Source organism: Cryptomeria japonica, chromosome 11 (genome assembly GCF_030272615.1).
Source record: "Cryptomeria japonica chromosome 11, Sugi_1.0, whole genome shotgun sequence".
Lineage (NCBI taxonomy): Eukaryota > Viridiplantae > Streptophyta > Pinopsida > Cupressales > Cupressaceae > Cryptomeria > Cryptomeria japonica.
Genome location: NC_081415.1, coordinates 180,881,642 through 181,458,357, shown reverse-complemented (window position 1 = coordinate 181,458,357; position 576,716 = coordinate 180,881,642). Strand labels below are relative to the sequence as shown.

The 576,716-nt window shown below is 36.2% G+C and overlaps 1 protein-coding gene and 1 long non-coding RNA gene across 2 annotated transcripts; one reads left to right on the top strand and one right to left on the bottom strand.

Moving 5' to 3' along the window:
* Nucleotides 1-6,685: 6,685 nt before the first annotated feature.
* On the bottom strand, nucleotides 6,686-15,405 carry LOC131860114 (uncharacterized mitochondrial protein AtMg00810-like). The gene is made up of 3 exons (XM_059214481.1): nucleotides 15,214-15,405; nucleotides 8,012-8,047; nucleotides 6,686-7,762 (listed from the first exon to the last, which is right to left on the bottom strand). Exons 1-3 carry the CDS (start codon nucleotides 15,403-15,405, stop codon nucleotides 6,686-6,688), a joined length of 1,305 nt encoding a protein of 434 aa, XP_059070464.1.
* Nucleotides 15,406-460,417: 445,012 nt separating this feature from the next.
* LOC131068111 (uncharacterized) lies at nucleotides 460,418-464,169 on the top strand. Its single transcript, XR_009359331.1, has 3 exons — nucleotides 460,418-460,539; nucleotides 462,437-462,738; nucleotides 463,923-464,169. It is a non-coding gene; the product is annotated as an uncharacterized LOC131068111 (long non-coding RNA).
* The last annotated feature ends 112,547 nt before the right edge of the window (nucleotides 464,170-576,716 follow it).

The following is a 576,716-nucleotide window of genomic DNA, read 5'->3' as shown; positions in this document are numbered from 1 at the left end:
AATTAGTGAAAATAATTAAATGGTCACATGGGAACCTAACCTACAACCAATCAAATTTGGTCAAAATTGAATGCTCCATTACTCTCTAATGGCTCTAATGGATAACATGCACAACATGCTAACCTATGCATACAAGTATAGAAGACATGCAAATGACATATGTCAATATTCACATGCATGCAAGTCCCACTATAACATATACCCAAAACGGATTCTCATTTAAGGAATATTCTCTCGATATACTTTAAACCACCACTAATATCTCCATCAATGCAATAACAATTTCATAGGTAAATAAATATTAAATATTTTTTGTCATGCATGACCCTAGGTGTCCAAGTACCTATTTTGAGTATCATGGAGACACATAAAAAAGACTTAGGATTGCAAGGTTAATGTCACTTATCCTAGCATTATCCTACTTGACATTATACACTACAATTACATCTATGAGATACATAAGAAATAATAATCAAGTATAGTGATCAAGGCCCATGACCTTCTTGCACCAAAAGAACTTATTCACGGTTACTAGCTTTGTGAGAGCATTTGCAGCACTATCCAAAGTGTCAAATTTATCTAACAAGACCTTTCCATTCTCAATAATTTCTCATGTGATACCAAGCATAAGTATGCTTACTACAATCACAATACATAAGATTTTTGGTCAAATATGTGGTACTCAAAAGTCAAATTGATACTCGCAATCATGTAATCAAAACCAATACCTATACCAAGTATTTGTAAATATGACACCTCCTTAATGGAATGTGTCAATCATACACTCTACGTTTGTGGTGGATAAAGAAACTATAGGGTGTATTTTACTCATCTAACTTACTAGACCTCCAAACAGAGAGAAAATTTAGCTACTAGTGGATCTCTGACTATCCAAGTCACCTACCCAATCTACATTAACAACATGTATGGCCAATTAATTAACCACATTATCAATATCATGATAAACCAAACAATAATCAAAATTTTCTCACAAATATATAAACACCCTTTTAACAAATGTCTAATGCTCTCTGCTAGGGTTAGACCTAAACCTACTCAAAACTCTTCTAATCCTCTATACTAGGGTTAGATATAAACCTGCTTAAAACTCCTATTGCTTGAGCTATATATGGATTGTTGCAATACGTAAGAACACAACTTGCAAACCAAAACACTTGATAACAACAAAGAGAAGCAACACAAAAGAGATGTTATTTGACCAAATGTGAATTATTGTATTGAGATAATTTACAAATGTACTAACACCATATATAAATAGTAGAGGTGTGATAAGGTAGCGATAATTTCAATCTATTTACTTAATGAAAATATTAAATGCACTAGGAACATTATTAAATAATGTGCAACTAATATCTAATAATGTAAAATGTTAGTTATCTAAGTAAACTTAAGTAAATGTGAGTGAAATAAAACCACATTCACACCCTCCACCCCTCCCCCACCTCTAAGTGCAACTTAGGGAGAGAAATTATCATGAAATATGAGATGCAAGATGGGTCCCAACAACTAGGCCATGTTAGGTACTCATGCGTAACTACAATGTGATGGAATATTGTTGGTGTTGGAAATAAGCCACACCTGGACCGACAAAGGACTAGTCCAAGTGGGGCCAGTAGCTCAGTGGTAGAGCACTCTAGCAGCGTATGGAAGGTCCTAGGTTCGAGTCCTAGCTGGTCCATGTCTCAACATGGTATCAGATCTAGGTCTAGGCTAGGATCCCCAAGCACACAAGAGGTGTGGCTTAAGGGGGGGTGTTGGTGTTGGAAATAAGCCACACTCGGATCGACGATGTACTAGTCCAAGAGGGGCCAATAGCTTAGTGGTAGAGCACTCCAGCAACATATGGAAGGTTCTAGGTTCGAGTCCTAGCTGGTCCATGTCTCAACAAATTTAATCTCTCACAAATGGGCATAAGGAGAAAAACCCTATGGAAGAGAAAACATCTCCCAAAGAGAGAGAAAATGAATGACTAAGAAGGTCTCCAAAGCAATATCCCAAAATAACAAGTATACAAGATGGTTGATACCTACATTTAGTGAATATAATAATAATAGTTTTAAATTTGTCTAATTTGTTATAAAGAAAGCTTGCACTATTGAATAATAATTATTGAGACGAAAAAATTTATCTCTCAAAAAAGTGAGAAAATTTAATAATTCTTGAGATTAAGGGCAATGGTACATTAAATTAGTGTTGAATGTCAAAAAGGGTACAAAATTATGCTTCCATTAATATCTCATTAGTAGAAAAAGTAGTTTCACTTTTGATTTAGGTCATCTTTAGACATATCCTAGGTGGATGTATAAAGGATGTTGATGCCAGTATAATGAAACACATGTATGAATGTACCCTATATTCCATGAAATTGTGTAAAATGATCTTAATCATTACAACACATCTTAAATCAAGTTATTATAAATATTTTACTTGAGATACATATGGGTGTGGAAATTTTCCTATTGTTATATTGTTTTCTATAGTGACGAACTTCACCATTATAATATATGTCACTATTATATTTTAATCATGCTTTAGTTTATTATTGTGTGCATAATAGTCCACTTATAATGATATATAATATAAAAAATAATTGTTTCTATATTTGAAACGTGAAAATTATTTATGTGGTTGTGTTTATCAATCTAATTAATTATCAATTAAAATATAATATATGTGTGTGAAATGAATGAGCTAACCTATTGAGAATAAATACATACATACATATTTATATGTACGTATGTATGTGTGTATATACATCAGACATACATAAATAGACACACACACACATGTATACATGTATATGATCTTAATTATTTGTCATAGACATGCTTAATTAGTTTCCAAGGCATCATCTAGTTATTTAAATTTGGGATTACTCTTATATATCAAAGATAAATTAGTTCAAGTTGAGAAAAAATGTGTTAACCATAGCACAATATGAATTATATATGAAACATAAACTCCTCTCTAACCACTCATCCTACCAACTCCATAATTGTGACATGACTCCCTACCCTCACTTATTGTAACATTTTCCTATCATAAATTGAGTCTAAACTCCTATTTGTGGCCATCTAAGTATTCTTTAGAAGTTCCATTCAAGAATAGGACCAAATTTTATGGATTTTTTTCCATGTGTTTCATGCATTCTAGTGGAGCTTTGTCTCACTGAGTTTTCTCATTTTCTCCATTTGCGAATGATTGCATTTCATTTTTACATGGGTACCTAACATGGCTTAGTAGCCGAGACCCATCTTTCATTGTTAGATTTTATGTATATTCCCCCTAAATTGTATCAAGGGGGGGTGTTAGTGTAATTATAAGTGTTGTACCTTTTCCTAGGTCCTAATTGCACATCACTTAAGCTTACTCAACCTGGACCACATAGGAGGTTGTTGGAGCATCTCCACTTTAGGTGGACTTATCATGTTATCATTTCCACTTTATGTGTTGTCTCTACCTTTATCCTTTATCATATTATCACATCCACCTTTCATGGTTTCACTTTTCCACCTTAGGTGGGTGATCCATCTTTAGTGGTGTTATCAAACTATCACTTTTCCACTTTAGGTGGGCTAATAGGCTATCACTTTTTGTCTCATGTCATAAGATTACAACACATTTCATAATATTACGTATTCCTATTTTTTCACCTTGGCTTATTTAACGAAGGGGTTTCCTATGTACTATTCAATCCATTCATTCCAATTCAATCTAGTTGATTGAGCTCTTTTTCATCATTGATGAGAATATAGTTTGTTCTTGTCACATTTGTTCTCTCTTGTTGTTGTGCTATTCATTAGGCCTCTATATCTTGGGTGGCTACCTTCATAGCCAATTTTTAGAATTTGGAACAATTAAATTTTGACGGGGTTATACTTTGACCCACTAGGTTTAAGAAATAGGATCTATCAAACCCTTAATTCCATGATTAATCCCAATTTTCTTGAAATCATCTCTATGTATTATGGGTGAGATGCAAATACGAAAAATAATCATTCACGATTGAATTTTATTTTCTCAAATTTCACTAATTTTCTATAAATATTAATATGAGTTCTTCTAAGAGCTCCTTAAGAAGATTCATTATCACATGAAACTCTAGTCATAGGTTAATCACGACTTATTAATTAATCTCTTTTGCAAAACACACAAGTTTTTATATGGTGTTTCCAATTTCCAAGAGACTTGAAGTTCACCAATGTTGCAATGGAAAACAAGGAAGTCTTATGGAAATAAGGGTGGTAGAGAAATAGTTTCTTGGAATACAACAAAGGAAGGACAATAAGGCTCAGTACAAAGTAAATTGTCTATCAACTTTGACTAATAAAGCTTTAAGATGAGACCTTTATAGGTATTAGATTTAAAATAAAAAATAAAAAGGCATAGGCTCATGAGGATAAATATAAATTTTATCCTCCAAGAAATACTTCCATAGATCATAGAAATTCACTAATATGGTTTGGATAATTTAACCCATAAATTGAAGAATTTATAAACAAGCACCTTGGCTAAATCATATGGTGTAATGGTGAAATGGTTGCATTGTTTGTGGTGCAACCAAGGTTCAAGTCCTTGCCTGGACCAAAGCAGTTAGTGCATATACCGGTTTGATCCCACCTTGGTAGGAGTAATTGATGGTGGCTGATCTTGGAGGACGTAGAGGTGATCTTGGCAGACGTGTGGACTGACTGATCAAGCTCGATCCTTGTTGGGCTAGTGTGCTCGCTGACCCTATTCCTCGTAAGTGTGTGCTGCTCGTGGATCCAGTTTCTCATTGGCATGTGTTGCTCGTGGACTTCTATCGGACCCACACAGGTCTTTCATGCTTGTCGATTCTGTAACGGGCCCTCGCGAGTCTTTCACCTCTATTGGCTCACGATCCCTACTGGGTTACCATGCTCACGGTTCTGCACTATTGGTCTCAGAGATATTGAGGAAGGCATCACGAAGAAAGGGTGTAAAAACTGAGGATGAGGCCCCTCAAAATTGTGGTCTCACTGGTTCATAGCTCTAGTCAAAAGTGATTACTGAATCACCGATCAAAAAAATAAGAAAATAAAAATAATGTTTGTGAAGGAGTCTTTAGAAGATGAAGAGATTGAGGAGAAATTTGGAGTAAACATATATGCGACTTGTTTTGAGAGTATATAGGGTAAATATTGAGGTGAAAATATTGATGGAATGGAAGAAGTGTGTCCAAGTGGGGAGAAGCCATCAACAACAAAATCCAAATTAAAAGAGTGTAGAGATCACATTTAAAATCGTATAATAAACTCAGTCTCTACTACCCAAAAAGGAAATAAGAATGTTAATCAATTTTGAGAGTAACATTATAAATCTTTGAGTCAACTATATTTTCCATTATTAACAAGAGGAATTGGAAGCTCAATAACTTGGAGGTAACTATGAGGCAGCTTTAACCATAATATGAACCCCTTTAAAGTTTAGGCTATACACATTGCCCCTAACTTATAAAGTGAACAAATGAAGTTTCAAATCTACAAACATTATCAATATATTTTAATATTGCAATTGTTAAATCTACATCCAAAGACATTTATATCAAGGATTTATTTGTAAGATAATTATGTGATTCTTTTATAGACACACGTTTTTCACCCATTGACCACTTCAATAATACTAATAATGCTCACGACTTTCTACTACTTATAAAACCTAAAATTTTACTAAGACATGCATCTTTAACTCATTCTAATTGAGTCTTGTATTAAAAATAAGATCCTCTTCCAATTGATTTTGTTTTTAATTTAGTTGCTTCAATTTTATTGTACTTGACCCTATTAATATTCCTTTGTCTTTGTTATGAACACGTACAATAAAACTTTGTGAATGTGCCTCTCTACCACTTTTTATTTTATTTTATATAATATTCATTAACAACAATAATAATAACTTATTAAAATGAATTGAGACAAACCTAGACACCAAAGACTTGGAAATCCTTTGCCACCTCAACATTAGAAATTGGAAGATGAGCCCTTGCCAAAACAACCCAATTTAAGCTTAGGCTGCCACGTCAACATTCCAACCAATTGATTATTAACGGCTCTTTTGTTCCAACGTCTATAGGTATTCGAGGATTTGAATATTTGAATCAATGTGCCACTTCATATTCTGAATTCTATTTCCTGCAGCTGCTGTTCTGAGCCTGTTTCGCAATTTTGTGGAGTGGCCATGGACAGAAAGTGTCAATGGCCCTGTAAGTCGGCCCCATGTTAGAAATGCCAAGCATGTACAGGTACCTTCTTTTGGCTTTCATTTCTGCTTTTATTTTTAAGAATTATTTTCTGAAGTATATTCTGTTATTCTGTTAAGGGAATGCTTTTTTTGGTTACATTTTTATCTAAATTGAATTGGGATTTTAAGCTATGTTTTCGCAGATGGCTTAAGGTCTCATGGTTATGGAATTTTTTTTTTTTAAAACCACTTTCATTCATTCCCTTTGGTCAGTTTTGAAATGGTTATTTATTGTGAAGACAGAAAATACTTTACGTATTCTTCTATATTAAGAACATTGGGTCAAGAGGTTTTAAATAACCGTCGTTACAAAGAATAGAAACAGATGAGAATAGAATGCAGAAAATAGAAACAGCTCCGGAGAACAGAACGATCTGCAGAAAATAGAAATAGCTCCGGAGAATCAGGGATTTCTGTGATCAGCGCTGGATGTTTCCATATGGCCCCGCAAGGTGAGCGTGGATGGTTGAACGGTCAACTTGTCCCGAAGTAATGCAAATCGAGCAGAGCTCAACCCCTTAGTGAAGACATCTGCAACCTGATCTTGTGTAGAGATGAATCGAACAGCAAGACCTTTGTTAGCAACTTTCTCACGAACGAAATGATAATCAATCTCAATGTGCTTAGTCCGTGCATGAAAGACTGGATTAGCCATGAGGTACGTAGCACCAAGATTGTCACACCATAGAATAGGGGGAGTAGTGGGAGAATATCGAAGTTCAGAGAGGAGGGATTGAATCCAAATTAGCTCAGCAGTGGCTATGGCAACTCCTCTATATTCAGCTTCAGTACTAGACCTTGAGACAGTCTTTTGTTTTCGAGCACTCCATGAAATCAGATTTGGGCCAAGGAAGATGCAGTAGCCGCTAGTAGAACGGCGGTCATCAGGGCAGCCAGCCCAATCTGAGTCAGAAAAGGCATTAAGAGTGAGAGGGCTAGACTTGCTGAGTTGCAGTCCATAAGAGAGAGTTTCCTTTAGGTACTGCAGGATACGCTTGACAGCATTCCAATGATCATCAGTGGGCTGTTGCATAAATTGGCATACCTTATTGACAGCGAAGGTAATATCTGGTCTCGTAAGGGTGAGATACTGAAGAGCACCAACAACACTCCTGTATAGAGTTGGATCGCTGAAGGCAGAGCCGGTGAATTTAGACAACTTTTCTTGGCTGCAAATAGGAGTGCGAACCGGTTTTGCACCGTCCATCTTTGTCTTCTTGAGAAGATCAAGTGTATACTTCCGTTGAGATAAGAGAAGCCCTGTAGGAGTTGAAAGTGCTTCGATGCCCAAAAAATAATGGAGAGAGCCCAAGTCCTTTATGGCAAAAGCTGATTGAAGTTGAGATATTAGATCTTGAACACAAGCCATAGTAGACCCAGTAATGATAATATCGTTAACATAAACAAGCATAAAAACAATGGAGTGGGTAGTTCGCTTAATGAATAGCGAAGTGTCAGCTTTGGAACCCACAAACCCAACCTGTTGGAGAAAGGTGCTCAGGGGGTGGTACCAGGCCCGTGGAGCTTGTTTGAGACCGTAGAGAGATTTGTGGAGTCTACACACATGAGTAGGAAACTGGGGATCAATGTAGCCAGGTGGTTGCTTCATGTAAACCTCTTCCTCAAGGACACCATGGAGGAAAGCATTTTGCACATCGAGTTGGTGAAGGGGCCAACCCATAGAGAGTGCAATAGTGAGAACTGTACGAATGGTGCAGGGTTTGACCACAGGACTGAAAGTCTCCCCATAGTCAATTCCTTCCTGCTGATTGAACCCTGTTGTGACCATTTCACACATCGCCCCATTTAAAATGGGGACCCCCTCTTTTTGCTCGTTTTGCCTATTCTTCTCTCTGTTTTTTAGGGTTTTGGGTTAGTATGTCAGTTGTCTGGATTAGGGCTAAACCTTAGGGTTTCCGTTTTGATGATTTCAGGCCAGAGTCCAGTCCAATTTTGAATTTGAGAGCTTCCTCCCGAGGGATGCAATTTTGGAAATAAAGTGAATTCGCCAGAGGCTAAGTGAGTTGGTCTAGTTTCAGTCGGAATTTTGAATGCAAAGCCTAAATTTGTCTAAGTGTGAATGATGAGATTTTTTGAATTTTGTCCGATTGAGTGATTTTGACCAAATTTTGAGAATTTTGATAATTGACTCAGGGCATTGGAAATGACTTAATGTTGCCTTGTGAAGTGGTTAAACTCTTAAAATCTTGATATTTTGGCCTGTAGAAGCAAAACCGCTCCTGTCCCTCACTGAAGGACCGGAGCTTGTTTTTCAAAATTCAACTGTCCTTGCAGGACCCATGACGATTTTTGGATTGAAAAGGATAAAGGAAGGCATGTTTTGTCCATTGAATATAAATTGAAGAATTTCGCAATCACTGAAATGTGCCGGGAGCAAAAATCGCTCCTGTCCCTCAGTGAAGGATCGGAGCTTAAAATCCAACATTACCTTGTCCTTGCGAGATTTCAATGATTTGACGATTTCAGGAGAACCAAGGAAGTGTGTTTTATCAGTTGAATATAATTTGAAAGCACAAACATGGGGAAAACTTGACCTAGAAGGCAAAATCGCCCCTGTCCCTCAGCCAGGGACCAGGGCGAAATTCAGTGATAGCTCCCGTCCCTCTCCCAGGGACCAGAGCGAATTTCCTCATGAGACAAGTTTTGGGCGAAGATCAAGTAAGTTTTAAGTTTGAGGTAAGCAAAAGGGGCGTAACGAATCCATTGAATATAATTTTGGAAATTGGCAAAGTGTGATTGAGCTGGAAAATGAAAATTCGCTCCTGTCCCTCAGCCAGGGACCAGGGCGAAATCAAGGTTATCTAACATTTCCTTCCAAGTTTAAGTCACTCCAAGTTAAGGTGCAAGGAGGCAATGATGTTTGGAACGCCTCGACGAAGAATGAAGTTGCAAAGACCGCCTAATATGATGAAATCACCTAAGTTCGCTCCTGTCCCTCACCAAGGGACCAGAGCGAAATCTCTAAGTATGCTTAAATTTTGAAGGCCACGTTCGTTTCAAGTGTTCAAGAAGGAATAAAGGACGTCATTTTTACGCCTTGAAGACAAATTGATATCAATATGATGGAGGATTTACACTATAGACCAAAGTTCGCCCCTGTCCTTCAGTCAAGGACCAGGGCGATATTCACTAAATTGGCCATTTCTTTCAAAAACCACGTCAAGGCAAGGTCGCACAAGGTCACACAGGGTCGAAAAGGTCTTTGAGAAGATGATATGCAAGGAACCAAACGTCAGAAAGTGATCAAACTAAGCAAGGAGGCAAATTCGCTCCTGTCCTTCAGTCAAGGACTAGAGCGATTTTCACTAAATCACTCATTTTCCTTCAAAATCACGCTAAGTCAAGAACGCACAAGGGTGAAAATGTCATTTGAAAGGTGATGAACAAGGAGTTAAGGTTAAAAGATGACAAATTTGAGCCAGAATGTCAAGATCACTCCTGTCCCTCACCAAGGGACCAGGGCGATATCTACAAAATCACTCATTTTCTTTCAAAGATCACATCAAAACAAAGTTGCATAAGGTTAAAAGCATCATTTGGAAGGCAATAAACAAGGAGCCAAGGTGTAAAAATAACGAATTTAGGCTAGAGCATAAAGTTCGCTCCTGTCCCTCACCAAGGGACCAGGGCGAAAATGGTCTAGGAGGCATTCATTTCAAAACATTGAATCAATCAAGCTCAAGGTTCCTATTTAAAATGCCAGTTTCAACGTAGAGGAAGTGACTTTGAACGTAAAAAGCAAGAAATTCAAGAGCAAAATGCTAGATCGCTCCTGTCCCTCTCCCAGGGACCAGAGCGATATGGTTTGTATCCTTTACATCTCTCACGTGTTTGGCGCCAATAAACTTTGAATTGCATTAAATGCTAAATTTCGATAAACCTTGGTATTTTTAATTAAAATTGGCATTTAATGGGTGCGCACAAGGCATTTAATAATTAATTTTGCCTTTTAAAAATCAAAGCTATTAATTACAAGGCATTTAATTAATTAATTATTAATTTAATTAAATAAAAAGAGGAGTGCGCTTGGGTTTTATTTTTATATTTTTACAAAGTCGGCCTCCATTTTTATTTAAAATTTATTTATCATTTGCCTATTTTCAAAAAGTCGGCCTATGGGGATTGAAGAGGTAAGCGCTTATATAAAGGGGGTGTGATATCCCATTTCACATCATCATTTAATCATTTGCATGCGATTTGGAGAAGACAAGGAGAAAGTGCGAAATCTCATCAAGGAAGGGTGCGAATTTGGTTAGAAGTGGAGCGAATACTCTATCATCACGTTGGAGACCCCAAAGGTGGTGAAACTAAGAAAGGCGCCTTTGCTAAAGGAGGATCACGTTGAAGACTTCAAACTTCGTTTTTGCCTAGGCGAATTTCATATTTTTTTGCATTTTTTTTAGAGTTAGCTCTCAAGTGAGGTATGGCGAAGTCTTCTTTGTCTTGAATTTTGAATTTTGATCGTCATAGTATTGATCTTTAAATTTTGAATTTTGAAGTTTTGAAATTTCCAGTAGCTCAATCGTATTTAGGAAATGATAACTCAAAGACTTATCATGAAGTTTCCTAAATTTAATCTTTAATCTAATCTATGTTATACATCGCAAAATCTAGTTTCTTATTATGAAATGTTGTGTAGGTATGGCGACCCCGAAGGCGGGAGCATCCACCAGTCGTCCAGCTCTCATGAAGGAAGATCAAAAGACCGAAGAAGTGGAGACCAAGATCGCGTCTAAGTGGAGCAACATTGGAGATACCAACTTGGGTAACTTCAGTACGAAGAAGTTTCGAGAGGTCCCTTATATTGGCAAGCCATCACCTGTCGCCAGGAGGATAATTGAAAGTGGCATCATTAAGGCGGCCGGCTTCCCTCCAGCAGTACAATGCCATGAGTTGATGATCGAGTGTGCTCGCCATTATGATCCTCAGTCCAGATCGATCGTGTCCAAGGAGGGAAACACTTTGGCTTATCTTTCAGAGGAAGCTATAAGTGAGGCTTTCCATCTTCCGGAGCATAGAGATATGATATACAAAAGCATAGAAGGAGCCAGGTCCATGTACGAAGATGATCCAGACACTTGCTTAAGCATCATCAATAAGAATTGGTTACTCAAGAGTCGTCCTCGCCTGAGCAAGATCCCGAACACACCACATAGGATCGATTTCCAGGAGGAGTACAGAGATTTGATAACAATGCTCAACCGAGTCACAAGAGCCCCTCAAGCCTTCTATTTTGAGAAGTGGATGTTCTACTTCATCCAAGTGATAGTTCAGGGAAAAGGAACAATTCATTGGACTAGAATGATTAGCCATTGCTTGGACGTACAGTTAAGAAGACTGAAGGCTACCAAGTCTTTCCACATGAGTTCATACATCATATATGCCTTGATCAGGAGCTTTGAGTATGCAGGACTACCTCACAGAGGAGTGATCGGAAGAGGACCCGGGGAAGTCAGAGTTTGTGATTCCTATGTTCACTTGCATCATCCGCCAGGGAGCAACTACAAGTTAGGTAATGATACCTTCACGATGAACATCACCAGGACGTTGCAAGGTGGGATTCACAACCGGTTGTCTCAGGATGCACAAGAGCTTGTAAAGAGGTACGGTGCTTGGTTCATCCAATTTCAGAAGTTTACATATATTAGAGTTCATGGATGTCCTTCACCTCCCTATATGTTGCCAAGATATCCGACAGATAGAATTGTGTTACTTGAGGTAACAAGACAGTTGGCAGCTTATGTGAAAGCATTCAGACATAGACATGGAAATGGAGTTCCTGTGCCTATCATATTGGGGAATTCAGTTGAGGTATGTCCTAATGCTCTAGCCATGGATGATGCAGAGAAAGAGTTAGCTTTATATTCATTTTCATTCTTTGCCTCGAGAGAGAACTTTGATCCATATGGGTATATAGAGGAGACAGTCGGAAGAAAATATAAGCATGAGTTTCAGATAGAAGACTTTGTGATGAATCTCTTGGATGACCTTGAAGTGAAGAGAAAGATGCATTCTAGATTGCCTTTAGACTTTATCAGAAAATGCAAAATTTACAGAGTGGCCGACCAAGCTCAGGACAGTGGCAGACATCTCCTATCATCCTATGATCGAGAAAGCAAATCAGTGAGACTAGATTGGACTGAACCCGAGGTTGTGGATCTAAATGCTTTGATGGCTCCAGTTTTGTCTAGTACTCGTAGATGGGTTGATGTGCAGCATCAGAAGTTGAGAGAGCAAGGCATACCTATGACTTTCACTTTGGAGGAGAAACCAGTTGAAGGGGGAGCAAGTGTAAGTGAGGGAAATCCTAATCCCAGAAATGCAAGCGAAGGCAACCTTCGAAGTGTAAGTGAGGGCAATCCCCCTCCAAGAGGCTCGAAGAGGAAAGAAAGACCTGAGAAAAGAGAATCCTCCAAGAAGAAGCCAGAGGCCAACCGAGATCGTTCATCCGGCACATCTTCTCGACCTGAGAAGAAGACACCTGAGATGGAGGAGTCTATGGAATCAATGGTACAAAACGATAAAGAAGAACAGGCACCTTGAAGGTCACCGAGTGGGTCTCTCCAAGCTAATGAGTTACATGAAGACAAGGAAGATAATGAAGTAATACCTCCTCTCAGAGAAGAGGAAACATTGCCTAATGAGATACAGGTTAGAGAAACAAGATCGGCCATTCTAGATTGGTTAAAAGAGAGATTAACAAGGCTGATTGTGATCGAGGACGAAGATAATGTGATTGATTTAGAGAGCCTTGTTGGAAATTCTCAGGAAGTGACAGAAAGGAGGAAAGCCACTAAGATGTCCAAGATGATCAGAGATGAGACAGGATCCAGGAAATTACAGATAGCTACACCGGCAATGGACAAGTATGAAGGTGAGATCCTCCCAGAGGAATATGATGTAGAGACATTTGAGCTTGGTCCACTCACAGCCGAACAGACATTGGATGATGCCACTGATTCATTTGAGGCACTTAAGGACAAGCTTAGAGAAGAAATGGAAAAGAATAGGAAGCTTGAGCGAGAGGTCAGTGCTTGGAGAGGCTACTTTAGCCATCTCAATCAGCCTTTGAGGCGTCAGGACCCAGCAATATCTCCTGCGCAAGCACTTCCCCTCGAATCAGTTGGCGAGGCAGAGAGAGTCAGGAGTTTGGTTCAGCTTATGAGCTCATGGATTGACAAATCCCATACAGTTGCTATTGAATTTGCAACAAGGATGATGCAGACCATTCACCGAGCTATTCAGGTTCTTGAGGTCATCCACAACTTGATGATAACAGTAGCTGCTTTTGCTCATACTAAGGATGTTATCATTCCTGTCTTGCAAGTAATCAGGCAAACATCAAGGAAGGTCCTAGTGCAAGAAAAGATAATGGTTGGAGGACCTCATAGTTTACTTCAATGGTCGACTTTACTCCAGATGAAGGAAGTTCTCTTCGAGGACATTAGTACTAGATGCAATCATGTTGAGGAGATTATCCACCCGATCTAGGATAGAGTGTTTGAGGTACTACGTACTATTCTTGGCAGGAGGATCGAAGTTGAGACAGATGTAGATTTGCAGGAATTAGAGGATAGAGTCAAGGTCATCTTTTGCAAAGATGAGAATATTATTACAGATGAGTAACGGGACCAAATGTTTGCTACCATGCTCCTAATCGAGAAGACCAAGGAACTTGAACCTGAATGGGACGTGGACCTTCTCAAGGCTTTCGATCAGGTCATCCACTTAGAAGAACGAATGAAGAATCTTCCCGAGATTCCAATTGCTGAGATCGAAGGAGTTGTGTCTAGATTCATTGCATATGCTAAAAAGGAACATTGGAAAGGGAATAAGATTCTAGATGAGAGGTTGTTATAGATGATGTGGCACCTTAATTATCATTGGTCTATGTCTCCTAGATTTTCGTGCCAAATTTAATATTTGGCTATGCATTTAATATTGTTCAGTAAAAAGGGGGCTATTTGTAACAAACCCTAATTAGGGTTTAGGTGTCATAATCTTGGCCATTGATCTTCTTTTGATCTGGACCGTTCATTGTAATTGAGGATGCTATATATACCCTCATTTCTTTTCATTTTGTAATTAGAAGGAGAATTAGAACTAGAGCTAGAAAAAATCAGGAATTAGAGAGTTTAGAAGCAATTTACTTTGTAGCAAGATTGAGCTTGAGAAAGGAATTCAAACAATTGTTGCATATGATGGCTTTGAGATCAATGAAATATTGAAGTTATGGTGTTTTGTTGCAATTCTCTTGGTTATCTTCATGGTTGTTCATGTTTCTTGAATCATTCTCAATCAAAGTAGTGTGTTAATTCGAAGGACAAAGTGTTGGACTTGATTTTTGGTAGGATTCGCTTTCCAAACCACTAGCTTCTTGCTGATTGTAGGAACGCCTTGCGTGGTCGACTGGAGATATTTGAATCGCTTGAACCTTCAATCGTTGTCGTATCCTGAATATGTACCTTCGTGGTGGTATCCTTGATACTTGATGTATTGAAAATCATTTGTTACCTTAGAAGATCGCATCAATTTCAATTGAGTTGTTACTTTATGGCAATATTGAAATTGGTAGAATCTTGCCAAGTCTTGTCCACATTAAGTCGTTCTTAGAGTTAGATTAGATTAGATCTCTTGCAAGCCCTACTCTTTTGATCTTTTTTTTGAGAACTTGTTAGTATTAGAAGACCCTGTTCCTGCAGTTCGGATTCGACGTAAGACCCCTTGATGAAACAGCAATCACAACGGCCACTGGTGCTTATCCACACGTAGAGACCCTACTTAAAAGAACATTGAAGTCACCCTAACTGATCCTTCTTGCGATATCTTCAGCAGTTAGAGATTTTATTCAAGAGAGGATAAGGTACCCTTGGGTATTTTATTCTGTGTATGATTGTGTACAAAATACACGTCAACAAACCCCTTGGCAACTAGCCATGCTTTGTAGCGATCAATTGAGCCATCTACTTTCTTTTTCAATTTAAAAACCCATTTGCACCCAACAACATTTAAGTGGGGCTTGGGTGGGACTAGGCTCCACGTCCCATTCTGGAGAAGTGCATTAATTTCATTATCCATAGCCAAGCGCCACTGTGGGTCCATTTTGGCTTGGGAAAAACATGTGGGCTCATCAATATCGAGCGTGGTGAAGGTAATGACAAAGGGGAGGAAGGAGGGTCACGGCTAGGAGACGGTGGGGCCGAAATCACTGGGGTGGGGGAAGCAGACTCAACACGGGTAGGGGGGTCATGACTAGGAGAAGGTGAGGCATCTAGGGGAATAGAGAGACCATGGTGAGGTCCTTGCAAGGGAGGTGAAGACACATGAGGTGCAGGAGAGTGATAAAGTGGGAGAGTGGATACCTGAGATGGTGCAGAGATCGAGCCCGGTGATGATGCGTTCTGGTGAGCAGCAAATGGATAGGTCCCTTCATCAAACACAACATGTCGAGAGATATACATCCTATTGGTGGGAAGATGGAGGCATTTATAGCCTTTGTGAACCAAGCTGTAACCCAAGAAGACACAAGGGAGAGAACGTGATTCCAGCTTATTAGAGCTATAGGGACGAAGGTAGGGAAAACAGAGGCAACCAAAGACACGCATCGCTCGATATTTAGGACTCATGTTAAACAGACACTGAAGGGGGGACTGATTGTTGAGGATGGGGGTGGGTAACCGGTTCACCAAGTAACAGGCTGTGAGGAATGCATCGGTCCAATAGGTGAAGGGAACTGAAGCTGTATGAAGGAGGGTAAGACCAGTGTCCACAATGTGCTTTTGTCAGCGCTCGGCTAAACCATTTTGTTGGGGGGTGTAGGGACAGAAAAAGCGTTGGGTGATTCCCTGGGAGGCCAAAAAGGGTTTAAATTTAATAAATTCCCCCCCATTGTCGGATTGGAAGGTTTTGATGTTATGGCCAAGTAGATTCTCAATTTTAGTCTCAAAATTAATGAATGTGGGTAGTGCATCTGATTTATGAGATAATGGAAAGAGCCACGTATATCTACTGTAAATATCCATAAAAATTAAATAAAACCGAAATCCATCATAAGAGACATAGGGAGAAGGACCCCAAATATTAGAAACAATTAATTCCAAAGGATGTGTGCAAGTAGTAGAACTAAAATTAAATGACAATTGGTGACTCTTACTAACTTGACATGGACTACAAAGACCCAATTTATTCTGACTAACAGGAAGTGACTCGACTTCGACAATATGTCTAACAGTCCATGGCATAGGGTGACCTAAACGCTGATGCCATCTCTCAAGAGAAGTTCGTTCACCAACAAAGGTTGTAGAAGGGGTCTGAGAGGGTGGAGAAACACTCGAAGATAGGCGATAGAGACCATCCTTATGCTGCCCGCGAAGAACTACTAGCCCCGTGCACCGATCCTTTACAAGGAAAAAGCGTGGATGAAATTCAAAAAAGACATCATTGTCAGAGGCAAATTTAGAAACAGAGAGAAGGTTAGCTGTGACATTAGGGACATGCAAAATATCATTGAGATGAAATAAACGCAAGGAATGATAAATTTGTGATCTACCAATGTGAGATATAGAGAGGTTAGAGCCATTATCAACGCGAAGCTTGTCAGGGCCATCATACTCATGGTGAATCTGTAGGTTACTCAAGTCCGGGGTGACATGATTAGTAGCTCCACTATTAGGATACCAGTTAGGATCAACTGATATTTGAGACGATGCATAGGAAGAAGACTGCTGAGGAGGGACGCCATAGTGATGATAGGGTGTTGCCACGTATGCAGAGGGGGGGGCAGCCGATTGAGGCATCTCCTGTTAGGTTTTATCAAATCTGAACCAACAAGTGTTGGCCGTGTGGTTCTTACACCCACAAAGCTAGCACGGTCCTGTCGCCTGAATAGGCATGGGTGGAGGGCGTTGACCACGATTGTTGTTCCCACGGCCTTGATTATGGTGGTTCCTTCCGCGATTATTGGGAGCACGATTACGGGTGGCAACATTGGCTACCGGGTGCTGCTGAAGGAGGGCCTATTGGGCATCGATGTGCATCTCAAAAGCGAGCAAATGGGCTTGAAAATCATCCATATCAATGGTGTCAAGCGTGGCTGGCAGAGAAGTGACGACAGGATCATAGGCGGACTCGAGACCGCTCAAGATAATCTGCTGCAGATCCGAATCGCAGACGGTTTGTCCTGAAGATGTAAGGGTGTCAGCCAATTGTTTGGCACGCTAGAGGTAGTCAGCCATGGAGAGAGCACCCTTACGGATGGTCTGTAGTTCGCGACGAAGTTGCATGAGTCGTGCTTTGGAGCGGGAAGCAAAGCGCTTCTCTAGAGAGAGCCAAACAGCACACGAGGTGTCAAGGCCAACAACAGTCGCCAGAGTATCGTGAGCAAGTGCAGAGAGCAACCATCCAAGAAGGATCTTGTCCTGCTTGCGCCAGGCAAGATAGGCAGGATTCGGCGTCGGATCTGTCGGAGAGAGAGTATGAGGGGGACAAGCAATGGTCCCATCAACGTAGCCTTCCAGGTCATAGCCTTGGAGAAGCGGGAGGAACTGCGTGCGCCAGAGAAGGTAGTTTTCACGATCTAGTTTGATAGAGATCGCATGGTGAAGGGGAACCGGTTGGAGAGCAAAGGAGGGTGGAGGTGGGGAGCGTGGGGAGCGTGGGGAGGTGGGTGTGTGGGCGGCATTGGTGGTAGAGCTGGCCATGACAAAGAAAGAACAGAGTGTGCAGGCTGCAACGCAGAGGGGAGGGGAGAAGAGGAAACAGCAACGCAAAGGATCGTTGCTCTGATACCATGTGAAGACAGAAAATACTTTACGTATTCTTCTATATTAAGAACATTGGGTCAAGAGGTTTTAAATAACCATCGTTACAAAGAATAGAAACAGATGAGAATAGAATGCAGAAAATAGAAACAGCTCCGGAGAACAGAGTGATCTGCAGAAAATAGAAATAGCTCCGGAGAATCAGGGATTTCTGTGATCAGCACTGGATGTTTCCATATTTATGACTGAATATCTGGCCCTGCTAAGCGTGTATAACCATTATCTTGGATTGTATTTGTAAATATGGTTTAAAATTTAGAATTAGATTGGAGGGTGTTTGTAAGAGAGAATTATTCACAGATATGGCTTGGAATTCGGAATAGATTGGAAGGTGTCTGAGGTCTATTTAGAGATTATCTGTTTTCTATGATTTACTTTGAATTTCTCTTGGAACGGTTGGGGTTTAGGTAATAATAGTAGAAATGACTCTGATCTGGGTTCTTTTTTACACCTTCATTTTTTTTTCAGCCTTAAAGATTAGAATTAGGTTCTTACAGAATAGGGTTTTGGTGAATGCTTCAAGCCCTAGATGGCCTGCATAAAATATTGAGACCAACGTACCTGATATGGGTTTTAGGAAATGAGGATTTGTCTTGCTTTTGGCGACTCTGTCTTCTATTTTGTTCCGATTGCAGTGAATTTCCTCTCTGGAACAAGAAACTACTTTATTTCCCATGTTAGTTTTTATTTCTTTCACATGATAATGTTAACATATCCTTTCTGACTTGAGCTTGTAATAAAATTTCTTTGATTTCAATGATAGCTCTCGTTTCCTTTTTGTGATAGTGTAAGTACTCGGGTTATTTATTAATTATAGAGTAATGCCCCGCTACATTTCAATATGTATTTGTATTTTGGACTTGAGCTTGACCACAGAATTTGTTTGCCTTGAATGAATTTTCTGTCTCCTCTGTTGGTTGTGTTCTACTTTACATTTATTAATTTTCTTTGGAGCAGTTCTCAATATATTTAAGTTTTAAAGTTTGTTTAGAGATTTCCATCTCAAGGTTAAGGATATGGCCTCTTCTAGTACTGTTGGGTATTCCATAAATGTAACTTTTTAGGGCTATTTGAGAAGGTGAGGTAGCATATTTAATTTATATTTATATGTTATGCTAGGGTTCATTATGATCCCTGACTTTGCCTATTCGTCTTAGTTCTAACCATTGCCTAAATGTGCCTACAATGTTATTTTGTGGAACAATCTTTTTTTTTTTCTGTTGTGTTCTTTCTTCTTACCATCCCAAGTATTGATTCTTTAGTTTTACTTCTGAGTTTTGGATTTTGTTTGAAGGCCAACAACCATTCAGAACTTCCTGCTGTAGAGTGTGGTTGATGATGTCTGAGTTGTCAATTTAAACATCGAATGCACCCAATTTTGCAAGGACCCAGAAACTTTGCTCGCATAAGCATGAACTGCGTGCTTGTCGTAAGCAATATCTGTTTTCCATGATATACTCTTATTTTCCATTGTAAGCAAATATCAATGGAGTAGACAAAAAGAACATTAATTACTTAGAGAATTTAATAGCATTCAACTCACATGCAAACTTCCATTCCTATTATGATAAAATTTCTGCTTCTGATTTTATTTTGTGTCTTTGTCGTCGGATATGATTTGCTGAAATGAATGGTGCTACATAAACTTTGGTTTTTTTCATATAGCTAAGATCTCTGTTGGTTGAATGTAATGAAAGGATAAACTTCAAGGTTTCATGTATGGTGGGGTTTGTAACTTTGTTCTGTGTATTGCAGTTAGTGGAAAAAGTGACTGACAGAGCAATAGCTATGTTTTGGGCTGCAATTAATGCAGGGGACAGGATATATAGTGTACTGAAGCGATCAAGTCACTGAGGAATTGTTGCGCTTATATAATTCTAGACTTGAATACTTTTCATCTCAAGTACTATTTCACTGGATGACCAGATTGCACTGTTGAAGCACAGGATCGACTTGATTCATTAGGATTAGGCATTCGATGGAAAATGGTTCAATCTTGCCAGATCTCAGGGGAAACAACTTCAATTTTCTATAGAACAAAAGGCAACAAGATCACTTTTGAACTTGGCTTGGGCATATATGCAGCAGGTAGGTACAAAATTCAAGAACATATACACTGATTAAAGTACTATAGATCTTTTATTATATCTCCTAGCTCCTTTGATTTACCTAAGTTAATAATACTTTATTGATAGCATTTATTTACTTAATATATAAAAAAATGTTACTAGCTAGCTTTACAAAAAAATATATTAGTGGTCTATATATTTTCATATTTAAACATGATAGAATTTTTAAGAATCTATTCTATTTATTTTGGGGTTTAAAAAATTTAGTGGTTGATTTATGGAAGATAAGCATCTTCATCAACTCAACCATCACTAGTTGAGTTGCTAGAAGGGTTATGACATATATTTAATGCTTCTTTACACAAACAAGGTCCCTCTGCATTTCCTACAACACTGCAAATAATTGAAAAGGCTTCTCCTCCATATTCATTTCATCTCAGACTGTTCTTTGCTGTCCACATCCCTTTACCAAAACACTTGGAAGCTTCAAATTCCTCAAAACTACTAGGCCTTGGAGGAACAGATCTGTGCAATCCTCATGATCTCTACAACTATCTCTGCCACAGTTTGCATTGATTTAGTCATTGCTTTTTGTTCATCCCACAAAGTCTCAAAAATATACGTTTTCACTACCAATGAAAACAAAATGACCACATATGATTAGAAGGATTTTCAATTAAAGCAAAACAGCTCTAAAAACAGACTTGCGAATTGAAATCAAACATAACATACCCAGGAGATTCTATTTATACATGATAAACCTGCTCTTCTATACGCCCAGACAAGCTTTCCTAATTGGTCCTCTCCAACATGACATTTTAGACCTGGAGGATCAACCATATATCAAACTTATGGATTACTCTTCTATATTACAATTTGAAGTCAATTGTGTAAACCTAAGCAAACAGATTGATCTAGATTATCAAAAGCCATCCAAAACCACCAATTATTTGACAAATGCCTCAAAGAGGAAAGTAAATTGTTTGATAACATGCCTCTTAAGGAATATGAAAACCCACACTGAAGCTGGAAGTAGTAATTCAATGGTGGGCATCCCTTATTTCTATATAAGGATATTCTTAGACCAATAACAGAGTGATTGTTATTCCTTTGTAGACTAAAATCTTGTTGGCATAGAATTCAATCAAGATATGCATGATATCTTTTGTAGGCTCGTTGATAAAATGTCTTAGCTGAGGCAAATTGTGTGACTTGTTTGGGGGGCATAATATAACGCTTGATGATATATGAATGTGAAAGGGCCATGACTTAGAGAGTGATTTAACAAGTAATCTATTTAGAGGAAGTTGTGGCCTGTATGTGAATTGTTTGACAAATTTTCCTGAATAAAATAACTGCGACTTGCTTACCCAGATGACTTAATGTACTGTTCAAATTCAAAAAAGCATCCACAAGCCCCACAAGCTATTTTTCTTTTTAAAATTTACAACCATTTTGGGATACGCACTTCCAAAGAATGTTGTAAGACAGACACTGTGAAGATATCATGAGTATACTATATGAATGAAGTGTTTAATTATTTTGAGAGGGTGAGTTTTTGTGCTTTATTAAGGAATTCCTATATCAAACCTTAGTAGCAATTTCATATCTCACGGGGAGAAAATGTCATATCTTCGACAATGTCATATCTTAGATTCCAATGTTTTATGTATGGTGGGATTTGTTCTGCAGAGCAGCACTGTCACACACCCGCAGTCAAAGGATTTCTTTTCAATAATATTAATCCATATTCTTTGTCAACGAGGAAGGTCAGGCAACAAATCTTTCACATTTTCTTTCCTTTGTGTTTACATTTTTTTCCAATTTGTTGTCTCATAGTGAATTTCCTCGAATGAGGATTTTAGTCATTTATACTTTGGTATTTTTTTCTTTTAATACAGATCATTCTTTCCTGTTTAGTGCTCGGTACCTGCTTGAAGCATTTAAATATAGATTCAGAGTTTATTAATGATTCTACTTTACATAACTTATTATTCTGTGTTTTATTAATGGTCCGCAGATTCTGTATAACCTTAAGCAAATACAGAAGTTAAGGCAACAACCATGCTTACTTTTAACTATATAGTATATTAGCTATGATGGCTACTTTCATTCAGGAGAGAGAACTGTATTTACAGGAGGGTGGCTGAATTTGCAACATTACCTCCCTATTAATACAATTTCTACAGATAATTCTGAATGGACAATGGACGGTATGTAACTTCTCTTCTGTTTTCCCTTTCATGCTTACTATGTTTCAATTTCTAGATCTATTTTACAGCATATAGGAGTACCTGTAGAGGATGTGAGTTCAGTGCAAGGGGATAGAACTCTCTCGCTGAAATATTTTAATCATGATGGATTGTTGCGACAACTAATTTTTAGGGTTTTATCTAGTGTTTTGATAGGATTTTACATGTTTGGCTTAAACCTTTGACATTTTGGCGCTGTTTCTTTTGATCTAACTTACAATCGACTAGCTAGTCCTGATCACCAATGGCTTTAACCTAGTTATGTCTTTAGCCTTTCTTGTCCATGTATCTACCAAACCCTTTGGCCTACTGACCCTCTATTTCTAGTCATTGTGCACATGGCCTTCTAATTGTCTAACTCCTTTGAAAACAATCATATATGCTAGCCCCCTCAATTTTTAAGAGTGGTCAGCAAGTGTCAATACTTTATTGCATCACTAAGGGTCCTTCTGTTGCAAGTTATTTAAGTTTGCAAAGCCCTTACTTGCAATATTGCAAAATATCACTGCATGTCATATTTGTCAGTGGACCCTTTATTCATTGGGCTTATCCTTTTAGTGTGTGATGATGTAATTCCTTGTGATGATAATACATGTTTCGATATGTTGTTGCATTTCATTCTATTTGTTTATCACTAGTTCCTAGTTGTCGAAAATCTTGCACCCATGGTAAGATGAATTGGTAATATGTGTTTGATTAATAATTTATTTGTTGATGTCTTTTTTGGTTAGATTATTGGGATGGTCACCCACCTATTCTCTCTTCTTGCTTTCACCTTCAGTCCCTTTGTGATGTTTTTACTACGGCTGGTTGGGATATTGTTGAGCATTACAAGATTGCTAAGCACTGTGGTTTGGCTGTTACCTTTCGCTGGAAGCATCCTTCTGAGTGGCCACCTAGGGGGTCTAAGGGCAATAGGCATGAGCTTGCTCAGCTTCTGGCTTCTCGTGCTTGTAATTCTTTGAGGGACTCTGGTGTTCTAGCTTGGGCTGGGTCTGATGTGTCCGAGAAGTACTCTGTGTGTGCAGGGTATAAACAACTGGATATGCAGTTGTTTGGGGAAATTGAGGTCCCGTGGTGGAAGCAAGTTTGACACAAGTTGTCTTGGCCCAAGTGTAATTTCTTCATGTGGTTAGTGGCTCAAAACCAATGTCTCACTTGGGATAATTTGTGCAAGCGTGGTTTCACTGACCCCTCAATGTGTGTGTTGTGTTATGATTCTAAGGAGAGTGTCGCTCATCTCTTCTTCCAATGTTCTTATGCTAGGGAGATTTGGCATTTTTGGTGGGGGGTGTGGAATACGCTCTATAGGCATGTTTCCTCGTGGGCTGAGTTTGTGGATCGGTGGGCTAGGGCACTTGTTTCTACTTCCTTCCTTCCTTTAAGGTGCTTGGGCTATTCGGCCTTCCTTCATTATTTGGAACCTTTGGTTGGAGAGGAATCATCGGATTTTTCAAGATGTGCAGTTGAGGGCCCCTTGCTTGTGGTGGAAAATCTTGCATTCTTTGGAAGAAATTGTTGCAGCTAAGTGTGATATGACACAATTGGTGGTTCCTTGTGATGTTGGGTGTTTTAATCATCTTCATCTACCTCCTCCGCAATGACAAATCATGTGCAACAAATGTAGGCATCCTACCTTGAAGGTGAATAGGGAGGGAAGATGGTCTCCTCCACGTCAGGGAGACCTAAAAATTAACATGGACAACTTTTCTCGTGGAAAACTTGGTCATGTTGGAATTGGAGGTGTGGGTCGGGATAGTTCAGGAGATGTTCAATTTATCTTTTTTGTTTATATGGGTCTTCGTACTAATAATTTAATGGAGGCTCATACCATTTTATTAGCTCTAGAGTGGACAAGTAAATTGGGGTGGTGCAGGATCATATGTGAGTCCGATTCTCACATTGTGGTCAACTTGTTGAATAGGCGACATTTAGATGGTGTTAGTTGGCATTTGGCTTTGATTGTTGAACATATTCTCAACCTCTATGCCTCTCTGGGATCTGTTACTTTTACCCATATTCCTAGAGAATGGAATGTGGTTGTTGATTGTCTAGCAAAATGGGCCTCTGATCATATTCATGATTGAAACTTAGTGGATTGGGGTTAGTTACCCCCAAATTTGTCTCAACAGTTGATTTGCTTAGTTGAGTTGGATAGGGCTATTTGTAGGATCTGTTACTTTTACCCATATTCCTAGAGAATGGAATGGGGTTGCTGATTGTCTGGCCAAATGGGCCTCTGATCATATTCATGATTGGAACTTAGTGGATTGGGGTCAGTTACCCCTAGATTTGTCTCAACAGTTGATTCGCTTAGTTGAGCTGGATAGGGCTATGTAATGCCTTTGCTTTGTACTTCTTGTTTTTAATAAATTTTTACCCCTCCTTTATGTTTATAATTTTTTCCTCCAATATTTAGCCATTTAAAACATTATAGCTCTTTTATTAGTACTTGTCGTAGGCAATACTATTAATACTATTGCATCACTAAAGTGCTTTAATCAATTAGTTTGCACCAATCAATTGATTAATCTATTAGTTTGCACCAATCAAAAGTGATTATTATTTTTCTTTAAAAAAAGCTTGGTTTTTGTAAAGTTGAGATTTATATTTTTAAATTTAAAATATTATAAAAATTATTTATTTGCACTATGATTGGTTTAAAAAATTTGGTGTCATAGGAGAAATTTTTTAGGAATGATAGATTTTTTAGTTTTGTTTTTTATTTCTTTGTATTTTAAAAACTAAACTGTCTATTTTAAATATATTTTTTTGTTTTTTATTATTAGTGTAGACGTATAAAAATGACCATATTCCTAAATAAATATTTAATGTTCATTTTATTCTCATTCCTCTATTTTAGTTAAATCTAATTTAATTAAATCACCACATTCTTTTATTTAATTAAACCCCTTCTCTCCACTTTTAATTAAATTTATATTTAATTAAATAGTTTACCCCAATTAATTAAATTTAATTTATTTAAATCTCCAACTTGCAACCAAATTGAAATAAAGCAATTTATTTTAATTAATCCTTTATCCTCCACCCACTTGTATTTTCCTACAAATGCAAGTTGCACAACTATTTTAAATAAATAAATTATTTATTTAAAATCCTATTTATCCTCACCCACTTGAAACCTTTAATGGTTTCCCTTAAAGTCTTCAAACCTAATGGCTTCCTTCTAGAGTCTTCTTAAGCCTTTAATGGTTTCCCTTAAAGTCTTCAAACTTAATGGCTTCTTTCTAGAGTCTTCTTAAGCCTTTAATGGTTTCCCTCAAAGTCTTCAAGCATTTAAAGCTTTGTCTTTATTTTTCTCATGTAAATAAATTAAGATTTATTTAAATCCAAAATTCACATTCACATTGAAATAAATTAATATTTATTTAAATATTTATCCAAATGCAAATTACACCATTTAATTGAAATAAATGATTTTATTTTAATTGAAAATCCCAAAATTCTTCCCACTTGCATTCTCCTACAAAATCCACTTGCATGCCTAAATCCCTTCTAGATTCTTCTAACTCCTTCTAATTAGCCTAATCATATCCTAATCATTGTCACATTCCTAAATAAAAGGAAGTCACTTCTCAAAAACCTCAAAAGTCTTCAATAACCATTAAAGGCTCTATGTCTTCAAATGGTTAACCTCTAAAGTTTTCCAAACCATTAAAGGCTCTTACATAGCCATTTATGGTTAACTCACCTTTTACCTTTGGTTAGAAACTTTCCTCTAACTTAACCATTCTTTTGACTCATGGGTCTCTTCAAATCATTTATTTTTTTGACTAAGGTAGCTATTTAACCCTTGCACATTCATTTATCCCTTGGATAAAAGGAATATCCATTAACCTAACCCTAGCCCAACCCCCTAGGGTAACCATCATGTCCCCTCAAGCATTTAATGCTTCCTACCTCTCCTCTCAAGCAGTCTTATGTTGACAATTGTCACCATTTCATTGGTGAAAATTGCAAACATGGATTGATAACTTTCAATCCTGACCCTTGATAACTCCTCCAATCTTGACCCTCCATTGCACTATTTTCACTATAAATAGAGCTCTCCTTCCTCCATTTCAAAGATCATCCAAGCTTTTAGTATCTCATTTATGCTCAATTTTATCAATACATTTAGCCTCTCTTTGCAATAGGAATTAATCTAATATAGCATTTTAGAATATTTCCTTTATCATTAGCTTAAATCATTAACTAGTAGCTATTTAACCCTTGCACATTCATTTATCCCTTGGATAAAAGGAATATCCATTAACCTAACCCTAGCCCAACCCCCTAGGGTAACCATCATGTCCCCTCAAGCATTTAATGCTTCCTACCTCTCAATCCTGACCCTTGATAACTCCTCCAATCTTGACCCTCCATTGCACTATTTTCACTATAAATAGAGCTCTCCTTCCTCCATTTCAAAGATCATCCAAGCTTTTAGTATCTCATTTATGCTCAATTTTATCAATACATTTAGCCTCTCTTTGCAATAGGAATTAATCTAATATAGCATTTTAGAATATTTCCTTTATCATTAGCTTAAATCATTAACTAGTATATCATGTTAGAATAGTATTTATACTAACCTTGTCATCTTATAATCTAGTTTAACTCATTTGTAGAATCATGCATAAATAAGATGCATTCATGTTAAAATCAATCAAAAGCATCCCTCGTTCTTGCATTAGTCATCCTAAGTCACTTTGCTCAGTGATCTGAGTGCAAAGGCATTGGCTTGAGGGACCTTGTGAGATAGAGAACCATGGAACCTACCTTGGGAAGTTGAATAATTCTTCATGACTCCATAACTTGCACCAAGAAGTTCTGTGGGTGTGTGGACAAGCCTCTTTGAACATAATTTTCACATTTTAAGTTTCATCGCCCCGCTTTTCTTGCATACAATTAGTATTCGTGGTAGGCAATACTATTGCATTAGTGAAACTATTTTGTTCAATTAGTTTGCACCAATCAAAAGTGGTTATTATTTTTTCTTATAAAAAAAACTTGGATTTATATTTTTAAATTTGAGATATTATACAAATTATTTATCTACACTATAATTGGTGTTATAGGAGAAATTTTTTAGGGATGATAGATTTTTTAGGTTTTTTTTTTATTTCTTTGTATTTTAAAAACTGAAATGTCTATTTTAAATAGTATTTTTTTTTTATCATTCATAATATTGTAAATAAAATATTTTTCTAAATAAACATATAAATTTTAATAATTATTTTTTAATCTCAAAATATAGATAATAAAACCAATTATAAGGATTTCATTTAGTTTAACTGAAATTAAATAAAAAATTAAACACAAATATTTCTATTAAAAAATAAACCTAACTATTATATGTATTCTTTAAAATTATATTTTATATATTTTTTGAAATCATTCTATTTTTAATACTTTTTGAAAATCATAAATTTAAATTTTTTCATTAAATTATTTAAAAAATGTCTATTTTCACTTTTATAATTATTAATAGTTATTTTATTGAAACTAATTAGAATTAATATTAGGGTATGTGTAGGATCATGGTGTGTCAAAACATACCCTTAGGTGGCAATGCAATTTTAGAAAATCAGAGCTATGCAACTTGACATGAAAATTTGAATAAGTTGTGAATATTATTTTTAAAACATGTAAGAAGAGAATATATAGAAAATTGAATGTAGTTTCTTAGCTACTAGTTGTTTTTTGGAAAAAAAAAATCCTATTTGATGAAAATTTTAAATTTCAATGCAGTGGTACTAAAATTTCAGGAAAAAAATAAGTACACGTATGTCTGACCACCCTAATCACAATCAAATTATAATATTTTTTTATAATATTTATAATATAAGTATTAGACTCATGTCTGGATGTGACACATTTTTTTTATAAATTTTTTATAAAGTAAATAATTATTTATGAATTTTTTACTACAGCTTTTCAGAAATTCAAAAACTCCTACGTCTGACCACCTTAACTTGGTCAAAACCTTATGAAATTTAATTTTTTTTAATTTTTTGTGATGGTAGACGAAGCATAGGATGTGATGCATGTTTCAGATTCAAAAAATGTTATACCGTTTGAAAGTTATGAGTGTTTTTCAATTAGTATATCAATTAGGACTATTGTCAGAATTCAATTAGAAAATAAATAATAATTATTTATTAAAGTCGAAATAAGACAAGCCTTATATTTTTGGAAAGCTGGGAACATCCTTAAAAAAACCCTTTTCGTTTTATCAATTTTGGCTACAAAAAAGTCGTCAGCCACGAGTGTAAACTCTGGAAAATCAAGGAATACAGAAAAACACATTTTTTCAGTTGACTTTCCAAGCTTGTCACTTCCAAGCCAAATACTAAAGCATTCCTGAGCCAAAATTTGAAATTTGAAAATTTGACTGCAAAAATCAGATATCCGATTTTAATCAGTAAATTCTCTAACTAGATTTGTTTATTAATATATTAATTTATAAATAAATTAGTATATGATATTAGGGAGAGGGAGAGGGAGAGGGAGAGGGGGGAGTGGGGGGAGAGAGGGAGAGAGAGAGAGAGAGAGAGAGAGAGAGAGAGAGAGAGAGAGAGAGAGAGGGAGGGAGGGGGGAGGGATAGAGAGAGCTTAGGGGAGAGAGAGAGAGAGAGAGAGAGAGAGAGAGAGAGAGAGAATAGGGGGGAGAGAGAGAGGAGGGGGAAGGGAGAGAGAGAGATGGAGAGAGGGGGAGGGAGGGAGGCGAGGGGGGAAGGTGGTGAGAGATAAAGAGATTAGCAGAGAGAGAGAGAGAGAAAGAGAGATTAGGGGAGAGAGAGATAGAGACAGAGAGATAGAGGGAGAGAGATGGGTAGGGGGAAGGGAGATAGAGATAGAGAGAGATTAGGGGAGAGAGAGATAGATGGAGAGATTAGGGGAGAGGGATAGAGAGAGATTAGGGGAGAGAGAGAGAGAAGGAGAGGGAGAGAGATTAGGGGGGAGAGAGAGAGAGAGAGAGAGATTCAGGGAGAGGGGGAGAGAAAGAGATTAAGACATCAAAGGACCCAAAGTGACCCCATGTGTTGTCATAACGGGTCGTATGGCATCCTAAGGGGTCATAAGGGTTCATGGGACACCATATGACCCCTAAGGACAACATACAACCCCTTATGACACCATAGGGGTCATATGGTGTCCTAGGATACCATATGACCCCTTAAGACACCAAATTGTGTGTTATGGGTCATATGTTGTCCTAAGGGGTCGTAAGACACCATATGACCCAAAGCGACCCAATATGGTGTCATTAGGGGTTTAATGGTGTCCTAAGGGGTCATATGATGTCTTAAAGGGGTCATATGACACAATATGACCCACTAGGACACAATATGACCCATAACGACCAAATATGGTGTCTTAAGGGGTCATATGGTGTCCTAAGGGGTCGTGGGACACCATATGACCCCTTTGGATACCATATGATCCAAAGCGACCCAATATGGTGTCATAACAGGTCGTATGGTGTCCCAAGACACCATATGACCCCTATAGACACCATAGGACCCCTTAAGACACCAAATCATGTTGTTAGGGGTCATATGGTGTCCTAAGGGGTCATATGGTGTCCCATGAACCCTTATGACCTCTTAGGACACCATATGACCCCTAATGACACGATATTGGGTCACTTTGGGTCATATTGTGTCCTAAGGGGTCATATTGTGTCCTAAGGAGTCCTATGGTGTCCCAAGACACCATATGACCCCTATGGACACCATATGACCCCTAACGACACCATAGGACCCCTTAAGACACCAAATCATGTCGTAAGGGGTCATATTGTGTCTTACAACCCCTTAGGACACCATATGACCCCTAACAACACCAAATTATGTCATTAGGACCCCAAGACACCATAGGACCCCTTAAGACACCAAATTGTGTCGTTAGGGGTCATATGGTGTCCTAAGGGGGCGTAGGACACAATATGACCCAAAGTGACCCAATATGGTGTCATTACGGGTCATATAGTGTCCTAAGAGGTCATAAGGGTTCATGGGACACCATATGACCCCTTAGGACACCATATGACCCCTAGCAACATGATTTGATGTCTTAAGGGGTCCTATGATGTCATTAGGGGTCATATGGTGTCCATACGGGTCATATGATGTCTTAGAACACCATATGACCCTTAATGACACCATATTGGGTCACTTTGGGTCATATTGTGTCCTAAGGGGTCATATTGTGTCCTACGACCCCTTAGGACACCATATGACCCCTAACGAAACAATTTGGTGTTTTAAGGGGTCCTATGGTGTCCCAAGACACCATATGATCCCTATGGACACCATATGACCCCTAACGACACCATAGGACCCCTTAAGACACCAAATCATGTCGTTAGGGGTCATATGGTGTCCTAAGGGGTTGTAGGCCACAATATGACCCCTTAGGACACAATATGACCCAAAGCAACCCAATATGGTGTCATTAGGGGTCATATGGTGTCTTAAGAGGTCATAAGGGTTCATAGGACACCATATGACCCCTTAGGACACCATATGACCCCTAACGACACAATTTAGTGTCTTAAGAAGTCCTATGGTGTCCCAAGACATCATATGACCCCTATGGACACCATATGACCCCTAATGACACCATAGGACCCCTTAAGACACCAAATCATGTCGTTAGGGGTCATATGGTGTCCCATGAAACCTTATGACCTCTTAGGACACCATATGACCCCTAATGACACCATATTGGGTTGCTCTAGGTCATATTGTGTCCTAAGGGGTCATATTGTGTCCTACGACCCCTTAGGACACCATATGACCCCTAACGACATGATTTGGTGTCTTAAGGGGTCCAATGGTGTCGTTAGGGGTCATATGGTGTCCATAGGGGTCATATGATGTCTTAGGACACCATAGGACCCCTTACGACACCAAATTGTGTCGTTAGGGGTCATATGGTGTCCTAAGGGGTCATATGGTGTCCCATGAACCCTTATGACCTCTTAGGACACCATATGACCCCTAATGACACCATATTGGGTCGCTTTGGGTCATATTGTGTCCTAAGGGGTCATATTGTGGCCTACGACCCCTTAGGACACCATATGACCCCTAACGACATGATTTGGTGTCTTAAGGGGTCCTATGGTGTCGTTAGGGGTCATATGGTGTCCTAAGGGGTCGTAGGACACAATATGACCCCTTAGGACACAATATGACCTAGAGAGACCCAATATGGTGTCATTAGAGGTCATATGGTGTCCCAAGACATCATATGACCCCTATGGACACCATATGACCCCTAACAACACCATAGGACCCCTTAAGACACCAAATCATGTCGTTAGGGGTCATATGGTGTCCTAAGGGGTCATATGGTGTCCCATGAACCCTTATGACCTCTTAGGACACCATATGACCCCTAATGACACCATATTGGGTTGCTTTGGGTCATATTGTGTCCTAAGGGGTCACATTGTGTCCTACGACCCCTTAGGACACCATATGACCCCTAACGACATGATTTGGTGTCTTAAGGGGTCCTATGGTGTCGTTAGGGGTCATATGGTGTCCATAGGGGCCATATGGTGTCTTGGGACACCGTAGGACCCCTTAAGACACCAAATTGTGTCGTTAGGGGTCATATGGTGTCCTAAGGGGTCGCTTTGGGTCATATGGTGTCATAAGGGGTCGCTTTGGGTCATATGGTGTCCTAAGACATAATATGACTATATTGGGTCGCTTTGGGTCATATGGTGTCTTATGACCCCTTAGGACAACATATGACCCATAACGACACAATTTGGTGTCTTAAGGGGTCATATGGTGTCGTAGGACACCATATGATGCCTATGGACACCATATTACCCCTAATGACACCATATGGTGTCATAAGGGGTCGTATGTTGTCCTTAGGGGTCATATGTTGTCCTAAGAGGTCATAAGGGTTCATGGGACACCATATGACCCTCCTCCTCCTCCTCCTCTCTCTCTCTCTCTCTCCCTCTCTCCCCCCCCCCTCTCTCTCTCTCTCTCTCTCTCTCTCATTTTCTCTCTCTCTCTCTCTCTCTCCCTCTCTAAAATATGACTAATAAAATCCGATATTTGATTTAATCAGATATCAGATTTCTGCCATGTGGTAGTTTACTCAATAAATGGCGGCAACGGGAAAATTTTTGGGGACCACAAATTTTTGTACTAAATGTTGGCATTATGTGAACCGGTAGTATGAAGACATGATGACATTGTATGTTGTCATTGATGTCAATATGCTGAAGAGTGAACCTGTATATTGAAGTTTGTAATTGGCAAGAGAACTAGTATGATTGTGAATTGATATATGTCATTTGCAAAGCGGTATGATTGTGAACCAGTATATGCACTAAAGTGAAGCGGTATGATGGTGAACCGGTATGTTGGTATGGGAACCGGTACATGAAAGCTTTGTATGACTATTGGTTGGTAGTCTCAACTTTTGGGTTTCCGATTGATATGTTCCAAGCCTATGTGACTCAACTGATGACATCGTGTGATGAGTTATGACTAGTATTTTGTGACAATACTAGGGCAATTAACATCTCCAAGAATCTGGTTTTACACTCTAGAACCAAGCACTTTGAACTTAAGTATCATTTCTTGAGGGAAAAGGTTCAGAACAAAGAGATTGCATTGGAACATGTCTCCAGTAAGGAGCTGTTAGCTGACATATTCACAAAGCCTCTCCCAAAAGCTACATTTACCTATTTGAGAGGTGAATTAGGGGTGTTGCCCCTTCAAGAGGTCAACTAAAGATGTGTGCTCCACATCAGTCAGATCTTACATTACTATATCTGATTAGGACTGATGTGTTGATGGATGCTCCTCCTCAGGGGGAGCAACATAGTGGAAAAAGGAAGCTTGTGCCTCCACTTTGGCATTGTTGTCAAAGGGGGAGAAGATGAGAAGCGGAGGAGATATCTGCAGTATTGGGGGAGAAGATGTGAAGCGGAGAGATATCTTTGTATATTGCCATCAAAGCCAAAGGGGGAGATTGTTGGCATTATGTGAACCGGTAGTATGAAGACATGATGACATTGTATGTTGTCATTGATGCCAATATGCTAAAGAGTGAACCGGTATATTGAAGTTTGTAATTGGCAAGAGAACTAGTATGATTGTGAACTGGTATATGTCATTTGCAAAGCGGTATGATTGTGAACTAGTATATATGCTAAAGTGAAGCAGTATGATGGTGAACTGGTATGTTGGTATGGGAACCGGTACATGAAAGCTTTGTATGACTACTGGTTGGTAGTCTCAACTTTTGGGTTTCCAGGCTATGTGACTCAACCGATGACATTGTGTGATGAGTTAGCATTGTAACGAAGAACAGATCATGTTGCCACGTCAACCTTGTGCACATGAAGGATCTTGCATAAAGGAGATTGCTCCTATCTACCTCGGGAATGTGCGAAGTTTGTAAATGGTGATGGGTTATCAGCCACCATGCAAACAGTGGAGAATGAATGATGGTGAATGTCTTGAGATCTGTTCAAGATTGTTGCATTTAATGCAATGTGCTCAATGGTCAGGATTGAACCATTTGAATTGTCTAAACCTAAATGTTTAGGGTTTAGGGTTTTTCTATCGACCTGTCTGTTTCCTATAAGGTCGATGTTGTGTTTCATGCTGAGGTTGTTGGCAAATGGTGTGTGTGTATCTAAGTGTAGAGATATGTGATTCTTGCCAGACCAGATGAGATAAGAGGATTGATTCTTGCATAGTGTGTGTGCAGAAGGAAGGAACTTAAGTGGATCTGCATTAGGCATTAAGTGCTATTATCAGATCATTGTAATACCTGTTGATCTTTAACCACTTCAACAGTTGGAAAATACCTTAACCGGGTAGCTTTAATCAACTTGATGTAAATCCTTTAACGGGGTAACTCAAACTCATTGAGTTCTTGAAATCCTCTAACAAGGTAACCTCTAACAGGGTTTAACCCTTAACCAGGTATTTAGCCATCCCTTAACTGGGTGATCTCTAACGGTATCGTTTCCTAGCAGAACCTGTTGTAACAGTCTTTAACCGGACTAGGCTCCTAACAGAGCGGACTTCTAAAGAGTTCAAAAGTAACTTGTGGGTATTCATCCCCACTGTGGTTTTTCCCAGTTGGGTTTCCACGTGAAAAATCTGTGTGTCATGTGTAGTATTTTTCATGTGATGATTTAAGTGATTTGTGTCTGAAGGTAAATCATGTTGAGCTAGCTATTATTATATTTCTGAAGATAGATTACCTATTCATGCATAAAGGTGAAATGGAAGTGTCATATTTAGTTGAGTGGAAAACTAAGTGATTAACTAGTTAATGCTTGTCACAATCATTCTTAGCCTTACCGGTTGCATTCTGTTTTAGATCAGTGTTACTGTCTGTCAGACATTTGCAGTGTTTGCAGTCAAACCGGTTCGGGAGAAGATTTCGTGACTGTACTGATTCACCCCCCCTCTTAGTACCAGTTTGGTACTTATTGCTCATCATTGAGTTATCACTAAAATCGGGTATCCGATAAAATCGAATATCCCATTTTATCGGATATCCCATTTTAGTACAAAAACTAAGAAAAAAAGGGTTTGTGGGCCATTTTGTAGATTCCAATGGCCCACAGTTTGCATATTCTGTTTTCTGTTGAGGATCATGGGTTTTCAAATAGCTAGAGACAAATTTGTGCTTTTGGGAGATTCTTAAAGTGAAAAATTACATTGTCTACATATAATTTGAGCACTTAGGGCACTCAAGGGATGACGCCGGTAGGGTATGACCTTGAGTGTTTGATTGAGTGGGGGGGGAAAATAGGAGCATGGGTAGGGTAATAATGCCTAACTGGACATGTCGGAGCTGATGGTTCATCATCACGATGAGCAAAACGAGAAATCGGCCACGCGACAACATTCCATTGAGTGAGACTAATGATTTTTTTGCCAACAGAAAAATTGCTACTCTAATAAAACCATAGGGCAATTTGAAAAACCAAGATAGGCTTTTGTAGGGACCCCTCTTGTGGGCCCGTAGGTTCAAACAAATCCTTCATAGGTGCCATGAATTCCAAGTTAGGGCCCGTCAAAGTTTGACAATTTTGAGCACTTAGGGCACTCAAGGGATGACACCGGTAGGGTATGACCCCGAGTGTTCGATCAAGTGGGGGAGAAAAATAGGAGCATGCATATGGTAATAATGCCTAACTGGACATGTTAGAGCCGACGGTTTGTCATCGCAACGAGCAAAATGAGAAATCGGCCACGCGACAACATTCCATTTAGTGAGATTGACGATTTTTTCGCCAACAGAAAAATTACTGCCCTAATAAAACCGTATGGTAACTTGAAAAACCAAGATAGGCTTTTGTAGGGACCCCTCTCGTGGCCCCGTAGGTTCAAACAGATCGTTCATAGGTGCCACAGATTCTGAGTTAGGGCCCGTTAAAGTTTGACAATTTTGAGCACTTAGGGCACTCAAGGGACGATGTCGGTAGGGTATGACCCCGAGCGTTCAATCGAGTGGGGGGGAAAAATAGGAGCATGCATAGGGTAATAATGCCTAACTAGACATGCCGGAGCCGATGATTCATCATCGCGATGAGCAGAACGAGAAACTGGCCAACGACAACATTCCATTGAGTGAGATTGACGATTTTTTCGTCAACAGAAAAATTGCTGCCTTAATAAAATGGTAGGGCAACTTGAAAAACCGAGATAGGCATTTGTAGGGACCCCTCTCATGGCCCCATAGGTTCAAACAGATCATTTGCAAGTGCCACAAATTTCGAGTTAGGGCCTGTCAAAGTTTGACAATTTTGAGCACTTAGGGCACTCAAGGGACGACACCGATAGGGTATGACCCTGAGCGTTCGATCAAGTGGGGGGCAAAATAGGAGCATGCGTAGGGTAATAATGCCTAACTGGACATGTCAGAGTTGACGGTTTGTCATTGTGATGAGTAGAACGAGAAATTGGCCATGCGACAACATTCCATTGAGTGAGACTGACGATTTTTTTGCCAACCAAAAAATTGTTGCCCTAATAAAACCATAGGGGAACTTGAAAAAATGAGATAGGCTTTTGTAGGGACCCCTCTCGTGGCCTTGTAGGTTCAAACGAATCATTCACAGGTGCCACAGATTCCTAGTTAGGGCCCGTCAAAGTTTGACAATTTTGAGCACTTAGGGCGCTCAAGGGATGACGCCGGTAGGGTATGACCCCGAGCGTTCAATGAAGGGGGGGGGGGGGGGAATAGGAGCATGCATAGGGTAATAATGCCTAACTAGACATGTCAGAGCTGATGGTTCGTCATCGCGATGAGAAGAACAAGAAATCGGCCACGCGACAACATTCCATTGAGTGAGACTGACGATTTTTTCGCCAACCGAAAAATTGCTGCCCTAATAAAACCCCAAGCGTTCGATCGAGGTGGGGGGAAAAATAGGACCATGCATAGGGTAATAATGAATTGTATCAAGTATTGTTCATTAAATGAATTGTATTGTATTGTTCATTAAATGAATTGTATTGTTCATGAATTGTATTGTTCATAAATTGTATTGTTCATTAAATGAATTGTATTGTATTGCTCATGAAATGAATTATACTGTTCATTATAAAAAAAACACTTACGATGAAATGAAATGAATTGTATTGTTCATTAAATAGCCATTATTAACCATTGTTAATTATTGGAATGAAGATTAAAGATTTCCATGATAACACCACACACAGATGAGCAACAATTATATGATCGAATATCAACTTCTGTATATATAAAAATGTCAAATGATTACAAATGTATGTCCATACACAAATATGGCATAAATGCCAACTGAAACAAAATGTATGTCTAAATACGTGAATGTATGTCCATATACAAAATATACATGCCAACTAGACATGTAAGCATCCCAAAACTATCTATAACATCCTAAGTTGTTGATGGATCATCAAAATCGATCCTCTTTGCTGCACTGCTCGACTCTGAAGGATCCTGCACAAGAAAAACAAAGCACGATTAATATTAGTTATATTATATAATTCACATTCGAAAAGTTAAAATAAATATGAACTATAATTGAACTATTCATGTTTACCTCATCTCCACATTTTCTCTTCAACTTTGTAGGACTCTTGATGTATGTCTTCGGTAGAGGAGGTATGTTTTGAATATTTTCATACACAACCTACATATGTTCAGAAATATGACATTGATACAAGTTAGCATATAACTGTCACTGATAATAACAAATTATATCTACTAATCAAAAAATAAAATAAACACACATCTACTCGAGGCATCTCTTCTTCTTCTTCAGGTATATTGGGTGTAGTCATCAAGGATGTGAAGCCAAGAAATCTCTGTATATATACACAACAAGTATATGAAACTATCAATCTATGTCTAGACATGTATAATCACTATAAGTTATTTAAACTATTCATTCAATCATATTTGCATTCAATTACCTTTCCCTTATCTCCAACTGCACTACCAGATCCTAAATCACACTGCCCCGCACTCGTGTTGCTTGTGCCCTACAAGAGTAAAATAAGATATACATGCAAGTTACTACATAATCTAATTAATACCAATATAAATGATGAGCATGTATGTACAATAAAATACAAATGACTAGGTGCAATAATATATGTACCGTCAACCTATCAAGGCCAAATGAAATGGCCGACAAGGTACCCTCCTGAATCTGTCTCAACTCATCCATAGTCATCAACTATTAAATAGACCATGTAAATAAAAATTAGTACTTAATATTATCTAATTTATAAATATTTAATTAAAATATAACATGAACTATGAAAATACAAATCTTACCACTACATCATCAATGCATGATGACGGTGCCTCCTCGCCTCTAGCATGTGAGGACTCCCTAAGGTATCCTCCAGTATGTGTAATAACATCTAGTGTATCATGCATCTCATGCACCTCATAATCTGCACTGTCCACAGGAGGATCAATGGGTTGTCCAACTGGACCCAAGCATACGTGCCCACACATGACACAACTATGGGGCACGCATATGTGTGGAGCCGAGGATGATGTGTCAATGCCACTGGATGCACCACTACCATCAAAGTAGGCTAAGCTACTAACGCAGCCTGAGAAACCAAAAGGCTACTCAATGAGTGAATAGCCGATATGGTCCGTGAAGCCGCCTCACAAATGATATCAAGATGCTACACTGCAGGTGGGGGATCAACAAGAGGAGGGGGGACATATGGGCCCTGGACTACTCTGACTGCCCTAGGTCTATTTTGGGGCATACCTAAACCTACACCCTCGAAAGGTTGGATGTCAAAATAGTTCACATGCTTGTGTAAAATAAACTCAGCATACAATTTTTTTATGAAATAAAAGGGGATATCAAGATTGTTGTTGGGTGGTTTGTCGAAAACCATCCACCAATGATCCCAAAAGTTTTCACAATCCCATCATTTGTGCACCATTTAATAGAAAGTTTTGTTTTTTTGGGATCTATGGGCTTACCAGTACGGGGATTGACAAACAATGAGGCGATTTCGGCTTTGGATATCTCAAGATCCTTGATATCCTTATACGACAAGCCATCTGCATATTTTTCCCTTATAGAATCTCGCCACAAAAGGGCGACATTGTGCTCCTCAGTCATGGTTTCCATACTTTTTATGATCGACGTGAGAGGATCAAACATTGGGTTTAGACGAGGGATCCTATGATATACTTCTGCAATCCCCCTCAATTCATTCAAATTTTGTGCAATCAAATCCTGAATTGAGGGGGGGTTTGGAAAATGAGGATTTGGTTGTTGCAGTTGTGGTTGGTCAGTGTTTTCATTTTTATCCCCCATTTTTAGCCTAATTGAATGTAAATAATTAAATTTAGTTAACAAATTTAAGCAATTAGGTATTTGATTTAAAAAAACCTAGTTTTCATGAAAAAAACCATATTTTCAATGAAAAATCAAATAAACATTAACAAAAAATACAAAAAATGAATGAAAATGATTCAAAACGATAAAATTCTTACCTCTAAATCTATTTTTTAGCAATTTTTTGTCAAAACACCGGATATCGGGTGCACTGGATATCGGATTTTGATGAAATCGCGTGGCCCGTGAGTTAAAAATGACTCACGGGCTGTCGCTGTCGAAATATAAAAGTCTCAAAAAATCAGATATCTGATATATTATAATATATAATATAATATAATATTATATTATATTATATATAATATAATATAATATAATATTATATTATATTATATATAGTATAATATAATATTATATTATATTATATATAATATAATATAATATTATATTATATTATATTATATTATATATAATATAATATAATATAATATTGTATTATATAATACGTATTATATAATATATTATTATATTATAATATATATATTTTTTAAGGGTAAGTGCTATCAAGTATGGGGATAGCGCCCTATATTAATTTCGAATGCTTAATTACAATATGAAGTTTCCTAGTTGTTCACCATGAGTATTACAAAATACAGTGACAATAGGATTCAGATACATACTTAGGTATATTTTCAAACCTATTAGCAAGCAAAGTCATCTAGTTGCCCTGCATAGCATTTAGGAAAATGGCAACATAGCCACCAATGTTGATAACTTTGAAGGTTGAATTATCTGATAATGACCAATCGGGGGATTCCGTGAGCCTGGGGAATGGAGTTAGATCATCATTGAAAACTGCGCATCGAAAAACCTCCCATGCATTCTCAATGAATGCAGTTAGACACTCCCTTTTTCTCTAGCTCCCGCAGCCTTCTAAAGTACCGCTTGTGCTCTTTTTCCTCACTAGAATCCTCGCTCGACTCCTCAGAATCCAAATAATCCGATGGGAGATGATTCTTTGGTTTGAAGTATCCCTTCAAGATACTTATCCACGGAACCCCAGGAAGCTGTAGGACATCATCCACCACCAAGTCACCCACATCAGGCTTAATGAACCCGTCCAGTAGTACCACCAATTTCTCCTTGCATTCAAGAATGTTTGCCAGTGGGAGTAGAATTGTTACGTAGACAGTTACATCGCACCAATGCCTTTGGTCGTTGAGAATAGTCTCAAATAGCCCCGTCAGCGCATCATAGACGAAATCTTCCATGTGAAATAGGTACCTAATTTGGAAGTCGAGAGGGTCTTCACAGTTAACACATGAAACACTTTCGAAGTAAGCCATGGTATTTGCTTTGCTAAACAGCGCCGAGGCAATGTCGATTTATATAATAAAGTTATGCATCTCTAGAAGTTTCCCCTCCTCAACACGGCTCAATGTGGATAGCTCAGTCTTCCATGGAACACAACATCAGTTCGATGTCACTCACATTAACCCGATGAGGCCTAGGAGTGCAGCGAGACAGGGTACCATTGGTTTAGATTTGTGCCAACACATTCCCGATAGTACTGGGAATCTCTATTCTCTTGCCTTCATTATGGGATATATCTAGTGCAATTTGATCTCTGACATTGGCAGGCATGTTTGTGCCGTCGAAAATCACATCCACCCTTTATGTTTCTATGCCCTCATTTGCAAGGATATCCGCAACACGATTTCCTTCCCTGTATGTATGTACAATTATATAATACATATTGTATTATATTATATATAATATAACATTCTATTCTATTATATATAATATAGTAGAATATTATATTATATTATATATAATATAATATATAATACGTATTATATAATATATTATTATATTATAATATTAATAATATATTACATAATATATTATTACATTATATATATTATATAATATAATAATATATTATATATTATATAATATGTAACATATAATATATTTTTTAAATTAAAATTACATATAAAAATCGGATATCCGATTTGCATAGGTAATTACCAGGCCAAGGTGTACTGACACCCAGGCCAAGCAAAAAGTCAACACGGATTTTCGCGTTTTTAGGCGAGTGAAGAAGGCTATTTTTTTCACATCACCACTTTTTGGCCCCCTTGATCCTGCACTAACCCATTATATAAATATAAAAATTAGTTATTTTTAGCTACTCCCTAAGTTCATCTTAAGGGGGGTGTTAGAGTAATCTTTTATTAGCTAATAATTATTTATTTAATTATTAGTCTATTATACTCTATGCTTAAGCTAAACTGTAAATCAAACTAATCTAAGCATGAAGAACACCACTGAAGCATGAAATAGTTGTAAACACCATTGAAGAGTAACTACTGATCTGAAGAACCTCCACTAAAATAGAACATGACCAGGTAGAGAAGATTGTAATCTGCATGAGTGCCCTCAAATAACACTACTTGAATAGATGACAAACAAAGGCAAACAACTGAACTTGAAGATACAGATGGCAGAAACACCAAAGCCTGAAGGGGTGATCAATCGAACCAAGGAAGCATTAGAATCAACAGGACAAACCTCTCCATAATGCTGAAAAGGGAGCGGGATAGGTACACTGAAAAGAACAACCAACAAGAATTGCATGACAAAGAACCAGGAACATCGAAGGTGCAGAGAAACTACATAGTGTCGTGGAAGGAACACTCACTTAACACACATCATGAGGCTAATGCTATGGAAGGAACACTCACATGACAAAGCTAGATGGCAAACAAAAGGCAAAAATCAACCCCCCCATGACACTTTATAAGTAGTGCATGTACAATAAGGCACAAGATGTGCAAGATCCCAAGTATACAATGTATGCTGACACTTTATCTTAGTGAGTTTGCATAAATAAAATGCTACAATAACAGAAGAGATAGAAGAATGGAAACAAAAAGAACAGCCCAAGACGAAACATCCTACTCAAAGAAAGAGATCCCAGGACCTGAAACATCCAAGATATCCACTAGAGTGTTGAAAAATAAAAAATTGAATAAAATATACTTGGAGCAAAATCTGAAAAGAAAACTCATATGAATGAAGAGAACATAGAGCAATCTTTCCAACGATATAAAGTTTTCAAAAAATGAATTTCAGATGCTCAAGTTATGTCTCCCGGAGTGCAAAAAGGAACATCTAGCTTTGACAGAAAAAAATGCAATCAAAAAACAAAATCAAAAGTTCAAACCTCCAGATTTGGATAGAGCTCGGAAAGAGCTTTCCAATGATATAAGGTTTTTGAAAAAGCGCCTTCGTATGACCAAGTTACGACCAAAAGAAAAAAAATTCCTCTTATAGGGCATAAAGAGGGTAATTTTTTTTTTGATGAAAATTTTGTGATGCATTTGTAGGTACAAGCATACGGATTTTTGTGCCTCAAAAAATGTGCCAATAAAAAATCATGTCCAAGATGCCACTGTCACCAAAAATAGGCAAATTATATATCAAAATTCATGGAATCAACCTTCTGAATCCATCTATGAGGTCCTTTTGGCACCAAAATGTATTAAAAATCAGCTACCCCACAAAATAAAAAGAAAAAACAACTGCACAAACTCCCATATACACAGATCTGAAGAACAAGGCCCAAAAATCTCTCATGAAGAGAACAGAGGCATGCTGATCTGGAGCTCTGATACCATATTGGAGTTGAGGAAAAATCAACTCTACAGCTCCCAAAGATCACTTGATCTGAAGAACCTCCACTAAAATAGAACATGACCAGGTAAGAAGACTATAATATGCATGAATACCCTCAAATGACACTACTCGAATCAAATGGCAAACAGAGACAAACAACTGAACTCGAAAATATAGATGACATGAAACACCAAAGCCTGAAGAACTGATCAATCGAACTAAGGAAGCATTAGAAGTACAAGACAAACCTCCCCATAATGCTAAAAAGGGAGAGGGACAGGTACATTGAAAAGAACGACCAATAAGAACTGCATGACGAAGAACCAGGAACATCGAAGGTGCAGAGAAAGTACATAGTCTTGTGGAAGGAACACTCACTTGACACACATCATGAGGCTAATGTCATGGAAGGAACACTCACTTGACAAAGGTAGATGGTAAACAAAAGGCAAACATCAACCCCCCCATGGCACTTTATAAGTAGTGCATGTACAATAAGGCACAAGATGTGCAAGATCCCAAGTATACAATGCATGATGACACTTTATCTTAGTGGGTTTGAATGAATAAAATGCTACAATGATTAGAAGAGACAAAAGACTCGAAGTAAGATAGAACAACCAAAGATGAAACATCCTACTCAAAGAAAGAGATCCTAGGACTTGAAACATCCAAGATATTCACTAGAGTGCTGAAAAAAAAAAAACTAAATAAAATGTACATGGAGAAGAATCTAGAAAGAAAAATCATATGAATGGAAAGTGCAGAGAACAAACTTTCCAACAATATAAAGTTTTCGAAAAACGGAGTTCGGATGCTCAAGTTATGTCTCCCGGAGTGCAAAAAGGAACTTCTCGCTTTGACAAAAAAAAACACCATCAAAAAAGAAAAATCAGAAATTCAAACCTCCACATCTGGATAGAGCTCAGAAAGAGCTTTCTGAAGATATAAGGTTTTTGAAAAAGCGCCTTCGTATGACCAAGTTACAACCAAAAGAAAAAAACCCCTCTTGTAGGGCATAAATAGGGTAAATTTTTTTTATTTTGTTTTTGACGAAAATTTTCTGATGCATTTGCAGGTACAATCGTATGGATTTTTGTGCCTCGTAAAGCATTTCAATGAAAAAATCATGGCCTAGATGCCCTTGTCACCGAAATAGGTCAAATCATATATCAAAATTTGTGGAATTGGCTTTCTGAATCCAACCATGAGGTCCTTTTGACACCAAAATGTCACAAAAAATCAGCTACCCCCAAAAATAAAAAATAAAAACTGCATAAACCCCTGAATACATAGATTTGAAGAACAAGGTCCAAAATCTCTCATGAAGAGAACAGGGGCATGCAGATCTGAAGCTCTGATACCATATTGGAGTTGAGGAAAAATGAACTCTACAACTCCCAAAGATGACCTGCATGCAAACTTGTCACAGAAGGAGAGAAGCAAAAAAGCTATGGAGGCCAAAATTCAGAGATCCAGAAAAGAGGAGTCATATTGATTGTGCAATAAGAATGCAATTCAATAATTATAGTTGTTATTGAAAATACAAAGAGAGAATCCTTATAAGAGGATACTCAAAACCCTAAAGGAGAAAACCTTAAAGAATTATAAGAATCCTAAGTTTAGTTTAAGCATAGAGTATAATAGACTAATAATTAAATAAATAATTATTAGCTAATAAAAGATTACTCTAACACCCCCCTTAGGATGAACTTAGGGAGTAGCTAAAAAACAACTAAGGACTAAAAAAGTATGTAAAAAATGCAAGAAAGCAACAATGGGTCCTAACAACTAGGCTTGATGAGGTACCCAAGTACATTAAAATCTCTGTAAAGTGGAGAAAGAGGAGAAAACTCTGTAGGAACAAAATTCCTCTCCAAGAAGAGATGAAAGCATGAAGAACACCACTGAAGCATGAAATAGCTGCAAACATTGTCAAAGAGTAACTGCTGATATGAAGAACCTCCACTAAAATAGAACATGACCAGGTAGAGAAGACTGCAATCTGCATGAGTGCCCTCAAATGACACTACTTGAACTAGATGGCAAACAACTAAACTTGAAGATATAGATGGCAGAAACACCAAAGATTGAAGAGTTGATCAATCGAACCAAGGAAGCATTAGAACCAACAGGACAAACCTCCCCATAATGCTAAAAAGGGAGAGGGATAGGTACATTGAAAAGAACGTCCAACAAGAATTGCATGATGAAGAATCAGGAACATCGAAGGTGCAGAGAAAGTACATAGTATCATGGAAGGAACACTCACTTGACACACATCATGAGGCTAATGTCATGGAAGGAACACTCATGTGACAAAGGTAGATGGCAAACAAAAGGCAAACATCAACCCCCCATTGCACTTTATAAGTAGTGCATGTACAATAAGGCACAAGATGTGCAAGATCCCAAGTATGCAATGCATGATGACACTTTATCTCAGTGCGTTTGCATAAATAAAATGCTACAATGACAAAAGAGATAGAAGACTCGAAACAAAAAGAACAACCAAAGACGAGACATCCTACTCAAAGAAAGAGATCCCAAGACCTAAAACGTCCAAGATGTCCACTAGAGTGCTGAAAAGCTAAAAACTGAATAAAATATACCTGGAGCAGAATCTGAAAAGAAAACTCATATGAATAAAAGGAACATAGAACAATCTTTCCAATGATATAAATTTTTCGAAAAACAGAGTCGGATGCTCAAGTTATGTCTCCCGAAGTGCAAAAATGAACATTTGACTTTGACATCGAAAAATGCAATCAAAAAAATAAAATCAAAAGTTCAAACTTCTAGATCTGGATAGAGCTCGGAAAGAGCTTTCTGACGATATAAGGTTTTTGAAAAAGTGCCTCCGTATGACCAAGTTATGGCCAAAAGAAAAAAAATCCCTCTTATAGGATATAAAGAGGGTTATTTTTTTTTTTGACGAATTTTTTTTGATGCATTTGCAGGTACAGCTGTATGAATTTTCATGCCTCGAAAAACGTGCTAATAAAAATCATGTCCTTGATGCCACTGTCATTGAAAATAGGAAAATTATATATCAAAATTAATGGAATCAACCTTCTGAGTCCAACTATGAGGTCTTTTTGGCACCAAAATGTACCAAAAATCAGCTACCCCCAGAAATGGAAAAACAACAACTGCACAAACCCTCGAATACATAGATCTGAAGAACAAGGCTCAAAAATATCTCATGAAGAGAACAGGGGCATGCAGATCTAGAGCTCTGATACCATATTGGAGTTGAGGAAAAATCAACTCTATAGCTCCCAAAGATCACCTGCATGCAAACTTGTCACAGAAGGAGAGAAGCAAAAAAGCCATGGAGGGCAGAATTCAAAGATCCAGAAAAGAGGAGTCATTGTTGTGCAACAAGAATGCAATTCAATAATTATAATTGTTATTGAAAATACAAAGAGAGAATCTTTATAAGAGGATACTCGAAACCCTAAAGGAGAAAACCCTAAAGAATTATAAGAATCCTAAGTTTAGCTTAAGCATCGAGTATAATAGACTAATAATTAAATAAATACTTATTAGCTAATAAAAGATTACTCTAACAAAAATGATATAATATTATACTACAAATTAGTAATTATATTTGAGATTAATTTAATTATTATAATTTATTTTTTTAAAAACTATGCCCGGTAAACTTTTTAACGTGATCGGTGATGCTGGCACGACATGCCCTCCGGCTCCACATGAACACTTTTGACCCGGAGCTATGAATCAGTGAGGCCACAAACGGGGGACCTCCTCCCCACACTTCACTTGATCAAATCCGCGAGCACAATGACCCAACGAAGGCACAAGGCCTTGCAAGCACAATGGTCCACCAGGGATTTGAACCTTGGTGGCCGCTTCACCAACGAAGTGTTTAAACCGCGACACTACGTGTCCAAAGACTTAATTATTATAATTATAATTATATAAATTTTTTAAATTAAATTAGGATTATGCTTTTAAGAAAATTCTATATTTTCACTATAAAATTTGTATTATATTATAATTATAATGTTGAAGCATTCCCTATGAAGTGAACCACCTACTTATTGAAATCAATGGTTTAAATTCAGGGAGAAGAATTAAAACTATAGAATTAATCGCTTAAATTTATATTAATTTAAAAAAAAAGATCTTTTATAATAAAAAATAAAAAATATACATTTTAATATTATTTATTAGGAGTTAATTTTTCATTAAGTTTTAAATTTGTTTTAATTATTTATGTCTTTTTATAATAATTAAAAATGATTATAATTTAATCTTTAATTATTTGTCTTATTAACATTTTAATTATGATAAGATAATTATATTTTGAATTAAAATCTTTCTTTTCTTACTATTTTCTTTTAATGCTATCTATTTTTATTAGATATTCTATTATTTATTTATTTATTCTAATTCTTCCACTTCTTTTAAGGGTTGATTTTTAATTAATTTAAAATTTGTATTTTAATTATTTGTGTTTTTTAATGAAATTACAAATAATAATTAAAAGATATTAGAATTTATACATTTTGTCTTATTTAAATATTATTTATTATATAATAATTATATTTAAAGTGTATTTTAATTTATATAATAAGATATATTTTAACTTAACACCTAAATTAAATGTTGAGAGAGAGAGAGAAAGAAAGAGTAACTAACTTTTGATTACTCATTTTATGCCAATAATTTAAGGATATCATATGTCTTTGGGGAGTTATATTGATGGTAACAAATCATTTGATTATTATCTCCATATCCATCTCTCTCCTTTATCCATATCTCCTTACCTCTCCCTATATCTCTCTCTTTTCCCCTTTTATCCTTCCCACTATATCTTGCTCTCTCTCTCTCTCTCTCTCTCTCTCTCTCTCTCTCTCTCTCTCTCTCTCTCTCTCTCCTCCTCACTCCCTCTTTTTATATCTCTCTACTTCCATATCATCTCTCTCCCTCTCCCCCTCCCCCTCTCTCTATTTTTTTGTATATCTTTCTTCCTCTTTATATCTATCTCTATATATCTTTTACTCACACACATTTTGTCTTACCCCCTCCTTATCTTTATATCTATATCTCTCTCTCACACAAAAACACACTCCAACCTATTTCTCCCTCCCTATCTCTATTCTATCTCACTATCTCTAGATATTATACACTCCTCTTCATCTCTCTCACTCTCTCCATATATCACTTCCTATATTTTTATCTTTCTATCTCTCTATCTTCCCCTCTCTAATTCTTGCGAGATTTCTATCTCTATTTCTTCCTCTCCCCCTTTTTCTCCCCTCTCTCCCTCTTTCTCACCCCCTCTATATTTTACAAGTTATATTTACTCTCTAGATCCTTTCTATCCCTATAACTATCTCTTTATATCCTTATATATCACTTCTCTCCCTCTTTCTATCGTATCTCTCCCTATCTCCCCATCACTCCCTCTTTTTTATATTTCTCTACTTCTGCTCTCTAATATATATACACACACTCCATGTTTCTCCCTCTCTCTCTATATCTCTATCTCTATCTTTCCCCCCTCTTTATCTCTCTCCCTCTCTCTAAAGTTTAAACCTTTCTCTCTCTATTACTTGTCTTTGTCAGCTCCTTTCTCTCATTCTTACCCCCCCTCTCTCTCATTTGCTCCATATCTCTTGCACAATATATATATTTCTCTATTTCTCTCCCTCTCTTTTCGGTCTGTCTATCTATCACTTTCTATCTCTTCTCTTTCTATCTTCATCTCTCCCCCTAATCTCTAGACATGCCTCCTTCTATCCATCCATCTCTCATTCTCCCTCTTTTTGGACCTCTATATCCACATCTCTTTTCCTCTCTATATCTATCTCTCCCTATCACTTATTTCATCTATCCCTCTATCTCTATCTGTCTATAGCACTATATCTCTCCATCCTTCTATATCACTTCCTATCTCTATCTTTATCTTTCTATATCTTCATCTCTCTCCAACTATTTATTTTTCTCTTCCATATCTATATATTCCTCCCCCCTTTATCTTTGTCTCTCTCATATTTCTATCCTTCTCTCCATCTTCCTCTCCCCATTCTCCATCTCTATCTTCGAATCCAACTATATATCTTCATCTTCTTCTTTATCTCTATGTCTAAATAAGAGTTGTAATTAATATTACATAAATATAATTATTCTAATATATTTTAATATAACAATGAAAAGTATTATAATAATTAAAAATTTATATATTTTTATTACAATTCAAAATTATATCTCTATGTCCATCTCTTTACCAATCCCTCCCCCACTCTTCTCAATGCAAAGATAATATGAGCTTTTTGCTAATAAAACTTGATTATCTTCTCAATTCAAAGGTTTTATTTCAGTTATGATTGAATACTTGTAAGTGGATGCATAGTTGATTTTAAGATATCACTCTCAATTAAGTCCTTTGTTGTACAAACAACATCATGGCCACAAATTGACCTCATGCACTACACAAATTTATCCAAAAAATAGGCCAATTTTTTCTCAATTGACCTTCCACACCTCTTTGGCATACCCATTGCACACCACAATGCAATTACTAGTTTATGTTATTTTATTAAAATAAGAGTTGTAATTAATATTACATAAATATAATTTTAAAATAACACTGAAAATTTTTATAATAATTTAAAATTTAAATATTTTTATTACAATTCAAAATTATAATAATTGAAAATTAGAACAAATATTTTTATTACAATACTATGATGGCAAGTACTCGCCACTACGTGACACTTGTTTATATTTCAGATGGCTTAATTGATGAAAGTTAATATTTTTGTTCTTTATATGAATTCGTGAAAGTTTTATCAATTTAACTAGAACTAAAGACAACAAATATTTAGATCTTAACATTGTTTTTCCTTTTATTAACGTGTGAAAATCTTTTCTTTTTTCTCAACAAAGTTGAATGTGTGTGGAAATCTTATCATTTGAACTAGAGACAATAAGATGTGCCATCTTGACATGTGTTTAATGCACAAAACATAAAGCCTAATATTTTTAATCAATTACTTCAATGAAATATATATTTTTATTATTATCATAGTTTAAATTTTCTTTTAAAATTAAATTTTAAAATTTAAGTTAGACTAAATTTTTTTTATTGTAGTTTATTAGAAAGTCTATTTGTTTTAAAATGAATTTAGATTATTAATTTAAATTTTATTATAAGAAAAATTTATTTGAATTTTCAATCTCAAACATAAATTTTTCTAATCTTTCTATGTATTAATGCATCAAAATTTTCTATTAATTTTTTTTTTTAATTTCAAACCAAACTATTAAATTTTCTATTGTAGTTTATTAATTTAAATTTTATTGAAAGAAAAATATATTTGAATTTTCAAACTCAAACATAAGATATCTTTCTTTTAATTATTTTATTATTAATTTTTTAAAACTATTTAAATTTTTTTTTAAATATTTTATTTAATTTTTCTATTTTTCTATTTCTTTTAGTTTATTTAATTTATTTCTTTTGAATGACAAAGATAATATTTAGATATTTTAATTAATTTTAACTATCATTATTAATTTGTTTTATTTAATTAATTATTTTATTAGTATGGTTATTTATTGTATCAATAATTAGTTGCATCTAGTTAATTAAATAATAAATACTATAACTATTTAGAAGATTAATTAATTCATGACATAGTCTCCTCCTAAAATATACATCATCTTGATACATCAAAGCAATGTAATCCAAACATGTAATAATATCTCCCTCGACCCTTGAAAATATGTATCATCTTGATACATCAAAGCAATGCAATCCAAATAAGTAAAAATTGTATCTAACATTATTATATTTTGATGAATGGGGTATAATTGTTGCATCTTAATGATATTTTTTCATGTTGCATTTCTTTATCATATTAAAATCACTAAGCTTTTACATTAGTCAATTTTTTTTCTTGCATGAATGTACTCTTATCATTTATTGTTCTTAAACCTATAAATCATCTTTGCAACAATCTAATCCATTGAAATAAAAAAACATCACTAAATTTTTCTCTGTATCCATTATTTGTTCCAAGTTATTAAATGCTCATTCTCTTGTATACTCAAGTAACCATGATGAATTATCAAATTGTTTTGATGGATAGATAATAGATTTCAATCTTGTTTTGATGGATGGATGCCTATTCTACATTGAGTAATAAATGCCCATCTAATTTTCATGGGGTAGATGTTGAATGGATTCCTATTTAAAAGATATTTTGGCCAAAGCTTTTGAAATTATTTGTTAATAATTGTGTTTCTTACTCTGCCATATATATTAGATGTATAGATTTTTCTATGCATGTAGAATTGTATCCTAGATATATCAAGTTGCATAGATTTCTTTACTCTTGCCAGTTTTGGATTGCTAGACATCCTCGTGCAGGCTCGAGTATTCTTTGAGTGAGGAAGAATTTCATGGAAGAGTAAAGTTTCATGGTTGAGTGGAAAAACACTTTTACAATATCATATTGTGATGGATAGATGATGGATTCCATTCTTGTTTTGATGGATGAATGCCTATCCTACTTTAATGAATTGATGCCTATCTTGTTTTCATGGATAGATAATGAATAAATTTCTATCGATAGTCTACTCAAAAAAATGTTCTGGTCAAAGCTTTTGAAATCATTTATTAACATGATTGTATTTTTTAATCTTTATCATATCCTACTACTAAATGCATAGATTTTTCTATGCATGAGAAAATATATGTTAGATATATCGTGTTGCTTAGATTTCATTATTCCTGCTAGTTTTGGATTGCTAGACATCCTCGTCCAGGCTCGAGTATTCTTTGAGTGAGGAAAAATTTCATGGAAGAGTAAAGTTTCATGGTTGAGTGGAAAAATACTTTTATAATATCATATTGTGATGGATAGATGATGGATTCCATTCTTGTTTTGATGGATGAATGCCTATCCTACTTAAATGACTTGATGCCTATCTTGTTTTCATGGATAGATAATGAATAAATTTCTGTTGATAGTCTACTCAAAAAAATGTTTTGGTCAAAGCTTTTGAAACCATTTGTTAACATGATTGTATTTTTTAATCTTTATCATATCTTACTACTAAATGCATAGATTTTTCTATGCATGGGATAATATATGTTAGATATATCGTGTCGCATAGATTTCAATATTCCTGCTAATTTTGGATTGGTCGACATCCGAGCATATAGGCTCGAGTGTTCTTTGAGTTAAGAAGAATTCCATGGAAGTATAAAGTTTCATGGTCTTTGACAATATCATATTTTGATGGATAGATGATGGATTCAACTCTTGTTTTGATGGATGGATGGATGCCTATCCTACTTTGATTAATATATCCTACTTTCATGTATAGATGCAAAAAAATGCACAAATTTTATTACTCCTCTAGTTTTGGATTGTTCGACATCCTGATCATGTAGGCTTGAATATTCTTTGAGTTAGGAAGAATTTCATGGAAGTGTAAAGTTTCATGGTTGAGTGGAAAAGCACTTCAACAATATCATATTTTGATGGATAGATGATGGATGGATGCTTATCCTACTTTAAAGAATGGATGTCTATCCTATTTTTATGGTAAGATGATGAATGGATTCTTATCGATAGTCAGCTCAAAAAAATATTTTGGTCAAAGATTTTGAAATCATTTGTTAATGATTGTAATTTTTTAATCTCTATCATATCATGCTACTAGATGTATAGTTTTTTTCTAGATGCATGTAAACTATATGTTAGATATATCATGCTGCATAGATTTCATTATTCTTGCCAATTCTGGATTGCTCGTCATCCTCGAGTAAGTTTGAATATTCTTTGAGTTAAGAAGAATTCCATGGAAACATAAAGTTTCATGATTGAGTGGAAAAGCACTTCGACAATATCTTGTTTTGATGGATAGATGATGGATTCCAATCTTGTTTTGATGGATGGATGCCTATCCTACTTTCATGGATAGATAATGAATGAATGTCTATCAATAGCCAGTTCAAAAAAATGTAGATATTTAATTACTCTTGACAATTTTTTATTGCTAGACATCCTCGTGCATAAAGTTTCGTGGTTGAGTGGAAAAGCACTTCGGTAATATCATATTTTGATGGATAGATGATGGATTCCATTCTTGTTTTGAAGGATGGATGCCTATCCTACTGATGTAGGAGCATCGACAATAAAATTACAAGCACGAGACAAGGAGACAGAAACACAAAGGCCAAAGGACTCTAGAGATAGAAGATGTGAAGATGGAGCAAGGACCAAGTGACAAAGATGAAAACTACAAATATTTGTAATGTTTAATGATTATTATGATGAAAATGTAGGAATGTAGACTAATTCTAGAAGTCTATGTAGGAATGGGAGATGGAGAGAATTGAGTGAATATAGGATGTAGATTGTTGAGAAGATCATGGAGAATTTATGGAGAGATCATAAGAGATGTTTAAGGAGATATTTAGGGAATAGTTGAGAAAATAGTTAAAACTAATTTCCAATTATAATGTATCTATTATAGTCACCTCATATTATATTAAGTAACCATTTATGCAACATGGGGACACACAAAGAATGATTTAATTAAATATAATTTTAGAGATTGGGATATCCTCTTGATCCCTTGCATCATATTATTACACTTTTTGCTTCCGGTGCGACTTTGATTCCATCATTTTTGGTATCAAAGCTAGAACTTGTCTACACCTAGCTAGAACTTGTCTACACCTATTCTTTAGTGATTATGATCTGATCCTTATCTATTTGATTATGATGGGTTGTTGGCACATAGGCAACAACCCATCACAGTGGATGAAGATGTAGAGAAGCAGTATACGCCACCATACGTGGATCTGGCACTTTTCAATGGACACTTATAGTACCCTCGTAGTTGGGTGTTGAAAGTTGAGAGATACAAGGCTGCAGTAATTGTGAAAGAATCCAAGGTGCAAGCGGAAATCGCCATAAGATAGAAAGGTGCAAGGAAGCAATATTGGTGACAAAGAGATTGCTTAGCAACCAAGCGATTGGCCAAGAAGAAAATTGGTTGATCTTGTGTGAAGAAAGCCAAGGTTGTAGGAATTTGTGGTGTGAGTCAATTCGACTTTATGAAGAAAGCCAATGCGAATGGAGATTGGTAAAGCGTCGAGGTTGTAGCCGTTGAATTGCCGATCATAACAAAAAAGGAAAATAAGATCATAGTGTGATTGGAGAAGAGACATTTGTAGCCGTTGTAGCTGAAGTCCGTCTATAGATTCTATGAATGTTGGGTAGATAATGAAGTCATTTGTAAAGAGGTATGCAGCCATAGTCTGTTATGAGGAACATGCCACTAATCATGTTTGCAGCTATCTTTGAAGCAAAAGAAGCATCGGTCAGAGATATAAAGCCTTCCATGATTGTAAGAATGATTGCAGCCACAAAAATAAGTTACCCGAGCTATTGAGGTGGTAATGTAAAAAAACCAAAAAGAAGGAAAACGTAGGAAGTTAGGTATTGTTTGAAAATTGTAAAATTTTATAATACAGTTGGACAAATACAAAATTTGATGTCAAGGAGTCAAATGTCCAAGTCAAGTTGAGAGTTTGTGTCAAATTGTTTGAGTCAAGTTCAATAAGTAAAGTCATGACAAAAGTTTGTAAGTTAATGTTGAGTCTAAATGCAAGTTGAAAGATATACTGAAAAGTTTGGTATGTTGGGCAAATAGAATATTTTCAAGGTGCTTGAAATGGTTATGTGGAGTTCTTGTCAAAGGAAGGTTGAGTTAAGATTATATTAAAGTTGTCATGATAAATTGAAAAGTTTTCTAAAGTAGTGTCTTAGAAAGTTGAGGGTGCATGATCGGTGTTACCCGATACCTGAACTTTATGGTCTAGAGTTAAAGCTATTGGACATGTTGAGAATGTCAAGACTTTGGTTGAGTTCAGAGTCACAATAAAGTCAAAGTTAAGTTGAATGCGTAAATTCATAAAGATCTTGATGGACCTTGATCAACATATACATTAATAAAACATAATGATGAAGATTTTAATGGAAGCCTAAAGGTAACTTGAGAAGACTGGTGGGAGAAAGAGTCTTGTAGTAGTGCAAAGCAAAGAACTCAGAAGTTCTTTAGGAAGCAAATCTATTGAGATCTAGCAGGTAACCTGGTCTTTATGATTTGTAGTTAACCATTGAACAAAGCATTCATTGAATGCAGATAGTAGCAAAAAAATAAAGAAAAAATGTGGTAATCATTACAGTGGTTGTATCATTGAGAGAAGAACGACTTCCAACTGAGGTTGGGTAGAAGTTGTTAAGACAACTCCACAAGTTGCTAATGTGGGTAGAGTTGTCTAGAGAAGAGAGAAAGTGAAGCTCATGAGAGTGAATAGATTGCAGAAGACTAGAGGAGAAGAGGAATCTCAAAAGGTTCCAGACAAAAGAGAACCATTTTTACCAAAAGGTCAAGCTCGAAGGAGAGAATCTTGGTAAAGTACCTATAGCAAGGTACTTTACCAAGTGGATGGCTACGAAATAAAGTTTGGGATCCAGGAAGGAAAGAAATTGTAATAATTGCACATGGAATTGGAAAATATCAAAAAAGGTACACTCAACAAAAGCAATTAAAAAAAAAAACTCATGGACATGAGTCCATTGAGAGTTTTTCTGGTTCTTTGGAAATTTGATGCAAGAGCATCAATAATAAGACTACAAGTTTAAGACAAGGAGATAGAAACACAAAGGCGAAAGGACTCTAGAGATAGAAGATGTGAAGATGAAGGAGCAAGGACCAAGTGTAGTACCCCTCCTCGTTTGAACTTATTAGACTCATATTTTACTATTGCTTACTTTCAGTGGATACATTACTATGATGTGTTATTCAGACTTATATGACATTATTTCATGCTTTATCTGGATATGAGATGCGTGGTTTATTTACAGTATTTCAGTACTTGTGATTTATGGCATTTTATGGATTATTGCTATGTACTGACACTTTACTTTATCTATGCAATCTGTAATTATATGTTGCATGTCTGCGAGTGTATTGGATGCAAGGGGACGATTTTACTTCACTCACTTTGGTGAGACAGGAAACGTCGCGATTCTCCTTCATCGGTGTGCATGCCGTTTCTTCTATATTGTATATATGCATGTGTGGTTCGATGATGCAGGATATTGCAGGTACAAGTACCAGGTAGGTACGGGGTATCATCTCCACTTGGTTTCACAGGTCTGAGCATGCCTTATATTTGTCCGATGGAAGTGGAGGAGTTGGTAGTTGACCCTATTTTACCTTGTTACACTCTTGTGAGTGTCGTCGGTTGGTCGTCTTGTCAGTTGTTCGGCCTTCATGTATTGTCGTTTGACTTTTTCTGAGTCTTTGCTTGGGGTTTGCTCAGTTTGTGTGTTTAGTGGTTTTAATTAATTAATTAAATTTATGGAGTTATCTCATAGTTGGTATTTTGGAATTATGTATTTTATGCATTGAAATTTTAAATTTAATTAATTAAAAGAAATTATTAAATTAGATTGCAAGTTGCATTGTATTTGAATTGCATCTTATTTAAATTTTAGTGAAAAATAAATTAGATTAATTTCATTTATTGTTTCCTAGAATTTTAAATAAATAAAAGAATAAAAGAATAAATAAATGAACAAAAGAAAAAATTAGAATTTAATTATTGCTTTATTTTCTTTGTTTAGAAAATTAAGTATTTAGCATGAGAAAAGAAAAGAAAAACAAAAAAAATAAAGGGTTATTATTTTTGCATGTTCATTTAATTATATTTTTAGTGGGAATTAGGAAAAAAAGAGAGAAATAAAATTCCTTTTTATTACTAAAATTAAATATTAGGTTTTTGGGAAAAAATATGGGAAACCTAAAATTTTAGGTTAAAAAGAATAGATCTTTTTCTTTTTGGGGGTTCACAAGAAGGAGGTAGAGATTTTGGAAGAAAATTATTTTTCGAAGCAATATTTTGTTGAAGAAGAAATTATCAGAGGATTGTTGGAAGAGGGATTGACTTGGAAAACCAGTACAGGACTGAGTTCTTCCACGTGAATCTTCCAGGGAAGCTATACAGGTTGGGTGGCCTCTTCTAGTTGTTTTTAAAGAAAATATTGTATTTCTTTCCTCTTTTTGAATGATGTGTTAAAAATATTTGTCAAATCCAAAAACCTTCCTGGTTATTTCATCTTCTTGGCTAAAATCCATTCCTGAAATTAATTTTAGTTTATGGAAAGAAGTTATTTCGTGGGTGTTTGTAGATTAAAATTTTGAGAAATTTGCGTAAGGTTATTCTGACAAAATTTTGCCAAGATTTTTACTATGCATGAAAATTGCAAGTTTTGGGAGAAATGGGTTTTGCTAGAGAAAACGTCCTATGGATTCGTATTGGTTTTGATATTTGGCTATGGTTGTTCTTTTAATATTTGTACATTTTTGTGTATATTGTTTAGTTTACTATGGTATTGGGTTATTAAAAGTTATGGGGAAATTGTTTTATTTTATTATTTTGGAGAAAATCTGTATTAATCAAATTCCCTGGAAATAAATTTTATTGGAAATGAAATTTAATGTTTTTAGGTTATTGAAATTTAAAAAAAATAAATAAAAAAAAAAGGTTTACGGGGGGAGGCGGAGCCTGCTACCTCACGGTAGCAGTTGCTACCGTATGGTAGCATCACTACCGTGAGGTAGCGGTTGTTACCATATGGTAGCAGTGTTGCCGCATGGTAGCACTTGCTACCATATGGTAGCAGGCTACCATGCGGTAGCAGAGGGTAGCCTTGGTAAAAATAAAAACTGCGTCATCAATTTTTAATGCTTCCCGAAGTTTATAATTTTGGGTATTTTTTTTATTTAATTATTTTTTAATATATATATATATTTACTGTGATTTTATTTTGTTATTTTGAAAATAAAAGTTATTGCAAAATTAAATTTTCATTTCATTATATAATTTTAATGTGATAGAATTATATGATATTATATTCGATGAATATACATATTTATGTAATTTTATTATATTATTATATATATTTTAAATTGGGAAATTTAATTTTGATTATTGATATAAGCTAATCGGATTTATTTGTAAATTAATCATGAACATATGATTAGGGGGTTAACTTTAATATAGTTTTATTTAACCTTATTGGACAAATGACAACATTGATTTCCTTGTATTAATATAGTTGTATTTTCTTATTTTTCTGGAAAATCTTTAATTGCAAGTATTTTATGCTTTTGGTTGTTTAAAGAAAAGATTGCCTGTATTAGTATCTTGTGAAAATGGTATTTGCAGTCAAGTATAATTTCGTTGCAATTCTGGTTGAGTTGTCGTTATGTCATATGTTGTTTTACCCCCTTGGTCAGGTGTTGTTGTGTAACCTTGTTGATATGAGCCATTGTGTGTTTTATTCCATATGGTCAATCGTGGGTTAGTGATTGTGTATCCTTCACCTGTGGTTTGTCAAGATTAGTTATGGTTGTCAGTTTCGCCATAGAGTTCTCGTAGAGAGACCTTTCCTGTTAGTGTCTGAAGTGGATGGCAGGATAACCCCTTAAAAGTCAGTTAAGAAGTGATAACCTAATAATTGATTAGGGGGTGGGTAGTTTAAATATTAATTAATATAATGTGCCTTGCACATGGTTGAGTTCTTGTAAAGGCTCGGGATATGGTGAGAAGGCCTGGAATGGCAAACAAACTTACCACCTTGTCTTCACGAAAGGATTGGTAGGGTCCGCATGATTCTTGGATGGAGCCGGAGGTTCGAGAGAGGTTACCAGGATAACCCAGGGTGGGGGCCGGGACCTATGGAGGCCTACTAGGGTAACCACCTTGAGCTATGCGATGACACTCTCTCCTTATAGTCACTAGTGTTTATGGGTTGAGTCACACGAATGTTTGCGGAGTTATGTAGTTCTATCGTACTTGTCTTATTTTGCTTGCTTGAATGTCTTCTACTATCTCCTAGCACGGTGGGGTGGTTCCATTTCGGGATCACATGGTCGGGTGGTAGTGTCACTTCCCATCGAATATCCTTGATTGTATCTTCAAGTGAGGAAAGGCTTCGCTGGTATTTCTTGGTTTAGGGTTCATGTACCAGCTCATGTTCATGATCATTGTTTAGTTGAGACCTTGTGGTCATTGTATCTAACTTTTATGTAACCTTGATATTGTAACTGTTGGATTCCATGGTACTTTTGGAAGCCATGTATCTATGGATATTGTAATATTATGTCAATGGAATGTATGTTAATTTAGTTGCTTTAATCTTATGTATAAATGAATTATGGATAAATAAATACATTGGAACACTTTGATTCTTTCATTATGGAATTTAGATTTATGTGTAAGTTTATTTTTAAGCATTTAATTTACCTAATTAAATGGACAATTGGATTAATCATGGTGTTAATATAATCTATGAATTAATCTTTGTTGGTAACCCTTAAGAAATCATGTGTTGGACTTCCGTTGTATTATTATACGTGCAATTGTTATAATTAATGCACTTAATCTTAAAAATATATATATTTCACCCTTTAGTTGCCTAGTTGTGTTGTTTTCCTTAAGGGTTTCTGGTGGGGCATTACATTTGGTATCAGAGCCAGGTTTCAACACTGGGTACTCTAGGTTTGTAGTGAGCCTATTCAGTTTGACCATTTTGCTTAGGTCTTAATGTTTGTGTTTCTCTTGTTTTATCCTTGCCATAGATCTGAACCGTTTTCTCTTTTGTAGTGCTAGGTCATGGCTAGGAGAGCTAAGGGAGGTGGCCATATGGGTGGTTGCAATAGAGGCAGAGGTGGAGGATGGGGCCATGGTTCTGACCATCATAGTCCTTCACCACCACCTACTCATGTGACAGTTGAGCCGAAATAGTCAGTTCATCAGGAGTCACAGCATGCAGGAGAGCAGGTTCCCGAAAGGGAAGAGCTGAGACAAATTTTTCAAGAGGTTTTGGCCAGGTTAGGCCCCAGGACTGAGTTTGACCAACTTATTCATGCTTAGGTTGAGGAGTCACATTAGTAGGTTCCAGAGGAGAGAGAGAGAGAGAGAGAGAGAGAGAGAGATCCCAACTAATCAAGATTCAGCTTCCTTAGGTCACATAAAGGACTTGATGAGGTCCAACCCTCCTTTCTTTAATGGTATGGGTACCGGTCTCAAGGTAGAGACCTGGCTTATCAGCCTAGATCGATGTTTTTCTATGCTCCCATACAGTAGCAACACCAAGGCGAGATGTGCTATCATGCATCTCGATAGTTTTGCTTCAATCTGGTGGAGATTAGAGGAGGAGAAGATCAGTGTGTGCATTAACATTGTAACATGGGAGCTATTTCTGGAAAGATTCAGGGCATGATTTCTCTCACCCCAGTGGAGGCAGACTCAGGCAAATGAGTTCTATGCCTTACGTCAGTATGGTATGACAGTAGACCAGTATGAGCACAGGTTCTATGAGCTCAAACAGTATGTCAGGATTGGTAATGATGAGGCTATGCTTGTGTAGCACTTCTTGAGAGGTTTGAATGACCACATCAGTGGTGTTGTGAGGGTGTTTGAGCCACCTTCAGTTGAGATAGTCATGGTGAAAGCTAGATTGGTTGAGTTGAACCTTAGCCGTGCACTTGGTGGTCAGTCAGGTGTGCAAATAGGTAGTGTACCTTCCAGTGGGAATAGAACTCATGGGAATCAGTCCCAATCAGCTGCACCATTTAGGACTCCTCAGGCACCCACTAAGGGTGGACAATAGTAGTAGCAACCGTCGAAACCGAAATAGTTCCAGGACCAGCAGGGTGGCAACTCTCAATATAGAAAGAACAGGAATTGGCAGAGGGGCAAATAGGGCCCTTCAGGGCAGTCCTCACAGAGTGCATCTCACGCCCCTAGCCAGGGAAGTTTCCAGTAGTCTAGTGGGCCGATAGGTAATAGAGGACTAGGAAAAGGAGCTTGCTTCTCTTGTGGGCAGTTTGGTCACATAGTCGCGCAGTGCCCTTAGCGTTTCCACCATACAGGTAGTCAGAGGCTAGCAGCATCAGAGCCTACAGTGGGAGATGCAGGGAGATCCCATAGAGTGTTTGCAGCAGTGGATGACCACCAAGCATATCATCAAGGTACAGTTATTAAGGCAGCGGGTATGTTGTGTGGAATCCCTATCTTTGTACTTTTTGATTTCGGTGCTTCAGATTCTTTCATTTCTTCATCCATTGTAGAGCTATGTCGACTCGCGTCTACTAAGCAGGTGGATAGGTGGCAAGTAGAGTTGGCTATAGGTGTCTGTGTTTCTGTAGATGCCTTTGTTCCCAGTTGTGAGTTGGACCTAGGAACCATAGTTACCTCAGTTGACCTTCGAGTCATTCCTTTGGGTTCTTATGGAGTTGTGTTGGGGATGGATTGGCTATCATCTCACAGCGCTCATGTAGGCTGTTGCAAGAAGATAGTGGAGTGTTTAGATGACCTTGGCAGAGAAGTGGAAATTGTTGGAGTTAAGAGATCGATATCCCTACGTATGATCTCCACTATGCAACTTAAGCAGTGCATGCATAGAGGGTGTCAACTTTTTGTAGTTACTCTTGAGGATGTGGATGAGAAAGAGAGTCGAGAAATCACTCTTGATGGTCACCCTATTCTTCGAGAGTATACTAATGTGTTTCTGTTGGATATTCCTAGTATGCCTCCAAAGCAAGACATAGACTTTCGCATTGATTTGGTTCCTGGTGCAGAACCTATTTCGAGAGCTCCATATCGGATGACTACTCAAGAGTTGAGTGAGTTGAAGTTGCAGATAGAGGAATTGTTGGCCAAGGGATTCATTCATCCTAGTGTTTCTCCTTGGGGTGCGCCTGTTATCTTCATTAAGAAGAAGGATAGTTCTCTTCGGTTATGCATTGATTACCGACAGTTGAATAAGGTAACCATCCGGAATCGATATCCATTACCTTGGATAGATGATCTTTTTGATCAGGTAAAGGGAGCCAAGGTGTTCTCTAAGATTGACCTAAAATTTGGATACCATCAATTGCGCATTCAGGATGCAGATATTCATAAGACAATGTTTCGTACTCATTATGGTCACTATGAGTTCACAGTGGTGCCATTTGGGTTGACGAATGCGCCTTCAGTTTTGATGAGCCTCATGAATGGGGTTTTTTGCACCTACCTTAATCATTTTGTCCTTGTGTTCCTGGATGACATATTGATTTATTCTAGAACTATGGAAGAGTATGAGGGTCACTTACGTCAGGTATTACAGTGCTTGAGGGAGAATCAACTTTATGCCAATTTGACAAAGTGTGACTTCTTCTAGTCTGAGGTGAACTATCTTGGTCATGTGGTTTTGGGAGAAGGTGTATCTATGGATCCTTCAAAGATCCAAGCCATTGTTGATTGGCCAGTGTCGACCAATGTTTCAAAAGTTTAGAGTTTTATGGTTTTGGCCAGATATTATCATCGCTTTGTTCAGGGTTTTTCCCAGATAGGGCACTCGATTACTTCTCTTCAGAGGAAGGGGAAGAAGTTTGTTTGGTCAGAGCAATGTGAGTCAGCTTTTCGGACCTTGAAGGAACTCCTTGTCAGTGCTCTGATTTTGGCAGTTCCTGATCCATCTAGAGATTTTGTTGTATGCACAGATGCCTCTTTGGAAGGTATAGGTGAAGTGCTTATGTAGGATGGACGTGTGGTTGCTTATGAGTCTCGTAAACTCAAGAACCATGAGTTCAACTATCCAGTTCATGATTTAGAGTTGGTAGCTATAGTTCATGCTTTGGTTAGATGGCAACATTTCCTGTTAGGGCGTCAGTTTGAGCTACATAGTGATCACTGCAGTCTGCAGTATATATTCACGCAGCCAGACTTGAATTCTCGATAATGGAGATGGATGGAATTCCTCTGAAAGTATGATTTTGAGGTTCATTATATTCAGGGGAAAGAGAACATGGTGGCAGATGCTTTGAGTCATAGGTGGCATGAAGTTTCAACATTGTCCCTTGGAGTAGACTTGAGATAGAGGATTCTTGGAGTTCTTTCTCAGGATACTTGGTATCAGGATGTTAGAGCCATGATAGAGTCTAGAAGGCCTTTAGAGGGTATATTTTCTGGATATAACCTTGAGGCAGATGGACTTCTTTGTCACCATGGATGAATCTATGTACCTCCTTTGGAGGATCTTCACGTTTTGATCATGACTGAGGCCCATCATGCACCTTATTCGGCACATAGATCTTAGACAAATTTATCATTGGGTTGGTATGAAACGTGAAATTGCTGATTTTGTGTCGAAGTTTTTAGAGTGTCAGCAGGTGAAGGTAGAGCATCAGCACCCGACAAGGCTTTTACAGCCTAATTTGGTACTGGACTGGAAATGGGATATCATTTCCATGGATTTCATTGTTGGTTTGCCTGTCTCTTCACGTCTTCATGATGCTATCATGGTCATAGTTGACAGATTGAAAAAGGTTGCTCATTTTGTTCCTATTCGAGCTTCCTATATGATAGTAGTGGTGGCACGAGTCTTCTTGGAAGATGTAGTGAGATTGCATGGGATTTCGAGGTGGATCACCTTTGATAGAGATCCTATCTTTACCTCAGCATTGTGGACTCAGTTGAACTTTAGTTTATCTTATCACCCAGAGACAGATGGTCAGACAGAGCGAGTGAATCAGGTTTTGGAGGACATGCTTCGCATGTATGTTATGGACCAGCAGTCACGTTGGGAGGATTATATCTATCTAGTGGAGTTTTCTTATAACAATGGATATCATAGCTCCATAGGTATGTCCCCTTTTCAGGCATTGTATGGTCGTCTTTGCCACACTCCTTTGAGTTGGGATCGGCTAGAGGATAGGGTGCTTGTAGGACCAGATATTCTTCGAGAGATGGAGTAGCAGGCAGAGTGGATTCATGAGCATTTGGTAGCTGCACATGATAGACAGAAGAAGTATGCAGATACTCATAGGGTAGATCATCAATTTTCTGTTGGTAATTGTGTGTTTTTGAGAGTGCGTCTGCGGAAGAGTCTGATCAATTATGGAAAGGGTTCTAAGTTGGTGCCTCAGTTTCCTTTTGAGATCCTTGAGAGGATAAGACCTGTTGCCTATCGTCTTGCCTTGCCACTGAGTCTATCTCGCATCCATGATGTCTTTCATGTTTCAATTCTTCGACCTTATCATCCTGATGTGACACATGTTCTTGATTGGAACTCTTTGCAAGTCGAGGACAGACATCTTTCCATGGAGCCCGTGCGCATTCTTTAGCATCAGGATTTGATCCTCAGGGGTCACACCATCGACCAGGTAAGGGTCCTATGGGACCCAAATGATGAGACCTCAGCAACTTGGGAGGATGCAGCAAAGATGAGAGAGTTGTATTCTTATTTATTTTAAGCTTCCAGGAGTAAGCCTAGTTTTGGGGGAGACAATGTATTACCCCTCCTCGTTTGAACTTATTAGACTCATATTTTACTATTGCTTACTTTCAGTGGATACATTACTATGATGTGTTATTCAAACTTATATGACATTATTTCATGCTTTATCTTGATATGAGATGCATGGTTTATTTACAATATTTCAGTACTTGTGATTTATGGCATTTTATGGATTATTGCTATGTACTGAAACTTTACTTTATCTATGCAATGTGTAATCATATGTTGCGCGTTTGCAAGTGTATTAGATGCAAGAGAATGATTTTCCTTCACTCACTCTGGTGAGACAGGGAATGTCGCGATTCTTCTTCATCGGTGTGCATGCCATGTCTTCTATACTGTATATATGCATGTGTGGCTTGGTGATGTAGGATATTGCTGGTACAAGTACCGAGTATTATCTCCACCTAGCTTCACAGGTCTGAGCGTGCCTTATATTTGTCCAATGGAAGTGGAGGAGGTAGTAGTTGACCCTATTTTACCCTTTTACACTCTTGTGAGTGTCGTCAGTTGGTCGTCCTCTCAGTTGTTCAGCCTTTGTGTATTGTCGTTTGACTTTTTATAAGTCTTTGCTTGGGGTTTGCTCAGTTTGTGTGTTTAGTGGTTTTAATTAATTAATTAAATTTATGGAGTTATCTCATAGTTGGTATTTTGGAATTATGTATTTTATGCATTGAGATTTTAAATTTAATTAATTAAAAGAAATTATTAAATTAGATTGCAAGTTGCATTGTATTCGAATTATATCTTATTTAAATTTTAGCAAAAAATAAATTAGATTAACTTCATTTATTGTTTCCTAGAATTTTAAATAAATAAAAGAATAAATAAATGAACAAAAGAAAAAATTAGAATTTAATTATTGCTTTATTTTCTTTGTTTAGAAAATTAATTATTTAGCATGAGAAAAGAAAAGAAAAACAAAAAAAATAAAGGATTATTATTTTTGCATGTTCATTTAATTATCTTTTTAGTGGGAATTAAAAAAAAAAGAGAAATAAAATTCCTTTTTATTACTAAAATTAAATATTAGGTTTTTGGGAAAAAAATATGGGAAACCTAAAATTTTAGGTTAAAAAGAATAGATCTTTTTCTTTTTGGGGGTTCACAAGAAGGAGGTAAAGATTTTGGAAGAAAATTATTTTTGGAAGCAATATTTTGTTGAAGAAGAAATTATCAGAGGATTGCTAGAAGAGGGATTGACTTGGAAAATCGGTACAGGACTGAGCTCTTCCACCTGAATCTTCTAGGAAAGCTATATAGGTTGGGTGGCCTCTTTTGGTTGTTTTTAAAGAAAATATTATATTTCTTCCCTCTTTCTGAATGATGTGTGTTAAAAATATTTGTCAAATCCAAAAACCTTCCTAGTTATTTCATGTTCTTGGCTAAAATCCATTCCTGAAATTAATTTTAGTTTATGGAAAGAAGTTATTTCGTGGGTGTTTGTAGATTAAAATTTGGAGAAATTTGGGTAAGGTTATTCTAGCAAAATTTTGCCAAGATTTTTACTGTGCATGAAAATTGTAAGTTTTGGGAGAAATGGGTTTTGCTAGAGAAAATGTCCTATGGATTGGTATTGGTTTCAATATTTGGCTATTCTTGCTCTTTTAATATTTGTACATCGTTGTGTATATTGTTTAGTTTACTATGGTAATAAATTTAATTATTAATTAAATTTATTGGGTTATTAAAAGTTATGGGGAAATTGTTTTATTTTATTATTTTGGAGAAAATCTGTATTAATCAAATTCCCTGGAAATAAATTTTATTGGAAATGAAATTTAATGTTTTTAGGTTATTGAAATTAAAAAAAAAAAAAAGGTTTACCGAGGGAAGCGAAGCCTGCTACCCCACGGGAGGTGAAGCTACCCATGGTAGCAGCTGCTACCGTAGGGCAATAGCACTACCCCAAGGTAGCGACTGCTACCTACGGTAATAGTGCTACCGTAAGGTAGCTACTGCTACCATATGGTAGCATTGCTACCATGAGGTAGCGGCTGCTACCATGCGGTAGTAGAGGGCAGCCCTGGTAAAAATAAAAACTGCGTCATCAATTTTTAATGCTTCTCGAAGTTTATAATTTCGGGTATTTTCTTTTATTTAATTTTTTTAATATGTAAAAAAAAAATATTATATATATATATAGATATATATAGTATTTACTGTGGTTTTATTTTGTTATTTTGAAAATAAAAGTTATTGCAAAATTAAATTTTCATTTCATTATATAGTTTTAATGTGATAGAATTATATGATATTATATTCGATGAATATACATATTTATGAAATTTTATTATATTATTATATATATTTTAAATTGGGAAATTTAATTTAGATTATTGATATAAGCTAATTAGATTTATTTGTAAATTAATCATGAACATATGATTAGGGGGTTAACTTTAATATGGTTTTATTTAACCTTATTGGACAAATGACAACATTGATTTGGACTTGTATTAATATAGTTGTATTTTCTTATTTTTCTGGAAAATCTTTAATTGCAAGTATTTTATGCTTTTGGCTGTTTAAAGAAAAGATTGCCTGTATTAAGATCTTGTGAAAATGGTATTTACAGTCAAGTATAATTTCATTGCAATTCTGGTTGAGTTGTCATTATGTCATATGTTGTTTTACCCCCTTGGTCAGGTGTTGTTGTGTAACCTTGTTGATATGAGCCATTGTGTGTTTTATTCCATATGGTCAATCCTGGGTTAGTGATTGTGTATCCTTCACCTGTGGTTTGTCAGGATTAGTTATGGTTGTCAGTTTCGCCATAGAGTTCTCGTAGAGAGACCTTTCCTGTTAGTGTCCTATGAGAGAGAGTGGCTTTCAAGTGGTGGCCGCGTCCAAAGTGGATGGCAGAATAACCCCTCGAAAGTCAGTTAAGAAGTGATAACCTAATAATTGATTAGGGGGTGGGTAGTTTAAATATTAATTAAGATAATGTGCCTCACACATGGTTGAGTGCTTGTAAAGGCTTAGGATGTGGCGAGAAGGCCTGGAATGGAAAACTTACCACCTTGTCTTCACGAAAGGATTGGTAGGGTCTGCATGATGCTTAGCTGGAGCTGAAGGTTCGGGAGAGGTTACCAGGATAACCCAGGATGGGGGTCGAGACCTATGGAGGTCTACCAGGGTAACCACCTTAAGCCATGCGATGACACTCTCTCCTTAGAGTCACTAGTGTTTGTGGGTTGAGTCACATGGATGTTTGCAGAGTCATGTAGTTCTATCGTACTTGTCTTATTTTGCTTACTTGAGGGTCTTCTACTATCTCCTAGCACGGTGGGGAGGTTCCATTTTGGGATCACATGGTCAGGTGGTAGTGCCACTTCCCATCGAATATCCTTGATTGTATCTTCAGGCGAGGAAAGGCTTTGCTGGTGTTTCTTGGTTCGTGGTTCATGTACCAGCTCATGTTCATGATCATTGTTCAGTTGAGACCTTGTGGTCATTGTATCAAACTTTTATGTAACCTTGATATTGTAACTGTTGGATTCTGTGGTACTTTTGGAAGCCATGTATCTATGGATATTGTAATATTATGTCAATGAAATGTATGTTAATTCAGTTGCTTTAATCTTATGTATAAATGAATTATGGATAAATAAATGCATTGCAACATTTTGATTCTTTCATTATGGAATTTAGATGAATGTGTAAGTTTATTTTTAAGCATTTAATTTACCTAATTAAATGGACAATTGGATTAACCATGGTGTTAATATAATCTACGAGTTAATATTCATTGGCAACCCTTAGGAAATCATGTGTTAGACTTCCACTGTATTATTATACGTGCAATTGTTATAATTAATGCACTTAATCTTTAAAAAAAAAACATTTCATCCTTTAGTTGCCTAGTTGTGTTGTTTTCCTTAAGGGTTTTTGGCGGGGCATTACATCAAGTGGCAAAGATGAAAATTACAAATAAATGTTAAAGTGGGAGTGTGAGAGAATAATTCATATTTGTAAAATTTAATGATTGATATGATGAAAATGTAGTATTGTAGACTAATTCTAGAAGTCTACGTAGGAATGGGAGATGGAGAGAATTGAGTGAATATATGGATGAAGATTGTTGAGAAGATCATGTAGAATTTATGGAGAGATCGTAGGAGATCATTAAGGAGATATTGTAGGGAATAGTTGAGGAAATAGTTAGAACTAATTTTCAATTATAATGTATTTTTTATGGTCACCTCATATTATATTAAGGAACCATCTATGTGGCATGGGGACACACCGGAGGATGATTTAATTAAATATAATTTTGGCAATTGGGATATCCTCTCGATCCCTTGCTCCATATTATTACACTTTGGCTTTTGGTATGACTCTGATTTCATCACCTACTTTTAAGAATAGATGCCTATCCTATTTTCATGGATATATGATGAATGGATTCTTGTCGATAGTCAACTCAAAAAAATGTTTTGATCCAAGCTTTTGAAATCATTTGTTAATTATTGTATTTCTTAATCTCTATCATATCATGCTGCTAGATGCATAACTTTTTCTATGCATGTGAAAATATATGCTAGATATATCATGCTACATAGATTTCATTATTCTTGTCACTTTTTGATTGGTCGACATCCTCTTATAGGCTTAAGTATTCTTTGATTTAAGAATAATTCCATGGAAGCATAAAGTTTCATGGTTGAGTGGAAAAGCACTTCGACAATATCATATTTTGATGGATAGGTGATGGATTCCAATCTTGGTTTTATGGATGGATGCCTAACCTACTTTGATGAATATATCCTACTTTCATAGATAGATGATGAATGAATGCCTATCAATAGTTAGCTCAAAAAATACACAAATTTCATTACCCCTGTCAATTTTGGATTGCTAGACATCCTTGTGCAAGCTCAAGTATATTTTGAGTTAGGAAGAATTTCATGGAAGCGTAATGTTTCATAGTTGAGTGGGAAAGATCTTCAACAATATCATATTTTGATGGTTTAATGATGCATTCCGTTCTTGTTATGATGGATGGATTCTATTTTACTTTGATGAATAGATGCAAATATTATTTTCATGGATAGAAGATAAATGAATTCTTGTCGATAGTTAGCTCAAAAATTTTTTTTGTCAAAGCTTTTAAAATCATTTTTTAATGATTGTATTTCTTAATCTCTATCATATCATGCCACATAGCTTTTTCTATGCATGTGAAAATATATAATAGATATATCATGCTGCATAGATTTCATTATTCCTACCAGTTTTGGATTGCTTAACATCCTCATGTAGGTTCGAGTATTCTTTGAGTAAAGAATAATTCCATTGAAGCATAAAGTTTCATGGTTGAGTGAAAAAATACTTTGAAAATATCATGTTTTGATGGATAGATGATGGATTCCAATCTTGTTTTGATGTATGGATGCCTATCCTACTTTGATGAATATATCCTACTTTCATGGATAGATGATGAATGAATGTCTATCGATAGTTGGCTCAAAAAAATGCTTTGGCCAAAGCTTTTGAAATCATTTGTTAATGATTGTTTTTCTTTCTTCCATATCATAATATTAGATGCATCCCTTTTTTATTCATGTAAAATTATATGCTAGATATATCATTATACACAAATTTCATTACTCTTGCTAATTTTGGATTGCTAATCATCCTTATTCAAGCTTGGGTATTCTATGAGTTAGGAAGAACTCGGAGGAAGCATAAAGCTTCATGGTTGGGTGGAAAACTGCTTCAACAATGTTCTCACCCATGATGTTCTCAAGGAAGATAGATATTCAGAGTTCCTGTCAGGGTTGTCTTCATTATTTATGTTTTGTATAGTTTATGTATTCAACCTTGTTGTCTATTATAATAGAATTTATTTTCTTATGTTATACCTTGTTATTGACCTATGTACTCAAACCTTATTCTGAAATGCAATAGTGTGTCTATTATTTTGTATATGTGAGAAATTTTCTCTAATTAATAATTATTTGTGTATTATGTTCAATATATTAATTTGATATTACATAGGTCTTTACACCTCTCCCCTCTTCCTTAAGAAAGGTTGAAGGCTTAGTGATAGAAACTAGGAAAAAAAAGTGAGAGAAAGGGAACAAAAACTTAATAACATCACATAGTGGGATAATCATATGCCTAAAACATGGATGGTTCTTTTCACCCCCCAATTAATGGGAATGGTGATATTGAGACCTTTTGAAAAGAGAAAAGGTAAAATGAATATTTCCCCAATGACGATGGGTAAAGTTGGAATTCAACCAAGCATTGAGAGGAAATGTAAACCCATAAAATATTTGGTGCATCATATGAGACTAGAATGGAAACTTAATTTGCAAAGCATCCAAATGCCTCAAGATCGTCATGCATAGTAAAGATAAACTCCAAGAGCTCCTACTCAGGCTGCAAATTTGTACAAATATTAAGATGCAAAAAGTAGTAATTAAAGGGGATTAAACATTAATGGTGAATGTTGTAAGGTTGAATTCTCTTCAACATTAGAAACTCAAGTCTATATTTGGGGAAATACAAGGGGAACTAATAAAACTAGTTAACTACATTCCAAGCTTTGTTTATCAAGAATCCAACTTGGATGTTGATTCACTCATCAACTTAGTTATTAATAGGGAGGTGGAGCTTGTTTATGAATTATTAGAGAGCAATTATAAAAATAAAAGGAATAGAGTGTGAGATCAGAAGGTGTAATCATTTTAAATTGTACAATGCTTGATTAGCAATACTTTAAAAATAATTTGGAACACGCAACTCTCAAAATCATTACTAACAATGAGCTCATCGATTCACTCATCAACTTAGTTATTAATAGGGAGGTGGAGCTTGTTTATGAACTATTAGAGAGATATTATAAAAATAAAAGGAATAGAGTGTGAGATCATAAGGTGTAATCATTTTAAATTGTACAATTCTTGATTAGAAATACTTTAAAATTAATTTGGAACACGCAACTCTCAAATTCATTAATAACAATGAGCTCATCGTAACATCCATGTGTAAAACCCCCACATAAGAGCTTATTTATTTATGCCTCTTGGAGCTTAATCCATAAAAAATAATTAGTAGCAAAAGATCTTGGATACATATGTTAGGCTCACCTCATGTTGAATGCAAATGATAATTCTAAAGGGTTGAGCATGGAGTGAACATTATTTTCATGGCTTTTAGTTTCTCTTTGATTTCCTATTTTTATAGTATTAGAAGAAAAGAGGGGAAAATTTTCTTTTGATAGATAAATAGATAGAGAATCAATGAATGTTGATTTTGTTAGATGATATGAGTAGTACTATCAATAATCATGGAGCACAAAATGCAGTCCTTGATAATATCAACTTCTATTTTGTGCTAATGGATGCTCCCCAAAACACCAAAAACTTACAACTAGAGGATGTGATCTAGAAAGGACTAGGAGTATTTTCTCTTTGACGTATGCTACTAAGCCAAGAAGATATGAGTACAACTTGAAAAAGGTTGTAATGTTGATAAAAAATGTGAGGTAGAATGCCCAAATAAGCATCCACATCTCATTGCACAAGCCTATCAAGCTCATCTAAATGTTTCTTTTTGTCCTTTAAAGAATGTGTATGCTCAAATAAGGCATGTATGTCAACATACCATATATATTAATTCTCTTTTTGAGGCACATTTGATTGGTGTTATCATGTTTGATCCCAAGTTACTTATTTCAAATGTGAAACTCCTAAAAAGGATTGATTATGTCACATGGAAGTCAAAGTTGTGTGAAATTCTTCATATCAAAGAGCTATGGGAGATTGTTTCTAGTGTGGTACAATGTCCAAATGATGTAGATGAATGGAAGAGGTTTGACAAGGTCATACTTAGCATCTCCAATAAGGTTTACCCACATGTTTGAGATGCAAAAACCTCAAAGGAGGCTTGGGATGCCCTCTCCACCATCTACAAGGTGCAAAACTAGACCAAGATCCTACATCTCCAGTCCAAATTTCATACACTCAATATGAAATTTGGAGAGAAACTTGATAAATTCTTGTGTTGCATGTTAGAGATCGAAGCAAAATTTATCACACTTGGAGAGAACATGGAGGACAAATTGCTCATCCCAATCACTTTTGGAGCTCTTCCTCCCCAATTCATGGCTTTTTTCATGACATTGAATATCATCAAGCATGGATCATTTGAATAATTGGTAAATTTTATTTAGCAAGAAGGTATCCAATCATTACAAGATGACTTTGAAGACAAAGAACTAATTTTGAGAGATTATCGTGGTCAAAAGTTTAAAAAGAAACCCCATAGAAGTTGTCACAACAACAACAACAACAACAACAACAACAACAACAACAATAACAACAAAGGCCTCTAAAGGACAATTTATGGTGTCACATCTACCATACCAAAATGCATGACATTGACCAATCTTGGTATAATGGCCTTACCCAAAGCAATTCTAGTAGGCACATCTGGTTGTACTAATTCTTGATAGTTGATGGGACATCCTCATCCTAATGCTCAAGACAATAATATAATTTTGTCCTACTGATTCTTTCCACTCTAAAAAAATCTCCTCATTTTCTAACTAATAGATCTCATTACTTTACCTAGGATGTTGAAACACTTCATAGAATAAATTGGGATGGCCAAAATTTTTGACATGAGCATTAAGATCCTTCCCACAAAAGTCAAACATATGATTTTCCAACCCTCTAATTTATTTTTGAAATTGTTTATCAATTTATTCCAAAGATGATCCCTATTAGCCCTTGTAGACAAAGGTGTACCCAAAAATCTACCTCGAAGAGCTCCTAGTTTTATCTCTAATATTCTAGAAATTTCTCTTTGTTTGTTAATAATATTTGTGTTGAATTTTTTATTTTTTTGATTTATGCCAATTGACCTTTTGATTGGATACCACACAATATTTTTTCAGGTCATGTTTGATTAATCTACCTTTTATGTAGTATAATATATGTTTGGTGCAATTTTGATGCCTTTCCATTTCCCTTCCACTCAACTTGGTTATCATCCTTCCTAAAACCTTTGCCATTATGATGAATAAAAAAGTGGAGAGAGGATCAACATGTCTCAAACCCCTATTACTTTGAAAGAAGCCATGCAGGATACCATTAACAAGGATGTAAAATCTTGGTGTAATAATATAACTTCTTATCTAATTTACCCAATCTTTACAAAACCCAAATTAAACATCTAGAAGGAAGATCCTATCAACTTTATCAAATGCTTTTTAGATGTCTAGCTTAATCAACATTATTTTCACTTTAGCTTCTCTAATAGTATGAATTGCTTTGTGTGCAAATATAATTACCTTCACAATCAACCTTTGAGGAACAAAGCCACTTTGTTCTTCTAAAATTAGCAAATTCAAATTCCTCTTCATTCTATTAACCATGACATTTGCAATGATCTTATATATTATGTTGTGTTGGGTGAAACTGGAATTGGGTAGACTAGGACCTAATCCTACTCCCATTCACACATTGGAATACAGAAGAGCCTAAGGAAGTGATTCAATTTGACTTCCTCTTGTGAAAGAGATTTAAGGAATACTTTTAGGGTTTCTACTTCTTTGTTGTTATCAGGAAAATGAGTCAAATGCAAAAAAATGATAAGCTAAACTAATGAAATGTATGAAAACAACTATATTAATGAGAATAACAAACAGATGTTGAAGTAAAACTAAAACACAAACCACAAATATGATAGAGGAATTATGATGTGCACTTGATACTAGAAATTGGCCCTGATTGAGTAGGACCAGGGCGCTAAGGGCTCTGGTCCCTATTACAAAACTGAGTTGAGTATCTAGAATCTACAAATTGAAGTCGTAGAAGTTTGAAGAACCAAAACTTGCCACTGAATGCAAATGATGAGGGCATTGGGCATTTTGATCCTAGACTAAATTGCCTAGCAGTCTAGTCCCAAAGATCTGAGACTTGCTTCTGGATCTAGTTCTATACTTGTTGATTTTTGGTTTCTCGAAAGTTTGCAGATTCACTAGAAATATGTACCTATGTCTGTAATCTATAAAATGGTCTATGGGTGGCTATATAAGTTTTTTTCTTAGTCAAACCCCTTATTTTGGTGATTTTCACCTCCACAAATAGCCAATTAAGTATTGAAAAATGTTTGTTCCCTAGAATCTCATGTGCTTGTAAGATCCTAATGAGCTTAGAATACAAAACTAGAGTTCTACCCTACATTTGGAGTAAAAACCCAAAATGAACATAATGCAAATGCTTCATATCAAAAATGAAATATGGATCTAAAAAAATAATGTAAATCTAAAAATGAATGATGTGAAACTCACATAGAGATATGAAAAAAACATGAAACCATACCAAACCCTAAGGGAGAGGCATAAGCCAATCAAGAGTTGGTGATCTCCTTATTATTCTTCAATATCACCTAAGATTTGATTGATGATGAAAAGGTTGGTGAAGACTTGATGAATGCTTGAATTTTATGATTGTAGACTCCACATAAAACTTGTACTTTTACTTCATAAGAGGTCTCCTTCAATTGCTAGAGAATGGATCCTTCAAATGAGGAAAGAAAAGGTTATATATATGAAACCCTAACTTTAATTTTGATCATATGCCAACCTAGAATTGATTAAAATTTCACAAAAAGTGGGATTTGAACATTATAATATTGCTAGAGTAAGATCCCAAAATTTAGGGAGAAAAAGTTGGGACCAATGTGGTGGCATCACACTGGTCCGACCAACTTTTTTCCACATTTCTAGGGATGCAAAATATTATAATTATAAATTCAAATCTCGGTGTGTCATTCCAAGGTTTTTAGATATCTAAAAATGAGCTTTGAAGATTGAAATAGGACTTTATTAGGGTTTAATTTAATTAATTAATTAAAGAAGATGAAATAAAAAGAGACACACTTAGGGTTAAGGGCAAAATTTTATAATGTGTGGAATGAAGGAATTTAACATGTGAATGCAACACACTAAGGTGGGTGCTAAACTAAACATGAAATTGGACAACCCTAATCAAGGGTGTACAATTTATGATTCTACATGTTTTACATAGGGAAATAGGTTGGTACTCTTCAAAAGATTGTGCTTGTGCCTTCTTGGGAATTAAAGTAATGAAGGTATTGTTTAGACATTGAGAAATGAACATATTTTTCCTATATTTTTCCACCATAGATAGTAGGTCATTTGAGATGATATCCCAAAATACTTGGCAGAAATGGATGGGGAAACCATCTAGTCTATGTGCCTTATCAACAATTATAGAAAAAACCACCTTTTTGACTACCTCCGTAGAGATACTTTGCATTAATGATGCATTCTGGTGCCCCTGTGATGACTATAGGTACAACATCCAACAACTCCTCATCCAAACTATGATTCCTCACAACATCACCTGCCAACAAATCCTTTAGATAATGAACAACCTCTATATTATTATCTTCCTACTTCGTTAACATTTCACCCTCTGAATTCTTGCTGCTAAAAAATTCTATTTCTAGATCTTTTTATCTTTATCAAGTTGTGAAGGAACTTGGTGTTTTGGTCACCCCCCTTCAACCAACCCTCTTTTGACTTCTACCTTGAGTATACTTCTTCCCTAGCCAAAACTTCATTATACTCGCTCAATAGTTTCTTCTCTAAAGAAGAATCCTCTTTGCACATTCCTATTTGAATAATTTTTTTATGACAAAGTTTGTTACATTCTTTCAACTTTTGTTTGATGTAGACAGGTTTTTTGCAAAAAACATACCCCTTCATCCTATCCATCTTGGGTGCATCTTTCCACCATTGGGCCACTAGATTTCCCTAGTTTGGATCCCTAGTCCTTTTTTTTTCAAACTTAAATGGACACCTAACAGGGGCTACATATTTTTGATTAATAAAAAGCACCGGATAATGTTCCAAACCTACAAATGGGACAATATTGGCTTTGAATACTAAAGCTTTCTCAACCCAAGGGCCTAGAAAAAAAAATATATCCAATTTTTTAGTAATAATTGATTTTCCCAATCTCCTATTTGTCCACATGAAACTTCCATTTCTGAGGTTGATTTCCAGAAGACAATCTTTTAGCTCAAAATTTTGGAATTCTCTTTGTGTCAAACTTATCCCTCTATTATTACCTACTTTATCTGATGTTTCTAAGATCGTATTGAAATCTCCCCCCAAAACAACTATAACATTACTAGAACTCACTAGCCAATTTGACACTTTCTCCCAAACAATCCTTTTTTTGTAACTTTTGTTGGGTCATGGAAGTTAACCAAAACTAATTCCAAACCATTTAATAGGGAGGTGATTTTGACAATTTACCAGGAATCAACCCTCTTAACTTCAGACAAATTAAATTCACTGTCTCTGAGATCCCAAGAATCCCTAAACCCTATGCCACTCATTTTGCCTCTACAAAAGCACCTCTCCATCTATCCCATGTATTTGACATAGCTTCTGATTCTTGTTTGTTGATTTTGGTTTCTTGGAGTATTAAGACATCTACTTTCAATTGATCAAGGCATCTCTTGATCAATCTCGTCTTGTTAGGGGCATTGCAACCCCTAACATTCCACGTAAGGAACTTCATGATGCCTCAGGAAGGAGATCACCCTTTCCATAGAAGAGTTTTCTCTAGCCTTTTGCATAGCCTGCCACTTCTAGCTTCGTCCTAATGAACTTTTAGCCTCTACTTCTCTTTTACCATACTCTATAGATTTCAAAATCTGATTTGGATTGACTAATGGTTCTTTTATCGCAAGAACCAACTTCTTCCCCAAGACCCCATATATCCTCCTCATCCAATTCTTTTGCTAATTCTGATAAAAAATCTGCTCCAATTGACCTATCTCCTTGGTCATCCATTTATTGATCATCTTTGATGATTTTATTATTACTTTCCTCCATCTTCAAAACCTTCTAATCCAAAACCTTAGCACTCCTCTCCATTTCGCACTCATAATCCAATAATTTTATGTCTTTTTCAGCCTTCACTAAGGCATCCTCAACTAGCCCAACCACCATTTTAGTTTTATGGGGACTAACCCCATCCATCAAGGTCTCTAGTAGATTTATCACCCTTGTCTTGTCCAAACCTCTAGCCTTTTCTAAAAGGGCACTACCATCCTTAAAGGAACTTGCTAGATCCTTTCGAAGATAAACAAGATTGGACACCAAGTTAGCATAAAATACTTAATTGGATGCTATGTCTCCTTCCAAGAATGGATTCTCTCATGGCTTTGAATTTTTAAGTAAAATTTGTTGGGGGGTGGCTAGCAAGCATCATTAATCTACTACTCCTCTACAATTCTATGATAGGAGGGCTTATCCCTTTCCTTAGCAAAACAATCCCCATCCACATGACCAATGCCCTTGCAAAGGTGACATTGTTTTAGATTATCTTCTATTTATATTTGTTGAATCCAAACCCCTATATTAGTTTGAATCTCCATTGCCTTAGAAAGCGTGGAATGAGGTTTCCAACTTATACAAATCCTTGCATACATGTTAAAATATTCCTTTTCAATAGCCTCATCTACCTTATGAAAAATCCTAGTTTGTTTTCTATTAGTCTGAATATTTCTTGGTCCCAATATTCCCTTGGCAAGTTATATAATTAAATCTTGATGGGTACCTCTTAAATCAAGGCTTTTGTACGATCAAAGTTGGCTTCTCAATCTCTAATGTATAAACCAATACCCCCCATGAACAAAGGCCTATTACTAATGATCCAGTTTTTAAAACTTACATCTTCTCCAATGACCATGCATAAATCATTGGGCATGGTCTTCAACTCACGTCTAAATTGCCAATTCCCTTCACACCAATTTTTCACTCTAGCAAAAGACAACCAATCTCTGACCCATTTCATGAAAAAATTTGTGTCTCTATACCTAGAAACATCTTCACTCCATGCCCTAGAGTCAAGAGAAAGGGAAATCACTCCTTCATTCTCAAGAGGGGAACATACCTTCTCCTTAATATCCATATTCGATGCAGCCTTTGGTTTCCATTCCTTTGCAAAAACTTTTTTGCTCTCCTATTTTGCCTCCTCCAATGTACTAGTGAATCCATGCCTTGACATTCTCCTCCTTTTCCTCTGGCCCTCCATTATGAATCTTGACAAAATTCTGCCTCTAAAATCATACACACTTCCTACCCTCTTCTAATCCTCCCAAACCCATCTCGATGGATTCCATTTTTGAAAATTATTCACTTCTACTTACAACACCTATTCAACCACTTCTATTGAAATTTCTACACTCAAACCTTTAGTAACATCTAGCTCTGGTTGCCATTTCAATATTAAAGAAATTTTAATAATAAACAATCATCTCCATTAGTGATTTAAAAGGATATTAAATATGCCCTATTTTATTCTAAGAAAAACTCCATTACATTTTAAGTATTATTTCTAGATGATTATATTTGTCTCATAATGCTTATTTTTTAGTTTACAATGCAATTTTATTGAAACTTTTATAGTTTACTCTTTGATTGTGAATTAAAATTCCGAAAACATAGGACAATAATCAAATTGTTTATAATTCTTTAAAACATAAGACAAGAAGAATGGTTTGAAATAAATTATTATCTAAATAAAATTAAAATTCCAAGACAATCATTATTTAAGCATTTTTCAAAAAACTATTTTTGTCCCATGGTGCTTACAAACATTAAAGACACTTTGCAAATTTGTATTCAATATGTTCAATTTTTATTGAATATGAAAAATTCATATTTACCATACAATTACATAGAAACTTTTAAACTAAAAATCTAAAAAATATAAGATAAAAAATAAGTTGTTTACAATCCTAATAAGACAAAAAATATCTAATGTAGAATCCTACCAATAATAGTGACAATGTAAAAAAAATAGTAAAAAATGATTATCCTAATAAAATATAGCTTAGATAATGATTTTGCTAATTAATTATTCATTCAGAAATGTATGGGGAATAAATTATAATTTTGACAAATTATTTTATTTTTATTTTTGAATATTAAAGGTTGATATATATTTAAATTGTTACTAATATATAAATAAATAAGAAAATAGATGAAAATGACATAGAGTTGTTTTATTTACATAATTAATAATCCAAAAGCATAAGACAGAAATTAAATTGTTTATGATCCTTATATCTCATGTCAAACACCACCAATAATTCATAATCTAAGAAAGAAGAATGGTTTTAAATAAATTACCAAGGCAAACATTATTTAAGCATTATTCAAAGTGCTATATTTGACCCATAATGCTTATTTTCAATTTACAAACATTAAAGACATAGAAATGTATTAAATATACTCCTTATTGAATATGAAAATTTCATATTTACGAAATATAAGACAACAAATAAATTGTTTATAATCCTTATATCTCATGTAAAATCCTATCAATAATAGTGACAATCTTAAAAATTGCTAAAAATAAATTTATATCCAAGTAAAATATAACTTAGATAATGATTTTTCTCATTTATTATTCATTCATAATATATGTAAAATAAATTATTATTTCGATGAATTAGTTTATTTTTATATTAAATGTTGATATATATTTAAATTATTATAAATATATAAATAAAAAATAAAAATATAGATGAAAAATGACACAAAGTTATTTTACATAAAATATTATTAATTTTAGAACTATTTCATTTATTAAATGCATACATGAATACAAAAAAATTCAATTTTAAATTTAAAGATACTTTATTTTTTGTTAAAATTTATTTTATGACATTGAGGGATTTGATCCATTGATTTATGTATAATCATCAATGAACATTTATAATTTTAAAATAAATAAATTTTAAAAAAGTAAAAACTATTTGTATAATTTAATTAAATGTATATATTTGAAGCTCAAGTAATATTTTGATCATAATAAGAATTATGAAAACTTGATCTTAATGGTGAAAAGTATGGATAATTATTTAAGGATGTCTAAGAGACATCATCACCATAATGTTTCCCTTTTCAAAATATTACATGATAGTTTCAAATCACTCTCAAATTTTTACAAGAGCTTATTTGGCAAGTCCCTTAATTAAAAATAAGGTTTCAAGGTCATATTGTAAATTTGATGCCACATCAGAATGCTTTTTGTTGAGATGTCCAAAAGATCCCAAAAAAATAGAATGATAGTTATGTACTAAATCATGTTTTATTGAAGCTTGATGTAGTATCACATGGTCTGTTGTTTTTTAGATCTAAAAAATACATTCTAGTCAATTATTAATACCATCATCAACACTAATAATTTTAATCATAATTATGAAAAATACTGATCATTAAAGCAACAAATATTATTATCATTATGAAAACATGTTCTATTAAATCTTTTCCCTTAAATTACATAACATTTTTAAAATATAATACTATTACAACATGAACTATTAAATCCTTTCCCCTAAATTATGGGACTTTTCCCAATATAACTAGTAAGATTTTATAAGATTTTAATTGCATTCTTGTAATTACTTATTAAGACTACAACAAAACAGAATCATCAAAAATAATACCTATGACAGATAAGTCATCTTTAATAATGAATAATAATGGATTCCTTTTTGGGGGACTATCCCACACTACGGTGGTTATTTGCAAGCCTCCTACATGAGAGGTCTTACATTCAAATCTCAAAAAGCATTGTTCAATACAAAAACAGAATGGATACCTTTTCATCGCTTAAAAAAAAACATTGATCCATCGATGAGAAGGCACTTTTAAGTTTCCAAATCAAACAACAAGCTGGCTGCATTTTCTTTAAAAAATATTTTTTATAATAAAAGATTTGATACATTAATTTATACATAATTAACAATGAACATTGTAAACTTTGAAATTTTTTAAAAATAATTGTATAATTTAATTAAATGTATATTTTTGAAACTCTAGTAATATTTGATAATAATAAGAATTATGAAAATATGATCATATGGTAAAAATGATTGATACTTATTACAAAAATACTAAAAAAGAGGATCACCCTAATTTTTGGCTTAAGAATGTTCCTATGTTCAAGTGTTGAAGAAGAAAGAGAAAGGGAGAGGGAGAGAGAGAGAGGGGGGGGGGGGAGAGGGAGAGAGAAGGTGATACAAGAGCATCCCCGGTTCTTGGCAATCTTGCATCAACCAAAAACATTTCTTTTTCAGTTTGTTCTTGTTTTGTAGTTTCAACATTTCTTTCTGGATTTTCTTGCATTTTCTCACCAGATCTTGTGGAGCTGGATTTTGCTTGTGAACGTGATTATTTTCCTTATTCCTAAGTTGGGAGACATTTAGATAATTTTTTCGGCAAGTTATTGCTTCTAGACTTTGAGACAATTTTTTGGCTTAGAACACCAAAGCTGCTTGGAGGTATGTGCAGGATCATGGTGTGCCAAAACAGACCCTTAAGTGGCAATGAAATTTCAAAAAATCAAAGTTATGCAACTTGACATGAAAATTTGAATAAGTTGTGAACATTTAAAATATGTAAGAAGAGAATCTATAGAAAATTGAATGTAGTTTCTAAGCTACTAGTTGTTTTTTGAAAAAAAAAATCCTATTTGATGAAAATTTCAAATTTCAATGTAGTGGTACTAAAATTTCAGGAAAAAGATAAGAAGTAGATGTATGTCTGACCACCCTAATCACAATAAAATCATAATATTTTTTATAATATTTATAATATAAGTATTAGATTCATGTCCGGATGTGACACATTTTTTTATAAAGTAAATAATTATTTAGATATTTTTTACTACAACTTTTTAGAAATTCAGAAACTCCTGTCTGACCACCTTAACTTGGTCAAAACCTTATGAATTTTTTTTAAAAAAAATTTCCCTATAGTAGACGAAGCATAGGATGTGATGCATGTTTTGGATTCAAAAAATGTTATACCGTTTGAAAGTTATGAGTGTTTTTCAATCAGTCTATCAATCAGGACTATTGTCAGAATTCAATTAGAAAATAAATAATAATTATTTATTAAAGTTGAAATAAGACAAGCCTTATATTGTTGGAAAACTGAGAACATTCTTAAAAAACCCTTTTCGTTTTATCAATTTTGGCTACAAAAAAAGTCGTTAGCCACTAGTGTAAAGTCTGAAAAATCAAGGAATACTGAAAAACACATTTTTTCAGTTGACTTTGCAGGCTTGTCACTTCCAAGCCAAATCCCAAAGCATTCTCAAGCCAAAATTTAAAATTTGAAAATTGTACAACAAAAATCGGATATTCGATTTTAATAAGTAAATTCACTAACTAAATTTGCACATAATTAATCTATTGTTTATTAATATATTAATTTATAAATAAATTAGTATATGATATTAGGGAGAGAGAGAGAGAGAGAGAGAGAGAGAGAGAGAGAGGGAGAGAGAGAGAGAGAGATGGGGAGGGTGAAGGGAGAGAGAGATGGGGAGAGGGAAGGGAGAGAGAGATAAATAGATTAGGGGAGATATAGAGAGAGATGAAGAGAGATATGACCCTTTACGACTTTATACGGTGTTGTTATGGGTCATATGACCCCTTGTGACACCATATGGAGCCGTTAGGGGTCCTATGGTGTCCTAAGGGGTCATATTGTGTCCTACGACCTCTTAGAACACCACATGACCCCTTATGACATTATATTGGGTCGTTATGGGTCCTATGGTGTCCTAAGGGGTCATATTGTGTCCTATGACCCCTTAGGACACCATATGACCCCTAACAACACAATTGGTGTCTTAAGGGGTCATATGGTGTCCTAAGGGGTCATATTGTGTCCTACAACCCCTTATAACACCATATGACCCCTTGAGACACCAAATTGTGTCGTTATTGGTCATATGGTGTCCTAAGGGGTCATGGGCACCATATGACCCCTAAGGACAACATATGACCCCTTATGACACCATATGGTGTCCTTAGGGGTCATATGGTGTCCTAAGGGGTCATATTATGTCCTAAGACCCCTTAGGACACCATATGACCCCTTATGACACCATATTGGGCCGTTATGGGTCCTATGATGTCCTAAGGGGTCATATTGTGTCCTACAACCCCTGAGGACACCATATGACCCCTTAAGACACCATATTGGGTCGTTATGGGTCCTATGGTGTCCTAAAGGGTCATATTGTGTCCTATGACCCCTTAGGACACCATATGACCCCTTAAGACACCAAATTGTGTTGTTATGGGTTATATTGTGTCCTAATGGGTCATATTGTGTCATATGACCCCTTTAAGACACCATATGACCCCTTAGGACACAATATGACCCTTTACGACTCTATACGGTGTTGTTATGGGTCATATGACCCCTTATGATACTATATGGTGTTGTTAGGGGTCCTATGGTGTCCAAAGGGGTCATATTGTGTCCTATGACCCCTTAGGACACCATATGACCACTAAAGACACCATATTGGGTCATTATGGGTCTTATGGTATCCTAATAGGTCAGATTGTGTCTTACGACCCCTTAGGACACCATATGACCCCTTAAGACACCATATTGGGTCATTATGGCTCCTATGGTGTCCTAAAAGGTCATATTGTGTCCTAAGACCCCTTAGGACACCATATGACCCCTTAAGACATCAAATTGTGTTGTTATGGGTCATATTGTGTCCTAAGAGGTCATGGGACACCATATGACCCCTAAGGACAACATACGACCCCTTATGACACCATATTGGGTCGTTATGGGTCCTATGGTGTCTTAAGGGGTCATATTGTGTCCTATGACCCCTTAGGACACCATATGACCCCTTAAAACATCAAATTGTGTCGTTATGGGTCATATTGTGTCCTAATGGGTCAGGGGACACCATATGACCCCTGAAGACAACATACAACCTCTTATGACACCATATTGGGTCGTTATGGGTCCTATGGTGTTCATAGGGGTCATAGTGTGTCCTACAACCCCTTAGGACACCATATGACCCCTTAAGACACTAAATTATGTCATTAGGGGTCATATGGTATTCTAAGGGGTCATAGGAAACAATATGACCCCTAAGGACAACATATGACCCCTTATGCCACCATATTGGGTCGTTATGGATCCTATTGTGTCCTAAGGGGTCATTTTGTGTCCTACAACCCCTTAGGACACCATATGACCCCTTAAGACACCAAATTGTGTCGTTAGGGGTCATATGATGTCCTAAGGGGTCATAGGACACAATATGACCCCTAAGGACAACATACAACCCCTAATGACACCATATTGGGTCGTTATGGGTCCCATGATGTCTTAAGGGATCATATTATGTCCTACGATCCCTTAGGACACCATATGACCCCTTAAGACACCAAATTGTGTCATTCAGGGTCATATGGTCTCCTAAGGGGTTGTAGGACACAATATGACCCCTAAGGACAACATACGACCCCTAATGACACCATATTGGGTCGTTATGGGTCCTATGATGTCCTAAGGGGTTATATTGTGTTCTACGACCCCTTAGGACACCATATAACCCCTTAAGACACCATATTGGGTTGTTATGGGTCCTATGGTGTCCTAAGGGGTCATATTGGGTGCTATGACCCCTTAGGACACTATATGACCCCTTAAGACACCAAATCGTATCGTTATGGGTCATATTATGTCCTAATGAGTAATATTGTGTCATATGACCCCTTTAAGACATCATATAACCCCTTAGGACACAATATGACCCTTTATGATGTCATATGACCCCTTATGACACCATATGGTATTGTTAGGGGTCCTATGGTGTCCTAAGGGGTCATATTGTGTCCTACGACCCCTTAGGACACCATATGACCTTGCAAAACACCAAATTGTGTCATTAGGGGTCATATGGTGTCCTAATGGGTCATATTGTGTCTCTCTCCCTCTCCCTCTCTCTCCACTCCCCCCTCTCTCCCCTAATATCTCTCTCTCCCCCTCTCCCCTAATCTCTCTCTCCCCCTCCCTTGATGTCTCTCTCTCTCACTCTCCCCTAATCTCTCTCTCTCTCTCTCTCCCCACTCCCCTCTCTCCTCTAATCTCTCTCTCTCTCCCCCTCTCCCCTAATCTCTCTCTCTCTCCCCCCTAATCTCTCTCTCTCTCTCTCTAAAATATGAGTAATAAAATCAGATATCAGATTTTATCGAATATCCGATTTCTGTCATTTCCATTAATGTGGCAATAGTAAAAAAAAAGAAGGCAATGGGAAAAAAATCTAGGACAACAAATTTATACATTAAAATCGGATATCCAATTTTATCAGATATCTGCTTTTTGTAAATAAAAAAGAACCTTGTGGGCCATTTTGTGGATTCCAATGACCCACAGTTTGCATATTCTATTTTCTATCGACGATCACGGGTTTTCAGGCAAGTTGAGACAAATTTGTGCTTTTGAGAGATTCTTAAAGTCAAATCTTACACTATCAATCATTTAGGAGCATCTTTGTGGAGGTAAATGGGGAGTAGTAGTCATCAGAAGTCTAAACGTAAAAGAAAACTTTCAAATAACCAAATTGAAGTGTATAGAGAAAGAGATAGAGAAGATCATAGGAGGAGAAGACAAGGTATGTTAAATATTGCTAATGTTACTTCAAGTGAAGAGAAAATTGAATTTGAAAATGTGTCACAAGTTATTGAAAATGAAAATGTAGATTTTAAAACTGTTGAAAATGTTGGAAGTGATAATGAAAACACTCAACATGTATAAAATTTTGACATTGGAGGTGAACATGTGGAAAATTTTGACATTGGAGGTGAAACTGTGGAAAACTTTGACATTGAAGGTGGAATTGCTCAACCAAGTTAACAATATGTAACACCTAATTACTTTAGAAATGAAGACTCTCTCATTGATGAAAGACAAATTCCAATCCAAGACCTTCAAGAACCCCAAAATGGTTACTTGAAATCGATGAGAACATTATTGCAAATCTTGAAGGCAAGAGGTCAACAAGAACCATTCGGTTGTGGGCTACACAACTATTCGACCAAAATTTTAGCAATAAGACATTGACCGAGCAATTCCAACTCTTTGTTCAATTGCTAAAGATGATAAAGATGAGACCATTGCTAAGAAAATTGAAGGTTTGTATGAACATTAAGATGGAGAGAAATTCTATTTGACGCTCTCAATTCTATTGGAAAGAATACAAAAGAAAGAGATAAGAGAGTCGCTCGAAGAGTTATTACAACCTCCTTAGTAAGCCATCAATTGAGGAAGGCTCATCAAATGAGACAAACTTGTGTTGATTTTAACATAAACCATAAAACTTTGGATAGAGCACTTGCACAAAGACAAAGACTTGACGATCCACTCCAACAAGATACATGGGATTTTGGTGGGAGGCTTCCACGTGTTGATAGAAATTTGACTAACAATGTGAAGGAGGAGATTCAACAATTTTGGCACTCTAATTCTAGAGTGTCACCCAATGTAAAGGACATTTTGAAATTAAGAATCAGCAACTGAGACCGCACACCGCATCCCAAACATTTCTTGGAATCAAGCCAAACAATGTTGTACAAATTTTTTTGTGAAGTACATCCAACTTTGCAAATATCACAAAGGGCCTTTGAATCTTTGAAGCCATTTTATTGTGTTCCTCTTAAGATTTGTAATACTTGTTGTTGCAAGTACCTTTTGGAGTTTTCAATGTACCATGAACTTTTATGTCATATTCGTTCTATGATGCATACTAATGAGATGTTGCAAGAGTGTGGTGCAATGCTATTTCCGAGAGCATCAAGGGACTTGCAAGATCTATTTTTATGCCCTAGAGATGATGACTGCTATTTCTATAGAAATGATTGTTTGAATGAGAAGTGCTCAGAATGTGGTGGGTTGTCAAAGTTTGTTTCATGTTTTCATGAGGGCAACGAACACGAGTTTGGAAAGAATTATTTTGAGAAAAAAAGATATGAGACCGTGAGATATACTTGAAGAGTGAAGGTGAAGGTTCTAGATGCGAATTAGTCTCAAGAGAAGTAAGTATTGCTAATTTTATTTTGGATTTTAAGGAAAATCTTTTCTACAAGTATGCAAGGCACACCCATAGGTCTTAGTGGTTGGATCAATAGTTCAGGATGTGTAAGAACTCTTTCCCAATTGGCACTATTGTACCAGTGGTTGATTTTGCAGAGAACTATACATTGCAACCACAGAATGAGGTATAGTCTTAGTACTACAATTCAATCTAGATTGTTATTTTTGTTCACATTACATATAGACATGCTCCTGATAGTAAAGAAGAGGACAAGAAGATAATCAGGGAGTATCATTTTTATATGAGTGATGATAGATCACACTCCTCCGAGTATGTGCAACATTCTTTCAAGAATTTTTTTGAGTTCTTGCAGGATAAAGATATTGCAATTGATCGACATATCATATGGTCAAATAACTGTATGGGTCAATTCAAGAATGCATGCATGTTTTATTGGTTGAGTAGAATGCATGTAGAGAGGCGTATACCTCATAATTGGTGTTTTTTTGAGGTAGGGCATGAGAAGGGGGAGCATAATGGAGCAGGTGCATGTTTGAAGAGAGCTCTAGTTAAGGAGCAATTGAGGATTTCAAGTGCAAATTTCTTTGATGCACGTTCTATTGTTGATTGGTGTAGTTCAGCATTGTCACATGGAGGTATTCTTAATTCAGTAGTGACCAGATTATTTTGGTTGGCTGAGGAGGGCACAATGGGAGATAGATTGGATTGTCAAACAATTAAAGATTCTTCAAAGATGCATTCATTTCTTAGCTCAGATGCAAGTACATGGACCATTTGGACACAAGCGTTGGCTTGTTTTTGTTAGAGTTGTGTTTGGTGTGATTGGGATCAGTGCGAGTCAAGTGAGTGGGTTGATCTTTTACAACTAGAACATGTTTTTGCAGTTGTTGCACCACAAGGGAATGAAGAGAGATCAGAATATTGGTTGGCACAATGTGTATATGGAAAAAAAAAGCTAACACAACTAGTGAAAGATGATGATGGGTTCACATATCCTATAGGTTCATTCATTATTGTGGGAACTTGGTTGCGAACATACATGATTAGAAAGAATGGCATACCTGCATTTGAAAACTATGAGAGACACAAAACCATTATAATGTAATCACACCTTATTATAGCTACAAATGTCAAGTTGTTGAAGCATCAAGCAAAACCGAAGACCAAAGAGCTATGGATAGTGACTACTGCTGATCATGAAGCAATACTAGATACTCTTAAGCAAAGAGATGACCCTTTAGGCATACTTGAGTAGTAGGTCTTTAATGGTGCCTTATTTTTTTATCATGCATTTCATTTCAAACAATGATCATTAAACCTTAATGTTCAAGTTTGTTACGTGTATATTAAGGATGTGTTCAAAATGCAGGTCTATTGATGAATGTTTTTTTTTGGCAACACAGTTTTTTCATGCACATAGTGAGTACACTTGATATAATTGGAAGGGACGTATTTTTGCAACACGACTTATTATCTTGCATTTGATGAGTTTTACAATTTTTGTTATTAGACAACACTATTTGATAATTTTTGATGATATAACTATCGCAAAACCTTTATGCTCATGCAGGTCTTTTTTGATGATATACAATAGTATCACATTATGATTTTTGCGTCAACATAGTGGGTTTTGTTGATATAATTAAAAGGGGCATATTTTTAGGGTATATAATCCCACCTTTTCATTTATTATCATGCATTTTAGTTGAAGTGATTATCATAAATCCTTTATGTTCATCCATGCATTTTATGTGTAGACTAACAATTCTTTAAAATACAGGTTCATGCTAGATCATTTGCCATTGACAAGACCCTCTCTTGGTGATGGTACATATCCCTTTGTGCATTAATGAGATTAAATTTTGTGCATAAAAACTAAGTCAAGTGAATGTATTTCTATTTAGAAATGACCATATCTACCATTGTCTTCAACCATGTAGAGAAATGCAGTGAGAAGGGCTTTAATCAACATGCATCTTTCTTCAAAGTTATGCTTGTATACTTTGTAGAGAAACTGGTAAGTTTCGTAATTATACAATCTTGTATGTCTTAAAAATGTTTCAAATGATCCATTTATAATTTGAAAAAATAATTTGTATTAAGTGTTATAATTTATTTTTTGTAACACATTCATTCCGCATAAAAAGGTTACTTATTTTGGTCTTCATTTATATGAAGGCATTGTTGTACGTAAGATTTTCTCTTAGGACATGAGGATGTTTGATGCGGATGAAGCGGGATGCTATATTTGTATATGGATGTGAATTGATGTAACTTTTTTATGATGATATACAATGTCCATGAGCAAATTGGTTTAGTTATATTGATGATATACAATCATTGTATATGAGTACATTGGTGTAGTTGTATTGATAATGAAAAAAAATCATGTTTGCATATCCCTTCATGGATGTCACATGCAAGTGTAATGGTAATTGTGTGTATACAATACATGGAAATATTGATGATCATTATGTGTCTACAGTGTAATGCTTGTTTATCTATATTTTTCATTGAATGAGACTGGCGATTTTTTTGCCAACTTTGCAAAAAATGCTTCCCTAATAAAACCTAAGGGAAAATTGATAAACCAAGATAGGATCTTATAAGGACCCCTCTCATGGCCCTATAGGTTCAAATGGATCATTCACAGGTGCCACAGATTCCGAGTTAGGTCCCATCGAAGTTTGACAATTTTTAGCACTCAGGGTGCTCAAGGGACAACGCCAGTAGGGTATGACCCCGAGCGTTCGACCGAGTGGGGGGAAAAAATAGGATCATGCATAGGGTAATAATTCCTAACTTGAAATTTTGGAGCTAATGGTTTGTTATCACGATGAGAAAAATGAGAAATAAGCCACGCAACAACATTCGATTGAATGAGACTGACGATTTTTTCACCAACCGAAAAAATGCTGCCCTAATAAAACCTAAGGGAAACTTGAAAAACTGAGATAGGCTTTTATAGGGACCCCTCTCATGGACTTGTAGGTTCAAATGGATTGTTCATAGGTGCCACAGTTTCTGAGTTAGGGCCCATCAAAGTTTGATAATTTTAGCACTTAGGGTGCTCAAGGGATGATGTCGGTAGGGTATGACCTCGAGTGTTTGACCAAGTGGGGGGGGGGGAAATAGGAGCATGCATAGGGTAATAATGCCTAACTAGACATGTTGGAGCTGACAGTTCATTATCATGATGAGCAAAACAAGAAATTGGCCATGTGACAATATTCGATTAAATGAGACTGACGATTTTTTGGCCAACCGAAAAAATTATGCCCTAATAAAACCATAGGGAAAAATGGAAAAACCAAGATAGGATTTTGTAGGGACCCCTCTTTTGGACTCGTAGGTTCAAACGGATCATTTGCAGGTGCCACAGATTTCGAGTTAGGGCCCATCAAAGTTTGACAATTTTTAGCACTTAGGGTGCTCAAGGGACAACACCTATAGGGTATGACCTTGAGCGTTTGACTGAGTGGGGGGGGAAATAGGAGCATGCATAGGGTAATAATGCCTAATTGGACATGTCAGAGCTGAGGGTTTGTTATCATGATGAGAAGAATGAGAAATTGGCCACGTGACAACATTCGATTGAATAAGACTGATGATTTTGTAGGGACCCCTATTGTGGACCCATAGGTTCAAGCAGATTGTTCACAGGTGCTACAGATTTCAAGTTAGGTCCCGTCAAAGTTTGATAATTTTTAGCACTTAGGGTGCTCAAGGGACGACGTTGGTAGGGTATGACCTCGAGCATTCAACTGAGTGGGGGGGAAAAATAGGAGCATGCATAGGGTAATAATGCCTAACTGGATATGTCAGAGCTGACGGTTTGTTATCATGACGAGAAAAACATGAAATTGGCCACGATATAACATTTGATTGAATGAGACTGACGATTTGTTTGCCAACCGAAAAAATGTTTCCCTAATAAAACTATAGGGAAAATTGAAAAACCAAGATAGGCTTTTGTAGGGACCCCTCTTGTGGACCCGTAGGTTCAAATGGATCATTTGCAGGTGCCACGAATTCTGAGTTAGGGCCCATCAAAGTTTGACAATTTTTAGCACTTAGGGTGCTCAAGGGACGACGTCGGTAGGGTATGACCCCGAGCATTTGACCAAGTGGGGAGGAAAAATAGGAGCATGAATAGGGTAATAATGCCTAACTAGACATGTCAGAGCTGACAGTTCATTATCATGATGAGCATAATGAGAAATTGGCCACACGACAACATTCGATTGAATGAGACTGACGATTTTTTTGCCAACCAAATAAATGCTGCCCTAATAAAACCTAAAGGAAACTTGAAAAACCAAGATATTGTTTTGTAGGGACCGCTCTTGTGGACCCATAGGTTCAAACGGATCATTCACAGGTGCCACTGATTTCTAGTTAGGGCCCATCAAAGTTTGATAATTTTTAGCACTTAGGGTGCTCAAGGGATGACGTCGGTAGGGTATGACCCCGAGCATTCAACTGAGTGGGGGGGGGGAAGAGCATACATAGGGTAATAATGCCTAACTGGACATGTCGGAGTCAACGTTTCGTTATCATGATGAGCAGAACGAGAAATTGGCCATGTGACAACATTCTATTGAATGAGACTGACGATTTTTTTGCCAACCAAAAAGATGACGCCTTAATAAAACCATAGGGAAAATTGAAAAACCGAGATAGGATTTTGTAGGGACCCCTCTCATGGACTCGTAGGTTCAAACGAATCATTTGCAAGTGCCACATATTTTGAGTTAGGGCCCGTCAAAGTTTGACAATTTTTAGCACTTAGGGTGCTTAAGGGACCATTCGCAAGTGCCGGTAGGGTATGACCTCGAGCGTTCGACCGAGTGGGGGGCCAAAATAGGAGCATGCATAGGGTAATAATGAATTGTATCAAGTATTGTTCATTAAATGAATTGTATTGTATTGTTCATTAAATGAATTGTAATGTTCATTATACAAACATCACTTATGATGAAATGAAATGAATTGTATTGTTCATTAAATAACCATTATTAACCATTGTTAATTATTGGAATGAATATTAAATATTTCCATGATAACACGATGCACAAATGAGCAACAATTTATATGATCAAATATCAACTTCTATATATGTGAAAATGTCAAATGATTACAAATGTATGTCCATACACAAATATGGCATAAATGCCAACTCAAACAAAATGTATGTCTATATACGTGAATGTATGTCCATATACAAAATATACATGAAAAATAGACATGTAAGCATCACAAAACTATCTATAACATCCTAAGATGTTGATGGATCATCAAAATCGATCCTTTTCGCTGCACTGCTCAGCTCTGAAGGATCCTGCACAAGAAAAAACAAACCACGATTAATATTAGTTATATTATATAACTCACATTTGAAAAGTTAACATAAAAATGAACTATAATTGAACTATTATTGTTTACGTCATCTCCACATTTTCTCTTTAGCTTTGTAGGACTCTTGATGTATGTCTTCGATAGAGGAGGTATATTTTCAATATTTTCATACACAACCTACATATGTTCACAAACATGACATTGATACAAGTTAGCATATAATTGTCATTGATAATAACAAATTATATCTACTAAACACAAAATAAAATAAACACACATGTACTTGAGGAGTCTCTTCTTCTTCATCTTCAAGTATCACTAATACATTTAGCCTAAAATTCTGACGGAGAATGTATTTTGTGATCAAACTTGATTTTTTGTTTGAAAAAATGCCCGATTTCATCGGAATTCTGACGATAATCCAATGACATTAGGGTTTTTTTGAAAAAGTGCCCGTGTTCATCAAAATTTTGACAAACACATGCATTATTTAAAAAAAAAGAAAAGACCAAAATCCCGCCTATCTCATTTGTCCCGCCTCTTAGTGACAAACATGACCACATCGGGGAACGGGGGAACGAAGTGCATGCACGGGCACAAAGTGCCAAGGCTGGCACATAACCAGCGAGGACGACCGCAAGGGAGCCCAAAATGGGCTGTGTAAACGGCGACGCCCGGGCCTCCGTCAACAACAATGAGAAAGATTTTTGGATGCGAGCGCTTGAGGACTGATATTTTTGTGGTGATAAATTTTCTTGAACTTGTGCTATATTTGTATCAACAAAATTCCTTGCTAGTTAGGGTATTAGAACAGATTAATCAAGATAATTTTTGGTTCATTTTCATTACATTAATATGGTCAGAAAATAAATCTACATCCTGATACAAGATTGTAATCTCCTCCCCCATCACCCCCATTTCTCCTCGTGTAATACAGAGAATCTAGACAGAGAGGCACATTATATTATATATCTCATCAAGATGAGTATTAGTCATTCTTGTTTAGTATGGAAATCTTTTGCGAGAGGAAATATTGTGGATGTGATTGACAAAGCAATAGTAGAAAGCATATCCAATGAGTAAGTTTTAAGATGCACTCATGTGGGCCTTTTATGTGCACAAGTAGATGCATTAATTCAGCCATCAATGATCAATGTACATGCAATGCTTTTAAACTCTCCAACCTCTAGAATTATAGGCACAAATTCAACTACTTCACCGATCACTCATTCAATCCATCCATCTATTAATGATGAAACCATAACAGATTTAATTCCTAGATAATCTTGTTTATTCTTTGCACATTATAATAATAATAAATTTAATATCAAGTAGGTAGTGTTTTTTACAATTTTAATTATGTAATACTTTATCATTATATATCAGTGAGTCATATGAACTCACACTTCATGATTAGTATGTATTATCTCCAGTTAGAATATTAAGTAATATTTCACTAAATTTCTCACCTCAAAAATTTCTCCACCTTAATGATAGTTAATGTTAAGGATTGAATGAAACAAACTCTTGTTCATGGATCACCTTCTTAGCCTCCTATGAAAGTCATTCTTTGTGTGGTCTACCATGACCATAATCAGGGTCTTAATAAATGCATTAGATACTCTCTATTATCAATAAGAGAGTTATTATAATATAGTCGTGGCGAGTGGTTACAAATTAGATTAGTGGGTCTATAGTTCCCACTTGGTTTGTACTTAGAAACATTATCATTTCTTAGTTGTATGGAAACTACAAATTCATGCATCTAGCCAACAATACACACTAGCTATTATATGATTCCACTAATGAGAAAAGCCTAGTCAATCTTATAGTTTGTGGAATTAGTCATGTCCCTCATATAGAATATCTATATATGGAGTATTCTTGCCTATAGATTACCTATTATTTTGCTTAATAATGTGATTATTTCACATACATCATAAAAGTGCCCTTCTAATATGTTTGTGCATCAATCTTGAAACCATATTTTTATTAACCAACCAATGATAAGAATTATCTTAAACATGCCTCTATATTTGAATCCCACTAGCTTTGATAATCAACCATAATAACCTTAACAATGCATCGATGACAACAATGCCTAATAAATCATCAATTGTCTTAGGTGAATCTAGCCAAAGCCAACCCATCAAATCCACTGATCTCCCTTGCATCCCAATCATAAAATTTTATGGTTGTTGGAACAAGCTTGGGAGATTTAGTTCTTCCTTTGCAAATCAACATACCCTATTTTGGTTTCCCAAATATTTACTAAATAACTTTGAAGATAAATTGGGAAGAGAATCCATCATATAGATAATTCTTTTCAACAGCCTTAGAGGACATTGTTTTGTCTATCATTTATTATAATAGCTAATACCCAATTTTTTTATAAGATAACAAGCAAAACCTCCTCTTCACAAACTATGTTTTCCTTAATAATCCAAGAATGAAAAAAGGAACCCACACAAAAATTACTTACTCCCTACCATGAAGGCAAAAGAACATCCAATTTAAAGATAGATGTACCAAAAGGAAAGAAATATCACCTCAAAATCTGTCTTGAACTTATACATTGAATCTATACACACGAGAATCCCCTTAATAACTCTCTCACAACTTTCAATGCTAGAAGAATGAGTGTTTTCAAAAGACTTTCATACTATGATATTTATATCAAGATTCACTTGCATAGTTTTAGAGTCAAGCTAACCCATTCTCATGAGTAGTTCTTATGAACCCCTCATAAGAATGGATCACTTAGTACTCATTTCACCAAAGTGACGCTCATAGTATTATTGAAAAAATGTATTATTGTTCCGAATTTTGTGGATATTTAGGAGACACAAATAAAATATAAATGTAATCATTCCATATTTTTGCAGGAGATATTGGAATGAGACTAATAAGAAGAGTAGTAAACATGAGTCACAATGAGCACTTTAGAATAAATCTAAACATTATAAGGAAGAGTAGCTTGGAAAAATAGAAGCGTAATTTATTTTCCAATATGGAAGATTATTACTTGGGAAAGAATCTTGAAAGAGGATTGAAAAGATTCCTTGAGCTAACATTGTCTCACTTATCCAAAATTATGAGGAAGGATTCATTAATGAAATGGTCATTAACAAGATGGAGAGAATAATAAATTAGCTTGGCCATGACACAAAGTCTTAGAATAGATGCCAACCTTGGTGAATGGAATGAAAATCCCAAACAATTAATGAGTGGTGAGACAAGTAGAGGCATCTATAAATTTTGAATTTTGAATATATATAAAATAAAGAAAAAATGGGACTAAAACCAAGGGAAATGCACATGGAAAGGATATGATGAAAATGAAAATAAATAGTTTGAAGATAATATTAGTTACCTAAAGGATATTCCACTTGATTATTTGGTATATCATAACTATTTTGACAAATTTTGAAACCATTAGAGGTACCTTTTACTTATGTAGATGAGGCATTCATTCATGTTGATGAGGTAACCTCCATCCCAAACCACCTATTTCACTCTTCTTCCTTTGTGTGCCTCTTTTATTCTTCCATTACCTCTTCGCTTACCTAAATTCAATCCAAAACATAGTGTATATAGCATCAAAAAAATTTCATATTTGATTAATATTATCCACAACATATCGAAAAGACAAATACCACACTTACTGTGTCATCAACCAAAAACAATTTACTTACATATTCAAAGAGTTCAATAATGGAGAAACATCCATGCGGTGCTCTACACATGTCCTTGAAGGTTCAAGAAATACTTATCCTCTATTGGTCCAAACTTTAAATCACTTTCCATGCATGAAAATAATTGCAACCATACACAATTTCCCACCCAATAGATTCTCTCAAACTAGTTTACTATCTTAACATAGGGTCAAGGAAAAGCGGGCCAAAAAAGGAATCCAAGTGTCTTAAAAGCCTTCAAGACCATAGTGGTGAGGATTGAATTTCTTTCTTTAGAGGTATCTTTCTGTAGATTAATTAGTTGGGGTAAATGTTTTGAATTTTGTGGATATTTAGGAGACACAAATAAAATATAAATGTAATCATTCCATATTTTTGCAGGAGATATTGGAATGAGACTAATAAGAAGAGTAGTAAACATGAGTCACAATGAGCACTTTAGAATAAATCTAAACATTATAAAGAAGAGTAGCTTGGAAAAATAGAAGCGTAATTTATTTTCCAATATGCAAGATTATTACTTGGGAAAGAATCTTGAAAGAGGATTGAAAAGATTCCTTGAGCTAACAATGTCTCACTTATCCAAAATTATGAGGAAGGATTCACTAATGAAATGGTCATTAACAAGATGGAGAGAATAATAATTTAGCTTGGCCATGACACAAAGTCTTAGAATAGATGCCAACCTTGGTGAATGGAATGAAAATCCCAAACAATTAATGAGTGGTGAGACAAGTAGAGGCATCTATAAATTTTGAATTTTGAATATATATAAAATAAAGAAAAAATGGGACTAAAGCCAAGGGAAATGCACATGGAAAGCATATGATGAAAATCAAAATAAATAGTTTGAAGATAATATTAGTTACCTAAAGGATATTCCACTTGATTATTTGGTATATCATAACTATTTTGACAAATTTTGAAACCATTAGAGGTACCTTTTACTTATGTAGATGAGGCATTCATTCATGTTGATGAGGTGACCTCCATCCCAAACCACCTATTTCACTCTTCTTCCTTTGTGTGCCTCTTTTATTCTTCCATTACCTCTTCGCTTACCTAAATTCAATCCAAAACATAGTGTATATAGCATCAAAAAAATTCCATATTTGATTAATATTATCCACAACTTATCGAAAAGACAAATACCACACTTACTGTGTCATCAACCAAAAACAATTTACTTACATATTCAAAGAGTTCAATAATGGAGAAACATCCATGCGGTGCTCTACACATGTCCTTGAAGGTTCAAGAAATACTTATCCTCTATTGGTCCAAACTTTAAATCACTTTCCATGCATGAAAATAATTGCAACCATACACAATTTCCCACCCAATAGATTCTCTCAAACTAGTTTACTATCTTAACATAGGGTCAAGGAAAAGCGGGCCAAAAAAGGAATCCAAGTGTCTTAAAAGCCTTCAAGACCATAGTGGTGAGGATTGAATTTCTTTCTTTAGAGGTATCTTTCTGTAGATTAATTAGTTGGGGTAAATGTTTCGAATTTTGTGGATATTTAGGAGACACAAATAAAATATAAATGTAATCATTCCATATTTTTGCAGGAGATATTGGAATGAGACTAATAAGAAGAGTAGTAAACATGAGTCACAATGAGAACTTTAGAATAAATCTAAACATTATAAAGAAGAGTAGCTTGGAAAAATAGAAGCGTAATTTATTTTCCAATATGCAAGATTATTACTTGGGAAAGAATCTTGAAAGAGGATTGAAAAGATTCCTTGAGCTAACATTGTCTCACTTATCCAAAATTATGAGGAAGGATTCATTAATGAAATGGTCATTAACAAGATGGAGAGAATAATAATTTATCTTGGCCATGACACAAAGTCTTAGAATAGATGCCAACCTTGGTGAATGGAATGAAAATCCCAAACAATTAATGAGTGGTGAGACAAGTAGAGGCATCTATAAATTTTGAATTTTGAATATATATAAAATAAAGAAAAAATGGGACTAAAACCAAGGGAAATGCACATGGAAAGGATATGATGAAAATGAAAATAAATAGTTTGAAGATAATATTAGTTACCTAAAGGATATTCCACTTGATTATTTGGTATATCATAACTATTTTGACAAATTTTGAAACCATTAGAGGTACCTTTTACTTATGTAGATGAGGCATTCACTCATGTTGATGAGGTGACCTCCATCCCAAACCACCTATTTCACTCTTCTTCCTTTGTGTGCCTCTTTTATTCTTCCATTACCTCTTCGCTTACCTAAATTCAATCCAAAACATAGTGTATATAGCATCAAAAAAATTACATATTTGATTAATATTATCCACAACATATCGAAAAGACAAATACCACACATACTGTGTCATCAACCAAAAACAATTTACTTACATATTCAAAGAGTTCAATAATGGAGAAACATCCATGCGGTGCTCTACACATGTCCTTGAAGGTTCAAGAAATACTTATCCTCTATTGGTCCAAACTTTAAATCACTTTCCATGCATGAAAATAATTGCAACCATACACAATTTCCCACCCAATAGATTCTCTCAAACTAGTTTACTATCTTAACATAGGGTCAAGGAAAAGCAGGCCAAAAAAGGAATCCAAGTGTCTTAAAAGCCTTCAAGACCATAGTGGTGAGGATTGAATTTCTTTCTTTAGAGGTATCTTTCTGTAGATTAATTAGTTGGGGTAAATGTTTCGAATTTTGTGGATATTTAGGAGACACAAATAAAATATAAAAGTAATCATTCCATATTTTTGCAGGAGATATTGGAATGAGACTAATAAGAAGAGTAGTAAACATGAGTCACAATGAGCACTTTAGAATAAATCTAAACATTATAAGGAAGAGTAGCTTGGAAAAATAGAAGCGTAATTTATTTTCTTATATGCAAGATTATTACTTGGGAAAGAATCTTGAAAGAGGATTGAAAAGATTCCTTGAGCTAACATTGTCTCACTTATCCAAAATTATGAGGAAGGATTCATTAATGAAATGGTCATTAACAAGATGGAGAGAATAATAATTTAGCTTGGCCATGACACAAAGTCTTAGAATAGATGCCAACCTTGGTGAATGGAATGAAAATCCCAAACAATTAATGAGTGGTGAGACAAGTAGAGGCATCTATAAATTTTGAATTTTGAATATATATAAAATAAAGAAAAAATGGGACTAAAACCAAGGGAAATGCACATGGAAGGGATATGATGAAAATGAAAATAAATAGTTTGAAGATAATATTAGTTACCTAAAGGATATTCCACTTGATTATTTGGTATATCATAACTATTTTGACAAATTTTGAAACCATTAGAGGTACCTTTTACTTATGTAGATGAGGCATTCATTCATGTTGATGAGGTGACCTCCATCCCAAACCACCTATTTCACTCTTCTTCCTTTGTGTGCCTCTTTTATTCTTCCATTACCTCTTCGCTTACCTAAATTCAATCCAAAACATAGTGTATATAGCATCAAAAAAATTACATATTTGATTAATATTATCCACAACATATCGAAAAGACAAATACCACACTTACTGTGTCATCAACCAAAAACAATTTACTTACATATTCAAAGAGTTCAATAATGGAGAAACATCCATGCGGTGCTCTACACATGTCCTTGAAGGTTCAAGAAATACTTATCCTCTATTGGTCCAAACTTTAAATCACTTTCCAAGCATGAAAATAATTGCAACCATACACAATTTCCCACCCAATAGATTCTCTCAAACTAGTTTACTATCTTAACATAGGGTCAAGGAAAAGCGGGCCAAAAAAGGAATCCAAGTGTCTTAAAAGCCTTCAAGACCATAGTAGTGAGGATTGAATTTCTTTCTTTAGTGGTATCTTTCGGACCTTTTCACAATTAAAAAATATATATAAAGATTACATCCCTAAATATTGCATTCATAATAGGATAAATTTCTACAATATTGAGGCTATATTGATAGTAGATTTATAGTGATGAATAAAGAAATATTTAAGATTATCAAAAAATTGATGTTTTCTTTCTCCCAACCGTCATTGGATATTGGGTGATCTTTGAGGCATTATGTCAAATAGTTCATGTGCCTTATCTAAGCTTACATATTTTGCATGCATGTGTACCTGGGCAGTTGCACTACAACATCTGTACTCACTAATCACATTTGGTTGGAAGTTTCTAAATCCATTTCAAACACATCTTGTGCATATCCTACAATCTATGCTAACGGTGATCGTCTTTAATGGCTTCATTGTGTGCATAATTGATTGGCTCTTCACTCCTAAGACCTTCAAAAGTCTTTAATGGCTTCATTGAGTCCTTTTGTCTTCCAAATTCACCTACACCAACTTGAATTCTCCTTCAATGCTTGATTGCCTGTTCACTTGGAATTGAATTAATTTCATAACTAAGAGATCACTTGATTTTATATGTCTTGAAAGAATTTTATCCCGATGGCTTTAAATTAAAGTACTTTCTCTTCTATCTGGTATTGGTGGAGCAGATCCTTTTATGATATGTAAGTTGAGAATATTTTATGAAAGGTCCCTAAATGAATACACTTTAAACTGATTTTAATATACCTTGAAGTGTGCAATATGGAAGGTTTGTATTCTTAATCTCCTGCCCATTTCTTCATTTAAAAGATGATATCTTTATTAAATATCTTTATTAACTTGATTTCTCCTTCAATTCTTGATGAATGCTTGATTGCATGTTCACTTGGAACTGAATTTATTTTATAATTAAGAGATCACTTGAATTGTAGGTAAACCCCTTCAAATGACAGGGTAGGCTTCCTTTTATACCTAATATATGTCTTGAAAGCATTTTATTGTGATGGCTTTAAATTAAAGTATTTTCTCTTCTATTTGGTATTAGTGGAGCAGAGGTTGCATTGCATCATCCTAGGATACATATTTCTGTAGATAGAACACAAGTTAAATGTATCCCAGGTCGATGGAAAGCAACCTCTGCTCTAGAGATCACCAAAAAATAGAGAAAGAACTTTAATTTAATGCCATCAGGATAAAAGTCTTCAATCAAGACAGATAAAATTTGAGTTTGATTGTCATCATTTACTTTGCCAAATTCTTCACACGTAACTCCTGAATCAATTTCCTACTCACAAGAATTTTATTGTGTCTCAAATATAGGGAAATAGAAGGCTTCAAATAGTAAAATTGAACATGCAACTAAATCCATTGACTAACCAGAAGAACAAAATTAAGAAATGGTTTGATCATCTGAGAGATGTTGTAGACTTGCAACTCACCAGCTAAGTTTTTGCGGGTAAGAATTTTTTTTGTTTTGGTTATGGTTGTGGTGTTTATAGGGAGACGTTTACAAATTTATATCTATTTTCACTATTTAATGGTTTATGGGTTTGTAATGGTAATTTAATGTTCTTTCATATTTTTGTATATATTCTTTATAATAGCCTATTATATTGATTTGTTCTATTATGCATAATGGTGTGGGTCAGATGGCTTTGCCGTCGGTGCATGAAAGCATTGAACAAGTTCTACTTTTAAAAATTACACGAAACATTTTTAATTTATTTGATTTAGTGTTATTTGCAAAAAATGATTATCAATGATGTTTCCTTTCTCCAAGAATTGTCTACGACCTTTCCGTCAGATAATATGTAACATCGAATGACTAAATCTTTTCATTACAAATGCTTATTTTATTTAATTATTATCTGAGCATGAATTAAAATTTATATCTATATGGAAGCAGAACATACAAGTTCAAGAGTCATGTGCAAGCAAATTTCCTAAAAGAAAGCAAGCAGGCATTATCTTGAATGACATGGAAACAAGCTCACTAGCTACCTAGAAGAGAGCAATTGAAGAATGGCAGAGGAAAGTGTTTAAGGGTGATAAATAGATAGATAGTATGCAATACAAACAAACAATATCTGGAGTGTTTGATGTGACGTCTCTAATTTATGTCTGGAGGGTCTAACTGGTTTTGGAGTTCCTATGAAACTTATTGGGCCACGCTTGGAGGAAATCAACGTGTTCATGCAAGGAGCACCTTTTTTCTATTATGAGAATGATACTTTTGCACCGAGGGATACTTGGAAGTCAATATCCCAAAATTTGGCGGACTCGAAATATAATTGTTAGCTTTCAGAAGACCAAGAGGTTATGTACACAATCTCCCAATAGAAGAGCGATTTCAAGAATTACCTCTCCCCCCCATGACTATTCAGGAACCACTTCCTCAAATAGAGGACTATTGGCCTCCATGGGATCAAAGAAAAAAATTAAAGCATAGACTCTAGACGATGTGGTGGTGTCCTTCGTGAAGAACTGTACACTATAATTGAAAATTCATGAGGGAAACTGCAAGATAGTGAAGAGAAATACAATCTTGAAAAGTGGGAAGAATGGATCTTGGTTTGGGTGGGGCCAAGTCAGATGGCTCCTCTAGAGGTTGACGAGATAGAAATCATATTAGGATTTGAAAAAGATCACACTCGTGGAACTTCGTGTGTGAGTGATCGATTGTGGTGTTTGGGTAATGCATTCCAAATAGATACAATTGCATGCCATCAAGACATTACCCATTTGAAATGCAACTGTATCTATTTGGAATGCATTACCCAAACACTGCAATCGATCACTTGCACACAAAGTTCCATGAGTGTGATCTTTTTCAAATCCTAATATGATTTCTATCTCGTCAACCTCTAGAGGAGCCACCTAACTTGGCCCCACCCAAACCAAGATCCATTCTTCCCACTTTTCAAGATTGTATTTCTCTTCACTATCTTGCAATTTCCCTCGTGAATTTTCAATTATAGTGTAGAGTTCTTCATGGAGGACACGACCACATCATCTAGAGTCTATGCTTTAATTTTTTTCTTTGATCCCATGGAGGCCAATAGTCCTTTGTTTGAGGAAGTGCTTCCGGAATAGTCATGGGGGGGAGAGGTAATTCTTGTGGTCTCTCTTCTATTGGGAGATTGTGTACATAACCTCTTGGTCTTTTGAAAGCTGACAATTATACTTTGAGTCCACCAACTCTTGTTCCACACTATAGAAATTTTTGGATATTGACTTCCAAATATCCCTAGGTGCAAAAGTATCATTCTCATAATAGAAAAAAGGTGCTCCTTGCATGAACACATTGATTTCCTCCAAGCGTGGCCCAATAGGTTTCACAGGAACTCCAAAACCAGTTAGACCCTCCGGACATAAATTAGAGACGTCACATCAGACACTCCAGACATTGTTTGTTTCTATTGCATACTATCTATCTATTTATCACCCTTAAACACTTTCCTCTGCCATTCTCCAATTGCTCTCTTCTAGGCAGCTGAGGAGCTTGTTTCCATGTCATTCAAGATAATGCCTGCTTGCTTTCTTTTAGGAAATTTGCATGCAAGAGACTCTTCAACTTGTATGTTTTTCTTCCATACAGATATAAATTTTAATTCACTCTGAGATAATACTTAAATTAAATAAGCAATTGTAAAGAAAAAATTTAGTCCTTTGATGTTACATATTATCTGACGGAAAGGTCCTAGACAATTCTTGGAGAAAGGAAACATCATTGATAATCATTTTTTGCAAATAACACTAAATCAAATAAATTAAAAATGTTTCATGTAATTTTTAAAAGTAGAACTCGTTTAATGCTTTCATGCACCAACAGCAAAGCCGTTAGACCCACATCATCTCTCATCGTCGGAATTCCGACGACCACTAATGAAACCCCTGACAAGGATGTTGTGCATCCGACAACACTCCTCTGTCGAAATTTTATACTTTGGTGTCAGAATTCTGACGACAGCCCGAGATGGTGACGGTATTCATTCATGGAATGAGCATGCATGGTGGTCGTCAGAAAGGTTGGAGGTAATGTCGAAATTGCGACGACCACGAGGATATTCGGAACTTCTGACACAAAGTTTTTGACGGCCGTTTTTGTTGGTAGTGCGATGAAATGTGGTCAAAATTCCAATGATTGGCCGTCAAAATCTTGACCCAAATGTACTAGTGTATACTGGGTGTAGTCAACAAGGATGTGAAGCCAAAAATTATTTATACATATACACAACAAGTATATGAAACTATCAATCTATGTCTAGACATGTATAATCACTATAAGTTATTTAAACTATTCATTCAATCGTATTTGCATTCAATTACCTTTCCCTTGTCTCCAACTGCACTACCAGATCCTAAATCACACTACCTCGCACTCGTGCTGCTTGTGCCCTACAAGTGTAAAATAAGATATACATGCAAGTTACTACATAATCTAATTAATACCAATATAAATGATGAGCATGTATGTACAATAAAATACAAATGACTAGGTGCAATAATATATGTACCATCAAGGTGCCCTCCTGAATCTATGTCAACTCCTCCTCAGTCATCAACTGTTAAATAGACCATGTAAATAAAAATTAGTACTTAATATTATCTAGATTATGAATATTCATTTAAAATATAGCACGAACTCTGAAAATACAAATCTTAACACTACATCATCAATTTATGATGATGGTGCCTCCTCACCTCTAGCATGCGAGGACTCCCCAGGGTATCCTCTAGTCTATGTCATAACATCTCGTGCATTGTGCATCTCATGCACCTCATAATTTGCATTGTCTGCAGGAGGATCAATAGGCTGTCCAACTCGACCCAAGCATACGTGCCCACACATGACACAACTATGGGGCACGCAAATGTGTGGAGTCGAGGATGACGTATCAGTGCCACCGGATGCACTGCTACCATCAAAAGTAGGCTTAGCTATTGATCCAACCCAAAAAACCAAAAGGCTACTCAAAGAGTGAATAACCAATATGGTCTGTGATGCCACCTCACAAATGATATTTGGATGGTGCACTGGAGGTGGGGGATCAACAAGAGGAGGGGGGACATATGGGCCCTAGACTACTCTGATAGCCCCAGGTCTATTTTGGGGCATACCTAAACCCACACCCTGGAAAGGTTGGATGTCAAAGTAGTTCACATGTTTTCCTAAAGCAAACTCAGCATACAATTTTTTTATGAAGTAGAAGGGGACATCAAGATTGTTGTTGGGTGGTTTGTCGAAAACCATCCACCAACGATCCCAAATTTTTTTCACAATACCATCATTTGTGCACCATTTAATAGAAAGTTTTGTTTTTTGGGGGTCTATGAGTTGACCAGTGCAGGGATTCACAAACAATGAGGCAATAGTGGCTTTGGATATCTCAAGATCCTTGATCTCTTTATAGGACAAGCCATCCGCCTATTGTTCCCTCATATAATCTCACCACAAAAGGGCAGCATTGTGCTCCTCATTCATGGTTTCCATACTCTTTATGATCGACGTGAGAGGATCAAACATTGGGTTTAGGTGAGGGATCCTATGATATGTACATATGTAATCCCCCTCAATTTTTTCAAATTTTGTGCAATTAAATCCTGAATTGAGGGGGGGTTTGGCAAAGGAGGGTTTGGTTGTTGCAGTTGTGGTTGATCAAGGTTTTTACTGTTATCCCCCATTTTTAACTTGATTGAATGTAAACAATTGAATTTAGTTAACAAATTTAAACAATTTTGTATTTGATTTTAAAAAACCTAGTTTTCATGAAAAAACCATATTTTCAATGAAAAAACAAATAAACATTAAAAAAACACAAAAATTGAATAAAAATGATTGAAAACAATAAAAATCTTACCTTTTAATGTATTTTTTATCAATTTTTGGGTGATATCAGATCCAACTGGATATCTTGTTATCCCATTGTTATAGAGAAGTTAATAAGATTGCGGATTATTTGACAGATTTAGCCATTGATAGCAATGCTAATCAACAAGAGGTGGGTTTTGAGGAAATTCCTTCTAGGGTATGGGAAGGTTTGCAGTGATAGTTATGTGATTTTCTTGAGTAATGTTGATGTAAAATTTTATGATGATAATTATTCCCGCTTTCCCCTTTCATTTCAAGTATTCATGTTCGTTGTCTGGAGGAGAGTTCGAGCTCATGGTATTTGGTACAATAGTGTTTTCCCAAAGGTTTTTTGATACTTTCTTTTTTGGCAAAAAGGTTTTTGGCTCATGGGATTTGACATAGGGCTTTGGAAAATTCCGTCTTCTTCCATTGATAGCAGCTGTGGAGTCTACATTTGAAAATTATCCGATGGGTTTTTTTGGCAAAATGTCATATGGGCTCTATGTAAAACTGATATTATATGTGTTGTGACCACATTTTGTATGTGGTTTTGGGTGGGGTGTATAAACAGATCCATTAGATACTATAGGTTTATTTTATGAGCTGTGACTGGAAGTTTTCTTCTCAGGGTTCTTTCCTCCAATATGCTCTTTAAATCCTGTGTAAAAAATAAAAAATATTAATAAACAAGTTTAGTGGAATAATCCACTTTTATTGAAAAAATTAAAAATTATTATTATATTATATAATACGTAATATATAATAATATATAATATAATATAATAATAAAATAATAAAATAATATAATAATATAATAATATAATATTGTATATCCAATTTTATCCGATATCCGATCTGCTTAGGTGTTTACCATGCCAAGGTGTACTGACATCCACTCTAAGCAAAAAGTCAACACAGATTTTCGCATTTTTAGGTGAGTGGAGAAGGCTATTTTTTTCACATCGCCACTTTTTGGCCCCCCATGATCCTGCACTAACCCTTGGACCTATTCGCTATTGGTGAATCTTGCAAATCATTTTTGTAGCTTGCAAAGATTTAGTTCATTGATTCCAATGTTCCTTGGCATGTGGCTGACCTCCCCTCTGATCCACACTTCATTCTTTGGATTTTTTAGAGGATTCTCTTTGGCAGAGGCCGACCTAGTGGTCTTTCACATTTCATCATGTTCTTCGTTGTTTGATCCCTCTTGGATAGACCGGATCTCCTTGAATCATATAAATCATTGTAATTGAGCAATAGAAATCATTCCAAAAGATAAAGAAGATATATCTTAGGATTTAGAGGTTTGGAGTTGACCAATTCTATAATTGAGCATGTATGTAGTAGGCCAATGAGCCGAATCTTGTAGCTCGGATGTTACCGGTTATTTGTAGTTAGTTTTCATGATCTAATTCATTCAGTTTTGCATTACCTTCATCATCTTGTCTTGCTTTCATTATGTTTACTCTTATTGCACCATCCAGATAGATCTAATTGAGGTCCCTCCTAACTGTGACTCCACCAAGTGGTATAAGCGCGAGATTTTATTCTGGAGATTACGCTATCCTGAAATTTTGTTGTGGGGTGGCTGATTATGTATCTGACCTGTAGTTGCAAAAGACTGGCATGAAGATGGTGCAAAGATGAAATAGGAATGGTAGAGCGCATGGGAATGCAGACCCTATTGTGATGGAAATGTTGAGAGGAATTACAACCTGGTTGGAAGTCGTTGAAACAACCCAGAGAAGAGGTCAACATATTGAAGATGTGAGCGATGATGAAGAAGAAGATCTGGATGAAGAAATGTTCTTGAGGGTTTTGAGTAGGGTGAACATTAAACCCCATTTTACCCCACCTTAGTATGATGGAAAGTTGGATTCAGATGAATTAATGAATTGGATCTCAGAGATGGAGAAGTACTTTGATTTTGAAAACCCCACAGAAGAAAGAAAGGTGAAATATGCTTGTACTTAGTTGAAAGATCATGCATATATTTGGTGGGAACATTTATAGGTTGATAGAAAGAGAAGAGGTAAAGAGAAGATAAAATCATGGGGGTGGATGGTTGCCAAGTTAAAATCAAAGTTTATGCCAGCTAATTACCAAGTTAAAATTGAAGTTTATGCTAGCTGATTACCAAGTAAATCTGTTCCGGAAGTTACAGAACTTGAAGTAGAAAGAATAAAGTGTAAAGGAGTATACCAAAGCATTCTACAAGTTGAATATCAGATCAAGACATGTCTATGATGAGGTTGAACAAGTTGCGAGATATTTGAATGGATAGCGGATGTCTATACAAGATGAACTCAGTTTGATCAAGTTGTAGAGTGTTGAAGAAGCTTAACAATATGCCTTGAAAGGAGAAGAGAAGTTGAAAAAAAGACATGAGTAGAGATAGAGAGGTAGAGGTGGAAGGTTTTCTGGAGGAATATTTCAAGGAAGCAAAGGATATTCTAGAGGAAGAGGAATCTATGTAGATCAGAACAAGGACAAATAAGTAAGCAAAGATGATAGTTCATACTGGAAAGATGAAAAAAATTTCTACCAAAGAAGAGAACTTGATGGTTATCAGAATGAAAGTTTCGGAAAAGATGACAAGAGATAAGATAAGAGGGTGTTTAGAGGGACTTCCTTTAAGCATGGAGGAGAAGGACATCATTCTTTTGAATGTAAGAAGACAAAGAACACTAGGAGAACAACATTGGTGGAAGAAAGCCCCACCGGATCAACTAACAAACCAGAAGATGGAGAATTTTTTATGATGAGGAGAGGTTTGTGTCATACCAGAGAAGATGAAGAGCCCTTGCAAAGGAGAAATTTGTTCAAGACCAGATGTAAAGTATCCGGTAAGTGTTGTAAAGTAGTTATTGATAGTGGTAGTTTGGATAATCTTGTTGCAGAAGAAATGGTGAATAAATTGAAGTTTGAAAGACTGAAACACCCTAAGCCTTACCAAATAGCTTGGATTCAGGATGATCATAATTTATTACTAAGTGAACAATGCTTGGTGAAATTGAAAATTGGAAATTATCATGATGAAGTTTTGTGTGATATTATGCCTATGGATATTTGTCACCTTTTGTTGGGAAGACCTTGGTAGTTTGATAGACATGCAATACATGATGGAAGGAAGAACATATACACTATTGTAGCAAATGGGATGAAAAAAACCTTATTATCCTTGGAGGAACCCCTAAAGAATGAAGTCTATACGAATGCTAGAATCTGTTTGGTGGATGACATGAAATTCCTGGATGGAATGAGACATGAGAATGTGTGTTTTGCCTTAGTTCCTAAGAAGACTAAGAACCCAAAGCATGAAGAACAACCAAAGGAGATAAAGGAGTTTCTGACAAAATACATAAACATCATTTCAGATAATGTGCCTGATGGATTTCCACTTGTGAGGAGTATCAGTGATTGCATGGACCTGATTCCTGGAGCTAGTCTGCCTAACAAAGTTGCACACCAAATGACACTGACAGAGAATAAATAATTGAGTAGACAAGTGCAGCAATTGTTGAAGAAAGGTTTGATCAAAGAAAGTTTGAGGGTGAACTCACAATACTGGTTCCCACTTTTTGACCAACTTTGACACTAGATGAACATTTTGATAAAAACCTTCACTTTCCAACACCTACAACTTTTAAACCATTAAGAACTTGAAGATGATGTAAACTATTGATTTGTAACATCTTGTTTATATATATATATATATATAATTTTAATAATTTTATTTTTAATTTTTCCATCTCCCTCGAAAAGTAGTTTTTTAGAGGAAACAACCTTTTTTAAGAGTGATGTGCATCCTGAAACACATAACTTTTTTTTTTGTAAATGATAAAAACTTAATTATTTTGAATTTTGGTTTGTAACATCAATACCCAGGGCATGCAATTGGTTTGATAGTTATATGTTGAATATTTTTCATTTTATTTAGTTTTGAAGTTTGACTAATTATAATATAGATATAAGTGTATGTTTGAACACATAACTTGTCCTATATATATCAAAATTCAATTTTATTATTTTTGTTAGAAAGAAGACATCAATACCTAGGGAATAGATTTTTTTTTGAATTTTTTTGAATTAGTTTACTATTTTTCCCAATGCATTGAACAAAGAAGTTCATGTTTATTGAGAAACTGACATTCATAAGAAATAAAACAAAAATATATTAATGAAATTAAATATAGTAAAAATTATACTATTTGGAAAGCTTATAATAAGGACTACATACTTAAAAAACCAAGACTTTTAAATGAATTCATTTGACCCCCCAAAGCTAATGTAAAATTGGTTTTTTATCAACATTTGATAGATGCAAAGGAAAATCCATTGCAAGTATGATTTAGAAGTAGAGAGGTTCTATCCAAAAAATTTTGATCTAAGATCCTTTGATCTAACTCTCTTCAATTAATTACTTCAAATGGGACCTCTTAAAGCTTAAATCATTATATTTTCTAAAAAATGTAAGATTTCAACAAAATTCAGGATATACCAAAAAGTGGGAACTGGTATTGTGAGGAAGAGTCCTTGTGTGCAGTACCAATAGCATTAGAACCTAAGAAAAATGGAGAATGGAAGATGTGTATTGATTCCAGAGTAATAAACAAGATCGCAATGAAGTACTGGTTTCCTTTACCTAGGATGGATGACATAATGGATTGTTTGAGTGGAGCCAAATACTACAGAAAGATAGATTTGAAGAGTGGATATCATCATATCAGAACCAGAGAAGGGGATGAGTGGAAGATAGTATTTAAGACAAATGAGAGATTTTATGAATGGTTGGTGATGCCTTTTGGGTTGACTAATGCACCAAGTACTTTCATGAGGTTGATGAATGATGCATTGAAGAAATTCTTGGGAAAGTTTGTTATTGTATATCTGGATGACATTATGATTTTTCAATAAGACAAAAGAGGAGGATTTGTTGAATTTAAGACAAGTTTTGTAGAGGTTGAGAGAGGAGAAGTTGCTGATAAATCTTAAGAAGTGTACTTTCATGAAGGAAGAGTTGGTCGATTTGGGATTTGTAATATTTGCGGATGGATTGAAGATGGAACCTAAGAAGGTAATAGAAATTGTTGAATGGCCTACACCAAAAAGCATTGGAGAGGTAAGATCATTTCATGGATTGGCTAGTTTCTACCCGAAGTTTATCAAAAATTTCAATTCAGTTTGTAGCCCTATGATTGAGACGATGAGAGGTGATAGGAAGGAGTTCAAGTGGACCATCAGAGCAAATAAGAGTTTTGAATTATTGAATCAGAAGGTCACTAAGTAGTCTGTATTAGCTTTACCAGATTTCAACAAAGTATTTCAAGTGGACTCTGATGCAAGTTGGATTGCAATTGGAGCCGTGTTAAGTCAGGAAGTGAGAGCAATAACTTATTCCAGTGAGAAGTTGAATGATGCAAGAAGGAGATATTTGGTGTATGATCAGGAATTTTATGCCATAATTCAAGCCTTGAAGAAGTGGAGACATTACCTGTTGCCTAAGGAATTTGTGTTGTATCCTAATCATGAAGGTTTGCAGTATTTGAACAGTCAGAGTAAGTTGAATCAGAGACATATGAGATGGGTTGATTTTTTGCAGAGTTACACCTTTGTGTTAAAGTATAGGAGTGGGAAGTCAAAAAAAATTGTTGATGCATTGAGTAGGAGGAGGAATTTGCTGACAGAGATGAGAGTGACAATATTAGGCTTTGAAGAGTTGAAGACCTTGTATGATGATGACCCCAATTTTGCAGAGCCTTGGAAAGCATGTAAGAAACGGTTATGATAGATAGAAGTCAATGGCTAGATTATTTCATTCAAGATGGGATGTTATCCAAAGGAGTCCAGTTGTGCATACCAGAGAGTTCTATGAGGGAGAATCTAATAAAGGAGAAGCATAGTGGAGGATTAGGCAGACACTTTGGTGTTGACAAAACAATGGCATTGGCGAGTGAACATTACTTTTGGCCTCAAATTCATAAGGATGTTAGGAAATTTTTGTGGAGTTGTAGAGTTTGTCAAGTTGCAAAAGGTAGTAGTAAGAATATGGGATTGTATACATTTCAATAGTACCAAAGAGATCTTGGGAGGATATAAGCATGGATTTCATACTTGGATTACCTAAGATACAAAGGGGGAATGGATTACCTAAGACACGGAGAGGAAATGATTCTATATTTGTGGTGGTGGATAGATTATCAAAGATGGATCATTTCATACCTTGTAAGAAGACATCAGATGTAGTGAATGTGGCTGACTTTATTTTGAAGGAAGTGGTGAGATTACATGGATTACCTAAGAGCATAGTTTCTGACAGAGACACTAAGTTTGTTGGTTATTTTTGGAGGACACTTTGGAAGAAGATGAAGACAAATTTGAAATTTAGTTTTGCTTTTCACCCACAGACTGATGGACAGATAGAGGTAGTAAACATGAGCTTAGGAAATTTTTTGAGATGCTTAGTTGGAGAGAAGACCAAAAGTTGGGATTGGATTCTTGCACAAGAAGAGTTTGCCTACAATAATTCAGTGAACGGGAGTATCAGAAGAACACGTTTTGAGATTGTTACTAGGGAACACCCTAGAGGTATATCAAATTTGAGGGATATCAGTACTGAAGACAAGCAAAGTGTAGAAGAAAAAGTATTTGCAGATCATATGAAGGCCTTACATATTCAGGTTAAGCAACATTTGGAGGATATGAACAACAAGTATAAGGAGAAAGTAGATGAAGAGAGAATCCATAAAGAAATAGAAGTTGGAGATGAAGTGATGGTTTATTTGAGAAAATAAATATTTCCCGTTGGAACCTATAATAAGTTGCAAATGAGGAATTTTGGACCTTGCAAGATCTTGAGGAAGTTTAGTTCCAGAAATGCATATAAAGTGGAGATACCAGATAGTTTGAGTACTTTACTTATATTCAACATTGTAGATCTACATCAGTACAATGAATAAGAATTCAGTGAAGATTATATTGCAGATTTAAAGAAACAATTACCCCAGAAGGAACCAGATCAGATTGAAGAAATTTTGGACAGTAGGATTGGGCATAGTACCTAGAACAGTCAATACAAAGAGTATCTTGTGAAGTGGAAGGACAAACCAGTTGAAGATTCATCTTGGATTTCTCAGGTAGAGGTGAACCACTTGGTTTTCCTCTGACCCCAACAAAGTGAGGGTCTCACTTTTTCAACAACCCTAGATGTCTGATGCAGGAGCATCCCTGGTTCTTGCCAATCTTGCATCAACCAAAATCATTTCTTTTTCGGTTTGTTCATGTTTTGCAGTTTCAACATTTCTTTATGTATTTTCTTGCATTTTCTCACTGGATCTTGTGAAGATGGATTTTGCTTTTGAACATGATTATCTTACTTATTCATGAGCTGCATGATGTTTGGATCATTTTCCAGCTAGTTATCGCTTTCGGATTCTGAGACAGTTTTCTAACTTAGAACACCGAAGTCAATTGGACCTATTCGCTATTGGTGAATCTTGCGGATCCTTTCTATAGCTTTTAGAGATTTATTTCTTTGATTCCAATGTTCTTTGATGTGTGGCTGACCTTCCCTTTGATCCGCACTTCATTGTTTGGATTTTTTGGAGGATTCTCTTTGGCGGAGGCCGACCTAGTGGTCTTTCACGTTTGATCATGTTCTTCATTGTTTGATCCCTCTTGGGCCCACTAGATCTCCCTAAATCATATAAATTATTGTAATTTAGCATTAAAAATTATTCTAGAAGATAAATAAGACATATTTTAGGATTTAGAGGTCCAAAGTTAACCAATTCTATAATTGAGCATGTATGTAGCAGGCAAGTGAGCTGGATCTTGTAGCTCGAATGTTACCAATTATTGGTAGTCAGTTTTCATGATCTAATTCATTTAATTATACATTGCCTCCATCATCTTGTCTTGCGTTTGTTGTGTTTACTCTTGCTGCACAGTCCAGATAGATCTCATTGAGGTCCCTCCTAACCGTGACAGAACTTAGTCATATCATAGTGAGATTTCATTTTGTAGATTGCGTTGTCCTGAAATTTTGTTGTGGGGTGGGAGATTATGGACCAAATCTACAATTGCAAAGGACTGGCATGAAGATGGCGTGAAGAGGAAATAGGAATGGTGGAGCGTGTGGGAGAGCAGACCCTTCTTTGATAGAAATGTTGAGAGGAATTGTAGCTCGGTTGGAAGCCGTTGAAACAACCCAGAGAAGAGGTTGACATATTGAAGATGTGAGCGAAGATGATGAAGAAGAAGCATCGAAAGACCAAGTATCAAATCCACTAGCGGTTGATCCAAATGAAGAAAGGTTATTGAGGGTTTTGAGTAGGGCGAACACTAAACCCCATTTTACCCCACCAGAGTAATGATGGAAAGTTGGATTCAAATGAATTAATGGATTGGATCTCAGAGATGGAGAAGTACTTTTATTTTGAGAACACCATAGAAGAAAGAACATGGGTACCGGAAGAACATGTTTTGAGATTGTTACTAGGGAACATCCTAGAGGTATATCAAAATTGAGGGATATCAGTACTGAAGATAAGTGGAGTGCAGAAGCAAAAGAATTTGTAGATCATATGAAGGCCTTACATATTTAGATTAAGCAACATTTGGAGGATATGAACAACAAGTATAAGGAGAAAGCAAATGAACAACGTTTCTTTTTGCATTTTCTTGCATTTGCTCACCAGATCTTGTAGAGATGGATTTTTCTTGTGAACGTGATTATCTTCCTTATTTCTGAGCTGTGGGACGTTTGGATCTTTTTCCAACAAGTTATCGCTTCCGGATTTTGAGACTATTTTTCTGGCTTAGAGCACTAGATTCGCTTGGACCTATTCGCTATTGGTGAATCTTGTGGATCCTTTTTGTAGCTTACAAAGCTTTAGTTCATTGATTTCAATGTTGCTTGGCATGTGGCCGACCTTCCCTCTAATCCTCACTTCATTATTTGGATTTTCCAGAGGATTCTCTTTAGCAGAGGCAACCTGGTGGTCTTTTATGTTTCATCATGTTCTTCGTGGTTCGATCCCTCTTGGGCCGATCAGATCTCCCTGAATCATATAAATCATTATAATTGAGCATTAGAAATCATTCCAAAATATAAAGAAGATATATCCTAGGATTTAGAGGTCTGGAATTGACCGATTATGTAATTGAGCAAGTATGTAGTAGGCTAGTGAGCCGAATCTTGTAGCCCAGATGTTACCGGTTATTTGTCGTCAGTTTTCATGATCTAATTCATTCAGTTTTGTATTACTTCTATAATCTTGTCTTGCTTTCATTGTGTTTACTCTTGCTGCATGGTTTGGATAGATCTCATTGAGGTCCCTCCTAACCGTGACTATACCAGAAGGGGAAAAATAAAGAGAGAGAAAGAGAGAGAAGGGGAAAGAAAGGAAGGAGAACAAGAATGTCTATCTTCCCCTTATTGTTAGGTGAAAGTGATTCTTGATGATGTATGAAACACTTTTGATACTTATTAAAAGATAATAAAAAAGAGGATCATTCTAATTTTGTGCTTCTCAAAATTGGATGTGTAAATTTCAAATCACTCTTAAATTTTTACAAAAGCTTACTTGACAAGTCCCTTGCTTGTAGCTAAGGTGTCAAGGCCATATCAGCATGTTTTTTGTCGATGTGTCCAAAAAGGCCAAATATAAATTACACAAGTAGTTGAGCATCAAATCATATTTATTGGAGGCTTTGATGTGGCATCAAATAATTCATTGCTTTTAAAATCTAAGAAATACATTGCTTTCAATTATAGGTGCTACAATAATAAATTAAAGTCATAATTATTGATATTATGTAGATCGACAAATGCTAAAATAACTATTGAAACATGCTCAATAGATCCTTTCCCCTAAATTGTATAACATTTTATGAATATAATAAATATTTAAAATACAATAACTATTGAACATGCTCTAAATATTGTTCTTTAAAATAAACTCTGATGGAGTGCAAAGGGAGCATAGGGAGTAGTGTCGTTAGGGTTTTTGCAGGCGAGGACGTTGTTGGAGATGAAGAAGACCTAGACTTGGATGGATGGAGGGGGCTTTTTGTTGGTCCCAGCTCCTTGTCTTTGCTGATGGGTTGGGTCATTTGTGGCTTGTCTTGATGTTTTGTTGTGCGTAGGGGTGTGTGTGGGGCGATGACGTCTTCCCATGCTATTTCACCCTTGTGGTTCTTTCTCTAGGGCTTGGTCATGGTTCTCCTCTTCGCATGCCTTTTTGGCTAGTGCTCTCACGTTTGGAGTGAGAGGCTGTGTGGGTTATTATGCGGGTGTCATTCTGGGTCTTGGCATTTGGAATGGTAAGGCTGTTGTGCACCCCTGTTCTGGGTCTTGTTTTTAATCCCCTGTCACTCATTGGTGCTTCATGCTCGGGCCTTTAGTATTTTTGGGTGAGCTGATCGTTAGAGGACAAAGAGGGCTTTGGTTCCCCTCCTTTTTGGCTATTAAAGGACATTGTTTTGTTTTCTCTCCTTGGTACTCTCTTTGTTTTCCCTCTCATGGGTTGTCTACAACTTTGCCTATAGAGGTGGAAATATGTTTTGCTTGTAAACCTTTGAGTGGATGTAGGGAGCTGTGCTGGGTGGCTGATTCTTTGGTCTTGCATTGTCAACTCCTTTAGAGGTGGAGCTCTCCTCCTATGTAGATGTGGGTGCGGTTGTGGATCCCTCTTGTCCTCTTCTTTCTTTCTTATGGGTGGAGGCTTTTATCAATTTTTTTTCATTCTGGTTTTCCGAGCAATACTAAAACCCAGTGCTTTTGGTTTGGGGAGCCTCTTAAAACCTCATGGTGTGGTTAATATAGGTTATACGATCCTTGTGAAAACACTTGTTCTTCTATATTAGAGGAAGGCTAAGGGAACCTTTTCAAAACCCTTGTTTATAGTAATGATGGGGTCTAGTCTTCTATGTTTATATCTTTTGACTCCTGGTCCTCTTTATGATGAGGGTTACTATGTCCCTCTTTTTCTTGGTTCCATGGCTTTGTTTGGTGTGCTTCATTTTCTGTATCTTGGGGTTACTCTGGTTTTTCCTATTGAGGTGGTCCTATCTTCTATGGAGGCAGAGATGGATGTGGCTAGAGGTGGCCTTTCTCCTATTGAGGTGGAGTTGGATGCTACTAGATATGCCTAAAAGTGTTGTTGGAGACTGAAGAAGCCTTGTCATTTGCTGCAAGGGAGTTGTTGATGGCATTTATGCTATCTTCTTCCACTTATATCCTTTGGAGGTGGACACATTGAAAATCACGTTTCTCATAGCGAGGATCACTCTCAAGGATAAGGTTGTGGGAGCCTAGATAAAACCCATGATTATGGCCGAGGGAGCCTTCTTCCCTATGTTCATGTCTATCTAAAATCTTTTAGGGTGGATTAGGCCTTCTTCTTTTGCCACGAGTTCTGTAACAATTATTCTGTATTGTTAGGTTGTGGCCAGGCTGCTTTATGTCTATGTTGTATCTTTCTATAGCATTCCTTTGTTGGTTCCAAATCCATGAAAAATCTGAGGGTTTCAAGTCCCTTCAAAATTTGTTGTATGGGGTTTTGGGTCCCCTCAAAACCTGTTTTATCCTTAATAAAAAACTATTGAACATGCTCTATTATATGGGTCCTTCTGAATTGCATAACTTTTTGTCAATATAACTATTGAAAATACATGTTCTATTAAACCATTTCCCCTAAATTACATTACATTTTCCAAATATAAATTTCAAATATTAATTTTAATTAGTTTTATTATTTATTTTAAGTAAATTTTGAATTGAATATAATAAGAAACTACCTAAAAACAAATAATTATAATGCATATAAAAGTTTCACACATATTAATGGTCAAAATTTTAATTTCAATCCATAATCCATTGTGTGGATCTATTATGATACTAAATAACCTTGTTGACTTGGTCGCATCTTAATAATTGTTTTAAAAAATTGAATAATGTTAAAGTAATTTTAATAATACACATTCATTTCTATTAGTGATTTGAAAGGATATTTAAATATCCCCTATTTTATTCTATTGAAAAGTCCATCATTATTTAAGCACTATTTCTAGATGATTATATTTGTCTTATAATGTTTGTTTTTCTATTGGAAGTGGAAGTTTGATGTTTACAATGCAATCTTATTGAAAATTTTATAGTTTACTCTTTGATTTTGAATTAATAATAAAAAAACATAGGACAATATTTAATTTGTGTATAATCCTTATATCTCATGCCAAATAGCACCAATAATTTTGATGTATACGAAGAATGGTTTAAAATAAATTATTATCTAAATAAAATACCTCATAATTACTATTTAAGCATTATTTGAAAAGCTATTTTTGTTTCATGATGCTTACAAACATTAAAGACGCTTTGTAAATGTATTAAGTATATTCAATTTTTATTGAGTATGGAGATTTCATACTTAGCATGCAATTTCATAGAAAATTTCATACTAATAATCTAAAAATATAAGACAACAAACAAGCATATAATTCTTATATCTTATGTTGAATCCTACCAATAATAGTGACAATCTAAGAAAAAAAGTTAAAATAAATATCCTCCAAATAAAATATAGCTTTGATAATGATTATGCTAATTTATTATTATTTGATAAATGTATTCATGATAACTTATTATTTTGACAAGATATTTTTTTAATATGAATATTAAATGTTGATATATATTTAGATTATTACAAATATATAAATAAATGAAAAATGACACAAAGTTATTTTATTCACATAACATTTTTGTTTTTATTTATAAATATTTTATATTTCTTTGAAAATATATTTTTTTATAATGAAAGATTTGATCCATTAATTTACATATAATTAACAATGAACATTTAAAATTTTAAAATAAGTAAACATTGAAAAACTAAACAAATAATTGTATATTTTAATTAAATTATATAGTTAAAACTCAAGTAATATTTGATCATAATGGTTAAAAATATTGTCACTTCTTTAAAGATATTCAAGGATAGGATTATCTTAATTTTGGGCTCTTCAAAATGGGATGTGAAAATTTTAAATTACTCTAATTTTTTACAATAGTTTATTTGACAAGTCCCTTGCTTGTAACAAAGGTGTCAAGGCCACATCATCAAATATGATGCCACATCAGCATGCTTTTTGTTGATGTGTCCAAAAAGACGAAAAATAAATTACATGGGTAGTTGGACACCAAATCACACCAAATCATGTTTTATTGGAGACATTGACATAGAATCAAATTATTTGTTTCTTTTTATTGGAGAAGTTGATGTGGAATCAAATAATTTGTTTCTTTCTAAATCTAAGAAATACATTCCATACAATTATGAGTGCTACAATAATAATTTTTAAAGTTGTAACGATTGATATTATGTATTAAAAATATTAAATATTAAATCGACAAATATTATAATTACCAATGAAACATATTCTAATTATCCTTTCCCTTAAATTATAATATGACATTTTTTTGGAATATAATAACTATTGAAACATGCTCTATTAGATCCTTTCTCCCAAATTGCATAAATTTTTCTCAATACAACTAATGAAAATACAATAACTATTTGAAACATGTTCTATTAAATCCTTTCCCTAAATTACATTAAATATAACTAGTCAATTTTTTACCTTACATTTTCCTAAAATAACTTGTCAAATTTTTACACGCATTCTCGTAATTGCAAGTCTTGAATTGACAATAGGCCGGCAGTCTGGAAGTATCTTCTTAACATTACCTGTTAAACACAGTCATCGAAAACAATTCCTACGATTAAATAATGAATATTAGTTGATTCCTTTCCATCGCTTAAAAAAAAACATTGACCTGTTGTTGATGCGAGGCACTTTAAGAACAGACTGCATTTCCCAGCCAAACAACACACTGCTTTTTCTCTCCATCTAAAATAGAATGGCCGTCTCTTTACACAGCCTGTCGTCTGCACTTATCGTTTCAGTCTTTCTTCTCTTCTTCATCCCTCCTTGTGTGTCCCATCCATTAATGCCCAACAGGTGCCCTTCCCATGAATCCCAAGCTCTGCTTCGCTTCAAAGCTGCCTTCAATGCCTCTAGGGGCTATTTGAGTTCGTGGGTAAATGGAACAGACTGTTGCAGACTGTGGGAAGGCATATCCTGCGACAATCACACCAACCACGTTGTCTCTCTTAACATAGAGCATCTCTTTAGTGAAGGTGTGATATCTGAGAGCCTGTGCCAACTTCGTTTTCTCAAATCACTGAGGATAAGTTCAACAACACTAGGACGGCCAGGTAACACAATTCCTCCGTGTTTGGGAAATCTCTCTTTTATTGAAAATTTAGATTTTTCTCAAAGTATGTTTCATGGGATGATTCCTCCTTCCCTTTGTTTGCTCACCCGCCTTAGAGTCCTTGTTCTTTCCAACAATTCCTTCAGTGGAAGCATACCTTCCTGCCTTGCCAACATTTCTTCTTTATCTCACCTTTCCCTTCAGAGCAACCTACTTAGTGGAAGCATACCGGCTTCTCTCGGTGATCTTTCTTCTTTGACTTACCTCAACCTTGGTGACAACGACCTTAGTGGAAGCATACCAGCTTCTCTGGGTAATCTTTCTTCTGTCACTTTCCTTTCCATTTATCATAACCTACTTAATGGAAGCATACCAGCTTCTCTCGGTAATCTTGCTTCTGTAACTTCACTCGACCTTAGTAGCAACCATCGTAGTGGAAGCATACTGGCTTCTCTTGGAAGTCTCTCTTTTTTGAGGCATTTAAATCTTGGACACAATCAATTGAGCGGTAACATTCCAGATTCTTTGGGCAATCTCTCTTTACTCATGAAGTTGTCAATTTCCCATAACCAATTAAGTGGGAACATTCCCTCTTCATTTGCTCAGCTTTCCTCCCTGAAAAGTTTGTTTGCTAATGGAAATCATTTCAATGAAATCATCTCTTCGTCCTCATTTCCACCCTCTTTAGTTCATCTATCCTTGTCACTAAACCAGACGATTCCAGCAACTTTTTTTCACAAGCTTACAAGCCTAAACTTTTTGTATTTATCTAGTTGTGTGCTAAATATTTGCACAACCTGGATTCCATCCTTTCAGTTATCCGAGTTATATTTAGTGTCATGTATGATTGATGGTGAATTTCCATCTTGGATTTCAACACAATTTTCACTTCAAAATTTGGAAATAACAAATGCTAGTCTTGTGGGCATATTTCCCTCTTGGTTGTGGGAAACTAGTCCTATGTTGATTTACCTAAATCTTTCAAGAAATCATCTGGAAGGAAGCCTATCCTCAAATAATTCAACAGGGATGCATCTAGAAGTAGTAGATGTGTCTAGAAATGGATTGAGTGGATGCATCCCATCAATCTGGCCTTCTAATATGGAAACCTTGCTGCTCAATGACAATTTGTTTAGTGGCAATATTCCTCCAAGTCTAGGTAAATTATTTGAACTTGGTTTGTTAAATCTTGCAAATAATTTGTTAAGTGGCAATATCCCTCCAAGCCTTGGCAAATTGAATCAACTTCGGCTATTAAATCTTGCAAACAACAGGATAACAAGAGTCATCCCTGCTAGCTTGTCCAATTGCTCTTCCCTCGTTGTCCTAAATTTGGGAAATAACAATTTGGAGGGAAGCTTGCCAAATGAATTTGGTAAGCTAAGAGAATTAGCATCATTGGTTGTTCACAGTAATAACCTAAGTGGATCATTCCCTCCCTTAATAACAAGTTGTTCACGTCTACAGGTTCTTGATATTGGGAACAACTCATTTGGAGGTGAAATACCAACATTGATTGCAAATCTTTCAAGCTTGAGAGTATTGGTAATGAAGGAGAACAATTTTACAGGCATTGTTCCCTTAGAGATAGGTCAACTAATGGAACTCCAGATCTTGCTCCTTTCTTCTAATAAGATTTCAAGTTCAATTCCACACACAATCATATCATTGCCAGCAATGGCAAAAGAAAGCCAAGATGGTTTTGTATTGTCTTTTTTTCCTAATAGGCAAAGATATCAAGATGGACTTGATATGACTTTAAAAGGAAGAGATGAGCACTACACATATATTCTTAGCACTCTCACATCCATAGATCTCTCGAATAATGAATTTGTGGGAGAAGTTGCTTCTAATTTTGGAAATTTGAAGGGGTTGAGGTTTCTAAACCTTTCAATGAATAGTTTGAATGGGACCATTCCAAGTAGTCTGGGGGAAATGAGTTATCTAGAGTCATTAGACCTGTCAAAAAATAAATTTTCAGGACAAATCCCTATAGAGCTTGATTCTCTAAGCTCTTTAGGTTTCTTGAATTTATCAAACAACCATCTTGTAGGAAGTATACCACAAGGCCGACATATGAATACATTTGAAGAATCCTCTTGTTCAGGGAATCCTGATTTGTGGGGGTGTCCCCTACCCAAAAGATGTTTTTGGCCACAATATGTTCCTCCTCCTTCTCCGGTTCAAATTAAAAATGTAAAGAAAAACACTAGATATCCTTGGTATGGGATAGCAGTGGGATTGTCATATGGAGTAGCATTTGGAGGGGTAGTGTCATGTATCTTGATAAAAATGAGTTGGAGAAGGACATACTTCAACAAAGTTGATACAATCTTGAAGTTTTTGTTTCCATGGATGAAAAATTTGAGAATATAAAGAGATACATTTGTAATTCATTTAAATGTTAGTTTTTCTTGTTTCATTGGAGTATTTATCATAATTCAAAATATGAAAATGATAAACGTCAAAACTAAATTAGTACTTAACTTTTTAGAGTAAGTCTCATTAGCTATTTTATCTATCAATTGCAGATTTTTTATGATACCTTTAAATTGAATTATAGAATCTTTTGATTGTTATTCATATATAACTTTGTGTACATGGATCTATTTTATTGAGCATGCTTTATTGGTGTATTTTCCTAATTGAAGACCTATTATTGTTCGCGACCTCACTTAATATATTAGATTCTACAACATAAAATCTTGTGCTAAATTAAGAATTTATATAATTTATTTTTTCTAGTTTTTTGATTATTTGCACATGCTTTTAGGAAGTACTTGTATTTAATGGGAAGGTCAAATTTGAAATTTTCAAAAACTACTCATTTTGTTTAGCAATGTGAAAGTAAGAAAATTTGTGAAATGGATAATTTACCACCAACAATCTAATTCTAAACAAATATTGAGATATAAATAATAGCAAAATATTAATAGTTTTCAAGTCATAAAAAATTTGCAAATATTTTTCTTCTTTATTCAACAAGATGAGATGTCTCCAAATTTTCAATTTCTCAATGTTGTATATTCATTGGTTTAGAATGCTTATTCATTCAATTCAATGTCCTTTTAGCTAAAATTATAAATGATTTTTATTATAACATTTCAATATTTGAATGAATTTATAACACATGCACATTTATCTTTTTGAGTAATTGTTTAGCTATTAAAAATCATTATGGTTCAATATGATGCTAATGAATCAATTGATTATAAGGTTATTTCTCTTTAAATGCTATTTTTATTACAAAAGTGAATAAATAAAAAATGAAAAATTAAGTGAAATGTCTAGCTAAAAGAGCTATTTATATATTAGAAGATTATAATATTTATTGAGAGATCAAACAAATAAAAAGACAGACTATGGAACAAATAATTAAAAAATTATTAAGGAAAAAAATGTAGCTTTGAAATAAATAAAATAAAGGTTTCTTTGGTTTATTCTAAATCTAATAATTTCCATGTAGGTAAGCACAATTAACCTAGACTAATTAATTCTAGGTTTAGAGAGTTACAAATTAGAAATATTGAACCACTGACATGTACATAGAAATGTAAATATTAAATGAATTTATTTAACTAAATAATCAATTAATGTCAAACGGATAAGGATTTACATTTTTTATTGCAATAAAACTCTAAAAAATCCATGTCTTTCTATCAATGTAACCTCTCAAAATTATGCAATAGGTCTATGTCCAATTAGAGAATAAATTCACTAACTTCTCACTAATTCATGACCAAATACTTGTGCTTTAGATTCATCCTAGTAATATGTGTATCTTTTTTCTATAGCTACCTAATACTTCATTTGTGGCCCCACCTTTTCTAAAATTTTGAGAACAAAAGCGATTGATGCATACCTTAGTTGGGTTGTCATATCAACTAGATCCTAGGGCACTATTCTTTGATCAACTCCTCAAATTTAATTGTATAAAAAACATCACTCTTCAATCATATAAATACATCTAGAATGATTATGGTCTAATAGGTTCCCTTTAGAGAAACAATTGAAGTGAGTACATGTGAAACTTTTTATTCATATAGGTTTTTTTTTTTTTATCGATAATTGGCCAAAGCCTGAATAGCTTTTGATTGGAGCTATGAACCAGTGGGGACACAATAGGGGGCCCCATCCCCATTACATATCTTTGAATTATTATTATTATTATTATTATTATGTTTGATTAGATTGACCCCAAGACCTTCCCCATCCTATGGAAGGCCAAGAGTCACAACTTAGAATTCCACTTCAGATGTCCCTATTGGGAATTGAACTTGGGTCTCCACAGTGAGAACCCGGTGTTTTTACCAGTTAAGCTCAACCCCTTGGACTGTTCATATACGTTAATTATGTGAAAGAATACATTTAATTCTTTCAAATACAAAACCACCATGTCCATGCCAAGTTAGGGATGGGTCAAACACTTATTTATCTCTACTAAGTTGAATCAAACTTATTAAAAAATAACTGCATGAGAAGGTTAAATGGGCTTGTTCTTTTATCTTATGTGAACATGGGAGAGGGAGTAATAGACAAGTTTACCAAAATATGTGTGATAATATATGCTAATAGCATGAGGTTAGGGACACAAGTTTTCACAAAATTATTTCATCTATCAATAAGTCTATCTATTAAAGAATTCCCTCAAAATCTACACAAAATTAAATTAGAGATGGCATAATGAATGCAAATTTTATAGTTTTTTTTTTTCCCACTTTAAGAGGTATTTGAATCCTAGAATGAACATGTATCTCCATGTATGTAGAAATCAAAAGCATGCAAAGCAAAACCCCAAAAGGATATTCTATGTGGTCTGTATATAGTAGTGTAACCTTTGAAGATAGTTTAATGGGTATTCATCCTTTATGCATATCTTTTCTATAAGATGAATTTCTATAATCACATGTGATATGCTTTATATAAAAATTTAAGAACACTAGTAAATGATATATGCCTTTCCTAATAATTAGTTGTATCCATAAGATAAAAAAAATGTTAGGAAATAAAAATATAGTACATAAAAAGTTTAATTTAAGCATATAATCATACAATCATTTGAATGTAGAAATTAACTATAAAAAATGCATCATGTAATCTAGAGATGGTATCATTGGATAATAATGTTTCCTTATATGTGAGAAATAAAAATGGCAGTATGGTCCTAAATGGATTAGTAACACTCATATTTGAATATAGAGTTCTTTAATAGGCATATACAACCCAATGTGGTATCTAAAATAATGAGCATAACAAGACCTTATCCAGATTGCGTGAAACTGAAACATTCAGATTGCATAAAATTGAAACACCTTATCTAGGACCTCATAGACAATGGTGATGTTACTATTGAGGGAACTTATTCCACATCAAACAATGATCTCAAGTTATTTAAGGACCCACTCTCTAAACATGTAAAAGAGGATTCATGTACTCCTTCAATAATGCTAATTAATTTGTCATTCCATAATAATACACTGTAGCTTATGTAGAACGCTTCCCTTCTATTAAAAAAAAATTATTGGATGTGTACCCCTAACATGTAAATATTGTTGGCAACAAAAATGAAGGAAAACTGAGAGGGGGGGATGAATAAGTTTTCACTGGATTGAAAAATTTAATCTTAAATGCAAATCTAATCAACTACAACAATAAAAAAGATAAGCACAATAACAACACAACACATAACACCAAGATTTTGATGTAGAAAACTTGGTTAAGGGAAAAACTGTGGTGGGAACCTACCCACAATAAGATGATACTCTGCAGTAGTATGTAAAAATATTACAATGGGGAATGCACATGCATTCATACACATTTCCTAGAGCTCACTGTTCAAAACACAATAATCCGGAAGGCTACAACCCTTAGGGAAGGTTTACTACCTTACAGGAAGTCTCACAGACTTACAAAACATTCAGACAACAATCCATAATTACATGAACTGAAGGAATAAAATCTCCTAATGCTAGATGATAGTTCTAGTTAAGCACATTTGTCTGCTCTGCACCATTTCAAACTCTAATCAATCACAACACCTAAATATTTCTTCACTTGTTCACACATACAAAACTCTCTGATAATGCAGAAACCTCACCGAAATACAAAATTACATGAATAACACACCTATATATACTAATCATCAACCTTGACAACAAGGTCGACTCAACCTATAAGACCTAATTACAAAATCTCACGACACGATACAAAGATCAACCACCTGACCAATATTATAACATAGTATGGACCCAAATCAAATGATCAAACACACAATAGCACCGAAATCATCTCCAAGATAAACCACAACATGCTACATCACCAAATAGGTCTCATATCATGAAGAACACCACCAGATCAATAAAATCACCAATACCGTGCCCAATGATCAATGTAGGCCATCAAATCAAATACGACACAAATAGGAAACACCAGAAAGCATGTTAGAATCATCCACAATAACTGAACCAATACCACTTATTCAAATCTTCATCTATCAACATCTGAAACTTAAGAACACTCAAACAATAGCGATTGCCATGTGGAAAGATAATCCTAAAGGGCACCAAATCACGAACCATCTAAACTGAAGATACATATGAACATCCCAAAAAATCTCCCAAAACCACAACTCAAGATTAGACCACATTGGAGCATACCAGAGAAAATACCGAACTCTGCAAAACACTGATAAGAAGAACCAAACCATAAACTAGATCAAATGATATGATCAAACAAACCCCCAAATCACTCAAACCATTAAAGAATGAAGTAGAGATATTACATATTTGAACCACAGGTCTAAAATAGAAAACCAAACCAAAATGACTACTCTACAATCACCGGAACACCAAGACACATGAATATGTTGACATGAATGACAACAACATATCCAAGCAACGACAATATCCAACAAATATAAGATGATGAATCAAGATAAAATTATCCGTTTAATGTCATCTCATGACCCCATTCCTAATCAAGACCAAATAATACCTTTGATCTCATCCAATGATAAATCTCCACCTTAAAAGAAAGATATCCCATCCATCCCCTTTAATGATCATATTACAAAGGGAAAGCAAGCTATCCCTCCTGATCAATCTCATGATCCTAAACCTCCACAAGATTAAACTGCACCTAGATCCAAGAAATAAATATCAAATCATCCAAACTTGTTTATCCAAAAGTATCATCCACCCCTAAGGCTATTGAATTGTTTTTCATTTGGTATTTTTCTTGTTGATTCACCTTTTGACCAACTACATTTAGATCATTTTATCGTTTTATCTTAATCTTTCATCATTTTATCTTAATATTACAATTAAATATTTGGTCATGTTATCTTAATCTTTGATCTTTTTAATCCTAATCTTGATCCTTCATATTTGTTTCATAATATTTGATCACTAATGTTTTTATCTTAATCTTTTCTCTTTTTTTTATCATGATTTTTGATACTTGTTGTTAATCTTAATCTTTCATCTTTTGATCCTTCCTTTTGACCTATCCTAAGAAAATTCACAAAAGCCTCAATCTTAATATCATGGTGGAGAGTGAGAAATGGGGCATGATCTTTTCTTCTATTTGTATCTTATTTTTATTTTCTTTTGACTTATTTTGAGGAAGCTTGCAGAAGCCTTGATCTTGATATTTTGATGAAGAATAAGAAAATGGGGCGTGATCTTTTCTTTTGTGCATATATTTTTTATCTTTTATTTTAACCTATTTCAAGAATGCTAATACAATTCGTGATCCTAATATCATGGTAAAGAGTGTGGTATGGAGCATGGCCATTATTTATCATTTTATCTCTTACCTTGATCATTGAACTTTGATCTTCATCATTGTTTTATTGTGTTCTATTTTCTTCATAAGATTCTTGATGATGATACAAAGCATAAAAAATAATAGAAGGCATTTATCAATCCATCTTGCATACCTTTTTTATATCCATTTTTCACACTTTACATTCATTCATTTCCCATTTACATGTTTCACCTTACATTCGATCAATATGCTAACCTACATATATAGTTCCATCTAATCACATTCACACATCTTTTGCACACACAACACATCTCTTCTAAAAAATTAACCTAAAATATGTTTTTTTCTAATCAATATCTCAAGGGGGCATTCATCTATCCTTTCATCCTTCTTATACCCTATCATTAGGACATCACTAGTATCATTTTTTTTAAACAACCACCATAAATAGAATTATACCAAAGAGGGGCAATATGTAGACACCTAAAAATGGCTAATGCATTTTCATCTTTTCATGTCATCACCTTCTCGTTAATTATTCTATCCATATTAATTAAATAATATTTTTTATTTATTTAAGCTAACATTTCATTTATTAATAAAATAATTATTTATTACAAGTAATTAATTCAATATTCTTTTTCTCAATCCATCTTTCAAGTTCCACTGTAGTTAAATAATTTTTAAAAATTATTTAATTAGCTAATGTTGGCATTGAAGTTGTCATTGATGTCAACATGTGTGTAGGGCTGATTTGATGAGGTTGTAGAAGAGATCACTATGTTTCCATAAATATCAACAAGGTCAAGGTCATGTTTTAGGCTGCACATAAGATGATGTAGTGGACATAGATGCATCATGATATGTGCCCTAAAGTAAGATCAAATTGATAGAGATAGTGTTGTATTAGATTGACAAAGTGAGTAGGTTGAATAAGCATGAAGTCAACAAAGGAATCTTGACAAAGGCGCAAAAAAGATAGAGATGACAATTGGAAGTTTATTTGGTCGTATAATAGGATAGAGAAGAAACATGTCATAATGTTCTACAGGCATAGAGAAAACATGTTTGACTCAAAGAAAATGCAGTTACAGAAATGTAAAACATATTGTGTTAGTTGCATAGTTATAGGCAGTGTTAGCTGCTACATCATGTTAGCCACACAAGGGGATACAGAAAGAAAGCATGAAGTGTGTTATTGGGATGTGCAATTTGACAAAAAAGACACAAGTCATAGTGTGGTGAAAGTATTGGGCAAATTGGTTTGATTCAGAAAAAGTATAATTACAGATTTACTAACACGTCATGTTAGTCACACACTATTGCAAGGATAAGCATATAACACAGTGTTACTTTTGCAAGATTTTACATTTGATTTTATCATTTTTTAATATTAATTTTTTGAATCATACTCCATGATCCATCACAATAATGAGATATGTAGAGAAATGAAAGGATTATTGCAAACCAAGATAACATATCAATGATCATTTTTACTATTAATGTTTTAGTTCTTAATCCCTGATCCATTGCCAAGATAATATAGCTAGAGAAGACAAATGAAAGAATGACAGTAGACCAAGATAACTTATAACAATTAAAAATAGCTTGGTAGAAAGAGTTTAAGAAAAAAAGAATGTCAACCCTTCAAGAAGTTGCATGTCACTCAAGTGGATAAATTAATCATCAATATAAGGGGACCAATCACCAAAGATTGTACATTTTTAAGAAATTATTCGAGATTATTATTTAGACTAAAATATTCTTTAATGAATTGGAAAGAAGAGAACATTAAAATGAAGATAAATCTTATTTACCACTATATTGTCAAAACCTTCTCTTAAACAATTAATTCAAAATATGATTAATTCCTATAAATAGTTAAAAAAACTTGTATAATTATTATTTTTAAATATAAATCTAAAATAATATTAGTAGCTTATCAAGTGAGCAAATTTATTGTTATTTTATCCTTAACAAAATTCTAAATATTTTGACATGAATGAGTCTTAGGGTACATCTAGAGACTTTTCTCAATATAGATAGAGTAATAGTTAGGTATCAAACTATCAATGAAGACTATTCACACAAATTTATACATAATGTGATAGTCTTATTGGTCATTAAGAAGACTTTGGAGATTTAGACTATAAATGTGATTGTATGCCTCATGGACACTGCCATATAATGTACTACATAGATATAATTTCACGATTGAAAGTTTTTTTGGACACCGCTATATAATGTAGTACACATAAATTTAACTTCACAATTGAAAGGGTTTTTTGGTCATGTTTTGAAGGATGCCTAGTTGATTTGAAGATGTCACTTCTCCATCAAGACCTTTATTGCACGAATAACATCATTTGCAAAATAGCCTAACACCCGACCCCATGTAGTCCAAAAAAGTTTGCAAGTAATACACACAAAAATTCCTAATTGGCCTTCCACACCTCTTCGGCATACCCATTGCACACCAAGATGCAATTGCTAGTATAATTTATTTTATTAATATTTGAGTTATAGGTTTATATTATATTTAGACATAAGTTTAATTTATTATTTTTTAAAAAAATTATAATTTTATAGATTATATTATCATAATAATTATATAATTTTTAATTAAATTTAAATTAGATTTAAAATTTATTAAAATATGTTTAATAAATTCAATTAAGTTTTATTTTTTCAAATTAAAATTCAAAACAAAAATTAAACTATATAAATTATTTAAGTATACAATTATTTAATTTTAAGATTATAATATAAACAAAACATTATTCTTCTTTGGAAATTTAAAATAATCATAAAACATTTATTAAATATTTAATCAATTATATTATTATTGTGATTCTTATTGAATATTATTATAAATTTTATTATTATTTCAAATATTTTAATTAAATAATTTTTAAATATAAGATTAGGTAGTTATAGTTAATTATAATTTTAGAGCTAGAAAAAAATGACTAATCTAACCAACCTCCTAATTGTGAACTCACAAATTGACTAGCAGAAGAAATATATAAATAATTTATATATTTAAAATTTATTTAAATAATAAATTTAAGATTGTTAACTTTGTTTTTATACATGTATACATGTTGGTGTAAATAAATATTCATCATGGATATTATTACACTTTACTTAAGTTAACTTAGGATAATACATTCTCTTCGTAGTTTGGATATAAGACACTTAGGGAAGTGTGCACATAGGGATATAGCTTGTAGGAGAAATTTCACCTTTTGTGGTCTTATTTTGCTGTTACACTCCACATTCGGTGGGTCATCCACCTCTTGTGGAATATTATATTATTTCTCCTACCTACCCCTAGTATTTCTTACCTACCCTTGTTTCTTATTGATCCACATGCCATGATTGTGTAATCGTATATCCATATGGCCTTGCCTATATAAGAAGGCTCATATTCATTGTATTGGTGAATCCAGTTGATCATTTTGTATATTGATAAGAATATAGTTTGTTCTTGTCATTCTTTTGTCTCTCTTTATGATTTTCATTGTGCCCCTGATCTTGGCAAAATCTCACAATACAAAATGATTTTGAGAATTTTTTAATTTATTTTAGGTGATTATTTTAGATATGTTTAGATGTTTTGGCTTACTTTATAATTTCTATTGATTTGGTTCTCTAAACCTCACATTTTTATTTTGACATTCAAAAAAAATATTTAACCTTCATTCAAACAATTTTCATATTCTAGCATATCAAGGATTTACTAGAATAAGGTTGGGAGTTGAGTCTTAACTCAATTTAAGCCATATGTGATTGATTGGTTCACTTTTCCAAAGTTTTAATTTACTAATATGTCCAATTTGATTCTTTTCTAATTAACTATAACTCACTAGCTATTGCATCAAAACTTTAAAATTGTAAGCCTAAGACATTTAAAAATAGACATCACTCTAGAATGTTTTAATAAAGCAAGGAATCCTAGCCATCCATCATTTTAAGACAACTAATCTATCACAAATAGCACTAAAGAGTTCAAAATTAATATTTTGTTTGTCATATTGGCTCTTACGTCAACAACCTAGTTCTTCCACTAGGTCACTTTGGCACCTATTGTCTTGCATTTTGTTTAATCAAGTCTCAAGTTTTAAGTAGTTAACATAATCATAATTTCATCATCATCATATGTATTTTTTTATTTGTCCCCTCTGCCTCTCCCTCTATATCTATCTATCTCTTCCTTTATCTCTCCCTCTCCTTATATGCTTATCTATCTCTTCATCTCTCTCTCGCTCTTCCTTTCTATTTGTCTATTTTTATTTCTCCATCAACCCCTCTCTATCCCTTTATCTATTTTTCTGAAAAGACACACCCATCAAATATCAAAGAAAGAGACCCCCATCAAAATGTAACAAAAGGAAAAATCTTAAATAACATGGCCATAATAATTTATTATTTTTGTCACATGTCGTGAGTATATTAATCCCCTTCTTCAATGTAACTAGCCTTTATAAGGCACGTAGCCTTTACCCCTTTTTCTAAAAATCAAAACATTAGTTTTCTCTGTTATTTATATATATTCCACATTTTCTATTTGATACCATTAGATGGTATAAAGATTTGACTTTTAGTTTAATTAAATTCTTTTTCCCAAAACTTTTTAAGTCTCTTATTTTAAATATTTTATTTTCCTTTAAAAAGAAAGTAGGAATTAAAGAAGGGTAAGAATCAATTTATAATGATTTATATTTTTAATTATTAATATAGTTTTTTAATTATTTATATTAAATTTAAAATAAATTAATTAAAATATTTAAAAATCATGTATCATCAATTTAATAATAATTTTTAAAATAATAAGAATTGTGACAATTTATGATCAAATACTTGTGCTTTAGATTCATCCTAAGAATATGTGTATCTTTTTTCTATAACTATCTAATACTCCATCTTTAGCCCCACCTTTTCTAAAATTTTGAGAACAAATGCTATTTTTGAATACCGCAGTTGAGTTGTCATATCAACTAGATCCTAAGGCACTACTCTTTTATCAACTCCTCAAATTGAAAAATATAAAAAGCATCACTCTTCAATCATTAAATGCCTCATGGGGCCCGTCTTGATGGCATCCAGAATATCACCAAAGGCCATTCTTCAGCATGGGCCTTGGTATGTATAATCTTCCTTGCTCATTTTTCAGCCTTGCTTGAGAGACTTTTCTATCTCTGATGACAAGAAGCTCAAGGTCCTAGTCTAGATTGAGTTTCCCGACCTCCCTTTGCCTTGTTGGCCTTTTTTGTAAACCATTACCCAAGCTATTAACAAGGTTGTTTGCATCAAGCCTAACCATTTCTACCATGCCCACCCTCAAAAGAGGGTCTTTGTTGAGATAGATCTATCTCGTGACCTCAAAGAGACTATTGATATTTAAATAGGTCTCCGACACTCACGATTTAAGTGGTCTATCTGAATTTGCCCAATACTTGTTTTCATTGTAAGACTTTGAGCATAAGATCAAGTACTATGCTTTGGCTACTCCATGGGTGAAGACTCCTCCCAAGGAGTTTGAGCCTCCATGCTCTTCAAAGGGCCCTAAAACCGAAGAACGATGAACAATAGTTGCTCGTAGAGGGAAAAAATCTTCATTGACCTTGGCTTCTCAAAAGAAATCAAGCTCTCCTGCCTCACAGCCGTAGCCACAACTGCAACCACAAGCACATGTTCAATATTTGCCTCAGTCGCAAAAGTAGCCTACTATTTCAAACCCTTCTTCTAAGGGGAAATAATCTCCTACTCCCGCGGCTGGTGATGGTTATGTTCACAATGCTTGGGCTTGAACTCCTCAACATGCCTCAATGTTATCCGCTCAACCTAACTATCTCCACCGCTCTCGTAGCCCTTCCGGGCCTGTGGAGGTGGGAGATGGAGCTCCAAAAAAGTGCAAGGTTGCTTACCCTTGTTTCCAGGCAGCCTCAAAATTTTATGCTTAGTAAGAATCATGAAAATTTGATCACAATGGTTAAAATTATTGATACTTATTAAAAGATATTTAGAAAGAGGATCACCCTAATTTTAGGCTTCACTTAATGGAATGTGGAAATTTCAAATCATTCTCAAATTTTTACAATAACTTACCTCACAAGTCCCTTGCTTGTAACTGGGGTGTCAAGGTCACATAATCAAATATGATGCCACATCAACATGCTTATTGTCGATGTATCCAAAAAAGCCAAAAATAAATTACATGAATAGTTGAACACTGAGTCATGTTTTATTGGAGCATTGATATGACATCCAATAATTTGTTTCTTTTTAAATATAAGAAATACATTCCATTCAATCATGGATGCTACACTAATAATTTTAAAGTCATAACTATTAATATTATATATTAAAATATTGAACATTAAATCGACAAATACTATAATAACAATTGAAACATGCTCTACTAGATCCTTTTCTCTAAATTGTATGACATTTTCCAAATATAATAGCTATTCTAAATACAATAACTCTCTCGCAAATTGGATGACTTTTTTATAATACAATTATAAAAAAATGTTCTATTAAATCCTTCCCCTAAATTACATCACATTTTCCAAATATAACTCGTCAATTTTTTACATAACATTTTCCGAATATAACTTGTCAAATTTTTACACGCATTCTCGTAATTGCAAGTCTTGAAACGACAATAGGCCGGCAGTCTGGAAGTATCTTCTTAACATTACCTGTTAATACTATAGCTAGACACAGTCATTGAAAACAATTCCTATGATTAAACAAGGAATATTAATTGATTCCTTTCCATCGCTGGGGAAAAAAAACATTGACCTGTTGATGCGCAGGTACTCTAAGAACAGGCTGCATTTCCCACCCAAACAACACAGAAACTGAAATTTTCCTCTTGCACTCCCAAATAGAATGGCCATCTCCATCTCTTTACCCAACCTATTGTCTGCACTTACCCTTTCAGTTTTTCTTCTCTTCTTCCTCCCTCAAAAGTTTGTTTTCCAATGGAAATCATTTCAATGAAACCATCTCTTCGTCCTCATTTCCACCCTCTTTAGTTGATCTATCCTTGTCACTAAACCATTACCAGACGATTTCAGCAACTTTTTTTCACAACCTTACAAGCCTAAACTATTTGTATTTATCTAGTTGTATGCTAAATATTAGCACAACCTGGGTTCCATACTTCCAGTTATCCCAGTTATATTTAGTGTCATGTATGATTGATGGTGAATATTCACTTTGCAGGATTTCAACGCAATTCTCACTTCAATATTTGGAAATAATAAATGCTAGTCTTGTGGGTGTATTTCCCTCTCGGTGGTGGGAAACTAGTTCTATGTTGATTTACCTAAATCTTTCAAGAAATTAATTAGAAGGAAGCCTGTAAACAAAAAATTCAATAGGGATGCATCTAGAAAAAGTAGATGTGTCTAAAAATAGATTGAGTTGATGCATCCCACCAATGTGGTCTTCTAATATGCAAATATCAATGCTCAATGATAATTTATTCACTGTCGATATTCCTTTAAGCTTAGGAAAGTTATCTAAACTTACCCTATTAAATAAAAAATTCCTACAAGCTTGTCCAATAACTCTTCCCTCGTTGTCCTAAATTTGGGAAATAACAATTTGGAGGGAAGCTTACCAAATGAATTTAGTAAGCTAAGTGAATTAACATCATTGGTTTTTCATAGTAATAACCTAACTGGTCATTCCCTTCCTCAATAACAAGTTGTTCAAGTCTACAGGGTCTTGATATTCGGAGCGACTCTTTTAGAGGTGAAATGTTAGTATTGGTTGCAAATCTTTCTAAGCTAAGAGTATTGGTAATGAAGGAGAACAATTTTATAGGAATTATTCTCTTAGAGATAGGTCAACTAACGGAACTCCAAATATTTCTCCTTTCTTCTAGTCAAATCTCAGGGTCCATTGCACACACAATCATATCATTGCAAGCAATGGCAAAAGAAAGCCAAGATGGTTTTGTATTGGCAACTTTTCGTAATGGGCAAACATATCAACATGGATTGGATATGACTTCAAAAGGCAGAGATGAGCACTACTCATATATTCTTAGCACTCTCACATTCATAGATCTCTCAAATAATGAACTTGTGGGAGAAGTTGCTTCTAATTTTGGAAATTTGAAGGGGTCGAGGTTTCTAAACCTTTCAATGAACGATTTGAATAGGACCATTCCAAGTAGCTTTGGAGAAACGATCCATCTAGATTCATTAGACTTGTAAAAAAAAAAAATTCAACACACATCCCTATAGAGCTTGATTCTCTAGGCTCTTTAGGTTTCTTGAATTTAGAAAACAACCATCTTTCAGGAAGTATACCACAAAGTCAACATATAACTACATCTGAAGAATCCTATTATTCAGGAAATCCTAATTTGTGGGGGTGTCCCCTACTCAAAGGATGATTTTGGCCACAATATGTTCTTCCTCCTCCTCTAGTTCAAATTAACAAAGTAAAGAAAAGCACTAGATATCCTTGGTATGGGATAGCATTGGGATTGTCATATGGAGTAGCATTTGGAGGGGTAGTGTCATGTATCTTGATAAAAATGAGTCGGAGAAGGAGATACTTCAACAAAGTTGATACAATCTTGAAGTTATTGTGTCCATGGATGAAAAATCTAAGAATATAAATTTGGATACCTCTGTAATTCATTAAAATATGATTTTTTCTTGGTTCTCTGGAGTCTTTATCATAATTCAAAATATGAAAATGATAAATTATGTCAAAAGAAAATTACAAATCTTTTAGAATAACTCTCATTAGCTATTTTATCTGTCAATTGCAGATATTTTACGATACCTTTAAGTTGAATTATAATTTTTTTGATTGTTATTAATATATAACATTGTGCATGCATCTTTATTATTGAGCATGATTTATTGGTGTATTTTCTTCATTGAAGACCTTTTATTGTTGGTGATTTCACTCAATATATTAGCTTATATAACATAAAATTCTTGTGCTAAATTGAGACTTTATATAATTTAGTTTTTTTAATTTTTTAATCATTTGCATATCCTTTTAGGAAGGACTTGTATTTAATAGGAAGATCAAATTTAAATTTTTAAAAAAATACTCATTTTGTTTAGAAATGTGATAGTAAGAATATTTGTGACATGGTTGATTTACCACCAACAATCTAGTTCTAAATAAATATTGAGATATAAATAATAGCAAAGTATTAATAGTTTTGAATTCATAAAAAAATTGTAAATATATTTCTTCTTCAAAGATGATATATCTCCAAATTTTTAATTTCACAAAGTTGTATATTCATTAGTTTAGAATGCTTATTCATTCAATTCAATGTCCTTTTCTCTAAAGTTATAAATCATTATTTTTTATAACACTTTAATAGTTGAATGGATTTATAGCACATACACATTTATCTTTTTTAGTAATTGTTTAGATATTAAAAATCATTATGGTTCAATATGATGCTAATAAATCAATTAATTATAAGGTTATTTCTCTCTAAACTCTATTTTTATTACACAAGCAAATAAATAAAAAATAAAAAATAAAGTGAAATGTCTAGATAAAAGAGCTATTTATATATTATGTTTATAACTAATATTAAGAGATAGAGACCTTTCTACCGAGCAAAAAATATATTAAGAGATAGAGAAAATAAAAAGCCAAACTATGAAATAGATAATTAAAAAATTATTAAGGGGATAAATTGTAGCTTTGAAATCAATAAAATAAGATTTTTTGGGGGGGGTTTACTCTAAATTCAATAATATCCATGCACATAAGGACAATTAACCATTGACATGTACATGGAAATGTAAATATAAACATTTCCATGGGGAGTGCCACTGCCGCAATACAATAGACTGCTTCAATTATTCCAAAAAACAAAGTTACTACATACACAAATATTAAAAAATACTATATACTAGCAATTGCATCTTGGTGTGCAATGGGTGCACCGAAGAGTTTAGAGTTTAGGAATTTCAATCAAAGAATCTTTTTTTTTTTTTGCATAATTTTGTGCAATAGATAAGGTCAATTGTTAGGTTTTTAAGTAAATAATATTGTTTGTGCAACAAAGGTCTTAATAGAGAAGTGATAACTTTTAAGTCAACTATGCATCCTTTACCCACAAGTTTGAGTTAGGTTTGCAATGTGGAGAGAGAGAGAGAGAGAGAGAGAGAGAGAGAGAGAGAGAGAGAGAGAGAGAGAGAGAGAGAGAGAGAGAGAGAGAGAGAGAGAGAGAGAGAGAGAGAGAGAGAGAGAGAGAGGAGCGGGGGTGGGCGAGGCGGGCAAGAGGAAGATGGATATATATATATATATATATATAGAGAGAGAGAGAGAGAGAGAGAGAGAGAGAGAGAGAGAGAGAGAGAGAGAGAGAGAGAGATGGGCGAGACAAAGAGAGATGAAGAGATAGACAAATAGAGAGTAGAGATGGAGAGAGAAATGGAGGGAGAGAAAGATACATGATAAAATATGCAAGGGAAATTCATGACGTGGGTCATTAAGTGTCATACATGTGACATGGCATGGGCCTAAATATTGATGCTAAATTGTATGCAAGTTGCAATTAGTGTGATTACAGAACACCGAATTGAGCATAAGCTTAATGTTGGAGACATGGTCTAAATGTACTTGGGAAATAATTGTCTTCATACAAGATAAAACCTCAATAGTGTGATTTATTTTAGTTCATTGAGTAGATAGAAAAAAAAACTTTTGGTTTGGGATTGCCCAAATATTTGAAGATATTTTAAGCAATAATGTTGATTGATTAAGCTTGTTGTGTTGAATGAATAATAAGAGGATGTTTTTCTTCATTTCAAATCCAACCCATAAAACTCCAAAAATTATAATTGTAGTTAGAAAAATCTATAGAAATAGGGAAAACAAGTTAAAATTGTTGAACGACATTTTTTTTAATCACATTTTTTAGTGGAAAACTATATTTTTTTCCATTTCCTAGTTAATCATATTTTTTAAAATAAAAGGTTTTAGTAATCAATATGCACAAATGTCTTAGTAGTCAAACAATATTGGTACCAATAAAGTTGCACAATTGGTCTAATTGCTAACTTTTTTTCAGCTATTGTGTATACTAGTGGGCAGCTGGCCCCAGTGATCTTTTAATTAGAGAAATCTAATAAATGGTTGTTGAAACATTTGTTGTAACTATGCCCTCTCTCCTACATAAAATATTATTTGGGTTCATAGAATTTGTAATTAAAACCTTAATATTTGTTTGGATCAACCAAAAAATCCAAATACAAACATGAAAACGTATTATGCCAATATTTTATAGAATGTAGATTCATTTTTAAAATAATAATATAATTGTATTTATATTCAACGATTGAAAATATTAGCATAAATATGAATATATTATAATATAATTAATGTAAAATATTTCTGAGCAAATATGCATTAAAATATACATAACATAATTATATTTAATATTTTTAAGTTTGCAAATGTCTACAAATTTTTATGTAAAGGGAAAAATGAGGGCTCCTCGAGGTGGGCGTAATGGATAACGGTGGACACAAAGGAACCATTGTGAGTAGTTGTGAGTATTCCTTCAAATCCACACCCTTTGTCCAGCATCTCCTTCACATAAACATCTGTGGGAAGGAGGGGAGCTCGTTGGAGCAGTTCTTGCGTGAGTAGAATGTAACGCTCTTCGAGAATTCCTCTATCTATATCATAGCGGGTTGATAGGTGGGGGTTGGGGGTTGGGAGCTGGTTCGGTTCGTTCCTTCCCTCCGAGCGGTGAGCTGGTTGGAGGAGTTCCGGCATCTCCTTCACATAAACAACCTATTACCATGCATCCTTATTGTTTGCTTTTGCGCTTTAAGAAGAGAACATTTGCAGAGAGGGCACTATTTTGATAATGATATGTCCATTTGTCTACACAATTTATTTTAACTAGTATATTTATATTTTAAAAAATCTATGTAAAATTTGTCGAGAAATCTAATTTCAAAATATTTAACATTCATAAAAATGAATAAATCATTTTACCTTCTAAGTGACAAATGAAAGCTATGCAAGGAAAATACTTGCATCAATCAAAAGATTCACTATAAATATGTTATTAGAGGCGTTATGCAAGAAGATCAAAATAACCAAACACGTGCTTTATAAATCATCATATTGATAGAAGAAAATATTTTTACATATAGCATTTTCGAATAGAAATCTCACATAGTATCCCAGAATTCATAAACGATGAATAAATCACCATACCTTCTATTTGACAAGTGAGAACTATGCAAGAAAACAATTGCAATAATTTATAAAATCACTATAAATATATTATTATAGGTATGTTGCAAGAAGATAAGAACAATTCAACACATGCATTATAAATCATCAAATTGATAGAAGAAAATGTATTTACATATAAAATTTTTGATGGAAACCTCACATAATATCTCACACTAATCCTACCAAAAAATTATTATTTCTCTCATATCATAATATAAGTCAAACAAAATTGATACATATTTCTAAAATGTGTAAAAAGTTTGTAAAAATTAAAAGAATTGAAAGTCAAATACAAAGTAACTACAGTAATAAAACTTCATTGTAATGGTGTAAACCCATTGCAAATTCTTCAGTGATGAGAATAGTATTACGACCTTTATTTCATAGTGATCATGATATACTTCTTTCAGCATAGCTGGAAATCCAACCACTATTCTATATGCCTCATGAGTTTTCCTTGCAACATCTTCCATTTCCAATATTTTGAGATCTTCGACATCATCTATCATTGAGGTAGAGTTTTCAATTTCTCTGACGATTTTGTTGCAATACTCTAAAATGGTTCTTGCACATTTGTCGATAGGGGTTTCGACAAAATCATTAGAGTTTATAGAAGCATGAAGGCTCTCAACAATGATTTCTGATTCATTCTGTGAAGCATCCATAGTTTCAACTTTTTGATAAAAATAAAAAATGATAAAACTGAGATTAGTATTAAGGTACAATGAGAATAAAATTATTCATTATTTGAGATAAAATAAAATTATTAAAAAATAATATTAAGTAATACGAATTGTACATGAAATAAATAATGAAAATACCTAATAGTCATTGAAAAAAAGGCAAACATTAAAATATGATATTAGTTGGCTTACTATGTTGAAATGTCACCAAAATCATATGAAATACCACAAAAAAATATAAAATCATAAGCAAATGATGTGACAATAAAAAAAATAATCTTTATATTTGATTATTAAATAACTAGCAAAATATAATTAACAACATAACAAACATTGACAAAAATTTTGTAGTCACCAAATTCATTAGTTTTGTTTGATGCAAGAAAGAATACATAAACCATAAAAGATCACATTCATAGCAATTTTACAATAATAGTTACAAAATATTATGAAAATTAAATTTAGGCTTAATTACAATGTTTAGTGATTGATCTACAATTATTCATCAGATAATAATATAAAAATAGCATAATTGAATATAGTCATAAATGCAATGTTTAAATAGTTTGCACGCATTTGTCAAATAATATTTATAGATTACTTCCACTTTCTTAACCATGGATGCACAGGTAATATCTCTTGATCTTCAGTATCATCAAGAATAGTCCGAACTTTAATTGTCACATTGGACTTCACTGCATACAAGGCAGGTATACCATAGTATGCATGCAACAACTTGAATGATGGCATAACTTGATGCACTGTGAATCTTATAGAGTACCCAAGCTTAAGAGTAGTAAGAAACCATTCATCAGGTGGGCTTGTATGATAACTAATCCATGATTGTCCCTTAAGAAATCTCATAAACTTCATACTAAGTTAATCGGATAGAGTGTGCTTCTCAATTTTTATTGTTGGTCTAATAACGATCCTCCAAATGCATCCACCAAGGTAAAGATCTCAAATCTCATGGTATAGAGCAATCAACCAACCACACAAATCTACAATCTCAATTTGAAGATTATAAAATTTGACCTCTAAGTTCTTTTTTATCTTTGATTCATATAAGAAGTTAAAATATAGAGCATAATTGTCAAATTTGAATTGAGTGGTCCTTAGTCCATTGTTGTTAATTTTCTTGACCATCCTGTCTCTGACCCAATAGCGGACACTCAATTCCTCTATATGAAGGAGGACATTGTGTGGAAGATCTCACTAAAGCTCTCCACAAAATCTCTAAATGTCGAAACAGATTAATTTCCTCTGATTGTGTGGGCATAGGCAGATGATTTGCGAAAAATGTTTTGAGAGAAGGTTGCAAGTAAGAGCTATGGATTTTGTGTAGGCCAAGCCAAAAAAGAAGGCAACAAATTGCAAGATTGAGATAATGTAACACGAATCGTGGGACAGTGGGAGCACCAAGAACTGGCACCAAGGAATAACCAGGAAGAGGAGTGTCAAACACATCACCTGCTAATGTGTTCCGAAACTTTAGGGACAATCAAAAGTTGAATCCAATGAAACCCAAGTCAGACCAAAAAAATGAGAATGAAAAATAATCGAGGGCTGAGAAGTGTTCTTGATGAGCATTCTCAGTCTTGATGATTAAAAGAAGGTTGTTCATTTCATAATTATAGCAACACCTTCGTTGTAAATATTTAATTATATAATATTTAAGATATAAAAATGTTTATTATTAAAAGTTTCTAATTTATCATATAGATGTGATTTTTCTATTTTATTTGAGTTATAAAAAATATCTAAAAAATAACATATGACGATTTATTTAGAAAGGTCAAAAACTATTTTTATTTTAATTATAGAAAAATTAAAAGATTAAAAAGAAAATAATTTAATTAAAAGAAAAACTTTAAGTTATTTTAAAATGTCTTAATTTTATTAGAACAAAGTTTAAAGGTATTTATTTTTTAGAAGTATTGAAAAAATGTACATAATAATGATTAAGATTTTTATCAATATTTCATAAGAAATGGATAATAAGTTTTATGAATTCATAATCCTAAAATATTAACCCTAATTTTAGAATAATATTAACCCTAAAATTAATCTTACCATGACTAAAACTTAAACCTAACCCTAACCCTAACCCTAACCCTGACCCTAATCCTAACCTTAACCATGATGTCAACTGTATCCCTAACTATAATCCTAAAGATAACCCTACACCCTTACCCTAAGCCTAATCCTAACCCTAACCTAAACATAACCATTATTTAAACCCTAACCCTAACCATTATTTTAAACTTTATATCATAAAACTTAACCCTAACCTTAACCCAACCATAATTCTAACCCTAAACTTATTTGTAGACCAAACCCTAAACATGATGTAAACTCAAACCATAATCCTAATCCTAACACTAACCCCTAACCCAAACGATAACCCTAAACCATAACCTAATTCTAAACTTAAATATAACCCTAATTGAATTCCAACCATTATCAAACCCTAAGCATGACTCTAACTATAGAATTAAACCCTACTTACAACTTCAACCTTAATCCAACCCTAATTGAACCCTAACCTCTTCCAAACCCTAACACTTATTGAACCTTATTCCTAATTGAATTATAGCCCAAACCTAACCCTAACCATTATGAAAAACCAAACATTAATCCTAACAACAACCCTTAACATAAACCCTAACCATGATATAAACCCTAACCCTAACTCTACCACTAAATTAAATTAATCTTGAACTATAACACTAACCATACACCCTATCCCTAACCTTGAATCTATCTCTAGGATAAAACCTAACCCTAATCCAAACCCTAAACTTAATTCTATCCCTATTCATTACCCTAAGCCTAACTACTGTATAAACTCTAATCATAATCCTAAACCATAACTCTAACCATAATCCTAAAGTCTAACCCTAATCCTACCCCAAATCTAACCCTAAACCTAACACTATCCCTAACTATTATATATCACTAACCATAATCTAAATTGTAATCTTAACCCTACCCAAAAACCTACCCCTGAAACTAACAATATCCCTAACTAAGATACATCCATAACCCTAACCATAATCCAAACTATAACCCTAAACCTAACCATAATCCTAACAATAACCTCAATTCTAAGCCCTAACTCTTACTATAGCACTAACCATAAACCCTAGCCCTAACCCTGAATCTATCTCTAAGCCAAAACCTAACTCTTATCCAAACCCTAAACTTAAGTATAATCTTATCCATTAACCTCAACTTAACTACGATTCAAAACCTAACCATAATCCTAAACTATAACTCTAACCATAATCTTAAAGTATAACCCTAACCCTAACCATGGTGTAGACCCTAACATTAATCCTAATAGTAACCCTTAACACTAACCCTAACCATGGTGTAGACCCTAACACTAATCCTAATAGTAACCCTTAACACTAACCCTAACCATGCTATAAACCCTAACCATAATGCTACCCCTAAATTAAATTATATCTCTAACCTTAACACTAACCATAAACTATAAGCCTAACCATGAATCTATCTCTAAGACAAAACTTAACCATAATCTAAACCCTAAACTTAAGTCTAACCCTATCCATTAACCTAAACATAAATATGATATAAACCCTAAACAAAATCCTAAACCATATAACCATAATCCTAAAGTATAATCGTAACCCTAACCATGGTGTAAACCCTAACATTAATCCTAACACTAACCCTTAACACTAACCCTAACCATGTTATAAAACCTAACCCTAACGCTAACCCTAAATTAAATTATATCTCTAACCATAACATTAACCATAAACCATAAGCCTAACCATGAATCTATCTCTAAGCCAAAATGTGACCATAATCTAAACCCTAAACATAAATCTAGCCCTATGCATTAGGGTAAACGTACAAAGTTGGGTCCCAATCCCGCGGAAGTCTGTGGGTTGGGAAATGAGCCCGCTAGAAACGGGTGCCCGATTTTTACAATTCGGGCACCCATTTAGCTTCGGGTGCCCGAGCCATCAAAAAATGGGCATCCATTTAGCAACAGGTGCCAAAGCTAAACGGACGCCCGTTTTTGAAATGTATTTATTTATTTTTTTAAACCATTTTCCATCATTTTTACTGTTTGGAAAACGGCCAGGCGTTTTTGAGGAGCACGGGTACCCGTTTTTTTCACCTAAGCTGACCCCCTAGACCATTTTTACCTCCTTCCAGGTATTTAGTTTTATTTTTAATATTCTATTTTATTTATTTTTATTGTTTTTCATAAAAAAATGTTAATGTATTGTTATTTTTTAATTTTTATGTTGTAAAGTTTGAAAACCGTCTTTTATTTCATGTTTAAAATAGTTTTCAGTTTTCAAATATTGCAAAAAACATGAATAGTAAAAACCATAGGAGAAAAACAAAAAACATGAATAGTATTTAAACCGTAGGAAAAAAACAAAAAACAAAAACGTAAACGAACAATAAACATTAGACGCAAAAAACAGACAATAAACCCTGAACAAAAAACGAACACTAAACCCTAAATAGAAAAAAATGAACAAGTCCCAGGAGAAATTTGACTATCTTGGTTGATTAACCCTAAACCCTAAACCCTAAATTATAATCTTTAATTATAATCTTTAATTAAAACCCTAAACATTGGATTAAGATTCAATAACTTGGCAATATACCATGATTCCTAGCTCAAGAAAACATTTAGAGTAACATGTATGTTATCAACCACCTTAAGCATTCGTAATGGCGGCTATATTTAGTGTCAGAAATTTTAACGTTTTCATGTCCTAAGCAATTGAGTTGGACACCATGGATTAATGTTCCTTAACTATTATTGAGGTTTGATAAGGATTCTATTAAGGAGAATTATAAGTTTTAAATAAATGGTTCTAATTTCATTAGATTAGTGTTTATTTTGTAGAATGCTAATTTAATGGATTAGTAATAAAGGTGGTGCTATAACATTTGAAGGCGTGTTATTGGTGCTTATGGTATTAAATGGTGCTTAGTGATCAATGTTTTTCTTAGTAGTGTTGTATCAAATGGAACATATATTTAGTTTTTGATTGGAGCGTTTCGAGTTAAATTTAGTTTTTTGTGGTTATAGGAGAGTGTATTTTTCCATTGGATTGGATGATAAGTATAATAAACATAGAGAAAGGAAAGGATCAAAAACCCTGTAATAATTTAGTTTACAAAAGGTTTAACCAAATCTTTATTTACAAATCAAAATAAACTCTAGGATTCATGAAAGTTGCACTAGAAGAGACAAGTATGGAGGTAGGTAACATCACAAATTTTTTTATCTAAGAGGGGTTTTTCTTCAACCTAATTATGTTCATTATTAATGTAGGCTTATGAAAATGGATCTTAAGACTCCTTTTAATTATGGACATGAAAATTGTTAAGGGAGAATCAAGGTAGGGTTGTCTAAGAAATGTTTGTTGATTTCTCGAAAGGATTGGACTTACTGACCTACTTGCCTCAAATGGAAAGCAAGAAAGTATAAATAGAAGGTGTACATCAAGAGTTTGAGGTATTGCAATCTCATTGTAGAAATATTAGTAAAGTGTTGGTTGGTTTGCAAAATGCACATGAAAATAGTAGAGTGTGTGTTGGAAGTGAATGTATTATATTATGTGAAAGCATTAATTGAAATAGTAAAATAAGAACCAACAAGAAGGGAGAGTTGAGGGTGGTGTCTATATAGGGTAGATGAGTTATGTATTCTAATATATGACAAATTTTCCTGGATAGGTTTCATTATAAACCCCACTAAATTACTTAAAAATTTACTCGTCTATATAAATTTATTTTGCCAAGTATATATTAATTAAAAAACTGATTATATATTTATATGTGTATGTATCATTTTACATTTAGAATGAATTGATTCTAAATTTTTTATGATAATTGCTTGTATTTCATTACCAAATGTTTATTCTAATTGATATAATTGATGTACATAATTAAAATATATTTTGAAAATTATTTAAAATGTAAATAAAAGTTGATCTTAAGTAAATAAATTAATTTAATATGATATAATGAATTTCCTCTTAAGTATCACCATCGAAGGGTATGTGATCTTCATCTACAAAGGGAATGAAACAATCTACAATAGGATCCTCTAGGAATGGAGAGATATGAGGGTCTCCATGGATCTCCTAAAGTCTATTCCAAAGTGTGTGGGGGAAATCAATATCCAATGCAATACACATAGAATCATGATCTTGATACTAGATCAAATCACTCCTAGATGGTCAATGATGTTACACCAAGATTATATATTTTCTAGTGTTTCTAGTTTAGGTATGAGTCCATACATAAAAGGAAAATGATTACACCATCTAAAACTTATGAAGATACCATTTTACAAAAGAATCATAGTTATCCCTTTCTAATTTTACCACAAAAGGATGAATAGAGAAACCTATGATACCTCCTCAAATAAAACCTTAAAAAACCAGTAAAATCAATACATATTAAACATATCAAACAAATTCATCTCATGTAAGATGGTCATTTTCAAGCGCCAAGATGTCCCACTAAATGACTAGAATGTGAAATCACAAAAAATGGTCATTTATTCAAGCTTCAACTTAGTGTAGTACTACTAGTTGCGATCACTAAATCATCCAATGATTCTAGAAAAGAACACAATAGAGTAGTACATGTATTGACAAGTTCATAGATATAACTTATGACTTTAACTTATGATTATTTTTATGATTTTGATGAAACTTATACTAATTCATCTTTAGATGTTAAAAAGTATTATTTGAGTTGCATGGGCATTATGATGTTTTATTTTGTAGAATTTTTCTTATACTTTGATTTAAGTGGATAATATTTCTTAAATGATGCTTATTATTACCCACCTATTAATAATATTATAGATCTATGTGAGTTTCCCTTTTTTATATTTAAGTTGCTAAATTGTATTTAATTATAAGTTTTTTTGGAAGGTGAAATGTAAATTAAATAGTTTGTAATTGTAAATTTTCATGTTTGTAATTGTAATTGTAAATTTTCAAGTTTGTAAATTTTCATGTTTGTAATTGTAATTGTAAATTTTCATGTTTGTAATTATAATTGTAAATTTTCATGTTTGTATATATATGCATATTATTTTCACATGATGGATGAGTTTGAGATAGATGAGCTATTAGGTATATGTAAAGCGGAAAATCGCGATCGAACCCTAGTTGCTCTCCCCTCTTCCAACTCCAAGGAGAGAGAAGGGAGATTCACTAGGGTTGATGGTTTTCACTTAGGGGAGAGACTTTACATTCAAAAGAGGGGTTGAAACTCACAAGATCCAATCCAACGCAATGCAAGATTGGATGCTAAATGAGTTTCAAGGGTTATGACAGCAAGGCTACCCTCTTTTGTAAAGAATGTTGATAGAAGAATTAAGCTAAGAATGCATAGAAAGTGACAAAGATTCACTTATAAACTGAGATAGGGATATAGGATGAAGCTGCGGACCTGGAATTAGCAGTAAAATGTCGATACGGCGCTGTCCTGCAAATTTGAGAAAAAGTTGTCGGGACGATGGCGCCCGAGCGCCATGGTCCTCCAAAAAATCCGCGAAATGAAGGGGGATCTGTTCGTCTCTGCACAAGGATTCCAGATCTTCAATTTCAGCTGCGTACCTGCAACCTACACACAGAAAAGCGAAGACGATTGGGGGGTTAGGGATTAGGGGTTTGCCTTTAGGTCAAACCCCGGTTTTGGAATTAACCAAGAAATGAGCAATGCTGTAAATGTAAATGACTGTAAAACAAGTACTAATACCTTGTTCTAAGGATGTTTGTATCCTTATGTGCGAAGGTATAGATGTTGTTGTTTGTTGTATGTTGTATGTTGTATGTAGTATGTGATCTCCTCTTCAATGGTTGAATCCTTGTCTTGAATGCAACACTTAGCCTTGAATGGAGACTTAGAAGGAATGCTTGAATGCTTGAATGCTTGAGTGCTTGAATGTTTGAGTATAGTTTCCATGCTTTTTCCGTCATGTATGCATATATCCAAATGAGAGAGGAAAATGTCATTTATATACTTGTCAATTAGGGCTGATAGACTGATTTTCCTGACCTTAGGCCGACCAGGAAAGTTAATTTCCAAATTTGCAAACATAAAGACCCGAAGTCCAAAAGAGACCGAGCCCAAAATAGGACCCAGGGACCAGGGCGCTGGGCGCCATGGTCCTGAAGGACCAGGGCGCTGGGCACCATGGTCCTGAAGGACTAGGGCGCTGGGCACTCTGGTCCCACCTCCCGGGACAGCAGGGTGCAAAGGAGGTTCAGGCCAGGGTGCAAGAAAATGCAGTTTTCAGTGTCATGATCAGGTTTCGGGGTCTCCATTCAGGTTGCGTGTTGCGTCGCCATCGTGAAGACCGAAATGCAGTTGAAATTGCAAGTGTCGCAATTTTAGGACGCTACATTTAGCCCCCACTTTAGCGGGAGTATAAGCGTATGCTCATACTTCCGGTAAAGTACAAGGAAACAACATTGAAAGACTTTCACCACGTCAAGGAGGCAAGATACACCAAGCCCCCAGTGGACTAAGGATCTTACGACTTTGATTGACAAAGTAAAAGGGAAGATCATGAGGGAGAACCATGACTGTCAATAGTAAGGTTCCCTCACTATGAGTCATGCAAGAGAAATACCAAAAATTTTCAAGGCAAAGCTGAGTTCTCCAAGAAATTTTCATGTATCCTGAAGGGATAGATAGGGTGTATGCCCCCTACGTTAAAGCGATCGCACACGCCTCAACGGGGGTGATTGTTTTAACATAGTGATACACATAAGCAATGAGAAAGGAAAGGAGCACGTTATCACAAGGATTTAGCCCCCAAGTGTGAGATAAACCCAAGGATAATAGACACAAAACACAAAGCACGAGGTGACTTCGCTTTCCTTGGGGTCAGTATGCTGTATGATAAGTCATGTATATATATCATATGTATGTATGCATAATTGTTCTTCATTCCCCAATCAAGAAAGATCACCTAGAAGAAGGGAACACATGTGTCTTTTGAGTCAACATGAGAGAGACCAAAAGAGATCTCAATACTTTGCATCGTCCTCAAGTAGACAACACTAAGGACAACAAATAGAAGAATGAGAATAACATATAGAAGAAGTAACAAAAAGAGAGGAGGAGAGAATCTGCTATGCTAATGTAACTAGTCTAGCACGTCATCTACCCCCCAATCTTGCTGATCAATGTTTCGGGAAGGCAGGGAACATGCTAGAGGAGGAACATCCAACACAACAGATGGAGCTATCACAAGATCCAAACAAGGGCTATGTTCATGTTCCGAGCCACGTTGTTCTTGTCTAGGAGCTAGGATAAGTGCTTTAGAAAATTCATTAGATAAATGGTTATCAACATCAACAAGTTCATATTCGCTATCAGAAGCAAGAGGAGTAACATTTTCATCATGAATAACATTTTCATCTATATCATCATCAAGATTTATAAAAATAGGATCTTTAACTCGCACAGGATCAAGACCATCATGCATCTTATGTTTAGGAAATTTAGGCTCAATATCCGGCTAAGGAGAAAATGGAATAATGCTTGTTGAAGGTGTTTTTGGAGATTGCGAAGTTTGAGAAGCAGCTGCTTGAGCTCTAAGATGACGCTTTCGTCGACGTTTGCATGCAGAACGATTTCATCTAGTCTTAGTAGGAAGTGGAGAAGATTGAGGAGGAGGAATGTTCTCATCCTTATCACTTGGGTGTTTAGGTTGTGGTCTCTTAGGCTGGACAATAGGAGAAGAGGAAGGTCTCTTCTCTCCATAAGAGGAAGGAGGAGGAACTGCTCCATATAAGGGAGGAATATTTGGTTTAGGAAGGAGATCAAGTTCACCAAGGTCTACTTTTAGAAGGTTTATTAGATATAGGCATAATCACATCCATGGGAATGGGTTGGGAATCTTCTTGAGGAAAGACATTAGTTTTATCTTTCAAAGGAAGAACTTCCTTCTCAAGAATGATAGGAATATCAAGTTTAGGTGTTCTAGGTTCACTTAGAGAAAGGATCATATCTTTTTTCCACTTTTGATAAGATTTGAAAAGATGATCTCTTCGCGGAGGAAGAGATTGGAATTGTTTAGGCCAAAAGTAATCAAGAGGAACGCTAGGAGTTCTTCCAGCTGGTTTAAAGAGACTATGATTGACAGTAACAACTTCACCATTATGGGGAAATTTCAAACACTTATGAATAGAAGAAGCAATAGCTTTCATGGAAGACAACCAAGGATAGCCAAGCTTCACACGAAATTGTTCGGAAGATGGAATAATAGCAAAGTTCACATCAAGGGATTTGTTATGGACCTCAATAGGCAATGTAATAGAACCAATTGCAGGAGAAGAAAATGCATCAAATAGTTTCAGAATCACATCTGTTTTGTCATAAATCACTTGATTCAATTGCAAAGTAAAAAGAAATTATTCAGTAATGATATTAACCATGCACGAAGGATCAATAAGCACTCCACGGCAAGGTGTATTCTTGACTTTTGCAACTATGTATAAAGGACCATCAGGTGCCCTAATGGTTTCACTGGAATCAAATGTGATGGAAGGTTCTTTAGGGTTTTCTTGCTGCTCTACAAAGTTAATCACATTCGGAGTCATAGACACAAGACCATCAGATGAAAGAGAGGAATCATTAGTCTCAATTGCATTAGAGGTATGAGAAGGTAATGGATCAGTGAAAATCTGAAGATTTTGGTTAGGAGGAGCTACAGACGTATTGCCTTTATCATTCACTTCAGAAACAAAGATAGTATTATTATCAATCAAATCTTGAATTTTACCCTTTAAAGAAAAACATTTTTCAGTATCATGCCCAGGCTGACGATGAAATTGACAAAAAGATTTGTTATCAAAATAAGGTGAAGTAATCTTTGCAGGATCAATTTGCCTTATAGGAGGAAGAGTAAGCACATTTTGTTCCAATAACTTATTCATAATACTATGCAATGATTCATTCAAAGGAGTAAACTTTCTTTCTCTCTTGAAAAATTTAGAAATAGGAGGCACACCTGATGCTGCATTCACATTGTTGTTGATGATGTTTTCATTGAATTTGATGGAATCTTTGTTCGGTTTAAACTTCCCAAATGGTTGTTGACTGCTATCACCCTTATCACTCGGAGCCATAGGATGTGATTGTTCCATTTGACTCACAGTCAGTTGATAATTGTGAAGAGTCGCACACAACTGTTGGAAAGAAGTAAACTCAGAAAACAGAAGTTTGTCTCGAATGTATTTTTGTAAATTAGAAATAAAGATTCTTTGAATATCATTGTCAGGCACTGGAAAAGAAATTTGAGCATACAAATGCTTATATCTACCAATGAAATCAGTCACTTTTTCTTTAACACCTTGTTTACAATGCATTAAATCAATCAAAGTAACTTTAGGACTTATATTGTTTTGAAATTGTTGAATGAAAGCATTTGCAAGTTGTTCGAAAGAAGTAATAGAATAAGAAGGCAACGAGCAATACCATTGTAGGGCTTTGTCTCTTAATGTTCTAGTAAACAATTTTGCAAGCAACCTTTGGTCATAAGCAAAATCGGTACATATTGTTTGAAAGGTCTTAACATGTGTTAGAGGATCACCTTTACCATTATAAAGCTCCAAATGCGGAATTTCAACATGTTTAGGGGGAATAGCTCGAACAATATCAAGAGAAAGTGGGCTCGCAACATCAAATGTGGGCACACTAAACTTAGATTGATTCATAGAGGCAATTTGTTGCTGTAAAGAAGAGACAGTTTGTGCAAGATTGTTAATGGTCACTTCAGTCGAAGAGTTCATATTAGATGTGTTAGATTGGGATGGAGGTGTTATGTTATTGAAAGAAGGTAAAGAGTAAGGTGGTGGGACCCTATGATAATCAGTCATAGGAGATGATTGTATAGGAGGAACACTACAAGGAGGAATGGAAGGGTTAAATGAATTGCCCCCTTGCGTCATGTTCATTTGTGGAGATATAATAGGGACACTCATTGAAGGAGTGAATGAAGAAATCGGATTGAATGAAGGAAGACGGTTAATTGAAAAAGAAGGATTGCCCCCATGACTGGTGATCACAGGAGGAATGTCTTGTGTAGAAGTAGCCATTATGTTTGATGTAAAGGTAGGTATGCTAGCAATAGAAGTCATCAAAGGAATAGAATGATTGACTTGAGTAGGAGGTTGTGTATAACCTAAGGTTTCAGCACAACTCTTCATAGGCATCACATTTGAATCCACAATGTGTGCAATACCATGCAAAATATCAATTCCATTCTTATCACTTTGAAGCATACGTTTTAGACCCTCAATTAAAGGAAGAGCTTGACTATCAGGGTATTCTTGAGACATCCATTGTCAAAAATTGTCAAATTGGTTATCCAATTTTGAAAGTTGTTCTTCAGAAACCTCATGGAGAGCTTCTTCATCATTAGGAGGATTAGAGGAATTACCCATGTCCTCGTTAAAAAGGCTATTCAAATTAGGTTCCGTCTCCTCAGTAGTTAAACCTCAGAAAGACTTAATTCTACGGCTTCGTCTAACGGGAATAGTGTAAGTAGGGCTTATTGTTGTAAAACTCATGCACTAGAGAGAGAGGGAAAGTTTTGAATTTAGAGGTAGCAATTTTCAGTAAAATCAGCCAATCTTCCAGATTTAAGCTGTTAAATACAATCAAGACAATCTCCCGAAATTTCGGAAAAAATGTCTAGGACCGTGGCGCTCGGAGTGCAACACGGTCCTTGCAACTTTTTTCAAATTTTGCAAGGATGAAAGTTATGATGATTTTACAGCTAACCTGAAAAAATTGAGTGATTTTATGATCTGTAGATAGGCCAAATTAAAGTTGCAATCTCGAAATTGAACCCTACCAAGATTGTCGAAAAATGCAAAATTTGAATTTTGAAAAAGAGAGGGAAACTGAAATTTTGAATTTTATGATTTTAGAGGGAATGTCAAGAGCAATGCAAATTTTGAAATTTAAAAATTGACTCAATTTCACACAAAATTCAATTTTGAAAGCGGAAATTGAAGTTGTTGTAATTAAGCATTTAATTTCAAAAGTCACAAATTGCAAGAATTTAAATAAAGCACTGAAATTTTTAATGAATGCAAACACACTTTTCAGATTTAGGACTGTAAGAAACACAATTTTGACACAAAATTTCAATTTCAATGATTTTTGAATGATTAGAAGCCCTAAACCAAGCAATCACAAGACCAACTTTGACTGTAATTTTGAAAGTGTTATAATTGATAAAATCAGCCAAAATTTTGGATTTTAGCAGGAAAATACAGTAAGATCTCGCTCCCGAAATTTCGGAAAAAAATGTCGGGGACAATGGCGCTCAGAGTGCACACGGTCCTCGCAACTTTTTTCCAAATTTTCAGGGATGAAAGATATTGTGATTTTATTGCGGAATCCAAAGTTACAGCTGATTTGGAGATGTTTTGATCAGTGAAATTGTCGGACAAAGGTTGAATCAAGAGGGTTTCAAAAATTAGGGTTTTGACACTTAACCACTTAATTTTCAAAATTAAAGCACAAATATGAATTGATAATTTGTAATAGAAGGGCAGATCTGAAACAAGCATTAACAATTAAACATTTCACAAGTTTAATTACTTAAAAAGAAAATTTAGGGTTTTTATGCAATTAACCTCTAAAATTTTGCAAGATCAAACATGGAAATGTAATCAAGGAATCCAATTTTCAGATTTAACTATGAATAATCAGAAAGGATGTTCACGTCGGGTTCACCAAAATGTAAAGCGAAAAATCGCGATCGAACCCTAGTTGCTCTCCCCTCTTCCAACTCCAAGGAGAGAGAAGGGAGATTCACTAGGGTTGATGGTTTTCACTTAGGGGAGAGACTTTACATTCAAAAGAGGGGTTGAAACTCACAAGATCCAATCCCACGCAATGCAAGATTGGATGCTAAATGAGTTTCAAGGGTTATGACAACAAGGCTACCCTCTTTTGTAAAAAATGTTGATAGAAGAATTAAGCTAAGAATGCATAGAAAGTTACAAAGATTTGCTTATAAACTGAGATAGGGATATAGGATGAAGCTGCGGACCTGAAATTAGCATTAAAATGTCGATACGGCGCTGTCCTGCAAATTTGAGCAAAAGTTGTTGGGACGATGGCGCCCGAGCACCACGGTCCTCCGAAAAATCCGCGAAACAAAGGGGGATCTGTTCGTCTCTGCACAAGGATTCCAGATCTTCAATTTCAGCTACGTACCTGCAACCTACACAAAGAAAAGCGAAGACGATTGGGGGGTTAGGGATTAGGGGTTTGCCTTTAGGTCAAACCCCGGTTTTGGAATTAACCAAGAAACGAGCAATGCTGTAAATGTAAATGACTATAAAACAAGTACTAATACCTTGTTCTAAGGATGTTTGTATCCTTATGTGCGAAGGTATAGATGTTGTTGTTTGTTGTATGTTGTATGTTGTATGTAGTATGTGATCTCCTCTTCAATGGTTGAATCCTTGTCTTGAATGCAACACTTAGCCTTGAATGGAGACTTAGAAGGAATGCTTGAATGCTTGAATGCTTGAGTGCTTGAATGTTTGAGTATAGTTTCCACATTTTTTCCGTCATGTATGCATATATCCAAATGAGAGAGGAAAATGTCATTTATATACTTGTCAATTAGGGCTGATAGACTGATTTTCCCGACCTTAGGCCAACCAGGAAAGTTAATTTCCAAATTTGCAAACATAAAGACCCGAAGTCCAAAAGAGATCGGGCCCAAAATAGGACCCAGGGACCAGGGCGCTGGGCGCTCTGGTCCCACCTCCCGGGACAGCAGGGTGCAAAGGAGGTTCAGGCCAGGGTGCAAGAAAATGCAGTTTTCAGTGTCATGATCAGGTTTCGGGGTCTCCATTCAGGTTGTGTGTTGCGTCGCCATCGTGAAGACCAAAATGTAGTTGAAATTGCAAGTGTCACAATTTTAGGACGCTACAGTATAGTACCACCTCCACCTCCACCCCCTCCACCTCCACCTCCACCTCCACCTCCACCAGATTAGTTGCGACAGATAATTAGGACAAATATTGATGCTTTGATTAGAGATATTCACACTTTAGGTGTGAGCCTCATCCACCCCCTTAGTTGTTATGCCTTGCAAATAGTATGCAAGGCATTGTATAGTCTGTGCAGGCATTAGATAGCGAGCTAGATAGCAATCGTAGTTGGCGTGAGGGATTGCGTGCATTTTACACAGATGGCCTCACATACAAACAAGTTAATGACTTAAAAATAACAAAAATAGATTTGAAAAAATATTTTGTGAACCATAAGATGGGTGAAGAGATAGATCTAAAGAAGCCATGGATCTCTATTCAATGTTGTAGGCACCCGGGCATTGCTAGCCACTTTTGGGAGTAGTGGGGGATGGTCTTTGACCATCCACCACACTCCAATCATGAGGTCCTGATATATTTTTTGAAGAAATTATGGGTGGAATTAAAAAATCCCAATTACTTTGATATTACATCGTTTCAGGGGGTTGGGAGAGGCATGCCCCAAGATAGGCCAGGAGCAAAATTAAGCGACACGGTTAGAAACCGTGTGTGCGATGATCCATTGGTTCCTCTTCCATCACTAGTTGTTCTAGCACCTGCCCATCATCGAGCAGTGGATTCTACTCTAGGTTCATTGAGTGCCTTGTCGGGCAATTTGGTACAGCAGTTGCAGGAGGTGAGGGCTGCCCCCTACTTAGCACATGTTTGCACGAGTTGTGGGGATGTATGTAGGGGTTCACAGAGTGAGGCTGCCCCTGGAGGAGATGGTGATTTTGAGGATGCTGATGCTGCCCATAGTGGTTATGATGATGCCGAGGAGACTGGACATGCTGATGCCATCTCTTCATATGTTGATCTCTTGTCGGCAGGCGATGATCAGCCTACAGAAGTACAAATTTATTTGTATAATTTACAGTGCAATATCAAATTCCTTATATATACATATATGAACCATAACATGAGTCAATTTTTTCTGAATAGAGGATGGATCATACCACATCATTGAGGAACCGACAACATGTTACCTCAATACCTAGAGATGTTGGTGCCCCATTTATGGTATGCACTTTCATCTAGATACATTGTATTGATATGTACATTTAAAATAAACAATAAATTTTTTAATGTAATGATTTACATATGACATGTTTTTTCAATTTTGTAGGGTGCTTCATGTAGCACCAAGGTGGGTAGTTCTTCATGTGACCCATGGACCACTGAGGCTCAGTCTCATATACCACTAGTACGTTTTTCATTCATTAATTTGAAGTGTTTACATGCTTACTAATTTAAGTACAACTTTGATTCATGTTCTTTATTTTTTGCAATTGTAGGCTTCTGGATTGTTTGATGGCACATCACATGTACGCCTTCGACCATCAATTACTTTGTCTGCATCACATGTATGCTTTTCTGTGATAATCTTTAAGTCTATATATATATATATATGTGTATATATATACTTTATAATTTATGTATATATACAAGTTTGATTCATGCTTTATATATGTTGTTCAGGTCCACACCACTACCAATATTGGTACGGCTATGGGGTTGAGCTAGATGCAACCATCGACATTATCATTTGAGGCACGATGATTACAAAAATAATTTCTAATTTGTTTATACTGTGTACCTGGCTTTTATAGGGATTATCAAAATTGATGTACAATTTTTTTTTTGCAGGACTTGGCTACGACCACTTTTCTTGTTCATGATAGTGGACCTCCACGTACCAGTGAGGGCATTGTAGAGCACGGTCGTATGGTAATTTATTTTAAATTTTTTAGTATTTAATTACTTTATAAGTGAATTATGCAAGTAACTTCTTCTAATGTAAAATCTTTTAATAATGTACAGGAGGGTGCAGACACTGATACTGCACAGGAGGGTGGAGTCACTGATACTGCATAGGAGGGTGGAGACACTGATATTGCATAGACACAGGATGGTGCATCTCAGGACCATGTGCAGCAGGATGATTCATCTAAGCCACCTTCAAGTGGAGTGAAGAGGTCTGCAGATGAGATGCACGCGAGTTCTTAGATTGTATATTTTAGATCATGTCATGTTATTATATTGTGGACTTTTTATGATGACACTTGTTATGTTATCCTAGGACTTGTTATTATGTGATTATATATAGGACTTATTGTTATGTGTTATGTGATTATATATAGGACTTTTTATTATGTCATTTCCTTGCTATTATGATATCAGGTCGTGTTATGTGATTTGGCGCACTCTAGTGATTATATATGTGATACATTATTTTGTTATTATGTTATTTGGACTTGTTTTAATGTCATTTCCTTATTAAATTATTATTTCAAGACTTGTTAATATGTCATCAGGAATTGTTATGTGATTGTATATAGGAATTTTTATTTATGACTTTATATATTAACATTGTGATTGATCATCTTATAGTGCAACAGTTTATAATTCAATGTACACAAAATAACATTAAGAATAAGATAACTAATACAATATTGTTTATGAAACCAAAACTATATCAAATGTAGACAAATACAATGTTAAAGGGACAAAGAAAAACAATTATCATGATTAAATATTTAAAAGAGTTCACACAAGTATCGACTTATTAATTATAAATGAATCTCATAGAGGAATCATGATTATCATGATTATATAAAAGGATTATTAATTATAAATGAATCTCATAGAGGAATCCAATAGATTGATGGAACTAAGGCTAACCAAATTATTAGGAAGCTACAAACATAGTATCGACTTTCCTCTTAAGTTGACCACACTACTTTACTAGTGTATTGATGGTTTATTAGTGCGAATAGTAGTGGTATGAAAAGCATGGACTTCATGGTACTAAAATAAAAAAGTACACTATAAATATAGATTTGTCATACAATGATAAATATAGAGTTAGGTCATATTTAAGACATAATTCTATCTTTGAACTTACAATTAATCTATGAAGAGATTACAATAAAATAAATATATCATAAAAAATTAGAATTCAATTGTAACACAATTACAATGTGCACAAAATAACATTAAGAAGAAGATAACTAATACAACGTTGTTTATGAAACCAAAATTATATCAAATGTAGACAAATACAATGTTAAAGGGACAAAGAAAAACAATTATCATGATTAAATATAAAAGAGTTCACACAAGTAACACAAACTTACATACATATAAATTTGATTCAACCTAATGTACCAACTGCATCCTCTCTCTTCTGCAACGCGTCTATGATTGCCTCATGCTCTTCTACTGAAGTGTCCACAATACCTTATTAGCAGGTCTACCTTTGTATCTTTCTAATTTGATGTTTGTTGCCACCACCAAATGAGAATAGTGTATAATCTTCTTTTCTAATTGGTAGTCTTCATAAGCTGGTAAGCCATTCCTTCTTGTTAAGTATTTGCGTAGCCATGTACCAACCACCACAATAGACCCAACTAGATACTGAAAACCATCATCATCTACTTGATCACATATCAACTTTTTCTTAGGTTCTACACATCTAGCTAGCCAATACTCAACCTGCTCATCATTATCCTCAGGTGCAACAACAGCATACTCATGTCCTATAAAACAAATTTAAGTACAATGTGTAGAAATAAAACTTGTTAGAATTTATAATTCAAATATGTAATCATAAATTATATGACAATACATAAAAATATATAATTTAAAGTTATAAACAATAAATTGAATTAAATTACCAGGTTGTATGAGGTCTGAAACACGATCATAATCTTCTGATGCAAATGCATGATCGGGGTCTTCATTTCTTCTAACATCTTCATATCGTGTCTTAGTATGTGTTAAGGATTTGTGTTGCCATTCTTCGACCCATTCCATATTCTCGCATTCTTCCCATTCACTTGCAACACAAAATTGACAAAAACATGCAAGCTCTCTAGTCCATATAGTCCAAGTGTTAGAATTAGAACTCTTAAATGAATGCCATCTAGCTGACCCATTTATTGTATCACAATCATATCTTGGAAGGATATTCTCCTCTTTAACTAGCTAGAAGAAATGTCTAATTGTAGAGTTCTAACTTGATCCTGTGGATAAATTTGCACTACACCAATCCACAATTGCACTTGCATTTTTAAATTTAGCCTTTTCCTTGAATTTGAGTTGCTCTCTGCAAAGGGCTCTCTTAACACATGCACTGACACCGTAATGTTCTCCTTTCCCGTGTCCAGCCTAAAAAAAACTCCAAATGTGTTTGATATTAGTTTTCTTATGAATCCTACTCAACCAATAAAACATTCTAGCATTCTTGAATTGCCTTGTGCAATTATCAGACCATATTAGATGTTGTGTCATCTGAATTTCTCTCTCCCTCAAATTTTGAAAAAAGGTCTTGAAGAAAAACTGGACAAACTCAGATGAGTGTAATTTATTATCACTCATATAGAAATGGTACTCTCAAAATTTTGCGATCCTCTTGTGTACTATCTGGTGCATGCCTATAGACAATATGGACAAAAATTGATACTTGCACTGAATTGTAGTATTGTGATTGTACCTCATCTTGTGGTGCAAGCATGTAGTTCTCTACAAAGTCAACAACTGAAAGTATACTACCAACAAAAAATGTATCCTTACATATTCAAAACTGACCATCGAGCCATCTAGCATTTTGAGTGTGTTTAACATATTTAGGTATGATGTTACTCTTGAATTCATTCATAAATGCATGAACACTAACTTTTTCAGTGATTAGATCGCATCATTTTCCAACCTTTCCATCCTTTAGTGGATACTCAATAGTTTTAAATCTTTTAACATCAATTAATTGTTGTCCAAAATCATTTGAAAGATTTTCATGTAAACATTCATCCAACAATGCAAGATTGCCACATATATCACATACACCAGAAACACATGCATTGAAAAGGAAATTTTGTTCATTTAGTGGGTTGCAAAACAAACTTGAAATAAACTCCTTTATAGTTTCAGGTGGTATATTTATACCACATTCTTGGAACATTCCATTACTATGCATGGTAACACGTATATATCAAAATACATCATAATGGTAGCGAAATTGAACATGAGTTTTGCAACAACATGTGACTCTTTCCTTGTTAGTTCGAACATACCAAGGTTTACACTTTTCAAAAGACCTTTGACAAATGCTAATAGTCAACACCTTATCATCCAAAAAAAATTTATACAATTCAGTTTGAGTCATGTCCAATAGGTGTTTTGGATGTGGATCACGAATTTTTGACCCAACTCTTAATTTAAGAACATCTCTAACATTAAGTGATACTCTTGTATTATTGTGCCAGAATTTTTCGATCAAACTTTTGACTTTACCAGTAAGTTTCATATCAGACCTTGGTAGTCTACCACTAAAAGTACACAATTTGTTTGCCGGATCACTTTCAAAATTAACTCTTCTTTTTATAGCTCTTGACAAAGTTTTGTGATGAATATTAAGATATCCACTTATGTTACTCATCATTCTTTTATTAGAAGTTGTTTGGCTTACTAAAGTTGTTGTTATTGCCCGTCGTGCCACATTTTTATCTTTAGAATGACTTTTCTTTCCAATTGTATCAAAGGTGCTAGCAACAGTCGATACAACTTGTTTTAAAGACTCCTTCTTCTTGGGTTTGACATAAAAGCCTAACTTCTTCATCACTTTTCGCATTTTAGTCATTTTAATTAGTTGTACCATTAATTGACATTGAAACCCAAATTTCTTATTATAAAAAAAATGTCTAAACAATCTATTTGCATGTGTCCTAATCTGTCTCCATGAAACCAAGCCAGGAAGGTTGTCTAGTACATCACTTTTAATTTCAAAATTTTCATTCATTTGATTATCATTCAAACATGTTTCATTTTCAATTGGTGTTTCCATGTCTACATACACATTATTGGTTTTAGTTGCAGGTGGATTTTCAATTTCATTTGGAGTTTCAAATTTGGTTTCAAGTTGAGATCTAGTTTTAGTTGGGGTTTCAATTTGGATTTCAATTTCACTTTCAACTTGACTTCTAATTTCATTTGGGGTTTGATTTTCAATTAGAATTTCATTTAATAAGTAGCCTGCCTCTACTAAATCACTAATTTCTTCATGAGAAAAAACATAGGGCTGTGAAGACATACATGTATCCAATAATGGATTAGAAGATGCACCTGAATTAAATGGTTCTATTGTGTTTCCTTCATCAACATTTATGGTCTCACTGATGTTCTCCTCTTCTAAAACGATTGTGGAACTTGAAGCTCCTTGTCTCATTCTTGATCTTCTCTCTCGTTGACACATTGCCTCCTTCTCCCTATTTGCTGCAATCTCCTCAGTTGTTAGAACCTTCCTTTGCCTCTTCTTGCATTGATTTGATCCTATGGCTACACCAAAATTTGAATTCGAATCAATCTCCTTACCAAATCAACAATAAGATAAACAAAGAGAATGATTAATCAAAACATTCTCTTTGCAGATCGTACCTGTTAGCCAATGATTGAAAAATCATTCAATCATTGGAATTTGTGCTTGTGGGCCAGATTCTAGCCCAACGGATCTTTTCAGAAATGGGTGCCCGTTTTTAAAAACGGGCGCCTATTTTGCTTTCAATGGTATAGAGGGAAACAGGTGCCTGTTTTTTGAATTAAAAAAATGGGCGCCCATTTTTTTAATTTAAAAAATGAGCACCCATTTTTTAAAATTAGGGGCGAGAAACATTCCTTAGCTTTTTTTTTTTCTTCGGGATAGGCTTGGTCTCACCAAGTCTATGCTTGGACCTCCAAAAAATGACTAAGGTAAAACGACATCAGATTTCTACCTTGGCCTAATTTTTTGAGGGCCTTTCTGATTGAATTTTTTGACGAAACGAAAACCCATTAGAGTTTTTAGCATCCTAATTTAAGAAATGTAAATTTTATAGTGATAAGATTACTTTTACTATTTTTGTATTATTTATTAATCAAAAGTGGAACCTAAACCTAAAATACCAAGGTTCACTAAAACTTTAATAACTTTTTGGTTTTTAGGATTTTAGAAAAATAAATTATATGGCATCAATCTACATACAATTCTTTTGAATATTAAAAAAAATAAAATTGAAAAATATGAATTTTTCATCAAATTATGGTGGTCGTACACCCGATGTTTTGAAAATATACTTTATTGTCAGTTAAAAATTAATAAAAAATATATATATTCAATAAAAAAATAAGAAAAAATATTCTCATCAATATTTGGTATCTTAGGTATCATTTCCCAAAAGGATTTACAAAAAGTCATTTATTTGCATCAAAAAAGGGTGACCGTACACATGCGTGGTATGGTCTTGAAATAGGCATTTTGAAAAATTGGTTTTTAAACATGCCTACTAAAAAGGGATTTCTACCATGTGGGTATTAAAATAAATTACATATTTGAAAAGTAGACTCTGAGCACTACATTTTCTATTACTGAAGTTTTTTGAGATTCAATCTCTAAGTGCATCAAATTTTGACATCAATCAACATAAAATTTGAAAAATAGATAAAACACTTCTACTTTTTGCCCAAAAGTGGGACTCAACTTCTTGCAGCCACCCATTAACCTAAACATAACTATGATATAAACCCTAACCAAAATCCTAAACCATAACTCTAGCCATAATCCTAAAGTCTAACCCTAACCCTAACCTAAAAGATAACCCTAATCTTAACACTATCCCTAAGTATTATATATCTCTAACCATAATCATAACTGTAATCTTAACCTTACCCCAAAACCTAACCCTAATCCTAGCAAGTCTAACCCTATCCATTAACCTAAACTTAACTACGATTCAAACCCCAACCATAATCCTAGACTATAACTCTAACCATAATCTTAAAGTATAACCCTAACACTAACCATGGTGTAGACCCTTACATTAATCCTAATAGTAACCCTTAACACTAACCCTAACCATGCTATAAACCCTAACCATAATGCTACCCCTAGATTAAATTATATCTCTAACCTTAACACTAACCATAAGCTATAAGCCTAACCATGAATCTATCTCTAAGATAAAACTTAACCATAATCTAAACCCTAAACTTAAGTCTAACCCTATCCATTAACCTAAACATAACTATGATATAAACCCTAAACAAAATCCTAAAGTCTAACCGTAACCCTAACCATGGTGGAAACCCTAACATTAATCCTAACACTAACCCTTAACACTAACCCTAACCATGTTATAAAACCTAACCCTAACTCTAACCCTAAATTAAATTATATCTCTAACTATAACATTAACCATAAACCATAAGCCTAACCATGAATCTATCTCCAAGACAAAACATGACCATAACCTAAACCCTAAACATAAATATAACCTTATGCATTAACCTAAACATAACTATGATATAAACCCCAACCAAAATCCTAAACCATAACTCTAGCCATAATCCTAAAGTCTAACCCTAACCCTCACCTAAAAGATAACCCCAATCTTAACACTATCCCTAAGTATTATAAACCTCTAACCATAATCATAACTATAATCTTAACCTTACCCCAAAACCTAACCCTAATCCTAGCAAGTCTAACCCTATGCATTAACCTAAACTTAACTATGATTCAAACCCTAACCATAATCCTAAACTATAACTCTAACCATAATCTTAAAGTATAACCTTAACCCTAATCCTAACCCAAACCCTAACTCTTATAGCTATCATCACGTATTATCTTTAATTGCAATCTGAACCCTAACTCTAACCCTATTCCTAATTATAATTCTAACCCCAACCCTAATTTTATTTATAATTAATAATTATAATCTTTAATCCTAACCCTAATTATAATAACTAAGATTAACCCTAATCCTAACCCCAATCCTAATAGTAACTGTAACCCTTAACATAATTATATCATTAACCCTAATAATAATTCTAATCTTAACCCTTATACTAACCCTACCTCAAACCCTGACACTAACACTAACCCTACTTTTATTCATAATTAATAATTATAATCTTTAACCCTAAACCTAACTATATATCTAGCCCAAAACCTAACCCTTAACCCTAATCCCTCTAATTGAATGATAACCCTAAACTCAACTCTAACCATAGATTTGAACCCTAAATACAACTTGATCCCTAATCTAAGCATTTAATTGAACCCTATTCTTAAACTTAACCCTTTTCCTCAATTGTAACTGTATATGGTGAAAATGGATAACAACAATGTTGAAAGACTAAATAGATTCGACCACAAAACCCTAGCCTAACAACAACAAAGATCCACCATAACATATGAAGATTACCTAAGACAATGCAAATCAAACGAAATCACAAAGATTATACCATCACATGTCCAATAGGGTTTGGATCTCCATTCTTCCTATCTCCATTGATCTTGCTTGATATATTTGCTCTCAGATTTTATGTGCACAAGAGCTCAACAAAGAACGGAATGTGGTTGCAAGTAGGATCGTAGTGTAGTCAAGTCCTTAAGATGATTCATTAGAATGAATGATTAGGGTTTGATAATGAAAGAAGCATCTCCTTATATAGAAGACACTATAAGAAATGGAGGGATAAGATTGAGAGGTGTAAAAGGAGGTCGGCTATGATTAGAGGGTAGGTAAAAGAAATAATAAAATAATGAAAGGGGTAGGTAGTGTATGAATTAAGAGATGAATGACATGTGTCATGGGTAGAAAAGGTTAATGAATTAATTAAATAAATAAAGATTTATTTAATTAATAGAAGAAGTGGGATCAATTAAATAAATAAGATATTTATTTAATTTAGGGAAAAGGATAATTTAAATAAATAAATGTATTTATTTAAATGAGAAATAAGGCTAGAAGAGGATAAATGAATTAAATAAATAAATAAAGATTTATTTAATTAATAGAAGAATTAGGCTTAGATAATTAAATAAATAAAATATCTATTTAATTAGACATGACAATTTTAGGTGTCTACAATTTGCCCCTCTTTGAGAAAATGCGGCTTGTCGCGTTGTTTCAAAGAAGATAAGATGAACTGATACAAAGTTGCCCCAAGATGGGAATGATATGCCCCCTCGAGAGATTGGATGAAAAAATGTCTGAAAAGATCGCAGACAATCTCTCGATAAGAAAGACGAGATAGAATGGACTGACCGGATAAAGTGACAGAGTCACGGGATAATGAAGACTGACTCAGGAAACGAGGGCTAGGGTAGTCTATAAGATAGACCACGAGAGAAATACATCCTCATTTCCATCTAAACATCCACGAGAGCAGAGTGCAGAGCGAAAATAGAGCAGCAACAGTCAGCAGCGATGACTTTCATTCATAGATTCAACTGCATTCGCCGATTCCAAAGGCTAGCAGAGGCGGGAGAGCCGGTAAGTACCACAAAACCTCCTTGTACTTTGATGCATTTATTTTTGTCATTAATGCATGCTAGGTAATGTAATAAATGTACGTTTATGTCAGGAAAATGCGTTTGTGTCCAAAAATGTGAATTTGTGTCTTCTAGGTCAAATCGACAGTTCTGTGATGAACATATGCTGTCAATTGGATAAGCTGCTGAGAGGATACACTCAAATAGGTCCTCTAGGGAAGACTAGGATAGATCAAGGCACTTTGTGATGAACAGTGAGTACCAAGATAGAGTACTTTGTGATGAACAGGGAGTACTAAAAAAAGAGCAGCACTTTGTGATGAATAGTGAGTGCAAATGTGAGCAGCACTTTGTGATGAACAATGAGTGCAAATGTGAGCAACACTTTGTGATGAACAGGGAGTGTCACACACGTAGTACTTTGTGATGAACAGGGAGTACCACTAGGATAGAAGCAACACTTTGTGATGAACAGTGAGTGTCACTAGGATAGATAGCCATATGCACTTAGATAAAAAGTAGCATTTTGTGATGAACAGTGAATGCCACTATGCCTGACATGATTGATTTGCTTGACTGTAGGAGTATTTGCCTATGTTGGAGTCACGAAAGAGATTCCCATCAACTCAGAGGTTACGACCTGAGCTGAAATTTGAGGAGCGAGCTACTATCAAGGCTATGGGATTGAGACATGTTCTGTATGTGCCTGAGTTTCGAGTGAACATGGGATTGCTGACTGCACTGACGGAGAGATGGCACTCTGAGACATGTACGTTTCATTTGCCGATGGGGGAGATGATAGTCACCCTTGAGGATGTATATAGGATCTTGTGGATATCGATCGATGGGGAGCTGATTCCCTATGATCGAGATGGAGACAGGGAGGCCCTGAGACAAGTATTCTAGGACCCAGGATTGGAGATGAGGGTTGGACATGTGGCGTGGGACACTATGACTGCTATAAGATTAGCGCTGCCAGCAGTGATAGGAGGAGCGATCAATGGGTTCTTGTGTCTTGACAGAGTGACACGGGGGTTGGCTGTGGGTTGGGGAGGTGCACTGGAGACACTAGTGATAGCACACCAGATATGCCTGGGGATTGTGTGTGCTGGCACACCTTTATTATGAGCTGCATCAGTTTGTATACCACGGGTCAGTGGGATTGGGTTGTGGGGTCACATTATTACAGGTGTGGGCCTATGAGCATCTGCCAGTGATGAGACCGATACACTTCAAGGACAGAGGTCACGGATGCAGTTTCGTGCATTTATACGACATGATCACGTCACAGCCACGGATTGGCAGGTTAGAGCATTGGTAGCATGTGATTGATGATATTGACATGGTCATATGGAGGCCATACCTGGGATGCGAGCAGTGGGAGGATGATGTTGTAGAGTGGCCTTACACCTTCCGGAGCAGGTACCTGATTGGGCAGATGCCCTATGTGCTGGAGAGGCAGCTAGTGGATAGGGTGGGCAGGCAGTTTGACAGGATTCAGCAGATGCCACTGGGTTTAGGCATGTATGCACGGACTGTGAGAGATCAAGCACAGTTTGGACCCTTGTTATCATATGATCAGGCTGTTACATAGTTGGTAGAGATGATGCCCCTTCCCTGGGACATGTGGCCAGAGATTGAGGATGCCGACATGGATGCCGAGTACACAGCATACTGGGCCGAGCATCCATTCCCACGCTTGACGGATCTGGGAGAGCTATTAGATGGAGATGGTTGTGGGGATGATGATGATGATGGAGCTGATGGGGGCAGAGGCCGACGGAGGAGGAGAGGGGCAGTTGGAGAGAGGAGAGTTGCACCATGGAGGGAGGGTGGAGAGGATAGGCAGGCTTGGGTGGTGAGGGGTCACGGTGGATTGCCGCTACAGGTGCCAGCAGCACAAGGTCCCAGACAGGTACAAGTACAGGGATAGATACAGGGACAGATATAGGGATAGGTACCAGTACAGGTATAGGCATAGGCACAGGGGCAGGCACCCGTACAGGGGGAGCCACAGGCAGAGCCACAGGGGGCTGAGGCTGAGGAGGATGAGCTGACAGAGTTGAGGGAGATCTGCTAGACATAGGCAGATGAGATTCAGGAGTTGGAGAGGGAGAGGGATAGGCTCAGGAGGCGGCTCAGAGATACTGAGCGGGAGTGGGATCAGGCCATTCAGCACTATATAGAGGCTGAGATAGCACTGAGGGCTGGGAGGTAGGCAGCAGAGGACACAGGGGCCGGATATGCTTACGTCCTGCGGGCAGGGGAGGAGATTGCCTACTCGCAAGATCTCTATTATGGTGCAGTGCCAGCGGATCAACGGGCAAGGAGCTTCTATAGACCATTGCGGATAACAACAGCTATGGGAGGGAGCCGGAGGAGACAGGCATCTAGTGGTGGGGTCATGGGTCCTCCACCACCACCAGATAGAGGGGATAGGAGGGATGATCCTGGGGCAGGTCCTTCAGGGGCTCAGATTCCATCAAGGCCAGGCAGCTCCGAGGGAGGGAGTTCATCATAGCCATAGAGGGCTCCCTATGTATCAGTATTGTACCATTTTTGTATGATGATGTAGACGCCTTCGGGTGATTGTAGCTATATGATTTTTGACATCATTGTATCATGACACTTTTTATATATATATATGAGATGATTCATCTTTGCGGCAGCTATATGCATGTGTACCTATGTGATGAGATGTTCTTATGTGATGCTTATGATATGGATGCAAATATGTACATGATGTAATGCGATATATTTGTTCTTTTATGTTTTATATGTGTATGCATGATGCCATTGTGAATGTATGTAATGCAGATGAATATGATAATGAAAATGATTATTTATATGATAAAAATGTAAGATTGCTAACATGTGTTGCGTGTAGGATGTGATGCAGTTGTGATATCTATATGTATGTATGAAATGCTTATATGTGGTAATGCAGGTGCAACTACATGAAATGCAAATGTTTTTGGCGTGTCATTATACTCAGTCATGTGATAGCAGGCTACACGAACTCGAGAAGGACGATGGAAGTCAATCAAGAAAGGGGATGGAAGGTAGAAAATATGAAAGTGAAAGAGCTTCTTGTGCGTTATCATCATTGAGCTTTATTATGGCAAGTAGGTTATGACAATCGAGGCATATGCTCGACCTAGAAAGTCATTGTACCCATTGCATGGAGATAAGACAATCACAAACAAGGAATGCCCCAGTTCATACTTGACTCTCAGTGTCCTCATATCCTTGGACAAGTCATAGCATTACTAAGAGACAATCCACAGACAGCAAAGAAAAATAGGTGACGATACCCCATCCTCTCCTTTCTAAGCAAAGACATCCTGGAGATAGAATCTCTAGTCAGAGACATCTTGGAAAAGCTAAAAGACATGTCACCAAAAGAGAAAATCAAAAGAAAACCAAGACTCGACACCAACATCCACTATAGTCCTCAAATTTAGTGTCTCTTGTCACTTGTATAAGTCTTATTTGATTGTGGTCACAATGTTTACTTTCACAAAAAGGATAGATAGCACTAAACCATATGTTGTCTGAGTCTGTGGAAAGATTTGATTTGTTGAAGCCCATTGTTGTTGCTATGTCTCATCTGAAACTGTCTGAATCCATGGAACTGATACTTTATTGCGGAGAAGATGAAACTTTATTGCAGATTGGCAAGGCAGATGTTACTTTATTGTGCATTGTGCGCGGATAGACTGAAGAAAGCTGGAAGAAACTATACTCCTCGAAACATGTGATGTTCTCAGTTCCACGCCCATCACTAGACGTAGAATTTGCCTTAGCCATAGATAGGAGCTGATTTATTATGGATGGAAAGGGAGGTGAAAAGGGAGGTTTATTATGAATGGCTAACCAATCTTGGGTAGATCAATAACAAGCCATGATGGGAATGGGTAAGTTGATTATGAATGAATAGGTTGTGAGTGTGTGCAAAGTGAAAGGATGAAATAGAATCCTAAAGGAGGGAGGAGCAATGTCTCTACACATGGCGCTGGTGACCCAGTTTTCACCATGGTACTTGCCCAGAGCACCACTGAAGTGGTTTTCACCGTTGGACGAAATTATTTCTCTTTACTTTTTTTGATTTTTCAATGTTTTTTGTGTCACAAGGTGCCTGTTTGCCAGGTTTTCACCAAGTAACGATTTTTTTGTTTTATAATTTTTTTTTTGTATTTTTGAATTTTTTTTATTTTTTTTGTATTTTTGAATTTTTTGAATTTTTTTGTATTTTTGAATTTTTTGATTTTTTTGTATTTTTGAATTTTTTGATTTTTTTGTATTTTTGAATTGGGATACTCTTAAGAGCTATGTGTAAAACCTGTGAAGGTGCATGTTGTTGATAGGATCCTCCAAAGGTTCCCCTTCTGTAGTTGAGAGTTGATATGCCCCAGATCCATATGCTGCTGTAATGATGTAAGGACCAAGCCAATTTGGTTCAAACTTGCCCTTCTTCTCTCTATCTTGCTGATTTTTGGGGTTTTCTCTAAGAACTAGGTCCCCTACCTCAAATGTGCGAGGCTTGACCTTGTGATTGTAGCTGCGACTCATTCGTTGTTGATAAGCCTTGAGATGATTAAAAGTGGTTTGTCTTTGTTCATCCAGTAGTTCCAGTTCTTGTAAGCGAGAGACCCTATAGTCTTCATCACTGATAATGTTTTGCAAAGAGACCCGCAAAGAGGGTAGCTCGACCTCAATAGGCAAGATGGCTTTAGCGCCATAGACAAGTGAATAGGGTGTAGCTCCTGTAGGTGTGCGAACACTTGTGCAGTATGCCCAAAGTGTAGGATTAAGTTGGATATGCCAATTACGGCCAATGTCGTCGACTATCTTCTTTAGGATTTTAAGGATTGTTTTATTAGATGCCTCAGCTTGGCCATTACCTTGGGGGTAATATGGTGTGGAGAAATGATGGGAAATATGGAAGCGGTCACAGAGTTCACAAACATCCTGATTTTTGAAGGGACACCCATTATCAGTGATAATGGAAACAGGAATACCGTATCGACAAATGATATAGTTGAGGATGAATGTAGCAATCTATTTTCCAGTGACTTGTGTGAGAGGCACGGCTTCAATCCATTTTGTGAAATACTCTGTGGCAGTGATAATGAATTTATGACCATTGGAAGAAGGAGGGTGAATCTTGCCTATGAGATCGAGTCCCCAGTGACAAAAGGGTCAAGGAGACGCAATTGGTTGAAGTTCTTGTGCTGGCGCGTGTATGAGGTCTCCATGAATTTGACATTGCTTACATTTCTTGCCAAACTGATATGAGTCTTTTTCCATATTGGGCTAGTAATATCCAGTCCTGATGAGTTTCTTGGCCAAGGTAGGACCACTAGCATGTAGACCACATATCCCTTCATGCACTTCACGTAACGCAATCTGAGCTTCATCGCTTTCTAAACATATAAGAAGAGTGCCATCTAGACCTCACCGGTATAGGATATCAGCTAAAATGATGTATCGAGAAGATTGGCGAATGAAAGTGCGACGTTGGTTATTTGATAGATCAGGAGGTAGGGTATTGTCACGAAGATATGTGAATATGGAACCATATAACTGGGATTCGGGACCAACAACGCATATCATTTCAGTAGGAGTGATCTCATATGAAGGAACCAACAAATTGTCTACCAGGAACTCATAGCAGGTTTCATTTTGAGGCAGGTCAATTAGTGAAGCAATTGTAGCCATGGCATCTGCAGCACGATTCTGCTCTCTTGGTATCTGCTCAAAATCTATCTTTGTGAAGTGATGTTTTAAATCATCTACCAGTTGCTTGTAAGGCATTAATTTTTCATCTTTTGTTTGGTAATCATCAGTTGCTTGATGGATGACAAGTTGAGAATCCCCAAAAACACGAAGTTCTTGGATCTTCCACTGAACTGCAATTCGTAATCCAGTTGTTAATGCCTCATATTCCGCTATATTGTTAGTGCAAGGAAATGATAAGCGGTATGATTTTGGTATAGAATCGCCTTGAGGAGTTATAAAGAGAATACCAGCTCCTGCCCCATGCTGTGTGTATGAGCCGTCAAAGTACAGTTGCCATGGCTTTGCCTGTGATATTGTTAAAATGGATTCATCTGGAAATTCTGAATTTAGAGGAACATCATCTATCATGGGAGCATCTGCTAATTGATCCGCGATTGCCTGTCCTTTTATTGCTTTTCTGTCCACATACTCAATGTCAAATTCACTCAGGATCATTACCCACTTGGCCAGTCGCCCAGTAAGTGTAGCTTTGTTAAGAAGGTATTTTAATGGATCAATTCTTGCAATCAACTTAGTCTTATGAGTGAGCATATAGTGTCATAATTTTTGTGAAGCAAAGACCACAGCGAGACATGCGCGCTCGATTGGTGTGTAATTTAGCTCATATCCCACCAATGTGCGACTGATATAGTATACTGCTTTTTCCTTGCCGTCAGCTATTTGTTGCGCTAGGAGTGCCCCCAGTGCTGTTGGAGTAGCTGATATGTATAGCAACAAAGGCTGATCTGGAATTGGTGGCATCAAAACTGGCGGATTCAAAAGATAATCTTTGAGCGTCTGAAAAGCTTGTTGACAGTTATTATCCCATTTGAACTTGATATTTTTATGTAGCAGGTGTTGAAAAGGATTACACTTATCTGCAAGTTGTGCTATGAATCTTCGTATAGACTGGAGTCTCCCTTGTAAGGATCGAAGTTGACTGATATTTCTGGGTGGCGGCATGTCCCAGATAGCCTTGACTTTTGTTGGATCGGCTTCGATTCCTCTTTTGGACACAATGAATCCTAGGAGCTTCCCGGAGGTTACTCCAAAGACACATTTCTTGGGGTTTAATCTTACCTTGTACTTTTCCAACCGATCAAAGATGACTGAAAGTATGTCCAAATGTGTATCTCTGTCTATTGATTTACCCAAGAGATCATCAACATAATCTTCCACGGTTACGTGCATGCGATCATGAAAGATAGTAGTCATGGCTCTTTGATATGTAGCACCTGCATTTTTTAGCCCGAAGGGCATGACATTCCAGCAGAAAGTTCCCCAAGGACAAGTGAATGATGTTTTGTGTTGATCCTCGGGCGCGATCCTTATCTGATTATAACTAGAAAATCCATCCATCAACGATAACATTTCATGACCTGCTATGAGATCAACAATCAAGTCAATATTTGGTAATGGGAAGTCCTCCTTTGGACAAGCTTTGTTGATGTCTCTAAAATCTGTACATATTCTGATGTTGCGATCTGGTTTACTGACAGGCACCAAGTAAGAGATTCATTCAGGATAATCAATTGGGCGTATGAATCTGACATCCAGTAATTTCTCAAGTTCCACTTTGACTAGTAATGCCACTTGTGGATGCATCTTTCTTAATTTTTGTTTCACTGGTTTTGCCCCCGATTTAACTGTCAAATGATGCATTACCAAATCCGGATCTAATCCAGGCATATTAGTGTATGACCAGGTAAAGTTGATTTGTTGTTCTTTGAAGAAACTTATGAATTTTGACCTTTCCGACTCTATCAATGATTGAGCCAAGAATATGTTGTGTGGAACCTCCTCTGTACCAATGTTTGTTTTGATAGTCTCCTCTACCAACATGGATGACTTTTCCTCATATGATGTTGGGAGAATGTCGAGCCTTCCATCTTCAGGTGCCTCAGAGAGGTTTTCGCCCTCAAATACGTCCTTTCCTTTTACTTTTTTGGGGTCAGACAGCGCCACAGTGTGGTTTTCGCCATAAGACCCTTGGTTTGTTCTTATTTTCACATTTTTGCAACTGGAAGGTCTAATACCCTCACCAAAATATGCCATGCTATTGATTTCTATAGTGTATCCTACTTTATGGTCCCCAGGGGGAAGATCATCTCGTATGCCAAGATAGTCAATAAAAGCTTCATCATTTTGGAATGTGTCAAATTGTGCAAGTCCTTCATGATCCCAGTCAATGAGTTGGTGGTGAACAAGGGGAAAGCCTTCAATGTCTTTGAAGTTAGCGGGGTTAAGAGTGAAGATGCAGTTATATTCGGGTATGTCAAGGTAATTATCAAGGTCATCGATGGCACTCTCCTCATCAGTCTCGATCGTGAGCGAATCCAAATTATCATCACTAGTAGCGCATTCTGGGATAGGTGTTCTCATCCTATGTGATTTCAACCTAGAACCTTGAGACAAGGACTGTGTGGAATCCTCTTGGGTTGTTTCTTGACCAGCTTTGAATCTTTTATAAAATTCCTCTTCTTCTGTGGGTTCATCTGGCTCTCTAAATGTCTCGGTGAGCTCGTAGTCACTTGAAGATTTGTCTGAACCCCATTCCCATTCGTTGGAGTCTGTGGAATAGCGATCCTTTTGTTGAATTTTGGCAGCTTTAATTTGTAAGGCTTCTTCTGTCCTTTGAGTGTGGACTTTGGAAGTCAAGAAACCAAGTCCCTTCGAGCATTCCTTTTTGAAAGTCAATTCAAGTTGTAAAGGTTCAATGATGCCTTCCTTTCATAACCCAAGAGGGCTTTTTCCATCATACCCGAATTTTTGTAGAATCTTGAAGCCTTTGCCATATTTCTCACATGGTAGACTAATGTGATCTTGTGTGTCACCTTCAATGTCTTTGTAAAGCATTTTGTATAAGTCTTCCTCTTCTAGTTCGCCCCATCTTTGAAAGGTAGTAGGGTCCCATTTGAGTACCATGATGGATACTTGATTGTTAGGATGTGGTCTTCCATATTCTTTTGGGGAACTCATGACTTGTCGTAAATACATGGTCTGATTTAAAGTGTATTCCCCCATGCCTTTGTCCTGAAACTTACCTTTAAGCTCACCTTGTTTTGATGTTGAAGGTTTTAATGACTCAGGATCAATGTATGTTGAAGAAGGAACAGCTTCACGATTACTAGGAATGATGGTCTCAGTTTTTGATCTCAAGTTATTGCAGTATATGAACGGATTAGGATCACCGTTAACTGTTACTTCTACTCCATTGTGAGGAAACTTAATGCATTGGTGATATGTAGATGGGACTGCCCTCATTTCATGAATCCAAGGACGTCCTAGCAATATGTTATAAGTGAGATCTAGATCCAAGACTTGACAAACCACATCCTTCGTAACTGGCCCAACTCTAAGAGGTAAGGTGATTGTGCCCTTGGATGACTGCTCTTCATCATCATATGCCTTGATGGTGATTTGATTTGTAGAATTCACAGCTTTATCAGAATATCCCAATTGTTTAATTGTGCTCAATGTACAAATGTTTAGACCAGCTCCTCCATCTATCAGGACTCATTTTATTCGATGTTTGTGTATGAAGGCTTCAACGTGTAGTGGTGTATTATGTGGCTGACTTATGGAGGCGTCGTCGGCTTTTGTGAATGTAAGGGAGTGTGGAACGGAAAGGTATCCCACCAGAGCTTGAAACTGGTCCACATTCAATTCAGTAGGAATGGTAGTGTCTCTCAAGACTTTGTCAAGAATAGCTTTATGTGCAGGGGATATGCGTAATAGCTCAAGGATGGAAATGAGCGCGAGTGTCTTCCCTAATTGTTCTACAAGGTCATACTCAGGTTTGGTTGATGAAGAAGTGGTATTTTTAGTTGGAGCACCTTGCAAAGTAAATTTACCTCAGCGGGTTGTGACATTACATTCAGAGGTAGGTTCAGAAGAAGATCCAACACCTTTTAGGACAATCTTGGGTCTCCGGGTAGAATTCTCAGGGTTTTTGTCCTTGATGATAATGGTAGAGACATAATTATCCATCGAGATGTGATTGATAGTTGAATCATAGTTGTAGGATGCTCTGGTATAGTTGGTTTGATCCTTTGTGGCTTTAGCTTTTCCCTTGTCATGTTTTGGGAACGGTTCCTTAAACATCTCATGTTCTTGATTGGATGAATGTCCCTCAATCTCAATGTCACCTCTATCAATGAGATCTTGTATGATGTTCTTTAGTCGATGACAATTTCCTATTTTATAACCCTTGCTCTTGTGAAATTCACAATATTCATCATCATTCCACCAATTTGGTTTAACCTTTGGCTCATATGGAGGAAAATCTATAACTGTGATTACCTTGTTTGCCACTAATTTCTTGAAGACTGACTCAAGTGGTTCTCCCAATGGGGTGTACTTCCTTCGTGACCTGGAAGTTGTTTGAGTATTCACTTGATTGTTTGTAGAACTTGATCTCGAAAAGATGAATTTGGGTAGCACTGTGTTGGCATCAACAACACCATCATTGACTGTGTTCTTGTTTCTATTCCAAAATCTCGACTTGTCTTTTCCCTTAAAGTCATCTTTGTTTTCCTTGAATATCATAATGACTCCTTGTTCAATTAGGACCTTCTCTGTTGCTAAGCCTTTTTCAATGATGTCCTTGAAGGTGGACAAACAAGCTTTCCTTAGATCATAGCCAATGTCTTTGTTAACATTTTGGGTGAACATTTCTACCATTTGTTTTTGTGCAATTTCACAAGAGCATCTGCTGGCTAGATTCCTCCATCTTTGTAAAAATGATGCAAAAGACTCTCCCTCTTTTTGCTTGGTGTTGTACAAAGTAGTGACTGACATGTCTGTCTCTATGTTGTAGGAGAAATGTTGAATAAATGCCTCTGCTAAGTGACCCCATGACTTAATTCCAAGTGGAAGTTGAGAGAACCATTCCATAGCTTGATCACCTAGGCTTTGTGGGAATAATCTCATCAAATATGTCTCTTTTGCTGCTACCTCAATGCAAGCTGTGAAAAACTATCTTATGTGTGCCTTAGGATCCCCTTTTCCTCTATACTTATCGAATTTAGGCATCACAAAGTGTGTAGGAAAAGGAGGCATTGGAATGCTCTTGTCAAATGGATAAGGACATATGTCTCTCATTGTGTATGTTGGCTTCGGTGTATTTATGTCCTCCATTTTCTTTTGTAAGTCCTTGATTTGTTGCTCCAAATTGCTCTTAGGTGGAGATCGACTTCTTGGACCATACCCCATGCTTGAGGCACCAATTGGAGGAGGAGCATGTTGCATATATGGATGATATTGATCATACACATGTTCATATGGAGGAGGTCTATAATGATGCTGCATATATGGACCACTTGGTATAGATTCATGTTGAGGAATGCCATATCTATTTTGTCCATGTATACCATACTCTACTTGCATGTCATGTTCTAATGTGTTGCCCCCAAATTTGACACGGGGTTTCCTTGTGTCCAAATTTTGAGCATGCCTTTGAATATCCAATTGCTTTGGTGGTTGATCCTTAGCATTAGTATGTGATTGAGCATATCTATCTACATAAGACTTCCATAATGGTCTGCGAAGGTGAGTATCATATACTTGACCATGTGTATGTGGGACCTCTGGTTTTTGAAACAAAGATGATGGTGATTCAAGCACCATATGTGGTCCTCTATTGCCTCCACTATTAGGCCTTCTTTGATCCATGTTAGAGTGAGGTTTTTGCAAAGGCCTATGTTCCATTATTTGAGACATGTCAAAATCATGAGGTCTCTTGGCTCCACTTTGTGCAATCATTTGTAAGAAGTATTGTCTATCCCTCCTCATTATTTCCTCAACCAATCAATTGAAATGGGGATCCATAATGGATTCTTCCACATCTACTGAATGTACTAAAAATTTGTCCATATTGTCATTGTGTGTATCATTGTTGTTTGTAGTGTCCATGTTCTCAACATTTGGAATGTTTCTATAGGCATCCATGTCAGGTAATGTGTTATGATCAGAATTGAAAAAGACATCATTGTCATACTCATAGACACTCATGTTTGTGAAATCTTGAGCCTCTTTAGTTTCTCTCCTAGATTTTTGAAGATGGGTTTCAACCATGAACTAGGTATTGACTGAGATGTGTGAGACTAGATGAAAATGGAAAAAGTATGGAAGACCAAGAGTTGGATGGAATGTAAATGAATCGGAGGTGTACTTGCAATGTCCAAAGTGTAAGACCAAGTATGTATGTAGTAGAGTAGGTGTGACTTCCAAAGAGAGGATAGTTTCTCTTGATGAGGTAAGTTGACCTTGACTCTAAGTAAGACCAAATGAGACCCAAAGGTGATAGACCTTGATGAGGGACCACTTAGCAAAATGTTGTTTGTATGTAGTGTGTTGACAAAGTATGATTAGGACAAGCAAGTGACCTTTTGACTCAAGTTTAGACAAATGTGAATGTAATGTGAGATGTAAAGCAATGATGAACTTTGTGAGACTCAAAGATAGGTTGAATGCTAGATGAAACCTAGAGAAATGACCTAGGAAGCTCAAGAATTCTAAAACTGGCTGTGTTTGTTTGCTGGACTGTAACAATTTTTATTTTTTTTGAACACAGACGCACCTATATACTTCACAGACACGATTTCCTAACACAAACATGGTTCTGTTTAACACAAACACATTTCTGAGAATTTTGAAAAATACACTATTGATTCTGGGAACACAGATGTATTTCTGCCCTTCACAGACGCAGTTATACAACATAGATGCTATTATGTCAGACACAGATGCATTTCTGCAAAATTTGTGAAATTTTTTCCAATCTGTGAAGTTGTTTTGTTGTGACCAAATCTGACTATTTGACTGTTTTTTCTTGACAAGAGGACACAGTGTTGATGAAGACCCAATGTTTGCAAGTGTTTAAACTCAAAATGACTCCAAGAAAAATGTCTTGTTTGATGTAAAAATGTTTTGCATACACTTGAAGACACAAAAGACACAATGTTTTGTTGTTTGGTCTTGAATGTTTGAATGTTTAAAATAAGTCAAGCACAATTCTTATGGCTGGCCAAGACAATAGTTGTTGATCCCACATGGGGTTTTACCCCCGAGGCTACGCTATTCAGAGTGGATACTTAGATGTTTGACCTCACTGGCTCCACCCTCGGCACTCACTTCTCGGGTCAGCCAAGCATCAGTCCCCATGAAAACTCTTTGTGGCAAACTTTGTATCTCTACTAAGAACCGTATGTGTGTGGGCCACTACCAGAGGTCCGACCTCCTACCCCAACAACTAGAAGGATTTGGGCTTCTAAAACAAAAAGGTGCTAGTAAGGGCATCTGCTCGTGTGGCCATACATGCGGCACTTTCAGCTCTGTAAATATAGAAGTCTCCCAGCTGGTAGGGGTTACGCCCTACAACTGATCAAATAAATTTGATCAAACGGGTTTATGGGGAGACATAGTGTCGGTATGAACTAATCAGCACACGTTATTCATAGTTTTCACCATGAATACAGTTATTTATAGTGGTTCAGAAGAGGTGGGTTTTCCTCGCTACCACTTGGGTCGTTCTCTTCTCACTAGTAGTCCTAATGACCACACGGGAAGACAAGCCCTCTAAAGATTAAACAAAAAAAGCCTATTGCTCAAGACACAAAAGACAATGATTCAATTTTAGTGCACCAATTGAAGTGTTTGCTAGTCTATGAAAACAAGGCACACAATAAAAATCCAAAAACCCTTGCCAAGGACCTGCAACAAAGATTTATTAGTAGTTTGGATTGTTTCAAATAATCACCCCTTCCTGCAAGCACACAAGTTAGGTAAATTTTAAACCCAAAAGACTTTGTGAAAATAGGGGCCTTCAACCAAATGATTTTGCTTTCAAGACAAGCTGCACCAATTTCGTTAGCTAGATCTGAAAATGTTAGCTCCAAATAAACTGGATCTGAAACTTTAAATGCAAAACCCAAAACTGAATCAATAAACCCAAAATTTGAAACTGGTGAACACAGACGCGATTACCCTCAACACAGACGTGACTTCCTGATGCAGACGTGGTTCTGTGAGACACAGACGCGGCTCCAGGACGCAGACGTGACCTCTAGACACAGATGCGGCTAAAAACACCACAGACGCAACTTAATAACACAAACGCGATTCTCGAAACGTGCAAAATAAAATACTGTCGATAACACAGACGCAGTTCAGAGGTTCACAAACGCGATTAGGGAACACAGATGCGATCCATAAGTTCACAAACACGACAGAAAGCCAAAAATGCGATTCGAAAATGCGCAGACGCGAAAATATCAAAATGTTGTTGAAAATTGTCAGATCTGCAACTTCAAAAACACAAAATCTGCAACAAAGATGTTAAATACAAAAGGGACAAGAGTCCCACTGGGCATGCCAAAATGTATATGGTGAAAATGGATAACAACAATGTTGAAAGACTAAATAGATTCAACCACAAAACCCTAGCCTAACAACAACAAAGATCCACCATAACATATGAAGATTACCTAAGACAATGCAAATCAAACGAAATCACAAAGATTATACCATCACATGTCCAATAGGGTTTGGATCTCCATTCTTCCTATCTCCATTGATCTTGCTTGATATATTTGCTCTCAGATTTTATGTGCACAAGAGCTCAACAAAGAATGGAATGTGGTTGCAAGTAGGATCGTAGTGTAGTCAAGTCCTTAAGATGATTCATTAGAATGAATGATTAGGGTTTGATAATGAAGGAAGCATCTCCTTATATAGAAGACACTATAAGAAATGGAGGGATAAGATTGAGAGGTGTAAAAGGAGGTCGGCTATGATTAGAGGGTAGGTAAAAGAAATAATAAAATAATGAAAGGGGTAGGTAGTGTATGAATTAAGAGATGAATGACATGTGTCATGGGTAGAAAAGGTTAATGAATTAATTAAATAAATAAAGATTTATTTAATTAATAGAAGAAGTGGGATCAATTAAATAAATAAGATATTTATTTAATTTAGGGAAAAGGATAATTTAAATAAATAAATGTATTTATTTAAATGAGAAATAAGGATAGAAGAGGATAAATGAATTAAATAAATAAATAAAGATTTATTTAATTAATAGAAGAATTAGGCTTAGATAATTAAATAAATAAAATATCTATTTAATTAGACATGACAATTTTAGGTGTCTACAGTAACCATAATTGAATCCTAGCCCTAAACTTAACCCTAACCCTAATTGAACTCTAATCCTAACCCTAATCCTAATTGAAGTGTAATACTAGTTTAACCCTAATCCTAATGTAGTTGAATAACAACCCTAATTCTAACCATAATTAAACACTAGCACTAACTGTAACTGAACCCTTATAATAACCTAACCTTAAAATTAACCTTAACCGTAATTATTATTTAAATGCTATTTTGAACCTCAACCATAACCATAAAGTAACCTTGATTGTAAATCCAGCCTATGCTTGGCATTATCCCCAATCTTTATGCTAACATAACACATAACCCTAACCTTCAAACAAAGCTCTATTATATAGCTGAAAACCTAACAACATGCTTTATCCTTAAATCCTTACCCTTCCTGAGTCATAACACTAACTCTAACCTTAATTTAGTTGTAATGCTAACCTTAATCCTAATTAAACCCTATCCCTAACCCTAATACTGATTCTAATTGAACCTCAACCCTTACCCCAAGCATTATCCTACGATAATAACTCTAATCGTTAACTAGAACCAAATATAACTATTTTATCTATAATACTATAACTCCCTCTAATCTAGACCCTAACCCTAACCCTAGCCTGATAATGACCCAAAACCTAACCCTAACCCTAATTTTAATTATAATCTTGAAACCTTACCCTAATTATAATCACTAAGACTAACCTCAATACTAACCCTAACCCTAATTATAATTATAACCCTAACCCTAATCCTAATTTTAATTATAATCACTAATTATAATTGTAAACCCTAATGCTAATTATAATTATTGCCCTGATCCTAACCCTATTCTAGCCCCAACCCTAATCCTAACCCAAACCCTAACTCTTATAGCTATCATCACATACTATCTTTAATTGAAATCTTAACCCTAACCCTAATTTTATTTATAATTATTAATTATGATCTTTAACCCTAACCCTAATTACAATCACTAAGATTAACCCCAATCCTAACCCTTACCCCAACCCTAACCCTAATCTTAAGTATAAAACTAACCCTCATTATAGTTATATCTCTAATGCAAAACCTAATCCTAAGCATAATCTAGTTGACTATGATATTTACCCTAACCCTAACTGTAATCTTCAACTAAAGCCCATCATAATTGTTATTCTATCATGATCATAATCCTATCTATAACCATAGTCCCACCCCTAACAAAACAATATAAAATAATAATAATTGTATATTATAATATTATTACACAAACAAGTAGAAAATAATATTAATAATTGCAATCATAATATTACATATTATTGCAACAAACATTAATAATATAATATTATATAGTTCTATTTTGAATTTTGTATTGTTTTCCATTTTGCGTGGTGACTGCTACTAGCTTATATATTTGATTTTAAACACACACACACACACACACATGCGCGCATATATATATATATATATATATATATATATATATATATATATATATATATATATATATATATATATATATATATATATATATATATATATATATATATATATATATATATATATACGCTGAGAGATATCCTCCTCGAGGTGCCTATTTTTATCATGTACCCTGAACTCTAATAAGCGCCTTGAGAAGGATATCTCTCCGCGTATTACATATATATGATTAAAATCAAATATATATAAACTAATCTATATAATGACACAAAAAATGATATTTTCAACTCTCCTAATAGATACATACGTATGAGTTTCATGGAGATCTATTAAAACTGACAAGTCAAAGGTCACCCTATTATGTTTGTTGCAGCAAGCAGCAAAAAGATTTTTTCTCCCTCAAGTTGTTGGTATAACATTGAAGGAGTAAGCACAGTCAAAGGCATTCCTTTTTAATTTTATTTGAGATGTAATCTTTTTCTTCTTTCCGATATCAACTCTAATTCTATCATCTTCTTTACATATGGGGAAATGAGTGATCTATACACATAAGGGACTATTTTTCTGGGGATTTTTGGATGCTCCACAGTTCTCTATTAACTAAAGAAGAAAAATACTATAATAAATGAATGAGAATATTTAAAAAGAATTAATGATTGTTAGATCATAGAATCACATAAGATGAAACTCATCTGAGGCACTTTTATTAAAATCTCACATTACCTTATCTATGATTCCAATTTTTCATCCAAAATCCATAAAGAGTTTTTAATATCTTACAAAAATCCATTTTGTGCATATCTTGTTCTTGTATTTGATCTAATGGAATCCATGCTTGTATCTATAGAGTAGCTATTATTGACCTTTCTAATACTTTGTCTTAATTAATAATTAATTTTAGGATCATATGATTGTGCACATATCCATCAAGATGTTAATTTATGGAAGACTTTCCATGAATGGAGTTTTCTTGTTCTTGTATTTGATCCAATGGAATCCATGCTTGTATCTATAGAGTAGTTATGATTGACCTTTCTAATACTGTCTTAATTAATAATTAATTTTGTGATGATATGATTGTGCACATATCCATCAAGATGTTAATTTATGGAAGACTTTCTATCAATGGAGTTTGAATCTTGGTGGTCACAACAACAACAACAACATTTAACCAACACATTATGGAAATAACCCAAACATAATTTAAACATTAAGATAAATAAGTAAATTAAAATAATTTAGATAAAATAAATGCTAGAATGTAAAATTCAAGATAAATAAAAAATTATAATAAAAGTAAAATGATACGTAAATGAATTAGAATAAAATGAAAATAAGAAATATTGTCAATGGGCCCTTGGTCTATTGGTGAAGTTGAATGGCTCCAAATGAGCCCACCCAGGATCAAGCCTTGCTAAGTGTAAGGCTCCAACATCATAAACAATGAATTATTACAATCATCAAGAATAAAAAAGTCTCATATTTATTTATGATGTAAATGTCAATTCCAATTAGTAATACATTGTGTTGATCCATTATCATCCTAAATAAGGTTGCTGACTTGGTAACATGAGAATAATTCTTTAAAATATATAAATTATGTTAAAGTAAATTTAATAATACATCGTTACCTCTATTAGTGATTTTAAAGGACATCTAAATATGCCCTATTTTATTCTAGGGTAGATGATTATATTTGTATCATAATGCTTGTTTTTTTATTGGGAGTAGAAATTTGATGTTTACAATGGAATCTTATTGAAAAGTTTATTTAGACAATAATTTATTTTAAACCATTCTTCTTATATTATCAAAATCATTGGTGGTATTTGACATGAAATATATGGATTAGATGATTATATTTGTCTCATAATGTTTGTTTTTATTGGAAGTAGAAGTTTGATGTTTACAATGGAATTTTATTGAATAAGTTATAATTTACTCTTTGATTTTGAATTAATAATCCCAAAACATAAGACCATAATTAAATTGTTTATAATCCTTATATTTCATGCCAAATACCACCAATAATCTGATAATATAAGAAGAATGCTTTGAAATAAATTATTATCAAAATAAAATACCTAACAATTACAATTTAAAGCATTAGTCAAAAAGCTATTTTGTTCCATAATGCTTACAAACATTAAAAACATTTTGTAAATGTATTACATATATTCAATTTTTATCTAGTATCAAAATTTCGCATTTATCGTGCAATTTCATACCAAATTTTAAACTAATAATCCAAAAATATAAGATAGCAAACAAATTGTTTATAATTCTTATATCTTATGTAGAACCAATCTCAGAAAAATTAGAAAAAAATAAATAAATTATTATCCCATTAAAATATAAATTAATAAATGTATGCAAAATAAATTATTATAACATCACATTTTCCGAATGGAAACGACAAGAGGCCGGCAGTTTGGAAATATCTTGTTAACATTACCTGTGAAGACGGACTACAGAGAAACACAGTCATCGAAAACAATCCATTCCAAAAAAAATGCAGTGACCTGTTAATACTATAGCTAAACACAGATCGAAAACAATTCTTAATGACTAACGAGTCTTCTTAAATAATTAATAATAATAATTTCAATGAAACCATTTCTTCTTCCTCACTTCAATTGCTCAGCTTTTCTCCCTCACTCGCTTATATGCCCATGGTAATAGTTTCAATGAAACCATTTCTTCTTCCTCACTTCCACCTACTTTAGTTGATCTATCCTTGTCACTAAACCATTACCAAACAATTTCAGAAACTTTCTTTCACAACCTTACAAGCCTCAATTATTTGCAATTATTTGTCTGCTAAATATTAGCATAACTTGGATTCCATCCTTTCAGTTATCTGAGTTATATTTCGAGTCATGCATGATTAACGGTGAATTTCCACCTTGGAGTGTAAACCTTTCAGGAAATCAACATGGAAGCATCTAGAAATTCTAGACGTGTCTAGAAATAGACTGAGTGGGTGCATCCCATCAATGTGGCCTTCTAATATGCAAACATTGTTGCTCAATGATAATTTGTTCAGTGGTAATATTCCTTTGAGTCTAGGAAAATTATCTCTACTTAGATTGTTAAATATTGCAAACAATTTCTTGAGTGGCAATATTCCTCCAAGCCTTAGCAAGTTAAATCAACTTCAGCTGTTAAACCTTACAAACAACAAGATAATAGGAGTGATCCCTATGAGCTTGTCTGATTGCTCTTCCCTCGTTGTCTTAAATTTGGGAAATAACAGTTCGGAGGGAAGCTTACCAGATGGGTTTAGCAAGCTAAGTCAATTAAAATCATTATTTGTTCGGAGGGAAGCTTACCAGATGAGTTTAGCAAGCTAAGTCAATTAAAATCATTATTTGTTCACAGTAATAACTTTAATGGATCATTTTCCTCTCTCAATAGCAAGTTGTTCAAGTCTATAGGTTCTTGATATTGGAAAGAACTCATTTGGAGGTGAAATACCAACTTTGGTTGCAAATCTTTCAACACTGAGAGTATTGGTAATAAAGGAGAACAATTTTACAGGCAATATTCCCTTACAAAGAGGCCAACTAATGGAACTCCAAATCTTGCTCCTATCTTCTAATCATATCTCAAGTTCAATTCCACACACAATCATATCATTGCAAGCAATGGCAAAACAAAACCAAGATGGTTTTGTATTGTCCACTTTTCCTAATGGGCAAACATATCAAAATGGATTGGATATGACTTCAAAAGGTAGAGATGAGCACTACCCATATATTCTTAGCACTCTCACATCCATAGATCTCTCAAATAATGAATTTGTGGGAGAAGTTGCTTCTAATTTTGGAAATTTGAAGGGATCGAGGTTTCTAAACCTTTCAATGAACAATTTGAATGGGACCATTCGAAGTAGTTTGGGAGAAATGAATCATCTAGAGTCATTAGCCCTGTCAAAAAATAAATTTTCAGGACAAATCCCTATAGAGCTTGATTCTCTAAGCTCTTTAGGTTTCTTGAATTTATCAAACAACCATCTTTCAGGAAGTATACCACAAGGTCGACATATGACTACATTTGAAGAATCCTCTTAATCCTAATTTGTGGGGGTGTCCCCTATGCAAAAGATGTTTTTTGCCACAATATGTTCCTCCTCCTCCTCCAATTCAAATTAACAAAGTCAAGAAAAGCACTGGATATCCTTGGTATGGGATAGCACAGGGATTGTCATATGGAGTAGCATTTGGAGGGGTAGTGTCATGCATCCTGATAAAAATGAGTTGGAGAAGGACATACTTCAACAAAGTTGATACAATCTTGAATTTTCTTTTTCCATGGATGGAAATTATGACAATATAAAGGGATACATTTGTAATTCATTAAAATGTGAGTTTTTTCTTGATTCTTCAGAGTATTTATCATAATTCAAAATATGAAAATGATAAATGTCAAAAATAAATAAATTAGTGCTTAACTTTTTAAAATAACTCTCATTAGCTATTTTGTCTCTATCAATTGCAGATTTTTTACAATACCTTTAAAATCAATTATAGAATCTTTTGATTGTTATTAATATATAATTTTGTGTACATGAATCTATTTTGTTGAGCATGCTTTCTTGGTGTATTTTCCTGAAGCCCTCTTATTGTTGGTGACCTCACTCAATATATTATCTTATAAAACATGAATTCTTGTGCTAAATTAAGAATTTATAAAATTAAGTTTTTCTAGTTTTTTAATCATTTACACATGCTTTTAGGAAGGACTTGTATTTTATAGGAAGCTCAGATTTGAAATTTTCAAAAAATACTCATTTTGTTTAGAAATGTGTCAAAAGTAATAACATTTATGAAATTTGGGTGATTTATCACCAACAATCTAGTTCTAAACAAACATTGAGATATAAATAATAGAAAAATATTAATAATTTTCAATTTTTAAAAAAATTGTAAACATTTTTCTTCTTCATTCAATAAGATGAGATGTCTCTAAATATCAATTTCTCAATGCTATATATTCATTAGTTTAGAATGCCTATTCATTCAATTCAATGCCCTCTTCTCTAAAATTATAAATCATTTTTATTATAATAGTTGAATGGATTTATAGCACATACACATTTATCTTTTAAACTTGTTTAGATGTTGAAAATTATTATGGTTCAATATGATTCTAGTGAATCAATTGATTATAATTTTATTGCTTAAATACTTTATTTATATTACACAAGCAAATAAATTATAAATGAAAAATTAAATGAAATGTCTCAAGATAAAAGAGCTATTTATATATTAGAAGTTTATAACAAATATTAAGAGAGAAAGCAAATAAAAAGACATACTATGAAACAAATAATTAAAAAATTATTAAGGAGACAAATTGAAGCTTTGAAATAAATAAAACAAGGTTTTCTTTGGTTTATTCTAAATCTAATAATATCCATGCACATAAGTACAATTAACCTAGACTAATTAATTCAAGTTTTAGAGAGTTGCAAATTAGAAATATTTAACAACTAACATGTACATGGAAATGCAAATATAAAATAAATTTATTTAACTAAATAATCAATTAATGTCAAATGGATAAAGATTAATATTTTTTATTGTTGCAAAACTTTAAAAAACTATGTCTTTCTATCAATGTAACCTCTCAAAATTATACAATAGGTCTATGTCCAATGAGAAGATAAATTCACTAACCTAGCACTAATTCATGACCAAATACTTGTGCTTTAGATTCATCTAGTAATACATATATATTTTTTCTATACCTTACCTAATACTCCAACTTTGGCCCCACCTTTTCTAAAATTTTAAGAACAAATACTATTAATGAATACCTCAGTTGGGTTGTCATATAAACTAGATTCTAAGGCACTATCCTTTGATCAACTCCTCAAAATTGAATAATATGAAAAACATCAGTCTTCAATCATGTAAATGCCTCTAGAATGATTATGTACTAATAGGTTCCCTTCAGAGAAACAATTGAAGCGAGTACATGTGAATGATTTATTCATATATTTTAATTATTTGAATGATTACATTTATTTCTTTCAAATAAAAAACTACCATGTCCATGCCATGTTAGGGTCAGGTTGAATTCTTGTTTATCTCTATTGTTTTCAATGAAACCTATTAAAAAATAACTACATGAGAGGGTTAAATGGACTTATTCTTTATCTTATGTGAACACGGGAGAGGGAGCAAGTGACATGTTTATGAAAAATATGTGTGATAACATATGCTAATAGTATGAGCTCAGGGACACAAGTTTTCAAAAATTTATTTTATCTATCAATATGTCTATCTATTAAAGAATTCCCTCAAAATATACACAAAATCAAATGGGAGATGGCATAATATATGGAAATTTTATAGTTGTATTTTGTATTTGAATCTGAGAATGAGGATGTATCTCCATGTATGTAGAAATCACAAGCATGCAAAGTAAAACCCTAAAAGGATATTCTATGTGGTCCATATAAAGTAGTGGAACCTTTGAAGAGAGTTTAATGCGTATTCACCCATTATGCATATCTTTTCAATAAGATGAATTTTTATAATCACAAGTAATACTCTTTATATATAAATTTAAGAACACTAGTAAATGATATATGCCTTCCCTAATAATTGTTTGTATCCATAGGACAAAAACAATTGGTAGGAGACAAAAATAATACATAAAAAGTAAATGTAATTTATGCATATAATCATACAATCATTTGAATGTAGAAAATGAATATAAAAAAATCATCATCTAGGCATGTAATCTAGAGATGGTATCACTAATTAATAATGTATCCTTAGATGTGAGAAATAAAAATGGTGGTGTGGTCCTAAATGGATTAGTAACACTCATATATGTATATAGAGTGCAATAAGCATATACAACCCAATGTGGTTTCTAAAATAGTGAGCATAAAAAGACCAAATAATGTGCATAAAAGGGAAAGTAAGACATTTAAACCCCACTGATATAAAGTTGATACATTGGGAATAATCTTATTATAGAAGGCATATCACCATGATAAGGAGGAAGGGCATATAAGAAGGAAAAAGAGAAATTAGGACAATAATTTTGATTATAATTGAGATCTCAAATAAGAACAATAATTTGAGATATAATTTCAGGCCAGTTTCAATCCCGGTTCTATTAATAAAATAATCTTATTACCAACCAAAAAAAATAAAAAAATTGAGATATAATAATGAAAGTCTCCTTCAAATAAGAGTCCTTATGTGGGTGACAAAATGAAATCAAGTGCAAGAATGTGTATGGGGGAAAGACACCCCTGTAGACACCTAAATTTGTCCATATATGACCACACTTGACCTTATTCCATTCTATCCAATTAAATTATTATTTATTATTTATTTAATTAATCCTTTATCTTTATTTCTCATCTTTAACTAAATAAACTTACATTTATTTAATTAAATTTAACCTTCACCTTTATCCCTCGCCTTTAATTAAATAAATTTATATTTATTTAATTAACCTTAATCTTATCCCACAATTCCTCCTAGGAAATCAATTAATTAATACCTACTTAATTACTTGATTTAAATTGATTAATCCACGATGTTTACCATTTTCCTTATTATTTTATTCCACCTAGTCCTCAATCCTTTTTCATTAAATCCTAGCCTTTGAGTTCCATCAACATAGATCAAGATCTAAACTTGTTATCATGTAACAAGTGTCCATACCTTCCCCTTTCTCACGCATGTGTGAGCATGAAAAGTTGTCTCATAGCCATCCTACCTCTTACGCATGTCATGGACATGTCACTTTTATTGTTGGGAAAATGGTGGTTCAACCTTGCATTTACATAAGGTTACTATTTATAGTAAGTTTTTGTTTGAGCACAAGACGGTTTGAAATTTTCCCTAAAGCTTCTAATTGGCTAGATAAGCATGTTGGTAAATTTTCTTTGCATGATCATTGTTGGTATGTGGCGACTGATCATGCAAGTACTGTACACTTTGGGACTCTATTGCACAAAAGGTAATACATAGTAGAAGTGTTATCTTTAGAGAAATTAAGTCTCCTTCTGTTATATTGTAGCCAAAACATATTGGACATGAAGATGTGATTCAATTCCCTTCTATGCCTGAAAGAGTTGAATCGAGACCCCTAGATAGGCAAGAAGTTGAGGAGAGCTCATTTAGCTTTGAATCTTCAGAAAAGGAGGAAGAACCTCCAACTTAGCTTTTTTGAAGGTCTACAAGACATAGAAAACCACCTAAAAGGTATTCACCTAATGATTGGAGATGTATTTTTTCTTTGACTACAAATGTGGATGAACCTAGAACTATAGAAGAGGCATTAGGTATGAATGATGTTAAATTCTAGAAGATTGTAATGGAAGAAGAAATGACAACTTTGAAAAAGAATGATACATGGGATCTTGTACCATTTATTAAAGGACGAAAGCCTCTATTTTGTAAATGGTTGTTCAGGAAAAAGGTTGGTTCAAATGAAGGTATTGAGAAGTATAAATCAAGGTTGGTTGCAAAAGGCTACTCTTAGAACTTGAGGATGTTGATTATGGTGAGATATTTTTTCCTTATTAAAAAATAACATCTATTAGATTTTTACTTTTTAATGTTGTTACTTATGATTTAAAGGTTGAGAAAATGGATGTGAAAACTTCCTTCCTTCATGGGTGGCTGCAAGAAGTTGAGTCCCACTTTTGGGCAAAAAGTGGAAGTGTTTTCTTTGTTTTTCAAATTTTCTGTCGATTGATGTCAAAATTTAATTCACTTAGAAATTGAATCTCAAAAAAATTCAGGAATAGAAAATGTAGTGCTCAAAGTCTACTTTTTAAATATGTAATTTATTTTAATACCCACATGGTAGAAATTGCTTTTTAGTAGGCATGTTTAAAAACCAGTTTTTCAAAATGCCTATTTCAAGACCATACCACACATGTGTACGGCCACCCTTTTTTGATGCAAATAAATGAATTTTTTCAAATCCTTATGGGAAACGATACCTAAGACACCAAATATTGATGAGAATATTTTTAATTATTTTTTTATTAAATATATTTTTTTTAATTAATTTTTAACTGACAATAAATTATATTTTCAAAACATTGGGTGTACGACCACCATAATTTGATGAAAATTTCATATTTTTTTAAAAAATAAATTTAATATTCAAAAGAATTGTATGTAGATCGATGTCATATAATTTATTTTTCTAAAATCCTAACAACAAAAAGGTTATTAAAGTTTTAGTGAACCTCGGTATTTTAGGTTTAGGTTCCACTTTTGATTAATAAATAATACAAAATAGTAAAAATAATCTTATCACTATGAAATTTACATTTCTGAAATCAGGACGCTGACAACTCTAAAGGGTTTTTCGTTTCGTCAAAAAATTCAATTAGAAATGCCCTCAAAAAATTAGGCCAAGGTAGAAATCTAATGTCGTTTTACCTTAGCCATTTTTTTGGAGGTCCAAGCATAGGCTTGGTGGGACCAAGCATATCCCGAAGCAAAAAACAATGCTAAGGGTTGTTTCCCGTCCCTAATTTTAACAAACAGGCGCCCGTTTTGCTTTGTACCATTCAAAATGAAACGGGCACTCGTTTCATTAAATAACGGGTGCCCATTTTGAAAAGATCCGTTGGGCTAGAATCTGGCCCACAAGCACAAATCCCAATGATTTAATGATTTTTCAATCGTTGCCTGACAGGTACGATCTTCAAAGAGAATATTTTGATTAATCATTCTCTTTGTTTGTCTTATTGTCGATTTGATAAGGAGATCGATTCGAATTCAAAATTTGGTGCAGCCATGGGATCAAATCAACACAGGAAGAGGCAAAGGAAAGTTCTGACAGCTGAGGATATTGCAACAAATAGGGGGAAGGAGGCAATATGTCAACGAGAGAGAAGATCAAGAATGAGACAAGGAGCTTCAAGTTCCATAATCGTTTCAGAAGAGGAGAACATCAATGAGACCATAAATGCTGATGAAGGAAACACAATAGAACCATTTAATTCAGGTGCATCTTCTAATCTATTATTAGATACATGTATGTCTTCACAGCCCTATGTTTTTTATCATGAAGAAATTGGTGATTTAGTAGAAGCAGGTTACTTATTAAATCAAATACCAATTGAAAATCAAACCCCAAATAAAATTAGAACTCAAGTTGAAACTAAAATTGAAATCCAAATGAAACCCCAAATGAAACTAGATCTCAACTTGAAACTAAAATTGAAACCAAATTTGAAACTCCAAATGAAATTGAAAATCCGCCTACAACTGAAACCAATAATGTGGATGTAGACATGGAAACACCAATTGAAAATGAAACATGTTTGAATGATAATCAAATGAATGAAAATTTTGAAAACAAAAGTGATGTACTAGACAACCTTCCTGGATTGGTTTCGTGGAGACAGATTAGGACACATGCAAATAGATTGTTTAGACATTTTTTTTATAATAAGAAATTTGGGTTTCAATGTCAATTAATGGTACAACTAATTAAAATTACTAAAATGCAAAAAGTGATGAAGAAGTTAAGCTTTTATGTCAAACCCAAGAAGAAGGAGGAGTATTTAAAACAAGTTGTATCGATTGTTGCTAGAGCCTTTGATACGATCGGAAAGAAAAGTCATTCTAAAGATAAAAATGCAGCACAACGAGCAATAAATACAGCTTTAGTAAGCCAAATAACTTCTGATAAAAGAATGATGATTAACATAAGTGGATATCTTAATATTCATCGTAAAACTTTGTCAATAGCTGTAAAAAGAAGAGTTAATTTTGAAAGTGATCCGGCAAACAATTTGTGGACTTTTAGTGGTAGACTACCAAGGTCTCATATGAAACTTACTGGTGAAGTCAAAACTTTGATCAAAAAATTCGGGCATGATAATACGAGTGTATCACCTAATGTTAAAGATGTTCTTAAATTAAGAGTTGGGTCAAAAATTCGCGATCCATATCTAAAACACCTATTGGACATGACTCAAACTGAATTGTACAAAAAAAAATTGGATGATAAGGTGTTGACTATTAGCATTTGTCAAAGGTCTTTTGGAAAGTGTAAACCTTGGTATGTTCGAATTAACAAGGAATAGTCACATGTTGTTGCAAAACTCATGTTCAATTTTGCTACCATTATGATGTATTTCGACATAGTAATGGAATGTTCCAAGAATGTGGTATAAATAGACCACCTGAAACTATAAAGGATTTTATATCAAGTTTGTTTTGCAACCCACCAAATGAGCAAAGTTTTTTTTCAATGCATGTGTTTCCGGTGTATATGATATATGTGGAAATCTTGCATTGTTGGATGAATGTTTGCATGAAAATCTTTCAAATGATTTTGGACAACAATTAGTTGATGTTAAAAGATTTAAAACTATTGAGTATCCATTGAAGGATGGAAAGGTTGGAAGATGGTGTGATATAATCACTGAAGAAGTTAGTGTTCATGCATTTATGAATGAATTTAAGAGTAAGATCGTACCTAAATATGTTAAACACTCTCAAAATGCTAGATGGCTCGATGGTTAGTTTCGAATATGTAAGGATACATTTCATGTTGGTAGTATACTTTCGGTTGTTGACTTTGCAGAGAACTACACGCTTGCACCACAAGATGAGGTCCAATCACAATACTACAATTAAGTGCAAGTATCTATTTTTGTCCATATTGTCTATAGGCATGCACCAAATAGTATAGAAGAGGACCGTTAAATTTTGAGAGAGTATCATTTCTATATGAGTGATAATAAACTACACTCATCTGAGTTTGTCTAGTATTTCTTCAAGACCTTTTTTGAGAATTTGAGGGAGAGAGAAATTCAGATGACACAACATCTAATATGGTCAGATAATTGCACAAGGCAATTGAAGAATGCTAGAATGTTTTATTGGCTGAGTAGGATTCATAAGAAAACTAATATCGAACACATGTGGAGTTTTTTTTAGGCTGGACATGGGAAAGGAGAACATGATGGTGTCAGTGCATGTGTTAAGAGAGCCCTTTGCAAAGAGCAACTCAAATTCGAGGAAAAGGCTAAATTTAAAAATGCAAGTGCAATTGTGGATTGGTGTAGTGCAACTTTATCCACAGGATCAAGTCAGAACTCTACAATTAGACATTTCTTCTGGCTAGTTAAAGAGGAGAATATCCTTCCAAGATATGATTGTGATACAATCAATGGGTCAACTAGATGGCATCCATTTAGGAGTTCTAATTCTAACACTTGGACTATATGGACTAGAAAGCTTGCATATTTTTGTCAATTTTGTGTTGCAAGTGAATAGGAAGAATGCGAGAATACGGAATGGGTCAAAGAATGGCAACACAAATCCTTAACACCTAGTGAGACACAATATCAAGATGTTAGAAGAAATGAAGACCCAGATCCTGCATTTGCATCAGAAGATTATGATCGTGTTTCAAACCTCATAAAACCTGGTAATTTAATTAAATTTCTTGTTTATAACTTTAAATTATATATTTTTATGTATTGTCATATAATTTATGATTGTATTTGAATTATAAATTCTAACAAGTTTTATTTCTACATGTACTTAAATTTGTTTTCTAGGACATGTGTATGTTGTTGTTGCACCTGAGGATAATGATGAGCAGGTTGAGTATTGGCTAGCTAGATGTGTAGAACCTAAGAAAAAGTTGATATGTGATCAAGTAGATGATGATGGTTTTTAGTATCCAGTTGGGTCTGTTGTGGTACTTAACAAGAAGGAATGGCTTACCAGCTTATGAAGACTACCAATCAAAAAAGAAGATTATACACTATTCTCATTTGGTGGTGGCAACAAATATCAAATTAGAAAGATACAAAGGTAGACCTGATAAAAAGGTATTGTGGAAAATTTCAGTAGAAGAGCATGAGGCAATCATAGACGCATTGCAGAAGAGAGAGGATGAAGATGGTACATTAGGTTGAATCAAATTTATATGCATGTAAGTTTATGTTAATTGTGTGAACTCTTTTATATTTAAGTATGATAATTGTTTTTTTTGTCCCTTTAACATTGTATTTGTCTACATTTGATACAATTTTGGTTTCATAAACAACATTGTATTAGTTATCTTCTTCTTAATGTTATTTTGTGCACATCGTAATTGTGTTACAATCATTCTAATTTTTTATGATATATTTATTTTATCGTAATCTCTTCATAGTTTAATTGTAAGTTCTTGATTTTATTATTATTTTAAGAATAGGATGTTATTGTAAATTGGGATAATTATTTTATTGAATTATAAACTATTGCACTATAAGATGATCAATCACAATGTTAAAATATAAAGTCATAAATAGATCATATATAATCACTAGAGGGCACCAAATCACAAAGCAACATCATATATATAATCACTACAGGGCGCCAAACCACATAACAAGACCTGATATCCTAATAGCAAGGAAATGACATAATAAAAAGTCCTATATATAATCACATAAAAATTCCCGATGACATAATAACAAGTCCTAAAAAAATAATAAGGAAATGACATTAAAACAAGTCCAAATAACATAATAACATGTCCTAGGATAACATAACAAGTGTCATCATAAAATGTCCATAATGCAATAACATGACATGATCTAAAATATATAATCTAAGAACTCTTGTGCATCTCATCTGCAGTCCTCTTCACTCCACGTGAAGGTGGTTGAGATAAATCATCTTGTTGCACGTGGTCCTGAGATGCACCATCATGTGTGTGTGCAGTATCAGTGTCTCCACCCTCCTGTACATTATTAAAATATTTTACATGAGAAGAATATTTAACATGAGAAGAAGTTATTCACTTATAAAGTAATTAAATACTAAAAATTTAAAATAAATTACCATATGACCATCCTCTACAATGCACTCACTAGTACGTGGAGGTCCACTATCATGAACAAGAAAAGTGGTTGTAGTCAAGTCCTATAAAAAAAACATTGTAAATCAATTTTGATAATCCCTATAAAAGCCAGGTACACAGTAAAAACAAATTAGAAATTATTTTTCTAATCATAACTGCAAATGACAATGTCGACGGTTGCATCTGGCTCAACCCCATAGCCATAACAATAGTGGTAGTGGTATCGACCTGAACAACATATATAAAGCATGAATCAAACTTGTATATATACATAAATTATAAAGTATATAGATAGACTACAAGTTTATCGCAGAAAAGAATATATATGGTGTCATGTGTAGGCAAAGTAACTGATGGGTGAAGGCGTACATGTGATGCACCATCAAGCAATCCAAAAGCCTACAATTGCAAAAAATAATGAACATGAATCAAAGTTGTACATAAATTAGTAAGCATATAAATACTTCAAATTAATGGATGAAAAACATACTAGTGGTATATGAGGTTGAGCCTCAGTGATCAATGGGTCATGTGAAGAACTACCCACCTTGGTGCTACATGAAGCACCCTACAAAATTAAAAAAACATATCATAGACACCATTACATCAAAAAAATTATTGTTTATTTTAAATGTACATATCAATACAATGTATCTAGATGAAAGTGCATACCGTAAATGGGGCACTGACATCTCTAGGTATTGAGGTAACATGATGTCAGTTCCTCAATGACGTGGTATGATCCATCCTCTATTCAGAAAAAATTGACTCATGTTATGGTTCATATGTGTATATATAAGAAATTTAATATTTCACTATAAATTATATAAATAAATTTGTACCTCTATAGGTTGATCATCGTCTCCCCATAGGAGATCAACATATGAAGAGATGACATCAGCATGTGCAGCCTCCTTGGCATCATCATAACCACCATGGGCATCATCGGCATCATCAAAATCACCATCTCCTCTAGGGGAAGCCTCACTCTGTGGACCCATACATACATTCCTGCAGCTCATGCAAATATGTGCTAAGTTGGGGCAGCCCTCACCTCGCGCAACTATTGTACCAAATTGCCCGACAAGGCACTCAATGAACCAAGAGCAGAATCCACTGCTCGATGATGGGCAAGTGTTGGAACAACCGGTGCAAGAAGAGGAACCAAGGGATCATCATGCACATGGTTTCTAACTCTATCGCTCAATTTGGCCCCCGGCCTATCCTGGGGCATGCCTCTCCCGACCCCCTAAAATGATCTAATATCAAAGTAATTGGTTTTTTACCAAATTCAAATTTGGCCCACAATTTTTTCAAAAAATACATGGGGACCTCATGATTGGAGTGTGGCGGATATTCAAAGACCATCCACCACCGCTCCCAAAAGTGTCTAACTATGCCTAGGTGCCTACACCAACAAATTGAGATCCGTGGCTTCTTCGGATCTATCTCTTCACCTATCTTAGGGTTCACAAAATATTATTTCAAATCTATTTTTGTTATTTTTAATTCATTGACTTGTTTGTATGATAGGCCATCAACGTAAAAAGAACGCAATACCTCCCTCCAACTACAATAGCTATCCAGCTCGCTATCTAAAGCTTGTACAGACTGTACAATCCCTTGCATACTATCTGCAAGGCATAACAGTTGTGGAGGTGGATGAGGCTCACGTCTGATGGTGTGGATATCTCTAATCAAAGAATCAATATTCCTCCTAATGGTTTGTCTCAACTCATCAGGTGGAGGTGGAGGTGGAGGTGGTGCTAGACCTAATATCTCATCTATCTCAAACTCATCCATTATGTGAAAATAATCTGCATATATATACAAACATGAAATTTACAATTAATATTTAATTTACATTTAACCTTCCAAAAAAACTTATAATTAAATACATTTACCAACTTAAATATAAAAACAGGAAACTCAAATAGATCTATGTTATTAATAGGTGGGTATATTTTAATAATAAGCATCATTTAAGAAATATTATCCACTTAAATCAAAGTATAAGAAATATTCTACAAAATAAAACATCATAATGCCCACACAACTCAAACATTACTTTTTAACATCTAAAGATGCATTAAAATAAGTTCCATCAAAATCATAAAAATAATCATGAGAGAGAGAGAGAATAGATAATGAATAAAATGACTCCTCTAATTTAGATAATGAATAATCATCTCCTCTAGACTCCACTGAGGGCTCATTCTTGATTAAGATTTTTTTTTAGTTGGCATTTTGGGTCATCATGGTGCATTTGTATGTTTGTTATAGAGAGATGGATGATTACGATACCTATGATAGTTGTACTTTGGGACCCATAATAGTTGACCATCTTGTCATGAGAGGCTTCTAATCATAGTTTAATGGTAGCATTGTGTAGTTCATCTTTCAGAGAAGGTAACTTCCATGGAATTACAATTTAGTGCAATATTTAACCATTATCTTCAATTAGGCTACCACTTTATATTTTCAACTTGATAGGAATCGATTCAACTACTCTCTTTTGGTTTTAACTAAATCCATTAAAGTCATAAGTTATATCTATGAACTTGTCAATAGATGTACTGCTTTGTTGTGTTCTTTGCTAGAATAATGGGATGATTTAGTGATCGCAACTAGTAGTACTACACTAAGTTGAAGCTTGAATAAATAGTAGGTTCTCTACTCTTGGAGGAGTTAAAACAAAAAAAAGAAACTCTAATTTTTTTAAAGGATGCATTGGTTATTAGAGGAAGATAAAAGGATAAACCAAAGAGAAAAAAAAAGAGGACAAAGCTCCAAATCTAAAGTGAGATCTAAGTCTCTCAATAAATCCTATGTTAAGCTTTATAATTATGTCAAGAAAATCCACATAAAAATGAATGCAAGAAAAATATTACAAGAATGCATTAACTGATGATTTAGATTCAATAAATTATTAGGATGACAATAGTGATATAATTGTTATATATTTGGAATTCATATATGTGAGGATACATGGATGATTAAATATAGAGATTCTTTCCACATGACATTCTATTTCTCATTGAGGCATAATTTTACATTTAGTGTAATATTTTTTAAGTTCAAAAACATCTTTAGATGCACATTGCGACATTGGTAGAAGGTGGACTTTAGGAGTAGTTGAAATTTAGTATAATAATTTCATTTTAGAAACAATTGGGATAGTTCACCCATAATGTCACTTTGATGACAAGTTGAAACTTTGACAACTTTTTATGACACTTTAACAACACTTAATGTTACTTCAATAAGAGCTAACATTTAGTGGAAATCTATCACTTTGGTAGCCATTGGACTTTATGGACATACTACCTCTAGGTTGGAATTTAATATCTAGCATCTCAATGACTCACCCTTACATCTAAGAGTTCCATAAGGTTTTAAATAAATACACTATGGTGTAGCATGAACACATGGGCCACATTAGTGAAAAACAACTTAGATATTTGAAAAATAAAAATCTTGTTGAGGGATCAACTAATTATTTTTTATTTTCACTTTTGTGATAATTGTATATATGAAAAAAATTGTTTCTAGTTTTATTTGAGATATACTTAGAGATATTTCTACACCTATAAATATGGAAAAAATATAAACTAACTAGAAACAACATTTTGCTACACCTAGAATAATGAAAAAACATGAATTATTTGAGCAATATTTGTCTGCACTTAAAGATTTGGAGGACATGAGTCATGTGCTTTGTGATAGTGTGATTGGGAGCCTCATGTATGCTATGGCCTACACTAGACAATAAATTACCAAACAATGGGGGTTTTGAGTTGGTTTATGGCTAATCTTAAAAAGAATCACAAGGTTGCATTCAAGAGATTTTTTAGATATCTTTATGGTACTTTGGATTTCTCTATTTTTTATCAAGGATCTTTAGAAAAAATGCTTTCAACAACCATAAATTCAAAGCACAAAGTTTGGAAAGAAGAAAGTTTAGTAGTAGGATTGTTCCACATGTTATTAAAAATATAGGGACTTGTAAACTCAAATTGGATATGGGATGTTGACATTAGGAAGTCTAACATTGACTATGTATTTAGTCTATGTGGTGGTGCAATTAGTTGGATGAGTAGGTGACAGGTTGTGGTTTCCCTTTCCACTATTAAGTCAAAGTATATGACATGTTATCATGTTTGTAAATATATAGTATATCTTTAGAGATTGGGCTAAGTTAGGAAGTAGTGAGGATTAATAGTGATAGTTAGAGTATTGTCAAATTTAAGAACCCTATTTTTCACACACACAAAAAAACACATTCATATTCATTATCATTTTAAAGTTCAATTTAAACATAAATTAAACGTCTAACTTTTACAAAAAGAATCCTATAATTAAATACAACATTTATAAATATAAATTTAAACATTCAAACTTTTACGCATGATTAAAATAGAGAGAGAGAGAGGGAGAGTAGGTAATTTGAGATAAAACAAATTAGAGAGAGAATAGATAATGAGAGATAGAGAGTACCTAATGATAGAGAGAGGATAATGAAAGAGAGAGAGGGTAACGTGTGAGAGAGAGAGATGGGGGTAATGTGTGTGAGAGAGAGAGAGGGAGAGAGGAGGTAATGTGTGTGTGAGAGAGAGAGAGAAGGGGTAATGAGAGATTGAGAGAGAGAGAGAGAGTGTGTGTAATGACAGAGAGGGTAACATGTACGTGTGTGTGAGAGAGAGAGAAGCGGGCTTTATTGTTGATTTTCATCTAGGGTTTATTGTTTGTTAATTTTTGGGGGTTTGTTGTTCGTTTATTTTCTAGGGTTTATTGTTCATTTTTTTCTATCTAGGGTTTATTGTTCGTTTTTCTGTTCAAGGTTTATTGTCTGTTTTTTGTGTCTAATGTTTATTGTTCATTTACGTTTTTGTTTTTTGTTTTTTTCCTACGGTTAAGTTTTTACTATTTTTTACTTTTCATGTTTTTTGCAATATTTAAAAACTAAAAACTATTTTAAACATGAAATTAAATTAAATAAAAAAATGTTTTTCAAACTTTAAAACACTAAAAAAAATTTAAAAAAAAAAAAATCAATATTTTTTTTATGAAAAATAATAACAATAAATTAACATCTTTTTATGAAAAATAATAAAAATGAATAAAAAAGAATATTAAAAACAAAACTATGTACCTAGAATGAGGTAAAATATGGTCTCTGGGGTCAGCTGGGATGAAAAAAATGGGTACTCATGGTCCTCTGAAACGTTTACCCGTTTTTGAAACAGTGAAAATGATGGAAAATGGTTTTTAAAAAAATACATACAAGAAATGGGCGCTCATTTTTTTCAAATCGGGCGCCCGATTTGAAAAAAATGAGCACCCATTTAGCTTCAGGTACTCGAACCAAAATGGGCGCACGTTCGCCTGATTTGAAAAAAATGAGCGCCCATTTAGCTTTGGGTACCCGAACCAAAATGGGCGCACGTTTTCATTTTTTTCAAATCGGGCGCCCGATTTGAAAAAAATGAGCACCCATTTAGCTTCAGGTACTCGAACCAAAATGGGCGCACATTCGCCTGATTTGAAAAAAATGAGCGCCCATTTAGCTTTGGGTACCCGAACAAAAATGGGCGCACATTTTCGAAAAACGTGCGCCCATTTTTGAATGCCTTGGGCACCCGAAGCGAAATGGGTGCCCGATTTTTTCTAGCGGGCTCTTTTCCCAACCTGCGGACTTCCTCGAGATTGGGACCCAACTTTGTGCATTTACCCTCATAGTGATTTGGAGGAATATATTTATACATACACAACCACAATATTATATGGTAAAAGGTAAAAGTAATCTAGTTTGTAAATTGAAAAAATATTTGTATGGCCTCAAATAGAGTCCTAAGATGTGGTACCAAAAATTTGATACATATTTGTTGAGTTTGGGATTTGAGCATTCTATATCAAATCACTATGTATTATAAATCTGATAGTGATCATTTCCTGTACAATGCATTATATGTTGATTATATTGTAATGGTGAAAATATTAGGGTTTCATGCAATGATGTAGTAAAACCACTAATATTTTTCTTAGGTACAACTATGTTAAGGAGGGGTGAGCCGAAGATATCTAGCCTCAAATTAGCAAGGATAGGGCTAATAAATTCTATTGGATTCACTAGATTAGGATTTAAATACCCTCTTTTAAGTTGAATTGTGAAAATGCTAAAATTATGGTAAATATGTTGGAATTGAAGTAAAAATGCATAAACAATGAGCTACAGTCATCGGATCAAGCCATGAACTTGGATATAAGAAATATGTGAATGTTCGAATCTGTTCCCAAAAAGTCATCTTGATTTTTTGGGACCAAAATGAACGTCGCTCTAGTCCTCCAAACTTTTTTTCGTCCAAAGGGGGAACCTATTCATCTTTGTGAGTAAAGGTGATCCTGAGAATCAAGCTCCTCACCTATTCCCATGCATAGTAGAGAAGGGTAAATAGTTTGGATTAGGGGTTCACCTGGGGACAAACCTCAATTTTGGAATTAACCATGAAATAGAAATGAAATGTATTTGAACTGTTGTAATGGAAATGATTTCCTTTTGAGGGAAATGTTGAATAATGTCTGAAACACAAATTAAATACCCTTTTATGGAGTTTTGTTTGTCTCCACAAGGAATTAGGGTTTCATAAAGTCTTCATAAACATAGAACATGAATGTCAACTCCAATGCTTGAATCTTGACCTTCTACTCCAATTCTTGAAAGAAGATGGATTGCTTTCTCACTTGAGGGGTGTGGAGACATGAAATACCTTTATGGCATATCTCTTGGATCTCACACCTTTTCCTCTCAATCCTCTCCCACTTTCTTTCAATCTTAGCCCTCCATTGAAATCGATCTTGGCCCTCCATTTTGACCTCCTCCAATCTATAAATTGGAGTCTCCTCTCCTCACAAATCATCCATCTTTTATGCAATTTCATGTTCTCCATTTTGAGTCTTAGAATCATTCATAGCACCATCATAGTGCACAAATATTGCCTCACATAATCCCAATCCATTCATCACATCATCCAAATCATATCCCTTGTTGTGTAGTGGAGAGAAATCCACAATCCATCATCTAAAGGAGCAAATCAAGGGTACATCAAGGGTGCATTCCACTTCAAGCTCAATTGGAGGAAGAAGAGAAGAAAAAGTATAACAAGGCTATTTTACATAATTTTGAGTATTTCATTATGTTTTATGTCTTGTTTATGCATTTGATCTTCCTCCTATTTTTCCCCTCTTCACATACTTTTAACTAGGTCTTAGACTAATTTTTCATCATTATAAGAAAGGATAAAAGACTAGTGCCATAGCAGGAAGCATTGAGGAATTGGACAATCCAGTTATCTTTATACTTTCCTCTTGATTCCTTTCATCATTTAGATCATCTGAATTGATACGAACGGATAAATATACAATGTATTTTTTTTGAATGCTTCCTTTTTAATAAGCCTTTCCTAATTTCCATCTTAATTATCATTGATATATGCAAAAATTATACAATGCACTTACTCTTATTTCATTAAGGGTTTTGAGGTATAGTAAATGAGATCCATTATTTTTATAATAATTGGTAATTATATGAAGGGAAACACATAATAAATGATGGGTAAAAGAGGATGGACCCTATATCATACACCAAAGAACAAGGGGCAAGTCCAATAAAAGTGTTGTTGGTATTAGGTTCCTTTATTCTAGGAAGTTTGTGTCTACTATAAGATTTGTCTATGGAGATAGCCACCCAAGATCTAGAGGCCTAATAGAAACTAAAATGAAATGAAAAGATCAATATGACAATAATAAACTATATTCCTAAAAATGCATGCAAATATACAATGAATGGGATTACAAAGGGAAACCCTTTGTTATATAGGCCAAGTTGAGACATAGATATCATAAGATTATGACAAACATATTAGTCTTATGATACAAGATATAAAGTGATAATAATCCTATCTTACCCTAAGTAAACTCAAAAGATAAGTGTGAAGATGATCTTTACAATGTAACTCATTAGGTAATACCTATATTAAAACTAACATCCCCCTTAAGTACAACTTAGGGGGAACAAAAACATGCGTAAACTCACACAAATGGAGAATAGGAGAAAACCTTGTCAAACAAAAATCCTTCCCAAGAAATATTAGAAAAATGTTTTCAAAGAAGAATGAGAATGATAAAAACCCATATGAAAAAAAAGTCCCCCCTAGCAATATATAAGCTTGACACTATATGATTAGTGCATTTACAGATGTCACTTGCCAAAAAAAATATAGTAGTATTGATCTTATTACACGCAAATGCCAAATTTAGCCAAAAAAATGAATTACAATTTTTTGACAAAATGAGATCAATATGATCAGACCACTATAAATTACATGAAAAATTACTAATATAGATCAATAATTGAATACCCTTATTGGGTGTCAACTTTTACAGACATTTAACAACATTTCACCATTTTAAATTCCTTCTGAATTCTTATAAAAAAGATATCATCGTATTAAAATGAATCCAATCCACAATAGATTTTAAAACTTACACTATATAATAGGTAACAAGAAATTTGAAAACTATCTCCTCCAAGCATGCAATATTATCCACTAAATAACTATTGCTATATGAAACACTTTTCAAATTCTAAAAAAACACATAAGAACTAGCCCCTTACACCCAACAATTAATACTATTTCCTTTGGAGTCTCTAAATCATGGATTAAATCCATCATGAATTGAAGACCTATTACCATCTTTAAATTATGCCTTGTGTGTGGGGCCATCTTCTCCCACTTCACCATTAACAACATCAATAGTACAGTGAAATACATTCTACGTTGAATTTATTTGATCCATAGCCAATTCTACTGCTAAATTTATAATGAAGGAATATTTAGTTTCACCACTGCAATCACTTGTCATTACTTCTCATTTTGCGTGCTTGACAACATCTCAAAATCTATTTGAAAGTCTATCGACCTTTGTTCTGATCAAGGATCACCTCTCTTAACTACAACTTTGGTACCATTTTCTAGTTAACCATAGTAAACCTTACCAAATTCATCCATGCCAATAATCAAGTGTTCGTAAAAATTATCCGTAGTCCCTTATATCTTAGCTAATGTAAAGAACCAACCTAGGCTCAAAGATGTGGAAGAAACATGGCTACCAATACCACTCTAAAATATAAGATAACACCAAGTTCTATTACAGCCTCAGTCCTAATAATAGCTCCATCACAAATAATTAGATATTTTAGAATAATGTTGTCCCTATATGTTTCCACCATCGATTCCACTCCATCTAGGTTCGAATTCAAAGCTTTATCATCTAGAACTCCTACCATATATGTTGAGGCTCCATGCTCTCTCCTAATCATTAAAAGGCTTTGTGAAATTTTTTCAGCTGTCTGCACAAGATTCTTCTTTGCATGATGAGTAAATCTCTTATTCATTTACTTGAAATAGGAACAAAGAGCTCCATCTCCATGGAAGTTGATGCAAGTATTATGCATTTGGATTTAATTACTTAAAGGATGCTATTGCAATCCACTTGGCCCCCTCTTCAACAACTTCAGGTAAGGAAAAATGTGGATCATAGTGTAGACATCTAAAAGTTGCACAATGAATTAAGTGAATTTTATTCATTTAATTATTCTTAATTCTTCCAATTAATTATACCCTTCCTCTATCTAAGCCATTTAATTAAATTCACATTTAATTAAATCTCCCTTCTAGCCCATTTAATTAAATTTAAATTTAATTAAAATCCCCCTTCTAGCCCATTTAATTAAATCCACATTTAATTAAATTTACATTTAATTAAAAATCCCCCCACTTGCAAAATCCTACAAATGCAAGTTGCAACTACAATTGAAATAAATTAATTTTATTTTAATTAAATTCTATTTTCCCCACCAACTTGCAAAATCTTACATCTCTCACTTGTCTCCTAAACCCCCTTCTAGATTCTTCTAATCACTTCTAAATTAGACTAACCCATCTCCTAAATATTGTCACATCCCTAAGCAAAGGGAAGTCACTTCTCAAACCCTCAAAGTCTTTGAAAACCATTAAAGGCTTTATGTCTTCAACAAGTTAACCTTGAAAGTCTTCCAAACCATTAATGGTTAACTCAACCTTCTTACATGGTTAGAGACTTTTTGCCTAACTCAACCTTCATCTAACCCAAGAGTCTCATCAAGCATTCATTGCTTTGACCATGGTTATTCCTTTAACCCTTGCACAAGAGTTTATCCTTTGGGTAAAAGCTTTATCCAATGGATAACCTTAACCTAACCTTAACCCTTACCTCCTAGGGTAACCATGAGGTCTTCTCAAGCATTTAATGCTTCTTTCATCTCCTCTCAAGCAGTCTTATGTTGATAATTGTCACCATTTCATTGGTAAGAATTGTGAACATGGATTGATTAACTTTGAATCCTGGCCCTTGTTAAGATTATCCAATCTTGACCATCCATTGCCCTATTTTCCCTATAAATAGAGCCCATTCCTTCTTCAAAACAATCAAGTCTTTGTGCATCATACTTATAGTCTCATAACATTAAGCATATTATCTCTCTTTGATAGAATAGCATTTTAGATCATTTTGATAGCATTATAATTCTAGATATATGATGTTAATCTCATATCATGTTAGCTTCATCTTAGTATCATTTTCATACTAGTTTAAGCTTCATATCAAAATCTTGCATCCTATCATCATCTAGTTTCATATCTAATTCATCACTAGGATCTTGGTTGCATTCAGCATAGATCTTAGAATCATTTAAATCTCGTTCTTTAGGTTGTCATCTTAAAGAATCAAGTGCTCTTCCAAGCTGAGAGCCACCTTGAATCTTGAAGATCCTTGGAGATAGAGGAACATGGAACGATTTTAAGAGTTTAGATTCTATTAACTTGCTTTGTTTGGATTTCTAACCTCTAATGCAATGTTTCATGTGTGTGTTTGAATTGTTTTCTCCTATTGCAGGTTGACACCACTTTTCCAGCACACACATAGTAATAGACCCAAATGAATATTTTAACCAAATATAGTCAAATGGAGAGACCTCAATATCATCTTCATGAATTAGACTAAAATCCATGTCAATGGGTGGATACAAACTCTCATTAGTTGTCCTAATGAACTCGTCTTAAAAAATTTCTCCCCATATGACCAGACAAATCCATACACTATCCTCAAGATGTCTGCATCGATTGCATTATCCAGATTGAATGTAATAACAATGTCAACTCCAACATAGTAGGAACACAAAAGTCTCTTAAGGGATGCAACAATATTTTGTTAACCATATTCATTGATATTTTCATCCTATACAAATCCTTTAAAGCTAATCGCTTCATATTAACCATTCATAAAACATGAGGAATGGATACTTGAGGTAGTTAAATGATAATAGTGTCTAAAGTCTTTCCCCTTGTTTCACAAAGATCTGTGAACCTTATCACAATTGCTTATTGGCTTAAGGGTTCTTCGGCTATTCGAGATGGAGATGTAGGGTTTTACTTTCATACGAAGAATAACCATTTTCTTTCACCTTGTAGATATGTCAGAGATATTTGCTGATACTTCACAATTTAACAATTTGTTTGGAGATCTATCATCTATATTAAAATCTTGATATTTGCTCCTGTTTCATTTGTTTCATTTTCAACCTTTTGATCACTGATGCGTTCATATTTTCATCGGTTATTATTGGCCATTATTTATTTTGCGCGTCTCTTTGACTGTCTTTAGTCATTAATGCCATTGTCTGCAAATACACTTGCCACTTTATTCACGTGACTCTGCAGTAATTCAGTAAATCTTAGAACAAAACCGAACCTGGGCTTCGCCTTCCCAAGGACTCGTTCTCAATGTCCGAACACAATAATGTAATAAGATTTTAAAGAAAGTTAAAAAAGAAAAATGGTTTTGCTTTACACATTTTATTTAAGCGTTTTTCCTTTCATTTTCAAGTGGATCGGTTGATCAACCTGAAGTCTGTTGTCTTTTAAGCTTTCATTGCGTCAATATAGCTAGAATTTTAAGCTGACGTGCGGGAGTTTAGTGGGTGCCCGTGAAGTATTTGAAAATTTGGTTAGATGTCGTAGTTGCAACAAATGTGTTAGACATGTATGCAAAATGTGGTTTAGCATAAACAAGGCGCGTAACTTGTTTGACAGAATGCCTCAAAGAAATGTGTTTTTATGGACAATAGATTATGCAGAAAATGGATTTGTTGGAAAGGCTTTAGAGACTTTCGAGAAAATGCAATTGGCAGGGTAAAGCCAAATTCCATAACTTTTAGCAGCATATTCTCTACCTCAAAATGGAAGCTTTGGAACAGGGTATTGGCATTCATCAAAACAAAATGGAAGGAAAGCTTTTGTCAGATATTATAGTTGGAAATGCTCTGGTAGAAATGTATGCAAAATGTAGAATAATCGACAAGGCACGCGAATTGTTTGACAAAATGCCTGAAAGAAATGTGGTCTCACGGAATGTCATGATCGCACGAAATGTGCATAATGGATTCATTGAAAAGGCTTTAGACACATTCAATAAAATATGATTGGAAGGTGTAAAGACAAATTCCACAACGTTTGCCAGCACCCTCCATGCCTGTGCCAAAATTGGTGCTATAACAGAGTATGGACATCCATCAGACTATAACTGGAGGGGGCTTTTTCTTGATTGATAGCAGTGCCCCCTCTGTTTGATTTGACTGAGTTAACTCAACTGCTGATTGAACAATGAAAATTAACTCATGACCTTTTGAACATCTGTGATCCTAACTCACTCATCGGAATGGCCTATATATATATCTTACTCATTGTATTGTGGCTAAGTAGCTTAGTCATCATCAATTAAATATTTAATAAACTGGCATCATTTTTATTTATAGTTTTTGTCACTAATTCATTGATATTGGGTTCTTAGTTAATTATGTTCATTACAAAATTTAACACATAAAAGTCAAATTTAGTATTAATTATAAAATGATCCATAAATGATGATTTCAGCACTATAACCTATGTGAAGCAATAAACAATATAATTAACAGTAATATGCCTGGCTCCTACAATCTATGCATGCTTCCATTGGGTGAGATTTGATTATGCTTTACAGCTTGGGTGAGTTGTGATTTCTGTCTTTTGCAATCTTTGAATGTTCTTTTTAACCATAAACTGGATATGGCACTAGATGGTGTGTTGTTGTGTCTTATATATTGGATATGGCCCAACCATGGGCTTGTATATAGATACATTTGAATATGTTATTCATCTTCTATTTGGGAATATCGCCTGGTATCTGATATGCAGATACAAATATTTAGGTAGGAAAGAGAAAGTATTCAACAACTTTAATTACAATCTAAAATCTACTTTTCAAACATAAACAATGTCATTCAACTTCAATCATCATAAAATGCAATTTAAGGTCATTACTTCTATGTCATATAAATAATATGAGTACCTCCAATGTATCTCAATTTACTCAATTTTAACTTTCCTTCATCAATGCAGAATCGTTTGTGATTGTCTAGCTTGTCTTCATCCTATTTTGATGACAACTCAAACCCATGATATGTTGCACCATAGCTTGTGTCATAATATTTAACTCACACCCAACTCCATTTCAACACTTAGATATGTAGCAAATAGTTCCCCAAAAAAAGAAAAGTATATATTTGGCTTATGATGCCTCCATCTTATATTTTTACAAATGTATCAATTTTTTTGTTTAATGAAAACTAAAAGCCATCTCATCAAAAAAATCTATTACATAGCCTTATATGTGACTATCTCAATTCTACAACCTCAACTACCATCTTATTTATATATGTTTTAATCAAGTTTAAGCTGTAATGCACATTTGAAGATGGAGATTTATACTTCAAATCTTTAGAATATCAATAATTAAGTACTACATTTGTATGTGGCATGTTTGTGTTTGAAAATTATAAAACAATTTCTCAAGTTGTAACTTATCAATTGAGACATATGTTCAATATATCTCTTTCACTCACTCATTTGCACACTCATTATTTCTCCCTCTCCATCTCTATCTTTATATCAGTCACACAGACACTCCTCCCCCCCCCTCTCTCTCTTCTCATATATCTCTTTCTCTCTCTTTCTCCCTCCAATTCTCTATCTTAGCACCTCTACTTATCTCTATTTGTCAATCTCTTTATTTTTCTCTACCTCCACCACTCTCTCTATATCTCCTTATATATTTATCTCTCAAACACTCTATCCCTCCTTCTCCCTCTTTCTCTATATTTCTTAATCTCTTCCTCTCTATAACTCTTTATATCTCTTTATTACTTCTCCATATAGACTTTTGTTTCACAAACAACACCATTTGCTAAATGGCATATCAATTGATATCATGTATTACACAAATTATGTATGCAAAAATAGGCCAAGATTCCCTAGGTATTTGACATTCCGCACATCTTTGGCATACAAATATTGGCAATCACATCATTTGAGGCCTTCACAACTACCAAATATGTTTAAGTTTGATGTCATTTGTTATGTATTGAATTGAGTAAGCTATAATCTTGATCTTGATTGAATTGGCATGCCTGTGTTTGGAGTACAAAGAATACAATGAAGAATTTCAATACCTCATCTATATACAATTCTTCAATAGTATATAAAAGATACTATTTTCTTAGGGGACTATTTTTTCATTTTATTCCTCAGTCAGTAATGCTCAACTAAAATTCAGTATCATTCTTTGAAGTAATACTTAAATAAAATTAAGTATCATTCTTCAGTGATACTAGGTAAAACTTAGTATCATGATGACTTGTGATATCTTCGACTTGGGATACATTTTGTCGATTTTTTTCCCCAATCGCTAGTGATGCCTATCTCAAATTCAAAATTTTGCAACTATGAATTCCCAAATACTCTACATTCTTGTACCCAAGTTGTTTCATTTTCTTTTGATGATCTACACTTTTAGATTTGCATGTTTGGTATTTGAGTATTGTATTTATTCTAGTAATGACCAAGAGGGTTAGTGCAGGATCAAGGGGGGGCAAAAAGTGGCGATGTGAAAAAAATAGCCTTCTTCACTCACCTAAAAATGCGAAAATCCATGTTGACTTTTTGCTTGGCCTGGGTGTCAGTACACCTTGGCTTGGTAATTACCTATGCAAATCGGATATCCGATTTTTATTTGTAATTTTAATTTAAAAAATATATTATATATTACATATTATATAATATATTATTATATTATATAATATATATAATGTAATAATATATTATATAATGTAATAATATATTATATAATATAATAATATATTATATTATATATATTATATTATATATATTATATTATATTATATTATACTATAATATAATAATATATTATATAATACGTATTATATTATATATATTATATAATGTATAATATAATATAATATAATATATTATATAATACAATATTATATTATATTATATATTATATAATATATAATTATATTTTATAATATAATACAATACGTATTATATAATATAATAATATATTACATAATATATTATTATATTATATATGTTATTTTAAAATAATTTAAGTATAAAAATCGGATATCGGATTTTATCAGATATCCGATTTTCTGAGACAAATATATTTCGACAGTGACAGCCCGTGAGTCATTTTTAACTCACGGGCTGCGCGATTTTATCAAAATCCGATGTCCGATGCACCTGATATCCAATGTTTTGGCAAAAAATTGCTAAAAACTAGATTGAAAGGTAAGAATTTTATCGTTTTCGATCATTTTCATTCATTTTTTGTAATTTTTGTTAATGTTTATTTAATTTTTCATTGAAAATGTGGTTTTTTTTCATGAAAACTAGGTTTTTTAAAATCAAATACCTAATTGTTTAAATTTGTTAACTAAATTTAATTGTTTACATTCAATTAGGTTAAAAATGGGGGATAACAATGAAAACACTGACCAACCACAACTGCAACAACCAAACCCTCATTTGCCAAACCCCCCCTCAATTCAGGATTTGATTGCACAAAATTTGAATGAATTGAGGGTGATTGCAAAAGTATATCATAGGATCCCTCATCTAAACCCAATGCTTGATCCTCTCACGTCGATCATAAAGAGTATGGAAACCATGACTGAGGAGCACAATGCCGCCCTTTTGTGGCGAGATTCTAAGAGGGAAAAATATGCAGATGGCTTGTCGTATAAGGATATCAAGGATCTCAAGATATCCAAAGCCGATATTGCCTCATTGTTTGTCAATCCCCACACTGGTCAACTCGTAGATCCCAAAAAAACAAAACTTTCTATTAAATGGTGCACAAATGATGGGATTGTGAAAAAATTTTGGGATCGTTGGTGGATGGTTTTTGACAAACCACCCAACAACAATCTTGATATCCCCTTCTATTTCATAAAAAAATTGTATGTTGAGTTTGTTTTACGCAAACATGTGAACTACTTTGACATCCAACCTTTCTAGGGTGTAGGTTTAGGTATGCCCCAAAATAGACTTGGGGCAGTCAGAGTAGTCCAGGGCCCATATGTCCCCCCTCCTCTTGTTGATCCCACACCTGCAGTGCAACATCCTGATATCATTTGTGAGGCAGCTTCACGGACCATATCGACTATTCACTCTTTGAGTAGCATTTTGGTTTCTCAGGTTGGATCAGTAGCTCAGCCTACTCTTGATGGTAGCGGTGCATCCGGTGGTGTTGACACGTCATCCTCGGCTCCACACATATGCATGCCCCATAGTTGTGTCATGTGTGGGCATGTATGCTTGGGTCTAGTTGGACAACCCATTGATCCTCCTGTGGACAGTGCAGATTATGAGGTGCATGAGATGCATGATGCAATAGATATTATTACACAAATTGGAGGATACCCTTGGCAGTCCTCACATGCTAGAGGCGAGGAGGTACCGTCATCATACATTAATGATGTAGTGGTAAGATTTGTATTTTCACAGTTCATGTTATATTTTAATAAAATATTTATAATCTAGATAATATTAAGTACTAACTTTTATTTACATGGACTATTTAACAGTTGATGACCGAGGAGGAGTTGAGACAGATTCAGGAGGGCACCTTGTTAGCCATTTCATTTGGCCTCGATAGCTTGACAGTACATATATTATTGCACCTAGTCATTTGTATTTTATTGTACATACATGCTCATCATTTATATTGGTATTAATTAGATTATGTAGTAGCTTGCATGTATATCTTATTTTACTCTTGTAGGGCACAAGCAGCACGAGTGCGGGGCAGTGTGATCTAGGATCTAGTAGTGCAGTTGGAGACAAGGGAAAGGTAATTGAATGCAAATATGATGGAATGAATAGTTTAAATAACTTATAGTGATTATACATGTCTAGTCATAGATTGATAGTTTCATATACTTGTTGTGTATATATACAGAGAATTCTTGGCTTCACATCCTTGATGGCTACACCCAGTATACCTGAAGAAGAAGAAGAGATGCCTCGAGTAGATGTGTGTTTATTTTATTTTTTGATTAGTAGATATAATTTTTTATTATCAGTGACAATTATATGCTAACTTGTATCAATGTCAAGTTTCTGAACATATGTAGGTTGTGTATGAAAATATTCAAAACATACCTCCTCTACCAAAGACATACATCAAGAGTCCTGCAAAGATGAAGAGAAAACGTGGAGATGAGGTAAACATGAATAGGTCAATTATAGTTCATTTTTATGTTAACTTTTCGAATATGAATTATATAATATAACTAATATTAATTGTGGTTTGTTTTTCTTGTGCAGGATCCTTCAGAGTCAAGCAGTGTGGCGAAGAGGATTGATTTTGATGATCCATCAGCAACTTAGGATGTTATAGATAGTTTTGGGATGCTTACATGTCTAGTTGGCATGTATATTTTGTATATGGACACACATTCACATATTTAGACTTACATTTTGTTTTAGTTGGCATTTATGCCATATTTGTGTATGGACATACATCTGTAATCATTTGACTTTTTTATATATACAGGAGTTGATATTCGATCATATAAATTGTTGCTCATCTGTGCGTGGTGTTATCATGGAAATCTTTAATCTTCATTCCAATAATTAACAATGGTTAATAATGGTTATTTAATGAACAATACAATTCATTTCATTTTATCGTAAGTGTTGTTTGTATAATGAACAATATAATTCATTTAATGAACAATACAATTTATGAACAATACAATTCATTTAATCAACAATACAATACAATTCATTCAATGAACAATACAATTCATTTAATGAACAATACAATACAATTCATTTAATGAACAATACTTGATACAATTCATTATTACCCTATGCATGGTCCTATTTTGCCCCCCACCTCGGTCAAACACTCGGGGTTTTATTAGGGTAGCAATTTTTTGGTTGGCGAAAAAATCGTCAATCTCACTCAATCGAATGTTGTCGCGTGGCCAATTTCTCGTTCAGCTCATCGCGATGACGAACCGTCAGCTCCGACATGTCCAGTTAGGAATTATTACCCTATGCATGCTCCTATTTCCCCCCCCCCCACTCAGTCAAACGCTCGGGTCATACCCTAACGACATCGTCCCTTGAGCACCCTAAGTGTTCAAAATTGTCAAACTTTGACGAGCCCTAACTCGGAATCTGTGGCACCTGCGAACAATCTGTTTGAACCTATGGGGCCACGAAAGGGGTCCCTACAAAAGCCTATCTTAGTTTTTCAATTTTCCCTACAGTTTTATTAGGGCAGCAATTTATCGGTTGGCAAAAAAATCGTCAGTCTCACTCTATCGAATGTTGTCACGTGGCCAATTTCTCGTTCAGCTCGTCATGATGACAAACCTTAGGCTTCGACATGTCTAGTTAGGCATTATTACCCTATGTATGCTCCTATTTTTCCCCCCCACTCGGTCGAACGCTCGGGGTCATACCCTAACGACATCGTCCCTTGAGCGCCCTAAGTGCTCAAAATTGTCAAACTTTTACGGGCCCTAACTCAGAATCTGTGGCACCTGTGAACGATTCGTTTGAACCTACGGGGCCATGAGAGGGGTCCCTACAAAATCCTATCTCATTTTTCAAGTTTCCCTACAATTTTATTAGGGCGGCAATTTTTCGGTTGACAAGAAAATCATCAGTCTCACTCAATTGAATGTTGTCGTGTGGCCAATTTCTTGTTCAGCTCATCGCGATGATGAACCGTCGGCTCCGACATGTCTAGTTAGGAATTATTACCCTATGCATGCTCCTATTTTTCCTCCCCACTCGGTCAAACGCTTGGGGTCATACCCTGTTGGTGTCGTCCCTTCAGTGCCCTAAGTGCTCAAAAATAAAAAACTTTAATGGGCCCTAACTCGGAATCCATGGCACCTATGAATGATCTATTTGAACCTACGGGGCCATGAGAGGGGTCCCTACAAAATCCTATCTTGGTTTTTCAATTTGCCCTACGGTTTTATTAGGGCAGCAATTTTTCGATGGCGAAAAAATCGTCAATCCCACTCAATCGAATGTTGTCACGTGGCCAATTTCTCATTCTCCTCATCACAATGATGAACCGTTGGCTCCAACATATCCAATTAGGAATTATTACCCTATGCATGCTCCTATTTTTCCCCCCCACTCGATTGAACGCTTGGGGTCATACCCTACCGACGTCGTCCCTTGAGCGCCCTAAGTGCTAAAAATTGTCAAACTTTGACAGGCCCTAACTCGAAATCCGTGGCACCTACAAATGATCCGTTTGAACCTACGGGGCTATGAGAGGGGTTCCTACAAAAGCCTATCTCAATTTTTCAATTTTCCCTACGGTTTTATTAGGGCAGCAATTTTTCACTTGGCAAAAAAATCGTCAGTCTCACTCAATCAAATGTTGTCGCGTAGCCAATTTCTCGTTCTGCTCGTCGCAATGATGAACCATCGGCTCCAACATGTCCAGTTATGAATTATTACCCTATGCATGCTTCTATTTTTCCCCCCCACTCCATCAAATGCTCGGGGTCATACCCTACCGATGTTGTCCCTTAAGCACCCTAAGTGCTAAAAATTGTCAAACTTTGACGAGCCCTTACTCGAAATCCATGGCACTTGCAAACGATCTGTTTGAACCTATGGGGCCATGAGAGGGGTCCCTACAAAATCCTATCTCGGGTTTTCATGTTGCCCTACGGTTTTATTAGGGCAGCAATTTTTCGGTTGGCGAAAAAATCATCAGTCTCACTCAATTGAATGTTGTTGTGTGGCCAATTTCTCATTTTGCTTGTCATGATGACGAACCGTCGGCTCCGACATGTCTAGTTAGGAATTATTACCCTATGCATGCTCCTATTTTACCCCCCCACTTGATCGAACGCTTGGGGTCATACCCTATCGACATCGTCCCTTGAGCGCCCTAAGTGCTAAAAATTGTCAAACTTTGACGGGCCCTAACTCAAAATCCGTGGCACCTACAAAAAATTCGTTTAAACCTACGGGGCCACGAGAGGGGTCCCTACAAAAGCCCATCTCATTTTTTCATGTTTCCCTACAGTTTTATTAGGGTAGCAATTTTTCGGTTGGTAAAAAAATCGTCAGTCTCACTCAATCAAATGTTGTCGCCTGGCCAATTTCTCATTCTGCTCATCGCAATGATGAACCGTCGGCTCCGACATGTCCAGTTAGGCATTATTACCCTATGCATGCTCCTATTTTCCCCCCCCAACTCAGTCGAACACTCGGGGTCATACCCTACCGGCGTCGTCCCTTAAGCGTCCTAAGTGCTAAAATTATATATAAACAAGCATTACACTATAGACACATAATGATCATCAATATTTCCATGTATTGTATACACATAATTACCATTACACTTGTATGTGACATTCATGAAGGGATATGCAAACATGATTTTTTTTTCATTATCAAGACAACTACACCAATGTACTCATGTATATATACATGGACATTATCATCATTATAACTAAACCAATTTGCTCATGGATATTATATGTCATCATAACAATGTTACATCAATTCACATCCATATACAAATACAACATCCCACTTCATCTGCATAAGACATCCTCATGTCCTAAGAGAAAAGCTTACGTACAACAATGTCTGCATATAAATGAAGACCAAAATAAGTAACCTTTTTATATGGAATGAATGTGCTACAAGAAACAAATTAGTTTGGAAAATTATAAATAGATCATTTGAAACATTTTTAAGACGCACAAGATTGTATAATTATGAAACTTACCAGTTTCTCTACAAAGTATACAAGCATAACTTTGAAGAAAGACGCATGTTGATTAAAGCCCTTCTCACTGCATTTCTCTGCATGGTTGAAGACGATGGTAGATATGGTCATTTCTAAATAGCAATACATTCACTTGACTTAATGTTTATGCACAAAGGAATATGTACCATCACCAAGAGAGGGTCTTGTCAATGGCGAATGATCTAGCATGAACCTGTATTTTTAAGAATTGTTAGTCTACATATAAAATGCATGGATGAACATAAAGGCTTCATGATAATCACTTCAACTGAAATGCATGATAATAAATGAAAAGGTCAGATTATATACCACAAAGACATGTCCCTTCGAATTATATCAACAAAACCCACTATGTTGATGAAAAAATCCACAAAATGGCCCACGAGACTTTTTTTTCTTTTTTTTTTTTGTACAAAAATCGGATATTTGATTTTAATGTATAAATTTGTGGTCCCCAAAAATTTTCCCATTGCCGCCTTTTATTTATTGAACTCCCACATTAATGGTGATGGCAGAAATCTGATATCCGATATAGAATTTTATTAGTCATATTTTAGAGAGAGAGAGAGAGGGGGGAGAGGGTCATATGGTGTCCCATGAACCCTTATGACCTCTTAGGACACCATATGACCCCTAAGGACAACATACGACCCCTTATGACACCATATGGTGTCATTAGGGGTTATATGGTGTCCATAGGTGTCATATGGTGTCCTAGGACACCATATGACCCCTTAAGACACCAAATTGTGTCGTTATGGGTCATATGTTTTCCTAAGGGGTCATAAGACACCATATGACCCAAAGAGACCCCTTAGGACACCATATGACCCCTAACAACATGATTTGGTGTCTTAAGGGGTCCTATGGTGTTGTTAGGGGTCATATGGTGTCTATAGGGGTCATATGATGTCTTGGGACACCATATGACCCCTAATGACACCATATTGCGTCGCTTTGGGTCATATTGTGTCCTACAGGGTTGTAAGACACAATATGACCCCTTAGGACACAATATGACCCAAAGCGACCAAATATGGTGTCATTAGGGGTCATATGGTGTCCCAAGACACCATATGACCCCTATGGACACCATATGACCCCTAACAACACCATAGGACCCCTTAAGACACCAAATCATGCCGTTAGGGGTCATATGGTGTCCTAAGGGATTGTAGGACACAATATGACTCCTTAGGACACAATATGACCCCTTAGGACACAATATGGTTTCATTAGGGGTCATATGGTGTCCTAAGAGGTCATAAGGGTTCATAGGATGCCATATAACCCCTTAGGACACCATATGACCCCTAATGACAGACACCATATGACCCCTATGGACACCATATGACCCCTAATGACACCATAGGACCCCTTAAGACACCAAATTGTGTCGTTAGGGGTCATATGGTGTCCTAAGGGGTCGTAGGACACAATATGACCCCTTAGAACACAATATGACCCAAAGCAACCCAATATGGTGTCATTAGACACCATATGACCCCTATGGACACCATATGACCCATAACAACACCATAGGACCCCTAACGACACCAAATGACTCCTAATGACACCATATTGGGTTTCTTTGGGTCATATTGTGTCCTAAGGGGTCATATTGTGTCTTACGACCCCTTAGGACACAATATGACCCAAAGTGACCCAATATGGTGTCCATAGGGGTCATATAGCGTCCCAAGACACCATATGACCCCTATGGACACCTTATGACCCCTACCGACACCATAGGACCCCTTAAGACACCAAATCGTGTTGTTAGGGGTCATATGGTGTCCTAAAGGGTCATAGGACACAATATGACCCCTTACGACATAATATGACCCAAAGTGACCCAATATGGTGTCATTAGGGGTCATATGGTGTCCTAAGAGGTCATATGGTGTTATAAGACACAATTTGGTGTCTTAAGGGGTCCTATGGTGTCGTTAGGGGCCATATGGTGTCTTAGGACACCATATGACCCCTAATGACACCATATCGGGCCGCTTTGGGTCATATTGTATCCTAAGGGGTCATATTGTGTCTTACGACCCCTTAGGACATAATATGACCCAAAGTGACCCAATATGGTGTCATTGGGCGTCATATGTTGTCCCAAGACACCATATGACCCCTATGGACACCATATGATCCCTAACGACACCATAGGACCCCTTAAGACACCAAATCATGTTGTTAGGGGTCATATGGTGTCCTAAGGGGTCGTGGGACACAATATGACCCCTTAGGAGACAATATGACCTAAAGCAACCCAATATTATGTCATTAGGGGTCATATGGTGTCCTAAGAGGTCATAAGGGTTCATGGGCCACAATATGATCCCTTAGGACACCATATGACCCCTAATGACACAATTTGGTGTCTTAAGGGGTCCTATGGTGTCCATAGGGATCATATGGTATCTTGGGACACCATACGACCTGTTATGAGACCATATTGGGTCGCTTTGGGTCATATTGTGTCCTAAGGGGTCATATTATGTCCTACGACCCCTTAGGACACCATATGACCCCTTACAACACCATATGACCCCTTACGACACCATATGGTGTCATAAGGGGTCCTATGGTGTCCATAGGGGTCATATGGTGTCCTACAACCCCATATGACACCATATGACCCCTTAAGACACCATATTTGATTGTTATGGGTCATATTGTGTCATATGACCCCTTTAAGACATCATATGACCCCTTAGGACACCATATGACCCCTAATGACACCATATGGTGTTGTAAGGGGTCATATGGTGTCCTAAGGGGTCGTAGGACACAATATGACCCCTTAAGACACCATATGACCCCTATGGACACCATAGGACCCCTTGAGATGCAAAATTATGTCGTTAGGGGTCATATGGTGTCCCATGAACCCTTATGACCTCTTAGGACACCATATGACCCCTAATGACACCATATTGGGTCGCTTTGGGTCATATTGTGTCCTAAGGGGTCATATTGTGTCCTACGACCCCTTAGGACACCATATGACCCTTAACAACATGATTTGGTGTCTTAAGGGGTCCTATGGTGTCGTTAGGGGTCATATGGTGTCCATAGGGGTCATATGGTGTCTTAGGACACCATATGACCCCTAATGACACCATATTGGGTCGCTTTGGGTCATATTGTGTCCTAAGGGGTCATAAGACACAATATGACCCCTTAGGACATAATATGACCCAAAGCGACCCAATATGGTTTCATTAGGGGTCATAGGGTATCCTAAGAGGTCATATGGTGTTATAAGACATGATATGGTGTCTTAAGGGGTTCTATGGTGTTGTTAGGGGTCATATGGTGTCTTGGGACACCATATGACCCCTAATGACACCATATTGGGTCGTTTTGGGTCATATTGTGTCTTACGACCCCTTAGGACATAATATGACCCAAAGCAACCCAATATGGTTTCATTAGGGGTCATATGGTATCCCAAGACACCATATGACCCCTATGCACACCATATGACCCCTGACGACACCATAGGACCCCTTAAGACACCAAATCATGTTGTTAGGGGTCATAAGGTGTGCTAAGGGGTCGTAGGACACAATATGACCCAAAGAGACCCAATATGGTGTCATTAGGGATCATATGGTGTCCTAAGAGGTAATAAGGGTTCATGGGACACCATATGACCCCTTAAGACACCATATGACCCGTAACAACACAATTTGGTGTCTTAAGGGGTCTTATGGTGTCCATAGGGATCATATGGTATCTTGGGACACCATACGACCCGCTATGACACCATATTGGGTCGGTTTGGGTCATATTGTATCCTAAGGGGTCATATTGTGTCCTACGACCCCTTAGGACATCATATGACCCAACATGGTTTCATAAGGGGTCCTATGGTGTCCATAGGGGTCATATGGTGTCCTACAACCCCTTAGGACACCATATGACCCCTTAAGACACCATATTTGGTTGTTATGGGTCATATTATGTCATATGACCCCTTTAAGACATCATATGACCCCTTAGGACACCATATGGCCCCTAATGACACCATATTGGGTCGCTTTGGGTCATATGGTGTCTTACGACCCCTTAAGACAACACATGACCCATAACGACATAATTTGGTGTCTTAAGGGGTCATATGGTGTCCTAGGACACCATATGATGCCTATGGACACCATATGACCCCTAATGACACCATATGGTGTCATAAGGGGTCGTATGTTGTCCTTAGGGGTCATATGGTGTCCCATGAACCCTTATGACCCCTTAGAATGCCATACGATCTGTTATGACACCATATTGGGTCGCTTTGGGTCCTATGGTGTCTTAATCTCTCTCTCTCCCCTAATCTCTCTCTCCCTCTCCTTCTCTCTCTCTTTCCCCTAATATCTCTCTATCCCTCTCCCCTAATCTCTCCATCTATCTCTCTCTCCCCTAATCTCTCTCTATCTCTCTCTCCCTTCCCTCTCCTCATCTCTCTCTCTCTCTCTCTGATAATCTCTTTATCTCTCTCTCTCTCCATTCCCTCCCCTCCCTCCCTCCTCTCTCTCTCTCTCTCTCTCTCTCTCTCTCTCTCTCTCTCTCTCTCTCTCTCTCTCTCTCTCTCTCTCTCTCTCTCTCTCTCCCCCCTATTCTCTCCATCTCTCTCTATCTCTCCATCTCTCTATCTCTCTCTCCCTTCCCCCTACCCATCTCTCCCTTCCCCCTCCCCATCTCTCTCTCTCCCTCCCCCCTCCCTCCCTCCCTCTATCTCTCTCCCCCCCAACTCCCCCCTCTCCCTCTCCCTCTCCCTAATATCATATACTAATTTATTTATAAATTAGTATATTAATATATTAATAAACATTAGATTAATTATGGGCAAATCTAGTTATAGAATTTATTGATTAAAATCGGATATCCAATATAATTGGATATCCGATTTTTGTAGTCAAATTTTCAAATTTCAAATTTCGGCTCGGGAATGCTTTGGTATTTGGCTTGGAAGTGACAAGCCTAGAAAGTCAACTGAAAAACATGTTTTTCAGTAGTCCTTGATTTTCCAAACTTTACACTGGTGGCTGACGACTTTTTTTGTAGCTAAAATTGATAAAATGAAAAGGGTTTTTTAAGGACATTCCCAGCTTTCCAACAATATAAGGATTGTCTTATTTCGACTTTAATAAATAATTATTTTTGATTTTCTAATTGAATTCTGACAATAGTCTTGATTGATATACTGATTGAAAAACACTCATAGCTTTCAAACGGTATAACATTTTTTGAATCCGAAACATGCATCACATCCTATGCTTCATCTACTATAGGGAAAAATTAAAAAAATTTAAATTTCATAAGGTTTTGACCAAGTTAGGGTGGTCAGACGTAGGAGTTTTTGAATTTCTGAAAAGCTGTAGTAAGAAATTCATAAATAATTATTTACTTTATAAAAAATTAAACAAAAATATGTGTCACATCCGGACATGAGTCTAATATATATATTATAAATATTATAAAAAAATATAATGATTTGATTGTGATTAGGGTGGTCACACATACGTCTACTTCTTATTTTTTTCCTAAAATTTTAGTACCACTGCATTGAAATATGAAATTTTCATCAAATAGGATTTTTTTTTTCCAAAAAACAACTAGTACCTTAGAAAATACATTCAATTTTCTATATATTCTCTTCTTACATATTTTAAAATTAATTATCACAACTTATTCAAATTTTCATGTCAAGTTGCATAACTCTAATTTTCTGAAATTTCATTGCCACTTAAGGGCCTGTTTGGCACACCATGATCTTGCACATACCCAAGATCACTTAGATTTTCTCGTTTGAAGTGAATTCTTGTCTTTATCTTTATCTTTCTATATCTCCTTTTATCATTCTCTCCCTCTCCTTCTTTATATATTTATGTATTCTAGCTCTATCTATCCCTCGCCTGACTCTTTATCTCTCCATATTCTCTCCTTCTCTAGCTCCATCTTCTCTATATATCTCTATATCTCTAGACCTCCAACTCTCTTTCCATCTCTCTATATTGAAAACATAACATCAGCTTGTTAGTAATGGAGTCTAATTATCTTTCAAATTCAAACGTTTTATTTAACTTATGTTTGGATTTGGATAGGTGGATGTATAGTTTATTTAAAGCTATCACTTCTACACAAAATATATGCAAAAAGTAGACCACTTTTTTTCTAAATCAACCTTCCATACCTCTTCAACGTACCCATTGCACACCAAGGTGCAATTGCTAGTATATAACTTTGTGTACATGAATCTATCTTGCTAAGCATGGTTTCTTGGTATATTTTCTTGATTGAAGACTTGTTATTGTGCTAAATTAAGACTATATATAATTTAATTTTTTCATTTTGTTAATCCTTTGCACATATTTTTAAAAAGGACCTAAATTTAATAGGAAGCTCCTTTACTTCTATGATGAAAGGAAATATTTAATTTTTTTAAAATTACTCATTTTGTTTAGAAAAATGAAAGTAAGAATGTCCATGAACCATTTTATTTACCACCAACAATCTAATTCTAAACAAATATTAAGATACAAAATAATATGTAAAATATTAATAGCTTTCAATTCATTAAAAAAAATATGAAATATTTTTCCCGTTCACTCAACAAGGTGGGATGCTTCTAAATTTTCAACTTCTCAATGTTGTACATTTGTAGACTTACAATTATTATTATATTATCATTCAATTCAATGCCCTTTTTTGTAAAATTATAAATTATTTTTACTAGAACACTTTAATAGTTGAATGGATTTCCAATACATGCACATTTTTCTTTTTAGGGAACTATGCAAATTTTAAAAATTCATTATGTCTCAATATACTACTAATGATTAATTTGATTACAATGTTATTGTTTTTTTAATTCTATTTTTATTACACAAACAAGTAACATAAAAATAATAAATTAAGTGAAACATAGATAGATAAAAAAATATTTTCATATATTAGAAGTTTAGAACAAATATTAAGAGATAAAGCAAATAAAAAATTAATTATAGAAAAAAAATTAAAAATTTGTTAAAGGGACAAATTGTAGCTTTGAAATAAATAAAATAAGGTTTCATTTTTATTCTAGATCTAATAATATCCAAGCACATAAAACACAATTAACCTAGACTAATTAATTCAAGTTTTAGAGAATTATAAATTATAAATATTGAATTGTTCTGATTAATTGGAAAAATGGGTTTTAAGGACCCGAAACCTTTTATAGAAAGATCATCAGATAGATCAACAAAGAACAACTAGTCCATCATAAAGACAACATACAAAAGGCTGGCATGAAAACCAGCAACCCAAACAGATAGCAAAGAGCAAGGAACAACAAAGTAGAAAATAAAAACTAGACAGCAAGCAACACCTATAGAGACTTAAGAAGATCAGCCGCCTTGATTCAACCAACGGGTCATAATTCTCTGAAGCAACTTTGAGCTCTTCAATTTCCTTGTTTGGCTTTTTCTCCCTCTTCTTATCTCTGGTCCTCATTCTTGGTCCTTGCACACCTTTCACGCCCTCCATGTTAGTTTCCCGTTCATTCTCCAGCTTACTGATCAGGATTTTGGTGTTGTCAGCCGAGGCCTTCAGAATGTTGTAACTTTGTTCAGCAATGCTTCTAAGACAGGTGTCAATTTTGTTGAGTCTGTTATCAACATCCACCAATCTCTAGTCCCTAACAGTGTCATTTTTTTAAATTTCCTCGAGGGCCTTCTCCACTTGCTCAAACCTTGGATTGAAGGCATCCCTAATCTCTTTAGCTTTGGCAAAAGTCTTTCCTAAATTATCAACATACTCAGCCATGGATTTTCCTTCACTGATGCTAATGGTCTCTAGAATTTGAATCATATGACTCAGATTCTTGTTTTCCTCCACTGCTTTCTTGTGACTATTAATGAGCCAGTCGAGGGTGTCCACAAGCCCCTTCAAACCCTCAACAAACGGGTTAAAAGGGGGGATTTTTTCACCAACCTTGGCCTAATCAATTTTGGGGTTTATACAACTAGTATTCTGTTCAGCATCACCACCAACACTCTAGTTGACATCCCCCATAATCTCCTCCTCACCTTTTTGGTCTGCATCTGAATCCTTGCTCTGCTCTTTGTTCTCCGTCACCGACTCAGAATTGCCCTGCCTTTTTTGCTTTTTCCATTTCTGAAAAGAAGATTTAGGTTTCTTCTTCAGAGGGGATGGAGAGTCATCCTTATCAAACTCCTCAGGGACCTCCTCCTCTGAGGAAGAGTGAATCTGGAAGACCTTCTCTTTTCTTTTTTTCTTACCCTTGGAAGAGGACAACTTGCTGATCTCCTATTTTCTTTTCTTACCCAACTCAACCTCAAAGTCCTCCAGGCTCTCCTCAGTTTCACTTTTTCGTATCATCGGCAGAATCCTCACTCACAGAAAATTTAGAGTCTTACTCTTCCTCCTCAGATTCAGAGACAGAAAGATGGGGGCGGGCAATTGGTTAGCTTTAATGTGATCATGGATAAGAACCATAAGACCTTGGTGCATAGAAATGTCACCCTTAGGGTTTTCTCAGTGGGCTTTGATGGTAGCATTCATCGAGCGAATCAGGAAATAGGGCATATTAACTTTGTCTTCATACCTGAAGTAGTTGAGCATCACGAAATGGTAGCCATAGATTTTGGTGAATCTGCCATCCAGAGTGATGTAGCACATGATAGCAAACAGAACCTCCCTCCAAGGCTTAGCAAAGGCCCTGAGAGGGTAGTAGGTCTTTCTAAGCTTAACCAGGCACTCCTTCTCCTTAGAAGTTTCAGGGTATCGCTTGATGGCTTCCTTGCTAAGATTTCTGTCTCTATAGAATTACTTCCCTCTCTCCGGAGACCTGTCACCTGAGAAATGAGGTCTTAATCGATGGGGATAGTTTGATCTACCATTTTTAGGGTGCCCTTCCTCCAATTATTGGTTAAAAACTTAGTGATTTTAGCATCCCTCCCATGGAGTCTTTCCATATACTTTGTTAACCCACCTTTCTGCAAGATACTCCAAATTTCCTCCTTTTGTTTCCATTCTTTACAATTACTGGGCTCGTAGTGATGCCTGTTACCTCCCATGATTTCATAGCTCAAACTAGAAACTTGAGAGTTGCAACTAGATGAAGGAAAGAAATCTCTGGATGCGGCCCCAAAAACCTAGAAAGCATGGGAGAAGGTGGCATACGTCTTATCATTATTGGTACTGACACAATAATAATTAATATTATCCCTCCAAGTCATGTGATTAATATTTATATACTCCACTTAAAATCTTTGAAGTGCAGTTATCGATCCATGAAGATGATCGATCTGGCATCATTAAGAAGATCGTCTTCACCCTTCCAAGTAATCATGTTATCTCGTGTGACTGCCACATTAGCTGCCCAATCAGCAGGTCCATTTGCTTCCTGATAAATGTGAGAGATAAAACATTTATCAAAGGTTTTAATAAGGTCCCTAGCAGCCTTAATAATGTTGTTGATAGTCCATGAGGGCTTGGTAATTTCTTTGAGACAATTAATGATATTGTTAGAGTCCCCCTCGATCCAGAGATAAGGACAGTTCCACCTTTTAGCTAGTAGGATGCCTTGGAGAGCAACCATAGCTTCTTCCATATGGTTAGTTTGGTAACCTATAAGAACAACAACAATTTCCTTACAAATGCCATTTTTATCTCTAAGAATTGCACCACATCCCGCAGGACCAAGATTGCCTTTAGCAACACCATCGAAGTTGACTTTGAACCAACTAGGAGGGGGAGAGTACCACTTAGCCTCAAGTCTCTTACTTTGTTTAGTGTCAATCCTAACAACACTCTTCAGGCTCCAAGAGTTGAGGATGTGAGCTTCCAGGCAATTGACAAGAGAACAAGGTTCTCCAATGGTCTTGAGGTTCTCCACTATAGCCCTTTGAATTTTCTAGAAAACAACATCAGGGGTGAGAGAAGTATCCCAGAATATGAGGTTGTTCCTTTCTTTCCAAATCCCCCACAGGATATGAGGAAGAGAGAGTTGCCACAAAGTTCTCAAAGAGGGATTAGACCAATGGTGGTTCCAAGAATGGAAAAAGTCTTGAATAGAATTAGGGAACACCCAGACCATATAAAAATTCTTAAGAAAACTTTCCCAAATAGAGACAGTAAAAGAACAGTGAATAGCCAAGTGGTCCACAAACTCTTCCTCCTTATGACACAAAACACACCTATTGGGGAGATTAAAACCTCTAATCTTCACATTGTCTAGTGTCAAAATTTTGTTTTGGAGAATACTCTAGTAGATGATATTGATCTTTAGAATAAGACCCTTGATCCAAGATTTAGACCAGAAGGGGTACTCTGAGGGGGGTGGATTCAACACTCCATACATGGAAGAAATAGTAAGGTTGCCTTTGGGCTCAAGTTTCCAAATAAGAATATCTTCCTCATTATTCAGCCAAGTAGAAGTCAAGTGTTTCTTGAGATTGATGAGGCCAGGGTGTATCCTTTCAATATTTTTCCAATTGTCACCTATCCAGTACCCCTCAACCAAGGAACCAAAAACTCTTTTACAAGGGGCAGGAAAAGGGGCCCAATCAGGGATTTCCAAAAAAGGCTTATCAAGCAACCAAGGATCTTCCCAAAATATGACTTTCCTACCATTACCGACTCTCCATTTAACCCCTTTAGCAATGATATCTTTACACTTGGAAGCATGGTTCCAAATTTGAGAGCCATTGATGCTGAAATCAGAGTTGCTGAAAGAGAAAAGAGATGAAGACGAGATGATACTTACTTCTCTAAATTTCACACCACTCACTGTTGGAGTGAAATAAGCTCCATATCTATTTGGACAAGAGAGCTTCATTGAGAATCCTGATTCTCCTTAAACCCAGGCCACCCTTTCTTTTTGATCTACAAACCTTGTCCCAAGCCACTAAAGCCATTCTCTTCTTTTCCTCCACACCAAACCAAGGAATTTTTTTTTGGATTTTTTCAATAGCATCAGTAAACTTAACAGGGATTCTAAAGAGACTAAGAGCATAAATCGGAATGCTTTGAAGGGAGGCTTTAAGAAGTTGTAACTTGCTAGCTAGACTTAAGAGAGCACCTTTCCAACCAACAAGCTTTCTTTGAAATTTATCCACCAATGAACTCCAAAAGGAATCAGGTGGAGAAATACCCAGAGGGAGTCCAAGGTAGGTAACAGGAAGAACAACAACCCGACATTCCAAAATTTTGCTAATTCTATGTTGTCTTCTCTCAGGAGTGTTGATGAAAAACATTTCACTTTTAACCCAGTTGATAAGCTGGCCAGAAGCAGATGCAAACTTGCAAAGGGTGTCCTTCAGGATTCTGGCTTCCGAAATACTGGAATCTCCCATAATGATGGTATCATCTGAAAATTGCTAGTGGGAGAAGGTGTTATCAGCAGAAGAGGGTTGGAGACCTTTAAAGATACCTCTAGTAACCATACTTTCCATGTACCTGCAAAAGCATTCAACCATGATAATGAAAAGAATAGGGGAGATGGGATCCCCTTGCCTCAAACTTCTGGAGGCTTTAAAAGGGGATGGGGAGTCTTTAACAAGAACAACATAGGATGCGGATGAGAGAAGCTATTTGAAGAGATCCACACATCTGTTAGAGAAGCCAAAAGCCAAGAGAACCTTCATGAGGAAAGACCAGTCCACCCGGTCATAAGCCTTGGAGAGATCAAGCTTGAGAATAAAACCCTACTTCTTGGCCATAACAAGGGAATGTATATTCTCATGGACAAAAATTATGGAATCAAGAATTTGCCTTCCAAGCACAAAACCATTCTACTGAGGATTGATCAAGGAGGGAAGGACATTCAAGAGTCTGGAGGTGAGGACCTTGGAAATAATCTTATAGAAAGAGTTGCATAAACTGATAGGCCTGAACTTATCCATGGAATCAACTCCTTGAATTTTGGGGATTAGAGCAATGAAGGTGCCATTAATTTCTTTTAGTAATTTTCTTGCCCCAAAAAATTCTTTAACCCCATTGGAGAGATCTTTCCCAACAATATCCCAGAACTCTTGGAAAAAGAACATGGGGACGCCATCAGGACCAGGAGCTTTATTACCCTCAAAAGAAAAGACAACATTTTTGATCTCCAAGTCCAAAGGGATGGAAGTCAACAAAGCATTCTTATGCTCATCAATAAGACAAGGAATGTTCTGGAGGAAGGCATTTTGAGCATCATCATCCAAGCTCTGCTCCCTAATATGAAGACTAGAGAAGAAATTTTTTACCTCATTTCTAATCTCCTCCTCCTCAAATAGCTCCACATTGTCCACCATTAGTTTTTTGATCCTATTAGTATCTTTATGTTTCATAGTCGATATATGGAAGAATCTAGTGTTCTTATCCCCTTCCTTCAGCCAAATACATCTAGATCTTTTCTTCCAAAAGGCTTCTTCTTTTGCAATGATATCATGGTATCTTTTGAGGATCTCATTTTCTTCTACAATTGTAACAGTGGAGAATCCATCCTTCTAGATTTGAACCTGAATATTATTGAGGTCTTCTTGCATTTTTCCTTTGGCCTCAAAAATATTCCCAAAGATGGATTTATTCCAAGTCCTTATGTTATCTTTTATGCTTTTAAGTTTCTTCAAAACTCTATATATGGCCGTACCCTCAACTTGAATGTTCCACCATTCCTAAATTTTATGAGTCAGATCCGGATGTAAAGTCCACATTTTTTCAAACCTAAAGGGAAAACACCTTCTCCTGTTGATAGGGTCAGTAATAAGAGTTATAGGGTAGTGGTCAGACCCAACATGAATGTAAGCAAATAGTGAGCATAAATAATATCTGTACCAATCATCAGAAATTAGAGCCCTATTAAGGCGAACTTGAATAAGGTCATTTCTAGCCCTCCTATTAGTCCAAGTGTAGTTGAAACCCTGCATCTCCACATCATTAAGGGCCTGAGTGTTTATAAAATCTATGAGGGCCAGTCTACTTTCCAGCTGAGAAGGGCAACCACCAAATTTTTCCTCCTCTTTCAACGGAGTGTTAAAGTCTCTCATGACCAACCAACTGAGGTTCTTGAAGCTGTCCCTTATTTCCATAAGTTTTTTCCAAAACTTGCTTCTAGCTTTCAAGGTATTGGGAGCATAGATGTCAGTGAGGACCCAAGAGGTGTCATCCTTTAAATGCTCAAACTTCATGCAAGAAAATATTCTCTCTTGAATAAGAACTTGACCTCTAACACTATTGAGATTCTAAATTGTTGCAATGCCTCCAAAGGCACCTTCAGAGCTACCACCACAGATGCTACCAGATTTAAAGAAATTCAAAGATTCAACCTTTTCTCTACTCATCTTGGTTTCTTGAATAAGAAAAATTTTAGGTTTACTATCTCTAATCTTATTCCTAATAATATCATGCTTATGGGGGTTATTAAGACCCCTTATGTTCCAAGAACCAATCTTCATAATCACTTACCAATTGCTAACTCCTTCAGAGTCCTTTGAGTCCCATCTGCTATGTTCTTGCAAGCCTCCTGATCTCTGACTTTGTGGTTTGAAGGTCCACCTAGGGATGAGGATACATACCCAACATCAACTTGAGCAATTCTCCTAGACTTCCTTATTTGGGCAACAGAGGGAGTGGAGCCTTTCTTGTTCCTGTGTTTTGGAATTTTCCACTCGCCTTCTTTCTCAAAAACCACTTTAGGATTACTAAGGAGTCTAGATATCTCCTCTTCATTACCCCAGTTAGGTGTTCTAGAGTTAGGTGAAGAGATATTAATTGTTTTAAAGGCAAGATCTGAATCAAAAAGATTTAGTCCCAAGATAACACAGTTTTGGGCTTCTTGAAAATCAGAGCAATTTGTGAGAGGGGAAGAGTTAGCCTTCTCCTCATGTGATCCAATGATCTCCCCTTCCTCAGATTGCTCCACTTCCTTACCCTTCTGACTCTCTTCATTGGAAGCTTCCTTACTAGCCAAGGTGTCTGCAATCATTAGCTGGGTTGTTTCATTAGAAGATTCATGCTATTCTATTATTTCTTCTCTTGGGATCTGCCGTCCTAGGATATTATTTGCTCCCATACACTCCTTCCTCATAGATTCTTGGGGGGAATGGTGATTAGAAATAGAGGCTGAGGATACCACATCCTTGTTCTCCCCCAGGAGTCCAAAACAATTGATCTCAGCTAGATCAGCTTCCTTGTTTTCAATATTTTTGACTTGCCAGACCTTTTTCTCTAGAGCCTTTCTACTCTCAACTACAGCTGTGGCTTGCTTGTTATCTCCTTTGGGCTTTAGAGGGAAATGTTTTTCCCAATGACCTTCTTTTTTATAGTGGAGACAAGCAAAGGGGATGGATTCGTATTTGATCTATTGTTTCCAAGTACCCAAAATAGACACAATATCTATATGCTCAGGCATATCTGTGTCGTGGGAAACCCCTACACAGAATCTGGCATGAGTGAGGCTTCTTCTTGAGGCTATGACTAGATCTATTGAGAGGAGCTCACCAAAAGAGCTAGCAATACCCGAGAAAATACATTATGCCCAGTATTCAAGAGGCAGACCTGGGAGCTTAACCCAGACTGGGACTTGCACCAGAAGGGATTCGTTCATATTTAGATTTGGGTGCCATTTCTGGAGGACCAGAGTTGTCTTACCAACCAACCAAGGGCTACCACAAAGAATCCTTATTTTGTCTTCTTCACAATAAAAGGCAAAGGAGAGAAGGCCTTTGGGCAAAGCCAAAATTTCAACATTGCCTTTCAAAGCCCATTTTCGTTTAACATAAGCCCTAACAACTTCAATGTTTGGGCGTGGTCCCATGAACTTACCCACCAAAGAGTTCGACATGCTACTTATGTTATGTTCCAAAACCAAATCAGGAATAGATATGGCAAACTTACCACCAGTTGGATCCGATATATTCTCAACAGGAGGCAGGGAAGATTTCCCAGATGGTCTAGTTCCAAAAAGGGCTGACCACTTTCTAATTTCTTTTCCATTATCCAATACAGCTTCACGTGGGCTGGACCCCCCAACCATGTTTCTAGGACCCACATTCTTTTCCGACAGAGTACCGTTAACTTGCAGAATATTCGGTGGCTTGTCCTTCTCCCCCATCTGGTCAACTCTATCGATTTGGCCTCTACCTCCATTGGAACTAGAGTTCCCACCTTGCAGAGAATTTGAAATTTGAATTCTACCATTGCAGCCTACTCCTCTTCCACGCGAGCTCTCCATCTATGCAAGTTTTTCTACTATTGTTTAGAAATATTGAATTGTTGACATGTATGGAAATGTAACTATAAAATAAATTTATTTAAAATAATATCAAATGGATAAGATTTTAGAAATTCTATTGTTGTAAAACTCTAAAATACTACATCTTTCTATGAATGTAACCTCTCAAAATTATACATTAGATCTATGTCTGATTAAAGGATAAATTCACTAGCTTAGCACTAATTCGTGACCAAATACTTGTGCTTTCTGATTCATCATAATAATATGTGTATGTTTTTTTATAGTTTACCTAATACTCCATCGTTGGCCCTACTTTTTCTAAAATTTTGAGAACAAATGATATTGATGAATACCTCAATTGGGTTGCATATGAACTAGATGCTAAGGCACCATTCTTTGATCGACTCCCCAAAATTGAATAAAATGAAAAGTATCACTCTTCAATGATGTAAATGCCTCTAGAATAATTAGGTACTACTAGGTTCCCTTTGGAGAAACAATTGAAGTGAGTACATGTGAATGATTTATTCTTATAGTTTAATTATTTGAATAAATACATTCAATTATTTTAAATAAAAGACCACCATGTCCATGTCATGTTAGGGTTAGGTTGAACACTTATTTATCTCTACTAAGTTCAATTAAGCCTATTAAAAGAATTTACTACATAAATCAGTTAAATGGGCTTGTTCATTTATCTTATGTGAACATGAGAGAGGGAGCAAGTGACAAGTTTACAAAAATATGTGCAATAATGTATGCTAATAGAATGAGGTGAGGAAAACAAGTTTTCACAAAAAAAATACTTCATTTATGAATATGTATATCTATTAAAGCATTCCTTCAAAATATACACAAAATTAAATGGGACATGGCATGAGTATGAAAATTTTTACAATTGTATTTTGCCTTTCTTTGAGAGGTATTTGAATCCCCAAATGAACATCTATATTTCCATGTATGTAGAAATAACAAGCATACAAAGTAAAACACTAAAAGGATATTCATGTGGTTCATATAAAGTAGAGGAACCTTTGAAAGTATTATAATGTGTATTCACCCTCTATGCATATCTTTACCATAAGATGAATCTATTGGATCTCAAATAAACATATTGGATAAGTTCTAAGGAAATGTTAACTCCTATGATCAAACCCTCCAATTGACTTGGCCAACTTACAGAGTGAACGTATTTGGTTACTAAGTCTCTCACTTTAGGCTCTGCAAGACCTAGGCGGGTATACTTATTCACTAGTGGCTTTCGATGACTAGTGCTTTTTATAGTAGATTGAGTGTCTTGATCTAAGTTCTTCCTTATCTCAGAATGACATAGGTTCCTAGGATAGGTAGCTTTAAGATGAGTTCAAGATTGTTGTTGTGGAAGCTATTCGATCTTTGTACTTGAAGTTTATAAGTATGTATACTATTGCTAACTGGTTGTATGTGTCCTACTCAACTAGTCCTATTGCTTTAATGTAAAAGTAATTAATATGGTAAAAAGTTGTTGTTTATGAATGACCAGTGTCTTTCCTGTTATTTGGGCTACAGAGTCTTATATTTCCCTAGGACTTAATGTATGATTTGCGAGACAATTTTTAAAACTACCCCCTTTGGTAAATCTGTCAATTACTATTTCTTATGAGATCTGCTAAATGTTTATATCATAAATCGCTTGAATGAATTTAACCCTAACCTTAAGGGACCATTCAAGGAAGAACTACAAGGAACAATTACAATCCACGAGTAGATCTTTTTAATCCAAATTTATAACATATGAACATAGACTTCGCTGTAAGAATATGAATAACCTTATCTCCTTTAGATAATATCACAAACAACTACCTACAAAAAATGAGATAATCCACAACACATATGTAGAAGAAAATGACTGATTCTATTAAAAAAAACTTCAAAATGGTACAATAGTATCCCAGAGGCTATATTATATTTCTTCTCTATTTCCTCTTCTCTCCCCCTCATATCTAAATTTTTTAATCACTTATATATGTGGTTGAATGGGCACTATACCCTTTTTGGGGTGAAAAGTCACCATTTTACAATAAAATTAACAAAACCCTTTGAAATTAATATGCAAACTAGTTAGTCAATAACCTTTCTTTAAGCTATCTTTCGGGTTTTTGTTTGGTCAGAAGCCTTAAAATTTAGATAAGAATCTGAAATGTTTGTTGATGGTAGTAAACATCCACTTCTAAAATGGGTCTTCATTAGATTTGACATTTTCATACATTTTCAGTCCAAGTCGACATCTTCTTTCATGCAAGTTGAAATAACAGGCTTTTCAGCCTTCTTACGGTCTTCTGTATGGTCTACAACCAAAAACACATTTTACAGATCTAATATTTTTATTGGAACTTGGAAACTTGATTGTCTGAAATGGGTATTTCTTATATTTTTCATTTTTCATTCATTTTAATTCTCTGTTCATATCATCTTTTCTACAGCTCAAAAACACTAGTCTTTCATGGGGTCCATTGGAATTAATTAATTCATATCCTCCTTTACTCTAGTTATTCAAATCATTAATCATCCATTATGTGTCATTTCCATTAAGTGACCACCATTTTTAATAGTAGGGTGCTCGAAATTATTTGGAAATTTGAAGCCCCAACAAAATCTCTATAATCACATGTAATACTATTTATATATAATTATAAGAACATCAGTAAATGATATATGTCTTCCCTAATATCTGGTTGTATCCATAGGATACAAAAAAATATTAGAAGATGACAATAGTACATCTAAAGTAAATATAATCCAAGCATGTAATCATACAATCATGTGAATGTAGAAAATGATTATAAAAAAATGCATCATATAAGCATGTAGTCTAGAGATGGTATCAATGAATAAGAATGTTTCCTTAGCATGGGAAATAAAAATGATGGTGTTATCCTAAATAGATTAGTAATACTCATATGTGTATTTAGACTATTACAATAGGCATATATAGCCCAATGTGGTATCTAAAATGATGAGCATAACTAGATCAAAGAATGTGCATAAAAAGGAAAGTAAGGCATTTAGACCCTAGTAATATAAAATTTATACATTGTGTATTATCTCATTAAAGAAGGCATATAGACATGATAGGGAGAAATGGCATATAAGAAGGAGAGAAATTAGGACAACACTTTTGATTATAATCGAGATCACAAATAAGAACAATAATGTGACATAAAATTATGAAATTCCAATTTAAATAAGAGTCTTTATGTGGGTGAGTAACTGCAATAAACTACAAGAATGTGTAAAGGGGAAATATGCTCCTATATAAAAATATATACATAGAATAACATAAATGTAAAGAGTGGAGTTGTGTAGTGTCCCACATGCATAAAGATATGGCACTAATAATCCAAATGTAAAGTGGGAGCAACACATGTTGCACCCCAATATGAATTGAAATGTATATCTATATAAGCTCATAGGTATAAATAGAATATCCCTAAATAGTCTAATGAATAATGTAATAATATGTATCATTTCAATAGAAGAATGACAAAGCATATATGTTCAATATGAAATAATATGATTCATGGAACAAGTAAAGATAAATATGCCTAGATAAGAAAAATACCATATTGAAGTTTATGGAATAAAAGGGTGTGGAAAGATGACAATTTATGGAGCATGAACCCACTACTTGTGGTAGTCAATGGTAGTATTTTTTTCAAGTGCGCACTTTAACTAGGCCTTACACTATTTTTTCATCATTAGAAGAAAGGCTAAAAGATTGGTGACATGACAAGAAGCATTGAGGAATTTGAAAATCCAATTAACTTTACACTTTCCTCTAAATTCCTTTCATCATTTAGATTATCTATATTGACATGAAGGACTAAATATCCAATATATATTTTTAATATTTCCTTTGTTATGCATATTTCTTAATTTTCATCTTAATTATCAATGATATTGCATGCAATTAACTATGACTCCTAAATGGATTGAAATGGTATTAAAGAAAACCAAAATCATAGAAAAATACAACACTCACTTGAGATTAGGCTAAAAGAGATCAAACAAGCATATAATTTAGCAAAATAAATCTTTATTTAATCTCCCATTGCATCTAGATTTCCCAAGATAGTCACTTGGATGTGCGCTCACTCAAAATTTCGGTAGCATAATAGTGCTCAAGTGAAAAACAAGCAAGAGATGAAAAAATGGCTAAGTTATGGATATATAGGTTGAGTGATGCGATTGAATACATGGTTAATATTGGAAGATGAAGGAAAAGAATAAAGGAATTCAAAATTCCATTAGGAGACTTTAGGGGACAAGACCATGTGCTTGATGTGATTGGAGGAGTTGACTTTACTTAATCAAATATTAAGTGTGTGCACATGCTTAGTGGAGTAGATTAGGTGAGGATTATGATTAGGATTAGGAGGCAAGTGAAAGAGTATGAGGATGTAACATGTGAGGAGGGTAATTAATTAAATACGATTTATAAATTAAAAATAACAAATATTAAGAGATAAGGAAAATAAAAAGATAAACTATAGAATAATTTTATAATTTTTTTGGGATAAATTATAGCTATGAAATAAATAAAATAAGATTTCCTTTGGTTTATTCTAATTCTAATAATTTTCATGCACATAAGAATAATTAACCTAGACTAATTAATTCAAGTTTTAAGAGTTGCAAATTAGAAATATTGAATTGCTGACATGTATGGAAATGTAAATGTAAATATAAAATAAATTTATTTAGCTAAACAATCAATTAATGTCAAATGGATAAGGTTTTTTTATTGTTTTAAAACTCTAAAATACTATGTATTTCTATCAATGTAACCTCTCAAAACTATACAATAGATCTATGTCGAATTAGAGGATAAATTCACTAACCTAGCACTAATTCATGACCAGATAATTATGCTTTAGATTCATCCTAATAATATGCATATGTTTTTCTATACTTTACCTAATACTTCATCTTCGGCCCCACTTTTTCTAAATTTTGAGAAAAAATGTTATTGGTGAATACCTTAGTGGGGTTACCATATGAACTAGATTCTAGGGCACTATTATTTGATCAAATCCTCAAAATTGAACAAAATGAAAATCGCTCTTCAATCATGTAAATGCCTTTAAAATAATCATGTACTACTAGGCTCCCTTTGTAGAAACAATTGAATTGGGTACGTGTGAATGATTTATTCTTATAATTTTAATTATTTGAATGAATAAATTTAATTATTTTAAATACAAGACCACCATGTCCATGCCATATTAGAGTTGGGTTTAAAACTTATTTATCTCCACTAGGTTCAAACAAAACTATTTAAAAAATTTGCAGCATAAAAGGGTTAATTTAGCTTGTTCATTTATCTTATGTGAACAGGGGAGAGGGAGCAAGTTACAAGTTTACAAAAATATATGCAATAATGTATGCTAATATCATGAGGTGAGGGACATGAGTTTTCACAAAAAATATTTCCTTTATCAATATCTATTAAAGCATTCCTTCAAAATATACACAAAATTAAATGGGCTTAGATGGCATGAGTATGTAAATTTTACAATTGTATTATTTCCCACTCTGAGGGGTATTTGAATCCTAGAATGAACATGTATCTCCAAGTATATAGAAATCACAAGCATGAAAATTAAAGCTAGGTAAAAGGATATTTCATGTCTAGTCCATATAAAGTAGTGGTATCTTTGAAGATATTATAATGTGTATTCACCCTCTATGCATATCTTTTCAATAAGATGATTCTCTATAACCACATGTAATACGAGTTTATATATAAATATAAGAAAATTAGTAAATGATATATGCCTTCCCTAATAACTAGTTGTATCCATAAGATACAAACAATTGTTATGAGATGAAAATACTAAATGAAAAGTAAATGCAATCTAAGCACATGTAATCATATAATCATGTGAATGTAGAAAATTTCTATAAAAATTGCATCATGTAAGCATATAGTCTAGATGTGGTATCAATGAATATGAATGTTTCCTTAGCATGAGAAATAAAAATGGTGGTGTGGTCCTAAATTTATTAGTAACACTCATATACCTATGCATATAAAGTGCTACAATAGGCTTATACAACCCAATGTGGTATCTAAAATAATGAGCAAAACAAGACCAAAGAATGTGCATAGAAAGGAAAGTAAGGCAATTAAACCCTAGTGATATAAAAATTTGATAGATTGGGCACTATCCCATTATAGAAGTGATATAGCCATGATAAGGAGAAAGGGCATATAAGAAGGAAGGGGAAAAATTAGGACAATACTTTTGATTATAATTTATATCTCAAATAAGAAAAATAATGTGAGTGAGTAAATGCAATAAAGTGCAAGAATGTGTAAAGGGGAAATAAACCCTATATAAAAATGTATACATATAATAGCATAAATGTAAAGTGTGGAGTTGCATCAGGTCCCCCATGCATAAAGATATGTCACTAATAATCCAAATGTAAAGTGGAAACAACACATGTGATGCACCCCAATATAATTTTAAATATGTAACTATATAAGCTCATAGATATAAATAGAATATCCCTAAATGGTCTAATAATTAATGTGATAATATGTATAATTTCAATAGAAGAATGAGAAAGCATATAAGTGATATTAAATAATACGATTGTCAAGGCACACGTAAAGCTAAATATGTCTAGATGGGAAAAATACCATATTGAAGTTTATAGAATAAAAGATTATGAAAAGATGACAATTGATGAACCATGACCCCAGTACTTGTGGTGGTCAATGGTAGTATTTTTTTCAAGTGCATACTTTTAACTAGTTCTTACACTAATTTTCCATCATTATAACAAATGCTAAAAGAATAGTGCTATAGGAAAGAATTTTGTGTACTTCAACAGAACTATATTTCATGCATATGTCAGATGCAATTCTAGCATTTCAATTTTGTATTCCAACTTTAAGATTATTCTCTAGCAATGAGCCTTTTGTATTTGGGTAGTGAGCCCCACTGGAAGTGATCCACCCTTGTACCTTGTAACTAGTTACATATTATACAATACTTGAGAGATCACTCTCTCTGTGGTTTTCCCATGTTGGGTTTTCCACATGTAAATTTGATGTTATGTGATTTGTGTTAATTTTTTTTATTGTATCTAAATTATATTATGCAATTGGTTAGTTATACATTTTAATAAGTTTAAGGGAATATTGATTCACCCCTCCCCTCTCAATATTATGGATATTCAACAATTGATATCAGAGCCAAGTCCTTTGGAAGAGTTTAATCACTCGAAGGAGATCTAGAATGTTGAACTTATGGATTGTAGTGAAGATATTATGAATGCTCTTGAATATCTTGAAGCTATAGAAAGTGAAAACAAATATTTGAAAGAAAATATCCAGCTGTCCAATGAAGAAGCTAAGAGAACAAATTCAGAAGTTTAAAATAAGGCATAAAGAAGTTAGTGAAGAGCTCAAGAAAGAAAATAGCACTATCATAGATCTAAAAGTGAAGAGTGAAGATAATGAGAAGACCAATGAGTAATTAAACAAAATGGTGAAAATAAAATCAGAGAAGTGCGAAAAACTAAAGAAAGAAGTAACAACTCTAAAGGCAGATCTACAAAAAACAAAGAAACAAGAAAACAAACCTGGTTTTGGTAAGTCTGATAAGATGATAGTTGCAAATATGCCTTTGAAAAATAAAAAAGATGAAAGATTGGAATCCGATGAATGCTCACAATATAACATGAACCAAAAGGAAGATCCACTTCCAACAAAGGCAATAGAGTCCAACGAATCCACCAAGGAGGATAAAGGTAATTCATCAGCCGAGCAACAAGTAAGTAAAAGGTATACTTTCTTTAATGGCTCTTGTTATAAATGCAGTAAAATAGGTCATAAAGTAGTAGAATGTAGGAATGGTATAAATCAAAATTCTAATTTCTTCTCTGGTAGATGTTATGCATGTAATAAATATGGTCACAAAGCTAATAAATGTAGGAATCTAGTCATAAACCAAAATAGATTAATAATTTTGAAGGTTGATATTATAAATACAATATTTTTTGATATAAAGCTAACTAGTGCAGGTCAAGACAAGCTCCAGTAAACATTAGATGATACAACTACAAAAAATTCAAACACATGGCAAGACAATGTAGAAGGAATGAGGTTCATGCTCTAAACAAATCGACAAAGAAAACCAATGTAGAAGATGTGAAGGTTGAAATGAAGAAGATCTAGAGAAAGAAAGAAATTGTTGATGCACCTAGCTCTAGTGTAAGTACTTCATCTGAAAACTAACAAACACGTGGCTTTTACCTAGGGGGAGTAATCAAAGAAATATATTTTTCTCCTTCCAAAGAGAGTGAGGCCACGATAATGGTGTAACAGAGTGTGCGAAGGTCCAGATAAATGTATTGAAATCATAACTCATCATGAAAGTATAATGAATCATTGCACAAATCAAGATAGTGGAAGAAACCACATAAGCATTTAATGTGAGATGATGGATGAAAGGTTAAAAGAGGATCTTTTTAACAAATTTTATCTGACCGTGAATTGAAGAGGCATTGTAAGTGTCGAAGGCAATCAAGGAAATTAGGGTTTCCTAGCACATTTATATGAGCTTCAATTCATTGAATTTATTTCCTTGGCTTATGAGATAGTCAATTTTAACAAGGATTTTGATATCTGTGAAATCCTAAGGCAACAATTCTTGGAAAACCTTATGCAGTGCAAAAAGAAGAAACACCTTTTCAGGTATGGAACCCTAGCACTGTGTATCTTGTTCTATTTTCTACAAGAGGTTCTTGGTCAAGTAAAAGTGCTTTTGTCATCGGCCAGACTAGTAGGTCACCAGATTCAAGATAGGTTGAGGAGATTTCCTAATGATATGGCAAGAGAAGACGTGTTCACTACCTATTTCTCCCATTTCCAACTCAATATGCAAAGGAGACAAAGGATTTCGAAGGAAATGGTTGAGAAATACAAGGAAACTATCACCTTTGTATTCACAACTGACAAATGTTTCATGGAGGTCATTGTTCCAAGAAAAGTTTGGATTCCACCATTTGGCTATGAGGTTACTGAGGAAATGATAGAGGGTACAACTCAAGTATTATTGAATAGCCCTATGGATGAAATGCAAGAAAAGTTCAGAATAGTAGTCAAAAAGTCTTTGAAGATTCACATGGAACATTCAAAGAAGACCCAAGAAAAGAATGTAAGGAAAGTCATTTAGGATTCAATGGAAAAGGAAAACATAATTGAATAGGAGATTAATAAGTATAGACATTCCAGAAGACTAGCTGGCTCATTCGGAGCCTTTGCCAAAGAAAATTTGAAGATACTTCCTCCATTCGGTTCCCTCAAAGAAAAGAAGCAGAAAGATGTTAGAAGGAAAAAAATAGAAATTGAGTCTAAGAATGAAGAAGAACCAGAGAAATTTTGGATACATGTCCAAAAGTCCAAAGTGAAGAAATTCAATAGTCCCCTTGATGTAGATAGCTTGTTCGAATCAATTGCACAAGGAGAAAGCCTAAAAGAGGTAGGCAATCTCTACAATGAGGTTAGTAATAAAGATAAAGATAGTATAGTGAAAGCTTTTTTACTATATTGCATTAAGTTATATGCAGTTGTAGAAGAATTTAGAAAAGATATGCTAGATGAGTTGTGGAAATAATTATTTAGAATCAGACAGGTTGCAAGAGAAGAAGATCAATTCATTAAGGATCATGCTTTTGATTTTATTGGTTCCACTCTTTTGGAAGAAAACAAAGCCAGTCTTATAGAATCTTGTAAGACTAAATTGAAGAAAAAGAAAAATTTGGGAAGTCTCATGTTAGGAGAACTTGATGCTAGAGAAAAACTTAAGGAAAAAACCACTAAAAAGATAATGACTATAGCCAAGAACTGTGAAATATTACCCACTATTGATTCTGATACCCTTACCTATGAATCTGAGGATGTGAATATTGATTCTATAGATAATGTGCCTATTATGGATGATGTAATGAATGCACTTGGAAATTTGGTTGATCCTCCAGTAAAAATTAATTCCTAAACGGATAAATAAATTGAAAGATTGAGTGACAAATGTCAAGAAGGATAGGTGACAGCAGAACAAGAGAGTCGTGAATTTGAGCCCAAGGCTACATCAAAGGAAAAGACAAAGAATCCAAACACTATATCAAATGAAAAAGTGTCTAAAGTTGTGACTGTGATTAGTACCAGTTCCAGTACAATTGATGACTCCTAGAAGAGTTTGTTCACCTCGCCTTTGAACATTCAACCCATAACAAATTGATAGTTGACTTTTATAAGGTTGGTCCGATATGGAAATTTCAGATTGGAGAATCTTTTCTATCTTATGCTAGATTTTACTTTATAGGTGAATCACAAAAGAAAGATAAAATTATTGAAGAATTACTTACTGCACTTCATGTTGCTATGCCTGAATGTGAATTAGATCCGACTACCCCTAGTGATGATAAATGAAAAGTGTTAATTAATTCCCTAAAAAAACACTCATAAAAATTGAAAGAAAAATATGAGAAAGATAAAGAAGAAGACAAGGAGAAATTGTTAAACAAGAACTTAAAGTTAAATGTAAGAGTGCTTATCTACAACTCTCCAAACTCACCTCTTAAGGTCAATCACATATGTCAAATGGGAATGTAATTTTCTCATATAGTCTTTAGTGGCCAGATGCCACAAAAAGTATTAAATATGAAATGAACATTATTGAAGACAAAATCCAACAAGTCTATACCAACTACCACTTAACTTAGGATTTATTTGGCTTTGACAATTGGCGATTGAAGAGCTCCATAAGAAATATTATGAGTTGTAGTAGCAAAGAGACAATGTCATTCTTCCTTTAATTCAAATTTCAATTTTAGGACATGAGTAGTGAAATAATATCTATTATGAACCGTGCTCTTTGCAAAGCTTAATAGTTACAATATTCTGACCTTGGTTCAATACAAGAAGAAAAGCAGATGCATGCATCCTTCCAAGTGCAGATTGAGTTCCTGGTAGAATCTATCTTGTATTGGGACAAGCATAAAGACTCTAGGACCACACATGTTCAGGCGATTAAGCAACTCTCTGATTAACTTTGGTTGTCTCCCTTAGGGGGAGTTAAGTGTACGAACATTTATTTTCTTGGTTTTAGACCTTTGTCATTGTTGTCAAAGGGGAGCAGTGCAATATTATTTTAGTTATGCAAAACTTTCAAATAGTTTCAATTGTTAGTTTTTAACCTTGGTTTTATTTTATGCAAACCTATGCATTATTACTTTATGTTGCCATCAAAAACAAAGGGGGAGATTGTTGGCATGTTGCCATTGTTGTCATTGATGTACTATGGTCTGTCATTAATGTCATTGATGTGGTCAAGTTTGACTTATATTATGGTTCGGTTGTTTGCTGAGGTATATTATTTGTCTGAAGTTTGTATAGTTGTTTTGGTATTTATCTCATGCAGTCTTCTGATCTAGTAAGGCTTCCTAGGTTCGGTCCCCTTCGAAAATATTGAAGGCATGTTATATTGAACACAATGTACCACTGAGAGAGGGGTGAATCAATGGTTCTTTAAATTATTTTCTTTTTAAATCAAGCTTGGAATATTAGTTATCAACCTAAATACTAAACCAACAAACCAGTAAGATAAGAGTGCATATCAAAAAGGCAAACACACAAATGCATAACCCACAACACCAGATGTACGAGGAAAACCCAGTATGGGAAAAACCTCGGTGAGAAATGTTGATGGAGTCTACTGCTCCAATCTAGCCTCATAATGAAACAATGGATTACAATGATTTAGGGCACCAACCCAAGGAGCACCAACCCCTGCATCAAGCTCCAACTGGGTGTTGTATAATAAAATACAATTTTGATACAGTTATAGCACCTGGTTGCAAATGATTTTTGCAACACCTGATCAATGGGTTTATGTTAGTTAACAACTTCCTCTCTTTCACTAGTTCTCACACTGTCGGTTATCAAATTACTCTCTCTTATCACTCACTAGTTACTCCCAGTCTCCCTTCTCTCTCCCTTAGCCTCACACTTCACTGTGTCACTCTTGGATGCCTTCTTAACCAATCACTTCTCACTAGTTTGCTTGACTATTAGAACTACAATAGTTTGTCAGTTACTCTATCTCTACCTGTTAGACCCTCTCACTGGTTCTCCTGCTAACTCACACTGCAACTTTATTAGAATAAACTCTAAGGAAGATAATCTTTCTCCTTGCTCGGGCTCTCTTCTCTCTCACTCTTCGCATCAAGCATCAACCAATTTCAGTCTTGAGCTAACATATTTATTAGGGTTCTCGCCAAAAAAGCATTCAAACAGTGTCATGTTAGGTTTTTCCTTCACCAACTCAATCCATATTAGATTTATTTGATTTTCTTTTCCAGAGAGATGATCTGCATGTCATCAATCAACACCACCAACATCTCACATTTAAACATGTGTTTTCTATATTTGGATGTCTGCACTATGCTTTTCTGTGTTTCTCTATCACATGCCATTAATGGCTTGGTTGTTTCCTTCAACAAACGGGTACAAAGATCAGATCTTCTTGCAAGATCAGCTCAATCATTTGCCACCTTGTCTTCCTCAAGCCGCAACCTTTGGCCATCCTTCCATGATTTGTGGGTTCTTCATAAAAGTTGACCTTCTTGCTAACTGTTACACTAATGAACACTTCACCAACCTCTACATGATCACCACCTGGCATCCACCTGTCATCCTTGTTGACATCCATCTATGCTTGGTTTTCTATGTTGGTTTGACATCCTTCACCGACCAAGATTGACTATTGGTTCAACTCACCTTACCGGTATAACCTAACTTCACCGGTGGGCCTTCATACCTACAAACCTCTTTTTTGTTGGTGGATCAACTTGGCCTTCCATCAAACATGTTGGTCCTACTATTCAATCCATTTACTGACACCATCAAACATCCTTCAGTTCTTCTTTTTCTTGCTTTCTTTGCCTTGCCGGTGGTCCTGCTTTACCGGTAGATGATGCATTTCATGTGTACTGATAGCCTTCCTTCTATCTGCTTACACATATATGGATTGACATCATCATGCCTTACTTCTCCCATACCGATCACCACTTCTTACTCACCAGTGACCATGCCAAACCAGTTGACATCAATGGCAACTTAATGCCAATAATTCTAACAATCTCCCCCTTTGGCATTGATGTCAACTTACTGCAAGACTTCACACTGGTAAATTTCTCCCCCTTTGACATGATGACAAAGGGTCAGGGTACTTTATACTCCCCATTTGATTCATAATTATCTCCCCCTTAGTCAAATCTTCTCTTAGTGATTACAAACGGTACTAAGGCATACAACCTTGAACTTTCCCTATGATCAACATGTGGTTCAAGAGATATAAATGTTTCTATGAACTCCCCCTGAGCCATATATCTCCTAACAAACTTAATACGTGAGGCAGGTGACACAACTCCCAACTTGTGTCTTAAGTACTCAAAAGTTCTTACCGGCAATGGTTTAGTGAAGATGTGTGCCACTTGTTCTCTTGTAGGGACATGGTCCATCTTTACTTCCTCTCCTTCATCCTTTTCTCCGAGAAAATGATACTTGATGGCTATATGCTTTGTCCTTGAATGCATCATCGGGTTCTTTGATATGTTGATGGCACTTGAATTATCACACTGAATGGTAATAGGATCAGAGATGTCCACCTGTATGTATTAGCATGTAGCAACAATCATGTATTATGCTTCAGGAGTTGATAGGGAGACTGAATCCAGCTTCTTGTTATGCCATGAGACCAACCGGTCACCAAGGAAGAATGCACCACCACTTGTGCTCTTCCGCTCATCAGTGCAACATACCCAAACAACATCAGTATATGCTTACAAGATGAATTCCCCTTATTTTGGGTACCACAATCCATAAATGATTGTTTCTTCCATGTACCTACAAATTCCTCTTATGACATTCATATGTGACTGCTTAGGTGCAGCTTGAAATCTAGCCACCATGCACATTGCTTGCATTATATCTGGTCTAGAAGTAGCAAGATACAATAAGCTTCCTATCATGGATCTATACAATATCTATTCCACCACTGGTGATTCATCATTCTTTCTTAATTTGCTTCCAGTCACCATGGGGGTACTCACCGGTTTGTAGTCTTCCATTTGAAACTTATTTAACATATCCTTTGCATACTTGGTTTGTGAGATAAAGATTCCCTTATCTAGCTGTGATATCTACAAACCAAGGAAGTATGTCAATTCTCCAAGAATTGACATCTCAAATTATGACTGCATCTGATCGAAAAATTCTTTGCAAAGGGTGTCCTTGTTCCCTCCAAACATGATGTCATCTACATACACTACCACAATGATCATGTGATTTCTATCTGTCCTAATGTATAAATTGTTGTCAGCACTCCCCTTTTTGAATCCTTTCTCCTTTAGATACTGATTAGCCTTGAATACCATGCTCTAGGAGCTTGCTTTAAACCATACAGGGCTTTCTTCAACCGACACACAAAGGTTTCATCATCATGTAACGGAAACCCTTTTGGTTGTTCCATGCACACTTCTTCTTCCAAATTTCCATTGAGGAAAGAAGATTTTACATCCATTTGATATACCTTATAACCCTTGTAGGCAGAAAAAGCTAGAAACATTTTAATTGCTTCCAATCTAGCTACCAGTGCAAATGTTTTTTCAAAATCAATGCCCTCTACTTGAGAGTAACCCTTGCACACAAGTCTATCTTTATGCCTAACTATTTTTTCTTCTTCATTCATCTTATTCTGGTAGACCCATTTGGTGCCAATGATGTTCTTGTCTTCCATTCTAGGGACAAATTCCCAAATCTTGTTCTTCTCAATCTACTACAACTCTTCTTCAATGGCATCCATCCATTTCTAACTTTTGCTGGCCTCATTGAATGTTTTAGGTTCTACTTCAGTCACGAGGCAGAAGTTGACTTATTCATCATTTCAGGCTAGTCTTCTCCTAGTCTGTACACCATCACTCTTATTACCTAAAATCTTCTCTTCCAGGTGGTTCATTTGCACATACCAGCTAGGGACCTTTTTAGATGCTTCTTCCGGTTCATTGTCTAACTGATCTTTTTCACCTTCATCACCAGAATCATCACATTGGTTCACTTGTGCTTGTCTTTCTTTATGCATATCCTCATCAACTCTTACATGCACACTTTCAATGACTACTCTTAGTATTTTGTTGTAGAATTTATAGGCCTTGATGTTAGATGAGTAACCAAGGAATACTCCTTCATCACTCCTAAAATCAAAACTACCTAAACCATCCATATCTCTCTTGATAAAACAATTGCTTCCAAACACCTTGAATTACTTGATTGATGGTTTTTGGTCATACCACAACTCATAAGGTGTCATTATGTTGTTTGTTTTTAGTTGAACTCGGTTTAAGGTATATGCAATAGAATGAACCTCTTCCTTCCAATACATGTCTGGCAAACTTGCCTCATTTAACATGGTTCTAGCCATCTCCTTGACTATCCTATTATTCCTTTCTACCACACCATTTTTCTGTGGTGTCTTGGGGACTAAGTATTGCCTTCTGATTCCATGTCTTTCACCGTAATCTTCAAACTCATTTGATATGTACTCTCCACCCCGGTTTGATCTTAGACATTTCAACTTGCACCCACTTTCCTTCTCCACCATCTTCATAAAGATCTTGAATCTATCAAATGCTTTTGATTTATCTTGTAGGAAAGTGACCCATGTCAATCTTGAATAGTCATCAATGAGGAGCATAAAATATCTTTCGCTGGCAAGAGCTCTTGTCCTAGTTGGACCACACAGATCTATATGTACTATTTCAAGTGGTCTTGAGGTGTTGTGTTCTTTTGTCCTAAAGCTCACCTTAGTCTTCTTACCTTTCACACATTCATCAGAAAATGTGCTCATCGGTTTGATAATGTGTGGTATATTTCTTACATACCCCTTTTTGCTTAGTGCAACTAGATTATCAAAATTTATGTGGCCTAATCTTTTGTGCCACAACCAGCTTTCATCCACTTGTCCCAACATACTTTGGGACTCAAAACATTCTTTCAAATTATATATATTGTCATTTGTCCCCTTTCCTTCGGCTATAGTTTGACCAGTAATCTCCTTCTCTATCTGGCAACTGATAGACTCAAAGGTGAATTTATAACCTTTGTCACACATCTGAATCACACTCACCAAGTTGTGTTTCGGGCCTTCCACATAGTACACATCATGTGCTTTCAGTTTTCCATCAATTTTTAGAGTACCTTTTCCCTTTATCTTGATAGATGAGTTGTCTCGAAACCTTACTGAGCAACCATTCCAGTCTTCAAGTTTGATAAATTTCTTTTTATCACTGATCATGTGGTTGGAACAACCATTGTCTACAACCCATAGATTTTTTCTTTCATCATGTAGGGTATTCTGTACTATCAGACTTGATTCTTCCTTGTCCTTTTCTTTCTCAAACCATACTGATTTAGTTTCCTTCTTCTTATCAACTGCAATTTTGTGATCCAGCTTGGCTGTCGGTTCCTGATCAGGATCTATCCTCTTCTGCTTTTTTTCCTATTCTTACAAAAAATTTCTATAGGTCCAAACTCTTGACAATTATAGCATTTCACATTTTCATTGAATGATGAATCTTCGAAATTATTGTAGGATACCGGTTTACTCTTCCTACAATCAAAACGCCTATGACCATATCCATTGCACTGATAACATACAACATTCATATCCCAGAGTGAATTAAATGGATTTCTAATTTCATAACTCATAGTGGGCTTATTGGTTAATCTATATTCAGCTAACCTATGTCCAAACTTGTTATAATGGTAACAATAACCATGAAAGTTTGGAACATACCGGTTAGGTTGCCTCGGTCTTGCAAACAACTGTCTCATCGGGGGTCTTCCTTTCATGCTGCTAACTCTAGTGAATCCTTCAAGATCAACTCTTCCATTTCTCCTAAGATCTACATTCCAGTACATGGAGTGTGGCCTTTGGTTCATTGATTGTGTATACCGAGTTGTGTGGTGGTTTCTAACAACTTCTGCATAAGTCTTCTTACCGGTATCCTTGATTACCATGAATGTCTTCTTCTCTTCACCTTCACTTGAAGAAGTGAACTGTATCTCCTTACCAGATGTTTCTTTTCTATTTTAACTTTGTCCTTCTTCAAATCCTAAACCACCAGTATCTTTAGATTACTTCCATTTGCTCAACATCTTGTCCAAGGCTTATATGCTACCCTCATATTTGTTTCTCACTTTTAGTTCATCCTTACACTTTTCAAGCTCCTTTCTGAGCTTCAGTATTTCTGCTTCTAGACCTTGATGCTCCTTTTCCTTCTTCATTAGATCAGAGGATGTAAGCTCACATATCCTCTTGGCTTCTTCCAACTAGAGTTTCAAGTAAGAGATAACTTGATTAGACTCATCTAGGGATTGCTTCAGGAGACCTTGTTCTTTAGCTACAACAAGCTTGACCTTCTTGAGTTCTCTTCTTGTCTTACTTAACTCCTCAAGAGAACTTATGAGCTCACCTTCTAGATCCACTTTGGCTTAAATTTCTTCTTCTTCCTCATTTTCTCCAACTAGTTCATCTAGTGCCATAAATAGATTAACTTCTCTTTAGTTCTCATGGTTGTCATCTTCTGATGCACTTTCTTTGTCTTTGGCATCATCCTCAATAGTATATAGGTTGTTCTACTTCTGGTAGCCTCTTCTTCCTTGCCAATAGACATTCCTTTCTTTGTCTTTATCGACAGATCTACCAAAACTTCTTTACTCATCTCCACCAGTTTCATTATAAGGACATTTTACAACAAAGTGTCCAACTTTACCATAGTAAAAGCATTTGAGTGGTAAATTTCCTTTATACTTGTCAGATCCTCTTTTGAGCTTTTGGACAAAGTTTGCTACCTCTGCATCTGAGTCTTCACTAGATCCTTTATGAGAATTCTCTTCCTTGCCCTTTTTGGTGGAGTTGAACGTTGCCTCTTTCCTTGAGGATGCTTCACTGGTTGTTCTCATTTCGTAGGTTGTTAGAGAAACAAATAGCTCATCCATTGTGAAGGTCTTCAGATCCTTGGCTTCCTCTATGGCAAAAACCTTAGTATCATACTTAGATGTGAGAGATCTAAGTACCTTCTTGACAATAATATCATCAACAATTTCTTCTCCAAGTCCTTTGATGGTGTTCAGAGTTTCATCTATTTTGTGAAGGTAGTCTGCAATCTTTTCTTCATCTTTCATCTTGATCCCCTCAAACTAACCTCTTAGAGATTGCATCTTAGCTTCTTTGACTTTGGCATCTCCTTCAAATAACCTCTACAGCTTATCCCAAGTCTCCTTGGCAGATACATAGTGCATGACCTTGACAAACTCATTATCAGACAACCCACTTAAGATAGCATGTTTAGCCTTTGCATTATTCTCATACTCCTTCTTAGCATCTGTATCAGTGGGAAGAACACTAGGGATAGACATCCACACATCAAAGCCAAGTGAGGAAATATAGTTCTCCCTTCTTCTTCTCTAGAAGGCATAGTTAGATCCATCAAACAGGGGGGCTATTGAGGAGGCAGACTCATTTCTTGCCATTGTGTTCTTTGTCCAAAATCTACCCAAGCTTTAATCAACCAGGAACCTAGGCTCTGATACCAATTGGTTAACATAATGTACCATTGAGAGGAGGGTGAATCAGTGGTTCTTTAAATTCTTTTCTTTTTAAACCAAGATTGGAATACCGGTTATCAACCTAAATACTAAACCAACAAACCGGTAAGATAAGAGTGGATATCAAAAATGAAAACACACAAATGCATAACCCACAACACCAGATGTACAAGGAAAACCCAGTATGGGAAAAACCTCAGTGAGAAATGTTGCTAGAGTCTACTGCTCCATTCCAGCCTCACAATGAAATAATGGTTTACAATGATTTAGGGCACCAACCCAAGGAGCACAAACCCCTACACCAAGCTCCAACTCGGTGTTGTATAATGAAATACAATTTTGATACAGTTATAGCACTTGGTTGCAAATGAGTTCTACAACACTTGATCAATGGATTTCTGTCGGTTAACAACTTCCTCTCCTTCACTGGTTCTCACACTACCTGTTATTAGATTACTCTCTTTGATCACTCACCAGTTACTCCCAGTCTCTCTTCTCTCTCCCTCATCCTCACACTTCACTATGTCACTCTTGGATGCCTTCTTAACCAATCACTTCTCACTAGTTTGCTTGACTGTTAGAACTACAATAGTTTGTCAGTTACTATATCTCTACTAGTTAGACCCTCTCACCAGTTCGCCTGCTAACTCACACTACAACTTCCTTAGAATAAACTCTAAGGAAGATAATCTTTCTCCTTGCTCTAGCTCTCTTCTCTCTCACTCTTTTCATCAAGCATCAACTGATTTTAGTCTCGAGCTGACATATTTATCTTTTAGGGTTCCCGCCAAAAAGCATTCAGACAATGTCGTGTTAGGTTTTGCCTTCACCAACTCGACCCATATTAGATTTGATCCGATCTTCTTTTCTAGAGAGATGATCTGCATGTCATCGATCAACACCACCAACATCTCGCATTTCAATGTGTGCTTTTTATATTTTGATGTTGGCATTATGCTTTTCTACATTTCTCTGTCACACACCATTATTGGCTCAGTTTTTTCCTTCAGAAAATGGGTATGAAGAACAGATCTTCTTGCAGGATCAGTTCAATCATTTTCCACCTTGTCTTCCTCGAGCCGCAACCTTTTTCCATCCTTCCATGATTTGCGGGTTCTTCATAAAAGCTGACCTGCTTGCTGACTATTACATCAATTAACACTTCACCGACCTCTACATGATCACCACCTAGCATCCACCTATCATCCTTGTCGACATCCATCTATGCTTGGTTTGCTATGTTGGTTTGACATCCTTCATTGACCAAGATTGACTATTGGTTCAACTCACCTTACCAGTATAACCTAACTTCACCGGTGGGCCTTCATACCTGCAGACCTCTTTTCTATCGATGGATCAACTTGGCCTTCCATCAAACATGTTAGTCCTACTATTTAGTCCATTTATGAGAAGCATTAAACATCCTTCAGTTCTTCTTTTGCTTGCTTGCTTTGCCTTGTCGCTAGTCCTTCTTTACTGGTAGATGATGCATTTCATGTGTACCGGTAACCTTCCTTCTATCTACTTACACACATATGGATTGACATCATCATGTCTTACTTCTCTCATACTGGTCACCACTTCTTACTCACCAGGGATCATGCCAAACCAGTTGACATCAATGACAACTTAATGCCAATAATGCCAACATGCTCTACAAGGTAGTTTTGGATCCGATCCTATCTAGATATGATGGAAGGCATATTCTACGCAGTGTTTTGGATTCAAGAGTGTACTCACTTTGGTAGTAGCATGTGTATATTAGTCTGATCCCTTCTCCAATTGAGCCGAATTATCAAAGTTATTTTTGGTGCGGAGATATATATATATATATATATATATATATATATATATATCCAATAGTTCTTCAATATATAGATATAGTTGTTAAAAAATGGCTAATGTGTACATATTGTATATGCGATAGATTTTTGAATGTGAATTGTTTTTTAGGTGATGTATGTATAGTGGATGTAAAAAAAAATTGTGTACTTCAACGTAACTGTATTTCATGTATATGTCAAATGCAATTCTAGCAGTTCAATTTTGTATTTTGGTTTTAAGCCTATTCTTTACCAGCACAAGCCTTTTGTATTTGGGCAGTGAGCCCCACCGATAGTGAGATACCTATGTACTATGTAACTGGTTACATATTACACTATACTTGAGAGATTTCTCTATCTATGGTTTTTCCCATGTTGGGTTTTCCACGTATAAATTTGGTGTTGTGTTTTACATTAATTTCCTTTACTACATTTAAATTATGTTATGCGATTGGTTAGTTATAAATTTTAATAAGTTCAATTTAATACTGATTCACCCCTCCCCTCTCAATATTCTAGATATTCAACACAATCTACATATAATTTATTTAACCTATAGCTAATTCTACTACTAAATTTATAATGAAGGAATATTTGGTTTTACTACTACAATGGCTTGTCATTACTTCTCATCCTACTTGCTTGGACAACAACTCAATATCTATTTGGAAGTATATCGAGCTTTGTTCTAATAAGGGATCACCTCACTTAACTACAATTTTGGTACCATCTTCAAGTAAACCCTAATAAAATTTATCAAATTCATCCCTGTTAATAATCAAATGTTCATAAAAATTATTAGTGGTCCCTTGTATCTTAGCTAATGTAAATAAACAACCTAGGCTCAAAGATGTGGAAGAAACATAGCCACCAATACTACTCTAAAATATAAGATAACACTAGATGTGAGATGGAGATGTAGGAATTCAATTTGTTATGAAGGATAATCATTTTCTTTCACCTTTTAGATATGTCAAAGATATTTTCTTATGCTTACAATTTAACAATTTTTTTGGAGATCCATCATCTATATTCAAAACCTTCATAATTTCTCTCGATTATTTGTTTCACTTTCAAACTTTTAATCACTTCTAAGGCCCATGCTATTGCCTTCATTATTTAGAGATTTGAACAATGATGCAATCATCTCCTCGCAATTATTTTATTTATCCTCAAATGGGTATCTTTTTCAATGGCCCAAACTTTTTCCAATATGTTAATAAATTTTAATTGAGTTTAAAATTTTATTCCCTAGAAGAAAGGAGAGAACTCCAAAAATTTTGGTATGGACCAATGTTTGTTCATTGGGCTCAAATTCATTTCATCATCACCTCCTGGAAACATCCTAGATTCCTAAATTTGATGAGTCCTTGTTCCTTCCACTATATATTTATTTTATGAGGTATCTATTGTGTTAATATAGATCCATCTGAGCTCTTCACTCCATGGGATTTTATCTTATAACTACAGTTAATAATATGGATAGTCTCTATCAGTATTTCAAAAAGATCCTTTTATAATAATCCATGTTGTGGCATAAGAAATGATATTTACGACTCTCCCAATAGATACACATTTAGGAGTTTCATGGACATCTAGTAAAACTAACAAGTCAAGGATCACTCTAATCCTTTCTAATATCTATAATCCTTTCTCCAAATAAGGCCATGAAATGATTTGACTAACGCTCCATTAGTTTCATGAAGATTCAATTTTGGAAACTAGTTACAATCGCAACTTTTTTAGTGATGGACTTGAGAAAATACTCCTTTAATTCTATTATTTGTTTTTTACTAAGGTAAGTAAGAATTTTGAAAAGACCCTGACCCTTGTACAACAAAAAGATAAATATTAAGGACTAGAAGACAATAGAGGACATGAAAGAAAAGCACAAAAGAAACTAAGAGAGCCAAAGATAACTAAAACTTATAAACTACCAACCTAAAATAAGGGTCATTTAAAGTCAAAATATTCCAATGATGTTTACCTAATATTTGACCAGAAGATTATATTATGTTTGTTGTTGCAAGAAGAAAGAAGATTTTTTCTCCCTTCAATTGTTTGTATAACATTGAAGGAGTAAGGGTAGTCAAAGACATTCCTTTATAATTTTATTTGAGATTAATCTTTTTCTTGTTTAAGATATCAACTAAATTCTATCATCTTCTTTACATATGGGGAAATGAGTGAACTATACACATAAGGAAATATTTTTATGGGGATTTCTGGATGCTCCATAGTTCTCTATTAACTAAAGAAGAATCATATGAGTTGTTCACTTGGCTTCCATCTACATTGCTCTTCATTTTAGCTTCCATTAAATTTTGAAGTCAAAAAGAAAAAAAATAATATAATAAATGAGAACATTTATGAAGTTTAAATGCACTCCTTTTTTTTAATTATTCGATCATAGAATCTCATAAGATGAAACTCATATGAGGCACTTTTATTAAAATCTCAAATTACTTTACCTATGATTTTATTTTTTCATCCACCAAAGAATTTGAAACTATAATATCGAAGAAGCCTCCCCTAAAATTTCTTCTACAATCACAAGTAGTGGATAACCTAATTGTATGATCTATTTCAGCATACTTTATCTCTTGGTTTCTAGGTCATTACCTACAACACAAATAATGAGAATGAATAATGAGAAGGACCATCATTCTCATCGAACCTGTCAATCAAAGTTCTCATATGATAGTCTCATAATTGAATGAATCCATCATGAAGAATGAAAATGATTTATGGCCCTTGAGGATGAAATCTTACTCTTTAACCTACTTCTCTTGGTATTGAATTTGCTCAGCATTTTGTTTTCACATTGGTATTTGAATTATGATCAGAAGGCATTATTGGTTCAAAGATTTTTAAAACATCCTAGAAAAGCCAGTTCGGTGCATATCTTGTTCTTTTTTTTGGTTAGACAAAATCTATGCCTCTGTCTATGATTAATAATTGATGCTAACTTGTTGAAGACATTTGCGATTTTTTATTTCACCAGAAAAAATTGTTTCACAACCACTTTCTTATGGTTTTTGTTGTCACAAAAGTTACACCCTGTGATGATCAACCTTCATCATTAGCCTTGTGACACATGGAAACAACCTCCCAAGTGTGGGACTTGCAAAAGTGTGGTTGTCTCTCCAGAGAAGGTCAGCTTCCTCTTCAATCTAATGCAATAGGACCTAATCTAATGATTTTGATAGGAAAAAGGGAGAAATAGGGCATGTTTTAAAGAGGGGAAAATTTTTGCACCTAAATGGAATACTAATCTTCCTGTCTATAACTATGCAAGACATTAACAAGATTCTATCTAAATCAGTTATCTAAGAAAAGATGAAGGTTGGGGTTCTTGTGAGATGCAAAGGTGGGCTAACATTTAGCTCACAAATTGAATTCAAAGATGGATTCAACACAATCAAATTTACAACTGATAAAACTAAAATAGATGTTGTAGAGTCAAAAATATCACCCTCGTCACCCTTAGTGGTAATTATAACATGTGGTGCCTCCTATTGGTATATCTGCAAATTTTTATGACATGATGATATTGTATGTTGTCATTGATGTCAATATACTAAAGTATGAACCGGTATATTGATGGAAGCAAACTGGCAAGTGAATTGGCATGATATGAGAACCAAGATATGTGAAACAGTTAAGCGGTATGATGGAATGAGAATCGGTATATGGGAAGTTTTAAATCGGGGTTTCATTTGGCATGACTACCAATTTGTAGTCTCAGCTTCAGGGTTTTTGGTTGATGCATTCCAAGTCTATGTGATTCAATCGATGAAATCTTGTGATGAGTTAGGATTTCTATGAAGATCAGATCATGCTACCACATCAGCCTTATGTGCATGAAGGATTTCCTTACGGATCTTGCATGAAGAAGATTGATCCTATCTACCTCAGGAATGTGTGAAGTCTCTGTAAATGGTGGAGAGCGCGTGATGGGTTATCAACTTCCTGAAGCGGCAAAGATTGAACATTGGAGAACATCTTGAGATCTATTCAAGACTATTATATTCAATGCAGTGTGATTAATGGTCAGGATTGAACCGACTAAACTGATAAACCTAAATGTTTAGGGTTTAGGGTTTATGCTACCAACCTATCTATTTCCTATAAGGTCGATGATGTTTTTCATATCGAGGTTGTTGGCAAATGTTTTGTGTGTATCCAAGTGAGGAGATACCTGATTCTTGCCAGACCGGAGAAGTGTGTGTATACTTGTAGAGTGTAATTGCAGAAGCAAAGGAGCTAAAGAGGATCTACCTTGGCATTGTGTGTTGTTATCAGATCAATGATTTACCTGTTGACTTCTAACCATTTCAGCAATAGGAAAATCCCTTAACCGGGTAGGTTTAACAGGCTTTTGTGTAAATCCTTTAATAGGGTGACTCAATTCAATGAGTTCTTGAAATCCTCTTACAAGGTAACCTTTAAGAGGGTTCTAACCTTTAACTGGGTGATCCCTAGCAGGATCAGTTCCAAGCAGAACCTATTGTAAAAGTCTTTAACCGGACTAGGCTCCTAATAGAGAAGACTTCAGAAGAGTTCAAAGAATAGCTTGTGGGTATTCATCCCCACCGTGGTTTTTCCCAGTTGGGTTTCCACGTGAAAAATATGTGTCATGTGTGATGCCTTTTCATGTGATGATTAATGTTTTCTTTTAAGTGGTAATGCATGTTGGTCCAGTGATTATTATATGTATGTTGATGTATTACCTATCTATGCATGTGAGTGAAGTGAATCAGAGATGTTAGGTGAGGTAAAAACCTAAGTATTAACTGGTTTATATCTTTCATAGTCTCACTATGTTTTACCGGTAGTGCCCTGATTTAGATCGGTGATATTGTTTACCAGTTAAAGTGTAGTTTGTGCAGTCAAACCAGTTCAGGGAAAAGTTTTTGCCTGTATCGATTCACCTCCCCCCTCTCAGTACCAGCTTGGTACTAACTGTTCATCATTATTCATCAATTGGTATCAGAGCATCCTCTAGGTCCTCTATTTTGTAAGCTTAATCACTTGAGGAAAGGATCCTACTCTAATGATGAAGAGGGAAGGTCCAAAGTTTAACAGAGATAACTTTAAGATATGGAAGGATAGAATGAAGATCTACATTAGGAGCATGGGTGCTCAACACTGGAGCTATGTTGAGAATGCTTATGTTATTCCTACTGGTACTCTCACCGATGATTAAAGAAGAGAGATTCAGGAGAATGGGCAGGTTATGGAAGCCCTAAACAGCAGTCTATTTGACATTGAGTTTATTGATGTTCAGGATAAAGACAATCCCAAAGAAGTATGGGATAATTTGGAGAATATCTATGGCGGTGATGAGCATGTGAAACAAGCTAAGGAAGAGAGCCTTAGGGGAAAGTTTGAAGACATGCGGATGGTTGAAGGAGAGACCATTCAACAATATGGAATAAGAATCAAGACTGTTGTTGGAGACATCAAGAGTGCAGGAGGTAAAATAGATGATGCCATTATTGTTAGGAAAGTCTTGAGATCCTTGTTACCAGTCTATGCAATAAGGGTTGTTGTTATTCAGGAGCTGAGGTCTAGAGACAAGACAAAGGTATCCCTAGACTCCATCATTGCTAAGTTGACCGCACATGAGCTAAATAATTATGATGGAAGTATTCAGAAGACTGAATCAGCCTTTAGAGCATCTGTTGCACCATCTAGAAAGGGAAAAGAAGCTAGTACTAGTTGTGAACTAAGACAAAGCAGAGAAATGGATGATGAGGAGATCTTGATGGAATTTGAAGCTCTTCTTGCCAAGAGACTTCCTAAGGGAACCGGTAAATACAGAGGTAAGCTCCCTTTGAAATTATTTTCTTGCAATAGGATAGGACACATTGTTGTAAACTATCCTAATGGTGACAATAAGGACAAACTGAAGAAGTTCAAAGGAGGAAACAGGAGAAACTGTTTTGTAGTAGTTGATGAAGGTGTCACTGATGAGGAATCAGAAGATGAAGAAAGTGAAGACATTGTGTTTGTAGCAGTTAAGGAAGATGTGTCAGACAAAAAGGCTCTTGTCTCCTGCTTTGATTATTCCAATGAGTGGATTATTGATAGTGGCTATTCTCACCACATGACTGGTGACCGGAGTAAGTTTCTCTCTCTAGAAGAGTATGATGGTGGTGTGGTCCAATTTGGTAATGATGCACCATGTATGGTAAAAGGTAGAGGGTCCATCTCTCTAAATGGAAAAAGCAGTGCTGATAATGTATATTAGGTAGAAGGTCTTAGACACAACCTTTAGAGTGTTGCCCAGCTGGATGATAATGGACTCACTTTGGAATTCAGAGATGGAGTATGCAAAATAAAAGGAAAGAGGGGTGAACTAATGGCCACCGGTATGCAGACCAAAGGTAACTTATTTCAGCTAAATGCAAATATCAGTACATGTCTAATGGCTAAGTTTGATGATAGTTGGATATGGTATAGGAGACTCAGCCATGTAAACTTTGATAATATTGTGAAGGTCAGTAAGATCAAGGTAGTTAGAGGATTGCCTGTGCTGAGCAAACTGGAGAATCCTTTGTGCAAAGAGTGTCAACTGGGGAAAATTTCTTCCTCAACCTTCAAAGGTAAATCTTTCAGTGCAGACAATTTACTTGATCTTGTGCATACTGATTTGTGTGGTCCTATGAAAACTAGGAGTGTGTAGGGAGATAGGTATTTTATGATTCTTATTAATGATTGCTCAAGAATGATGTGGGTCACATTCTTGAAAGACAAGTCTGAAGCTTTTGGAAAATTCAAAGCCTTCAAAGCACTGGTTGAAAAAGAACGTGGTAAGAGGATTAAGTGTCTTAGAACTGACCAAGGAGGTGAGTTCACTTCTAGTGAGTTCAACAAGTACTATGAAGTAAATGGCATCAAGAGGCAATTGTCTGTCCCCCGGACTCCACAACAGAATGGTCTAACAAAATGGAACAACCGGACTGTAGTTGAAGCAGACAGAACCATGTCGATCCAAGGAAATGTTGCTCACACTTTTTGGAGAGAAGCGGTGAGCACTGCAGTCTACACAATGAATCGGGTACTCATCAAGAGAGGTAAGGATACAACACCTTATGAGTATTGGACCGGTAAGACTCCTGTAATAAGCAACTTTAGAGTGTTTGGTAGCAAGTGTTATATCAAAAGGAGTGAACACCAGAGCAAGTTTGATGCAAAATGTGATGAGGGAATATTCCTAGGGTATTCCACCAAGAGCAAAGCTCTCAAGTGTTTCAACAATAGGACTCAGAGAATTGTTGAAAGCATCAATGTTAGAGTTGATGAAACCTTTGAGAAACTTGAGGAAACTGACAACGAGCAAGTAGGAGATGAACCGGTAGTAACCTTCTAGGAACTAGTTGCAAAATAACCAACTAACAGTAACAGTGCTTCTACACCGGTAGATGTTGATGTTGATGAAGATGAGGATGAAGAAGAAAAGCAAGAGGAAAAAACTAAGATTATTCCTAGGTATGTTAAGCTGAATCATGATCCTAAGCAGATCATAGGAGATAAGGATGCAGGAATTCTTACAAGAAGAAAGGTCAAAGAAAACTCTTGCACGATCTCTAAATTTGAGCCTAAAACCTTTAAAGAGGCACATAAAGATGAAGATTGGATCAAGGCAATGGAAGAGTAACTTGACCAGATAGAAAAGAATGGCACATGGTCTTTGGTACCCAGACCTAAGCACAAAAATGTCATTGGCACCAAATGGGTTTTTAGAAATAAGTTGAATGAAGATTGCACAATGGTAAGAAACAAAGCTAGATTGGTGTGTAAGGGATATGCTCAAGAAGAAGGAGAAGACTATGGAGAAACCTTTGCTCCAGTAGCTATATTGGAAGGAGTTCATATGCTTCTTGCATATGCATCCTTCAAGGGATTCAAAGTATATCAAATGGATGTAAAATCTACATTTCTAAATGGAATACTTGAAGAGGAGGCGTATATAGAGCAACCAGATGGGTTTGCCCTATCATAAGACAGTGACATGGTGTGTAGACTACATAAAGCCTTGTATGGATTGAAGCAGGCACCTAGAGCATGGTATGAACACTTACACTCTCATGTTGTGAAGATTGGATTTGAAAGAACAAGTGAAGATAGCAATATCTACTTGAAGTCAGAAGGAGATCAGATTCTAATCTATGAAGTATTTATTGATGACATAATTTTTGGTGGAGATGACAAGATGAGTCATGATTTTGCAGATGAGATGAAGAAGGAATTTGAGATGTCACTTATAGGGGAGATTAAGTTCTTCATTGGACTATGGATTCAATAAATAAAAGATGGTATCTTTATCATTTAGTCCAAGTATGTCAAAGAGGTGTTGAAGACCTTTGGCATGGAAGACAACAAACCGGTTGGTACACCAATGGTGACCGGTTGTAGATTGTCAAAAGAGGATGACTTAGCATTGGTAAATGAGAAGGAATACTGATCAATGAATGATAAGTTGCACTATGTATTACATAGCAAGCCGGACATTGCACATGCAGTGGTCATTCCTGCATGGTTCCTGAAAAGCCCAAGAGAATCTTACTTGGTAGTAGTCAAGTGGATTCTCAGATATCTGAAGGGAACTATTGACTATGAATTGTGGTATCCATACAGTAATGATTTCAACCTCAAAGTGTTTATAGATGTTGATTGGGCTAGTAATGTGGATGACCAGAAGAGCACAATCGTTGGTGCATTCTTTCTTGGTGGTAGACTAGTCTCATGGATGAGTAAGAAAAGTTGTATCTCTTAGTCTACAACAGAAGTGGAATATGTTGCAACATTTATAAACTACACTCAGACAATATGGATGAAGCATGTGTTAAGTGGTTTCAAAGTTCCTGTATCTGAACCAGTGAGTATCTTCTGTGACAACACAAGTGCAATTAATATTTCCAAGAATCCGGTTTTACATGCTAGAACCAAGCACTTCGAGCTCAAGTATCATTTCTTGAGGGAGAAGGTTCAAAACAAAGAGGTTGTATTGGAGCATGTTTCCAGTAAGGAGCAGTTAGCAGACATATTCACCAAACCTTTACTGAAGGCTACATTTACCTATTTAAGAGGTGAATTAGGGGTACTGCCCCTTCAAGAGGTAAACTAAAGGTGTGTGCTCCACATCAGTCAGGTATTGCATTGATAAATCTTTTTTAGGATTGGTGTGTTGAAAGATGCTACTCCTTAGGGGGAGCAGCATAATGGAACATAGTTGTTTGTGCCTCCACTTTGGCATTGTTGTCAAAGGGGGAGAAGATGTGAAGCGGAGAAGATATCTATAGTATTGGTGAGGAGATGTGAAGCAGAGAGATATCTTTGTATATTGCCATCAATGCCAAAGGGGGAGATTGTTGGCATATGTGCAAGTTTGATGACATGATGATATTATATGTTGTCATTGATTTCAATATGCTGAAGTATGAACTGGTATATTGATGGAAGCAAACTGGCAAGTGAATCAGTATGATATGAGAACCAGGATATGTGAAAAAGTGAAATGATATGATGGAATGAGAACAAGTATATGGGAAGTTTTGCATCGGGGTTTCATTTGGCATGACTATCGGTTTGTAGTCTCAGCTTCAGGGTTTCTAGTTGATGCATTCCAAGCCTGTGTGATTCAATTGATGACATCTTGTGATGAGTTAGCATTGTTATGAAGATCAGATCATGTTGCTACGTCAACCTTATGTGCATGAAGGATTTCCTTGAGGATCTTGCATGAAGAAGATTGATCCTATCTACCTCGGGAATGTGCGAAATCTCTGTAAATGGTGGAGAGCGCGTGATGGGTTATCAGCTTCCTGAAGCAGCAAAGATTGAACGTTGGAGAACGTCTTGAGATCTGTTCAAGGTTATTGTATTCAATGCAGTGTGATTAACGGTCAGGATTGAATCGACTGAATTGTTAAACCTAAATGTTTAGGGTTTACGATTTATGCTACCGACCTATCTGTTTCCTATAAGGTCAATGATGTTTTTCATATCGAGGTTGTTAGCAAATGTTATGTGTGTAACCAAGTGAAGAGATACCTGATTCTTGCCAGACCATAGAAGTGTGTGTATACCTACAGAGTGTAATTGCAGATGCAAAGGAGCTAAAGAGGATCTGCCTTGGCATTGTGTGTTGTTATTAGATCAGTGATTTACCTATTGACTTCTAACCATTTCAATAGTAGGAAAATCCCTTAACTGGGTAGGTTTAACAAGCTTTTGTGTAAATCCTTTAACAGGGTGACTCAATTCAATGAGTTCTTGAAATCCTCTTGCGAGGTAACCTTTAAGAGGGTTCTAACCTTTAATCGGGTATTTAAGCCATCCCTTAACCAAGTGATCCCTAGCAGGATCAGTTCCTAGCAAAACCTATTGTAAAAGTATTTAACCAGACTAGGCCCCTAACATAGTGGACTTCAGAAGAGTTCAAAGAACAACTTGTGGGTATTCATCCCCACCGTGGTTTTTCCTAGTTGGGTTTCCACATGAAAAATCTGTGTCATGTGTGATGCCTTTTCATGTGATGATTAATGTTTTCTATTAAGTGGTAATGCATACTGGTCCAGTGATTATTATATGTTTGTTGATGTATTACCTGTCTATGCATGTGAGTGAAGTGAATCGGAGATGTTAGGTGAGGTAAAAACCTAAGTATTAACAGGATTATATCTTTCACAGTCTCACTATGTTTTATCGGTAGTGCTCTGATTTAGACCAGTGATACTATTTACCAGTTAAAGTGCAGTTTATGTAGTCAAACCAGTTCAGGGAAAAGTCTTGGCCTGTACTGATTCACCCCCCCCGCTTCTCAGTACTAGTTTGGTACTAACTGTTCATCATTATTCATCACCTCCCCCATGCTACTTGGACGCTAGGTTCGCCAAATTGTCCTTTTGTCCACCAAAGAAGTCCATGTTAGCTTCCCCAGAGGCGTTACCAACTATGTTGATCTGACAGATTTATGGATGCAGATGCAGCATGGAGACATCCATGCGACACACTACCATCCTGCCAACCTGCTAGCCAACAGGTGGTCGTTGGGATGTTATGACTCGTGCTAGAAAGGAATCGTAATGCCTCCTTGCATGGCCATCAACATCGTCGAGCTACCAAGTTTACCAAGCATACCAATACTTACCAAGCACTAGAGGATTAATCTAACTCTATCTTGCATTTCCAATATCTCATTTATTTTCTAATTACCAAATAGCATAGCATTGTCTTTGTATTCTTCTTTGCATCCTTCTTTATCAGCTTCTTCATTATCTTCCTTTCCCATGGCTTTTTGGGTTGTCAGTGGAGGTGGAAACACCAAAATGAGGGTCTGACTTAAGTAGACTCCAAAACATAACCCCCAACATTTTCCTTCTTTCTTATGTGTAGGTTACATTAGAGATGATTCATTTGGCTGGAGGATTCATAGCATGGACCCATTGTTTGTCTATTCTCTTCCCTTTTCTCCTTCCATTTTATCTTGGCTATTTTGTATATCGCATTTACTAGTTTCTCTTCATTACTTTCTATGTTTTATTTCATTATAATCGCACTTGGAACTTTTTGTATGAACTTTGTACCTTGTCCGTATAGGATGAAAGTGTGTCGCATTGGCATCCCTGACCTGCGCGCTTGTCCTCTGGATAGAGGTTTGACAAAGTCATCTGAGAGCCTCAAATCATGGTTAACTATTTATCTCTATTACTTTTATCTCGTGGCCTAGCCTTGCTCCAGTTTGTAGAGGTATCGAAAGGACCATTCGCTATCCGAGGACTCATCACTCTCGGGGTGTCGAATTCCCTCCGTTACATTTTGGTGAACCCGACATGAAGGGGGATTCATGTGTGTTTTCTTTTTCTAGTATAGCTTAGTTTCTTTATTTCATTTCCTTTTCCAGTTTACTATAGCTATTTTACTTTTCATCACATTCATTTAAAAAGTTAAAAAAAACAAAAAACACAAAAGAACAAAACAAAAACCAAAAACAACAAACACCTTTTTCCCTCTCACGTTTTTATCTTAAAAACATCAAAACAAAATAGTCCTACATCTTTTTCCAAAGACTTGCATAGGTGTCCCTATTTCATGATTTCGTTGTCAATCAACTTATGAGCTTTATGACCCAGACTGCGACAAGAGCCATAGTCAGGAGGTCATCCAAGCAGAGTTTCCCCCTGATCACTATCCTCCTCCTCTACTGTGCACCATGTAGGGTGAGCAGTCATCTGATCCCAATGAGTTCTTGACCTCTCTTAGTCTAAAATTTATTCTGACTGGGGGGCCGCCTCCTTCTAATTCACAACCTAACTCTCCTAGGAATTTTACCACGTCTTCCCCTCCTTCTATCGATCATGATTCTACTGTCTCTATCGATTTTGAGAAGATCAACTCTTTAGAGCAGAATCTGAGATATTTTGAGGGATTCCTAAAATCAAAGAACATCCTCCCTCAGGTCGGAAATATTGTCAGCACATTAAGAGACATGTTGATATCCGATAGGAGAGGCTTGGAGATGTTGAGGGCCCTATCCATGATTGTTAAAATCTACATGCCCCTAGCCAAGGTACCCCTGTGGACACCCAGTTTGATCCATTCAGGTCCCTGGTCGGTGTTAGCATCCCAAGGTTGGGATCCCACATGATGGATTCCACCATCCCTAGTGTTAGTGCCTCCTCTATTCCTTTAGGTTACACGGGTATGGCTAGTGACTCGACTGCTATTTCCGCTACTATCCATATTGCAGTTATATCTGCTAGTGCCACGTCAACCGACATGTCATTTGGTAGGGGAGATGGTGCAACTCCACCACCTCCTCCTCTGCCTACAAACCTGATTTTGAATACTATACTACAGAACATGGGTTGGCTTCAATTGCAACTCACTTCTCTACCTTCTTCTTTCGGCCAATTATCTGCACCCGTGTACTATAGGAAGAGCCCTTTAGACATCACTATCTTGAATACCAGCCTTCCAATGACCACCAAGTCATTACAGTTTGATAGGTTCAGTGGCGATAGTGATCCAAACACTCACATCGATTCATTTATGACCATGTATAGTGACTATCACAATTTGGACTTTGCTCTCCTTAAGTTGTTTGGTCATTCCCTCAAAGGGACTACATTAGAGTGGTACAATTCTCTACCTGACCAATCCATCTGCACCTTTGATGAGCTGATGGATCTCTTTATCAAGAGGTTTCAGGCTAACATAGGTAGAAAGGTCACTATATCTAACCTTGTTCATTGTAAGCAAAAACCAAATGAGAAGGTGACAGATTTTATCTCACGATATCAGGCGATCTCAACTAAGATCCCATTTTCCCTATCGGATAACAACTTACAACGTATGTTCATAGGAAACTTGCAGCCGACATTGAGGGAGAAGTTGTCCATGATCATTATCAAAACTTTGCCAACATGTTCTCTACCTTGACCAATTATCAACACACCATGACGCAGTTTAGAGACTCTTCTTCAAACCCTCATGGTGGGTCTTTTCCTGGCACGTCCTCAAATGGGTCTTGGAGGAATAAAGTCATGGCTAATTGTAATGTTGGAAAAATGGTGAATGAATGAGATTTAGAGGAAATCTTTTCTTCCCTCCGAGGAGAGATGAAAGTTTCACTTCAGATTTCCCTTAAAACACATTTTCCACATTACATTGGAAGAAGGGGGAAATACACTAGATTCAACCTCTAAAGAAAGAGATTGAATTCTAAGTGATGGTAAGTGAATCCCCTCTTTAAAGATTTAGATTTGACTTGATTGAATTATGTACTTATGACCAAGTGTAAAAGTGCCAAAGATCTGATTATAACTCAAGATAGAAGCATAGGGTGAAGTTGTGCACTTGGATCTGGCAATAATCTATCGAGATGAAGCCGCCCTGCAAATTTTAGGAAAAGTTGTCTGGACCGTGGCGGGAGTGTATACGGTCCTCCAGAAAATCCGCGAAATGAAAAGGGTTTTTCTGCCTATACAAATGGAGCCCAAATCTGAAAGTACAATTGTTCACTTGCAACCTACACATAGAAAAGAGAGGGAAAGGTGTTGGGATTAGGGGTTTTCCTTCAAGTCAAATTCTAGTTTTGGAATTAACCAAATGATAAAAGAAAGTACTTGCAAGTAAATGTAAATGAAAGAATGAAATGTAAATCACCTCAAGGGAGGTTGTGATAGAAATGTTGATAGAACTTCTTATATGGAACTGAATGTTGGAATGAATCTCCTCTTCAATGGTTGAATCCTTGACTTGAATGCAACACCTAGCCTTGAAACGAGACTTGAGAATGCTCAATGCTAAAAAATAATGGTTGAATGTTCTTGAATGCTTGAATGTGTGATCTTATGTATCTATCTTATGCCAAAATGGAAGGGGAAATGCGACTTATATAATTGTCAATTAGGGTTAATTGACTGATTTTCTATCACAGGTTGACACTGGGGGAGTTTTCCCACTCAATTGGCAACCTCCAAAGCACATTTGAAAAGGGTCCTGCCCCAAAATGGGGCAAGGGATAGGGGTGCCATGCCCTTATCCTAGGAGGAAAGGGGTGCCACGCCCCTATCTTGCCCTTTTTCATAGGATAGGATGCACTTTAGGCAGTGCGGAGGGCAAGCAAGATGCAGTTCTCAGGTGCTGAGCAAGTCTCTGGTCTCCAATATGGCTTAGTGATTTGAATTATGTGCGTGAGGACCCTAATGTGGTCGCCAATTGCAAGGATCACAATTTCATGACACTACACTAATATAGCGGTTACTCCTCTAATAGCTGCCTCTCAATCTTGGCAAAATCGAGTCTTCACAAAATTGAACGACTCTTATTTGAGTATCATCCAGCAGTTGTTGCGGGACAACCTGATCACCCTACCTGAGCCTAAACCTCTATCAAATAGCTGACCCTACCCATGCTAGTTTGATGGGTCAAAGTTTTGTCATTACCATGTGTGCTTGGTCATGACACTGAGAGATGTTATCATCTTAGACACATTGTCGAAGACCACATCGACAGTGGGGCTATCAAAGTTGACACAAGGAAAAACAAGTAGAACAAGTTTGTGGATAAAACCAATAGTGACTTGTAGATCTATACCAACCCGTTTCCTCCGCACTTGAAAAATGTGATTTGTACATTTGATTCGGCCTTGATTGGTGGTCCATATGTCAATATAGTGACCATCACCCCTATCATCTTCCCCCTACCCATAAGGGGAAGGTATTTGACATTCTTATCTCATTCACACCGCTCGATGCCTCATATTGCAGAGAGCCTACTCCTCTCTATATCCCTACTCGATTGAACATTCAAACTGTCACAAGTGTGATGGTTGACCCCTCCAACATAGTTGATGTCATCATGGAGGAGACACTCTTCGTTAATGGATGGCATAGGCTGGTCTATGACGAGTGTCGCACTACCTTGCGGACCCACCATGGATTCTCTATCAGCTTATTGGGTAGCATCACCTTGACGGTCATGGTAGGTCCCAAGGTGGTGTCCTTGGTTTTTACTATCATCCTTAAGCTTGATCTCTTTCGATTCAGACTCATGATGCCGTGGTTGATCTCCATGGAGGCGGTTCCTTCCATGGTTCACAAGTGCTTAAAGTTTCCTCATGAGGGTGCAATGCATGTTGTCCAAGACACTGGCTATCGATTGATGATTTCCCGTGGGGACTTCTCTTTCCAAATCACTTTTGGCCTGGCTCGATTGGGCCAATGCTTCCCCACAGTGACCTTTTATACCGTGCATATTATAAATAGAAGATAGGGGAGTCGACGTCTACATCGGTGCAGCGTATCGTACCTTTGTCACCTCCTGCGTCAACTTCTACACCCAAGATCACGGTCTTGGAAAGGGTTGTGCCACATGTCCCCCCATCACAGGGGGTCGGGGATAAACCCGCTCCCACACCGAGACCTCTTAGTCTACCTAGGACCATGCAGACCCTATGGGTGTCCTTTGTTCCTATGAATGCACCCAGTGTAGCCAAAAGAAAAGCACCTTCATTGCTGATGTCCATGGCCTGCCCACTCATTGAACTTCCTATCATGGATGATATCCCTAGGCCATCTTTCTATGCAAAGGGGAAGCACTCGTCTCGGGTTCCTTCATCTCCACTTGCATCTACATCACAGGTCACGATGGTGCCTCCTATCGCTCCACCCGCTCCTCAAGTGAAGTGAGGTCGGGTGTGTTGGTCCTCAAAACTAGAATGGCAACTAGGTTATAAAAAATTAATTCAAGGATTGGACATCTTTGCTTAATAGCTAGCTTTCCTATAGAAAAGGCTCATTTACTTTATCGACCAGGGACGTAAAATTGAAACGGACCAGCACTGTATGTGCATTAAGTTCAAATCGCAACCATTCTATCCTACTGCTAGAAAAGGAAATTCTCTAAAATAAATATGCAAAAACATGATGAACTAATACTTTATCAGAACTCACAACTAAAAGTAACTTAAGCAACTACTTCTAAATGACAATGTTTTGGCCAACGGATAGGAACTACGCTTCCCATTGTGGCTCTAGGAATAGACCCAAGAACTGTTTCCAATGGCTGCAGGAACAGTCAAATGCCCAAATAACAACTATTACAAGATGGAAATTAACTGAAAAAAACAAAGGGACTACTCACCAAGTGAGTGCCCTTGGGTGAGTATATCCATAACTCTAGATAACAACTTATAAGCTCAAAATGACATTGCCTTCTTTATTCCAAATTGACTGCAAAATACATAAGTCTGAAAACTGGATACTACAAATTATATGACTTTTTGTCCTTCATGAGAGGAGATAGAGATAATTTATTGATAAGGAAACTTTATAATAGATTCCTAACTGATCAACCCATGTCCCAAAGGGATAGGCGAACAGGTTTATTATATTAAAAAAGATGTCAGCGCCAGAAAATAGAACAACATTTGTCCTGCAATTGAGAAGATATAGTGCGACTTCTTTCCTGGATTTAAGATCCACTAGGAACAATTATTAATGTCCCACAAACAACTCTACTGAGGAAGTGATCAAGTGGTTATGACCTTCTTCAATGCTGCTCCACTTTGATTAGGTCTGCATCGTAGCGACATGTTGATGTTCCTCTTAACTGCCAGCTTAGTCTCTCTTTCATCTTGGCTGACCCTGCATTATGACATTAATATGCACAAAAGCATGTGTATCTATTGATGCCAACATAACATAAATTAAACCATATTCTAAGATTGATTTAGATAATTTGCATAGATGAACCATTTAAAAATCATTAGATAACAACCTTAGGTATATGATAAATCAGTTCTAGAAATACTTAAAAAGGCATCAACTAGGAAAGTCTTATGACCCAAATATTATATAGACACAAGACATAAGCCGGAATTCTATGACAAAAATATATCAAAATAGAGCCATTCTTTCGGCTCATCAGGGCGCTTGTCACTCTGAATGTGGTGCCCATTCAGGATGTCCCTCCTATTTCATCTGTTAGGCCTTCTCTTGTCCTTGAGCCGATCCCAGAGGCCTCTCCTATGGATGCTCTTGATTCATCTCAGACTGTGGTTGGTGGTCCCCACCTCCATCGGAACTAGTGTGCGTACGAGCGTAAAGGCTTCCGATGGGCCCAAGCTCGAGCACATGATGCTGCCTTATAGTCTATTGGTGCATCCTCTAGTGCTTCTATTTTGGATCTTATTCCTTTGGTGGCTCCTACTTCTGTATCAGTTTCATTTTTGCTTCCCGCTGCTCCAAGGACCTTTGATGACCCTCCCCATAAGCGGGTACAAGTCTTCAATGCTCCTTCCTCAGAGCCTACACTTATCACTTCTTTTTTGGGCATGTCTCCCTTGTCTCGACCCCTTAACATTTCACATACACAGGTGGTTCCTAGTGCAACTTTGTCTACCCCACCTGCTTCACCATCACTCAAGGATCTAAGTTTTCCTGGGGTCCTTTAGCCTACCAAGGTTGATAGGAGGCCTAACAATCTTATCCCGTGTAAACATGAGTTTCAGAAGGGCCCTATTTTGAATTTTGGACAGTGCAAGTCTTCATAGGCATGTTCTTCATCCCTTCATTTGCTTATCTCAGTGCCTATTGGTTTGCCTATTTTTGTTTGCATGATCATTGACCCTTGCCCCTTTGAGCTTGAATATGAAGACATTGTTGCTACTTTGTCTCTTGCTCTCAATGTTGTTGAGGCACCCAATGTGGCCCTTGCAATAGTCCCTCTCTGAGCTCGCCCCCCCCCTCTCCTTATGATCTAGATTGGGAGGATGAGGCTCTTCTTAAGGATGATTATCTTTTGTAGTACGATCCCCTCCTAAGGGATGATCATTAGGAATTTTATTTTTCATCTCCATCTACTTGCATGTGTGTGTGGTTGTTTTCCCTCGTTCTTTCTTTATCTGTTTGTTCCCTCTGGGAGAACCTAAGTCACTCTATAGGTACTTGGATATGGGAGGTTGATTGATTTTATCCATTGTGCTCTCCCAAAGAACCTGAGTTACTCTATAGGTGCTCAGATACAAGGGATTTTCTATCATACACATTCCTCTATTTGTTTACCTCCTTCTTCTATTTGTCATATCTTGATTTTCGACATTCGGGGATGATGCAAAGAGTTGGGGGCATCTTTGCTTTCTTCCATGTTAGACTCAAATTTTTATTTTATCTTTGTCTTCCTATGCTCTTCTTCAGATCCAAGAAATTTGGCACTATGGAAATACACCCATCTTGCAATGATATTATATGCATTTTTGATGTAGGAGCATCCCTGGTTCATAGAAATCTTGCATCAACCAAAAGTATTTTCTTTCTATTTGCAGTTTTAGCTTTTCTTTCCGTGTGTCCCAATTTTGGCTCATCAGATCCTGTGGATTTGGATTCTACTTGAAGACTTGATCATCTTTCTTGTTTCTTGACCACATCGCATTTGGATCATTTTCGAACAAGATATTGCTATCGGTTTCCTTGATAGTTTCCTGTTACCGGTTGACAGTTTCTTGTTACTGGTTGCCTAGACCTATTTTGGTGATCTAACAGAACCCCTTTCGAAGCTTCTGGAGCCTTGGCCATTGATTTTGATGTTCCTTGGCATGTGGAAGACCTTTTCCCATGATCTACACTTCGTTCTTTGGATTTTTCAAAGGAATCTCTTGGCAGAGGCTGACCTTGTTGATTTTACATGTTAGGTCTTGCTCTTCGGGTTTTGATCCCTTTTTGGACCGACTAGATGCTTTGGATCGTATATATAATTGTAATATGCATTAGAATGCAATGAATCAAAGAATCAAGTAGCAAGACTGTGCATAGAAGATAGATCTTAAGATTCAAGGTCCCAGTTGTGACCTATTTTGTATGTTATACCAGGCCTGTGAGCCGATTATGATGTAACCCAGTTGTTACCAGTTGGTTGTAATCAATTTTCATGTTATAATACAATCTATTATGCATTACATCTATCATATCTTTGTGTTTTTCATTGTGTTTACTCTTGTTGATCGGTCCAGATTGATCTCTTTGAGGTTCCTCTTCATCGGTGACTACTTCAAGTGGTATCAGAGAAAAGTTTCATTCTGGAGATTGCACATCCTAAAATTTTTGTTGTAGGGTGGCAAACTGTGGATCTGACTTGTAGCTGCAGAGGACTGACATAAACGATGGCGCCAAGAGGAGCTAGGAATGGTGGAGTGCATGGGAATGCAGACCCTGTTGTGATGGAGATGTTGCAAGGTATAGCATTCCGATTGGAAACCATGGAGACAACCCAAAGAAGAGGCCGACATATTGAAGATGTAAGTGAAGATGAAGGAGAAGAAGCCCCAACAAAACATGTAAGCCCACAGGTGGTTGATCTAGATGAGGAAAGGTTTTTGAGGGTTTTGAGTAGGGAAAATAATAAACCTCATTTTACCTCACTAGAATATGATGGGAAGTTGGATTCAGATGAATTGATGGATTGGATCTCGAAAATGGAGATGTAGTTTTATTTTGAAAACATTGAAGAAGAAAGGAAGGTGAAATATGACTGTACCCGGTTGAAAGGTCATGCATCCCTTTGGTGGGAGCATTTGCAAGTTGATAGACAAAGAAGATGTAAAGAGAAGATTAAGACATGGGATTGGATGATTTCTAAGTTGAAGTAAAAGTTTAGGCCAGCTGATTATCAAGTGAATCTATTCCGAAAGTTACAAAATTTGAGACATAAGGAATCTAGTGTGAAGGAATACACCGAGGCATTTTACAAGTTGAATATCAGTCTGGACATGTTGATGATGAAGTTGAACAAGTTACAAGACATTTGAATGGATTGTAGATGTTTATACAAGATGAACTCAATTTGATCAAATTGGAGAGTGTTGAAGAGGCTTACCAGTATGCTCTAAAGTTAGAAGAGAAGTTAAACAAAACACATGAATAGAGGCAGAAAGGAAGAGGTGGAAGGTTTACCAAAGGAAGATTTAAAGGAGGAAGAGGATATACCAGAGGTATAGGAACGTGTACAGATCAAAACAAGGACAAGGAAGTGAAAAAAGAAGGTAATTCATACCTGAAGGATGATAGAAATTTCTACTGGAGGAGAGAACATGATGGTTACCAGAATGATAATTTTGGAAGACAAGACAAGAGAACATTCAGAGGAACTTGCTAAACTGTGGAGGAGAAGGACATCGTGCTTTAGAGTGTAATAAGATAGAGAATACTAGAAGAGAAGCAGTGGTTGAAGAAAACCCCATTAGATCACAATAAACTGGAAGATAGAGAACTGTTTATGATGAGGAGAGCTTTGTGTCATACCAGAGGAGATGAAGAGTCCTTGCAGAGGAAGAATTTGTTCAAGACCAGATGTAAGGTATCTGGTAAGTGTTGTAAAGTTGTTATTGATAGTGGTAGTTCAAATAATCTTGTTTTAGAGGAGATGGTGAATAAGTTGAATTTGGAGAGATTGAAACAACCTAAACCTTATTAGATAGCATGGATTCAAGATGAACATAAGTTGTTAGTAAGGTAGCAATTCTTGGTGAAATTGAAAATTAGGAATTATCATGATGAATTCTTGTGTGATATTATGCCTAGGGATATTTTTCATCTTTTGTTGGGTAGACCTTGGTAATTTGGTAAATGGAAGGACATTCTTGGATGGATTGAAACATGAGAATGTGTGTTTTTCCTTAATTCCTAAGAAGATTAAGAAACCAAAACCAGAAGAGATAAAATATTTCCTGACAGAATATGAAGACATCATTTTAGATAATGTACCTGATGGATTGCCACCTGTGAGAAGTATTAGTCATTGCATGGAATTGGTTCCCAAAGCTAGTTTTCTAAACATAGTTGCACATCAGATGACACCAACAAAGAATGAGGAGCTGAATAGATAAGTGCATGAGTTGTTGAAGAAAGGTTTGATCAGGGAAAGTCTGAGACCTTGTGCAGTACCAACAGTATTAGCACCTAAGAAGAATGGAGAGTGGAGAATGTGTACTGATTCCAGAGAAATAAATAAGATTACATTGAAATAAGGGTTTCCTTTGCTTAGGATGGATGACATAATGGATTGTTTGAGTAGAGCCAAATACTTTACAAAGATAGATTTGAAGAGTGGATATCATCAAATCAGGATCAGAGAAGGAGATAAGTGGAAGACAACATTTAAGACAAATGAAAGACTATATGAATGGTTGGTAATGCCTTTTGGGTTGACTATGCACCGAGTACTTTCATGAGGCTGATGAATGAGGTATTGAAGAAATTTTTGGGTAAGTTTGTTATTATGTATTTGGATGACATTCTGATTTTTAGTAAGACCAAAGAGGAACATTTGTTGTAATTGAGACAAGTTTTGCAAAGGTTGAGAGAAGAGAAGTTGTTGATAAATATTAAGTGTACTTTCATGAAGGATGAGTTAGTCTATTTAGGATTTGTGATATCTGAGGATGGTTCGAAGATGGACCCTGAGAAATTGAAAGAAATTGTTGAGTGGCCTACACCGGAAAGCATTGGAGAGGTAAGATCATTTCATAGATTGGCTAGTTTTTCTAGGAAGTTCATAAAAAATTTCAGTTCAGTTTATAACCCTATGAGTGAGACCATGAGAGGAGATCAAAAGGAATTCAAGTGGACCACCAGAGAAAAAAAAATTGAACTATTGAAGCAGAAAGTGACTGAGCAGCCTATGTTAGCTTTACCATATTTCAATAAAGTATTTGAAGTGGATTTTGATGCAAGTGGAACAACAATAGGAGCAGTCTTGAGTCAGGAAGGGAGAGCAGTAGCTTATTTCAGTGAGAAGTTGGATGATGCCCAAATGAGATATTCAGTGTATTATCAAGAGTTTATGCCATAGTTCAAGCCTTGAAGAAGTGGAGACATTACTTGTTGCCTAAGGAGTTTGTGTTGTATACAGATCATCAAGCTTTACAATATTTGAACAATCAGAGTAAGTTGGATCAAAGACATATGAGATGGGTAGAATTCTTGCAGAGTTGCACCTTTGTGTTGAAGCATAGAAGTGGAAAATCTAACAAAGTTGTTGATGCATTGAGTAGGAGAAGGAATTTGTGGACAAAGATGAGAGTGACAGTATTAGCATTTGAGGAATTGAAAACTTTGTATGATGATGACCCAAATTTTGCAGAACCTTGGAAAGCATGTAGAGAACTAGTTATGGTAGATAGAAGGAAGTGGTTGGATTACTTCATTCAGGATGGGATGTTATTTAGCGGAGTTTGGTTGTGCATACCTAAGAGTTCTATGAGGGAGAATCTGTTAAAGGAGAAACATAGTGGATGATTAGCTAGATATTTTGGTATTGAAAAAATAATAGCATTGCTGAGTGAGCAGTACTTTTGGCCCTAGATTCATAAGGATGTTAAGAAATATGTGCAAAGTTGTAGAGTTTGTCAAGTTGCAAAGGGTAGTAGTCAGAATGTGAGATTGTATAAACCTTTGATAGTACTGGTAAGACCTTGGGAGGATATATGAATAGATTTTGTACTTGGATTTCCTAAAACACCGAGAGGGAATGATTCTATATTTGTGGTAGTGGATAGATTCTCGAAGATGGATCATTTCATAACTTGTAAGAAGACATCAGATGCATTACATATAGCAGACCTATTTTTCAAGAAAGTAGTGAGATTGCATGGGTTACCTAAGAGCATAGTTTCAAATAGAGACACTAAGTTTGTTGGCTATTTTTGGAGAACACTTTGGAAGAAGATGAAGATAGATTTGAACTTCAGTTCTACTTTTCATCCACAAACTGATGGACAGATAGAAGTAGTTAATCAGAGCTTGGGAAATTTGTTGAGATGTTTAATGGAAGATAAAACCAGAAGTTGGGATTTGATCCTTGCACAAGCAGAGTTTTCCTACAATCATCGGAATAACACCTTTTGAGATTGTTACCAAAGTGCATCCTAGAGGAATATCATAATTAAGGGATGTTAGTAGTGAAGACCAGAAAAGTTCAGAAGCAGAAGACTTTGCAGATCACATGGCAGCCTTGCATATTTAGGTTAAGCAGCATTTGGAGGACATGGACAACAAGTATAAGGAGAAGGAGAATGAGAAGAGGAGACATAAGGAATTTGAAGTTGGTGATGAAGTGATAGTATATCTAAGAAAAGAAAGATTCCCAATTGGAACTTATAACAAGTTGCAGATGAAAAAGTTTGGACCTTGCAGGATTTTGAGGAAGTTCAGGTCTAGAAATGCTTTTGAAGTGGAGTTACCAGATAGTCTGAGTATTTCACCTATGTTTAATATTGCAGATCTTCATGAGTATCATGAATCAGCATTCAGTGAGGATAGTATTGGATATTTGGAGAAACAGTTGCCGCGAAAGGAACCGTGTCAGATTGAAGAAATTTTGGAGAGTAGGATTGGGCATAGTACCCGGAGCAGTTAGTACAAGGAGTATCTTGTGAAGTGGAAGGACAAACTAGTTGAAAATTCATCTTGGATTTCTCAGGAAGAGGTAGACCACCTTGGTTTTTCTCTAACCCCAGCAAAGTGAGAGGCTCACTTTTTCAATAACCCCAGATGTCCGATGCAAGAACATCCCCGGTTCATATCAATCTTGCATCAACCAAAAACATTTTCTTTCTATTTTACTTTTTGTTTGTAGTTGTAGCTTTTCTTTCTGTGTATCCTAGTTTTGGCTCACCAGATCTTGTGGAGTTGGATTGTACTTAAAGACTTAATCATCTTTCTTGTTTCTAGACCGCATTGCATTTTGATAATTTTCTGGCAAGATATCGCTATCGGTTTCCTTGACAATTTCCTATTAATGGTTGCTAGTTTCTTGTTACCAGTTGCCTGGACCTTTTTTGGTGATCTACCAGAACCCCTTCCAAATATTGCGGAGCCTTGGGTGTTGATTCCAATGTTCCTTGGCATGTGGCTGACCTTTTCCCTGTGATCTACACTTCATCCTTTGGATTTTCTGGAGGAATCTCTTGGTGGAGGCCGACCTTGTTGATTTTACATGGTAGGTCTTGTTCTTTGGGTTTTGATCCCTTTTTGGGCTGACCTTGTTGATTTTACATGTTAGGTCTTGTTCTTCAGGTTTTGATTCATTTTTGGGCTGACCGGATCCTTTGGATCATATATATAATTGTAATTGTGCATTAGAATGCAACGAATCAAAGAATCAAGTAGCATGAATGTGCATAAAAGATAGATCTTAAGATTCAAGGTCTCGGTTGTGACCTATTTTGTATGTTCTACCAAGCTTGTGAGCCGATTATTTTGTAACCCGGTTGTTACCAGTTGGTTGTAATCAATTTTCATGTTATAATACAATCTGTTCTGCATTGCCTCCATCATATCTTTGTGTTTCCATTGTGTTTACTCTTGCTGACCGGTCCAAATTGATCTCTTTGAGGTCCCTCCTCACCGGTCACTACTTCACTTTTTGACATTGCTATGGGTTCTGATGCCAAACTATCAGATCCCCCTATCCTCTTGCACTACATCTTTTGATGTTATGGACATTTATGTGTCACTATCTCTTGGTGGCATTCTATAGAAACATCTCGTTATGTTGGCATGCTACAAATCTTATTCTCCTTAGAATGACATGCCTTCCATGCATATCATTCTAAGGAGGGCCATTATATCATCATTCCTGCATTTGTGCCTTTATTTTTATGCCTTTTCATGCATTTTCTTTATCATGCGCGCCTAGGTGGGGGCCAAACCACTTGATCTTTTCTTTCCAAGATCACCTAGGTGGGCGAAAAACCACTTGATCTGTTCTGAAGATTGCCTACATGGGGGCTAAACCATCTTTCCAATCTGCATCATCTTTCTTGCCTTGGTAGAGGCCAATCTACTATGTTCCAATTCCAATTGCCCTATCACATGGCAATCTAGCATATTGCTACCCATGCCAGCTAACTTATCTTCCCTATCGCATTGTGATCTAGCGCCTCGCTACCTATAATACCCTAAAAATGGTTATCTAAACCATGGGCCCCTAATCTCGACTACATCACCAAGGTCCTAACCAAAGGCAATTAAATCAATCTTGAGCACCGAAATAATTAATTCCTAAATCATCAATGTTACATGGCAAATTAATCACTTCAATTAAATATATCATCAAATATCTTTAATCAATTACCCTATTTATTTAATTAAATATCTTAGCATTTTTAATTAATAAATAAATTTTCCATTAATCATCAAAAAGGAATTAATCATCAAAAAAAAATTAATCATAAAAAAAGAATTATTTTGAAACAGAAATCAATTTGAGATAATTTGAAAAAGAAATTTCAAAAAAGGAGCAAAATTGAATAAAAGGGAATAAATCAAAGAAAGTTTGCTTTACGAAAGAAAAATGGAATAAATAAGTTTTTTCTGATTTTATCTTAATTGTAGCTCAATCTTATTTCCTTCAAACCTGAAGAAAGTAGCGAATCACATCAAATCCCCTGGATTGTGCTTCCTCTTGGAGAATCTCGACCTCTCATCAACAATCAATCTCGATTGTTGCTTTCTCTCTGGATTTTCTATAAATTCATTCTCATCTTTCAATCAATTATTTTAGAGATTTTATTGTTATCATGTTGGTTTTTCTCTAGAGTCATTGAGAATATTGTATCTTAGTTCATTGCATATTTGTTTAATCATGTTAGCTTAATTGCTTAATCTTGCATCCATCTAGCTTAATTTGTTTAATCTTGCATCCATCTAGCTTAATTTGCTTAATCTTGCATTCATATAAATTAAATCCTCTGGCTTGGTGTAGTCTAGTCACTAGTACTGCTTAGATAAATCTGAGAGAAAATCTATACTCACATCTTTTAGGAGGCAATAGGTTGATTTGTTATGGTTTTACGTTTATTGATTTTGATCAACTAACCATGCATGCAATGACTTATTGAGTGTTTGTGTTTTAGATACAGATTCCAAATTTTACACACAAACTACCCATGCTAGTATATTATTTTGCCCTATCATATGGTTATCCATATCGGCGTTCTAATTTTTCCTATCATATGGTTATCCATATCGACATTCTAATTTTCCCTATCATATGGTTATCCATATCGGTGTTCCAATTCACCCTATCATATGGTTATCCATATCAGCATTCTACATTTCCCTATTGTATGGTTATCCATTGATGTAGGAGCATCAAAGTAGTTCAAACTGGCATTTGGATTTGATCCCGGTGACATCGATCCCAGTATTGGCCCGGTAATTGTATGTTCTTACCAATGGGTCTTGTAGTGTGTGGCGAAGGAGAATTTTGGTTGCGGGTGGTTCCCGTAACTTGCGGATCATTGAGTGATGTTGTTTTTGGCCTTGTTTGATGTTTCCGAAGGACCAGGTGAAAATTTAAGCATTTGAAGATGTTCTTGGTGATTTGGGCCAATGTGTTATTGTTTACACAAACTGGTTGGTCTTTGGTCAACTTGATCGAGTTGTTATCACTTGCGGATGGTATAAAGGGAAAGTTTAGAGATTCATTTTGGAGAAAAGAGATTGAAGGAAGAAGAGATCAAGCAAGATGTACTTTTCGGAGAGATTCTAGTCCAGGGGGACTAAAGTCTGGTAGGACTGAGATCTAGAATAGTGCAGACTTTTACCTAAGGCTTATTTGTCGAGCAAAAGATTTGTGGATGTTAGATTTGTGTTGTATGGATTATTTTGTAATCCTGGCATATGGTCCAGTAGGTGTAGACATTGAAGGCATATGTAATTCACTGAGTGGTTATAATGATTTATTTACCTTGTTATTGGTTATATCATGTGTTACTTCTACCTGTTACAATTGTGCTTTATCTATTTATCAGTTATATCTTGTGTTGTGCTACTAGTTTTTGGTGTCTTGCATGGTGTTTTCTGTTATAGGCTGCAAGGTGCGGATGTCCTTCATTGGATCTCCCTACCTTGTCTATATCATCCATAACAACTTATCATGCCCTATCATATGGCTCTCGACATGGCGCATCATGCTAACGATATCGACGTATCTTGTACCAATGGTGGCTGCCCTATCTTGTATCCTTTTGTCATTAGGGACTTTCCTCCATGGAGAGGCTTTTTCTTGTTGTTCTTTGTTCCAACTTCTTTATCATATCTTATCATTCATCAGGCTATATTGCAGCCAGCATGTTGTCGATGTTCCAAGTATCAATTTCTATTCCAAAATTCTAGCATCATATCATCGGGGACAACTTCATCTGATCAATGAGAATCTACTTCCCTATCGTGATATTTTCTCTTCACCTTTTCTACCTTTCCTACTTTAGCTTTGCATCTCTTAATGAAGATATACTTACTAAAGTGGGTGCAAAATGTAGAGTCAAAAATATCACCCTCATCACCCTTATTGGTAATTGCCACTTGTGGCGCCTCCCCAATGTTGATTGGAGGACAGGTTCACCGACTTCTCCTTTTGTGCATCGAAGAAGTCCATGTTAGCTTCCTTGAAGGTGTTACCAACTATGTCAATTTGACAAATTTGCAGATGCAGATGTGATGCAAAGACGTCCGCGCGACGCGCTACCGTCCTGTCAACCTGCTAGCCAATAGGTGATCATTGGGACATTATGACCCATGCCAAGAAGTAATCGTAATGCCTCCATGTATGGCCGTCAACATTAAAACTCATCCCTTAGCCTATATCCTTGGTTTTTGGGACATTTCCAAGGGATCTTTTGGGCAGATTGCTGACTTGCTCTTGGAAATTGAAGCTCTTGGAGACACCACCACCATTGTTGCAGCATCATCGAGCTACCAAGTTTACCAAGCATACCAATACTTGTCAAGCACTAGGGGAGTAATCTAACTCTATCTTGCATTTCAAATATCTCATTTATTTTCCAATTACCAAATAGCATAGCATTGTCTTTGTATTTGTCTTTGCATCCTTCTTGATCAACTTCTTCATTATCTTCCTTTCCTATGGCTTTTTGGGTTGTTCGTGGAGGTGGAAACACCCAAACGGGGGTCTGACTTAGGCAAACTACAAAACATAACCCCCACTATTTCCCTTCTTGCTTGTATGTAGGTTACATTAGACAAGATTCATCTGGCTAGATGCTTCATAGCGTGGACCCATTGTTTGTATATTCTCTTCCCCTTTCTCCTTGCATTTTATCTTTGTTATTTTGTATATCGCATTTACTAGTTTAGCTTCATTACTTTCTATCTTTTATTGCATTATAATCACACTTAGAACTTTATGTCTGAACTTTGTACCTCGTCCGTACAGGACGACAGTGTGTCGCGTTAGCATCCCAAACCTATGTGCTCATCCTCTAGAAAGAGGCATGATAGAGTCATCTCAGAGCCTCGAATTACGGTTAACTATTTAACTCTATTACTTTTATCCCCTAGCCCAGCCTTGTGCTAGTTTGCAAAGGTATCAGAAGGACCATTCTCTCTCTGAGGACTCATCAATCCTGGGGTGTCAAATTCCCTCCGTTACAGATGCACTCATAAAATAAGGTAATAATTCACATGGATTTGAACGAACTAAATCTAGGTAAAACAAACAAGCTTTATTAATGTAAGCCAAAGAAAAATTTTAAAAAGTAGAAGAACATAGTTTTCTGCAAAAGAAAAGAGAGAAGATTCCGAGGAAATATACAAAAATAGCCTTTATAGCTTAGGCATAACTTAAAATGAAAACTACAGTTGGAACCCTAACCCTCCTGGGGTTAGGCTACAAAAACTCTACAAAAGGGAGGAAGACCATGTTGACTGATCTGATCGATAGAAGGGATCAAATTGCATGTTGAATGTCATCCCTAAAGATGTCCTTTATCTTTGAAACAAGGCAAAAAGGGGGGCAAGAGAAAACATCTATGTGTGCAAGTGAATCATGGCAGCACAAGAGAGCCAAAAAGTCTTCAAAATGCATTAAAGAGGCCTGGGGTGGCATAAAAGATTAGCCTAAAGGTCACTTATGGAGTAAATGGTGAAAATCCCTGGTGATTGTATCCAAAAAGGATCAAATATCAGGCGCTGACTGAGCAAAAAAATATCCTCAACCATTAGATCGACAACTACCCACCTACAAAACTTTAAAATTCTAACAGTCATCGTATTTTGAATATCAGTCATCGATCATAAGATCTCGTGTGCAAATGGACATGTGAGATCTTGCCACATATGCACTTAAAATCCCAATGGATGATTAAGACACAACCATTCGATTAGAGATTAAGTGATCATCAATGGTGGAGAAAGGCTAGGCCCACTATGTCTCACATTTTATTGAGACCAAGCATTTCATAAAGACCCAAAAAGCATCTTGTAGCTTCAAAAGTTAGACTAAAAAGGCCTTTGCCACTCAGGGCCCACCACATCTGTCACCCGCAAGCCCATTGCACATAAACTACATTGCCAAAGGGATATGTTAGGGCATGGAAGGAGAGAAATAAGTCTCCTACATGCCCACCACAGATATTGAGCTTCAAGAAAGACCACATAAGGAAGTGGGGAAGCGAGAAGAAAGCCTCCTGCTCCCATGCAAAGTAAAATTAAAGGAGCAAATGGAATGTCTAGGGAGATCAGAGGAACAAACTAAGTCCTCTGCTTGCCCACAACACCAAACTGGAGCAGCCAAAAAAACCCTACGAGGGCATGAGAGGAAAAGAATAAGATCGCTATCTAGTGGGAAAAAATGCAAAGACCGACCCATGGATGAATTGGAACCCTCCAGCAGGTAGCCATTAAGTGAGTTGATCGGCCAGCCCGGTCAACTAAAAAATAGAACAAGGAGCCTGAAAAGGATGAAAAGGTGAAAAGGTCCTTTTTGCAAAAAATAGCACATAACATGCAGGTTATGCAAAACTATTAGGCCAACAAAAAGCTCATAACACAAAGGTTATGTAGAAACTTTGGATTTCTTAGATCAGTTATCCTTGAGATAAGTTGACAGAAAAAGGTCAACATTTTGGTGACTCGGAGGGGATGACAAGCTTGCTTGGCACAAGATCAGTATCCTTAGAAATTACATTGGGCAATGATTCAAAAGAGAAAACAGAGAAGGAACTTGACGCAGTCAAGGTAGGGAGATCCAATGAAGGACATACCTGCCTTGCAGCTCATAACACAAGACTCCATGAAAGATATAGGATTAGCATAAAACACTATGCAAGATACCAGCAACTAGTAACAGAACACAAGGTCTAACCGATAAGAAACCTTAACTAGTAGGAGCAACACACAATATAACTGGCTACAAATAAATCCATCATTACAATCATCTACATAATTACATAAGCCTTCAGTGGCTACACATGCTGGACCGTTGCCTAGGACTACAAAACAATCCTTACAACATAAAACTAAGATCCATAGATCTTCTTCTTGAAAAAATAGGTCTCCGGTAACAGTCTGCACTATTCTGCATTGATCTTGACTTCAGTCCCTCCAGACTTCAGTCTCCCTGAACCAGAATCTCTTTGGAACTACATCTTTGCTCAATCTCTATTTTCTCCAATCTCTGTCCTCTGTATTCTTTTCAACTGAATCTCTAAACTTTTCCTTTATACCTTCTGCAAGCAATAACAACTCAATCAAGTCGGCCAAAGACCAACTAGTTCATGATGAAACATATAAACAATAACATGTCAGCCCAAATCATGCGGTCCTCTGGGAATATCAAACTAGGCTTAAAGAAACATCACTCAACAATCTGCAAGTCATGAAAATCACCCGCATCCCGATTCCATACATCTGTTCTTTTTCATCTTGATCATAGCAATCTTGATAGTGTAGCCCTGCTATTGTGTTACATGATTTTGTCAATTATATCCTAGCCGGTTCAATCAGTCATCCATCAATATGATCAATCTGATCTCTTAGATCACGTCTTATACATGATAGATTGTTCCTGAAACTAGACTTGGTCTCGATATCTTCATCTAATCATCACCTCAAATAAACATCTAGCTTCAATTTGATCTTGACATCTGTATCACTTCTAGCTCTCGGTCACATCAATTGTAAATGCCTGTTCAAATTAGGAGCTCTTCTAAGAATTCTGACGAAAGTAAGAGGTAGGCTTACTCATTGCAAACTAATCCATTCTTTTAAGAACAACCAACCTTTGTCAAACCTTCATCGTCAAACCAACCATTTTTTGATCAATCATTATGTTCCAATATGTCTAGGGAAAGACAAGAAAAAGAGGCTTCTAAATATAGTTCTCGAGATAACATTAGCACTGAAGCTACTGATAGTGACACCTCATCTATTGATTCTGAACCTGAAGAAGATACTATAGCTAAATGCCAAAAGGACAAAGATTTCAAAAAAATGATGAAAATTATCATGGCCCCAGAAAAAGAAGAATATTTTCTAGAATTAGCTAAACAAGGAACCAGACTTCTTGCTAACTACAACATTGAAAATATTATCATTAAATAAAAAGAGACACCACTTTCATTGGTAAACAAACAATTGCAAGCATTACAAACTGAGATCAAAGAAATGAAAGGCAAAGATAAATCTTTTGTGTAGTATTCCTTGGACACAATCTGCCTGTTTCCATTCGACAAGAATCTTCACATGCCTCCATTTCCTTCAAGAATGAAAATTCCTAAATTTGACAAATATGATGGAAAATCGGATCCTCAAGACCATGTCCAAGAATTATGTGCTCTATATAAGGAATTTATGCATGAACAGACATATCTTATGCATCTCTTCCCAAGAAGTCTAGGAGGACAAGCTATGGAATGGTTTTCAAAACCTCCTATAGGAATTAAATCTTTCGAGGAGTTGGTCAAACTATTTCTCCAAAAATACTCCTACATCATCCATCACCCAGTCATCATGATTGATCTTTGTAATACAAAATAGAAACCAGGAGAACCTTTCCTCACTTTCCTTCAATGTTGGAGAAAGATGTTCTCTAGATATTCATGACCCATTCTTGATTCTAAAAAGATGGACATCTTTGTCAAAAATCTAATTCTTGAGTTACAATATAATATTCAAATGGAAGTACATCATTTAATAATATGGTGGACAGTGCTCTCCAAATAGAAGATGTGCTTGTGAAGAAAGGAGAAATCTCACTTTATAAGGAAACACAACATGGCTCTAGTTCTAAAGAGAAAAACAAATACTGGAAATATGATATAGATAATATTAGAAATATTGTGAATGATGGAGTAGTTGATACTGTTAAACCAAAACCAGCAGTATTTAAGCTAACTAGTGGCACATAAGCCCTCAAAGCTGTTGAAAGTGCTGCGGAAAACCCTCCTAAGAAATCGAAAGAGTGGTTTAAAGATAATCCTTGGATTTCAAACCCTAAACGTGATTTCACTCCTTTGGGATAATCCTATGAAACAACTCTTAAGACTCTCTTGGCAAATGATCGGATCCCATTGCTTGACAACTCCAAACAATACGATCCTGAATTCAAACCCAAATGGTGGAGGGAAAATGATTGCCGTGAATATCACTGAAACAAGGGTCACACAACTAATAATTGTATGAAACTCAAACATGAGATTTAAGAAATTATCGATAATGGAAGAATTATTGTTGGGAATCATGCAACCAACTCTGATCACAAAGCTTTTAAAGATCCCTTGCCTACTTATGAGCAGGGAGATTCCTCTAAATCCAAGGGAGGTTCCAAGATAATTACACCTATACCAATGACAATAATGTCATCAACATTCTTGAACATTTCTCAATTAGAGAATTGTAATGTAATCATAGTCAAAGAAGAGCAAGACAAACCGAGAGCTGCAAACATTGTGACTTGTGCTCAAGGAAAAGTTACTCTCAAAGGATTTGGTTCCTCATCTTCTGATCAAATATCATCATCAAATCCATCGACATCATCAAAACTACTGAAATCTTCAAACAAACAAATAGCTACAATCACTGCTAAGCTTTCCCCATCTAAACAACTAAATTCACCATCTTCTTCTAGTTATAGTATTGTTGAACAACTAAACTGAACTACTGCTCAATTCTCTATTCTCAAACTGCTTAAGATCTCTCCTGCTCATAGAGAGATCCTGGAAAAAGCTTTGCTCACTACCAATGTCCCCAAAGACTTAGATCTGAATCGGTTTCAATCTATGGTGGGTCACCTAACCTCACCTCACTACTTGTCCTTCTCAGAAGAATACAATAATTCCTTGAACCATCTACATAATCAGCCATTACACATTGAAGACATGATCCATAAACACTGAGTCAAATGTGTTTTGATAGATGGAGGTGTCAGGCTGAACATTTGTACTTACAATCTACTCATACAATTGGGATTTTCTGACAATGATATAGATCCAAGAAAGAAGATAACAATAAAATCTTATGATGAAGAAGAGAGAACCTCTAAGGGTTTGGTGCTATTAGAAATCAAGGTAGGACCCGTGGAAAGAGATGTTATCTATCAGGTGCTTGAACTTCCTCTATCTTACAACATTTTGTTGGGTAGACCATGGATTCATGATATGCAAGTAGTGTCATCTACATACCATCAGTGTTTGAAGTTTCCCTATAATGGAGTTGAGGTTAGTGTTCCTGTTGATACCAACTACACTTGCAACGCATTAAAAAAATGGGTTGATACTCTTGTTCCTCACAATAGAGTGACCTCTATAGCTAATATTTCAAAAGCTATGATGAATGACTTAGAAAAGAAACTAAAAATCATAGAAGTCAGCATGGGCAGATACAAGATAGAACCTGTACTTTCATTCATATCTCTTCCCCCATCACTTAGACAGTCTGAAAAACTATCTAAAGCTATGAAACCATAAAATTCACATGTGAACGTCATCTATGATGGTACTTTTGTGCAATCCTCAGCTACTTTTGCAAATGAAATAGAAGAGGTAGTTGTTCTCGAGTGGCTTTACAGAGGGGAAAATGAAGATAGAGAAGTGAAACATTGTGAAATTTCTCCTGAACAATATGGTAAAGGCTACCAGATAATCCAACACATGAGGTATTCAAGTATAGGTCCTCTGGAAAAACATCAAGAAGGAATTACCAAGCCCATCAAGATGCAAACCAAGTCTGCAAAGGACAAAACCCGACTTGGCTACCATCTAGATAAACCATCAAGTCAAAAGCAACAATATTATCAGCCACAACAAACACCAGAGGACGTAAACAGACAACAAACTTGGGAAGTATATGAGAAAGAACAAGAAGAGTTGGAAATCAAAAGAGAAGAATAAGATTATAACCAAGTTCCAAATTACCAGCAGGAAAAAGACCAGAACTGGAAATTCTAGAAGAAATGAGAGAACAGGTGAAAAGAATCAAAGAAATGTTTGCACCATTAAATATTCTTGTCACATGTACGAGAATAATACCAGAAGAAGATTTAAAAATAGACTCAAGTGAGTACGATGGGGTCCAGAACCTCTATCAGATGCATAAACTGAAGAATCTAATGATACTATAGATGAAGCACAAGAAATAGCACACATGAAGCTACAACGAGAACTAGAGGAAGTAAGACTAAAAAGACAAGAAGCTTATGAGCAACACCTAAGAAAAGAGAAAGCACAGGAAAATCACTCACCTACTATATCTCCATTTAATGAGACAAAATAAATCATGTATGGGAACACAATGGAAGAACTGGAGGCTAGTCAAGCAAGACAAGTCATAAGTCCAAAAGAAGACAGAAACCCGTAGTCATCAAGGCTATGTGAACATGTATGCCAACTACAGGTTATCACTGAACCAAAACAAGAAGGAAATTGCAACATAAAAGATGTTCATATTGATACCATACATTATTTTACTAAGTCTCTTTAAGAGGAGTTAGATGATTCATCTTCTAACTTTGATCAACCTAAAATGAGCTCCATCTATGATATTACCTATTCAACACCAAACTATGACTACTTTGTCATTAATGTTGAAACTCTGTCTGAAGAAGCTATTGTTATTTAACCACAATATGTAGTCTAGTTTGAAGTAGGAAAAGGGTCTAGTGGTAGGTCTGTTGGGTTAGATTCTCTAAACACTAACGTAGGCTTCGATAATCATGTTATGACTCTTCCTAGTCTCAAGACGCTAATGCAAGGTAGTCTTCTAGAACTTAACTTGATGGTCCATGGTTGTGATGACAATACTATGAATTCCCTTGAACCCATCAAATCTTTATCCCTAGTATACCCTGAGCTTATTGACTGTACTCTAGAAGACCAACCCATGGATATCCCTATTTTTTCCAATGACTATGCCTTAGCATATTACCTTAATGCAATTGAACCCATGAACTCTTCCATTAATGAACAAAGTGTGAACATGATAGAAGTGGATGTCAAGTATCTTAGTCTCAAATATCAAAAGAAGAAGAAAAAAGTGTTCTGATGGTGAAAACCATACCATGGCGGTATCAGAACCAAAAAAAGTAAAAATAAAAGACATATCTGATGGTGAAAACCTCCCCGAGGCACCCAAAGGTGAGATGCTTTATATTCTACCTAATAACTTTCAAGAGCGCTCATCGGTAATGATTGAACCTACACAACTATTAAACATTGGAACAGAGAAAATTTAGCATATAATACATGTGGCTCAATCCCTATTAGCAAAAGAATTGAAAGAGTTTACTGATTTCTTCATAGAGAAAAAGATCAACTTTGCATGAACATATTATGATATGTTGGGTCTGGATCCTGACCTTATAATGCATCATCTTTCTATTGCTCCTGTAGTCAAACCTATCAAACAAAAACTCTAAAAAATGCATCCTCATGTTGTATTGCTTGTTTAAGTTGAGCTAGAGAAATTACTCAAAGCAGGATTCATCAGAGCAATTGATTATGCTGAGTGGATATCTAATATTGTCCCTATTTCAAAACCTGATAAGTCAATCCACATCTACATAGACTTCAAAGACTTAAACAAGGCATGTCCAAAAGATGATTTTCCACTGCCTAACATTGATATAATAGTAGACATGTCTGCTAGTTATGAAATGTACTCTCTAATGGATGGCTTTTCCAGCTACAACCAAATCAAAATTGCATCTGAAGATCAAGAGAAAACAATGTTAACATGTCCTTGGGGAAATTTATACTAGAATGTCATGCCCTTTGGCTTAAAGAATGTAGGTGCTACCTATCAAAGAGTTGTAACAACAACCTTTCATGACATGATGCACAAAAATATGGAAGACTATGTTGATGATACCCTGGTCAAATCTATAAAAAGATTGACACATCTCTCAGAATTGAGTCTAATCTTAGACAAAATGGAAAAGTTTAAACTTAGAATAATTCTTAAGAAATGTGCATTCAGAGTTACATCTGGCAAACTGCTAGGATACATTGTTTCAACAAAAGGGATTCAAGTTGATCTAGAAAAAGTTAAAGCTATAATGGAAATGCCACCTCCAAAGAATGTGAACTCTACAAAAAGTTGATCTAGAAAAAGTTAAAGCTATAATGGAAATGATAACTCTACAAGGGAGGCTCCAATCAATAAGGTGCTTCATTTCTCAACTAGTAGATAAGGCTAAAATATTCACAAAAGCATTACCAAAAGGAGTTACATATAACTGGGATGAAAAATGTGAACAACACTTGAAAAAAATCAAGGAATATCTTCCCAATCCACCCATTTTAATGCCACCAATTCAAGGCAAACCTTTGATTCTCTATATATCAGCTACCGACACATCACTAGGGGTACTTTTGGCTCAATTGGATGAGAACAACAAGGAATGAGCTATTTACTATATTAGCAAGATGTTGGTATCCTAAGAGATGAATTACACTATCATTGAGAAAGCTTGTTTTGCAATGGTTTTCGCTTCACAGAAATTGAGACATTACATGTTGGTACATTCTATCAAACTAGTTTCTAAGATTGATCCTCTAAAATATCTTCTAAGCAAAGCAACACTCATAGGGAGACCGACTAAATGGGTTATGATACTCATAGAATTTGGCATTGAGTACGTAGAACACAAAGCTATAAAAGGACAAGTCATTGCAAAACAACTTGCTAGCACTTCGCTTAAAGATAATCAACCTCCGAACATATAATTTCTAGATGAATCTATAATGCATCTTACTCAGCAATCCTAGAAAATTTTCTTTGATGGCTCTTTTAGTTAACAAGGTTTTGGTGCTAGGATCCTTTTTATCACTCCTCGGAGATACTCAATTCCAAAGGCATACAAGATCCTTCTTCCTTGTACCAACAATATTGCAAAATATGAAGCCTTGGTGAATGGAATCAAACTGGCTATTGAATGGAAAATTATTGAGCTATGCATGCATGGTAACTCTCAGTTGATAATCAACTAGATCAATGATGTGTATCAAACTCAGGATGAAAAACTAATGCCCTATAAAAGAAACAAGGTTCTACTATGAGTTCCTGGTGGAAGAGCCTCGCTATCCTACTTATAATTCCCCTAATTCCCAAATGATTTGTTCTATCATTGGGCATGACTCATCTTTCTATAACTATATCTACTCCTACTTACATGACCAAATCATCCCTGATAACCTTACTCGCAATGAGAAAGGAAACCTAATCTGTAATGCTTCACGGTATGTCATCATCGCTAATGATCTATATAGGTGAGGTTTAGATAGTACTTTGCTTATGTGTCTATAACTTGAAGAGTCTCAATGTGTTCTATATGAAGTCCATGAAGGTATTTGTGGATCTCACTCAAATGGTCTAACTCTAGCTCAAAAACTGCTAAGGGCTAGCTACTATTGGCCAGATATGGAAAAATATGCTATAAAATTTGCTAAAACTTGTCATAAATTTTAGTTGCATGGCAATCTCATACATGCTCTAGCAAGGGATCTCATACCCTTTATCACACATTGACCTTTTCAACAATGGGCATTTGACCTCATTGGCCAAATCTATCCTTCATCATCCAATAGACATAAGTTTATCATAACTGCCACTGAATACTTCACTAAGTGGGTTGAAGAAGTTTCACTAATCAAAGCAATCGACAACCAAGTGGCTATGTTCATTCTTAACTACATCATCTGTAGATATGGAATCTCCTCTTCAATTGTAACTGACAATGTGGGGCAGTTCAAAAACAAGGATATAGATGCGCTTTGTGACAAGTTCAAAATCAAACAACATTGGTCTTCCATATACTACCCTCAAGGTAATGGATAGGCTGAAGAATCTAAAAAATTTTTGTTGACCATCCTACATAGAACAGTCAACAAATCAGGAAAGGATTGGCATCTGCAGTTCAATTCAATGTTATGGGATTATAGAATGAGCATCAAAACACCTATTGGGGCTACACCTTTTGCTTTGGTGTATGGGGCCAAAGCAGTCTTGCCTATTGAGGTTGAAATTCCATCTTTGAGAGTTTCTTTGCAAGGTCTTATCACTACTATAGATCACAGAATATCTAGATTGCAAGAAATTGAATTGTTGGATGAATGTCGGCAAGTGGCATTCGATCATCTAAGAGCTTACTAGAAGATAATGTCTAGAGGCTATAACAAGAAAGTTCGACATAGAGAATTTCAGGTTGGTGACCTTTTCTTGAGAGAGAATCCTAAAAATCAACAACATCGGGAACAAAAAGTGAAGTTTGAACCCAACTGGCTGGGTCCCTACATTGTTACCGCAGTCTTTGGCTCTGGCGCTTACCAAATATCAACACCGGAAGGAGAATAGCTTCATAAACCGATCAACACCATCTACTTGAAGAGATTCTACACTTAGCATTCTCTGCTCCAACAATCTATATAGCTAAAATCATAAAAAGTCCTAAAAAAAAAAAGAAAAAAAAAAGAGAAAAAATCTGCCAAGAAGGTGAAAACCTGGTAAACAGGCGCCTCTTGTACTAAAGTGCTCCATCTATCAATGCAAATATGGAATTTCCTACTTTATTTCCCCCTTTCCTGCATCTTTTCTTTATCTTGTACATATCCTTCAGCCGCTTTTGTGACACCTTGGTTCTTCTTGGAACCCTCATGGCTTGAAACCAATCAACATCGTAGTCTTACGGTAATCGACTAATCAATCTAAATGTCCTAAGTAGTTTAACCAAGTCATCTCTATGTCAGTATTATTGGGTCACCCAATCCAAGTCAGTTACCTATCTCCTAACCACTACAGGGTTTTGTCACTGACATCTCATCAAACACACAAAGCAAGAACAACGAAAACAATCAATCAAATTGTCAGAGATATGATTAAAATTTTCTTTGTATGTTGTCTTTTAAGTTGATTTTTTGTTTATTATTCCCTCTGAGTAACTCAAGGAAGTCTATCTTGACTAAGAGAAGCAAGGACTGGGGGCATAATACTTTTCTTTATTTTCCAGCTTGAAGGAATGATTTTGATGATCTAGAAACATCTCATAAACTGGGTGTCTGTGATAAGTGCCTTCACATCAAGGTGAAATTACCACACATACCTCGACTCTGTTTATTTGTATGCTATAGGGAGGTTCGAACTATTTCCTTATCTATTTTGAGTAACTTTCTTTATTATGCAATTGGAATTCATGCTTAATCTATCCTAGGATATGAACGATAAAAAGGTCATTGCGGACAAGAAAATCACTATTTCATAGTAAAAATCAAGAACTCTTCTTTGTCTGGTGTGTTTGCACGTAAGAAACATTTAGGTCATCTTGGCTCTTTGTTCCTTGGTGCTTATGTTTGCTTGCTAAATCAAAAGGACATGACATTCAGGTCATCCTAGCTCTTTGTGCCTTGGTGCTTATGTTCGCTTGCTAAATCAAAAGGACATGACATTCAGGTCATCCTGGCTCTCTGTGCCTTGGTGATTATGTCTATCTCTGACATCTTAAAACACACAATGATGATAAATAGCATAATAAATCCAGTGACTAAAGTCTTAGGCTGCATTCATACTAAGCTTTCTGCATTTCAAGAAATTTAAGCATGATAACTTTACTTTTTCTTTCCTTTAACTGAAGCTTGAATATGAAATGATCATCATTTCTATGCCAAGTGGTCAACTACATATCATTATCTTTGACACAATTGAGTACCTATGTATTGACATCACAATTCCTAAATGAGATGTTAGCCGCATACATGAGCATATCATATAGATCCACGAATCAATTGCATATTCATTTGCATCCATATTATCACATTGAAAAAGAAAAAAATAAACATGGCATTCACATTTACATCAGAATCATCATATTTATCCATTAAGTCATTCATTTGCATATGAAAATGAAAAAACATTTTCGAGATCGAAATCAAAATCTGACATCACTTTTCTAGTCAAACTCTCACAATGTTCACCACTTGGCACATTCATCAATAGGTCAATCTTTGCATCGCTCTATCCTCCAATATTTTCCAATCAACTCAAAATTTCTTTAATTTATCTTAAATCAATTCTTAAATTATTCTCTGTGCTCAAATTATCATTGCTAAATCTTTTTATCACTCAAATTGCCTCAAATTATTGTGGTATCTCGCCATCTTTTGATTTCGCTCCCAAGGGAGCATACTTATTACATCATCATTATAAATGATTACATCATCAAAAGTCAAGATTTGTTTTTTCAAATATTCATCAAAAATCAAGTAGAAAATATTTTCAATCAAAGATTAATCAAACATCAATCAAATCTCATAAAACAAGACCTCATTACTAGGGGCATCTCAACTTCATCGCATCATATCAATCTCTAGGGGAATATCAGTTTCATCGCACCAAATCAAGATAATATTGTCTTCATTTGAATCAGTATCTTAATGGTAATCAGTTTCATCACACCTCATCAAGCGGTTATTAGTTTAAACCTAATCAAGGGTTTAAAGAGTCTTTTTAACAGTGATCACACACTTAATCCAAATTGGTGTTCAGTTTCATCACATTAAATCAAGTTGGACATTCTATTTTGCTAATCAGTTCTTGTTCAATCAAGTTCAGAATCAATATTATCTCTTCACTCAACCGATTCTAGTTCAATCAAGTTCTAAATTGGTACCCTCTTCTTGATCCATCAAGTTCAAGATCGGTATCTTCGCTCTTCATCGGTCTTTGTTCAATCAAGTTTGGGATCGGTATCACTTTGATCAATCTATTTAGTTTCATCACTTCAAATCAAGTTGAATATCTCTCTCTTCATTCGTTCTTGATCCATCAAGTTCAAAACCAGTATCTCTTTGACATCCAATGTTCTTTGAATCAATGTGTTGCTCACACATCAATTCAAAGAGGAGAAAATGTAATACCCTCAAAATGGTCATCTAAACCATGGGCCCCTAATCTTGACTACATCACCAAGGTCCTAACCAAAGGCAATTAAATCAATCTTGAGCACCTAAATAATTAATTCCTAAATCATCAATGTTACACAGAAAATTAATCTCTTCAATTAAATATATCATCAAAATCTCTTTATTCAAGTATCCTATTTATTTAATTAATAAATCAATTTGCCATTAATCATCAAAAAGGAATTATTTTGAAAAAGAAATCAATTTGAGATAATTTGAAAAAGAAATTTCAAAAAAGGAGTAAAATTGAATAAAAGGGAATAAATCAAAGAAAGCTTGCTTTAAGAAATGAAAAATGAAATAAATTAGTTTTTTCCGATTTTATCTTTATTTTAGCTCAATCTTATTTCCTTCAAACCTGAAGAAAGCAGCCAATCACATCAAATCACCTGGATTGTGCTTCCTCTTGGAGAATCTCGACTGCTCATCAACAATCAATCTTGCTCATCGCTTTCTCTCTAGTTTTTCTATAAATTCAGGCTCTCATCTCTCAATCAATTATTCTAGAGATTTTATCATTATCATGTTGGTTTTTCTCTAGAGTCATTGAGAATATTTCACATTGAGAGTATTGCATCTTATTTCATTGCATATTTTCTCAATCATGTTATCTTAATTAGCTTAATCTTGCATTCATGTCGCTTAATTTGCTTAATCTTGCATTCATATAGATTAAATCCTCCATCTTGGTGTAGTCTAGTCACTGGTATTTCTTAGATAAATCTGAGAGCCATGCATGTAATGATGTATTGAGTGTTTGTGTTTCAGATATAGATTCCAAATTTCACACACACACACACACACACTATCGATGTCGGTATATCATTTTTCCTTATCATATGGTTATCCATATCGGTGTTCCAATTTTCCCTATCATATGGTTATCCATATCGACGTTCCAATTTTCCCTATCATATGATTATCCATATCGATGTTCCAATTCACCCTATCATATGGTTATCCATATCAGTGTTCCAATTTTCCCTAGCATATGATCATCCATTGATGCAGGAGCACTGAAAGTAGTTCAAACCGACATTTGGATTTGATCCCAATGAGACATCGATCTTGATATTGGCCCTTTATTGGTATGTTCTTACCAGTTGATCTTGCAGTGTGTGGCGAAGCAGAATTTTGGTTGCGGGTGGTTTCCGTAACTTATAGATCATTGAATGATGTTGTTTTGGGCCTTCTCCAATGTTTTCGGAGGACCATGTGAAGTTTTATGCATTTGAAGATGTTCTTGGTGATTTAGGCCGACGTGTTATTGTTTACACAAACCGGTTGGTCTTTGGCCGACTTGATCGAGTTGTTATCATTTGCGGATGATATAAAAGGAAATCTTAGAGATTCCTTTTGGAGGAAAAAGATCAGAGGAAGAAGAGATCAAGAAAGATGTAGTATCTAGAGAGATTTTGGTCTAGGGGGACTGAAGTCCGGGAGGACTGGGGTCCAGATCAGTGCAAACTGTTACCAGAGGCTTATTTGTCAAGGAGAAGATTTGTGGATCTTAGATTTGTGTTGTATGGATTGTTTTGTAATACCGAGCTATGGTCCAGCAGGTGTAGTCGCTAAAGGCATATGTAATTCATTGAGTGGTTATAATGATTGATTTACTTGGTTACCAGTTATATCATGTGTTACTTCTACTGGTTAAGATTGTGCTTTATCTATTTACTAGAAATATCTTGTATTGTGATACCGGTTGTCAGTATCTTGCATGGTGTTTTGTGTTATAGGGTGTAAGGAAGGGATCGTCCTTCATTGGATCTCCCTACCTTGATTGCATCAAGTGGTATCAAAGCTAGTTTGTGAATCTGTTGATCAAAGAAGACCTGGTTATGTATCAGTTGGTTGGAAAGGAAGTTGAGGCAACTTGTAGACTTGTTTAGATTGACGAATGTGAGGCAGTACAAAGCTTGCAAGCAGACTGCTGAACCTAGAGATTGAGCTTGAGGCAAATAGTGGGTGGAGACTTAAATAGATCATCGGACTGAGACAAGCTACATGCTAGACCGATAGATCACGAAGGAGAGGCAACTGGAACCTGTAGTCAGACCACCAAACCCTTGAGGCAGTTGCAAGTACCTACTGACAGATCGCTGAACTAGATCAAGTGATGGGACTCACTTTTCAATTAACCTAGAGAGTCTGATGTAGGAGCACTAGAGTAGTTCAAACTGGTATTTGGATTTGATCCTGGTGAGACATCGATCTTGGTATTGGTATGTTCTTACCGGTTGGTCTTGCAATGTGTGTCAAAGGAGAATTTTGGTTATAGGTGGTTCCCATAACTTGCTGATCATTGAGCGACGCTGTTATGGGCCTTGTCTAATGTTTCCAAAGGACTGCATGAATTTTTATGCATTTGAATATGTTCTTGATGATTTGGGCTGACGTGTTATTGTTTACATGAATTGGTTGGTCTTTGCACAACTTGATCAAGTTGTTATCACTTGCGGATGGTATAAAAGGAAAGTTTAGAGATTCATTTTGGAGGATAGAGATTAGAGGAAGAAGAGATTATTTGTCGAGCAGAAGATCAGTGCAGAATAGTGCAGACTATTACCAGAGGATTATTTGTCGAACAGAAGATCTATGGATCTTTGATTTGTGTTGTATGGATTGTTTTGTAATCCTGGGTTGTTGTCCAGCAGGTATATTCACTAAAGGCATATGTAATTCATTGGGTGGTTATAATGATTGACTTACCTAGTTACTAGTTATATCATGTGTTACTACTACCTATTAGGATTGTGCTTTATCTATTTACCAGTTATATCTTGTGTTCTGTTACCGGTTGCCGGTATCTTGCATGGTGTTTTGCGTCATAGGCTACAAGACAAGGATTTCCTTCATTGGATCTCCCTACCTTGACTGCATCATCCATATTAATCATGCCCTATAATATGGTTCTCAACATGGCGCATCACGCTAACCATATCGGTGTATCTTGTACCAATGGTGGCTGCCCTATCTTGTATCCTTTTGTCATCAGGGACTTTCCTCCACGGCAAGGCTTGTTCTTGTTGTGCTTTTTTCCAACTTCTTTTATCTTATCATCCATCAGGCTATATGGCAGCCAGCGTGTTGTCAATGTTCCAAGTACCAATTTCTATTCCACAATTCTAGTAGCATATCATCAGGGGCAACTTTGTCTGATCAACAAGCATCTGCTTCCCTATCACGATATTTTTTCCTCTTCACCTTTTCTACCTTTCCTACTTTACCTTCACATTTCTTAATGACGATATGCTTATTAAAGTGGGGGAAAAATGTAGAGTCAAAAATATCACCCTCATCACCCTTAGTGGTAATTGTGACATATGGCCCCTCCCGCATGCTGCTTGGAGGAAAGGTTCGCCAACTTGTCCTTTTGTCCATCAAAGAAGTCCATCTCATCTTCCCCAGAGGCATTACCAACTCAGCCATTTGGATAGATTCATGGATGTAGACATGGCGCGAAGACATCCGCATGACGCGCTAGTGTCCCGCCAACCTACCAACTAGTAGGTGGTCATTGGGATGTTATGACCCGTGCCAGGAAGGAATCATAATGCCTCCCTGCATGGCCACCAACATTCAAACTCCTCACTTAGCCTATATCCTTAGTTTTGGGACATTTCTAGGGGATCTTTTGGGCAGATTCGAGACTTGCTCTTGGAAATTGAATCTCTTGGAGACACCACCACCATTGTTGCAGCATCATTGAGATACCAAGTTTACCAAGAATACCAATACTTTCCAAGCACTGGGGGAGTAATCTAACTCTTTCTTTCATTTCCAATATCTCATTTATTTTCCAATTATCAAATAGCATAGCATTGTCTTTGTATTCATCTTTGCATCCTTCTTTATCAGCTTCTTCATTATCTTCCTTTCCTGTGGCTTTTTGGGTTGTTCATGGAGGTGGAAGCACCAAAATGGGGGTCTGACTTAGGCAGACTCCAAAACACAACCCTCAACATTTACCTTCTTGCTTATGTGCAGGTTACACTAGAAAAGATTCATTTGGTTGGATGCTTCATAGCATGAACCCATTGTTTGTCTATTCTCTTCCCTTTTCTCCTTCCATTTTATCTTGGTTATTTTGTATATTGCATTTACTAGTTTAGCTTCATTACTTTCTGTGTTTTATTGCATTATAATCTCTCTTGGAACTTTCTGTATGAACTCTATACCTCATCCGTATAGGACGACAGTGTGTCATGCTGGCATCCCACACTTGTGTGCTCGTCCTGTGGACAGAGGCATGAGAGAGTCGTCTGAGAGCCTCCAATTGCGGTTAACTATTTAACTCTGTTACTTTTATCCCCTAGCCCAACCTTGCACTAGTTCACAGAGGTATCAAAAGGACCATTCACTCTTAGAAGACTCATCAATCCCTAGGTATAAAATTCCCTCCATTACGGATGCATTCATAAAATAAGGTGATAATTCACATGGATTTGAACAAACTAAATCTAGGTAAAACAAATAAGCTTTATTAATGTAGGGAAAAGAAAAATTTAAAAAAGCAAAAAAACATAGTTTTCTACAGAGGAAAAGAGAGAAGATCCCAAGCAAATATACAAAAATTGCCTTTATACCTAAGGCATAACTCAAAATGAAAACTACAGCTAAAACCCTAACCCTCCTAGGGTTAGGCTACAAAAACTCTACAAAAGGGAGGACGACCAGGTTGACTGATCTAATTGATAGAAGGGATTAGATTGCATGTTGAATGTCATCCCTAAAGATTTCCTTTATCTCTGGAACAAGGCAAAAAGGGGGGCAAGAGAAAACGTTTCTATGTGCAAGTGAATCATGGCGGCACGAGAGAGCCAAAAAGTCTTCAAAATGCATTAAAGAGGCATGGGTGGTGTTAGAGATTGTCCTCAAGGTCACTTCAGGAGTAAATGGTAAAAATCCTTGGTGGTTGTATGCAAAAAGGATCAAATATCGGGCGCCTACTGAGAAAAACAATGTCCTCAACAATCAAGCTGACAACCACCCAGCTACAGAACTTTAAAATTCTAACAGTCACCGTAGTTTGATTATCAGTCATTTATCATGAGATCTCATGCATAGATGGATGCACAAGATCTTGCTAAATATGCACTCATAATACCAATGGAGGATTAAGATGCAACCATTCGATCAAATTTTAAGTGATCATAAATGGTGGAGAAAGGTTGGGCCCACTACGTCTCACATTTCATTGAGACCAGGCATTTCAGAAAGACCCAAAAAGCATCTTGCAGCTTCAAATGTTAGGCCAAAAAGACCTTTGCCACTCAAGGCCCACCACATCTGTCACCTACAAGCTTGTTGTGCATAAAATACATTGCCAAAGGGATATGTAGGGGCATGGGAGGAGAGAAACAAGTCTCCTACATGCCCACCACATAAACTAATCTTCAAGAAAGACCACATAAGGAAGCGGGGAGGCGAGAAGAAAGCCTCTCACTCCCCTGTGAAGTAAAATTGAAGGAGCAAATGGAATGTGCAGGGAGGCGGGAGGAACAAGCCAAGTCCTCTGCTTACCCACAACACCAAACTAGAGCAGCCAAAACGCCCTGCGAGGGCACAAAAGGAAAAGAATAAGATTTCTAGCCAATGGGGACAAATGCAGAGACTGACCCGTGGATGAATTGGAACCCTCCTGTCGGTAGCCATTAAATGAGTTGACCGGTCGGCCTGGTCAACTCAAAAATAGAACAAGGAGCCCGAAAAGGATGAAAAGGCAAAAAGGTCCTTTCTCCAAAAAATAGCGCATAACACACAAGTTATGCAAAACTATTAGGCCAACAAAAAGTGCATAACACAAAGGTTATCCTCGAGATAGAAAAAAGTTAACATTTTAGTGACTTAGAGGGGATGACAAGCCTCCTTGGCACAAGATCAGTATCCTTAGAAATTATATTGGGCAATGAGTCAAAAGAGAAAATAGAGAAGGAACTTGACGCAGTCAAGGTATGGAGATCCAATGAGGACATCCCCACCTTGCAGCTCATAACACAAAACTCCATGAAAGATACCAGCTTAACATAAAACACTATGCGAGGTACCGACAACTGGTAACAGAACACAAGGTCTAATTGGTAAGCAACCTTAACCAGTAGGAGCAACACAAAATATAACCGGTAATAAATAAATCCATCATTACAATCATCTACAAAATTACATAAGCCTTCAGCGACTACACATGCTAGACCACAGCCTAGGATTACAAATTAATCCTTACAACACAAAACTAAGATTTGCAGATCTTCTGCTCAAAAAATAGGTCTCTAGTAACAATCTGCACTATTCTGCACTGATCCAGACTTCATCCCCTTTGGACTTTAGTCTCCCCGGGCCAGAATCTCTCTGGAACTACATCTTCCCTCGATATCTATTTCTTTGATCTCTATCCTCTGTCTTCTTTTGAAATGAATCTCTAAACTTTCCCTTCATACCATCTGCAAGTAATAGCAACTCGATCAAGTTGGCCAAAGACCAACCGGTTCATGATGAAACAGATAAATAATAACATGTTGGCCCAAATCACGCAGTCCTCTAAGAATATCGGAGAAGGCTCAAAGAAACATCACTCAATGATCTGCAAGTCATGGAAATCACTCGCAACCCAATTCCATACATGGCAAAACCAACCGGTAAGAGCACACCAATACCGGGCCAATATCGAAATAGATGTCTCACCAGGATCAAATCAAATCGATAAGAGTATGCCAATACTGGATGAATACTGGGATCAGTGTCTCACTAGGATCAAATCAAGGTGTCGGTTTGAACTACTCCAGTGCTCCTACATTAGACTCTCAGAGTTAATTGAAAAGTGAGTCCCATCACTTGATCTGGTTCAGTGAACTGTCAGTATTTTTTTGCAACTTCCTTAGGGGTTCAGTAGTCTGACTACAATTTTCAGTTGGCTCTCCTCGGTGATCTATCAGGCCACTCTACAGCCTGCCTCATTTCGGCAATCTGTTCAAGTCTCCACCCACTAACTACCTCAGTCTCAAGCTCTAGGTTTGGTGGTCTACTTGCACTATCTCATGTTCGACAATCTGAACAAGTCTACAAGTTGTCTCAACTTTCTTTCCAACCAACCAATACATAACTGGGCCTTCCTTGGTCAATAGGTTCACAAACTAGCTCTGATACCACTTGGTGCAGTCAAGGTAGGGAGATCTAATGAGGACATCCCCGTCTTGCAGCTCATAACATAAAACACAATGAAAGATATCGGCTTAACATAAAACATAATGCAAGATACCAGCAACCAATAACAGAAGAAAAGGTATAACTGGTAAGCAACCCTAACCGGTAGAAGCAACACACAATATAACTGGTAACAAATAAATTCATCATTACAAACATCTATAGAATTACATAAGGTTTTAGTGGCTACACATGCTAGACCATAACCCAGGATTACAAAACAATCCTTACAACACAAAACTAAGATCCGTAGATCTTCTGCTCGAAAAATAGGTCTTCGGTAACATTCTACACTGTTCTGCACTGATCCAGACTTCACTCTCCCCAAACCTGAATCTCTTTGGAACTACATCTTCCCTCGGTCTCTATTTTCTCCAATCTCTGTCCTCTATCTTTTTTTGAAATGAATCTCTGAAATTTCCCTTTATACCATTCGCAAGCAATAACAACTCGATCAAGTCGGCCAAAGACCAACCGGTTCATGATGAAATGTATAAACAATAACACGTTGGCCCAAATCATGTGGTCCTCCAGGAATATCAGACATGGCTCAAAGAAACATCACTCAATGATCTGCAAGTCACAAAAATCACTTGCAACCCGATTCCATACACAACAAAACCAACCGGTAAGAGCACACCAATACTGGGCCAATACCAGGATCGATGTCTCCATAAGATCAAATCCAATCGGGAAGAGCACCTCAATACCAAACCAATACCAGGATTGGTGTCTCACTAGGATCAAATCAAGATGTCAGTTTGAACTACTCTGGTACGCCTACATCAAAACTCCTCACTGCATCGTGCAAAATTTTCAAAAATCACCATTCTGGGGGAATAACCTGTGCTCAAGCACTTCATGGGAAATTGAGAAAACTTACTAAAAGGTATTTACAATATTTACAAGGTTGAAAGTCACCCTAAAAACATGCTTTGAGATGTATATCATTGATTGCAATAGGGAGATCTTCACCATTTAGCCTAGCCAAATTGAAAGAATTAGCCTCCTTGTTGTAAAGAAGCTAAGTAGCAGAACAACTTCCTACACTAATCTTGAGAGGAGGGTAATGCAAAAAAATTTACAAATCATCACAACAGTTATAGAAAACAGAAATAGACATAATAACATTCAAACCATAACATAGTGATTTACATGGGGAAAACCCTTTCGAGAGAAAAACCCCATACTCCAAAAGTCATCCAATATATTATTTAGCAATCAAAATAGATTACAATATACCTACAGATAAATCTCTTTGTAGGAGTACCACTAATCAAAGATTCAGAGGTAACTCAATAGCCATAAGACTCTTACACCCAATCTCTATCTCACACACCTCATATATAGGAGATACAATACATGAAACCGTTAAATGGTATTACAAGACCATAGGCTGAAACAACCCAATTAAGTATAGCCAACCTTATCTCCAATCTATATTCCCTATGACATGTTAAAACACATATCAACACATGTCACTCCTTTTTACAACTCATTTATGTGTCTGATATAAATTATATTTTCTATTTTAGAAGTACAAACTTCCGGAGGCCATAACTTGTGAACCGTGTGTCCGATTGACGAACCGTTTGAAGCACTGGAAATATCACAAAGTTATTTGTCACCTCATAAATTTATATTCCATTTAAACCCATTTTTTAGTGATTTTCAGAAGGTCTAAAGTCCCCAAAATTAATTTTAAACCTTTAATCGCACCCCTCCAAAACAGAAACTTCAATATCTTCAAAACTAGCTGCGATCTTGTGATGAAATTTTACCGACATGCTTATCTAACCAACGAAAAGCTTCTAGGAGAATTTCACAACATTTCATGCTTAAATTAAAACTTAATATAAATAGTAACCTCATGTAAATGCAAGTTTGAGACACCATTTTCCCAACACTTGCATCCTATAATCACATAGGGGCCACTCCATATGGCATCAAATTTTGAGTGTATGCCTGGTTTCACTCTATCAGCATCCCATTTTAGGACAAAATATCCAACTTAGAAGGTCCTCAAAATGGCTTTCTTATAAAATCACCTCTTTACCTATCCTTGATGGACATTTAAGGTTTGCTTGACTTTCTCTCTGACCTCCTCCAGCTTTATAAGTTCAGTATACCTCACTGATAAGGCATCATTTTCTAGGAACTCCAACTAATGTGCTAGGTCTAGAGATGGAAACTCAAGGGATAAGGCAATCCTTGCTTCCCTTCCATATAATATCATGAAAGGTGAGTTGCCTAAATCTCTTTTGGGAGTGATGCAGAGCATCATGAAAAACCAACCAAGAACCCCAAATCAACCATGGAGTCCCAATCCTCGGGTGCTCAATGACCCAAAATAATCATTAATCTGCAACCTTGATATGTTTGAGGAATCTAAAAATATTACTATCAACCAACCAATCCAATATCAATCCATCATATCATTTTATAACCCTTTAAACATTAATCAAGACCAAAACAATGCATTATGTTGTCCCAGTTAATGATAGTCTGATATACCCGTACTCAATTATTAATAACTTTCAAACCCAAAAACATTTTGAATATCTCTTTGGTGAGACTGTATAAAACTAAATTTCTAAAACCATATCAAAAATGGAGAATGATCCAATGGTTCATTTTAGAGTTATGCCCTCTGCACCGAGACCTTTTTGACTATCACAGAAAAAACAAGAAATGTGCATACCCAATCCGCCTAGGGCATCAAATATCTCAGAAAATACTCAACCAATCACATTGAGACTTAATTGATTTTAAATATCATTAAAAACTATATCAAATACCAAATTTACAACTATTTCCAATGGTTCAATGAAAATATATTAGTTAAACTCTCCACAAACCCCAATTTGGAGGGTTCTTTGACAGTTTTCACGAAATCTTGCATAACTTGCTTCAAAATGATTGAAATTAAATGAAACCAAAGGGAAAAAAAATTTAAGTCATGCCATTATCATATAAAATAAATTTCCCATGGATAAATATTAATTTTCATAAAGAAAAACATGAATGATCAGACTGCTATACCCAGAAAACAATGTGGAGTGTGTAAAAACTTCAAATGTTATTGATTTCCTTCCTCCAATCTTACACACACCCATTGGATTCGACCAAATGATGGTTTTTATAACCTCCACACATCCATATGGTAGTTACAACTACCCAATACCAATTACATCCTTGATTTGCAACTTTATAATGCAATTTGTGCTTGACAACATTTTTGACACAATTGACAATTTTGACATTTTGATAAATATGACCCCTAATCTTTGCTTGTGCACTTGAAATACATTTGGATGGACTCAAAACAAAATTTTACATCCTATTTACCCTTCCATGGGCATATTTGCACAATATGACCTCCTAGACCATATTAGGACTCAAATACACATCTTGAGCAAATGTCTTACAATGCTTCACAAAATGACTCAAAATATATTAAAATGATAATATAATCTCAAATATGAGTGAAATGATTCATGGCATGATCTTTAACCTCCTAGTGTATGTTGGGGTTAGGTGCTCCCGCACCATACTACCAACCTTGAAAGCTTTCCAAGTCCCTTGGAAACAACCTGCAAGAAAATTTTGTGTCTTGGACTAAAACTGTCTTTGCCTTCATCTTTATCTCTGTCTCTTCCTTTCATCATTCTCTCATTATCCTCATGTTGCTGCTACCAACTTCAAAAAGGTAATCATCCTCTCAACTACTCACATCCATGGAGTATTCGATGGCTGCAAATCAAGGTGTTCCTCAAGCATCCACACAAACTCACACTTCCTTTGCCTCACCTAGGAGTCTCTTTTTCCTCTCTCCCTAGTCTTTTGGCAACCACAACCAGGTTTTCTCCTCAACCTGTTTCTCTGTAGTTAGGTGGATCCAACACCTGCAACCAAACACAACATAAACAACTTTCCTAGCCTAGCTAGGCTCTGATACCAATTGACAATTTTGACATTTTGATAAATATGACCCCTAATCTTTGCTTGTGCACTTGAAATACATTTAGATGGTCTCAAAACAAACTTTTACATCCTATTTACCCTTCCATGGGCATATTTGCACAATGTGACCTCCTAGACCATATTAGGACTCAAATACACATCTTGAGCAAATGTCTCTTTATGGTATGGGAGCACCTAACCCCAACATACACCAGGAGGTTAAAGATCATGCCATGAATCATTTCACTCATATTTGAGTTTATATGTTCATTTTAATATATTTGGAGTCATTTTGTGAAGCATTGTAAGACATTTTCTCAAGATGTGTATTTGAGTCCTAATATGGTCTAGGAGGTCACATTGTGCAAATATGCCCATGGAAGGGTAAATAGGATGTAAAAGTTTGTTTTGAGTCCATCTAAATGTATTTCAAGTGCACAAGCAAAGATTAGGGGTCATATTTATCAAAATGACACAATTGACAATTTTGACATTTTGATAAATATGACCCCTTATCTTTGCTTGTGCACTTGAAATACATTTAGATGGACTCAAAACAAAATTTTACATCCTATTTACCCTTCCATGGGTATATTTGCACAATGTGACCTCCTAGACCATATTAGGACTCAAATACACATCTTGAGCAAATGTCTTACAATGCTTCACAAAATGACTCAAAATATATTAAAATGACCATATAAACTCAAATATGAGTGATATAATTCATGGCATGATCTTTAACCTCCTGGTGTATGTTGGGGTTAGGTGCTCCTGCACCAAAGAGTAATTCTATTAGCCCATAGGGTTGTTCCCAATTTGAGGTGCCATGACCTCTGATTGTCTTCAAGAGTCCTCTTAATGATTCTAATAAGATTTTGGTTGGAGGACTTGACTATGCCATTGTCTTGGGGATAGTAATTTGATGATGTTTTCAGAAATACATCATGTTTTACTACCCATAGAATAATCTGGGATCCCACAAAGTCCTTAGCATTGTCTGATATAATGGTGGAAGGGGCTCCAAATTTGGTTGCAATCCCCTCAAGAAATTGAACCACTGAATTTATAGTTGCATCCTTTAAAGAAACAACCTTTGTCCACCTTGTGAAATAGTCTGTGGTGGCCAAAATCCACTTGTGTCCTACACTTGATGTTGGATTAATGGGGCCAATAAAATCAAACCCCCATTGTGCAAAGGGCTGATCACCAGAGATAGGATGAAGGGGTAGAGTTACTAACCTATGTTTGCCTACAAAGAGCACACACTCCTTGCACTTCCTAACCCACTTGTGGGAATCACCAAATAAGTAGGGCCAATAATAGCCTTCCCTTATGATTTTTCATGGTTGTGGTCCTTGTTGAGAAATGGCCACATGAGGGTCCATTATGAAATTCTTTTCGTAGCCTATTGGTTTGATCACCTTGAATGCACCTTAGCAAGACACCATTTAGGTCCTTTTGAACAAAATCCCATCCACGAAAGCATAGGGGATGGACTGCAACCTAAGATATGTCCTCTTGGATCTATCAAAGTGAGGAGGATAATTTCCATCCCTTAGGAAGGTAATCATATTCTGGAACCAGTCAGCCTGCATATTTTCTTGTTTTTCAATTTTTTCTTCCTCCTGTAGTAAAAGGGAGACCTTTGAATCTTTTCTAAAAGATGAATTGAACTACTCATAGAGTCCTCTTCCCCTTACTAACTTGGTAATTTTTATTTCAAGGTCATACTCCATGACCTTAGTGATCCATCCAGCTCTTTTCTCACCTATGTCCTTATTGCGAAGGAAATACCTAACACTGGCATGTGGAACTAGGAGATGAATCCTGTTGTTTAAGAGCATGTGCCTAAAAAAATTTAATTCTCTCACCACTGTGATGACTTTCTTTTCTACATAGTTGTATTTGAGTTCAATGTCCTTTAGGCCTTCATTGAAAAAAGCTATGGGTTGCTCCAATCCTTCCCGATTTAATTGTGTTAGGAAAGTAGATATACTTGCATGTCTTCCCAATGTATAAAGGATGAAATCCTTCTCATAGTTTGGATTTACTAAGGTAGGAACCTAAGAAATAGCCTTCTTCATCTGATCAAAGCCCTCCTTCCCTTCATTGGTCCATCTGACAGGCAGATCCTTCTTGAGCATGGTGGTGAGAGGCTTAACCAAGGTTTCAAGGTTTGGGATAAACCTTCTAACAAAGTTGATTCTTCCTAGAAATCTTTGAAGGCCTTTCTTGTGATGTGGAAGTGGAAGAGACACAATAGATTCCACTCTCTCTGGGTCTATGGCCAGACCATCTTTGCATACAACGTGTCGAAGTAGTTTGCACTGATCAGTGGCAAATACACACTTCTTGGGGTTCAAAGACACACCATATTCTCTACATTTTTTGAATACTTGTTCAAGGTGAGAAAAGTGGTCTGCTACATGCTTGGAGTATATAGTGATATCATCAAGATATACTAGTACAAATTCTATTAATACTCTCTTAAAGTCCATATCCATGGCTCTTTGAAAAATTGCACATGCATTTGTTAGTCCAAAGAGCATTTTATAATAGGCATAAGTGCCCCACTTAGTAGTAAATGAAGTCTTAAATTGGTCTGATTCTTGGACTAGGATCTATAATTATAGCCTGAGTATCCATCCAACAATGAAAATATTTCTAAGCCACTAGCATTGGCTAAAATTTGTTTCATAGAAGGGAGAGGATAATGACCTTTAAGGGAGGCTCTATTGAGGTCCCTAAAGTCTACACAATTTGATTTCCCCATTCTTCTTCCTAACTAGAACAAGATTAGCTATCCGAGAATAATGCTTGATTGGAAAAGTAATACTCGATCCTATAAGCTTGGATAACTCTTTTCTCATTAAAGGATCAATTTTAGGGTTTATAGGTCTTTGCTTTTGTCTAACTGGCTTTTCATTAGGATCTAATTCTATGGTATGCTGAGAAAAAGTAGGGTCAAACCCTTTTAGATCCTCATATGAAAAAGGAAAAATATCATTATACCCTTGACAAAGATTGACAAAGCACCTTGATCACTTTAGGAACATACCTTTCCCAAGTTGAGAGCTCTTCCATCAGATATAGGGATTGATTTGTAGTCTCATTTCTTTGCAGCCAAGTTCATTTCTCTCCCTTTCAGTTGATCATCAGTGTTGAAGATCCCCTCCAAGGTGATCAATCCCTTGGGCAACTTGTTTGATCTTAGCTGCATAATCCGGTCTCCATACTAGTCATGTAGCATGCTTTTCTTCTTATGTGAGAAATTTGCTTCATCTTGTAGGAAGCTCACAATCTGTTGATCAGAGTCAAAGACCTGCCAATTCACTTGTTTGTGAGGAATTGCAAGTCTCACCACAAGTTAGATCTATTGTTCTTTCTCTACTACAACATGAGATGGAATGTCATGTTGAGCACCAATCGCTTCCAATTTAACAACATGTTTACTTTGATTTCTAGGCACACTAGAAATATTGAAGGCCTCAAAACCTTCAATTAGATCCCATGCTCTATGTTTGTAATCTTTGAGAACATTGTTATTGGTGGCACTTTGGGCTCTAATATGATTCACAATCATCTCACTGTCTCCATGAACCTTCAAGGATTTGATCCCTCTCTTTTGTGTCATTCGGAGACCCAAAATCAGAGCTTGTTGCTTCATACTCAACCACATTGTTAGTGCAACCAAAATGAACTCTGAAAGAAAAGTAATATTTCTCCCCACTTGGAGAAATAAGAAGCACATTAGCCACTGCACCATTCTTATTCCTTGAGCCATCAAAGTATATTTCCCATAGTCCATGTCTATCATTGTCTTCTTTTGAGAGATTGGGGATAGGGGTCATCCTCCTCATGGATGTAATAGGTACCTAGGATTGTGTCTTTGATCTCATAAATGGGATCAAAATGAAATGCATTTTCCCATTCATCAAGTAGGCAATCAGGAACATCCTCCAACTGAGTTGTAGGCTCTATTACTGAAATTTCTGCTTTCTCCTCCTAGAGGGTACAATTCATATTTATAGGACTTGGGGTATAGGGCTCTAGATGATCATTGGCAATAGGCTCAGCCTTAATAGTTAATTTGGTACCATATCTTGTCCTAAACAAAATGTGAGACCAATTAGAAGATAGGTAGCCACCTATCTTAGCAGTAAATTCCCTAGATAAACAAATGGAAAAATAAGCAGGGAGGTCAATCGTTGAGATCTCTTGCAACACACTACAACATGGGCAGGCATGCAAGGTTATATTTAAATCCTTACTGACCCCCATGGTCTGAATTGATGTGCCATCAAGTTCTACCACCCCTCTTGTTATGGGCTTATACTTGATACCTAGGCAGTCAGCTATTCCCCTAGGCATAACTGAACTTCTAGCCCCACTATCTATCATATAATTATGGACAAGTTTATCTCCTATGATTAATGATAGGTAAAAAGGGGGAGTCTTACTGATTTTCTTTGGATTCTCTACATCCAAAGGCTGCACCGAGCTTGTAGAAATTGAAGAGTTGCAACCTTGACTGGTATCCTCTGCAACATCCATTCCCTTTAGGGATTCCTGAAGTAGGTCTCTTTGAGATGGGATAGCAAGAGCATACCACATAGATGCATTGAGGCTTGCCCTCTTCATTTATTCAACAATATTAAAGGGGATGGCAACCTTAGTAGAGGCCTTGGTAGCAACAAGGTCCAGTTTTGATATGATAGGAGCCCTAGATGACTCCCCTTGCATGACTTTTTGAGTCAAATCTTGGTCTATATTTGGAGCAGCCACCTTATCAAGTGTCTTTGGCATTGTAGTCTTCATGGAAGACTATGGAGTTTGAGCTATTATGGTAGAAGAAGCACTAGGGTCTATGGCCCTCCTTTTTTATCTTGTATTGATGGCCACATTGTCCCCTTGTTAGATTTATTCCACAGAAATCAGCCTCCTACCAATTAATAAAAGTTGTATCTCCTTGTGGATGACTTGAACAATCAGAAAATTGTTGTTGTCCTAATGTTGTTGGCTCATTTTGTGCTGCTAAGGCCTAAGAGAACTCACCATTCTGGCATGCAGTTTGATTATATGGTTGATTGGATGGGACACACCAACCTTGTTCCTAAGAAAGATCATTATAAATAGGCACTATAGCCTTTGAGGTACTTGTAGTTGAGGGATTCAAGCTATTCAAGGGCCTAGCATTACTGCATTGGTTTTTCCCTTGAAAATTGGATCTTTGATGCTAATAGTTCTGATTTTTCTACTTGCAAGGCTTATTGTTTTGAAGTTGTTGCCTCTTCAAGGTTGCCAACTCATTACTAAGTCCCTGCATCAAAGTATTAAGTGCTTGCAACTTTGATGGCGATGGAATAGGTGTTAGTGTAAGTAGATGGCTTGTTGATGCCATTGGAATAGGAGCCAAAATGGGTTGTTGGGTAGGAGCCTCTGAAAGTAAGAGCATTGGAGGCCTAGGGGACAACTTCCTAGCTTATATTAAATAATTTTATGCCCTTATAGCAGTATCATACGCCTATGGAAGATTATCTCTTCCCATAGATTGAATCATAGCAACTATATCACTATTTAAAGCCTTCAGAAAATAGAAAAATGCATGGTTTACTGAAGGCTTTACTAATCATGGGATTCTATCTCAACTCTTTTGAAACCTATAGTTAAAATCACCCATGAATCATGAGGTGCTCTTTAGATTGTAGTTAGCTGCCCCATAAGTGACACATGGTCACTTTTATCATCAAAATTCTTACACAACTTATCCCCTAACTCATCCCAATTGTGGATTGAGCCAAAGGGAAAACACCTATATCATTATAGGGTCTCTCCCTTCAATGAAGAGGCTAGGAGCCTTACTACAACATTATCTTTTGTCACATTGAATATGGTGCAGATACTTGACATCTTGGATATGTTCTTCAAGGGTGACAAAGGTCTCTCGAGTAAAAAATGGTAAATCCTTCAAGGCTTCTACTGGAATGCTATCCTTTTGAGTTAGGACTAAGGGGTTGCCACCATTAAAGGTGACAAAGGTGTGTGCTCTAGAAACTTCCATGGAAAATAGTGGCCTATTGATATGAATGGTAGGGCCTCTAGGCTGAAAAAACCTTGCAATAGGAGGGGTAGAGAGAGACCTTAGGAGTTTGGATGCTTCTACTTGGGTTCCCCTAATAGGTGACAAAGAATGCTTACCCCTTCTACTCCTATAGTTTGAATAAGGAAGATGGATAAATTGAAAATTACCTCTTGATGATGATATGGTTTGTCTTCTTGGCATTAAGTTGCAACTAGTATCACCGAGAGTCTAAATTTAGCCTTAGAGTTGCCAAGTTCTTGAATTGATTACCTCCAAAGGTAGGGATGCTAAGAGCAACACTAAATTCTTAGCATGAATGTTGAAATAGCAGTCCCGTCAAGCATGCCAAAAATTATTGTCACAAAAGTTGTACCCTATGATGGTCAACCTTGATCATCAACCTTGTGAAACATGGAAACAACCTCCCAAGTGTGGACTTGTAGAAGTGAGGTTGAGTCTTCGGAGAAGGCCAACTTCCTCTTCAATTTGATTCTATAGGACCTAATATAATGGTTCTGATAGGGAGAAGGGGGAAAGAGGAAATGTTTGAAAGAGAGGAAAGGGTTTGTACCTAGATGGAATATTGATCTCCATGCCTATAACTACACAAGACATTAAAAAAATATGTCCAAGGTGTACGTAAGATTCTATGTAGATTAGTTATCTGAGAAAATATGAAGGTTGGGGTTCTTGTGAGATGCAAAGGGGGGCTAACATTTAGCTCAAAAATTGCATTCAAAGATGGATTCAACACAATCAACTACAACTGATAAAACTAAAAGAGATGCATTCATAAAAGCAGGTGATAATTCACACGAATTTAAATGAATTGAATCTAGGTAAAACAGACAAACTTTATTAATGTAGGGCAAACCAAAATTTACAAATGCAGAAGAACATAGTTTTCTGCAGAAGAAAAGAGAGAAGATCGTGAGGAAATATACAAAAAATACCTTTATAGCTGAGGCATAACTCAAAATGAAAAATACTATTGAAACCTTGGAGGGTTAGGTTACAAAAAAAAATTAAAAGGGAGGAAGACCAGGTCAACTGATCTGATGGATAGAAGGGATCAGATTGTGTGTTGAATGCCATCCCTAAAGATGTCCTTTATCTCTAGAATGAGGCAAAAAGGGGGGCAAGAGAAAACATCTATGTGTGCAAGTGCATCATGGCGGCATGACAAAGCCAAAATATCTTCAAAATGCATTAAAGAGGCATGGGGTGGCATTTGATATCTACCTCAAGGTCACTTCGGAAGTAAATGGCAAAAATCCCTAGTGGTTGTATGCAAAAAGGATCAGATATCATGCATTGACTGAGCAAAAAAATGTCCTTGACCATCGGGTTAGAAACCACTCACCTACAGAGCTTTAAAATTCTAATGGTCATTGTAGTTTGAATGTCAGTCGTTGATCAAGAGATTTTGCACGCAGATGGATGCACGAGATCTCGCCACCTAGGCACTCAAAATCCCAACAAATGATTAAAACATAGTCATCCAATCAGAGATTAAGTGATCATCAATAATGGAGAAGGGTCGAGCCCACTACATCTCACATTCATTGAGACTGGGCATTTCAGCAAGACCCAAAAAGCATCCTACAACTTGGAAAGTTAGGCTAAAAAGGCCTTTGCCACTTGGGGCCCACCACATCCATCACCTGCAAGCCCGATGCACATAAACTACATTTCCAAAGGGATATGTAGGGGCGCGGGAGGAGAGAAACAAGTCTCCTGCATGCCCTCTACAGAATTGGAGCTTCCATAAAGAATACCACATAACATAGGATTTATGTGGAGAAACCCTTAGAAGAAAAAAAATCCACCAATAAGAGAGGTCAAGTATGCATTATCAATAATAAATATGATTAAAATACATTCATTCCCATTCTTCTCTTTTCCTCCAATATATCAGCACTTATCTACCTATGAACAACATCCTTATGCCTCCCACATATCCTTGTTTTTGCAAATTAACTCTACATTCAATTGTTTGTCATTTCATTCATTCTAAATTTGAAGAGCTGAATTTATAGAATGATAAGAGCTCCAAAAGCACCAATAAAGGTATCCAAATAAGGCTCTTCATTCTCAATGACCACATCCCTTGGATTACCTCTACATAAGCTAAAAGGATGTCATTTTTGTCTCCAATAATTTACCTCCAACTTTGGTGCCCAATCTTGCAAGTTAAACATTACATTAAATACACATGTACTAAATGATAGAATGCAAAGAGACACGTGTTGCCTCTTCCGAACCCCCACTTGAATAAGCCCAAAGGTAACTCATTTTTTCACTTCCTAAATCTTTAATTATCTCATTCTAGGCATTCATAGGTGGGGAAAATAATATTAAATAATTATGTTCACAACCCACCTTTGTCACTGCTAGTGGAACCCATCACCCCTTATGAATTTACTACAAAGAATAGTGAGAATAAATATTACAAATATATTTTCCCAATACACCCTAAGTGCCTTAGGACACTTTCCAAGGATGTTGGAACAATGTCATAGGATTTACAAGGTAGATGACACCTTAAGCCTAACAAAAATCCTTATAAATAAGTCTTTGATGATAAAACTATTTCACTTTCTATTTAAGGTTAGACTTACATTTAGGACATACATTGTGAAAACTCAAATTATGTTACTTTCTAGGATTATTTTGTTAGACAAATCATGGGGTTCTTAGGTACAACAGAAGAGATATTTCCAATGGAAAATTCATGAACTTCTAAATACCTAAGGATGGAGTGCTAGAATGGGTATTTGTAGTGTCATAGATTTTCACTTGGAGAATTTACACCTCATGTTTGTGCCCCTACTTTAGCATGTCCTATCCTCATTACCTATCTAGGTTCATTTTGTGCCTATTCTCTAGCTCTGAGGCCATGAAACACCCATTGGTGGGTTCCCTGGTGAGGTATCCCTCCCCTCTGAGCCTTATCTTGGTCCCTCTCAATGGGGCCCAAATTTGATTTGGGGTAGGATTTGTATTTCCCCAATAGGAATTGATCCTCATGGCTCTGCATGACCTTTTGAGGTCAGCCTAATCGATAATATACATAGATACCCCTATATAAAAACATTTTATCAACCTAATTTTATCTAAACATCATAAGTGGACATATCCTAGCATTCTGGCATTTGTGAAGCATTCATTATCAAGCATTTTCATAGATCTTCAAGGCTGCATAGTCATCATTCAACCATTTTGGAGCAAAATTACATCATTCATATGCAAGAATGTGCATGTGATTAGGGTTGTGTGATGTTCATGCCATTTCATACAATCTATGTGATTACATTCAAAGAAGAAAAGCATCATCATCAACAATGGTAGATCTAGGGTATATCTTTCTAGCATTTATTTTATTATTTGTATTATTTCATTCAAGGTTAATTCGTAAACCAAGGTTTGACTTAAGAAAACCCCTATTCCCAACAATTTTCCCCTTTTTCACTGTGTGCAGGAACAGGTACATAGTTATTTTTCAGAGGGTTGACATGGTTCGTCAAGATGAACAGGTTCCCCTTTTGACGACGATAAATTTGGAGGACCAAGGCAACCACTACCATGATCTCGAAAAATCATGTTTAATTTCTAGGAGCAAATCCAAATCCTATTCTTTTGACTAGATCTAAGTCAGTGTCTCTATACAATGACTGTATCTCACTGTTTATGCTTGATCTCTTCAATACTGACCCATTTACCCTAATTTCAACATTTTCACAATTCAATTTAGAAAGAGGGAATAAATACCTAATTCACAAGTGCAACCTAATCAGTATTTCAAAGATTTTTTTCCCTAGAGGGATTAAGCCTATATTTGTTAGGTCCATCCAACTTTCAATGTAATGGTTATTTAAGAAAAAATAGTGGTTTCGCTAACTTAATTGGTGAAACCCTATTTTTTCACCATTATAGTATTCTACATAACTACCTAGAGATTCCAAATTCTCCCTAATATTACTACCATGATCAAGATCTATGGTTATCATGTCAATATGCATATCTTGCTAAGGCATGTACAAAGGAGACTGGAATTTTTAGAAGTCATTTGGAAATTAGATGAGTAAGAAAAAACTCATTTAAGGAATCGGAAGAAAGGATCGTTCTTTCCTTCTTTATTTTTTTCTAATATAATTATCACAAATAAAGAGAGTTTGGAACAAATATATTCTATTTTGTAACCATATAGGATGTGCTTGCATGTTTTGAGGGATTTTTATATTGATAGATTTATCAATAAAATCAAGAAAAATTCATTGAGATCAAGCTTCCTTCATAAGGTGATGTTTGATGAAGATGTAATTAGGAACTGCCTATTTGAATGAGAAGTAAATACCAAAAGGTAAAACTAGGTTTCCATATAGAAAGGGGGGAGTATGAAAAAAGAGGATCCAAAATATTTAGAAGCATTTAGGAATATCAAAGACCAAATTACTATAATAAGAAATATGTTCCAATAATGTTTATAATCTTTCATACAAGCCTCTTGTTGTACAAGAAAAAAAAGCTAGAGAAAAAGCCCAAATATCCTCCCCAAAGAGACCCATGAGAGATAGAAATAATTGTATGTCCATAGGTCCAAAGGTAAATAGTATAATAATGAGAGATAACAATAATTTTGAATAACTAAAGGAGGGGTAAAAACATATTAAAACAAAGAAAGAAATACAAAGTAAGAAGGCCAAACACCCAACATAAAAATTACACAACTTTATTAGTCTCCACTAAATGGTCCAACAAATGAGACATATCCAAAGATAATTGCCCCTTATCCACTATAGACCAGCCCTGCCCATGATCAGAAGCCCACGTGGCTAAACAATTAACTACTCCATTCCATTCCCTAGGGATGTGACTAAAAATAACATATTCCAAGGAATTGCACAACAAAAGAATCAACCTAATCACCATAGCCAAGTGCTAGCTAACATCATCTAGCCCTCACTCATTTAGAAAAGTCAACACCACCTAAGAATCAGATTCACAAATAATTTGTTTCCATCCAAGAGCACAACTATGCTCCATTGCATACAAAATGGCAAGGGCCTCCATTAAATTATTGGTTTAAAAACCTTTATAAATTGAGAAGATAAATTGGACATCTCCAGAGCTATCATGACAAACTCCATCAATACCATCCTGACCAAGATTCCTCTGAGATGAATCATTAGTGTTAAGTTTCAAAACTCCCTGAGGGGGAAAGGACCAACGACTCTCCCTATTAATCTTTCACAAAGGGCGATGAAATCTATTTATCATAAACTACCAAGCATATTGTCCCCTAGAAGAAGGAACATCTCCATGAAGAAGAAAATTGAACTGATAACAAATATCAACAACCCCAGGATCCACTCCCCTGTCACAATCACACTTATCCATAATAGTTTCATGAATAGAATGACTAATTCGGCACCACAAATGTTGAAAAACCATCCTAACATCATGAAAAATTTGACAATTCCTTTCCATCCAAATATGCCAAATAATGAAAGGACCAATAGCCCAAGAATCTTGGAGAAAAGAACTTTTAACATGAGCTTTACTCCAATGGGTCCATAATTCAACTAAAGAGAAAACATACCAGTAGGCTTGGTTCCATAGTCCCCACCAGAAATGCCAAATTGCCCTAAAGAAGGAGCACTAGAAGAAGAGGTGAGAAACACATTCCTCACTATTACAACATAGAAAACACATAGGAGGTCCTTGGAAGCCCCGTTTGTATAGATTATCCCAAGTTAGACAACAGTTTTGGACCACCAACCACATAAAAAAGTTACATATAGGCCAAAAAAATTTACTCCATACATGTTTCCACCAAGGAACTTCCACCCCTCCAAAAATGTCTTGAATAAGTTCCAAATAACCAACAAAAATAGAGTACTTACTAGAAGGATTTGTGCCCCATGCAGAAACATCATGCTCCACTAGAAAATTAAAATCTCGCAAAGCAAGAATCTGGGCCAACTCCTTATGAGCTTCCTCAGATCCACCAAGCAGCCATTCACGGGGGTCATTCCAAACATAACCATTAACCATCTCTAAATGTCAAGTAGTCTTATAATCCTCCACCTTATCCCAACTCGCAGAAATTTTTTTATCAAAAAGAGGTCATAGGTGTAGATACATAGAAAGGATAGGAGGATTGCTAGGCCAAGAATCCTGCCAAAAGATAGCTTATGAACCCTTATTACATATCCAAAATAGAACTCCCTTAACCACCTGAGCCCTAGTTTTTAGAGTATGCCAAATTAGATATCCCCTTCCTTCCAAACAATAACAAGGGACATCCATAATATTAACTCCTCTAAGATACTTATGCGTGAGAATGCAAGCCCAAAACTTATTTTCATAGGTACACCAGCACTAGTAAAGTTTGGTAGCAAAAGCTTGCCCATTCAAGACAGCATAATGAATACCAAGACCCCCTTCCTTCTTCGACTTACACACAGTCCCACTTAAATAAGCTCCATTTATGAGTGTGAAAATTACTACTCGAAAACAATTGGTGTGAGAGAGCATAAAATTCCTTAAGAAAATACACAGGGGCTAACAAAACAAAGCACCTATAGATAGGAAGAGCCTAGATCACATATTGAAGAAGAGTCACCCTCACAGTAGAAGACAACCATCTACGAGTCTGGTGATCAACTTTCCAATGCAGCTTATCCAACAAATCCTACTAGAATAGTCTAGGAAGCCTACCAAAAGAAAGAGGGATGCCCAGGTAGACCAAGGGTAAGGAACCAAATTGAAACCGTAAAATATTAGCAATCCTTCTCTGAATAGCCTTGGGAGTATTAAAAACAATAGATAGAAGATTTATGCTCATTGACTTTTTGACCTGAAGCAACACAATAAATATCTAAAGTCCATCTAAAAGATCCAGCTTCCCAAACACAAGCAACCCCTAGAAGAGCAGTATCATCCACAAAGTGAAGATGAGAAAGCTTAGGTAACCCTTGGGTCCAACTCCAACCCTAGATTAATCCCTAAGAAACTTGAGACTTAATAAATCTACCCAAGCCTTCTGCCATAAGAATAAACAAATAGGGGGAAAAAGGATCCTGCTGACGAAGACCCTTGGAAGCTCCAAATAACGTAGATGGCTGACCATTGATAATAATAGAGAAGGAAGAAGACATAATACAACTCATTATCCAATTGACCCACTCCTGACTAAAACCAAAATCAATGAGAAGTTTCTCCAAGAAGTTCCATTAAACTCTATCATAAGCTTTGGCCATATCCAGTTTGATGAACATAGATTTAACTTAGACTCCACCATAGAGTGAATGTATTTAGAATCAATTACCTCCCAACCTAGGCCTACAAGAGGCCACCCACGAGTTTGGGAGAACTAGGTACCAAATAGGTTACAAACAAGCTTTAACACACATGCAATTTCCAGAATACATAGGAGAAATATTCAACACAAAAACTCCTAGCCCAAGCTTAACACATAGTCATAAAATGACATTTTCAAAGAGGGGTGAAGGTGGACTAGACATGGGGAGATCTACAAGTATATTACAATAACCATATCCTTCACAAGGAAAAAAACTCCTTATAAAATTGGTCTCTCATCACCAAAAAAATTTATTATGACCCCCAATTAAACAAATTAAAATTCAACAAGGATCTCAGATCCTTGTTTCCCTCTTCCTAGAAGAGAGACTCTACACCCTAGAATTGTCATACTCCCTTCACCCCAAGACTACTTTGCCCTCCCAAGGGTGAGTCTGGTCTTGACTCCCATAAACAAAATTCATAAGAAAGCATACTACAATATAAAACAACTCAACCAAGAATCACAATAACACAAAACCTCAAGTCACAAACAAATTCATTTACAACATGTATATTTTCACATAAAGCCACAAGAATATGCATTTAAATTCTAGGGTGACAATACACCAACCTCAACTCCTACAAATGGAATGTGTTATGAAGATTTGATAAAGAGATTCCAACCCAATCCAACAATATTCCAACTAGCTACAAGATTTTCCCTTAGCTAAATTTTTCCTTTCAAATTCAAAATCTTTCAACAAATCTTGATCTTCAAGATTGGAGAGTGGGTGATGAATTCTAAGTTTGAATTTTTCTCCTAAGTGGACTCTTCTCACACTTTCCAACTTCCTTGGAAAAGGATGGTGAGATCTCATAGGTTGGTCTTCCCAACCCTCTCACAAGGTTTCTAAAAGAGGAAATTGAAAAGGTAGGTGTAAGGTGGGGAAGTGCATCCAACATAAGAATAGAAGGTTGTCTTACCAAAACTCAATCTTCTAAAAGCTATTTTTTGTCCATCAAGAAAATGTCACTTTTGGAGTGACTTGGAAATCACATATGAATGGTTCTATGCACAAAAATGTCCCTTACCCATAGGTATATCAAGTGGGCCTTAAAAAATGACTTAACCTCAACTATAGGAGTTAGCTTGACCCCCCCCCAAACCAACCTAAATTTTACCTATGGGTCAAACTTGATTTGACCATACAAAGGGCTCCCTAACCAAGTTGTCTTTTAGGAAAACTAAAAGAGGTTTGAAAAATGCATAGGTTTTCACATTTCTCTCTTAAGGACATGTAACATGCCAACTCACAACACATTACAAGTGTCAAGTGACACCATAAAATAGAGCACATCAACATATACTGGACATGCCCTTTCAAGGTGGAATAAATTAAAATTGAACAAATTGAACACACACACACACATGTATTCACTTATATCAAAATACACATTACAAACAAGGTATTGTCTCTCCAAATAGAAAAACATTGGTTGCACAATCACACATAGGTTTGGCTCTAGTTCTCTCATGTATTTCCATGGTCATATGGACTAATATCCTGCACATCTCAATCCACACATCAATAGGTCCAAAATAATATGCATGCGCATATGAAGGAATACAATTTTAAACACATAGCATCCAATTTCACCTTATATCATGGATTGATGTCCTAATCAAAGAACAATAAAGATATAATCCAAATACGTTTCCTAACAATCCATATGTGACCATTTACTTAATTGCAACATCATTGAAATCATATAAAGCAGTCATCAATTAGGCATGCATACATGAATCATAACATCAACAACATAAGTACTGAAATCAAACATAATATGGGATATATCGTATCCAATAATATCAAATCATCTGTCATATAGTCTCTAAATCCATAGTGCATCAAAGTAATGTATCAAATGATAAGCTTATAGTGAAAATAAAGTACTATGACAGGCATGGGGTAGGGCCTCACACCCTCCCTCCTAGGCATGAACTTCCTCCTGGAGTTCATCAAAAACATGGGGATACTGAGATCTCATCTGTGTTGCATCCTCCCATGATGTTTCAATCTCATCATAACAATCCCACTGGACCCTAACCTTGTCCATCTCTCAGCCTCGAAGAGACAACATCCAGCGAGCCAAAATGCAAATGTGATCCAAAGTTAACTGTCTGTCTGAATCTACCTGCAAGGATCCCAATCTAGAACATGAGACTCATCATAAATATATTTATTTAGTACATACACATGAAACACATCATGGATGTGTGATAGGATAGGTGGCAAAGCTAGATGATAAGCAACCGGTCCTATCCTCTCTAGGATCTCAAATGGTCTGACAAAGCGAGGTGCAAGCTTAGAACCCTTTCCATAATAGATTGGACTCTTATGCGATTACACCCTCAAGAAAACTCTATCTCCAAGCATGTAGCTATGATCTATCCTCTTCGGATCTGCATACTTTTTTTGTCTATCATGAGCCTCTCTAAGGCATTGTCTAATCAAATCCACCTACTGCTCCATATCTCAAACTAACTCTGGACCAATGGCTACTCTATCCTCAATGCAATCCCAACTCAAAGGTGTCCTGCATGGTCTACCATATAATGCCTGATATGGTGGCATCCCCAAGGAAGTGTGCTGCCCATTGTTATAAGAAAATTCTACAAAGTGAAGGTACTCCCATCAAGTCTGATGGATCCATGACATACATACGGAGCATATCCTCAAATACCTAGTTCACCCTATCTGTCTATCCATATATTTCTGGATGATAGGTTGTGCTAAAGTTGAGTTTGGTACCCAACGCTGCCTGTAATGCCTTCCAAAAGAAATAAGTAAAGAGGGAATCCCTATCTTAAATAATCCTATGTGGAATGCCATGAAGTCTGACAACATCCCGCAAGAACACATGTACCACTGTCGGTGCTGTAAAAGTAGTTCAAATGGGTGAGAAGTGAGCCACTTTGGTCAACTTATCAACTGTCACCATGATGGCATCATGGCGGCAAGATGACATAGGAAGACCAATGATGAAATCCATTGAAATTGTGTCCCACTTCCACTTTGGTATCTCATGAGGATGGATAAATCCATCTCGATGGCGGTGCTCTGCCTTAACTCTCTACCATTCAAGGAATCTGCCTACTAACTCTGCAATGTGTTTTCGCATACCTGACCAATGATACAACTGTCTCAAATCTGCATGCATCTTCTTAACCTCGGGATGTGCTACATAGGGTGCTCTATGAGCCTCAGTCATAATGAAATCACACAATTTCCTAGAAGAAGTACATAAATGTGCCCTCTATGATGTAGTAGTCCCTCAGACTCCACTGAATAGTCTGCATAGTTTCCTTCTAGGGCCCTCTGATATCACACTACCTAACACACCTCTAACTACCACTTATCCTCATTCAAGTGTTGCAATATGTGATCTCTCAAATCTTTATCTGTGGACATAGAATATAACTCAGGATGTCTCCTACTCAATGCATCTGCAATTATGTTCTCTTTCCCCTTGATGTAGTGAACATCAAAATCATACTCACACAAGAACTCCATCCATCTCCTTTGACAAGCATTAAGGTTAGGCTAAGTAAATATGTATTGCAAGCTCTGATGATCAGAATGAATCTCAAAGCGATGTCCTAAAAGAAAGTGTCTCCATTTCACTAGTGTGTGCACCACTGTTGCAAGCTCAAGGTAATGAGTAGGGTAGTTAATCTCGTGAGTCTTAAGTTTCCTAGACTCATATGCAATAGCTCAACCACCCTACACAAGTACTACTCCCAAACCATCCAACGAAGCATCTGTGCATACCACAAAATCAGTTGAGGGATTCGGCACAACAAGAATAGGTGCACTAGTAAGTGCCCTTTTGAGTTCTTGAAAGGCCCTCTAGCACTTTTCTATCCACTCAAATTTCTTTCCCTTTCATTTAAGAGATGTAATAGGGTGTGCAACCTTGGAGAACCCCTCAATGAAGTGTCTATAATACCCTACTAGGCCCATGAAGCTCCTGACCTCTGTCACATTGGTTGGCATTGGCCAATCCATGATAGCCCTAATCTTTGATGGGTCAACTGAGATCTCATCACCTGTTATGACATATCCTAATTATCAAACCTTTGTATGAAAGAAGACACACTTAGACAAGTTGCCATACAACTGATTCTCTCTCAAACACTGCAATACCTAACACAAGTTATCCTCATGCTCTTCCTCATTTTGAGAATATATCAATATATCATCGAGGATCACAATCATGAATCAGTCAAGGAAGGTGCAGAATACCCCATTCATGAGACTCGTGAATACTACTAGAGTATTTGTAAGACCAAAAGGTACTACTGTGAACTCATAGTGGCCATATCTAGTTCAGAAAGTGGTTTTGTGAATATCACTTTCCACTATCCTCAATTGATGGTATCCTAGCTTCATATCTATCTTTGAAAACACTTTGGCACCCTGTAACTGATCAAATAAATCTTTGATCCTCGGTAATGGATATCGGTTCTTAATGGAAACTTTTTTAACTGTCGGTAGTCCATACATAACAGTAGGCATCCATCTTTCTTTTTTACGAAGATGACTTGTGCGCCCCAAGGAGAGACGCTAGGACAAATATGCCCTTTTTTCCAAAAGTTCCTCAAGCTGAATCTTGAGCTCACTAAGCTCATTAGTCATCATTCTATAAGGTTCTCTTGAGATTGTCTTATCTCCTAGTACAAAATTATATGAAAATCAATCTCGCTATGAGGTGGCATACCAGGTAGCTCGAAAGGAAAAACATCTACAAATTCCTTAAGAATAGGATGATCATCAAGTGAGGGTTCCTTCTCATCCTCTTCTTCCCTGTCACTAATAGTTATGGAAAAAAAATGACATCCCTTTCACATGCTCCACCTAAGTTGCATAACAAAGATCATATGAAGAGATCTGGGTCTTTGAACTCCTAAAATCACTGTGGAAGTGCCATGATCATCTACACACTCAATCTTCTTTTGTCAATAATCCATCTTGGCTCTATGGGCATATAGCCAATCCATGCCAAGAACAATGCCATAAGATCCTAGTGGTGTAACTCGAAGGCCTGCTATGGTGGTCATACTCCCAATTTGAAGAAGACAATCCCTAACCACTTATTCAATAGACACTCTAGCTCCTGATGCTAACTCAACCTCCCAATTAACATCCTGCTTAGTTGCCACTAGCATGCAATGCTCCACAACCAATGGAGAAATAAAAGAATCAGTAGCTCTTGAATCAAATAAGATAGTAACACTACTACCTCTAATCATACATGTGGCCTCTATAACTGTGGCCTGATGCCCAGCTTGACGATTATCAACCGCTACGAAAACTATGTGGGACTTACCCATTTCCCCAACTATAGGCCTTGAACTTGCCATGTGCTGACTACCTGCCGTTTGTCCCTATGGGCACTCTCTCGCCATGTGTCTCATGGCACCATAAGTAAAGAAAGTGCCACATACCTAAATCTGTACACCATGTGGCCTAGAATATTGATGTCCTCCTATCCTACTAGATCCACTAAAACCACCCCTGGTGGATTGTTGAGTCCATGTCAAAGGTGTGTATGGAACCTATGGTCACTGATCACACCTAGGACCCTGTGTCTACCACTGTTTGGGCTTAAATCCCTGATGTCCGTATGGAGGCCTATGCCTCTAATTTTACTGAGACTACTGCTGAGGGTGAGGCGGTCTGTAAGACCCCAAAGAATGTCTATGATTTCCTTTCCAATGGGGTTTCTAAAACCCTGATGACTATGTGTAGGGTTTCAGTTCTGAAATGGATCTTGTGTATCTTGTGGCTTACCCTAAATCTCCTCTACTAATAAATGATTCTCCAAGGCAACCTGAAGGCTCCCTGGAGCTGCCATGCGTATGGGTCCTGCTATCCCAACATTTAGTCCTTTGATAAAATGGTTAACTAGCAATTTCTCATCCTTCATGTAATCCACATAAGGTAGTAGCTCAAAGAACTTGCTTTCATATTGTGACACCATGATTCCCTTTTACTAAAGTTCATGGAACTCATTAATCTGGCGCTGCTTAAAGTTCTCTAACAAGTACCGTGATTCCCTTCTACTAAAGTTCATGGAACTCATTAATCTGGTGCTGCTTAAAGTGCTCTGACAAGTATCTATCTCTGAACCTCTCCAAGAAGGTACCCCAAGTGAGTGTGTCAACTACTATGTCATTCTTATACTCCACTTGCCTCCACCATGTGGAAGTTGACCCTCTTAGAAGATGTATAGAAAATCGTGCTTTCAAATTTCTCTCATAGGGATGCAATCTAAAGCACCTCTCTAATCTCAAACATCATGACTCGGCTTCTACCCCATTTATAGATCCTGCAAATGAAGGTGGATGTAGGCATAGTAGCTCTTTGATGTGATCTCTTGAATCACGGGGTGCTCTCTCTACAACCTTTGGTGCTATAACTAGTGGTGGCTCTGGTAGATGAACTGACTCTAGCTCATGCTCAGCCTATCCCTCTACATGGCTAGGAGGTGTACTCCTAATCTGATTGCTAGCTGATGATCTATGACTCTCTGAAATGTGTTGTTCTTTCTCATGACCTATTGGAGGTAATCTCTCCTAGAATATCCCTATCAGGTTCTACAGTGCACTCAATAAGTCTCAGTTTGCATCTAGAGGTTGCCCGGGTTGAGCTTCCTGATTCCCTTCAACAACCGACACTTCCTGCCCAACTTTCTCACATGCTATGTGAGCACATCTAGGACCCCTTCCTCATCTACGAGCTTGTCACATAACTAGAGGCATCCCATACGAGAAATTAAAAATTTTAAGTGAAACGTAATAGAAAAGGTTCCTAGTGTTGATAACCCTTCTCTGATACCAAAATTTAGTGCCCAAAATTTAGGGTAAAAACACAACAACAATTTTTTTTTAAAAGGCTTAATCAAACGTGTTTACGAAATGTGAAGATGTGGTTGCTCACTTAGCTCAACTAACTTGATTTTCCTAGTGTCAACTTAATGTGATCTTCAATGTGAACGATTAAATGCTTTAATTAATTTTTAATTAAATTGGTGACATGCAATGCTTTATTTAAATTTTAATTAAATTGGCGATATGCAACGTACATTGACTATGTGGGGTAAATTTAACCCCTTAAGCCATTGCTCTACATTACACTCAATAGGGAATAGTTCTTTGAAATAAATTAAAGATACCATCTCTAGGGTTGACAATGATACTTTATTTTGGTTAATTATATTATTTATCAAATTCACAACTAAGTGATTGAAATATCTCCATTTACTTAAAATATATCTATCCAAAGGATTATAACCCAATTCCCTCTTAAATAACTATATAAGCCCATTTTCATTTAGAGTTAACTAAAATGACTCAAATAATACCATTATAATTTTATTGCTAAATGTATTATTTAATTGCAAACTTTCCAACTTTATTATATTAATATTTATATAAATTTTTTATATTAATATTAATTTAATAATCATGTGCATCTATATACCAACATGGTCATTTTACTATATTAAAATTAATACGATTTCTTGGTGTTAATATTAATTTATTAACCCAAGGTGCCCATTAATAACTTCTATGTGTGTGTATGTGTGTGTGTACAAATATATATATATATATATATATATAAAATTTCCCCATAGGGATGAAAAAGAATACATCCCTTTTATTCATTTAAAAAGATTATATATATATATATATATATATATATATATATATATATATGTATGTATGTATGTATGTATTTATTTACATAGCCCTTGTGTATGTAAATAAATACACATAAATAAAATGCCAAAGAAATCACTTTATCTACTTAGCCCTAAAATCCTATTTTATAATATTCTTATTAGGGCTCACCTTTATTTTACAATGAACCCCCTTTTTATCCCCATATGCCCTAACTTCCATTAGGGTTCCATTTTTTTTTTGTGTAGGGAGTTCAAATTTTTTGAGGGGCCGAATTCTATTGGGCACCAATGTTGCAGGTGTTGACCCTGCAACAATGGCGGTGTTGTTTTTTATCGGCGCAGTGTTCTTTCTTTGTTGCGCCACCATGTGGGTCGCGACCCACACGCCGCCCCACCCCTACACCATTTGTTTAGTGTTTATTTTTTTTGAATATATATATATATATATATATATATGTATATATACATATATGTATATGTATATATACATATATTATATGTATATATGTATGTATATATATGTACATATATATACATACATATATACATATACATATATATATATGTATATATATATGTGTGTATATATATATATGTATATGTATATATGTATATATATATATGTATATGTATGCTGAGACATATATACATATGTTATGAGGTTAAAAATAAATTTACCAGTTTTGTTTATATGTAGTGTTTGCATATATATATATATATATATATATATATATATATATATATATACTTTTAGTGGAATATTTCTTTCAATCAGATTTCATTTCCAGAATAGCTAGTTGCAGGTTAATGAGTAGAAACATATTTAAATATATATATTCTTATGTATAAATGTATTTATATACATAAGTGTGTATAAAATGCTAATATGGCTTTTAAATCTGATTTTTTTTATGGATATCAAATAAGTAGATTTTAAATCATTTATAGATGTATAAGTAGATTTAAACTCATTTCATTACTATTATTGTAATTGTTTTTTCTTAATCATGGATTTAATCTAACTACTATATCTTTTTCCAAAGCAAGCTATATTTCTGCATTGATACAAATGTAAATGTTCTAAATAGAATGGAACTCTTTCTTTATTTTTGTAAGAATAACTTTTTCTATATATGAAAATGCAAAACACTACCTAGATTTAGATTCAGACTTGAACAAAAATTAATCTCATGCTAACACTCATTTAGACTTTAATGGAAGATGCAAATTTAGGAACTTTTTTTTTGAAAACTCAATAGTAGGAAAGTGAAATACATAGGTTTCTTTCCCTTTACAATATTTTTCCAAATTTCACTAATCACATGAAAATAAGCATAATCTAAAACAATCATGAAGATGCAACTTGATAACACTCTTCAATCAACCACATAGGTAACTCTTTAGCTTCCATATTCTACAACCAATATGCAGACCTGCAAATAAAAGAACTATTTTGTTCATGACCATGGAGGCTCACCTCCCAACCTAGGCCTACAAGAGGCCACCCCTGAGCTTGGGAGAACTAGGTACCAAACAGGTTACAAAAAAGCTTTAACACGCATACAATTTCTAGAATACATAGGGGAAACATTCAACACAACAACTCCCAACCCAAACTTAACACTTAGTCATAAAATGACATTTTCAAAGATGGGTGAAGGTGGACTAGACATGGAGATATATGCAAGTATATTACAATAACCACATCCTTCACAAGGCCAAAACCTCCTTCTAAACTCGGTCTCTCATCACCAAAAACTTTCCTTATGACCCCCTAAGGCTTTCAAGCCAAATCCTTCCCTTATGACCCCTAATTAAACAAATTAAAATGCAACAAGGATCTCAGATCCTTGTTTCCCTCTCTTCTTGGAAGAGAGACTCTACACCCTACAATTGTCATACTCCCTTCACCCCAAGACTACTCTACCCTCCCAAGGGTGAGTTTGGTCTTGACTCCCATAAACAACATTCATAAGAAAGCATACTATAATATGCAACAACTCAAGCAAGAATCACAATAACACAAAAAATCAAGTCACAAACAAATGCATTTACAACATGCATATTTTCACATAAAGACACAAGAATATGCATTTAAATCCTAGGGTGACAATACACCAACCTCAACTCCTACAAATGAAATGTGTTATAAAGATTTGATGAAGAGCTTCCAACCCAATCCAACAAGATTCCAACTAGCTACAATATTTTCCCTTAGCTAAATTTTTCCTTTCAAATTCAAAATATTTCAACAACTCTCGATCTTCAAGATTGGAGAGTGTGTGATGAATTCTAAGTTTGAATTTTTCTCCTAAGTAGACTCTTCTCACACTTTCTAACTTCCTTGGAAAAGGATGGTGAGAGCTCATAGGTTGGTCTTCCCAACCCTCTTACAAGGTTTCTAAAAGAGGAAACTGAAAATGTAGGTGTAAGGTGGGGAAGTGCATCCAACACAAGAATAGAAAGTTGTCTTACCAAAACTCAGTCTTCTAAAAGCTGATTTTCGTCCATCAAGAAAATTTGTCTTTTGAAGTGACTTGGCAATCACATATGAGTGGTTGTATGCCCAAAAAGGTCCCTTACCCATGGGTATATCAAGTGGGCCTTCAAAAATAACTTAACCTCAACTATAGGAGTTAGCTTGACCCCCCAAAAGCCCACCTAAATTTTACCTATGGGTCAAACTTGATTTGACCATACCAAGGGCTCCCTAACCAAGTTGTCTTTTGGGAAAACCAAATGAGGTTTGAAAAATGCATGTTTTCACATTTCCCTCTCAAGGACATGTCACATGCCAACTCACAATGCATTACAAGTGTCAAATATAACACATCAACATACACCTAGACATGCCCTTTCAAGGTGGAATAAATTAAAATTGAACAAATTGAACACACACATGAATTCACTTATACAAAAATAAACACATTACAAACAAGGTATTGTCTCTCCAAATAGACAAACCTTGCTTCACAATCACACATAGGTTTGGCTCTAGTTCTCCTATGTATTTCCATGGTCACGTGGATTAATATCCTGCACATCTCAATCTACACATCGGTAGGTCCAAAACAATATGCATACATATACGAGGGAATACACTTTTAAGCACATAGCATCCAATTTCACATCATATCATGGATTGATATCCTAATCAAAGAACAATAAAGATAGAATCCAATTACTTTTCTTAACAATCTATATGTGACCATTTACTCAATTGCAACATCATTGAAATCATATAAAGCAATCATCAAGTAGGCATGCATACATGAATCATAACATCAACAACATAAGTACTGAAATAAAACATAATATGGGATATATCATATCCAATGATATCAAATCATCTATCAAATAGTCTCTAAATCCATAGTGCATAAAAGTAATGTATCAAATGATAAGCTCATAGTGAAAATCAATAAGTGCTATGATGGGCATCGAGTAGGGCCTCACATCCTTCACAACTTGAGACTCTACCCTACCCAAATCCTTTGAGAAACCATGATCCTAAATCTATCGAGACTGCATCTAAATGAGCTTGATAATTCATCTTCCTAGCATGAAGATTACCATAGCACAACTTATTCCATCTCTTCAGCTGAGATTTGACAAACTGTAATTTATTAACAAATGAATACATAGAAGTACCATAGGGAGGGCCACCATCTATCCACCATTTAGCCATTAAGTCATGAAGAGAAGAGTTACCAAGCCACATAAGTTGGAACTTGAAAGGAGGATTTTTAGGAACTGAAATAGAGGCATGTCAAAATCTAATTGGCCAATGATCAGAGCTCCTCCAATCAAGAATTTTAGAAGAAGTACTCAATCTATCACCAATCCAAAAACAAGACACATATCCAATCATTCAGATATAGAACCATCTCCACATCAACAATTATTCCAGGTGGAGATCCCATTAGATGGCTTAATATCAATTAAGTTCAAGAAGTCCACATTCTTACGAAAGTATCAAAGGAAGGACCCAACCAAGATAACCCTCCCCTTTTCTCCTCCAAACTTAACACAAAATTGAAGTCACCCCCTAAAATCCAAGGAAGGAAAGGAGCACACAATCACACATACTAAATATGAAACCATAACGAAATTTTTTTATGTAAATCAATTGGAGCATAGACATTAGAGACCAAAATAATTTCTATAGATTCCAAACTGGAGGCAACCATCGAAAGTGAGGAGTGGCAAGAGATCCACCAAAGTGGAACAATCTTTCTCGGGTCCCAAAAAAGAGCTAGACCCCTAGAAGAGCCCAAAAAACCAATGCACTAACACTGACCAAATTGCCAAATACTAGAAGCACATTGGAGCATTAAGTCAACTGAAAGCTTAGTCTCTGAAGAGGATAAAATGGAGCAAGGTGGATTTGTTAGTAAACATGCAAATCAAACATAGAAGCATATGAAATCAAAGAAATGACTCAAAAACATGAAAAACATGAATGACATGCATATAACCACATAAAAAACATGAAGATATACCTTGCAAACCTTTTACCTTCTCCTTCGGATTGAGCCTTTGGTGAAGTTGAATAGCGCCTCTCTTCAACTTGATTGGATGGGCTCCTTCTTGATGGATGTGGAATGCTATCCAAATGCTCAACAAGATAGATTGATGGATTATGAATTTGACAGATTTGAGAGAGGATTAGAAGAAGATGGGAGGAGAATGGAGCAGCATGAGGATGTATGAGGAGTGGATTTTTTGTGAGGATAATAAGCTCCAATTTATAGATTGGAGGAGGCCAATGGAGGGCCAAGATTGATTTGATTATGAATGGTTGAGATTGATTTGAGATAGAAGGCATGGATCAAGGGTGCCTTGGGAAAATAAACAGAAATATAAAATTCCTTTGGAAAAAGGGGGGAGAAATTTGAATTTCAAACTCGAGGAATTAAAAATTCCAAAATAAGGATGAATTGAGGGATTCAAAGAAATTTGAATTTATTTTAGAGACTCAATGTTGATGTGACATGAGTGGGAATTAAAAATTGAGGGATAATGATAATCATGATTATGAGAGATTCTAGAAGATTTAATTAGGCTAAGTGGGATTAGGAAAAGTGATTTGTAGGAATCACATGACTAGATTAATTAATTAGAATTAATTAATTGAGTGGGGATTAGAGGAAATGATTATTGAGATGACTTTAGAAGAACAAGGGGAATAATTAATTTATTTGATAAATTAATTATTGGACACTAGTGATAGAATTAAATTAAATTAGATTTAATTAATATTGAGAAGAATAAGGATAACACAATTAAATTAATTAATTATATTGATAGGCTTAAATTAATTAAATATTAATTTTAGGTGTCTACAGTCTCCTAAACACATAAAATGTTCGGAGAATCAAATGCAATCAAATCATGAATATCCTTTTCTCGAGGTATTTTATTCATCCCCCTAACATTCCAAGAGAGAATAATCATAAAAGAGATGAGGGGAAATGAGCCTCAATGGGCTTAATAGACCCAGATTCCACCAACATATCCCTACCTAACTTAATCTTCTCCTAGTCCTTTTTGCGGCCAGCTTTTTAACAATTATCAAAAGACACCTTCTTAAGGGGTCATTGTTACAAACTCAAATTCTGAGAAGACCCTCTTCCCTTGCCAAATTCTAACACCTCATTAGCCAGATCTACCGAGACAATGTCATCTTGCAAATCTATAGAGTCGCCCGTGCCTCTTGAATCAAGACCAAGACCATTATGAGGCACCCCCTGCTATTTCACATCAACTGAACCCATAATAGCATCCCCCTACTCCTGCACAACATCCATATTCATACCAATATCCCCAGAAGAAACATCCACTAGAATCCCTTCCTCGAAGGATAAAGTGTCCAACACCTCGAATCTATTGAAGCCCTTCTCTTATGTCGTCTTCCCTTAGCACGAGGCTTAGTAGGCATAAAAAATTTCTTATCAGGGCCACCATCATTCACTAGAGACTTTCCTTTGTCCTCATTATCACCTTTCAGAGTTGAGGAAGGAGGACCACCAACTGACTTAGTAACCCTAGGACACTGATCCTAAAGGTGTTCATAATCATGGCAAATCCGACAGTGAAAAGGGAGAGATACATAATCTAATTGTTGAACCCATGATGAAGAGCCTAAAAAAATTTCCAAATAATTTAACAATGGATGATTCAAATCAATTTCAACACAAATACGAGCAAAATAAATTACCTTCTTCTCAAGGGTTTGTTGAGCAATTGTAGTTGGCTTCTGTAGAAGAGTAGCAATCTATTGCAAAATATCTCCTCTCGCCAAAATTTGAAAGGAAGCCTAGGCAAGAAAACCCAAACAAAAACCCTCAAGGGAAATTCTTCAGCCAAGTTGAAACATGCATGTCAAGGTTTAATGAACAAGCCCACGTGATTGTAAAAGTATGGCCCTCCCTCAAAAACACAATTTCGGTCAGACATGCAAGAAAAAACAACCATGAAATAGTTGTTTGCAGACAACATAATCTCCATATCCCCCTCAACTTGCCAAGAATGATGAATCCAAGCTTCTAGCACTAACAAAGAAATATGAATCCCAAGAAACTTATAGATCAGAGCATGTTTACTCTAGCAAGAGACATCCTCCAAAACTGATTCAGGGGGAATGACCAAAACTTGGTAAACAACCATTAACTTTCTTAAGTTTGGAAACCTCACCCATATAAAAAGAATTTGTTGACCTTGCATGCACACCCAAAGAAGAACCATTAAGCAGTACAACTCCAACCACCACCAAACTAGAGGACAAACACTTCTCCTCCATACTCGCGAAATAAAATCAAGCCACACCCCACACCCAAAATACACACCATTGATGAGTCACAACAAGCCTTCAATCCAAAACACAACACCAAAACCAAGACTGCTCCAAACAGTCAACAAAGAAGACCCGCAAAAAAATAAAGCGCAAATAAAAGAGTTCCCCAGACCCCAAATTCCACCCCTTGCAGAATCACACACACCCCCGAATAGCCACACAAAGAGAAGAGAAATTGCTAAAAGAAGGAGGCTATGGCATGAGAGTCCTAGCCCGAGAGCACAACACCACCAACAACTTTCATTTGCATTGCCCTCCAAATTCCAAGAGATAGTAATAATTTTGACATTTCAATGATATTTTAATTTAAAATCATACTATAATTTTCAAACATTATTATTTTTACCACAATTTATAATCATTTCTAACAAGAAATGCATAGATAGGATTCATCACTTTTAATCAACTTAGTAATTGACAACTACAACATAATTAAACTTATATTTCAAAAATAAAAGCATCAAATAAGTAACTTATAATCAACACATGGAAATCAAGATACATACTTAACCAACACAAATGTAATCTTCATTGTATGTATATATGAAAATTAGACTACTCTACACATGCAACCCACATCTAACATAGTCTAGTAAAATTATCATATATCCATAATAATAAAAATGAGCATTACTCATGGATTTTTAAAAATAATTGTGAGTCCAATAGAGTCAATATAAATGCCACCAAATGGTAGGCCTCACATAAAGGCAAAAATGAGGATAGCTTTCCAAACAAGTAAGAAAATTTTCCATAATTTTAATGTAAATAGGGAATTTTTATTCTTGGTTGCTTTGAGGGATTTTGAAATATATGTGAAATTTTTCTAACCAATTTTCAAGATTATTTGCATATACCTCTTCTTCATCATGCCAAATTTCAATCTTTATCTCAATTTTGAAATTAGATGTTGAATTACTTTTTACCATGGATTGCACTTACCCATGAGAAATTAATTTCTTATAAATCCTTTCTTTAGCATGATGAATACTAAGAGGGGGGAGGGGGAGGGGGAGGGGGGGGGGGTGAATTAGTATACTAAAAAATACTGAACTCAAACTCTTAAACAATTTAGCAGTTAACCGGTATAACAGATTTAATAACAAACAGGTTAAGACCAATGCAAACCAAACAACAAATAAAGAATTCACCCACAAGAGCACAATCACCATAACACAAGATGTTTGACATGGAAACCCAAATGGGAAAAACCACGGTGAGAAGAAAACTCACAAGTAACTATCTGCAAAATAGAAACCAGACCGGTTAAGATCATACAATGTTCTTCACTAGAACAGATCCTACTAGGAATCTAGATCTTTGTTAGGAGATAAGTCCTGTTAAAGACTACCTTGTGAGAGGATTTCAGATCCATAGATGTGAACCACCTTGTTAGAAGATTTACAAAGGCTTTGCTAAGCCTGCCTAGTTAAGGGTTTCAGACTTGTCAAAGATGTGAGTAATCAACAAGTAAGTGATCTAGCTAATAGCACAGTATGCTTGGTTAGATCCTTGATAGCTCACTGTTAATGCATTTCAGCATTACTTCATTCTTCAATATCTCCACACTCTAATTCTTCACATAGACCTAATCTTCACTTCTGTGATCACACATACAAAACCTTATCAACAACTAAAACCCTAGACATAATGCCCTTATAAAGGAGTTTGATTTCATGTCATTCCAATAGGATTACATTACAAGTTCCTAGGTTTAGTGCATCTAGACACATTTGGTAACATGACACAAAATCACCGCCAAAGTGTTAGTGGAAGATAACTCATCACAGAAATACCGGTTGGTAACTCATCATAGAGTAATACCGGTTCATTCATTTTACTGATTGCCAGTTGTCAAAAATGAAGACTGGGAAAAATGTTAACTACCGCTTTGTTCCTTCATACCACTTTGGATCCTCTAACTGCTTGAGGTCTTCATACCACTTAGGACTTCAATCAATCTATGACTGATAAACATCTTTTGCAAAACACTGATTGTCTAAAGACTATGATACATAATACCGGTTCAAACAATTACCGGTTGAGCATAACTCATACATAAAGAAAGTGTACACAAAGAAAGTGTGTGTCCATCAATGACAATCACAACATCATCAAAAATGCCAACAATCTCCCCCTTTGGTATTGATGGCAACACTTAGGAAAATTTTGACATCTAAGTGTTTTACAACAAAATATGCCATAATCAATATTACTCCCCCTGAGCATATACACTATCCCTTTTGCAAAAATGACAATGTATACTACTTCCTTAAAAAGGTAACATGAAAGTATACATAACATTCACCAAAATTTTAAGCACTACTCCCCCTTTGCCAACAATGACAAAGCAATGCAAAATAACTCATGTTTTTCATTATCATGAAAAGTGAGTAAATGTTTATGACAATAATGAGTGAAACTTATCAAAAACAGATTTAAAATCCTGCATAAAAGTCTTCATGGCTAATGACCATGACTCAAGTAAGGAGGTAGCAACCTCACTTTCCATCTGCATCTGTGATACCTATTCTTCCATGGCATCAATTGTACTCATCTCTTGAGTTACCGTTAAAGCTTCTAGATTGAGAAAGCACTTCTGAAGAATTTGCAGTCTGGGTAATAAAACCAATTGAAGCTCCTACAAATCTCGTCCAGTTGCTAATCTCCAATTCTATCCTGGCAGACTGGAGTTGATACTGGTGAATAGTTTTCCCATATGTAGTGAAAGAATCATACGACATCTTAAAGTTGCTTATGTATGCCTGCAAATCAGATTGCAGTTTATCCTTTTGTGCAAGCACATCATCACAAAATAGATGGGTTTGGCTTATTTTTCTCAACAACAATTTTCCCTCATCCATAGCATCTCTTTTATCCTTCTTTTGTTTCTAAAGTTGAGACCGGAGCTCATTCATTTTCTTCACTAAGGCAGTGTTTAGTGCCTTTTGATGCTTCTTATGTGCATTAGCTTTAGAAACTTCTTCTAGGCATTGCACCTGGTCCTCTACAACCGTACATAGAAGTTTTAGTTTGGCCAGAGAGGAATCAGTATTGGGGAGGTTGGTACCTGGAATCAAACTGGTAAGGATGTCAATTGTAGTGTGAATGACATCCTACTCCTTTTTCCTCCTCAATATTTCTAGTCTTTCTTGTGCTAGCTTTATGCCTTGCAGCAACTCTGATTCATCTACAGATTGGAGGTCAATAGGACTGGTGATGTCAGTCGGTTTGGCTTGACCACTAGTTGCCTTTGGGGTCTCCGCTTGTTTTTTCTTTTCTGCTTCCTTCATCTCTTCCACTCTTTTATTTTCCTCTTCTTTCTCCCTTTGCTCCTTTTCATGCTTTTTATTTTCTTCCTCCTTCTTTCTTTCTTCTTCTTTCTGCTTCTCCTCTTCTTTTTTCTTCTTCTCCTCTTCTTTCCTCTTCTCCTCTTCTTTCCTCTTCTCTTCATCTTTATTTTTCTCTTCATCTTTCTCCGCTTTCTCTTTGTCATCCTTTTCCTTGTCTAGCTTCTACTTCTCTTCTTTTTCTTTATCCTATTTCTCCTTCTTTGTGTCTGGAGTGACACCTTCACCATCCAGTGCATCCACATCAATAGTGTCAACTTGTTCTATAGCTTGTTCTCCTTCACCATCAAATACCTCATCTGGTTTGATTGAGGATAGGTTAGGGTCTTGTTCGGCCTTCTTGTTGGCCTCAGACACTTGATGCAACTAGACAACAACTTTGGCATGCAAATGAGTGTCCTTCTATACTTCAGAGGTTTTGCCTTCTAGCAGCCTGAGTCTTCTTCTTCTCATGAAGAAGAGACCTTTATGTGTGTCCAATATATCAAATAATTCAGAATTGGAGGCTTCAGGAAATTACTGAGAAAATACTTTCTCCCTTATTTCCTGTTCTTTCTCTATGGAAATGTGCCATTTATTGTTCAAAGAATTGTATAAAGAATCAGGTGTCACCGATCTAATTTCAGATGGCGGCCGATCATTCATACACAGATATTTTATCATCTCCTATTCTACTTCTTCCTTCTCAGTATAAGAAAAATCATCAAAATATTCTTTCAAGTCATCAAGCACCTTTCTCTTAATATTCTTTAAGGTCCTTTGACAATGTGTCAGAGGTTTGTAAGAAGAGATGTCTATATTTACTGGTATTGATGATGCAAGTGCAGTACTGGTAGACTTAGCCTTCTTGCTTGATTGCCTGATTTTCTTCGGCTTTCACTTATGGTTCGATATCCTCTAACTCCAAAGAGTTGTTCTTGGTCTTCCACTTCCTTTCAAATACTTTAGAGGGTGCAACTTCCAGTTTCTTCTTGGTAGGTGACTGCTTGGTCACTTTTGGGCTGGCTAAGGTAACTAGTGCCGATATCGATAGCACTGCCTTTCCCTTTTTCACTGAAGGTTCTTCAACCAGTATTACCCTTTCCAAGTAGGTACCGGTTTTCTTTTTCTTTTCATTTAAAGGTGAGGTAATCAGGATAGAGGCATACCCATCCAACATGTCATACATCACCTCATATCCCATAGGTTCTACTTCTTCCTCTCTTAGCTCTACTGCTTCTATTATGCATTCATCTACTTTAATGGTAAAGCAGATGTCCTCTTCATATTTCTTAACAATATCCCCAGATATCCTCATCCTCTGGCTCATCTTCTGCTTGAATTCATCAAAATATTTATTCAAGACCTCAGGGTATTCGGTTCCCACCACTTGGAGACTTTCCCTAATTTGTTTGGTGACCGGTTGGTCAGCAAACCATTAAATATCACTGACTCCCAAGAAATAACCTTGAAAGTAGAAAAATAGACCTACCAATAGTTGTCCAAATTTGAATCTTAAGGAACTGTCATGTTTGATGGACTTTAGGTTCAATAGAAGTTGTTTCTACATACAAGTGCATAGATCAAATGAGGCATCCTCCTTGATCATTTTGTAGGCAGCATTCACCGTAGTAGCAGAGACGGAGTTTATTCTACTGGCATAAAACATCTGGTATCCAATCACCATGCAAGCATACTTGACCAAATCATCTTTGATGGTGTTGACGGTCATTCCCCGTTGGTCGCTCAGAGAACTAGTGAGCTTAGTCATTTCATTCTTGATGACCTTCCTTAGGGCTGGCACCTCACCACTGTTGCAGAAACCTGTGACGATGTGAATTGCTTCAATTGTAATGTCATGCATCCTCTTGAGATACATCTTTTCACCATGCACTCTGCTTAGGATGATGTGGAAGTGCTCTTCCGTGAACTCTTCAAGAAAGTAAACCACATTGTAAATTTTCTTCCTCTCTAGAATGTTGTATTCTGGTTTGATCTTCTTGTCATCCTCACAAAAAAGACCTAACTAGGAATGAATCGCTAGGGATCCTAGGTCTTCTAATTTGTAGTCGATATACCCTGAAATATCTCCTTTGACAATAACTTCGGCAGGTATTTGGGACAGGGCATTGTATTTCATTTTTCTTTGAAGGAATTCAGCTGAGTCCATAGGTACACTAGAACTGGAGTGCAATGCAGAAGCCATGATTAACTGATAAACATGAATTCTGAGAAATACCTTCAGAATTTTGAAATTCAGGGTTTGCTAATGCAGCTTCACAACACACCACTTTGGTTTCTAGATTATCGCTTGGTGTTCTTCACTTGATTGATTGACAATATCTTTGGATTCTTCTGCAAGATTTGAAATCTCTCTAAATTGCAAGTCGAATCGCCTTTTGTCGCTCTGCACTTGGAAAATTCTTCGCTCAAAAACTAATAAGTGAAAATGACGTTGAAAAATACCTTTTAAACAAATTCTCACCTACCATAATAAATGCATCACTGTTAGGGCATAAACCCTAATTTTGCCTTTTACCACTTCCAGTATTTTGCCGATTGAAAGGTAATAGATACCGGTTTGGGTCTTTACCGATATAAACTGGGGGTTCGAAACATTTCACCAATTTGTTCCCCCTAAGCTTTTCTGAAGCTCAGTTTGCCGGTTTAGAGAGTTCCACACTAGGTGCAGAAACCGGTTCATCCTGTGACACTTCTTCAGATTTCTTTTTTCAAGTTTTATTCATTCCTGCTTGAATGGTTTCAACATCAATCTTCCCTTCTGTAGTGACTGGTATATCATCCGATAGGTTCTTTCTCATTCTACAAGTTCTAGCAGTGTGTCTTGGTTTGTTGCAATGGTAGCATACCATTCCAGGAGTTCTCCATGGTCCATTATTCTTACTACCATTCTTCCTTCTGCATGTTGCAGCAGTGTGACTGCTACCATGACAGATCATATAGATTGTTCTCCAACTGGTTGTCACTTGATAACTACCTGACTGATGGTCATAGGTATTATATCGGTTAGGATTCTGGTTCACAGAGGGTTTCGGAATAACTCCTTGAGTTCTAGGAGGATATCTCCCAGTGTTGTGCATAATAGACTTGCATTCAAATGCTCTATGCCCAAATTTGTTGCATGCATAAAAGTTTCCATTGAATCCATTGGATCTAGGCTTATTGTTTAGAAAATAAGGAAAATTATTGTAAGCCTTATTTCTACACACATTAGCATTATGTCCTTCCTTGAGACAATTAAAGAAAATAATTTTAAAATTTTGCTTACCTTTATCCTTTGATGTTGGCTGCTTCTTTGATACTACATCTTTTGTTCCAGAGGTCTCACCTTCCTAATAACCAGAGAAACATCCAGTGGTATTCTTTACCAGTTTTGCTAATTCAAGCTTTTGCTCTAGCTTAGCAGCACTCTAATTGAATTTGGCAAGTATCTCCTTTGACTTAGTGAGTTCTTTAGAAATAATGACATTGGATTCCTTCAAGGTTGCATTCTTAGAAATAGCCATGTTTAGTTCACCTTGCATTTCTTCTTTTTCCACTTTACTCTCTTGGATATGAGCGGTAAGGGCATTGATTTCTTGCTTCAGCTTGGAGATCTCGTGATCTTTGTCTTTTACCAGATCTTCATCTTTCCTTCAGTTCTCAAGCTCTTGACACATTCTGATAGTCATTCCTTCCAGTTCCCTTCTCATATTGGCATTAGATTCATTTAGTTTTTCAACTTCTTCAACTAGGGCCTCCATGTCTGCTTCATCAGAAGAACTATTTTTAGTAAGCTCCATCAGTTTTTCAGCATGCTCTCTTCTTTTTGCCAGAGAGGCTTTATATTTGACTTTGAGTTCATCATAGGATTTCTCAGTCTGAGTGATCCAATGAGTAAGTTCCCTCACAATGTATTCCCCCATATCTCCTTCCAAGTGGTTAGACTTATAGAAAGTTTAGCTCTGATACCAATTGATGAATACTGAGAGGGGGGAGGTGAATTAGTATACCAAAAAATACTGAACTCAAACTCTTAAACAATTTAGCAGTTAACCGGTATAACAAATTTACTAACAAACTGGTTAAGACCAATGCAAACTAAACAACAAATAAAGCATTCACCCATAAGAGCACAACCACAATAACATAAGATGTTTGACATGGAAACCCAAATTGGAAAAACCACGATGAGCATAAAACTCAAAAGTAACTATTTGCAGAATAGAAACTAGACTGGTTAAGGTCATACAATGTTCTTCACCATAACAAATCCTGTTAGGAATCTAGATCTCTATTAGGAGATAAGTCCTGTTAAAGACTGCCTTGTGAGAGGATTTTAGATCCACAGATGTGAACCACCTTGTTAGAGGATTTACAAAGACTTTGCAAAGCCTGCTCGGTTAAGGGTTTCAGACTTGTCAAAGATGTGAATAATCAACAAGTAAGTGATCTAGCTAATAGCACGGTATGCTTGGTTAGATTCTTGATAGCTCACTATTAATGCACTTCAACATTACTTCAGTCTTCAATATCTCCACACTCTAGCTCTTCACACAGACCTAATCTTCACTTCTGTGATCGCACATACAAAATCTTATCAACAACTAAAACCCTAGACATGATGTCCTTATAAAGGAGTCTGGTTTCATGTCGGTCCAATAGGATTACATTACAAGTTCCTAGGTTCAGTGCATCTAGACACATTTGGTAACACAACACAAAATCACCGCCAAAGTATCGGTGGAAGATAACTCATCACAGAAATACCGGTTGGTAACTCGTCACAGAGTAATACCAATTCATTAATTTTACCGATTGTCGGTTGTCAAAAATGAAGACTGGGAAAAATGTTAACTACCGCTTTGTTCCTTCATACCACTTTGGATCCTCGAACCCCTTGAGGTCTTCATTCTGCTTAGGACTTCAGTCAATCTGCGACTGGTAAACATCTTCTGCAAAACATCGATAGTCTAAAGACTATGATACATAATACCAGTTGGAAAAATTACCGGTTGAGCATAACTCATACATGAAGAAAGTGTACAAAAAGCAAGTGTGTGTCCATCAATGACAATCACAACATCATCAAAAATGCCAACATAGCATACTCAAGATAAATCTCTATATTCTCCACATGTGACACCTTGATGTCTTCTACCTACTCTATAGATTATGAATTCTTCCATCTAATTTTGGCTCGAGAAATATTTTTTATCTGATCAACACATGTAATGCCCACCAAAATACCCTAGAGAAATCAAATCTACTTACAAAAGGGAGATAATTTTTTTTTAAAAATAACTAATAATACTCTTTAGGATGAATCAATGTATAACATGCATTCACAATAACTTAAAGCAAAACTATAAACATAACACAAATGGAAGCAAAAATTACCATCTTATCATTTACATCTAACATTCTATGCATCTAGCTCATTCATCACTAGCATTATAACATCAATATGCATTTATGAAACATAACCATAGTTCTATACTACGCAAGCGGAATATCCATATGATCAATAACACATCTCTTATGAAAGTCCTATGCAATACATCCTTTCCCTAGGGCATCTCAATGCCATTACTTGACACACTTCTAACACATCACATAAATACTTTGGACACTATATGAACATAGAAAATTAGTCCCTTTAATCAATTACTTCTATTAAATTTTGATATTCATTATCACCTAAGCGTCTTTCTTTCATAACTTATACCCTTTTTAAGTTAATTTTAAGATTCCATTTCAAATATTCTCAACGCCCATATTCCTATCACTAAGATACAACATAATTCAGTTAACCATTCCTACATTGAGACAAGATCATTTCATAAGTTTCATTACATTGTTTTATCCAAATATCACAACACATTCCATCTAGATATCTATCAATGAACTAACAAGCACTATAGCAAAAAATATGATTCTTCTTATTGTGAATCCCATAGCTTACATTTAACAATTTCCATCTCAGGAACTCAAATAAAATAAAGATACATGAGAAACATTCATTCATTTCCTACATAGGATCTCATCTTTTCTTATTACATAAGGAATGTTCATCACAAAAAGGAATATACAATGAGTACTATCTCCACATCATGGCCTATATTATTTCCTACCTATCTGATGTTGTCATGGTTAGGAGGGACCTCAATGAGATCTATCAGGATAGTGCAACAAGAGTAAACACAATGAAAGCAAGACAAGATAATGGAGGAAATGCATAACTGAATGAATTAGTTCATGAAAACTAATTACAAATGACCAGTAACATCCAGAATACAAGATTAAACTCATTGGCCTACTACATACATTATACATTGATGCAGTCAAGGTAGGGAGATCCAATGAAGGACAACCCCACCTTGCAGCCTATAACACAAACACCATGAAATAACAAAACAAAAAATCATCATTCAACACAAGAAATACCCTGGGAAAACCCTCAAAGGCAAAAAACCAACCTCAAAGCTTAATCCTTATATTATTTTGATGAATTACATATGCCCTCAAGATTTACACATGTTGGACCATAGCCTAAAATCACGAAATCATTCAAACAACTCAAATCTATTATCTACAGATCACCTGCTTAACAACTTTGTCTTTGATAATGCTCTTTTGATCCAAACCTCAGTCCACTAGACCAAAACATCTCAGCGCCTCCATAATCTACATCTTTCCTAATTCTTATTTTTTTTAGACCTCTGTCCTTCCAAATCAATCTCCAAACTTCCTCTTTATACTATCTGCAAGCCTCAACAACTAAATCAAGTCCGCCAAAGATACATTGGTTCATAATGAAATGTGAGAACACTAACATGTCAGCCAAATCATAAAGAACACTTTCAATAATGCTTAGAAGTTTGCATGGACCTCCAATAACATCGGTCAAGTTCAAAACAATATCTCCTAATGATCCGCAAGTTACGAAAAGCATCTGCAACCCAATTCTTCTTCACTCCACACACTGCAAGACCAACCGATAAGAACACGCCAACACTGGACCAATACCAGAATCAATATCACACTGGAATCAAGTCCAAATGCCATGAATCTTGAATATGTTTAAGATAATGGTCTCCAGATGCTAAATCCAAATCCACAACTCTAAATTCTCAAACATGAAGAAATGCAACAATCTCTAAGAAACTCCACTCCTAACTACCCAACTGGATGAACTACTCAGATGGTCCTGCATCAGACTCTCAGGGTTAATTGAAAAGTGAGTCCCATCACTTCATCTACAAAATGCCACAACCAATGCTATATCAAATCTATTTTGGCCATCTATTCACAGATACTTGCAACTGCCTCAAGTTCGACAGTCTGACTACAAGTTCCAGTTGCCTCTCTTTAGCGATCTACTAAACAACCTTGTAACCTGCCTCAATTCGATGATTTGTTCAAGTCCACCTGTCAACTACCTCAATTTCATGCTCCTAGGTTTGGTAGTCTTCTTACAAGCCTTGTTCTACCTCAATGCTTGGCAATCTGAACAAGTCTTCAAGCTGCCTCAAGTTCTTTTCATCCAACCATTTCACAACTAGCTCTCCCTCCATAAATAGGTTCATAACCTGCTCTAATACCACTTGATGCAGTCAAGGTAGGGAGATCTAATAAAGGATAGCCTTGCCTTGTAGCCTATAATACAAAGCAAAACAAGATCATTCAACACAAGATATACCATTGGAAAACCCTCAAAGGGAAAAACGCAATCTCAAATGTCAATACTTATATTATTTTGATGAATTACATATGCTCTCAGGCTTCACACATGTTGGACCGTAACCCAAAATCACAAAATCATTCAAACAACTCAAATCTATGATCCATAGATCATCTGCTTAACAACTCTATCTTCGATAATGCTCTATTGATCCGGACCTTAGTCCACCAAACCAAAACACCTCAGTGCCTCTGAAATCTACATCTTTCCTGATTCTTATCTTTTGTGGACCTCTTTCCTTCCAAATCAATCTCCAAACTTCCTCTTTGAGGCAGGAACACCGGTCTAGTTCTTACTGATTGGGTAGTTTTTTAGTTGAATTGCTTGAGAGCATGGCATTTATTCATGTTGGAGTATTTAGCATTGTGTTTTGGGTTTATTCCCTTTTGTTTGTGGCCTTTATCATGTTCAAGTTTCATATAATTTGTCTTTGTTTCTGGTAAGATGTGGATTCTAGTATTGTCCCGGTTGATGTGCTTACCAATTAGTTTGGCAGTGTGTTGAGCGAAAATGATTTTGGGTTGTGGTTGATCTCCGTGACTTGCAGATCATTGGAGGTGTTGCTTTGGCTCTTGGCTAGAATTTCTAGAAGTTTGTGCATCATTTTATGATTTGGATTTATTATTAAGTGATTGAGCCGACATGTTACCATTGCACATTTCATGAACCGGTTGGTCTTCGGGCCGACTTGATTGAGTTGTGATTATTTGTGGATGGTATAAATGGAAGCTTGTGAATCATTTGAAGATGGAAGAGAGAAGTTAGAAGATTTAAGATAGAGCTTTGAGATTGCACAAAGATGTAGAATTGACAGGATTCTGATCTAGTAGAACTGAGGTCAGAAGGCTGAGGTCCGGATTAGGATAGAACCGGTAGACTATTACTGGAGGCTGATTTGATATGAGGATGATCTGTGGATCTTGTAATTGCATTTTAAGAATTAATTGTATCTTGTACTACAATCCAACTTGTGGCATGCATCATTCTTCATATTATAATAAGATCCATTCATATTGTTTACCAATTATGTATTTTATGATGTTACCGGTTGTTCTTTCTGTTGTTTCTAGCATCCTGTTACTGGTTACTAGTATGTTTTGCATGCTTTATGTGTTTAGCTACAAGGTTGGGTTGTCCTTAATTGGATCTCCCTACCTTGACTATGTCGGTAGAAAGATGCCAAAAACAATAGAAAGAACAATCAGTAACTACACAAAACACATAACCGGTACACAATATGAATGAATCTTATAACAGTTTGAAGAATGATACATGCCACATGTTAGATCATAGTCCTGGATACAAATAATTCTTACTATGCAATTACAAGATCTGTAGATCATCTTCATATCAAATCGGCCTCCAGTAACAATCTATCGGTTCTATTCCAATCCGGACCTTAGCCTTCCACCTTTAGTCCTACCAGATTAGAATCTCACCAATTCTACATCTTCACCCAATCTCAAAGCTTTGTCTTCAATCTTCTTACTTCTCTATTGTCTTCAAATCATTCACAAGCTTCCATTCATACCATCTATAGATAATTATAACTCAATAAAGTCGGCCCAATGACCAACTGGTTCATGAAACGTGCAACGGTAACATGTCGGCTCAAATCACTAAGAACAATCTCCAAAGCATAAAATGGTGTATAGAATTTTGGGAATACCAACCAAGGCCCAGAGAAACACCTCAAATGATCCACAAGTCACGGAGATCAACCGCAACCCAAAATCATTTTTGCTCAACACACTACTAGACTAACTGGTAAGAACACATCAACCGGGACAATACCAGAATCCACATCTTACCGAAAACAAAGCCAAATTCTATGAAACTCAAACATTGTAAAGGCCACAAACACAAGGGAATAAACCCAAAACCACAATGCTAAACACTCAAAACATGAAGAAACACCATGCTCTCAAGAAATTCCATTGAAAACTACCCAGCTGGTAAGAACTACACTAGTGCTCCTACATCAGACTCTCAGGGTTAATTGAAAAGTGAGTCCCATCACTTGCTCTAGTTCGGCAATCGGTTAGTAGGTACTTACAACTTCCTTAGGGGATTCGATGATCTAACCACAACTTCTGGTTGCCTCTCCACGATGATCTACCGGTCCAAACTGCAACCTGCCTCAATCGGCGATCTGTTCAAGTCTCCACCCACTAACTGCCTCAAGCTCAAGCTCTAGGATCGGTGGTCTACTTGTAAACCTTGCTCTGCCTCACGTTCAACAATCTGACAACATCAAAGGAAAATTATACAAGAAAAAGGAAGCCTAAACATAGTCATAGACACTTCCTAAAGGTATGCTCTCAGAAAATGCAAGTCACAGAGAGTGAAAAATGTACCCAGAAAGCTCAAAACATTAAGGATCCTTACTAAAAATAAGGGGAATTCAAGGAACACAATAAGGAATGACATAAGACTCCAAAATAGTATAAATAACACCTTTAAATCTCAAGGAAAAGAGACAGAGAACACAAGAAAACAATTCCGCAATCAATTCCTCAATATCTGAAAATTAATAATAATATGCACTTCGTTTCCCAATTTCTTTTCAATACCAATTAAAAACCTTTCAACTCAATCCGAGAACTCTCAAAACAAATTCCACAATATCTAGAAATCAAATTGCACCATCACAAGGAAGAATCTTTCTGGAAAACAAAACTTCAAAGGGAAAATTGCACCAACCTGCAAACGCAATCCAAAGAATTTAGAAATATGAAGTTGAGCAATCCACAAGAAATCCCAAATCCTCAAGCCAAATCTTCAATCAAATTCCAAAATCTGTCAGATGATTAACCCGCCAACCATTCCAGAAAGAAAAATAAACAGAAAAACCATTCAAAACTATGGCCAAATGTTGACCAATCAAAATATTTCATAAACCATATATTATACCTACCCCACACAAAGTTCAAGACAAATATTAAAATTTATATATTATTTACCTATCATTTCCATTCAACCAATAAAATAGGTGGGTAGGTGTAATATATATCAAATTATAAAAGTCATAATTCCACGAATAAGCACAATGAACAAGGATAATATCATTTATACAACCAATAAACAATAATCCACACATAATAATTCATTACTTACCCATATTAAATAATTATAAATAAATATTATTAATAAAAGCCAACAAATAAAAATAAAATAAATGCAAATCCCATTAAATACCAATTCAATAAGATTAAATAAATAAAAGAAAATAAATATCAATTAAATACAAAAACAATAATTCAATTAAATTGACTGTGGAATAAATAATTAACTCCCAAGTCTGCAATTTTTTGCAATGAGGGATAATTTTCAGAAGCATGTTTGGGGGGATGAAGCATTCGAGGATCCTCCGCCACCTGTGGATTCCTTTGGATGACACACGGACCACATACCATAGTGGGTATTTCATGGAGGGAAATGGGTAGATATGGCAGTGAGGCAACATAATGGTCAAGTTAACGAGAAGGGTTTTTAGGGGAATAAATTTCATTATCCTGTTTCTAATTACTTTCGGGGTTTTTTAAACCCAAGGGAAATTTTGTTTCGGGAAAACAACAGAGGATTGGAAAGAGGGTTCCTACAATGTGTCAGCATGGAGGGATTGGGATTGATCAAAATAAGGCCTGGAAGGACATCGTCAAGGTGAGTGGTAAAGCACCCTCTGCTTCAGTCCCTAATTTGAAAGATGGGTAGAAAGATGGTGTTAGGGTTTCCCCCAATCTACGAGCATCTCTTGAAAACTAGCCTTCATTGAACCCTAATTTATGATTACCATCACGAGATATTTATGTGAATGCCTCAGGTGACATCTATAACCCTTTGGTTGCTAGTCCTAGTTTGGGGGTTGATGATTCGTAGATGGTATGGCTTCTAGTTCCCTTAATTGATGTTTATGCTAACCCGTTGGGTAATAAATGTCGTGATCTTTAATCTCTTGCACTCATTATTCACCTGTTTGGGGTGTTGGTATTACCCTCTTAAAATTTCAATATAAGATTCATATGCACTGGTATGGCACTTTATACTTTCAGGTTTTCTTTGCTAGTTCTTTTATTGTTGTTTTTGACTCAGAGGAAGCTAGGAATAAGGCTTTGGAGGTTCCATTCTTTTGGCTATGTAGGAATTTCATTTTTGTTGATTTATGGAAACCCCTCTTCGAGCCCTCTTTGGTCTCTTCCAAATAGACTCTGATTTGGTTTAAGCCACCTCAATTGCCTTTTGAATTTGCTAATTCTGATATTTTACAGAAAATTGGGGACTCTTTCAATAAATTTTTATTATCCCATTTGGTGTTTGAGGATGATATGTTTTACAGAAAATTGGGGACTCTTTCGATAAATTTTTATTATCCCATTCAGTGTTTGAGGATGATATGTCCCTTGTTAAAATTTGTGTTTTGGTTAACTCGAGCACTTCTCTTCCTCAGACTTGGAATATTAGATTTGTTGCTGGTATTTAGCGTCAAAATATTGTTAGGGATTCTAATTGGTTTGGTAGATCTTTTGTCATTATGGATTTTGCACTCCTTTTTAATATGAAAAGGGTTTCAAGCAAGTCCACTTCAAAAGATTTAGAATCTTCTCTTGGTTTCACGGTGAAGGATTTTACTAACTTACAATCATTCTCATGGGATAAAATGCAAAATATATTAAAGGAATCCAATATCCCCACTTTTATTCCTCCTCTACATCCTTTGTGTGTGAATGCCCCATTTGGGGGTGATTTTGGTCCGAATCGGGTTAATTCTTCTGATCCAATAATTTATTTGACCACTCAATATGTTAATGTTCCTCCCTCACAAGTGAATGTTTTGGGTAAACCTAACTATGAAATAGGCAGATCTGCTTTTCTTTCTAATTCTACTTTTCATAAGTCTTTGGATAGTCCTTTCATTTCTCCGGATGATCATCTCATTGCTCAGGTTCAAAATCTTGTTAACAAGAATAACATTACTCTTGATTCTGATGTAGAAGAGAGAGTGATTACTTCTATTGATAATGATTTGGATAAGTTGAATAAGGATTTTTTTGCATTTCCAACAGCTAACCCTTTTGAGGTGCTTGATCTAGATAAGGAAAATAATCTTCCTAATGTCTTTGATATTCCTTTGGGTAGTGGAGGTAGGTTGCCTTTGATTCAGTCTCCACTCTCTCCAGTATCTCCATTCACTACCTCTTTGAAGAGGGGTCATAAACCAAAGCATGTCAAGACCCAACAGGAAATTAATGCTGGAATCCAATCAACACTTCTTTCTCCGATGGATTCTTCTAAAGGGAAGAAAAAAAACACACCATTTAGTCTACCTGTTACAAGGTCTTTGGCTTCTAAGAGGTGTCTTCAGAATGACTTTACTGAGGGAAAGATCTCTTAGAGTAGTGATTGTAGGAAGAGGGGAGCCTCGATCTCCCCTTGAGGCCAATGAGGATAATTTATTGGAATGTTAGGGGCTTAAATGCCCCTAACAAAATATGCTTGATTAAGTCCCAGTTGGATTTAATGAACTGTGATATTGTGATGGTGCAAGAAACTAAATTAAACTTGTATTATGTTGAGTCCTTATTCTCCTCCTTGAATCTTTGGAAATTTTGTATCTCTCCTTCTGAGAGGGCTTCGGGAGGGCTTGCTTTCCTTTGGAATGACTATAGCATGGACCTCTCCTTGGTTACTTCTTCTTCTAATTGGATGCTAGGTTTGGTTAAAAGTAAATTTTCCAATGCTAAATTCTGGCTTTTTAATGTTTATGAACCCATAAGTATTGTTGAAAAGAGGAAACTTTGGGAGAGATTAGTTGTGATTGCATCTCCGCTGAAGCATACCTTTTTGATATTTGGGGGTGACTTCAATGCTATTTCAAGTCTTGAAGAGAAATCGAGGGGTATTATTCCAAATAAGCACATAATTATTGATTTTTGTCATTTTATTAAGGACATGAATCTGGTTGATTGTAAAACTCAGAATGGCCCTTTTACTTGGAAAAACATGAGAAAGGATTTATGTCAGAATGCGGAGAGATTAGTTTTCTTTTTGGTATCTGAAAATTGATTTGCCACCAATAGGGAATTCTTTTCTTCAGTTCTTTCTTATACTGGTTCAAACCATTTTCCTATTCTATTCTCTATTCTTGAGGACGGGGCTCCACAAAAGCTTCTTTTTAAGTTTGAACCAATGTGTCTTAGGGATCAATATTTTTTGCCCTTGTTGAAAAATTGGTGGATGTTTGCCCCTTATGTGAACGGGTCTAGGATGTATCAAATTGTTAAAAAGCTTGTTTATCTCAAAGGGAAGATTAGAGAATGAAATTCTCTTCATTTTAAGAATATTTTTGGAGAGAAGTCTAGGATATAGGGTGAAATTGAAAAGGTGAATGAGCTTATCTTAAATGATGCTATAGATTCTTTGTCTTTTAATAGGCTTAAATATTTGAAAGCTCGTCTTGAGGAGGTTTTGGCCCGTGAGGAATCTTATTGGAGATAAAAGTCTAGGGATTTGTGGTTGACAGAAGGTGATAGGAATACTAAGTTTTTTCATTCCTCTACCAAATTAAGGAGGCAACGTAATAGGGTATCCTGCATTCATGATTCTAATGGGAAGTGCCTATTTGATGAGGATGAAATTGCCTCTGAGGCTATTAGATCTTTTAAGTCTTTGCTTACTACTGATATAGTGGATTTGAACAGTAATTTTGTTGATTCTATTCCTCCTCTCATTAAGGAAGAAGATAATAAGATGCTTATGGCTCCTTTTACCAGTCTTGAGTTAAGAGAGGTGGTATTTTCCATGTCCCTAGAGAAGGCTCTGGGGCCTGATGGGTTCATTGCTTTGTTTTTCCAAAAATGTTTGGATTTTGTGGGAAATGATGTTCTTCAAGCTCTTGAGGAATCTAGGCATAATAGAACCATTTTAAAAGAGCTTAATACAACTCTTATTTCTGTTATCCCTAAGGTGGATAATCCTAGATCTTTTTTAGATTTTTGTCCAATTGCACTATGTAACACCTTGTACAAGATCATCACTAAGGCAATTTCAGTTAGGCTGGCTAAACTCATTCCTAAGATTATTTTTGTTGAGCAGGGTTGTTTTGTTCTTGGGAGAGAAACTTCAGAGGGTGCTATTGTTGTGCATGAGGTATTGCACTCCATCTATTTATAGAAGACTTCAACTATGATTCTTAAACTTAACATGCTTAAAGCTTATGATCGGGTGGACTATCACTCCTTAGTCTCTGTTTTGAGACAATTTGGTTTTGCTCATAGTTGGATTAAATGGGTTTTTTCATGTATCTCTTCTCCTCGTTTCTCAGTTTTACTAAATGGTTCCCCTTCTATTTTTTTTTACTTCTTCTCGAGGTATTAGGAAAGGGGATCCTTCGTCCCCTTTTTTGTTTATTCTTTTAGTTGAGGCTTTTAGTCGGGCTATTCATGCTGCTAGATCTTCAGCTATTTGGAAGGGAATTAAGATCGATGGTTATCCTGTATTCTAGGCTCATTGTCTATTTGCATATGATACTCTCCTATTTGGTTCTACTTCATTGGCAGAGGCTAAATTCATCAAGAAAATTATTGCAAACTATTCTTCTTTTTCTGGTCAGAAAGTTAATAGATCCAAATCTTAAAAAAAAATTCTGAATGTTTCCCCTTTAGTTTAGAATAGGTTGACTTAATTTTGGGGATTTGTGGTGGGATCTTTTCCTTGTAAGTATTTAGGGATTCCCTTTTTTGTTGGTTCAGATAGGATAATATTTTGGGACAAAGTGGTTCATGCGGTGTCTTCCAGAATCTCTTCATGGAACCATAAATGGCTTACTTTAGCTAGAAAGATTCTTTTGATCAAATCAATGCTTAATGTTATTCCTATTTATTTGATGTTTGTTTTGAAAACACCTTGGCATTCTAAACTCTTATGAGAATAGTTGATGTTGTCATTGATAGAAACAAATTGGCAACCAACTGGTATTCATCTGGTAAGCCACCGATAGTTACCAGCACCGGTAATAGACATCTACATACATCGCCAGGCACTTCACCGACAGCGGCAACAATACATATCGGCACCCCAGCCAACAAGGAATAAACTTTTGTTTATTGTATTTAAATGTAATTATCTTTTGTAAAAGTCGACATTGTATACTGTAAAAGACTCATATATATCTATGAGATCTTATAGGTCATTTAGCATGTATGGAAGTATGAAAATTGTGTATAAGGTGATATAGTTGACAGCGAAGGTTTTGGTAATTGAATGAGCTTAAACCGGTACTAAACCTGGCATAGTTGATGCTGATTTGAAGTAGTACATTGTATTGGATTTCATAATCCACTTTTGTAGTCAGTGTGACTCTTATTAAGAAGTGTGCTCTAGGTAGTTGGCCTTCCTGCATGTGCAGGCCCCTCATTATAAGTAATATTTATTCATTGGCCAGTGAGTGAATATTGTGGCTCACAAATCCCATCGAGGTTTTTCCCACACTGGGTTTCCTCATTAAATATCTTGTGTTATGGTGTGTTCTCTATGTTGTCTTTGTTATTCTTATTTGTTGCATTAATTCTTATTTACCGATACACTGTTTTGGGATGCAAAGTTCTTAATAAGTTTAAATATTCTGCTAACCGATTAGATATTGATTCACCCCACCCCCCTCTCAATATATTTGGGACTGTCAATAATCCTAACAATTGGTATGGTCCTCTATTTTCAAAATCCTAATAGCTTGAGGAAGATTCTGACACTGGTACAAATGGAGAGCTTAAGAAAACAATTGGAAGGAGCTCTTGTAGATTATGATGCAAAGAAGTTGAAGAATATCAAACTTGAAGATGATCTGAGGACTACACAGGAATTCATTCAAGGACTTTAGGAAAATCTTACTATAGCTCAAAATAAAAGAAAAGAACTTCATGAGAAGATGCAGAATGATAATGATGAAAAGGAAACTCTTAATGAACTTGTGAACAAGCCGAGACAAGAAAACAGTACTATGAAGAATGAAATGCAAGATATGACTATGAGGTTTTGTAAAGACATTGAAGACATAAAGAAGAATGAAGATGACTTGACTAGGAGACTCAATTATGCTAGAAATGAAAATCTAAGACTCAGTCATGAAAATGGTATGTTGAAGATAGATTTGATTCACATGCAACATGATAAAACTGAACTTCTGAGACAAAAGGGAATTCTGGAAAATGAGTTGGCTACTACAAATCAACACAAAGAGAAATTCAAGAAAATTTTAGAGGAACTTGATGATATGCTGAAAAGTCAAAAACCAAATGGAGATACTAATGGACTTGGATTTGAAGTTGGAGAAAGTTCCAGTACTGCAAACAATCATGATCATAGTAAACCGGTAAGACAACCTAATGTGTACAAGTTTAATGGCAAATGTTTTAATTGAAACAAATATGGTTATAAAGCAAATCAATGTAGATTTAGAAACAATCAGAACATTAATACACCCACTAGTCAATGTTCCAAATGCAACAAAGTTGGTCGTAATTCAGAAAACTATAGAATGAATGTGAAATGTTATGTTTGTGGAAGATATGGACACTTATCTAATCAATGTAGAACACAAACTGACATAGGATATGGAAAAGCTATTCAGAAGAATAATGTAACTTGTTATGCTTGTAACAAGATTGGATATATTGTAAAATTTTGTAGAAGTAAGACTTCACCAGCAAATAATAAAGGATCTAGTTTGAAAGACAAAGAAAAGGTAGATGAGGTAAAGCAAGAATTTTCAAAACAATGGATTAGGAAGACAAATCAGAATGTTGATGAGACTATTTCTTCATCGGTAGAACAGAGTAACCCTCCACCGGTAGGAGATTCTTCATCCAACTGAGAAGTAACCCTTTGGGGGTATTGTAGCAAATTGAATATCATACAAATTACCCTCAGTCGATGGTGAGAAGATAGATTTCTTAATTATCGGCACATGTGTTAAGTTTTCACTTAACCGACAAGAATTTAATGTGGTTGTTGAGAGAAAAGTCATTATAAATCATCGGATTTCCCTCATTTTTTATTCACCATGCATTCAAATCAGCAGAGAGCACGAAAAAGAGCTAAGGCATTCAAGGCGAATGTGTGAAATGATTTCTTTCAAGCATTTAGATATTGTCAGACAGCTAAAGGTATTTTTCAAATGGCTTCTTCTTCTGCTCCCGAATTTATTGTGAACCCTACTATCATGGAAAATGTAAAATTCCCTAGGCTCGTGTTTAAAATAATTCCCAAAGTTGCTAAGCAAGATGATTCCATAGGTGCATTTTAAAAAATTCCTAAAGGTGTAGCTTATGCTGAAGACCCTAGGATTTATATTCATTGCAACATTGAAGAATTAGGTTCTAAGGAATTGTTGAAAATGTTTAGAACAGTAATTTGTGATGAAAATGGCACTGTTAAACCTGAACACAAGATTGTGGAGACTTTAGGTTTTGTTGAGATATTGAATATCCTTGAATTTCTGGAAGAAGTAGTGATAATTTTCCTAAGTAGAGCACATGGAGAATTTCTATGGTTGGATTCTGTCTGCAAATTTACCCGTCAAGGAATTAGGGCAGTAATTGGTTTACCCTCAACCGGCAGCAGACCAGACAAAACAAACAAAGTTCCTTACAACAAAGTAATGACCCTAATTGGAGCAACATCAGACAGTAGATCACTAAGAGTGAATGACATCAAAGACATCAATGTGAGATTCATGAGTATGATACTTGGTTACAAGACTACACATGCAAACAAACTCAATTCAATTTCTAGTCTTTGCATTAATAGTACTTATGAAATGGTCAACAACAATGCAATGATTGAAGTGTGTGAATGGCTGAAAGATGAACTCATTGATAATTTGAAAAATATTAAAGGAGATAAGAAAGGGACATTTCTCTTTGGTAATCTTTTAGTATTCTTAATGTTTTATTTCACTAAGGAAATTCCTGGTATAGGACCAAAAGACTTTGGATATGACATACCGGTAGGAAAAAAATTACAAGAAGCTTTTACCGGCATGGGAACTACAAAAGACAACAATATAACTGAATACTTTAAAGCTTTTCAAGCCAAAATGAAAACTAGAGAAAGACTACCACAAAGTGTAGTGGACAAATATGATAAAGAAATATGTTTTGTCATAAAAAAGGATGAGACATAGATGGAAGTTGTACTTCCTAGGACTGTATGGGTAACTGAAATGGGCTATGAGGTAGATCTCAACATTATTGAGACATATGCAAAAGCCTTGTTAGATGCACCAAGAGAGCCAACATAACAAGTTTTTGGTAGTGCCGAAACTATTGAGAGTGGTGTGAAAACAATGAAGCAAAGGAAGAAAATAGAAAAGTATATTAGGGATGCATCAAAGAAGGTATAGGAAATCAAAGAAAATGTTATGAACTTTACTAGGATAATGGCTAGTGAGCTGGAAGGATTGCAACCGAAGGCACACATTTCATTGGTTGGCACATCTTTTGACAGTGAGATACTAGCTGAATTTAAAAGAGTTGAGAGGAAGAGAAAACCTTCACAAGTACCCTCTCCTTCACCCAAAAGAACAAGGACTTTAAGGAAGAAACAAGAGGCAGTAAGGCAACCGGCTAAAAAACTAACTCCCAAGAAGAAATAGAAACTGGTCATACCTTAATTAGATAATTTGTTAAATGAAATAACTGATGATGGTAATTTGGCTAATGTGAGTAAATTGTATAACACATTCAAATATTCAGACAAGGAAAGCATTGAGAACAATATAATTTTACATCTAGATATATAAAAAATGGTTTTAATTGAAGTAGTGGGTGATTTACCTAATGAACTATATAGAAGATTAGATGCAAAAAGGATTGCAGTGATGGAATTGGATAAGAAACTAAAAGTTGAAAAACTTCTTGCTATACATTTAGTTAACTCAAAAGAGGAAATTGATGATCTAATTTGTGAGGCTAACAAATCCATTTTTGCTAGTGGTTGCCAACAAGTAAGTTTGATGGCATGTAGAGTAAATGAGATTTCAAAAGAGACTGCTAATAAATGGGATATATTTTTGTGGAAAAAGAAAAACAAGAGGAAATGAATTGGCCAAAGAAATCATTCAATGTGTATCAGAAGGATAAGGACAAGGGGAAAGGTAAAATTGGTGGTATTCCAAACATCAAGATCACTGACAATTTACTACCACCTTTGGATACTGCACCGATACATATTGTTGATCCACCGGTTACTGATAGCGAAGGTATCACACATGATGACACTAACCCTAAATCTGAAATACTATTCACCATGAATGTCGATACTCAGGAAGTGAATATTGCTATGGATTGTTAGGTTCCGGAGACAATTGAGAGGGGGGGTGAATCAGTTGTCAAATAAATTCAAACAAAAAATAACTTAACCAGCTTAATGCTTAATACCGGTAAACCAGTCTTTTATGTCGGTAGACAGTTTTATCAGTTAATTGCAATACCAGTAAAGATTAATGCATGAAACAAAAGTACAATAACATCCACAACACATAACACCAATATTTGTATGTGGAAACCCTGTAAGGGGAAAAACCACGGTGGGAAATCTTACCCAAAATCAGATGATACTACTGTAGATAGTATGTGTATACAAATGGGGTCTGCACATGTAGAAAGGCCAAGTGCCTAGAGCTCACTACTCAAACATAAATAGGAGTCACACTAACTACAATTGGATGGTTAAATCTAATAAGGATGTACAACTCAAATTAGCATCTTACTATGTTGGATTCAGTATCGGTGTAGTTTTGATTGTTTGCACAAAAACCCTCCTTCAACCTTCAAATGATGTCTGCATGTATAGCTCTACTTATTCTCTCGTATACTTTCACACAATTCCTTCTTCACATTCCACATCCGATCTTACAAATAAGATCTTACATTTATATCATAACCTAAGACCAATTTTAATAGGTTGGCTCTAAAAGATATTACAATAAAATCAATTTACAAATAAATAAATGACCGATGCAATAACCGATTCAACATGTCGGCTTGATGCATTTACAAAAATAACAACACATCTCCATACAATGTCGTGTTGATCTGAAAAAGATAAATTTGTCAATGCATAACCTGGACCTATTTGTTGGTAACAGCAAATATGCAATTACGAATATACCAATGAACGAATCTCCAAGACAAGGTGTCAAAATGATGTCTTCGACACAACTAGGTGTTTTTCATGCCATTCCAAGTGTCGATGAACATCATATCCTGCAGGTGTACCAGATACCAGTGACTGTGCATAAGTCACTTGCTTGCCGGTGAATATTGTTGATTCTCCAAAGTGCTAGAGTTGATAAGTGTTAGTAGGTGTTGACATCAATGACAGAACCATACCAAAATACCAACAATCTCCCCCTTTGGCATTGATGGCAACACAAGATGGAAAAACCATCAAAGTGCCAAAACAGAAATGCCAAATACCAAAAACCAATAATCTCCCAAAAAGAGATCATAACAATCTCTCCCCTTGGGAGTGACATGTCTTTTTCTTGTGTTTTTCCATACCAATCTCTCCCCCTTTAACATCAAATGCCAAAGAAATATAAAAACCATTTTTCAGATACAAAATACCAACCAATTCACTATACCAACTACTCTCCCTAAGAAGTAGCTTTCTCATCAAAGTCGGAGTAAAAGATTTCTCTGTTAATTATGTCGATTAATGACAATCATCAACTGTCTAAGTCTCTACCAGTGGGGGTATGACCCCAAGCTGGTCTCTGAGATATTCAAAGGTCTCCTTAGGTAGAGGTTTAGTGAAAATATCTGCAATCTGCTCTTTAGTATTCACATAAACCAATTTTACTTCCTTTGCTTCAACATTCTCCCTTAGAAAATTCAGTTTGATAGAAACATGTTTGGTTTTAGAATGTAATACCGGATTCTTAGATATATCAATTATTGTAGTGTTATCACAATAGATAGTAATAGGTTCCTTGAATTTTATTTTTATGTCCTTCAACATTTGTTTAAGCCATAATACCTATGTACAGTTAGTTGTTGCTACAACATATTCTGATTCTACTGTTGATAAGGATGTGCAACTTTGTTTCTTACTCAACCAAGAAATTAATCTGCTTCCAAGAAACAATGCTCTCCCGGTGGTGCTTTTTCTATCATCCAGATCTCCTGCCCAATTCGCATCTGTGTATGCACATAATTCAAAGTTTTCATCTCTAGGATACCATAATCCAAGATTTGTAGTGCCTTGTAAGTACCGGAAAATCCTTTTTATAGTTGATTCATGTTTTTCTGTAGAATTACTCTGAAATCTTGAAACAATACATATTGCATTCATAATATCAGGTCTTGTTTGTGTCAAATACAGTAGGCCTCCTATCATAGATTTGTACCTAGTTGGATTAACAGGTGTAGATTCATCCCTTAGTGATAATTTGTCATTTGTAGTCATAGGTGTGCTTACCGGTTTAGAGTTCTCCATCCCAAATTTATTTAGTAACTCCTTCAAATACTTGGATTGACTTAAGAATATACCTTTATCAGTCTTAGAAATCTGCAATCCTAAAAGGAATTTTATTTCTCCAATCATAGACATTTCAAACTCTTGTTGTATTTCAATAGAAAAGTCTTTACATAATCCTTCTTCTCCTCCAAAGATTATATCATCAACAAAAAATTCTATAACCAAGATGTCATCATTAGTCACTTTGTAATATAAATTGTTGTCAGCATTACCTTTAGAAAAACCAATCTTGCATACCAAGCTCTTGGAGCTTGCTTCAACCCATACAAAGATTTCCTTAACCTGGAAACCATATCTTTGTTATCTGTCAAAGAAAATCCATCAGGTTGTTCAATGTAAACTTCTTCTTCAAGATATTCATTCAAAAATGCATATTTAATATCCATTTGATATACTTTGTAGTTCTTGTGTGCTGCAAAAGCCAAGAATAATCTGACTGACTCAATTCTAGCTACCGGTACAAAGGTCTCATTATAATCAATTCCTTCTTTCTGAGAATATCCCTAACACACTAGTCTTGTTTTATTTCTGATTACCTACCATCTTCATTAATTTTGTTTCTGAATACCTATTTTGTTCCAATCACATTTTTGTCTTTAGGTCGGGGAACTAATGTCCAAGTGTTATTTTTCTCCATTTGTTCTAATTCTTCTTCCATAGCATTAATCCAGTGTTTATCTTCACATGCCTCATTAATTGATGATGGTTCAATTTGAGAAATAAGACATACCTCTTCATTTGCCAGTCTACCTCTTGTCATAACTCCTTTATACTTGTTTCCAATTATCTGATCTTCAGAGTGATTTTAGTCTTACATATCGAGGTGTCTTTGTTTGCGGTTGTTCATCAGTTATAGTGGAATTTTCAAATGATACCGTTGTAACTGGATCTTCATTCTATACTGGTGTACTTAGTGTAGGTTCATTTGTCAGTATCTTTGTTTCCGGTTTAGAGTCTATATACCTTGAAGTTCCTCTGAATTGTTCATCAATCTTTACATTTGTACTCTCAACAATTTTCTGCAATCTTTTGTTAAAACATCTATATGCCTTTCTCTTAGATGAATAACCAAGAAATGTTCCTTCATCACTTCTAGGATCAAATTTGCCAATATACTCATCTCTTCTAATATAGCATTTACTTCCAAATATTCTGAAATATTTAAGAGTGGGAGTAATACCAAACCATAGTTCATGAGGGATCTTACCGGTTTTACCTTTGATGTGAACTTTGTTAAATGTATAGATCATTGTGCTTATTGCCTCTCTCCAATATACATGTGGTAGATTTGATTCTGATAACATACTTCTATCTGCATCCAAGATAGTTTTGTTTTTCCTTACTACAACTCCATTATGTTATGGTGTCCGGGGTGCTGATAGCTATCTTCTGATTCCATTCATTTCATAGAATGCATTAAATTCCTTAGATGTAAACTCTCCTCCTTGATCTGATCTCAGACATTTGATTTTCTTATCGGTTTCATTTTCTACCATTGCCTTGAACAGTTTGAATTTCCCTAGTGCTTCTGATTTTTCTTTGAGAAAACTAACCCAACACATTCTAGAATAGTCATCAATGATTAGCTTGAAATATCTATCACCTTGTAAACTTTTGGTTCTAGCTGGACCATATAAATCAGTATGAATTAAGCCAAGAGCATTATTTGATTTTTCTGGAATACTTTTAAAAGTAGCTCTAACTTGTTTTCCAAATTGACATTCCTTACATACTGGATTGTGAGGCTTAACAATCTTAGGTAAAGCTCTAACTACCTTAGTAGTACTAATCTTCACAATGCAATCAAAATTTACATGACAAAGTCTCTTATGCCATAGCCAACTTTCATCAATGTGTGCAATCAAGCATGTCTTTTCACTGTTATTCAAATGAAAGATATTACCTCTGGTTTGATTACTGGTTGCAATTTCCAAACCAGTTCTGTTCATAATTTTGCATTTTCCATTCTTGAATTGTAACTAAAATCCTTTCTCAACTAATTGAACAACACTCAAAAGATTATGCTTTAAACCTTTAACATAGTAAACATTATCAGTATTATGCTTACCATCAAGAGATATTGTACCTTTACCTTTGATCAAGCAAGCTTTATCATCTCCAAATCTTACTAAGCCTCCATTATATTCTTGAAAGTTCAAGAATTTTCTTTTATCACCAGTCATATGATGTGAGCATCTTGAATCAATGATCCATTCATCCTTAACTTCAATTTAGCTGCCAGGGCCTGCTCTACCAGTTGAACAGTAGGTGTCGGTCGATCTTCTGTTATAGCAACAAAAACCCATCCATTGTCTATCGGATCCTCATCAAAAACATCAGTGACTCCTTCATCAGCAAGATAACAAGATTTGTCTTTATTCTTCTTGAATTTGTATCTTTGATATTCAAGGTTAGGTTTGTATGTTCTTCTAGCTTCTTCTCTTGGTCTAGCATGTCTATCAGGGCATCTTGAAGCCATATGACCAATCTTATTACAGTTAAAACATTTAAAGGGTGCTTTAACTTCATACTTACTTCCAACTGGACCTTTAGGCATTTTCCTTGCAAATAGTGCTTCAAGTTCTTCATTTTCTCTCCTGCTTTCTTCAAGTTCTCTTGCATAAAATGCTTTCCAATCAGACTTGTCAAATGATGGTGTAGATGATGTTGATGCTTTAAAAGCTAAATCTATCTTTATAGTAGCAACAGGACCAAATTCCTCAATTTCAAAAGCTGAAAGTTTTCCAATCAATGTATCCCTAGTTACTGATGTATTAGGCATTGTTCTTAACTCATTTATAGCAGTAACCTTCATTTTATATGCTGGTGGAAATCCTCTTAAAACTTTTGAAACAATTTCATCTTCACTTAAGGTTCCTCCACAACATTTAATACCCAAAACAATTTCATTAACTCTTTCCATAAAAGCAGAAATCCTTTCATCTTCTTCCATTTTCAGATTTTCATACCTGACCCGAAAGCTTTCAATTTTTGCAATTTTGACTGTGGAATCTCCTTCATTCAATGTTTCCAAATGATCCCAAATAGCTTTAGCAGTAGAACTATCTGATAATCCCATGACTTTCTGATATGATAATGCGCTCAGAAGCGCTTCTCTTGCTTTGCAATCATTTTCTTCATCTTTAGCCAAGGTAGGTGGATTAGGATGGCCTTGAGTAGGAGCAGTATAGCCATTCTTTTTAATTTCCTAGATGTCCTTTCCAATGCAATTCAGATGTGTCTCCATTCTGATCTTCCATATGCCATAGTTGGTTCCATCAAGTTTAGGACTGTCCTTCCTGAAATAGTTAGAAGACATTAGATCTCCTCAAGTTGTTAAATTTCTGCAAAAGAGGACTCAACTCTCATACCAATTGTTAGTTCCCAGAGACAACTAAGAGGGGGGGCTGAATTAGTTGTCAAATAAATTCAAACCAAAAACAATTTAACCAACTTAATGCTTAATACCAGTAAACCAGTCTTTTATTTCGGTAGACAGTTTTATCAGTTAATTGCAATACTGGTAAAGATTAATGCATGAAACAAAAGGATAATAACATCCACAACACAACACCAATATTTGTACATGGAAACCCTGTAAGGGGAGAAACCATGGTGGGAAACCTTACCCACAATTAGATGATACTACTGCAGATAGTATGTGTATACAAATGGGGTCTGCACATGCAGAAAGGCCAAGCGCCTAGAGCTCACTGCTCAAACACAAATAGGAGTCACACTGACTACAATTGGATGGTTAAATCCAATAAGGATGTATTGCTCAAATTAGCATCTTACTATGCTAGATTCAGTACCGGTGTAGTTCTGATTGTCTTCACAAAAACCCTCCTTCAACCTTCAAATGATGTTTGTGTGTATAGTTCTACTTATTCTTGCATATACCTTCATACAATTCCTTCTTCGCATTCAACATCCGATCTTATAAATAAGTTCTTACATTTAAATCATAACCTAAGACCAATTTTAGTAGGTTAGCTCTAAAAGATATTACAATAAAATTAATTTACAAATAAATCAATGACCGATGCAATAACCGATTCAACATGTCGGCTTGATGCATTTACAACAATAACAACACATCTCCATAGCATGTCGTGCTGATCTGGAAAAGATAAACTTGTCAGTGCATAACCTGGACCTATTTGCGGGTAACAACAAATATGCAATTATGAATATACCAATGAATAAATCTCCAAGACAAGGTGTCCAAATGATGTCTTCGACATAACCAGGTGTTTTCCATGTCATTCCAAGTGTCGGTGAACATCATATCCTGTCGGTGTACCAGATACCAATGACTATGCATAAGTCACTTGCTTGCCGGTGAATGTTGCTGATTCTCCAAAGTGCCAAAGTTGATAAGTGTTAGTAGGTGTTGACATCAATGACAAAACCATACCAAAATACCAACATGGACAAGGACACTACAAAGGTTAAGGATGATAATATTGACACTGGCAACATTGTTGAAAAACCGGTAGAGACTGTTGAGGTTGAGATCCCAACAGAGCAATCATTACAAATAGAGAAACCATTGGATACTGGGAAGAATACTGAAGGTATAGATGCTAGCACAGAGAAACCTAATGACTCTAAGACATCAACAGTTGAGCATACAGAGAAACCCACTAAGGCAGAGGTACATATTGAAGTAGAGAAACTGGCAATCACTGAGACACCTAAACAATCAGACAAACCTTTACTGGTTGAAATGCAAACTTAGACTAATCCACTGGAGGATAACACAAGAAAAATGGTTACAAATGTTGGAAGCATAGAGGTAATTAAGGTAATAGGTCAGACATCCAACACTTCATCAAGTGAATTCAAACCTACTAATGTAACAGAGGTACTCCTAGATTCAATCAAGAAGATAATAGACTATAATGCATTGGCCTACAAGGCAATTGATGACACCATACCAATTTTTAAATTGATTGCACCAAAATGTAACATAGATCATGCAAAGGATTCTTTAGGTAAATTGGACACATTGTCCAAATTCATTGCTGAATGTAATAACAGTTGATAAGGTGAATGAGGACACCTTCAAAGAGAAAGTTGAAAAGGAGAAGGATAAATTCTTTGAGGACACAATAAAGAAGTGCACATAACACATGAATAAACTATTACCAACAGTGAACACTACAATTTTGGAATACAAAGAGCTGTACAGAGAAACATGCAAACCACATCTTTTGACAACGGACATAGAAAAGGAGATCAGCAGAGTATAGAAAGAAATAGATGACATAGCTGATAACATAATTGGTTCATCCGAACCTATATCAGTTATTGAGTAGAAAATAACAGGTTTTGAGGAGAAATTGGAGAAATTTGAGAAAGAAAAGGCAAGGATTAAGTCAAATGCCAGAGAACTTAAATACAAACTTGATCCTAAGTTGGACAATCTAATCTCTCTAAGAAATGAAATCTTTAAGGCATTATTTCAAGGAGAATGATCACTGGAAAAGCACATGCATCATCTCACCGGCACGATCCAATAGACTAAGGTAACCATGAATGACAACAACATATTCATGTAGAGTCTTAATTTGGTTTTGGCAGATATATTCTAGATTGTAACCAACTAGTTACAAACTTTGAGGTGACATGTTTACACTCATTTGACTATTTTTGACAACCTTTGTCATTGATGTCAAAGGGGGAGTAGTGGAGAGAGAAAAATGATTATTCAAAAGAGATCATTTGCTCAGGGGGAGCACATCTTTTTGGTAACTTTTTGGATATCGATTTTTGGAATAGTTTTTGGATTTTTCTCATGAGTGTTGTCATCAATGCCAAAGGGGGAGATTGTTGGCATTCTACACTCTTATGAGAATAGTTGATGTTGTCATTGATGGCAACTGACTAGCAACCAACTGGTATTCATCTAGTAAGCCATCGATAGTTACCAGCACCAGCAATAGACATCTACATACATCGGCAGGCACTTCACCGGCAACGACAACAATGCATACCGGTACCCCAGCCGATAGGGAATAAACTTTTATTTATTGTATTTAAATGTAATTATCTTTTGTAAAAGCCGACATGGCATATTGTAAAAGACATATATATCTATGAGATCTTATAGGTCATTTAGCATGTATGGAAGTATGAAAATTGTGTATAAGGTGATATAGTTGACAGTGAAGGTTTTGGTAATGGAATGAGCTTAAACCAGTACTGAACCTGGCATAGTTGATGCTGATTTGAAGCAATAAATTGTATTGGATTTCATAATCCACTTTTGTAGTCAGTGTGACTCTTATTGAGTAGTGTGCGCTAGGCAGTTGGCCTTCCTGCATGTGCAGGCCCCTCATTGTAAGTAATATTTATTCATTGGCCAGTGAGTGAATATTGTGGGTCACAAATCCCACCGAGGTTTTTCCCACACCAGGTTTCCTCATTAAATATCTTGTGTTATGGTGTGTTCTCTATGTTGTCTCTGTTATTCTTATTTGCTGCATTAATTCTTATTTACCCGTACACTGTTTTGGGATGCAAAGTTCTTAATAAGTTTAATATTCTGCTAACCAGTTAGATACTGATTCACCCCCCCCCCCCCCTCTCAGTATCTTTGGGACTGTCAATAATCCTAACAACCCACAAGGTTGTTCATGAGCTTAAGTCATCTTTAAGATCTTTCCTTTGGAATGATAATATTAGAGTTAAGGAGAAGATCCCTTTCTTGGCCTGGGATAAGGTTAGTCTTCCTAAGGATTTAGGGGGATTGGGTATCAAAGATTTAGTAATTCAAGATAGAGCTTTGGGGGAGAAGTTAGTCTAGATGCTCTATAAGGATCCCTCAAGTAAATGAGTTTCTCTCATGTTTGCCAAATATTTGAGAGGGGCTCCTAGAGAACGGTTATTCATAGCTTCGTCTCTTCCAAAAGGGTCAGTTTTTGGGAATTTTATTACTAGTTGTAGATCGGTTATTCTTCCCCACCTTTCTTGGGTAGTCCATAATGGGAGAAAGGCTAGATTCTAGGATGAATTTTGGAATGGGCATGTTGCTATGACTAGTATTTGGGATTGGTCTCCTTTAGTAGATATCCTCAAAGGTCATTGGGGTGTGTTTGTTGTTGATTACTATTATGTTGATGTTTCGGTTCCCTATCCTATGTTTCATTGGAAATCCATAGATTCTTTGTTGGTAGATCAAGAACTTAAGGATGCTTATGTATAGGATCTTAAGAAGAGAATGCTTGTATTTCATGACATGGAGTGTGATTTGATCTGGACTAAGAATGTGTCAGGTTCTTATACAGGAAAGGATGGCTATAAGTCTTTGGCTCATCCCTCTTATTTTTTCTCTTGGCCTTCTCAGCTCTTTTGGAATTTGGCTTGTCTTCCCAAAGTTGGTTCTTTTGCCTAGTTAGCAATATAAGATAGAGTCCTTATTGGGATGAGATTAGATAGACTTTGGATTACAGTTGTGTTTCCTTGTGTGTTTTGTGTCTTCTTCCTAGAATCTTTGGATCATGTGTTTTTGCACTGTCCTTTTGCATCGAATTGTTATTTTTGACTATTTGGCAAGCTTGGATGGACATTTGCTATTTTTCCTAATCTCTTGTCCCAATTCATGGCTTGGCCTTTGTTGTATTTGTCTTTGTTCTATTCTTGCCTCCGGATTGTTGCTCCTTCTATTCTTATTGGGAATATATGGCTTGAGAGGAATCATAGAATTTTCAAATAGAAATCTGTTTCCTTGGTTGATGTGATAGATAGGATTGAATCTTCCATTTCTGACATGGTTCTCTCCTTTATTTATAAAAAAAATGGACCATTTGTGTTTCTTTTCTCATTGGGATAATTGGGTGACTTGGAATTGGAAGGCTCTTCGAGTCATTCCCTCACATGGGTTTGTATCCTTAGGGTTATCTTCTACTGTCAAGCATAGGCATGTTAAATGGTCTCCTCCTTCACAATTCGCATTTAAATTAAACTTTGATGGGGCTGCTAAGGGTAATCCGGGTAAATCAGGGATTGGAGCTGTCATTTTTTATCATAATTCAAAAAATTTCAAGGCTGCTTGTAAATATATTGGTATTGGATCTAACAATTCTGCAGAGTTCCATGCTTTATTGTTTTGCTTGGATTTAGCTATTTCACTAAACATTAAGGACATTGTAATTGAAGGTGATTCTATGGTGGCTTTTCATGCAGTCTCCAAAAAGAGATGTGCCTCTTGGTAGCTAAAATGTCTTTTAGATTGAATTCTTGGCCAATTAAAGTTTTCTAGTTCTTTTTCTATCTCTCATTGCTATAGGTAAATTAATTATATTGCTGATTTTCTTGCTAACAAGGCAATAGTTGAGTGTTTGGATTACTTGGAGGTTGCCTCTTCGGATATTCCCTCTCTTGCATAAGTATTTTATTTTAATATGGTTTGTCTAACATCTCCTGAGATTAGCTGCTATGTTGGGTAGTGGTTAGCGGGGTGCTTTTCATTTATGACTTGGCATGGCATGGCTATGTGTTGGCTTTTCTTTTGTGGATAGTCTATTGATTGTGTAATCTAGGGTTGTGGCATTATGAGATTAGGCAGTATGGTTTTCATCTTTAGGATTGGTGTTATTCTTTCTGAAAGGTTTCTCTTCATGATTGGTAGAATTAATGGCTTTATCCTTTCATTCATAATTATGTTGTAATTATGCTGACGGAGTAATGTCTATTCATTTTCATCCTTTTTTGGTTGGTGGGATGGGATTTCATATGATGTATTGGCAGAGTCCTTTGAAGACAGCTGTATTTCAGTTCTCATTATTATTTTGGTTCTTCGTATGCTCCGTGATCATGAGAGTTTATGGTTTGAAAGCCTATTTTTAGAATATCAATTTATTTTCCTGAATACTTATTTCTTGCTTAATCTCTGATTATTTGTTTTGGCATCCTTTTCGAAGTCAATATACTTGTATGTGTTACATGAGGGGTGGTGTTGTCCACATTTTGATTTTGTGGTAGCACTTTCATTGATGCCACACATTCCAAGTGTCTTTTCATCGGAGGGTGGTACTTTCTATGATCTTCCTATTATGGAATTGATTTGTGTGGCCTATATCTTTCATGATTACTCTGTCCTCATTTTATTTACTTCATTTGGATTGGGTTTATGAGATTGCATATTGGTGAGTGATTGCTATTATGTGTGATTTCTTTCCTTCTCCAAGTTGTACTATTGCAATCATTTATGTTGAATGGTTTGTTTCATTATTGTTAATCGTAACTTGGGATCATTGGTTTGTTAATTATGAATGTACAAGTTGTTTATCTCAGCTTGTGTGAGATATTGAGCATCTCTTCAAGCATTATTTGCTATGATGACATCTTTTATGTGGTTGTGATATATATGTCCGAGGTCTATGAGTTTGTCATATTATTGTTCTTAGCATTTGATCCTTCTGTCGTTTCTTTCCTTCTAAGGTTCATCATTTTCATGCATTCAAAGATGAGGAACTTGGGTGGGTTTGTAATTTGTTTTATTTGGATGGTTTTCATGCAGCTTGGAAGGTGGTGGATGAGTTTTGGCTAGTGGAAGTTGCAGGTGTTAGTATATCTATAGTGGTTTCTTGTTTTCCTATCGTTTGCCTGGTTCTTCTTATGGTTACTCATTTGGCTCGACCTCTTGTTGATTCCTTCGTGGTCTCAGCATCTTTCTCTTCTCTTGATATGGGTTATACTCTATCTATTCATGGTTCTGATAATGGCATGCTCACTTACAGTGGTTTCATTTCTTTTCTTGAGTTTTATGCTAATAGATGGATTGGAGAATTATTTTGTGTGGACAGGGGTGGTGCGAGGATGTTCAATTTTTGCAATTTAAAAGTTTTCACTGGTGCGGTGTTTCCTCATAGTCAGCTGAAGGGATTATTATGCATTTGATTTTTTTTTGTATACCATTTATGGCAACCTCTTTTGTACCTAGTGGGCTTTCTATTTAATGTGGAAGGGGGGTTTTTCTTAATATGCCCTTGAGGCTTCTTGTAATGGGTAGGTAGACCTTATGTTTTTTAGAGTAATACTAGAAGGTTTTCTTACTGAATCTTTCCTTTCAGTGCTCGTTGAACCAGACACCATGTACAAATTTAAATATTAATAAAATTTAGTGGTAAATCCACTTTTATCAGAAAAATAATAATAATTCAAATAAATTAAATTAATTAAGCTATAATCAAATAACCAAACAAATAAATCATAAATCAATAAATAAACCATAGATAATTAAATCCCAATTAATCATTAAATTAAATAATTAATTTAATCAAATAATCATCAATGATAATTATTAAATAATCAAATAATTTCACGTCTCCAAATAAATAACCATCTCTTAACATTTTATGCCAAGGGAAGAACACACAACACAAAACTCTAATTTCAACTTACATCATGGTGTAATCAACAAGGTGCACAACCTAGACCTAGAGTGTGTGAGGGAAACTATGTCATCTTTGACAACTTGTCATTGGGATAGGACACACTCAGACCTGTGAAGCCAAGTGGAGTCAATGTCTGGTACCTACAATCCTGCAACACAATACAATGCATAAATGACATATATCCATCATAATAAATAGGCAAGTGAAAAGGGAATCGCAACATCTTATCATGCTCACAATTAGTGATAAGGCATCATCCCTTTCACGAAGACAGTCACACACATCAATCACATCAATACATCAAATGAAACCATAACTACTAAATAGGGGTTAGAAGCATTATATCAAAATAGAATCAACATATCATCATAGGATCATTATTTTATCATAGAACATAAAATGCATATAATACATCAATGTAACTCCACCCATCAAAAGATATAGAATGCATCATCCATCATGTAAATCATTAAATATCATGTCTAAATAAGAATCTAGCAATATCAATATTAGATAAATAAATTCACGAGTAGCATCAAATCATCATCCATATGTCTAAATAGGTCTATCAGAGCATGAACCAATATGTGAATCTAAGAGAGGCACTACATCCTCCCCCCCCTTGGGCTCAACTTACTTTTGGAAGTCTCCAAGGGTTAAGCTGAAAACATATACTCATCAACACAAAACTTCTTAATCCGAACAATTCCTAGCTTAAAATAAGATAATGACTACAAAAGTTTCCTTTCTATGCTTCAATTATCCAAGTAAATACATTACACAAGAGGTAAAACAATTCACAAAACTCTCACTAGTTACAATAAGGATGATTAATCATTGGAATATCTTCAAAAGAACTTTATTTAACCATATTTTGAATGACTAAAACTGCAATTCTTGTATCTGAGTTAGCTTCTATAAGAAAATTCACAACAACTCACACCATTCAAGTATGACACCTCTTCTTTAACATCTAGTTGAATGCATTTAAGAGAATAAATATATGTTATACACATTTTCTACACATAAGAACATCCTTAAGAAGCCACATGTCATACACCTATATGAGGAAAGTTTGAATAAACTTCTTTCAAAACCAAACAATATGAAGAGAATCTCGCAATTACCAAAATTCCATATTCTATAATTTCAAGGAAAAGCAAGATTTATAACATTCAACTTCTCAATCCCTGCCACACTTTCACTATGCTACTCTGGTGCAAGCATTTTCGCATCTTCCATCCAATCAATTCTTTTAAAGGAACTCTAATTAACTATACATGATATATTTTTATATATAAGAACTCATGGAAGATATGAAATCAACAGTTTCCTCTTCTTTTATCCACTTCATATATTACAAATTCCTCAATTTGAATGCAATTCTATCTGACTTCATCAAATCTAACAAGTCACTAGTGTATTTCATCCATTAACATGTTTTCATTTAGTTAACTAATATTAGCATTAATTAATGGTTCATTAAAGCTAGTGCACTTCTCCGTGGTGTCCTCCCTTGCACACACTACTATAGGTTCCAAGTGAACATGATAGAGACAACACTGACACAGAATGAGGGCCCACAATACTCGAACATATAGAATGACCACTATGGACAAAAAAGATGAATTCAAAAGGAAAGATCCTCAAATCCAATTATTAAATCACGAAAATAAATAAAATTTGTCAGCAAAGTTGATCAAGAAATAAAGTGCGAGAAGTGCCACCACAAGATCGAAACAAACAAAAGAAGAAATTAGTGGCCAGTCCTAAAGCAAAAGGATCCAAAATCAAATTAACTCCAATGATAATTCACAAAATCACAAAATAACTCAAGACAAAATAACCAACTCATCCAAAACTACATCATGAGGTGACCAATATCAGTCACACCAAAAGGGAGTAACCGCTACATAAAACCTAAGGGTACAATGCCCTAAATATGTTAGAGAGTGCACACTAGACATCTAAAATCATAAATTTATTCATATACCCATAATCTTTTATCATTTTTAATGCAATACAATTATTTATGATAATTCAGGCAGATATCCCTTATGAAAGATACCATATGCAAGGAGAAAATAAAGTGCCCCATACGCACACAAGAAATACACTCATACATGATTAATGTTCAAGATATCCTATAATGATCACATTTACCAAGTTATAATAGAAAAATATGTTAAAACTTTTATTAATCACCCGATGATATACTTTAACATGCATACACCATGTCTAATTTAGGAGCATCCCCAGTTCCTAGCAATCTTGCATCAACCAAAAACATTTATTTTCAGTTTGCTTTCTGATTTGTAGTTTCAACATTTATTTCTGTATTTTCTTGAATTTTCTCACCAGACCTTGCGGAGCTGGATTTTTCTTGAGAACATGATCATCTTCCTATTCCTAAACCATGGAACATTTGAATCATTTTCTGGCAAGTTATCGCTTCCAGATTCTGAGACAGTTTTCTGGTCTAGAATAGCGAAACCGTCTGTACCTATTTTTCTATAAGTTAATCTTGCGGATCCTTTATGTAGCTTGCGGAGCCCTAGTTCAATGATTCTAATTTTCTTTGGCATGTGGATGACCTTCCCTTTTATCCACACTTCATCCTTTGGTTTTTTCAGAGGAATCTCTTTGGCGGAGGCCGACCTGGTGGTTTACCAGTTTGATCTTATTCTTTGGCATTTGATCCCTCTTGGGCTGACTTGGATCCCTCTTGACCATATAAACTAATATAATTAAGCATCATAAATCAATCAAATACAATATAGAAAACATATCTTAATATTTCAAGGTCCGGAGTTGACCGATTCTATAACTGAGCATGTATGTAGCAGGCTAGTGAGCAGAATCTTGTATTCTAGATGTTACCGGTTCTTTGTAATCGGTTTTCATGATCTAATTCATTCAGTTCTACATTTCCTCCATCATATCCTCTTGTTTCTATTGTGTTTACTCATGTTTCCCAGTCCGAATTGATCTCTTTGAGGTCCCTGCTAGCCAGTGATTGCACCAAGTGGTATCAGAGCGAGATTTCATTTTGGAGATTGTGTTGTCCTAAAGATTTTGTTGTGGGGTGGCAGATTGTGGATCCAACCTGCAGCTACATAGGACTGGCATGAAGATGACGTGAAGAGGAAATAGGAATGGTGGAGCACGTGGGAATGCAGACCCTGGAGTGATGGAAATGTTGAAAGGAATTGCCTTGGTTAGAAGTCATTGAGACAACCCAGAGAAGAGGCCGACATATTGAATATGTGAGCGAAAATGAGAAAGAAGAAGCACCAGTAGAATAAGTAGCAAACCCACCAGCAATTGATCCAGATGAGGAGAGGTTCTTGACAGTTTTGAGTAGGGTGAATACTAAACCACATTTTACCCCACCAGAGTACGATGGAAAGTTGGATTCTAATTAATTAATGGATTGGATCTTGGAGATGGAGAAGTATTTTGATTTTGAGAACACCGTAGAAGAAAGAAAGGTGAAATATGCCTTTACCTAGTTGAAAGGTCATGTATCTCTTTGGTGGGAACATTTGCAGGTTGATAGATAGAGAAGAGGCAGAGAGAAGATCAAATCATGGGAGCAGATGGTTACTAGGTTAAAATCAAATTTTATGCCAGCTGATTACCTAGTAAATCTATTCTAGAAGTTGTGGAACTTGAAGTGGAAAGAATCTAGTGTGAATGAGTATACTGAAGCATTCTACAAGTTGACTATCAGATCTAGACATTTCGATGATGAGGTTGAAAAAGTTGTGAGATATTTGAATGGATTGTGGATATCTATACAAGATGAACTCAGTTTGATCAATTTGCAAAGTGTTGAAGAAGCTTACTAATATGTCCTAAAAGCAGAAGAGAAGTTGAACAAAAGACATGAGCAGAGACAAAGAGGTAGAGGAGGAAGATTTTCCAAAGGAATATTTCAAGGAGGTAGAGGATATTCTAGAGGAAGAGGAACCTATACAGATTAGAACAAGGACAAGGAAGTAAGCAAAGATGGTAGTTCATACCAGAGGGATGATATAAAATTATATCGAAGGAGAGAACCTGATGGTTACCAGAATGAAAATTTTGGAAAAGATGATAGAAGACAAGATAAGAGTGTGTTTAGAGGTACTTGCTTTAAGTGTGGAGGAGAAAGACATCATGATTTCAAATATAAGAAGATAGAGAACACTGGAAGAACAACATTTATAGAAGAAAGCCCCACCGGATCAGCTAACAAACTGGAAGATGGATAACTATTAATGATGAGGAGAGCTTTGTGTCATACCAGAGAGGATGAAGAGCCCTTGCAGAGAAGAAATTTGTTCAAGACCAGATGTAAGGTATCCAATAAGTGTTGTAAAGTGGTTATTGACAGTGGTAGTTTGGATAATCTTGTTTCAGAAGAGATGGTGAATAAATTGAAGTTGGAAAGATTGAAATACCCTAAGCCTTATCAGATAGCATGGATTCAAGATGATCATAAGTTGTTAGTAAGTGAGAAATGTTTAGTGAAATTGAAAATTAGAAATTATCATGATGATTTTTTGTGTAATATTATGCCTATGGATATTTGTCACCTTTTGTTGGGTAGACCTTGGCAATTTGATAGATAGACAATACATGATAGGAGAAAGAACATATAGACTATTGTAGCAATGGAGATGAGACAAATCTTGTTACCATTAGAGGAGACTTTGAAGAGTGAAGTCTGTACAAATGCTAGAATCTATTTCATGGATGGAAGGAAATTCCTACATGGAATGATACATGAGAATGTGTGTTTTTCCTTAGTTCCTAAGAAGACTGAGAACCTAGAGCATGAAGAACAACCGGAAGAGATAAAAGAGTTGCTAACAGAGTATGAAGACATAATTTTAGATAATGTACCTAATGGATTACCACCTATGAGGAGTATCAGTCATTGCATGGACCTAATTCCCAGAGCTAGTTTTCCTAACAAAGTTGCATACCAAATGACACTGATAGAGAATGAAGAGTTGAATAGACAAGTACAAAAATTGTTGAAGAAAGGTTTGATCAGAGAAATTTTGAGTCCCTGTGCAGTATCAAAAGTGTTAGCACCTAAGAAGAATGAAGAATAGAGGATGTGTACCAATTCCAGAGCAATAAACAAGATCACAGTGAAGTACCCATTTCCTTTACCTAGGATGGATGACCTAATGGATTATTTGAGTGGGTCCAAATACTACACAAAGATAGACTTGAAGAGTGGATATCATTATATCAAGATCAAAGAAGGAGATGAGTGGAAGACATTATTCAAAATAAATGAAGGATTCTATGAATGGTTGGTGATGCCTTTTGGGTTGACTAAGGCACCAAGTACTTTCATAATATTGATGAATGAGGTATTGAAGAAATTCTTGGGTAAGTTTGTTATTATATATTTGGATGACATTTTGATTTCTAGTAAGACAAAAGAGGAGCATTTGTTGCATTTACGACAAGTTTTGCAAAAGTTGAGAGAAGAGAAGTTGTTGATAAATCTTAAGAAGTGTAATTTCATGAAGGAAGAGTTAGTCTATTTGGGATTTGTGATATCTGCAGATGGATTGAAGATGGATCATGAGAAGGTAAGAGAAATTGTTGAATGGTCTACACTAGAAAGCATTGGAGAGATTAGATCATTTCATGGATTGGCTAGTTTCTACCCGAAGTTTATAAAAAAGTTTAGTTCAGTTTCTAGCCCTATGACTGAGACAATGAGGGGAGATATGAAGTAATTCAAGTGGACCACCGGAGCAAACAAGAGTTTTGAATTCCTGAAGCAGAAGGTCACTGAGTAGCCTATGTTAGATTTACTAGACTTCAACAAAGTATTTCAAGTAGACTGTGATGCAAGTGGGAAAGAAATTGGCACAGTATTGAGTCAAGAAGGAAAAGAAGTAGCTTATTTCAGTGAAAAGTTGAATGATGCAAGGAGGAGATATTCAGTGTAAGATTTAGAATTTTATGTCAGAGTTCAAGCTTTGAAGAAGTGGAGACATTACCTATTACCTAAGGAGTTTGTGTTGTATACTAATCATCAAGCCTTGAGGTCTTTGATGTTGGCATTGTGTTGTCATTGATGTCAACCAATATAGCATATTATCGATATAGTTGTCACTAGTATTCCATGTTATCGGTAGAGAAGGACAACTGGTATGGGAGAAGAGTTAACATGTTTTCTTTGATGACAACCAAGTTTGTGATGTCATTGATGATCACTGGTACACAAGTCAGTGTGGGCTTGTGTTAAAGACGAGTATTAGAGATCAGCCTGGTATGATGTCTTCTGCAAGAGTGCAAGGTTGTTGGTTGTTGATTGTGATGAAGAGGGGGAATTTTACTAAGGATTACATCAACACCAAAGGTGAAGTATGTGCAAGCCACTGGTATGTTGTCGAATGTGTGGATATGAAACAATAAGACTCCCACCAAATAAAGATGTAATCAACGGATGAAGAAGATATCACAGAAAGAAGAGAAGGCTGACAAAGAGTGTGCTCAACAGGATTATTTGTGGTTGTTTGAAGATATGCCTGCTCAAACAGGGAAGCCATATTGATGCAATGTCAGAAGTACATGACAAGGATCCTCTCCCACTAGTAAGTGGATCTTATCTCCTATTATTCATAGGATGCATCATAGTTCTCTGAGATAAGACAAAAGTGTTAAAGGTAGGTGATTGAAGGCTCACACCGGATCTACCTGTGAATCGCAAAGATGCCTCAAGTGCATGATATCAAAGTTATGCACTGAACTAATAGAGAAGTCATGATGGGTTACTAGGATAGATGAAGAGTGAGAGGTTTGTCACTTAGAAAAATGAGTTTGCCACCTTAACAAATCGGTTAAGAGGTGAACCAGATAAATGATGAAGAAGGCAAAAGGTTGAGCTGTTGCAAACAGAGAGAACAACTGGTAAGGTGACAAAGTGAAAATGTAGAAGGCTCCCATTTGTTGAAGATGTGCATGAGGTAGGTTGGAATGTGTGTTGATCGGGCTAGGTGCTCCACCGGAAGAGAAGAAAGGTGCAAGGTTGAAGACAGACCGGTTAGGGTATAATCGATAGGGTTTGTGAATTGGTAGATGAACCCAACTATCTGGTTGGTCAGTGATCCTATCCAAACCAACACAAAGGTATAGATGAGGTGGATACTGATAGTAATGCCATGTGGAGTTGAAGTGGCAAGCTTTCATGCACAGGTCAGTGTGGTTGGTCGATGAAGTGTCTGTCGGCGAGGTAGATGGTGGTAGGTCGACATTTATGTTGACAATATTATTCATGGGATGTGTAGCAGAGGTTTGTGGCTCAAGATCAAATGGACAACAGAGATCCAGGAGAGACTGATTAAGCAGATCAAAGTAGGTGATGGAAATTTCCAAACCATTCTTGGTGATCAACCAAGAGATCAGCTGACAAATTAAATACAAATTGTTAAATATAGAAGGTGTGTTCTAGAAGGCATGACAATGGAATTGTTGATTGTTGAGTTGAAAATCATCAATCAAGGAGATGAGATCCTATCAGATTTGATTAGATATAATTTTTCATGTTGGTCGAAGAAGAAACCCTAAGGCACAGAGTTTTTATGGAATCTTTGGTGGGAAAACTCACGCATATGTATGTAGGCCAAAGATAGGAATGTAGTTGTAGCTGCTAGATGAGAGAATGAAGAAGTGAAGAGAATCATTTTCAGTCAAGTGCTCAACATTGATTGGGGAAGAGACTGAGTGTGTGAGAGAATCAGGTTGAAAAGTTCAACTGATGAGATTCAGGCAACCAGTGGAAGAGTTTAGCAGATGTTTAACTGCTAAGGTCAGAACAACTGGTAAACTGTAAAAGTGCAGCAGTGAAGATAACCGGTAGTGTTAGAACCACCATGAGGATAGCTCAAAGTGAACCAAATGTGTGCGAGTGTGACAGAGAAGATTCAATAGGCATAGAACAGAGCAGGGATAAACCAGTAAGTTGAGTAACTAGTAGTCAAGTGAAAAGTCTGTCAAATAAACAACTAATAGAGGTTGAGTTGGCAAAAGAGCAGCAGAGATACAAGGAGGCAGTAGTGAATGGGATAGAGTGCGATCCAGTAGAGAGGATCCTGAGTGGAAGATAGAACACACTATCGATGAGAAGGGAAACCGACAGAGAACTTAATCATTAGTGGTTATAGAACTCATTTATAACCAGGCTATTACTTTTGTTATGATATCATGTATTGTGGTCACTGAGTTGGTGATCGGTGTAGGGGTTGTAGCTCCTTTGGGTTGGTGCCCATAAACTATCAGGGGTTGGTGCCCTAAAAATTGGAATACATTGATTTTACTGTGAGGCTAGATTGAAGGAGTAGACTCCAACAACATTTCTCACTGAAGTTTTTCCCATCTTGGGTTTTCCTCGTATATATTGGTGTTATGTGATGTGCCCTTGTGTATGCTTGCATTGCTTTGTCTTGATTTATCTTACCAATAGGCCTAGTAGGTATTAGGATGTTAACCGGTACACATACTTAGAAGATTAAGGGTTAAGAAATTGAAAACCACTGGTTCACCCCCCTCTCAGTGGTATCTTGTGTCCAATAATTTCTATCAGAGCCTAGGTTCCTAGTTAGATAAGCTTTCTCCAACTTGGGTAGATTCTTGTATTAGGCCACAATGATTAAGTTTGAGTCAATCCCAGCTCTGGTGTTAAATGGGTCTAACTATTTCATTTGGTGTTGTAGAATGGAAGTCTACCTGTCCTCATTAGGGTATGATGTTTGGATGTCTATTGTAAATGGTCACCCTACTCATGTCAGTCCTCCCACCAGTTTAGAAGTAGAAAGAAAATACTGGTATAATGATGAAGCAATGAAGGGTATACTTTGTGGGCTTTCGAACGATAGTTCCTCACAGGTGGACAGATACAAATAAAAAAAAAGCCTATGGGATAGATTGAAGAAGCTCTATGGAAATGAGCCTACAATTGTAGGGTCGGTTTGTGAAAGCAAGAAGAATGACTATGCAGATGAGAGAGGAAGTTATGTCAACAACTGCAATAGTTTTGGTGATGAGGAAACTCGTCTCTTTATGGTCCAAGAGACAGAAAGTGAGATGCAGACATCTCAAAGTCATATTGTAGTTGAATCCCACTGGCAAGATCTGTTTGGGAGTGATGAAGAAGATGGAGAAGAAGAAGAAGATGAAGTAGACCTTGAAGGAGAACTTGTAAGTGCACTTGAGGAAATTAGCATAGTAAGAAAAGAATACAAGTTATTTAAGAATGTTTTTATAGTGGAACAAAACCAGTTGGTCAATAGTATTCAAGAGTCAGAGTAAGCGATTGCTAATCTGAAAGCACAAGTGGATGATGCTAAGAAGGTGAATGTGGAATCCAAATCTGAATTGGAAACCAAGACATGAAGATGCAAAGATTTAGCATTAGAGCTGGAGACCAAGGACAAGAAATGTCAAGATCTAATTGGTGAAGTGCACGAATTCGGGAAAGACTTTGAGAAGTGTCAGAATGAGCTCAAGGTGAGGATCTAGTATGATGGTAGCACTGATGCCTTGGATAAAATGTTGAGTCAACAAAGACACCCCAAGGATACCTGAGGATTAGGATTTGATACCGGTAAATGCTCCACAAGCAAGGATATCCCCCACAAAGATATTCAATTTGTCCCCTAAAGTGGAAATGGCAAGGGTAAGACCTTCACAGTCAAAAGTGCTCCAAGGACAAAGGTTGACCTAACTACAACCGGTGAAGACATGAGGCTAAAGATGAAGACCGATGCTACAAGAAGGAGGAATAATGCAGATCCCAAAGGAAAAGGGAAGATGGGAGAAGGCAGCTTCACCAGAAGAAAAAACATGAGAAGATAGAAAAGAAGACCTACTATCGGTAGAAGACAAGGAAATGTTGATGCTACTAAGTCAAGGAAAGTCTTGGAAAAGAAGGGATTAGATGGAAGAGCTGCAAAGCATTGACGATCCAAGATCCACCCTCGAAGAAGCAGAAATGGAGATACTAAACCGATAAGATCTCATCATGCATGGCAGAATAAATTTGTAAGTCACTTGCCATTATTTACTGGTTACTGCTTCTCTTGAAAAGAGTATGGTCATAGGGGAGATGAATGCATAAAGAGGTCTAGAAATAAGAATGTAGTGTGTCCAAGAAGTAATGCATATGACCATAGTATGTAAATATGTAGGAACATGCATAGATCTTCTCCTATGCATAATGAGAAGAGTCCATTTGCTACCACAAGAAATGTAAACTATGTATGTTATAACTGCAATGGACTTGGCCATAGATGTCATGAATGTAGGAGCAGGAAAGTTTAGTCATATGACAACCAGTATAGCAGCTATTCTCAACATGTAAATGGATATAAAGCATATGAGAGACAAAGACCTACATGGAACCAAAGGAGAAATGTCCCTATAGGATCAAGAGGACCACTAATTCCGGTAGTCGGTTACAATTGCATAATCAAAAGAAGAGGTGTAAACTAGTTTAATAAGAGATCCCCCATTTACTCTTATGGCATGGATGTTGTGTGCTATTACAACAATGTTTGTATAGCAAGGGGAAATGAGAAAAAGAAAGTCAACACTGCTCCAAAGGTTGCAAGTGAGAAAAAGAGTGAAACCAAGAAGGTTTGGAGGAAGAAAGAAGAGAGTAGGACCATGGACTGGCACTGTGCATTCAATGCACATGTTATATCTCCTAATTCTTAAAGGAGATGTAGGATCTTAGGGGGAGTCTCTTATTGATCACATCATTCACCCCCATGCTTGAAAAGGCCAAAGGAGATGATAGGTTGCTATCGGTAATAAGGAAAAGTTGAGATAGGAGTTTGTGTGGTTACTGTCCTGACTACATACTCATACTTGTGTCTAACAATTGGTATCTTGACAAGAGGATGGAGATTGATGGACAAGGTGTCCCAATGGAGATATTGAACTAGTAGAACAAACTGGTATGTCCAGTGTGGTGTTGGTATGGATATTAATTGATATAGAAGAATATACAAGATAATGCATTCCAGTAACATTGTAGTGGCTCCGTGGCTTGGAAAGAAGAAGTTTGTCTTGGGCAATATTGGAGAAGCATTGTCTGGCAATGTGTTGAACCAGTAATTGATCTCATGTACACACATCCTAATGAGTCAACTAGTTGGATAGGTGACATGATACTGATACAAGTTGGTATTGAAGTCATGGAAGAGGATGTCACAAGATTGTGATGGACATCATGGAAGTGGTTGATCATCTAAAAATTTAGAGATTCTCACCTCTACCAGAACAAGGTGCCAATTGAAGCACCGGGTTAGGACCTGACATGCTAAGATGACCAAAAATATGTGGTTTAGGGGGATTTCATAGTTGTATCCTCTAATTGGTATCAGACATACTAAACACAGTGGAAGATCAAGCAGATGGTTGACTATACCGGTATGTTAAGTGACTTTGGGAAAGTGCCTATTCAATTTGTCTATCTATCAAAATCACAATCAGGTTGCACCGTTATCATCTTAGCACCGTTATCATGTCAAAATAATCTCCCACCCATACTTGATCATCTCATCCCTATCATCCCTCAAGATCCATCTTATTTGTGCATAACATTGGAGAGCCATCCACATCAAGCAAGCAAGAGGAGCACATCAAGTGGAGAATCATACAAGGGAGCCTTCACTTCATCAACCTCCATCCGAAGGAGAAGATAAAATAGAAAGGTATAAGCATCATCTTCATGTTTTTTTAATTTGATTTGGTTTATGCTTCATCTTCTTATGTTTTTAGTGTTTGATTTGCATATTAACAATCCAATCCACCTTGCTTCATTTTCCCCTCTTCATTTTGGCATGCCCGGTGGGACCCATGTCCCTAAAAACTAACATTTTTTGTGAGTTTTTGTGAGTTGTGAGACACAGGTTTTGGAATAGCATGAGAGACTACAAACCAGCACGAGTAACTCGGGTTCAGCGCGAGAGAAATCCTATTTCGACGCATGTGCAGGCACATCAGTGCGAGCACAAGCGCATCAGCATGACTGCCCCCATAACTTTTAAATTGTTCCCGCTCTTTTTCAAATTTTAAAATTTTCTACTCTCTGCCTGTGTGTTTTGTCATGTGCGCAAGCGTTTCGGCCCGAGCGCAGGCATTTTAGCGCAAGAGATTTAGACTAGTTTGACCGCTTTTTCAAAATTCCCGCATTGTTATTTGAATTTAAAATTTTGAAATTTTTGCTCGCTAACCAATCAGGCTTTTTTGTTTTCAGGGTTTTTGGCGCAAGCGCAGATGCATCAGTGTAGACATTTCATATTAGCGTGACATACAGGTATAAATTTCTTTGCTGCCCTGTGTTGACTGCATCTTTTTTTTTATTAGTTTATTTAGTGCAGTGCATACGCAGGCGTTTCAACGCGACTAACTGCACTTCAACGCATGCACTGTATGTGCAGTACAGTAAGTACTAATCTTTTTTTTTAGTTTTGCAGTTTAATTTGACCGTCCAAGACTCAAAAAAACTATAAAAAAAAACTACTAATCCTCCTTTTTTGCAGGTTGCCTAGCAGATTCAACCAAATATTGTGCATTTTTTAAATTAGGCACCTAGATGTTAATTAAAAGGGAATGAATCATTGTCTTACGTGTTTTAAGAAAAGTGTAAAGGTAGGAGAGTATGCTCTCATCTAACTAGACGATCAGAAAGCAAAACCCTCCAACCTTTTCTTGTTTGATTGCGTGTTTACCTTTAGCGGGCCTACCCTCCCAACTTGCTCTTTGAGAAGGTAAGAGGGGAACGACCCAGGTGAGTACACTTGGACCTGGGGTTCCCAACTCACTATAATAAATAGGCCATTGACTACGAAAGGGTCAATGGTTGGGTCTATATGAGAGTTCACTCTCACATTGGGTTCTTAGTAGGATCCTAGAGATCTCAATCACGGTTGCGTGACTATTAAGTTCTTGGTGCTTAGTAGGATCCTAGAGATCTCAATTATGCTTGCATGACTACTAAGTTCTTCGTGCTTCGTTGGGCTATAGGCCTCAATTGTGCTTGTGCAACTGCAAAGGGTAACTCCTAACGGGAAGACTTACTAAACACCATGTTCCTAGTGGCCAAAAACCTTCTAGTCATTGGTGCAGGAGGTTGGACCTTTGAAGCCACAAATATTTTTATGACCCTTAGTAGAGACACAAAGTGCGCCATGAGGATTTTTCATGGGAATTGATGTTTGGATGCCCTGGAGAAGTCAGTGTTGTGGAGGGGAGCCAGTGTGGTCAAGCATCTAAGTGTCCACTCTGGGTAAGCGTATCTGGGAAACCAATTGGGATCCAATGACTATTGTCCTTGCTAGCCTTAAGAGTGTTGTGTATGAGCATGAGTGTCTTTGAGATAATATGCATTTGATCACTGTATTTTCTTTGTTTGGTACATACTTTCCAAGAGTAGACTAAAGACACATCACTAATCCCAAACACTTTGCAAAAACACTTTTCAAGACACAAACAATTATCTAAGTTCTTACCCCACAAAGTCCAAAATTGCGTCCAAACTCCATCCATCCCATGTCTCATAAGCCCAAGTGAGAAAACTAAGAGTCCATTCTCTCCATCAAGGTTTACATTCGTCCTTTAAAACGTCAACTATAGTCAAAATCAGGGTGGTTGTGTCCCCTCATACAACTTGCCATTCGAATCGATCCTCGATTGAGTCATGTTCATGCCAAGAACAACCTAGTCATCAATTTTCTTCTAAGTCATCACTATCACACCCCCTCAATCAATCATCCTCAAATTTCCTAAGGACTTAGCACATCAAATCAATCTCCCACCGTTATCAAATCAATTGTCAAAATCCAAATCCATTCATCCTTTAATCCAATTTAACCTCACATTAAGGTTGCATACCTTGTGAATTTCTATTTAGACCTTATCACTAATCAATTGGCTCTCATGCTTGAAGAAGAATCATGTCCAAGTATCTTTTTCCTATTCCTTTTTGAGTCGATCAAGACTCTTAACTCATGCCTTTACTTTGCTTAGGTTCATTAGTCAACCCTTGGTGGAAGAGAGGCTTTTTAATCATCATTCCAAGGTCTAAATTATACCCAACTTGGTCATTACCTTGCTTGTGGTTTCATCCACCACCTAAAATCCTCATCCAAGGACTAAGGTGTTAATCATAATCAAATCCGGGCTCTAATCCAAAGAACCCCTACCAATCAACAAAATCCTTTGTCACCAAAGATAAAATCCAAAATTCCATAAACATCTTGCTAAGTCCTTTCATCAAAGATTTCCTACTCCAAGATTTTCTAAGGTTATTCGTGTATGGTCACAACTTGATCCCAAAAGAAAAAGATGGTTGAACAAAAATATGGCATGCCAGACATTAGTATCCTATATGAAGATCCCATGCAAGATCCTACACAAAATGGGCAACCTAGTAATCAAGATCAAAGCCAAAATCCTATCCCCAGAAGTGCAAACTTTTCTAGCAGACTCTTATAACCAAGAGATGATTGAAAAGTTCATCCAACACAATCCTACTACACTTCTAAAGACACTCCTTGAAAATGGAGCTCAACTCCCACCCGAATTTGATAATTCCACCCTTGGCCAACAACCACAAGGAGACCTTGCTCCCACACAAAATGTTGCACCTATTATTCAAACTCAATCAATTGCAGCCCCACCAATCCTCCAAACTCAATCAATGCCACTCGTAGCACCTCCCACCATGGTCTCCATTCCACCTTCTTCTTCTTTACCTTCTATACCACTATCAAATCCGATCTCATCTATTCTCCAACACACTTATATACCACCTCCTTCCATTAAACCACATATTTCTATTCCACAAACTTCCCTTCCCATCAACAATGTCGCAAATTTTATCCTGGTCGTACTCAATCCCATCACAATAGTTTACGGACCGCAACCAACTATCACCCAAATCCCTGTGACATCGGTCATCACGTCTCATGTTCCTGCCTCCTCAGCATATCAATACATTGGTGGTGGTGCACCTTCCTTGACTCCTCCAATTCTTGGGGAAAATGCAATTCATCATTATCAAAATCCACAACAAGACCTCATCAAGGAAATTCAAGACATGAAAAATATCATCAAGGACATGAAAGAAGGGACTAACAAGAGGAAACCTTACTTGTTTGAGGAATTTTGTCCTTGTCCTTATGACCTGTCTATATCAGTTGCACCTTACCCTCCAAGATTTGAGATTCCTAAATTCACCAAGTATGAGGGCAAAGGAGACCCCCGCGACCATGTCTGGGAATTTCACATCTTATGTCAAGAAGTCTCTTATAGTGACCTATATCTTCACAGACTCTTTCCCAAGAGTCTCATAGGAGATGCCTGGCATGGTTCTCATCTCTACCACAAGGCTCCATTGTCTCCTTTCCAGACTTGGCAGAGGAATTTGTGGCCCACTATGCTTACAACATGGCTAATGACGTTTCTATGATGGACCTATGTAACACAAAACAAAGGCCCGGAGAGACTTTTGCCAACTTCCTACAAAGATGGCGACATCTTATCAAGAAATTCTAGTGGGACATGCCAAAACAACATCAAATTGAATTATTTCAAAAGAACTTGGTGCCTGAAATTTCAAGACCCTTGACATCCCAATGTATCAAATCCTTCCAAAAATTTATCGATAAGGGCCTTGCCCTCGAACGTGTCTTGTTGGAGGAAGGAACCTTGAAACATTACCAAAAATTGACACAAAGTTCTTCCTCTTATCATAACGACAAGCCAAAATTCTAGTCTAAGAACAAAAATATGGTCAACGATGGTGTAACTGATGCAAAGTGGGTCCAAACCGTGGTTGCTCCCGCAAAATCCACCACCAATAATCATCAATTCAATAATCAAAACAATCAAAATCAATCCCAAAAACCTCACAACAATGTCTCAGTCCACGGATGACCACCCTGATCGAATAACAGGACTCCAGGAGATTTCACTCCTCTTGTTGAGCTTATTGAAATGGTGTTTCAAAAACTTGTCCAAGCAGGCGCAGTGGTTTTTCTGATCACTCGCCCGTTTGATCCTAATCAACCCAAACCTAGATGGTATAATGAGAATGAGTATTACGAGTATCATCCTATCAAGGGACATGAGACATGAAAGTGCATGAAGCTCAAAATCTACATACAAGATCTCATTGATAGGGGTGAGATTGAAGTAGCAAACGCAAAACCTGGTAATAACAATGACAAACTTAAAATGTACCAGGAACCCTTCCCAAAGCATGATAAAGGAAAAGGCTCATCATCTAACGCAATGGGTTATGACTACACCAATCACATAACTAGCTTTGACTCTTTAGTAGGTCGCATTAAGCCTGTAGACAACCAGGTTAACGTCATAACCGTCCAAGGAGTTAATCCTCCCCCTCCAAGCAGACCAAACCCTGCTAGGATAGTCATTCAAGGCACCATGCCTTCCACCTCCCATGCCCAAAATGATTGTAATGTAACTACACATCAAGGAAAAGTCACCATCCAAGGAGTCCGTCCCCCACCAAACCCCCCACCCATGTCTTCCACCCGCTGATATGACCTCCTGGACCAACTTGGGAAGACCCCTGCACAGATTTCCATTCTGGAACTTCTCAAGACTTCCCCTGTACATAAATTTTTTTTGAAACAAGCCCTCCTTGAGTCCCTCATTCCCGATAACATCAATGCTACTCAATTTCAAGCTCTCATTGGAAACCTTGCTACCTAGCAGCACCTTGTATTAACCTCCCAAGATGCCCTTGCAGATGAAGATCACAACAAACCTTTGCACATCGAAGCCCTTATCCAAAAACACAAGGTTAAATGTATTTTGATAGATGGTGGATCCGGACTTAATCTGTGTACATACAAGTTAATAAAACAATTGGGACTTTCTGAGGACTTGGTAGACACATCAGGAAGGATCACCATAAAAGCAAATGATGATGCAGAGAGAGTTTCGAAGGGCATGATCACCTTACCTTTTCAAGTGGGCCCTATTACAATTGAAACCCCTTGCCAAGTACTAGATCTTGATCTCCCCTATAATATTCTCCTCGGGTGGCCATGGATTCACTCCTTGCAGGCCATGCCCTCCACCTATCACCAATGCATCAAATTCCCCTATAATGGAAGAGAGATCACTATCAAAGGTGATCCCCAACCTTTTCAATATTGAAAAATCTTAGTGGGGAAGCATCCATATCATTGCCCACTAAATAGACCCTCGCCAATGCCTCTATCTGGCACATTAAATGTTGCCTCCACTTCATCCCAACTAGATAATCAAATCAAGATCTTGGATAATGGCTATGGAGAATACAAATTGGAGGATGTCTTATTAATAGGCAACCTCCCTCTCTCTCCTAAGTCATTTGGCAAACCGAAAGAGCTCAAAAAGGACCCAAAACCAGTCATGCAATGCTAAAAGATGACCTTCCAGCAATGGGGCACACTTGATGAGGAGATCCTCAAAGCAGATGTCTCTTCATGTCTATACCGGGAAGAAGATGAAGATCTAGCAAAAGTATCTAAAAAGATGTACCTAAAAGCATCAGCCATAGTTGAAAAAATGGGTTACAAAGGACACGACCTAGGACCAGAGGAGAAAGGAAGAACAGAACCCATCAATCCTATCTCCTACAAATACAACAAAGGCTTGGGGTACACCCTGGTGCCCAAGATTACTATCACTGGTGCCCCTTCTAGTCCTTCTTTGGATATCGAAAGCGCTGACGAAGAGGATTTCCACAAAATGCCTTATAAATATGAAAATGATATCTTCTTTGACACTCGCGTCAATACCATTACCCCTATAACCCCTTCCACTTCACATGAGCTACATCTTGTACATCCTGAACTCATAGACTAGGGCCAACGAGACAAACCCACCTTAGACATCTGCGCTGATGATAATGCTCTCATTACTCTCCTGACGGTGTGAAATCTAGAAGACTGTAACAAAGTAGAGGGTATTCAACTTCATGAACATGGATACTTTGGTAATCAAGTCAATGCCCTTAGCTGCAAAAAAGATAATCAAAGCAAAAAACATGATTCCCTAGGTGAAAACCTCTCTGAGGCACCTATGGATGAGCAAAAAATAAAAGAAAAGGGCGTATCTGAAAGTGAAAACCCGGAAAAGGCACTTGACCATGAGGGACTTGACCTCCCTACCATTGGTTACCTTCCATAGGACATATCGAATTTGCTAATAGAAGAAACAAATAGCATCAACATGGGCATTGAAGCCATCCCACAAAATGTGCTCATTGCTAAGTCCCTCACGGAAAGCGAGGAACAAGATTTCATCAACTTCCTTACAGAGGTAAAAATCAATTTTGCATGGTCCTATGCCGATATGCTAGGGTTGGATCCTGCCTTGGTGGTTCACAATCTTGCTGTCCGCCCAAATGCAAAACCTGTTAAACAAAAACTGTGCAAAATGTACCCGCATATTTCTCTCTTGGTCAAGGTAGAACTCCAAAAGATGTTAGATGCAAAATTCATCAAACCCATAGACTATGCTGAATGGGTCTCCAACATTGTACCTATTGGCAAACCTATTGGGGGCATCCGCATCTGCACAGATTTTTGAGATCTAAATAAAGCTTGTCCTAAAGATGATTTCTCACTCCCCAATATATATATGATTGTGGACCTTATAGTAAGACATGAGATGTTGTCACTTATGGATGGATTTTCTGGATACAACCAAATTAGGATTGCAGATGAGGATTAACATAAAACTACGTTCACAACACCATGGGGTACCTTTTGTTATCGAGTCATGCCTTTTAGTCTCAAAAATGCAAGAGCTACATATCAACATGCCATGACCATAATTTTTCATGACCTCTTGCACAAAATTATGGAGGACTATGTGGATGATCTACTAGGAAAATCTAAGACAAGGCAAGAACACATCCCCATTCTAAAGAAGATCTTTGAAAGATTAGAAAAATACAAACTACACCTGAATCCCCAAAAGTGTGTGTTTGGAGTCACATCATGAAAATTATTAGGATTCATTGTTTCCCACAGAGGCATTGAGGTCGATCCTGCAAAAGTAAAAGCTATCATGGAAATGCCTCCACCGAAAAATCTCAGACAACTGTGCAGTCTCCAGGGGAAACTACAATCTGTTAGATGCTTTATTTCATAACTAGCAGATAAGTGCCATCCATTTGCACACCTCCTGCACAAGGACACTAAAAGAATATCTAGCATCACCTCCAGTGTTGATGCCTCTTACTCCTAGAAAACCCCTTATTTTGTATATATGTGCTACTGCAGTTGCATTGGGGGCATTATTGGCACAGACAGATGACCAAGGGAAGGAACATGCCATTTACTATATCAGTCGAACATTGGTAGGGTATGAACTCAATTATACCCCCATTGAAAGAGAATGCTTGGCATTGGTGTTTAGCACATAGAAACTCCAACACTATATACTAAACATCAAAACAAAACTAATTGCTAAAATTGATACACTTAAATATCTCTTGCCAAAAGATGCTCTCACTAGCAGAACTGCTAAATGGGTCATGCTCTTAAGCGAGTTTGACATTGAATATGTGGATAGAAAGTTGATCAAGGGACAAGTCATTGTAGATCAGTTGGTTGAAGCTCCACTTCCAAGTGACCATCATCTTCTCACAGAATTACCATATGAGTTCATTATGACCATTACCACATCCTCTAGATGGCGATTGTACTTTGATGGCTCCTGCACCCAAAATGGATTGAGGGCAAGAATATTATTGGTCACACCTCAAGGAGATGGCATCCCAAAATCATATAAGATAGCCTTCACATGTACCAATAACATAGCAGAATATGAGGCACTCATCACAAGTTTGCACTTGGCCATCCACTAGAAAATAAAGGAGTTACAAGTCTATGGTGATTCTCAGCTCATCATAAAACAAGTCAACAACAAGTACCAGACAAAAGATGATAAACTCCTTCCCTACTGTACCATGGTTGAAGATCTTAAACAACATTTCAAAAAAATCAAGTTTGATCAAATCCCATGAACAAACAACAGGGCTTCAAATGCAATGGCCACCATTGGCTCCCTCCTTCAAATGCCAGCACACAACCAGAAGTGCAAGTTCTTGGTTGAGCAATTGTTTATACTGGCATATGACCTACCAGAGTCTGAAATGGTGTGTGTTCTCATTGGTCCTGAGTCCCCTTGGTACCAAGAAACCTTCGCTTTCCTCAAAGATAACACCATTCCCCCACATCTCACTAAAACCCAACAACAAACATTTATTCACTGATGTGCTCGTTACACCATCCTTGGAGACACCCTATTCAGAAGACATTTTGATGGTTCCCTCCTAAGGTGTTTAGATAAACAAGAGGCGGAATGGGAATTACGCAAAGTACATGAGGGTATCTGTGGGGCACACTCAAGTGGGCTCACATTGGCTAAAAAAACTTTTGAGAACAAGATACTGTTGGCCTAAAATGGAAGTAGATGCATATAACTATGTGAAGAAATGCATCCCTTGCCAGCAACATGGCGACAAGATTCATGCACCATCACAAGAATTGCAGCCATTTATTACACCATGGCCCTTCTCATAGTGGGGGCTCGATCTCATTGGGAAAATTCACCCTCCATCTTCCAACGGACATAAATTCATTATCACCACCACCAAGTATTTCACCAAGTGGGTAGAGGTTATCCCTCTTACTTTTACCACTGGCAAGCAAATATCTAAATTCATCCTGAACTACCTAATCTGTTGATATGGCATCCCAAAAGTTATCATCATAGATAATGGAAGACAATTTTAAAATCAGGATGTCAAAGAACTCTACCAAAAATTTAATATCCAACATCGCTTTTCCAGTCCATATTACCCAAAAGGCAATGGCCAAGCTGAGGCTTCTAATAAAACCCTAATAAAAATCCTCAAAAAGACAGTCAATGAAGCTAGTCGTGATTGGCACCTCCAACTCCATCTTGCTTTGTGGGCCTACCGCACCTCCATCCATACCCCCACAGGCACCACCCCTTATTCCTTGGTCTTTGGCTCCGAAGCTATCCTTCCCCTTGAGATTGAGATCCCCTCTCTAAGGGTATCGCTGCAAAATATCTTACTAGATGAGGAATACAGAATTGCCCACTTACAAGAGCTAGAATTGCTAGATGAAAGGCCCCTCAAGGCCTTGAATCATCTCTGGGTATATCAAAACTATTTGCACATGAGTTATCATAAAAAAGTCAGAACCCGAGAATTCCAAATTGGTGATCTTTTCCTCATGGAGAATCAGAAAAATCTACAAGAAAGAGAAAAGAAAGGCAAGTTCAAGCCTAATTGGCCTGGACCATATGTAATCACAACAAAATATAGATTAGGAGCACCTTGGTGAAAACCTCCATGCAGACGCCAACGTAAATAACTGGATCCACTGTCTATCAGGTCGACACTGCAAATCACCATCCATCTAGTCCACCCAAAACATTCCTTCTCTTCCACCTCCCAATAAAACACGTGTCTGATGATGAGTCTTCGCCTGCATTGTGAATGAGGAATATCCCATTAAATTGAGCTTTTATGCCTCTATGTAAGTTTCAAGAAATCTTGAGAAACAATCCCAAGTCCACAGGTCACTCTCCAAAACCATAAAATCACTTGCCTAAATCCACAAGTCCACTTTGCCCTAGGGATGATTCCTTCCCTCACTAGGCAACCTAATCCTCCATCCTAGTCCTACTCTTGGCAAGAGGTATCATTTGGTCATAGAAGAATTGACTTGTTATATTTCGTCAGATCTTTTCATTTAGACTTGCATCAATTGCAGCTATCTACGACTACCTAGGTTTTCCATATCCAGGTTTGCCACAATAGGTGCATACTGGGGCATATTTTCATAGCATGGCATGTTTTGGATTTCTCTTGTATAAACCGATGATCTGGTATTAGTGTTTTTCAACGCCTACCTTTTCATGTACAAGAGTTATCAGTGTGTTTGAGGATCTCCTTGCACGTACCCACAACTTTGTATCAGTGTTTCTTAACACTTGCATAGATGGGCGTAAGGAATTCCCATTTCTCTGAGAGTCAGTCCATGCCTTGGGTTTCTCATGGCATCCTGATTTCTATAATTAGTGGTGCAAGTCACCCAGGGCAATATCAAACTAGGTTGGCTCTCCACATTTGTTGTGCACAAAATCTCACCATCATTCCATAAAATCCTAAACTCAATAATCCCATAGAGTTCTAAATTTCCACCATTTCCCATCTATTCTATATTCTTCTATCTAAGATCATTGTGTTATTATTAGCATATTCCATCTTTGTATTATTTATTCACATCATATAGATTGCATTACTTAGATAGTCAATTTCCACAAAACATTTAGCATATAAGATTGCACTTAGGTTGCATCACATAAATAAAATATACTTATTCATCCATATAACATTACATTTAGATTGCATCATAAATCATTTCACATCTACAAATCCATCACACATGTGCATTTATACATAAAGCATAAAAATCACTCATCCTGCATCCAAAACCATGTCAACAACACATCATAAACATACATGTATAAGCATCCACTCTGCATAACAAATAAGTCAGCATAACACATCCATAAATTGCATCCATATGTGACATTAAGAAAAACAAAATTAATCCATCACAATAAACGCTACACATCATCTATCACCAATCAAATCAAGTATATATATATATATAAAGAGGAAAATATGTCTGTCATGATACAATGATCGCCCCAAAGGATCAAAATATAATACACAAGCAAAAACAATGAGCTAGCTCTCCCCTCCTGTCTCTCCACCCCCCTCTATTGTACCTCCCCCACCTGATCCTCATTCTACTCGACCCCCTGGTGAGTGCCCATGCTGATCACTAGTGCTCGCGCTAGCCTAGGGGTGTGTGCACTGAAACAGCAATCAGTGCGAGTGCCTCACCTAATCTTGACCCCTATTTCTAGCCCTAAAATTTACCTAAAATCAAAAATTTCAAAAGAGGGATAGACCTACTCATCGGTGGTCCATAACTCGTCGGTCCGTCAAATTGTCAGATCCTCTCAGCACGATGATCATGAACTGGAATGCGGTCCATCTCTCCTTCTCTTATTCTTCACTCTGAGTAGCTCCAAGGCTTGTGTGTAACAATGACCCCTCATTGGGCCCATTGTGGCTTATATGGGCCCCCGTGAGGGCCCATTTTCCTCTGCGGTCTCGCATCTCCTATTCTTCTTTTCAAATTCTTCACAACTGCTTCATATTTCTTCCTCATTTATCCCTTCCACCCTAATTCCTCTTCCTCTATTTTTGAGAATTTTTTGTCTTTTTCCAAAAAAATTCTGGAGGGGGCATACACCTCCCATGCTTTACGCTAGGGCATCATTTTCTTCTTCTATCTTCTACACATTGCCAAATTTTCCACTGCGTAAAAGAGGGGCAAAATGTAGACACTTAAAAATAATTATTTTAATTATTTTTAATTCCTCACATAATTAATTAATTAATTATATTAAATCAAATTCTCCTCAATATTAATTAATTATAATTAATATTGTCACTATAGTATGTGATTGATTTATTTAACAAATCAATCCCTTTCTTTATTCTTCTAAAAAATTAAATCCTCACAAACCTTCCTCTTAGCTAATTAAATTCAATTAATTAGTTAACCCACGTGATTCCTCCAAATCATCTTCCTAATTCATCATTAACCTAATAAAGTCTTCTAGAAACTCCCTAAACTCACTTAACCTTATTCTTCTAATTTTTTATTATTCCCTCCACTCATTCTCTCTCCTAGTCAAATCCTCCTACAAATCCTATCCCACCTAATCTTTCCTCTAAACCCCCTCCTAATAAGTTGCTAGTGGCTAATCATCATGATTAGCCACAAAGTCAACTCCTTGTCCCTTCCATCCAACCACTAGCTTTAAATGCTCTTTTCCAAAATCTCACATTCCTCTAGGCATCTCCTCTCCCGAGGAATTTTTAGTTCCTTCTTATTCCTCCAATCCCCATGATCATCCCTTTTTGGAGAATTTTAAATTCCTCCTCCCCATCCTTCAAGGAATGTCACATCCCTTGCTCTTCTCAAGGCACATTGGGAAGTCTTCCCAATGCACCTTGAGGAGTGTGGAGACAAGAAATGCCTTTAAGGAATATCTCTTGGTCTCCACACCCTCTCTTGGGCCTTGTGTGAGCTCATAAGAAATCCTAGCCCTTCATCTTGAATCCATCCTAATCATTCATTTTTCCTCTCCTCTTCCTATAAATTGAGGACTCCATCCCTTCATTCTTCATCTCCAAGCTTAGTAATCTTATGCTTCCCTTTTGAGCCTAGGAAAATCATCTTAGCATCCTTATCATGTCAAAATCATCTCCCACCCATACTTGATCATCTCATCCTTATCATCCCTCAAGATCCATCTCATTTGTGCATAACATTGGAGAGCCATCCACATCAAGCAAGCAAGAGGAGCACATCAAGTGGAGCATCATACAAGGGCACCTTCACTTCATCAAGCTCCATCCAAACAAGAAGGTAAAATAGCAAGGTATAAGCATCGTCTTCATGTTTTTAATATGTGATTTGGTTTATGCTTCAGCTTCTTATGTTTTTAGTGTTTTATTTGCATATTAACAATCCAATCCACCTTGCTTCATTTTCCCCTCTTCAAACATCAATGCCAAAGGGGGAGATTGTTGGTATTGTCTTGTCATTGATGTCAACCGGTATAGCAAATTACTGGTATAGCTATCTCCAGTATTGCATGTTACCCGTAGAGTAGGATAACCATTATGGGAGAAGAGTTCACATGTTGTCTTTGATGTCAACCAACTTTGTGATGTCATTGATGATCACCAGTACACAAGTCAGTGTGGGCTTGTGTTAAAGACAAGTATTGGAGATCATCCTGGTATGATGTCTTCTGCAAGAGTGCAAGGTTGTTGGTTGTTGATTGTGATGAAGAGGGGGAATGCTACTAAAGATCACATCAACACCAGAGGTGAAGTATGTGTAGGCCACTGGTATACTGTTGAAAGTGGAGATGTGAAATAATAGGACTCCCACCAGATAAAGATGTAATCACCAGATGAAGAAGATATCGCACAAAGAAGAGAAGGCTAACAAAGAGTGTGCTCAACAGGATTATGTGTGGTTGTTTGAAGATATTCCTACTCAAACAGGGAAGCTATATTGATGCAATATCAAAAGTAGATGACAAGTATCCTCTCCCACCGGTAAGTGGAGCTTATCTCCTATTATGCATAGGATGCATCATAGTTCTCCGAGATAAGATAGAAGTGTTAAAGGCAGGTGATTGAAGGCTCACACCGAATCTACCTGTGAATCACAAAGATGCCTCAAGTGCATGAAATCAAAGATATGCATTGAACCAAAAAAGAAGGCATGATGTGTTACCAGGATAGATGAAGAGTGAGGGGTTGGTCACTTAGACAAATGAGTCTGCCACCTTGACAAACCGGTTAAGAGGCGAATCGGTTAAATTATGAAGGCAAAAGGTTGAGCAATTGCAAACAGAGAGGACAAATGGTAAGGTGACAAAGAAAAGATGCAGAAGGATCCCATCTATTGAAGATGTACAAGAGGTAGGTTGGCAAGCATTCTGACTGGGTTAGGTGCTCCACCAAAAGAGAAGAAAGGTGCAAGGTTGAAGGCAGGCCGGTTAGGGTATAATCGGTAGGGCTTTTGAACTGGTAGATGAACCCAGTTATGTGGTTGGTCGGTGATCCTATCCAAACCAAAACAAAGGTATAGCTAATGTGGATACTAATAGTAATGCCATGTGGAGTTGAAGTGGCAAGCTTGCATGCACAATTCGGCATGGTTGGACGGTGAAGTGTCTATCGGTGAGGTAGATGGTGGCAGGTCGACATTTATGTTGACTGCATGATTTATGGGATGTATAGCAGAGGTTTACGGCTTGAGATCAAATAGACAACAGAGATCCAAGACATATTGATTGACCAGATCAAAGTAGGTGAAGGAAATTGCCAAACCATTCTTGGTGATCGACCAAGAGATTAGCTGAAAAATTAAATGCAGATTGCTAAATATAGAAGACGTGTTTTGGAAGGCATGACAATGGCAGTGTTGATTGATGAGTTGCAGATCATCAATCAAGGAGATGAGATCTGATTAGATATGATATGTCATGTTGGTCAAAGAAGAAACCCTAAGGCACAAACTTTGAATTGAATCTTTGGTGGGAAAACTCACGTATATATACGCAGGCCAAAGATAGGAATGTAGTTGTTGCTACTAGATGAGAGAGTGAAGAAGTGAAGAGAATCATTTTTAGTCAAGTGCTCAACATCAATCAGAGAATAGACTGAGTGTGTGAGATAATTGGGTTGAAGAGTTCAACCGATGAGAGTGAGGCAACCGGTGGAAGGGTTTAGAAGAGGTTTAACCGATAAGGCCAGAACAACTGGTAAACTGCAAAAGTGCAGCAATGAAGACAATTGGTAGTGTTAGAACCAACACGAAGGTAGCTCAAAGTGAATTTGTTGTGTGTGAGTGTTAGAGAGAAGATTCGGCATGCATAGAACAGAGTAGGGATAAACCAGTAAGCTGAGTAACTAGCAATCAAGTGCAAAGTCTGTCAAATAAACAATCGGTAGAGGCTGAGTCGGCAAGCGAGAAGCAGAGACAGAAGGAGGCAATAGTTAATGGGATAGAGTGTGATCCAGCAGAGAGGAGGTTGAGTGGAAGATAGAACACACTACTAGTAAAGTTGATAAGAAGGGAAACCAATAGAGAACTTAATCATTAGTGGTTATATAACTCATTTATAACCGGGCTATTACTTTTGTTATGATATCATGTATTGTGGTCACTAAGTTGGTGCTCAGTGTAGGGGTTGTAGCTCCTTGGGTTTGGTGTCCATAAACAATAGGAGTTGGTGTTCCTTTGGGTTGGTGCCCATAAACTATCAGGGGTTTGTGCTCCTTGGGTTGGTGCCCTAAAAATTGTAATACATTGATTTTATTGTGAGCCTAGACTGAAGCAGTAGCGTCCAATAGCATTTCTCACCAAGGTTTTTCCCATCTTGATTTTTCCTTGTATATACTGGTATTATGTGATGTGCCCTTGTGTATGCTTGCATTTCTTTGTCTTGATTTATCTTACCAATAGGCCCACTAGGTATTAGGATGTTAACCGGTACACATACTTAGAAGATTAAGGGTTAAGAAATTGGAAACCATTGATTCACCCCCCTCTTAGTGGTATCATGTGTCCAACATTTGAGTAGAAGGATGAATTTGTTGACAAAGATGAGAGTGACAGTATTAGGATTTGAAGACTTGAAGACATTGTATGATGATGACCCAAATTATGCAGAACCTTGGAAGGCATGTATAGCACCGATTATGGTGGATAGAAGAAAATTGATAGATTACTTCATTTAGGCTGAGATGTTATTCAAATGAGTTCATTTGTGTATACCTAAGAGTCATATGAGGGAGAATCTGATAAAGGAGAAGCATAGTGGAGGATTAATCGGACACTTGGGTGTTGACAAAATAATAGCATTACTGAGTGAACATTACTTCTAGCCTTAGGTTCATAAGGATGTTAGAAAATTTGTGTAGAGCTGTAGAGTTTGTCAAGTTGCAAAAGGTAGTAGTCAGAATGTAGGATTGTATAAGCCTTTGATAGTACCGGAAAGACCATGGGAAGACATAAGCATGGATTTCATACTTGGATTTCCTAAGACACAGAGAGGGAATGATTCTATATTTGTGGTGGTGGATAGATTTTGGAAGATGGTTCATTTCATACCTTGGAGGAAGACGTCTGATGTAGTGCATGTAGCTGACTTATTTTTCAAGGAAATAGTGAGATTGCATGGATTACCTAAGAGCATAGTTTCAAACAGAGACACTAAGTTTGTTGGTTATTTTTGGAGAACACTTTGGAAGAAGATGAAGATAGATTTGGAGTTTAGTTCAACTTTTCACCCACAGACTGATGGACAGATAGAAGTAGTAAATGGGAGCTTGGGAAATTTGTTGAGATTCTTAGTTGGAGAGAAAAACGGAAGTTGGGATTTGATTCTTGCACAAGTAGAGTTTGCCTAAAATAATTCAGTAAATAGAAGTACTAGAAGAACACCTGTTGAGATTGTTATTGGAGCACACCCTAGAGGTATATCAGAATTGAGAGATATCAGTAATGAAGATAAGTAGAGTGCAAAGGCAGAAGAATTTGCAGATCACATGAAGGCTTAACATATTCAAGTTAAGCAACATTTGGAGGATATGAACAACAATTATAAGGAGAAAGCAGATGAGAAGGGACAACAAAAGGAATTTAAAGTTGGCAATGAAGTAATGGTATATCTGAGAAAAGAAAGATTTCCAGTTGGAACATATAACAATTTGGAGATGAGGAAGTTTGGACCTTGCAAGATCTTGAGGAAATTTAGTTCCAGAAATGCATATGAAGTGGAGCTATCAGATAAATTTGAGTATTTCACCTATACTCAACATTGCAGATCTACGTTAGTATCATGAATCAGAATCTAGTGAAGACAATGTTACAGACTTGGAGAAATAGTTGCCTTGAAAGGAACTAGAGCAGATTGAAGACATTTTGAATAATAGGATTGGGTGTAGTACCCAAAGTAGTTATTGCAAGGAGTATCTTGTGAAATGGAAGGACAGACCAGTTGAAGATTCATCTTAGATTTCTCAGGCAGAGGTGGACCACCTTGGTTTTCCTTTGACCCCAGCAAAGTGAGAGACTCACCTTTTTTTTTCAACAACTCTGGATGTCTGATGCAGGAGCATCCCTATTTCTTGGCCATCTTGCATCAACCAAAAACATTTCTTTTCAGTTTGCTTTCTATTTTATAGTTTCAGCATTTCTTTCTTTATTTTCTTGAATTTTCTCACCAAACCTTGCGGAGCTAGATTTTGCTTGAGAACATGATCATCTTTCTTATTCCTAAATCACAAAATGTTTGGATCATTTTCCGACAATTTATCGCTTCGGGGTTCTAAGACAGTTTTCTGGTCTAGAACACTGGAACCACCTAGACCTTTTTTGCTATTAGTGAATCTTGTAGATCCTTTCTGTAGCTTGTGGAGCCCTAGTTCATTGATTCTTGTTTATGTTGAAAAAGGATACAACAATATTGAAAGACTAAATGAATTCAACCACAAAACCCTAGCCTAACAACAACAAAGATCCACCATAACATATGAAGATTACCTAAGACAATGCAAATCAAATGAAATCACAAAGATTATACCATCACATGTCCAATAGGGTTTGAATTTCCATTCTTCCTATCTCCATTGATCTTTCTTGATATATTTGCTCTCAGATTTTATGTGCACAAGAGCTCAACAAACAACAGAATGTGGTTGCAAGTAGGATCTCATATGAAAAGCGTAGTGTAGTCAAAATGCATAAATTGATTAGCCAGGGTTTGATAATGAAGGAAGCATCTCCTTATATAGAAGACAATATATGAAATGGAGGGATAAGATTGAGAGGTGTAAAAGAGGTCGGCTATGATTAGAAGGTAGGTAGAGAAAATAAGAAAATAATAAGAGGGTAGGTAGTGTAGGAATTAAGAGATGAATGACATGTGTCATGGGTAGAAAAGGCTAATGAATTAATTAAATAAATAAATATTTATTTAATTAATAGAGGAAGTGGGATCAATTAAATAATTTAAATAAATAAAGGTATTTATTTAAATGAGAATTAAAGCTAGAAGAAGATAAATGAATTAATTAAATAAATAAAGATTTATTTAATTAATAGAAGAATTAGGCTAAAATAATTAAATAAATAAAATATTTATTTAATTAGACATGACAATTTTAGGTGTCTACATTTTGCCCCTCTTTGAGACAATGTGGCTTGTCGCGTTGTTTCAAAGAAGATAATATGAACTGATACAAAGTTGCCCCAAGATGAGATAGACCACTGACTCGAGAGATGAGGGCCAGGGCTAGGGCTAGGGTAGTCTATAAGATAGACCACGAGGGGAAAACATCCTCATTGTCATCCACACATCCAAGAGATTAGAGTGCAGAGCGAGATAGAGCAGTAGCAATTAGCAGCGATGGCATTGGTTCACAGATTCGATCATGTTCACCGATTTCAGAGGCCAACAGAGGTAGGAGAGCCGGTAAGTACCACAAAACCTTCTTGTACTTTGTTGCAATAAGTGTTGTCATTATTGCATCATAGGTAGTGCAATAAATGCATGTTTAGGAAATGTCAAAAATGTCCAAAACGTGTAGGCGCGTCTGCGTAGGTGCCAGGTGCGTCTATGCTGGCTAGGCGCGTTTGTGTTTGTGCCAGGCATGTCTATACTAGGAAAAGTGTCTATGCCAAATGTGAGCACGTCTGCATTGTTCAGGCGCATTTGTGAAATGTGGGCATGTTTGTGCAAAGCATAGGCACGTTGTGTATTTCAAGCGCGTTTGTGCATAGCAGGAATGTTTATGAAGTCTTTAAGCGCGTTTATGTCATGAAGGCATGTTTATGTCTTCAAGGTCAAATCGGCAGTTCTATGATGGACATATGCTGTCGATTGGATAAGCTACTAAGATGATACACTCAAGCAAGTCCTCTAGGGAAGACGAGGGTAGCAAATAGGGCTAGGATTGACAATTCTGTGATAGAACATACGTTGCCAATTAGGAAACTACTCAAGAGGATTCACTCAAGTAGAGGCCCTAGGATAGGATAGATCAAGGCACTTTGTGATGAACAGTGAGTACCAAGACATAGTACTCTGTGATGAACAGGGAGTACCAAAATATGAGCAGCACTTTGTGATGAACAGTGAGTGCAAATGTGAGCAACACTTTGTGATGAACAGGCAGTGCAAAATACGTAGTACTTTGTGATGAATAGGGAGTACCACTAGGATAATCAGCAACACTTTGTGATGAACAGTGAGTGTCACTAGAATAGAAGCAACACTTTGTGATGAACAGTGAGTGTTACTAGGATAAAGTACCATACGCACTTAGATAAAAAGTAGCATTTTGTGATGAACAGTGAATGCCACTATGACTGACATGATTGATTTGCTTGACTACAGGAGTATTTGCCTATGCTGGAGTCGCGAGAGAGATTCCTGTCAACTTAGAGATTGCGACTAGAGTTGACATTCGAGGACAGAGCTGCCATTGAGGGTATGGGCCTGCAATATATTATGTATGTGCCTGAGTTTCAGACAAACATGGGGTTGCTAACTTCGCTGGCTGAGAGATGGCACTCAGAGACTTGTACATTTCATTTGACGATGGGTGAGATGACAGTCACCTTAGAGGATGTTTACAGGATTTTGCGGGTACCAATCGATGGGGAGCTGATTCCTTATGATCGAGAGGGACATAGGGAGGCCCTGAGACAAGTGTTTCAGGATCCAGGCCTAGAGATGAGAGCTGGACATGTGGCATGGGACACAATGATAGCAACAGGACTGGCACTACCAGCAGTGCTAGGAGGAGTGATCAATGGATTCTTGTGTCCAGACAGGGCGACACGAGGGTTGGCTGTGGGCTGGGGGAGCACCTTGGAGACACTGGTTACACATCACACTAGATATGCTTGGGGACCATGTGTGTTGGCACACTTGTACTATGAGCTGCATCAGTTTGTGCATCATGGATTCGTAGGATTGGGTTGCAGAGTTACATTGCTGCAGGTATGGGCCTATGAGCATCTGTTGGTTACCCGACCGATACACTTCAAGGGCAGGGGTCATGGATGCAGTTTTGTGCATTTAAATGATATAATTACATCACAGCCATAGATTGGCAGGTTGGAGCATTGGTGTCGAGTCTTGGATGAGATCGACACTATGATATGGGGTCATACCTTAGGTGTGAGCAATGGGAGGAGGATGCAGTGGATCTACCTTATACTTTTTGGAGTAGATATCTGATTGGATGGACGCCCTATGTATTGGAGAGATAGCTGATTGACAGGGTATGCAGATAGTTTGGCCATATTCAGCGGATGCCACGGGGTTCTAGAATGTATGCTCGAACAGTCAGGGATCAGACACACTTTAGGCTATTATTGTCGTACGATCAGGTCGTGATGCAGATAGTAGAGATGGTGCCAATGCCATGGGATATGTGGCCAAAGATTGAGGATGCAGGCATGGATGCAGAGTACACGGCGTATTGGGCTGAGCATCCCTTTCCACGACTGACAGACCCAGGGGAGCTTCTAGATGGAGATAGTGGTGGGGATGGGGATGATGATAGAGATGGTGGGGGGAGAGGCCGACAAAGGAGGTGGGGTGCTATTGGAGAGAGGAGGTTGGCTCCATGAAGAGAGGATGGGGAGGAGAGACAAGCTCGGGTGGTGAGGGGTCATGGTGGATTCCCACTATAAGTGCCAGCAGCATAGAATCCTAGACAGGTGCAGGGATAGGGGCAGAGGCAGGTACAGGTATAGGCATAGGCACCAGTACAGGGGGAGCCATAGGTAGAGCCACAAGCAGAGGCGTAGGGGGCCGAGGAGGAGGAGGATGAGCTGCTTGGGCTAAGGAAGATCTGCTAGGGACAGGCAGATGAGATTCAGGACCTAGAGAAGGAGACAACTAGGCTTAGGAGGTAACTAAGGGAGATAGATCATGAGTGGGATCAGGCTATCCAGCGCTATACTGATGCTGAGACAGCACTAAGGGCTGGGAGGTAGGCGGTAGAGGATACAGGGGCTGGATATGCCTATGTTCTATAGGTAGGGGAGGAGATAGGTTACTGGCGAGACCTATACTACGAGGCAGTGCCACCAGAGCAGCGGGCGAGGAGCTTCCACAGACCATCATAGATAGCGACAGCTATGGGAGGGAGCCAGAGGAGACAGGCGTCCAACGGTGGGGTTATGGGTCATCCACCACCACTAGATAGAGGGAACAGGAGAGATGATCTTGGGGTGGGTCCTTATAGGGCTCAGACTCCGTCAAGGCTAGGCGGCTCTGAGGGAGGGAGTTCATCATAGCCGTAGAGGGCTCCCTATGTATCAGTGTTTTGTACCATTTTTTATTATGATGTAGACACCTCCGAGTGATTGTAGCCATATGATTTTGACATTATTGTATCATGACACTTTATATATATATATATATGAGATGATTCATTTTTGCGGCAGCTATATGCATGTGTACCTATGTGATGAGATGTTTCATGATGTATGTTTCTATGTGATGGTTATGACATGGATGCAAATATTTACATGATGAAAGGCCATATTTTTGTTCTTTTATGTTTTATATGTTATGCCAATGCAAATGTGAATGTATGAAATGCAAATGAATATGATTATGCAAATGATAATACAAATGTGCTAACATGAGTTGTGTGCAGGATGTGATGCAATTGTGATATCTATATGTATGTATGAAATGCTTATATGTGGTAATGTAGGTGAAACTACACAAGATGCAAATGCTTTTGGTGTGTCATTATACTCAGTCATGTGATAGCAGGCTACACGGACTCAAGAAGGATGATGGAAGTCAATCAAGAAAGGGGTATGGAAGATAGAAGATATGAAATTGAAAAGAGCTTCTTGTGTGTTATCATCATTGAGCTTTATTACGGCAAGTAGGTTATGACAATCCAGGCATATGTTCGACCCAGAAAGTCATTGTACCTGTTTGCATGGAGATAAGATAGTTGCAAACAAGGAATGCCCCAGTTCATACTAGACTCACAGTGTCCTCATATCCTTGGACAAGTCATAGCATTACTAAGAGACAATCCACAGACAGCAAATAAAAATAGGTGATGATACCCCATCCTTGCCTTTCTAGTCAAAGACATCCTGGAGATAGAATCTCTAGTCAGAGACATCCTAGAAAAGCTAAAAGACATGTCACCAAAAGATAAAATCAAAAGAAAACCAAGACTTGACACCAACATCCACTGTAGTCCTCAAGTTTAGTGTCTCTTGTCACTTGTATAAGTCTATTTGATTGTGGCCACAATGTTTACTTTTCACAAAAAGGATAGATAGCACTGAACCATATGTTGTCTGAGTCTATTGAAAGATTTTATTTGTTGAAGCCCATTGTTACTACTGTGTCTCATCTGAAACTGGCTGAATCAATCAAACTAATACTTTATTGTGGAGAAGATGAAACTTTATTGCGGATTGGCGATGCAGATGTTGCTTTATTGCGGATTGTGCATGTATAGACTGAAGAAAACTGTACTCCTAGAAACATGTGATGTTCTTAGTTCCACACCCATTACTAGACGTAGGATTTGCCTTAGCCATAGATAGGAATGTGCAAAGTTTATTTAAAAGCCATGATGGGAATGTGTAAAGTTTATTATGAATGACTAGGTCGTGAGTGTGTGCATAATGAAAGGATGAAATGGAATCTTGAAGGAGGGAGGAGCAAAGTCTCTACGCATGGTGTCGGTGACCCAGTTTTCACCATGGTACTTGCCTAGGGTGCCACCGAAGTGGTTTTCACCGTTGGATGAAATGTTTTTCTTTACTTTTTTTTATTTTTTAATTTTTTTGTTGTCACAAGGCGCCTGTTTGCCAGGTTTTCACCAAGTAACGATTTTTTATGTTTTATGATTTTTTTGTATTTTTGAATTAGGATATTCCGAAGAGCTATGGGTAAAACCTGTGAAGGTGCATGCTGTTGATAGGATCCTCTAAAGGTTCACCCTCTGTAGTTGAGAGCTGATATGCACCAGATCCATATGCTGCTGTAATGATGTAAGGACCAAGCCAGTTTGGTTCGAACTTGCCCTTCTCTCTATCTTGTTGATTTTTGGGGTTTCCTCTGAGAACCAAATCACCTACCCCAAATGTGCGAGGCTTGACTTTGTGATTGTAGTTGTGACTCATTCGTTGTTGATAAGCCTTGAGATGATTAAAAGCAGTTTGTCTTCGTTCATCCAATAGTTCAAGTTCTTGTAAGTGAGAGACCCTATAGTCTTCATCACTGATAATGTTTTGCAAAGAGACTCGTAAAGAGGGTAGCGCGACCTCAATAGGCAAGATAGCTTCAGTGCCATAAACAAGTGAATAGGGTGTAGCTCTTGTAGGTGTGTGGACACTTGTGTGGTAGGCCCAAAGTGCGGGATTAAGTTGGATATGCCAATTACGACTAGTGTTGTCGACTGTCTTTTTTAAGATTTTAAGGATTGTTTTATTAGACGCCTCAGCTTGACCATTACCTTGGGGGTAATATGGTGTGGAGAAACAATGGGAAATATGGAAGCGGTCACAAAGTTCATGAACATCCTCATTTTTGAAGGGACGCCCATTATCAGTGATAATGGAAATAGGAATATCGTATCGACAAATGATATAGTTGAGAATGAATGTAGCAATTTGTTTTCCAGTGACTTGCATGAGAGGTATGGCTTCAATCCATTTTGTGAAATACTATGTGGCAGTGATAATGAATTTATGACCGTTGGAGGATGGAGGGTGAATCTTGCCTATGAGATCAAGTCCCCACTGACAAAAGGGCCAAGGAGTCACAATTGGTTGAAGTTCTTGTGCTGGCACATGGATGAGGTCTCCATGAAGTTGACATTTCTTACATTTCTTGACAAACTGATATGAATCTTTTTCCATATTGGGCCAGTAATATCCAGTCCTGATAAGTTTCTTGGCTAAGGTAGGACCACTAGAATGTGGACCACATATCCCTTCATGTACTTCACGTAACACAATCTGAGCTTCATCACTTTCCAACCATCTAAGAAGAGTTCTATCTAGACCTCGATGGTATAGGACATTGGCTAAAATGACATATCGAGAAGATTGGCGAATGAAAGTGCGACGTTGGTTATTGGATAGGTCAGGAGGAAAGGTATTATCATGAAAGTATGTGAAAATGGAACCATATAACTAGGACTCAAGACCGACAACACATATTATCTCAGTAGGAGTGATTTCATATGAAGGCACCAAAAGGTTATCCACCAAGAACTCATAGCGGGTCTCATTTGGAGGTAGATCGATCAGTGAAGCAATTGTAGCCATGGCATCTACGGCTCGATTCTGCTCTCTTGGTATCTGCTCAAAGTCTATCTTTATGAAATGTTGTTTCAAGTCATCCACCATTCTTTTGTGAGGCATTAATTTCTCATCCTTTTTTTGGTAATCATCAGTTGCTTGACGAATTACAAGTTGAGAGTCCCCAAAAACATGAAGTTCTTGGATCTTCCACTGAACTGCAATCCATAATCCAGTTGTTAATGCCTCATATTCTGCTATAGTATTAGTGGAGGGAAATGATAATCGATATGATTTTGGTATAGAATCCGCTTGAGGAGTTATGAAGAGGATGCGAGCTCTTGCCCCATGCTGTGTGTATGAGCCGTCAAAGTATAGTTTCCATGGCTTTGCATGTGACATTGTTAAAATGGATTCATTTGGAAATTCTGAAATTAGAGGAACATCATCTATCATGGGGGCATCTGCTAATTGATCTGCGATGGCTTGTCCTTTTATTGCTTTTCTATCCACATACTCGATGTCGAATTCACTCAGGATCATTACCCATTTGGCTAGTCACCCAATAAGTGTTTCTTTATTGAGAAGGTATTTCAATGGATCGATCCTTGCAACCAAATTAGTCTTATGAGTTAGCATGTAATGTCATAATTTTTGTGAAGCAAACACCACAGTGAGACATGCATGCTTAATTGGTATGTAATTTAGCTCATATCTCACCAATGTGTGACTGATATAGTATACTACCTTTTCTTTGCCCTCAGCAACTTGTTGTGCTAAGAGTGCCCCTAGTGTTGTTGAAGTAGCTGATCTAGAACTGGTGGCATCAAAACTAGCGGATTCAGAAGATAACCTTTGAGTATCTGGAAAGCCTGTTGACAGTTATCATCCCATTTGAATTTGATGTTTTTATGTAGCAAGTGTTGAAAAGGATTACACTTACCTGCAAATTGTGCTATGAATCTTTGTATGGACTGGAGTCTCCCTTGCAAAGATCGAAGCTGACTGATGTTCCATGGTGGTTGCATCTCTAGGATGGCCTTGACTTTTGCTAGATCGGCTTCAATTCCTCTTTTTGATACAATGAATCCTAGGAGCTTCTCGGAGGTTACTCCAAAGACACATTTCTTGGGGTTTAATCTTACTTTATACTTTTCCAACCGATCAAAGATGATTGAAAGTATGTCCAAATGTGTATCTCTGTCTATTGATTTACCCAAGAGGTCATCAACATAATCTTCCACAATTACGTGCATGAGATCATGAAAGATAGTAGTAATGGCTCTTTGATATGTAGCGCGTGCATTTTTTAGCCCAAAGGGCATGACATTCCAATAGAAATTTCCCCAAGGACAAGTGAATGTTGTTTTGTGCTAGTCTTCGGATGCAATTTTTATTTGATTGTAACTAGAGAATCCATCCATCAAGGATAACATCGCATGACCTGCTGTGAGATCAACAGTCAAGTCAATATTTGGTAATGGAAAATCATCCTTAGGACAAGCTCTGTTGATGTCTCTGAAATCTGTACATATTCTGATGCTACGATATGGTTTACTGATAGGCACTAAGTTGGAGATCCATTCAGGATAATCAATTGGGCATATGAATCTGACATCCAATAATCTCTCAAATTCTGCTTTGACTAGTAATGCCACTTGTGGATGCATCTTTCTTAATTTTGGTTTCACTGGTTTTGCCCCCAGTTTAACTGTCAAATGGTGCATTACCAAATCCAGATCCAATCCAGGCATATCAGCGTATGACCATGCAAAGATGATTTGTCATTCCATGAAGAAACTTATGAATTTTGACCTTTTTGACTTTGTCAAAGATTGAGCCAGGAATATGTTGTGTGGAACTTCTTCGGTGCCAATATTTGTTTTGATAGTCTCTTCTACCAACATGGATGACTTTTCCTCATATGATGCTGGGAGAATGTCGAGCCTTCCATCTTCAGGTGCGTCAGAGAGGTTTTCTCCCTCAGATACGTCCTTTCTTTTTACTTTTTTGGGGTTAGATAGCGCCACAGTGTGGTTTCCGCCATAAGACCCTTGGTTTGTTTTTATTTTTACATTTTTGTGACTATAAGGCCTGACACCCTCACCGAAATATGCCACGCTATTGAGTTCTATAGTGTATCCCACTTTATGGTCCCCAGGGGGAAGATCATCTCATATGCCAAGATAGTCAATAAAAGCTTCATCATTTTGGAATGTGTCAAACTGTGCAAGTCCTTCATGGTCCCAGTCAATGAGTTGATGGTGAACAAGGGGAAGGCCTTTGATGTCCTCAAAGTTAACAGGGTTAAGAGTGAAGATGCAGTTATATTAAGGTATGTCGAGGTAGTTATCGAGGTCATTGTTGGCACTCTCCTCATCAATCTCGATTGTGAATGAATCCAAATTATCATCACTAGTAGTGCATTCCGAGACAGGTGTTCTCATTCTATGTGATTCCAACCCAGGACCTAGAGCCAAAGACTATATGGGTTCCTCTGGGGTTGTTTCTTGACCAACTTTGAATTTCCTATTAAATTCCTCTTCTTCGGTTGGTTCACTTGGTTCTCTTAATGTCTCGGTGAGCTCATAGTGACTAGAGGATTTGTCTAAACCCCATTCCCATTCATTGGAGTCTGTGGAATATCGGTTTTCTTGTTGAATTTTGGCAGCTTTGATTTGTAATGCTTCTTCTATCTTTTGAGTATGAACCTTGGAAGTCATGAAGCCAAGTCCTTTGGAAAATTCCTTTTTGAGTGTCAATTTAGGTTGTAAAGGCTCAATGATGCCTTCTTTTCTTAATCCAAGAGGACTTTTGCCATCATACCCAAATTTTTGTACGATCTTGAACCCTTTGCCATACTTTTCACATGGTATACTGATGTGATCTTGTGTATCATTTTCAAGCTCTTTGTAAAGCATTTTGTATAAGTCTTCCTCTTCCAGTTCACCCCATCTTTGAAAGATAGTAGGGCCCATTTGAGTATAGTGATAGATACCTGCTTATTATTATAAGGTCTTCCATATTCTTTTGGTGAACTCATAACTTGTTGTAAGTACATGGTCTGATTCAAAGTGTATTCACCCATGCCCTTGTCCTGGAATTTGCCCTTAAGTTCACCTTGTTTTGATGTCAAAGGTTTTAATGACGTAGGATCAATGTATGCAGAAGAAGGTATAGCTTCACGATTACTAGGAATGATGGTCTCAGTTTTTGGTCTCAAGTTATTGCAATATATGAATGGATTAGGATCTCCATTAACTGTTATTTTATCTCCATTGTGAGGAAACTTGATGCATTGGTGATATACAGATGGGACTGCCCTCATTTCATGAATCCAAGGATGTCCTAGCAATATGTTGTATGTGAGATCAAGATCTAGTACTTGACAAACCACATCCTTTGTAACTAGCCCAACTCTGAGAGGTAAGGTGACTGTGCCCTTGGATGAACGCTCTTCATCATCATATGCTTTGATGGTAATTTTGTTTGTAGAATTCACAACTTTATCAGAATATCCCAATTGTTTAATAGTGCTCAATGTAGAAAAGTTCAGACCTGCTCCTCCATCTATTAGGACTTGTTTTATTTGATGTTTGTGTATGAAGGCTTCAATGTGTAAAGGTGCATTATTTGGCTGACTTACGGAGGTGTCATCAGCTTCTGTGAATGTAAGGGAGTGTGGAATGGAAAGGTATCCCACCATGGCTTGAAACTGGTCCATGTTTAGATCAGTAGGAATAGAACTGTCTCTCAAAATTTTGTCAAGAATAGCTTTATGTGCAGGCGATATGCGTAAGAGCTCAAGGATGGATATGAGTGCGAGTGTCTTCCCCAACTGTTCTACAAGGTCATACTCAGGCTTGGTTGATGAGGAAGTGGTGTTTTTAGTTGGAGCACCTTGCAAAGTAAATTTACCTCGACGAGTTGTGACATTACATTCAGAGGTAGGTTCAGAAGAAGATCCAATGCCTTTTAGGACAATCTTAGGCCTTTGGGTAGAATTCTCAGGCGTTTTGTCCTTGATGATAATAGTAGAGACATAATTATCCATTGAAATGTGATTGATAGTTGAATCATAGTTATAGGATGCTCTGGTATAGTTGGTCTGGTCATTTGTGGCTGCAGCTTTTCCCTTGTCATGTTTTGGGAATGGTTCCTTAAACATCTCATGTTCTTGATTGGATGAGTGTCTTTCAATCTCAATGTCACCTCTATCAATAAGATCTTGTATAATGTTCTTCAGTCAATGACAATTTCCTATTTTATGACCCTTGCTCTTATGGAATTCACAATACTCATCATCATTCCATCAATTTGGTTTAACCTTTGGCTCATATGGAGGAAAATCTGGAATTGTGATTACTTTGTTTGCCACTAGCTGCTTGAAAACTGACTCAAGTGGTTCTCCCAATGGGGTGTACTTCCTTCATGATCTAGAAGTTGTTTGAGTATTCACTTGATTGTTTGTAGAGCTTGATCCAGAAAAAACGATTTTGGGTCGCACTGTATTGGCATCAACAACACCATCATTTACTGTGTTCTTGTTTTTATTCCAAAATCTTGGCTTATCTTTTCCTTTAAATTCATCTTTGTTTTCCTTGAATATCTTAATGACCCCTTGTTCAATTAGGACCTTTTCTGTTGCAAGTGAACTTTTGACTCAAGTTTTGGACAAATGTGAATGTAATGTAAGGTGTAAAGCAATGATGGACTTTGTGAGACCCAAAGACAGGTTGAATTCTAGATGAAAACTTGAAAAGATAACCTAGGAAGCTCAAGAATTCTGAAACCGACTGTGTTTGTTTGCTGGACTGTAAAAGTTTTTTAATTCTGAACATAGACATGCCTGTATACTGCACAGACACAATTTCCTGACACAAACGTGCTTTTGTTTAACACAGATGCGAGTCTGAGATTTTGTAAATGCAATGTTGATTCTGAGAACACATATGCGTTTCTTCCCTTCACAGATGTGGTTATATGACACAGATGCTATTCTGTCAGACACAGACACGTTTCTGCAAAATTTGAGCAAATTTTTTCCAATCTGTGAAGTTGCTTTGTTGTGACCAAATCTGAATGTTTGACTATTTTTTGTGACAAGAGGACACAGTGTTGATGAGGACTCAATGTTTGCAAGTGTTTAGACTCAAAATGACTCAAAGAAAGTGTGATGTCTGATGTAAAATTGTTTTGCATACACTTGAAGACACAAAAGACACAATGTTTTGATGTTTGGTCTTGAATGTTTGAATGTTTAAAATGAGTCAAGCACAATTCTTATGGCTGGCCAAGACAATAGTTGTTGATCCCACATGGAGTTTCCCCCGAGGCTATGCTATTCAAAGTGGATACTTAGATGGTTGACCCCACTGGCTCCACCCTCGGCACTCACTTCTCGGGGCAGCCAAGCATCAGTCCCCACAAAAACTCCTTGTGGTGAACTTTGTATCTCTACTAAGAACCATATGTGTGTGGGCCGCTACCAGAGGTCCGACCTCCTACCCCAACAACTAGAAGGATTTGGGCTTCTAAAACAAAAAGGTTCTAGTAAGGGCTTCCACTCATGTGGCCATACATGTGGCACTTTCAGCCCTGTAAATACAGAAGGCTCCCAGCCGATAGGGGTTACGCCCTACAAATAATCAAATAAATTTGATCAAACGGGTTTATGGGGAGACATAGTGTCGGTATGAACTAATCAACACACGTTATTCATAGTTTCACCATGAATACATTTATTTATAGTGGTTTGGAAGAAGATGGCTTTTCTTTTGCTACCACTTGGGTCGTTCTCTCCTCACTAGTAGTCCTAATGACCACATGGGGAGACAGACCCTCTAAAGATTAAACAAAAAGAGCCTATTGCCCAAGACTCAAAAGACAATGATTCAATTTTAGTGTACCAATTGAAGTGTTTGCTAGTCTATGAAAACAAGGCACACAATAAAAATCCAAAAACCCTTGCCAAGGACCTGCAACAAAGATTTATTAGTAGTTTGGATTGTTTGAAATAATCACCCCTTCCTACAAGCACACAAGTTAGGTAAATTTTAGATCCAAAAGATTTTGTGAAAATAGGGGCCTTCAACAAAACGATTTTGCTTTCAAGACAAGCTCCACCAATTTCGTTAGCTAGATCTTAAAATGTTAGCTCAAAATAAACCAGATCTAAAAAACTGAATGACTAAAAACTGAATCAATGAAAACACTCAAAATGACATCAGTGCACATAGACGTTGTTACCATAAACACAAACGCGGCTTCTGGATGCAGACGTTCTTCTGTGACACATAGACGTGGCTCCGAAATGCAGACGCGGCTTCTGGATGTAGACGTGCCTAAAAACCCCACAGACACGATTTCCGGAATCATCACATGTCCAATAGGGTTTGAATCTCCATTCTTCCTATCTCCCTTGATCTTTCTTGATATATTTGCTCTCATATTTTATGTGCACAAGAGCTCAACAAAGAACGGAATGTGGTTGCAAGTAGGATCTCATATGAAAAGCATACTGTAGACAAAATGCATAAATTGATTAGCCAGGGTTTGATAATGAAGGAAGCGTCTCTTTATATAGAAGACACTATATGAAATGGAGGGATAAGATTGAGAGGTGTAAAAGAGATCGGCTATGATTAGAGGGTAGGTAGAGAAAATAAGAAAATAATAAGAGGGTAGGTAGTGCAGGAATTAAGAGATGAATGACATGTGTCATGGGTAGAAAAGGCTAATGAATTAATTAAATAAATAAAGATTTATTTAGTTAATAGAGGAAGTGGGATCAATTAAATAAATAAGATATTTATTTAATTTAGGAAAAGGGATAATTTAAATAAATAAAGGTATTTATTTAAATGAGAATTAAGGCTAGAAGAAGATAAATTAATTAATTAAATAAATAAAGATTTATTTAATTAATAGAAAAACTGGGCTAAAATAATTAAATAAATAAAATATTTATTTAATTAGACATGACAATTTTAGGTGTCTACAATTCCAATGTTCCTTGGCATCTAGCCGACCTTCCCTTTGATCTGCACTTCATCCCTTGGATTTTCCAAAGGAATATCTTTGTCGGAGGCCAACCTGATGGTTTACACGTTTGATCTTGTTCGTCGGTATTTGATCCCTCTTGGGTTGACCCGAATCCCTCTTGACCATATAAATCAATGTAATTAAGCATCATAAATCAATCAAGAGAGAATATAGAAGACATATCTTAAGATTTAGAGGTCTACAGTTGACCGATTTTGTAACTGAGCATGTATGTAGTAGGCCAATGAGTTGAATCTTGTATTCCGGATGTTACCGGTTTTGAGTTGTTGAGATTGTTGGGAGATTGTTGTAGTCTATTGGATTTGGTTGTTGGACTTGGATATGTTTTTTCATTGATGTCAACATATTCCTATGAGTTTTTTCAGTGAGCTTGTGAAGATTTTCTGATATGGTTTGATGTTCTCTGGTTACCGGTTCCCAGTGTTGCCAGTTGGTGTTCCTGTCGATATTCCCTCTGGTATATTCTGGTATGATCAGATCTTGTGCTAAGACTTTGGGATGTTGTTTGGGATGATCTTGTGTATCTTTCTTTGAGATGGTTCATGATTTGGAGACCTGCAAGTTATCTTTCTTCATGACAATTATTGTTTGGTTGTGTTCTTGAGCTTTGAGACGTTGACCGATGAAGATTTGATTTGAGGTGTTGGTGCAACTGTTCCAAATTATTCTAATGTGTTTTTTGGTGTCTCCTAATCATTTCCTTTTTTTTTGTGATCCCCATTGATCGTTGTGCAATTTTTGGCGATTTCTATCAACTGATGATGATTTGTGTGTTATGTGGTATTTCTGGTGGTGTAACATGTTGCAGTTGATCTTGGCGCGATTTTTGATGGATGTGATCATTTTGAAATTTGAATTAGGTCCATGCTATATAGTGTAAATCATAATACTGGTCTGTTGGTCGATCTTTTTATCGTGTAATGTAATTTTTTTATTTATGAGTTGAGGGTTGAGGGTTTAGCCGACCTTTCTATCAAGGTTGATGATTTGTATATATAGGTGATATACTTATGTAATTTAATTATTGATGTGATGTCTGTATTATCAGAGAGAGTTGTATGTACAAAAAAGAGATATATCATTCAGTGAAGCTTTGTGGTGAGATCGGTGTTGCAGGGAAGACAACTATGTTGAACCAGAACTGTTATCAAGCATATGTAGATGCTATGATTGCATTTTATTTCTTCTAGATTGTAGTCTGATTCATTTTTTAAGTCAGTGAGACTTCCCTGAGGCTTAGAGCCTTCTGGGCATATATATTTTGGGCAATGAGCTTAGGTAGTGTGCCTGAATGCATGTGCATTCCCCATTGTAATGTTTTCACATACTATTGCAAAATATCATCTTATTATGGGTATGTTCCCACTGTGTTTTTCCCTTAATCGGGTTTTCCACATCAAAAATATTGGTGTTGTGTTTTGTGTTGTTCGTTTTCTTATCTTTCCGTTGTTGCAGTTTATTAGTTTATGCTTTGGTGTTTTATTATTTGATTTCCAGTGAAGATTGATTCACCCCCCACTCTCAGTTTTCCTTCTTGATTGTTGCTAACAACTGGTTCTTTGTAATTAGTTTTCATGATCTAATTCATTCATTTCTTCAGTGCCTCCATCATATCCTCGTGTTTCTATTGTTTTTACTCATGCTTCCCAATCTGGATTGATCTCTTTGAGATCCCTCGTAACTGGTGACTACACCAATTTCAATGCTCAATGAATAGTAAGCAGATGATTAGAATGTTCTACATGATGTCATTAAACATTTATCAATCATATATTCACTCATACTGATTCTCATAACAAATAAATCTCACTACTTAAAGTAAAATTTTAATATTAGACTTCTACTCCAACCACTTATGGTCATTTCCCTACATACCATTAGCCAGTCAATTGTCTATATTAAGCATAAAACTTGATATCCTAGCCTTACTTGCCACCACTAAACCTTCATCTAATGTCACACACAAATTCAACTGCATACATATATTACCTTATTCAAACTCATCTCCTACCATCACCTAATTATAATCATTTGCAAACTAAGCATTCCTAATGATCAGGAAGCATAGTCATCTAGAAACGCATTACAAATTCATTCATTAAAATCATCAATTCAACTAGTTGGAATTCATGAAACAAACACTTTCTCTGAATAAGATAAGGAGATATCATCTTGCCTTAATCCATCCATTTGATAAAATAGAACATTTCATCAACCACACAACTCCTACTCAAGACTAAGATTTTTATCTTGCCAAACCAAATAAAGATATAATGATATGATTTCAAAATTTATATACATGCAATGCACCAAGTTTTTACTTGGTTCGACACGCATATAATAACATTGTCTTTTAACCTATTAGTTTATAAGAACTTCCTCAAAATAAATCATGGATACAATGCACAAGTCTCAATCTTCAAACAATTTCTATTTATCCAAACTTTTCCTTTAATATATGCAATACCACACTTCAACATTAAGTATCCAAAGCTCCTACTTATTATCAATAGACTCCTAAGAGCTATGCTTCTTTTACCCAAATAAAGAGGAGAGGAAGGGAGAACACTGCCAATCAACCAATGTATACACACAAGAATCTTGCATGAGCAGTTTGAAATTCCTAGACATATCACATTTATTGTATTATGTAGCTATTCACATCATTTTCTAAGATATACAAATTCAACTTCCCATAAGGTCTCCTAATATTACAAATGCGGCTAGAAATATGAAGTCCTTATTGAAAGATATGATTCATTCAAACAATCTTTTCTTAAATCTAGAATCACACACATATATAAACACCTGATAGTTCCATTGATATCCATACTTCACTAATTACTTCCTCACATTTTACATAGGAGAATAAACAAAAGAGAAGGGCATCATTAAACTACTATTTTCTAATACGGTTCATCCCATCCAAGTTCTTCAATTCACATCATGGTCTACACTGAATCATTTTTATATGCATAGCACAAGCACTCCATCTTACTGTTCATAAGAAAATCAATGTAATAGTTAATCCTATAAACATAACATTAGATAAGAGATCACACACACCATTTCTTTTCATCTATAGCATGATCATTTATATAGGGAAAACAACCTTTAATATTCTGATAAGTACTAGCAATTACAAGCAAGCAAGCAAGACTGCATAGAGTAGTATAGACATCATGCTCATCTAAGAGACATGCATAAGAAATGAATACACATTGCACACAATTTATAATTTCTAGAAAGGATTAGGGAGAGACACAAAGCATAAACATATAAGATCTCCAAAGTTTCAATATCATTTTCTATCACAAATCTCAAAGAACAATTCAAGTCAAGAGAACATTGCAGTACACCATGCAAGACCAAGAGAAAAACCTTAACTATAGATCCGAGTGTTTTCAAAATGGGCTCTGATACCAGATGTAATGCCCGCCAAATTACCCTAGAGAAATAATCTAAAATCTACTAACAAAAGGGAGATAATTTTTTTTTTAAATAACTAATAATACTCTTTAGAATGAATCAATGTATAACATGAATTCACAGTAACTTAAAGCACAAAAATAAACATAACACAAATGGAAGAAACAATTACCATCTTATCATTTAAATCTAACAATCCATGCATTTCTAGTTCATTCATCACTAGAATTATAACATCAATATTCATTTATGAAACATAACCATAGTTCTATACAATGCAAGGCGAATAACCATATGATCAATAACACATCTTTTATGAATGTCCTATGCAATATATCATTACCCTACAGTATCTCAATGCCATTACATGACACGCTTCTAACACATCACATAAATACTTTGGACACTATATGCACATAGAAACTTATTTCCTTTAACCAATTACTTCTATTTGATGCAGTCATAACTGGTAAACCCTCAAAAGAGAACTGGTTGGCTTATGCAGCAAGAGTAACACAACGAAGACAACAAGAAAACATAGCAAGATTATAGAAACAAATCATATTATTGTCTTAGAAACTTCATCCACCAACCGGTTATCATCATACAATCATCATAGAATATTCAGTAGTCAACCGATTACATGCAGGCTACAAGCTAGATACAATCCATCTGGGACTCTCAGAATCAACAGGATCACTAATCATGGATCTCAATTCTTATTTTGATCTCTACTACCTCTTCCCCACAAATGATTCCACAATACCCTATATATACCCTCCAGAACATATCCGAGTTGGCCACAAAAGATTACATTTATGAATGCAGGAAAATGAAACGTGTAACTAGGTTGTCCCTAAGAATGAAAGAAATTCCTTTGGAAAACAACAACCAAGAAGTGTGGATCACCAGGAAGGTCGGCCACATACCAAAGAACATCATACAAGACCCCAAATGGATTCACATGCCAAGAAACCACTCCAGAAGTGAAGGAAAACCAAACGGTAAGCACAAGAACTATCCTGAAACCTAGAAATAGTCAACCGGGAGCAATAACTAGCCAGAAAAGAATCCAAATGGACTGAAAATATGGAATTAAGCACATGAACCAGCCTGGAAACTAGAAATAGGATATACAATGAAAAGAAAGCAATGACCAGCACCTACCAGTAGGAACACAAAAAACTTCACACTGAACTGAACAAGAACTAAAGTGAAAGGAAACATTTTGGTTGATGCAAGATTTCTCATAGAATGGGGATGCTCCTACATCAAACACCCCAGGTAGAAAGAGATGTTCCATGAGAGGTAACTCATGAACATCAAAAAGGATTTAGGATAAAGACCCTATGCTCATTTTTTATATCTGAAAACCTCTTCTTTAGTTCCTCAAGGATCTCAACCAGATTCTCTAACCCCTGACTCCCTTTGTTTCTCTTTATTTGCTTCAAATTTGCACATTGTCTCTACTCACTGCTCTCTTTCTTCTGCAACTCTGATTTGTTTTTGCCACAAGACTTCATCTGGTTTGTCACCATAAGATTTATGTCATCTGGTTCTATTTTTCCATCAAACTTATCTATCAGATATTTCTGTGAATTCATGCCATCTTCCGGTATAACCTCCGCAACTGGTTTCTCAGTACTGCAACTTCTCTCGAGATTCAATTTCTTCTCCTCCTTCTCTTTCTCTTTCAAAGAAGTCAATCTGAACTTTTTCCCATCTTTCTCAATAGTGATTAGGTTTCTTCTATAGTCATAAATCGCTCCTCAATCGGTCTACCAAGGTCTTCCCAACAAGACATGACAAACACTCATAGATACAACATCACACAAGACCTCATCCCTAAAAGGCCCAATATTAAAAATCACCAAACACTTCTCCTTTACTTCTAACTTTTGATCATCTTGTAACCAACTCACCTTGTAAGGCAAGGATGCTCAAGCCTTTTCAATCCAAGCTTCACTACCATCAACTCAGATACCAAATTATTAGTACTTCTACTATCCACAATAATCTTACAACACTTACCGCCTAATTTGCACACAGTCCGGAAAAGACTTTTTCCCTGAGTAGATCTGGTATCTTCACTGCTCTGCTCCATCATGACTCTCCTGAACATAAGGGATTCTCCTTTCTCTGGTGTACAATCAATTCTAATAACTTCACCTTCTAGTTCCTCATTTTCCACACAACTTCTTGTCATTCCCTGCTTACATTCATAAAATCTATCTCCAATTTCTCCACACTTGAAACATTTGCTAGGAAATTCTCTGTTGGTACTACCACTGCCTTTTCTCTATGTTTTTTGTTCTGGTTCTTTACTCCACTTAGGTTTTGATTCTTCTTCAACATTCTGCTTCTTAGTACTCATCTACCCCTTGAATCTCTCCTTCCCTCTAGGGTTATTTGGATGTCTTCTTCTCATCTTCTCCTCAGCCTTCAAAGCATATTGGTAAGCTTCTTCAACTCTGGAAACCCTCAGCATACTCATCTCATCCTAAATGCTAAATGCAAGTCCATTTATGTACCTCACCACCTTCTCTCTATCCATCTCTCTATGTCCAGATCTACTCATCTCCTTGTAGAATTCCTCAGTATACTCTTTCACAATCATGTTTCTCTATTTCAGGTTTTGCAACTTCTTGAATAATTCTAACTCATAGTCTCCCCATATGAATTTGGCCTCCAATCTTGCGACCATCAGTCTCCATCTGGTGATCTTCATTTCACCATTCTCCACTCTATCTTTCTGCAATTCTTTCCACCATAAGGCAACATTCTCTTTCAACTTAGTTTGTGCCAACTGGACTCTCTAAATCTTGCGACCATAAGTCTCCATCTGGTGATCTTCATTTCACCATTCTCCACTCTATCTTTCTGCAATTCTTTCCACCATAAGGCAACATTCTCTTTCAACTTAGTTTGTGCCAACCGGACTCTCTATGGGTCCTTGACATCCTCAAACTCAAAGTAATCCTCCAACTCTCTGACCCAATCAGTCAGATCCTTCGGGTTTAGCATTCTGAAAAATTTTGAAACCTCCACTTTGTGAACTTTACTCGCTTGCGCCACTACTCTCAGGAATCTTTTCTCTCTTCCATCTTTCAATCCTTCAACCTCTTCCACTTCAAACTCTTCACCTGCTTCTCCATACTCATCCTCAGACTCTGGGTTCCTCCACAAACCAACCAATGCATTTTGAATTTAGTTCCTCACCTTATTCTTGAAATCCTCCATCATCTGCTCTATCCTCTGGGGGTTCATCCTTCTAGGAAACATCTCCTCTTCTGCTCTGGTGAACTACCTCAACTCGGCGATCTGACTATCAATTTCAATTGCCTCTCACTCAGCGATCTATTGAACACATGCGCAGCCTACCTCCAATCGATGATCTATCCACCCAAAGGAATGCCTCAAGGTTCACAAACAACTCTTCCACCAATCAATTCATAACCAACTCTGATACCAATTGATGCAGCCATAACCTGTAAACACTCAAAAGAGAACTGATCGGCTTATGCAGCAAGAGTAACATAATGAAAGAAACAACAAAACATAGTAAGATCAGAGAAATAGATCATATTATTGCCTTAGAACCTCCGGCCACCAACCGGTTATCATCATACAATAATCGTAGAACATTTGATAGTCAACCGATTACATGCAGGCTACAAGCCAGATACAATCCATCCGAGACTCTTAGAATCAACCGGATCACTAATCATGAATCTCAATCCTTTCTTTGATCTCTACTATCTCTTCCCCACAAAGGATTCAACAATACCCCATATATACTCTCTGGAACATATCCGGGTTGGCCACAAAAGATCACATTTACTAATGCAAGAAAATGAAATGTGTAACTAGGTTGGCCCTAAGAATAAAAGAAATTCCTCTAGAAAACAACAACCAAGAAGTGTGGATTAGCTGGAAGGTCAACCACACAACAAAGAACATCAGACAAGACCCCAAATGGATCCACATGCCAAGAAACTACTCTGGAAGTGAAGGAAAACCAACCGGTAAGTACAAGAACTATCTCGGAACCCAGAAACAATCAATCGGGAGCGATAACTAGCCGAAAAAGAATCCAAATGGACTGAAAATATGGAATTAAGCACATGAACTAGCTTGAAAACTGAAAATAAGATCTACAATGAAAAGAAAGCAACGATCGACACCTACCAGCAGGAACATAGAAAGCTACACGCTGAACTAAACAAGAACTAAAGTGAAAGGAAATATTTTGGTTGATGCAAGATTTCTCATAGACCAGGGATGCTCCTACATCACTATTTGATTATGATATTCATTATCACCTAAGTGTCTTTCTTTCATAACTTATACCCCTCTTAAATTCATTTTAAGATTCCATTCCAAATGATCTCAACACCCATATTCCTTTCACTAAGATACAACATAGTTCATTTAACCATTCTTTTAGCCAAATATCACAACACATTCCATCTAGATATCTATCAATGAACTAACAAGCACTATACCAGCAAATATGACTCTTTTTATTGTGAATCCCATAGTTTACATTAGCAATTTCCATCTCAGGAACTCAAATGCAATAAAGATACATGAGCAACATTCATTCATTTCCTATATCATCAAATCTAACAATAGCACACATATGGAAACAACTAAATAAGTAGAATGACAATGGTTGGGAGAGTGTTAAAATCTCTGCTAGGGTTTCGAGGGGTCGTGACATTATAGAGGACGCAAATGAAGGTGGGGAAAGCGATGATGAGGATAGTGATGCTTGGAGTTGGTGGGCTATCTGTAGTGGGTGGTGGCTGTCGGAGGTTCTTGGGCACATGGGGCCCCTTCTTCCCTTCCCTTCCACTGTCTCAGGTGCTTGCAAGGGCTACAATGGTGTTTGTTTTGCCTTCGGAGACTTTGTGCTAGTGGCTTTGTCTCCTACTAGTGCCTACTGGGTTGGGGTTTGTTTTGTGTGGTCTGGGCCTTTCGTGGGTCCTCTGCTTAGCCTCTCTCTCGATGTCTTCTCTTGGATATTTACCCATTCTTCTCTTTATGATTTGATCTCCTTTTCTATGGAGGTGGATTGGACTTGGGTGGATTTTCCTAGGGCTTCAGTGGCTTTTTGGATTCCTTTTTTGCTCTCTATGCTTATTATGGTGGTGTTATCTCTTATTTACATGGAGATATTCTCTAGGGCTAGAGATGGAGGTTCCTTTTCAGAGGCATTTTTGCTTGACAGAGGTTGTCTAGATCTTAGGTTCTGGTTGGTGTGGCTTCTCCTTCTAATAAAATTTTTTCCCCCTATTGAGGTGGGGGTTGTTCCTTTGGTGATGGATCTTTACACTTGCGGCAAACCTGATTCTTCGGTGTGCACCCTCAATACTTCCCCTGCTGGTATCTTTTTGATGGTTTGTTCTCTTGTTGCTCATTCCCATGGTTCTCCTCTTGATGTGTTGAGTCCTCATATGGAGGTGGAGTGGTTGCATGGTGATTGGGTGGTTAAGGGGCTTCTTGTTCATCTGGCCAGTCTTGTTGAGGATGGGTCGGATTCACATAGGGTTGTCACTGTCCGGTTTTGTCTCTACGGGAGAACCAAGGATGGTATGATGGTTGCCTTTCTTTCTCTTTCCCCTTTTGAGTTGGGGTTTCTAAAGGATCTTTTGTGGTTTTCTTTGTTCAATTTGGTGGTTTTGGGAGCCATTTTAAACCCAAATAGAAGGTTAGGGGAGCCTTTCAAAACCCCCTTGTTTATGTTTTGCTGGATGCTAATAGTTTTGAAGGGCCTAGCTTAGTTTGTGTTGGGTTTTGGTTAAGGGACAGGTTAGCCTTTTGCTGCTTAATTTTTATTTATATGGGCAGGGGAACACAGAAAATCCCTGATGTTTGGATGAGGGATTTCATCAACTTCACTTATAGGCTTAGGTTGTGGTGCTAGCAAAATTTATAGTGATTTTCTTTTAGTCTAGCTGGCTTTTTCCTGATCGTGGTAGTGTTGGCTTTTGGTTGGCACTTTCCATATTTGTTGATATGGTCTGCTTATTTTATTTGCCTATCTTTACTGGTTGAAGTTTCATTGTAGGTTCCAGATCCTAGAAAAATCTGAGGGTTTCGGGTCCCTTCAAACCTGGTGTATGGGGTTTCTAGTCCCCTGAAAACCTGTTTTCCCTTAATCAAAAACATTCATTCATTTCCTACATAGGATCTCATAGTTTTTATTATATAAGCAATGTTCATCACAACAAGGAATATAAATGAGTACTATCTCCACATCATGTCCTATATCATTTCCTACCTATCATTACATGAAGGTACATATTACTAGAGTACAAATCTCTCTCATATACAAAGCCTCATGATATAATGTGTCTTCTTCCATTACATAGAAATCAGCTCCAAGAGTATATACATGAAGAAGAATCCAAGAAACCATATTCACATATGCTAGTATCTAATGAAGACATCCCAATGGAAGAAGGCATCAACCATCTGACCATGTGGAATGAATAAGGAACCACCCCCCATGCTAGGAGATGACATAAGGTTCCAACTCGCACTCAAGACCTAAGCTAACACCTAACAACCAAAGGATACAACATGACTTCACAAGACTCCAACATGAGAATACAACATCAAAATGCATCGCATGGCTAAATCAAAGCAATCAACCTCCAGAGGAAAAATCAACAACAACGCATAGGATAATGGACACATGCATTGGGGTAGAGTGTCATCACATGCATTCCTCATGTGGAATCTACTTCAATCTTGGAGCCAATCAAGAGAGAGCAATACATCGCTTCAGCGGTCTTCACAATACAAGATCCCAAAAACACCTCCCTAGGCATCATTGGGGCACAAGATCATAATCCTCAATTTCAATATCTTGGTTAGGTGAATTCTTGATTACCCAAACCCACTAATCAATTATTATTAATGTTATCACTTGCAATTACAAATAAAAAACTCTTCATGTGTTTCCAACCTGTCTCGACCCTGAACAAGCAGTGTATTGCTCATGACCCTGGTCCTACACATGAAAGAGCCCACTCCCCCAACCATGAACCATAACCATGGGGTAGACATACATCCAAAATACATCACAAACAACATAATAAAGGCCCACAAAAGATATAGAAACAGTCACATAATAATTAGAACAAACTGAAAAAATAATGAAAAACATATGACCACACACATGGAAGAACCTTCACCAAATCAATGCAAATGAAGAGCCAAGCATAAATATAATTGAAGGATAAATCCAAATCCATGTCAAATCCTCTACAGTGAAGCAAAATACATCTCATTGGAACAATAAAACAAACCTCAACAACGAGGAATTCTCCCTCTCGTTAGAGCAAAACATTGCATAAGAAACACCTCAATGGGAAGGCATGAACCCTCTTACCAGAGCACAAAAGACATCATAAAAAATCAAAATACATCATGTTTAAAGCAAATGGACTCAATATGGACCTCCAATGCCTCTGCAGTATGCAAAATGACCACCTAAACATCCAAATACATCGAACTGGGCCTTTTAGGATCTCCGGAGTAGTTTAGCTCCCTTGGCACATTGATTGGCGCCCCTGGTAGGAACATTGGTGTCCCTAGTCCAAACATTAGATCCCTTGGTTGTTTTGGTAGCGCTTTTGGGAAAAAAGCCAAAAATACAATATAAACTACTCAATTGGATAGGACACTTTCCCAGATTAGAATAGGGGTAAAAAAAGACACTCATAACCAACTCAAAGTGCTTGAAAGATGTAAAAATCACTAAGGAATAGTAAAATTGCAAAGTTGCATACACAAAAAATGAAAACAATGAGCAAATATTTCTCCCACATTGCTCAGATTGAGTCCTAGGGCACATAGCATGAAAGGGAGATATTAAAATCAATAAGACAACATTAAAGGAACATCATACAAGCAAAAGAAAGCCTAAACATAGTCACATATAACTTTCCTAAAGGTCTTCTCTCAGAAAATGCAAGTCATCGAGAGTGAAAAAATCACCTAGAAAGCTCAAAACATCAAGTATCCTTACTGAAGCAAAGGGGAATTCAAGAGAAACAATAAGTAATGACATAAGAATCCAAAATAGTATAAATAATATCTGTAAATCTTAGGGAAAAGGGAACATATCATTCACAGAGAACACACAAGAAAACATCCCGGAAATCAATTCCTCAATATCTAAAAAAACTGCACTTCCTTTCCCAATTTCTTTTCAATACCAATTAAAAACATTTCAACTCAAGTTGAGAACTCCCAAAACAAGTTCCACAATATCCAGAAATCAAATTGCACAGTCATAGGGAAGACAATCTTTTTGGAAAACAAAACTTCAAAGGCAAAATTGCACCAACCTGCAAACACAATACAAAGAATGTAGAAGTCTGAAGTTGAGCAATCCATAAGCAATCCCAAATCCTCAAGCCAAATCTTCAATCGAATTCCAAAATCTATCAGATGATTAACTTGACGACCATTTCCAAAAAGCAAAATAAATAGAAAAACCATTCAAAACTATGGCCAAACATCGGCCAATCAAAATATTTTATAAACCATATATTATACCTACCCCACACAAAGTTCAAGACAAATATTAAATTTTATATATTATTTACCTATCATTTCCATTCGACCAATAAAATAGGTGGGTAGGTGTAATATATATCAAATTATAGAAATAATAATTCCAATAAGCACAATGAACAAGGATAATATAATTTATCCAACCAATAAATAATAATCCACACATAATAATTCATTACTTACCCATATTAAATAATTATAAATAAATATTATTAATAAAAGAAAACAAATAAAAATAAAATAAATACAAATCCCATTAAATACCAATTCAATAAGATTAAATAAATAAAAATAAATAAATATCAATTAAATAAATAAACAATAATTCAAATAAAATATATTATATTATATTAATTAAGCAATAATCAAATAACCAAACAAATAATTAATAATTAATAAATCATAAATCAATAAATAAACCATAGATAATTAAATCTTAATTAATCATTAAATTGAATAATTAATTTAATCAAATAACCATCAAAGATAATCATTAATTAATCAAATAATTTCGCATCTCCAAATAAATAACCATAACTCTAAACATTTTACACCAAGGGAAGAACACTCAACACAAAACTCTAACTTCAACTTACGTCGTGGTGTAATAAAAAAAGGTACACAACTTAGACCTAGACTGTGTGAGGAAAACTATGTCATCTCTAACAATTTGCCATTGGGATAGGACATGATCAGACTTGTGAAGCCAAGCAGAGTCTACGTCTGGTACCTCCAATCCTGCAACACAATACAATGTATATACAATATATATCCATCATAATAAACAGGCAAGTGAAAAGGGAATCACAACGCCTTATCATGCTCACAATGAGTAACAAGGCATCATCCCTTTCATGAAGACATTCACATGCATCAATCACATCAATACATCGAAAGAAACCATAACTACCAAATAGGGGTTAGAACCATTATATCAACATAGAATCAACATATCATCATAGGATCATCATTTCATCATATAACATCAAATGCATATTGATAATATGATGAAACTATAAAGATCTGGTCAACTACTGAGAGGGGGAGGTGAATCAGTAGATAGAAAATAAACTAAACTTTCACCAAACAAACTTTCAACTCTGAATCAACTCATAAAGTATACCTATTTAGACACTCAGACAAATCTGCAACTGCACTGTTAAAATTTACCGATTGTCCTAATACTCAGTGACATAATGCAACAGATCTTGAAACTTAAATACCATTTGACAAAACCTTAAACCACTTCACTAATACCATTCAAAACATGTTTTAGATCATTTCTAGTCATTCAAATATATTTATGTAAATTTACCAGTCATTCATATCAACCATATCAAAAACACATCCACAAAATAATTCACCACTTGACACAATGATTTTTCACATGGAAACCCAAATGGGAAAAACCACGGTGGGGGTGAATACCCACAAGTATTTTGAACTCTTCTGAAGTTCGCCCTGTTAGGAGCCAAGCCTTGTTAGAAGCTTATACAATAATGTCCTATTAGGAACAGATCTGGTTAAGGACCACCCAGTTAAGGGATTGATTACAAATACCCTGTTAAAGGCAACCTCGATGGAGGATTTCAAATCCAAGCTAATGGATCACCTAGTTAGAGGATTTCAACAACAAGCCTGTTAAAGCTTACCCGGTTAAGGGATTTAACTATTGTAATGGTTAGAGAACAATAGGTTCTTGACTGATCTAGAAATAGCACTTCCTTGCCTAACCTGATCCTTTATCGCTCCTATCTACCTTCACAACATTCTACAGACACACCTCCTGGTTCGGCAACAATCACTCACACACTTAACCAAATTGCCAACATTTCATTGAAATAAATCATAGACCTTATAAGAAAATACATTAGGTTGGAAACACAACACAAACTAAACAAATCTCATAGAGATTACAAACATATCAGTTCAATCTAGACCGTTAGATTACATGTAATCAACATTACATTCTTCTAGGCATCTTCAACTGTTCCTAGATCACCGTACTTTGAATCCTGTAACTCATCATGCATTTTCACTTCATGATATGCATTTGATCATTCCCAAGATAAATGGTTATCTTCACACACCAAAACCATTTTGAAACTCATCAAGTGCATCATGCTAACATGGCATCTTTGTCACTAATCATCATCCGATCATAGATCATCACAACCGATCTCCAAACTTCATCATTTAGGGTTCTGCATCTCAACTAGTTAGGGTTACCAGTTGAGGGTTACTGGTTGATCTTCATTGCATCAACACCAGTTGCTTTACTATATCATTACTGGTAGCAATACTTGCTTCATTACGAGTTGCTATTGACATCAATGACAACACTATACTTCTCCAATGCAATCTTCATGCAATGTCAACATTCTCCCCCTTTGGCATTGATGGCAATACAAATATCAATACCATTTGATTGTCATGATTGAGAGTAAAGCACATACACGGGTATAGGAATCCTGTTTTACATTAAATCCAATCATATTTTGTCCTTCAACTATATCTTCATATCTTCAGTTGGTAACTGGCTATCAATCATATACAGTTCTTCTCCCCCTTTGACAACAATGCCAAAGTGAAGGTAAACCACTCTAGTTCTCATCCATGCTTCGTCGATCTAAAATTAGTTGCTCCCCCTATGGAGTAGCTCCATTCTTCACCAATCCTTTTTCAAGATTTTCAATAGGCTCCGGGATTGATGGCTTCCCTATCTTCTTAATTGACTTCATGTAGGGGTACAACACCTAACTTACCTCTAAGGTAATCAAATGTAGCCTTAGGTAGAGGCTTAGTAAAAATATCTGCTAGCCATTCTTTAGTGGAAACATGCTCTAGTGATACATCCTTGCTTTGAACTTTCTCTCTCAGGAAATGATACTTAAGCTCTATATGCTTTGTCCTAGCATGCAACACTGGGTTCTTTGTAATATTTATAGCACTGGTATTATCACAAAAAATTCTTACCGGTTCTGATATCTTCAACTTGAAACCTTCCAATATGTGTTTCATCCAAATTGCTTGGGTACAATTCATGTAAGCTACAACATACTTAGCTTTTGTTGTTGATTAAGAGATACAACTCTGTTTCTTACTGCTCCAAGACACTAATCTTCCTCTCTAAGAAAAAATGCTCCTCTAGTTGTACTCTTCCTGTCATCAATATTGTCTGCCCAATCTGCATCGGTATATACTTTTAAGTTAAATTTTCCTGCATATGGATACCATAATCCATGATCTATAGTGCCTTTTAGGTATCTGAAAATTCTTTTGGTTGCAACCATGTGTGATTCCTTGGGGCTTTTCTGAAATCTAGCAACCAATTCTACTACATGAGCAATGTCCGGTTTGTTGTGGAAAACATAATGTATCTTACCCATCATGGACCTATATTCCTTTTCATCAACTGGTGCAGAATCATCATCCTTTGACAATTTAAAACCTATAACCATTGGTGTTCCAACGGGTTTACAGTCTCCCATTCCAAAAGTTCTTAACACTTCCTTCACATACTTGGATTGTGTGATAAAAATATCGTCCTTCGTATATTGGATTTGCAAACCTATGAAATTTTTTATCTCACCTACCAGTGACATCTCAAACTCATTCTTCATTTCATTAGCAAAAGCATGACACATATCATCATTTCCTCCAAAAATGATATCATCAACAAATACCTCACTTACCAGTATCTTATCTCCTTCAGTCTTGAGATATATATTACTATCTTCAGTGGTTTTTTGAAAACCTATCTTTACTAATTGAGAGTGCAATCTTTCATACCATGCTCTTGGTGCTTGTTTCAATCCATAAAGTTCTTTATGTAACTTGCACACCATATCCTTTTCTTTAGTTAATGTATAACCATTCGGTTGTTCTATGTAGACTTCTTCTTCCAATATTCCATTTAATAATGTTGACTTAACATCCATATGATATAATTTAAATCCTCTATATGCTGCAAATGCAAGTAAAGTCCTTACTCCTTCCAATCTTGCTACTGGTGCAAATGTCTTACCATAGTCTTCACCTTCCTCTTGTGCATATCCTTTGCATACTAGTCTGGCTTTATTCCTGACCACTACTCCATCTTCATTCAATTTGTTTCTGAATACCCACTTTGTACCTATTACATTGTTGTTCTTTGGTCTGGGTACCAATGACCATGTATTATTCTTCTCTATCTGGTCAGGTTCTTCTTCCATTTCCTTGATCCAATATTAATTTGCAAAGGCTTCTTTTGCAATTCTAGGCTCAATGGTGGAAATCATACATGAGTTTTCTCTAAGCTTTGTTCGAGTTAGCACACCTGCATTCTTCTCTACAATAATCTGATCAGGGCTATGATTGAGTCTGACATACCTTGGAATAACATGATCTTGATTTTTAGGTTCTTCTTCTTCACTTTCTTCATCTTCTACTAGAGCTTCCTATTCTGATTGAATTGGGGCTTCTGAGTTCAGTTCTCCAACTTCTGCCTTTACCGGTTCTGGTTCCAAAAATAGTGTGTTAGGTTCTTCTTCCTTCTCCTTGCAAGTTTCTTCTGATTTTTCAGGAAATTCATCAACTCAAACATTGACACTTTCAATTATCTTCTTAGTCCGGTTGTTGTAGCACTTGTAAGCTTTTCTCTTGGTGGAGTAACCAAGACATATGCCTTCATCACTTTTGCATCAATCTTACCAATATAATCACTTCTTTTAATAAAACATATGTTGCCAAATATTTTGAAGTAACTGACATTAGGTAATCTGCCATACCAATATTCATAGGTTGTTTTGTCTTTACCTCTTTTAACCAAAATTCGGTTCGTTGTGTAAACAGTTGTGCTGACAGCTTTTCTCCAAAATGTCTTAGCTACACCTCCTTGAATTAACATAGTCCTAGCAGCTTCAACTGCTGACTGGTTGTTCCTTTCTACAATATCATTTTGTTGTGGTGTCCTTGGTGTAGATAGTTGCCTCTTGATTCCATTGTCTTCATAGTATTTAGTGAATTCCTCTGAAGTAAATTCACCATGTTGATCGATTCTTAAGAATTTTAGATTCTTTCCACTTTCTTTTTCAACCAAGGCTCTGAATCCCTTAAATTTGCTAAATGCTTATGTCTTGTCTTTCAAGAATGTGACCCACATCATCCTTGAGTAGTCATCGGTAAATATCATGAAGTACTAATCTCCTTTAATACTCCTAGTCCTCATTGGTCCACATAGGTCAGTATGAACCAAATCTAGCAAATGTTCAGCTGAGAAAGATTTGCTCTTGAAGGTTGAGGATGTCATTTTCCCTAACTGACATTCCTTGCACAAAGCATTCACTAGTTTGTCCAACTGTGCCAAACCTCTTACTGATTTTGACTTGCTAACTCTTACAATGTTATCAAAATTCACATGGCAAAACCTCCTATGCCAAAACCAACTATCTTCTACTTTTGCAATCAAACAACTATTGACTTTAGAGTTTAAGTGAAATAAGTTACCTCTGGTTTTTTTGTCGATTGCAATCAGTTCACCTTTGCTTACAAAGATCTTGCAAAATCCATTCTTGAATTCTAACGGGTAACCTTTGTCATTGAGTTGAGCAACACTCAAAAGATTGTGTTTCAGACCTTCAACCCAGTAGACATCATATGCACTACTCTTACCATTCAGGGAGATGGATCCTTTGCCTTTCACCATGCAGGGTGATTTGTTCCCAAATCTCACAACACCTCCATCAAATGCTTTCAATGGAAGAAACTTACTCCGGTCACTGGTCATGTGGTGTGAACAACCACTGTCTATAATCTAGTCATCTGGACTATCTAAGTGAGAGACCAATGCCTTCTGATTTGATATCTCTTATTTGATAGCAACAAAGACAATGTCCTCATTTGCATCACCCTTGGATTCTTCATCTGTAATGCCTCCATCCACTACAATGAGACAATCTATTTTTCCTTTTCCTTTATACTTCTTATAGTTCTCTCATTTTTTCTCATTATCTCCATTAGGATGGTTAGCAGCAATATGTCCTATATGGTTACATGCAAAAAATTTCAAAGGTAGTTTACCTCTGTACTTACCGGTACCTTTAGGTAACCGCTTGGCCAACAGTGCTTCAAGTTCCTTCAGACTATCATCATCATCTACCTCTCTGTTGGATCAGGATTCATGACTGTAATTTGCTTCTCTACTTTTCCTTACCGGTGGGGTTGTGACTAAGGCTTTGAATGCAGATTCTAACCTCTAAACACTTCCATCAAAACCATTTAATTCAAAAGTGGTTAATTTACCAATGACGGATTCAAGAGTTACCTTTGTCTTGTCAATAGATTTGAGTTCTTGAATAGTTGCAACTCTGATAGCGTAGACTGGTAGAAGGGTTCTCAACACTTTGCTAACCATAGTGGCATCTTCCACTGTAGCTCCAACACTTTTGATTTCTCCTACTATCTCCTTGATTCTCTGACCATACTGTTGAATGTTTTCACCTTCATCCATTCTCATGTCATCAATTTTGTCTCTGAGACTCTCTTCCTTGGCTATCTTTACATGCTCATCACCGCCATAGATTTCTTCCAGTTTCTTCCAAACTTCATATGCAGTTTCCAATCCATGAACATCAGCATACTCTGAATCAGACAAGGTACTAATGATGGCCTCCAATGCTTGATTGTTCTCCTGTTTCTCCTTCTCCTAATCATCTATCAAAATTCCACTAGGCAAGTTAGACTTAGTAATAACCTGATCCCAATACTGACTTCCTAATCTCTTGATGTAAATCTTCATCCTATGTCTCCAGATTCTGTAGTTATCTCTATTAAACTTCAGACCTTCTCTCTTCATCATTTTCTCCTAGATCTTTTCCTCAAGTTGTTACGCTTAAACTCAAGAGGACCTAGAATGCTCTGATACCAATTGATAATATGATAAAACTATAAAGATCTGGTCAACTACTAAGAGGGGGGGTGAATCAGTAGATAGAAAATAAACTAAACTTTCACCAAACAAACTTTCAACTCTGAATCAACTCATAAAGTATACCGGTTTAGACACTCAAACAAATCTGCAACTGCACTATTAAACTTTACCGGTTGTCCTAATACTCAGTGACATAATGCAATAGATATTAAAACTTAAATACCATTTGAAAAAACCTTAAAGCACTTCACTAATACCAGTAAAAACATGTTTCAAATCATTTCCGGTCATTCAAATATATCTATGCATATTTACCAGTCATTCATATCAACCATATCAAAAACACATCCACAAAATCATTTACCACTTGACACAATGATTTTTCACGTGGAAACCCAAATGGGAAAAACCACGGTGGGGATGAATACCCACAAGTATTTTGAACTCTTCTGAAGTTCACCCTGTTAGAAGCCAAACCTTGTTAGAAGCTTATACAATAATGTCCTGTTAGGAACAGATCCGGTTAAGAACCACTCAGTTAAGGGATTGACTACAAATACCTTGTTAAAGGTAACCTCGGTGGAGGATTTCAAATCCAAGCTAATGGATCACCTAGTTAGAGGATTTCAACAACAATCTTGTTAAAGCTTACCCGGTTAAGGGATTTAACTATTGTAATGGTTAGAGAACAAAATGTTCTTGACTGATCTGGAAATAGCACTTCCTTGCTTAACCAGATCCTTTATCGCTCCTATATGCCTTCACAACATTCTACAGACACACCTCCTGGTTTGGCAACAAACACTCACACACTTAACCAAATTGACAACACTTCATTGAGACAAATTATCGACCTTATAAGAAAATACATTAGGTCAATAACACAACACAAACCCTACAAATCTCATAGAGATTACAAACATATCGTTTCAATCTTGACTGTTAGATTACATGCAATCAACATTACATTCTTGTAGGCATCTTCAACCGTTCTTGGAACACCGAACTTTGAATCATGTAACTCATCACACATTTTTTATTTCATGCTATGCATTTGATCATTCCCAAGATAAACAGTTATCTTCACGCACCAAAACCATTTTGAAACTGATCACGTGCATCATGCTTACGTGGCATCTTCATCATCGATCATCATTTGGTCATAGATCATCACAACCAATCTCCAAACTTCATCGGTTAGGGTTCTGCATCTCAACTGGTTAGGGTTACTGGTTGATCTTCATTGCATCAACACCGGTTGCTTTACTGCATCATTGTCGGTAGCAATACTTGCTTCATTATCGGTTGCTATTGACATCAATGACAACACTATACTTCTCCAATGCAATCTTCATGCAATGCCAACTTTCTCCCCTTTTGGCATTGATGGCAATACAAATATCAATACCAATTGATTGTTATGATTGAGAGTAAAGCACATACATAGGTATAGGAATCCTGGTTTACATAAATTCCAATCATATTTTTGTCCTTCAACTATATCTTCATATCTTCAGCTAGTAACTAGCTATCAATCATATATAGTTCTTCTCCCCCTTTTACAATAATTCCAAAGTGAAGGTAAACCACTCTGCTTCTCATCCATGCTCCGTCGATCTGCAATTAGTTGCTCCCCCTGTGGAGTAGCTCCATTCTTCACCAATCCTTTTTCAAGATTCTGAATAGGCTCCAGGATTGATGGCTTCCCTATCTTCTTAATTGACTTCATGTAGGGGTACAAAGCCTAACTTACCTCTAAGGTAATCAAATGTAGCCTTAGGCAGAGGCTTAGTAAAAATATTTGCCAGCTACACAATTGGTCGTATAAATAAATAATACAAAACATCTAAGAAAACTTTTTATACCATATTGTTCAATAACTAGTTTGGGCATTCCAAATAATTATTGATCAACCTTCATGTAAGCCGATTGATGAACTTATTCCACGGTTGAGTCTTTTTGCATGATTTTGGTGTTCTAAAGTGTAATTAATAATAAATAAAGCATATATAAACAAGTAAACAACATAAAATATACATAATAATATGAAATAACATAGACATCGATACACTTAAAATGAGATAAAAATATAGAAGAGTAATGGATCTCGTCAAGCTGCTATCTCATTACTTACTAAAATGGTTTAATTCCTTTTAAATATCAATGCTATATTTAATGACAAAAATAGGACCACTTTTCTTTTCTTTTCCTTTTTGATTGATAAATGAGAATTATATTAATATTTAAACAATTCATGCATATACAAAAAAGACTGGCAAGTGGCTACAACCCACATTTTAGATATTATATGGGTAGACCAAAACATATATGCAACCACCCTTGCCACTCAACTAAAAATCTAAACCATCATATAATATATATTTAATTATAAGTTTAACTGATAGTCTAAATGATGAACATCCATAAGGCCCCTACATAGAATATACTTACAAACTAAGTTAATTATATATATACTTTATAGTGATCCAAAAAGATGACTACAAACAAAAAACACCATACTACTTTAGGATTTCTTTACATCCGGCTACAACCCACAGATCTAGTAATCCTACTTCTTGAATTTAGACCACTTCTTTGTGTTCTTCATCTCCTTAGGTCCCAATGTTTACAATTCTCTCTCTCTCTATTAGAGTTAGTCCTTAATGTTATCCCAACCCACCTAAGCCTCCACACAATGTTCCTCATTGCCACCATCAACACTCCATGTTTATAAGAACAATCTTGCATCATCCTAAGATATTTTGTTTCACTTATTTTCTTGTTCACAACTTTATAGATACATTCCAATCATTATTTAGTCATCATAGATCTACAACATTTCATTACACTTGCACATCTATTTTTCAGTGGATTTTGATCATTGCAAAGACATGTATCAATTTATGATCCACTACTACACACAATAGAATAATATACAGTTTTATTCTTCAAGGCTTATGGTAATTTTTTAAACTTGTAGGAACAAAGCAGCACATTACAAAGTGCACTAGACCTAGGAGAGCTTATGGCATGAACTACATCAAGATGCATCAATCAAGCATCAAAGCATTCATAATTTGAGATCCTTTCACATGTTCGATTATTTTATGAAACATTGAACTTTGTGATAGCTTATAGTTGATTGAGATCATTCCTAAGTCTAGGAGCTGCTATATAAACATTTGTAATGATTATTAGAAAGTAGTGAAGATTGATAGTAGGGGGAGTTGTTGAGATTTGGAGTTCAGTCCTTTGAACTTCATTGTAATATCATTTGAATTATGTAATATACATGTTTTTAATCATATAATTAAGGCCCACCATATTACAATCCCATAACAATAGATCAAAATTGATTCATGTCTAAGAATCAATAAAGTTAATATTGTCGTTTCATTGCTTGATTGAAGTTTTATTGTGTAATTGCATGTTGTTTCATTTCATTGCATGGATTAATAGTATATATTTGGATTCTTTGTACATGATTGCATCAAGTGGTATTAGAATGTAAGGTTTGGTATTTCATTTTTTTCTTGTAAATTGATAATTGAGTTGAAGCGGCCTCTAGGGAAATTTACAAAAGAGTGTTGACATATAGGTAGTTGCAAAGGGCCTGGCTTAATCGACACACTCAAACCTGACAAGTTAGGTGCTCGGGCCTACATTTTTCAATAAAACTATGTTCCCGTTTTTGAAATTATTGTTGTCATTCCCGTTACCATTGACTCCATTGTTCCAGACAATTTTATTTCTCCTCCATGTGGGTAATATGAGCATGGTCTATTATGCTATGAAGAGGAATTTTAATTTATTTAATAAATGCAAAAAAAGTCATGTTAAGGTGCATTCTTCTAACTACATAGACAATTCATCCTTCCTAGACAATTTGTTTTTCCTGAAGTTTCCATATTTTACACTTTGATTCATCTCTTTCAAAATATGTAGCAAAAGGGAAATAAAAATATATGTTTTTAATTTATACACATGGCATGAACAAAATGGATAGAAAATGTGATAAAGATGAACAACAAAATTTAATATATGATAAAAACGAAGGGATGCATCTTTAATATGTGTTTATGATTTCTTTCTAAGGTTTTTGTTGTATGCTTTACCTTAGTATTTAGATTTTATTTTATTTTATTTGTTTTTATTATGTTTTACTTTTTTTTTGCTTAAAATCAAAATTAATAGGGATTAAAATTAAGATTAAATGTAATTAATTAGAATTAAAATTAAGATTAAGTGTAATTAATTAGAATTAAAATTAAGATTAAAGGTAAAAAATTATCAAAAATATTTATAATATTTTAAAATAATTATAATTAGAATTATATTTGGGATAGAGTTTATTATTATAATTATAGAGATTAAGTTATAATTATAATTATCAATTTTGAAATTAAATTACAATTATGATTATAATTACTTAGAATATATTTGATTATTTTAAGTAAGACTTAATTTTTATAATTAAAATTGTATATTTATTTTAATTATATAATTATTAAATTTTAAGAATGGAACATATATAAAATATAACATATAATTTATTAATTATAATTTAAAAATTAATAATAATTATTAAATAACTATAAATATTTCAATCATATATATCATAACTCTAATTCTAATATTATTTACTTATTATATTCTATAATAGCAAGTGAGTGTGTTATTCTAATATTATGTAATTTTTTATTTTTTTTATATAATTAATATTGCATTTATATTTATGAATTATCTTAAGAGATAAGGGGGGAAAAAATGAGGGATAGATAGATAGAAATAGAACCAAAATAAAGAGATGGATATAAAGAGGTGTAGAGGTAGAAAGAGACAAAAAAGTGAGAGAGGTAGGTAGAGAGATCGATAACCACCTCCACTTTAATTTGAAAAATATCTTTATTTCAAGTTTCGCTAACTCTAATCTACTTTAATTCAACCAATGATTTTCTTTAAGCCCTATCTTTTCATATGTACTATTGGATCTTTTTAAATCTATAATTTTGCAATCTAACATGAGCTTTCTAAAAAAACTTTGATTTTTAACCTCAATTCTTATCATGGCATATTTTATGTTTATCTCATTTGTACAAAGTTACTAACTCATGTTAGAGGTCTCTATCTTTATTTCTCCCTTTTCCTCTTTTCTTTCATCTCTCCCTCTCTATATGTGTATCTCTCTTTTACACCTCTTGTATCTTTCCCAAGTTACATCTATCTCTTTATCCCTCCTTTATATTCTTATCTTTTCATATCTCTACCTCTCTCCTTGTCACTCCCTCTTTGTATCTCTCTTATTCACTTCATCTCTCCTAATCTCTCTCTCTCCTCTCATTCTGTAGCCTCATTTTCTTCTTGATTCAACATATTTTGTCTTGATCCTATTTAGAAGGATGAATAATTCATTCAAGGATACCACTTTTGCATTTGAGACCTTTGTTGCACAAACAACATCATTTGCTAAATGGCCTTCCAATTATCCTCATGTGCTTCACAAATTTATGCAACTAATAGCCCCCCTCCCCACCCCCCCCCAAAAAAAAAAAAAAATCTAATTGACCTTCCATGCCTCTTGGACCATTGCACACTAATGTGTGATTGCTAGTTTTAATTATTTTTAAAACTTTATGCAATCAATGATTTTTTTATTTAAATTTATTCAAAAAATAATTTATAATTTGACATTTTGGATTTTGACATGATTTATGATTTTATAGAAGATGATCATTTTGGCAAATACTATAAATTTGTAAAATAGGCACAAATTCATGAATTACTAAACAATGTCATGACCTAAGCAAGGATTTAACCATAGCGTTATATCCTTGACATTATCTAGATACTTTGAGCCATTTTCTCTTAGTGACTTGACATATAATATATTTCTAGCTATCTAAGTGGTGAAGAGAGTTATTTGTTCAAAGTAAAGAGAGGGTTAGTAATCATAGCATACTATGATTAGTTCACAATTAGTTGTTTTCACCATAAATTGATTTCCACAAATTGTAGATTTGTTTGATGTTAAATATGCTTACAACAAGATATTATTTACAATTAATTTTTTTATTTTTATTAATTATTTATTGATTTCTTAAAAGTCTTTAAAACAATTAAAATTAATTCTTACAAATATAAATTATTCATACTAAATACAAATTACAATTTTTAAATAATTTTATTTTTAAATATTAAAATTGAAAATAAATTTAATTAGTTTTTATAATATTAACTAAAATAAAATTTAAAGTTTCATACTAAATATAAATTATTATTTATTGATAATTTCATTTTTTTAAATTATTATTCTTTTTTTTTATCGGTAATAGGTCGAAGCTTATAAGATGTACATACCCTACCCCCTATGGGATTTGAACTTGTGAGCTCTCTTTCAAGAGCACAAGTTCTCCACCACTAGGCCAACTCAGGTTGTACAAAATATAAAAATTTATTATTTTTTATAATATTAACCATTAATAGTTTAATGATTATTAAAATCTTAAAAAATAAAACTCTTAAGTTTAAGAAAAGACCAAAAAATAAAAAAAATAATAACTTATTTTGAATCTCAAAAAAAAAAAATTTAAAAAATAATTGTTGTTAAGTCATTATGCGGTGCGGCGATAACCTATACAACACTATGATGATTCCTCTTCATAGCATAGTAGACCATGCTTATATTACCCACATGGAGGAGAAATAAAATCTTCTGGAACAATGGAGTCAATGGCAATGGGAACGACAACAATAAATTCAAAAACGGGAACGGAGTTTTATTGAAAAATGTGGGCCCGGGCACATAACTTGTCAGGTTTGAGTGTGTCGGTTAAGCCAGGTCATTGCAAAGAGTGGTTGTATATTTGACCATTTACTTGAAGCAATTTTAACTAGATCCTAGGGAGATATGCCTTCACAAAGAGTTCAAGGTGTTGCAAATATTGTTGGAAGAATACAATAAATTTTTAAATAATGAGGGAAATAAAAATTTGATTGGATGAAAATGTGGAAGAATATAGGAAAAGAGATTTAGACTCTATAAATAGTGATGATAGTGATGAAGATGAGAGTGAAAGAAAATACGTGAAAGCTATTGAGCAATGTCTAGAAACTTTAAAAGAAGAAACAAATCAAGTGAAAATGTTGAGTTCTATTTCTAAAATTGGTAAGCTCAACCTGACACAAGGATTTCTAATTATATTGGTAGTTTCAATCCTAAAGACTTGATTGATTAGATAAATAGTTTAGAAGAATAGTTTCAATGTGGAGAAATTGTAGGGTCAAAGAATCAGATTTATAATTTAGACTAAATTAAAAACACATGTTAGTATTCAATGGAAAAAGTTATAATTAAACAGAAATAGAAGTTAATAAATTATAACTAAGTGCGATAAAATAGTTGTAAAGTTGAAGATATTGGAAATCAAGGTGAAACTATTGCAATATTAATCTAAACAGAGTGTATGTAAATTTGAAAATATATTATGGGATTACCCAAATGTGATTATGTGATTTAGCAACGTTCAAAAATAAAAGTGTGAAAAATAACAATGACATAAGTGACATAGAATGCATGTGGAGGAACCCTTTCAAGAAAAAAACCCACCCCCAAAGACATGCAAATCTTGGATCAAACTTCAAAAGAGTTTTACAACAATACAAGTTCTCTCTTGGAATTTTAGTAGCACATTGTTACTTCAACAACCTATAGTTTTTTTTAAAAACTACTAACCAAAGTTACCAATTTAGGGATAAGTTAAGTGAGAATACTACTATGTATCTCAAAAAAAGAGGTAACAAAACTACTTACAAAATCCATATTTCCACCTTCTCATGTGAAACTTGTAAAATTAGTGAAAACAATTAAATGATCACATAGGCACCTAACCTACAACCAATCAAATTTGGTCAAAATAGAGTGCTCAATTACTTTCTAATGGCTCTAACAGATATCATGCACAACATGCTAACCTATGCATACAAATCTAGAAGACATGCAAATGACATTTATCAACATACACATGCATGCAAGTCCCACTATAACTCACATCCAATGTGAATGCCCAGAAGGAATATTATCTCAATATACTTTAAACAACCACTAATGAGTAGATCCACCTCTATCAATGCAATAAGAATTTGTACGTAGGTAAATAATTTTTTTTTTTTTTTTAATGCATGGCCCTACGTGTCCAACTACCCATTTTGAGTATCATGGAGAGCACATGAAAAATACTTAAGATTGCAAGTTTAATGTCACTTATCCTAACATTCTCCTACATGACATTATACATTGCAATTACATCTATGAGATGCATAAAGTAAAAAATCAAGTATAGTGATCAAGGCCAATGACCTTCTTGCACCAAAAGAACCTATCCATGGCCACTAGCTTCGTGAGAGAGTTTGCAACACTATCCAAAGTAACAAATTTACCTAACAAGACCTTATCGTCTCAATCATTTCTCACATAAATTGATATTGGACATCAACACACTTACTACAATCACAATTCATAGGAGTTTTGGCCAAATATGTGGTACTCCAACTGTCAAAATCGATCCTCACAATCATGTAATGAAAACCAATACCTTTACTAAGTCTTTGTAAATATAGCACCTCCTTAAGGGAATGTGTCAATCATACACTCTGCTTTTATGGTGGATAAAGAAACTATAGGGTGTATTTTACTCATTTAACTTACTACACCTCCAAACTAAGAGAAAAATTAGCTGCTAGTAGACCTTTGACTATCCAAGTCACCTACCCAATCTACATTAACAACAAGTATGTCCAATTAATTAACCATATCATCAGTACCGTGATAAACCAAACAATAATCAAAATTTCCTCATACATATATAAACACCCTTTTAACAAAAGTCTAATGCTCTCTACTAGGGTTAGACATAAACCCAGTCAAAACTCATATTGTTTGGACAATATATTGACTATTGAAGCACCCAATAACTCAGCTTATAAACCAAAACACTTTATAACAACAAAGAGAAGCAACACGAAAGAGATGCTATTTAACCAAATGTGAATTCCTCACCTAAGACTATTTAAAAATGTACTAACACCCTATATAAATAATAGAGTTGTGATGAGGTAGCAATAATTGCCATCTAACTACCTAGTGAAAATATTAAATGCACTATGAACATTATTAAACAATGTGCAACTAATATCTAATAATGTAAAATGTTTGTTATCTAAGTAAACTCAAGTAATTGTAAGTGGAATAGAATCACATTCACACAAACCCCCCCTCCCCCCACCCACTAAGTGTAACTTAGGGAGAGAAATTATCATGCAATATGAGATGCAAGATGGGTCCCGACAACTAGGTTGTGTTAGGTACCCATGCACAACTACAATACGATGTAATGCAATCTCTCACAAATGAAGAAAAGGAGAATATATATTACTTGAGATTCATTTACTAAAATTATATTAAAGAAAAGATTCATATAGGTGTGGAAATTTTCTCGTTGTTATATTATTTTTATAGTAACAAATTTCACCATTATAATATATATCACCATCATATTTGAATATGTGCTTGAGTTTATTATTGTGTGCATAATAGTCAACTTATAATGATCATGGGGGCTTCACTTAGTGAACCTGGGTTATAGCACATGCGTTCATGGCATACTAAAGAATTCCCCTATTTTGAAAAAGTATTTCTCTAAACTCCCTTTTTATCACCCCCTCCCAATACACAGCCCAAATTAAAAACCCCATATTTTCACCAAATATTGTATTTTTTCATAGCCTAAATTAAAAACCCCCCTATTTTCACCGAATAGACAATATATTGTTAAATAATTTTGGGATATTAAACCCCCCAATATGAATGCATGTGATATAATATTGCCTAAGTAGTGAAGCCCCCGTGATAATGATATATAATATAAAAATCATTTTTTGTTATATTTGAAACATGAAAGTTATTTATGTGGTTGTGTTTATCCCATCTAATTAATTATCAATTAAAATATAATATATATGTGTGTGAAATGCATGAGTTAACCCATTAAGAATATATACATACATATAAATATGTATGTGTGTGTGCATACATAGATAGACACACACACACACACATGCATACATGTATATAATCTTAATTATTTATCATAGACATGCTTTTAATCAGTTTTCAAGGCATCATCTAGTTATTTAAATTCAGGATTACTCTTGTATTTCAAAGATAAATTAATTCAAGTTGAGAAAAAATGTGTTAACCATAGCACAATATGAATCATATATGAAACCTAAAATCCTCTCTAACTACTCATCCTACCAGCTCTATAATTGTGACATGACTCCCCTCACTTACTTATAATAACACTGTCTTATCGTACTTTGAGTCTAAACTCCTTTTTGTTGTCATCCAAATCTTCTTTAAAAGTTTCATTCAAAGAATAGGACCAAATTTTATTGATTTTTTTCCATGTGTTTCAAGAATTTTAGTGGCCTCCATTACTTTTGGAGAAAGGAGGCCTCCTTGGCCTCCCTTACTTTTGGGGAAAGGAGGCAAGATTAATCATTTGCAAAATCATTTGTGTTGGTGTAATTAAAAATGATGTACCTTGTCCTAGGTCTTAATTACAATCCACTTAAGCTTACTTAGGGACCACATAGGTGGACTTATCTTGTTATCATTTCCACTTTATGTGGTGTCTCCACCTTTAGTGCCTTTATAGTTTGTTCTTGTCACATTTGTTCTTCTTGTTGTTGTGCTATTCATTAGGCCTCTAGATCTTTGGTGGCTACCTTCATAGCCAATTCTTACTATTTGGAACAATTAAAGTTTGATGGGGTTATAATTTGACTCATTAGGTTTAATAAAGAGGATCTGTCAAACCCTTAATTCCATGATTAATCCCAATTTTCTTGAAATCATCTCTATGTTTTGTGGGTGAGATGCCAATAGGAAAATAAATCATTAACAATTGGATTTTATTTTCTCAAAATCCACTAATTTTCTACTATATTAATATGAATTCTTCTAGGAGCTCCTTAGAAAGATACATCTCCACATGAAACTCCAGTCATAAATTCATCATGGTTAATTAATTAATCTCTTTTGCAAAACACAAAAGTTTTTATATGGCATTTCCAATTTCCAATCGACTTGAAGACCACCAATATTGAAATGGAAAACAAGGAAGTCTTATGGAAATAAGGGTTGTAGAGTCTAAATAGTTTCTTGGAATATAACAAAGGAAGGACAATAGGGCTCAATACAAAGTAAATTGTCCCTCAACTCTGACTAACCAAGCTTTAAGATGGGACCTTTATATGTATTAGATTCAAAATTAAAAATTTAAAAGGCATAGGCCCATGAGGATAAGTATTGATTTTATCCTCCAAGAAATACTCGCATATCATAGAAATTGAATAAAATGGTTTGGATAATCTAACCCATAAATTGAAGAAATTATAAACAAGCACATTGTCTAAATCATGCATTCATCACACTCAACCACTTCATATTTTGTGATAATTAAGGAACATGAAATTATTTCTTGAAATCAGAAGATGTTTCCTTTCCAAAATAACCAATTCCACTTTTAGAGATCCCATCAAAATCCTTATTATAGTCAATGTGGAAGTCGAGAGCATAATTATTAATTAAGTGAGTGATCTAAATATTAGCATAGTATGCTTGGTTGGATCCTTGATAGCTCATTGTTAATGCATTTCAGCATTACTTCAGTCTTCAAAAACTCCACACTTTATTTCTTCACACAGACCTATTCTTCTTCTGTGATTGCACATGCAAAAACCTCATCAATCACCTTAAACCCTAACAGCTCGTAAAACCCTAGACATGATGTCCTTAAAAAGGAATCTGATTTCATGTCGGTCCAATAGGATTACATTGCAAGTTCCTAGGTTCATTGCATCTAGACACATTTGGTAACATGACACAAAATCACCGTCAAAGTGTCGGTGGATGGTAACTCATCACAAAAATACTGGTTAGTAACTCATCACAGAGTATTACCGGTTCATACAACTTTACCGATTACCGATTGGCAACTCATCTCAGAGTATTACCGGTTCATATATGAAACCTATTTTCGGTTGACAAAAATGAATATAGGGAATATGATAACTGCCGCTTTAGCTTCTTTTCTCTTCTTGAGATCCTCGAACCACTTGAGGTCTTCATACCGCTTGAGATCGGTAAACACTTTCTGCAAAATACCCATAGCCTAAAGACTATAATATATAATATCGGTTTGGAACGAATACTGGTTGAGCATAACTCATACATTCAAAAAGTGATCTCAAAGCAAGTGTGTGTCCATCAATGACAATCACAACATAATCGTCAAAAATGCCAACAATCTCCCCCTTTGGCATTGATGGCAACACTTAGGAAAATTTTGACATCTAAGTGTTTTACAAAAAAAAATGTCATAATTAAAATTACTCCCCCTAAGCATATACACTATCCCTTTTCAGAAAATATAATGTATACTACTCCCTTATAGAGATAAACATGAAAGTATACGTAGCATGCATCAAAATTTTGAAATATAGGAATACTACTCCCCCTTTGCCAACAATGACAAAGTACAACTTAATAACCCCTGTTTCCATTACAAAAAATAATAAGTGTTTATGACAATAAATAGTGAAACTTGTCAAAAACTGATTTAAAGTCCTGCATAAATGTCTTCATGGATAAGGACCATGACTCAAGCAATGAGGTAGCAACCTCATTCTCTGTTTGCATCTGGGATACATGTTCCTCCATGGCGTCCAGGGTACTCATCTCTTGAGTGACCGTTAAGGCATCCAGATTGAGATAGCATTTCTGAAGTATTTGCAGTCTTGATAGTAGAACCAGTTGAAGTTCCTGCAAATCTCATGTCCGGTTGCTGATCTCTAACTCTATTCTTGCAAACTGGAGTTGAAATCAGTGAGCGGTTTGCCCATAAGCGGTGAAGGAATCATATGGCGGCTTGAAGGTGCCTATGTATGCCTACAAGTCAGATTGCAGTTTGTCTTTTTGAGCAAGCACATCATCACAAAAGAGATGGGGTTGGCATATCATACTGAGCAGTAGATTCCCCTCATCCAGAGCATCCCTTATGTCTTTTGGTGCTTTCTGTAGATCGGACCAGAGCTTGTTTAATTTCTTCACCAAGGCAGTGTTCAGAGCCTTTTGATGCTTCTTTTGTGCACTGGCTTCAGCCACATCTTCCAAGCATTGCACCTGGTCCTCTACAACTATGCATAAGAGTTTCAGTTGGGCTAGAGAGGAAACGGTACTTGGGAGATTGGTACTGGGAATCAAACTGGTAAGAGTTTCCACCACAGTTTGAATAACATCTTCCTCCTTTTTCCTCCTTAGCACTTCCAAATGCTCTTTTGCAAGCTTAATACTTTGCAAGAACTCTGATTCATTTTCAGATTGGAGGTCAATGGGACTGGTAATATCAACCGGTTTATCTTGACTACCGGTTGTCGTTGGGGTCTCCGCCTGTGCACTCTTTGCCACTTCCTCCTTGCCCTTGGCTTTTTGCTTTTCCACTTCTACCTTCTTTTTCTCTTCTACTTCTTTCTTTGTTTTCTCTTCTTCCTTCTTCCTCTCTTCTTCTTTCCGCTTCTCTTCTTCTTTATCCTTCTTCTTCTTCTCCTCTTCTTGCTTCCTCTTCTCCTCTTCTTTTCTCTTCACCTCTTCCTGTTTCTTTTTCTCTGCCTCTTTCTTCTTCACTTCCTCTTGTTTCTTATTCTCCTCTTCTTTTCTCTTCTCTTCCTCTTTTCTCTTTTCCTCCTCTTTTCTCTTTTCCTCTTCTTTTCTCTTCTCTTCCTCTTTTCTCTTCTCCTCCTCTTTTCTCTTTTCCTCTTCTATTCTCTTTTCCTCTTATATTCTCTTTTCCTCTTCCTATTTCTTCTGTCCTGTCATTTCTGTTGGAGTATCTGGAGTAATATTTTCACCGTTCAAGGCATCAACATCAATGGGATCCATTTGCTCAGTGACCTGTTCTCCTTCATTGTTATACACCTCATCCAGTTTGCCAGTTTCCAGTTCTTGCTCAGCCTTTTTGTTGGCTTCGGCCACTTGGTGCAATTTTAGAGCAGTTTTGGCATGAAAGTGGGTATCATTTACCACTTCAAGGACTTCCCTTCCAGCAACAAGAGTCTCCTTCTTCTCATGAAGAAGAGGCCTTTGTATGTATTCATAACTCTATAAAGTTTTGAATCTAATACATCAGGAAAATATTGTGCAAATATTTCCTCTCTTATTTCCTGTTCCTTTTCTATGGCAATGCGCCATTTATTATCTAAGGAATTGTATAAAGAATCAAGTGCCTCAGATCTAATTTTTGAAGGCGACCGATCATTGATACATAAATATTGAATGACTTCCCGTTCAACTTCTTCCTTTTCATTATCATTAAAATCATCAAAACATTCTTTCAAATCAATAAGCAATTTTCTTCTAATGTTCTTGATAGTTCTTTGACAATGTGTCAAAAGTTTGTAGGAGGAAATATCAATATTTACAGGTGCTGAGGATGCTGGTTCATTGCTGGTTGCCTTTATTTTCTTCCTTGTTTGCCTAGTCTTCTTAGGTTGTTCTTCAGATTCTATGTCTTCTGAGTCCGGTGTGTTGCCTTTTGTCTTCCGCTTTCTCTCAAATACTTTGGCGAGTGCAGCTTCCAGTTTCTTCTTTGTCGGTGACCGTTTGGTCACTTTGGGACTTGCTGCAGTAACCAATGCCGATACTGATGGCACTGCCTTTCCCTTCTTTACTGAAGGTTCTTCAACCGATGTGACCCTTTCTAGATAGGTGTCATTTCTCTTCTTCTTAGGATCAAGCGGTGAGGCAAGTAGGGTAGAGGCATACCCGTCTAGCATGTCATACATCAACTCATAACCCATAGGCTCCACTTCTTCCTTTCTAGGCTCAACCGCCTCCATTATGCACTCATCAACTTTGATGGTGAAGTAGATATCTTCTTCATACTTCTTGACAATATCACCCGATATTCTCACCCTTTGGCTCATTTTGCATCTGAACTCATCAAATTATTTGTTCAGGACTTCCGGATAACCAGTTCTAACCATTTGAAGACTTTCTGTGATTTGCTTTGTAACCGGTTGGTCAGCAGACCACTGGATATCACCGACTCCTGGGAAGTAGCCTTGGAAGTAGAAGAACAATCTGACCAATAGTTGTCCAAATTTAAATTTCAAGGCATTGTCCTGTTTGATTGACTTCAGGTTCACCAGAAGTTGCCTTTGCATACAGGTGCATAAGTCAAATGAGGCATCTTCTTTGATCATCCTGTAGGCAGCATTTATTGTTGTTGCAGAGACAGAATTGATCCTGCTAGCATAGAATGTTGGGTAACCTATCACCATGCAGACATATTTGACTAGATTGTCTTTGATGGTATTGACAGCCATTCCCCGTTGGTCGCTCACAGAACCAGTGAGCTTGGTCATTTTGATCTTGATGATCTTCCTTAGGGATGACACTTCTCCAATGTTACAGAAACTGGTGACGGCATGAATAGCTTCCGATGTGATGTCGTGTGTCCGCTCTAAGTACATTTTGTCACCTTGCACTCTGCTTAGAATGATGCGGATGTGATTATCTGTAAATTCTTCAAGGAAATAGACCGCATTGTGAAGCTTCTTCTTTTCCAAGATGTTGTATTACAGTTTAATCTTCTTGTCCTTCCCACAGAATAAGATTAACTAAGAATGGATCACAAGAGATCCTAGGTCTTCAATTTTACAGTCAATATAATCTGAAATGCCTTCCTCTACTATAACACTGGTGGGTATTTGGGATAGGGCGTTATATTTTGCCTTCCGTTGGATGAAATATGTTGAGTCAACTGGTGCACTAGAACTAGAGTGCAATGCAGAAGCCATGATGAAAAGAAAAAACTCAAGAAATACCTTAGTAAGTCAAGATTTAGGGCTTGCGAATTCCTCTTTGCCACACACTACTTCGGTCGCTAGACTACCACTTGGTGTTCTTCACTTGACCGATTGATATTATCTTCTAATTCTTCTTCAAGGATTTGAAATCTCTTTGAATCGCAAGACAAATCGCCATTCATTGCTCTGCACTTGAAAACTTCTTCGCTCGCAAACTGATAAGTGAAAAATGACTTGAAAATTCCTTTTAAAGGAATTCTTCACCTACCATAATAAATGCTCCACTATTAGGGCGTAAACATTAATTTGCCTTTTACCGTTTCCGATCTTCTGCCAAAAGACAGGTATCACATACCGGTTAAGGTCTTTTACCGATGTAGACTAAGGGTTTGAAACATTTCACCGATTTGTTTCCCCCTAAGCTTTTATGTAGCTTAGTTTGTCGGTTCAGATATTTCCACACTAGGTGCAAAAACCGGTTCTTCTTGAATGACATCTTCTTGCTTCTTTTTCCACGCTTTCTTCATATCCGCTTCAACAGTTTCAACATCAATCTTTCCTTCTGGAGTGACCGGTATATCATCCAATATATTCTTTCTCATCCTGTAGAATCTTGCTGTATGACTCGGTTTTTTGCAATGGTAGCAAACCATTCCAAGTGCTCTCCAAGGTCCATTATTCATGTCTCCACTCTTCCTTCTGCATGTTGCAGCAGAGTGACCACTACCATGACAAATCAAACAGGTTGCCCTCGATCGGGTTGCCGTGTGATAGCCACCGCTACCTGAGTAATAATTATAGGTATTAAACCAGTTTGGATTCCGGTTCCCAGAGGGTTCATAAAAAACTCCTTGACTTCTTTGAGGATACCTTCTGGTGTTGTACATGACAGACCTGCATTCAAATTCTCTATGCCCAGACTTGTTGTATGCATAACAATTTCCATTGAATCTATTGGATCTAGGCTTATTGTTTAGAAAGTAAGGAAAGTTATTGTAAGCCTAATTTCTACATACATTAGCAGTACGTCCTTCCTTGAGACAATTGAAGAAAGCAAGTTTGAACTTTTTCTTATCTTTATCCTTTGATGTCAGTTTCTTCTTTGATGCTACATCTTTTGCTCCGGAGGTCTCACCTTCCTCATATTCAGAGAAACCAAGTCCATTAGTATTCTTTGTCGGTTTAGTTGATTCAAGCTTTTGCTCTAGCTTAGCAGCACTTTGATTGAATTTGGCAAGTATCTCCTTTAATTCAGTGAGTTCCTTGGTAATAGTAGCATTGGACTCCTTCAAGGTTGCATTCTCAGAAATAGCCATGTTTAGTTCACCTTGCATTTCCTCTTTTTTCAGTTTACTCTCTTGGAGATGAGCGGTAAGTGCACTGATTTCTTGCTTTAGTTTGGAGATCTCATGATCTTTGTCTTTTACCATATCTTCAATTTTTCTCCGGTTCTCAAGCTCTTGACACATCCTAATAGTCAGTCCTTCAAGTTCTCTTCTTAGGTTGTCATTAGACTCATTCAGTTTTTCAACTTCCTTAACTGGGGCTTCCATGTCCGCTTCATCAGAGGAACTATTTTCAGTTAGTTCCATCAGCTTCTCAGCATGCTCTCTTCTTTTTGCCAGAGAGGCCTTATACTTGACTTTGAGTTCATCATAGGCTATCTCAGTCTGAGTGAGCCGATGAGTAAGTTCCCTCATAGTGTATTGCCCCGTATCTCTTTCCAAGAGGTTAAACTTATAGAAAGGTTGGCTCTGATACCAATTGATGAATGCTAAGAGGGGGGGTGAATTAGTATACCAAAAATTACTAAACTCAAACACTTAAACAATTTAGCACTAAACCGGTATAACAATTTTACTAACAAACCCGTTAACACAAATGCAAACCAAATAACAAATAAGGCATTCACCCATAGAAGCACAAACACCATAACACAAGAGATTTTGATGTGGAAACCCAAATGGGAAAAACCACGGTGAGATGAAACTCACAAGTAACTATCTGCAGAATAGTAACCAGACCGATTAAGGTCATACAATGTTCTTCACCAGAACAGATCCTATTAGGAATCTCAATCTCTGTTAGGAGATAAGTCCAGTTAAAGACTACCTTGTGAGAGGATTTCAGATCCAGAGTTGTGAATCACCTTGTTAGAGGATTTACACAGGCTTTGCCAAGCCTACCCAGCTAAGGGTTTCAACCTTGTTGAAGATGTGAGTAATCAACAAGTGAGTGATCTAAATATTAGCACAATATGCTTGGTTGGATCCTTGATAGCTCATTGTTAATTCATTTCAGCATTACTTCAGTCTTCAAAAACTCCACACTTTATTTCTTCACACAGACCTATTCGTCTTCTATGATCGCACATGCAAAAACCTCAACAATCACCTTAAACCCTAACAGCTCGTAAAACCCTAGACATGATGTCCTTAAAAAGGAATCTGATTTCATGTTGGTCTAGTAGGATTACATTGCAAGTTCCTAGGTTCATTGCATCTAGACACATTTGGTAACACGACACAAAATCACCGTCAAAGTGTCGGTGGACGGTATCTCATCACAAAAATATCGGTTAGTAACTCATCACAGAGTATTACCGGTTCATATATTAAACCTATTTCCGGTTGACAAAAATGAAGACTGGGAATATGATAACTGTCAGTTTAGCTTCTTTGCTCCGCTTGAGATCCTTGAACCGCTTGAGGTCTTCATACTGCTTGAGATTGGTAAACACTTTCTGCAAAACACCAACAGCCTAAAGACTATAATACATAATACCAGTTTGGAACAAATACCGATTGAGCATAACTCATACATTCAAAAAGTGATCTCAAAGCAAGTGTGTGTCCATCAATGACAATCACAACATAATCATAAAAAATGCCAACACTTTAGAGGTGTTATTACACTATCACTTTTCCACTTTAGGTGGGATAATAGGCTATCACATTTTGTCTCATGACATAAGATTATGACATTTTTCATAATCTTATGCATTCCTATGTTCTCAGCTTGGCCTATTTAACCAAGGGGTCTCCTATGTAATATTCAATTTATTCAATCCAGTTGATTGATTTTCATTGCATCATTGATGAGAATATAGTTTGTTCTTGTCACATTTGTTCTTCTTGTTGTTGTGCTATTCATTAGGCCTCTAGATCTTTGGTGGCTACCTTCATAGCCAATTCTTACTATTTGGAACAATTAAAGTTTGATGGGGTTATAATTTGACTCATTAGGTTTAATAAAGAGGATCTGTCAAACCCTTAATTCCATGATTAATCCCAATTTTCTTGAAATCATCTCTATGTTTTGTGGGTGAGATGCCAATAGGAAAATAAATCATTAACAATTGGATTTTATTTTCTCAAAATCCACTAATTTTCTACTATATTAATATGAATTCTTCTAGGAGCTCCTTAGAAAGATACATCTCCACATGAAACTCCAGTCATAAATTCATCATGGTTTATTAATTAATCTCTTTTGCAAAACACAAAAGTTTTTATATGGCATTTCCAATTTCCAATCGACTTGAAGACCACCAATATTGAAATGGAAAACAAGGAAGTCTTATGGAAATAAGGGTTGTAGAGTCTAAATAGTTTCTTGGAATATAACAAAGGAAGGACAATAGGGCTCAATACAAAGTAAATTGTCCCTCAACTCTGACTAACCAAGCTTTAAGATGGGACCTTTATATGTATTAGATTCAAAATTAAAAATTTAAAAGGCATAGGCCCATGAGGATAAGTATTGATTTTATCCTCCAAGAAATACTCGCATATCATAGAAATTCAATAAAATGGTTTGGATAATCTAACCCATAAATTGAAGAAATTATAAACAAGCACATTGTCTAAATCATGCATTCATCACACTCAACCACTTCATATTTTGTGATAATTAAGGAACATGAAATTATTTCTTGAAATCAGAAGATGTTTCCTTTCCAAAATAACCAATTCCTCTTTTAGAGATCCCATCAAAATCCTTATTATAGTCAATGTGGAAGTCGAGAGCATAATTATTAATAAAGGAGGGCATATCCGCAACATCTCTCCAAGAATAAATTATTTAAGAATTATAGAGATTTAAAATAATGTTTGGGAAGGAGTCTTTAGAAGATGAAGAGATTGAGGAGGTATTTGGAGTAAAACCTACATTTGACTCATTTTGAGAGTATATAGGGTAAATATTGAGGTGAAAATATTGATGGAATGAAAGAACAGTGTCCAAGTGGGGAGAAACCATCAACAACAAAATACAAATTAGTAGAGAGTAGAGATCACATATAAAACCTTCTAATAAACTCAGTGTCTACTACCCAAAAACTAAATGAGAGTGTCAATCAATTTTGAGACTAACATTACAAATCTTCGAGTCAACTATGTTTTCCATTATTAACAAGAGGAATTGGAAACTCAGTAACTTGGAGGTAACTATGAGGCAGTTCTAACCATAGGATGATCGCCTTATAAAGTTTAGGGTATACACATTGCCCCTAACTTATAAAGTGGACAAATGGAGTTTCAAATCTACAACCTTTGTCCATCTCTTTTAACATTGAGATTGTTAAATCTACATCCAAGAACATCTATATCAAGGATTTATTTCTAAGATAATTATGTGATTCTTTTATGCACACAAGTGCACGCGCACACACACACACACACTTTTCACTCATTCTTCAACAAGAAGACTAAAAATGCTCACAACTTTCTACTACTTACAAAACCTAAAATTTTACAAAGACATGCATCTTTAACTCTAGTTTAGTCTTGTATGAAAAGTATGATCCTCTCCCAAGTTATTTTGTTTTTGTTTTAGGGGAGAGGACCCAGTAGTTGTTGTTAATGCACGATAGCTTCGGTAAGATAAATGATTGAATGAGAGATAAATGAAGTCTCTCATTCAATCATTTATCATATCGATAACTATGATAAAAACCATCAAGCAATTAATTCATCCTTGATAGCCATTCTACATTTGCATATAAACAACCTATTGATAATCATACTATATATTTTGCTCATGTTCATCGATCTAATAAATCTTGTATTTAGATGTATATCGATTCACATAAATAATGATGACACCGATTAATATATATCGGATTGCATATATTATATCGGGTTGCATATAATATATATCGGGTGACAATATAAAGGTCACCGATAGTTATCGGTGTGTTAGTCTACACCGATAGTTATCGGTTGTCAAGGCTAACACACTAATAACTATCGGATGTTAGTGTTGGACAATCACCGATAAACTATCAGTTGTTAGCATTGGGAAAACACCGATAGACTTCAGTTATAATCCTACTCCACACTGACTGGCATTTACGATAAAACATGCATTTGCTAGTATAAACAAAAAGGCACAATCAAGTAATGTCTTGATCAGTCATGACTGATCAAGGCATTGCTTGATCGTGCCCCATTTGTTATATACTTATAGTGTGTCATTCGTGAGATAGGATATAGAAAATATTAAATGCTCCTCTCATCAGCCATAAGCAAGAAGATAGTTAGATATATACAATAAGGAAATAATAATACAAAATAAGATAATAGAATATAACTTGCATATTGAATGTAAATTGAACATCATTTACATGGTATCAGAGCTATAGTTAAATCGAACCTGAGGCTGTTCAATTTTACATAAAATTCAAATCAAGTATATATTCAACATCACAATCCTATCAATGGCTAGCGCTATCAGATTTGAAGACAGACTTGCGGGAGGTGACAACTTCTCTGCATGGAAATTCAGAATTCAAATGATACTAAAAGATAACAAAGTTGAATCATTTGTAAAGACTGAATCCAAAGAACCTGAGACTAAACCTGATCAAGCAATTTGGAGAGAAGGAAATGATAAGGCTATCAAAATAATAGTTGATGGGGTAAGGAACAATATTATGCCCATTATAAAGAAACACGAATCAGCCTTCAACATGTTCAAAGCACTTGGAGACGCTTTTGAGATATCCAATGTCAGTAGAACCTTGGCTCTAAAAAGAGGGATAAATCATATAACCATTGTATGCGGGAAAATTTTATACGTCTACAACCATGATAAAAGGAGAATCAGTCAATGCCTACTTCATGCGGATATCTACCTTAAGGGATGAACTAGCAACCCTTGGATATGAGATCCAAAGCAAAGAATTAACCCTCATTGCTTTAGATGGGTTGCCTAGTATCTGGGAAATGTTCATCCAAGGCATCAGTGCAAGGGATAACTTTCCAAAATTCGATAGACTAAAGGCTGACTATCTCCAAGAGGAATCAAGGCAAAATAAGAAAGGAATCAAACAAAAGAATATAGATGAAGATCTTCAAGTTCTAACTACGAACTCAGACAGAAAGGGCAAGAAGAAGCAATTCAGGAAGATAAAAAGTCGTCATAGCAAGAACTCTTTCAAAAAGGACCTCTCTCAAATTCAGTGTTACAGATGTGACAAATTTGGGCACTATGTTGCCAAATGTCCAGAAAGAGCTAAACAAGCCACATTTGCCAAATCAGGAAAATCAAAAAGGGAAGAGGAATCCGAGAAGTATGTACTCTATTCAGCACTCACACATCAAACATCAAACAAAGTGAACTCCTGGGTGATCAACAATGGCTCATCCAGACACATCACAGGATTCAAAGAAGTACTAGACTTCATGAGAGAGGAAAATGATGAAGAGGTAACCATCGGAGATGACTCCACACACCCTGTCAAAGGAGTTGGAAACTGCACCATCAAACTAAAGTCAGGTGTATCATTACAACTTAGAGGAGTGCTATATGTTCCAGGCATTAAGAGGAATCTTGTCTCAATATCAACACTGGAGGACAATGGATACAAAGTGACCTTCATGGACAACAAAGTGTTGGCTTGGCCAAATAACTCATCTATCAAGAAAGCTAATACAATTGGTCAAAGACAAGGCTACCTATATGAGCTATGCACAGAGCCCAACTTAGCCCTAATTCATGAAACTACATATGCCAATGAATTCTAGCATAGAAGACTAGGCCACCTAAATTTTAGAGCTTTATCATCAATGGGAGACCTTGTCATAGGTCTACCTAAGCTAAAGCAATATCATTCAGGGGCATGCACCTGATGTGCCCTAGGTAAAAATACTAAGGGTGCTTTTCTGAGTAGTACTAGGAAAACAAGTAAAATTTTAGAGTTAGTTCATTCTGATGTATGTGGACCTATGTCTGTAAATTCATTAGGGGAATTTTTGTATTATGTAATATTTATTGATGACTAATCTAGGAAAACCTGGATCTACTTTCTAAAATGTAAAGAATCAGAAGAGATCCTTAATAGGTTTAAAGAATTCAAATCATTAACAAAGAACTACTTAGGAAACAAAATTAAAACCCTAAGAACTGATAATGGGGGGGAATACACATCAGAATTATTTAAAGAGTTTCGTAAAAATTTAGGGATTAAGAGGGAATTAACAATACCTTACAACCCTCAACAAAATGGGATAGCAGAAAGGAAAAATAGGACAATCATTGAAGCTGCCAAAGCTATGATTCTTGATCAGAATCTAAATATCAATCTTTGGGTAGAAGCAACTAGAACTGCCGTATACATTCAAAACAGATGTCCTCACTCTCATCTTGAAGACAAGACCCCTGAGGAAGTCTTTACTAAATCAAAACCAGATATAAGACACCTTAAGATTTTTGGATGCCCAGTCTATATTCATGTACCTAAGGAGAAAAGATTAAAATTAGAGCCCTCTGGAAAAAGGGGAATCTTTGTAGGATACAGTGAAACCTCCAAAGCCTACATAATATATATACCTGGTCAAAAGAATATTGAACTAAGTAGGGATGTGATCTTTGAAGAAAACTTAGCCTTCAAAAGAGCCCAAAGCTCTCTAGATCCTGAAGTCCATATTCCCAACCCCAGCTTAGATAGAGATCCTACTCCTGAGCTTTAGAGGGAGAATCATGAGGAAACTATGAGTGAAACTCTAAGTCCACCTAGAGAAAACCTCAATAAAAGACCACTATGGGCCACCAAAACTGTAGAAGAAGCTCAGAAGTTTGCTGCTCCCTTAGGAATCTTCAGAGAAAGCAAAAGGCCTAATAAATTCACTAGCTATGTTGCCCTTATGAATGACCTCTCTAAAGCTGAACCAAACAATGTATCTGATGCAGTTCAACATCAAGTATAGAAGGATGTCATGTCTGAAGAGTATCAATCCATTATGAAAAATGATGTTTGGGAGATTGTTCCTAGGCCAACCAAGAAATCTATGGTTTCATCTAAATGGTTGTTCAAAATCAAACATGTTGCAGATGGCAGTATTGAAAACACAAGGCCAGATTTGTAGCCAGAGGCTTCTCACAAAGGGAGGGAATAGATTATGAAGAAACCTTTGCACCAGTTGCCAGGTATACACCAGTAAGAGCTGTATTAGCCATTGCAGCAACAAAGGGATGGAAGGTACACCAAATGGACGTTAAGACAACTTTTCTAAATGGTGAGATCTCATAAGAAGTCAACCTAGAGCAACCTGAAGGTTTTGAAATTCATGACACATAGTCTCATGTGTGTAGACTCAAGAAAGCTCTCTATGGGCTCAAACAGGCTCCCAGGGCTTGGTATGAAAGAATAGACACCTATCTCTCGGGACTAGTCTTCTCCAAAAATGATGCAGACCCTAATCTCTACTACAAAAGAAATAAAGGTGATATGCTAATATTGATTTTATATGTTGATGACTTATTAATCATAGAAAATGATCAACTTATAAAACAATGCAAGAATGATCTATCCAAAGAATTTGATATGAAGGACTTATGACTCCTTCATTACTTCCTAGGATTGGAAGTATGACAGAATTATGATGACATTATACTAAACCAAGGAAAGTACACCTTGAATATTTTGAAGAGATTCAGAATGCTAAATTGTAGACCCATGACCTCTCCTATGGAAACCAACTTACATAAACTTAAAGAAGCAGCAGCAAAGTCACAACCCACTAATTCTACTCAATACAGACAGATGATTGGGTCCCTGATGTACCTGGTAAATACAAGACCAGATATATGTTATGCAGTCAATACTCTAAGTCAATTTATGTGTGAACCAAAGGAGATACACCTGGTTGCAGTGAAGCACATTATGAGATACCTACAAGGTACTCTAAACCTTGGTCTCAAATACAAGAAGGTTGAGATAGACCTACATGGATTTACAGATTTGGATTGGGCTGGAAGTGTAACAGACAGGAAAAGCACTTCAGGGTGTTGCTTCAGTCTAGGTTCAGCTATGATATCTTGGATCAACAGGAAGCAGTCTTCTGTAGCTCAAAGTTCCACCAAGGCAGAATACATTGCAGCTTCTATGGTTGCTTGAGAGGCAGTATGGCTTAGGAAGTTGCTTGTGGGATTGTTTGGAGAGCCTATGAAACCCACTGTTATACACTATGACAATCAGAGTTGCATAAAACTTTCAGTAAACCTAGTGTTTCATGACAGATCCAAGCATGTTGAGATTCCATACCACTATGTGTGAGATATGGTAGATAGGAATACAATCCAACTGGAATATGTTTGTATAGGAGATCAAATTGCAGACATTCTGACCAAACCCCTTTCCAGAGTGAAGGTTGATCACTTCAGAAAAGGCTTAGGTATGACAGAAAGGTAAATTTCTTTGTAATCTATATTTGCATACCTATAAGATGTTTAATGTGTAAACCTCTTTGTCATGTTAGGACAATTTTGGATTCTATCCCCTGGGTTCACATCTAAGAGGTGACGATCTCTCAAGATAGTGAACACTTGTATGGGGACATTATAAGGTGACGATCTTATAATGTCCAAACCAATTATCATGTTCGATCTCTGGTATGTCATGGATGTGCCATGATTGTGTTGTGATAAAACATTTGTATAAAGTGCTAGTGCACTTATCACAACTAGGATAAGGTGAGAAATTAATCTTTCTCATATGATTATCCTTAAGTATTGCGTGTGTAGGCAATACTGATATCACATGCTTTGGTGATATCCTGTCAATCACAAGATTGATGTGACGAACTTCAGTATCACGTGTTTAGGTGATACTTCATACCAAATGATTAGGTGGTATGACTTCCCATGAATGACTAAAATGATTACTATCAATTAACTTGTGATGCTTGAATATATTGTCTACATTCATCTTACCGAGCTAAGAGGGAGTGTCAATGCATGATAGCTTCGGTAAGATAAATGATTGAATGAGAGATAAATGAAGTCTCTCATTCAATCATTTATCATATCGATAACTATGATAAAAACCATCAAGCAATTAATTCATCCTTGATAGCCATTCTACATTTGCATATAAACAACCTATTGATAATCATACTATGTATTTTTCTCATGTTCATCGATCTAATAAATCTTGTATTTAGATGTATATCGATTAACATAAATAATGATGACACCGATTAATATATATTGGATTGCATATATTATATCGGGTTGCATATAATATATATCGGGATGCATATCGGGTGGCAATATAAAGGTCACCGATAGTTATCGATGTGTTAGTCTACACCGATAGTTATCGGTTGCCAAGGCTAACACACCGATAACTATCGGTTGTTAGCGTTGGACAATCACTGATAAACTATCGGCTGTTAGCGTTGGGAAAACACCGATAGACTTCGGTTATAATCCTACTCCACACCGATTGGCATTTACAGTAAAACATGCATTTGTTAGTATAAACAAAAAGGCACGATCAAGTAATGTCTTGATCGGTCATGACCGATCAAGGCATTGCTTGACCGTGCCCCATTTGTTATATACTTATAGTGAGTGGCATTCGTGAGATAGGATATAGAAAATATTAAATGCTCCTCTCATCTGCCACAAGCAAGAAGATAGTTAGATATATACAATAAGGAAATAATAATACAAAATTAGATAATAGAATATAACTTGCATATTGAATGTAAATTGAACATCATTTATAGTTGCACACCCTAACTTTGCGCTTCTCAAAATCCTTCGTGGAAATTTCAAATCACTCCCAATTTTTTACAATGGCTTAATTGGCATGTCCCCTGCTTATAACTAAGGTTTTAGAGCCACATCAGCATGTTTTTTGCCAAGGTGTCCAAAACAACCCACCCAAAAAGGGGCCCCAATACTTGTGCAACTAATGTGACATCACATGATTGGTTGCTTTTTACAACAAATGGTATATTTCATTCAATTATTGTTACTCATCGTAGCAATAACAACTTTAAACTCACAACTATTGGTGCAATGTTGTACAAAAATTGGACATTAAATTGGTAAGTATGAAGGTATTAAATCAACAACTTCTATCACAGGAATTGCAACACGCTCAACTACTGGCTCCTTTTGCTTCAGTTTTATTGTATTTGAACACGTCCCATAAAACTTTGAGTGTGTCTCTCTACCACTTTTTTTTTTAATTTTATACAATATTCACTAACAATAATAATAATTTTTTGAAATGAATTGAGAAAAACATAGAGATCAAAGGCTTGGAAATCCTTTGCTACCTCAACATTAAAAATTGGAAGAGGAGCGCTTGTTAAAATAACCCAATTCAATCTTAGGCTGCCACGTCAACATTCCAACCAATAGATTTGTAACGGCTCCTTTGTTCCAACGTCTATATTCAAGTATTTGAATATTTGAATCAATTTGTCCACTTCATATTCTGCATTCTATTTCCTACAGCTTCTGTTCTGAGCCTGTACAGGTACTTTTTTTGGCTTTCATTTCTGCTTTTATTTTTTAGGATTATTTTCTGAAGTATCTGTTATTTGAATTTTGAGCTATGTTAAGGGAATGCCTTTTTTGGTGATATTTTTAACTGATTGAATTGGGATCTTAAGCTATGTTTTCGTTGAGGGTTTAGGGTTTCATGGTTATGGAATTTACTTTATTTAAGACCATTTGGCATTTTCATTTATTCCCTTTGGCCGGTTTTGAAATGGTTATTTATGACTGAATTTTTTGGCCCTGCTAAGCGTGTATTGCCATTATCTTGGATTGCTTTTGTAAACATGGTTTAAATTTGAGAATTAGATTGGAGGGCATTTGTTAGAGAGGACCATTCACAGGTATGGCTTGGAATTCGGAATAGATTGGAGGGTGTCTGAGGTTTGTTTAGAGAATATCTGTTTTCTATGATTTACTTTGAATTTCCCTTTTGGGTTTTAGATAATATTAGAAGAAATGACTCTGATCTGGGTTCTTTTTTAAACCTTCACTTTTTGTTTGTTTTTTTCAGCCTTAAAGATTAGAATTAGGTTCTTAAAGAATATGATTTTGGTGAATGCCTCAAGCCCTAGATGGCCTGCATAAGATATTAAGACCAACTTACCTGATATGGGTTTTAGGAAATGAGGATTTGTCTTGCTCTTGGCGACTTTGTCTTCTATTTTGTTTTGATTGCAGTGAATTTCCTCTCTGGAACAAGACGCTACTTTATTTCCCATGTTAGTTTTCATTTCTTTCACCTGTTAATGTTAACATATCCTTTCTGACTTGAGCTTGTAAAAAAAATCACTTAAAGAGAAGAAAATTCTTTGATTTCAATGATAGCTCTCGTTTCCTTTTTGTGATAGTGTAAATATTGGGTTATTTGGAAAAGTTATTAATTATAGAGTAAAGGCCTGTTACATTTCAATATGTATTTGTTTTTCGGACTTGAGATTGACCACATAATTTGTTTGCCCTGAACGAATTTTTTGTCTCCTCTGTTGGTTGTGTTCTACTTTACGTTTATTAATTTTCTTTGGTGCAGTTCTCAATAGATTGAAGTTTTAATGTTTATTTAGAGATTTCCATCTTAAGGTTAAGGATATGGCCTCTTCTAGTACTGTTGGGTCATTTTATAAATGTAACTTTTTAGGGCTATTTGAGAAGGCGAGGTAGCATATTTAATTTATATTTATATGTTATGCTAGGGTTCATTATGATCCCTGACTTTGCCTATTCATCTTAGTTCTAACCATTGCCTAAATGTGCCTACAATGTTATTTTGTGGAACAATCATTTTTTTCTGTTGTGTTCTTTCTTCTTAGTATCTTACCATCCCAAGTATAGATTCTTTAGTTTTACTTCTGAGTTTTTGATTTTGTTTGAAGGCCAACCATTGAGAACTTCCTGCTGTAGAGTGTGGTTGATGATGTCTGAGTTGTCAATTTAAACCTTTTTGCAGCAGAGAACATCGAATGCACCCAATTTTGCAAGGACCCAGAAACTTTGCTTGCATAAGCATGAACTGCGTGCTTGTCGTAAGCAATATTTGTTTTCCATGATATACTTCGATTTTCCATTGTAAGCAAAAGGAACATTAATTACTTAGAGAATTTAATAGCATTCAATTCACATGCAAACTTCAATCCCTATTTTGATAAAATCTCTGCTTCTGATTTTATCTTTTGTCTTTGTCTTCGGATATGATTTGCTGAAATGATTGGTGCTGCATAAACTTTTGTTTTTTTCATATAGTTGAGATCTCTGTTGGTTGAATGTAATGAGAGGATAAATCCCAAGGTTTCATGTATGCTGGGGTTTGTTCTGTGTATTGCAGTTGGTGGAAAAAGTGACTGACAGAGCAATAGCTTTTTGAGCTGAAATTAATGCAGGGGACAGGGTAGATAGTGTTCTGAAGCGATCAAGTCACTGAGGAATTGTTGCTCTGTCTAATAAGCCCAAGAGCCTCTGGACAATATACTTCTAGACTTGAATACTTTTCATCTCAAGTACTATTTCACTGGATGACCAGATTGCACTATTGAAGCACAGGATCAACTTGTTTTATTAGGATTTGGCATTCGATGGAAAATGGTTCGATCTTGCCAGATCTCAGGGGAAACAAATTCAATTTTCTATAGAACAAAAGGCAGAAAGATCACTTGGGAACTTGGCTTGGGCATATATGCAGCAGGTAGGTACAAAAGTCAAGAACATATTACTGATTAAAGTATTGTAGATCTTTTATTATATCTCCTAGCTCCTTTGATTTACCTAAGTTAAAAATACTTTTATTGATAGCATTTATTTACTTAATATATAAAAAAAGTTACTAGTTACCTTTACAAAATAATATATTAGTGGTCTATATATTTTCATATTTAAACATGATAGAATTTTTAAGAATCTATTCTATTTATTTTGGGGCTTAGTGGTTGATTTATGAAAGATAAGCATCTTCATCAACTAAACCATCACTAGTTGACTTGCTATAGAAGGCTTATGACATAATTTAATGCTTCTTCACACAAACAAGGTTTCCTCTGCATTTCCTGCAACACTGCAAATAATTGAAAAGGCTTCTCCTTCATAATGATTTCTATCTCAGACTGTTCTTTGCTCTCCACATCCCTTACCAAATCACTTGGAAGCTTCAAATTCCTCAAAACTACTAGGCCTTGGAGGAAGAGATATGTGCACTCCTCATGATCTCTTCCACTATCTCTGCCACAGTTTGCATTGATTTAGTCATTGCTTTTTGTACATCCCACAAAGTCTCAAAAAGATATTTTTTCACTACCAATGAAAGCAAAACGACCACAGATGATTAGCAGGATTTTCAAATAAAGCAAAACAGCTCTAAAACCAGACTGTACTATATGAATGAAGTGTTTGATTATTTTAAGAGGGTAAGTTTTTGTGCTTTATTAAGGAATTCGTATATCAAACCTTACTAGTAATTTCACATCTCATGGGGAGAAAATGTCATATCTTTGAAGATGCATTTTAGGGTTTTCAAGAATATCTTGGATACCACAAGTCTCAACATTGGCTTTAGTAGACATTTTTTGTAGTGCCAGAAGAATGTATATGCTGGGCCATTGAGTCTAAGCATTTTCCTAAGGATCAATCATATATCAACCATATACCTACATATCTCAAGTTCAACCCGCTGTCAACCACATCCCAGTCTTTGTAAGGCTATTTTTAATCTATGTACAATGTATATACGTCTGATAGGTAGTCTGAAAATGTTTGGGGTTTAAACAATATTAGTAGAAATCACTCTGATCTGGATTCTTTTTTATACCTGCACTTTTTATATGGTTAGGATTTCAGTTGGTTAAAATGACTCTGATCTGGATTTTATATTAGTAGATATGGAGGGGATGGATTCCAATGTTTTATGTATGGTGGGATTCGTTCTGTGTATTGCAATATGCAGTTGGTGGACAAAAAGAGTGACAGAGCAATTTGCACTTGGTGTTCTGTTTTTTGGCAGCAATCAATGCAGGAGACAGTGTTCTATTTCTGAAAGACAAAGCAATTGTCATGAAATGCTTTTCACCATTCACGTTTCTACATGACCATAAAATTCACCTTTTTACTGCTATTTTAATCTTCACACCTCTTAAATCTTGTATATATAGCTAATTAATCATTATTAGTAAATAAAAATGGGTTAAACCAACAATTTAAGTTCAACGTTTTGAGTGTATATATATAGTCCTGAGTTTGAATCTGCAGAGCACCCGTGTCACACACCCGCAGACAAAGGATTTCTTTTCAATAATATTAATCCATATTCTTTGTCAACGAGGAAGGTCAGGCAACAAATCTTTCACATTTTCTTTCCTTTGTGTTTACATTTTTTTCCAATTTGTTGTCTCATTGTGAATTTCCTTGAATGAGGATTTTAGTCATTTATAGTTTGGTAATTTTTTTCTTTTAATACAGAGCATTCTTTCTAGTTTAGTAATCGGTACCTGCTTGAAGCATTTAATTATAGACTTAGAGTTTATTAATGATCTCTACTTCACATACTAATTATTCTGTGTTTTATTAATGGTCTGCATATTCTGTATAACCTTAAGCAAATACAGAAGATAAAGCAACAACCATGCTTACTTTTAACTATATAGTATATTAGCTATGAAGGCTACTTTCATTCAGGAAAGGATAGAGAACTGTACTTACAGGAGGGTGGCTGAATTTGCAACATTACCTCCCTATTAATGCAATTTCTACAAATAATTCTGAATGGGGACAATGGACGGTATGCAACTTCTCTTCCCCTTTCCCTTTCATGCTTACTCTGTTTCAATTTCTAGATCTATTTTACAACATATAGGAGTCCCTGTAGAGGATGTGAGTGATTAGTGGAAATGCTCAAAGGTATCATAGCTAGACTAGTTGCAATGGAGTACCTGTAGAGGATGTGAGCGATGTAGAAATAGAAGTTAATGAAGAGGAAGAAGCAAAAGGAGGAGATGGTTATAAAATGATATTTCTAATAATAAGCATTGGGTTGAACTTTTTAGTTACAATAATAGCATTAACCTTGAAGAGTTGATAGATTGGATTATTGAGTTAGATAGATATTTTTATCTAGAATCAATCAAGGACTTTAATAGATTAAAGAAGAGATATTTTGATAGTCAAGATAATTAGAACTAAAATCATATGAAATCAGTGGAGTTCTTGCAAAGTTATTCCTTTATATTGAAACATCAAAGTGGTAAATCAAATAGGGTAGTAGACTGTTGGTGGTAGTTTTATGCACGTTCAACAAAGAAAAATATCCAGAAATATCCTATTTTATCTTTATCAAAATCTTCTATATGCTAAATAGTTGAACTATGTCACAAAGACGGCTCCAAGTTTCCCAAATGCACATGGATAGTCTCAGTTGGTTTGTTGTGATTTGTTGTTAATCTCAAGGGACTTATGTAATTGTTCGAAGATTTAATCAATCTAAGGATTCTGCTGATTCTTAACACTTGCAACTTTCTTTTTTTTTTGAATGATTTTGCAATAAGCTCTTTAAAATCCTACTTCTACTAAGAGTTGGAAAAAAAGGAAAAAATGGTGAGGGTTTAAGAAAGTAATCCTATGAACTCTAGAGAAACAAACCGCATGTTTTGCCAAATTCAACAACTGCACAAGAACGATGCTATCTTCTAAGGAATTCAAAATATTTTCATATCACTTATATTCACCAATAAATTGAACAATGAATGTAGTAATAAAAGTTAAGTTTTCATTTACTTGTCCAGGCTAACTTTGCAAAATAATTGAAAATCATTCAATTATAAAAAGTATGAACACATCAACTCCGCATTAAGCAATTTAATTGAAAATCATTCAATTATAAAAAGTATGAACACATCAACTCCACATTAAGCAATTTTCTCAATCCTTCGTTCAATCCATCAACTTGGAAATTAAATCTATTCTAATGAGAGCCAAGGAACCATGCTAACTTGCAAAATTGGACAAAGATTCACCAAACTTTAGTGAATTATTTCTATTACTTAAGAAGTATCATCACGACAACAATTTCTCTAAAAACTCTCTCTAACAAATGAAAAGAGGAATTACTTTTACCACATATCTTTATTACTTTTACCAAACTTAAACTTTATGCTAATAAAAATCAAATTCATCAATTATGCATTACACACATGAAACAATAATTACAGAGTAAACATGAAGATCACAGCCACACTGGATTTAATTCGTGAAAAACCCAAATGGGAAAAACTACATAGAGGGTTAACTCTCAGGAGAATATAACAAGTTATATAGTGTTTTACAAAGAGATGGCTATGAGTTGTAATAATGGAGTGATATCCGAAAGATCCTAGCCACACTGGATTTAATTCGTGAAAAACCCAAATGGGAAAAACTACAGAGAGGGTTAACTCTCAGGAGAATATAACAAGTTATATAGTGTTTTACAAAAAGATGGCTCATCGTCGAGTGGCTCACTGCTTGAATACAAAACTTTGGAGATGGGGTTCTTTCGATATCACTCCATTATTATAACTCATAGCAATACCAAGATGCATAATATTTGCTCATAACAAAAAGTTACACATACCAGCTACATACAACATCCGAAGCAATCTAGATAACATTGAACTGCATATATTGTCTGGTCCAAACAGGATAATAGGATAATTGGTTTGACATCAATGACAACAATATTCATAGAAGTCTAATATTTAGGGTAAAGTAGAAGGTCATAAAAAAAAAGGGACGTAACAAATGGTATTAGAACATGATCCTACCATTCTACAAGGTAAACATGAATCAATGAATCATTTTGGTCAACAAGAAAGAATCTAACAATATGAGAATTTGAGTGTATGCTCCATGTCTTTATATATTCATGTGTCTACTCTGTGGCTTCAAGTGTATGCTCCGTGTTTGGGTAAAAGTACAAACTTGTGCCACACTTTTATAAAGGAAAAGGTTAACACTGTAATTTTTGTGCCCTAGATCAGTAATCAGATTTATGTCCTTTAATTATGCCCTAGTTTGTTAATCAAATTTGTAACATTTTAGTAAACCATAATTCAGTAAACTCAGAATTAAAGGAAGTAAACAAGAGACAAACACAAATACCCTGGGAAAACCTCCAAGGAGGAAAAACCCAACATTAAAGACCCACAGGTCAGATTATATATTATCCCTTAATATCACAAATATAATACTTAGCTTCCTTTCAAATCTGATCCCTTTTGTATGACAGATCTGCACTTCTAAGCTCTTCAAGTCTGCACCAAAACGGCCTATGTCCTCTTGGACAAGTTCGCACAAGCCTAGACAAGTTCGCACACTCCTTGTGTAAATTCGCACCTTTTACTTGCAGAGCTAATTCGTTGATTGCTTGAATGAGTAAATTGTATTTGCAAGATGTCTTTATTTATATGTGGCTTTAGCCTTTATTAATTTAAGTCAGCCTCCTTCTTTTGGCGCCAATATATTTTATTATGGCATGCAAGTATAGGGTTGGGCTCAATCTTGCGGGCATGTTACCCTTTAGGATAGGGCCCAGTCCTAAATGGGTTCGGATGTTGCCTTAAGGCAATCCGAACCCATATTGACCTAGTTACAAACAACACTCCCTCTTAACTAGGGAAGAAGAGAATACATAATCTGAACCTTTAGAGTTCCATCTAGCACACAAGCATAGAATGGATCTAGCACACAAGCATAGAATTACATCTTCCACCTAGCACACAAGCATAGAAGGTATAATACACAAGTGGGTCTTTACATAATTACAATTATCCATCTAGCACACAAGCATAGATTGGACATAATTCATTCTTGCACACAAGCAAAGAATGATCAAAGTGTTGCAGATAGAGTCACTGAGATTGGAGCTCCCTCTCAATCAGGGTTCCGTTTTCCACAATACCAAGTCTGTCTCTGAAGTATTCGAACTTCACTCTGGATAAGGATTTGGTAAGGATGTCCACAACCCGTTCATCCGTGCTAATGTACATTAGTTGAATGGCGCCTCTTTGCACCATATCCCGAATGAAGTGATAGTGCGTTTCCACATGTTTGGACCGGTCATGGAATACAGGATTTACTAACATCTTTATACAGCTTTCATTATCACAATGAATGGTGGTAGGACCACTAGTTTGACCAAATAATCCAACGAGGAGTTTGCGAAGCCACATTGCTTCTCTGGATGCAACAGATGCTGCAATGTACTCAGCTTCTGCAGTGCTCAATGCTACTGAAGATTGCTTTCTACATGCCCAAGAGATCACTGCAGAACCCAAGTTGAAGCAGATACCCGAAGTACTTTACCTGTCCTTGACACTTCCTACCCAATTTGAATCTGAATAGCCTTCCAAGAAGATTGAAGTGTTAAGCGAATACTTCAGCCCATAACCAATAGTGCCACGCAGGTATCTTACGATGTGCTTGGTAGCCACCAGGTGAACAAGTTTAGGAAAGCTCATGAACTGACTGAGGGCATTCACAACATAACAGATATCTAGCCTTGTATTGACTAGATACATTAATGATCCAATCAGCTGCTTGTACTCAGATGGATCTGCAAAATCAGAGTTAGTTGCAGAAACACTTAACTTCTTTAAGTTAGATTCCATAGGAGTATGCATGGGTTTACAATCCATCATTCTAAATCTTTTCAGAATATCAATAGTATATTTTCTTTGACTTAGAAAAATTTCATTGGATTTTTGCCATACTTCTAACCCTAGGAAGTAATGCATTAGACCTAAATCCTTCATTTCAAATTCTGATGCTAATTCTTTCTTACATCTTATGATTAATTTATTTTCACTAGTGAGAAATAAATCATCCACATACAAAACCAAAATAAGCATATCATCATTATAAACCTTTAAGTAAATGTTAGCATCAGCATCATTCTTACGAAATCCTAAGCTTAGTAAGTACTTATCAATTCTTTCATACCAAGCCCGAGGAGCCTGTTTGAGCCCATATAAGGCTTTCTTCAACCTGCAAACGTGAGAATCTCTTTTATGGATTACATAACCTTCTAGTTGCTCAATATAGACTTCCTCCTCAATAACACCATTGAGGAAGGCTATCTTAACGTCCATTTGATGCAGTTCCCAACCTTTGATTGCGGCAATAGCTATTATAGATCTAATAGAAGTATATCTAGCAACAGGAGCAAAAGTTTCTTCATAATCTATTCCTTCCTTTTGAGAAAAACCATGAGCTACAAACCTAGCTTTGTATTTTTCAATACTACCATCAACATTATGCTTAATTTTAAACAACCATTTAGAGGAAACAACAGACTTACCTTTGGGTCTGGGTAAAATGTCCTAGACATCATTCTTGATGATAGACCCATACTCTTCATCCATGGCTGATTTCCAAGCATGATGGGACATAGCTGCTTCGACATTGTGAGGTTCAGACTCAATGATATTACACATCACAAAAATATAGTTGGCGTGATTTTGGAATCTCTTGATATCTCTAAAGGTTCCTCTGGGAGCAGCAAATCCTTCAGCATCTTGAATCGTGTTTCTAACCCAAAGTGGTCTCTTCTTGCAGACCACAATATCCTGAGGTATATCGGTAGAGTGCATGGATTCTGTTGGGTCATTATGAACTTCCTGATCTGGAAGGTCAGTGGACTCCTCCTATATCTCAGGGTTAACATCAACTATTGAATCTTGATTTTCAATCACCATATCATTATTGTTAGATAATGAACCTTTAGATCTTTTGAAAGCAATATCTTCTTCAAAAGTTACATCTCTACTTACCTCAACATACCTTTGACCTGAAATGTAGATCATGAAGGCTTTAAAAGATTCGTTGTATCCCACTAAGATGCCTTTCTTTCCAGATGGATTCAACTTGGTTCGTTTTTCTTTAGGTACATGAACATACACCGGGCTCCCGAATATCCTTAGGTGGCTAATGTCAGGTTTGGTTCTTGTAAAGGCTTCTTCAGGAGTCACATCCTTTAGGGTACGATGAGGACATCTATTTTGAATATAAACTGTTGTTTTGGATGCTTCCGCCCATAGAAAATGTTGTAGGTCTTGATCATGGATCATGGCTCTTGCAGCTTCAACAATGGTCCTATTCTTTCTTTCAGCAACTCCATTTTGCTGAGGATTGTAGGGAACACATAACTCCCTCTTAATTCCTGCTTTAACACAAAACTCATAGAAACTACCTGAGGTGTATTCACCTCCATTGTCAGACCTTAAACATTTAATTCAATTTCCTGTAGTGTTTTCAACTAAGGCTTTGAATTCTTTAAATCTATTTAAGACTTCTTCAGACTCTTTAGATTTAAGAAAGTAGATCCATGTTTTCCTAGAGAAATCATCTATGAAGATAACATAATACAGGAAACCGCTAGGAGATGCTACAGACATAGGACCACATAAATCTGAATGAATAAGTTCTAACTTTTCTTTAGCCCTACTATCACTTTTATGAAAAGGATTCTTTAGATTCTTACCCATTGCACAACCTTTACAAGCATCATCATGAGATAAACTAAGTTTAGGCATACCTTTAACCATTTTACCGAGAGTAGGAAGAGCTTGAAAGTGTAGATGTCCAAGTCTTCTATGCCATAGCTCGCATGATTCAGGGGCCTCATGGATGAGAGCTTGAATTGGATTAGCTGCAAGCTTATATAAACTATCACATCTATTTCCAATAACACGAGCAGTTTTGAAATTAGATTTCTTAGACCAAGCAAGTACTTTCCCTTTAGAAAATGCTATTTGCAAACCCTTATCTTCTAAGGCAGAAATGGAAATAAGATTTTTTTATAATACCAGGTACAAAGAGAATATCACAGAGTTGTAAGGAAATACCAGAATCTAGTTTTAAAGAGGTAGTACTAGAACCTTTTACCGAGTATCGAGCATCATCACCGATTACCACATGAAGGTTGGTGTCCTTTTCAATTAGATCTGAGAGATGCTCACGAAAACCTGAGATGTGTCTGGAGGCACCACTGTCAAGTATCCATGTATTACTGTCCATAGGAACATTGTTGGATAGAGCAGAGATAAGAAGATAATCCTCACTTTGTTCGGCAATTTCTTTTAAATTGACTTCCCTTTCCTTTGGATCATTCTGACAATCTTTGGCATAGTGACCATACTTATCACATCTGAAGCAAGGAATGTGAGAGGAATCTCTTGGCTTCTTCCTTGGATCATAGGAGGAGGATCTAAAATCTTTGCTTCTCTTTTCTTTCTTCCAATGTCCACCTTTCCTAGATTTAGCTAAGAGAACATGATTATCTTTGTGAGAGTTCTTGAGTTTTCCTCTTACCTCAATTCAAGATTCCTCTTCGATACAATCAGATTGAAGACGCTCAAAGTTGGGACGATCGACTCTTCCACCAATGCTACGAATGAATGGTTCCCATTCATCAAGTAGACCATTTAATGCAATCATAACAAGATCTTTATCCAAGATTTGGCAATCAAGAGTACTTAGCTTGTCCTTTAGTTCAATTATCTTCATGAAGTAGGCTATGATTGAGTCTTCTTCTTTCATTTTCATGTGACGAAGTTGTTGTCTTAGAGCAAGAGCCCTGCTGAGGTTGTTCACTTCATACATCCCTTCCAAGTGTTTGATCATTTCCCTGGCAGATGCAAACTTTGATATGACAGTGACAAGATGATTCTTGAGGGAGTCTTTCTTGAACGGTTTCAGCTCTTCAGCATCTTCTGGAGGGGACAACCTTTCTTCTTCTACGAATTTCAGGAGATCATTCTCTTCAAGGATCAATAGAATATGGACTTTCCAAGCAACAAAATCAAGGGCTCCATCAAGTCTATCTTCAGTTCCGTGTTTTCAAGTGTTTGGGTAAAAGTACAAACTTGTGTCACACTTTTATAAAGGAAAAGGTTAACACTGTAATTTTTGTGCCCTAGATCAGTAATCAGATTTATGTCCTTTAATTATGCCTTAGTTTGTTAATCAAATTTGTAACATTTTAGTAAACCATAATTTAGTAAACTCAGAATTGAAGGAAGTAAACAAGAGACAAACACAAATACCCTGGGAAAACCTCCAAGGAGGAAAAACCCAGCATTAAAGACCCACGGGTCAGATTATATATTCTCCCTTAATATCACAAATACTATACTTAGCTTCCTTTCAGATTTGATCCCTTTTGTATGACAGATCTGCACTTCTAAGCTCTTCAAGTCTGCACCAAAACGGCCTATGTCCTCTTGGACAAGTTCGCACAAGCCTAGACAAGTTCGCACACTCCTTGTGTAAATTCGCACCTTTTACTTGCAGAGCTAATTTGCTGATTGCTTGAATGAGTAAATTGTATTTACAAGATGTCTTTATTTATATGTGTCTTTAGCCTTTATTAATTTAAGTCGGCCTCCTTCTTTTGGTGCCAATATATTTTATTGTGGCGTGGAGTATTTAGGGTGGCGTGCAAGTATAGGGTTGGGCTCAATCTTGGGGGCATGTTACCCTTTAGGATAGGGCCCAGTCCTAAATGGGTTCGGATGTTGCCTTAAGGCAATCCAAACCCATATTGACTTAGTTACAAACAACAAACACAACAATAACTATTCAATTTCGATGCCATAAAAGTGGCATTTGTATTTTGAATTTAAAGATGATGTAAACTGATGAAATGCGTGCAATTTGATGATGTTTGAGTCTATTATTTTTTAAAAAAAATTTGTCAAGGATTGATATGTTTTTTTTACTTTTAAAGTCAAATTTTTTATTACTGAAAAATGCTGAATATTAGGGGTTTAGGTCCCACCAAAAAACAAAATATAAATCAACTAGTTTTTACATATACAATGCATAAAAAAAAATTAATTTTCGATGTATATTTTCTTCATTATAACATTTTAAAGTCGAACATACATAAATTTAACTATTTTTATCTCCCACCACATTTTGTTTATTTATTTTTGATAGTCAAAAAACAAAAAATACCTTTTTGGAGAAGACTCTTTCCTCTAGTGAACCATATTTTTTTCAAATTTTTTTGAGGTGATTCAATATTTTCTTTTGTTTTTCAAACCAACCTCTTATCGAACATTAGAATACTTACTTGTAGTATTTTTGAAATAATATATATTAAATCTAATCAAAACATCACAAAAATTATGAGTAGATTCTTGACTTCGATCTCTACAAAAGGGTATTTTTTGTTTTTTTTAATAAATTGAATTTACTTGTAGAATTTTGTTGCAGAAGTCAAAAGTATCAGAAATTTGTTAAATTTGGTGATAAATTTGTTAAATTTACTTGTAGAATTTTGTTGCTGTCATTTAGGACATTCCGGTCAGAACCCTTCCAATCGAAACGCTTTCGGTCAAAACCCTTCTCGCCAAATCTTTGGAGGTCGGCACGACCGGTTGTTTGAGCAACCATATGCCTCTTCAAACCCATACAAATGATGGTATTTTTTTTTTACTTTAAAATATGAAAATAAAGGTGTGTGAAAAAAAATAATTCATTTTTGACTTAAATCAATTGTTTTTACAAATAAAAGCGACATTTTTTATATAAAGCGTCGAAGATTTTCAAAAAAATTTAAGATTTTGGTAGAAGGCTTCAAATTTTTTCTAGTATGTTATAATAAATTATTTTTTTCAATTAAATAAATATCTAATATTAAAAGGCTTCAAATTTTTTTATGTTATATTAAACTAAATATTATTTAGATTTTATTAAACCTTATTTTAAAGATTTTTGTAATTAATTGTATGTTTTGAATAATTAAAATTAAGAGGTCGTTCAGGTCTTTATAACTCCTAGTATGTACTAGGGGGTATGTTGTACCTAGTAGGACTTTAAAAGGATTAATATGGGGTCATAAGCAGTTGCACGTGTGTGGCCCCTTATGACCCCTTAGGACACTATATGATCCTATGGGGTCATATGGTGTCCTAGGAGGTATGTTGTACCTACTAGGACTTTAAAAGAGGTCATATGGGGTCCTAAGGAGTCACACATATGTTAGAACACATGTGTGGCCCCTTAGGACCCCATATGACCCCTTAGGACCCCATATGACCTCTTAGGACACTATATGATCCTATGAGGTCATTTGGTGTCCTAAGGGGTCATATGGTGTCCTACTAGGACTTTAAAAGGGGTCATATGGGGTCCTAAGAGGTCACACGTACGTTAGAACACATGTGTGGCCCCTTAGGACCCCATATGACACCTTAGGACACTATATGATCCTATGAGGTCATATATGGTGTCCTAAGGGGTCATATGGTGTCATTAGCGGTCATATGGGGTCCTTAAGGGCCACAAATGTGTTGAAAGACATGTGTGGCCCCTAAGGACCCCATATGACCCCTAATAACACCATATGACCCCTTATGACACTATATGATTCTATGTGGTCAAATGAGGTTAGTAGGGGTCATTAGGAGTCATAAGTGGTCTTAAAGGGTTAGGGTCATTAGGATTCATAAGTGGTCTTAAGGGGTCATTAGAGGTCATAAGGGGTCATTACAGTCCTAAGGGATCTTATGATGTTGTATGGGGTCTTATGTTATACATGCTAAGATGCTAAAAGGGGTCAAAAGATGTCCTAAGATGTATTAAGGGGTCGTCCATGTACTAGGGGGTATGTTGTACCAACTATGACTTTAAAAGAGGTCATATGGGGTCCCAAGTTAGGACACCATACATGACCCCTTAGAACACTATATGACCCTATGGTTTCCTAAGGGGTCATATAAGGTCCTAAGGGGTCACACGTGTTAGAACATGTATGTGTGGTCTCTTAGGACCCCATATGACCCCTTAGGACACCATATGACCCTATGGTATCCTAAGGGGTCATTTGGGGTCCTAAGGGGTCACACATATGCTAGAACATGTGTGGTCCCTTAGGACCCCATATGACCCCTTAGAACACCATATGACCATATGGTGTCCTAAGGGGTCATATGGGGTCACACATATGTTAGAACACATGTGTGGCCCCTTAGGACCCCATATGACCCCTTAGATCATATGGTGTTATTGATAAGATTTGTTTTTCGATGAATGTTTTTTAAGTCTCCTCGGCAATTTTATTTCCTCGACTTCACCTTTTGTTGGCCTTTCGCTTTTTGATGAAACTGAAATATTGATGAGTGGTCTCATTCATTTACCGAAAGAGATATTTTGCCGAAGTCATCTTAACTTATTGTTTTACACTTTATGCTTTATTTCGATGAAACTATTCTTTCGGTGAAACTCTTTCTGAGATGCTCGACATGATATTGTTGGCCTATGATCTTTTAGCTCTCACGCCTTTGGGAAGATTTTCAAGTTCAAATATATTATTCAACAGTGGCTCTGGCTGAGGATGGAGGCATATTGTGTATGTCTTCAAGAATTCAGAATCTCTGGTTAGCAAGGATACATTTTGACAAGTTATGGTATTTACAATGGAAGTGGATCCTAATCTACTGTACATATAACAGAATATATCAAGAAAAGAAGTTTTTCAAGAATTGTCCATGTACTGGCAATTCTTGGACTTCCCCTGTTGTACTTTGGAGAAGGTAGGATTCTTCTCCTTTTTAATCCATAATCACATATGGTCCGATCCATAAAGCCTCAAATTTGCCATGCTTGCCTTTGTCTTGACTCTTGGCATTCCACATTAAAACCCAATCACCCACACAAAATTTCCTATCTGCTGTCCTCTTGTCACACAACCTCTTCATCTGATTTTGAATTTTGATATTCTGCTTCTGAGCCTCTGCTCTGACTTCATCAAACTCCACTAACTGCATCATCCTCTCTTGTGAGGGATCTTCAATATCTATCCCTTCTTGAGTCATGAATCTATGTACAGGCAAGAGATTGTCCAGAGGCAATCTGGCTCTTTTGCCATAAACCAACTCAAATGGAGACTTTCCCATAGATTTCTTCACTGTTATTCTATCTGCCCATAATACAAAACTCAACTTTGAATCCCATGCCTTCTTGTTGTATCCTAGCATCTTTTTAATGATCTTTAGGATGTTCTTGTTGCTTGATTCAGCTTGCCCATTTCCTTGAGGGTGGTAAGGAGAACAATGAGATATTTTGATGCCATATTCTTCACAAAAAGTGTTGAATTCCTCAAAGCTAAAGGACATACCATTGTGTGAGATGATCTTTGCAGGAACACTGAATCTAGTGATAATGTTCTCCATTATGAATTTTATTACCACTTTACTAGTAGCCTGTCTAGTGGGTATTGCCTCTACCCACTTGGTAAAATAGTCTGTAGCGACCAATATCCATCTGTGTCCTCCGCTGGATTTTTCTGATATCTCTCCTATGAAATCTATTCCCCATTGCTGAAATGGTTCTTCAGCTAGCATTGGTCATAATGGGAGTGACCCTTGATATTTCATTTTGCCTGAAAATTTTTGACAAGCTTCACACTTTCTGACATATCTATAAGAGTCATTGAAAACACATGGCCAAAAGTATCCAGCTCTCAATATCTTATGTGCAGTAGTCCTAGCCAAAAAATGACCACCACAAACCCCATCATGCATTTCTTGGAGAACTTTCTTTGCTTGGTAGTCATCTAGACATAATAATAATATCCCATCTCTGTTTTTCCAATACAAGTCCCCATTCACAATCACATATTTTGCAGATTTGAGCTTTTAAGTTCTTTTCTAATTATCGGTCATACCATCCGGACATTTCAAATGCTTAAGGTAATACATGATATCAGTGTACCATGCTGTATTCTCAATGCTGAAGTTGGCATCTTCCAACCCTACTTGATTTACACAAAACTCCTCAATCTCAGTTTCTGTCATGAGTTTGGCCAATCCTTGTCCTTTGATAACTTGTGAAATTTTGAGTTCAATGTTGAACTCTTGTATTTGGTTGATCCATTTACATCTTTTGCCCGTGACCTCAGTTTGTCTGAAGATATCTTTCACTGCTGCATTGGGAACATATGCTATAACTTCAGCCCCTACTAAGTATGGTCTAAACTGTTTTACTGATTTGACCAAGGCATAAGCTTGCTTTTCATTCAACTCATATTTTATTTCTGAGGGCTCAAAGACTTGCTAAAATACGCAATGGGCTGCTCATACCCTTCTTGATTCTTTTGTAGCAATACTGCTGCTATTGTGTGACAGGAGGCGAATGAGAATATTATAAAAGGCTTGCTAAAATCTAGAGACATTAGTACTGGTGCTTCAGAAATTGCTCTTTTGATTGCTATAAAGGAGTCGATTGCTTCCTCAGTCCAATCTATTTGGGCTCCTTTCTTTAACATTCTTACTATAGGTTTTATTATGTTTGCAAAATTTAAAATAAACCATCTTACAAAATTTATTTGTCCCAAGAATGATTGGATGGCCTTGATGGTTCGGGGAATGGGAATCTCATTGATAGCTGCCACCCTTTCAGGGTCAATTCTTACCCCTTGCTTGGATACTATGTGTCCAAGTAACTTTCCTTCTTCAACACCAAAGCGGCATTTTTTAGGATTCAAGGAAATCCCATACTCTAAGGCTTTCTTGAATATCTTTTCAAGGTGCTCACAATGATCATCAGCTTTCTTTGAGTATGCAGTTAAGTCATCTTGGTATACTACCATGATTACATCAATCAGTTCTGCAAAAGCCACATCCATTGCCCTCTGAAATGTAGCACCAACATTAGTCAATCCGAATGGCATTCGTGCATAGACATAAGTGCCCCATGGGGTTGTAAAGGTTGTCTTATATTTTTCAGTTTCTTTAACTTTCACCTGATTATAACCTGAAAACCCATCCATCATAGACAACAACTCACACCCTGTCACTTTCTGCAACATGTTATCCATATTTGGCAGTGGATAATTGTCTTTTAGAGATGATATGTTTAGGTTCCTAAAGTCCACACACAATCTAATATCTCCATTCTTCTTTCTGACCGACACCAAGTTAGAGACCCATGTGGAATATCTGCAGGGTTCAATAATTCCTGTGTCTTTCATTTTTATGATCTCTTCCCTCATTTTTGGTAACAGTGTTGGATTAATAGGTCTCTGCTTTTGTCTGAATGGTTTAACTTCTGGCTTAAGTGGTATCTCATGCTGAAAAAGATCTTCCCTATAAGCTTTGAGATCTTCATAAGACCACGCGAACACGTGTTTATACCTCATTAGCAATGTTATCAGTTGTTGCTTCATGGCAGGAGTTAACCTTTTCCAAATGAAAACATTTCTAGGAGTTTCTTCACTTCCTAAATTGACTTGTTCCACATCACTTTCTTTAACAGTTGATCCTTTAGTCTCAATCACATCCTGAGTATTGAAAGCCCTTTCCAATGCTACTAGGCCTTTTGGTAATTTGTTTGACTTCAGTTGTATGATTTCATGTCCAAATAAAGTTTCGTTACCTTCAGTCTCTTCCACAAAGTCATTGAAATTTATCGCCTGAGTCTGATAGTGATCAACACACTGTAAGAATTTCAGCAAGTCCGCATCATCTTGAAACACTTGCCAATTATATAGGTTGTCAGGAACAAATGGTCTTACTTTCATCTCTACTTCAGATATCCCAGTTAGTGTTATATCATTATCCTTCAATGCAATACTGGCCAAAAAGTCTGCCATAATGTTCTTTGATCTGTCTATCCAGTTTATTTGAAAAGCATCAAAAAGTTCTATAGTATCCCAGACAACATTTCTATACTGTTTCAATCTTAAGTGCTTTGAAGTATACTTCTCCTTTACTTGTGAGACTATTAACTCTAAGTCACCAAACACGCTGAGTAATCTAATTCCATGTTTAACTACTATCTTAAGACCAGTGAGTAAGGTTTCATACTCTGCAATGTTATTTGTGCACCCAAATAACAATTTGAAAGAATATTTGTAGGTTTCCCCTGTGGGTGAAATAAATAGGATTCCAGCCCCACTCCCTTCCTTGCTACAAGACCCATCAAAGAACATTTTCCACACTTGATCATCCTTTCCAGCTAGACCTGATTCAATGGGGATCCACTCATCAACCTTAGGTTTTGTCAACTGCACTCGGAAATTATCCATATCAGTTTGCAAAAAGCATATTTGATTTGCTGATTCTTCTATGTCTTCTATGATATATGTGGACCGGGGTTCCCTATCAATTTTTACCTCCTGTCCATTGATTGGAATCATAGCATATGATAAATCTAACTGCACATACCCACCAATCATGTTTGACCATTGCCTAGATAGCAACATCCCATAGTTTGGAAGGACGTCCACCACTGTAATATCTATTTTGTACGATGCTTCTGGAGAATCTGCCAATTTGAATTCTACATCCTTCATGATGCCAACCATTGGGAGTGACCTGTTGTCCATGGCATAACACTTCCCAAAGGTAGTATCAACTTCCAATCCAAGCTCTTTCATCACTCCAACAGGCATAACATTTATGGCTACTCCTGAGTCGATCATACAATTCTTCACTTTCTTATTGTTCACCACCAAAGTGAGATAAAATGGGTCTACCTGTGTTGGGTTTTTGGTTATGGTGGACCCTAAATATATAACTGGGGCCATTTGTTGATTGTTGTCACCTTTTGGAACCTCTTGTTTCTGTTCATTTACCTTTTCCTTTTGGACACCTGAAATCATCTCTAGAGTCTTTTCTCTGTATTAAGGAAACTTCATTATTTCCATCAATGGAACAGAAACTTTTAATTGTGTTAATGCATTTGAAATATCAAATGAAGTAGAGTGTTGTGCTAAAGGAAATTTTGCTATTTCTTCCTTTTGAACATCAAGACCCCTTATATTATTCTTTGGTACAACTTCCTTAGTCTTAGCTGCTTTATTTGTTTGCTTGGGTGTCTCATCAGTTTCTTTTATAAAAAGACTAGCAAGTTTACCTTGCTCTGGATTCACCATTCTATTCCTCAAATCGTAAGTCCTTTTTGCTTGTGCAACGACAGAAGCTGTAATTCTTCTTTTTTCTTCTTCAGTGGGGATTCTGAGCTTAACACCTTTACCTATGTAGGTGATTACAGGCAACACAGAGCATTGATCAATGGAATTTGATCCTCCTTCCTCTGTAAAGGATATCATATTAACAGTCGGGTCACCTATTTTCTCTTCATAGCCATTCTCTTCCTCCTGCAATCCTTTTGCTATAGCACACAAAGGAGCATGTGGCATATTGCAGGCATAACACCACATGTCATCATCTTGAGCGTAGTTCACTGTTCTTTTCAAGGGATCTGGAATTTGCTGGTTATCTTTGTGGTTCCTGTCTATAGGTTTTCCATCTTTCCATGTAGTATTATAGGGCATGTCATGCAACCTGGGCCTCTCAGGACGATAGTATTGCTGCTTCTTTGTTTTCTTTACATTCACAGATAAATCTTTTAGAGCATTCAAAACTTTGTCGAGCTTATCCTCATCTTTATTAGCTTTGGGTGCTTTAGGATTGTACAACCTTGCATCTTCTCTTTTTCCCACTTTACCAGCGGCCTTCCTATTATTTTCTATAACAATGGCAGCTTTCATAACATCCCGGAGGTCTCTAGGATTTCTGGTTCTCAGCTCATAGTTTGTTTTACTATCATAGGCATTGATGTAATATAGAATGCTTACCTCTAGTACTGGCTTCATCCTATTGGGAATTTTGTTTAGAACCCTATTAAATCTTTTGTTAAAATCTACCACTGATTCATTTTGCTCCTTTTTTATGCTAATGATCTCATGCAGAGCAAATTCAGGGTTGTTATGGTCTCCATACTGTTCAAGGAATAAGCTTTTGAATTCTGCAAGACTTCTAATGGATGCATCAGGCAATGCCCTAAACCAATCTCTTGCATCTTCTGTTAATAACTGCATAAATAACATGATCTTAACATCTTCATGTGGTAAACCAAAATCCTCTATTACTGCATCAAAAGCCTTACAATGAGCTTCCCCTGTAATTGCATTACTTCCAGTGAATCTTGGTATTGCAGTCCTGATTTCATTCGGGATAGGATGTGGGTATACCATCATTCCTGAGAAATCAAACTACCTCATTTGTTCAATATTCATTAGCCCATGTCCCCCATGAGGATTCCTAAAGTTTTGGTTCATGTTATCATATAAGGGCATCTGATTTTGATAAGGAAAAGGGTATTGATTCTAGTATTCATATTGAAATTGATCAGGGGGTGGAAATTGGTTATAAAATTGACCTTGAGGTGGAAACTGGTTATGAGCAGCAAAGTTATTGTGTAAATTTGACTGGACTGGTGGTGCACTCGATTGCACATGATCATCCCTCTTGTTACCAAACAAGGGGTTCTCATAAGCCTTAAAATCATTACTCTTTGTTTTACTTACTCCCTGATCTGTCTGAGCATATTTTTTTCTGTAATTGTTTACATCTTGATTAAAGTCGTCCTCACCAACATTTATGCCTAATCTAGCACATAGCTCCAAACATTCCTGAGTCCTTCAGGAATCTCTCATTTCAGCAGCTGCCTCCATCATCTTTTTAGTTAAATCTGCAAATCTATCTGCAGGATCTGCGATACCTGATCCCGATGAAGGTGATGTGATAACATGAACCGAAACTGTAGGAATCCTCATGGGGGACATGGGCTAATGAATATGGAACAAATGAGGCAGTTTGATTTCTTAGGAATGATGGTATACCCATATCCTATCCCGAATGAAATCAAGACTGCAATACCAAGATTCACTGGAAGTAATGCAATTACAGGGGAAGCTCATTGTAAGGCCTTTGATGCAGTAATAGAGGATTTTGGTTTACCACATGAAGATGTTAAGATCAAGTTATTTATGCAGTCATTAACAGAAGATGCAAGAGATTGGTTTAGGGCATTGCCTGATGTATCCATTAGAAGTCTTGCAGAATTCAAAAGCTTATTCCTTGAACAGTATGGAGACCATAACAGCCCTGAATTTGCTTTGCATGAGATCATTAGCATAAAAAAGGAGCAAAATGAATCAGTGGTAGATTTCAAAAAAAGATTTAACAGGGTTCTAAACAAAATTCTCAATAGGATGAAGCCAGAACCAGAGGTAAGCATTCTATATTACATCAATGCTTATGATAGTAAAAAAAAACTATGAGCTGAGAACCAAAAATCCTAGAGACCTCCAGGATGTTATGAAAGCTACCATTGTTATAGAAAATAATAGGAAGGTTGCTGGTAAAGTGGGAAAAAGAGAAGATGCAAGGTTGTACAATCCTAAACCACCCAAAGCTAATAAAGATGAGGATAAGCTCGACAAAGTTTTGAATGCTCTAAAAGATTTATCTGTGAGGGTAAAGAAAACAAAGAAGCAGCAATACTATCATCCTGAGAGGCCCAGGTTGGATGACATGCCCTATAACACTACATGGAAAGATGGAAAACCTGTAGACAGGAACCACAAAGATAACCAGCAAATTCCAGATCCCTTGAAAAGAATAGTGAACTACGCTAAAGATGATGACATGTGGTGTTATGCCTGCAATATGCCACATGCTCCTTCTTTGTGTGTTGTAGCAAAAGGATTGCAGGAGGAAGAGAATGGCTATGAAGAGAAAATAGGTGACCCGACTGTTAATATGATATCCTTTACAGAGGAAGGAGGATCAAATTCCATTGATCAGTGCTCTGTGTTGCCTGTAATCACCAACATAGGTAAGGGTGTTAAGCTTAGAATCCCCACCGAAGAAGAAAAAAGAAGAATTACAGCTTCTGTCGTTGCACAAGCAAAAAGGACTTACGATTTGAGGAATAGAATGGTGAATCTAGAGCAAGGTAAACTTGCTAGTCTTTTTATAAAAGAAACTGATGAGACACCCAAGCAAACAAATAAAGCAGCTAAGATTAAGGAAGTTGTACCAAAGAATAATATGAGGGGTCTTGATGTTCAAAAGGAAGAAATAGCAAAATTTCCTTTAGCACAACACTCCACTTCATTTGATATTTCAAATGCATTAACACAATTAAAAGTTTTTGTTCTATTGATGGAAATAATGAAGTTTCCTGAATACAGAGAAAAGACTCTAGAGATGATTTCAGGTGTCCAAAAGGAAAAGGTAAATGAACAGAAACAAGAGGTTCCAAAAGGTGACAATAATGAACAAATGGCCCCAGTTATATATTTAGGGTCCACCATAACCAAAAACCCAACACAGGTAGACCCATTTTATCTCACTTTGGTGGTGAACAATAAGAAAGTGAAGAATTGTATGATCGACTCAGGAGCAGCCATAAATGTTATGCCTGTTGGAGTGATGAAAGAGCTTGGATTGGAAGTTGATACTAGCTTTTGGGAAATGTTATGCCATGGACAATAGGTCGGTCCCAGTGGTTGGCATCATGAAGGACGTAGAATTCAAATTGGTAGCTTGTCCAGAAGCATCATAAAAAACAGATATTACAGTGGTGGATGTCCCTCCAAACTATGGGATGTTGCTATCTAGGCAATGGTCGAACATGATTGGTGGGTATGTGCAGTTAGATTTATCATATGCTACGATTCCAATCAATGGAGAGGAGGTAAAAATTGATAGGGAACCCCGGTCCACATATATCATAGAAGACATGGAAGAATCAACAAATCAAATATGCTTTTTGCAAACTGATATGGACAACTTTCGAGTGCAGTTGACAAAACCTAAGGTTGACGAGTGGATCCCCATTGAATCAGGTCTAGCTGGAAAGGATGATCAAGTGTGGAAAATGTTCTTTGATGGGTCTTGTAGTAAGGAAGGGAGTGGGGCTGGAATCCTATTTATTTCACCCACAGGGGAAACCTACAAATATTCTTTCAAATTGTTATTTGAGTGCACAAATAACATTGTAGAGTATGAAACCTTACTCACTAGTCTTAATATAGTAGTTAAACATGGAACTAGATTACTCAACGTGTTTGGTGACTTAGAGTTAATAGTCTCACAAGTAAAGGAGAAGTATACCTCAAAGCACTTAAGATTGAAACAGTATAGAAATGTTGTCTGGGATACTATAAAACTTTTTGATGCTTTTCAAATAAACTGGATAGACAGATCAAAGAACATTATGGCAGACTTTTTGGCCAGTATTGCATTGAAGGATAATGATATAACACTAACTGGGATATCTGAAGTAGAGATGAAAGTAAGACCATCTGTTCCTGACAACCTATATAATTGGCAAGTCTTTCAAGATGATGTAGACCTGCTGAAATTCTTACAGTGTATTGATCACTATCAGACTCAGGCAATAAATTTCAATGACTTTGTGGAAGAGACTGAAGGTAAAGAAACTTTATTTGGACATGAAATCATACAACTGAAGTCAAACAAATTACCAAAAGGCCTAGTAGCATTGGAAAGGGCTTTCAATACTCGGGATGTGATTGAGACTAAAGGATCAACTGCTAAAGAAAGTGAGGTGGAACAAGTCAATTTAGGAAGTGAAGAAACTCTTAGAAATGTTTTCTTTGGGAAAAGGTTAACTTCTGCCATGAGGCAAGAACTGATAACATTGCTAAGGAGGTATAAACACGTGTTCGCGTGGTCTTATGAAGATCTCAAAGCTTATAGGGAAGATCTTTTTCAGCATGAGATACCGCTTAAGCCAGAAGCTAAACCATTCAGACAAAAGCAGAGACCTATTAATCCAACACAGTTACCAAAAATGAGGGAAGAGATCATAAAAATGAAAGACGCAGGAATTATTGAACCCTGCAGATATTCCACATGGGTCTCTAACTTGGTGCCGGTCAGAAAGAAGAATGGGGATATTAGATTGTGTGTGGACTTTAGGAACCTAAACATATCATCTCTAAAAGATAATTATCCACTGCCAAATATGGATAACATGTTGCAGAAAGTGACAGGGGGTGAGTTGTTGTCTATGATGGATGGGTTTCCAGGTTATAATCAGGTGAAAGTTAAAGAAACTGAAAAATATAAGAAAGCCTTTACAACCCCATGGGGCACTTATGTCTATGCACGAATGCCATTCGGATTTACTAATGCTGGTGCTACATTTGAGAGGGCAATGGATGTGGCTTTTGCAGAACTGATTGATGTAATCATGGTAGGATACCAAAATGACTTAACTGCATACTCAAAGAAAGCTGATGATCATTGTGAGCACCTTGAAAAGATATTCAAGAAAGCCTTAGAGTATGGGATTTCCTTGAATCCTAAAAAATGCCGCTTTGGTGTTGAAGAAGGAAAGTTACTTGGACACATAGTATCCAAGCAAGGGGTAAGAATTGACCCTGAAAGGGTGGCAGCTATCAATGAGATTCCCATTCCCCGAACCATCAAGGCCATCCAATCATTCTTGGGACAAATAAATTTTGTAAGATGGTTTATTTTAAATTTTGCAAACATAATAAAACCTATAGTAAGAATGTTAAAGAAAGGAGCCCAAATAGATTGGACTGAGGAAGCAATCGACTCCTTTATAGCAATCAAAAGAGCAATTTCTGAAGCACCAGTACTAATGTCTCTAGATTTTAGCAAGCCTTTTATAATATTCTCATTCGCCTCCTGTCACACAATAGCAGCAGTATTGCTACAAAAGAATCAAGAAGGGTATGAGCAGCCCATTGCGTATTTTAGCAAGTCTTTGAGCCCTCAGAAATAAAATATGAGTTGAATGAAAAGCAAGCTTATGCCTTGGTCAAATCAGTAAAACAGTTTAGACCATACTTAGTAGGGGCTGAAGTTATAGCATATGTTCCCAGTGCAGCAGTGAAAGATATCTTCAGACAAACTGAGGTCACGGGCAAAATATGTAAATGGATCAACCAAATACAAGAGTTCAACATTGAACTCAAAATTTCACAAGTTATCAAAGGACAAGGATTGGCCAAACTCATGACAGAAACTGAAATTGAGGAGTCTTGAGTAAATCAAGTAGGGTTGGAAGAAGCCAACTTCAGCATTGAGAATACAACATGGTACACTGATATCATGTATTACCTTAAGCACTTGAAATGTCCGGATGGTATGACTGATAATCAGAAAAGAACTTTAAAGCTGAAATCTGCAAAATATGTGATTGTCAATGGGGACTTGTATTGGAAAAACAGAGATGGGATATTATTATTATGTCTAGATGACTACCAAGCAAAGAAAGTTCTCCAAGAAATGCATGATGGGGTTTGTGGTGGTCATTTTTCGGCTAGGACTACTACACATAAGATATTGAGAGCTAGGTACTTTTGGCCATATGTTTTCAATGACTCTTACAGATATGTCAGAAAGTGTGAAGCTTGTCAAAAAATTTCAGGCAAAATGAAATATCAAGGGTCACACCCATTAAGACCAATGCTAGCTGAAGAACCATTTCAGCAATGGGGAATAGATTTCATAGGAGAGATATCAGAAAAATCCAGCGAAGGAAACAGATGGATATTGGTCGCTACAGACTATTTTACCAAGTGGGTAGAGGCAATACCCACTAGACAGGCTACTAGTAAAGTGGTAATAAAATTCATAATTGAGAACATTATCACTAGATTCGGTGTTCCTGCAAAGATCATCTCACACAATGGTATGTCCTTTAGCTCTGAGGAATTCAACACTTTTTCTGAAGAATATGGCATCAAAATATCTCATTCTTCTCCTTACCACCCTCAAGGAAATGTGCAAGCTGAATCAAGCAACAAGAACATCCTAAAGATCATTAAAAAGATGCTAGGACACAATAAGAAGGCATGGGATTCAAAGTTGAGTTTTGCATTATGGGCAGATAGAATAACAGTGTAGAAATCTATGGGAAAGTCTCCATTTGAGTTGGTTTATGGCAAAAGAGCCAGATTGCCTCTGGACAATCTCTTGCCTGTACATAGATTCATGACTCAAGAAGGGATAGATATTGAAGATCCCTCACAAGAGAGGATGATGCAGTTAGTGGAGCTTGATGAAGTCAGAGCAGAGGCTCAGAAGCAGAATATCAAAATTCAAAATCAGATGAAGAGGTTGTATGACAAGAGGACAGCAAATAGAAAATTTTGTGTGGGTGATTGGGTTTTAATGTGGAATGCCAAGAGTCAAGACAAAGGCAAGCATGGCAAATTTGAGGCTTTATGGATCGAACCATATGTGATTATGGATAAAAAAGGAGAAGAATCCTACCTTCTCCAAAATACAAAAGGGGAAGTCCAATAATTGCCAGTACATGGACAATTCTTGAAAAACTTCTTTTCTTGATATATTCTGTATATGTACAGTAGATTAGGATCCACTTCCATTGTAAATACCATAACTTGTCAAAATGTATCCTCGCTAACCAGAGATTCTGAATTCTTGAAGACATACACAATATGCCTCCATCCTTAGTCAGAGCCAATGTTGAACAATATATTTGAACTTGAAAATCTTCCCAAAGGCGTGAGAGCTAAAAGATCATCGACCAAAAATATCATGTCGAGCATCTTAGAAAGAGTTTCACCGAAAGAATAGTTTTATCAAAATAAAGCATAAAGTGTAAAACAATAAGTTAAGATGACTTCGGCAAAATATCTCTTTTGGTAAATGAATGAGACCACTCATCGATATTTCAGTTTCATCGAAAAGCGAAAGGCCAACAAAAGGTGAAGTCGAGGAAATAAAATTGCCCGAGGAGACTTAAAAAATATTCATCGAAAAACAAATCTTATCGATAACCGTATATCGATAAAAATAGAGGTGTTTCATCGATAAAAGAAGGACATCAAAGAAAAAAGGTTTTCGGAGGGCTCGCATGAACTTTCACCGAAGAATAGAACTCATCGAAATATGATTTCGACGAAACTCAAGAATGACTCATCGAAAGACATTTCATCAAAGAAAGGACGATTTCGGGGAGACTAGAAGATGGTTTTTCGACAAGGGCCATTCATCGATAAGGTGATATCGAGGAAAATGAACTTTTGATGAAAGATCAAAGAATTCAGCCGAAGACAAGGGTTTCATCGAAAACTCGATTCACGAACATTTCAGTTGAACAGTACTTCCCGTAAAGGAATTAAAAGCTCAAGTTGAGGATGTCACATCTGCAATTAAGTTTAAACATTTGAGAAGTCGTTATAAACATAGAGACATTAACTATTGCACAAGTTACCCGTACAATTACAGCTGAATTGATCGAATTTTCATAAGAACCAGATTGTTGCCAAAAGACGGAAAGTTAAAAGGAGTTTGCTGAAGTTCGTAAACAATAGTCAGAAGAGCTCGACAATTCTCCAAGCAAGTGTGATTTCTCACATTGATTGAAATTATGGAACCTTCTTCTTCTTCTAAAAAGAGTAGGAAAGGAAAGGAATTGAACCCTAAGGAGAAACCAAAATGACAGAAAAAGGAGGGTAGAGCTTCAGCTCAGGATCTGCTAGACCAGTGCCCGACATCCAGTGTGAGGTCCAAAAAAATCAAGAGTGAAGAGGAAGGGTTGGAAGATAGATTTGAACATCCAGGAGACATATGGACTGAAATCAAAGGACATGAGTTGTTCTTATTTGGTTACAAGAGAAGGGATGCTCCTGAGCCCGTGAGTAACCTATGGAAGAAAAATTTAGGGAAATTGGTAGTTCCGAATGTATTCGTGGATGTCGAATTAATGAAAGCTCTAGTAGATTGTTATGATCCAAAAACCAAAACCATATGAGACTACCGAGGGAATCCTATGGTGGTAATTAACAAACAGACTATTGATATGGTGTTTGATCTAGACTTGGAAGTAGAAGAGAAAATTGATAAACAGAAACTATCACGAGAGTTCTTTAATTTAGAGGACATCTATAGGACATGGAGACTACCCATTCACCAGCCAAAAGTGGGAAAGTCCTTAGTTCCTTTCAGTAAAGATGACAAGGTGCCATTTGATGTCAACCAATTCCACCCATATTTCAAGTATACATACTATGTTGCAGCCCAAGTATTAGGCTTAGAGGCTCATCCTCTCATGGATATTGGGGTTATGGTTCTATGTGCTGATCTACAATCAAAAGACCCTAGGTCATTTGACAATGCCACTTATGTTGCAGAAGCCCTAAATCATGGGTTGGAAAAGTTAAAAGGAGACCTTGTAAATGTTCAATTCTCATTGTATTCCTTATTAATGCACATCATTCTTTATTGTGGACAAGAAATCAATTTCTGGTCAGACGATTTTAGCATCAGAGCTTATGATAAAAATGGTTTGAAGAAACCAGTCCAGTTGTGGGTTTCTACATGGGATCAAAGATTTATAAATAACCAATATTGGCACTTTCAGGAATATTTTGTAAAACCACTTAGTGCAGCCCTCGGACAACATAGAGATTATACTTTGTCTCCTGAAATTAAGAGATTCCTCAGGCCAAAAGACTTCTCTCCAGAGTCTCAGATCGATCACAACTGGGGTGACTTGTATTGCCACCTTAATCATACAGAAATCAGGGTATTTGGGTATGAAGGAAAGCCATACATGCTTCCAATTACAGTGCCAAACAGGGTGGCTAGCCTAGAGATTGTAAGACAACTTTCTGCTATCAGTGCCAAACATCTCAGAGATTTTGGTAAACAATCTATTGTGCCAGGGTTATTGGTGTTTTCTGATTTCATTGTTAAAAGTTCCAAAAGTTATCATTTACTTCAAAACAAGTTAGATTATTATGGCATGACTCTGGGTTATCCTAGAGAGAACTTTGATCCTGAGGGATATATAAGAGCTGCAAGGGCATCACAGAAACTAAAAGCTGGAATACATATGGCTCAAATGCCAAACGATTTAATCAGGAACCTTGAAAGGGAAGAGGCCAAGGTTTTGAGAGAAAGAAGCGAGATGACTTGGGAAGCTTTCAAGTGGAAAAGAGCAAGGGGGATGGTAGAGGGAGACCTACTTGGAAACCTCCAAGATCCTTTGGAGATAGCCAAAAAATTACTTCAGCATGAAGTAGAGATTATGCATAGAGTACCCCCACAGTTCCTCCATTTTGTCAACACTGAAAAAGATAGTAAACCATTGGCTCACATGTCACCGAAATCAGCTGCTAGTAGCATCCCTGCTGACTCCCCTAGAGAAGATTATCCCCCTGGTTTTGAAGCAGAGGTAGATGTGGACACTGGTGAATTTAATATTAGAGATATAGTTGATATAAGGATGACAGAACATGAAGACTTTGTTGTGGATGACGGATTCGCTTCTTCAAGAGAATTCCTTTGATTCTTATACTAGTACAAAGGGGCTCATGTGAAACGAAGTATGGCCGGGAGATCAGAAGAAGAACAGATGAGAAGGCTACAAGATGAGATAGATGCCCTCATGAAAGATATGACCCCTAAGAGAGGGAGGAAAATATTAAAGGAGGCTGGTGTTATCATCTTTTCTGGTTGGGATATAAATTCAGCACTTCTGTTTGATGGATTCTTGAAGAAGCAAGACCTAAATCAACAGGTATTGCCTCAAGAGATAGATAAATTGTTCCTAGGCTCAGGATAAGATCCTGGTCAAAAAGCTCTCCTACAATGGGCACTATATCCGAAAGGAAAAAGACCAATTATTGTGGATATTGAAGAAACCTTTGGACACCTTATGATCCATCAGGTAGGAAAGACTGACCCTAGGGTCACTGCAAAATTGAACCTGGATGTAGCCAATTAAATTTGGATCAGACAGAGTTTTTGGTCAGGGAAAACATTACCTATAAGGGTTTATATGAAAGAGCTAAAGAGGATAATTAGAGGCTACAAGCAAGGATATTGCAACTTGAGACAGGAACTTAGTTAAGTGAATATGCTTCATATCCCACAGGACAGAGCTTGGATGATTCCTCTGATGTTCTATATTGGAAATATCAAGCAGAAAAGGCTACCAAATAGGTAAGTAATATACAACAGAAGATGGATAAATTGGTTAATGATATCATTGAACACAAGTTCAACACCATGCTCATACATGTCGAGCATTATTGGAGGGTGTACACTGGAACCATAAAGGCATTAAGTGAGCATGAAAGGTTAAAAACACGATTGCATGAAGTAATAAGCAATGTTGATGTGATGACACTAGACGAGAAAATAGAAGGAACTTTGTATTTGGAGAATCATGTTAAATACGAAGATGCGCTAAAAAGAGATCTTCAAGAATTGGATGATGGGAGCCCGATTGGAATACCCTCGATTTATAAAGAGGGAGAATTAATATCTATGGAGGAATGGCGGAATGAACTTATAAGCGTCAAGGATCGGGCTCTGTCAAAATTGGATCGAAGCAAAGACATGGCCCCTACCATCAACTAGATGATATTTGAATACCTTTCATAGCGAGAAGAATTAAAGAAACAGAGCATCAAGATCAAGACGTTTAAAGAAAATGATTACATTCATCATTTAGGTATGCTTAATCTCTTTTTACTTAAGTTTGGTAGGAATGTTCAAATTGACAATTAGTATTTCGAAAAGACACATCTTTTCAAAGATAACATTTGCTCTCATATATATATGAGAGAGGTTTCTTGTAGTATTTTTTAAGAGAGATCGTAGAAAAAAGACAGTAACACATGACAGCTTGAAAGCTTCCTGTTATACAAATTTTTGATGGAACACATATTATAATCAGTCATCTTTTCTTTGCATATTTGCTTTGGATTATTTGATTCGTTGTTGGCAATTGCTTGTGATATTATCTAAAAGAGATAATGTTATTCATGTTCTCTAAGTGAAATTTATGTTGTATGTTATAAGGTTGAAATAAAAGTTCTGCTTGTGAATTATAATTGTTCTTTGCAGTGCTTACTTGAGTGGTCCCTTAAAGGTAGGGTTAAATTCATTCAAGCAACTTATGATATAGGCATTCAATTGATCTCACAAGATATAGTAACTGACAGATCCATAAAGGGTTGGGTTTAAAAATTGTCTCACAAGTTCACACAATAAGTCCTGAAGAAATATAAAGACTCTGTAGCCCAGACAGCAAAGAAGGCACTGGCCATTTATAAATTACACTTATCACTATATTCATCACATGTTATTTTAAAGCAATAGGAGTAATTGAGTAGGAAACATAGAGTAAGTTGGCAGTAGTGTATACATAGATCAAATAGCTTCTACAACAACAATCTTGAACTCATCTTCTATATCTCCATCCTAGGAACTTATGCCATTCTGAGATAGGAGGAAGCCAGATCAAGATACTTAATCTGCTATAAAAGGCACTAGTCATTGAAAACAACTAGTGAATAGGTATACCCGCCTAGGTCCTGCAGAGCCTAAAGAGAGAGAGTTAGTAACCAAATAGGTTCACTCTATTAGTTGGCCAAGTCAATTGGAGGGTTTGATCATAGGGGTTGGCATTTCCTTAGAACCTATCCAATCTGTTGATTTGAGACCCAACATATTGGCGACTCTACTGGGGAAGAATTATTAAGACTCTGTTGTGGGAGAGAACTCAGAAGAAAGAAAAAAATTTCAACTTAAGAAGAGAGGTGGCGACTCTGAATTAAAAAAGGGAGAGGAATATCTATGGACGAAAGGAGATCAGTCACAAAAGGACAGCCTTTATCCCAGTTAGATTTCTCTCAATTAAAGAACAAGAATAAAGAAGAATCAGTGAGTGAATTCATGAGAGAAAGGTACAATCAGTATAAGTATGAAAACAACCAACATTCACCTTTAAGAGAATAGGATAAAGCAACTACTTCAAGCCCAGTGAATGAGGATTTGGTTGCAGCATACACGGCCCAAAAGGGCCAATATCAAATTCCCCCTGGTTTTGAATATCACGAAGCACGATCCAGATAGAACACATCACCTTCATCGGGATCAGGTATCGCAAATCCTGCAGATAGATTTGCAGATTTAACTAAAAAGATGATGGAGGCAGCTGCTGAAATGAGAGATTCTGGAAGGACTCAGCAATGTTCTGAGCTATGTGCTAGATTAGGCATAAATGTTGGTGAGGACGACTTTAATCAAGATGTAAACAATTACAGAAAAAAATATGCTCAAACAGATCAGGGAGTGAGTAAAACAAAGAGTAATGATTTTAAGGCTTATGAGAACCCCTTGTTTGGTAACAAAAGGGATGATCATGTGCAATCGAGTGCACCACCAGTCCAGCCAAATTTACACAATAACTTTGCTACTCATAACCAGTTTCCACCTCAAGGTCAATTTTATAACCAATGTCCACCCCCTGATCAATTTCAATATCAATACCAGAATCAATACCCTTTTCCTTATCAAAATCAGATGCCCTTATATGATAAAATGAACCGAAACTTTAGGAATCCTCATGGGGGACATGGGCTAATGAATATGGAACAAATGAGGCAGTTTGATTTCTCAGGAATGATGGTATACCCATATCCTATCCCGAATGAAATCAGGACTGCAATACCAAGATTCACTGGAAGTAATGCAATTACAGGGGAAGCTCATTGTAAGGCCTTTGATGCAGTAATAGAGGATTTTGGTTTACCACATGAAGATGTTAAGATCGGGTTATTTATGCAGTCATTAACAGAAGATGCAAGAGATTGGTTTAGAGCATTGCCTGATGTATCCATTAGAAGTCTTGTAGAATTCAAAAGCTTATTCCTTGAACAGTATGGAGACCATAACAGCCCTGAATTTGCTCTGCATGAGATCATTAGCATAAAAAAGGAGCAAAATGAATCAGTGGTAGATTTTAACAAAAGATTTAACATGGTTCTAAACAAAATTCCCAATAGGATGAAGCCAGTACTAGAGGTAAGCATTCTATATTACATCAATGCTTATGTTAGTAAAACAAACTATGAGATGAGAACCAGAAATCCTACAGACCTCCGGGATGTTATGAAAGTTGTCATTGTTATAGAAAATAACAGGAAGGTTGCTGGTAAAGTGGGAAAAAGAGAAGATGCAAGGTTGTACAATCCTAAAGCACCCAAAGATAATAAAGATGAGGATAAGCTCGACAAAGTTTTGAATGCTCTAAAAGATTTATCTGTGAGGGTAAACAAAACAAAGAAGCAGCAATACTATCGTCCTGAGAGGCCCAGGTTGCATGACATGCCCTATAACACTACATGGAAAGATGGAAAACCAGTAGACAGGAACCACAAAGATAACCAGCAAATTCGAGATCCCTTGAAAAGAACAGTGAACTACGCTCAAGATGATGACATGTGGTGTTATGTCTGCAATATGCCACATGCTCCTTCTTTGTGTGTTGTAGCAAAAGGATTGTAGGAGGAAGAGAATGGCTATGAAGAGAAAATAGGTGACCCGACTGTTAATATGTTATCCTTTACAGAGGAAGGAGGATCAAATTCCATTGATCAGTGCTCTGGGTTGCCTGTAATCACCAACATAGGTAAGGGTGTTAAGCTTAGAATCCCCACTGAAGAAGAAAAAAGAAGAATTATAGCTTCTACCATTGCAGAAGCAAAAAGGACTTATGATTTGAGGAATAGAATGGTGAATCTAGAGCAAGGTAAACTTGCTAGTCTTTTTATAAAAGAAACTGATGAGACACCCAAGCAAACAAATAAAGCAGCTAAGACTAAGGAAGTTGTACCAAAGAATAATATGAGGGGTCTTGATGTTCAGAAGTTAGAAATAGCAAAATTTCCTTTAGCACAACACTCCACTTCATTTGATATTTCAAATGCATTAACACAATTAAAAGTTTCTGTTCCATTGATGGAAATAATGAAGTTTCCTGAATACAGAGAAAAGACTCTAGAGATGATTTCAGGTGTCCAAAAGGAAAAGGTAAATGAACAGAAACAAGAGGTTCCAAAAGGTGACAATAATGAACAAATGGCCCCAGTTATATATTTAGGGTCCACCATAACCAAAACCCCAACACAGGTAGACCCATTTTATCTCACTTTGGTGGTGAACAATAAGAAAGTGAAGAATTGTATGATCGACTCAGGAGCAACCATAAATGTTATGCCTATTGGAGTGATGAAAGAGCTTGGATTGGAAGTTGATACTACCTTTGGGAAGTGTTATGCCATGGACAACAGGTCGGTCCCAGTGGTTGGCATCATGAAGGATGTAGAATTCAAATTGGCAGATTGTCCAGAAGCATCGTACAAAACAGATATTACAGTGGTGGACGTCCCTCCAAACTATGGGATGTTGCTATCTAGGCAATGGTCGAACATGATTGGTGGGTATGTGCAGTTAGATTTATCATATGCTACAATTATTATAAATTTATTATTATTAATGTTGTATTATTAATAGGTGCATTACATATTATCATTAATACAATTATTCACAAATTACTATCACATATATTAAATTTATTTGTTATTAATGCAACAATTTAAATATTGGCATGGATGCCTAGTAATGTGTTGGTTTTGGAAAGGAGATGACCCAAAGGTACCATCCAAGGAGACATGTCCTCTTGGAAAGGACGTGGCTGGTCAGAGACTTGAATAACCTTTAACCTCCCCTAGCATAAGCCACAATGAGGGAGAAAAAAGAAAATAGGGAGGAAATTAAGAGTTTTGGCATTCACTAAGGTTGGGACATTTTTTCGAGTAAGTGTAGATGGTTATCTACAACATCGCATTTTGTTGTCCACTGTTAATACAATCAACATTGCTAATATAATTAAAAGCATGGATACTATTTAATATAGATGATACAATTTAATATTGGTAATACAATTAATACTAACAAAACAGTTTAATATCATTAATTCAATTAATACAACTAATACAATAAACATTAACAGTCATTTTTAAGTTCATATTAGACATAAGATTATAAAGTAAATCTGATTCAATAATGTTACTGGTAGGAAATAAGATAATACTTGAAACTAACATTACTATTACGACAAAAAGGTGTTTAATATGAAGTCAATATTTCTAACACATAATAGTGTTGATATCATGTAAATTATGGAATATAATACTGTCATAATTATTATATTCTTAAGATGCCCCCACGATTGAAGAGAACAATTATTTCATTAGCAGATTGTATAATTGGTGCTTTTCTTAAGATGCCCCAACAAATTTATACATCTTTTTATTCTTATGGGGTTTTGATGTGAGGTCAATTCATCAACAAAATATGGGTTTTTTTATTTTCATGGATATGCTACTTAATTTCGGATAGATAAGACATTATTTGTTGCTAATATCAATTTTAGGTGGTACACGTAACTTCTCTAGGTCATCCATCTACTAGGGTACATGCAACCAAGCACTACTAATAGCTTTAGGTTTGTTGGGGAATGTTGGAATATAACTCCAGTTTGTCTGAATTCCTTTATTTTTGAGGTTGTTTTGGTAAGAAAGTTGAGGCAAGTTACCTTAACTGAACTCTAAACTCTACTATCAATAGCTGCAAAACATTTCTACTTTCATTTCTACTTTCAATAACCAGCATTTCTACTTTTAATAACCTTGTCGAGGAAATACCAAAAGAGAATATTCTAATGTGTCAAACAAAAGATTCGATGTGTCAAAAAATATAAAAAATAGGAGGGAATATAGGGTGTCACCTACAAAATAGGATGTCATTTAAATATTCTATACTCATTTTCTTTCAAAATTAAGTAGGGTGTAACCTACCCTACAAGGCGAGAAAGTAAGGTGTCGCCTACAAAATAGGAGGTCATTTCTATACTCATTTTCTTTAATTTTCTTTCAAAATTATGTTGTCTCCACTTTGATACTCATGGGTACAAGCATTTGTTGTGTCAAACAAATATGCTCATGGGTGCAAGTTTTGTGTTGAACAAATCTACTCATTGTGAGACGTGCCAATAGATATGGGAATCTAGATATTTATTTTATACTCATTGCAAATCCTTTAGGGAGGGTTATATCTATTGTTGGGTAGGGATGTAGGGATGTTGTTTTGTCATTGGGAAAGAGTTCCCTAATGTATTCCATGTTTGTATATGGTTGGTAGAGTGTATATAAGTGAAGAATGTGTCTTGAGTGTATGAAGACCTTGTGAGTAAAACCTAGCCTTGTGAGTTTATTTGTGAAGTTAAGGAAGAGATACACCTATTGGATAGGTGATTTGGGAGAAATATCACCCCTAAGTAGTTGAGATTGTGTGGATGCTCTGCATCAAAGTGGTATTAGAGCAAGGGAGTAGATTGTCTAAAGTTTGAGTAAGTGTGGGCAAAGGGTTATAGTCAAGATGCCTATTAAGAGTGTTGGTACTGCCAGAGAGTTGCAAGAGTCTTATAATGTAGTGATTGCAAGGCTTGAGGCCATTGAGTCTAATCAGAGAAGGCAAGTGGATGTTGGGGATGTGAGTGAAGAGGTAGAAGAAGAAGAGTTCCAAGAAGCACAGGAGGAAGAACAAATAGATCCTGAGGAGCAGCAGACACTCAGATTGTCAAAGGCAGTAAAAGGTGATCAGTATAAGGCAAGAGTTGACCTACATATGTATGGTAGGAATCTGAATGAAGAAGAACTACTTGATTGGGTTGCAGCCATGGACACTTATTTTGAGAGTGAAGATGTGCCAGAGGATCAGAGGGTCAAAGTGGCAAAGACAAAGTTGAAGGGACATGCTCTCCTATGGGGGGACTATGAGCAAGCAGAAAGAAGGAAGAAAGGAAAGGCAAAGATTATCTCATGGGATAGAATGGTGGCAAAACTCAAAGGTAAGTTTCTCCCAAGAGACTATGAGGTTCAAATGTTTAAAATAATGCAAAGTTTAAAACAAAGGGATTTAGATGTGAAAACTTATACTGATGAATTTTATAAGTTGAGTATAAGAGTAGGAAGGGATGAGGATAAAATTGAAAAGGTGGCTAGGTATCTTGGAGGACTTAGGTTCAATATTCAAGATGAGTTGGTAATTGCTAACCCCAAAAGTGTGGAAGAATGTTTCCAATTGGCGCTCAGGGTTGAGGAGAAAATCAAAAGAAGGCAAGAGAAATCCACAAGAGGATGAGGTAGCAGCAATAAAAGAGGTAGAGGTGCATTTTCTTCACAAAAATAAACCTATGAGGATAAGGGTGATACAAGCAAAGGTAAAGAACAATCATTTTCTGATTCTAGAGGTGGATTTGGTAAATAGCGGCAGATTTAGTAGAGGTTCGAATCAATTCTTTGGTAGATGTTATAATTGTAATGAATTTGGTCACCCTTTTTTTAAATATCCTAAGAAGACGACATCATCATCATCTAAGGTTGACAAAAGGGTTGTATTTGCAAAAGAAGAGGAGGTTGATAGTTCAAAGGTGGTTGAATGTAATTTTGAAGTTGGAGAGAGTTTGATGATTAAGAAGACTATTTTGAAGACCTCACAAGGACATGAACCCATACAAAGAAGAAGCCTCTTTAGAACAAGGTGTCAATGCAAAGGTAAAGTTTGTACTATTGTTGTTGATTCTGGTTCAACCGATAACATGGTTTCTATTGAAATGGTTGAGAAATTGAATTTGGAAAGGATACCTCATAAGAATCCTTATAGAGTTTCTTGGGTTAATGATGATGTTACTTTTTTGGTGAAGGAACAGGCAAAGGTTGATTTTCAGATTGGACAATATAAAGATAGCATTTTATGTGATATCCTGCCCATGGAATGTAGCCATATTCTACTTGGTAGACCTTGGCAATATGATAACAATACTTGTTATGATGGTAGAAGGAACACTTATAGACTTGAAAAGAATGGTGTTAAGTATACTCTAATGCTAATGAATGATGATGTCAAGGGTAAGAGTAAAATAGTTATGTTTGGTAAGTAGACACTACACAAGGATGAGGAAGTTGCAACCAATTCAACACTAGAGAAGGTTGAAAATAGTGATTTGTTTGCAGGGGTAATGATTGGATTAGTTATGTGTCCTGTTGTGCAGGACAAGATCAGTAAAGAACATGAGAATGTAGGTTTTAAGGGGCAGATACATCAGGAAGAGACTGAACACGTGTTGGAGAGGGTGAAAGTGCAAGCACCACAAGACCATTCTTGGTATCAACCAAGTGTTATGGTGATTAGTAATCCTTTTTAGTCTAATGTACCATTGTGTTCTAGTTTGTCTCCATTTTTTGCAGGTGTATCAGATGTATATTCACAGCATGGAGTTTGACTCCCCTCATGGGACATTAGTTTTTCTTCAGGGGGGGGTGTATGGTGCAAGAGCACCTCCTTACTCAATAGGCCTCCATGAGGTTATTTATGGAAGACAAGTGTTTTGATGGATTATCAATGAAAATAAGGTCAATTATGATCATTTATGATGTAATAAGGTCATTATGACCATTAGATGTTAGATCAAGTCATTATTGGGTGAAATTGTCAATATGGTGAAAAGTTGTCATTAGATGGATTATGAGTCTAAATGTTTCCAAAATGATTTAATAGGTCTTGTAAAGGTGTTTTAGACCTATTTGGACCAATTTTGTTGAGTTATAGGTCATGAAGTAGTTTTAGACAAAAGTTGTCAAGTTTTGTAAATTGTTGTCATGGCAATTTTTCATAAAAGTTACATTTTTTAAGTCTAATGGTCATAATAAGGTTTAAAAAGTAGTTGGAGTTGGTTTTTTGAGTTGCGTTGGCTATAAAATGGATGGGAATCCTCTAATCCAAGGTTGTTCAATATTTTTTTGTGATCAAGCAATAGAAACTTGAAGTTTTTTGTACTAAAATTCTAATTTTCAGACGTAACAATCTATTTTTCTACATTTATCTCTTATCAAACATGTTTTTTATCATTCCTTGTTCATTGGAGATCAAAGAGGGATGAGTCCCCTTTAATTTGGTGGTGGTCTCATTGAATTTAGCTTTGATTTGAATAAATTATAATAGTTTTTTGTGAAAACTACCTGGAACCAAACAAGGGTTTCCAGCAAGCATCATAAAATGTAAAACTTTTATTTTTCATGCCTAACAAATTTTAAGGAATTTAGATCAGAGATAGAGAATACAATAGTCTGGTAATATGTAGTGAGGATATACTTTAATAAGATCACTGCAATGGATATGTTTTACCTCTGATGTGTGTATATATATAACTCTAACTATTAATCTTCTATGATAATAGCGACAACTTGTTGGTTCGTGAAACTGTCATAGTTACTAGTTTCGGTTCACAACAAGTGTCGATGCCTATAAATAAAAGGATGAAGAGTCATGTCCACATAGGGGCATGACTTCTACGTGGCTTATGCCACGTAGAGTCATGACCCTATGGGGACATGACCCTTCATTCAAGGTCGTTATATATTACTTGCTTCAATCTGAATAAAGCTATATCCATAACACTTCCTCTTAGCAAAAGAGGATTGAATTTCATTATTAAGTTTTAAGGAAGAACGTTCTAAATATACACATTTATTTGACATGATCATTCACTTAGTAACACCTACTAGTGAAATACTTCATATCTTAGAGAGATATGGATTATCTGATATCCAACACTCTGGGACAACAACTACTTGAAGTCTTATCATATTACAACCTTGATTCTAGTGACAATTGTAACATTGTCATTATCACAGGTGAAATAATTTTAGTATCATGATATCTGACACATTCCAGGACAACAAATTAATATAGTCAATCATGATATAATTGTTATCATAATTTCTGACATATTTCGGAACAATCATTTAATGATAACAATTCAATAACTCATCATAGCAAATTTAGTATCAAGATTTCCGGCACATTTCGGGACAACAACTTAATGTAGTCAATCTTGATAACAGATCAGGTCATTGTGAAATTCATCACCTTACAATAGCGATCTTACACTTACATCACATGAAAGATCGTCACCTTCCATGACATAACACATACATGCAATATTGCATTCAAGATATTCATGAATATGTCAATTACATATGATTAAGATTAATATTAGAAATTTCCATTATAATTTAGTCATACCAAGTTTACCTCTAAAGTACTCCACTTTCAACTTTGCAAGAGGTTTGGTGAATATGTCGACACTTTTCTCTTCAATACTAATGTAGGTCAATTTGATGACATCTTTGTCTACCATATCTCTTATGTAATGGTATGGGATTTCTATATACTTGGATCGATTATGAAAAACTGGATTTATAGAAAGTTTGATGCAACTTTGATTATCACAGTGAATCATAGTGGGGTTTAGAGGCTTCCCAAATAGTCCAACTAGCAATTTCCTTAACCATACTATCTCACGTGCTCCCATGGAGGCAGCCATATATTCGGCTTCAGTGGAACTCTGAGAAACTGCTGACTGTTTTTTGCTAAACCATGATATCATAGCAGATCCAAGACTAAAGCAACACCCCATTGTACTTTTACAATCAATAGAACTTCCTGCCTAGTCGGAATCAGAATACCCTTGGAGTTGTATCTCAACATTTTTATACTTTAGGCCAAGTCCAATAGTGTCACGCAAGTATCTCAGAATATGCTTAGCAGCCATCAGGTGAATCTTCTTAGGTTCGCACATGAAATGACTTAACGCATTGGTAGCATAACAAATATCAAGGCGAGTGTTTACCAGGTACATAAGAGATCCAATAATTTGTCTATATTATGTAGGATCTGTAGGTGCTGAATCTGCTGCTTCGCTTTTGAGCTTATGAAGCTTTGTTTCCATTGGAATGAATAAAGGCTTATAATCTATCATACCAAATCTGGTCAGGATATCAGTGGTATATTTTCCTTGATTTAGGAAAATATATTTCTCTTTTTTGCATACTTCTAGGCTCAGAAAATAGTGCAGTAGACCTAGATCCTTCATATCAAATTCAGCCACAAGATCTTGTTTGCATTTTGCAATGAGGTGATCTTCTCCTGTTATCAACAAGTCATCAACATAGAGAACAAGTATTAACATGTCACCATCTGATATTTTGAAGTATATGGTAGAGTCTGCTTCATTTTTGGAATATCCTAGTTTGGAGAAATAACTATCTATCCTTTTGTACCATGCCTTGGGAGCATGCTTAAGGCCATAGAGAGATTTTTTTAGTCTACACACATAGATATTTCTATCATGTGTAGTAAATCCTTCAGGTTATTCTATATATACTTCTTCCTCAATAACACCATTCAAAAATGCAGTCTTCACGTCCATTTGGTGTATCTTCCACCCTTTGGAAGCTGCAATGGCAATGATGGTTCTTACAGAAGTATATCGGGCAAATTGAGCAAATGTCTCTTCGTAATCAATTCGAGCCTTTTGAGAGAACCCCCTGGCAACGAATTTGGCTTTGTGTTTTTCAATACTACCATCTGGTGCATATTTGATTTTGAATAACCACTTTGATGAGACAACTGATTTGTCCTTTGGTCTAGGTACAATGTCCCAGACATCATTTTTTAAGATAGATTGGTATTCCTCAATCATTGCATCTTTCCAAGCTTGACATGTTAAAGCCTCTTCAACATTTGATGGTTAAGATTTTGTAAGTTCAGTCATGAGGGCAACATAGCATGATTGACTTCTATTTTTCTTATTCTTTTTTAATATTTCATCGGGTTCCACATTATTTTCTTCAATCATCTTTCTTGCCCATAGTGGTCTTTTCTTGTTTTTAGGATTTTCAGCATTCTCGAAGTTAGGTGATTGAAGTTCATGATTTTCTATGCTATTCTCCTTCTGATTTTCAATTGTAGGATTTTCAACCGATTATGTGGTTAGATCATCTTCTACACTTAGAGATAGTTTAGAAGTAGCATCTTCTTCAAATTTGACATCTCTACAGATTTCAATGGATCTTCATCCTGGAATATAGACTCTATATCCTTTAGTGGTTTCACTGTAGCCAACAAATATGCTTTTCTTCCCGGAGGGTTCTAGTTTGGTTCTCTTTTCTTTAGGAACGTGAATATACATGTGGCAACCAAAGATTCTTAGATGGCTTAAATTTGGTTTATTTCCTGTAAAGGCTTCTTCAGGTGTTATATTCTCTAGGATTGAATGAGGGCATCTGTTTTGAATGTACACAACTATATTTGAGGCTTCAACCCAAAATGAGATATGTAGATTTTGATCATGCATCATGGCTTTAGCAACTTCGGTGATGGTTCTGTTTTTTCTTTCTGCAACTCCATTTTGTTGAGGATTATAAGGTACAGTACACTCCCTCTTAATCCCAACAAAAATGCAGAATTCTTTAAAAATTTTAGAGATATATTCACCCCCATTATCTGATCTTAGAGCCTTTATTTTCTTCCCAATTTTATTTTCCACTAAGGCCTTAAATTTTTTTAATTTCAATAACACTTCATTTGATTCTTTGAGTTTTATGAAATAGATCCAAGTTTTCCTAGAGTAATCATTAACAAATATCACGTAATACAAGAATCCCCCTAGTGATGGTAATGACATTGGACCACACACAAATTAGTGTGGACAAGTTCTAGTACAAATTTTGATTTGTGTTCACTTGAGGGAAGGGACCCTTTTGAGTTCTTCCCTAGAGAACATCCTTTACAAATTCCAACATGATCAGATTTTAGATTGGGTAATCCTGTGGTAATTTTTCCTATAGAAGGTAGGGCACTAAATTGAAGATGTCATAATCTTCTATGCCAAATTTTATTAGAGTCTGATACTTCACAATTTAGTGCTTGTTTTTTAGTATTACATAATTTGCATAAACTACCATCTCTAGATCCTATAGGAATAACATTCTTTATGTTAGAGTTTTTAGGCCAGAGTAGAACTTTATCTTCATGGAAGGTGACAGGATATCCTTGATCAGCTAGTCCTGAAATAGAGACCAAATTCCTTTTGATACCTGGTACAAAGAGAACATCTTTCAATTGTAATGTAACTCCTATTCTTAATTTAATTGAGCGGGTCCCAATTCCTTTCACTAGATAGGTAGAATTGTCTCCTATTGTAACTTCTTCAGTTGAGTGGCCTTCAAAGGTTTCGAATTGATCTCTAAAACTGGTTATGTGTTGAGATGCTCCACTGTCGATTATCCACATATGCTTGTTTGAGTTTAGTTTGCTTGATAAGGCTAAGAAAAATAGAGGATTCTCTACTTCCTTGACTTCAGCTATGGCTGCTTGAGTTTTCTTTCTTTCTTGGCAGAACCTGTGAGTGTGTCCAAATTTATCACACTTGTAGCATTGAATCTTGGAGGTCTTTGCTTTTGTGATTATTTCCTCTCTTCTATTTGAACTTCCTTTCCTTTCCTTTTTTGCTTATGTTAGCATGTAGTGCTTGAATTCCCCCCCCCCCCCGCTTTGTTTGGACCCAATCCTCTTGTGATTAGTCGAGATTCTTCTTGAGTTGATCGAGTTTTGGTAGTGTCGAATGAGCACTAATGCCTTGAATAAAGGATGACCCAACTAGATGGTAATCCCTTAAGTGCTATTAGAGATAGCTCCATATCATCTATATTATTCCCAATAGTTGACAATTGGTCTTTTAATTCTAAAATCCTCATGGAATAGGATGTGATTGTTTCTCCTTTGTTCATGTAGATATGCATTAGTTGTTGTTTTAAAGTGAGCAATCTGCTTGCATTGTTTATTTCATATGAGTTTTGAATGGTCTTGAACATATCATAAGTTGTAGTTAGTTTTGAGATTGTTGGGAGAATGTGATCTTTAACAACATCAATTATGATTTTCTTAGCCTTGTTGTTGTGTCTTTTCCAGGTTGTTTTCTCTGGCTCGTCTTTGGGCATCTTAGTATCTTCTTCTATGTATGCATCTAGTTCGAATTCTTGAAGAATTTTTGTTATTCAAATTCTCCATGAGACAAAGTTGGATGCACCTTTGAGTCTATCCTCCACTCTAACATTGTTCACCACGATTGATTTTCCTTTGATTCTGAGTGCAAGTCTGAATTTTTTTAGAAAAGAGGTTTCACTATTTTATTATTTCTCTACCAATGTGGCTCTGATACCATGTTAAGGAATTTAGATCAAAGATAGAGAATACAATAGTCTGGTAATATGTACTGAGGATAGACTTTAATAAGATCACTGCAATGAATATATTTTACCTCCGATGTGTATATATATATATATATAACTCTAACTATTAATCTTCTATGATAATATCGATAGCTTGTTGGTTCATGAAACTGCCACGGTTATTGGTTTCGGTTCACACCAAGTGTCGATGCCTATAAATAAAAGGGTGAAGAGTCATGTCCACGTAGGGGCATGACTTCTACGTGGCTTATGCCACGCAGAGTCATGACCCTTCATTCAGTGTCATTATATATTACTTGCTTCAATCCAAATGAAGCTATATACTTAACAACAAACCATCCAAATAGATGAAATGACTGTAAATACGTATATCTTCATCCTCTCATGTGTGCAGGGCTTCATGACATGTTTCACATGTGTGGAAGATAAGAAAAGTCGTTGGTAAAGTGTCCTAGTTTGACAAAGACAATGTAATGTGAGGGTTTGGATGCATGGTGAGGAACAAACCAATTCCAAAGAAGTGATGAGGGTTTGGTGTGGTGTAGGGAAGGAGGAGACATATGTTCCATGTCATTTTGGAGTCGAAGTATTAACAAACATGTAAAAGAATTTGATTGTCCTAAAATCTGTGTGTTTGACATTCCTAATCAACAGTGGACTGAGTTTTATTTCCAATGTTGGATGAGTTGGTGTTGATTGTGGGTTATTTGAAGTTGGGGTTTGTAGTGTGGGTTTGAATCCAATGTTTGTCACCTTTTGTTGCATTCTAAACAATGAGTAATGTTTCCTTTTGTAGAGACTATCCTATGGACAATGTGGGTCCTTGTGAACAATGATTGGGGCAGCAAAGTAGTATGGTGTTTGTAGGGTGGTAGGGTGGATCAAGAAGGTTGTTTTGTCATTGGGAAAGAGTTCCCTAATGTATTCCATGTTGGTATATGGTTGGTAGAGAGTATATAAGTGAAGAATGTGTCTTGAGGGTATGAAGACCTTGTGAGTAAAACCTAGCCTTGTGAGTGTATCTGTGAAGTTAAGGAAGAGATACACCTATTGGATAGATGATTTGGGAGAAATATCCACCCTAAGTAGTTGAGATTGTGTGGATTCTCTATATCATGAGGCTCAAAGGCACCTTATTTTTGAACTGAATCAATCATAAGAGGTGAGAGGTTGATATGATGAAGGGGAATGGTGTAAAGCCCTCACTAGGTAGGCTACCTAATGATGATGGTTAAGAACCATCGGTAAAGCACCACATGAGGCCACAGAGGATAAGGTCTTGTTGTTGGGCCAATGGTAGAGGATACTTGGGGCACCTTATCATGTCTTCCAACTCAACCCTCGTTATGGTTGAGTTTAAATGTAATTATTTTTATTGGTTGTGTAGATCAATACATACACATCCTAACCCTAGAATTAGATGTCTTTCATGAGTTATATCTACATTGTTGTTTAATCTCATTGCAGGTTTTGAGAAATAGGCTTATCTCATTTTATTCTTAAATGAAGACTATATCCCTAACTATGTTTGCCCTTGTTTCAATTTGGATTTGTGAATTTAGGGCAAAGTAGAAGGTGATCCCAGAAAAGGGACATTACAATTTCCAAAGGAAATTCAAGATTGTTAGAACATTTTCTTCATCTTCATTGTGTCTTGAACTTGTTAGTCCTTAGTGTTGTTTCATTTTGGATTCATGAATTTAGGGCAAAGTTGAAGGTGATCCCAAAATAGGGACATTACAATTTCCAAAGGAAATTCAAGATTGTTAGAACATTTTCTTCATCTTCATTTTGCCTCGAACTTGTTGCTCCTTGGTGTGGTTTTTTTGTGTTCAACATCCTTCTAAAGTTTTCTTTATGTCTTAACTAATCCTCATCGTCAGTTTGAACTTGTGCTTCTTGAACAATCCTCCATATTGACAAGTTCTTTCTTTTTATTTTGGATTTCCAAAGGAAATCCAAGGTCGATGTAGAGTCTTTCATCCTTGTATGACTTGATCTTCTTCAATGTCTTGATGAAGTGTAAGTCCTTCTTTGTTCCATTCATCCTTGGATTTCACCTTGAAGTGTGAATGTTGTCCTTCCATGCATTATGGAATCAGCTTTCCAACCAGTTCCTTTAAAATTGAACAGCTTGAGATAGTCCTTTATGTGGTTGAGTCTTTCCAGTTCCTCCTCCCATATTCTTTGGTGCAGTACCTGTATGAAGCTTAAAGAATTTTAAAAAACAAGTGAAATGTCAAGGATGATAGATTGATTCCAAAATTCCTTAAGTTCTGATTTTGTTTATGAATTCCAGACATTTTGACCTCCTAAAATATGAATTTAAAACTATGAATGCTCAAATCTTAACAAAAACTAGAAAAAAAAGTTTAAAACCTGATTTTCACTTTTCAATGATGTCTGATTATAATTAAAACTTGAAGATATCGGCCCACTATACTTCTAGAAATTACATTATCAACCCATTATACTTCTGGAAATTATATTTCAAACTCGAAATCTAGAGACAAAGAGAAAAATTCTGCGATTTTGTCCTCAAAGTATGATCACCAAGGCTGAATATATGTCTAAAACTTCTTTGCCTATAAATGATGAGGGCTTTGTTTGGTCGATTAGCCCTTCTCCTTCACTAGTTTGCTATTGTAGGGTCTGCCTAAACCAAAATCGAACTTGTGGAGTGAATGATGTTGTTCCCTTCTTTTATAGACTTGTGAGGATGTTTTTTTTCTTTCTTTTTTTGCTTTGATTTTCCTTTAAAGCAATTTGCAAAATACAATAAAGCTTGCTTTATTCATTTTTTTCTTTTCTCTTAGCTCCTTTGTAGGAAATCAACCTCATGAAGGAATTTTTATTCTACCTCTAAGTGGATTCTGAGGTTAACCCTGGCCAGGCCAGGGGCGAACCCAACGCAGACCCGGTTCGCGTTAGGAGGGCAAAAGGTGCAAAACCCGGTAACTCAAGAATTTTCTCTTTCCAAGTGGATTTGTTTTACTTCTCTGGGGACTTTATTTTCGAATGGATTTTTGATTTTTCCTTTGTGGATTTCATGCCTTCGACAAGATTTTTTACTAAGGATGCCAAGTTTTATTTTAAATAGGATTTTCTCATTTTCTTGTACACAGAAGTAACCTTGAACATCTCCCAAAAATAGAAACTCCTAAAAAATAGAAATTTCTAAAAATAGAAAAAGCAAAAAGTAGAAAAAAATAACTTTCCTAAAAAATAGGAAGTTGTTAAAATTAATCCTGGAAAATTGTACTTTTACTACTTCAACTTGTCTAATCACATTTGTAGCATCAAAATGCTCTTTTGATCATTCTTTCTCCTTATTGATTTGATGACCTCTCTGAATTTGATGAAAAACCCAAAAAAACCTTGACACTTGCCTAGGAGAGAGACCAAAGACCAAAAACTAAGATGCCAAAACACTACCTTAAAAAGCGAAAACAAGGGTGTCCCCTTTTGCAATGGGTGATGTGTGAAAATTTCACAACATCTAGCATTGCCTTGAATAAATGTTCCTGAACATTTCAAAGCTAAAAGACTCAATCCATACTTAGAACCTCCAAAAAATTCAACCCAACCTATCAAAAGATTAGGAAAAGTACTAAAAAATGGAAGAAGACTCCCAAACTGGATCGAGGCACTTAGTCTTTGATTAACTCACAAGAACATTGTGACACTTAAAATCCACCATGATGAGCTATGTAGTTATTCATGCTCCAAAAGAATCTTGGATAGAGCCTCACTATTAGCAAGCATCCATACTGTCGACGAGGTTATCGCTATAATCACGAATATTGCTCCATTGCCAGTTGGGCGTCCATAGCCCCAATGGAGTTACTCGCATGTTCCCAAAGTCATTTTTTTTTATATTTCTTTTCTTTTCCTCTATTTTCTCTTGTTATTGCTTTTCTTTCACATATTTTCCACACTTTGGCTCGTAAGTGGTGAAGCTCGCATGGGTTTGAGAATTACAAAAGAAGGATTTTAGATTTTCACTAGCCATGACTTCACCTAAGAAACCACAATAACCAAGAGTAATTGATTGTGTAAAATATAGTAATTGAAAGATCTCGATATCAAGATATAATAAGTGATTCACTTCCAAATCAACTATAAATCCCAACCAATGTAATATCCTCTTTTAGGAATGCTTGAAATATACCTACTGATTTATGACTCTAAAATCATGCTTTAACCTTGTATAAGTCTGCCTCTTATAGACCTTTAAACTTGACTTCTTTACCTGATTGAAATCCCTATAATTATGAAATTTTGTATAAAGCTTTCCTTGATTTATATATTTGAATTATATACTTTCATGTTATAGTATTCTATTGCTCACTAATAGCGATCCAAACTGAATGAGAAATTAAATATATTAAACTCCATCCTCCTCGTTGGGAATGGTTTGAGTGACTTCATATATGGTGGGACACGTCCCTAGTCTTTTTTGAATTGCCACCCATCTTATCCTTGAGTGACTTCATATATGGTGGGACACGTCCCTAGTCTATTAATCATTCTTTACGTGTTAACTATTGATTAGTATTAATGACTAATGCTTTGGTATAACTCATACTAAATGATTAATATTTAATTAGTGTCTCTCACTTTATGGTTTGATCAACATACTAATACCACTATTATTTCAATGGCTTTTCCCCAGTAGCAATTGTTTGGTTGCATATGATCGCACCCAGTAAGGAAGTTGCGTTCAACGACTATAGTAATAGTGGCACTAATATTTGACTCATCCAATGTTATGCATTTATCTGAGCCTCCATTCTATGTAATGAATGTTTTATTCTCATCGACGACAATCTCCTATGGCTTAGTCACCTTGATAGGTAATGATAATCGTTGAATCGTTCATGAAGCCAAATGACTACTCCACATTAATATGATGATTCTTTATTTTTAGGAATTCATCTTAGGGAAATAGTCTCATTTGATGTTGTCTTCTTCCTTTTTATTTGTCTCACCGAATATTTTATTTTATTATTAATTATATATTTATTTTATCATTATTATTTTACCATTAAATTATGTTTCAAAGTGGGGACATTACAATCTCCCCCACTTAAGATTGCGTGTCCTCAAGCAATGATCATGGAGTGCTCAAAATGATTCTTAATATGAAATGGCTTTGGATATTCACATGGAATAAACATGCTAAAAATACATCAGACATGAAATAGAAACAAATAGTACACGTAAAACACGGAACAAACATATGCAAACGTGGAGCATACACGCAGAAACATATAGTGTTAGGTTCTTGACACTCACTAAGAGTATCCTCTACATTCGCTAAGAATTTCCTTAGCACTCACTAAGAATTCTCCTAGCACTTGCTTAGAGTGCCCCAAACACTCACTGAGAATGTTCCTAGCATTCACTAAGAATGCTCTGGGCTTTCACTAAGAATGCCCCTGACATTCACTAAGAATGCCTTGATTTCTTGTTGCATGTTTCTCCATTACAACCTTCTTCTATCATATGTATTTGTTCTCATTTGCATTGATGGTTATAGCTCCATGGTTCTTTACATTTGAAACATAGACTATTCTTTGTTAATTTATCTCTTGCATGGTATCAATGCTCTGTATTCCATTGTTTGTGTCATACATAACATTTTCTCCCTATATTGTCCTTCCTTGAATCCCTACTGCAGGTGTGACCCTCTCTCCACTTCTTTTTGCAATCGAAACAAAGGCCCTTTTTCTTCAATTCCTCCTGGTCATTGTAAGAAAGATATGGTTTCTAGCATTCATCTTCTTCAATAAAATGTCATGTCCTTTGGTGGTACTCTCTTGTGGCGACTTCTTTCATATGTTTGGGCTAAGCCAAGCCTTATGGACTTAAGAATTTCCTTTTGGAGAGTAGGAGGTTCAAAGGTGCTTACTAGCCCTTGGGTTGCGTCATTCAATCCTTCTATGAATAGGTAGATGAATTACCTTCTTTGTTCACTTCTTTGTCCTTGTTTTGATCTATACAAGTTCCTCTACCTCTGGTATATCCTCTTCCTCCTTGAAATCTTCCTCCGTAAAACCTTCCACCTCTGCCTCTCCACATTTGCTCATGTCTTTTGTTTATCTTCTCTTCTACCTTTAGGGCATATTGGTAAGCCTCTTCAACACTCTGTAATTTGATCAAACTGACTTCATCTTGTAAAGACACTCGCAATCCATTCAAATATCTTGCAACTTGTTCAACTTCATCATCAACATGTCTAGATCTGATATTCAACTTGTAAAATGCCTCGGTGTACTCCATCACACTGGATTCCTTCTATCTCAAATTTTGCAACATCCAAAACAAATTCACTTGATAATGAACTGGCATAAATTTTGATTTCAACTTAGCAATCATCTAATCCCATGTCTTGATCTTCTCTTTACCTCTTCTCTATCTATCAACCTACAAATGTTCCCACCAAAGAAATGCATGACCTTTCAACCGATTACAGGAATATTTCACCTTCCTTTCTTCTACAGTGTTTTCAAAATCAAAATATTTCAACATCTTCGAGATCCAGTCCATCAATTCACCTGAATCCAACTTTCCATCATATTTTGGTGGGATAAAATGAGGTTTAGTATTCGCCCTACTCAAAAACCCAGTTGTTATTGATTGGTTGTAATCAGTTTTCATGTTATAATTCAATCTGTTATGCATTGCCTCCATCATGTTCTTGTGATTCTGTTGCGTTTACTCTTGCTAACTGGTCTGGATTGATCTCTTTGAGGTCCCTCCTAACTAGTGACTGATTCAAGTGGTATCAAAGCAATTTTTCATTCCGAAGGTTGTGTTGTCCTGAGAATTTTTTTGTGAGGTGGTAGACTGTGGATCCGACCTGTAGCTGTAGAGGACTGGTGTAAACATGGCACGAAGAGTAACTATGAATGGTGGAGTGTGTGGGAATGCAGACTTTGTTGTGATGGAAATATTATGAGTAATAGCAGCCCAGTTGGAAGCTGTGGAGACAGCCCAAAGAAGAGGCCAACACATTGAAGATGTAAGTGAAGATGAAGGAGAAGAAGCCTCGGCAGAACAAGTAAACCCACTAGCGGTTGATCCAGATGAGAAAATCTTTTTGAGGGTTTTGATTAGGTTGAATACTAAACCTCATTTTACCCCACCAAAATATAATGGAAAGTTGGATTCAAATGAATTGATGGATTGGATATCGGAGATGGGGAAATATTTTGATTTTGAAAACTCTGCAGAAGAAACAAAGGTGAAATATGCCTGTACCCGATTGAAAGGTCATGCTTCTCTTTGGTGGGAGCATTTGAAGGTTGATCAATAGAGAAGAGGTAAAGAGAAGATTAAGACATGGGATCAGATGATTGCTAAGTCGAAATCAAAATTTATGCCAGCTGATTATCAAGTGAATCTGTTCCAGAAATTGCAAAATTTGAGACAAAAGGAATCTAGTGTGAAGGAATACACCGAAGCATTTTACAAGTTTAGTATCAGATCCAGACATGTTGATGTTGAAGTTGAAAAAGTTGCAAGATATTTGAATGGACTGCAGGTGTCTATACAAGATGAACTCAATTTGATCAAATTACAGAGTGTTGAAGAGGCTTACCAATACACACTGAAGGCAGAAGAAAAGCTCAACAAAAGACATGAATAGAGGCAGAGAGGTGGAGATGGAAGGTTTTTCGGAGGAAGAGGATATACCAGAGGTAGAGGAACATGTACAAATTAGAACAAGGACAAGGAAGTAAGAAAAGAAGGTAATTCATACCAGAAAGATGATAGAAATTTGTACCGGAGGAGAGAACCAGATGGCTACCGAAATGAAAATTTTGGAAGACAAGACAAGAGAACATTTAGAGGAACTTGCTTTTAAGTGTGGAGGAGAAGGACATCGTGTTTTCGAATGTAAGAATACAAAGAATACCAAAAGAGAAGCAGTGGTAGAAGAAAACCCCACTGGATCAGATAATAAATAGGAAGATGGAGAACTATTCATGATGAAGAGAGTTTTGTGTCATACTGGGAGAGATGAAGAGCCCTTGCAAAGGAAGAATTTGTTCAAGACTGTATGTAACGTATCTGGTAAGTGTTGTAAAATTGTTATTGATAGTGGTAGTTTAGATAATCTTGTTTCAAAAGAGATGGTGAATAAGTTGAATTTGGAAAGATTGAAACACCATAAGCCTTATCAGATAGCATGGATTCAAGATGAACATAAGTTGTTAGTAAGTGATCAATGTTTGGTGAAATTGAAAATTGGGAATTATCACGATGAAGTCTTGTGTAATATTATGCCTATGGATATTTGTCATCTTTTGTTGGGTAGACCTTGGCAGTTTGATAGATAGGCAATACATGTTGGGAGGAAGAATACTTACACTATTGTGGCCAATGGTATGAAGCAAACCTTGTTGCCCTTGGAGGAACCTTCGACGAGTGAAGTCTGTACAAATGCTAGAATTTGTTTGGTGGATGAAAGGAAATTCCTAGATGGATTGAGATGTGAGAATGTTTGTTTTGCATTAATTCCGAAGAAGACTGAGAATCCAGAGCATGAAGAGGAACAACCGAAAGAGATAAAAGATTTGTTGACAGAATATGAAGACATCATTTCAGATAATGTACCTAATGGATTGCCAACTGTGAGAAGTATCAGTCATTGCATGGATCTGGTTTCCAGAGCTAGTTTGCCTAACAAAGGTACACACTGGATGACACCAATAGAGAATGAAGAACTGAATAGACAAGTGCAAGAGTTGTTGAAGAAAAGTTTGATCAGAGAAAGTCCGAGCCCTTGTGCAGTACCAGCAGTATTAGCACCTAAGAAGAATGGAGAATAGAGAATGTGTATTGATTCTGGAGCAATAAACAAGATCATAGTGAAATATCGATTTCATTTGCCTAGGATGTATGACATAATGAACTGTTTGAACAGATCCAAATACTTTACAAAGATAGATTTGAAGAGTGGATATCATCAGATCAGGATCAGAGAAGGAGATGAGTGGAACACAACATTCAAGACAAATGAAGGACTGTATGAATGGTTGGTGATGCCTTTTGGGTTAACTAATTCACCGAGTACTTCCATGAGGCTGATGAATGAGGTATTGAAGAAATATTTGGGTAAGTTTGTCATTGTATATTTGGATGATATTCTGATTTTTAGTAAGACAAAAGAGGAGCATTTGTTGCATTTGAGACAAGTTTTGCAGAGGTTGAGAGAAGAAAAGTTGTTGATAAATCTTAAGAAGTGTACTTTCATGTTAGATGAGTTAGTCTATTTGGGATTTGTGATATCTGAGGATGGTTTGAAGATGGACCCTAAGAAAGTAAAAGTAATTGTTGAGTGGCCTAAACCAGAAAGCATTGGGGAGGTAAGATCATTTCATGGATTGGCTAGTTTCTACTGGAAGTTCATCAGAAATTTTAGTTCAGTTTGTAACCCTATGACTGAGACCATGAGAGGAGATAAGAAGTAATTCAGGTGGACCATTGAAGCGAACAAAAGTTTTGAACAGTTGAAGCAGAAAGTGACTGAGCAGGCTGTGTTAGCTTTACCGGATTTTGATAAAGTATTTCAAGTGGATCGTGATGCAAGTGGAACATCAATAGGACCAGTCTTGAGTCAGGAAGGGAGAGCAGTAGCTTTTTTTAGTGAGAAATTGAATTATGCCTGGAGGAGATATTCAATGTATGATCAGGAGTTTTATGTCATAGTTCAAGCCTTGAAGAAAAAGTTTTAACTTACCTGTTGCCTAAGGAGTTTGTGTTGTATATAGATCATCAAGCTTTGCAGTATTTGATCAGTCGGAGTAAGTTAAATCATAGACATATGAGATGGGTAGAATTTTTGCAGAGTTACACCTTTGTGTTGAAGCATAGAACTGGGAAATCTAACAAAGTTGATGATGCATTAAGTAGAAGAAGGAATTTGCTGACAAAGATGAGAGTGAAAGTATTAGGATTTGAAGAATTGAAGGCTTTGTATGATAATGACCCGGATTTTGCAGAACCTTGGAGATTATGTAGAGAACCCGTTACAGTAGATAGAAGTAGGTGGTTGGATTAATTAATTCAGGATGGCATGTTATTCAGAGGAGTTCAGTTGTGCATACCTAAGAGTTCTATGAGGGACAATATCATTAAGGAGAAACACAGTGGAGGATTAGCCAGACATTTTGGTATTGACAAAATAGTAGCGTTGGTGAGTGAGTAGTACTTTTATGGTGCAGGGCACCCTCTTGGTTTTTGGTTTTCATTTCTTGTTTGAGTGTTGGTTAGGTGGTCTTAGACCCTAGGATAATGTGTTGGATCAGTTTGGATCCTTTGGATGGTAATAAAGATCCCATTTGTAAGGCCAATTGGCTCTAAGGTCATTTATAAACCTAGAGACCAAATTAGGCCATGGGGTTCATGTAGTGTAGGAGGCATGTTGATAAGTTTTCTTGAGGTTTTTTAGGCCTAGGATAGGTCTAAAAAGTCCATTAGGTATGTTGTCATGTCAAAAGTGTCAAAAATGCAAAATTGTCAAAAGTCGCTAAGCAACATTTTCCATCGGTTGGGAAAAGAGGTTCCAACGGCCATAACCAATTGGAAAAAAGTTGTAGCCATTGGGGAAAGGCCTATTTGTTCCTCTGAGACCATCCATGTTGGTGTTGGATGAAGCATGTAAACATTTGGTGGTTTGAATAACAAGAAAACTCAGATTTTACCCAATCTCCATTGCTTTTTGTACTGTACAATCTGACAAAGGATTTACTTGCATGGAATTTTGAATTGGTTCGATTGTGGTGTGAGTGCAGATTCTAATGCAAGTGGTCTGACTCCAATTGATAGTGTTTGGAATGAGTTGTGAGCAGTTTATCAAAAATTGTCATTCAAAACCCCAGTTCATAGGGTTCCACCAAAGATGTGGCCCTAACTTGCAAATTCCTTTGTAGAATTCAACGGCCTCTTGGAAAATGCAAGTTAGGGGTGTGTACACTGAGACTTCAAAAGGGTGGAATCTGGGAGTGAGGGTTGGTGTGGTTACCACAAAAACCTAGGCTAAACAAGACAATGTGTTTAGTCTAGCCTACAAGGAGGAATGAACAAACAGTCACCTAGGGAGTGTTTGGTGACCAGTCTAAAGGTGGATTTGGTCTATTAGAGGCCTAGGGAACGTGTCCAAGTGATGAGTTTGGTTCTACAACCCCATCTTCAAGTAGTTGCTTTGGAAAATAGGCCTAATTAAGCCTATTAGGTCTGCACACTCAGTGGGTGCTTAGGGGTGCTGGAGTAGAGTCAAACCTCAATCTCTTGGGCCAAAACCTAGGCTAAACAAGACAATGTGTTTAGTCTAGCCTACAAGGAGGAATGAACAAAAAATCACCTAGGGAGTGTTTGGTGACCAGTCTAATGGTGGATTTGGTCTATTAGAGACCTAGAGAACGTGTCCAAGTGGTGAGTTTGGTTCTGCAACCCCATCTTCAAGTAGTACCTTTGGAAAATAGGCCTATTAGGTCTGTAAACTCAGTAGGTGCTTAGGGGTGTTGGAGTAGAGTCAAACCTCAATCTCTTGGGATTGGATATAAAGCCCAAAAGGGTATTCAAATTTGTAATTTTTTCTTGGAGTGTTTTGGGAGAATTTTGAATGATTTGGGAAATACCGGTATGACAGGGCTACTAGGATTAGGCCTAGATAGGATTAGGGCTACTAGGATTAGGCCTAGATAGGCCAAAAGACGAAGACTACTAAGTCGAAGATGAAGGGATCCACTCTTAGTTGGTGGAACTTCTTGCAAAATGAGACAGTAGAAGAAGGGAAGAACCCCATCTCATCATGGAAGAGGATGGTTGTAGAGGTGAAAAATCAATTTGTACTTGAGGATTATGAACTGTCAATGCACAAGAAGTTGCATAGCCTAAGACAAAAGGATTTGGATGTGAGTAGATACGCCGAGGAGTTTCACAAATTGTCCTTAAGAGCAAAGGTATTTTAGAGTGAGAAGCAAAAGTTGGCAAGGTGCATGAATGGCCTCAAATATACCACTCAAGATGAAGTAAGTCTCTTTAATCCTGAGACAGTTCATAAATGCTATCAAATGGCATTAAGAATTGAAGAAAAGTTTAGAAGAAAGGGAGACCAACAAGGTAGAGGAAGAGGAGAAAACTTTAGAGGAAGAGGCAGATTTGGTGGAAGAGGAGCATCTCCTAAACCACAAGGAGAGTCAAGTAATCAAGAATCAGAAGGAGAACCAAGTCACAGGGGTAGTTTTAGAGGAAGAAGAACAAATGTCTGGGGTAGATTTGGAGGTAGAGGAACTAATGTGTTCACTGGAAGATGCTTCACATGTAATCAAGTTGGCCACAAATCTTTCAGATCTCCGAAAAAGCAAGGTTCTAACAGTCAAGGTGGAGAAAGAAGAGTTCATTTGGCACAAGAGGAGGACACCCAAAGTGTGAACTCGCCTTCAAGACATGCAGATCTAGAGAAAGGGGAATGCTTGATGTTCAAAAGGACCCTCTTGAAGGCACCAACCATCAAGGAGCCACCACAGAGGAAGTCATTATTTAGGAATACTTGCAAGGTAAGTGGAAAGGTATGTAGAGTCATTGTGGACTCAGGGTCAACTGATAATCTTTCTTCAACAGAGATGGTTAGTAAACTTGGATTGGAGAAACTTCCTCACCCTAGCCCCTACAAAGTCTCCTGGTTGAGAAAAGAGCAACAAGCTTTGGTAAGTGAACAAGTTTGGGTTGACTTTCAAATAGGTGAATATAGAGACAAGATTCTGTGTGATGTTGCAAAGATGGATGCTTGCCATTTACTCCTTGGGAGACCATGGCAATATGATGTAGACTCAAGGCATGATGGGAAGAGAAATGTCTACAAGTTGACCAAAGATGGTGTGCAATACACTATGACCCCACTACCAGATGATGGTAAGGACAATCATGTTGTGACTAGTGTCATGTTAGTAGGTAGGGAGGAGTTTATGCAGACAATCAAAGAGAAGGATACCCCATGCTTTGCCATAGTGGTGAAGCCAAGAGAAGATGTAAGGAAGAAAGAGGAAGACAAGGTGCAAGAGAGGACTGTAGGTCCTAGAGAGGTGAAAGAGTTGTTGGAAAGATACAAGGGTATAGTTGCAGAAAGCAAACCTGAGACTCTGCCACCTTTTAGAGATGTAAGTCATTGTATTGACCTCATACCAGGCTCTACATTTCCCAACAAAGAAGCATATAAATTGACCCCTGATCAGAATGAAGAACTTGCAAGGCAAGTACATGAGTTGTTAGAGAAAGGATTTATAAGGAAGAGTATGAGCCCTTGTGTTGTCCCTGCAGTATTGGCCCCAAAGAAGGAAGGTACGTGGAGATTATGTACAAATTCAAGAGCTATCAACAAGATCACAATCAGGTATAGGTTCCCTATGCCTCAGATAGAAGATTTGATGGGTTGTCTAGCAGGAGCCAAGTACTATTCTAAGGTAGATTTGAGGAGCGGCTACCATCAAATCGGGATAAGAGAGGGAGATGAGTGGAAGACGACCTTCAAAAAAAATGAAGGACTTTATGAATGGATGGTTATGCCATTTGGCCTCTCAAATGCTCCTAGTACGTTCATGAGACTCATTAATGAAGTCTTGAAACCCTTTATCAATCATTTTGTTGTTGTGTACTTAGATGATATCTTGATTTTTAGCAACAATAGGGATGAGCATCTAATACATTTGGATTTGGTGTTGAAAAGGTTGAATGAAGAGCAGTTGAAGATCAATTTGGAGAAATGTGTCTTCTTGTAGGAGGAGTTAGTATTTCTTGGTTTTGTAATCTCCAAGAGTAGCCTCAAGAAGGACCCATCCAAGGTGGAAGCAATCCTCAATTGGCCTACACCTAGAAATGCAAGTGAGGTAAAGAGTTTTCATGGTCTTGCAAGCTTCTATAGGAAGTTTATTAATAATTTTAGTGGTGTATCTGCACCTATGATTGACACTATAAAGGGAGGTAGAAAATGTCAGTTTGTATGGACTAGTGAAGCAGATAAGTCCTTTGATTATTTGGAAAGAACGGTAGCAGAGCTACCTATATTAGTTCTACCTAATTTCCATAAGGTTTTCACCATAGAATGTGATGCAAGTAACAAGGTAGTAGGAGGAGTCTTGAGTCAAGAAGGTAGACCAGTAGCCTTCTTTAGTGAAAAATCGAATGAAGCAAAACAAAAGTACTCAACCTATGACTTAGAGAGGTATGCATTGGTTCAATATTTGAGGAAATGGAGGCATTATTTGTTGCCCAAGGAATTTATAGTCTATACTGATAACCGTGCTCTGATTTCTTGAATAGGTAGGACAAGTTGAATCACCGGCATATGAAGTGGTTGGAATACCTTCAAGCATTCACTTTCACCATCAAGCACAAGAAAGGAGTAGCAAATAAGGTAGCTCACGCCCTTATCAGAAGGAACTTGACAACGAAGGAGATTCAATTGGAGAGCATAGGAATCACTTCCATGAAGGATATGTACCAAGGAGATGAGGATTTCAAAGAAGCATACCAAGTATGTAAGGAAATGGGTCACAAGTACCATAAGGAGTTCTTAGACTTTATTTTGCAAGAAGGTTTACTTTTCAAGGGAACCAACTTTGCATCCCTAAAGGCTCCATGAGAGAAAATGATGTGAAAGAGAAGCATTGTGGGGGATTGGTAGGTCATTTTGGGATTGACAAGACCCTTGAGTTGGTTAGAAGATTCTACTTCTAGCCTAAGATGTAGACTAAGATCAGAAAGTATGTGGAAGGTTGTATGATTTGTCAAAAGGCCAAGGGTAGCAGTTCAAATGCAGAGTTGTATACTCCTTTGCCCATACCAAATAAGCCATGGGATTCGGTTAGCATGGACTTTGTATTAGGACTCCCCAAGACTAAACAAGGTTATGACAACATCTATGTAGTTGTTGACAAATTTTTTAAAATGGCTCACTTTCTACCCTGTAAAACCACACATGATGCATCTCACATAGTAGGTATATTCTTTAAGGAGGTTGTAAGGTTACATGGTTTGCCACTGTCAATCATCTCAAACAAAGATTCTAAGTTTATTGGGCATTTTTGGTGCTCTTTGGAGGAGGTTGGGTACCAATTTGTCATTTACCTCAGCTTATCATCCCCAATTTGATGGACAGACCGAGGTCATCAATAGGTCACTTGGAAACCTATTAAGGTGTTTAACTAAGGATCAAGGAGCCACATTGGATTCAATACTTCCTCAAGCAGAATTTGCTTATAATGACTCGGTGAATAGGAGCACTGGTCACAGTCCCTTTGAAATAGTGTATGGGTCACACCCTAGAGGTGTATTGCAGTTGAGAGATGTGAAGGATTTGGATAGAAGAAGTGCACAAGCAGAGGACTTTACAAAAGTGATGCGAGACATACACTAACAAGTAAAGGATAGGTTAGAACAAAGCTCAGACAAGTAAAAGCATGCGAGAGGTAGGAAAAGGAGAGATTTGGAGTTCAAGGTTGGAGATATGGTGATGATTCATCTTAAGAAGGAGAGACTCCCTAAGGAGAAATACACCAAGTTGATGATGAAGAAGATAGGTCCTTTCAAAATCATTCAAAAGTGTGGCAGCAATGCCTACAAGATTGATCTCCCACTAGATATTGGTCTCTCTGACACTTTCAATGTTTCAGATATATATGCATATAAAGGTCTTGTTACTGATCTATGTGATGCAGGTCAAGATGATTCTAGCAAGGAAGATATGTTACAAGACCTACCCATGCAGCCTAAGCTTGAATTTGAGCATGTACTTGACAAGAGGGTGAGTAAGAAAAAAGGAGGCATACCTACTATGAGTACTTGGTCCAATGTAAGGATAAACCCTTAGAAGATACAACCTAGATGATAGAGCAGGCTTTGGAGAAGGTTGGATGGAAGGTTCCAGATTTGCCAACTCAAGAGACTTGAGTTTTTTCCTAGCCCTGGGAGTATGGTGTAGGGTACCCTCTTGGTTTTGTGGTTTTCATTTGTTGTTTGAGTGTTGGATAGGTGATCTTAGACCCTAGGATGATGTGTTGGAGTAGTTTGGATCCTTTGGATGGTAATAAAGAACCCATTTGTAAGGCCAATTGGCTCTAAGTTCATTTATAAAACTAGAGACCAAATTAGGCCATGGAGTTCATTTCAAAGTTGCTAAGCAACATTTTCCACCGATTGGGAAAAGAGGTTCCAACGACCATAACCAATTGGAAAATAGTTGTAGTCATTGGGGAAAGGTCTATTTGTGCCTCTGAGATCATCCATGTTGGTGTTGGATGAAGCATGTAAAGATTTGGTAGTTTGAATAACAAGAAAACTCAGATTTTACCCAATTTCCATTGCTTTCCTTACTGTACGATCTAGCAGAGGATTTACTTGCATGGAATTTTGAATTGGTTGGATTGTGGTGTGAGTGCAAGTTCTAATGCAAGTGGTTTGACTCTAATTGATAGGGTTTGGAGCGAGTTGTGAGCAGTTTACCAAAAACTGTCATTCAAAACCCCGGTTCATAGGGTTTCACCAAAGATGTGGCCCTAACTTGCAAATTCCTTTGTGGAATTCAATGGCCTCTTGGAAAATCCAAGTTAGGGGTGTGTATGCTGAGACTTCAAAAGGGTGGAATCTGGGAGTGAGAGTTGGTGTGGTTACCACCAAAACGAGGCTAAACAAGACAATGTGTTTAGTCTAGCCTACAAGGAGGAATGAACAAACAGTCACCTAGGGAGTGTTTGGTGACTGGTCTAATGGTGGATTTGGTCTATTAGAGGCCTAGGGAAAATGTCCAAGTGGTGAGTTTGGTTCTGCAACCCCATCTTCAAGTAGTTGCTTTGGAAAATAGACCTAATTAGGCCTATTAGGTCTGCAAACTCAGTAGTTGCTTAGGGGTGTTGGAGTAGAGTCAAACCTCAATCTCTTGGGATTGGATGTAAAGCCCAAAATGGTATTCAAATGTGTAATTTGTTCCTAGAGTGTTTTGGGAGAATTTTGAATGATTTGGGAAATACCACTCTGACAAGGCTACTAGGATTAGGCCTAGATAGGGGTTTCTTGACCCGTGTGCAAAAAGGATACTTCCAAACTTGTTTGGAAGGATAGGATGAGTGATATTAGTTGTTGAATAGTCCAAACCCTCCTTAGGAAGTGTATTAGGTGACTGGTTGCATTGGTGTGTGTAGAACCCTAGTTGTGGGGTTGTAATAGGCCTTAGTCAAGGTATAGAGGGGTGGTTTTGGGTCTTCTTACCTTCTAGTTGCCCACTCTGCATCATTTTAGCCCTAGATTCATAAGGATGTTAGGAAATATGTGCAAAGTTGTAGAGTTTATCATGTTGCAAAGGGTAGTAGTCAGAATGTGGGATTGTATAAACCTTTGATAGTACCGGTAAGACCTTGGGAGGATATAAGCATGGATTTCATACTTGGATTTCCTAAAACACCGAGCGGAAATGATTCTATATTTGTGGTTGTGGATAGATTCTTGAAGATGCCTCATTTCATACCTTGTAAGAAGACATCAGATGCATTACATGTAGCATACCTATTTTTCAAGGAAGTAGTGAGATTGCATGGATTACTTAAGAGCATAGTTTCAGATAGAGACACTAAGTGTGTTGGCTATTTTTAGAGAACGCTTTGGAAGAAGATGAAAATAGATTCAAAGTTCAATTCTACTTTTCATCCACAGACTGATGGACAAACAAAAGTAGTTAATTGGAGCTTGGGAAATTTGTTGTGATGTTTAGTTGGAGATAAAACCGGAAGTTGGGTTATGGTCCTTGCACAAGAAGAGTTTGCCTACAACAATTCAGTAAACAGGAGTACTAGAAGAACACCTTTTGAGATCATTACCATAATACATCCTAGAGGTATATTAGAATTAAGAGATATTAGCAGTGAAGATTAGAGAAGTTCAGAAGCAGAAGACTTTGCAAATCACATGGCAGGCTTGCATATTTAGGTTAAACAATATTTGGAGGACATGAACAACAAGTATAAGGAGAAAGTCGATGAGAAGAGCAGACATAAGAAATTTGAAGTTGGTGATGAAGTGATGGTATATCTAAGAAAAGAAAGATTCCTGATTGGAACTTATAACAAATTACAGATGAATATTTTTGGACCTTGCAGGATTTTGAGGAAGTACAGTTCTAGGAATGTATATGAAGTGGAGTTACCAGATAGTTTGCGTATTTCACCTATCTTTGACATTGTAGATCTTCATGAGTATCACGAACCAGAATTCAGTCATGACAATATTATAGACTTGGAGAAATAGTTGCCACGGAAGGAACCGAATCAGATTGAAGACATTTTGGACAGTAGGATTGGGCGAAGTACCCGGAGCAGTTAGAGTAAGGAGTATCTTATGAACTGGAAGGACAAACAAGTTGAAAATTCATCTTGGGTTTCTCAGGCAGAGGTAGACTGCCTGTATTTTCCTCTAGCCCTAGCAAAGTGAGAGACTCACTTTTTTAATAACCTTGGATGTCTGATGCAGGAGCATCCTCGGTTCATAGTAATCTTGCATCAACCAAAAATATTTTCCTTTCTGTTTTTTCTTTTTGCTTGTAGTTTCAAAATTTCTTTCTGTGTGTCCCATGTTTGCCTCACCAGATCCTGTGGAGTTGGATTCTACTTGAAGATTTGATCATCTTCCTTATTTCCAAACCACAGAGCATTTGGATCATTTTCTGGCAAGTTATCGCTATAGGTTTCCTTGACAGTTTCCTATTACCAGTTGCCTGGACCTATTTGCATTTGTGCCCTACCGAATCCCTTTTGTAGCTTGTGGAGCCCTGAGTGTTGATTCTGATGTTCCTTGGTGTGTGGCCAACCTTTTTTGGTGATCTACAATTCATCCTTTGGATTTTTTGGAGGAATCTCTTGGCGAAGGCAGACCTTGTTGGTTTTACACGTTAGGTCTTGTTCTTCAGGTTTTGATCCATTTTGTGCCAATCCAATCTCCTTGGATCATATAAATCACTGTAATTGACCATTAGAATTTAATCAAGTAGTTAGACTAAATATAGAAGATAGATCTTCAGATTGAAGGTCTCGGTTGTGACCTATTCTATACTTTGAGCATGTTCCGGTAGTCTTGTGAGTCGGTTTCTATAACCTGGTTGTTACCAGTTGGTTGAAATTAGTTTTCATGAAATAAAACAATTTGTTCTGCATTGCCTCCATCATATCTTTATCTTTCCATTGTGTTTATTCTTGTTGGCTAGTCCAGACTGATCTGTTTGAGGTCCCTCCTAACCGATAACTACTTCACTGGGCCCCACAAAAACATGTCACTGCCATGGAGAACCAATCAACAACAGCCAACAGGATGAAAGCAAATATAGGGGTGAAGTGGACCCGGTAGAAGAGAGCATGTCGGCAAGAGTTGGGGGCTCTACATAGTCTGAAAAATGTCTTGCCAAAAGGTAAGGTCTTGTTGAAAATCCCTTTTTGTCGGCCCACCACCATGGGGCCAACACAATGAGAGAACAAATCATTGGCCGACACATGGCACATCCAAGCCCGAAGAAGGAGGGTCCCATATGATCACAACGTAGCATGAAGGGTTCAATCAACAGTAGACACGTGGGCAAGGTTGCCCCTCTGAGAGGGAAAAAATGATCACGTCGATAAACTGTGTCACATCAAAATCAAACCCTTGTCGGCAGGACAACCACATTGTTACATCAAACAAAGACTCTATTGATATAACACAAAAGGGTTTGCATAGCTCAAAAATGATCATAGTGATAGACCAAGTCACACCAAAACACAGGGATGTCATTGAGACTAAAAGAGGGTCTTGCCAAAAATTGTCAAACATATTAATTTTCACTATTTTTAATCTACAACAAGAATATATCAGACCCAATGGATTGAGCAAGTTATGAGGCCAACTCAGAACTATGATGCCACCTTTGAAACATATGAGTTCAGCGCATTTGGACAATTGCAACCTTCTACTGCATTTTGTGATGCTCTTTGTGGCACATATCATCTTTGTCAAGTCATCCTTGCATACACACATGTTGACATCAATGACAACTTGAATACCAACAATCCCCCCCTTTTCCATTCTGTGATGCTCTCTATGGAACATATCATCTCTACATTTTTATCAAATCAGCCTTGCATACACACATGTTGACATCAATGACAACTTCAATGCCAATAGTCTTCTTGAGAATATTGAGGATAGTTTTACCATACGCCTCAGCTTGACCATTACCTTGAGGGTAATATGGGGTGCAAAAGTGATAATGGATATAGAAGTGATCACAAAGCTCACGAGCATCTTGATTTTTGAACAGACACCCGTTGTCTATGACAATGGAAAGGGGAACACCGTATCGGCAAATGATATAGTTGAAGATAAAGGTTGCAATCTACTTTTCAGTGACTTGGGTGAGAGGGACAACCTTAATCCACTTTGTAAAATACTTCATATTTGTGATAATAAGTTTATGGTCATTCGAAGATGGGGGGTGAATCTTGCCCACAAGATCGAGTCCCCATTGACAAAAGGGCCATGAAGTGGTGATCGGTTGAATAAGGTCTCCATGAAACTAGCATTGTTTACACTTTTTGACAAATTTATATGAGCCCTTTTCCATAGTAGGCCAGTAGCATCCAATCCTAGTAAGTTTCTTGGCTAAGCTTGGACCAATAGAGTGAGAACCACATATACCTTCATGAACCTCACGTAATGTGATCTGAGCTTCGTCACTTTCTAAACATCTAAAAAGAGTACCATCTAGACCCCGTTGATAAAGGGTATTGACTAAAATGACATAGCGAGAGGATTGGCAAATGAAGGTTTGACATTGATTGTTGGAAAGGTCAGGTGGAAGGATATCATTTGCTTGGCAAATCACAAGTTGAGAGTCCTCAAAAACATGAAGTTTTAGGATCTTCCACTGGATTGTGATTCGTAGACCTGTTATTAATGCTTCATATTCTTCTATATTGTTTGTACAAGGGAATGATAATCAATATGAGTTAGGAATAGAATACCCTTGATGTGTGATGTAGAGGATACATGCTCTTGCACCATGCTGCATGTATGAACCATCAAAATATAGTTGCCAAGGTTTTGAATTCGTCACCATGAAAATAGATTTGTTTAGGAATTCTGAGACAATAGGAGTGTCGTCATTCATAGGTGCATATGCTAGCTAACTTGCAATGGCTTGTCCTTTAATGACTTTTCTGTCGACATATTCAATATCAAACTCAATCAAAATAATGACCCATATAGCCATTAGGCTTGATTGGAACGAGAGCGGTTTGTTGGTTCGATCGGAGGGGAAGGTTGGGGCTAGGTCTACATGTCATGGCCAAGTGGAAAAGTATCCCTCCAACTGGGACTAGCGGTACCACCTTTTATATCTAAAGTGACTATTGCAGTGGGCCTCATTCCTTCTTCCCCCCTACAGCAGGGGTGAGACTCAACTCATCTGGCCTATGTTAAAGATGGAATTGATGAATGTGCCCACCACACCAACTATATAGTCTAGACAAGAGGTGGGAAGAATCCAGGTCTTGACATACGGCATACAATCCACCAACTTAGATCTCACTTGAGGCTGTTCGTGTCACCTTTTTCAGTAGGTATTTGAGTGGATCAATTCTTGCAATGAACTTTGTCTTGTGAGCTAGCATGTAATGATGCAATTTCTATGAAACAAAAACCACGGCAAGACATGCACTCAATTGAAGTATAATTAAGCTTGTACCCAACCAATGTGCAATTGATGTAGTATATAGCTCATTCTTTACCATCATGATCTTTTTGTGCCAAGAGTGTCCCCAGTGCTATCTGTGTAGCTGATATATAGAGTAATAGGGGTTTTCCTTGAATAGGTGGCATTAATACTAGTGGATTTAGGAGATAGTCTTTGAGAATCTGAAAGGCCTGTTGGTAGTTATCATCCCATTTGAACTTGTTATTCTTGTGAAGTAAATGTTGAAAAGGATGACATTTATCTGCAAGTTGTGCAATGAATCTGTGTATTGATTGAAGTCTTCCTTGTCAAGATTGGAGTTGGCTAATGTTCTTCGGAGGTGGCATTTCCAATATGGCTCTGACTTTCGTTGGATCCACTTCAATTCCTCAGTGTGAGACAATCTATCCAAGGAGTTTCCCGGAGGTTACCCCAAAGACACACTTCTTGGGATTTAATTGGACTTTGTACTTTTTCAAATGTTCAAAGACTACTGATAGAATATTCAAATCTATTTCTCTTGTTACTAATTTTCCCATGAGGTCATCAACATAGTCTTCCACAATGATATGCATGAGATCGTGAAAGATGCTTGTCATTTCTCTTTGATGTGTTGCACCTGCATTATTTAATCCAAAGGGCATGACGTTCCAGCAAAAGGTACCCCAAGGATAGGTAAATTTTGTTTTATGTTGATATTCATTTGCTATTTTGATCTTATTATACGTAAAGAATCCATCCATTAATGAGAGAGTTTCATAACCCATTGTGAGATCAACTATTAGATCAATGTTTAGCAATGGAAAATGATCTTTGGGACAAGCCTTGTTGATATTTTTGAAGTCTGTACATATTTTGATGTTGTGCTCTAGTTTGCTGATAGGTACAAGATTAGAGATCCACTGGAGGTAGCCAATTGGTCCGATGAAGACAAGGTCCAATAGCTTCTCAAGTTCCACCTTCACGGATGCATCTTACAAAGTTTCTATTTTACTAGTTTGGTGCTTGGAGTGACTGTCAAATGAGGCATAACTAAATCAGGATCCAATCGAAGATATCATCTTATGACCATTCAAAGTTGATTTGTCTCTCTATGAAGAAGGTTATGAACTTTGGTCTTTCAATTTATGTCAATGACTATGCCAAAAAAATGTTGTGCGGTACGTCTACTATGCCAATATTTGTCTTGATAGTTTCTTCAATCAGCATTGATGATTTGTCTTCATATGATGTCATAAAGAAAGTAAAAACCCTTCCATCCTCAGGTGCTTCAGAGAGATTTGCACCGTTGAATACATCCTTTCTTTTTACTTTTTTGCAGTCAGACAATGCCACAATGTGTTTTTCACCATAAGGCCCATGATTTATTTTTATTTTTATACTTTTGTGACTAGAAGATTTGGCACCCTCTCCAAAATATGCCACGCTATCGAGTTCTATGATGTATCCTACTTTGTGGTCCCTAAGTGGAAGATCATCTCGTATGCCAAGGTAGTCAATAAAGGCCTCATCATTTTGAAATGTGTTGAGTCAAGGAGGTCCTTGTTGGTTCCAGTCAATCAGTTGTGGATGAACGAGGGGAAGGCAATCAATGTGTTCAAAGTCAACGGGTGGAAGGGTAAAGACACAAGAGTCTTCAGGTATTTCAATGCAATCATCAAGGTCATCCCTAGTACTCTCCTCGTTAGTCTCTATTGTAAATGAATCAAAATTGATGTCACTAGAAGGACACTCAGCAATGAGAGTCTTCACTCTTTACAGTTTTGACCTGAAACTTTGACACGTAGAGGGCTTAGGATCCTAGAATGTTTTTTATCCATGGTTCTCCACTATTTTTTGTTATTGAGATGTAGAATCTAATAATGTTGCTTCACCATCTCTGAACTATTTTCTAAACCTCTCTTCTTGAGTGGGTTCACCTAGTTCTCTAATTGTTTTTGTAAGCTCATAGTCTCTGGATGACTTGTTTGAACCCCATTCTCATTCATTAGAATCTATGGAATAACACCTCACTTGTTGTTGGTTCATAGTGGAGATAGAACCTGTGATTTGTAATGTTGTTTGGGAATTAAGATCACACAACTTTAATGGTGCAAATCCAATTCCTTTGGTACGTTTGTTCTTTCGTACTAGCTCTAGTTGCAATGGCTCAACAATACCTTTCTTTTGTAACCCAAGAGGGTCTTTTCCATCATATGCAAACTTTTGTAAGATTTTTTAAAAAAAATCATAGTTCTCGTAGGGTATTGTGATGTGGTCTTGTGTATATTCTTCTTCAGGTAACTTATAAAGCATTTTGTAATGGTCTCCTTCTTCCATCTCACCCAATTTCTTGAATATAGTGGGATCCCATTTTATGGTAATTGTAGATACTTTCTTTGAAGGATGTGGTCGTTCATAGTCTTTAGGAGAATCCATTAGTTGTCTTTAAGTACATGGTTTGATTCAAGCTATACACTCCCATGCCTATGTCCTTGTATTTTCCTTTGAGCTTGGGTTGTTTTGATGTAGAAGCTTTCAAGGATTCTGGATCAACATATATTAAAGATGGAGTCGCTTCTCTATTAATCGAGACTATTATCTCTGGTCTTGGTCGCAAGTTGTTGCAATATATGAAGGGTTTTGGATCACCTTTGGCTGTCACTTCAATTCCGTTGTGAGGGAATTTGATACATTTATGATATGTTGATTGTACTACCCTCATTTCATGTATCCATCGATGTCCCAAAAGTATGTTATATGTGAGATCTAAATCAAGGACTTGGTAAACCACATCCTTTGTCACTAGCCCAACTCTCAAAGGTAGGGTGAATATTCCTTTGGACGAGTGTTCGGTGATCTTATTTATTGAATCCATAGTTTGTTCAGAGTATCCCAATTGTAAAATTATTTTCAATGTTCAAATGTTTAGACCCGCCCCTCCATCTATCAAGACTCGTTTGATGTATCTTTTATGGAGAAAGGATTCAATATGGAGGGGTGCATTATGTGGTTGACATAGAGATGTGTCATCGGCTTTTGTGAATGTAAAGTAATATGGAGTGGAGAGATATCCCACCATGCCTTGAAACTAGTCCACGTCAAGAATATCCTTATATGAAGGGGAGATATGCAAAAGATTAAGGGTGGAGATAAGGTAATGTGTCTTCCCTAACTAGTCTACAAGGTCATACTTATTTTGGGTAAATTATGAAGTTGTGGTCTTGGATGGAACACCTTGCAAGTTGACTTTACCCTATTGAGTTGTACCATTGCATTTGGGGGTTTCATCATTAGATGACAAAGACGATGGTCCAATGCCTTTCAAAACAACCTTACCCCTTCAGGTAGAACCTTCGGGAGTCATCCTTTATGATAATGGTAAAACATGATTGTCCATTAAAATGTGGTTAACGGTGGAATCATAATCATAGGACATCTTGGCATAATTAGCTTGGTTATCTACTTTTTCTTTTCTCTTATCATGTTTTGGGAATGGTTCCTTAAGCATCGCAAGTTCCTCATTGAAAGTGTGATCATCAACTTCTATGTTGCCTTCCTCAATAAGATCTTGTATGATGTTCTTCAATCTATGACAATTGCTACTCTTATGCCCTTTTCTCTTGTGATATTCACAAAACTCATCATCATTCCACTATGCAGGTTTTACTTTTGGTTCATACAATGGATTGTCTAGTATTGTTATAAGCTTATTTGCAACCAATTTCTTGAATGTTGTCTCAATTGGCTCTTCCAAGGGAATGCATTTTCTTGGAGGTTTTGATGGCCTTTGAGCATTCACTTGATTATTGTAATTGGATGAACTTGCACCGGGGGAAGTCATATTTGGTTTTACCATATTTGCATCCACTACCCCATCATTAATTGTGTTCATATTTTTGTTCCAAAAGCGAGGTTTATCATTCCCATTTGATTCATCTTTGTTGTCCTTGAATAGCTTAATTGTGCCTTGTTCAATAAGGACTTTCTCAGTTGGCAATCCATTTTCAATGACTTCTTTAAAAGTGGAAAAACAAGCATTTCTTAATTCATATACAATATCCTTATTGATGTTTTGAGTGAACATTTCGACCATTTGTTTTTGTGGGATATCACAAGAGCATCGACTAGCCAAACTTCTCCACAACTGTAAGAATGATGCAAATGACTCTCCACTTTTATGCTTGTTATTACACAAAGTAGTCACTAACACATCTATTTCAATATTGTATGAGAAGTATTGTATGAAAGCTTCTATATCACTCCATGACTTGATTCCTTGTGGGGGTTATGAGAACCATTCCATAGCTTGCCCACCCAAACTTTGTGGAAATAGTCACATCAAATATGTTTCCTCTCTTGCTACCTCAATACAAGTTGTAAAAAAATCTCTTATATGTGCTTTTGGATCTCCCTTGCCTCTATACTTGTCAAATTTTGGTGTCACTAAATGTGGAGGAAAAGGAGTCATTGGAATACTTAACTCAAATGGATATGGACATATGTCTTTCATTATGTACTTTTGTTTTGGTGCATTAACATCTTCCATCTTCTTTTTCAAATCCTTGATTTGTTGTTGCAAGTTATTTCAAGGTGGTGTCTTATCTCTTTGAGTTATTCCCATGCCTAAGCCATTGGGCACAGGAGGAGGGATATAATGCATGTATAGATGATATTGGTCATAGATGTGATCATATGGAAGGGGGAATATAGTTGTAGCTAGCATATGAACCACTTGGTATGGTGTTATAATGAGGAGCACTAGGCCTAGGACGATTATACATGTCATGACCATGAGTATAGGAGGTATCATTAGAATAATCTTGGATATTGTCCCCAAATCTAACATAGGGTCTCCTCGTGTCATGATTTTAAATGGCCCCTTGGGTATAATTGTATGCATTGGTTTGACCTTGGTTGTTATCATGTGTATGAGTATGTATATTAACATTCCCCCTCCATGCAAGAGGATGAGTATGGGGTTGTTCATGAGAGTTTCTAGCAAAATTGGTATATGCATGAGTGTTGGTCACTTCTAGTTTTTTAAATAAAGATGAAGGTGACTCAAGCATGAGATGTTATGTCCTATTATGACCATTATGTCCTCTAGGATTTGTATTAGCTTGATTCACTTGATTTGGATCCTCCTCTAGAATTTGTTACACATCAAAATCATGTAGAGCAGTTTGAACAATCAAACTTGACTTAGCCTTATCTTTATCCTTTTTTGCCCAAAATTGTTTGGTTTCTTTCTTCTTTTTTGTTGCCCCATTCAGTTCTGGTTTTGCATTTGGTTTAGATGTTGACACTATCTTCTTTTGCTTAGTAATCCTAAGTTGACAATGTTTAGCAATGTGTCCCAAGTTTTCACAATGATAGCATTTTACATTTCCATTGAATGATACATTTGAAAAACTATTGTAGGACTAAGATACATTTCTCCTAAATTCATAACTCCTATGACCATACTCATTACAATGATAACAAATAACATTCATATCCCTAAGTGCAGCAAGTTGATTTTTACTTTCAAAACTTGGAGGAGACCTATGAATTAGCTTACGATCAATAATTATATGACCATAAGTATTACACTTGTAGCAGTAGCCATGGAATCGTGGTACATACCAATCATAGTTAAAGTTGTTTCTCATTGGTCTCCTTGGAGCATCATAGTTCAATCTTCTTGAGCTCTTCCTTCTCATATCCTTGACCTTTGGGAAGCCTCTATGATTAACATTTGCTTTTCTTTTAAGATCAACATGTTGGTTGATTGACTAATTCTTTGTAGTAGAAGCATATGTCTTCTTCTCATTGGCCTGCTAACTGTGAATGTTTGTTTGAATTTACTTTCACTTGAAGAGGTGAAGTGTATCTCCTTGCCTGATGAATCTTTACTGTTAGAACATTGTCCCTTCTCAAAACCAACACCTTTAATGTCCTTGGTGTTCTTTTGCTTACTTAACATTTTGTCTAATGCTTCGGTGTTGCCACCAAACTTAACCCTCATGTAGTTCATCCTTATTCTTTTCCAATTCCTTTCTTAGATTTTCGAGATCTTCCAATTTTTGACACTCCTTAACCTTCCCTTCTAAATCTGATTTTTTCACTTCATACATTCTTTTTGCTTCTTCCAATTAGATTCTCAAATCAGAAATTGTTTCCTTTGATTCCTCAAGTGATTTTCTTAGAAGATTTTATTCTTCAACAACTGCATTCTTGTACTTTTTATATTCCCTTTGTGCTTTTCTAAGTTCTTCTAATGCACTCACTAGTTCACCTTCAAGGTCTACTTTAGCTTCAATTTCCTCTTCTTCATCATCAACAATATGCTCATCAAATAACTCTTCTTGTGCCATAAAGAGATTGACTTCTCTTTCACCTTCATTGCAACAATCTTCAGAGACACTTTCTTCATCAGAGGCATCATCTTCCTAAAACTTCTTCTCCTTGGCTTATAAGAATTCTTCATCTTTTCCTTGCCAAAAGCTTTCTTATTTTTTTGTTCATCTTCAACCTTTTCTCCATAACGGCACTTAGATGCAAAGTGTCCAATCTTGCCACAGTTAAAACATTTGAAAGGCAACTTACCTTTGTACTTTCCTAAACCTCTTTTGAGCTTCCTTACAAAGTTTTCTATAGTGGCATCAGAGTCATTTTGATCTTCATTTGTAGCTTGTTCTTTTCCTTTATGTGTGGTATTGAAGAAAGACTCTCTCCTTGAAGGTTCGACACTTATTGTTCTAATCTCATAGGTAGATAGATAGCCAAATATTTCATCCATAGAGAAGGTGGTCAAATCCTTAGCTTCTTCTATGGCTAAGACTTTGGTGTCATACTTTAGATTGAGAGATCTGAGTACCTTTTTTACCTGAGTTACCGGGTTTGGCCCCCTAGACCACTGGTATTGGTCCGGTATGGTCCTGGTTCAGGGTTCGGGTCCGGTTTGCCTGCGGTTCAGACAGGGTTTGTGGTTCATAGGCTTGGTTCGAACCAGAGGACCCAGGGTTGAACCCAAGAGGACCCAAGTCGAACCCAGGGGTCTGACAGCCCAAAAATGGATTTTTTTTTTGCAATTTTTTTTTTTTGAATTCCACCACATATAAAATTAAAATGACCCTATGTCTCAAGCCACACACCTATGCATCATACAACCAAGAGAGAAGCACAAGTCTGTACAAAATAACGAGTTAGAAAACAGAATTCCTGTATGGGAGAATGCACCTTGATCAGAATTTTGACTTCTTTGGCCTTGTTCCTGATGTCTTAAGAAAGAAAAAAATTGATGCATGCCATGGAGTTCCATGTGGGTTTGAAGGTTGTAATTTGGTGTTGGCGCCTCGGGACCCTGCGAGGGTTGCTGCCCCTCGACCCCGCAAGGGGCTCTGCCCCTTGACCCCGCTGGGGGCGCTGCCCCTTGACCCCGTTGGGGGCGTTGCCGCAAACCCCCATTAGAGAATCCATTTGATGATCAAACTTTAAATTGTTGAAAGTTGATACAATGGTACTTGAATATTTTATCATTTTGATATTAAACTTGATGTATATGATGTTGTTATGGTATGATCATGATGCTATGATTACAAGTTTATGTTGGTTTTGTTGTTTATATGATGCTATAATTTACATGTTTTTGTACTAACGAACCCAAACCCCTTTTCAAAATTTTGTCGTACCAGCGTACCGGGTTCTTCGAACCCGAACCGGTGCCCGAACTTGAACCAATAACTTAATTTTTTACTATAACTTCATCTTTGACTTCTTCTCCAAGTCCTCTTATAGAACTCACATTTTCATGCACTCTTTGCAGATAGTCAGCTATTTTCTCCTCATCCTTCATTTTCAGGTTTTGAAATTGAGCTCTCAAATTCTATAGTTTGGATTCTTTCACGTTAGTATCTCCTTCATATATACTTTGCAGTTTGTCCCATGTTGCTTTTGTCGATGTGCAATGCATGACTTTCACGAACTTTATATCAGACAAGTGACTCAAGTTTGCATTCTTAGCTTTCGCATTACTCTTATATTCCCTTTTACAGTCAGTGTTAGTTTGAGGAACTTGAGGAACAGTATATCCATTTTTTATTGACATCCAGACATCAAACCCAAGGGAAGACAAATATGTCTCCATTCTTCTATTCTAGAAGGCAGAGTTCGTGCCATCAATTATAGGGGCTTTAGAAGAGGACTCATTTCTAGCCATTGTGTTCACAAGACAAGATCTACCCAAGCTAGAGGAAGCTATACAGTAAGGGAACCTTAGGCTCTTATACCAATTGAAGAACACAAATAGATACTGAGAGGGGGGTGAATCGGTGTATTTTAAAATTTTAACTATGTATGAAATTGTTGAAACTACAAATTAATCAAGAACATACACACACACACAAACCAAACCACAGCACAAGATTTACAAGGAAAACCCAAAGTAGGAAAAACCTTGGTGAGAATAGTTGCTCGAGTCTACTTCTCCAATCTAGCCTTACAGTAAATAACAATTTACAATGTTTAGGGCGCCAACCCAAGGAGCACAAACCCCTGATTTTATGAGCACCTACTCAAAGCAGCACTACCCCTGCTCTGAGCACCCACTCATAGATTTAGAATGATTATAAAAATTTACAATGCAATGATAAAACCTTGTTACAAATGAGTTTTGCAATAGTTACAAATTTCTCATATCTTGAGAATGAATATCTCTGCTTGTTGAGGTTCTTCCTCTGTTTTGTTATCTTCTTTTCTCTACTACAACTTCACTCTCTAGAAATTCTCTATTCACTGCTCTATACTGATTCTTTTTACTTTTGTAGATATAAATTTTTTCTCTCGGCAACAAAACCACACTCTACTCAACACTTCTTACACAGTCAACTTGTGGAGATATTTCTATTTCCACCTCTATCTTTGTCTCAACAACTACACCTACCAATGTCAAATCTCATCACATCAACCGTTGGATGCATTCAACTCACTACACATTAGATTTTTTTTCTTCTACTGCAAAATTGAATATTTTATTCAAGTCAGTTGTCTTGGAGGTCTGCACCTCTGGAGATTTTTTTCTTTGTCCTGAATTTGATCTCATATTTGCTGCCTGTAGTAAATGCATCCAATCTTTCTTTGGATCATTCTCTATACTTAGATTACTAAGTTTAGTAATCTTTCTCTGCCCAAAACAATATGGAATACTTCCTCGAGCCACACAACCTACCTGCAACTCGGTCGCCATTAATGCATTTTCCATCCTCTATCGACCTAATTGGACACGATTGACAACTACCTCCATAGTCACCAACTTTTTTGTATCTAATTTTATCTTTGTCCACCAAGAAACCACATGTCTTCATATTCTTCATCCAGATCACACGGTCAAGGTCGGTTAGCCTCCATGTAAAACCCTTGTTCCTATCGGCATGCACACGGGTCGTCAATAGTCTTCATAACCAGCAACTAAGTCACGTGGTCAACCATGGTCAATCGCCACATGGACAATCGTGCTTATCAGGTTGCCACCGTGTTGACAAAAAACACTTCTAATGGTCATGATGACCTTAAACTCTTTCGCTATGGGATGGTGGGATGTGCGCCTTTTTGCCTTTCAACTTGCCCCACATAATCATTCATATGCCCATTTTGCTCATGCTGTCTGGTGGGATGCATCATCTTTCTGCCTTAATTTACCCCACGAGTTTCTCTTTACATCCATCTATAGGTTGCAAGATAGTGGGATCCTTTTTTTGTTTCACTATCTTATCCCACGCAACCATCACCCATCCATCTTGAATGGTGCGGGATAGCGGGAACCTTCTACCGCTATCATCATGTTTTCATGTGCGACCATCGTCTCCTATTACTTAGTAATATGGAATAGCAATATACATATCTCATTTAGCCTTGTGTTGCCCTGCTTGACCATCACTCCTTACTTTTGATGTCACAGGATAGCGGGAAGCCTGATTCCTAACTTTGTCCTTTTAACACCGCATGGTCACTATTCAGACATCCATCATGTCACGAGATGGCGGGAAGCAACTCTCTCTTCTCCTTGTGCTACCACACAAGACCTCCAATCTCAATGCAAACAAGCCACGGGATAGTGGGGGTCACTATGTCCTACTTAAAATTATCCCGTACTAACACCATGCACACACTTTGCATGGTGTGGGATAGTGGGGGACACATTTCCCCTTGAATTTTCTTGTCTTGAACCAAGGCTCGCTAAATATGTCACAAGATAGCGGGGGGTCTTTGACCTCAATGAAACTCTTATCCCACATGACTAGTGCATCTTCCATTTCAACGTTGTTGGGTAGTTGTGGATGATCTTTCCTTCATTCAAGTGTTATCCCACACAGTCTCTTCCCTGTATTGAAACACACCATGAAATCCATGGATACAGATGAACCAAACAACTGCTACCACGCAGTAATAATAGCTCTCAACCCCAACTCAGGACTCGTTCATTGTTGCCGACATGTGGAGACGATGAATCTGGTCAAAACCCCTGCAACATAACACGATGTGTTATGCACAATTGCACAACATAACATGTTTGTTATGCGTGACTGCTACCTGCTTCTCTACAACCATTTGATATCTCTTGACATCAATAACAATAATGCCAACACCATGATGGTATCCAAACACGACCAAAAAGATCGCAGACGCATTGATATCTAACATAGACATGTTTCTGACAAATTTTGCAAATGTTGAATGTCTTGTAGAAAGAAAACACAACAAACAATGAAGACACAATATCTAAAGTTGTTGTCAATTTTTTTACCGTAATATGTATGTTTAAAATATTTCCACTGGTATAACACAAATTGAAGACACTTGAAAACATGCACAACCTAGGGTGGAAACAAAAACCATTCAATGGGGGCCCTGCATCAATAGAATACCTCAAACAAGCGAATAGATAAAGATTCTCATAGTACTGGCTCCCCCACCATAGCACTCACTTCTTGAGCATACCAAATTCTCTTGCCTTGAAGATCTAAAGATCTTTTAATCAAGGAATTTATGTCTCATCATGGAAGGGTACATGAGAGGTATCTACATGGTATGATCCACACACCCTGAACCATCAGGTGTAGGTGTTTTTTGCCTCTAAAACAAAAGGTTTCTAGTGGAGGAACTTCAATGGTCCTTAGTGTCTACCCATGCAGTGACGACTCATTTAAGAACCCATTCCTAGTCCTCATGAGGATTTTTATGCATCTCACACAAGTGTGGATACTGAGGGAAAATCGTCAGGGTAGATACACGTCACCAAGTCATCGTGTCTTTCGCCTAAAATATTAATTTATATAGTGAGTTGAAGAAGTATCGCTTGGGTCATTCCCTCTCACTTAGCCTTATGGGCTACTCGAGAGGCAAGCACTTCTACCTAAACAAATAAAGTAATAACAATTTCTCTTACACCCAAGGTCCAATGGAAAGCGAGGGGAGAGGATACTTTTGTTATCACTTTAGGGTCAAACATGAAGTCTGCACAAGGCACAAAACACTTCAAACAAGTTCTTTAAACCCAAAATAAAAATTATGTGAGCCCTAATTAGACAAAGAATTGAAATGCAAAGACACGCACCTAAATTCCTCCTGCAACAAATGATTAGTAGTTTTAAATAATCATGACACCTACAAGCACACTTATTAGGTAAATTTTAGAAAATCCAAATTGAAATGTGAAAAAGGGGGCCTTCAACAATACATTTTTTTCTTTTGAACAACTGCACCACTTTGTTAGTCTAAACAAAGGGTTAAGACAAAACCAAATCTGAAAACCTTAAAAGAGAAGACCTGTAATGCCCCACCAGGAAACCCCGAAGGGATAAAGCTAAAACATACAAATGGAGTGCAATAATTTTTTTTTTAACATAAACACAACATTAAGATACAACGAGATATCAAAATTTAGATTACATAGCGGAAGACATCAACTAACACCTAAAGGGTTTCCCAACGTGATTACTTAAATTTCACAATTAACTTAACTCGCACAAATAATCCAATAAGCAGATTATCTTAGTAGCGAGATAATTCTTAAACAAGGATAATTTCTTTCAAAAGATAGAAATATAAATCACAAGACAAGATTCATCCATTAAGATCTATTCATAATCTACATTCAAGCTTTTCATTAGAATATAAGCCATGCATCTAATATTCTAACACACTAGAATTTCATCATAAACATATGAGATATTTCCATACACACTTAATTTCCTTAAGAATAACTGAATGCATTCTATTGTTCAAACTACATTCTTTCATGATCCACATTACTGCATCTAAGAGAGGACTGCATACATGCATTTAAAATTAATTTCATCTTATACATGCATTCTATCAAAATGTCATTCATACATGCTAACATGAAACATAAGAATAAAAGCATCACATAACACCAAAATGATCTCGGAGTTCACCCCTAAAGGGATACATCTCCAGGTTTGCTCGACTACAAGACCCCTCTAATAATTAATAAAGTTAAGAATACATGAGGTTCTCATAATTAACAATCCTGCCATCAAGGCGAAACATAATCAATATACAAACGACCACATCGGTCAATAAATACATAAACGATCCCTGAAAAGGAAAGGATCCAACTGAACATAAATGAAGCTAATACAAAGGTCCATTAGAGCATCCACAAAACTGAGTCATCACCACCCAAGGTCTAACATGAAACCAAGTACTCACAAGGCATAAACAATAGGACGAATCCACAAGCGTGCTCCTATCAGGACAATACAACAACACACTAGCGAACATAGGGACAAGTGTAATCACACAACCTGGTATGGTTACCATGGCAGGTCTTCATAGGTTCCAAACCCATACACTAGGTTACCCTGGCCACCTAGTCCAAACCTCCAGCCCATCCAAGCCTCATGTGGACCCACACATCCTCTCGTGAAGACAAGGATGATGGTTTGCCATTTCAGGCCTTCTCACAGCATGTCGAGTCTATGTTAGCACTCGTCCCATGTATGAGGCACAATTATCTTACTTAGATATTAACATTCTAATCTATTGTTAGGTTATCACTTATTAGACTTACTTTCGATGGGTTACCCAACAGCCACTTTGGGCGCGGCCCCCAATCAAAAGCCACTTCCCATACGACACTAGACTACACTCAAGCGACCTCAGAAACCAAGGAATACACATGGTCAAGCAAACAGAGTTCAAAAGGGAGGGAACAACCATTTGGTCAAACACTACTCAAAAAAGGTACACTTACTGACGGTACTCTAACTAGAGACCTGACCAACTATGGTCAACCACGAATCATCATTCGACACCCACATAAAGGATATGACCAATACAACACCACAACAAAATAACAGTCAACTCGAGACCGAGGACAGACATAGGTACCCAAATCAACCATACGACAGGGTATCAAACAAAGCAAGGCTTGCCATTACATAAGTAAAAGCGAATATAGAAATTAAACTTGCATAAGTAATAATCTGTAGATACAATCTTTTCCAAATTAATTAAACATTAAATATCGATCAAGTTTTCTAAATGATCTAACTTAGATTACAGCTATCTACCTCATCTAGGTACAATTCGATTCTTGGTTTTCTAACTCCCTAAAGTTCATTAGCATCAAAGCATAACATAAATACATCAATACGGGTTTTTAAACCAAGCTCCCATGAATATAATTAAATAAACATTAACCGTATAAACAAGATATTTAATCTTCAAGTAATACATCATTGTCACACTAGTTCAAAAATAATTCCTCTAAATTCGTTTTTTCCAGAACCAAGTTATACTATACAGATCAAGGAAACATAAATATATAAGGAATCCAAATGTAGATAATCATTTCCAAAATCCAAAAATTACTTCCTTACGCACATATAGAAGAATACAAAATTAACTATTAATTAATGAATATATTTATTAATCTATGATTAATTAAATATAACAAATTAATAATTAATAACGGAATTAACAAATTAAGTATTTAATTACAAAAATATGCATTAATAATAAAATAAGATTTGAATATTAATTATTGTATATTTAACATTATACAATTAATTAATAACAATTTATCCATGGATTATTAATTAATGCCAATATTTATTCATAATTAAAGACTTAATTAAAAATTAACACTAAATTATATTAAATTATTATATATTTTTTTTATAATAAAAATATATATATATATATATATATATATAAAATGTTTTTCTTTATTTTTTTTAAAAAGCATAAAGTAAGGGGGGGGGTACCCACGTGGACCCCATGTGGGTCCCCCTTGGTTGCTCACGCTGCCCCAAGGCAACGCTGCTACCAATTGGTAGCAGATCGCTACCCCTGGGTAGCGCTGCTACCAATTGGTAGCAGTCTGCTACCTTGGGTAGCGCTGCTACCAAAGGGTAGCATCCCACGTGGTGGGGTTTTATTCCCAGCCACGTGGTTTTTTGTTTTTTTTATGTTATTTTTTTTTTATTATTTTTTTTTAAAATTTACTGCTAAAATAACATGTAATGCCCCACCAGGAAACCCCGAAGGGATTAAGCCATAACACAAGAATAGAGTGCAATAAAAAAAAATTTTAAAGTTACACCACATTAATATACAACAAGATATCAAAGATTCATATTACATAGCGGAAGACATCAACTAACACCTAAAGAGTTTCCCAACGAGATTACTTAAATTTCACAATTCACTTAACTCACACAATTAATCCAATAAGTTGATTATCTTATAACGAGATAATACTTAAACAAGGATAATTACTTTCAAAAGATGGAAATATAAATCACATGCTAATGTTTATCCATTATGATTCATTCATACTTTACATTCAAGCTTTTCATTAAAATATAAGCCATGCATCTACTATTCTAACACACTAGAATTTTATCATAACCATATGAGATCTTTCCATGCATATTTAATTTCCTTAACAACAACTGAATAGATTCCATTACTCTAAGTTACATTCTTTCATATTCCAATTTACTGCATTTTTAAAAGACGATTGCAAACATGCATCTACGATAAATCTCATCTAAACCACTTATGCATTCGATCAAAATGGCATTCATACATGCTAACACTAAACATGAAATATAAGAAATAAAAGCATCACATAACACCAAGATGATCTTGGAGTTCACCCCTAAAGGGCTACATCTCCGGGCCTACTCAACTGCAAGACCCCTCTGATAATTAATAAAGTTAAGAATACATGAGGTTCTCAATATTTATAATCCTGCCCTCAAGGTGAAATATAACCAATATACAAACAACCACATCGGTCAATAAATACATAAATGATCCTTGAAGAGGAAAGGATCCAGCTGAACAAAAAATCGAAGCTAATACCAAGGTCCATTTGGACATCCACAAAACTGAGTCATCACCACCCCAGGTCTAACATGAAACCCAATACTCACAAGGGTATAGACAATAGGACGACCCACAAACGTGGTCCTAACAGGACAATACGACAACACACTAGCGAACGTAGGGACAAGTGTCATCACACAACCTGGTATGGTTACCATGGCAGGTCTTCATAGGTCTCGGCCCCATACACTAGGTACCTTGGCAACCTAATCCGTACCTCCGGCCCATCCAAGCCTCATGTGGACCACACATCCTTTCATGAAGACAAGGATGATGGTTTGCCATTTCAGGCCTTCTCACAGCATGTCGAGTCTGTGTTAGCACTCGTCCCATGTGTGAGGCACAATTATCTTACTTAGAGATTACATTCTAATCTACTGTTAGGTTATCACTTATTAGACTCACTTTCGATGGGTTACCTAGCAGCCACTTTGGGCGCGGCCCCCAATCGAAAGCCACTTTCCCATACGACACTAGACTATACTCAGACAAACTCAAAAACCAAGGAATACACATGGTCAGATGAACGGAGTTCAAAATAGAGAAATCCACCATTTGGTCAAACATGTCTTCATACGAGGTGCACTGACAAACGGTACTCTAACTAGAGACCTGACCGACTAAGGTCAACCACGAATCATCATTCGACACCCACATAGAGGATATGACCAATTATGACACTACCACAAAACAATAGTCAAACTCATAACCGAGGACTGGAACAGGTACCCAAAACAATCCATACGACAGGGTCCAATCGAATAAATCAAAACTTGCCATTACTTAAGCAGAAGCGAATACAGAAAATTAAACTCGCATAGGCAATAACTGGAAAAGACAATATTTTCCCATATTAATTTAAACATAAAAGTTGATCTAATTCTCTGATTGATCTAAGTTTTCAAAATGCATTGACAGAAAAATCACCGTTACTAGGTGAGTACAATACCACAATTTTCAATGGTCCATTCGCCTATGTCTCAAAATAGAGGAAGATTATAACTATACCATTTGTTTTACAAATTGAAAATACCATTAACTCATCAACATTCCAAACAATACATTATTAATTTCCAATAGTATATCGTTTAAATGATCCAAATTTCCAATGATAAAATATTCATTTACTTCTCAATTACTCAAATGATATATTCTTGAATAAAATATTATTTAAAAAAATAGTCAATTAATAAATATATTTTATTTCAACAATTTCCAATTAAAATATTATTCTTCCTCAATAAGACAAATACCTAAGTTAACTATTAATTGATGTATATATTTATCAATCCAAGATTAATAAAATATAACAAATTAATAATTTAAATCCCAATATTAACAATCAAGTATTTAATTTAGAAAAATACTCATTAATAATAAAAAAAATAGAATTTGAGTATTAATAAGTGTATATTTTCCATCATACAATTGATTAATAACAAATTAATGATAATTTATTATTTAATGAACATTTAATCCAAATTAAAAACTTAATTAAAATATTAACATTAAATAATATTTAAATATTATATTTATTTTTTTGAATAAAAAAAAAATACATAAAAAAAAATATTTTTAAAAACTAAAAAAAAAAGGCATTTTTATATGGGGGAGGGTAACCACGTGGACCCCCACGTGCCCCCGCCCCCCCCTGGGAGCTCACATTGCTTCCCAATGGGAGCACGCAGCCCCCATGGGAGCGTTGTTGTTCCCAAAGGGAGCACGCAGCCCCCATGGGAAGCGTTGCTGCCCAATGGACACGCAACACCCCTCCACGTGGTTGGGGTTTCCACTTTTTTTTTTTTTTTTTTTTTTTAAGACTACTTTGTAAAACACAGTCTGAAAAAAAAAACCAGTCTCCCAAAGACTAAAAAGATTTATTTAAAAACCAAAACCCCATTTGTTTTTTTTGTTTTTTTAAAACACACAGCTTCATATAAACTTAAAATGAAAATTTTCCCAGCAAGAATAAAGTTTCAAATCCCCAAACAATTTGAGGAATATCAAACCATAAATAGTTTCTTCAACAAAAAACCCATACTTGGGAAAAATGGGGCATTTAAACTCAATAATTCAACCATTCTTTCCAACAACATCTAATTTCTAAAGTAGAATTTGAATTTGGGAACACCCAATGGAGATTTAAACAAGAGTTCCTCATGAACAGCCATTTCCAATTGATATCCAATATTTGGTTTTGAAAAAACAAGAACAATACAACCAGAAATCAAATAGATGGATCTGAATCCTACCTTATCTCGCATTCCTGGCAAGATCTGCTAAAGAGCCCCAATCTGCAGCTCAAGGAATCCTTCCCCATCCAAAACCCCCAAATTACCTCCAAAAAAAAAAAATTTCTTCCAAAAATATCCATCCCTCAAATTTTCCAAAAGTCTAGGTTATATGGAAAAGTTTGACCAAAAAACTCATTTTTGGATTTAAAATTTTTATTTAAAATAAATCACAAAAATCTTTATTTTCCACTATATCAACAAATTAAATTGCTTTTCAATTCAAAATTGATTTTCTCAATTAATTCAATTTAACCTTTCTATTTCCAAAATGCCAAGAAGATAAAATTAATTCTATTTCAATTAAAATTAAATCTTTCTTTTCGTAGGCATAAACATAATACATTTAATATTCAAAATCAACCATGAAATTTAACTTGCTCCTAAACTGACTCGAGCAATTCAATATTCACGATAATCACATAACGAAACCCTGTTTAATCTAGTCCATTAATCTTTAATGCACGAACACATATTTAATCAAATTAAATACTGAGGACTAATTAATCAATTTAACCATAAACACCAAGCATGCAAACCAAGAAGGTCAACCAGACAGACGACTCGCAAACCCAAACAAAAAGGGAATACCGACGACGACTGGCGATGCTTACTTGAGCACGACTATGGTCAACTAGGGTCTTACGACCACCTAATCCAACTCTAAGGATTAAAGAGGTACTCTCAAACCTGCAAATCTAGGTGAAGACAAACCTCGCACTCATGCGGCGTTGTACCTGAAATCTCCTGCAACCAAGAGTCATACATGCATACACATAAACTTAATGAAAGCATTAGCCCGATATTAGTACCACGAAATAGGAACACTAAACAACTTGCATACAACTAGAGCGAAAACACATTAACAGATATCCACTAAATCAACACATCTAGCTATAATCATTATATTATGATAAACTAACTAAGATAAAACTGAGATTAAAAATTGATTAGGGCAGGGGTACTACATAAGAGTACCCAGGAAAAAAATTAGAAAACACAGTCAATTGAGACTAAATTCATTTTATTCTTTTTTGATAGCTTTGGGTTTCTAAATTTTCCTCCAGGAAAAAACAAATTCCTCTAAGACAACAACATATTGGCAAAATGAGATTGATCTTCACAAATTTAACATCAAATCTGCCAAACCCCAAAATCTGGTTTTTAATTCTTCTTTTTTTTTTTTTAAGAATCCATGTATACACACAAAATTAACATCTGGAGGTCTGAAAAGGAAGCAAGGAGGATTTAAGATCCATAGATTCAAACTACAACTCCTCCATTTCCCAAAAGCATAAGATCTTTCAAACTTCTCAAACAGATTTCTTCAAAATCCAAAACAATTTCTGATAAATAAAGAAACCAAAAATATAAACTAGAATCTTACCTCATATAGCAATCCTGGAAAAGATTTAGAGAGGACCCCAACCTACAGGCTCAAGAAATTTCTCCTCCTCCAGAACCCCCAAATTTTTCCTCCAAAAATATTTTTCCAACAATATTTTCCCAAAAAAATATCCTTTTTTTTTATTTTCCAAAAGTCTAGGTTATATGGGAGAATTTTGACCAAAATTTTATTTTTGGAATTAAAATTTTTATTTAAAATAATTCTCCAAAATAATTATTTTCCAACTATATCAATAATTTAAACTTGCTCTTCAATTAAAAATTGATTTTCTCAATTAACAGAAATTAACCTTTCTATTTCAAAAATGCCAAAAGATTAAATTAATTCTATTGCCATTAAATTTAAATCTTTCTTTTTCAACACCATATACATAATAAATTTAACATTAAAATTAACCATCTAATTGAACTTGCTCCCAATTTAAAATCGAGCAATTCAAATTAACGATAATCGCATAAAGAAACCTTGTTTAATTTAGTCCATTAATCTTTAATGCACAAACACATATTTAATCAAATTAAATACTAAGGACTAATTGCTCAATTTAACCATACACACCAAACACGCAAACCAAGAAAGTCAACCAAACAGATGACTCGCATACCCAACCAAAGGGAATACCGATGATGACTGACGACACTCACTTGAGCACAACTATGGTCAAACGAGAAACTCCCGACCACCTAATCCAACTCTAAGGATTAAAGAGGTACACTCAAACCTGCAAATTCAGGTGGAGACGAACCTCGCACCCATGCGACACTGTACCTGAAATCTCCTGCAACCAAGAGTCATACATGCATACATATATAAACTTAATGAAAGCGTTAGCTCGAGATAATAACACGAAATAGGAGAATTAATTAACTTGCATACAAATTGGTGCGAAAACCACATTAACAGATATGTACTAAAATCAAAACATCTGACTATAACATTACATTATGATAAACTAACCAAGGTCAAACTGAGATTAGAAATTGATTAGGGCAGGGGTACTACAAGACCAAAAGTGAAAAACTAAAAATGCAATGAACAAAAATGTGTTTATACCTTCCCCAAACGTGGAAAGATCAAACACAGATGCGAAAAAGTGCTAAACCTGCAAAATTCAAACAACAAAAACACGAACGCAGAATTTGAACAAAAACATGGAAATAAGTCACGAAGACATGGGAATATATCACAGACGCGAAAAGAAATTTGTAGATGCAGTTTTAAGAACGCACTGAAAAACATAGACACGAGACTGTAGCTCGCAGACATATAAATAACTAACATGGAAGTGAAATGACCTAAAACCTACAAAATAGGAAAATCGGATAGAAAGACAGATGTGAAAAGATGATTTGTAAATGTGATTTCACCTGTAATCGTCATTGATCCAACTTGCAACTTACTAAGGGACAAGAGTCCCATCGGACATGCCAAATATATACGGTGAAAATATGATGATGATAAACTACTGCAAAACCACAAAAGATCCAACAACAACAAACCCTAGTTCTATAATAAAGCATCCACCATACACCAATGAAGAAACCTAAGGATATGCAAATCAACAAATAAGGTAATAGTATCATTGGCATGCCAAGTAAGGTTTGATCACCATTGTCTCATATCTTCATATATCTTGTTTTCATATGATTGCTCTCAAATTTTGTATGTGCATAAGAGCTCAACAAAGAACGGATTGTGGTTGTCAAGCTGCTTGATCGCAACAAGGCTTGATTGGTGCATTAGTTAGGGTTGTGAAAGGATGAAAGGATCCTCTTATATAAAAGACACCTTAGAAGATGAATTGATAGGATTAAGAGGTGAAAGGATAAATGGTCGACTAGGATTAAAGGGTAGGTAGGGAAAATAATAAAATAATAAAGGGGGTAGGTAGAATAATTAAGAGATAAATGACATGTGTCATGGAGGAAAAAGATAATGAATTAATTGAATAAATAAAAATCTATTTAATTAATAAAGGAAGTGGGACCAATTAAATAAATAAAATATGTATTTAATTCAGAGAAAGAATAATTGAAATAAATAAAAATATTTATTTAAATAAGGAAAGGTTAGAATTGGATAAATGAATTAATTAAATAAATAAAAATCTATTTAATTAATAGAAGGCTTAGGATAAAATAATTAAATAAATAAAAATATTTATTTAATTAGGACAGGACAATTTTAGGTTTCTACAAGTCCAATAATCAATTTATCAATAAATTAATTATTTCTCCATTCTTCTAAAGTCACCTCAATCATTTTTCCTTTCAAATTCCTATCAGTCAATTAATTTTGATTAATTAACCTAGCCATGTGAATCCTACAAATCACTTTTTTCTCTAATCCTCATCTAGCCTAATTAATTCTTCCTTAATCATGCTTATCATTATCCCTCAAATTTATATTCCTCCACTCATTCTCTCTCCTCATGGCACATCCTCCTAACTTTCCCACTTGCACTCTAACCCTCATTAACCTACCTAATCACTCTTCTTAATCATTTGCACATCCCTAATCACTATGATTAGGGATGGGTCAATTATTTGTCATAAATGGCTTTCCTATCTCACCCTCCAAACCTTAAATGCACCAACATTGGTCATGTCAAAGGATTTCAAATCCTTTGCACATCCCCATGCCCCCTCTTCCCAAAGAACTTTTAATTCATTTTCTCCTTTATTCTTCCCACATAATCTATTATTTAGGAATTTTAAATTCCTTTGTCCTCCTTTTTATTCCTCCAATGTACTTGTTAGACACAATGCACCACTGAGAGGGGGGTGAATCAGTGGTTCTCAAACTTTTCCTCTAACTATCCTTATGAAAGTATATCAATTAACAGATCTAGTTGAATGCAGACTTACCAGTTAATGAGGAGACTAAACACAAATGTATTCACACAAAGGGACGTCACATAACACTAGTATGTATGAGGAAAACCCAAGATGGGGAAAACCTCGATGAGAAATGTTGTTGGAGGCTACTGCTCCAATCCAGCCTCACAATGAATCTTTGTTACAATGTTTAGGGCACCAACCGCTAACTTGTTTATGGGCTACAACCCAAAGGAGCTACAACCCCTACACCGAGCTACAACTTAGTGACCACAATGAACATTCAAATACAAAAGTAATATCCTAGTTACAAAAGAGTTTTGCAACCTCTGCACATAACTTCCTTTTGTCAGTGAGACACCTTCTTTGCTACACCAGTTCACTCTTCTGTTGCTCTCATCTACTATTGTATTGTCGGTAAACTCTATCGATTCACCACTACCCTTCTTCTTGCTCTCCTAGTTCTCCTCCTCACTGCTCTGATCTTCAGTCTTCTCAATTGTCTTCCTGTCGGTACAAGCACCTACCGGTTATCTCCTCTGATGCAATCTAGCTGCTATACCGGTTCCTCAAATCATATCGGTTAACACTCTGTTTAACCCTATCACCGGTTTAACCTTCACTCACTCAATCATTGTTCTCTTCTGCTATTTTCACTCTGATTGATCTAAATCTCTCATGCAATACTCAATCACTTCGCAAAAGCTCTATCTTCTCCCATCCAGCAACAACCTTGAATGATTTTGGCTTCCTCATTTATAACCTGGTTTTCCCACCAAAATCCAATTCAAATCACAGATGGTTAGGGTTTCCTCATCAACCTCGAGGCAAACCAAATCCAATCAGATCTTATCTGATCTGATTGCCCAGATAGATGTTTGCATATCATTGCCATTGTCGTTCCTTCTTGATCATGCCTTCTATCTTTTGCAATCTGCTTTTTACCCTGTCAGTTGATTTCTTGGTCAATCACCAAGATTGGTCTTGCAATTTCATTCATCTACCTTGATCTCCTCAATCACTCTAAGTTGGCCCCCTGTTGTACTCTAGACCTCGAGCCGCAAACCTCTGCAACACATCCCATGATTTACGGGATCTACCATTAATATCGACCAACTCTTCAACAACCTGGTCAGTGCACATTCCATCTATCGCTGCCTGCAAGTCCTCCACATGGCACCTTTGTCAACCAACTGCCAGCTTGGACCTTTTTGTCAGTTCAAACAGGATCACCAACCAAACACTCAACCGGTTCTTCTTTTCTAGCAGTTCACTAACCTTGTCGGTATCTCACACTTTACCGGTTAACCTTCATGTCTTATTTTTGCTGAACTATCGATGGAACACCTTAACCGGTTGCCAGACATGTCTATCCATAACATGCTCATTCTCATCAAGTGGGAAGTCTTATGCATCCGCACCTTGTCCATATTACCAGTGGACTTATATACCAGTAAACACTCTTGATGACACCATGTCATCAACCTTTAGTAGTTTCCATCCAAAGCATCTACATACTGGTTGCATACACTCTTTGCAGCTACTCCATTTTGCCTCCTTCATCAGCCCAATTCATATCTCAACCGGTTTGTCAAAGTGAGAAATTCATCACTCTTCATCTGCACCGGCATCCCAACAGGCCTTCTTTGTCAATCAGTGCATAACCCTAATTTCATGCACTTGAGGAATTCCTTTGTTTCACTGGTAGATCTAGTATGAGCCTTCAAACACTTGCCTTTACCTTTTATTCCTTATCTCACAGAACTATAATGTATATTATGCATAATAGGAGATAAGCTCCACTTACCAGTGGAGTGATACCTTGTCATATGCATCCTGCATTGCACTCATGTGACTTCCCTATTTGTGCAGCACATCTTCAAACACGTACATGTGATCTGGTGTGGGCACATTCATTGTCAGTCATCTCTTCCCATGGTGACTGCATCTTCATCCGGTGGGAGACCTGTTGTTCTGCAACCTTAGAGGATACTGGTAACCTGCTCATCCTTCTCCGGTGTTGATCTGATTTAGGTAACATTCTGCTTCATCACAAACAACATCTAAGCATCTTGCTCATTGTCAACACTTCACTTACCAGCTGACATACTCTCCTTACCGATGATACATTGTACTGGTAACTTGTCCATTTCATCCACACAAGTCAGGAACTAACTTGTGTACTGATGATTCCAGTGGTCATTCCTCTGAGTGACATTCTCTTTCTTACCTTACTAGTGTTCTCCAACACAAGGTGATATCAAAGATATATCAACCTGTACTCAACCATGACAATGTTGTACATACATCTCTTATATCGGTAGTCATCCTATACCGGTTGACATCAATGACAACAAAATGCCAACACTACTTGGGGATATCTTCCCCATGTACTTGAGGTGTGTGGAGATAATAAATGCCTTTATGACAAATCTCTTGAATCCCACACCTTTTCCTCTCAATCCTCTCCCACTTCCTTTTAATCTCAACCCTTCATTCCAAATCAATCTTGGCCCTTCATTTTGGCCTCCAATCTATAAATTGGAGTTTCCTCCCTCCATATCCATATCCATCTTTTATGCAAATTAATGTTGTTAGTTTGAGAGCCCAAATCATCCATCACACCCATATTATTGTTGGAAAGAGTAACTACATTGATGAATAGATGTTGTCATTGATGGAAACTTGAGTTAGATATCCAATCAACAGTTCATGATTTATTCATTCTAGAAGATTGATTGAGGTCCAACGAGGTCCAGTAAGAAGAATAGTGTATTTGGCAGAGTGTACAGTTTGGTGGTTAGCGGATTATTTTGGTTGAGTATTTTTCCTTGTGGATCTGGGAGATGTGTTGTCGATCTACAATTTACCTTATTCTATTTTTGTGGGCTCTGGTCTTAAGTTTGGTGTTGGTTGGAAGATCTAGTAGAATAGTGTTTTGGTGCAGACGCGTGTGAAGCTTTGTTGTGAGGATCGTATGTGGTGCAGGAGCACCTAGTTTTTAGTGAATTTTCTAGATTTTGGTGTGATAGTCCTTATTTTGGATTAAGTTTGTGAATAATGGACTACTCACTAGTCCACATGTGTGTGGGATGTGCATTTGAAGGATGATTGTCAACTAGGTTATTTGTTTGCTCAAATTTGGCCTATGAGCCCTTGTAAGCCTAAAATGGCATAAATTTGCATTTTGATGTAAATTGTCTTAGAAATCCTCATTAGGCATTTCGGCATGTCATTTTTATGTTATGTAGTCATCCTACAAGGTTTAGGATGAGTGGCAATGCATAAAATGTAAAAATGCAGATTTTGGCAAAAGTTGTCAATGTTGCTCAACAACATTTTGCCACTTTTGAGCAACTTTTGCATTTTTAGCACATCGGTGGTTAGGAAATCAATGAAGAGTTGGTTAGGACCCATATGGCATATAAAATTCTCTGAGAAGGATTGTAAATGAGTTGGCAAAAACCTTGAGCAAGTTTGAATAGATTGTGAAGACATTTTCCATATTTTTACCTTGTATTTTCTACATTTTGAGTAGCAGTCTGTACATAATGGATTGATTCTATAATTGTTCTTTCATAATTACATAGTGTATGACATTGTAGTGCTCAAAAGTTGTTTGTAATTGTTTTTAGTGCAAGTTTGAAGTGTGTTATTAAATTTGCATTGCTCTCGGTCTGAGCAAGGGTTTAAGAGCCCAGTCATGGTTCTAGCTTGAAATCCCTTGAGTTTTGCTCAATAACCCTTGGGACTCAAGCCATAAAACCCTTCTAAATGTAAATATATCTTGTATTAACCTGGAAATTGTTGAAAATCAATTTGCCATCATTTCCTACGCGAGCTCAATCATAGCCCGGTTAGGAAAATGATTGAAATGTTGCATATGCTTGCAGGGATGACCAATTGTGAAGCTGCCAAGTGTTTGGCATGAGAAAGTAATGTGTAGTAGAGCATATGTGAAAGGTTGGAGGTGTGATAGAGTAGAGAAGACAACAAACCCATTGGAGAAGACTACAAAGACCCAAAACCCTCTATAAATGCCATTTTTGGGTTTTGTACTAGTACGGACAGACCTGACTATCTCACCTGATGGATTCAAAAGTTCATCCAAAAGGGTACTCAGATCACAAAAAAGGTTGGAAGGTTCTTTGAGTGATTTTTGAATAATTCCTCAAAAATCGGTAAGGTGGGGCTAAATGGGGCTCTAGGGCTACTAGCCCTAGAAAATAGGAGAAAGAGAGAACGATGAAGAAAAGATGGTAAGCCAATTGAAGAACTAGTTGAATGGCATGGAAACACCTTTAGAACACCTACTACAAACCCTGCAAGTACATGTTGGAGGATTGCATAGCTTAGAGGTTGGATTTACCCTTGTGAATCTCAACCATGCTTGAAGCAACTATTGAGCACAATTTGATAGGGAGCACTCCTAGATAGTTTGAGTGTTTTGGTTTGTTAAATGACCAGTGAAGAGTGAAAGGAGCCCACTAAAATATCACCCAACTTCCTATTGAGCATTTTTCATTGAGAAGCTCAATGATGCCAAGAAAAGGTATTCCTCTTATGATTTGGAGTTGTATGCATTTGTTCAATCCCTTAGGAAGTGGAGGCATTATTTGTTGCCTAAAGAATTTGTGATTTATACTGATAATCAATTTCTTAGCTTTCTCAATTCACAAGAAAAGTTGAATCATAGGCATATTAAATGGGTAGAGTATTTGCAGTCATCTACCTTTACCATTAAACACAAGAAGGTTCAATGTAATAAAGTTGTTGGTGCATTAAGTAGAAGGTTGCTAACAATGTAAGAAGTGCAGCTCAAGAGTATTGGAGTGGATAGTTTCAAGGGGTTATACCAAGATGATGAAGACTTTGTTGCTGCCTACAAGGTTTGTCAAGAGTTTAGAAGCATTTTCATAGTGAATATGCAGATTTCACCTTACAAGATGGTCTTTTGTTTAAAGGAGGACAACTTTGTGTACCTAAAGGGTCTATGAGAGAAAATTTGATGCAAGAGAAACACAATGGTTGCCTCAATGGATATTTTTGCTTGAACAAGACCTTGGAACTTGTCCAAATATTCTACTATTGGCCTAAGATGCAAAGGGATATCAAGAAATATGTGGAGCAATGTGTGGTTTTCCAAAGAGCTAAGGGTACGTCTTCTAATGATGGTCTTTATCAGCCTTTACCTATCCCAAACCAACCATGGGAATGTGTAAGTATGGATTTTGTTGTTGGTTTGCCTAAGATGAAATCAAGTTTTGATAGCATCTATGTTGTGGTAGATAGATTTAGCAAGATGGCCCATTTTATTCCATGTAAGGTGACTCATGATGCTAGTCATATTGCTCATTTGTTTTTCAAGGAAGTCATTAGGATTCATTGCTTACCTATCAGCATAGTATCAGATAGAGATGCAAAGTTTATTGGTCATTTTTGGAAGACTTTATGGTAGAGATTGGGTACTAACTTGTCTTTCAGTTCAGCCTATCATCCCCAAACGGATGGCCAAATAGAGGTGGTCAATAGAACACTTGGAAACCTTCTTAGATATTTGACAAAGGAGTATGGATAAGCTTGGGATCAGATCATCCATCAAGCCGAGTTTGGCTATAATGACAGTCTGAATAGATCAACTAGTAAGAGCCCTTTTGAGATTTTGTATGGCCTTCATCCCAGAGGTGTTTTGGAGCTTAGAGATGTTGGAAATATGGGACAGCAAAGTGGACATGCTATGGACATGGCTCAATCCATGTAAGAGATTCATGAGTAGGTTAGGACAGCCCTACTAGACACCTCTCAAAGGATCAAAGAAAAGGTAGATGAGAAAAGAAAGGATATACAATTTTCTATTGGGGACTTGTTCATGGTTCATTTGAACAAAGCAAGACTTTAGAAAGGTGTCCCTAGTAAACTTCATATGAGGAGGATTGGACCTTATGAGGTCTTGGCAAAGTATGGAAATAATTCTTATAAACTATACCTACCTGAAGATATGGCTTTATCTCCCATCTTCAATGTTGCAGATTTGGTGCAGTATAAGGGCACACTTCCAGAGGAATGTAGCAAAGTCTCAAAGGTCTCTCAAGCACTTTCAAACCTACCCTTACCACCTGCAACCATGGCACAAGCCAAGAAAGTGTTAGATTCTAGAGTTCTCAAGAAGACAAGACACGCTGCATATATGGAGCATTTGATCAAATGCCACCAACTTCTAGCATCTGAGGTTACTTGGGTACCTGAAGCAAACTTTTCTAAGCTTGGAATTCCCCTTTCTTTGTTACCTGAAAGAGTCACTTGACTTCTTTCTCATTGGGGGAGTATGGTGCAGGAGCACCTAGTTATTAGTGCATTTTCTAGATTTTGGTGTGATAGTCCTTATTTTGGATTAGTTTTGTGAATAATGGACTACTCAATGGTCCAAATGTGTGTTGGATATGCATTTGAAGGATGATTGTCAACTAGGTTGTTTGTTTGCTCAAATTTGGCCTATGAGCCCTTGTAAGCCTAAAATGGCATAAATTTGCATTTTGATGTAAAATATCTTGGAAAGCCTCATTAGGCATTTATTCATGTCATTTTTATGTCATGTGGACATTTTAGGAGGTTTAGGATGAGTGGCAATGCATAAAATGTAAAAATGCACATTTTGGCAAAAGTTGTCAATGTTGCTCGACAACATTTTGCAACTTTTGAGCAACTTTTGCATTTTTTAGCACATCGGTGGTTAGAAAACTGATGAAGAGTTGGTTAGGATCTATATGGCATATAAAATGCTTTGAGAAGGATTGTAAATGAGTTGGAAAAATCCTTGAGCAAGTTTGAATAGATTGTGAAGATATTTTCCATATTTTTACTTTGTATTTTCTAAATTTTGAGCAGCAGTCCATACATAATGGATTGATTCTACTACTTTTCTTTCATGATTGCATAGTGTATGACATTCTAGTGCTTAGAAGGTGTTTTTAATTGTTTTTATTGCAAGTTTGAAGTGTGTTATTAAATTTGCATTACTCTCGACCTGAGCAAGGGTTTAAGAGCCTAGTCATGGTTCCAGCTTGAAATCCCTTGAGTTTTTCTCAATAACCCTTGGGAATCAAGACATGAAACCCTTGTATAGTGTAAATAACTCTTTTATTGGCTTGGAAGTTGTTGAAAAAAAAAATTCCATCATTTCCTAGGTGAGCTCAGTCATAGCCCGGTTAGGAAAATGATTGAAATGTTGCATATGCTTATAGGGATGACCAGTTGTGAAGATGCTAAGTGTTTTGCATGAGAAATTAATGTGTGGTAGATCCTATGTGAAAGGTTGGAGGTGTGACAGAGTAGAGAAAACAACAAACCCATTGGACAAGACTGCAAAGACCCAAAACCCTCTATAAATGCCATTTTTGGGTTCCGTACCAGTACGGACAGACCTGACTATCTCACCTGATGGATTCAAAAGTTCATCCAAAAGGGTACTCAGATCACAAAAGAGATTGGAAGGTTCTTTAAGTGATTTTTGAACAATTCCTCAAAAACCGGTAAGGTAGGGCTAATTGGGGCTCTAGGGCTACTAACCCTAGAAAATAGGAGAAAGAGGGAACGATGAAGAAAAGATGGTAAGCCAATTGAAGAACTAGTTGAATGGCATGCAAACACCTTTAGAACACCTACTACAACCCCTGCAAGTACATGTTAGAGGATTGCATAGCTTAGAGGTTGGATTTACCCTTGTGAATCTCAACCATGCTTGAAGCAACTATTGAGCACAATTTGATAGGGAGCACTCCTAGAGAGTTTGAGTGTTTTGGTTTTTTAAATGACCAATGAAGAGTGAAAGGAGCCCACTAAAATATCACCCAACTTCCTATTAAGCAAGGTGAAACTCTCTTTGAGAACCCCTCCCCATCAGTACGGAGTAATTTTGATGGTTGTTTGTGTGTTTGAGGTCGATGAGCCGACATATGGGAAGTGTGTGGACATCTTGTTTTGGTTCGCTTAGTTGTTTTTGGATCGGATTGAGCTGACTTGGGTAACACGTTTCATGTTGCATGTTATGTGGTTTTTAAGCCGACATGGCATTGATTTAATTTGATGGTGCAGATATATTAGTTTGATTGATATGATCATTTGTTATGTTGATGGTGATGTAAGAAGTGTGTATAAGCGATTGTGCATATTTTCACTTACGTGATTGAGAGATTTGTGCTTCGGTATAATGCAAAATATCATAACAGAGCAAAATAGCAGAGCAGAGTGTGACCATGTATTTTTTTCTTAAGCAGAACTAAATCCAAGCATTTGTTGATGCTATTAAATAGTTCAAACTCTCTTGTATCTCTTATAATCATTTTGTAAGGTAGTGAAACTTTTGGATTGTAGCCCTTACTTGTAATTCAGTAGTTTTCTCTACGTAGTGTGCCTGAATGAATGCACATTCCCCTTATGTAATATTTTTATACTTCTAACAGAGTATATTAATATTGTGGGTTTGAATCCCATCATGGTTTTTTCCTTAACCGAGTTTCCACGTAAAAATCTTGGTGGCATGGTGTTGTTGATCATGGCTTTGTGTGTTTGCACTTACTTTTCTTTGTTTGCATAAAATGGTTGTAAGATTAGGTTATTAAAGTTAAATTTCTTGAACACTGATTCATCCCCCCCCCATCTCAGTATTCCCTTGATTCCAACAATTATGCCCAATTCATACCACACATAGCCAAATCCATCCACCCATATCACTTTCTCTACAATCCCTTGTTGTGTAGTGGAGAGCAATCCACAAATCCACCATCCAAAGGGGCAAATCTTATCAAGTGGAGCAATAGGGTGTATCCACTTCATCACTTGGCTCAATCAGAGGAGGAAAGAAAAGGTATAAAGGTTATTTGCATGTTTCTATGATTTAATTTTTTTTTATGTTTATTGTATACAATTAACCCTTTGCTTGTTTTCTTGTCTTTAGCTAGAAGAGATGACATTTATCTGCAAGATAAGCTATCAGTCTTCTGATAGATTACAACTTCCCTTGTAAACTTTTTAGCTATTTAGATTAGAGGGCAGCGACATTTCTATAATAGCTTTTACTTTAGTCAGATCCACTTCAATACCCTTGTTGGAAACTATGAACCCCAAAAGTTTGGATGTTGTAACATCGAAGACACACTTCTTTGGATTCAATTGGACCTTGTACTGTTCAAGTATGTCAAAGATTTTTCTAGTACCTCAGGATGACTATCTCTAGTTTTTGGATTTGGCTAATAAATCATCAACATAGTCTATTAGTCCAACCCGGTGCTGAGGGGGGAGGGGTGAATCAACACTATAGCAATTTATTCCACATTAAACCTTAATCAAACTTTTATTCAAACTTAACACTTATTAGTATAAGCAGCATTGATAAGAAACATGCACACAAAAATGAAACACACAAGACTACCAAGATTTATCACGTGGAAACCTAAATGGGAGAAAACCACGGTGTGAGTAGAAACTCAAAAAATCTGCACTCTTGTGGAGTATGCCCAGTGAGGAGCAATCTCTGTTAGGAGATTACAAAGACACTGTTAGGTGCCACCTTGTTAAGAGATTTTCTTTAAGTTTTGTTAGAACATTTACCCTATTAGAGGTAGCCTTGTTAAAGGACTTAGGATCATCATTTAAGATGACACTCGGTTAAGGGATTTTACAAACGGACCTATTAAATTCCACCCAGTTAAGGGATTTTACTATTGTAGTTATTAGAAAACAATAGAGAGAATGATCTGTTATAATAGATACGTTTAGCTTAATCATATCCAAATGAAGCTCTTCGATTTCACCACCAGTTACACTTGCTTTGCACTCTACCAGTGCTCTGCATTCTTTTTCTGCTCTTCACACCATCCAAGCTCTACACACTCTCTTCACCACTCTGCTATTCACTTACCAGTTATGCCCTCTTCTCACCTTGCTGGATCACTTCTCCTCATAATTTCATTTTACATTTTATACGATCACACATTTTGGTTTGCACCAAAAACCTTTATACCAAACTCAATAGATTTGAAATTTAAAATTTTTCAAATCTTCCAACACTCTCTTTGCACGCTCTCCATCAATCTTACCAACAAGTCATCCTTTACTGCCTTTGTAACTCATAATTTCACCAAACTCTAGGTCATGTTCTATCTTTTTAATGCGAACCGGAAAATCTGCACAAATCTCACCTTAACTGGTTGTACACTACAGTAGACTTCAATAATCAGTTTGCTTAATGATATCTCACCATGACTCACTACCTTTGGTCATCGCATCCAGCTTACTGGTCATTGCTCTGAGATTCCCGGTGGATATCATCCTTCAACCTGTATCACCGATGTAACTCTTCACCTTTTTTCATTGGTCACTGATCATCTATTAGACTGATCACCTATCTATCCAAAGTGTTTTGATCATGCATAAGAATACTAAACTACAATCCAAGTCACCTCTTGTGACCGCATCAACATTTCATTTACCAGTTTTAAGAAACTAATCTCAACACCTATCGGGTGCTTGACTGATCAGTCGGCTTCTCTATTTTCCCTTCAACCAATTAGCCTTCTACCAACACACTGCTTAAGTGTGTCAATGATGCATATTTGGGAAGCACTGAATCCTCTATACTGTTTGTAGCCATGAGTAAACCATTGAGGTTTACCACATCTTCTTTCCTATGACCTTGGCCTTATTCACTGGTAAGTATTGATCATCAATGACAATACTAACTGATGAACCGCTCGTGCCAACACCATTAGTTATGCCAACAATCTCCCCCTTTGGCATTGATGGCAACACTTCAAACTTCTCTTTCAGCAACCAAACACTTTTGCTTCAGTTGTACTGATAAGCTTCTCTATTAATCTTGAGTAAAGATCTTACTCCCCCTTTTCACTAGCTTCTATTCATGTCACTGCTGACTTCATCTGCTTCTTGTTCCATCTGACTTCACTCCCCCTTTGAAAACAATGCCAAAGGTGTATTCTAGACATCCTAATGAACATACTACAATGACTGCTCCCCCTAACATGAGTAGTCCATAATCATCAATCCAAATACATAGAATTTTCAGGAAAATCATACTAGATTGATGTTGTTCTGATCTTCACTCACCCTAGAGTATGTAGGGGAATTATCCCTAGCTTACCTCTAAGATACTCAAAAGTATCCTTAGATAGCGGCTTGGTGAATATGTCTGCAACATATTCCTTGGTTGGCACATATTCCAATCTACTTCTTTGTCTTGCAAGTGGTCCCTAAGATAATGATATTTTATTGCAATATGCTTAGTCTTAGATTGCATTACCGGGTTTTTTGATATGCTAATGGCACTTGTATTGTCACAGTGTATCACCATCGGTTCAATCACCTTTTCTTGGATACCTTCCAAGATCTTCTTAATCCATACTACCTATGTATAGTTGATTGTAGTAGCTACATACTCCACCTTAGTTGTGGATTGAGAAATACAATTGTGTTTCTTGCTTGTCCATGACACAATCCTATCTCCAAGAAAGAATGCACCTCCACTGGTGCTCTTTCTATCATCAATGTTCCCTACCCAATCTGCATCGGTGAAGACACTTAAGTTGAAATTTCCCTTGTGTGGATACCAGAGACCATACTCATCAGTCCCCTTAAGATATCTAAATATCCTCTTAACTGCCACCATATGAGTCTCTTTTGGATTTGCAGTAAATCTAACAACCAAGCCAACTGCTTGTGCTATATCCAGTCTACTGCATACTGCAACTTACCGATCATGCATCAGTATAGTGTCTCATTCACTTCATCAGCCTCATCATTTTTGGAGAGCTTGCAACCTATAACCATCGGAGTTCCAATAGGTTTGGAATCTTCCATTCCAAAGGTCTTTAATATTTCCCTTATATATTTGGTCTGGCTAATGAATATACCATTCTTTAGCTGAGATACTTGCAAAACAATGAAGAATTCTATTTCACAGATCATGGACATTTCAAATTCTTTCTTCATTTCTTTTGCAAAACCTCTCCTCATTTCATCATCTCCTCCAAAGATGATGTCATCTACAAAAATCTTTGCAATCAGATGTTTTCCTTCTTCCCCAGTCTTCAAGTACAAGTTACTATTGTCATTGGTTCTCGTCAAACCTATACTTATCAGGTATAAGTGGAGCCTCTCATACCAAGCTCTTGGTGCTTGTTTTAGCCCATAAAGAGTGTTTTTTAGCTTACATACCATGTCTCTTCCATCTTCTGAAGCAAACCCTTCTGGTTGCTCAATGTACACTTCTTCCTCTAGAACACCATTCAAGAATGTCAATTTGATATCCATTTGGTAGACCTTGAACTTCGTGTAGGCAGCATAAGCAAGCAAGATTCTAACTCCCACCAATCTGGCCACCGGTGCAAAGGTCTATCCATAGTCCAAACCTTCTTCCTGTGCATACCCTTTGTAGACTAATATTGCTTTGTCTCTCACTACTTGACTCATTTTATCCATTTTGTTTCTAAACACCCACTGGTGCCTATTACATTTTTGTTCTCTGGTCCAAGCACAAGGGACCAAGTTTCATTTTTCTCAATCTGGTACAGTTCTTCCTCCATAGTTTTGATCCAATCTTAATCTTTTAGAGCCTCCTTTTTTGTTTCGGGCTCAATTTTGGAGAGTAGACAGGTACTCTCCCTTGCTATTCATCTAGTCAATACTCCTGCATTTTTATCACCAATAATATTGTCAGCAGGATGATTGTGTTTAACATGCCTTTTTTGTACTGGTTCATTTCTTGGAGCTTCTCTACCGGTTGTGCAAATTCTACTTCACATGTTTCCTCATTTGCAACTACATTAGGATTCTCAGCAACAGGTTCGACCGGTACAGTGTAAACGAATCCTTGATAGTCCTTTGGTTCACTCTTGTTGTCCCGTTCATTTTTCTCTGAGAACTCGTCCACTCTAACATTTCCACTCTCCACAATCTAACCGGTCCTTTTGTTCAAACATCGGTATGCTTTACTCTTTGTGGAGTGACCTAAGAAGGTTCCTTCATCACTCTTAGGATTGAACTTTCCAAAGTACTCATCCCTCTTAATGTAGCACTTGCTTCCAAATACCTTGAATTAACTCACATTGGGTGAGTATCCACACTATAATTCATAGGGAGTCTTATTTGTCCCCTTCTTCACCTAAATCTGGTTCAAGGTATACACAACAGTACTCATTGCTTCTATCCAGAAGACATGTGGAATATCCTTTTGTATCATCAGAGTCCTTGCACAATCAATTAGAGTTATGTTTCTTCTTTCAGCAACTCCATTCTGTTGAGGTGTTCTAGGTGCAGACATTTGCCTCATAACCCCCTATTCTTCATAGTAATTTATGAACTCTCCTCCTCTATCCATTCTCAAGCATTTCAGACTCTTGTCGATTCCTCTCTACACTTGAGCCTTGAAGACCTTGAACATATGAAAGGCTTCAAATTTTTCTTTCAACAATACAGCTCACATCATTCTTGAGAAATCATCTACAAACAACATGAAGTACCGGCCCCCATAGAAACTCTTAGTCCTCATAGGACCACACAAATTTGTATGCACTAGGTCCAACACATTCTAAGATGAATAAGATTTTCTCCTGAAACTACATCCGGTCAACTTTCCTAGCTAACAATCCTTACACATAGCATTCTCAAGTTTCATAATGTCAAGCATACCTCTGACAGACTTCATTCTACTAACCTTTGCTATGCTATCAAAATTAACATGACACAATCTTTTGTACCACAACCAATTGTCTTCTACCTTTTCCATTAGGTAACTTCCTACAATGGTGTCTAGGTGGAATATATTACCTTTGGTTTATTTACCGGTAGCAATCAGACCTCCTGATTTATCACTTATTTTGCATATTCCTTCATTAAACTAACACTTAACAGACTATACTTTATCCCTTCTACCCAGTAAACATCTTCATAATTAGTTTTATCATTTAGGGCAATAGATCTCTTACCTTTTATAGCACACGGAGCATCATTGTCGAATCTCACCAGTCCTCCATGATGAGGAATTTGTTCCTTTCACCAGTCATGTGGTGGGTGTAACCACTGTCAATTACCCAGTCTCCACATCGGTTTGAACTGGAAATCAGTGTCATATCACTTTCCTCTATGCTATATTCCTTTATCACTACTAATGCAATCCCTTCTCCATCAGATCCTTCTGATTCTTCATTGGTCACTCCTTCAACAAGATAGAAATCCTTGCTCTTCTCTTTGTATCTTCTAAAGTTATCCTTCCTTTCATTGTTAGGACATCTGGATGCAATATGACCTATTTTATTGCATGAGAAACAATATAGGGGTAGTTCACCTCTGTACTTCCCTTTTCCTCTTGGCAGCCTTCTTGTTATTAGGGCTTCAAGCTCATCTTGTTCCTGTTCTTCAGATAACAAGTTGTCATGTTCATGAGAATGACCGGTTCTTGCAATAGAACTACTTTCAATTTCTTTTCTTCTCATTGTTGGTGCAAGTGTCATGGAAGATTTGAAGACAACATCAATCTTAGGCATACTGTTATCATAGTTGCTCAATTCATCAACTTACGATCGGGGACTCAAGTGTAACAATAATTGTTCCCAAAGATTTGAGTTCCTAAATTGCAGAAACCGTTATGGCATATTGTGGTAGAAAGGTTCTCAATATTTTGCTGACCATATTATCTTCTTCAAGTTTTCCTCCAGCACTTCTGATGGAATTTACCACATCCTTTATTCTTTTCTTGCATTGTTCTATATTTTCATCTTCTTGCATCCTCATCTCATCAAATTTACCTCTTAAATTGTCCACCTTAACCTTTTGTACATGAGGACCTCCTCCATAAACAGTCTTCAACTTATTCCACATCTCATAGGTTGTTTTCAGATCTTGAACCTTAGCATACTCATTATCAGATAAAGTACTAGCAATCACATCCATAGTTGCAATGTTATCTTACTTCTCTTTGATCTGGTCTGTAGTGAGAACCCCTATAGGTTCATTGTACTCTATGATTACATGATTCCAGTATTGATCTCCTAGGATTCTTAGGTAAAGCTTCATTCTACCACACCATAATATGTAACTCTCCTTAGAGAACTTGGGGCCTTCCTTTCTCATCATCTTGGATCTTTCCTTAAGTTGTTAATCTCTTTTGAATCTAATAATCTTGCTCTGATACCAATTGTTAGTCCCAACCGGTGTTGAGAGGGGAGGGGTGAATCAACACTATACCTTTTTATTCTACATTAAACCTTAATCAAACTTTTATTCAAACTTAACACTTATCAGTATAAGCAGCATTGATAAGAAACATGCACACAAAAATGAAACACACAAGAATACCAAGATTTATCATTTGGAAACCCAAATGGGAGAAAACCATGGTATGAGTAGAAACTCATAAAATCTGCACTCTTCTGGAGTACGCCCCGGTGAGGAGCCATCCCTGTTAGGATATTACAAAGACACTGTTAGGTGTCACCCAGTTAAGGGATTTTCTTTAAGTCCTGTTAGAACCTTTACCCTGTTAGAGGTAGCCTTGTTAAAGGACTTAGGTTCATCATTTAAGATGACACCCGGTTAAGGGATTTTACAAAGGGACCTATTAAAGTCCACCCAGTTAAGGAATTTTACTGTTGTAGTTATTAAAAAATAACAAAGAGAATGATTTGTTGTAATAGCTACTTTTAGCTTAATCAGATCCAAATGAAGCTCTTCGATTTCACCATCGGTTACACTTTTTATGTACTCTACTGGTTCTCTACATTCTTTCTCCACTCTTCACAATATACGATCTCTACACACTCTCTTCACCACTCTGCTATTCACTTAGCAATTCTACCCTCTTCTCACCTTACTGGATCGCTTCTCCTCAGAATTGCATTTTGCAATTTTTACAATCACACATTTTGGTTTATGCCAAAAATCTGTATACAAAACTCACTAGATTTGAAATTTAAAACTTTCCAAATCTTCCCGCACTCTCTACACACTCTCCATCAATCTCGCCAACAACTCATCCTTAACTGCCTCTGCAACTCATAATTTCACCAATCTCTGGGTTGTGTTCTATTTTTTTAATGCGAATCGAAAAATCCGCACAAATCTCACCTTAATTGGTTTTTGACTGCAGTAGACTTCACTATCCATTTGTTTGATGATATCTCGCCATGACTAACTACCTTTGATCATCGCATCCAGCTTACCGGTCACTACTCTGAGATTCCTAGTGGATATCATCCTTTAACCTATATCATTGGTTCACTGTTGTAACTCTTCACCTTTTGCCACCAGACACTGATCATCAATTAGACTGATCACCTATTTGTCCAGAGTGTTCCGGTCGTGCATAAGACTACTAAACTGCAATCTAAGTCACCTCTTATGACCACATCATCATTTCATCTTCCAATTTGAAGAAACTGATCCCAACACCTATCGGGTGCTTGACTGACTAGTCGGCTACTCTGTTTTCCCTTCAACCGACTAGCCTTCTACCAACACACTTCTTAAGTGTCAATGATGCATATTTGTGAAGCATAGTCTTCCATGATATCACGTATCATGTCATGAAACAAAGTTGTCATAGCTCTTTGATAAGTAGCACTAGCATTCTTTAGTCCAAATGGCATTACATGCCAGCAATATGTTCGCCATGGGCAAGTGAATGCAGTCTTATGTTTAACCTTAGGGGCAATCTGAATTTGATTATATGAGATAAAAAAATAATCCATCAAAGATAGCATTTCATTACCAACTATAAGATCTACTATTGTGTTAATGTTTGGTAGGGGAAAGTCGTCCTTTGGGTAAGCCTTATTTAGGTCTCTGAAGTTAGTACAAATGTGAATACCTCTGGTCAACTTTGTTACTAGCACAAGATTAGAGATCCACTTCACATAGTCTATAGGTCTTATAAAGCCTACAATAGTTTCTACAATTCTACTTTAACTAGGAGATATATCTAGGGGTGCATTTTTCTGAGTTTTTTCTTATAGGGATTTTTTCCTAGGAGTAGTGGTAAGTGATGTAAAACAAGTTTTGGATCCAAGCCAGGCATATTGGCATATGACCAAGCAAATTTTATCTATCTCTCCTTGCAAAAATGAATGAATTTTTCTCTCTAGTCAAGCGTCAATGATTCTACCAAGTAGATCTTCCTCACATTCTCATTGTTACCGTTATTGACGTCCTCTTATTTTTCCACTAGTAGTGTTGACCTCTCTTCATCAATTAGCAAATTATCTAACTTTGATTGTTCAGCTAACTTTTCATCATTTTCATTAAGGTATTCTTGACTGGAGGATGAACTTGCTTCCCCAAAATATGTTGCCCTATCAAAGATCAATTGAGAATCTCGCTTTATGATCCCCAAACAGTACTCCTTCTCAAGAACCCAAGAATTCAGCAATTGCTTCAGCATTTTCAAATATATTTAGGTGTGGCCTATCTTGTTTTCCCCAGCCTATGAGATGTGGAAATATGAGACAAAGTTCTCTACTTTCATTAGAATTGGATGTTGTTGTTATGGTGCATATGTGAGTATTCTTGTTGTTTGTCCATGAATTTGGGTCAATTTCTTTGTCTTCATAGAGGATTGCATTCTCTTGTGAAAATATTATGCCCATGCCATTGGTAGTATCATGATTAGGGGATTATGTTCCCTCTTCTTTGTATGTTTCCACATCGAACACTTCTTCTTCATATCTTTCATCGATAGGTGATGACAAAGGCCTTCATGTTATTTATGTTAGATTCATGTGGTTGTGATTGGTGGATCCTGGTTCCATTTGAGTAATAACAACATTGTGATGTCCAACATGGAATTCCTTTTCTAGGTCCAAATTTATGCCTTCTGATTCAATTAACTCAGTGGGGATCACATAGACTACTAGTGCTACCTCTGCCCGATGTGTTAATTTGGGTTCTCTTGAAGCATTCTCATTCATTTGTTCACTATTGAGTGTTTGAGTGTTTGTGACTTCACAAGGATTAGATCCTTTTTTTGGAGTTCAAGTAATTTGTCCAGGATGAGATTTTGTGATAACTTTATGTTCTTGGTTGATAATATCGGCTCTATGACCCCCCTTGATGTTGTGCCTCGAGGCCTATAGTATCATTGTAACCATGTCTTTCTAGCATAGTAAAACCTTTTCCATATTGATGCATGGGGAGCTAAACGGATGGATTTTCTTCTTCATCTTTATACAGCACCATCGACATATATCTTCCTCTAAGGATTCTTCATTTAACTCTCCCCATTTGACAAAAGAAGAAGAGGGTGAGTATCAAACCACTTCCTTGTCTTTGGAATGATTTACCTAGTTTGGTGATGGTCTCACAAAAGATTTTGGGGATAAAGGCAAGTGACCCACACAAAATGCCCCTAAATAAGAATACTTCCCACATCCTTTGTCTTTGGCTTTGAGTTGTGTATTAGATACATTATAGGTGTCAATGTATCTGAAATTGACAAGGATTCGAACTGTGATGTGAAGGGATCTGCTTGATTTATTGGGACCTAGTTGTTTGTGTTTGTTTTCAAACTATTATAGTGTCGAAATAGGTTGGGATCATCTTGTATCATAATCTCAATGCCATTTTATGGGAACTTGATACATTGATGAAAAGTGGAGGGAACTACCTGCATAACATGTCTCCATGGGCATCTCAATAGCATGTTATAGCTCAGTTCTTGATTTAGGACCTGGAATGTGGTGTCCATTATTTCCAAACCGACTTGTGCTAGGAGAGTGATTGCACCTTTTGATGATCGTTCCTCATCGCCATAGGCTTTAATATTTATCCTTTTGGAGGGATCAATGCCAAGCTCTAAATATCCAAAGGCCTTGACTAAGTCTGAAGTGCATATTTTAAGACAAGCTTGACCATCTATTAGTACTCTCTTGATCTTATTATTGTGAAATAAGACTTCCAGATGTAAAGGGTCATTGTGTGATGGTTTATGTGCTGGAATATCTTATTATGTAAATGCTATGTGGGGAGCAGAAAATTAGTTCCATGTCATAGCTTGAAAAGCCTCTTCGTCAATATCTCTCAACATAGTAAACTCACAAAGAGCTTTGTCTAGGATCGCTTTATGAGTCAGAGATGTGTGTAATAACTCAAAAATTGATATTTGGGTGGGGTTCTTTAGTTGATCAATGATATTATAGTTCCCCATATGTGGTGGAGGATTTGAAGAATCTCCTTGCTGTAACTTTTGAGCGATGGGTGATCATTACACAATCGGGATTTTTTGGTTTAATTGTAATGGTTGCCAATGTTTCATCAGCCTGACTGATATGATTGATCATGTAATCGTATGAAACCCTACTATAATTTGCCTTGTTGTCTTGTGAATTGGAACTTGAATCCTTCCCCTTATCATGATTGAAAAAAGGGTTGTTGAAGACTGTATGATCCGTGTTAGAGGTCTCCATACTATTTTCCACAGTTATGTCACCTTGGTCAATGAGGTCTTGAATCAATTTTTTTTCAGCCTATAGCATTTGGATGTCTTGTAACCTATGGTGCAATGGTATTCACAGAATTCATTGTCATTCCACTAGGTAGGTTTGAATGGGCTTGGCTCGTAAGGTTTCACCTCAAGTAAGGTTATTATGTTTGTTTGGATCAACTTTTTAAGTGCAAATTTAATTGGTTTTCCAAGGGGTGTGTAATTTTGTTTCAGGTTATTATTCCTCGGTTGTTGGGAATTATTAAATTAGATCATGTTCACATTTTTTTTTACCAATAATTAGTTTTTTATATATTCAAAAATAAATTTACATCCAAATTTTTAACATTTTCTTCAAAATCAACATAAACCGGACCTTTGAAATACTATCAGCATATCCTAGCTATCTCCTAACAACTATCCATATTATGCTTTACAATCATAATCAAAATGTGGGTCTTATCCTACTGTCTAACTTTTCTCTATTATTGCCTTCCCTTTACCATCCATTGCATTAGCCGGAGCTACATTTGGGCTTACAATCTTTGGTTCACGTCGACTCCTAGAGGTCTCCCCTCTTAGCAACGTCCAGACATGTTTCATCCTGTTTGGCTTCACCGATTACTCGTGTTTGTGCTTTGGATTAGCCTCATGTTTCTTCAATGCCCGATACTCCTTGTAGGGACCCCATTTTGCCTCCTCTAGTCTAACCTCTCTCACCTCCACTTCACCTATGAAGAATTTTACCTTGTGCATTCCAAATTGGGTTGACATTCTTCTCACCTCCTTATTGTAATTTGCACTCCAAATTAGAAATAGTCGTAGGGGCGGGGTTTATTCACTCACATGCAACCCTACTCCTCCTTGACACCACAAACCATTCATATCCTAATCCATCACCATCAAGCTATCCAAAACCTGCATCCATTCCTTCTTTACACATCTCATCATGATTCTCTCCACACTGTCCTTTGGCTCTAGCTCGAAACACCATGCCAAGAACAAGGAGACTATGTCTGCATTTGTTCGATATTTGAACTTGACATTGAGGAACTTGTCTCCCAACACTATCTTCACCCTTGTGATGAATTTTTTCTCTTCAAACGAAGATATTTCCAACCTCTCATCTGTTATTCTACCCCAAAAAGCCACTTGCCACTTGGTCATCCTTAAAAATAAATTGGCTTCCATATCTCCACACCTTTATTTTCGTTGCTCACTAATCTTCTCAAACAAACCAACTAGAGATGGATGGGAATGATTTCATCCTTTGTCCTTCTATCCTTAAAAACTGCTCCCCACTTGTCATCCTTCCATTTATTTTGGCAACTTTCTTATCCAAGAACGATTTACACCATGTGGTAATCTTTGGTTTTCCCACCTCCCATGTGTGAGTTGGCCAAGATTTATTACTTGGAATTAATGTGCCAAAGTGTTTTATTTCAGCACGCCACCTATTTCCCATTCACCTCCTCCCATCATACTAGATGATGCATCTTACACATTTCCCACAATTCCTCTCATATCGTTCGCTTGCTCAGACTTCAAATCTTATCATGATCCTTCATTTGACAACTTGATTTTTGACCCAGAATTAATGTATGAAATGAGGAAGAGAAGTGGTGTTCAATGCAATACAACTCCCTACTCCCTAATAAAATTCCATTTGTACTCCCCTTGTGCAAGATCAACAACCATCTTGGATAGGTCATATGATTCCAGTTTTCCATCCCTTTTGACATGAGATATTTTGAATTTAGGAAATTCCTTGAGATGGCTGTTGATGACATGTATCATCTTGTCAATTTTCTAGTGTACCACACTCCTTTTGGGTATCACCTGAACTATAATTTTTGAGTCCCCTTTCAGATGTAGGTACCTCACCCCCATCCATCTCACCAATTGAATTGCAAGAAAGGTTGCATTCACTTCTACAATATTGTTTGTTGTCATTCCTAAGCCTTGACAACAAGTTGCCAATGTGGCTCCCAAATGATCCCTGGCAACGCATTCATCCCCAACTTGTCCCGAGTTGCCACGTGCAGCTCCATCAAAGTTTATTTTAATCCATTATATCTCAAGTGGTATCCATTGATCACATAGTCAAATTAGGATCAACCCTAGAAGGCCCATTATGGGTACCACATTCGCATTGCTATCATTAGAGGGCATCTTGTTAAGTATGAAAGTGTTGATAGGTCCTTCCAATGAAACAATAGGTTAGGCTCTATTTAGTACGCGGGCGTCAACTACATCACCATTTTTTTTTAAGTTTTGTACTTGCTTAACAAGGAGATCTATTTGATTCATAGGTGTGCTTGAAGAATAAGTGTTCCCAACAAATGGATTGGTGTTTGTGTACATGGGAGGTTGTTGGAATGTTGAATGATATGGATCTGTGCACTACTAGTTCCATTGGGCACTGAGAAATATGCAAAGTGTGTACTGGGCACTGAGAAATATGCAAAGTGTGTACTAGCACTAGGTTGAGTTGAGCCAAATGGATTACCAAGACCTTGACTCAAGTTTTGGTGACTATATGTTAATCCAACATAAAGTGACACCACAGGTGGTGGGGTACTACTTGATGTCGGAATTTGGAAAGTGTTATCTATAGTGTGCACTAAAGTGTTTGAAGTGTTTTCTAAAATTGCAATATTATACTAGCATGTGTTTGCAACACTCCATTTGCGTTTGTCTGATGTTTCACAGATGTGCCAAGATTTCTATTTTGAGTTGAAGCCATTGTAGCTTGAGTTGTTGTTGTTTGTGTGTTTTGAATAAAACCTTGGGTAGAATTAGAGGACATAGCATGTGTATAAGTGTGTTGTAAAGATGGCCCTGAAGTTTGATTAATTTTTGAGTATGATGTAGTTCCAGTTGGTAGGATCATTGTGATATCAAAATCAAATTGTAGTTTGGCCCCATTTTGTAGTAATAGTGAAAGGTATTTGTCTCGATCATGATTGAGAAGAGCATTGAGTATAGTGAGGACATGCAGATCTTGTTGTGCGACCTCAAGCTCTTCTCTTGTTAGGTTATGTTTAAGTTCATCTAGTGAAGGTGTGTTACTCGTGTTTATAGGCAAATTCACACCTCTTCGAGACTATCCATGGGAGGGACCTAACATGTTCATGGTACTTGTTGGATTGAACATAGGATCACTAAATGGGTCCATTTGACTTTCATATTTCTATGATCGAATGATGGGCATATGGACTCCAAAGGATGCAATCCAAAATCTATGATAGGTTATGCCACACTAAGAACTGAATGTAGATAGTTAAAGTTAACAACGGACTATGAATGCAGTTGGACTAGACACTCTATTGAGGATTTGGATGAGGAGGTTCTTGTTGAAGTTGAATTCTTTCAAATATTTGTATAAGTATCTCTCTTACAACTGCAACCTGAATTCTATGGGTTTTTCTCTCTTCCTCGTCTAATAAAAAGGTGACTCCTATGTATTAGGGTGTGTTTCTTTTCAATTTCCAATCAAGTTAATTCAAACCTAAAATAATGTCCTCCTAATCATTTTTTACTCCTAAATTGGGTTGCAAGACTTGGAATATGTTGTTATGAGGTAAGATCGTCCTAATGAATACTAAGGGATTGTTCAAAATGATATGATATGACCACTTTGAGAACAAGGTTGACGATAATGATGAAAAGATCAACGACCAAGCTATGAACACTTTACCAAATATTTCAAGGATTACTATGACCCAATTTAAGATTGATTGATAAAAGAGCATCCTATACTAGACTTATGAGTATGAGCACAAAGGCTATTTGATGAAAAATGGGGTCTTTTGATTCCTATGACTCTCTAGAGGTGTGTTTAAACCTAATTCTTGGATGATGAAGATAATGACAACTATGGAGACCCATAGACAACTAGCGACTCTAAAGGGACACTTTTGATTGTAGAAAGGAAAGGACACTATGGACTTTAGCAATACCATGATGTTTGTCTACATGGGTACCAATTTTATCAAAATTTAATTCAGGACAAGTACAAAACTCTGATTATGTAGATGTGACACAAGAAATGGTCAAATGTGAAATATTGATAAAGAAAATGCAAAATACTAACTAGTTGAATGCAGGATACTGACAGGTCAAATGTGGAACACTAATAGGTCGATTGCAAAAGACTAAAAGGTCGAATGTGAAATTCTGAGTTTTTTATGTAGTCTTGGGGAATGGTTGACTCACCTCTTATGTTTTAGGTCAAATGGTGAAATTCAAACACTTAGAAAATAGAATAGACAATATGGCCAATGTACTTTTCTGAAAAACTTTGAAAATCAGGGTTACACGAGGAAGGGCCTAGATTGGCCCGAATGTGGACTAACTCTACTAGTCTAGCACATCGAATTTTTACAAACAAATTGAAGACAAGCACAAGCCTACTCATGATGCAAATGAAACCATATGATGGGGCCTTTACAATAGAATACCTCAAGCAGAACAGACAAATAGAGATTTTGGTAGCACTAGCTCCCCCACCATGGCACTCACTTCTTGGGCATACCAAATTCTCTTACCCTGAAGATCCAGAGATCTTATAATCGGGGTATTCTTGTCTCATTTTAAAGAGTACATGAGAGTTATGTACGAGGTATGATCCACATTCCCTAAACCATCAATTGTAGGGATTTTGCCCACTAAGAACAAAGTTTTTATCTAGAATCCATAATTTCCAACACTTTATGTGTGCCAAGATAAACATACTCGGGGTATGAAACCCCTTTTGAATTATTAAGAATGATAGGAGCTAATACCAACAAGGCTTGAATTTCATCACACCCTTATTTGTATAGTGGACTAGATTAGTACCGCTTGGGTCATTCCTTCTCACCCAACATAAGGCTTCTTGGGAGGCAGCCCCACTACTGGGGTTAAACAAAAATGAGCTCAAGGCTCTAGACATGGCAAACAATGGTTAGTTTTAAAGCATCAAATGTTGTATGCCTTGAATCATCATCGTTAATTAGAAATTCAATAGGTAACCACCAAAACCTATCTAATTAAAAGATTTTGAAATAAAAACAATAAGAAAGAATGTTGAGGTCAATAATGAAGAATAAATTAATCAAATCAAACACATTCCATCGTTGATAGAATGAAAACTCCTATTGCTCTTCTCCTCCTTGTGGAATATTGACTCTCATAGTGGTGCTTAAAAACTTGCAATATGGTAGCATGAGAATTTGAAGATAGTGGTTGATGAAAAAGAGACATTAATGCTCAATTTATAGAATTTGGAAGGAAATTCGAACGGTCGAGATTGATATGTAAATTGATTCGATCAACATTTGAGATTAATTGAGATAGAATTGATTAGAGAAGATTATGATGAGAATTAGTAACATGATTGAATTGATTGATAGGTGACTGGGTTGATTTAATTAGACAAAAAAAGTTGATTAATAGTTAGAAAAGGTGATTGGGAAGAGTTAACTGATTTAACTGATTAGATTAGAGAGATGACTGAATTAATTAATTAGATAGGAAATGTTGATTAATAGTTGAAGTTAGAGTGAGTGGCAGTCAGAATTTTAGCATGTGCTATAGGAAATTAGCATGAATTTGCATTTCATTTAAATTTTAATTTTTGAAAATATCAAATAACATGCACATGAAGTAAAATTGGTTGGAAATTAAAATTTAGGAATTTTGAATTTTGAATTAAGAGAAAAATTAAATTAAATAAATTTGAGAATTTATTTAATTTGGAAGACATAGTTAGCTAATTAAATAATTTAAAGAAATTAATTAATTAGGAGAAAATACAAATTGAATTTAATTAAATGATAGAGACTATTTAATTAAAGTAAATAAATCATAATTAATTAAATAATAAATTAGAGCGAAATGGCGGCACTGGACAGTAGTAGGAGCGGCGCTGGCAAATAGAATAGGGTCACCAATCCGAGGTATTCTGGCTCCCAGTCCACGAAAGTTGGCTCCTGGAGGGATGAAGCGGACATTGCTTTCCCCATTAAGACTGGTCGAATGCAAGCGATCCAGGAACCAGATAAAGTAGGAGTAACAGATAGGTTTATGGGCTCCAAACACTCCAATCCGCGGTTAAACCATGGAAATCCCTACTCAAGTGGTAATTTGTGCCCTATTGACCCGCACAAGTGAAATGTGAATGGTTTCAGTTGGAACAACAAAGGCTGGTTCCGCAAGGCTAACCATCATGTATCTGAGGGCCCCAGAAACTGGCATCCACCACCTAAACCTAACACTTCTGATGTGTCGCTCGAGAGAAAGATCCCTTTTACCGACTCTTTTTTGGCTCCCCGGACTAATCACGGTAATTTCCAAAAATGGAATGTGTACTTCAGGTAACGAAATTCTAAGGCAGATCAAACAAGGTTTTGGAGATCTAACTATCGTCCAATTACTCGGAACCCTTGACCGAATCAGGAAAGATGCCCAGATTTTCGGAGAGCAGGCTCCCTCTCTCAGTGGCCCCATTTTCATAAACAGGTAAGTAAATCCCTAAGACCCACTATCTTCCTGGATGAGAATAAAATTAATTCTGCTTGGTCAAATTTGCTTGAGTCTTGCCTTTTTATCAAGTGGGATGGTGGAAAGTGGGTTAAGGACAGCTTTGAATCCTGGTGTAGAGCATAGTGGGGAAATGATATTAATATTAATATTCTCTCGAATGATTTCTATATGATTGAATTTATGAACAATAAGGAGCAATGGCAAGCTAAAAGTAGAGGTCCATATATCCTACATGGCATTGAAGTTCACATCATCGATTGGTAGCCCAATCTCAATCCCCGGACATATGTCTTGTCAGATAGCAAGGTATGGATAAGATTGTATAATTGTCCCTCGGATTATTGGCACATTGATGTCATTAACGACATATGCAAAAACCTTGGTACCTTTGTATCGGCTGATGATATCTTGGAAGATAAACTATGGGGAAGCTTTCTCAGAATTTGTATTAGCACAAATCAAGTCAACAAGATCCCTGACGAAGTCAGAATTTTTGGGGTTGGAAAGATCTGGATTCAAAAGATTGACAGGGAAGATCATCTGCACATTTGTCCTATATACTTCTCCTTGAATCACTCTGGTATTAGCTATGATGTCTCGGCTTTGATACAGCGGAATTATTCATATATGCAATCTCCTATTGAGGTTAAACTGCAACCAAAACCTCTCATTACCAATGACTCTAAGGAAGCCCTTTGCAATGATACTCTTGAGAAGGAGAATGGCATGCTAACAGAGGCAACCCCTTTGATCATAGTCCCCCCACCCTCTGGTCAAATCGAGACCCAACAAGATCTTCTCACATTGCTGGAGAAGACCAAATCCCTACATACAGACATTGAATCCATGATTGCGGACTCTCTTCCACCCTCCCCCTTTGTGCCTAGGATTCAATTGGCAATTGAAGACAGAAAACCACCCTCTCAGGATATGGAGAATAACACTATAGGGGTGCTGGGAGGGCAAACTAGCTCTCCGATAGGTATTGATCTTGAAGATGGTGAAATTGAAACCTCCTCCTCGGAGGGGGAGGAGGACTTTGAACCTGACTCAGACCTTATAATGGAGGGTTCCTAGAAGGTTTTGGAAAATCATATTCGACTATTGATAAACCAAAAGGTGTGCGGGGGTGCAAGTCTAAAAAAGTCATGTTAGCAGTAGCTGGTGCTGCTTGTGGTCAAACCAAACTTAATTTAGGGAAGGGAATTGCCCTTCCCCAGGAGTCATGAGACTCTTTTCTTGGAACGTTAGGGGCATCAATTCCCCTAACAAATGGCGCTTGATTAAGCACCAGATTGATGACACCAAAGGAGATTATTGGCTATTATAGGAAACTAAATGGACCAAGGCTAAGATTGAGGCCAAAATGAGAGTTTGGAAATAGTGGAATGGGTTTTTTAGGCAATTGGATGGAGCTTCTGATGGCTTGGGAATCATTTGGAACCCCTTGAATGTTAAGATCTCACTTGTGGGAGAAGATAAGTATTAGCAACATTGCTTGGTCACTATTTGTGGATGAAATGAGAACTTCAATCTCTTCAATGTGTACGGACCTTCTTCTGTTGGTGATAAGTGGGCTCTCTGGGATCTCCTATCCTTTAAGCTAAACAATATTACCGATGGTAGTTGTGTGGTAGTTGGGGATTTTAATGCGATCCTTTCTGACACTAAGAAAAGTGGGGGTATTCAGAGGACCAGTACGTCCCAAAAAGACTTCTTGGACTTTGTTGAGAAGAATCACCTTGTAGACATTGCTCCAAAAAATAAAATTTTCACATGGACGAACTGGAGATTGGGCTTCTCTAATATTGTTGAACGGCTTGACCAATTCTTTGTTTCTAGCGATTGGCTAGGCCAAAATCTAGCCTTAGAATCATCGATTCTATCACTCACCGGATCAGATCACTACCTGATCTATTTGGAGGTCACCTTGGCTCAAGTGGGGGGAGGTACTCCATTCCAGTTTGAGAAAATGTGGCTCAGAGTGGCTAAACTACATGATCTAATAGCGGCTTGGTGGAACGAGCCAATATGTAGGAATCATTCGAGACTTCTCATTCTCAATAAAAAACTCAAGTATATTAAGGTTAAGATCAAGGAATGGAATAATAATCACTTTAAGAATATTCATATGGAGAAATTAAGAACTATGGTGGAACTGGTAGATTTAACC

Excerpts from the sequence above, each read along its gene's own strand:
- LOC131860114 (XM_059214481.1), bottom strand. The coding sequence starts at position 15,405 with ATGGACCCACAGTGGCGCTTGGCTATGGATAATGAAATTAATGCACTT. Across the intron at positions 8,048-15,213 it reads TTGCCAAGGGGTTTGTTGAC|CAGGAAGGAATTGACTATGG; the intron begins GTGTATTTTGTA and ends GGGTTCAATCAG. Across the intron at positions 7,763-8,011 it reads ATGGGGAGACTTTCAGTCCT|GTTGGGTTTGTGGGTTCCAA; the intron begins GTGGTCAAACCC and ends TTTCTCCAACAG.